Genomic DNA, 576716 nt, shown 5'->3' on the forward strand with positions numbered 1-576716 from the left:
TATGTAGTTATTGGCTCTTCAAAACTATACCAAAAAGTCTATCATTTTAGTTAGGGCCAGATTGCCAGATTTAAGTGAAAAGTTGTGTTAAATACACACAGCAGCCTGAAAAAACAAAACAAAACCCCCAAAAGCCCAATGACAAAACAGAAGTGTGCGTTAGATTAAAAACAGAAACAAAGCCCAAGAAATAAAAATACTTAGAGAGAGAAGAGGCAAGTCCACAGATTCCTTCTTGGGTGTATGGCCCGTCCCATATACCCAACTATTAACTGTACAAAACTAGGAAAAGTCCAAAAGAGTTGGATATATCTAAGCTGTTTCCAACATGTAATTAGATTCACATGTATTAAATCTGCTTTTCTGTATTACACACAGGAAAAAAAAAAAAAGAACAGGGAACAAATTTCCAAGGATGAAATCTCCACATTTATTTTTCTCTCATGTGCATAGAAAATGGCAGTGACGTGTCCTATGAAGGAGGCGGGGAATGGCCATGGCGCTGCTGTACCAGACTGGACTTTGTGCTTCGAAGGTACAATATTCATTTTGAAAACAAAAGATGTAGTTTGTTTTTAATTGCTAACGATTCCTTGGGTTTCCCACTTGTTTTTTAAGCTGTCAGTTTCTTCAAATCTCTTTTCAAATGACACACTGCATTACAAATGATGGCACTTAACCAATGTGGCATTTCCATATTTACACCAACAAAAGAAATTTACAAGACATAATAGCATACAATCTCAACATTTAGTAATAGCAATAAAACATGAAGGGCATCCATTTTATTTTTTTTCTGTACAAACTATCAGAACATAACTTTATTCACATTAAAAAAATCATCTTTAATTTGATTTGACCTACGCATCCCCCATCTCATTTCACCCATTTCTCAAATCTCTCATCACATCGCCCACACCTTCACCAGACTATGGAATCTACAAGTAGTTAGATCTAACACCTAAACAGAGCTTAGAAAGTTCTCTCTCTCAAACGTTTCCTCACTTCCCTGATAATTCCTCAAAAAAGAAAAAAAAAATGCTCTTCACTCATTCCTTCCATTTCACATTCACATTTCATCAGCAAATCAGCACGACAGACTTTTCATTTCAATCCAAACAAGGCTAGAAAGAAAGAGTTCCTCTCTGAGCATCCTGATGCTACACCCACGAGTCTGGGGACCCTGGGTACTGTTCTGCTCTATAAGAAGGTCGTTTAGTGGAATAAAAGTCTACATAATTTGTGGTCGATTTCAGTCCATACTGTGTTGAATAATCAGTAGAAGCTGGAAAGTGAACTCGATCATCAAAATAAGGATCTTCATAGCTATGAGGAGACTGCAAATATAATCTGTATGCATCAAAGTTCTTTCTGTTGGAGTCATCTTGACTATAATACAGCTGTTGATGCTGTTGACAAAATGAAAAAGCAAATAAATCAAAGCAGTATTTGGAAATACATGTTTAAGGAAAATTAATGTGTACTTCCTGCTTCATTATTTTTAAAGCAATATTCGATATTTGTGAACTTATGGTTCAAAGTTGTTTCTGGTACACACTGTATGTTTACTAATGAACTTTAGGAAGTTTGAACTACACCTGACAGATGGGCTTGCAGTTTGCTCAAGTCCTGTCCTAAGGCCTCTACAAGCTGATGCCTCAGGAGAGCCCAAAACAGTCCCAGGCCACCTCCCTCCTTCTCAGAGGTCCAGTTTGTGCTCTGCTGTGGAGGGGCCCGTGACCTGGTCATGCCCAATGAAAGGATGGCCTTGATTATTGCTATGGCAAAGGGGAACCATTAATACATGATGAATTTAGTTGGAGGTTGGATTTTTGGGCTTCACATAGTTGTACAATTGTAGAATCATTTTTTAATTTTATTTTTAGTGGAACCATCTTTTAAAACATATACCTCAGAGATGAGGACTGAGTCCATCCCTCAGTTTTAGAGAAATATGTAGTAACATTTTGGAAACCCTGCTGTACAATTAAAAGAATAAGTAATCTCCAGGCAGGAGAGCAATAAAATTAGAAGAGATATATGAACAAATCCAATTCTAGAGGAAAAGACTTCCCCAAGCCAGGGCTATTAAACCTGCCTATGAGGAAGCAAGGTGAAACACACATGCATCTACACAGGGCATCCTGCTTCCATTTCCTTTTGTGTTGTCTTATCTCTGATCTCACATTAATTTCTTCAGATATGTTTGGAGAAAAACTGTCAAGTCTTTGTTATATCTGTCTTTCCTCTTGATCATGCGCAAATCCCTCCACTTAGTAAGAAGTTAACAAATTTACCCCACAGATTATCAACATCATATTCTGGAACTAAATGCATTCTGACATTATCTTGAATCTAAGTTACAATTCTGAGGCTACTTCTGACTAAAAAAACTGTAATATAAATGAGGAGTAACTTGGGAAGTTCCTTTATTTCCATCTACAGAGAAAAGCTGATGAAATGGAGGGAGGCCTTAGAGGATCCTTATCTGAAAGACAGGACACAAGCTTGCCTGGGAAATCCCAGTTGCTCAGGCGTTACTGGAAGGTAAGAGGAGAGATCAGATGACCCAGGTGGATGGCATCCAGAAGGACCGAAAGGAACTTTAGGCCCCCCAAGAAAGCAGAGATTGAACGTCACAGCCATGAGGCCCGTCTCGTGGAGAGAGGGGTTCCCTGCAGCAGGGCCGAGTCCACCTTCACCTATGAGACTAACGGAGACCTGGCCACAGACTCCTGTTTTCAGCCCACAGAAGCCTGAGTGGAAGGGCGTCACGGAGATGGAGAGTGAGGTGCACTCAGCAAGGGAACAATGAGATGACAGAATGAAGTGTGCTTATCAACCTCCCCCCCCCCCAGACGACGGAAGGAGTTTTAGAGATTAATAGGGAAAATAAAAGTGGGAAAAGGAAACGGTCGGACAAGGAATGTAAGTCAAAGGCTTCACAGCAGGTTCCCATCAGTGGCATGGTGCTCTCGGCAGCACTGAGACTGAAGGTCAAGGACAAGAGGCTACTGTGCCAGTGATCTGCTTAAACCAGGATGAGCTTCCGAGGAGTGAGGATCCCCGGAGAAAGCTCCTCGGGCCCTGCCTTGCTGGCCCAGCTCTGGTAAGTCTCCCGGCGCAGACCCCTTACTGTGCTGACGCCTGCTAATCGGCCTTCTGTAAAATGATATTGCAAATTCACCTGTAGCCGTCTATTTTGTTCTCTTGCTGGTGAGGAATAGGAACTGATGTAAATTGGTGAAGGTTTGCTGGAGCCTGTAAGAAAATATTTTATGAAATTAAAACTAATGCTCATCACTGTGGTCCATTAGGCTGCGTGGGCTCCCTACACTGGGGCTGGTGCCGTCCCTGACATGGCCTGCTTCCCCGGGGCCAGCACACACTGGGACAGCTGGGCTCCCTGCATCTCCCTGCTGCTTCCCCCAGGGCTGTTAGGAGCTGCTGAACAGGCTGTGTGCTTCACCAAAAAGCAATGCCAATGCACAGCTCATTCAAAACGGGTTCCTTCTCAGCCCCTGGTCACTGTTCACACCTGTGAAGACTTTCCTGGCTGGCCCTGAACAGCAGCCTCGCTCCTTAAGCCGAGAAACACCACTTTTCCAGAGCTCTGAGCTAGAACACTGGGTCAGAGGGGGGAAGGGAAACACTAGAACAAGCTCCATGCCTTCAGAACAGCTTTGACTCAAAATCCCAGGTCCTGGAAAGAGCAGGCACAGGTGTGTTCTAAGCAGCCTGACTACATGGAGGCATATTCTTGTGTCTGCCATATTTAAGTACATTTTAAAACCAAAACAACCTGGTAATCAGTTGTCTTTAAGAGTACACAGTAGACTCCCAATGATATCATAGGCTACTCTTCTATTATTATTAAGGCTAGCAAAGATGTTTACTTATTTTAATGAGGAAAATGAAACATACTTGAGGCAAATTAGTTTATTGAAGCAAGCGAAGAAGATACAAAGGGTGCACATGCTGAGGAGGCAGTCTAAAAAGCAGGCTGCTGCAAATCGGAGGGAACAATGCACTTCAGTTTGTATGTGCATTTCCTTTGCAAAGAGCTTGACATTGGAAATGTAGCATCTGCAATTTTCTGAGCTATTAATTGCCATAGTAACAACAGTCGATTAGTAAACAGTCCTGTGAAATCACAATTTCAAAGACAACAGCACAACTGAGACTACTCCCCCAGCAGTTCAGTTGCCATCAGCTTTTATTTATTTCTTTTAAAGAAATAGGTCTTTTGAGAAAAGAGTACTTTTTTTTTTGGATAGCTCACATTGCCTTATTTGAAACCTCTGAAGTAGTTACAATATGCAAGGTAGTTGAGAATGGGGACACTGAAATCTTGGTAACCCTTTGGGTTGGCATCCTTTCAGTAAGGTGTAAGCATACCTTTCAGAACAGGACACACAATAGTAATACTAATAACATTATTTTTGTTATTAAAAAAATAGTCACTGAGGAGAATCACATTATACATTTTGTTATTCATTCAAACTCTTTTCCACGAAAATGTAAATGAGATTGCTCTCCACTCTCGGGCCCGTCTAGGACAGGTGGCCCTGTAAAGTGGCCCAGCGCTCAGGGTTCTGACACGCTGACAAGCAGGGAGGGGGCTGAACAAAGGACTGCATGGCGGGGGAGCCAGAAATCACTTCTTATCTGGGTGCAGTGCTCTTTTTATTTGTGGTCACCAGACCACTACCTCAGCTTAACAAGCAGAAAAGGCAACAGCCCTGAAGCAGGAAATGGAGAAACTGGAACACGGTAGCTGCTGGGGGCCCGGCTCAGTGCAGGCACGGGTGACTGCACAGGCCACCGGCCGGGTGCCCGGAAACACACAGCTTTTCGAGGTACTCTATCACACACCCAACTGGCATCTTACCAGGGTACAGGCCTTTATGTGTGGCATCCCCTTGGCTATTGTAATACTGCATAGGTGGCTGGGTCCTATCGTACTCAGAGCGAGGGTCTCTGATTCCTAACAGTGCTGGTGAGGAAGAGGTGCTGCCGACTGAAGGGAGAAGGCGAAAGGAGGAGGGAGAGAGAAAGAGAAGAAAGAGAAATCAGACTGTCAGTGGCTCTGGAAACTCCTCTCTGGAAAAACAAAGGTCAGTAATTAGAAGTGCAGTGCAGCTCTTAGCGGTGCTGAGTCACACAATAGTCAGCCTGAGCCACAGGAAGGTGACCCGCAGGCCCACCACTGGGAAGCGCCGTCAATACCCAAGCCTGCTGCTGAGGAGCTGAATGCCCGCTGCCCAGTCAGAGACCATGCAGGTTCCCCAGCAGCAGCCTCAATGACTCCATCAGGCTCTTGAAACTGGGTAAGAACTGACCAGCCATGCAGGAGTCACATTTACTACTTTATGAGCCCAGTTCAGCTGCCTGTAAAACACCCATCTACTATCCTTTATGTATAGCTCTTCAGTAAATAAATATTTTGATTTCTAATTATTTCAAAAATATCTGCATCTTTAACTTTGTTCGAATGAAAGTGCCCAGCCCATACATTTTATTATTTTTTTATGGCAATTAGCTTTCAGGGAAATTATGTAAACTCAGGAAGCCCAGCTCATCAAGAAGCTCACGGGGCTGACAGGACTGGCACCTGGTTGACCTGAAAGCAGCAGCACCCTGCCCCTGCCCCAGTGGTTCTGCTGCCTCGATACTTTCAGAGAAAGACCCACATGGACTTTTTTCCTTAAAAAGTCACTTCACTGGTGCAGGGTCGCTCCACGTTACGCAAGGGCGAGCACTCATGGGAAGTGTGCAGGTGCTACTCACCGCGCCTGCTTTCTGGAAGGTGACAGGACAGACAGCACACCCACCTGCCTCCCACAGTGACATTAGCAAGGCATCAGAGGTGCTCATAAGCAGTTACCACACTAGTGCTGAGGGCGGGTGATATGTCCTTAGAATAACTGGAGAAACAAGTGTGCATTATATCCCAGCTCTGAACAGAACCCAGAAGGGTACCTAGAAACATGGGTGGGGGCTCGTCAACAATGCCCAGTGTGTGTATTTCAGAGGTCCTCAAAAGAAGTTCACGGTTTAGTAACTATGTCTTTATCTGCCTGAAATTATCCTTTTGCCTGTACATATGCCTTCTGTTAAGCAGCCAAATCTCTTATTTCCCCTTGTACCCCTACTTCTGAGTCCCTAAGTAATTCTCAGCATTTTTATAAAAGAAGACAGCTTCAGGCCACACCTGGGAGCTCAGCATGGATATAAAAAACAAAACATAGGTCACTTTGAAGACAACTCATCATTTAAAAACTAAGACATAAATATACGCCATACACAGTAGGCACAGATAATTTTTAAAAATTTGTAGTACAAGCAGAGATGTCCATTTATGTGACAAGAATCACTGGTTATATATTAGTATTTTTGGACACATATGTCCACATGAGAATACTGCCAGTAGTAGCTGAATACAACTGATAATATTTGTATGTCAGGATGAGAGATTTATAGTCAAATAAAAAGAAAGATACTACTTTTCCTATTTCATTTAGATAAGAATTAAATTTACAGGACTGACTTGGCTTGGTAGTAATATTCTATCCTTACATGTAAAAAAAAGAAATTAGTCTAAGTCTCAAATCACTTTTTTCTACCAAATTAAACACAACAAATAAGTAGGTACCAAATCAAAGGGAATTCTTGTAAACCCACCTGCAAGGCCTGTTCCCATTAGTCATGGAAGCTGGGGGCCTGGAACACAGCCAGGGGATGGAGGCTAACTGGTGAGGAAGCTATAGGAGATCATAGCTCTCCCAGGCAGTGGGTGTTAAGATCTTGTCTAAAGGACTCTGTTTGTATGAGTTTTCACCAAGAAAATTCAAGATCACATTGGAAGAGATTCCAAACTTATGGCCAGCAGATAGGCAGAGCAAACATTTTCAGGCACAAACTTGGGGTTCTCACACTGTGCTCCTCCACTCTCCTGTACCTATACCCCCAGATCAGCTTGTGAAACGAGATTGCTGGGCCCCTTCATGAACCCAGTGAGGGAGAATCTTAAATCTTGTGGATAGGAGACCCTGAGATACTTTTATGCAGTAAAAGTAGTTGGTGTAAACTTGCATAAACTTTTAAAATGAAAGGATTTAGAAACTGGGCTTGTTGCTTAGTCTCATGTACTTCCCAAAGAAGGCTGGAAGAGCAGAGAGTGTGTGCCTATGATGGGTTCAATCAACTATGTTCAGTTTTCTCTGGCTGAGAAACATGTTCTGTCACACAAATGTTCTCACCAAGGAGGAGGTCTACCCACTGACCTGACTGAATGATGGGTGACATCTGTTGGTTGGTGGTAGACAAGGAAGGATGTGATTTGAATCGGTCTCGCTCTAACGTTGACACAGGTGTAATAAAATGGTTCTGATTCCATCCATCCTGTGGAGGTAAAGGAGAAAAAGGAAGCTCTCAAAATGAATAATGACATTTCACTACGATAAATGATTACGAATGTGTGCTCTGATGAGTGCTAATTATGCCGAGCTATTCCTGCAAGTTACCTTTTTATAAATGCTCCGAAGGTCCCGATATTGCCATAATGTATTCAAGACCTGGGCTGCTGCCTTCACCACTTTTAGAGATGATCTAGGGAGAGGGAGAAAGTGTGGATGTTAATGAATGTGGACGGCACAGCCTCAGGCTCCACTTGGAGAGATTCAGGCTACAAACCTGTGGCCAAGAGGCCATCTCTCCAAGGACCAGACAGAGGGCACGGAAGCCGTTGCTAGAAAACACCACCAAAGAATCAGGTGCACCTGGGAGTCGGCGAAGTTCAGGGCTGGCCAGGGGTGGCAAGGACCAAAGCAGGCTCTCAGGCAGTCAGCTCTGCGGTAAGAAACTATGGTGGGGATGAGCCTGTGACCTCTACGTCAAGGGCCTCTTTCAGCCTCCCCATGAGGGGAGCCCCCAGCCTTCCCCCACATGCACCAAGGGGCTGACCTCGCTGACCACAACTCCACACCGAGTGTCTGAGGACCCTCTGAAGTTAATTTAATATACCCCCCCCCATTATTAGGCCTTGATAAAACACCTTCATTGCCTTATCATTTATACCACTATGTAAACAAGTGTTTACACATGTGCTATGATGTTTGATTTAGAAAATAATGTCTCTGGAGACATTCTGCTGAACCCAGGCGCTGTGTAAGCCCTGCCACCCAGAGTCACTGCATGTCAATCTCCGGGCTGTGTCTGTAAATTGGTGGCTTCACCAGTAAGTGAGGAGGAAAGTGCAGCTTCCTGCCTCAGCGAAGGCCTTCAGATCCGCACGCTAGGGGTGGAGTGGTGATCAGGAGTCAGGTGTAAGGATGACTGACCACCTCTCTTCAGAATCCATTTTAACACTGAAAATCGACTTCAAATGGGTATTACGGATCTAACTCTGACTTCTTTTATTCATCGTCCCAATTAAACGCTCATGAAGCGGGGGAAGAGAGGCGAGCGGGTTGGAAGCACTGTCTCCACCCTTCACAACAGGATAGATAGGTGCCTAAGGATTCTGAGCTCTTCAGCAAGGGCAGAGTAGAGGCAAATTCAGGGGTGTCACCCTCTGCTCCTGGAGGATGGGCGTTTCTGGATGCCTCCATCCCTCCTCCCACCAAGACTCACTCTTCTCAGTGTTCTGACAAGTCAAGGACAGAACCAGGTCAAACCAACCCACTCAAAGCCTTTCTAAACTTTGTTTTCAAAATAGACCCTGGAGCAAGGAGATACTTCAAAGAAACAAAAAGATGAAATTTCAGACACCCACAAATGGCCTCACAGGGTCTTAACACCCCCTGCAACTCCACTCTCAGTGGGTCCTGATGTTCCTGTTGTTCATCTCCCCGTCTTTAAGGGCTGGGCCACAGGGACAGAGGCAGAGAGGCAGACCCTATGCCTGGCTCAAGGACTACCTGCAACACCTGACGGAGCAGGAGTATGCCAGTACACACCTTCACACAGCTAGGCTGGGTATTTTTAGAGACAAATTCTATGAGCAGAAACCTGACTCTGGAGAAAAGCAAGTTTCTCTGCTCCCCTCTGCAGCACGACTCCTAGATAATTATGTGTTCTCCCCTCACATTTCTTCATCCCATATTCTCTTAAACCTATGACCTTAACATCATTCAGTCGGGCAAGTCAATCCTTGTCCTACCTGGTCCAGCAGGAGCATGTGACACAGGCTCACCAATGAAGCGTTTCCTTCACTGGCTTCTGGGACACCACACGCCCCCGGTTTCTTCTGAGTAATCTGGCTCCTCGTTACTGGGCCCATTTGCTGGCTCCTCACCTCCTGGGTCTCTAACTAGGAGGGACATCAGCCCGTGAGCCTCTTTTTCTTCTCTATGTACATGGACTTCTTTACTGATCTCAGCCACTTCTCTAAACATGCCACTTACACACTGATGACTCCCAAATTTATATTTCTAGCCTGGACCTTTACGCTGAACTCGACTCAAGCGTCTTCTCTGCTGACTGGACACTCCAGTGGATGTCTAATAGACACCTCCCACGTACCAGGTCCAAACAAGCTCTGGTCTTCCCTAAAACCTGCTCCTCCGCAGGCTTCCTCATGGGGCTAAGTGGCAATTCCATCCTATCGGTATCTTTTGAGAAAGACCTTGGAGTCATCCTTTGACACTCACCTCCTGTCATGCTGCACATGTAATCCTTCAGTAAATCCCACCGACTCTACCTTCCAACCATGTCAGAACCAACCACCACTTTACCACCCCAGCTGCTGCCACCATGAGTCTTTACCTGGGGGGAGGGTTTGTTATTATGATCCCTTTAAGGGAACCTATCCTTCCTCTGCTGAACACCGTCCAATGGCTTCTGGTTTTACTCAGAGTGAACGTCACAGTCCTTATGCTGCCCCAAGGGTCTTATATTTCTGGTCAGTTTCCCTCCTCCTTTCCCCTTGACTTGCTCTGTTCCAGTCCCACTGTTCATCACACACGAGGCACTCCTCCATCTCAGGGACCTACCTAACTTGTTCCTTCTGCCCAAGATGTTCTTCCCTCAGAGAACCCTCCAGCCTCTCCTCTGGGTCTGTGCTCAAAGGGCTCTGTCTCCCTGAGGCCTGCCCTGACCACCTCGTCTAGAACTGTGATCCCCTCCTCGCCCCTGCCATGCCCTATCACCTCCCCTCAATCGATACCTCGTCTAGCTTGCCCGTGGGACACAAGGTAGGGCTGCTGAGCGATCCGCTCACTGCTGCAGCACATGGCAGGTAGGCAATGCACACTCAGTGAATGGATAAGGAAAGGTAAGTGTATGTTCCGAAGACAACCTGATTTGATCTACAACTTTTTGAATCTATTTTGAAAAATAAATATTAGATTGGGTAATAATACTTTTTAATATGCAAAGTTTTGGCCCTGGTTCGGGATTTCTTCAGCTTCTCTGTATGCCTTTCACAAATGAAGGCTATCTAATAAAAATTTAAGAGCACAAAAAGTGATCACAGTACTTCAGGGAGAGGGAAGAGGACCTGGAGGGGGAGTTAATGGAATGGATCTTAGCTTTATCTGTAACGTTTCATTTCCTTTTAAATAAAAATGAGTGTGGGCTTTTATTACTAATGAAATAAAAAGATACATACAAAAAGGACTGAAAGGAAATATGGTTAACGTTGATAGGTGTAATTTCTGGGGGATGAGAATATACTTTGTAACATAATTCTTGTATTTTAGAAATTTCTTCAAAAGTATAAAAGACTAGACAAGACATAATGAGTTCTAACACTGTCACTCAGTCAATTAATAAGTATTTACCCAGCACCTACTATGGGCCAGGCTTTGTTCTAGGTGCAGAGGATACCGCAGTGAAAAAAACGACAAAGTCCCTGCTGCTGGGGGAGTCAGAAGCCAGAGAAAGCCACAAATAACACATCAGGGGAAGTCAGTGCTGGGAAGAATAGAGCGGGGGGTGGGGGGGTGGGGGGGTGGAGAGTGGGGAGACAGGGGCCATTTTACTACCATCAGGTGGCTGAGGTCCTATTGTGCTGCGAAGGCACCCAGCAGCCCTACTTTCCACTTCCTTAAAGGAGTCTCTGATTTGATACTAAGCCAGATTCATAGTTATGCTATAGCTCCATGACAAAAAGATTCTATTTTTGCCTCTGATTCTGTAATCCTTGCTTTTGTTGCTTCATCAATTAGGTGTCATCCAAAAGCAAAGGAAAATTTAGGATGCAAGCCCAGGGTACATCCTGAGGCCACACAGCAGGCCCTGCAGCAGACTGGTGATTTTAATACTTTCTGGGCACCTGCAGAGCAATCAGCCCCTCTACAGAGGGTTAAAGAAGATGTTCTTGCAGAAGAGGCCTGGAGCAGAGCCAAAGGAACAAGGGAAATGGTGCCTCCAGATTTTCCTCATCATTGCGTTTCTGATTCTTCTAAGGTTGGTACAACAAAATGAGACCTTAGAGACACAAATGAACGCAGGAGTGTTATAATAAAGACCAGGAAAAGGGCCACATGACTGCAAAGGCCTGTCCCAGCAAACCCACTGGAAACGGCTTTGCTTATTGGCATGTAAAAAAATGCAGAAACAGCCCTGGCTGTGTGCTCAGTGGTTAGAGCATTGCCCCGAGCACCGAAGGGTCCTGGTTCTATTCCCAGTCAAGGGCACGAACCTGGGTTGCAGGTTTGATCCCCAGCCCTGGTTGGGGTGCATGCAGGAGGCAACCAATCACTGTGTCTCTCTCACATCGATGTATTTCTCTCCCTCCCCTCCCTCCTTTCCTCCCTTTCTTCCACTCTCTCTAAAAATCAATAGAAAAATTATCCTCATGTGAGGATTGAAAATTTAAAAAAAGCAGAAATACATCCTTTCCAATAGGAAACATATCCTCGACAAAGGTCCTTATCGCAGGACGATAGCAGAAGTAAGAGGCTTGCGCTCCCGTCTCCTTGCAGTGGACTTGCCTGTCTCCTCTGCCCTTGGTTATGTTCACCAGCTTTTCTATGCCCCCAGAGTCGGCCAGGGCTTTGGCGTTCTCCATGTTTTTGCTGGTGACCTCATGCAGAGCACAGCAGATGGCCGCCATGGTCTCATCAGACAGCACGCTGGGGCCCGTGCCTCCAGGAAGCCGGTTGACCAGGTCTCGCATGGCGTATTTACCTGCCAAATGCAAAAGATTTCATTCTACTTTCAGAAGGCGCTAGGCTTTTGTTACTGTGCTTGAAAGATTGTGACTGTGTAGTCTCTTAAAATAAAAACTCAAAAGAGATGATAGCAGGGAAAAACCCCGTGGCAAAGAATAAAATGACAAATATAAGTGTAAGGGGAAAGTTAACATTTATTGCAATGGCACTTGAAGAAATGACTGGTTTATAAAGCATTACTGTAAACAGCTGAAAGAAAATATAAATCCGTGTATAAAACTGGGTATACCAACCAAATTGCTTTCATTGAAGCATCTTCATTAACGTAAGAAATAAAGGAATTACGATAGTACATTTTATTCTTGACTCAATTCTTACGCATGAAAAATACCTCAGCTTCCTCTTAAAGCTTTTAAAAACTTATCTTTGAATGTGGTTTAAAGCTGGAAAAAGTAGGGCTGCCAAACAACACTCTTTATGAAGTCTTTCTGGAGCTTACTGTTTGAACTCCGCAGAGTTACACATTTTTATCAAGTTGAGAGTACAGATGTCAGCTGTTGACATCAATAGTTATAACAACATGTTAGTTTCTTTTAAAGAAGACACAAACGAAATTCTTGTATAGTAATTACGGGTATATCACCTCCCAGGAATTAAACAAGAATAAAGTTGCTGATAGGACAGGCTGGGGAGTCCGCCAGCCACTAAAGTACTTCTTTAAGGTACTCAGTTTCTCTTACTCTGAAAAAGGGATTATCTCTTGCCTTTTCAATTTCAATTGCCAAGTGACAAACTAGAATAACTGCACTACTAACAAAATAAATTAACTAAAGCCCAAGTAAATATTTTCTTAGTTTTATTTCCCTCAGCTAATAACTGAGTTGATACTAAATGGGCTTTTGTGGAAGACCTATTTATTTACACTGGGGTAAGTGGCGGACAGGCCCGACTACACACTGCCTGACCGAGAGCGTGTCCCAGGCAGAGGGGCGTCCTCACAGGCACACTGCTGTGAAGAGTGGAAGAGCTGCGACACCACTGGAAGCCAGAAGATAAACGTGGTTTTTAAGAACAGATGGTAAGTTAGCAATGGTGACCAAAAGGTCCATGACATGTCATTTGTCATTTCGTTAAGGCACCACTTTAAATTGTACTCCTGACTCTTGGGATAAAGTGGCTCCCTCCGCTGGTGAGTGAGCCCAGCGGTCTCAGGGCCCACAGTTCCAGGTAGTGGGGTTGGCTGACTCAGGTGGGTTTGCAGTCACTTCAATGAAGTGACAAAACTTTGTTTGCTTGTGAAAAATGCCTCTGGAGAGAAAGTCCATTGCTAGTGCTGGTGATGGACATGGGGAGAGTGAAGGGGTCAGAAAAGGGATGGTTCTTAGCAACAGAAGTGCTGGGTGACTTAGAGTCCAATACTGAATCTGGGAGGGGCTCAGACCTCACAGGAAGAAAGGAACCTCCATAGGGAAACAAGAAAAAGTGACTCATGAAACAGTTCAGAAGTGCTCCGGGTGGGTAAAAAAATGCTCATCAATGGAGAGGAAACGTTCATGAAAGTTTAAAAGGGAGCTGGGACATTCACAGACAACAGAAGGATGCAGTGAGGGGAAGGCGAGGACTCTGAACACACAGTCCTTTCCCCAGAGGTTTAGGGCTCAGTGGTGCTGGCCCTGCACCTTCTGCTCTCCTGCGTCTCCTCCCAGTTGTGAAATGATAAGGCAACAGATTTATGTTGTTAACCCTTTATTTTTTTACCATAAAGAACTCCCAAACTACATGTGCTTTTTATAAGAAATTCAAATATAGATGTAACAAAAATAACTTAAAAATATCTCTTTAGGGACCTAAAGGATTTCCCTCAAGGAAGTGTGGGAACTAAGAATTATGACACATCTGTTGGAATCAGGCATGGCCTTGACTGTATGAACAGGGCAGGAAGAAGCCCCTTTCCTCTCCGTGGGGCATGCTTTGGCTCAAAAAAATCACCAGGATGTTGAGTAGGTTAATCTAGGTGATAATTTAAAATAGCAAGTGTGCCAGGCACTGTGTGAAGGGCTTTTCTGTAAGTTGCCAGTGAATGCCCACAGCAACTCTTTAGATAAACATACTGCCCTGTTCTTTCTCCCTCTTCCCATCTTCATCTCTGTCTCCCTCCCTCTGTAATGGCAGGTGTATTTTCATGAGTTCAATATATATAGTCATGAATCCACATAAGGTCTTGTGAAATTTCCCCTTCCCCTCCCCTAACCTGTCACCAGCTGTAGGACTGCCGCGGAGCTTGGCAGTTTATAAGCAGTTGCCTCACCCTCTCATTTCGTTTATGCAGGACCATGGTGAGGGTAGCAGGCATTGCCAGCTCCCTTTCAGAGAGGGGCTGAGGAAGTTTTCAACTTGGATGAAGGCACTGAGCCCAAGTGGGCTCAACACAGAATCCCCCAGGTTCCATAGTCAGTGAGCAATAGATCCAGGATTTAACCGAGACCTTCTGGAGGGTCTCTGGTCTTTTATTTACCCCATACTCTCTGCTTAATGTGGGGATGCCATGGAGGCAAGCAAGCTAAGCCACCCAGGGTGTAAAACTTGAAGAGTCACTCATTCTCAGGTTCATGCCCACCCTAAGTTTGGATGGACCTGAGGGTAATCACTTCCTAAAATGTTGTACCCTGTGTGCCTCACTTGCCTTACCCTAGTCCTGCCCCTGACCTAGGAAGGAAATGGCTTTGGGACAGTGACTCTACTCTGCCTGCGGTTGAGCATTTACACAGATCCAAGAAGGAAAAGCTAAAAACCTTTCATGTAGTTTTTTTCTTTAAATTTAGAACATGGTAGTGTTGGTAATACCAGTCTCAAAGGTCAGAAAGGGAGAATTAAAATTTTTTTGTTGCTCAAGAAATAAACCTTTCTTAGGAAACAGAGACATCAAATCTATTAAGTAGTGTTATAATGTATAAGTGAAATTGCTAGCTTTTCTGAAAATGTATGTTCCCTGATCAAGGTATAATTAATGAGCCTGTTTCTCAATGGAAAGGAATGGTCACAAAGGATAGACAGCAGGGGTACCCAAAATGCCAAGAACACAGGACCAGGACTCAGCTGCTAATAATTTTAAATGTCATATTTGTGTAAATCAAATGAAGAATTTCATAAATGCTGTAGTTACTCTTTCTCTCTCTCTCTAGCTCACCTGGTCACCAGAACGTACCTATGAGCTCCTTGTTGCGAACATCTAGTGCCATATTCCTCAAGGCAGTTGCCACAGAAGAAACCACTCTGTCATTATCCATCCTCAGAAGTTCTACCAGGATGGGGAGCCCTTTTTCTTTGCGGACGGCCGCCCGGATGTACGCTGCAAACTAGTGAGCAAACGAGGCAATCAGTAACATAGAACAGACTTCAGCTTAGGGATGTTAGTGTCGCCTAAAAATGTTTTCAAAAGATGAACTAATAGATTAAATGTTTTCTTTCCAATTGAAGATTAAATCTGTGGTGTCAGAAAATCGAAAATCATAGTTTGGGATAAAGATAGGCTAGGATGACTGATTTAAAAAGAAATCCCAAAGCCTGAAAATCTCAAACCACCATCTGCCAGATATTCTTGTGCAGAAAAGAGAAGGCAGTGATTACTTTCTGCCTCAGATACATAAACATGATTAAGGAAGAATCTCGGGTCTCCTTGCAGTTGGACCCATGCCAGGTCCAGAGGCTATAAATAGATGGCAGAGCCAGAGCCGTAACTGATCCGAGCACATTAAAGGAGAACCTGTCTCCAGCGACATTTTTTCCTATCTTGTCTGCAACAATATTTAGAGTTCAAAACCTTTCAAAGAGATTCCTTGGAAAAATCCTCCGCCTCAGGAGCAAATGAATTCTCATTCTCCATAAACACAGAGCAATGTAACTCATGAACATTGGTGAAAAAGTAAGTATGTTTCTGTGTAAAATGCTTTCTCATTGAAGATTAGTTATCTGCTGCTGCTTTTTAAAATCTGCAGTCTTTTGTGACTATGAGGTAGGTCTGAACAATGAGTCAGTCTGTGTACTGCAGGAATTGGAAATGAACGCCAAGACATCAGGGAAACACCAAAAAAAATTAGAAAAAAGGTAACATTTGAAAATGGGTGTTTAATCTTCTTTTGAGCTTCCACTGACAATTTTATCAAGGCAAATTGTCTTTAAAAATTTAGGGTAAATGAAAAATGTTTCTCATTAAACATCTAATATTTTACTGCTGTGGTCAAGACATGAGGACAAAGACCTGCCAGCCCTTTGTATTATTTTGAACAGTAAAATACGTGATTGACCACTCAGTTTCTTAAATACCAACAGAATAGATTGTCTTAATAATATAAATAAGAGGAGAAAATGCATTTCAAAAATCCTATTAACATTCTTCATATAAAACAAATGCTCCTATTTTCCAAATCAAATCTACAGGGGGAAATAGAATACATGTCTGCTATAGGGCAGGCAGCTCCATCAACCTCGCTCTCTGAAACCTGCAGCAACAGAACCAACGCCTGTCTCCTGGGAGACCAAGCGGCTTAGCCCAGCCCTGGGCGCCCCCCCTCCTGGAGCACTACAGTCATCACTGCTCCCCAAATAGCTTCTGACTTGATAACATTTGTGGCCATGATTATCTTGTTTTCTTAACAAGGGTCCAATATTTTGACTTACTATTCTAGATACTGTTCATATTTTAAATGAGTTTGCCGTTTAACTTTCATTCACTAAATGATCCCAGAAATGAAATTCTACAGAACTCAAATCACACATCTTTTAATTATTATCTTTTTTTTTAATCATCATCAAATGATCCTTAAGTCATAAGCTGGAGGTGACTGCTGCGTCACCAACAGAAATATTATGCATACTTATGTGCTGGGCTGACTCCTTTAATCCTCACAGCCAACTCATGAGGTAGGTATTATCTCCATTTTACAGGTGAAGAAACTAAGGACAGAGATATCCGAGGCCCCAGCTAGTAAGTGGAGGGGCCAGGATTCAAAGCCAAGCATTCTGACTCCAGAACCAACACTTAGATGCTAAGCTATTAGCACTTTAATTAAAAACAACAACAAAATAACCACACTGGCTTAGCATTAGGCCAAAATTATCTGTATATATTCATAACAGCAGCTGGTTGCATGAAATAAATCATACCCAGGCCTAGAAACGCTATTTACTCTTGTGAATAATACAGTGGCCAAAAGACCCTCATTTGGGAAGCAGCGGTGGAGGAGGTACCCAAAAACAAGCACTGTAGTAACTCTACTAAGATACACTGTCAGGGAACTACTAGAGGCTGAAAATGTTTCAGACAAGGATTATCTGGAAAGCTGCTAGATGACATTTAAAAGTTTTGAGAACATGCTTAAAATGATAACAGTAGGAAACCACCTTCAATTTTCATAAAGTCACACACCTACAGGGGATGTGGAAACTCTCCCAATACGTGTGTTCTGTGAGCATCTGAGTGCGGAGCAATGGCCCCGCTCCTCTGATGCATTGCTGCCCAACCTCAGCTCTACTTCAGGCCCTCAGCATCTTCCACTTGCTCCACAGTGAAATCCCAGGCTCTCCTTTCCTCTTCTTTGAATTTGCCTTCTGCACTGCCGTATCCAACAGTGTCCACATTGGCCTGTGTCACTAGTCCGCTTATACTCTTTCAGTAGCACCTCTGGTTTGTAGATCAGGGCCCAGCTCCCGAGGCTTGGCCGTCAGACCTGCTCACAATGCCTGTCTCCACTAAGGGCCACGCCCTGCCCTGCCCTCAAATAATCCAGTAACCAGCCTGCAGTCTCCACTCACACTGTCCTCACCTACAGCCTTCCTTCCCTTGTCCCTTTATCTGGATCACTCCCTCTACACTGCCAACCTCAGACTCTGCTGGTTTAATTGTGTGCTCATTCTTAACAGTCCAATTTGGGAGCACTACCCCTCTGGGAAATCTTGCCCACTTCTTGGTTCTCCCCTCCTTGCCTTTCCCTCACCTGCTGGGCCTGTCCTCTATCAAGACCCCACAGCACACATATCCAGTGCAATCTACACTGTACTGACTTGATCTGCCCGTTTCTTTCATTAGCCTTCAGTTTCTCACAGCAAGGGCCATGTCACATTCATCTTTGGATCCCCAGAGCTAACTGCTATCTCCCCCTTTCCAAACTCTAAACAATACGTCCCTTCACCACCATTGCTGACATGACTGCACAGATGGGCAGAAGTGTGGAAAAGTGGAAGACATCCTACCTTCCAGTTCCCAGCAGACAGGTTCTGGAGAGATCCAGCAGAGCCTTCCAAGGTGGCTGGGTTGGAACTTTCTGCTAGCAGAGTCAGATATGGTTTCACCACTGATGGATGCCACAGCATCTCAACCCCTTTGGGGGACTTTGACAGCCCTGGGATAGGACCAACTCCATCCCACTGAGAGACAAAGAGTGCACATTAAATAAAGCAAAATGAATACAATCTCCAAAATCTGAAAACATCCCTCTCTGGTGGACCCATCTATAGCTATGTAGAAAACCTGTATCATGAGAATATTTTTTTCTTGCCCAATATGTGATTTCTCACTCCCAGAAGAATGAAACTTTAGTTTCATGTCAAACAGAATACTAACTTGGTCCTCCTGTGGTGTTCGCTTTTTCTTTTTCTTCTTCTTTCCCCAGCAGCTTGGCTCTGAGTCTTTGCTGGGAGACTCTTTTCCTAGTAAGTCATCCAGTTCGTTCAGCCCCAACAGCCGGGCCTGAGGGACCTCCAATTCCAGCCGATAGGACAGGTTCCTCAGGGTACACACACAGTTCTCCACGGTCTGAAAACCAACACAGCGTATAATTAAAACCACTGCAGCACATTAGTGCCAAACGCTTCTGTACTGAAGTTCCTTCTTATGGGAACCCGAAAAAACCTAAAGAAAAAAATCAGGATTCTACAACTTTTTATCGAATACCCAAAGGACAGAGTGCACAGCCATCCTCAGTCCATGTGAGGATCTGATTTCATGCCAACTAAAATGTGCAAGGCCCTGCGGAGACAGTGCCCAGTGTTTCTGCTGCAGGGCAGTTACCCTGGCAGAAATGCAGCCAAGTCACCAGAACCTCCCTCACCTCCCCAGAAATCCTTACCATGACAACAGGTACGCCCAACCCTCTCTGGGGACCGCCCCTCCCCCCAAGTCCCACCTTCGTCTCCTCTTTCCAACCTCCAGCTCTCCTCTCCCTCTGTAGAAAGTTTCATGACCTTTTTTCTCTGTGGATACTTGCCTTCTGTACATGGTCTTTTGCCTCTTAAAGTTTGTATCACACCTCTAACTGGGAGGCCAACTATCATTTCAAGGTGAAGGTCTAAAGTCAAGTGCAGCTTTTGCTCAGCAAGCTCCCCTTTCAACTTGCTTACTCCTCTCAATTTCATGTGAAGATCTTCTGGGTCAATAAGGCTCAAAGAAAAACTTGGGTGTCACCACCTTCTCTCCAAGCCTCTACCACTCATCATTCTTTTCTCTCTTAGACCCATATTTACGACCCAAGGACTTCTTATGACCTCTCCTGGCCCAGTCCATGGTGACCACCAAGCACCCAGCTGGCCTTGAACTCCCAACACTTCAGTCCCTCCTTCCTGTTTCTTCCCAGCTTCCTCAGGGCCTGCTCCCAGGATAGACCCTGGGTGGCTGTCACAGCTGAAAACTGCAGAGGAGGACGCCCTGTGCTAGGGCTGGAATGGAGAAAACAGGAGGGGATGGCAAGGAGCTCATGCTGGGAACAGGCCAGCGTGACAACAGGGGGAGGGGAAGGGCGGAGACTGAGAATGTACGGAAAGGCACCTAAAACTGGTGCTGGGGTCGGGCTGTGGGTGCCTCGACTAGGAACTTTTATGCAGTAGATACTCAAATACAGATGGTCTGGCTCTGGCAGGAGGGAATACATCATGGGCAATCACCTTGATGAGGGCCCCAGGAGACCCACAGAGAAAGTCAGGACCCTGCTATCCTGCTAGGTCCTTTATCACAGTCACTCAGATTTCATGGGTCTAGGGGCTATTTTCTTAAGTTGTCATGTCCCTGTGAACTTGTAATTTTTACACAGACTCTTCCTTTAATCTGGAGTGTAGCCTAATGAGGAAGAGAGGCTCAGGAATTCCAGAAAGAATCAATGGCATGCAAATAACAGCATTAGGCAGCTGCTGTCATCTGTCATCGTGCCCCTCACACGGCCAGCAGGCACTGACCTTGCTGTCGTAATCGGATGTGTTCACACACGTGTGGATCACGTACAGCAGCGAGTCCACCAGCCCCTCACAGGATCGCATCTGCTTCCGGGCTTCCTCTCCTGCGGAGCTGAGGTTCCTAAAAGGGCAGAGACACGTGGAGGTGCTGAGATCAACAACTCAGTTAGTCCTGAAGCCTTAACTTATGACCTCAGAGAAGAGGGCAGCCACGTGGATCTGACTTGAGTGGGCATTTGGGGGTTCACATTTTAACATCCTGAGAGCTCACAATGGCTAGCTCCCCACTATCTGCACAGAGGGGAGCAAGAGCATCTGAGCTTTGTATCTCTCTCTTGACATGCCATTTTGTAACCTCCTAAAATGATGATTCTGGCCCAGCCTCCTCAGTTTCCCCATATGTAAAAGGGGAGAATAAGAGTAACTACCTGATAGGGTTGTTGTGGGGAAGCAATGAGTTGCTACATACAAAGCACTTAGAAAGGTGCCTGCTGCAATACACGCCACCATGTTTGCCAGCCATGCCTGTTAGTTTTAGACACGCTTTACCACCTTGTTAAGCCTTAAGGTCCTTCCAGTCCCTATGACTATCGTGTTTTGCATGCAGTAGGTGGTCATAAATGCTTCTCGATGAACACAGGAAACATAACATTTCTTGTATAAACATTCAAATTAAATATGGACATTTGCTTATGCTGCAATTATTATATTTTAAATGATTAAAAAAAAACCTGAAAATTGTTTCAGGTCTCAACCACATTGAAATGTTTGGTATCAATTTGGCTTCCTGAATTGATACCAAATTAGAAGGCTCTATTTTATGTCCCATTTATAAGATTCTAGGCTAATTCTGAGATTTTGCAAATCTCAAGATTTTTCTTTTCATCCTATTTTTCTGGGGCTAGAGAGGTTATGTCACCTGTGATCCCTCCTCTGTTCTTTTCTTGTGTCACCTCTTAGAAGCACCCAATGGCTGCCCTCTTCCATTCCTCCATGTGCTCCTGGGCCCCTCACTCCTCTGGTCTTCCTCCCATCTTGCTGCCTTTCCTTCTCAGCCTCTCTACCTGTGGGTCCCTCTGGACTGTCCAGGGCTACTTTGGTCCCTTCTTATCTTTATCTTTGTACTTTCCCAGGTGGCCCTTTCTTCTATTCCTTGGAGTTAATACAACCTAGGGACCCTTAACTCCCAAACGTGTATATTTAGCCTGACCATTCTCTACAACTCCAGACTCATTTATCCAATGGCTTCCATGATATTAGCACATGAGCAGCTAATCAGACATCTCAAAGTGGACATGGCCAACACTCTCACCTGCCTGCCGCTCCACCCCTTCTTCTCCCTGACTTCACCCACAGCACTTCTGTGCTCCAGCCAAAGAGCCAGGTGTTACCCTTCTATCCTTCCTTTCCTTCGCCCTGATATTCAGTCCACTAGCAAACCCTGTCAGCTTTCCCTCCTCAAAATACGCCCATCTGCCTATTGTCTGGATCACTCACACCACAGCCTTGTCTCCTGTCTCTGTCGTTGCCCATCCTCAGTTCTCCACATTGCAGCCAGAAACCAGTCCATCACCCCCATGATTAAAACCCTCTGATCATTTCCCATGGCACTTGGAATAAAGTGCAAACTACTTCTTTAATTTAAAAAAATCCTATGTAATCTGATTCTACTCTGCACCTTGAGCATTAAACTCTAGCTACAAGCTCATTCCTACCAAGAGCCTTTACGCTACCCATCACCACTGCCTAGGACACCCGTCCTCCTGATGCCCCACCCTCAAGTGAGTAGCTCCTTATGGTATTTCAGATCTATGGTTTAAATTTCACCTCCTCTGACAGACCATCTGATCATCAAAGTAATCACCTAAAAACTCTTACGTCACACACTATTTTCTAAAATGGCACCTATTGTTACCATTTTCTTTGTCTTTCCCAGTGGAACATGAGCAGGGATCTAGTCTGTATTGTTCATCACTGATTCCATAAGGAAAGCATTCACCAAATGTTTATAGCCATGAACCATGGGGGAGCCTGAGCATGTGTCCCGCCCCTGGGCTTTCCTGGAAGTCTGGCAGGCTGACTGAGGAGAAATCACAGCCTCCCTGGATCCGGTGCGGAGAAAGAATGAGATGCTGCTTCCACAAATGATCAGGAGGAGATATGAACTGCCCTTTGATGCAGGCATCTGAGTTAGGGAGCTGGCCTGTTTTCCAGGATCCTGACTCTTACCACCACCCTCAAGGGGACCGAGAGTCATCTGTCACAATAGTGGAAGGCTTCAGAGCAGCAGCCCAGGCCCCTCCCTCCCCCTCTTCCACATTCTCTGTTGTAGAGATGTTTACATGTCAAACAGAGCTCACTGTGTATCAGATGCAACACTAAGTACTTTATACAAGCTGATTCTTCACAACTCTGAGGTGGTACTATTATCCCTACTCTAAAGATGATAAACAGGCCAGAGCCACTCTCATTGTCACCCTGCTACTCTGCCCCAAGACTTCTGTTTCCAGTTCCTGGGGCACTGTAGATCCAGGAAATTGGGTAGAAATTGAGCTAATGAGTGTTAATGGCAAATAATGAGCAATACTATGTACACCAGGGAGAGGCTTTATGGATTCTACATGCTAAAGATAATGACTGAAAATACTATTTGGGCTCATTTTCATTTATTTATAAAACTCAAACCCAATGACTATTTAAACCACATACCTCTTTGCACTCTTTTAAAAACAAAAATGTTTTAACCATCACATTTTGAACTTAAAAACCAGGCTACAAGCATATTAGCAATCAGAATGGGATAACCAGGAAAATGCTGTTAAAGTAGAAAACACAGGAATTTTGGCAGAATTTCAGAATGAAAGGTCCTTTGACTAAATCACGGAAGAGTCATTTAAAACAAGTGTCTTTCAGGCCACTAGTCTGAGTTCATAAGGCTTTCTTCACAGGGTAACAAAGCCCAGTGGCCTCAATTTTGAAACAAACTTGGAAATTTAGTAGGTGTTAATAAAACGAAGTAAATCCTCCTAAAACCAACTTACCTATGACATATGATTTAATTACAGAATTAGAAACGAGAGGTAGTTTACCTCAGGCAACCTGTTGTGTTACGCAGAACGAGTGAAGTCTGAAACTTAATTTTATGATCATCATCAAAAGAAGAGTTATTCCATCCAGAGTGTGGAACAATCACAGTGTTTGTTAAGGTCGAGAGAGCATCTCGAATGATTGTCATCTTTACAGCATCACATGAGGATAAATTCCAAAGAACTCCTAAAAATGAGATTTTAAACATCAAATCATCAATTAAAGATCCTGCAGTTTCAGTAATGAAATAAACATATTAACCCTAATTGATGTGAACTCAATCTGCTCCAAACCTGATCTACTGCAACCAGGCTGGGCTGGACCTCTGATAAATGTTGAGTGAGCATATGTGAGTTTCTGGCAGTATAAAAAGTTATAATAGTTGTTCTCTTAAGTTTTAGAGCCTATATATGTATTAGGCAAGACAATTAAGCTTTTGCAAAGTAAATTAGTTACTCTGAGTGTGAGGGGCACAATCCAATCACAGGTCATAATATAATGTACCTATGATTGATGTAAAACTGACATTCATTGCATTATCCCTTACGTTCAATGTTCCGTGAGACAAACGATTTTTAGAACTTGGAAAAAGTTTCTTTTTCTCAAAAGACTGACATGTCTCTCCTCATCATGCTTTTTCTTCTTCCTTTTGCTACTTGGAAGCTCAAGCTTAATGCAGTACCTTTATTGGCATAGAGGGTGGTTATATTTGCTTCATCTTTATTTAGATAAGATTAGATATTTCTATTTCCACTTTAAGAGTTTTATTACCATGTGTTTTAGAAATGCAAGTTACTGCCATTCCTTTTGGATATAGGTGAAATCCATAATAAATTAAGTCACCCACGCTGTTAACTGATAATAAGACTGCTAGGACAAAAACCCTGAAATGTAGCTTATTAGAGTGCTATTAAATTGCAAGTATATTAGATTATCTTCATTTCTGTGTCAACTATGAGGTAGCTTAAATTACTGTTATAGTACACATATTTTCTAATAATTACTCCTTTAGAAATTAGAGCAAGTTCAAGATTATACCTACTCTAATGTCGTTTTCACACCAATGCATTTTCCTAAGTTAGAGGGAAGGAGGTGGAAGAGATGTGGCAGTTTTTCTGCGGCTGAGGCCTCTTAGCCCTGCGTGCCTGATGTGTCCTTGGTGAGCTGCTCAAGTGTGTATCACACTCTTAGAACTATCAACACACAGAAACACTTCTGGCCCATGGAGGGGAAGGAGTCGGCAAAATCTGCCCACGTCTGGCTGTGAACATGACAGAGCAAGAGTGCCGGGCCAGAGACAAGAGAGTAAATATACAGTGACCCAGGAGCTGGCTGGAAACCGCACAGGGACCTTTATGAAGGAGGGTGGTTAAGAGAGCTGACAGGAGCTTTTACTCTTTTTGGAGGAAGGAGAGGTAAAAAGCAAAGAGCTAGAATGGAAGGCAGTGAAGCAATACTCTGACTATAAACCAAGAGACGGCTATCCCCTGCCCTAAAGCCTGCCCTGACCCGCCCATACGTTGTGGAGGGAGTGGTCGGTACCGGAGGCTGACGCTTGGGCACCATCCTGGGAAAACATCTGGGTTCTGGGTTCTGCTCCACACTGTGCCTGCTGCTTTCCTCTTTCACTTGGCTTTGACTTCTGCACCTTGGTGACCGGGTTTCCCTTGTTCCCCAAGGACTCTCACCTTTCTCTGCTCCCACCCTTTGGGGTAGGATAGCCCACCACAACCACAGCCTTTCAGGACCTCTGCCTCAGCAGCAGTCCATCTAGTCAGGCCTGGAGGGGGTGGGGGGTGGGAGGATTTAGACCGTTCAAAATGAGGAAAAGGAAAGACCTTGCTTTGTCTCTGAAAGCTTGTTCTTTCCACAACAGATCATTGCTTATATAATTAGCTTGTGCATACAACAGGTAGGTCCTATGGGTGCTTATAAAACAAACTTAAATTCCACAGGCAGAGCTACTCTCCATGGATTCTGTGAAAACTGGCTGTATGTTTCCATATAAAATGGTTTTCCACTGTGTTCCCTGGATTCTGGGGGTATTGCCAGACCCTTAGGGTGGCACTGTGAGGAATGCGGGGAGAATTCACAGCAGGGCTCCCGATTCCCTGACCCAATTCACCCAGAGCAGTGTCATATTTATCTATCATCAATATTGGGCTTCATTGTGTGTTTCTGTTTGAAAAACGGGTTTCTTGTCCCAACAGCATTTGAAAAGCATGATCTTAGTGGAAAAGTATTAGAGGACTGATGACCACGAACGGGACCTGGGAGCTAAGGATGAGTGGAGGTCTGTCCTGACCCCAATAACAAGAGCTCGAAGACAAGACAGAAGAGAGAATGGGATGAGGCACAGAAGGGTACCACGAATGGGGATTTAACATTTCCTGCTAACAAAGCCAACTATACTCATCCCAGGGCACTGATGGGCTGCCGGGGCATGAGCTAGCCACAGGGCAGCCTGTGGCCTAGAGCCCATGCTCTGCTGGAGAAGGGTCACTTCATAACCTTCCCTGTGACAGTTTTATGACATGTGATTCCTAATGCTATTGGAGCAAGTTATCTCTCTGTCCAAGCTTTAAGTTCCTCACTCCACAAAATTCATCACATATGGAGAGGTGCATTTTCTAATACTTCACGGAATAAATGCATTCCAGCAAAGTCAACAGTAAGGCAAGGTTTGTGGAAAGTGAAGCCTATTATAATATAGGCTACAGGTGTAAAATTAGGTAACTCTACAGAAAATTAAAACAGTGTGAGTCACAAATTTCTGATGCAAACAAGAAGGGGGTGGTTCTTTAGTACATTGGATCTTAAAGTTGAGGCTGAGAAGTTCTTTGATCATTGGCAGAAAAGCTTGTTTTCCATGGTTCTTACCTCCACTCCTGGCTGCTTCTAAGACCTACTTCTGTAAGAGGCTATTTACCAGATTTGCAAATTCTCCTGCTTTTCTGTGTAGGTAACTAGAATTTTGCACTGCTCTTTTCCTTATAAGGCATTCAGAATCACCAGTGAAATTAAAGGGGTGGAGGCAATAGTAAGTTTACAGTTGTGACTATTCAAAACAGACTTTATTCTTGTATTATAAAAAAAAAAATGCTTTTATTGATTTTAGAGAGAGAGATAAAAACATCAATGAGAGAATCATTGATCAGCTGCCTCCTGCACGCTCCCTACTGGGGATTGAGGCAGCAACCAGGCATGTGCCCTGACTAGGAGCTGAATCAGTGACCTCTTGGTGCATCACATGACACTCAACCAATTGAGCCACACAGGCCAGGCTATTCTTGTATTATTATTTATTTATTGTAATAATCATAATCTGCATGTCTTTTTCCATACAAACAACTGTAATCCTACTTTTGCCCACCCCTGTATATTTTATCCTATAGTTTACTATGAGCCTTAACATCTTCATGGGCTTGAACAGCATAGATGTTCATAAATCAATAGCAACATGACCATTTACTGTGTTTTTTTTTACTCTGTCCCAAGAATTGTGTGCTTTACATATAAAGAGCCAAGCTGCACAAAATTATTTAACTTCCCATTTATTTTGTAGGCTTAAAATTTTACATGATTTTTAAAAGGATGATGAGCATCTGTATTTCTAAATTTATTTTTAATTTACATTTTATTAGGGAAGTATACTGAGGTACAAAACTCTATCATCTTTTTATATGCCATTTTACACATATGCAGGGGATATAACAGGTATTTAAAAATATTTGTTGATCGACCCAATTTAATAGCTTCTATTTGTTTTTGGATTTCCTTTTTATTTCCTTGACTGTCAGACTTAGCTCTGAAGTATTACCTCCCTTTCATGTTTTTTCTTAAAACTCAGCATTCAAGAGCGTCTTGTTATAAGTGACTGGGGGGAGGGTCAGAACAATGTTCTGGATCTTTAAGGGAATTTGCCAGCATAGTTTTGCCTGCCTTTCACATGAAGACCCAAACAGATGGTTGTTGAAACTACTATCCTAGCTAAGGGGATAGAAGAATCCCATTGCTGCTCCATCTCCTTGAACCAACATGCCAGATCCTCATTCCTCAAACTGCAAACAGGAAGGACCAGTGTTGTACAATTATAAAACATTAAAAATATGTAACCCTTCAGTTGATAAGCTGACTATACTACCTTTAGGTCAACTAAGTTGACTTACTGATCATAAAACCAGCCTTAAAGTATAGAAAATCAGGCTTTCATTTCTGCAACTTCAAAAAATGTTCAAAATTATTCTTGACCAGAAAAAAAGGGGATTCTATCTTTGCTTAGTCTGTGGCATTCAGGGGAACCACACAAAGGCCACTTTATCACCTGCACTGTAAGTTATTTTATCCCACTAATCTTGTACTTGACAGTGGAACACAAAGAGCTACAACATTTGGTGTGGATTTAACTGGCCATTTCGAACCTCAAAGCAAGTCTCAAGATACTGGCTTTTCTTCCTCACTTTCTATTTCAAAAATAAGGTTATGAAAAGCCAAAACAACCTGTTCTGATCAACCAATATTGAATGAAGAAAGTTCAATTAAACTTAAAAGCCTTAGCTATGGAATGATTAATTTGGTTTTTCTACTCAAAAGTAAAAAGCACCATTCTTAAGGCAGCTAATAATACCTGTGTACACTCCACTTCGCTAAGGTTGTAATAAAACAGTGTTCTCTCCACTTAGTCTGTCTAAGGCTTCATTTAATGGTCGGGAAGAGCACTGCCAGAGCATTATGGAATGAAGAGAAATACACTAACTCCCAGATGTAGAAAGCCTGATCAGAAAAGAGCTGTGGGATTAGCATTTTCCATCATCGTGATAAACCTCTAGCTCCAGCATTCTAATGCAAAATTTGCTTTAAAAATATTTAGCACCACACTTCACTATCTCCTGGTTCCCAAGGAGAAAGTTAAAAATAAGCTACAATTTAGTTTAGAAAGCTTGAGGTGTTTATTTAATTTAAAGCAATTAGCTATTTGTTGTGAGGACTAAGAATATACATATACAAACTAATTTAGAAAATACTAGGCTATGGAATCTAATGACCATAATAAATGGATGAACAAAACAGGTCCTGAGGCATGGATGCATGGAACAGGCTGACATATCTCAGTGGGGGGCAGGGGAGAGGAGACAGGAAGAGATTAACCAAAGAACTTATATACATATACATATATGCATAACCACTGGAAATGAACAACAGTGTAGTGAAGGGCTGGGGGTGGGGCAGGGCCTGGGAGGAGGGGGGCTAAGTGGGGAGGAAGTTGGGGGACATCTGTAATATTGTCAACAATAAAAAAAAAAATTTTTAAAAAGGGAAACACTAGGGGATTTCATGCATATTATTTTAGAAAAGGCTGCTTATTTTCTACCACAGGAAAAGGTACACACAAGTAGCCAACAATCACAATGAAATACTGCCATGAGAGATGAAAGTTCATTTTCCTCACAAAGAATGAATAAAGTAATTAAAATACCATTTCACACAAATTCCATGCTCCAGAATTTTCAAAGAGCTCACATTTAAAATGAGCTCTATAGCTTATTCTAATGGCAACTGATAATTTTATAGTCAAATTAGAAGCTGGTTTTACTGATTAATTAAAATAATAGCACTATTTAAAAAAATATATTTCTTAAAAGACATTAAAAACCAAAGAACATTTGGAAAATGCAATTTCTCTGGTAGCACACATAACACCCTAAACATTTTTTTCTGATATGAAATAAAAAACCATTATCTTTACATAGCATTTACATTTATTCTATTTCCTAATCACTGAAGAAAAAAAACCACCACCAAAAACCCACAAAATACCCACAAGTGTTCACAGACATAGCAAAAGGAAAAATAAAATAACCAAAAGCCCGAGTGTACTTCAAATATCACCCTTGGACATGTCCCTGCAATTTCTTTCACAAGTTACCCTCAGTCTGTGTCTGTTCTTGACATTCCTATTTCAGTCACGCTCTTTCCCACGATGTCCATGAGGTAAGTTAAACTCCCCAGCTTTAGGGGTATGGGGACGATCTATCCAGAGAGCAGACGAATAGGTCCTGTGCCCACCATTCCTGGCAGAGCGAGCGTCAGGACAAGTCACTACCGTAACTGAGCCCCCGGGCCAGGAACGCTGCCCAGTAGCCGCATTCGTCCCGTCCCCGCAGTTGCGCATCTGCGGGCTCCTCGGAACAGACCGGTGTCGTGTGTACCCACTCTGCATTTAAAGAAACTACATTTCTTCTTCCTCTTTAATGTAGCTACTAGGAAGTTCAGAATTAAGTCTCCTGTGTTACATTCCAGCGGGAAGTGCTGGGAGAGGCGCTGTTCATTTTATGCCACTAAATCTAAGGGAGAAACACCGGCTGAGTCCTCGGAAGACCTTGCCAGTTACAACACGAAGCAGCCAGGACAAAGCACCCGAGCGCAGGGAGAGCAGCAGTACAGCTCTCATGTCGCCTGTGCCAGGCACTCCACGTCCATCCTCAAAAACGCCGAGCAGTGGGGACTGTGTTTCCCACCGGGGAAGCTGGTACTGGGAGAGGCGATTTGCCTGGGCCACAGGGTTGGAAGGAAACACGGGGATCTGACTTGAGCTCCGCTTATTTATTCCCCCATGCCATGCTGCCTCTCCCTGGATGTTTTTCTGAGCATGGGAACCCCTGTCTAGTAAGACTGGAGACCATCGTATCTGGGCTGGAGTGTGAAGGGCAGGGAGAACCTTCCAGGTGGACCAGACCTGGGGGAGAAGCAGGAGTCAGGGAGCAGGAGTGGGGGAGCCTCAATGCTGGGGCTGGCCTACCAGATAAGAACAGGGGATGCAGGTTTGACTGCAGGTGGGGAAGTGTGGATACGGAGACAAGTGTCATCCCAGGGACAACAGTGAGGCTGAAGAAGGACGAGTGGCAGAGCCTATGTCCCAGGACAGCAGTCTAGGTGGGATGTGATGAGGACCTGAGTAGGGAGGAGGGGATGGGAAGGCAAAGAGGGAGGGGGAGTACTTGTGACAAGAACTGGAGCCTGATGTAAGCTGAGGGTGGCGTCAAAGATGAGCCAAGAGCTCGGCATGCGTGAGAATATGGTGCTGTAACAGGAATGAGGCAATCAAGGGGGGAGTGGGAAGAGAGCAGTGCGATAAAAAATGCCTGCCATATGTGGCTTCAGGCAAACCACTCAGGCTTTCCACCAGTACTGGAAAGCTGTGAACAAATTATGAAACTGAAACGGATCTGAAACAATGAGAAAGCAATTATTATGAGAGTGGGGACAAAAGTATTGTGTTCAGTGATAGAAACACCTAGCTTTGGATAAATTCTTAGGAAAAGAGGTCACTGTGGTATAGAATCATTCCCAGGGTTCCTAAGATGCCACCACCTCAGCAGAGGTTCCTGTAACTTGTGCAGTGACCCTCAGAGTAGTGCAACATGGAGGCCTGGTCCTGGCTTACAGGCATGGCTCGTGGCTTCCTTCATCCTGTTCCTGCTGCCAAGAGAGGACTGCTGCTGCATCCCCTGCTGCCTGGCATAGCAGGCCTCCTAGGTGGTGGATCCTGCCCAGTGGACCTTGTCTTGTTCACCTGGCTGCTCCCAGAGATTTCCTGCACACAGCTAATGCATACTCCATGTCAGGAATGGAAATGCTAACTTGGTCCCAGCTGTGGTCACAGTGGCCATTATCTCTGGTTTCAGAAGAGGTGGTGAGTGGGTCCTTAGGTGATCCGGAGGGAAGGATGCTTCCCAGGAGCTGGTTGTGTGGAACTGAAGACTTGTGCTAGTCACGAAGACTCACATAGTGGGGCCCCAGCTCACATGCTCCATTTGAAGGGGATTGCTCCTGTTGTTTAAATTTTCCCCAGAAAAGGACACAGGTGATAGATCTTTAGTCTTTAAAGAACATGAGGGTTAGCTTGTGTTTCTGTGATTTTTCAGGTACAAAGGTGGATCACAGCACCTTTGAAAAGATCTATCAATTTCTAGAAATCCCTTTATAGATTCATATTTGCATTTCAACGCATTTTTCTTTATTCTAGGTTAATTTTCCACCTTCATGAGTAGGTTGAGAGCATTAATGACATAATGTAGTCCCACATACCCTGGAAAGGCATTTTCATGAAAATAAGTCAGCTTACAATTCAGAAATGCTGACTGAGATTGCCCCTAGGGTATACAGGATGGTTCTGTCAGGGAGAGTTCGCAAAAACAAATAGGCCACAGGAGGGAGAATCCTCCTGAGAGCATCACTCTGATGCAGAGGTAGCAGAGAGGGCAGTGACCAGGCCACCCGGGTTGTCCTTCAGCTCACTTCAGCTTCTGACACAGAAATAGGTCATTAACACTATGTCCCACAGCTGACTTTCACCTGTTCCAGGAATGTGCTTCTTCATCTCTAACTGCACTCAATCTTCAGCCTAGTTATTTGAGACAAGACTGCTTCCAGTCCCAGGCCTTGGGAAATTAGACAAACTAGACGCTGCAAAGAACTCGAGGGACCTCAGTTAGGGTCTCTTGGGCATCTTCTTTCTATATTTTTGTCAGTGCCCTCATCTCTCTTGCATTTATTGGCTTTCTGGTCTACAGAGGGAGCATATCATTACGGATTGTTCTTATGCTGAGAAATCCACTCTGATCCACGGCTGACCACCTGAGTCCTGCAAGGGGCCTCCGAGTCTCCCCACCTGACTGCCTCATTCTGCTCAGCATTGAGAAGCCTACGCACAAACAGAAGGTCACGCTCCATGTCCCATTCCTGTGTTTTCTGAGCAACCTGAAGCTTTGTGATTACACCCGATCATTGTTTGATGAGACTGTGCTAGTGGCCAAGCTAAACAATGCTGCTCTATACTCCCAGGTAAAACTCAAAGGAGATATTGTGGGGCTTCTTTTCTTTTACCTTTTTGGTGGAAATTTAAAAGAACAAGGGAAATGACACTTGACAATGGGCAGTTGCACCCCAGATTCTGTGTCTGCTAATGGGCCAGGGTGGGCAGAGACCGAGGCAGGGAAGGAAGAGCTCTGGCCTGTACGCCAAGAACCTGACCTGGGACTCAATCTCTGGACCCCTTTTCTCATCTCTACTATGGGCAGCACAGGGTAGAACAGAGGACTTATTTAGGGTCCTTTTCAGTTCAAAGGTCTGTGACTCTGAATTAAGAGTTACCCATTTAGAATAAACTGTTTTTCTTGTCACTGTTAAATTTTTGTTTGTCATTTTATTTATTACTGATTTTTATGGTCTGAAATGTTCCATAAGAAAGAAACCACATGTTTCTATTGCTATTGTTTTATAAACTGGGCCAAGTGGTAAAGATCCTACTGACTTGGGCTGGGAATTGGGAAGGGACATCGCTAAATTTGTGAAAACTACCTATGCAGCTCCTGACAGTCTAGTGGCCCACAGGAGGCAGGACAGAAGCTAAAAGAACAACAGCTCTCTGAATCAGAGAATAAATGACTGTTTTTAAAGGCATATTAATTAGGCTATGGGGACATGTTCAGTAAATTACTTCATCCTCCAATGACAGGTGACAGTCAAAAAGGCTAAATGCATGTCCACTAAGCTCTGGCTCTTTACAGCACATCCTGCTCTCTGCCAAACTTCAGCCAGGCCCACCAACCGGTCCTTAGTGCACGGCTATCACTTTCTTATTAACTTATTGTCTAATTAGAAATTAGTGATCAGGAAGGAAATATGCCTCATTTCATGTTCTGCATAGTATCTGGAATCCATTGCTGGCATCCAGAAGTTTTTAAATGAACGTGTAGAAATATTTTACTTAGCCATATGGATGAATAATCACTTGCTAAACTGGAAGAAATATTAATATAGCTGTCACTTAAACAAAGTCTTTTATTATTCAAGAACAAAGGCCGACATCAGTGTTAATGGCAGTAACAGATGTGTGATAGTTTGGGTTCATTAAAAGGTAGGCCTCCAGATTCTGTGCAATATCTTCAATTTCTATAGTTTTTAAAAATGATGCTTTTAGGATGCTCAAAAACTTGAAACTCATATTTCCTAGTTTAGGAACACTATTTAATTATCTTGAACAAATGAGCTCTTTTGTTCAATAAGAACAAATGAGTTCTTTTATTCAATCAAGAACAAATGAGTTATTTTCTAGTGACAAGATGTTCCTACTTTCCATCCAGTCTGTGGCCTAGCAGACATACATCTAATAACCCAACTCAGGAAAACCATGCTTCATCCAGCTTTCAAGTTCTTGTGTTTTCTTTTTTTTTAAAAAAGCAACCTCATCCTAAGCACCCACATATATCAGCAATTACTTAAAAAGAAACAAAAAGAACCCCCCCCCACACATATCCATTAGGTTTCTACCTGGAAAATGTTTAACACAATGGAGAAAACACAAATATCATGTTATAATATTAGGGAACTATTTTAATTAACAGTGACAGCCCAACTGTCAAAATATTTTTCCTTTTATTTCCCTGCATAAAGATATGGCCAAAAATGCAGGCCCTGGGCAGTTATTAAATTTAAAGCAGAGGCGAGGCATCTTTTAAAAAAAAAGAGCTAAAATTTATTAAGTACATTAAAAATGCCAAACCCAAACAAAGGGGACTACGAAAAAAGGCTCTGGATTAATAACTAGGTAGAATTACTTGTTAATAGCTTCAATGGGATAGTGATTTCTTCAAATAATATAGTATTTTGAACACGTCAGCTCACTGTGCTTTACCACTTCATGATCCCAAGTTGACTGTAATTTCTACTCAAGAACTCTTAGGCTTAGGCTACACCTACAAAGTCTAAACATCATAAAAGGCTGGCCAGAGCCACAGTAATTTGTAGAAGACACTGGCAGAACACTGAAATTTGAAAGGGTAATGTTCTGTTTTCAAAGGGGATTTGACAGAGATGGATAAGTTGATAGGGAACACTGGTGACATGGTCACATAGCACCCTGCTACCCATTTTGAAAGACATAATTTAATGAGGATGGTTCAGATGGGGACACACTTTCCTGCTTAGGAGAGAGATGGGAGCCTGGATTTGGGACTAACAGGTCTTGTCTTATAGGGCCATTGCTTAGCAAAACGAGCTCCTGAGGGCTCACCTTCCTTGCCTTCCCAAATCATACATAATGCCTTTCTGTTGCTTTTGAACAACCCTGCTGCTCAGCCTTAATTCCATGGAGTAATGAGCACCCTGTCCCTGTGGGCTCAAGCACATGATAGGCAGTGGCTTTCTGTGAAAGCTGTATAGGAGATCCATGGCCAATTGGGCAAAATGGATGCTGAGGTCCCCTCCAACAATGTGATTCTGTAATTTGGAGACAGTTTATGAGTATTTGGCTTGAGGAAGAGATAATGAAAGAACTCAAAGACCTTTTGATGTCATGTTTTAAAACATATCAGGGATTAGCCACACTTAAAAATATTACTGCATATTAAGGTTGCTACCATTGAATTTCAGAACTGAGAAATGTGAATTTTCCTTGTCTTCATTAATCTTGGCAAACATATGTATACATACAACACACGTACACACAACTATGCTAAATTTATATTATGACTTCGTAGCTTCATATTAGCTAGATAATATTTATAAAGAAATTAAATTTGGCTGACATTTGGCCTTTTGGAACCATAACTCACTTCTGAAGTACTCTGGTCCAGCTCCTTAACACGTGACAAAGAGTGTTTACACACTGACCACGGCTATTCCAGAGAAAAGACTAGTTTTGGAGAGAATATTCTGTAAGTAATCAGTCCACATATCAGAAAAAATTATTAAGGGTAAAAGTATATAGTTTTAAAGCAATTCATAATTTCCCCTACCCTACAAGTATGGCCAAAAAATACTTCTTAAAGCCTAAAAGCTATTGGCAGCTGTTTCCAAAAAGGAAATATGAGGTTGTTGCTAGTTTTACACTGGAAGCAATGTAATCTATTCAGGGAAATAGCTCTTTTGGAATTAGGAAACACTAATACACTCCTTTCAAGGCCAGGTCCATGTCTTAAAACACCCTGTGTTCTCAGCAACCAGTACTGTAGCCACAGAGAAATGGTGAAATATGGAGGAAAGAATCTAAATTAGCACTCACATCCAGAGTATAAATCAGGTAAATTAGTACATAAAAGCCCGTAGTAGTGAAGTCTGGCTCTATTCAAATAAATCTGATTTATTCCAAAATGAAAAAGACATCGCGAAATCTTCATATGCTTCTCTCCCTGTTTATCACTATATCTTACAAATTCCTAGAGCTCAGCTCAAAAAAGTCCCTGCAATAGTTTCTCCCAGGGGAAAAAACCTCAGCAACAAAACACCAGCAGAGACCTATTCCTCCTATAAGAAATAGGACAGAAAAAGAGAAAAAAGCTGCACGTTAAGAATGCAAGAACCAAGTCATGATTAATCTGTCTAGGTAAGCAAAAGAACATCAATTTAAGTGTGAAGCTGTGGTCCCTGGATCACCGCTGATCCCTTGGGGAGCCACATGCAGCCTTGTAGGGAACTTCCCTCCCCATTCATTCCCTGTGCTCCCAATGCGACCTTTAATGAGCCCTGGCACTTGCCATTTTTCACTGACATTCCCAGAACCTCTTGTGTTCCTCCCGAGCCTGAGTGCTACCTAAGGGCAGGGAGTGAGTTCTATTCATCTTTACATCCCTAGGTCCTAGGAAAGTGTCTAGGGTACTAACAGGCATCAGACGTGGGCTGAGCTGAAGTGGAAGCCAGCCAATCCATTAAGAATAGTTATTTTATTTTCATAATAAAGGAGAGCCAGTCTATTTAAAAGTAGATTTACTATGGAATACATAATTAATATGTCATTCAGCCCTCTATGAACCTCTGTTAGCCGACACTTAGGCATCAATGAGCATAACTTATCCTAGCGGCACTGCAGTGCCTTCTGAGTCATTGGATTAAATTACACTCAGCCTTCGTCACAGCTCTGAGCACTGTATCACCGCCTACCTAGACCTTCCAACTCCTTCACAATGCACCACACAAGGGCAAAGTCTAGATGGTTTTCAGCATTTCCTCCAGGACAAGATCACAGTCTTTACCCACCTGTAACAAGTTCCCTTACTTCTGCATCAATAGATTTTCTCAACAGTCTCAACAAGGCAGGTATCCCACCAACATTCTTCATTGCTATTTTATTTTCATCTGTAGACTTGCCAAACACAAGATTTCGGAGGGCACCACAAGCATTCTTCTGAACTTCCAAAACTCTGTGGTCCAAAAGGTCAACCAGATGCTTGATTCCCCCTAACCTACATACCTAGAATGAAAAATATTAGGTACCAGGCCTAAGTGACATGTGATTCAGCAGTGATCAAACAAAATCTGTTATAAAAAGATCATGGGAAACAGACACTCCAGGTCATTGCAAAAGGTTACTTTTTATTCTACAAAACACATCTTTTATAAATTTTAAGGATGCTAACCAAGATGCAACTGATTTCCTGGGATCATGGCTTAAAAAAGGGAAGGAGACCAAGGTGGATCAATGGCACGGGCAGGTAACACAGTCCTCCTCCAACCCTCTGGACACACACAGGGATGTGCTTCTACTCCCAAGTGCAAAGAACAAATACACAAGCACAACAAAACTATATGCAGGGCTGGAGGTCACACAGGAAAGGATTTTTGACTAAAGTCATTTGGTTTCTAGAATTGTTCCTCTCAGCTATGCTCTCTAAATTTTCTTCCATTTGTCAGGTCATCAGTACATTATGTGTGAATATTTCTAGGCTTTATTTACCGCATCCACCCTTAGGTCTGTAACTGGTGTGTTGCTTTGCATATTAAATTGATGAGAAACACACTCTATGAAATTGTAGGGGGGAAATGGCCAAAAATGTTAAAAAAAAGAATCTGTATGTTATAGGACACTAGCCAATAACCAATGACTCACTGTTTCTGCAAATGCCAAAAAACTTAAAAATGTGAACTAAAATGTTCCTGTATGTTCAGTATTAGTAATGGTTATAAATTCTCTGTAATTTTACTTAATTGTATGTTGGCACCAATCTTGACCAGCATTTCATAAAATATATGAGCTCACTCGTTTCAGACATGCTATAATTTTTTTTATAGTAATTTTTTGGAAAATACTTTAAAAATGCAGGTTAAATTGATTTTGCTTCCTGTTTTATATTTAACCTAATGAGTGGACACAATTTGAAAATGCTAAAGCACTCAAAAATACTTTTTCCTGAGCAATACTGAAATGCATGGTTAAGAAGTAAAAGTATCTGTCATCAAAATATCCTTCTAAAAGGGCATCTGATAATTTCTTAAGCACACAGGCATGAGACTGCTAAGTGGAAAGGCACTGTCTGTCCCAGGTGACCCAGGCACTAGGTCCTGTACCTCCATCTTCACTTTGTTGTCGCCGAAGCACAGGTGCTGCAGGTAGGCCGCTGCGTTTGCCTGAACGGAGGGGAACTGGTGCTGCAGCATGTGAATGACTTCAGGCAACTCGGGATCACGCCAGGCGAACTCCCTGCATGAGAAAAAGACGGCGTCAGAAAGGAAGGCCCATGTCTCACCAATACATTAAACAAAACATTTGGCATAAGAATAAAAGCTCTTCTTAGACCAAAATTGGAAGTTACAAAAATCCTAAAATACATATATATGTAAATAATTCTTCCCCTATTGAACATATGCAGAGGCGCAGATGCTCAGGATCTTAAAGCAGTCATAATGCACAAATGCACAGAAAGAGACTCAAGGGGACAAAGAAGTTCTTAACATAAGTAACTTTTTCATTTTTGTTTTTCTTGTCTTGATTCTAATTCTGTGCGTTCCTACCAATGCAAGAAATTTGCAGGTGCAAGGCTCAGGTAAACAAGCGCACATTAGCTAGGTGAGGTGTCCTGCTTGCGGAGGGAGGAAGAGCTGGTGGGAATATGCAGATCTGGTGTCAGCCCAGAAACTGCAAATGTTGTGGGCCTGATGATTTTCAAAAAGCATCATGTGTATGGCTGCTCTTCATTATAAGCAAGAAACATAAGAAAATTATTTAAAATTTTTTTTTTTATCAATAATCCTTTGTGCAGAAAATTAGAACACTGCTGACAATTCCTGCTGGTCTTTTTTCAATATGTGTGCAAATGTGCATGCGTGTGTGTACAGAATTTTTTCCAAAGAATTGGATTATTATTAAATAGCACTTAAAATTCCATGGGTACCTACTCTGTGCCAGGAACTATTCCAGGCATTTTATCTATATTAATTCATTTATTCTTATAGCAACCTTATAGATTTGGAGACCAAGGCAGAGAGGCTAAACCACTTGTCTAAAGTCACCCAGCTAGTCAAGAGTAGAGCAACATCTGAACTTGGGCAATCTGAACTCAGAGCCTGAAGCCTTAATGCCCTATGTTATCTATCCTATTTCTTGTATGACAAGTATATAATCATACTAAGCATATCTATTTTATAGTTTGCTTTTTCAGGTAACATCACATTGTCAGCATTTTCAGATGTTAATGGTATGACGCACTATTCGGAATCCCTTTTAAATGTGAATTAATGCTTATATCAGATGCAGGCCAGCTTTTTACAAACAGTTAACAAAGCAATAAATTTGCAGGCTTTGATTGCAGGACAAAGTAAACTGCTAATCCAAAAAATGAATTAATACTGAATAAACTTTTTTTCCCATCACCACACAGGGTTACACTTTTTTCTTATGATAAGAGTACTCTCCTAACAACTTTCAAATATACAATACACATGGAGTGTGTTAATTATAGTCATCATGCTGCACATTACATCCCTAGGACTGGAAGTTTTTACCTTTGCCAACCTTCACCCATTTCTCCCAGCTCCCAATCCCTGCCTCTGTAATGATGAATTTAGTTGAATATTTTTGTTTTGTTTTTTTCCTTCAGATTCCACATATAGGTGAGATCAGATGGTATTTGTCTTTCTGTGTTTGACTTATTTCACTTAGCATAATCCTCAGGGTCCATCCATGTTGCTGCAGATGGCATGATTTCCTTTTTAATGGCTGAATAATATTCCACTGTATACATATGCCACATTTTCTTTATCCATTTATCTATCTATGGACACTTAGCTTGCTTCCACAGACACCCTTAAATTAACAACCCAGAGATATCTCTGCTGCTTAGGTTTTAAAGACCTAGCATCTCTCGTGGTCTGGGAAAGCTCCATGCAATAACTCGCTTGTCCACTACAAAGGGGCAGGTTATTCCATAACTGCAAACACAGAGACATAGCACCCATTCAAACAAATATTTAGTGATCTGTGAGATGGCAAGTTATCCCAGAAGAGAGTGAGCTTGGAACAGAAAAAATATTTAAACAAATAATGGTGGAGAATGTTTCAATTTTGGTAAAAATCATCAACCAACATTTAAAGAATCTTAGTGAATCCCAAGCAAGTTAAATGTAAAGAAAACTATACCTAGGCCTCTCAGAGTAAAACTGCTTAAAGTCAAAGATAAAGAGAAAAATCCGCAAGGCAGCCAGAGAGAAGATTCATTACCTAAGAGAATAATGATACAGATAATACCTCATTTCTCATCAGAAACAATGAAGGTCTGAAGACAATAAATGAACGGTTTTTAAAACTACCGGAAAAAAATTATACCTATCAATCCTGAAATTTACATCTAGCAAAACTATCCTTTAAAAAATAGTGAATTAAAAACGTTTCCAGATTTAAAGCTGAGAGAATTTCTTTCCAGCATATATGCAACACAAGAAAGGCTAAAGGACATTTTTAGGTTGAAAGGAAATGAGTTGAGATGGAAATTGGACTTATAGGAAGACAAGAAGAGAATTATAAGTAGCAAACATGTAGAGAAATATGAAGACTACCTTTTTTACTTCTATTACTTTAAAAGACAATGGAAAATTTATAGTAAAAACAGTAAGACTATATTATGGGTTTTATAATGTATGTAGAAGTAAAATATTTGACAATACATAAGGGTCAAGGAGATGGTAAATGAAATTATTCCACAGAATATCACGGATTAAGCCCTGCTCAAAAACATCACCATAAATGCTCTTATTCTTTAAGTTACTGTCACTTTCCACAGGAAATACTTTTGTTACTCCTTTTAGATGCATTGTTTATGCGATTAATAAACTGTGATTCCAAATTAGAAAACTATTTTAAAAAAACTCATAGATTTCCTTTTATACAGAAAACATGAATAACTTCTTCAGTCTTATAGGAATTTTTCAGGCTAATTATAATGTACCATTAATGATAAAGTAAGTAGGTTTAGAAGTGAGTAGAAATATTAAAGTTGATACTTTCAAAACTAAAACTTAAATAATAGTTATCAGAAGCTTTATATTTAGCTTTGAATATTCAAACTTCAAATTCACATGGATTACAGTTTCAGCTAGAATAAATACACCTATTAGTATAAGGTAATCATTCATTCATTTTACAAATGCATTACCAGTAAAGTTGCACATAATCAAAGCTAACTATAACAGTTTTATGCATTAGACCATGAAATTATCATACTATGAATAGCTGAAATATATATTATCATACATGAAATCCTTGTTTATAGTGAATCAACTCATATCAGAGGTCAAAATTGAATTCTTCAGGGACACATATTAAACTTGAAGCTCTAATCACACTTTACTGCCTTTTTGGGAAGCTATTTTTTGCTCTGCAGGTTCAGCCAAGGTATAACCTAAAGCCCTTATAATTCAAAGCCCTTTTGGGGATTTCTGCATGTATTAGGGTGCCATAGTCTTTGACATTTTGAGGTTTTTAAAAACCAAACCATGTAAAAGTATTTCTGAATTATAGGTGCTATTAGACAAATTATTTACAAAATCCTTAAAATGACAAAAAAGTGGCAAGCAGAATAGCAGAACCAAATGTATGTATAAACCACAAAGAATTTTAGACAAAAGAGTAAGTGGAGTGTGTTTAGTGAAGCGGTGGGCTTCCCATTAACTCAAAAGTACCCTTTGTTATTTTGTTTTAATGACCAAAACCTCATTGATGCTTTTAATTCACATTCATTAGAATAAGTTGGTAGGCTGCTAAAAATGAACTGATAATTATAACAATTTTCTAGTGAAACAACTATTTGTGGGTGAAAAGTGAATGAAATCTTACTAATATATGCCTTAAAATAGCATTCGAGCTGCTTAAAATTTAGCAATAATTTCACTCTTACAGAAATTAAAGTTCTCTTTTAGTTTCTATATACCTCTATTTCCTGAATATTTTAAGTGACTTTCATTAAAGATGGGGCCAGTTTTTCAAAACAGAGCAAGTACTAAATGACTCATACTTATCTTAATAAAACACATTTTCTACATGGCCAAATAAAATTTACAAAAGGAAACATCTATTATTTGCCAAATATTTTTTGCTTATGAGATATGAAAATTTTTTATAAATGATTTTCTCTTCAATGGCAAAAAGCTTTTCGAAGGGCCAAGTTAATAAAAGCACAAAATAGCAGTGACCAATATGATTCAAAATGTACAACACTGGTCTTTCCCATTTTAAAACAACCATATACATTTTTTGAAGTCCTCATCTAAAAAGCCAGTCAGGAAAAAGGAAAAGTAGTAAAACAGTCCTTTAAAATCTTTTGTGTAATTCAGACTAAGAAGATAGTCCAGGTGAAGTATTTCATTGATGAATGCAGCAGATATTCACAGACCTGTTTATTCTCTAACCTATTATTAAAGCATTGAAAGAAGGAATCCATCTTCCTTCTTTAAATGACTTCTTTAAAATGAAATTAACCTCAATGACTTACAGTGTTGGAATACAACTAGAAATTCTAAGTCCTGGCAACTTGAAAAAAAGTGAGGATGAAGGAACTGGTTGACTTCTATGATACTGTTAGCATTCTGAAGACACATAACAGTACTTGCCTGGGGTCTTTCTGAATGCTGTCTATTGATGGGGATCTCGTGGTGCCATCATCCGCCGGTGCTGTGTGCTGAAGTCTGTTATAATTGCACTCTTGCACTCGGTACTGTATCGGCCTGTAGGGCTCCGCATAGGTAGCTGTTGTGTTCAGAGCATAATTATTTCTTTGGTATGTAAGGGTACTCCGTTGGCTGGATGTCCTTTGCAGATTTCCAACACCTACTAGAAAGTCAACATTTTTAAAAAAGGTGATACTTATCAAAGTCAAATGTTTTTAATTTCAAGGAGGATTATGGTTTTCAACAACTGTATAATTTGCTTACTTATAGATTTTACAAATCTAGCTCATTAGTGCTAAAAGCAGCACTTAAGTATTTAATATACACCAACAATATTATGTTGATTTTATTAGCAGAAAAGAGCAGAAATGAAACTACAAATCTGATTCATGATAAATCTTAACATGTTTATTAAGATTCAGTAACAAAACTGCAAGAGAAACAAAGGGAAAAAATTTAATTTCAAAATTTCATTTTAGCAATAAAAAAACAAGATGTCAGATATGTAGAAAATTAAAACTATCAAACTTTTAACACTTAGTGTGTACAGGTTACTCATTTTGACATACATTTAATTTATAAATCTGTGGACTTTGATAATTTGGAAAATTCACTTCACAAGAAAGAAGACTGACATATCAAATTCTTCCATAGCTACTCCATTAAATTATTGCATGATGCTATATATAAAGATACTGTATACTATATTTAACATTTCTTTCCTAATCATTGCAGTAGGTATTTCTCCAATGATTGTATACATACCCTTCCTGCAATTAAAAGGCTTAAATAGCATTATTTCTTCAATCCTATTAAAGAAAATAGTAAATGTACAGAAAACAAGTGAACTATTTCTGTGCTAACATAATTAAAAACTGGTACATTCTATACTAGAAGAAAAATCCTGCAGTCGACCAAACTGTCAGTTTTGATAGAAACCCAATTCGAATTCAATCTGCATACTCCTCCTGTTCTAGGAGGTGTGTCTCCTAGAGTTGTGTCTTCAAGCGGTTATCATAGCTACCTGGAGCTCATTGGTGGGCATGTTAATAAACTTGAACTACCTTTTTTTTTTTGTTTAAAGAAGGGGCCACTGGAGGTCCCGTGAGCGAGACTGGCAGCACCGTCTGGTAGCTTACATGGCTATGGGCTGCAGCTTCTGCTCTCCCAGCCACTATGGTGTGGCACAGATGTGAGGGTGGGGTGCAAGGGTGTGATGCACTAGAGCTCCCTATTTTTAGAAATAACTTTATTGCATTGTCCCAGATTGAGTCCATTACAAAGAATATTTATTTCATGTTCTACACTTAAGCATTCAGAGGAAATCCTATATCTAAAAAAGAATGACACCGAATAGACTTGGACTACACACATGCTAAGTCAAAGATAGCCAAGGAACTAGCGTAGGGATTTTCTCTAAATACACATCCCAGGGAACACAAAGGATAAAGAAATAACCCAGCGAAGGCTTCCCTTTCTATGTGATGCTGCTAAGCTAACCCAAGGGCAGCCAGGTGTATAGCTCTGTAAACTTATTTGTGAATTCACAGTATAATCACTATGTTCACTGATTAGGCTGAGCTAAGGTAAAAATATATCACCTAAAATAGATACAAAATGAACTTTTGTTTTACTGTTCCTTGATGTGCCGCCACAGTGGCTTTTCCGACAACCCGCGGCAGTGATTCCGGCTGATGCCCACCTGAGCCCGTGCGGTACAGCGCCGTCTGCGACCCCTGGAGCTCCACAGTCCCGTGGTTTGGGCTGCGGTACACGGGGCTGTAATAGGTCCTCCCCTCGTATATAGGAGTGATGTGCACGTCGGGAGACACAGCCGAACGGAGGTCTTGTCCAAGCTGGCTGTGCTGACTGGCATAGGAGCTCCGCAAGCCTAGAGGCAGCAACATTTCATCATTAAGAAACCAAGAAAACTGTGGTGAGGTTAAAAGCCCAAATAAAACACCTAAGTGACAGAACTAAATGTTAGGTCAGAACACCAAACCTAGTGAGTTTTACAAAGCAAGGGTGCCAGATATGAAAAAGATGCCATGGACATTTTTAGAATAAAATTCTCTTGCAGAAAGATAAAAGCAGATTTTCTAAGAAAAAAATAAGAAATTATTAAATGGTTTGATATTCTGAAATTCATTCCCTTAACTGTAAGCTATTTTATCATGGTGACCAAAAAGACAATGTCCTCTTCTACCACTGTAAGAATTTCACTGTTAAAAACATATATAAACAATGGTTCAGTCTCTTTTCCTACCCTGCAGATTTGCCTTGTCTTACCAAGTGGACAGTTACCTCTTTAGGGGCACGGTGCACCATGTCCCACGCCTCTTTAAATCTCAACACCTAAGACAACACCTACATAATAGTACTTAGTAAAGGCTGATGGTTAAGAACTGTTTTCAAATATGTCTCAATTAGTTCACTCATGATTTTTACAGGAAAACATAAAATTTTATGTTACAATATTTGGAATAGTACCAGTGAATTAAAAACATTTATTAAGTATTATTTTACTATTTATTATCACTACATTGTTCCGTTTTTCTTAAAACAAAACAGTTGTTTCTATAGGAACCCACAACCAGATTGTTTATCTTCTTTCTAGTGTAAAGGAAAAGTAGAGTTAGTACATGAATATTAAATCATTTGAACTATGCTTTCATTCAAATTTCTAATAACTAATGTTTACACATGGGACTCATGATAAAAAGTAGATTTCAAACCCAAACTTCTTATTTTCTTAAAAGTGAATTAGCATATTCTATACTATTGATGCTCAGAAGTTTGTGATTCATCATTAGTAAGTCAAAATCTGTCACTTGGTAAGAATACCAGCTACAGTTATATTCTACATACTAGCAAGAGAAAGCACAAACATATCTGAAGTCAGTCAGCATATATTTGCTTTTTAAAAGATTGCAAATTAACACAGTAACTAATTACAAAAAGACAGTGTTATTTACATTCTGTTATATGCTAATCATATCACAACTAAAGCAAATGGGTCTGAATGTGAGTAATAATTATATGTTGCTTACTGAGGAGTAGCAAGAAAGTTTATACATAAAGCATATAAAATGAATGATTATTTACTACCCTGGACAGCAATGTAAATGGAAAGAAACTAAATGCATCGATGTAGGTTTTAGCTATGGGCTCCCCACTTGCTAAAATGAAGATCACAGGTTTAAACAATCTTATAATTGGGGGATTATCCAGCCAAACCTTCTCATTTCAAAACCGAGGAAAATGAGAGCCCCAAAGGAAATGTGATTGATCCCCACTGGAGGTGCTTTCTGGTAGAGCAGAGAGGAACCCCAGGTCAATGGTCTATCACTGCACACTCAGCACTGGACATGGCTCTCTCTCAAAGGTCAATGAGAAGTGGTGTGAGACACCTTGAACTCGATAGAACCTTCTGCAAACACAGAATTAAAGAGCAAGAGCAAGGTTAGTCCACTGGGGGTCCATAGAAGCTGATGTAATTCTAAAGATGATGTTATGACTGTTATTTGAAAGCTCTCACTTAAGGATTTCAGCTTTTTACCCACTGGCAGACTTCTTCCTAGCAGAGTACAAGCTCCATTTCTTTATGGAGCCCGTGAGTGTCTTGAACAAAAGGTCAGGCACTGTTTTTTGTTAATGGTGACATAAAGCGGGCAAGTAAACAGAGCTAGGCCTTGGTAATCTTATCAATATGAGGTGCTACGTTAACACTCAGTAGAGCCACAGACACTCTCAATTCACTGAGACTCTAAACATCACTCACACTTGGGCAGAGGCAAGTCCAGCATTGGTGGTGACCCTGCCACCCCCATGATGCTTCGAGGTAAGAACAAAGCATTCTGTAATCATCAGAGCGTTATATTCTCACGGTGTGAGGATCTGGCTGGATCCTTCACTGGAATCCATACAACGTGAAGACTACTATAAATATTTACTATAATTTCATCGGAAAGATAACAAAATGAGCTTACTTAGAACTATTAAAAATACCTAGTAAATACTCACTTGTTATAGAACTACTAGTGAGATGAAACGACCATATGGGACAGACCATCATGTGAAATAAAAGACAGAATTATAGCAAGGTGTAATACTTTCCTGATATTATAAACCTTCATGAATAACATAATAGTGGCTGTTACTATTTTATCTGCTCATTCATGAGAAAAATTAAAACACAGAATCCTGTAGATTAACATTTAAAAAATACAAAATCCTAGCCTCTACAGATTAAATTAAATGATTATGTGTAGAAAGCCCACTATAATTTACTACCTTTAAAACTGAAAGACATGTAATTATGTTCTATAACTGTTACAGAAATAATTTTTCCAAAAGTATTTCCACAGATTAATTTTTATCTCCCTCTCCAAACAGAAGACACTGATCTTCCACAATAATATTTATCTATCCAATAGTTTCTATTTTCAATTCCACGAATACATATTAGTTTACCTGTTACAATGATATATTCCTTGTGACTTAAAATTTTTATATTTAAGACACTGGAAATAAACATATATTTATCTTCCAAATATGGATTCTTTGTATTATTCTTTAAACCTTTCTTGACATGCTATGATTATACAGACATGAATATTTGAGAACAGACATATTTTTCCATTGTAGGAATTAATTTATACACATATTACATCATCATTTAAGTTATGATCAGCAAATATCCAAGTGTCTGAATCTATTATAAAATATTGCTTCAGGCCTATCAATTATAAGGTATTACTCCTTTGAAATCAAGAACCATAGCAAATATAATGACATCATTTTCTGCAGTAAGAATAAAAAGGGAATTCACAAGATAGAATACACAGTCAGAATAAGTGGGCAGGTAGATGACGGGAAACATTTTCAAGGCAACCCTTTGCTTCTTCTGAAGACAGCAGCATTCTAGGAAAAAAATCCGTGCTAGGCTAGGTATAATTTTTCCCTACTGAAACAGAAAGTCTAATTTCAACTGCATCCTCAGTTAACCCTTTTTAAACCAAAGGGTTAACACAGTGACAATGTTTATGTGCCCACTTCCTTTGCCAGGTTTCCCCTTCACAAGTTTTTTTTGTTTTTTGTTTTCAAATATATCTTTATTGATTTCAGAGAGAGGAAGGGAGAGGGAGAGAGAGAGAGAGACAGAAACATCGATGATGAGAGAGTCATTGATCGGCTGCAGCCCGCAACCCGGGCATGTGCCCTGACCGGGAATCGAACCCCGAGTGCCTGGATCCCAGGCTGATGCTCAACCGCTGAGCCACGGCCGGCTGGGCGTCCCCTTCACTCTTGACAAGCACAGATGACTGCATAGCCATTCTAGACATACACAGGGCGGAAGACAGAACTCCTCAGAACTATATATCTCTTAAGGTTACCTTGGGAGACAGAATTTCATAAATGATTCCTACCTCATGTTGCTCCATACTTTTTAGAGGCATGCCAGAAAATATCTAAGCCAGGCACACTTCTCTGATGGCTGAATGAAAAAGAGGTAGTTTCTCCACTAGGAATTTCTTTGAGCTCAAAATCAAGTTCAATACTAGTTCTTCATGCAAAATTATTCTATTAGAAAATCTCAAAAAGGCTTTACCTTTCTCAGAGGCCATAAGGAAAGGATATTAATTTTATTACACAAACACATTAAAAGCTCCTGTAAAGCCCTGGCTGGGTAGCTCAGTTGGTTGGAGCATCATCCCCTGCACCAAAAGGCTACAGGTTCGATTCCCAGGTTGGGGTGTATGGGAGGCAAATGATCAATGTTTCTCTCTCACATTGATGTTTCCCTCTCCCTCTCCCTCTCCCTCTCCCTCTCCCTCTCCCTCTCCCTCTCTTTCTCCCTCTCTCCTTTTCTCTCTTCCCCTCTCTCTAAAATCAATAAAAACATATCCTCAGGTGAGGATTAAAAAAAACTGTAAATAAGAACTACCAAAAACAAAGTCAAAACACAGATTACACAAGGGGAGACATACTTGAGAAGTGTATTACAAGGGACTAATTTACTTCAAGTATAAAAAGCTTTACAATTTACAAAAATAGAAGGCCGGAACTTGTGGTTTGCAGAAAGAAAGAAAATGGCCAATCAACATGAAATCTTCAACCTTCAGCATAACTCAGCAAAGGCCCTTTACAATAACAGTAAGGTATGGCTTTGCCAACTACATTGGCAAAATGAAATAGTGTAACAATATGCAGTGCTAGCGAAGGTAGAGGGGAAACAGGAACACTCAGACTAGTGGCGGAAATATAAATCTGTGCCATCTTCCTGGAGGGCAACTTGGCAATCTTTATTTAAGAACAAATACATATTTTGATCCAGCAATTCTACTTCAATAAGTGGATCCCATAGCTATCTTAGCATCTATGTGTAAACATGGAGGAAGAACAATATACGTATATTGCATTGTCTTCAATAACCAAAAATGAAAAACACCCTAAATGTCTATTAATAGAGGGGCAATTAAATAAATTATAATACATTTATAAAAATGGGGTCCTAGGCATCTATTGAGAGAATGAAGTCAGCTCTCAGACATATTAAAAAAAGAAAACACATATTATAGTATCCCATGAGTATAAAACACAATGTGTGCATAATTCATGTGTCGTGTACATACTTAAGTATTCAAACAAACATTCTGGATGATACATAATGCGGTGAGTGGGACTACTTATGGAAAGAGGAGCATGAGACTTTCTCTTCTCATTTAATATTTTCTTGTGTGGTTTCAATTTTTTAACACTGTATGTTACTTTAAAAATATAATTTAAAACACTAGTTGAAGATAAGTTTCATTTTAGCAAAGAACCATGTCTACATGTTGTGTGGGAAACCCTCCAAGAAAACAGCCTGAAGGAAATGGCTGTAATATCAGGAAACTGGCTGGTGTCTTTCTGATTTAATCTAAGTGGCATTTGAAGGTAATTCACAAGAGCTTTGCGTTTTTCCCACTGGGATGGTAAAATCAAAGCAGTTGGTGAGAAAATCCATACTATGAAAGCATTTTTTTAAAAAAATTAATATTTGAACGGACATTTTGATACCACCTTTTAATATAACTTATGGGATTGGGTGTGGATAGGCCTAGGTGATGAAAATTTTTTCATTAAAAAAACTAACAAACAGCTTAGAATTCCAACCATTCTTCTAAAATGCAAAAAAGTACCTCTATATCCTAATCCTGTGAAAGACAAAAATGTATTCACTGCAGAGAGTTCAGGTGGTGTGAATTACAGAGCCTGAAGGAGCAGTCAGCCTGAAGTCTGAAGTATACACTGTGAGGGGAGCACATGAGCTTTCCCATGTTATCACACTGTTTCAGCGAAGGTTGCGCAGAAGATTCCCTCACTGGACTGTATGGAGTGCTGTCACCGGTACTCACCTGTCAGGCTGTCTGGCCGAGGTGGAACCATCCTCTCATAAATGTCATACGGCTGCTGTCCGAATTGGTCCATGTCGTGAACAGTCCTCTGCAGCGAAGGTCCCAGATGCTGTGGTACGGCTGTCATCCCTGAGCGTTTGGGGGATGATGACCCCACCTGGCCTTGGGATGGGGAAGCTACTCGAGTCTGTGCATCCGTCAGGGTAAGTGGGGACCCGACTCTGACGGCAGTTTGGTACTGAGGGGTTGGTCCGTTGGGATTGGAGGTCTGCCGGGAGGTGACTGACCCAATCCTACGCACAGCTGCTGGGGAGGCGGGTCTCTGTGCAGAGTATGGAGATGCTGCCCGCTGAGCAGGTAACGTGGTGGAGGAATATGCACTGGGGTTCAGTGGTCGGGAGTCGGTCACTGATGGAGAGCCAAATCCACTACCCAGAGAAGTTCTCAGTGACCCCCTTGAAGGAGACACGCCTGTGCTGATAACATAAGAAGGAGACTGTGCTCTAGATGGAACTGAACTAACTCTTCTCATGGCCCGATTGGCTACTGATGGCTGATGAAAGGGGAAAAAAGAGAATGGGTTTATCCAGGGTTTTGTGTCCACTGTCATCACAAAACAAATGCAAATAGCTCACTACTATGTGATTTTGTTTCTTTTCCGTCTTATGCTTTAGAGCTGGATCTTAGTATTTCCTTACTGTGTTTTTCTTATTCTACATTTTTTTTTTTTGGTGGCATAATCTTCACCTTTGCCCCTTTAGAATACTAAACGCAACCAGTAAAGAGACATCTAAAGACATTTAATATTCCTTTTCCTTTTGTCTTTACATTTTTACCTCTTGCCCATGCAGTTTTCACAACATATAACATGTTGTGTTGCAAGTGTGAAGTGTCCCTGGAGCAATGTACTTATTTTGTTCCCTGAGAGTCAAAGTTTGGCCAAGGGAATGAATACATTTCTGTAAAATAAAATTTTTTTTCAAATACATCAATCTAATGTAGCTAGAGGAGCATCTACAATGGTTTAGTCTTTATGGATTGGCCCCATTAACAAAAGGAATGTGTTCTTTCAATGCAGAATAAATGAATGTTCGGACAGGGCCCGGGGTCCAACCCTCTCCTCTGTGAATTTACTCTCAAGGGACAGCTTGTTTGCACAGGTGTTGAAGCCAAATTTGTTTCTTTTTTTTAGCTCTAGCGTTGCTTCTAATGATTTCAGCCAATTCTTTTACTTCCTTTAATCTATGAGCTCTTATCTTTAGCTGGTGGATTTAAAGAGGTACAAATAAAGGTACCCCAAAATCTGTTCCCACAGGAGGAATGCCAAAGTCTCTGCTGGGTTCTTGGCCTAGCCAGCTGGAAAAGACCAGAATGAGAAATGAAAAATATTTCTGCCAATGCTGGTCTTTCGGTGAATCTGTAGACTCCCACAAACATTGGGTTTCAAATCCCTCTCTTGATGCCGTACAACAATGAATATTGGCTGAACTGGGGAACTGGTCTGAGGGGAAGAGGCATGGGAAACAGACATGAGGGCACTGGTTATAAGCCCAGGACCAGGCTGCTCTGCATCTCCTTAGTTATTGCTGAAACACAGTTGCCATCAACCCCGTCACTTTTAGTTGGGCAATAAGAGAAGAAAAGAGGGATACTATAAGGACTTTGTACACTACTAGATGTCATAAGAGAAGGCATGCTTAGTCTCCAGGTGTCACAAGCTACTGGGCTGGCTGAAACACCTGCTCTGAGACCTCATGCTCAAACTCAATTCAGGAAAGACAATAGCCATGGACAGTAGAGGATCTGAGGAGGGAAGACAATTGTTAATAAGCAACAAGAAAGAGGGGGTTTAAAAATTAGTAGACAGTTGGAAAATTAAAATCTGCTTGGGATTATTAATAGTGCTAAAAATAAGAAAATCCCACATATGAGCTCTTTACTACCAAAATGGGATGATACTTGGCCTCGAGAGCTAGAAAGTGTATTGTCCAGACTATGCGTAAATTAAGTTTTAGAGCCCTGCCCCCATTCCTGTGCAAATTAATTCTTCAGCTCTAGGAACAAAATCAACTCACCGTAATTAGGAGAAAAAAAAAAAGAGGTAACATGACCACTTTTAGAGGAGAAAAAAGAGACAATTTCTGTAGTTAAGATAATTATTATTCAAAAGAGTGACTTCAGACCTGCTGACATAATTCACCTAAGCACATGAACTCAAGTGAGCACTGAGTCCAAAGGGTCTCAAACTTTCCACCAAAGCATTCCTAACAGCAAAGAGTAAGCATATAATCTGAAGACTGGGGGTATAGCTTGTTACAGGCACAAGATTTCCTGTTTTAGCTTAAAATAAGATGCACTATATTTGTGCTTGTTTTAAAATAGAAATGTTTCTCATTTCTTAAAAAATTTCCCCTAAATTGTTGAGCCCATCATATTGTTTCTCCTCTGGCACTGGGAACCCTGCCGACTGCTGGGACCTTCAGGGATTCCTGTATTGCATTATGGGAAGATTAGTGTTCGCCTAACTTGTTTGTTCATCTTGCCATTTTTCAGGTCCAGAGAAGTCACTGAAGTACTTGGACAATTATCAGCACTGATTATTGACACTCAGGACTCCTACCCACCCCTTTATTAATTCTGGAATATGCTGGTGGACTGAATGGAATAAAGTGGCAACGAGTCAGGAGCTAAAAGCAATAAAAACCCTAACTTAACACACTGGTCATGTTTCTATATAATGATTTTCTATAGGTAGGAATATTTATATTCTAGCAAAGAAATGTATTTTCAGGGAACAATTCCAATGATGAAGGCAAAAACATTGGTTAGAATAGGCCATTCCCATTTTATGCAAATAGTGCTCTGCTTTTAGCTCTAGTATTTTCCACCCAGTTTTCTCTCACTCCCAAGGGAATCCTCCCCTCATGCCAAACTTGCTGCTTTCAAAAGAATTACTTTCCTGTGTCTGCTGCAATTTATTAGAATTCATTAACAGGAGCTAATTTAAAAATTAATATATTTTTAGATTTCATGCCTAAAAATTCCTTAACACCACAGACTTGCACAGTGTAAAATGAGTTCACTACTTTACCCATTCTGTAAGTTCAAAATTGCACATACTGGTTTTACTTAAAAAATACTTATAGCACATATTCAATTAGGAGGGTATTTCTTAATAAGGATCTTGATGTGCCTGGTTTACCTGAACCAGCGTTTGTCCTTCAGCTCTTGAATTCCTCACCAAATGGTTATTAGTTGACCCTATGAATGAATGTGGTGGTCTATTATCTGCCTTACTCAAGTGGCTGTTGTGGAAACTTCCTGTTTCCTGGTATCCACTGTCAGAATAAGAATTCATTTGTGTTGAACTTCTTGAGTTACCCAATGATCCTGTAGGAATGAAACCAGAGGAAAATATCTTTATTTTACATTTCTGATGTTCATTTTCAAAAATAAAATATTAAAGGAAAATCTAGTAGTTAAAAGATAATACAACAGACCCTCACTTTCATGGAGAGATGTCTGTTCTGGTGAATAGAGGGTTCCTGGCTCTGGCTCTGTCCTGATGAGATAGTTGTTGGGATGGACAGCGTCAGAAACTCGAGGCTTGTTTACACCAGTATTTGGCACATCTGTAAGAAGATAAGTTTAATTAGTTAAATCTAAGGACAGTATTACATAAAAACTTGCTAAAAAGGTTCAGTTATTTATCAGTAACATATTATAAGCTTTACAATAATACAAGACTATTTTCACCTTAAACTGCAATCATTTATTTTTCTATACAAAAGAGTTTCATATGCTCAGTTTATTAATATATTTTGCTAAATGTGATGTTCATTCTGATTACCAGCCCCAAATTAACTTATACACAATATTAAATTAAAATCTGAAAACTGACCTTTCTCCCTTGGAAAACTCACTTCTCAGGTGACCTCCTCCACGAGGATTAACAGAATCAGTGACAATGGTAGCTAAGAATTTTAAAAGACCCTCTATAACTGAAACTTTTGAAAGAAAAACTTGCATGGTGTTCATTTTATTGCTTGTTAATAAAACCTCTGAAGATAGGAAATATGACATGAAAAGCTAACCCTATCACCTAAAATCAACAGGATTCTATAATTTTCAGAGTTGCAAAAACGATGGAAACTTTAATATCTTTTTTCAGAGTTGTAAACAAAGGGAACTTTAATTTCTTATCCATTTGGCTTTTTATTCTTTTAGTCTTTTTCCAAATGAATAGACAAATCTAGCCAAATCTGTTTCTCCCATTATCTTGTTTTATTGTCAACTATACCACACTGCCATCTTGAACTTAAAAACAAAATAATTTATCTCCTTTTCCCCTATTCCAACTTCTGTTTTTAATGCCATAAATTTAGGTGATGTAGATTATACTGCCTTTCCCCAATTTCATTCAAATATGTCCTCTGTTCTCTAGTATCTTCAAAACAGATTTGCCCATGTTGTGATTACCTTCATAAGTCTTTTTTTCCTCAAATTTAATCCTCATGTTGCTAACATTCTTTTTTCAGAAACGCTGCTTTACTCACTTCAAAGATTTAAATTAAATCTGTATCACGATCTGAGTAAAACACACAATCCTAAGGATTTCAATGTCTCTACTTCTCTTTCCTTTCTGACTTTCTTCCTTTAACTATTTATTAAGGCCCTGTTATATGCCAGGCCCTAGGAATGCAGTTATGAGAAAAGATAGGGCATGTGTATGTGTAAGTGAGAGGGAGAGAGAGGAAATGAATGAATGACAGTATCCGGGGGAAAGGAGCTTAGGAAAAACTTCCTAAAGGAAGTAAGACCTAAGCAGTAGCCACTTATTTCAGGAGGCCAGCTTGTCCCTTCTTTATAGCACTTTTAACTATCCTACTCTACTAGAGTATAAGCTCAACGTAGGCAGGAACTTTGGTTTGCACATTGCTGCTTGCTCAGTGCCTAGGATAGGTGCATAACACTCAATAGGTGCCCAATAAATATTTGCTGAAACTCTGAGTAAGAGCAGCCTCTCTTCTGTGAGTGCTGCTTCACAGCTGGCATTGTGCTGTGGCTTTACTTTACTACTCTCAATAAAGTTTCTCTGTGTGAAGGGAAGTAAAACTTTTAGGCAGTGCTGATCAAGCTAGTTTTCAAACTAAGTACAAGGTTTATGGGGAAACTGGGAAATACCACTACATTCTAACCCTTCAACTTGATGTCAAATTCACTCCAAGGCTTTGTTTCCTAGCCTCCAGAGAGATTCACTGACATTCTTAATATAGGTTTTAAACAACCTATCTCCTGATTTATCATTTGACAGCATACTTTCAAATGTAGAGTTCTGTGTCAGTTCTGAATTCCTAAGTTTAGAATTTCAATAACAATTACAGATTGTATGTGGTTTTCCCAGTACATGGTGAAACATGATCTAAGTATCTACCAGGCTGATAAGAGTGATCTGCTTTATTTTTAAGTCAGCTTTATGAGATCCTAGAGTTCTAAATATTCTTATACAGCAATTCTTAAAGGAGTTTTATTAAGGATTATGTAAAATGCATAGTCTGCTAGGCTAGAAGACTTCCACAGGGAACTGGAGTGCTGGGAGTAGCTATACAAGAGATGGCCTGAAATCATAGCTTCGCAGCAGTTCTTTTGTTTCTTCCAGGAATGTGATACTGGAAATCAAACATGAAACAGCAACAAACTATGAGACAGGGAAGTACCACTGTGGTAGCTTTAAGAGTTCTCATACATGGGGAAAATACACCGTATTTTTTACAAAAGCAATGCTTAGCTAGTTCTTAGCTTCAGCTTTAGTACAAGATAAAACCTTGGACACGCATACATCAAAGCTTTTGGCCTGGAAACGCTAGGTGGCATGCAGTGTCAGGATCTGGAAAATGATCACCATGGAAACCAGGAACCATTAGAGTCTGTATATGCCTCCATCTTTTACTTTTAAACTATTGGGAGCTATTATTTAAATATAGACAGAGGAAGAGGCACCATAAAAACTATGTACCTCAGCAACTGTGCCCCTTCATCCAATGAAAACTTTCTCAAAAATCATATGATAAGCATTTGTGCTCATTTAAACTCTTCTTTAAGAGAAGTTATTTAAAATAGTCACAGACAGAGCAAGGACAATTTGTGACATACATGATTCTATACTGGTCACCCTAATAAAACTTAACATAACTAGTATCACAAAAATAAAAAAACAAACAAAAATTACCCCCAAAGTAATATAATCATGTACCCTCTGAATGTTAGTACCTGCTTCTTATATTTTTCAATGCAATGCCTCAGAAAGTAAAATATAGAAAAGGACACTGAAATGGTTAAGAAGGACACTAAATTACTAGATTCCCATGTCTCCCAAATCCAATTTGAAGATTTAAATAGCTGAGCTTAGAGAACAGGCCGTATATTTTATGTGTTATCTATGAGTAAATGTAAAATTAAAGTTTTAAGGAGTTGACATAAGAGATTTATCTAGTATGAACTATAAAACAACCAAATTCTATACTATGAACTAGGTTTTTGGTTATATTTCTACTTCTATAATGGAGCCAATGATAATGAGAACCCACAAAGACAAAAAGATACTGAAGTCTCTTCTGCATCACTGAAACCAAGTTAAATTGTTTTCTAAATAGTTTTACTATTATTTACTGTTTCTTTGAAAACCTATAATTCACAAATTCTATACACACACATAAATGTATGTACACAGTCATTGTACCTCAGATAAACAGAAGACACATTTCCTAATTACTGAATCAAGTGCTCCTTGTTGACGTATGGTAAAGTCAACAATTATTAATGTGCATTATTTATACAATCTTAATTTAATGTCTTTTAACAGCATCTGCTGTATGGAATGGAAGTAGACACTAGTCAAATTTACCAGGGAGACCACAGAGAGCACAGGGTTAATCACTTCATGATCAATGCTGTAAACTATAGTTAAATAGCTGGCATGTTGTAATATAGCACAATCAAGAGGCATTTTTATGAGTAAAAATGACAGAATATGAATGCTACTTCTTTAATCTGTGTACTGAAAAACATGTGTTCCTTTTTTAAGAAAATCACAAACATGTTTTCTGGGACACCAGAAATATACTATGGGGCATTTTCAAACATCAAATTAGCATTTTCCAAGAAAACGCATATCTAAAAATATAGAACTTGAACAAGCTTCAAGGTAAAATGAAATAATCTCCATCTGTGTTTAAGACTGGAAGATTACTGGAAGCATGGTTCTTCTTGCCTGTTACATTGCAGCTGAGGGACCCAATATTACAAGAAAAAAAGAAAAAGCAGAAAGTTGCAGCTAAAAAAATATTAGTGGATAAGGAACAACGCTGCTGTGGGGCTATGAAAACCTGGTACATTACCTACACCATTAAGCTCAGAGTAAAAGATGAAATACACAATACATTATTGTATCTTTCCTGTGATGCACCTCCCAAATATATACCAAGTTTGAATAAAAATATGCTCAGGAAAAAGCCTAAGGCCTCTCTAAAGAACTTCAAATGATTAAAATGCCTCTGCTTTGTTAATCTGTGTGTCTTGCTGTTCATGCTACATAAATGATGTTGGTCTGCACTGTGTGCAAAGTCACCATGGAAACAGGAACCTAGCGATCAGTAGGAATATTTGTAGCATATACAACCCTGTAACTAGTCTTTCACAGTCCAGATACTGTGACCTCATGCGAGATTCTCATTGTTTGTGTCTATCCTGAGTTGTTCGGTGTTTAGAGATTTGCCCTTACATAAAAGATAGCGCAGTGTGAATTCTGGCAGGACTCTTGGGATGGTAACTGCATGCAGTATTAAGACAAAGGGTAGTCTTCTGGAATTCTGGCCTATGAGTTGAGATTAGGCTATCATACTCAAAGGGGTAGCACTTTGTTAAAAATACAAGCACAAATTTTGTCTTATGGGGACTCAACTTCCTGTTTGGCCATGGAACTCACTTCCTGTAGGACAAAGGTTCAGGAAGGACTCTATACTTTCCACAGAGCTGCAGAAATATTCTGGTACCTTCTATGGCTAAGAAGTATAAAGTCTCTGCCAAATTATAAAAGGTGACCTGGAAGATGACCCTGAAAAAACTCTTCAGTAACTTCTCTGATGTACAAGACCCAGGAAACCAACAGCAGGTAACGTTATTATGGGAGGGAATAAAATCACTGGGAAGTACTGGTTCAGAGTGAAAATGTGAGCTGGGTGACAGAAACATAAAGCATAAGAACATTCTTTGGACTTTGGAAGATACAAATGGGCACTGACTGACACTTTAAGAACATTACAGATAGCTGGAGTCTGTCGGCTCAAAGATAAACTACTATAAACACCTGATATCCTTCAAAAGTTGGATTTTAATGGAAGTAAAGAGCTATAACAGGCAGAAGACCATGTTTCCTGAAACTATTCCTAGTCTGGTTCTCTTGAGTATATCTAGGTTCTTGGGTTATACACCTGTTTATACCACCTTTTAAATATTAAGATGACAGCTCTAAGAATTTTACTCATGGAGAAAATGTTGTGTGAAAAACCCAGGAAAATAGAAACCATTAATGAAATATATTCTAGTTCACACTAAACCTTGCTTTAAACATCAGTCTGCCTCAAAATCCACTGAAAAAGCTCATTTATCTGGATTCAATTTCATAGTTTAAGCAAACTTTGTATCTGTAAAAACTGGTATAAAGTGCTTGATTTGATTTCTAGCAATGAGATATCTGGGAAGTAATTTAGTTTATACCTTACCACAAAGATTTGGTGATAAGTATTTTAAAGTTCCTGAATTCTATTCTCGTATACAAAATGATTAAGAATAATTTTTAGGAAAAAAAAAATAGTAATTTTCACAGTCATATTATGAGTTTTTATTAAGTGTTTTTAGGTACTAATTAAAATACAGGTATCACACATACCATAAAAATTTATACAGTATATCTGTAAAAGGAAAACTTAAAAGACAATACTTTAAAAATATAAAGGTGAAAAAAAATGCATCACACATGTAAAGTGTCCAACACTGAGTGTAACAAGTAGGTTTCATAAAAGGCCATGGGGTTCTCACTTCCTATAGAGACAGCTGAAAAGAGAATAAGGGGTTCACTGTGATGTAAAAGTCCCCCAGTGGTCTGTGCAAAATAAGTGCTCAAAAATCACTCTAAAATATTTTTTCAAAGACACATTTTATAACTCTTAGGAAAAATATGTTACTATAGAAATGGGACTATTTGAGAGTGAGAGACACAAGACAGATTCCTTCTGTTAAAGAAATAAAAACCTTCTTTAAAAAACCCACATATAGCCCGTCCGGGCATGGCTCAGCGGTTGAGCGTCGACCTAGGATCCAGGTGATCGGGGTTCGATTTCTGGTCAGGGCACATGCCCGGGTTGCGGGCTCGATCCCCAGTTGGGGGCCTGCAGGAGGCAGCCAGCCGATCAATGACTCTCTCATCATTGATGTTTCTATCTCTCCCCATCTCCCTTCCTCTCTCTGAAATCAATAAAGATATATTTCAAAACAAAACAAAAAAACCCCACATATATATTTACCATCAAAATAAATGGTCTTCCGAAACTGGGTTTCTCTATACTTTCATACTGAATTATCTTTTTTGGTAAAGATTGAGATCAAGGTAAATGCAGACTAACTCTGGCATAAGAATAAAATGTGGAGTTATAGATAGTAGCCTTTCTGATGTTCCCCAAAGCAACAATTTTAAAAAGGAAGTGTGGCTCTGTGTGTTGAGAAGGTAGTAATAGATAAAGGGGAGCTTTCTGACTTAATTTCTATTTTATTTTATATAGTTAATAGAATATTTCTTCACATATCACTAAAAGCATGAGAAATTTTAAATATACTTGACATGTTTGTATTAAACATAAAATGTTAAAAGGTAAAACTGGATATTTGATTTCTATAAAGCATTAACTCACTTATTTAAGCTTTTGGGGGATGTGTTGGTGTATCATATATAAGTGGCTTAGAAACAGTCACATACATGTTGGCGAGAGCAAAATGCTAGCATTCTTATCTAGCAGCTGACACCCACGCACAGGCGTAGTGATAAATGTAGAGGTCTAGACTACCAGAAAAGCTGATGCCCAGCACACTGCAGGGGATTTTGTTCCATCAGGATTCATTTAACAAAATCCCAACTATGCGGAAACACAAGTAACACCCACTTGCTGGGAAACTCATGACATATCTCATAGCTGGTCCCATTTTATGTTATGGCTAAGCTTTAGAGCAGTTTGCTGGCATTAACATGTCACTCTGATGTACTATTTTAACCCAATATTTTGAACCCTTTGTTTAAAAAATTTGTATTTAATGTAATTAATCCATTTTTAATATATTTTTATTGCTTTTTAGAGTGAGAGGAAGGGGGAGGGAAAGAGCTTGTGAAACATTGATCGGGTGCCTCCTGAACAACCCCCACTGGGGATCAAGCCCACAACCTGGGCATGTGCCCTGACTGGGAATCAAACTGGGAACCTTTTCGTGCCCGGGACGATGCCTAGCCAGCTGAGCCACACCAACCAGGGCTGTATTTAAGACTTTTATAAATTAAAGTTTTCAAACATATATAAAAGTAGAGAGAAAGTAAAATTAATCCTCCCCACAGATTTAATGATTATATTATGCCATACTTTTAAGTTTCACTTACCTTTTTCTTTTTTTTTCTTTTTTTAAATGATATCTTTATTGATTTCAGAAAGAGTAAAGGAAAGGGAGGGAGAGAGAGAGATAGAAACATCAATGATGAGTCATTGATTGGCTGCCTCGACCCTGACTGGGGATCAAGCCCACAACCCGGGCATGTGCCCTGACCGGGAATCGAACCCTGATCGCCTGGATCCTAGGTCGACACTCAACCACTGAGCCACGCCCGGCCGGGCTCATTTACCTTTTTCTCATTTTAGAATTTTAAAACAGATCCTTCACATCAGATCATTTAAACCCAAATGTTTCTATATGTAGCTCTACAAAATAAGGACTTCACAAAACTGCAATTATTCCATAAGGCTACATAATGATTTCGTAACAAATTTTCTTGATGTTTCAGAAATGTCTTTCTTCATTTGGCTTACACAGGTCAGGCTGAAATGAGGTTCAATGATTGTGTTTGAATGTGATTGCTACTTAATCTCTAAAAAGATTCCCCCCTTTTCATTTTCTTGGCTCACTGACGGGAGCATAATGTACTCTCACAGAATTTGTGCGATGGGTTGCACATGGTGGCCCTTATACATTCTCTAACCTTAATATTTCCTGTAAGCAGAAAGTTAGAGCTGAAAGCTTTCAGGTCAAACTTGTGGTTAGAAGACTTTATAGATGATGCTGTGTACTTCACGTCATGTCATATCACAGCTCTCACAGTTGCTAAGATTAAAAGGCCAATTCAAGTGGTGGCAGCCTGATCCTCCTATTTTTAAGTTCACCCCCCACCTTTGTCCTAGGGCATCAGTTCTGGCCTTTGCTGCACACTGCAATCACCTCAGGTCAGGGTTTAGAAACCACTGCTGACTGAGTCTCACACCCAGGCATTCCAATTCCATCAACCTGACTTGTAGTCTGAGTATCAGAATTTTAAAAAGCTCCCAAGGTGATTCTAATGTGCAGCTAGGCAAGAGAATATAGAGAGTTTTGCATACACTGACAATCTTGGCTTGATCAATTATTTCATTAGGAGATGCAAATTGGCAGTCATTTCTAATTTTACTGTTCTTTCTACATTTATCAGCAGGAATTCTTTCGGCATATTTTAGAAATCTTTATATAGCTAGTACTGACTAGGGTTATTTGGTTATCCTGAAAAACAATCCGTATAGGACAGGCAGGATAAACTGTTGTTAATTCTTCTCTTAATTACAAGTAATTAGATTAATTTAATTATGAGTGCGGCAGTGGTGCTCAAACCGCAGAGTGGAACCACGTGGGGCTCTTTAAAGACTATTGATGCCTGGTTCAGGTCCCAGACTTTTGAATTGTGTAGGGAGAGGCCTGGGCATCACATTTTAACAGTTCCACACACAACTGTAATATGCAGCAAAGTTTAGGAACCTCTGGAGTGAGATGTTTGTACCCAAATTACCACTAATGGTGATAAAAAGATTGTTTTCTCCTTGTTTTGGCAATGGTCGTTGCATTTTTATTGACAGAAAATGTATCAGATCATTTTGAGCCAGATATAAAAAAAGAAAAAAGAAAACTGACAGGAAACATGAAAATTTAATTAAATTCCAAGATCAGGTTGATTTCCAATTTTTGTAAGAACTAATAAAATAATAGAATTATCACTGGCAATGCTGAAGTCTCCATGAAATGCTCTTATTTAATAAATATTTAATAATTATTTCTTAAATAATTTTACGGTTTAATCTGTCCATAAAATTTATAAAGGAATTTGAAACAAATGTGTGTTTTTTAAAGCCTAATAATGTATTAAAATTTAAAATACTCATAAAGATTTACACTCCTATACCCTGGTAACGCAGTAAGCACAGATAGGTATAGGTAGGAATATATATTTGTGGGGACCCATTTGGACCCTGAGAGAGTTGACATGAAGATTATTTTAAACTAAAAACACCTGAGATTCAACAGATGCCTTTCTGGAGCTTCTCTTATTTCTTTTTCTTTTTAAAAAATTTTATTCTCCAACCACAGTTTACATTCAATAGCATTCCGCACCAATGGCTAAAGTTAGGGACTAATGTAATAGGGGAGAGGGAAGGGGAGAAAAGGCTTCTATGGGAAGAACAAATTGGCTTCCAGGGAACAAACAGGAGACAAGCAAGTTTGTCATACTGTTTGTTTATACAGGCAGTTCTTTCTTCAAGCCATAAACTCCTCCAGAGGGGATCAGAGGCAGCCTCACGCCCTGCATTGGGGGCAATGGTCACATTATGGGAAGATGTAGGAATGAAGGAAACTTTTACCTTTTACTCCAAATTCTTGTAGCCTTATTTTAAAAAAAATAAGAAGCATGCCTTACTTTTGTAACAAAACATTAAAAAGTTAAGAGACCCTTTAGAATGGTGATCAGGAAGCTACAGCAAGCACTGCAGTTGTGGCAAGACGACCATCACGACTATGGGACTAAAGTGGCGTAAATAGAAGGTAGGAAAAACTTGAACTCTAAGGATGATTTTAACAGAAATTCCTCCTGGTATTCGGAAAAGAAACAGTAAGGAATATATGATAAAATTTTGTCATCTGTACAATTTATAGCCATAATAAAAACCATCCCAAATCCTCAATAAAATAATAGTCCTTTATACATGATTTCCAATCTAACAGTCTATTTATAAAAATGTATAACTTCCTACTGTAGCTACTTTATAAATTCAGTACATTTCCACTGAGGCATAAAGTGTCCCATTTAAGTTGGAGTCTTATGATGTGCTGATACTTTCTTGAGTTGTAAATTACTTGTTCCAAATGGGGAGAAAAATAAAAATAAATTGACTTAGAGCTAGTCTCTCATTTATCACTTATCTTTAGTATTATTATTTCCTAAACTCACCCTAGTGGAAGAAACTTGTGTCCACATATTTTAGAAACAAAATTTAAATATATAAACAAAATACAAAAACTATCCCCTATATAGTGCTAGTATATATTAACTATTGTCAGTATGTTCCACAAAATCATGATTTAAATGGACAGTATATTAAAATTATGGTACTTCAATACATATTCTACAATAAACAGATGTGGCACAGTGAAATTAAATAATCTTATCAGCTTAAAATTGCTATTTTACTACAATAGCAATTTTTCCTTCCCTTTCATGATCTATTGTGAAACATCAAATATCCCAATCGCATGGAATTAATATTTTCTCTCCTATGCATTACATATTGTGAAAGATCCACTAAGTCTATTGATCCTTGAATGCCTTCTGGGTTAACCAGAAATTTCCCCATTTTTACGTTCCCGTGTCGTTTGATAACTCATTGCTTTATTAGATACTCCCATCTTTTGATTTCTTTAATTTCCTACCTATGAGTAGTAATTCCCAATCACTTACTTGAATTATATTAATTTCTGCTCCTGCAACTATTTCCTGAACACTTTCTATCAAGTGAAAGTGAGCCTGACTCTGGCCTGGTGGGAACAAACAGTGGCTCTAGCTCTGTAGGCTGCTCCTCCTCCTAATCTATGAGGGGAGGGGAGGGGAGGGGAGGGGAGGGGAGGGGAGGGGAGGGGAGGGGAGGGGAGGAGGGGCAGGTTCTCAGGCTGATGCTGCTTCCCTCTCCTCAAAGCTGGCAACCTTCTAGGCTCTACTGATCTGTTCCCCCTGGAACAGAAAAACTGTGAAGTTGTGATTTGTGGCAAAATTCACTTTACAGGATGTGGCTGGAGGATTTAAGCAACAACCAATAACAACTTTGACAAAAAGATTCAATTTATGGCTTCAACAGCATCTTCCTGGTGGGTAGCATACACTGTGTACGGTTATTTTTATGACTAAATTGGTGTACTTTTTCTTAAAGAGAGTTAAGTCCAAGGTTTTTTCTTTAAAAGATATTCTGCACAATGTTTTCCATCATGAATAAGTATAACTATATGTGCATATATTTGCATTCTCATTTTCTTCAAGACCTATTATTCTAATATGTATTTTCTGTGATTCTGGTGTTTACCTTTCATTTTTATTAAATGTGTTCTTAAAAGCTATCTCAAACTTTGGTGGAACATAAGAGACTGTACAAATAAATAAACTGTTAAGAGATATGAAGATATGAACATGGAAAAATGACAGACTAATAATGAGGAGAAAGGAACACAGAGATAACATTCCCTCTTCACCCCTTTTTAGCAAAATATACATTAAAAAGAAACAAAAATGCGGTTATTAAAAAAAAAAAAAAATCAAGGCTAAGAAAAAGACAAAGTCAAAGCAAAAAGTGACAAGCTTTCTCTTCATAGAAGACAAAAGGGGATTCCAAGATAGCGGCAGGTTAAGTGGAAGCTAAACTGACACTCTCCAAGGACCAAACTGGAATTATAACTAAACTATAGAAAAACCATCCTGAATAATCAACTGAAGACTGGCTGGAGAGAACCCTTATAACCAAGGACCTAAAGTGGAGACCGCATAGAGACTGGTAGGAAGTACGAAATGTGAGAGGGCTGGCAGGGCTCCCACAGGCAGCAGCTAAAGTTCTGGAGGGATATCTCAGCTGTAGGGGGTTCCCACTGAGAACTCTGGATCTAAACCCCAAGCTGGGCTCCCCAGTACAAAGCACCAGAACTGAGAAAGGTGCCCATATAACATCTGGCTGTGAAAAGCAGTGGGGTTTCTGTCTGCAAGGGAGAGACAGCTGGAAATGTAGGCACCCTCTTAAAGGGCCAACACACAACGTTTTGTGTCTAGTCACTCACCTTGGGCTCCAGAAGAGAGAGGGCAGAGTAGATTAGAGTGGTGTGAGAAGAATCCAGGGTTGTGGGCTCTTGAGAAAGAGCTTAAAGGGCACCAGTCTGAACTCCTGTGCTGAGTCATTTCCCCATACCTCAGAGAACATCTTTCTCAGGCAGAAATTTACTGTCCAGGCAGTTTTTGTCTGGGGGGAAGCAACTGCCCTACCCTGTTAGAAAAACTCTCGTCCCACCCTATAGAGTTTCTATAGCTTGAGGCTCATTAAGAGACTGTGAATAACAATCAGCCTCTGGGTACTTTGAGTCTGCCTGATTTGCTTCTGGACACAAGGCTTGGAAAAGCAGACCTCGGTGCACATCTTGGTCCTGTCCAAACACACCCAGCCTCAGCAGAGGAAGCTACAAACTGTGGATTCTGGAAAGCCTCAAACAGGGCTCTCCAAGCCAGTCAGAAACAGCATCTGATATTGGCCTGCACCAGAGACCACCCAAAAGACTGGGAGTCCTAGAAGATCTACCTAATACATAGAAAAAAACCAAACAGGCAGCCAAAATGGGGACACAAAAAAACAAGCCCCAAGTGAAAGAACAAGAGAATTCTCTGGAAGAAGAGCTAAATGAAATGGAGATAAGCAATATATCAGATACAGACTTCAGAATACTGATCATAAGAATGCTAACAGCATGAAAAAAGATATAGAAACTATGAAGGAAATTAAGAATGACATAATAGAAATAAAGTGCACATTGGAAAGAATAAACAGCAGATTAGGGGATGCTGAGGATCAGGTCAGCCAGTTAGAAGACAGAGTAGAAAAAAAATCAATCAGAGAACCAAAAAGAAAAAACAAAAAACAGGAGGACAGTTTGAGGGAGCTGTTGGACAACATGAATTGTAGCAATACTGGCATCATAGGAGTACCAGAAGGTGTAGAAAGTAGGCAAGGGTTAGAGAACCTGTTTGAAGAAATAATGGCAGAAAACTTCCCTAACTGGTGAAGGAAAAAGTCACACAAGCTCAGGAGGCACAGAGTCCCAAGCAAGAAGAACCCAAAGAGGCCCACACCCAGACACATCATAATTAAAATGTCACAAATTCAAGACAAAGAAAAAATCTTAATGGCAGCAAGAGAAAAGCAAGCTGTTACCTATAAAGGAGCTCCCATAAAGTTGTCAGCTGATTTCTCATCAGAAACTCTACAGGCCAGAGGGAATGGCATGAAGTATTCAATGTAATGAAAAGCAAGGATCTGAAACCAAGAATACTCTATCCAGCAAGGCTATCATTCAAAACAGATGGTGAAATAAAGAGCTTCCCACACAAAAAAAGGCTAACAGAGTTTATCACCACCAAACCAACATTGCAAGAAATATTAAAGGGACTGCTGTAATAAGAAGTAGAAATAGAGAGAGAGAAACATAGGCATGAAGAAATAAAATGGCAATAAATAAGTACCTATCAATAATAACCTTAAATGTAAATGGATTAAATGCTCTAATTAATAGACATGGGGTAGCTGAATGGATAAGATAGCATGACCCAAATATATGCTGTCTACAAGTGACCCACCTTAGAACAAAAGACTCACACAGGCTGGAAAAAAACCCACAAAAACTTCTGGAGGACTTTAAGGGAGAGATTGACAGCAACACAGTCATAGTAGAGGACTCTAACACACAACTGACTTTACTGGGTAGATCTTCCAGACAAAAAATCAAGAAGGAAACAGTGACTCTAAATGACACACTAGATCAGGTAGATTTAACTGACATTTATAGAACATTTCACCCCAAAGCTGTAGAATCTACATTCTTTTCAAGTGCACATGGGACATTCTCAAAGATATACCACATGTGAGGACACAAAACAAGTCCACAAATTCAAGACTGAAATCATATCAAGCATCTTCTTAGACATTTACTCAATGGAATACTATGCAGCTGTAAGAACGAAGGATCCTTTATCCTTTGAGACAGCAAAGTGGGATTGGGAGAGTATTTTGCTAAGTGAAATAAGCCAGTCAGAGAAAGACAAGTGTCACATGATATTATTCATATGTAGGATCTAATGAACAAAATAAACTGATGAACAAAATAGATCCGGAGACATAGAAGCATGGAACAGATGAATCTCAGAGGGAAGGTAGGGGTGGGTGGGGAGAGGTTAACCTAAGAACTTACATGGATATATGAATAACCCATGGACACAGACCATAGTGTGGTGAAGGCCTGGGGGAGGGGGTGCAGGGTGGAGGGGATAAATGGGGAAAAACAGGGGACAACTGTAATACTTCCAACAATAAAGATAAATTAAAAAAAAGACAAAATGATGTGCATTTATGTTTTTATAGAGTACATATACAAGGCTGATAAGCTAGAAAATACAGAATAGAGGCCCCAGGAAGGCAAGGTAACAAGAGCATAAATAGATCAAAACAACTTTATTACTTCTCGGGAAGCTTCTTCTTAACTCTCCTTCCCAACCAGCCTGGGAAAAGAAAATGTTCTGCAAAATGGACAGTTCTTCCCTACGATTTGGGAAGCTATCTCTTTGAGCATCCAAACTTAAAAAGCTTTGACTTTTTACTGTCAAACAGCTTAGTATCCTAGTGCAGGTTAAAAACAACCAACCAACCAACCAACCAACCAACCAACCAACCAACCAACCAACCAACCAACCAACCAACCAACCAGAAAAAACAAGTAATCTGATTCTGCTGAACTGAATCAGAAAGACATGAAAATTTTTTCTGCCTGGGCATCCTGAGCTCTTAGAAAATGACTCTGCAGGAAGTTAGCTGTTTAAAAACAAAATTCAGCAGCTGGTCTCAGTTTTGGCTTTTCAACAGAACGTAACATCCTGAAAACACCTGAGAAGGCAGGGAGCTCTCCCAGGCAGTGAGGGATCAAACCCTTGCCCTGTTAACAACTCACCTTACTGCTGAAAAGCTTTCAAAGTGCTAAGCTTTTCAAGTCAAATTTTTAATAAAAAAGGTAGAAAAACTGAACTGTTCACAAGTAAACGTGTAAAATATTAAAGAAATATTAGGAACAAAAAAACCCTTCAATCCTCAGTCCTTTCATGTAGTCTTTTACTTAGGAAACCAAGAAAATTGAAAAAAGATGGCTTTTTTGGTTAAGACCTAGCCAAAGACAAAGTAGACTGAAGATCTTTTAACTTCTTTTATATATATATATATATATATATATATATATATATATATATTTAAGCCACCCTGCCTCGTTCTGAGTAGTACTGCCAAATTTAAAAACGAGATGATTTTCATATTATATTCAGTATCTCTGTGTGCAAACTGGTAATGCGAAGTCAAGAGTTAAGCTTTACAATGAAAGTAGCAGCAAAACTGTCATTTTGTCTCATTATTTACTTACAATCAAACTTCTAAAGGGGCATCTATAACTATTTTGAAAAAGTTACATGAAACAAATCAGATTTTACTCTTTTATTCATATAATCAAATTTCAATTTTCTACCCTTATTATAGCTTATTGCCATGGCAGAAATTAGGCAAATTTAACCCCCCCCCAATAATAACAAGTAATAACAATAGAAAGTGAAATGATAGAAAGTGAAATAAATATCTGTTGTGATTGCTGTGTTTGAAGGTTAATACAGTTCCCCCTCCCCGCCAAAAGAAAAAAGTCGAAGTAAATGTAATACCTCCTGGTCTGAATATGAGTTTGGGCAAGAGTAAACTCTGACAAAAGTCATGAAGCACAGTTATTAGGTATGAATTATGAGTATAGCTGTGATGAGGACAGATGAATTACTGGAGCGGTGTTTCCCAAACACTACAGTACTTGGGAAGCTATTTGTAGGTATGTCTATATACACACACATATACATATATATATTTACGTATATAACATATTTCATTGATCTATATTTGATGCATTAATAAACTGTGAAGATGATGGTCCGTGACTGAAGCTGAGTAAATGTACTAAAGGGGAGAAGAGGTAGAAAGAATGCCAAGTACCCAGATATTTCACTGTCTATCATGTGTCTTCATAATCTAAGATCATTCCCTCTATATGTAACCAGCACGATTATGCACTGTGCCTCCCTGGGTTTTTTGGCAGTTAAAAATCTCCACTTGCCACCTCAGCTCAATTCAGACATGGCAGACTGATGTGGGTCAGGAGGATGATCACACAGAAAAGCCAGGGCATATCTGTAACTCTACTTTAGGCAGCATTTTTGGTAAGTCTGTATCTCCTTTGTGGTTCCAGCTAATGCTGGAAAACTCCCCCTACCCCATCTCCAAAACCATCTAGCCTTTTGCCTCTGCAATCTAAGAAATGGTAGCAGCTTCCTGGTATGATTAATCTCTTGGGTGCTTCACTATGCTGTTTAATTCTCCCAAACCTTCCAACCCATACTTTATAATTTCCCTGTACCAAATCCTTCATATTCAACTACCTGGCATGGGCTCAGTTTTCCCACCGACCCTCATGATATAGCTGTTATCCTTGGGCTACAAAGAACTCTTACCTATCTAACACTAACCCTCTAACAGAAAGGGGCAATACAGACGTACTGTAATATTTTGTAGTTAGAAATAAAAATGGTGACACTAATGAGAGAATTTGAGAGGATCAACCTCATATTCCTCAAAGGAGGGAGAGTTAATACAATCTTTTCAGGAAAGCAACTTGGTTGCATATATTAAGAGCCTTAAAAATTTTCCACACAGCCTGGCTGGACGTGGCGCAGTGGTTGAGTGTCGGCCTAGGATCCAGGAGATTGTGGTTCGATTCCTGGTCAGGGCACATGCCCGGGTTGCGGGCTCAATCTCCAGTAGGGGGCATGCAGGAGGCAGCCGATCAATGACTCTCTCATCATTGATGTTTCTCTCTCTCTCTCCCTCTCCTTCTCCCTTCCTTCTCTGAAATCAATAAAGATATATTTAAAAAAATTTTTTCCCACATACATTAAATAATTTTCTTCTTAAAGATCTAGCTTAAGGTAAATCAAAGGTGCAGATATAATTTTATATACAGGGATGTTTGCCACAATGTTATGAGAGTGAAAAAGTAGAAACCCCCAAACATTGTGTATACTTATAGTTTTTCTTTATAGCACCTCCCTAGCCCCAAATTTTAAGTGTATATAGTTATATACCTTCACTAGACCTGAAGCACTGAAGAGGAAAGGATATTTGTTTTAAACATGGACAACCATGTGCTAGGCAACTATTAAAGGTTCTCAAGAAATAGTTCTGGAATAAATTAGTGATGCAGTACTAAAGATGAACTTACAGAATAATTTTATATTAAATGGTAAAGTTTTGCCAAAGCCAAGTAACAAATGCACTACGGTGTGCTTAGCATTTTTCTTTAAAATTTTCCAGTCCCCTTTTAACAGTTCATAGTTCTGCTATTTCTCCTGAGGAATGTTTAAGTCAAGTGACTTATTGCTCAAAGGAATTTCAGTGGCTCCCCAAAACCTGCAGGAGGAGAGTTCAAAGTCTCTGATGTTTGCAGGTCTCTATAGTTTGACCCATTGTGGCTGTCTAGCCTTTGCCATCTTACCATCTCCCAAACCGGTTTTAAATGTTCCCGCATGACATTTCTGTTGTCTCTGCTGCTACCTAATGACACTGCCCCCTACCTGTCAAGCCCTAGGTTCCAGACCCATCTTTACTGCAAAGCTATCTTAGAAGCAGGTTGTACATTTATAACAATGTTTCCAACATAACATTTGGCAATTAACCACACATAACTTCATGGTATGCCCTGTATTAAATTGCTCTTTGTAAGTCTCATTAAGTAGCTTTTCACATGTCTCTGCCTAATTGAGGGTTTGAAGCAACACAACAGTTCGTGGGAATAGCTCCTTTTTAAAAGCAGAGTGTCTTGTATGCACTATAAGTAACACAAGATTCCTGGCACCTGGTTCAGGTAAATGCAGACACCAGGCATTTGGTGATCTGAGTTTTACTCAATTTGAGCCTTGTTTAAAAATTGCCAAAGTATTTAGATATCAAAGACTATTCTAGCATTTATACATTGTTGGCAACATCCTTTACATTGTAAGGCCCATGGGAGGTGAGGGGACATGTGTGTTATGCCCATCACTGTCTGTCTGACCAGCAATGTGTACAGGTCCATGATGTGGCTGCTCAACAAACATCCAATGGATGAAGGCTGAGTAAGACATCAAACATTTGTGAAAGTGGCAGATGCTCTTCTTAATTCATCCTTTATATGAGGTGAATTTAGGGTAAAAATAAAAAATAAAAAGAGGTTTCCAGACTACATTAGAAGCTATCATATATTCTACATAAAGAAAATGAACATTTCAGGTAACTCTTTTGAGTATGAAAAACACAGAAAGAAAAGACCTTGACTTATATAAATGATTAGCCAACTTTCCCAGATTATAGAATAACCTTTGCGAGGGAATCTCCCGTGTTTCCTTGTGATATAAAATTCTCAGATATTGGTTTGATATTAACAGTGTGGATGTCCAATGCCTTAACTTTCTTTACCGTTGACATACACAAATCTATTCAATTATTTTTTAAAAATTAAGCATATCAAAAACTACTACTTCAAAGCAAAATAGCTCAATACTGTCACTATTAAAGGCTTTGCTTGCTTGGCTTATTTTACCAAGAGGAAGTAAATTCAGAAAGCAGGCTATAAAATTACTTTTTGTGTGCGTGCAAATATAATACATATTTGTTATATGATAAAAACTCATACCTGCTGATCTCCAAGGAAACGACTTTTCAGTTGAGCTAAAGAAAAAGGAGAAGAAAAAAAAGAACATTTACTTCCTTTGTCATAAAATTTTCACATTTAATTACCTGAAGTCTAAAAACCTCAAACAAAATTTAAAATTACTCTTCTAAGTTAATTATTTAACCCTCCCCATTAATTTGAGACAAAACTGTATGTCTACTTGGCAATTAAGGCAAATTATATGACATAAGATTCTCCTTGGATAAGACAAATAAAACAGCAGAACTACGTATGATAATCATGGTACTTATATGATGTACTATGCTGCTTTTTGCAATAATATGCAAATTACAAATACATTAAAACAAGATATACATTAAAAAGAACCAAAAAGTCTGTTAGGAACTTCATTCATTTTGCTTATTTTCCAAAGAAGCCCTAGATACCATAGACACAAAAGTTAATGGGGTCAGTTTGAACTGAATATTAACTTATAAAATTTAAATCATAAAACTTTTTTTTATATATCTTTATTGATTTCAGAGAGAGGAAAGGAGAGGGAGAGAGAGAGATAGAAACATCAATGATGAGAGAGTCATTGATCGAGCCCACAACCCGGGCATGTGCTCTGACCAGGAATCGAACCCCGATTGCCTGATCCTAGGTCGATGCTCAACCGCTGAGCCACGCCCGGCCGGGCTAAATCATAAATCTTTATATCAAAAATATAAGGTTTTATAAGCCAGGAGAAAATTTTAGCTATGTGTTTTTCTTGGTTTAGAGAATACCAATTTAAAAACATGTCTATGACTCTCTGCTCCCCTCTGGACCCCCTGCCCCATCAATACAGAAAAGCATGGGGGGAAAGGGACAGTGTGGTAGAAACATAGGAACAAGCAGCTACATTATTAAGCATTTACTAAATGCTTGATACTAGTACTCCACATATATTACCTCCTTTAGCTTATTCAGAACAACCTTATGGACAGGTACATTACCTTTCTTTTACAGGTAAAGTAACTAGCCAAAGACTTATGTTATAACTGAAGAGCTGGGATTCAAACCAGGGATGGTCTGATCCCAAAGTCAGGACTTCTCTCATCACTGTGTTATATGGAAGAACAGATTGTGACCCCATTTTTGCATTAACACACACAACATGCTTAGAAAGAAGCCTAGAAAAGTAAAAATAGAGTTGTTATTTCTGTAGGGCACAATTAAAATGATATATTTTTTTAAACATCTGTACTTTATTTTTAAAATCAGAATAAAACACGTATTAAAGTATTTTTGGAGTGTTTATTAAATTTAAGGAAAAGGTGTGTGGCTTTGGGCTTAAGGAAACACTGTAAAATGAAGGACTTGGAACAGAGGAAAGAAACAATCCTTTCAGTGCTATAGTTCTGAGACTTTAAGTTTCTGTTAACCCCTTGATATCTCCCCATGTCATTAACTGGTTAATGGAACTCCTGCTGGTTAAAAGCTCTAGGTTGTGTAAGAACTCCCTCAACTCTAGCGTTGTGTGTGATCTGCCTTTTCTTCACCAGAGGCACCACAGTGCACATTCTAGGACCTTGGAATTAGCTGCAAGTAGGGAGCAAACTCCCAAAGAATGGAATCAATCCGCTAATGCTAATCTTTAGCACTCCAGTGATATTCCTTATTTGATGCACTCCTAAGGGATTTCCAAAGGGAGTGATGAGATGGAAAAAGATGAAAACTCTAGTCAAATACCAGTAAGGGCACATCTGTCCTGCTCCTGAAGGTACTTTATCACATTCTTATGACTCTAAAAGTGGCTCCCTACACTGAATTTCAGTTTCTCTTGAATCAGTCTTTCTCATTTAGTTCTATTATCTAAATTAGTTTTCTAAGAACTGAGGTTGATATTATTTATTCAACTGTCTTCCTATCAAGATGTTCATATTTCTTGTCAATACTAAAATATATGATAAATCAAACTGCCATCCAGAAATGTTTAATACATCACGTTTCTTGGGAATATCATGAAAGTCTACTTACTATCTCCTAAGTTTGAAACCTACATAAACTTTACAAGATTTTTTATTCTTGAAATTATATATCACAGAATATAATTCATGTGAATTGCTCCAATTGGGCAAGGGCTGAATCTGTTTTGCTCATTTCTTCAGGTCGGGTATTGCCTGACACAGAGCAGATGCTTGATATATGTTGTTTTTGTTACACAAGTTGTGAAAACTTCCTAGTTCTTCATTGTTCTGAAAGATCAGGTATATAAATTATCAGTTATTATTCTGCTCAAGCAAGTCAACTTACTCTCCTCTACCATGGCCAGTAAATTCCAGTAGCCTCATTGTGTACCAATCAGGCAAACAGCATTTTTCTGCTGAGAAGGCCTCTTTGGTCATCAAAACAATAAGGCATTCCTAAGTGAAGGCAATGGAAAGCCTCAGTTCGTATCATTTTCCCTTACTCTACATTAGGTAAAGGGTACAAATCATTATGAAAATAAGCTAATACTATGATTACAAATAAGCAAAAAGTCCCATGGTATGTTTTGATGACTATACAGGGGTGGGCAAAAGTAGGTTTAGTTGTTCGTATGGAAAATAGTACAATAATTAATAATACAAAAATAAACTCTATTCCGTATACTCATGACTGTAAAACTACTTTTGCTAAGCCCTGTACATTCAGACCAACTGCCTTCACACTAACCCTACAATTCTGTTATACTGGTCACTATATGTTATTCAGAACAGACTATTTCCTTCTGAATCACTGACTTTAAATGATTCTCAACTGTTCACTACTCTGGAATTCAGGGATCAGACAACAAACACATGCAATTTTGAAATGTCACTGAATGTAAACTGCTTTAAAAAATTTTTTTAACTTGCATTTTATTGAATTTATTGGGGTAACATTGGCTCACAAAACCATGCAGGTTTCAAGTGTACCACTCAATCAAACATTATCTGCACACTGCGTCGTGCCCCCACTGACCCAGGCACAGTCTCTTTCCACCCTCATTTCCCCCCCTTTGCCCACCTTCACCTTCACCCCCTCTTTCCTTCTGGCTATCACTACACTGTTGTCTGTGTCTATGTTTTTCTTAATCCCTCTGAAACAGTAAGTCACTGACTGCAACCTGCTTTATTAGAACAATTGGGGCAGTTCCCTGTTCGAAAGTCTTACTATTCCCTCCTCCTTCCCTCTCTTTCTCTAACCATCTATTCCTGGAAACACTTCCCCAACTTTTATTCAATGTCTACAATGTAACTACAGGCACTGTGCCCACAAGGACTCCGTCCCATTCCCTTTGCTTCTCATCTGAAGATGCCAAGTAGCTTGTGCTCAGGAGCTTCCAGTGGAATGTGACACACATTTTAAAATATAAAACTGAATCATACATAATAACCTAGTTTCAGTAGGAAGATGCATTCACATTTTCCAGTAACTTAGTTATCAACAACCTTCTGGATTGAAATCCATTCATAAGTCTTGGTACTGTCTGGCCAGTGAACAACAATTAAAAGCAAGTTCATTAGCAAATTAATAAATCAAGGCTTTTCATTTTAATGTGAACAATGCTAGTTTTGTTTTAAGGAAGACACATGCCTTCATTATAACATTACACGAAAATACGTTGTAGAGCACTGTAAAAGTATACACACTTGTGGAATTAAATGATTTTTTCATTCAGAGAATAAATAAGTTAGAGGCAAAAATATTTTTGTTGGCTATTTATAGCTTTGCGCTGTCTTTCAAACCCTCCTTATTTTGGCATTTTCCCAGAAGTCAGAACAACAACCTGCTCATACTCTGCAGCCAGAGGGCAGGCCAGCCGCCGAGGGTCTACAAGCACCCGCATGAGGGGTGGCAATGGTATGGTGGGGAGATCTGTGGTGGACCCAGCAGTGGCAGTGGGCACTGTTCCTAGATACCGACTCAGAATCGGCTCTCTGGCCTTGCTAGAGATTCCATAAGTTGACAACCAAAAGCTTTTAATAAGTTCCTTTTCTGCTTACACAAGCCAGAGAGGGTTCTATTCAACTGAAAGTCCTGACTGATGTTATCATAAAACTAATTATTATGACTAAAAACAAACATAAACAGGATCTCTGAAAAGAGCCAAAACTTCACTCCGTAACTCTAGACCTGTATGTCCAAATGCATACTGGATATAACACATTTTATATTCAACACATGGAAACTCTTTCCCCCACACTAACTCCCATTTAATCATTACTGCCTAGTCAACTCAAATTGAAGAACACGGAGTCATTTTATTACCCCTGCACCCCTCCCACTAGTGCGCAAAGTCCACCTTGTTCACAGATGTACCTCCAGAACCTAGGACAGTACCTGGCACATGGCCGTCACTCAAAAATTACCTTTTGATTTCATCCCTACCACAGGGAGAGCACAGGCCTTCATCCTATCATCTTTAGCTGGATCGTTCTTTTCAGTTTCTCTCCTAACTTGTCTTCCTGGCTTTAATTTCTCACCCTTTCAGGCTCTTTTCTATGCTGCTACTAACAGTGATTTTTCAAGCACTCTAATCTGACATCGTTCTCCTGATGCTAATGCCTAACAGATCCACAGCGGACAAAGTCCAAACATCTTAGCATGGCACAGAAGCCCTCCACCACCTGGTTCCTTCAGCCTGCCTTTTCCCAACAAACCTACATTCTAGGCACATCTAATTACTTGCAGTTCTCTCACATACCATGTTGCTTCATGCTTCCCATGCTATTTTGGGGATAGAACATGCAGAAACAGAGTCTGGAAACTCAAAATTACACAAATTTCAGAATGGCACAGGCAGGTACCATATAACTATATGTTAGATACCCATGAAATTGAGCGCTCTAATGAAGTATACCTTCACTTTGCATCCCTTAATAACAGGAATATTTTTGAAAATTGGCCCACTTAATTCTGTACTCAATTTCGTCCTGATTCTAGTGTGTCTGCTGTGAGCCAGCAGGGGAAGGGTGTGGAGAATTTGATGGAGCCACATGGTAACTTTACTATGTCATTTCCCTTGTCTTTCCCCAGGTCTAGATGGGGTCCTTTCTAGCACTAATAAGTACAGGCTACTGTCATTACTATCCAACAAGACACACTAAATTGGGGTAGAATCCAAGAGTTATTCCCCCATTGAAAAGAAAACTGGGTCTTAGCCTGAGATTAAACGTGGTTTAACTACAGCTTTTACTGCTTTGTTTTGTTTTTAAAAATCACTGCTTTAAGAAATTTAATACACACATACATATTTGTGTATATACAGAATGCTCATTAAGAGGTCAACAAATTAAGCATAGCCATTAAAAAATGAAATTTCACTTAGTATTAAGGGAGAGGAATCACTGAAATGAATTATTCTAGAAATTTTTACTTATAAATAGAGGATGGGCATGTCCCACTGTCTAAACTACATATCCTTTCCAGTATTCTCTCTGGTGACCACCAATCAGCTTTCAAGAATTAGCTCCATGAAAGCTGATTACTTTCTCCTTTATGCGAAGAATGTGCTGATAATCCATCTTGATTTCTGAACTTTTCATATGATTGTAATCACAGTATTTGCTTACCTGTTTCCACTACAAAACTACGGCCTTCTGGATGGTAAAGATTGTATCTTACTTATGTCTGCATCCAACCAGCATTGAGAAGGATGCTAAATAAATGATAGCTGATCTTAACTCTTTGTTCTTTTTAAGGCTAATTCTATGTAATTTTAGAAACTGTTTCAATCATTCCACAAAGGAGTCATATTCCCCCCTTGTTTTTGGCTCTTTCTATAGCCAACAGAAAAGATGTTTATTATTTATGTTATAGGTATTCATTCAACAAGTATTTGCTGATCATCTACTGAGTGTCAGACATTGTTAGAGGCTGGGCTATAATATTGAAAAGAGGCAAATCTTTGCCTTCTGGATGCTTACAATTGTCTTGTAATTACTTATTGTAGTACCTGTGTGACTCCTGCTCTGGATCACCGGTCCCTCAAAAACAAGAAGGTGTCATGATACTTGAAAGGTTGATCTTAAAGCCAGAATCTTCTAAGAGAGGACTGGTGGATCCAGCAGTGTAACAAAGCATTCACATAACCACCCAAAGTGTGGAACATTTATCTTTTGAAACACAAGAGCTAGCTCTCTTTCTACTCATCTATTAAAAAAAGGTAAACTGGTACTGATACTATCAGGTAGGAATTAGAACATGAAGGCTCTGGCAGGAAAGATATGGAGCTCAATTCCTACAGCTCAAAAATTGTAAAGGGCTCGGAAATCAGCCAGTTTGGGAGACCACTGACATAATATTCTACATGAGCAAGTAAACCTCACATTTTCCCCCTTTGTAATGACAATCTCTTCAAATGGTTGTTTAAACCATCCCAATTCAGTAGCATTACAGGATCTACTTTTTTCACTATTACAGCATATTCTTTCATAGTGTTTTTAAATGATCTTTTTGTTCCTCTATGAACACAGGTAATTAATAAATGAACACTAATTGATCATATGATCACTAATCTTAGTATAAAAAATTAAGGTGCATCTGTACATTGTTGGCCTTACTCTTTCCTCTTGCATTTCCTATTAGTTTTACTATTTTGAGCTCTCACCATAAATTCTGAGTTCACACAAAACTTGTGTATTTCTACTGCACGTGTTTTTTTATTTTTAAATATATCTTTATTGATTTCAGAGAGAGGAAGGGGGAGGGAGAGAGAGAGATAGAAACATCAATGATGAGAGAGTCATTGATCGGCTGCAGCCCGCAACCTGGCATGTGCCCTGACCAGGAATCGAACCCTGATCGCCTGGGTCCCAGGTCGATGCTTAACCACTGAGCCATGCCCGGCAGGGCACGTGTTAACTCTTGAATTCAACAACTATCACGTGTTTACAGATGAAATCGCAGTAGCTCGAATAAATTCTTAACTGCATTTCTCTCTTTTTCTATGAATTTATTATTGTCTTATTTTCAATTTGTGGTTTGCTCATTTAAAAAATTACCTTTCAACTTTTCATCTGTTATTGGTGGGCTTTACTATTATTTTACTAATTAAAATTATTCCATTAGCAAATGTGTAGGTTTTCTGAATTCTAAATCCACTGTGAAAACTGGCAACTCTCTATTGGTTTATTATAATTACCTTTGGAATCTATTAATCTAATATTTATAATGACTTTTAAATGGATTCCAAGGTCTATTTTCCAGTGAAAAAATAAAAAAGGAAAGTAGGTTTGTCTGGATTTTTATTTTTTGGCAATGGATTCACATTGTAACTCTCTAACACTTCGTAATCCTCCAGGCATTACGAAATGCTTTTTACTGAACTGCTTCAGGAATCACAGACATGGGCTCCATAGTTCCCAGGTCACTCCATATATCCTTATTATGCACCTAGGATTTATCTCCCCCAGGAATCTGGTAAAATAACTACTATGATTCTCAAATTTTAGTCTCTACTTGGAGTGATACAGGAGACATTTAAAACAAACTTACTCATATGAGTAATTCATTCTGTTGAACACTTAAATTTCTGTATCTTCATTAATTATAATTTAATTAAATCTTCAATTATGATGTGGAGATAACATTGTAACATATGTTGTCTTATTTCTATTGAATATTGCTTTGCCTTCCCTTTTAATTAGAATGTTTAAAATGTTACTCAGTTTTCTTAATGCATTTGTAAAATATTCCACTAGTTTCTTAAGAGTTCTCAGGTAGGTAAAGCTCATTCTGTGTTCTAGCTTTGTTGAGTGCTCTTGAATTTATGCTTGAGAATGCCATTTTTTGAATACAATGCCTGTGGAAGTCCCAGGTCTTAAAAGCACTCACCCACAACAAGAATGTCCTTTAGCTCACTTTATACTCATAATTAGCATGGTGAGAAGTGGGGTCTAGAAATCTGAGACGGAATCGAGGACTCTCTAATGCTATAAGCCATTTTCTGATGCTTCAAGAACTCATACAACCTATCAATAGGGAACATGTTAGGTTATAACTAGTTTTGTTTTTCCTATGTTTGGGAAACAGGGATCTCATCTTTTGCTTTTAATTAGATAAGGATTGACTAGGAAATAAATCCTTTACATTAAAAAGAGACTTAATGTCTGTCTTAGCATCAGAACAAACAGAGCAGTTAGACAAAATTAAACAATAAATAATGATGATTTTTCCCAAGACAGGTGTGGATAGCTCTGTATTCTTCCACTAAGTCATTTCCTAAGTTGAAGTCAGGAAGGCCAATATGCAGAACATACAATGGGGCTGAACCATGTTGCCCAGCTGAAGCAGAGGAGGGGAGCTGGAAGGCTAACAACTGTCTCTACCACCACAGTACCATCTCCAAGGGGCTTCAAAGATCTGACCTTAGTTTAAAAAAAAAAAAATCACTAGCCTCTGACAATAAGGATATCTTAGCAACACTAAGGTGGCAATCTATCTTGGTATTTAACTACATTTTTGAGAGCCTCTTCAAAATTCAGTTGTCTATTCACAATCAATCTCAACAACAACAAAAACAAGTGCTCTTCCTCCAAATTCACAATCTTTCCAGGACCAAGGCTCCTTTCTCTGTTCTCCTTACCACAGAATCAGATTCTGGACAATTCTCTATTGGATATAGACCAGTTTCCTTCTTCCTAAGGAAGGACTACTTGATCTCAGCAGTCAGGAAAAGTAAAACCATGACATGACGACATGCTCATAATCAAAGTTTATTATTATTTTTATGTGTTATGGTTTTAAATTGCCCTGAAAATGATATACAGTATGTCTATAGTTTGAACTAAGCAAGGCATCATAAATGGGATAGGGCAAAGAGTCTCTTTTCATAATTATTTATTAATCTGAGAGTGATACCGAAGTTCGAGAAAACAAAGGGCACTTGAATTAAAAAAGATGCTCTTCATGTAGGATGCAGCTGCTCCTGACCCACCAGCAACAGAAGATAACCCTAAGGTTCCCTTCCAACAGTGGTGATGGACTCCTGCCAATCCAGCTGTGCTCTAAACCCAATCACTCATGTGACCAACAGAAGGAGCAAACAAGACAGCTATAGGAAGGCAGGCCTGATACCGCGTGGAACACAGGAAAGGTCAAAGGCCAACAGTTTGACCCATATATTCCCTCTCAATGATGCTTTACCTGAAAAAACTGGCCATGGTCACAAAAATGTACTTTTACAATTTTAGTCTTTAAAAAAAATCACAAGCAACGGGGACAGCAAAGTGTAGTACGGCAGGACAGTCTTGGTTTCCACGGGCTGCTGGCAAGCGTAGAGCACAGTGTATCACCAGCCACTGTGGCGGACACCTATAATCTCATTACTGGCTGTCCTTTGTTTTTACCCTTGTTTTCTTGATTCTTCATTCCACTTTTCCCTCCTGCTACTCTATCATATTTCTGGACCCTTAAAACAATGGTCCAGATGGTTAGAGCATCATCCCGATTTGCCAAGGTTGGGGGTTCAATCTCTGGTCAGGGCACATATAAGAATCAACCAATGAATGCATAAATAAGTGGAACAACAAATTGATGTTTCTCTCTCTCTCTTTTTCTCTCTAAAAATCAATCAATAAAGAAAAAAATAAAGGAAAAAAAGAACAGCTGTCTAAAATGAATTCTAGGAAAAGGTAAGATATAAATAAATAATATTATGAGCAGTCTCCTAAAGAGAAAATTATGTAATTGATGCACAGCAAAAACATTAAAGGAACAGGAAATACTAGATAATAGCCCTTTCAACAATTCAAGTAACTTTCATAGGGATAGGAGGTGAACACATTTTAGAAGATGTTAAATATTTTTTGACAAAAGTATTTTGTGTTAGTAATTTGAATCTATGAATAAAAGATCCAGAAGACCATATGGGAAGGGGAAGATCAAAAAGGATATAGTACTAGACAAAACTGAGACAAACAGTTCCCTCTGGTAACTCCATAAATTATGCACGAAGCATGACTTCTGTTTAAGCCCATCCCACAACAGGCCTTCCAACCAGTAAAAGTAGAAATTAGAATGGAAGGGTTTTCTAACATTTCAATTAACATTTGAAAGAGTGAAAGCAACTGAGATGAAAATAGTAAAATGACTAAACACAACACCAGACTCTCCTTCCTAAGCACTGTGCCATAACTCAGGATGCTACTCAGCCTTAGAATAGATGGACTACTGCAAATTATGTGTGTCAATGGTCTATAAAATGTTATTGTTTCTCTCATTTCTATTCTTCCAAAACCCACCAAAGGTGAACAGAAAGAAAGAAAAAAATTAAATTTAAAATATAAAAAGAATACACATGAACATGCTTTTTTATTTTTAAAGAAATGCATAAAACAATTCAAATTATCACTTTTAAGTAAAACTAGCACCAGTAAGGAGGAGGGCAGGGGTCCTGTTTTTCTACCTGCTTTACATGAGACAGAGCACAGGACTATGCTATAGAGATACCCTGGCTGGCATCCAAAGCCCTTAAAAATGCATCATTATAGTTTTATGATGCATGCAATTTCATTTTGTACATTATTTAGAATTTACAATGCTTTGAAAAACCTATGTGAATATTTACTTTAAATTAATTTTAAGACATAATAAGCCTAAATTTTTTATTAAACCTGTACTCCCCTGACTATTTATCCTGTTTATATATTCAAAAGCAAATGATTTATTGACATTCATTTCTTTGATATTCATGTAAAGGCACTTATCAAATTTAGTCTGCTTAAAAATGATATTACATAGCCCCAGCCAGGTGGGTCAACTCGTTAGAATGTTGTCCCATACCCCAAAAAGGTTACAGGTTTGATTCCCATTTGGGGTGAGTATAGGAAGCAACCAATCGATGTTTCTCTCCTACATCAATGTTTCTTTCTTTCTCTCTCTCTCCTTTCCTCTCTCTCTAAAATCAGTAAACATATCCTCTGGTGAGGATTAAAAATAATAATGAAAATAAAAAAGTTATATTACCCAGAATAAGAATATATTTTTATAAACAAGTTTCTTTGAGAAAAATTTTATTCTCGTTATGAGTTTAAAAGCAAAGAACATAATATATTTCTTAAATTTCTGCTTTGCTTTTTGAAGAGATTATCAGCATTTTCAGTTCTTGATTCATAGACGAGCATCATAAAATAGCCGTTTTTGTGCTGAAGGAGGCATGAATTTACATGTGGGATAGAATATAGACCCAGGGTCATCAATAACTGTCCTGGAAAAAAGAATGGACACACAAGGATACAGTCAACATCTGGGACATCGTATGTCACGTTTCCACATAGTAAGATGTATGGATCTAGGAAAGTGGTTCTAGAATGCTTCGATTCTCTCCTGAACACTCCCACAGATCCCTAATGTGTCCCACATCTTCTTACAACCCTTGTTTCCTTCTCTTCTCTATTTATGCACATAAAAAAGCCTGAAAGAATGAATGAGAAAGAATAATGATAATGGAGGAACAGGGTAAAGTCTCTCAATAATCACATTTTTGAGGTAAAATGGGTGATCCATATACCCTGTTCAGTGGTTGAACAGGCACCTCCATGGCAACTAGGCAAGAGAAGTGTAGTTGTACAAAATTGCTTTAAAATCCTAGATTGAAGGTCCAGCATTCTTAGGAGAAACAGGGAAAGAGGAACATTGGTTTGCAATGACAGAAGTGGTTGTTCAGCCTTATCTCCCCTTCCTTTTTTTCTCCCTCTCCCAGTCATGGAAAAGGCATTATTGGGGTATATGGTGCATACCGTGTAGATTCATAATCTATTCAATTTAAATAATTTTTATTTAAACTACTGATAATTCAGAACATCCATCACTCTCATTTTAAGAAATATAACCATTTTCATTTTATAAAAATGAAACAAATGTTAACCATAATTTCATTCAGAAAATTAAGAATCAAATCACTTTACATTTAAAAACACTTTTGTTACACAACATTTAAGTGTGCAGATACACACATACATATATAAAAGAAAACTGTATGAGAAACCCCATGTATTCATTACCCAGCTCCAACAAAAAAAGCGAAAATGTGGTCAAACATATTTCATCTATACCTTCATCCACTATGTACTCTGCATTAGATTATTTTGAAGTAAATCGCAGGCATATCATCACTTCATAACATCTTATCAATAAATACCATTATTGCACCTAAAATTAAAAGTAAAATTTTTAGTTATCAACAAATATCTAGTCAGTATTCAAGTATTTGCTGCTATGTCTCTAATCATGTTTTAATGTACAGCTTCATTCTCCTATTTTCTTACTTTTCTGTTGTTGTTTGGAATTATTTCACTTGCCCTGTTGAATTCCTGATGGGCTGTATCTAACTAATGTATCAGAAGAATGACATTTAACATGTTCTTCTGTCTCTGCATTTCCTGTGAATTGATATTTATATCTAAATGGCTGAGCAATTTGGGGGAAAGAATGTGTCATAGGTAACTCAATGTATTATCCACTGCATTACTTCAGGAAGCCCTAACTTGTGGTTGTCTTCTGTTTGGTGACACTAACATAGGTAGATCAGTGGGTTCAGGTGCTGTAAGCCTGACCCATTCACTGTAAAGTTTCCCATCGTCTTTTAGTTAACAATTTTAGTACTGGTGATCAATGATCTAGATACATTATTTCATTAGTAGATGCAAAATTCACCCAAGAGCTTAACTTCTAGACTTATTCTTAATATACTACTCTAGTCAATAATATAATTTCTACATTTGCATTTATGTTCATATGGAATACAATAAAATACTGCTGCATTTGCTATTTACAAATAAGTTTTTACTGAAAAGTATCTTGTTAATGCAGAAAATAGATTTTGTACTTCCTTAGCACCAGTTCTTATATCATGATTTAGTTAATATTACTTGAACTTTCTCTGTGGCTCAAATAGCACCATTATTGATAATATAACTAAAGGGGATAGTGGCGGATTAACCTTTAATTGGCTTGTTCTGAAGCAGAGACTACACATCAGAGGCTTCTAGAATAACTGGCTGTTTTTTGTTCCTTTCCAATTAAAAAAAAAAGGGAGGGCTAAAAGAAATTAACACACACATATTCTCTGAAGACATTCCTCCTTGGATTAGACACAGTCTATTAATGCAAACCAAATGTTGTATCTAAACTATCTGACTGTGGTTAAAATGTACAACTGTTTAATGTAAGATTTTTTTTAGTGGTGAAAATCTGTAGCCTACAGGCTTTTCCCCCCATGGGTTTTAGAGTGCTTTTCCCCATATTTAATTGTGGAATAACACAAAGCAGAGTAGAAAAATCTATGCAAGAAACAGATTAGATTGATTTGTTATTAAATAGATTGTGAAGCCTTAGGGAGGATGGCTATAATAACAATTCAGTCACTACAAAGTCTGGCAAATTCATCAGTTGTTTTTTTATCCCCCTTGGCAGATATGCCATGTTCGTTTTTACAGCAAGCTGATTAACTGCTGAAAATGCACTAATGGATGGCTCTCACTTTTAGGTAGACAATCACATTTCAAATTTCCCTTTCCATACATCACTGGCTTCGAGCTGTACAGGTAGCAGTTCCCGGAAAGGTTAAGGAAACAGCTCATCACACACACCAGTCTTCCTGCTCTGTCCTTCAGCTGTAAAATGGTAAGGAGAATGGGAACTTAACATTAACCTTCCTTTATTTTGCCATGGAGATTACAGTGATAAGATGAAGGAATGGTAAACTTTCCCCCCTAAAATAATGAACCAGAGAACACGTTTTTCAAGACTGTTTTCCAGAATCTCTGAATTAATATCTACTATGACTTCTTGTAACCTGTTAGTGATCAAGAGAACAGAAATGGTAGCCACTCCAGACTTTTCACAAAGGAGAGACAAAATGATGTCAGTGGGGAAGCGGTTGGGGCCTAAGGGTTTTACAGTCGTCTCTGTCTAGTGAGCAGGTTTTATATACAGTGTGTCTAGTTAAGGTGGTGGAGTGGAGAGAAGTGAGGGGAAATTTTCTCAGACTACTTACTGACACTCCAGTGGAAAACCAGTAGAAGAACACTATTTTTAGGGAAAATATCATTCTCATCTTAAATTCAGGTACGCAATAATTAAAACCAAAGCAAACTAAAACACAAAAACCTCGCCAAAATGGAAACCCTGTTAAACAGTTAGAAGATAATGGGGACAAAACATCTAGCACAAGTGTTTGCTATGCAACAGGTGCTCAACGGCTATTGTACTCCTCCCTAGAATAAATTATAAAGAAGTATTTCACCTAAGGATATGAGAAACAAAGGCACCAAGGTACAGCCTTCTGGGACAGAGTCAGGACAATGTAATCAGATCAACACAGCACTCTTCACCAAATTAAAAATAAAATGCAGACATATATTTATGCTGCCACTAAGGTGCTTTGTCATTTTGTTACTTATGCATCATGATCTCTTCGGCAACAATGGAAATTTCTAGGTCTCTGTATCTTTATATCTATACAATAAAGCAAAGGCATTAATATTTATTGATTAAATTTAGAAGACACCATAAACATTTTCAGGAAGCAAAAAAAGAGAGTCACTAAAGGAAATGTGGAAATAGAAAGTAATGTTAGTATCACCTGTTTAGGCTTTTACTTACCCTAAGCTGCATATCTGGATAATTTTGTATCTATTATAGCATATATAGAAGGTTGTTTCTTCTACATATTTGTCATAATACTAAAATACTTGTATTCTAAAAATAGGTTAATATGGTGTATGTTGTGCTGTGATGTACTGTGCTATTTTAAGATATACATTCCAGAGTTATTTCAGCTAAAACAACAAAAAACTAATAATAGCACCAAAAAGAATAAGCAAAATTACTCATTTACAAAATGGGCAAAGAGTAGGAATAGAAGAGGAAACTCAAATGGATCATAAGCACATTAAAAGAGACTCAACCCAACTAGTAATAAAAAAAAAAAGCAAAGTAAAATGAAATAACATTAGATTGGTAAAATTTAGAGAACCTGTCTAATATTAAATGTTGGCCAAAAGAAAACAAAAACAGCCCTGGCCAGTTTGGCTCAGTGATTAGAGCATCGGCCTGCGGACTGAAGGGTCCCAGGTTCGATTCCAGCCAAGGGGATGTACTTTGGTTGCAGGCTTGATTTCTGGCCTCGGTCACTCAGGACTTGTGTGGTAGGCAACCAGTCAATGTGTGATGTTTCTCTCTATCTCCCTTCCACTCTCTGAAAAGCAATGGTATCCTCAGGTGAGGATTAAAAAAAAACCAAAGGGGGATCCTGGAACTTTTTCATATACTACCTGAGAGAATACAATTGTTGAGTTACTTCAGAAAGCAAGTCAACAAGATCTAGAAAAATTGAAAATGTGGATTCATTATGACCCAAATATTCCTCTTCTAATGACATATTTTCTAGAATCTTATATATGTAAGCAAGGAGATATGTCAAAAATATTCACTGTTGCATTACTTATAATATTAAAAACTGGAAGTTAAATGTTCTTCAATAGAAGAAGGGCCAAACAGTTTAATATTCTGTGATATATAACAGCAGTTATAAAAAACAAACCTAGAGGCCACAAGAGACAAAGGACATTACATAATACGGAAGGGATCAATCCAAGAGAATATAACCCTTGTAAATATATATGCACCCAACACAGGAGCACCTAAATACATAAAGAAAATCTTGGTGGGCATAACGGGAGAGGTCAACAGTAATACAGTCATAGTAGGAAAATTTAACACCCCAATGCCATCAATAAATAAACCTTCCAGACAAAAAAAAAGCTGTGATATATTTATACAATGGCATACTACTACCCCGCAAAAAAGGAAATCTTACCTTTTGTGACAACATGAATGGACTTGGAGAGTATTATGCTAAGTGAAATAAGCCAGTCAGAGAATGACAAACACCATATGATTTCACTAGAATCTAATGAACAAAATAAACTAAGAAAATAGAAACAGACTCAGAGACAGAGAGAATAGCCTGACAGCTGTCAGAGGGGAGGGAAGTTGAGGGAGCCATGAGAAAAAGGGGAAGGGATTAATCAAAACAAACAAACAAACAAACAAACAACCAGCCCTGGCCAGGCCACATACAAGAATCAACCAATGAATACATAAATCAGTGGAACAACAAATCAATCTCTTTCTCTCTCTCAAAAAACAAACAAATAAATAAAATTTCATTGAAACAAAAAAACAGACACAGACAACAAACACTATGGTGAAAGGGGTTGGAAGGGGAAGGGGGCAAAGGAGGTGGGGGTAGGTAGATGTGTTACAGAATTGTACAGTTGACATCTGTAGGTTTTATTAACCAATGTCACCTCAATAAATTCAATAAAAAACCCACAAAAGTTATATGGAAAAGAAAATATAGGCATGACACACTAGTTGTTTCAGTGGTGGATAATATTTGCATGTCCTTAATAAAAACTGATCATTAAATTGTTGAAAATCATGATATATCATCAAGGATGAGAGAAGTGGGGTTAATAAATAAATATTCATTTACCATCTCTCTCTCTCTCTCTCTCTCTCTCTCTCTCTCTCTCACACACACACACACACATTGTGTAACCTAGGTCTACACATGGACAGTTCTCAAATATTGAGTAGAAAAATCAAGGTACACAATGGCACATAGTCTATAACATTTGTGTAGGTTAAAAAAGCAACACAAAATATTGGCCAAGGATTTATATAATGGATATATATGACATAAAAATACACAAAGTAAACCTGAAGACTATCTACTAGTGGTTAGCTATTGGGAAGGGAGAATAGGGCAAAGGGAGCCCACATTGTTTTTAGTATATTTTTTAAATAAAAAAAGTCAATAAGAAATTATCAACAATTTTCAGTTCGGTGAGTACTTAAATTTTTGTTACATTATCCTCTGTACTTTTTTTTTTTTATTAAATATGTCTTTATTGATTTCAGAGAGAGGAAAGGAGAGGGAGAGAGAGAGAAGCATCAATGATGAGAGAGTCATTGATCAGCTGCCTCCTGCACGGTCCCTGCAGGGGATCGAGCCCGCAACCCGGGCATGTGCCCTGACCGGGAATCGAACCCCGATCGCCTGGATCCCAGTCGACACTCAACCGCTGAGCCACGCCCAGCCGGGCTGTACTTCTTAGGATTAACATTTCTCAAGATACAGATGAAAGAATATAGATAAAACCCCAAATGACAGTAATAGGAAAATATATGATTAAAGTAATTATTAATCCCTATAAAGTAGTAAAGGTAAATTTTTTCAGAAAGCAACTTGAAATATACTATATGATCTATTTAAATTACTTTATAATTTATCAATATATACAAATTATTTTCAAAACCTAATGACTACGGGTGGGTACTATTCTTGTATTGATTTAATAATTCATCACTGTTACTTATTTTAAGACTAGTAATTATAGAATGGGAACGATGAAAAATTACAGAAAATGAAATAATGTTATTTTAATTAACATGATTCTTTAAAGGATAATTAAACAATGGCATGGTACATGTATTTCAGATGCATGGGTGTCTAAATTTTAACAAGTATTTTCCTCTTCATTAATTAGGAAAATTAATACAGCTGGGCTGCCTCCATATGTAAGCAAATGTGTTAAAAAATCTTAAAATAATCTGAAACTTTGATGCTAACTATACACACTTGATCTCTTCTTGTGGTTCCCTCTAAACATGTCATCCATTTAACATTTTAAAATGCCCAGTCTAAGAAATAGGCAATTCATTATGCAATATTTATTCATCATGATTAAAACATTTTGTTATATAATGTTCTAGGTCCATAAAATATTTTATTACTTATGAAAATTACTTGGAGCTTAAAATCCAAATTCAACATGGTCACATTGTTAGGCTAAAAGAGATTAGCTTAAAGGAATCCTGGTTCAGTTACCTTGGGCTCACATGCCCTACAGAAAACTTAGTTTATACGTTTAATTCAAGTGGGTAGAGATAGCTGCCACTAGGATTTGTATGTCCCAGATGAAATTGGCTTGTGAAAGTAATGGCAACAGGAAGTAGTAATTAAAATGCCTTCTGGAAGAACTATGCTTGAGCAAACTGCTCCAGATAAACGACTGCAGAGCTGCAGATCAGCCACGGACTCATTTGTACCTTTCGGATGTAGTACTCTCTACTCTGTTTACAACAGGAGTTGCATCATAAAAATTCAGAGTTACTAAATTTGCTCATAAGAACATCTATTTAATATTCACTGCAGAGATCCCCAAGTGGGTTTCTGATAATTACATTCAAATATCAAATAGTTTATTCTTCATTAAGTCTGAATTAGAAATGAAATCCGAGAGCTTTTATTTGTTTGACCATTAAGAGAGTTACAACACTAAGAAAAAAAATTGGGGGAGCTACATTCTTGATGAATATCACAGGCCTCCCAAATAGATGTGCCCACTCTGCACTTACAAGTAAGTAAACAGAGACAACTAGCTCAGCAATATGCAAGGATTTACCGTAACAGAAAACAAAGGAGAAAGGAAAGAAGGAAAGCGCTTGTGAGGGAGTAGGAGGATGGGTGGAGAAGCTAAGGGGAATCTCATTCCTGTCTCTCCCCCTGAACCCCAAACTAAGAATGCTTAGAGAAAAAGCCTTGGGATTTCCCCCTCTTACAACCTGAGGCATAGTAGCATTATTCACAGTAGCCAAAAAGTGGAAATAAACCAAATGTCTATTAGCTGATGAATGAATACACAAAATGTGGTATATCCATACAATGAAATATTATTTATAAATAAAAAAGGGATGAAGTACTGATACATGCAAAATACGGATGTGCCTTGAAAACATCATGTATGCTAAGTGAAAGAAGCCAGTCACAAAAGGCCATATATTGCATTATATCATATATAGGAAATGTCCAGAATAGGCAAGTGCTAACGGACAGAGTTTCTTTTTGGGGTGATGAAAATATTTTAAAAGTAAACAGTGGATCTGGATTCACAACTCTGAATATACTAAAAAATAATGAATTGTATACTTTAAAAGTATGGTGAAATATATCTCAATAAAACTATTATTTAAAGAACTCTGGTTTTGGCTGGTGAGAGCACTAAAAGTCAAAGGGACAGAACTTTATCAATCATCTTCCTGAAGTGGTACAATCAATAAGTAATAAACTGTCAAAGCACACACATTCAACCTTTTCCAAGACTATTCATTTTTAAAGACTGTATCATTGAGGAGGTTTATTTCATAATGACTTCAAAATAATTGCCTAAGAAAAGACCTGAACCATGAAAAATCCTTTTCTGCTACTGTCAGCGTTTAAAATTTTTAGAATTTTTATTAGTATCAATGGAAGCCTGATGGACACCAGGAGATGACCCTATAAAGTGTAAAAAAAATCCGAATGGCAGTGGGGAATCAAATCTTTTTATTGAAAAATAACACAGTTCTTTTCTTGAAGTGGCAATAAGAAGACTTTGTCAAGACTGCATGACTTTTTTGAAACCATAAAGAATTCTATTTTAGCAGGGCTTTAAACTAACTGAAAAGGGAGAGATAATCTTAGGAAGAGTGTAAAGTTATTCAATTTCAATATTGCCAATGATATCCCCCTCATTCGATTGATGTAAACAGCATTTTTCTCAGAGTCTGGAGTAACTGTGCAACACCAGCAGAAGCTGGTTAAAGGACGGACAATGTGAGGGATCAACTGCTTCCAAATGGGGTAATCAAACTAATGCACAAAAATCAAAACGAAAACTTAAAACTATGCTTTAATTCTAACAGTTGCCATTAACATTTAATAATTTCTACAATTATTAAAAGGTCTACGTTACAAGTATCTCTTTTTTGGTTTCAATGTAAATGGAAAGTTAATGCTCCATCTTAATGAAAAGACAAGCTATGATTTACAAGACAAAATATGTGGAACCAATTTATGTACCCCCCAAAAATAAACTTTCTCTTTTCACCATCTACAACTTATCTAGAAGTAGACACAAAGTTTCTCAGTTTCTGGGCAATGGCAAGAGTCCAAGTCTATAATCATGAACAGTTTTGAAATCCTGTACAAAATCTGAGAGATAAGTTTCTTGAATTCTAAGATGATCTTTTCATTTACTGACTTTACAATTCAAACTGTATTTTCTTCTCTTCCTATAGTTTTGGTACCCAACAAGCTGAACTGCAAATGCAATTTCTCTGCTTGCATGAAACGTGCAGCACAGGCCATACCTTGGTACCCTGAAGGCTGCATTCACCTAGCAGCATTTCCCCTGGCCAAGCCTTCCGCCCACAGGGTGCAGCTTGCCACTGGAAGGCAGCAGTGATCTCTAACTACTGCTAAATTAGCATTGCTAGGCTGGTTGGTCCAGCTCCAAACTGTTTGTCTCCTTGGGAATTCCTCAGGAAGACGGGAGCCATTAAAAGATAGGCCTGGTTCATAGTGGTACTTCAGAAACAAGACAAAATGTTAGCCAGAGTAATTACTTCAAACTTGTATTTTTTTAAAAAAAAAATCAAAGAGAATGACGTGTAGCAAACTTTTAAAAGTGGTTGCTTCTTTTGGAGGGTTAATGGAAATATTCTATATGTTGGTGGTGGTGGTTATACAACTACATGTTAAAACTAATGTCAATAATCATAAAACTTTATTGAATTTTGCTGTAACTCACACTGCAGTAAACCTGACTTAAAAATAAAGTTATCTCTGAATGACAGAATTATGGATTTTCCTCTTTATGCTTTCTTGAATTTAACAAGTAGTCTAAAATGAGCATTATTTAACTCCACAGTCAGTAAAAAAGACAGAGTAAGAATCCTGCTTTGGCCACCCGTGCCCCCTTCCTTACCCTTGGGGTTGTAGGTGGGCAGAGGAAGGGCCAGGGTAAGGAGGTGGGCTCCTCAATGTGGGCTACTGGACCCACTTATAGTCACCTAATCCAATGAAATCTAAACTAGACAAATATGAAAACAATACCCCACTGATGACAATGCGAGTAGAAAAAGAATAAATCTCACATTCATAAATATTTAGATATGAAGGTTGATGCTTAGTCCATAGGAGGCAAGAGGTTTAAAAGGTATATTTCCTTCCGAGGTACCCGTGCTGAGATTCTCCTGGGGTTAGCTTTAACATACCTTGAGGATTATTTCTCTTGCTAAGGCACATACCCTGTGCACCTGCACAGTTACCTGCAACATGGGATATCTCACAATTCAGCCCATTGCCACCCATGACTCTAAAAGGCTCGGAAGGCTTGGGGGACCTGAAATTGACTCATCCATCTATATACACAAAATATCATCCTTGAGCCAAACTGGGGTATCAGAATTGGTCTCTTGGAGAATTACTAAGGTGCTATTCCAGCCATTTATATTCTATTCAGCAATGGAAGAAGCCTGATGAGGTGATTTTGTAATTTAGAGAGACAAACTACTATGTATGCTGTCTGCCTCATTATACAGTGGTCTCTCAAAGGTGACTCACAACAGAAAACAACCAAGTCTCAGGCCCAGGAACTGTAGATCCTCCTGAGCAACCTGGTTTTATCTTCCAGATACTTTGAATCGTGTAATTCATTAGTATTTCTCCCTTTAGCATGGCTACCAGGACACTAAGAACCAAAGTGGTTCCCTTTGTATTCACTTTTAGCAGAAGCATGGAATGTTAACAACATACATTTTGTATACAATTTTAACCTTGGCTTCATCTTATTTTCTAATCTGTATCTTCCTTTTGACCTAAATTTCCTCACTCCACTTTTGGTTTCTGTGTTTCTTTAAATGTTTCAAATACTTTTGGAATGAGGTGAAATATTAAATACCTAAATAACTATAGTGTACTCAGTGAGAATGCAGAAAGGTTGTAACTTTTCAATGAACTGATTCTACAGCCTACCCTCAATGAGGTACAATAGCAACATGTAGATACTATACATGCAGAATAGTATCTTCTTTATTAGCTGATCCCATAGCCTACTTTAAATGAGATGAAATATTAAATAAAGAACTATATTGTACTCAGTATAAACATAGAAAAGCTATAACTTCTTTATTAATTATTTCCATAGTCTACCTTCAATATATTTAATCCATTAAATACATAGATAACTATTAAATGCACAGGTAACTATAGTGTACTTGGTATAAAAGCAGAAAGTCTGTAACTTCTCTATTAACTAATCCCACTGCTCACCTTCAGGGTTTTCATAGTGATAATTTTTGGTCTCATATATCATCTTTGGATACAGGCTCCATCAATTTCAGATTAAGGATCATTACATACTGATATGGCTTGTGGTATATTAATGTTTTGCAGTAAATAAAACAAATGTAAAATCATATCAGAAATGGGGTTTTTATTTACTTATTTAGAAATTACTACTTCTAAATAGAGTCAATAATAGAAAACCAAGTAATCATTTTAATCATTAAGATTTTTTAAAGTTCTCAGCAAACATATTGCCAAGTGAATTGCCAATGGTAATTATGCAGTTCATATTTTAGGACACTTCCTAAATAATAACATGCAGGGGCTCAGTTTCTCTATTAGAAAATGGGAACATCTCAATGGCATGGGTTAAACATTCATCTTTTGTACCGCAAATGTGAGGAAACAGCATTGCTCCGTTTTGGAGCCACTCCCTTGGCAGAGGGCTCCACAGTACACTATTCAGCACCAGACTCACTTGCTAAGTAGGATCTCATGCCACTGCCTCCTCATGCACAGGGTGAGGCCAATATGGCAGGTGTTGGACAACTCTGGATAACTGCACAAGTAAATGAAAATATAATTTTATTTCCCTTTCAGTTATTAATGTCATCTTTGGACTAGAAAAAGCAAGGAAGCCTTACTGATCACCTTACCAACTCTGATGTAGAATCTAAATCAAACAAAATGAAAGATCAAATGCCCCATTTTTCTGACTACACCCACTTCATGTAAGAAAGAACTAGGAAGCTACATGACCGTAAGCATCAATCTCACTTTTAATTTCCTTTGAGTAAATCACAAATGGCTAACAGGAAAGAGGGCTTTGGTCTGAGAGCTAATTTCTGTTTTTCTGTATCTTCAGATTCTGGTTCCGAGACTGACAATTGATGAGGACTGAAGGACACAAGGGAGAGCTCTCAAGTGACAATAAAAACCTATGCTCCCTTCACTAACACTGCTTTCAATGGGTTCCTTGCCAGTGAGTAAACCTGGTGGTCACACAGCAGAATAACTGTGCCAAAAGTCTTCTGAAGGTCCACTGGAAAGCACAGTGATAGGGGTGAAGGGGGTAGGTGTGAGAAAGGTAGACAAGAAACAGGTAGATAATCTAGGGTTAAGCATCCTTACTTGAGCTCAAAACACTGCACTTCCTTAAGGATCACTGTTCCTTAATGAACACCTGGCTGGGTGCCTGCCTGCTGGGCGCCAGGGCTGTCGTGGTGGCCTTGCCACCTCACAGGAGGGCTAACAGGCACAGAGGAATAGTTAAATGAGTTCAGACGAAGAGAGACGATCTTCCTGAAGAAACCTAGGAAAGGCTATAAGGAAGTTTTAGGACTTAATTGGGAGCATCGAGAATACATAAGAATCCACCCTGAGCTGGGAGGAGGGCAATCAAAGTAGATCAATTATCATCCCAACCACAGTTCACTGACAGGAGAAACCCACCTTACTCATAACCCTTAAGATTTCATAACAGGTTCCTCTCCTGCTGCCTGGCCTCTTTTCATTCTGACCTACACAATACACTGTTAGAATAAATGCCGCCACCAATGACCATGACAGCAACAACAGCAACTCCCATCAGGTTTCCTTTACAAACCCGAGTAAGGTGCAGCTTATCATCAATCACCCTGGTTCCCAGTTCCCCACATTCAAATGCCTGCTTTACCTTTCCAACTTCGTAAATCACTAGGTTCTTTTAGGACACATCCTAGACACTACTGAGCCACTGGATGCTTCAATACAACAGCAGTGTGAGATCACAGACACCTTTGTGCATGCATTTCACTTTCTCGTTTCTCCGGTCACCCAGCTCCCATTTCTGCAGGACGCATTCATCCAGCCACCACTCACTGACTAAGCCCCAGCAGCATGCTAGGCACCATGCAGACACAAAGCACCAAACTCACTGAGAGTAAGTATTACCCACATTACTGACAAATTTCTAACAAACCCATGACTTTAGTTAATTCAACTATGTAACCTTAAAATTATTTAATATTTTAAAACTTAAAGTACAGAAAAAAATCTAATAGCCATGCACTTATCAATCACCCCATCATTTAACAGGTGTTAATATTTTGTCATGTTTGATCCAAATGGCAATTTTAACAAAGCCTAATTCCCAATAGCTTCCTCCTCCCTTACTCCCTAAAAGTACCACCATCTTAAATTGGTGTCATTCCAAAATGTTTACTTTTACTACATATGCATACATCCAGAAACAACAGTAAACATTGTTTAAATATTATACAGTACTGTTATATATATATTTAAAATATTCATAATGATATCCTATTTCTAGTCTTTTGCAACTTGTGGTTTTCACTCAGAAGTCTGTTTTGCAAAGATGTCCACATCGATACATGTATACCTAGTTAAGTCATTTTTATTGCTCTTGAGTTTACTTAACCACAGTTTATTTCCCATTTGCATTGTGATGGATAATTATGTTCTTTCTAAGATTTTACTTTTGTAAATAATGATATAATGAGGATCGTTATTCCTGTCTTCCTGTGCATACCTGTCAGACTTTCTCCAATGATACCAAATTCTTGAAGTTTTAAATCTTACTCTTCTGATTCTCACTCACTGTTGAGGTTTATTAACTTGAGTTTTATAATATCTGGTTGTGAACTCATCTTTAGTGATGTCAGTTTCTCATCTGGGGATTCGTGAACAATGTGGAGTTACATTTGGGTCTCAAACCCATATGTGGTGTAAGCTTGGGGTTTGCCAGTACAGCTCTGAATATCATGCAGCAATCTTAAGTTCAAATGTACCACCATGAGCACACACAAGGCCTCATTCTTGGCCCCTGCATAGGGATAAACGCAAGACCTTAATGTTTTGGAGGTTTGCTTGTCCAGGCCCACTGCAGAGGCAGCTCAAATGCTTCTGGCTCTGGCTTTCAGTTCCCTGTTCTTGTGCCTGGGGAGTTTTCTTTCTCTTTTGGCATTTCCTCTAGGTACTGACTTGCATTCCTAGGAGTTTATCAAGAGCATTTCTATGTTTAGTTAGCTAAATTGCCAAATAAATGTCCTAACTGGATTCTGTAGACGTTAAATTAATATTTCTATTAGTATAAAATTATATATTTTAAAAATGTTGGTCCAGCCTTGGCCAGTGTGGCTAAGTTGGTTGGGCGTCATCCTGTGCACCAAAGGTTGCTGGTTGGATTCCTAGTCAGGGCATGTGCTGGGGTTGTGGGCTCAACTCCCAGTAGGGGACATGCAGGAGGCAGCCGAGGCAGCCAATAGATGTTGGGCCCTCACATGGATGTTTCTCTTTCTCTCTCCCTCACCCTTCCTCTCTCTCTATAAATCAATTTTTTTAAAAAGAGAAATGTTTAAAATAAAATTAAAAAATGTTGGTCCACACTTTTTTGGAAACATATACGACCATATTATTAAATTTATGAATTGCTCTTTTTGGTGCTAAAAATATAGCTAACTTTTAAAAATACTGAATAGAATTAAAATTAATTTTTGACAATTTTAACTTCTTTGACAAATTATTTCACTGAGTATTACAGAGTTAGAAATGTTTGATTTACAATTTTACAACTGGCTTATAATTTTTCTTCCTATAAACTACTGGCTGGATATTTAAAAATGATCACATAATTTGATATTTGTGTTTTAAAAGTTTTATTCACATTATTTGTATACTTTAAGCCTTACTAAGAATACTAAAAGCACAATTGGTAAGGGTCAGAGTTGAAAAATTTCATGAGAACAGAACTTACCAGCCTATTATTTTTAAATTCATAGTAATAATTAGGTAGAAAAGATAAACTACAGACAGCACTCACTTCACTAAGATTTTTTTCTGGCTATAAGTAATAGAAGATACTGAGAACAATTATGTTATAAAAAACTGAGACACAAGTTACTGTGGGGACATACCTACTTAGGAGTAAACAAACCAAGCTTAAAAATGCAAGCGACAGAAGTATTTTATGGTAGGCTTTACTGGAATACATAATTACTAAGAAACAAATCTAGATGGGATAAGCAGGGATATCACCTTTGGATATTTTTTGGCAGTAATTTTTATAGTAATGCTTTTAAATAGCATAAAAGGCTATTTAAATATATGATTAAGTGTGTTTTTCAGTAATATACATGGTTTTAAATTTACTATATTTGAATATGCTAAATTATTTCATAAAGTAATTATTTCATAGAGTAGCTTTACAAGAGTTTTAGAAAAATTCAAGGTAAACTGAAGACATTTTCAAAAGCTAACTGTTATCATTTAGAAATATTACCTAGTTTAAAAAAACAACAATACCAGGTTTTCAGAACTAGTTAAATTTACCAATTAGCAATTAATTGTGAAAAAACATCCATTAACTGTATCAACACATGAGAAATCAAATTTTTTAATGCACCATTGTAGCTTTTGCTACAGAAGCTTATCAATGCCATATAAAACATATCAAGTACAGGGCTGAAAGTATAATCAATACTGCAAGAGGCTCCTCAAAATTAGAATACATTGGCATTCTTGGTGTCAAATTCAGGAAGGAAGTTAACGGTGACAACACCAAAAGAATCATTTGCTGCATCCAGGACAACTTAATAGGCATGTGACTTGAAGGTGTATAAAAGCTAGAGCCGTAGGCCCTGTACCTGGTGCTGGCGATGCTCGGTGACTCCGCTCCAAGCCTACATCTTTCTAGCTGACTGGCAACAATCTGCCTTTCCACCTCCAGTTCTCGGGTGAGTCGCTGAAACTGAAGCTCCTGTGATTCAAGAAAATAAAAAGCACGTGAGGTTTGCTGCTCAGGCAGATATGTGAATTAATGTATGTCACAGGAAACATAGGAACATACCATCACATGACACTATACTATGGGTTTGTGAAATTAGCATTTTTGATGGAATTGTGGCCTAATAACCTACTGGTCTATAGCTTTTTCAAGCTTAAAGGCACTAGGATATTAGCCTTTGTTGGGGATTGAAAAGATGTAGATATTTTTTTCTTTTTTTGGTGCACACTGAGGTGTCAAACAGCACTTGTGTTACTGTGCTGCATTCAACATGAGGGTTGCAGAGTCCTCACTTGATGTGTCTACAATTGAGGCTCGGCAACCAATACAAGCTCTCATCCTCCAGTCCTCATTTTTCTGTTTCTCATTGTATGTTAGCACACCATTAAAAAACCTAAATCCCCATGATGAGAATCATTTTAACATGCTTGATGAAAGTCTTTTAATTATTAAGGGGGAAAAAAATCATTCCAGTCCCACAGCAAAAAGACTTGCTATATTTCTCTACAACATAAGCAACAGACTTTTCCTATTGCCGCAAGTGTATTCACGTGTCACTGTATGAAGGAGAGGAAAACAAAGTCTGAGCAATAATTCAGAATTTAAAATTGTATTAAAAAGCTGGAAACACTGTCTGAAGAAATTATATTCTTCATTCTATGCTGCATCATGAGGGCAAGAAAGTTCTATTACAGGAAAAAATGTTTTAACTTTTTTGGGTACTTATCTCATTGTTACCTTGACAGTGTAATAATAAATAGGAAGCATGCCATGCTACACAACATACAGACATCACATCAAGTATATTGCCAAGGCTTTAAAGCCACAAGTAACATCACCAAGAACAGCTCAAGCTCCCCTGTGCCACATTATCTCCTTACAAGTCCACTCAAAGCAAATGCTGAACTTGTACGTTGTTTAACTGGACAATGACTGCTAGTTCAAAATACTAGGCACCTAAAGCCTAAATCTAGAAACTAATCAGAAATAAAACTACCTGAAATATTACTTATGACAATATGTGAGTATTTATTAGCCATGCAAAAATAAAAATTAATTGAAAAGTATGTTAATTCCCTCTGGAATCAGGCAAACATGCAATTACCTGACAACCTAGTCTTTACAAATTCTACAAACTCTTCTTAGAATCATTTTTAAGAAATAGTTCCTGAACTCCTTATTGCTTTCTGATAATGAGATTCCTTTTCTGAGGAGCCCAATTGGTGTGGGCATATAGGGTGGGGCCTGCATGAATAATAGTTGGCTCCATAATGGTCAGAATGGCTAAGTGGGACAATTCTTAGACCACTGGTTCTTAATAAATGTTCAGCCACAAAAGACCAGACAGATGATAATTATATAACATTCAGTTATCTATCGGGCTAAGATAATTAATTTTAAGGACAAATTGTATTGTTTACTTCACACTTAGTCTTTCTTTGTCCTTAAACAGTGTCATATTTTCTTGGTGACATGCTGCTATTCTTTCAATTATTTTACTTGTTTATTATATACCTCTTTTCCCAGAATACTGGCTGCCTGTATCAAGCTAGGCCAGGAAAGGACCATCCATGAATCACAAAACATTCCTTGAAACACCGCATTACCTTTGTGTTCTCAGTTGAGTGCCTACTAGAGATTGAGGGTTGGAGTGTTTTCTATATTTTGGGCTGCACAAAAGTTACCAGGGTAAGATTCAGTTATGTTTTGTCAAATTAAGACATTAAAAAAATTTCCATTTTAGTAGGTTTTTATCATGTTTGTGGCTACCTATGACTTTTTGAGCATCCTTTCAAGAAAATAGTTGGGGAATCTCCTGCTTGAAAGAAGCTGAAACCCACTGTCCACATAATTTCTTCAGAAGCAAGGACAGGTGACTTTGGCTTTGCCAAGACGCCAGACTGTGACTCAGGTGCTGAAACCAAGACTCTGACATCAGAAAACACACAAAGTTCACTTTCTTTCTCTTCCACTTTACTGCACTCCCTGCAATAGGTCTCAAGGTCACGTTCCTAAAAAGGAAATGACCTCCACTCAAACTATGTTTATGCTTGGTGGTGGTGTTAGTGGTTTATTTATCTGAGCAATTTTGTGGCACAGATTTGGACACTGTTTCTGGAAGCTTAGTCTCAAGGCCGTATTCTGGTCCTTGCAACAAATCTGGGAATTCACTAATACCCATTTAATAAATGCCCTTTTCTGCACAATTAGCCATGTCAGCCTCTGTTTCTTGCAACTAGAAACCTTGACTGACACCATTTATAGTTGCTGAGCTGCTAAGAGAGCCTATGCACCTATGGTGTAGCTATGACATAGCATGCCCAGTAGTGTTGAGGTGACATAGGGAAGGTACTTGCCTGTCAGTCACACCTGGGAACAGGTCATTGGCTGCTGCAAGGGCACAAAATTTGAGATATTTAATCTCCTGAACAAAGAAGTTCCCTCTCTTGGCTCCCCTGCACTCACCCACATGGCTCACAGCCATGCAGAACCCACACACAGTGGACTAATGGACTGCAACTAGCCTGATGCAACTGGACTCGGTTCCAACATGGAATGAAAACTCTGGACACTAAGCCTGTTTTGGGCTGTACTAAAACTCCAGCTACACTTTTTCTATGACTGGAATGGGATGTTCGAAACCCAGGGATATAATTCCATGTAACTAAAAATCACTCATCCTCCCGTGGGAGTCTCAGTAAATTCTTTTTCTTGAGATATCATAAAGGCCCCATCCCCAGCACCTAGTGGGAAGAGGATGCCCCAATTTCCCCAATAACACATATTCGTACAATTTATAGAATTTATACAATTTATACAATTCAGTGGTATACTGTACACAGTCTTCTGTAGGTTTCTTTCACTATAATATGATTTTGAGATTTATCAATATCAGTGCACATGGATCTAGTTCATTTATTTTCATTACTCAACAGTATTCTATTATACAACTATAGCACAATGAATTTATACATTATCATCATGATGAACACTTTGGCTGTTTCCGATTTTGTGCAATAAAAAGCACGTTGCAAAATAAGCATCCTTGCATAAACCATCCTGTGCACATGTGCCAGACTGCCCCAGAGTGGAGATCCAGAGTGAAACTGCTGGGTTCAAGGCGTCGCACATCTTCCACTTTGTTTGATAATGACTGTCAAGTTACCTTCCAAAGTAGTTGTGCCAGTTTATATTCCAGTCAGCAGTTTATGAGAGTTCTAGTTTCTCCACATTCTCACTGATAGCCATTGCATTTTGGGGCTAAAATTTCTTCTTCTTTTTTTGTAATCTGATAGGCATGGGATGCTATCTTCCATTTGTTTCATTTTGTATTTCCCTGACAACCAACATCTTTTCATACGTTTATTGGCCATTTAGGTTTTTGAAGTTCATACGTGTAAGCTCTCAGAAAGAGACTTTTCCCCATGACCAGCTCCCAGGCTTGCCCTCTTCTTTGGGACAGGTTTCTCATCACTCTTGCGCTACCACTGTAGCTTTGTGAAGTTTTAGCTTTGGGTAAGGGACCTTCCACAGGACTCCCCACCTGGGGCAGCCCTCCTGTGCTCAGCAAATGGCACGCTCAAGGTCACCTAGGTTTGGCAGATACCTTCGGGGTGAAAGCCAGGTTTATTGATTACTTTGTTTAGGATTCTCACTTTCATTTCAGTTTTGGTTTCTGTAAATTCCTTACTTTATTTCCAGCTTAGCCTTATTTTTAAAAAGACAATTTAAATACTTTACCCAGTATATTTTCATTTTTTGTCAGGGGAAGGAAAGACCGTTTAGGATAACGTGTAGACTCCCATTTCTGGCAGATGCCATCCAACTATAGGCACCCACTTGCATCACTCCCATCTCATTACTTCAAATTATTCTGATTCCCTAATTTGGAAGTGGCTACAACAGTTACCATCACTATGATGACAACAATTAAGAAACAGCAGGAGGCACTCATATCAGGCCATTCGAGATGACACCTTCAGTTTCCTGTCTCCACATTCACACTGATCCTCAGTTCTCTTCCAGGCTTAGTGCAGGGTGTGTCCTTTGTCCAGACTGAATATTTACAAAGGGCAGAGCACCCACAAAGGGTTTAACTGCTGGTCTCACACCACTCCCAGGACATCAAGGGTCACATTACTAGGTTACCTCTGCTGGATTCCTTGTGCTTCGCTATGACAAATGCTTCTTACATTTAGACTTTGTCTAAGATAAAAGAAAAATACAAGATCCAACTACCAATCTGTTTTTCTTGTTACACAAGCTAAAATTCTAATAGGAGATGAACAATTTTAAGATCTTTACTGTTTTATCCTACTGCCAAAGCACACAGGATTATACCGGGCTCCAGCTTTATCCTTCAGTATTAATGACGCAGAGAAAAAACAGCAAAGCTTACCAGATGCTCTAAATTCATATTCTAAAGCTCAGGCTCTTATCTGTAACTTTGTCACCAAAGCTCCTTTATTAGGAAATCAAAATAAAGGAAGAAAGGCTTACATTAAAACACACAAGGAAAGCCTTTTGCTTACAGCCATGTGCAGAACGTCAAGGTAAACAGGTAAAAGCCTAAGCTTTTCCTATAGCACTATAGATGGCTTCTTAAAATAGTCTATTCAGTAGTAACTCAATGCCATTAGGTCTTCAGTCTCTCACCAGTCAACCTCTGACCATCACCCGGGTTTGTGTACACTAGTGATGTCCAAATTCACTATCTCTGATCAGATTCAAATCCTGTGTTATCAATGGTTGTCTGCTAAAGAATTCTACTGAGCCACACCCTTCTACATCTTCTATTTCTCCACTGCGGTGATTCTCAAAGTGTGGGCCCCAAGCCACAGCATTAGCATCAGCTGGGAACTTCTTGAATCAGAAGGGGTTGGGTACAGCCACCAGCACTAGCACATGTCCTCCAGGAGGTTCTCTTTCATACCAGTTCCAGGATCACTGCCCTAATGGAACCACCATTCCTTTGACTCGGGATCAAATTGCAAGTGCTTCCATCCTTTCATCATTACCCTCCTTACCCTTATTCCCCATTGTTCACACAAACGGTTTCCCAAATTCTGTTACTCCACCTTGCTAACACTGCCAGAGTCAGTCCATCCCTTCTTCGCCATTCCCTGCCACTGCCACCCTAATTCACTCACATGAACTTCAGACTGCGCCAACCCCTAAGTCTTCTCCCCACCCCGGTGGGAGGGCACTGCCTCTGCTTTTCACATCTCTTCCAGGTAAATACGTTGAAGGCACAATACTACTCACCAATAATCTCTATCCTTTATTGAGAATTACTGAGCTCCAGGGTCTCTGCTAAGTACTTTATATGCATTACTTCATTAACTCTGCAGTCAGCTTGCAAGACAGTAAAAGGTTATACTCTTTCCAGAGGGCTGACTTTCCTAAGGTCATTCAAAACTGGGATTTGAAATCACATCAGCCTGACTCCTAACCCCATGGTGCTGAGCTGTGCAGCAGGCTCTTTCCACTCCATAACAGAACTTATAAAAAGCCAACTCAGCTGTATTTTAAGACCCATGGCAGTCTGGCCCCCAAATGCCTTCCTTTGGTCTCCTGTCACTCCTCTTCACATACCAATGCTGAATTATCCATGGTTTCCTATATATATCACTCAAAGTTTTTTTTCATGTTGTTCCATAAGCCTGAAATATCACGTTCCCTTACCCGAGGATGTTTTTTTTTATTTGAGAGAGAAAAGGGAGAGAGAGAAACATTGATCTGAGAGAGAAACATCAATCGGTTGCCTCCCGTAGGTGCCCTGACCAGTAATCAAACCCAAAACCTGGGTATGTGCCCTGACCGGGAATTGAACCCACTACCCTTTTGGTGCACAGCATGATGCTCCAACCAACTGGGACACACCAGCCAGGGCTATCTACAGTCTTTCACCTAGCCCTTGGGAACAGTGATCAGCCCATTACATATACTCAGTTTACTAAGTTGGATTCTTCTTACAGAAGAATAAAATCTGTATTTCATTCATCTCAATATCCTTCTAACTCCCTATATAACCAAAACAAGAAAACTACTAATGCATTCCAGGTGAATTGATACAGTACATTTTCTTTAGTATGTTATAACTGATTGCATTGATTTTTAAATTTACTAATTCCTGGGTATTTTCATACAAAAACAAGCATATATATTATGGTTCATTCTTTGTGAGGTTCTGAAAACCATTCAAATATAATAATCATATCCTTACAATATAGGTAAGAAAAATTAGGAAAATCAATGGTACAAAAATAATGCTCTATTTTTACTTAAAGCCTCCAAGACAAAGAGGTGCTGACCCAAATCAAATACATCTAGGCCTCACTTTTGTTTCAGCTCCAAGTCCAGAAAAGCCTCGAAACGAGACAGGCGAGGCCACAGCTGACCTCAGAACCAGATGCATTGACTAATAACCCCCTGACCTGGAGCTGACCAATTAGTGGAGACCAGACCCTGATAGGACACACCTGGAAAGCTGATGAATACTCTAGATCCGGGGGACCTCTCTTAAAATCCCCACCCTTAAAAGCCTTTAGGGTGGAGGACCCATCTCTCTCTCCTTCCTTGGAACACACTATACCTTTCCCCTCCCACTCTCCTTCTTCTCCTCCCTCCCCCAGGCCCATTACCTCCAGAGTCCATTTCTTCTACTGTTCTCTTCTACCTCTGTGACTTTCTAAATAAACTTTCTCTTATAGTTCGAGTCTTGGTTCTGAATTCTTTCCTAGCCAGAACTCATGAACCGAGGTTGCCGAACCCAGACCCGGTTTGACCCCAGTGGTCTAGGTCTAATACCTGGTGTCTTTCTCACCACCACCAATACAATAACATTTTTAATTGTTGAACTAACAATGCCTTCTCTTATTTTCATTTAACTTCTCTTTTAAAAAGTAGAATGTGTGTGTATGTTCATATATATGCTGTATATGTGTATTAATGTATGTATGTAAATATAAATAATTCTAGTTAAGTTCTCCAATAGTTGAGATTTTACTAATTTATGTTTACTTAAAGAAGTCCTAGTAGTCAAATAAATATTGAGTAAAAGATCTACAATATGAAAAACAGAGGCCTGAAGACATTGTCAGTTGCAGGAGTCAATGACAACTACTGCTGTCATTTTCCAACAAGGTAGTTACTTGGTAGAATTAATGTCAAAACACAAAGAGATTTTCTTTAAAATGTAGTATCTTGAATATTTGATTAGCCATCATTTTAAAATTCATTAAGAAATTATAAAAAATGATGACTTAATATTAAAAATTTATCTGGTTTTCCAGTACACAAATATTTCAAAATTAGTAAGACCAACAATGCATATCACCTAATGTGCTTGTTTGAGAGTTAATTGACTGCACAGTAGATGATAATAATGCATATAAATCATTATTTCCTGAAATGGAAAACTGAGAAGAATAAATGACCACTCTCCCCCTTCCTCTCTGCAGACTAGTTCTTGCAAACACAGCGAAAAATATAAAAATGACAAAAGAAACAAAAACAAGGCTAAATTTAATCTTTTTCGTCAGTAGATCTAATAAATAGCACTAGAAAATAGGAGGCTAATTTTAAAAATGTTTCAGGTTTGGTTAGTAACTCAATGAAATGTAATGGGGGGAAAAACAAATACCATCTTCTCTTACACTTTTTAAATTACTATGCTTACTTCTACAGTTGTTTTTCCTACTTTGCAGATATTTTATCGCTTAAGTGCATGGGGGCAGAGAGGGTGGTACTGCTGGAATTAGAATGCACATCTATAAGTTGTGCTTTAGCCACTTAAATGGTTCCTTGTGAAGGCTTGTTACCTGGCTCAAAAGGAATACGAGGTTTTCAATTTTGTCTTCTTAATTTTTAAATTTTACATTTTATCTGTCCAGCTTCACTAACATTATCATTCCTTTCTGAATAAACCTCTAGAAATTGTCCTGGGATTCTTGAGAATAAGGGGAAGAAAAGTCCACTGTATTATTGATAAACATAGGGCATAACTAACCTACAAGGGACATTAAAGCCCTAGGACAGAGCTGGGCATGTCTAGCTACAGGCTGAGTCCAGCCTCAAGGTGTCTGCATCCAGACTCATGCCCATCCAGTCTGCAGGTCCACAAGTGTTGCTGTATTTGATGTCCCTCTGTTTTTTTCTGACTCTGCTTTCACCCCTAACGTCCAGCTGCTTCCACTGGTTAGCTATATATAAAAGCAATTTTAATTTACTCTTTGTTACCCTTATTTAATAGCTCTATTTTCTCTTGTCTTAAAAAAAAGCAGACCAGTTAAATAATGTTGTTTTTTAATTGTGTTAGGCCTATTTAACTCAGTAGAAAAAGAAAAATAAGTAAAAATAAAAACAAGATTGCTCGGCTGGGCATGGTTCAGTGGTTGAGCATCGACTGAGGATCCAGGAGATCGTGGCTCCATTCCAGGTCAGGGCACATGCCTGGGTTGGGGGCTTGATCCCCAGTAGGGGGCGTGCAGGAGGCAGCCAATCAATGATTCTCTCATCATTGATATTTCTAATCTCTCTCTCCCTCTCCCTTCCTCTCTCTGAAACCAATAAAGATATATTTTTAAAAACTCCCAAAAAACAAAAACAAAATTTCTTAGAACAGAGAAGTTCCAGAATTTAATATATGTTATTTTTATTTTTTATTGTTCAGATTGATTTACTTACCCGAAAAAGTCTTTATAGCACCACATTTGGAATTCTTTTTTTCTTGCATACAATAAATATTCATGAAGAAATATATCTGCTTATGTTTGGAACAGGTATAATTTTATATTAAATGCCTTTCTGATTTTGTGTTAAGTCATAACACTAATAATAATACTTGGTACCACTGAATGAATGCCAGGTACTCTATATATTTTTTCTCTAATTTTACAAAAGTTCAGGTCACTACTGTGTTGAGCTATCACAGGGTGGGAGAGGCAAAATAAATGTCTTGCTCAAGGTCACACAATTAGCAAGTGAAGAATAGGAAATGAAATTCAAAACTGTTGCTCTTTCCATTACAGGAAGTTAAAAAAATTCAGGTTGTCTCATTTTCTATTCCTTTAGAAGTGTAGGTTATATTTAGAACTGTAATCTACATTACTGCTTTAAAACTCTTCCCAAATCAATGCCCTGGAATGTAATAAGAAAGAGCCAGATGCTAGTATATGTGGGAACTTACTAATTATGACAAAGGCAGAATTTCATTCACGGGAAAAGAACTGCAGGCATAATTAGAGAAAATAAAGATATATTACTACCCTCAAACAATGTACATACACACGTTCTATAATAAATGTAGAGAAAGTCACCAAATATATAAGATGACTTAGAACAATACTTTTATAACCTTAGGATGATAGAAATCTCCTTAAATACAAGAAACCTCAAAATTGTAAGGGATAAAACATAGGCATATCTAACTAAATAAAAATAAAACATTATGTGCCAAAGATTATGCAAACAAGGTTAAATGGCAAAAAAGTAAACATGTAACACAGAATGCATAACAAACATTTAAAATCTCATATAAATAAATTTTACAAAAACACAGTAAAACAAAGGGTATGAATTAATAAGCAAAGTTATCTAAGATGAATGTAAATGCTAACCAAAATATCATAACAAAACTGCTCAATTTCACTCATAAGAAGAAAAAAAATCAACAAGATGTCATTTTTTACCACACTGGCGGCTATTTTAAAAGTGGTCACATCCAAGGTTGGGGGGGAGGCAGAGAAAAAGGCACATACTGTATGTTCACGTGAATGTGATCTGCCATAACCCTTTGGGCAAACAATCTGGTAACATCTACTAAAATTAAAAATACATATTCCCCATAACCTTGGAATTATTCTTTTGGATATCTACACAAATAAAAACTGTATACATAAAATATTAATTGCAGCATTATTATAAACAATTTGAATGTCTATCTAATATGGCAATATTTTAACAAACTATAGAATCTCCATACTATGTGTACAGTTTAAGAACTATGTAGTTCTTGCCTGGCCGGCCGTGGCTCAGCGGTTGAACATCAACCTGGGATCCAGGTGATCGGGGTTCGATTCCCGGTCAGGGCACATGCCTGGGGTTGCAGCCTCGATCCCCAGTCGGGGGCGCAGGAGGCAGCCGATCAATGACTCTCTCATCATTGATGTTTCTCTCTCTCTCCCTCTCCCTTCCTCTCTCTCAAATCAATAAAGATATATTTAAAAAAAAAAGAAAAGACCTATGCAGTTCTTAAAAAGAACTATTAAAAAGGATGAACTGGACCTTTATCTGGTGCCTCAGAAGAACCATTATATGTAATTAAGTGAAAAAGTCAGTTGAAGAGCTAAATAAAACAACAAAATAATAAAATAAAATTAAAAAATAAAATAAAATAAAATAAAATAATAAAATAAAATAAAACACACAAAACAATAAAAACATCTATATGGGTTTGTTTGAGCATGGAGAAAACTGATAGGAACATAGCAGATCAGAAAGACTGGTTACCGCTGATGGGTGGGATCAAGAAAGGGATTGAGATATTATTTACATTTTTATATTACCTCTTTATATTTTCACTTATTACAAGCATGGCTTTTTCAATTAAAATCTAATTCAGAAAATTAAGAAGAAATCAAAGAATAATAGGGCTAAAGAAATAAAGTATTGTTTAAATACTACCAGGACTGATCCTGTTAAGGAAACAGTCCCATTCCTGGAAAATGGCATTGTGATTGAGAGAAGAATTGATATTTTTGCTTTATTGAAGCTATTAAAGTACTCTAGGGAATGCCCTTGTAGTTGCTAGATGGGGTGCTGCCTGATTCATGAATCACCTAATAAAGCCAATTAGATCTTCCAAAAAGTAAATAAATAAATAAAGTACTCTAAAGGGATTCAATAACATTCTAATGACCTATAACAGCCCATTCTAACAATGAGTAACAACACTTAGCAGATTTAAAAGTACACAGCATTTGTAAGGGTCTGGAGAAAAGGTGCTGAGAGAATATAAATTGGTGTAAACCCTTGGAAGAAGCAATTTAACAGTATCTAAAAAAATTAAATATGTATCTACCCATGATACCATCAGTTTTAATGCTGAGACTTTGGATATACTTGGAAAAGTACACAAAACCAACCAATCATTCTCAACTGGAAACAAACTAACATCCATAATGAGGAGCTAGTTAAATAAATATATTATGTACATTTATATAATAAGACTCCATGCAACTGTTAGAAAGGATTGAAGTAAATCCACATGCACTGATATGTAATAATCTCCAAGAACAATTATTCAGGAAACTAGAGCAAGGTAATTATTTTTAAAAAGACATGCTGGAGCATGCAGAAATCTTGTTTCCTCAATGTATACACAAGAAACTTAGTTTCAGAGGAAGTTTTTTAACAGTTGGGAAAGGGGACCAGACATTTGTAGGGTGGCTTACTTTTTATTTTATAGGTTTTGGGTGAATATTTAATTTCTTTTACCTTATTTATTATTAATTTTTGTAAATAAAATAGATGTTTATTCATGTAAAACCACACTAAAACCCTAATTTTTACTATTAGTTAAATGCTCCAATTCTGACCTATTAAAGAAGAGGTTTTAAGAATTAAGTTTTTATGAAGGGCATGAAATACCTGACAACAGTAATAAATATCTTATTTGAAAATATATGCTGTATAATGAACTGATTGATTTAATGGATTCTACTGCACTGTATATATTATTGATACTTTGCAGGACTCTTTAATAAGGAATTGGTATTTTTAGAAATGTGCTTTTGCAGGTTGCTCTATAGTTTTAATTTTCTTCCATTAACTGCTAACAAGGAAGGAAGGAAACAGCAACTTATGCTCAGTGCAATGTAAAATCAAATCTACATAATCTTTCTTACAAATTCTATATATCAACATATTTTTTGGAAATGAAACATGGAAGAGGACCCTACCCTTAACTTTAAATTTTAAATTATGTCAGGGCTGAATCATTTAGATACTATGTATCAAATGGTAAATTTTTCATTTCATAAACTAAGTAGTTTGAAATAGTAATCTATTGTACCACATAATTTTGATTAGCTATTCAAAGTAGAAATGATATTTAAAGTTATAGCTGATTATTTATATGCATATTTATATATGTATTTTTGTGGCAAAATATACATAAAATTTACAATTTTAACAGTTTTTAAGTGTAGTGTTCAGTGACATTAAGTACATTCACACTTTTGTGCAATCATCACAGCCATCCACCCCTGGAACTTCATCTTCCCAAATTGAAATGCCATACACTAAGTAATAATTCCCAATTTCTCCCTCCACCAAGCCCCTGGCAACTACCATTTTATTGTCTGTCTCCATTAATTTGACTACTCTAGGTACCTCGTATGTGTGGAATCATATAATTTGTCTTTTTGTGACTAGCTTTTTCTCATTTAGTATAATGTTTTCAAGATCCATCTATATTGTAGCATGTGTCAGAATTTCCTTCCTTTTTAAGGCTGAATAATATTCCACTGTGTGTATATATCACAACTTGTTTATACATTCATCCATCAATGGATACTTAGGGTTGCTTCAATATATTTTTTAAAACCCAAAATTCTGTATCAAGTTTAAGTAAAATTCTCCAACAAAACATATCCTAAAATATACATTTCTATTTTCTTCTCTAGTAGCTTCTTCTCCTGTTAAAATACTAAGGATTAACTTTCACAAAATTCAGTAGTGAAAGGTCTTATCTACAAGGATGAAACTAGAATTAAGGCTTTCCCTTCAGCAATTTAAAGGACTGACCTCATTATAGATTTATTCATTTGTTTAAGCTTTGAGTGCCTACTATGTGCCAGGCACTGTGGTGGGCAGAAATGAAGTGAGAAAGAGAGAAGGGTGGCAGGGGAGGGGAGGAGAGAGGGAGAAAGGGAGGGAACGAGAGAGGGATAGAGGGAGAGAGAGAGAACATGACCACCCAGGAAGTCTGTGTGGGGGCCACAGGAGCAGAGTGGTCTAAATCTTACACGAAGTTTTTCCTCAAGACAGTGGGGGATTGAATTAAAACATTCAATTCAAGCTTATATATCAAAAAAATCCCCATTTTAAGATGCCAAATAAAATTAAGTATGTAGAAAGTTTGGGAACATGAAAAGCTGAGTGGTGCTGATGAGACCACGTGGTCTGGCATCCACTACGTTTGTCTGGTACCGCAAGTCAAACAGCATCTGGCTCACTAGTTGCTCGGTCTGTAAGGGTCTGTGAGCTTTAACTGACTTTCAAGTCCCATAAAAACTTCTAATCACACTAATATCCTAGAACGGGTGTTGGCAAACTTTTCCTAAAAAAGGCTGGATAGTAAATATTTTAGGCTTTGTGGATAAGATAGTTCTCTGTCAGGACCACCTGCCTTGGCCTTGGTAGTGTGAAAGGAGCCAAAGAGGAGACAGTAACATAAATGAACGAGTGTGGCTGTTTACAATCATAATTTATCTCTGAACAATGAAATGTGAATTACATCTTATTTTCAGGTGCCATGAAATAGTTGTCTTCTGATTATTTTTAAACCATTAAAATATAAAAAACATTCTTAGCTTGCAGGGTGTAAAAAAGAAAAGAAAAAGGTCGAGGGCCAGAGTTTGCTGACCCAGGCCCTAGAATTCAAAAACGTGTAAGCCTCTTTAAAGGTACAGGGTTTGAGGAACAATAGAACAAAGATGGAAGGATCATAGGACTTGGGGTCCAACCTGGATATGAATCTAGGCTTTGTCTCTTACTAGCTGTGTAATATTGGACAAGTCACTTTAACATCTATAAACCCCAGTTTCATCTGTAAAATGGGGATAACACCTACAGCATAGAGGAGTTGGTGTGAGTATATTAACAAGATGCTAAACGCTGTATAAAATGTCAAGCTCTTTTTAAAGATTTAGGCATTCATTATAAAGTAAAAACAAACACATACATACATTAAAAAATGCACCAATTTCTTCCCTGAGATTCTCTTGCCAAAATTTGGGAATACATTTTCAATTCCTAAATAGAAGGGGGGAAAATGAAGTAATTTGCACCCATAGTTAGATGTTCTGCATTCCACTTTTACCAAGCTCTCCGCATTGTCCAATGCTATTATACCACTGTTAATAATTTACTTTTTACTTCTGATCACATTCTGCTCCCAACAGCTCTGCTTTGTCCTTTTTTGTTCTCTCCTCTTAATCCCTCATATAAAGACGGAGCATTTTTATACATAAAATCACAAGGAGAAAGTATTGGCTGAAGCACTCCTGACAAATGACAGAGAGGAGTGTGCTTCTTGCCGCTATCATGTTTATTTTATTTTATTTTTTTTTAAAAATATGTCTTGTATTGATTTCAGAGAGAGGAAAGGAGAGGGAGAGAGAGAGACAGAAACATCAATGATGAGAGTCACTGATCGAGCCCGCAACCCGGGCATGTGCCCTGACCGGGAATCGAACCCTGATCGCCTGGATCCTAGGTTGACGCCCAACTGCTGAGCTAAGCCCGGCCGGGCTATCATGTTTATTTTAGATTTATTAAATTTCAAACCAAGTAAACTCAGCAAATTTAGAAACCCTTACAAAATTAAAATGCATGATTTCTTTATACAGCCAGCTTAAAGATATCAAAATATCAACCAATGAACAGTACAGGGATTGTGGTAAATGTGTTATTCTTTAATGCACAGATGCTGAGTTAAGGCAACCTCAAAGTCTTTACTCAGTATATCGCATCATCTTACTCTATTAAGAAATTCCTAACTAGACCTACTGTGATCACCATTTCACAATATATACTTGTACTGAATCATTATGTTGTACATCTGAAACTAATATAATTTGGTGGGTATGTCAAGTACATCTCAATTTTTAAAAAATTCTTACTGTGGGTTTTACAAAAATACTGAAAAATAACCCGTTGACAGACATGAAGAGAGTGAGCTGAGTTCTGGAACTATCTTTTCTCCTATAAGCAAGAAGCTGACATGAGAGTAGTCACCTCTGAGCTGAATGCTCAGGGGCAAATGGTCAGCAGAACAGCAGGTTCAGCCAGTGCTCCTTCCAGCCTGAGGCTCAGATGAGTAGAGGACAGGATGCTGGCCTGGGCACGTCTCAGAGCCCTCGGCCTTAGTGCCTGCACAATTTCTGCATGCATGGGTGGCGTGTGTGAGCAGGGTGAGAAGACTGAGTTCTGCCCGGCCGGCATAGCTCAGCAGCTGAGCACTGACCTATGATCCAGGAGATCGCAGTTCGATTCCCAGTCAAGGTACAAGCCCCGGTTGCAGGCTTGATCCCCAGTAGGGGCGTGCAGGAGGCAGCCGATCAATGATTCTCTCATCGTTGATGTTTTGCTCTCTCTCTCTGAAATGAATAAAGACATATTTAAAAAAAAAAAAAGAAGAAGACTGGGTTCCTTCCACCAAAGAATCTCTCAGCAGAGGGAGTAAATGGCAGGCTACGGCTGTTACTCTCCTTGAATCTAAACCTCAACTATCACTTTAAATACATATCTGTGACACTTATATTTTTAAATAATATACCTATAATGAAAACAAACCATTTTAATACTATTGTGTAATGAATGTCAACAATAGCAAACGGCAGGTAAAAATATATGATTTGGCAAACCTAGTTGGTTTGAAAAATACAGTGTTGTAGAATGGCACATACTTTGGTGGATCTAATTTAAGAACAATGTCATTTTCATTATGAAGGCTGCTGCGTGGATGACTGGGCCAGTACATAGGGTGGCTTGGATGCTTTCTGGCGCACTACCCCACCTCATTCATATGACTCAATTTGACTACTTCAAATTGTAGTAGTCATCCCCTTACATTTTCTCTGATGTTTTTAATAATACTACATTCAGCACAGATTTATTTAAGGAATTATGATGATACTAGTAGTATTAGTTGTTACTTATTAGGTGCTAACCATAAGCCAGACAGTATACTAACACTTTCTATGCATATCATAAATGGTGAGTACAACCAATACACAGGGAATGACTTCTATGTGCTAAGCACCTCTTACTTAATTTCTACAAACACCCCATGAGGGATGTATTCTTCTTCTCATTTTTGAGATGCTAATCAAGAGTGTCCAAAGTCACACGCCTGGGAGATGGCCAGCAGAGATATGAAGCTAAGAGGTGTGTCTCCAGAGCTGGTGCTCTTTGTCACTGTTTCTCAGTCTCACATCATGGCCCGCAGAGTATGGCAATAAAATTGATTTCAAAGTGGCAAGAGGAAGATAATAATCTCTTAAAAAATATATAAGCCTAAGCAATCCATCAAAGGTCACACTGCCGGGCTTCTTATTTTACTCTGATGTGATCATCTCCTTCAATTTAAAAACTGTGACACAGAAGCCTTTCTTTGGCATTACCTAAATAAGACGGCACTACTAAATAGTACTTGATGGCCTCAAACAACTAACAGAGTTAGTCTCTAAAGTTCTAAGGAAGCAGCTGTGGATGGAGAGAATCTAGTTTGCAGTTTTTTAGAGCTTGTCTTCTTTATAGTTTCCCATCTAATAAACAGTGCCTTCTATGGCATTCAGCTCATTTTACAGTGAGACAGTAATGCCTTCACTGGATCTCAAGACTCTTAAGATCACAAACAAGAACCCATAAGTGTGAGTAGAAAAAGAAGGAAGAGCCACACAGTACTTCATTTATCTATCTGGATTTCTTCATTCTGATTTTCTATGAGGATTTCTGTTTTTAAACTCATCACTGTCAATATATCTGATTGAGAAAGAAGCTAAACAAGTCCCAGGTGAGACTGCACCATAGCAACAGGCTTGCCATGAATTCTCTGGGGAGCAGAATTTCACAGAAGTATCTGATTGCCTATTCACACTCTTGATTACAACATACCGAGCTATTAAACTGAACTGTATGACATTAGTGTATTGAAGAAACTTTAAAAAGTAAACTACACTGTGTGAAGATATTTTTCACACATACATTCATATCGAGATGTTTAATTGTATGTAATCCATTTTCCTTTTATTTAGAAAACAAGGAATACATCTTTAAACTATTTCAGAACTTGCCAATGTCAGTGTAGTAACTTAATAAATGAGGCATTGCCCTTTATCACGAATGAACATTGAATCCTTATTCTGATCCATAAATATTTGTTCAATCCTCCACTGTGATCATGACAATATAAATGTAGTCCTTAGAATTGGATCAGGAGCATTAAAGTACCTTCAGTTAGATAAACAATGGCCAAAACAACTATAGAAAAACAACTTGAATTTAAAACAATCTCAGACTTATAGTAGATTATACTTGGACTTGGCCTATTGCTCAGTTGGGATAACATATTGATAACAAAAATAGGCCACAGAGAAAAATAAGTAGTTTATATCTATGGATTATTACAAAAAGCTATCTTACAAATTATGTCATGACCAAAAGTAAGACTAGGTGAGGATACAGATGGCAGGGGCAAAATCTATTAACAACCATCAGAAAATCAACTCAAAGCAAATCCAGATGAGTGTGAATTATTACCATCCATCTTCATGTCCAAATACAATACATTTAACCAACTTTACCCATATTTGGCTGTAAATGGTGCTGAAGACAGTGTAGAACATTTCACAAATATTCCAATGAAAGGATAGAAGAGCATTCATGAGGAGTTATTTTTATACAACCAATTCTGTTATTTATGCTATTAGAGACACCCAATGGTGTGGATCTAATCCAAATTATGTACGTTTGGATTGTAATGCATGATACGATGTGTCTGGAGCAGATTTGCCTTCCTAATTACATTTTGCTCTATATTAAAATCCCTTTACCTGTATTTAATATACACCTGCTGTATGGAAAAAGCGGTGCCCCAGAAGTCTGCTAGGCAGGACAGCTGGCTCACAATTACAAGTTCACCAGACAGGCTCCACAGAAGAAAAAAGTAACTGAACAACCTCAAACCTTAATTACTTTATAAGCACTTAAAGTTTATATTAAAGATTGGCAAAAAATCACTTCTTTCCTTTCTCCCATTTTTGCTGATGTTGTATTTGGCCTTCTTAGGAGACTGGGAAGGTCCTTGAACAACCTAGAGCAAAATTAGAAATTCTCGTTTCACTAAATAAGTGTGTACTTATATTTAATTGATTAGGCATGGTTTTTAAGAGACAATTTTCTTAGAACCTATTCATACAATTAGAATATTCAGGACTACTTATCTCAAGCAAGCAAACAGAAAATAATACTAAAAGGAAACATGCAACGTTGCAAGTACTGTGTAGTGGACACTTGTTGCCTTTGCCTCCCAGCATGCTTCTACCTTTCTTCTAGATATGGCGTTCAGATTTCCTGTGGCGAGACCTACCTCCACTATTCTTGGACAGTGGGTGTGGTGTGTCAGGAGTAGGGTTGGTTAAGGTACTGAGCTGGGTGAATACTGAAGTCACCTAAAGGCTCACGGCAAAGGCGATTTGGAGAAGTGGCTATGAACTGGGAGCTGAGACCTCAGCGAATAAGGCTAAGTAACCAGAAGGCTGTTGAATGACAAAAATGAGGGAAAGGCGGGGTAATACAGCCAGGCACAGAGGTTGAAAGGGAGAAGGGACTTTGCAGGGTGCACATGTGTAAATGGCGGGAGAGGAGGAAGAATAATGATCCTATTTCCCGAGTTCCAAAAACCCAGAGGTTATGAGAATAACCTGACGCCCCTAGAGTGAGTTTTGGGGGACGTGGAGTCCCCTCAGGGACAGCCAGATTGCCATTAAGGCAGGAAGGAGAGAAGGAAAGATGAGGAGGATGAGGGTGTGGCGTTGGTGCTGACCACAGAGCAGGGATTCCAGAGGACACGGAGAACAGTTTGGGAGGGAGCATGGAGGGACGGGAGTCAGACTAGACGAGAGGGTAAACAGAGGGATGGGGACGGGAGAGTGGCAGCTGAGAGGATACCACACGGGCATGGACTGCTGGCGGTAAGTCAGACAATGTGAGGTGTGAGACTGAGTCTCTACAGAAGGCCAGAAACTTGTGGGTGTCAGGTGGAGGGAGATGTAGACAGCTGAGTACACCTATCCTGTTGAGCTTCAGGGTCAGGAATGGTGGGTGGTCCAGGTTTTAGAGGGCCTTAGGCCTCAGAGGGTGAATTGGCAGTCACCTGTCCCTCCGTGCGATGTATCTCACACCCAGTGTGCAGGTCACAGCCCAGCAGTTAGGGGAGTCCTGATCCACAGTGTGATCAGGCAAATGCCTGCGGACTACCGGACTTTGGAGCCAAAAGAAAACCCTGCTCTTAATATTCCCATATGGCAGCCCCAGCCAGCAACTCCTTTCTGTCTCCCAGCTTCACTTACCATACTAGATAATATGCTGCAGAGATTACCAAATGCATCCCCACTAGAAGGAAGTGAGAAACCAAGGCAGGCAGAACTAGAGGAAGAGCATTCCAGGCAGAGGAGACGGCGAGTACAAAGGCCATGAAATGTGAGGAGACCCATGTGGCAGAAGTGAGTGAGGAAGAGAGGAGAAGGACCGGGGCAGCGAGAAACCTGGGTCTGCTCAAGGGGGTCTTTGGAGGCCCTTATGAGAACACTGCCTTCTACTGTGGAAATGTGAAATCATGGGAAGGTGTGGGCAGAAGAGTGCCCAAATTTGATTTCCTTTAACAAGGAACTCTTGAGATTAGACTGCAAATGGGAAAGGGTAGAAGCAGGAAGAACAGTTAGGAGGCTTCTGTGAATAAAAGTGGATGAGGGTGGTACACGGACATGGAGTGGCTGGACAATGGAGGTAGAGAGCAGGTGGATTCTGGATGTGTTTTAATGATAGAAGCCCATGGGTCTTCTTTTGTTCAAAAACTTTCCTACCTCAGCATAAAGGGAGGAGTAGAAAAACAATATTCATTCCTCATGTTTTAGTTTCAATGTCATCTCTTTGAAAAAGGTATTACCTGAACATCTATTTTTAAAGTAGACCTCCCTTGATATTCTCCTATAACATCCACTTTTTCTTTCACATACTTCTCAAAATCAATTAATATATATAATATACTTTTTATAAGTTAGTTTAATGTGTGCCTTCCCCCATCAGATTATTAGTTCAACACGGTCAAAAACTATGAAGAGATGTAGGAAGGGAATCATCATTAAATCAGTTTATGAGCTAAATTCTAATTATTAGAACACCTAAATCTGAGCTGCAAGCACTTATAAACTCCATGAGGGTAAGTACCAAGCATTTTAAATTTTATTTCTTCACCGTGTTCTTTCCAGTGTTCTACGAAGCATATGTTGAAAAAATGAATATATTTATCAAGTTGGTTTTTTTTACTTAAAACTACTGTCTAATACTGCCATTTAACCACAACCATTTTAAATCACTTTTTAACTTTATAAATTACACTTTTTAATTCATCAACTCCAAATCCAATTCCCCATAGTAATTTGAATAATTTCAGGGATGCAAACACTGGAATCAGAGAGCTGGAACTACATTCCAGACTCACCTTTTGTTTGCTATACAACCTCTAGAAAATTACTTAAGTACTGAGACCCTTAATTATGTCAAACATAAAACAAGGCTAACAACGCCTGCAATGTGATGTGATTGTAAAATTACAGTTAAAATGGTTAATTTTGGTTGATAAACAGTTAATAATGGTTGACAGTAGAGTAAGCATTAGTAAATTAGCAAATACTGTATAAAGAGTTGTAAAGATTTTTAAATAAAATTTCTGCAGAAAGTCAAAAAGATTTTAGAAACAGATATGCCTTTATTTTAGAAAACTACTCTTTAGGAAAGCATCCCCCCTCCATCCCTCCAGAGCTAGGCTGCATAAGTGGCTGGCATCTCTCTTTTAAAACCTAGCTCTATTCAGTAGACACTTTCACTCTCTGGAATAAAGAAGGGCCAAAGGTGATCAAATACCAGGTGGGAGAAGACTGGCTGGGGTGGTTTTCATAGATCAGCAGGCAGTTAAGGCCCTGCCAGTTTGATCAATTACCCTGGGACTGGCTTCACAGCTGGGAAAGAAGCAAACAGTTTGGGGTTCTCTGTCTAGAGCTACAATGGCTAAATAAAATCTGTGTCCTTGTTAATAGCTTTAATTGCTTTGGTAAAGTGAACCTAAAGACCACAGGCCAGGTGGGAATTTTAACACTAAGAAAGGAAATTGTTCTTTTCCATTTAAGCCTAGCAGGCAAACCAGATACATCTGAGAATGATCATTAATACTTAATAGTGGGGGAAAAAGAATAATGACAACTAATAAAATGTTATTCTAAAAAACGATGATTCATGGAAGTCATTTTGAATATATAGCTGTATTTCTGATATAAAAAGCAAAGCAAACTAATCTGTTTTCTGTTATTCACATCTTTAAAAGGCCAGGCTGCCTTGACTGGATGTCCCCAATAGGGTGCCCCATTTGTTTTCTAGAATTTTATAGGCTTTCTCTTAAAGTACTCATTTTGCAAACCTAAACTAACAAAGTAGCAACAAATGTTGAATGCTTAGAACAGAAGCGCCCAGTGCTGCATAAACTTTAAAATCTATAGTCAGAGGACTTCAGTGTGAAGAGCAGTTTCGAACACTATTTTTCACTGGAACAGAGTGCCAGGAACCCTCCACTGGGTCTGAGAAGCAGAGTCCAAGAGTCTGTCAAACTGAAAAGATCCCACACTGCCACCCTTGCTGACTGTGCAGCCAAAGAGGACTGGATGTCAGCCCTGCAGGGAGTCACAGCAAAGGAGGCAAAGTGCTTGTTGGGTCATAGTGCTTGTCCAAAGACTCACAACCACCTTTTGAAAAATCTTTTACAGAACATTTCCTGGGGTGATGGAAATGTTCTGTATCTTGAGTGTGGTTACATGACTGTATTCATTTGTCAAAACTCATAGAACTACTTACTGAAAGGGTACATTTTATTATATGTAAATTATACATCAATAAACCTGCTTCAAAATCATTAACACACATCTCCACATTTTCTTTTTAAGTTGTGACATTTTAACATACAGGTGCCTTTCTTTTAATTCTGGCAATACTGCTACAGATTCACTCACTAACCCACCTTGATTGATGCACATTATAAACAAACTTCTACGTTTTAGGCAACATTTCTCCACATTAACAGATTGTCCAACTTAACTTCTTGCCAGCAGAATTTTTTTCCTGGGAGGCCCACAGAAGAGGCCTCAGGAGAGTGAGGTTTTGACCCTCTGTGTGTGCCAGACCCTCCTGGTGTTCTCTCCTCTACGATGCTGGGACAATGCTGTAACCATTAGCCCCACTGCTCTGGGTGAAATGCCACTTACACTAGGTTGAATCATTTTAGAATCCTTTTAAGAACCACAACCATGTATCTAAGGCATAATCGTAAATACTTTTTACAACTTAGATGGTTTATTTCTATAAAGTCATATAATTTTTTTAAAGTAATGATAGAAAGATGTTAAGTCCTATCAGAGTAAGCTACTATAGCTTCAATAAAATCACTGTAATTAAACCAAGAAAACTTTTTAATTTAAAACTGTGCAAAATATGGGCATTGGAGTATTAATGATCCTTTCCAAACTGGTCAACACAAAAGATTAAGTACTGGGCTATGCAGTTAAATCAATCTCTACCTTCTCCCTCTCCCTCTGCTTGCTAATACATTATAAATGAGAAACAAGACACCTGTTTTCAATTTCAAATTTGTTTATTTAAAATTAATTTTATGAGGATAAAATATGTTTTCTACTCATAAAAAACCAAAAGGTTTTTGAGCTAGTCTCTGTGATTCTGTCTGTATCTTACACGGAGGGCCACCCATGGAGGGGAGATGACTGGCCCTCACTCTTCCAGGAACGGGGGGCTAACAAACAGTGACTGCAGCATCTCACGTTGGGCACTAGACCACTGAAAGCTCTGATGTCTGCAGAACAATTTCACCAAGGAAATAGATCAAGTGTTGGTGGTGACATGAAGTCTTATAGCGATATGTGGATAATTGTCAATCTGCCCTAACAAATCCTACGTAGGTCTGTATAAGTGTCTGTGCTCCTTCCAAGAGCCCAGTCTTGGAAATCATGGGCCAGAGATACTAGTTAGGAAGTTTTATGCACAGAAAGGGCAAGAGGGAAAGAAAGTATACCTAAATTCTAGATTATTTAAATTCATCTATGTATGTGAAACTCAGGGGGAAGAAAGTGGGAAAAGACACATGATACTGATTTGTCCAACTGCTGTTAGTTTTAACTTAGATTACTTGGTTTAGGTGGTCTGTGCCAGGTTTTTCTACTATAAAGCTACTTTCTTCCCCCTTTAAAATGAATAACATCTTGTGAGGAGATACTCTGAGACTATGTAAATATCCAGTTTCTCATCATACATACCCACTAGTTTTAATAGCCACTGGTGATTGTTGCCTAAAACAATTACTATGGTGATTGCCAAATGTACCCCCCTGACAGTTCCATCATTTTAAGATTAATTTTCACAAACAGACATACCGAATGATTCTGAGGAAGGCAGTCTATCAATCACACCCCAAGGGATCCTGATCTGGCTTTTACTACCTGAAAGTAAGGCTGTTGGAGGAAGGCTGGACCAATCCCATTGTGAAAGAAGCAAGCTCTATCTGCCGAAGTACCAGGTCTGCTATGTATTGATTAAGCATCAACTAAACTGCCAACATTCCATAAAAAAACTGAGGATAAATGGAGTGGGGTCGGGATTAATTTTCTTCTCTCTTCATGGAAACATCTATGTCCAGTAACAAGAGGCGTTATAAGAACAAAACGATGCATCCCCTAGACTAAGCACATCTTTTGATTCAAAAAAGCCCACATAACTAAATGAATGAACTCTTCACAATAAGGCAAAGATGAGCCAGTAAATTAGGGTTTAAAAAAAGATGAAATATGGATGACTTTAGAGGGGTGACTGCACCTAACTACCTGTAGGCCCAGCAGTTCCCAGAGTGCTACACAGCAAAGGGTGGAGGAAGAGTAAATCCTGATTGGAAAGCAGGATGGGAATTCAACTACAGCACTCACCCCTCACAGGGATGTGGGTGCAGGGCCACTGAGAATTTTCCCCAAAGCTGAAAAACAGACCAATACAATTTTAAAGGATTCAAAAGCAAAATACAATGAGTAAAGTTTATTTTTCAGACGTGAAATAAAACATGATCCTCCCCAGTAAAAGTACGCTTCTGGTATTACTGGAAACATAACATTTATGGAGCTGTATAACCTAAAGCAATTTCTTCAGTATTAACAGAGAAGCCAAATAGAAATGTTAAATTTTCCCACAGGGTTAAAGTTTTACTTATCCATCAATTCTGTTTCTTTATGAGTAAATCTGAATTATAACTGTTTCAATCCTAAAATACTCCTGAAGCATAAGATTTTATTTCCATAGCCTGGTCCTCAAGTAGATGAGTAAGGCTTGATTTTATTAAAACTATCAACACAGGCTTCCTTAGCTTATTTCAATAAAATAGTCTCTTACATAAGGTAATCGTCTGTATCCCTGTCTGCCACCCAAAAGACTTCATCTGTAATTCCAGCCATGGTTTATTACACTGCACACATTTCTCTCCTCAAAGAAAAATGTTAGGATGAAAAAAAAACTACAACAAAAATTTTATGTACAAACACTTCCACTCAGCCTCAGCTGGACTTGAATTCCAGCCTTTGAGCCTTGCTGGCTGAACTCCCAGGAGCTTCCCTCTACTCAGAGCCTATTGTGTCACCTTGTTTCTATTGTTCACTCAGATACTTGCTCAAAACTACTACTTGAGTGCCTGGTACCAAGCTGCGTGCTGGAGGTAAAATAAATGTCTACTGAAGAAGCTGTGTTTTGTTAAAGCTCACAGTCTAGTTTGAGCTAAGTCATATTGGGATTTTTAAAAAACATATTAATACTTTTTGGTTGAGGATATAACTTACATGCAATAAAACACACCCATTTAAAGTATCAAATTCGATGGATTTTACTAAATGTACACAACAATGAACCCACAATTCCAAAAACTACCTTAACTCCTTTGCAGTACTGCCCTCCCCTACTCCTTGGCAATCATGGATTCGTTTTCTATTGCTATAGATTAATTTTTAATGTTCTAAAATTTTACATAAGTGCAATAATGCAGTCTGCACTCTTATATGTCTGACTTATTTAATTCAGCAAATTTTTGAGATTGATCCAAGTTATATCAGTGATCTCTTTTTTCTTGTTGAGCAGTATAACATTACTTTTTTTGAGATCCAAGATGCCGGCAGATTGAGTAGAAGCTACACTGACACTCTCCCAGGACCAACCTGGAATTACAACTAAAGTACATAAAAACCATCCTGAATAATCACCTGCAACTGAAGATGAGCTGGGGAGCACCCTCACAACCAAGGACGAAAAGTGGAGACCACATAGAGACTGGTAGGAAGTGCAGAGGCACAAGAGGGTTGGCTGGGCTCCCACAGGGAGCAACTGAAGGTCCGGAGGGATATCTCGGCTTAGGGGGGTTCCCACTGAGGACTCTGGGGCCTAAACCCCAGGCTGGGCTTCTTGGCCAAGAGCACCAGAACTGAGAAAGGTCCTCACATAACATCTGGCTGTGAAACGCAGCCAGGTTTCTGTCTGCCAGGGAGAGACGGCTGGAAATGCAGGCACCCTCTTAAAGAGCCAACACACAAAGTAGTGTGTGCAGCCACTCACCTTGGGCTCCTGTGCAGGCAGACTGGAATAGATCAGTGTGAGGAGAATCCTGGGGGGCTGACTGGAGGAATAGGTCTCTGAGGGCGCCCATCTGGCCACTGCTGAGTCATTCCCCCATACTGCAGAGGACACCTTTCTCAGGCAGACATTTACCTTTTAAGCAGCTTTTGCCTTGGCCAGGGGGTGGGGGGAGGGGGCTGCCCCACCCTGCTTGAAAACCTCTGGCCCAAACCTGTGGAGTTTCTACAGCCTCAGACTCCTTAAGAGACTGATAAAAATCAGCCATCCCACCCTGCGGAGTTTCTACAGCCTGAAGCTCATTAAGAGACTGAATAATAATCAGCCTCTGGGTGCTTTTGAGTCTTTGCCCGATTTGCTTCTGCACATAAGGCTTGGAAAAGCAGACCTTGTTGTACATCTTGGTCCTGTCCAAACACACCCAGCCCCAGCAGAAGAAACCAGAAGCTGTGGAGTGTGGAAAACTTCAAACAGGGTACTCAAGGCCAGTCACAAACAGTGTCTGACATTGGCCTGCACCAGAAACCATCTAAAAGACTGGAAGTCCTAGCAGATCTACCTCATACATAGAAACAAATCCAAAGAGGCAGCCAAAATTGGGAGACAAAAAACAAGCCCCAAATGAAAGAACAAAATAATTCTCCAGAAGAAGAGCTAAATGAAATGAAGATAAGCAATCTATCAGACAGAGAGTTCAGAATACTGATCATAAAGATGCTCAAAAGAATGAAAAAAGATATAGAAACTATGAAGGAAATTAAAAGAATGACATAGCAGAAATAAAAAAAACATTGGAAGGAATGAACAGCAAATTAGGGGATGCTGAGGATTGGATCAGCCTCCTTTTAGAAGACAGGGTAGAAAAAAAAATCACCCAATCAGAGAACCAAAAAGAAAAAAACAATTAAAAAACAGGAGAACAGTTTAAGGGAGCTATGTGACATGAAATGTAGCAATATTCACATCACAGAAGTGCCAGCAGAGGTCAAAAGCAAGCAAGGGTTAGAGAACCTGTTTGAAGAAATAATGGCAGAAAACGTCCCTAAACTGGTTAAGGAAAAAGTCACACAAGTTCAGGAGGCACAGAGAGTCCCAAGCAAGAAGAACCCAAAGAGGCCTATGCCTAGACACATCATAATTAAAATGCCAAAAATTCAAGATAAAGAGAGAATCTTAAAGGGCAAGAAGAAAGCAATCTGTTACCTACAAAGGAGCTCCTATAAGGCTTCCAGCTGATTTCTCATCAGAAGTTCTACAGGCCATAAGGGAATGGCATGAAGTATTCAAGGTAATGCAAAACAAGGATCTGAAACCAAGAATACTCTATCCAGCAAGGCTATCATTCAAAAATAGATGGTGAAATAAACAGCTTCCAAGACAAAAAAGGCTAAAGGAGTTTATCACCACCAAACCAGCACTGCAAGAAATGTTAAAGGGATTGCTGTAATAAGATGCAATAGAGCGAATGACAAACATAGGCATAAAGAAATAAAATGGCAACAGGTAAGTACCTATCAATAATAACCTTAAATATAAATGGATTAAACATAGGGGACTTTAACACCCCACTGACTTTACCGGATAGATCTTCCAGACAAAAAAACCAACAAGGAAATAGTGACTCTAAATTACACACTAGATCAGGTGGATTTAACTGACATTTACAGAACATTCCACGCCAAAGCTGCAGAAAAGGCATTCTCCTCAAGCCCACATGGGACATTCTCAAAGACGGGCTACATTAGGACACAAAACAAGTCTCTAAAAATTCAAGAAGTCTGAAATCATATCAAGCATTTTCTTGGACATTTACACAATGGAATGCTATACAGCTGTAAAAATGAAGGATCCCTTAACCTTTGAGACAGCAAGGTGGAACCTGGAGAGTATTATACTAACTGAAATAAGCCAGTCAGAGAAAGACAAGTGTCACATGATCTTACTCATATGTGGAATTCAATAAGCAAAATAAACTAATGAACAAAATAGATCCAGAGACACAGAAGCATGGAACAGATGGAGGGATCTCAGAGGGAAGGTGGGGGTGGGTGGGAAGAGATTAACCAAAGAACTGATATGCATATATGCATAACCCATGGGCATAGACAATAGTGGGGTGAAGGCCTGTGGGGAGTGGTACAGAGTAGAGGGGATCAATGGGGGGGGAGGGGACATTTGTAATACTTTCAACAATAAATATAAATTAAAAAAATAATTTTTATTCATATACCTCATAATAGACAACTAAGTTGTTTTTTAATTTGTGATTATTAATAATGGTATTATGAACATTCATATGCAAGTTTTTGTGTGGGCGTATATATTTCATTCATTCTTGGGTTATACTCAGTATAACTGCTGGGTCATACAATATGCGTGATTAACTTTATAAGGAATTGCCAAGCTATTTTCCAACATGGTTGTATCCATCTTATACTTGCACAGGCAAAAAACCAAAAAACAAACCAAAAAAAATGTACAAACCATCTTAGCACAGTTCATATAAAAACAGGTGATGGACCAAATTTTGCTGTACTTTGCAACCCCTGCTCTAGAGTTTCCTATATATAAAACCATGTCATTTTTGAAAAGACAGTTTTAATTTTCCTTTCCAATCTTTGTGCCCTTTATTTCTTTATCTTGCCTTACTGCACTGGCCTACATCTTAGAGGAAAAAATACTTAGTCTTTCTTCATTATATTTAATTTATAATATTTTAACTTAATCTTTCATTATTATGTTTAATTAGCTTTAGGTTTTCCATAGATACCCTTTATCATACTTTATTGAGAGACTTCATGAATCGGTATTGAATTTTATCAAATGCTTTATTTACTGGGATGATAAGACGGGTTTTCTCTTTCTAGTAATGAAAGGTGAATTACATTGCTCTTTCTAGTAATGAAAAGGTGAATTACATTGCTTAATTTTCAAATCCTAAGCCAATCTTATATTCTTAGAATAAACCACATGTAGTCATGAGGAAGTAACTCTTTATATGTTGTTGGATTGGACTTGGTAATATTCTGTAAAAAAATTTTCTGCATTTATATTTATGAAATATATTGATTTATAGTTTTCTTGTAATATCTCTGCTGGTTTTGGTGTAAGAGTAATGTTACACGTACTATATAAAGTTAAGGATTATTTCAGGTCCTTCTTTCCTCTGGTAGTCTGCTTTCCCTCTTTGAAATATGGAAAGAAATACAAATTTGCATTTCACAAGTAGTTCTCTTGATAAAATTCTAGAAACATACTTGCTATGTATAACTTACTACCCTGATTTAATACTTACCATTTAAAAATGAGGAGAGCCCTGGTCAGGTGGCTCAGTTGGTTGGAGCATTGTCCTGTACACCAAAAGGTTGCAAGTTCAATTCCTGGTCAGGGCACATAACTAGGTTGCAGGTTCAATCCCCAGTGGGGGTACATACAGGAGGCAACTGGTCCGTGTTTCTCTCTCTATCTCTCTCAAATAAATAAACATAATCTCGGGTAAGTAAAGAAAAATAATTTTTTTATGAATTAAAAGTTCAAGACATACTGGTAGACTCCAAGGGCCATTTTCTGAATGGCATGCCATACTGTCCCTGGCTACCCTGCCAGTAGGGAAATTGGAATGCTAAGTCAGTAAGTGCTTTTTCTAAAAAAATCACTGCATCCAGTGACAGAATTAAGATTTAAAAAAAAAAAAAGCCTTTCACTTACTCTAGCCTTGTTCTTTGTGATTCCAACTCATCTCTTACCTTTTACACCTGAACTTTTACATTTCAGCCATTTCTGCATATGCTCCAGGCCTATTTTGTACTGTCTCTTTATCTGTTTTTTATTCATAATCTATGTTCACTTCAATACTCAGCGTGTTGTTTCTCTATGCCTACACTGCTGGAGGGGGAATCTTTTTCTCTAAAGTAAAATTAGGTTGATTTTGACACCTTACCCGGGCTGCTTACTGTAATATTTTTTGGCTCATACCCTATGCTGATATTTGTCCCAACAAAAATTTGACTTTTCTTTCCTGTATACTGACGTCAACCAAACTCCCAAATATCCTGTGACTACTTACAAAAGAGAGATTCCAAAAGCATCAGGTTTAAATATACAGTGCCTATAGTTTTTGCCATTTAACCATCTTTACCCAAGCATTTCCTGTTTGCAGGTTTCTCTGAATGCAGTAATTTTAAAGAGACAGTTTTCACAGTCTCTCAAGGAGAGTAAAGCAAAAATCTGAAGAAAAATGCTGTTTGAATTAAAAAAACAACTGTATGAAAAATAAATTAGGAAAAGAACTTTATATGGCAGAGGAATCTAAAAGGACTGATATTTGAGATCTTTTTCTTATTCACTTTCTTTATTACCATTTAGAGTGCATCACACAGAACCCTACTCATACCAAATTTAGTTCAAAGAAGTCCCAGAATAGTGGTGCTAATTCAGTTTCCACTTTAAAAATAATCTGGCAGGCAAATGCAGAGTTTGATGGGTAATATCCTAATGTCAGAGGTATTCCGAGTATAAATGATTGAAAAGACAGCAATTTAATCTGAATTTACAGTTCATTTTTTAGAAGTCTAAACCCAGCAAGAATAATCTATTATCGACTTCAACCAAAAATATACTTTTAAGTTTGAAATATTTTCAAATGAAGCTATTGCATATAAACCTTTCTTGATTGATCATGAGAGAAACTATATGCAGGAGAAAATGAGACCTGGGGATTACATAAAGAAAGCAATCATAATTCTTGGCATTTCTGTAGAGATTTTACCTTCAAATAATTTCTATAAACATTAAACTAATGAAATCATGCAATGCATTTGTGAAATTTCACTAAGGTACCAGGTTTAAATCAAGCATGACCCTAGGTGGCAAATATGCAGATATATATTAATGAATAGCTACAATTGTTCATAGATATGATAAAAAACTATCAGGAGCAGGTTTAAGTAAGTATGAATATTATGAACTAAATGCAGGTACTATTAGGAAAATCCTAACTTCTGCATCTGCTGAGATGCCATTATAGTTATGCTCTGTTACCATGAAAGGCATTAAGCTCATGAGATTTAACAATGCTCTGTGCAATGGGTAACAAGGGCACTTGCCATTCAGCAGTTTACAACTTGAAAGAACAGATTTACCCATACCTCAAATTTTTAAAACTCTTTTCTACCTTCCTTTCTTTTTATACAAACAATAGGTGCTGCTGTTGGTGGGGGTGTAGGAAGAGCAAAAAGGTCAAAGCTGGGGAAGCAGGAAAAGGAAGCAGCTGTTAAAGTAAGGAAACACCGAGGAAGAGAGGCATAGGCTCCTGGGGAGGAGGCCACCCCTGGAAAGGCAGAATCGATGAAAGAGTTCCTCCCAAGGGAACAAAGCTGATCGGAATTCTCAACTGTCTTGTGCCCAGTGGCTCCCACGAAATGTGGAAGCTGGCCTGCTCTCTTTTATGCTGTGTACTCAAGAGTCCAAGTCCTGGATCTCTGGGTTCCCAATGGCACTGGCATTCACTCACATGCCGAGGGCAGAATGATTAGCCTTGGAGGGGAGAGGGCTCTGGGTGTGACAGTGAAGTTCCATTCATTCCAATACAGCCTCTTTAACACTTCACTGTTACTGCTACCACTCCCGGTTTCCACCTGCAAGTAAAGAGCATTCTCTTGACATGATTTCTGCTCTCCTGAAGTCCCAGGAGATGATGAATGTGAACTTGTCCAAAAGTCAGTTATATAAATATTTGAGAATTAATCTTTACTTCTCAGTGCACAATACTACATAATAACACTGTACTTCCTAAGTAAAACTTTTGTTCTTATTTTGCTGACTATAAGGATATCATAACCTTGCTTTATAATGTTTACGATTTAGAGAACTTCCAAGTCCTTCTCCTCTCACGTGTCTCACACCGCCTGCGTGCAACAGCAGTCCATAAATTACTCCTATCTCCGCCACGCAACAGACACACCGAAGCTGGGAAATGCTACACAGCGGGCCTAGAGTCACACTGCTAGGAAGTGGTTTTGTGTGGCCCTCCTGAACTCTGGCAAGAGCACAAGCTCTGCAACTGGGGGCACAATGGGGGGTCATGAACAGCTACTTAACCCACTTACACCTCGGTTCCCTCATATTTAAAATGAGATAATCTCCGTAATTCCTGTAATTTAGTGATGGGGAATTAAATGAGCTACACACACTGCCATTGCTTGCACAGTGCCTGGCTTACAGTAAGTGCTCAATACACAGTTATTCTAACAGTCTGTCTTGCCTTTCTGATAAGGATAACTAGGTAGGCAGATCCAGTCCAGTCCCTCAGTGATATTCTCCCTAGTTATGACCTTTTAATGCATTCCTTTTCAAAACTGCTATGCGGATCCTTTGTACTATTTAATAACAATTCATTCTATATCATCTTGTAGTGAAGAGGCAGCTCTTCCACAAGACTAAAATTCCTGGATATCCAAAGCTTATCCTTCAAATGCTAATTTATTTTCTAATTTCAAATACTCTGAAGGTATTATGCATTTTCCTAACTTGTTAAATGAAATATATAGAACACACACCTTTCTTGGTAATTGAAAGCATCACTATGAACATTCACAACCATATGGCGACATCATTAATCCGTGGGCCTGCCTTTCGGTTGTTCTGTCTCCTTCCCTGAACTAGGAACATCAGTTGGTGCTCTGACTGTTTCTCTTCTAATTCTGATCTCCACCCTTTCTCTTTCCTGACCTGTGTACTCTCTCGTCTTGTCCACTCCCCCAGGTCTTAGCCAAATGTACACATCTAAAACATATTCTACAAAAATACAAAGGTAACAAAATTGTGTATTTTAAACTAGAGTGAAAAAGACTGATGCCTAAAGAGCAAAATATAGGATCTTTCTAGTTATTCAGAAGCATTTTCACTGTAATTTTTAGTACATTTCAAAGGGCTGCAGGCATCAGTCGCCTGATCTCCAAACAAATGCACACCTCTGCATGTCTGTGCATGCACCTGTGTGTGTGTGCCATTGATAAATGTATTAGTACTTAAGGGATAACATCTATAGTCAAAGTATTTTAAATATGTTATTTTACAATTTTTAACATATTAAAAATGGAGATTTTTTTAATTTAAAAAATTAAATATGATTTAGTCAACAGATATTTGAGTACTATACATACCACCTGCTGGACACTATTCTAGGTATTTGGAATAAAAAGCTGAATAAAATAGATAACTTTGCTGCTCTTAAGGATTGAAATGTTTGAATTAAAAAATTTCTGTCTTCCTTAAAAAGGAATGTTTCAGCTGAGATTACACATTGAAATTTATTTTCAATTGTAAATTGTAAAGGAAAAAGTTTTCAGATGGTGGTGGGGGGGAATCTATGTTCAACATACTTAAAAATGTAACTTGAGATTCTGAGTTCTCGGGAGAGAAACCTGATGACATTATAAAATACATTTAAATTTAAGAACCTGGGGTAGTACAATTTTTTTCAAATGCAGGAACTAAGAATTAAAGAAATAGAAATGAAACATTTAGGATCTCGGCAACATTAATTACTCAGACTGGGCATAGTCAGTAATTTCCTTTACAATTTTTCAGCATGGCAATAGCATGAGAAGTTCAATATGAGGATTTAAAAACAAACTGATTTCCATTACACTATTATGAGATGGCAACAGCATGAAAAGTTGAATGAGGGTTTTTTAAAAAATTTAATCTATATTTGCAGAATTTTAAACTTTGGCATATTAAGGCTTAAAAGGGAGATAAGCTTAAAGCATTTCAAAATAGGAACTTATTGATAACCCAAGGAAATGAAATTTTATGCTACTCTCCATAGTATTTCTTGTTAGAATTGTTAAATAAAGAAACAACTACTGTATCTCACACAAATTGTAAAAATCAGTGTAATGATTCTGATTGTGGTTCTTTGTGGACCACTAAGGAACATCAAGTACAGCTCAGCTCAGCCTAATACTAGCCAAAAGGAAGGTACAGGAAGGCAGTTAGAGAACAGGGGTGCAACAAGGCCCAGGGGCCAGGGCACTCTCTCTCTTCCCAAGCAGACTATGGCAGAAATAGCTGGTTGCAAATAATTATTTTAGTTGCTCTCGAGGCTGCTCAGTTGGCGACTGTACTCACAGCTTCTGGGGCAGCTTGCTGGAGCCTATGCAACCAACTTCTATGCCTCTGAGGAACAAGTCTCTCCTAGACCACTCGCTCCCCTGGTGATTTACCCCAACCTGTGGGTCCAGACCTAATGAGAACCGGCAGCTGCCTCAGACCCGGAGATGGCCACCATGTGGCAAAGCTGCCATAGCTAGCTGGACCACTCTTCTCAGGAATGCTTTGTGAGAGAAAAATATATTCCCTTTTTATTTAAGCCATGATATTTTGACGTTTCACTTTTATATCAACTAAACCTAAAGCCCAATTAACACATATTTATCATAGAACCTAGCTGTCTCAGCTCCTATTCTAAAGCTTAGCAAATGTATTCTGAACACCTTTATTGGGTTGAAAGCATCTACAGTGGAGTATGCAAATAGAGGGCCAGGATCATGTCCTCTATTTCTCTGAGAGTGTCTAACACAGAGCTGACTGATAGAAGGGAGGGGAAGGAAAACGAAGTAAGTTCAAGCGTAGGCTTGAGGGTCAGAGAGCCCCCTAGAACTGAATCCTTTGTCAATCCCTGGATTCTAACCAGATGTATGAACTTGAGCAAGTTCAGTCACCCACCAAATATCAACTGAATGCCTATTATGCCGCAGGCCCCATTCTAGGTGTCTATATGGATGGTAGTATTTACATTCTGGTAGACTTAAATTTCATGAACTCTCTAAACCTCAGCTTCCTCATCTGTATAATGGGGATAACAGTAGCAACAGACTTACAGGGCTGTTGTGTATGATATGTACAAAGTGCTTAGTGTCATACACATTGGATTCAATAATTATTAATAATTTAAAAATGTAAATAATTTGTATAGACACTCACTAAATGGCACAGTGTCACAGCACTATTCCTCAGTATCCAGTAAGAAAAGCAAGTCAGGAACTGCTATGTCCAATTGGAGTTTGCTGTTCATTTTCTTTGTAATGTCTTATCTTTTTTTTTTATTTCTCCATCTGTTTGGTAGGAATTCTAGACATGTCTTACAGAGAAGAAAGAATGGGCTTATTGAACAATATATTACAGAGCACTTGGGCCTACTATTAAAAAGTTTCAAGAAATAATTCATGTTCATAAATTTATTTAAGTAAAGCAATGGATTATTTTCAACATAATTTGGGAATCTTCTTTAAGATTCAAAAAAGAATATTACCCTCCTCTCTATGATGGTATTAGTACCTCAAACAAACCAGACTGCTTCCACATATCACCCCGCACTGTGAATCAGAACCTACCACTTCCACCAATCACAGCTCATATTCCCAAAACAATTGTTGGCTCCTCTGATCCAGAAGAGAGCTCTTTCAGAAGAATCAGGCTACAGCATTTTGGACTGCAGAATGTTCAAATGCATTTCAGAGAAGGAGCAGTCCTAAGGCAGGTTCTAACAGGAAAAAAAGGGATTTTCTCAACTCTCCAAACAAAATTAAAAGACTGGGAATTAAAGATTTCTGGTAGAGGAAGATGAAAAATAAACATAATCCTCTGCAGGAAATAATGAGCAACAGAGCAAACAATGCTCCACACTGGGTGTGTGTCTTTGCCTTGCTACACCAATTTCAGGGGCAATTAGATTTGAATGCCAGCTTTATCACTAAAAGCCCCAAAGACATAAAACTTCAATATTCATGAAACACCTGAGAAAGCTCTGCTTCTAAATAGGAACCTGACCATCTATTAAGTACCAAGCAATTAATTAGCATCTGAAATATATGCTACAGCCTACAAACTGAGCATTATTATTGTAATTTTACTGAGGAGGAAACAGGCTTTGAGAAGTTACATGGTTTGCCCAATATCATAAAGTTATTTGTGGAAGTCTGGATGTGAACCCAGGTTGGCTTGACATCAATGCCTGTGTTCTTCCCACCACACCAAGATGAATTCTAACTACTGAATTCTTTAGAAGGGTACAGTGAAACTCTGTTAAGAGTTCACAGGTAAGTCTGGATTATCAGATTATTACTATAAGTAATGATGAGGATAACATTTAAAGTATTCACTACGGTACAGTGATGTCCTCAGGACAAACTGAACCCCCAGGACTCTATGTGCCTTTTCTAGAGGGTCCTAGGGGCTAGCTGGCCGTGAAGATGCTCTCAGGTGGCCATTTGACATTTTTCTGAGCTGTCCAGGTGCTTGCCCTTCCAACTTGCCAGTGCTAATCTACTATGGAAATGAAAACTTGTATTAATCAACAAGGTTTCCTCAAGATATTTAAAAGCCTATTTAGAGCAGCGAAAATAGCCACAGAATAGCAAACTGGACCTTGTGCTTTGCAATTTTTTGTGACCAAACTATCCTATTTTATTGTGCATTTCTAGTCTGCCTGGGTATAGAACCTTGAAGCTGGGACATTACTTTTCAAATACAAGAATTATATTGAAAATGGCTCCATATTTTTTCATAGACCTAACCATAAAATAGGACAGTCCTAATTACTACATTTACCTTCTTCAGTGTAGGAATATATCATAAGGGAACATTTAGAGAACATACTAACGCGAGCTCTGCCAGTTCAAATAAATCAGTCAGTGCGATTACAGCTGGTTCTGGATTGCATTCAGGTTATGGAAGGCAAGAATAGATTACGGGTATATGCCATCATAGCAGTTACAAATTCTCAACTTCTTTTTATTTCTTCAGGCTTAGAAATGACTAAGGCTACGTTTTTAAAGAAATATTGCTGGAAGCATTTAAAAGCTAGAAAATATAATCATGTCGGTATGACCTGCTCCCCCACAAAAGTGTGTGATTATCATTTCAAAATGTAGCCAGTCTACAGTCACTAGGCTGTTGGGTTTGAGGGGCTGATATATGCACAAGTGAAGAAGCTCAAGTGTGGTGTGGTCTTTAATATTCACTTTATTAAGAAACAATGAGGAAATGGTGCAATGGAAAAACTCCATCACACTCTCCCACTTGTAAAAGTTATAACTTTAAAGCAAGAAACATGAGGTAGCTGAGGTCATGAATAGAAAACAGAGTGCTGATTTAGTTCACACTAGAGTAAACTTATTTTTTTAAAAAACAAAACAATTTATGAAAATATTTTGCAAAGGGGAGAAATAATAGTTTACATCAACTTTATGATGGAAATATTTCTAAAAGAAGTAACAATACAGAAATTCTAAATATGGAGGAAATAGTAAGAATTAATTCCCTTACATGCAGTGGCCAAGACCTTTTCCTGATTTAGACTTTAGAATTTTAGGAAAAGTTACAAATCAGATATATGTCTATTAGGGTAGGTCATACCACATGATGAATTATTTTTTGATGTCATGCTGCATTACAGAAATTTTCATATGTAAAAGTCTACAAATTAAATAGTCTATATATTGAAATGCCTTAATTAATTTTCTTTCAAGAGCCAAGAGATTTCAATTCTAAGAAAACTATCTTCCAATTTATGATAGCCATTTTCATCTCTGAAATATGATTTATATAGAATTTAATTATATCACATGTATTTGTCTTCAAGTTTCAATCATGTGCTCTTTCAAATTTGCAGACTGTTTCTATTATTTGCAACCCCTGTATTATTAAGGTTTGAGTGCATAAAAACTCTTAAGCTAAAGCATAGAGCTCTTTGAACTACTTGAAAAAAACTATACATTGTAATTGATTTTTCTTAGGAATGCCTAAAACAAAATAATCATAACCCAAATTACTTTGCAGATCTGATCACTTTGGAAACAATACATTCATAAAATAGAAACAGATGCAGTAAGACCATATGATTCCATTTCTGCAAAAGTAACAAAAACAGCAATTTAGAAATTGAGAACACTTAAACATGAAGATAGACTGTTTTTGCTATAGCTATACCTGAGGGGGAAAATATGTTTCTGAAATTTTTCTCTCTAGAAGTGATTCTAAAAAGAAAAATGAGCATGCAGCGCAGAGAATTCAATGTTGAATGATCCTGTCATCCATTTAATCTCACCAATTTAGCAGTCACTCATTTCAAATTTAATAGCATAAAGTTTGCATGTACAGGGGGAAAATTATTCCATATATTCATAATTTGACTCCGGATAGGAATTGTGAACTGAAAAGATAATTATCATTTTAAACATGTAAAATCACGGTTGGCTTTAAGTATTAATAAAAAAAAATGTTCTACCCCTGGCTGGTGTGGTTCAGTGGTGAGAGCGTTGGCCCAAGCACCAAAGGGGTTCAGTCCCGGTCAAGGGCACATACCTGGGCTGCTTTCGTGGTGGATGCGGGAGACAACCAATCAATGTGTCTCTCTCACACTGATGCTTCTCTCGCTCCCTCTCCCCCCTCTTTCTCTTTGCCCCCCCAAAAATCAAAGGGAAAAATATCCTCGGGTGAGGATTAACAATAAAAAATTCTATTAATGCTAATTCACTGGTAGAAATGAAAGTTAAGAGTGCCTAAGTGAACAAATTTACATAAAACTGATACACTACAATATATATCTATAGCCTGATGAAATAAAAAAAGGGTTTTGTAAAAGTACACATTTTTGGATTTTGTGGTTCCCATTTATGAATATTCATAATGTGTCAAATGCTGCCCCAAAAGTATACCATACTGTTTGCACCTCTGCATTCTTCTGAGGGTAGAAACTGTAAGAAGCACATCATCTTTGTCTCCTCACCACTCCCCGCTTCCCTCCCCTCTCTTTCCTGGACAGAGAGCTTTGCTCACAGTAGGCTTTCAATCAATATATTTTATTTAATTAAAAGCAAGCATAAGCTCACTACATGGGAATAGTGAGCACATTTACATTCTTAATTAATTAACCCAATAAATATTTTGGGGCACCTACTATGTTTTCCACATCCTGCATATGTGATCTAGCTATGTGTGAAAAGCCAGATGGAGTCTGTTCAAATTCCTGGAATTTGTCAATGCACCTAAAAAAATGTCTCCAATTGAATCAAACAGAATACTCAGTTATTCAGAATGTATTCCTGGGATATTTAAGATTGGGGAACTTTGCTAACAGGTCTAGCAGATCACTCTTAGTCTCTCAGAAAACATGGGCAGATGTTAAAATATGTTTGTTATAATTGTAGTCAGTTAACCTGGGAATCTACTTTTTTATGTTGCTGAGGGAAATTTTTTTTGAACACTCAAATACTGAATAAATCTGTTGGACACACTCTATTGTATTCTTTAATCACAGAGATACTTGAAGTGGGGCATATACTACATCATTAATACATGGAAGAGAAATGTTACATTGAGACCATAGCACATACAATTTAAGAGGGCTGATTTCCTGAGAACCAAGTATCAGGGTTCAGAATTCTTGAATCCAGGCCACACAGTATCATAAGAGCTTTACCACTTGGCCTCATTTCCATAATATTAAAGGAGGTACAGCTATAAAATTTGAAGATCTCACAGAAATCACTAAGAAAAGATACAATCTTACCTTGTGTTTGATGATGTGGTTCAGGCACAGAAGACTATACTTCCCACAATGATTACAATTACCAGGATAGTTCAGTTACCAATAAAAAAAAAAATACTAAGTTATAACAGAAAAAAATGTGAAGTTTCAGGCATTGTACTTCCAGTATCAGGCTTTTAGAGCTACAAACTACACTTGTTTACAGCTGAAATAAAAATTCTGTCTTCTGCATGTGGGTGAGGTGTGTCAGAGGGAACTATTTCATTGTAAATAAACTTAGGGGCTAAATAAAAGGAAGTTGCAAAGGCAGGTGCACAACAGTTGAGTTGTTTCAGTTTCAGAGGAATAAGGAAAATAATTGTACTGGAATTTGTTCAGCTCTGGGCATTCTGCCATACAGGAAGGGTGTGTAATTACTGAGGCTAACATATCCATGTAAAAATGAAGTAATATCAATAGGGCACAGTTGGGCTCCAAATTTCCTTATTTTATCTTAAAAAATTAAGGATCTCTAATGACTCGAATTTCACTCTTTGAAATTTAAATATCACTGAAGTTAATACTGAAGGTAGAATTGTAATTTTCACAAAAGTTAGGAAATATTATCCTGAAAGGTAATGTTGTCTGAGAGCATTGTGAGGGAAGAACACTGAAATTTTCACTCATCAGAGATAACAAAAGAATTACACGGAGCATCTAATTTAGGACTTCACCAGATTAAGAGAAGTACAGGTAAAATTATGTTTTACCAAATCTACTCCTTGCTTACCATTTCATACTCTCTAGAATGGCCTCAACCTTAAATCTGGATTCCAAACTTCTTAAATCACAAACCAAAATTAAGGTCTGTGGTCTGTGGGAGAACAACAGAATGGGCGTTAGGTGCCTGAGTGTGGCCAAGTTCAAACAGAAACCTCAACTATTCAAGCACCTTCAGGACAAAAGATAGGAGTACAATACATAGTACACATTTGATTTTACAGAACATAAACTTACACACACTATGGACTATGAATTATACTAGTTAACCCCATCCATGATTGGCCATGTGGTCTTTTAAAGAGTGTTTTACTCTCCCAATAGATACTAATAGCCTGCATATGGCCCTTGGCTCACTGCTTCCTCCGTGTCTGTGAAGTCAGCATGCTGACACAACTGACTAAGCTGCAGGGGGTGGCAGCAAAGTTCTGGATGAGCAGCCGGGGTCTTATCAAATTTCAATTCCTCTGCATCCCAAGGTGTACTGTCCATTTCAAGGCCAAATCTAGCATTTTAGCCTAGGGTTTCATGAGGAGGAAGGGAGCTCTGAAGGCATCACATTTGGCCACATTTCTTTATCTTATTAGTATAAGATGTAGGCAAGGTACTAAACCATGCTTACATTTCCCGGATATTTGAAAACTATCAGGATACCAAAAAAAAAAAAAATTCCTTGCTTCCAACATCTGTATTCATCTTGGACTCCTGGATCCTTATTAGGAGTTGAGCTGAACAGTAGAACCTGCCAAATGATGATCCTGATTACAGCCAACTGGTAGCTAGAAGTTCAACGGACATTTCCTGTACTTTCAGACTCAAGTCTAAGGACCACATTACTTTATTACTTCGTTGACTTTTTATTTCTCTCAATGCATGATCCTTAACTGAGAGACATTTCTTTAGTGGTTATCTATATCACCTGGTACAGAGGATGCTGGTAGGTATTCTTTGGCCTCACCAATATAATCACATCCTTCTAATCCCTATGCTTAATTTTCAGCTAAGTTACACAGATGGGGATGAAATTTCCAACCTTATGTCATTACTTGATCATCACTATGAAATAAAATTTTAGTTTGCTTCATGCTGAGATTGGATTTAATTCCTAGATCAGTATGGATAAATGCAATTCACATTGTCTTAGAGACAAGAATGTACAGCTGGATAATCAGCTTTCTAGGTGCTGTCTGAGATTCTCTTGCTTAGTAATGTTTCTATGAATATGGCCACAGGTCCCATTATCTTCAGTATTATTCATCCATTTCCTTCTTGAACAATCATTTACTGTAGGCATAATATATTAAAGGGGCTGAGGGAGAAACAGGTGGTAACGTGTGAAACAATGTATAAAACACGGCTCTGTCCTCAGGTAGCTGATTCTATAATCCAAAGAGGCATGCAGTAAGAGTCACAGCAGGGGTATAAAGTGCTAAAGGAGGTCAGGAGGGAGATTTTGCTGCAGGCTGGGTGAACATGGCTTTGGGAAAGAGGTAGCACTTGAAAAGAAGTAGGCTCCTTCTTTTACCTGTCAAAGAGCAAGGACTTTAAAAAATAATTGCTCAAGTATGCACCTACGTGACTGACATAAATATGAAAGGTTATCACATTACAAAAGAGAGGGAATGTGAATATCAGCATTTTGTCAAGGAACGGGAACAGCTACTGGCTTCCAGATCCTAGAAAAAGTGTCACCTGTACAGGAAGATTTAATTGTTTTTATGACACCCTAAAACCAATTTCAGATAGTAACAGATTAATGATTTGTTAATAAGAGTGCTCTGGTTGCCTGCCATTTCCTTCCCAACTACTTTCCAGAAATTGCCCAGGGGGAGTATGTACGAGCTATTTTAGTGGCTTGAACTGTGCTTTATTCAAGAAGAACCCACACCTTTCCTCTCAAAATTCAGGTGTCTATTAAAAGATATCACTTCCCAATTGTTTAACCAAGTGCCTTGATGTTACGTTATGTTTGGGATTTCACAAAATCAGCATGTTAAAAAAACTATTTTCACATGCTCTATTTCTTATAATACATACCTAAAATTGTTCTGATCTGTAAAACCAACACGGTAAAGTTTTGAAAGTTTAATTCCATGCAGAAGTACAATATTATCACAGCAGAAATATGGCTCATTATTCAGAATGTTTTCTTGTCTTCAGATCAATGTTCAAAAGAAGGCTCACTGAACCCCTATATATACTTAAAAACAGAACCATCAGCTCTTCCTAAGAGCTTTTTCTTCTTATGTAGAAGTGACGATGACAATAGTAATATTAGTCCTTACTATGAACACTAAGTGCCAGACACTGTTGTAAGCATTTTACATAGGTTAATTTAATGTCCTCAATAACTATTATTATCCCCATTTTACAGAAGAAAAGCTGAGGCACAGAGAGGTTAAGAAATCTTCCCAAGATCACACAGTAAGTAGTGGAGCCACGATGGGAACCCAGACTATCCACCCAGTTGCACTGAAGGGGGTCTCTTCATTTTGTACCCTAATGAAACATCCTTCCTGAGATACAGCAGCCACCAAACAAGGTCTGTTCTTTGAAATCAGTAGGGCTGATACCATCAACACATCTATGAGCACTGCATAGTAGTGTGGCATATTTTTAAATAATTATGCATCCCATCCAAGAATATGGTTCTATCAATACAAAACATGATCAAGGACATAATCTAATATTAACTATTCCATTTGAGTCTAACGCGGCTAAGAATGTCACATTCTGACTAATATTTTAAATAAAATATATAAGATGAATAGTAATTAGCTTTCTTATTCCTATCTGACTTTTCTGAGCTCTGTGTCATTGCGCAGATGATAGGAAATGACATATTTAGGAAAGTCTTAAGAAATTTTTATGCCAACTATAGAGAAATTAAGAGTATCTTGCCTGGTGCCACAAAAATCATATGGGAGCTAAAGTTAGCTATTTAAAGTCAGGCGAGTATCTTGGAACAAGGGATAGAAACAGTATCTTGGATTGAATGATTGAAATACTGACTGAGCACTGACAAGCAACTTTAAAAGAAATAAACAATGAAAACTGTAAATGTATATTAATAAACTCAAATTAAACAGGAATAGAGGCAAAGAGTAGAATATATCCTCTTACTAATAAAATACTATGGGGGATATAAGATAATTCTTCTAATAAATAACAAATATCTGTGTGTGATTTTTGGCTACCTTAAGAAACTGGAATCCTTCTTGCTATCTCCCAGACAATATCCATTCAAAACACTATTTATTGCCAAAAGATAAAATTTTGAAGTCATCTGAAGCCATCAAGAAATTCCAGTACCAAACCTATCATGATAGGTTTCCAATTGTCCTCAACATGCAGGGTATCTGGTCTCAAGATACAAACACAAAGTTCCTGTTGCTATGTTTACTGAAAACAGTTTCTAGTTATAAGTCAGTTCTGGGCCTTTTGATAAATTTAATGTCATGTTTCACAAGAACGGAGTATACTTTAAGAGCCCCAAATAAATCAGAGCCTTTTCATTTTATGGCTCCTTGGGTCAAATCTTGACAACCATGAAGTACTATAAAAAAATACTCCTTTTTTCCTCCCTAAAGGTGAGAGAAGCTTAGATAATCTATGGTTTGGTGGAAAATAACTACAATTTTCTTGTCTTCACAAATTCTTACATTGTGGGATGTTTAAAAACTAATTTCAGAGAGGAATGGAAAATATTTTGACATCTTGATATTAGAATAAACTGTGAAATCATTTTTTTGTAAACACAGCTCTAATGTCAGACATGTCATAGTTCTGGAGTGCCTTCCATAACACATACCTGTTTTACAGCAAACAGTAAAATAATGGGGTATTAAATATTCCTTTACTTATTTGTCATTACTGACCATCTGAACTGCTGATATTGATTTTTAAAAGAATATTCCAGCAAATATACATCTATGTTTATAACTCGTGAGAAAAAATGACCCTGGGGTTTAATCATAAGATTTTAAAGCTTTTAATTAGCCCGGCCAGGCGTGGCTCAGCGGATGAGCGTCGACCAAGGATCCAGGCGATTGGGGTTCGATTCCCGGTCAGGGCACATGCCCGGGTTGCGGGCTCAATCCCCCGTCGGGGGCGTGCAGGAGGCAGCCGATCAATGACTCTCTCATCATTGATGTTTTTATCTCTCTCTATCCCTCTCCTTTCCTCTCTATGAAATCAATAAAGTATATTTAAAATAAATAAATAAAGTTTTTAATTGGATTATATCCAACACAATAACCCTCACAGAGGGCATATATTTTTGTTTGGTTTGGTTTGTTTTGAAAGGAGGGACAGAAATCTATCTCTGTGGCTTTAAATTTACATTCACCTTTCCCTGGCTGGTGTGGCTCAGTGGTTGGAGCGTTGGCCTGCAGACTGAAGGGTCTCGGGTTCGATTCTCGGTCAAGGGCATGTGCCTTGGATGTAGGCTCAATCCCCACACTAATAAGGGCATGTGTGGGAGGCAACCAATCCTTATGCCTCTCTCACATCAATGTTTCTCTCTGTCTTCCCCTCTCCTACTCTCTAAAAAATAAAATAAAAAATGAAATACAAAATTTACATTCACCTTACTAAACTTTTAAAGCTTAAGAAATTAAATTTAGGAATTCCAATCTCTAAGCACAACAAGTAAGTTCTAATTTAGAAGGCTACTTGGGTTTGAAGGATAAATAGTATTGAGGGTCTTAAGAAAATCAACATAAGCATGACATTGAAGCAAACTGGCACAGTTTGACAAGTATTAGAACACTAGCTCACAAAATGAATATACTTTGATTCAGACAAACACAACAAATATAGCCTTTATCCAAAAATCACAGAGACAACCCTAGATAATACCCATGTTAAATGTTCAACACATCTAAGGATATTACAGGCCTCAGGTTGCCATTGTCCTCACAGAAAAGTCAGCAATGTGAACTACACTGGACGAAGCTTGGCACGCATGCACACACTCTGCAATGGTGGGGAGACAGACACCGATCATCATCAATATTGTCCTTACTTGCAGACGCACAAGTATCCTGCATGTTCCGATTCTGACTGGCACCTGGAGCAGCTCTACATGCCAGTCATCCCAATGTACTCAGGGATGTAAACACCTTATAATTAGAAAACGTGAAGGTGTCAAGGACGTTAGACAAATTTAAAACACATCCAAAGATTAATTTTTAAAGGCATTGAAGAAATAATTGCAAACTCCAATAAGAGGATGTACCTGCTCCTTCACAGAAGCTAGAATAGTGGTGGCTGTGGTCTCGGGTTCCATGCCTGGGCCAGTGGAGGCAGCTTCCTGGCGGATCTGTGGTTGCCCCTCCTCCACCAGTGAGGCCTGCTCAGGAGCTGGCATTCCTCCTGCAATCAAGCAGGCAAAGGGTTAACACTTTCTCAAAGGCTCCTCTGCAGGAACAGGCAGGGGCTGAGGATTTGCAGATGGTTCTTAGGAACTACCACAGACTTCTACATACAATGATCACAACTCCCTACAGCTATTTGACTTTTAGAAGGCAACATTTAGGGCCAAAAGTATAGCTATTACTACCAAATACTAAAAAATAAAGTTAAAAGTAATGATAATAAATACTAAGAAAATATTTAAACATCATAGTCAGAAAAATGACATGAAAAGGGCTGGGGAGGAGGGCTCTTAAATTAGAAATATATTAAGAATAATAAAGTTGCTAGAAGCTTGTTAAATTGATGAATCTTATAATCAGGTAACCAATAAGTAAGTATAATTATCTTATCCTGAAACAAATAATAATAAATGCTCTAACTGCTATACGGGCCAGCTTTCAGATAAGTATACACACATTAAGACATCTACAAATGTGCAAATGCTGTATTGATCACAGAAGAGGCTTATGCAATAGGAAAAAAGGTTATAAAACTTAAGGAAGACCTGAAAATAAACCAAAGTCTGCTGTATTTAAAAGAAATGCAAGGCATTATAACTAATAACAAGGATATCTTTGGTAGAGTATTATGGCTAGTTTGGTTTCCTTATAAGAATCTGATTATGCAAAGGTGACAATGGCATGGGGATGGTGTTGACAAGAGAAGCCATTTTTCAGGCCCACAGCTCACGACAGCAGAATGGGTTCCTGGCAGAAGATGAAGTGCCTCTCCTAGGACAACACATACAGAGAGTGATGTGCTTGCCAGACACTTTCTGCCCTGATACAGACTTTTTACAAGTCTGAGAAAATTAGGAAGAGATACCCACCTAAAATATTGTAAATATTTAAATAATTTGTTTACATGTCAGTCTCTCTGACCATCGTCTTGAGAGCACAGTCTTTCTATCACATCATGAAACTAGCCTGGAATACATAATAGGTGCTCAGTTAATGTTTGCTGAATAAATGTGAATATGAATGAAGGACGACCATCTTTCCCATGTCTCATTCCAGGCATCAGGCAAATCTAAGTGCTATGATGCTCATGAGTCCTCATTTGTTCATTGTATACTCATATATAGATATCTGAGACCATAAATATTGTTCTTGACATTCTGCATAGTTTTCTACTAAAAATTACTCTACTGTTGAATTTCAATTTTGCATCAACCTCTATAATGTTCAATTCTGTAGTACAATCTGGGGATTTTTCCCCCCATTTCCTCAAATTTCAATATCAGCCTGCCATTTTTTCCCCAAATCATAATCTGTATTTAAAAAAGGGAAAAGGTGCATAGCACTTGAGCCCCAACTTCCCTCTCAGTCTCCTGACTTCCACATCAGTGGACTTGGTTCTAGGCTCCAGGTTTCTGTGAGTAGTTGCTTTACTCTTATCATATTAATAGGCAGAAACAGGTAAGGGCGCTGATGAGTTTCTGCATTTCCCCTTCGTGAAGACTCCTCAAACCTGATCTAGCAGGTGAATTCTCCATCTCCCATTTCCAGGAGCCCAAGGCTTAAGGGGAAACAAAGCTGCAAGGACAGCTTCCTCAAGTATGAGTAGGAGGAGAAGCTTCGGACTTGAAGTAAATGGGATTGGGATCAAAACCTAAGTGACTGTGGACAAGCGACCACTTTACTAAGCCCCACTTTCCTCACTTATTAAAAAAAAAAAAATGGCTAATTCTTTATACAACACAATGGAATGATTTTATTGCAATCTACTTTTTAGTATGTAAAACACACGTTAAATATCATGAACTGAATAAAAGAAACCATTTCTGCATTTACTGAGTACTCATTAAAGACAAAATATGAGGCCTACAAAGAAAAAAATAGCCACACATAAAGATTCCAGGTTAGTCTCTAAGACAGTTAAAGATATAAAAGTATTCTATGCCACTGAAAAATTACACACCTTAAAATAAGCAGATGGTTGCAAAGAACAAAAACGTTACTATGCAACAGTAAAACAAATAATGCCAAGAATCAAAAAATTTTAAATGTCAAGAGTATAATATCATGAAATAACCAATATGTTAGAAAAGGAGAAGCAAAAATTCAGTGAACAAAGAGAATTTGGAAATGGAGGTATAGATATGTCACTGGGGAAGTACTTATTAATTCTTTACCAAAAAGAGGAGGAGCCTTACTGTTTAAAGATACAAAATTCTATTACTATATCTATATTCCATCACTCTGAGTGTACCACACTTAATTTCACAATACTTATCATGATAACTTTGTCCAGAATTGATGAAATTAGATGAGCAATTTCTGAGTACTGCTCTGACCATGTGCTTGGAGGGGCCATAAGGGGACACAGGCATCAGGCAGGGTCACTGACTACTAGTGACTCATCATCTAGGTGAGTCAGATCAAGCCAAAGTAGAGCAAGATGCAAGAGATGGAATAATAGCACTTAAGTTGATGGACAGAGGCTGCAAAGAGTTTATACATTAGTAAAAGAAACTACTACTCAGCAGCAGAGAAATTTTCACAGGCAGGGATGATGTTTTCATTTTCTGGTTCCTCAAAGACTAGGAGACATTATAGGTAATCGTTAACACCATGAGACGAAGAATGGTGATCACAGTACCCATGCATAACTGAGGGCGAGACAATTCCCTATCCCTCATCTCTGGAACAGCCCCAAAATACCACAACCTATACTCGGCAGAAGAGGGATACCACAATAATGACAAGTTATAAATCTATTAAGGTTGTCTGTCCATTTTCCTGTAGTCCTCATAACAATTTAAAGAGTTGCAGGACTCAAGCAAAGACTAGAGTCACAGGATGATATTATAACTTCTTCCCACTAGCAAAGAAAAAAAGCAATGAGTACTTATGTAGCAAAGAGACTATGAGAAATTAGGCCTCGTGCTCTCTCAGTGACCTCAACTTGCCTGACTTGAATGATCACATTCTAGGGACCTGAGAAAACTAGCAAATAAGCGGCTGGACCATTTGGGGGCTCTCTGGAGAATCACAGAGATTGGAAGAGGTACCAGAAAACTGGAAGCAGGAAAATGCCATTTCTGTTTTTGGAAAGCAGAAAGCAGACTCTGTTCGTGTTACAAACTAGGGAGCTAGACATAGATCTTAGGTGAGATTCTTAAAGGAATTTTATCCAAGAGACAATCTGTGAGAACTAAAAAGAGGCACACCAAAGAAAAGTCACGTTATGCTGGTCTAATTTCTGTCTTTGGCAGTGAAATCACGGAAATGCAGTGTGGCTAGACTCCAGGGAGGCATGCCTCATGTTAGAAAGCCCCCTTGACATTATAAGCAGCACAAAAATGGGGCTGGCACAGGGCAACTGCTGACTCCCGATCTGTAAATAGCTGAATGAAACATCACCTTATAGATATTTCTAATGTAATGCCAGGGAGGACTAATATTGACCAAATCCTAACCAAAAACTACAGCCATAATGTAATAACAACGCAGAGGCCTGCCCAAAATCTTCAATAAGATTAACAATACTGAATTTACCAGATGATAAAATTAAAATATAAATAACATTGCTAAACTGCAGTAATGAGCCGCCTCTGTAAGATAAAACAGGAATAAATGTTCGCTCAGCAGGACATTAGAGGAAAGATTTAGATACTTTAGGTTCAAGAGAGAATAAGTGAACCATGAATGAGACAAGGCTACCCCACAGCCAAGATGACCTTATGCTGTACTGACATTAGTATTTAAGATAATAGAAAGAGGGGGACAAATGAGTATATGCCTCTCCTTCAGGTTCCTTGGGACATACCCACTTTCAGTTATGGGTGGCATATTAACAGGAATGGACACAAGTATATCCATTCAAGAAAGAATGAGTAGGACAGTGAAGGGATTCAGTCATTATTTCCAGACACAGGAATGGAGATGAAATGAATGACAGATCCTGTTCCTTATGAGCTCAAGCCTTGGCAGGGGACACACAAAAAAGAGTTAATAGAACAAAAAGAGAAATTTTTACTTTAAAAAAAAAAAAAAAAAAGGACTATGCAGACAAGAAGATATCTAACAAAACTCTAAAGTATTACCCATGCACAAACAAGGTTAGACTTTTTAGGTTATGATCCTCAGAGCTGGACCAAAACAGTAATAGTTCGGAACAAACTTGTATTAGCCTATATTACTCTCTTTATACACTAAATCAAATTTCGCTAATGATTATATTACTTTTAATCCAAATTAAAGTCTGAAGCCACAAGGGCAAGCTTAGGAAAGTATTTCCTTTTGGAGCAAACACTCAAATGTCCAAAATTTTACAAACTGATTTTTTAAAGGTGCTATAGTCCCCATCATGAGAGGTGGGTAATCACAGCTCAGACGATCTAGTAACAGGAATGGTATAGAAGGGATCCTGCACTGGGTATGAAGGAATAGGAAGCTTTGAGTTCTCCGAATCTTGAGGCTAAGACTAAGATAAGACGTCTACATTCTGAATTAATGGGAATGTTACTCAGCAGTTTTCAGAACAGGTGTCTATCATATCACACCCCTCTGTAAAAAGGCAACTGAAGGCCAGGAAGCTTGGTGCTGTGTCTGTCTGTCTGTTTGGTTGTACAAAGGAAGCTCAGAGATGAGTTTGTGACCAACTCATTTTCCCCCAGTAATTACAGATTAAACTTCCTCTTTGACCAGGTCTCATTTTATCATTCAGTTGAACTGCATTCTTTTGAGCCTTATAAAAACACTTTTTGTAAGGCTAAGTGTTTTATATAATACATGGCTATTGATGTAGTATACAGGTATATTGATAAAGTATATGGGTACAACCTATGACTCAATATCTATAATCCCTTTTACAACAGATGATACTAATCCACAAAAATCATCTCTGGGCTAAATCTCTCTGGGCTAAAGATCAACTAGATACTGAATTTTCCTCTATTTACTCATTTCTACTCTCCTTACTGGTAACTTTTGGTCAAAGTATACTATGTATACTTTGTTTCCAGCAAAATAAATTGGGTTCCACATGTTTCTTCTCTCTTTTGCACTAGTAATCTGGAATATAACACACATCTCATCACTTCATTTTGAACACTGAGAAAATGTTATGATGGTTAATGACTATTTCAATATTGATAATATAATAATGCCTAAGAACAAATTAAGAAAAATAATAAAAGACAGAAAATAAGCATGAATACTTTAATTTGAGTCAAAGTAAGATATTAGTAATATAGAGTAATGAAAGTGTGTTATGGGTGGGGAGTAAAAATGTAATGCTTTAAGAATGTGTCAAACTTAAGTGACCATCAACTTAAAATAACTGCTATATACACAGGTTGTTATATATGAATCTCAAGGTAACCACAAACCAAAAGCCTATAATAGATACACAAAAAAAATTAAGAGAAAGGTCTGCAAACATAACACTAAATAAAGTCAACAAATCACGAGAAGAGAGCAAGAGAAAAAAAGAACAGAGACCTACCAAAACCAGAAAATAATCAACAAAAGAGTAATAAGCATATACTTATCAATAATTACTTTAAATATAAGTGGACTAAATGTTCCAATCAAAAGACAAAGAGTGGCCTAGTCAGCATGGCTCAGCAGCTGAGCATTGATCTATGATCCATGAGATTGCAGTTTGATTCCCAGTCAGCGCACATGCCTGGGTTTTGGGCTCAATCCCCAGTAGGGGGCATGCAGGAGGCAGCCGATCAATGACTCTCTCATCACTGATGTTTCTATCTCTCTCTCCCTCTCCTTTCCTCTCTCTGAAATCAATAAAGACATATTAAAAAAAAAAAAAGAGTGGCTGAATAAAAAACACACACAAGATCTATACATACCTTGCCTACAAGAAATTCACTTCAGATTTAAAGACACACAGACTAAATTTGAAGGGATGAAAAAAGATACATTATTTCGTGCAAATGGAAACAAATAAAAAGCTGGAGTATGACTGGCTGGTGTGGCTCAGTGGATTGAGTTTTGTCTCGTGCACCAAGAGGTCACTGTTTCAATTCCTGGTCAGGGCATATGCCTGGCTTATGGGCTTGATCCCCAGTAGCAGGAGGCAGCCAATCAATGTTTCTCTATCATCAACATTTCTATCTCTCTCCCTCTCCCTTCCTCTCTAAAATGTCAATAAAGACATATTTTAAAAGAAAAGGTAATATTAAAAAAAAAAAAAGCTGGGGTAGCAATACTTGTATCAAAGGCTATAATAAGAGACAAAAAAGGGAATTTCACAATAATAAAGAAATCAATACAGCAAGAAGAAATAATACTCGTAAACATCTATGTACCCAACACATAAATACATAAAGCAAATATTAAACAGATATAAAGAAAGAGACTGGCATTGTAACAATAAGAGTAAGGAACTTTAGCACCCCATTAACAATGATGAATAGATCATCCAGATAGAAAGTCAACAAGGAAACACTGGCCTTAAATGACACATTAGACCAGATGGATAGAACATTCCATCCAAAAATAGCAGAATACACATTAGTTTCAGGTGCACATGGAACAGTCTCCAGCATACATCATATGTTATGCCACAAAACAAGTCTCAATAAACTTAAGAAGAATGACATAATAATAGGCATACCGGGAGAAGAGAGGGAGAAGGCAACTGAGAGCCTATTCAAATAGCGGATGAGAACTTCCCAAACCTATAGAAAGAGCTAGATTCTCAATTCAAGAAACAAACAGAACACCCAATTACCTCAATCCAAAGAGGCCTTCTCCAAGGAACGCTGTATTAAAACTGTTAAAAAAAATTGATGACAAAGAAAGAATTCTCAAGGCAGCCAGGAAAAAGAAAAAAGTAACCTATAAGGGAAAGCCCACTAGGTTATCATTGGACTTCTCAGCAGAAACTCTACAAGCTAGAAGAGAGTAGAACCAAATATTCACACTACTGAAAGACAGAAATTACCAGCCAAGAATAACATATCCAGCAAAGTTATATTTTAGATATGAAGGAGAAATAAAGATTTTTCCAGACAAATAGAAACTGAGGGAATTTATTACCAGATGACCTCCACTGCAGGAAATGTATCATTTTCAAAAATTAAAATTAAAAAATGATCAAATTGAGTCTACATTTGATATAATACAGAAAAACAGAGAATACTTAAAGAATTAGAAATAATATTTACATAATGTCACCCCAATAAATTTAATAAAAAATGAAACAAAACAAAAACAACAAAATGGGTATAGAGGGAACACACCTCAACATAATAAAGGCCATATATGACAAACCCACAGCAAACATCATACTCAATAGTGAAAAACTGAAAACTTTCCTCTAAGGTCAGAATCAAGACAAGGATGCCCACTCTCACCACTCTTGTTCAACACAGTATTGGAAGTCCTAGCCACATCAGTCAGATAAGAAAAAGAAAAGGCATCTAAACTGGAAAAAGTAAAACTGTCACTATCTGCAGATGACATGACACTATATGTAGTAAACCTTAAAGATTCCACCAAAAAACTATTAGAAATAATAAATGAATTAAGTAGAGTTGTAGAATACAAAATTAATATATAGAAATATGTTGTGTTTCTTCTATACAGCAATTAAGAAACTATCAGAAAGAGAAATTAAGAAAGACAATACTATCATTTCACTTACATGTAGAATCTAAAAAACAAAACAGAAACAGACTCACAGACACAGAGATCAAACTGATGGGGGTTGGGGAGGGCGTGTAGTGGAAGGATGGGTGAAAAGGTGAAGGGGACTGCTTAAGAGAGAGACACTTCCAGTTATAAAATAAATAAGTCACAGTGATGTAAAGTACAGCACAGGGAATATGGTCAATAATACCGAAATAAGTTTGAATGATGAGAGATGGTTACTAGCATTATCTTGGTGATCGCTTGGTAAGGTACGTGAATGTAGAATCATGCTGTACACCTGAAACTAATATAACATTGTATGTCACCTATACTTTAAAAAAAGTTTGCTAAGTAAGCATTAGATGAAGAAAACATTACAACAGTAAAAGCAGAAAAAAATTACTGAGTACTTTGTGTAGGAAAGATAAGTTTCTTCACTTAAAATAAAACTGGAACAAATGTCACAGATGAATGAAGTACTAGGAAATAAGAAATGTGCCTCAAAAGTTAAACACCTTCAGAACCATATGGAACCTATTCTAAATTCTTAAAGAAGTACTAGATAAACTTCTCACAGTTATACTTTTAAAATATCTGGGAAATAAGTAGCATTACCAAAATCTGCAACTGTTTAGGAAGTTTAGATATAGTTACATACTAATCTTTTAATCAGGCAGTTCATCCAAAGAATTAAAATTTCTTGGAAAGAATTTGTTCAGAAGGGAGCTATATGCCAAAAAGAATATGATTCTAGAGAATAAATTATGTATGGCAGTTAAGTAATTTGGCTTATGGATTTATTTGTTTTTCTAATCAAAAGATCATGCAAGATAGCCCAATATAAAAATAAAAAAACAGTGGGAATAAGCTTTCTAAGAAAAGAGGAAATCTAGATCCTAATAAATGAGGTGCTTAACCTCATTAGTAATTAGAAAACTGCAAATTCATACCACATTGAGATATTAATATATAACCACTGGAATGACGAAATGCTTATCAGTTGAACTACTTCTGGTTATAAAACTACAAAAATACAATTTTATGACTCACAAATGCTTTGACAGAATTCATTTCAATAAGAGGTTTACATTACAAAATAGAATGCTCTTAACCCCATATACCATTCAATTAAAATTTCTGAAAATAAACCCGTTAATATATAACATCAGGGTCAGCATTGCTCACACCTGGAGGAAGCAGTTCTCATTGTATTCTACTCGAATGGTGCCCCCTGGAGTTATGCCAAGTGTTGATATGGCCTCTATAACAACAGGTACATACTGAAAAAGTGTTAATAAAAAGTGAAAGTTCTATGCTGGATAAATACAGATTTCACTTTAATATTTTCAACCTTTCCAAAAAAAAGGTTCTTTCTTATGGCCAGCAAAGAAGGAAAAATGGAAGTCTCTTTTTGGAGAGTACTGCAGGTTCACTTTTTTCCTTAGAATTTGGGGTCCTTTGTAGCATATAAATGAGGGGAAAGGAGGGGAAGCCTGGAATGTTGAAGAATATAAAAAAGATCGGATGGAGATAATAGCATAAGAATGTAGTTAAAACTCTGAGGGAGGATAACCAGATCAAGAAACAATTTGCAATGCCATAAAATAACAGAAAGGCATTTTCTCTTTTTCAGGACAAGAAAATTAGTCTAGAAATTTAAAAACTGCTGTCAGCGCACTAAAAAGACAGAAAAATGGCTGCAGACCTACGACAAAATAGCCCAAGAAAACAACACAGAAGAGAAAAGGGCCTGCCTTAAAGGTTGGAGCAGTTGATGAGAGAGCTGCTCAATCAGTGAATACTAGACTCTAGGCTCTTAGGGCTAGGTCAAGATCAGATGATCAGGGGTAAAAAGGCAGTGCAGCCTGGTGGTCAGCCCCTGTCCTGCACATGCTGAAACAGTTGCCACAGGCAAAGAAGGGGTGATCCAGAGAGAACAGGGCCTCAGCCAGTGACTGATGTCCAAAAGAGACCAAATTCCCTAAATAGAGTAGGTAGAGCTAATATCCCTTGCGTTTAAATTAAAACCAGAATGAATAAAAGAGAGATACCCAGAGACCTTGAAAAAAAAAGTTATAGGATAAAAACAAAACTCTCAATCAATGGAATAATTTTTTTAAAGAGTATTTCATAAGAGTAATCTAAATAATTCTCTCAGAGACTTAAAAAAATAAAAAGTGATGAAAAAGATAAACCATTAGGAGACTATAGACTAGATCCAAGAGTTATGTTTATTTACTGAGAAAAAAGAACAAATACTAAAAGAAATAAGTGAAAATTCATGAGAGCTGAAAACTAATCATTTAAAAACGGCCAATAAGTGAAGAAAATGAATGAAACAATAAACTACATGTAGACCCAATCCACTGAAATTTCTTGGTCCAAGGATAAAGAAAAGATTATAATTGTTACCGTGGAGGAAAAACAAACTGCTTGCAAAGGAATGAGAATCAGTTTGGCATCAGGCCTCTTATCAACCACAGCAGATATAGCAATAGCTTCCAGTACTGACCAAAAATTATGATACAAACATGAAGTCAAAATAAAGGCATTTAGGACATACCACGTCTAAAAGTGTGTGGTTGCAACAATCTTTTATTTTTATTTTCTAAATATGTCTTTATTGATTTCAGAGAGAGGAAGGAAGAGGGAGATAGAGAGAGATAAAAACATCAATGATGAGAGGTCATGGATTGATTGGCTACCTCCTACTGGGGATCTAGCCCTTAACTCGGGCAAGTGCCCTGACCAGGAATTGAACCTTGATAGCCTGGATCATAGGTCGATTATCAACTGCTGAGCCATGCTGGCCAGGCTGCAACAATCTTTTAAAGGAAGTTCTGAAACTAAACAGCAAATATGATAGAGAAGGATTAGGGCACAAGAAACAGTGCTAAGGGATTAATTCAGGAAATTGAAGATTAAGTCTAAATTCCACATATCAACATGAGAGGAGGGAGGAGATAAAGAAAATAAGATTGTACTGATGTTCTTATTTAATTTAGTGGGAAGATACACATACAGAGTAACTCCAGGTCACTGTGCTTTTTTTCTGTCCTCTGTGGAAGAGGCAAAGCCCACTGCCCATCCCTTGAATGTGGGGCTGGCCTCCTGAACCTCACAGGATGTGGTATATGTGATCTTGTGCAATGTCTGAGGCTAAATCTTAAAAGGCCTTACAGTTTTGTCTTCTGGAACCTTGAGATCACTATGCTATGAAAGGGCTCAGGAATAAAAGATGCCATGGAGACAGAGGCCCAGGGATCCCAGCCACTCCAGTGAAGACCTCAAAACATGAAGACAGGCCATCTTAGAAAGGGACCTGATCAAATGCTGACTGAAGCCACCTGAGCAGCCAGGCAAGACCAGCAGAAGGACGCCCTTGCATCCTAGAATTGTGAGAAATCTAAAAATCACTGAGCCACCTAGGTTTAGGATGACTTGTTACAATATGAGTAAGTCATACTAATTAAGTGTCAAGACAGGCAATGAGGATAAAGGAAAAAATAACTTACATTACTTTTAAATACTGTTAAGATAAAGTATCAAATTGTACATGCTGAATTACCTTATAAAGATATAATTTATTCAATGCATTTTTGATCTTCCACTTATGTACTACGCTATAAAGTTAGTGTTATTGAAAGTATAAAGATAAGATCCTGACCGCTAATCCAATTTACAGTCTAAAAAGGGAGACAAGACAAATGAACAAACAACTACAATAAAATGCAGCTGAGATAAACAAGGCACTAGGAAGAGCTCAAATACAGAAGGCAGGTGCTCACAGAAGGGTTTCAACAGGCGTGTATAAAAGGGGACAGGTGCATCAGAAGGACCCCAGGTGGGAAAAAGCCCACCTATAATGCATTAATTAATTTTATTAAGCTTTTATATTTAAAAATTTGCTTTAGGTTCAACAGATTTTTCAAAAACCTCCCTAGACTGTTGTTTTATATCATTTGCAATTAAGGATGTGGTAAGCCATATCAAATCTCAAGCTGTTTAAATAAAAGATTTGTTTTTATCATCAGCTTTTTATATCAAATGCTAGTGTTAACAAAGATTAAAGACTAATAAAATCACTAGCACAGCACATATGGGTATTAAGAAATATGGTAATTTATAAGCGAATTACTAGAGGCAATAAAAATAAAGTAAAATTGTTTCATTAAGGACTTTGGCATTAAAAATATTAATAAGGGTGCATTAAAAATAAAAGGTATACAATCTAGTAACAACCTGCTATCTTATGCAGTGGTTGTCTTTTTCGTTCACAATATTGATTTTTCTTTTTACATGAACTGGCTCAATGATTTTTCAGTCTTGGGATTTATACTAGGCTGTCTAGCTGAAAATAACCTAGAAGTTCTATATTAAACTTTTTAGAATTTCTGCATTAGATTTCTATTTAAATTATAAATTCATTTTTAATTTGAAAGGTGCAATTTAAAATTTAAAGTTCTCAAAGTTATGCTCCGTGGACTACTCTCTCCATGGAGAGAAGGGTGGGGGGAGACACATTGATTGGTTGCCTCCCAAATGAGCCTAGACTGTGGCTGGGGATCAAATTCACAACCTTTCAGTATGCAGGTCGATGGCTCTAACCACCAAGCCATACAGGCCAGGGCTGACTTCCACTGTTTTTGAGGGCCACTTATTAACATTCTGAAGAACACACCCGGCTGGCATGGCTCAGTGGCTGAGCATCAACCTATGATCCAGGAGATCGAGGTTCGGACCCCAGTCAGGGTACATGCCTGGGTTTCGGGCTTGATCCCCAGTGGGGAGCGTGCAGGAGGCAGCCCATCAGTGACTCTCTCATCGTTGATATTTCTATCTCTCTCTCTCCCGCTCTTCCTTCCTCATTCTGAAATCAATAAAAAATATATTAAAAAAAACATTCTAAGGAGCATACTTTAAGAAATCCCACAGTTAATAAGCAAAAGTAGCTAAAAGAGATATTGTTCTCTCCTTCACAATTAAAATTTGGCTCTCTCCTGCTTTTCCAATGTCGGCCTATTAAAAAATTAATTAAATACTTTTAAGAAAATTATACAGAAAAAAATTACGTTTTTTCCAATAAAGATTCCTGCCAACAAAATTAAGCACAAAATTGTGCTTTGGCTGTAAGTTGGGTACCAATTTCATGGAAAACTTAGTTTCTAAATGAAGGAATAAATGATTTTCCAGAAAAAAACCCAAAAACAAAACTCAGCCTGCTCCAAGCCAGGTGCAAGTCATAATTATATTTTTCACACTTGTCTCATGAACATTCATTGGAAATACCCTAGGTGCATGGTACATACTGGTACTTTGGGTGAGGAGATAAATTCCACATCTCACATAAGCATTTGTCTGAAACATGTCCAGTTTAGGACAGATGTTAATCTATAAGTGGTGCTTTATTGAAAGCACAAGTAAAAGAGGAAAGTTAACAGTTTTGAATTGGAGTATCGTCCAAACTATTGATTTCATACCTGTTAAAGTCACTTTTAACAATTCTGATTTGCGCAATGATGCATCTAATGATCTCCAATTTCTTAAGTAGCTCTTTTAGAGTAAAAGAAAATTCTAGATTTAAAAAGGCATTAAAAAATAAAGTAGGTAGATTAACAACTGCAAAACAATCCTTTCTTTCTGTCCATGTCTTCAGCAAGCTGAAGTTAGAGAAATGATGCTTATCTTTCAGTCTCCTTTATTCAGTTGAGATTCTGTATGCTTAATACCATAGTTTGTTTTCAAAAAGACAAATACATTTTCACACTTAACATCTCCAAACAGCTTTCTGAAGAAAGCACAAGAAAAAAATATCAACTTTATAGAGCCTCCAGAACTTTGTTGATGACAGATGGAGCATGCAGTGGACTACACTGTAATTTCCTATTCTGTATAAACTGAGTATTTCCTATAATGTTCTGTGTCCCCCAGCCATACATTCTAGGTTCAGCAGGAGCAGGAATGATTTTCATCTGGATCACCACTGTATTTTCAGCATCAATAAAAGTGACTAAAACATAGTAAGTGTTCATTAGAATTTGTTCAGTGAAAGAATGAAAAAATTGAGAGAAGAGTGACAACAAATCTGTGTTGTCTTTGAAATAGCATTTATATGCCAGGAAGTGTGAGGTTTCAGAACCATCAAGATGCTGAAGGAGCTCATAGTCTAGCAAGAAAGGAATAAAAATAGGGTGAAAATTGCACAGAAAAGAGGCATAAAACATAATTGTGGCAGGAGAGTCATCAGAGATGAGAGTTACTATAAAGACAGAGGTACAGAACATGACGACGTGTTGTATTTAGAGAATGCCAACAATACAAACCTGGGGTGGGGAGCAGGAGGAGGAGAAAAGAGGAAGGTGCTTTGGAGATGAGACGGAGTGACCATGTGCTGCCCAATACAAGGGCGAAAGGTGAAGCGGAGAATTCAAATGAGTCGGGTGTCACTGCCTCAGAGAAGGTGGTGATGAGGCCTGGTGTGAGATGACGCTGATGAGGAGCAGGAAAGGGTAAAAGCCAGGAGGTGTCAAGTTAGAGTAGTGGTAAGTCATGAAAGGCCTGGAGAGAACTGTGGGAAAAAGAGCAACTTTGTTTAAGAAGACTTTAAAAAGAGCACATCATGCTAAACCTGTAGGAGACAACAAATATTCTATCCTTCACATGCCAAGTCCCTGGGCATACAACAGTGACTGTAATCCTAGGAAACCCTGCCCATCCCTTCCAGGTGGGCTGTTGAAGGAGACTACAGAGAAGTCCTGAGAATCGTGGCCCTCCTTGCTTCAGTATCCTCCCTGGGTACACCCAGATGCAGCATGGAGCTGTTCTCAAAACCCGGACACACAGAAAACTGGGCTGCTCCCAGAAGAAATTTAGAAAAATCAATAAAATAAGGATAATATTGGCTATGGGTGGAAATAAACTAAGAGCCAGTAAATGTGTTCACCTAAAGAACTTGATAAAATAATCAAGGAAAAGACTATAACATCCAGAGCAGAATCAGAATGTGATTGTGATCCATCATAATTACCATCAGAACCAGAGAAGGGAACAGTCAGTATGAAGCACAGGAAAAGAAAACCTAGATGCTGGCCCGGACTGAGAAAGTCAAAAAAGTAAGATCTCTGTAGGATCTTTTACTATAAGGGACAGAGATGGTCTTGAAATGAAACCTCTCATGAAACTCTCTTCACCTTTGACAGGATTCTAGGTTCAGCAGCTACCTTGATGCCAGAAGGCAGAAGCCTGTTTGGCAAACAGGGATATTTTTGTAATTATGAATTCATACATTAGCACTCTGATTTATATATTAGTCCCACTTCTTATAATGGCAAGCTGAGGACAAGGCCAGGGCCGCAGTGACTTCAAAGCTCTGTGATGTGATTTTGGGGAGGCCTTGTCTCCACCAAGAGTTGTTCTCCCCAGACAACAATCCAGCTGAACGATCACTCATTCTGGTTCAGAAATTTAAGAAGGAGTTAACACAAAGCTCACACAAATGAAAAGGTTAGTTACCGTGAGTAACACAGTCTGTTAGTGGCTCTGGAACAAGATGAAACAGCTCCATACTGGAGGGCTGCCTGCGAAGGTTTTACATGCCAACCGGGCCACGCTTTTCCATCACTGCTGTGCTTGTGCACTGCGATGATACCATATGAATGGTAAATTCTACTCAATTCTTTCAAAATTCACTAGTTTAAATAAACTTTTACAGAACCATGACTTAATTCTGGGGTATCATTTATGTCTAATAATGTTTAAAATTTCTGCTTTCAAAAAACAGTTCATTTCACTATTTCAAGTGCAAACAATTTCAAAACCTTGTCAGGATAATATGGTTCAGTATTCCACACATGATATCCAGAAAGCACCTAGACAATTATCTCTATTTTGCATATTTTTAAATAAAGTCTTTCATTAAAATTCACAGTGCTTTGTGTGTTTCTAATGTGGTCACCCCAAGGTACAGGCGCATACAAATGCATATAGTGTAATAATACAGAATTGTCTTCAAATCTGTAATAAGCAACTAGAAAAACTTCTCTCCAAACAGGTGATTCATAACATTTTTAAAAATTAAGATATAATTCATACCATAACATTTCTATTTGCTTTATTACTACCCATTTTTATGATTAAATATGCATTACTCAGGATTTTTTTAAGCCCCCAATGGATCTGATTCAGAGTGGGTATTTTGACTAGCTTGCACTTACAATGCTCCTATTTCACTTGTAAAATGTAAGTGGCATGTCACAGTCAGATGAAAGGTAAATACACGGTTTCTGTATGAAAGCCTGAACAAAAATAAAATGGCAAAATTTAAATGTTTCACTCTGAAAATGTCTTCCTAACTAGTCTCGGGGTATCTGTCTGTTTCTGTCTCTCTCTCTTATATAAATACAATTAGTCATTGTGTAACTGAGCAAATGCTATTCATTGGGTAAACAGTACATCAAATTTTCCCAAAGTTATAGCAAATTCTCCAAATTTATTCATTTCTTCCAAAGGGTAGAACATTTGTTTGTTTTGGAGTACTGGTAAGTTTTAGCATTCAAGTAAAATTGTGTATCTCAAATTAACCAAAAAGCACTTTTTTTTCCTTGGTTAATCCTCACGCAAGGATATTTTTTTCATTGATTTTCAGAGTGGGTGGGAGGGAGGGAGGACAGGGGGAGAGACACATCAGTTGGTTGCCTCCGGAACGTGCCCATGACCTGAAATCGAACCCAAGACCCTTTGGTGTGTGGGCTGAGCTCTAACCACTGAGTCACATCGGCCAGGGCCAAAAAGTACACTTTCAAATGCGATAATACAGTATGTATTGAAAATAAAAACAACCAACTTGAAGGTTCTAGAGTGACTGGTTAGGTAGTAGAGACCTCTACTGTGGGTTTTATAGACCTCTGGATGTTCCCCCTCCCCTACGTTTCTCTCAGGGCTCCTCCCTCAATTCACTGGCTCACAGGGGTCTTCCCTGACCACTCGGTTGTTTTTGGAACAACAGGAATTGAGCTGGACTTTGGAGGATTGCAGAATGGCAAAGGGACAATAAAGGTAGATACAGTAGTATAGGTCACTAAAGACATCAGAGGCAAAAGTTACGTGGAAATTTGGAAGGTGTCCTTCTGAATGTGCTTGTCTCAAACTGTGGCGATCCTTACCAGCAGTGGCTCCCTCTTAACACATCTCCCAATCTGGTGCTGTTTTGAGGTCTTTGATCAACTGTTTGAGGCTGGGGAAGTGGAAAGGGCCCCTCTACCCACTCCCTCCCAGAGCTCCAGCCCTGAGCTTCCAGCAGCTTCCAGAGCACAGCCACTCACCCTCCTGTCTTTCAAACTGCACAACAAGCGAAAAAACAGGCTCACTGCCTCTGCTTCATCAAACCTCTTCCTTCCACACACACATACTTTGTAAGTGCCTCATCCTTAAGAAGGCACTCCTCATGAGATGTGTTCTGAAATTCCCTTTTGGGGGTATGACTCACTCCTCTAGTCCTGACTAATCTAGTTAAAGTCTTAACAATGCACAATGTTCATTTTCACCCACTTTTACCTGCTCCTTAAGATATTTCTCTCATCTATTTGGACTTGGGTTACTTGAAACCAGAATCCCTGTCGTCTACGTCTGTATTTTCTTTGGTGTCTGACACATGTGCTAGGGCATTTCATACAATGCCTGCTGACAGAACTGGTTCTGCTATCTGAGGAGCGGGAAACAAACTGGCATTCTACAGCTGCACTTACTGAAAAAATGTTTAATATATTAGATGGCTCATATTCAAAGAACCCCTGAGCAAACTGCTTCCCTAAAGAAGTCTTTTGTTCAACAGTTGGCACTAAAACTGTCGGAAAGTATCAGATTTCATTCTCCAGCTTCCTAGTTGGGTAACTTGTTTTTCAGGTGAGGGTTTTGACTTTCTTAAAAGGAAGAATTTAGGAAAATAACCCCAAGTCAAGGAAGCTACATTCCATTAGCAGAAGATAACACAATTTGTGTCCCAATGTGATCACACTGGTATTTCTAAATTCTCGGCCGTAGATCTAGTGTATAACTAATGTGTATTTTTAATGAAACCCAATAAATCAGAACTCTGATTACCAGAATAATCTAGAAAGCTGTTATAACAGTCTCAATTTTGTCTAAATATACTGAAACATCACCTGGCCAGGTTAAATGGGCAGGAAAATGACAGGACTGGATTATTCTGCATTTTAACAGTATGTTTTATTACTGCTAATGAATACAGATGTCTGTGCGCTGGTTTAATGAATAAATCAAAAGCAGCGTTTAGTGATTCTGCAATAGTGTGGCGAAGTACCTCTAAGATGAACTATGTGTACATTTCTTAAAATTTTGTTTTACTTCCTTTTTGATTAATACTTCATTTATTCAGAATGCAAAGATAACTTCAGTCTATCAAACTGAATTGATTACAAATTCATAATCTATCAGAATCTAAATTGATGTGACATAACCAAATCTCAAAAATAAATATTTTGAGTTTAAAATATTGTGCCCTAGAGGCATTTTCGTGTCATTTTAATTGGGGGGAGTGGGTAGAGAAGGACTTGCCTTATTAATCTAAAGATCATAAACTGTGATTTGAAGTTCACTGATAGGGATATGCTCATATTTCTCTTAGATACTGCAGAGAACTACCAAATGCCCTCTGAAAGGCAGAACATTCACCAATAAAGTATGGCATTACAGAGTGTAAATAAGTAATGATTGATAAATATTCAGAACCCTGGAAATGCAAAGAAAGAGAACACGTGTTGGAAGACTTTCCACAGCCACCCCAGAATCTCTCTACAATTAAGGTAATAGTGTGAATATAAAATTTTTATGCCCAAACAGCCTACTAGGATTATAAAGGCTGTGTCAAAAGTACCATCTGTCCACATGGAAGTATGTACCCTCACAAATCATAAGAATTATAGCAAAAGATATATTTTTGAACATCAGAGGTACTATGATAAATAATACATTTAATTCAACGTTTGGTGAAGATGGTAGAAAAAGACACTAAAAATTGCTCATTTTAAAGCCCAACAATTCTCTGATCTTTCTGAGAGACTACTATTACTCTGAGAGCAGCTGGACCTCTCAGTTTCTACTTATATATCAACTATAACCTATCACAAAACACATGCAAGAACTGTCAGTGGAATTAGCAATTGCCTAGGACATGCAGTGGTTTCTAACTTTCCCTCACTGGCATCTTTATTTCTATTTTCAGCATCTCATATGGAATGTCTAAAAGATAAAATGTTCTTGTGTGAGGAAAGTTGGATGTGCCTGTTAAAAGGAGAACGGCAGCACCCACTCTGTGGTCAAGTACAACAAGCAGAGGTGGAGGAAGTCCATTACTGGGGATGGATCCAGGAAGTTTTCAATAGAGGACGAGGCTCACCATGGAGAGAGCTCTGGGCTCACATTACACTGCAGCATTCAACTGGCAACAAAGGTTTGGAGAGCTTGTCCTAGTAATCCACATTCAAGAAATTCTCTGGACCCCAAGCCCTAAATATCACTTTCTTACCAACTGCTTAATACAACACATCTCCTCTGCTCTTTTGACATCTGTGAGAGAAACTAAAAAGGTTTGAGGGAGACATCAATGTTAACTTCAGTAATCTGATGGTCAAAAAAAGCTGAAAAATACTAAACTAGCCTTGGCCAATGTGGCTCAGTTGGTTGAGCTACATCCCATGCACCAAAAAGTCGCTGGTTCAATTCCTGGTCAGGACACCTACCCAGGTTGTGGGTTCGGTCCCCAGTCAGGGTGCATACGGGAGGTAACAGATCAGTGTTCCTAGCATTGATGTTTCTCTCCTCTCTTCCTCTCCCTTCCTCTCGCTCTCTCAAAAAACAAAACAAAAAAACTAAACTAACCAAAAAGCCAAAAGCCTGTTCCTCTGTCAGGACCTGCAATTCATTCCCCCCAAAAGGGGAGTTTTTTTCAAATGAAGCAATTTAAACATGGGATCAAGCTGAGAGAGTGTCAGATGAAACACATCTGAGTTAGCTGGGACAGTCTCACGTTGCCACAACTGAGCCCCAGTTTCACAGTACTCCGTTGATCTTCACCGCTGTGATATCTAAACCAGCTGGTTTTCAATTTACTTTCGACTAACAGCTGCCATGAGCAGCTCCTGAAATTACATCACAAGCAGCCACTCCCATGAGCAGCGCATACTCATCTTCATGCCTTCACAGCACAGCGGTGAGTAGCAGGACCATTCAGAAACACACAGGACTCTCTCCAGACTTGAGCCTGTGTGTTCTGACTCAGAATGACCAATCACTTGTGGTGTGTATGATACCAATCAATCTGTACTCGGCAATGCACAAAGTACATGGACATGTCTACCACCTTGGCCTTCAAAGCAAAAAACAAAAAACAAAACAAAAACAGTCTATGTGACCAGGTAAGTCACTCAGCCTTTTCCAGCCCTGATTTTGTATGACTCCATGCTGCTAGTCATGAGGCAAAGGAGTGAAAACGCCTCATAAGACTGTGTCCTGACCATAAACTAAATATGATACTTTCAGCAAACATTTAGCCATTGTTTTCTTAAGCACCTTTGATTTATCTTCCGTAGTCAAAAATAAAATATTTTAACCAGCAGTTGGCTGGCGCATCCACCCTAAAAGTATACAAGGTGAAATTACATCTACAGAAACTTCTTGGCAACATTTCATATAAGCACTTTGGTCAGAGGAAATTGGGAAAAGTTCCACTGTAATGTTCCTTTTCTATTCTCTTCAGAGTTTTAGAATATTCCAATTCATAAAGTTTTACAAAAAGGTTAAAAATAGACAAGTGAAAATTCAGAAGAGACAATGATGTCAATTCTTGAGCAGATTTAAAAAATAATCACAAACCAAATAGTATTAAACACAGAAACTATTACTAAGGAAGCCCTTGTACTAGATACAAGATTAGTCAAGAAGCACTTCTGTCAGAAATGCCTGAGGTCACCAACACATGTCTAAACATTTTTGTGGCTAGATTATGTGGTAGCAACATATACTTGAGGACTAATAAAAACAACAATGTCACAGAACTCCAGAATTGGGAAGGACCTTGAAGCTCATCTAGTTAAGTGCTTTTCCAAATTCATTATTTTCTTAACCCCCTTTTTCTAAATAAACTAGAGAGTAATACCAATACATAAAAAAATAAAAGCAGACCTACTGCTCCTGATCTCCTCAACCACAGTCAGCCGGGAAGCTCCCTGAGGAAGATTATTTAACATCAAGATAGCACAACAGAGATGATTGGAGGCTCTGAGCCAGGACACAAGTTGCCCAGTCTTGCTAATGGGTCTGCTGGCTCTCAAAGCAGGGTTCTTTCAACTGCAGCATGCAACCAAAGCAACAGAAACCCAAAAGAAGCCTGAGTCTGTTACCACCAAACTCAAAAATACTTTCTTCATACTATGCAACCTTTTAAAAATTCAAATTTCACAGTATAGCTCTGAGGGGAAAAGTTCAGATTTACTATTTTCCAAATGTTTTAGTTAATGTTTCAGAATGAGGACTGTTCCAACTTGCAGTTGAAGGATGTGCCTCCTGAGTATTTCAGAGGCCCTCCACACAGTTAAGCTAGCAGAGCCACAGCCACATTTTGTGTCCCCAAGTCCCACATCTGTACATCAGGGACAGCAGCACTCCATTCCGTCGTCCGTGTCCGTCCCCCCCCCCCCCCCCCCCACCAACTGCCTCTGTACTTTCTGTTCCAGGCTCTGGCATGTGTCCTTTCCAAGTCTGAGTCTCTTACCTCATACTGCAAAGTCACTTCATCTGAGAGAACTCCTTGACCTTGGCCTTGACCCACCTCCTCCTGGTCATCCTATGACCCTCACTCCTTTCCCCTTCACCCACTCTGCTTTCTTTTTCATCTTAACGCTTATCACCACCTGATCTGCTTATCTCATCCACCCTCATCTCAAAAATAAGCTACATGAGTACTATAGTAGAGACTATGTTTACCAGTTTATCAAAAGCAACAGCTGGCAGCAGGCAGTAGGGTGCAGGAGGAAGAACCTGGGCTTCAGTGAAGCCCCGGTCATACGACTAGAGTTCCACTTTCCGATTTCTGATGCCTCCTAAGTTCCAGGGGTTCCTAAGGGTTTGTCTTTGTTTTCTTGGTAGATCTACTTTTGGGGGGGTGGGGGGTGGAATCTTAAGGCTTTGATGATCAATTCTAGGCTAACCACTAGAAACATGATTTAGGAGCCCTGAGCTCCGTTCCAATTTTCATGTGTCCTGGCCATCAACATGGTGTCCTTCCAGATGCTCCAACTCAGCATGGCCACGGCTCATTCCTAAATGTGGGGTTTACGGAGTACTTTCCTTTTCAGCATCTTAAACCATTAAAAATGGTTATCCAATTCACTCTTCTATATCCTCATGAAGTAAACAGGAGCAGTATAGATATGTTTTATAAGCTAGAATCTGTGACATCATGGCATCAGTGCAGGACAGCAATGGAACTTTCTCTTAATGTCCACCTACAAGCTTTCTGTCCACTTCCCCATGTGGAAGAAGCATCTTTGGGAATACTGATATGAAAAGGTTGTTCGGCAATCCACAGTGACTTAATCTGTTATAATAAACAGCACAGCCATAAAAAATGAAGTTGAAACATCACTGAAATAACTGGAAAATGTAAAATTACATAAATATTCAATGTTTTCATTATTTTGGGGACTATCATAATAAACTTGGTTAGAATGCAATAATATAGAGTTGGAAATTTCTGTGAATTTGTAAGAAGAATATAAAAATAGTATCTAACTTGCTATACACTTATATTCTAGGTTAGCTAATAAAGTTTTTAAAAATATTTATTTAGAAGATCATAAAACCTGCTTAAATTATGAACCCAAATCATCCCCAAAGGAACTTTTTAAAGTTTGTACTACCTATTCCAGTAATATTACTAGGGGGTCAATGGGGGAGAAAAGGGAGACATCTGTAATACTTTCAACAATAAAGATAAATTTAAAAATAATAATTACTAACAAGTGAGAGAAAAGTGAAAGCTTAATTTTATGTTTAACTTGTCTCCTACTCTTTCTAGTAGGGCTAAATTATCAGTGAGATTACCATCCTTCAGGAAGATAAGTACAAGAAGCAACAAAATGGTAAGGCTGATTAACCACATAACTCTCGGATAGTCAAAGTCAGATCAGTTTTGAAGGAGTAACCCCATTCATTGGGGGGGGGGCAATGGGCAACCTGCACATTCATTTGCTCATTCCGACATTTACTGAGTGTCCACTATGTATCAGGGCTTTATATAGAAACCTATTTGTATTGAGCTTCTAATACAGATGTAAAGTTAACAGTATAATAGTCGCTGCAGTGCTCCATTCACCACCTCTCAAACTATTAAAGAAAACTAGTCAGTGTACATTTGGTTGTTTACCAAGTAATACCAGTTATACTGTCAGCACTATATACATTTAAATCAAAACGAGTAGAATGCAATATCCCGAGAAGAGCAAAAGGTTATATGCTAAAAGGCAACTTGACTATAACTGTGAACCACAAAAGCTATGGCGAACCTTTCTTATCTCTTTTGTTCTCCACTATCTCGAACTCATTATATTTGAAAATCATAAAAGGCCACTATTTACTAGAATCCTAACCAGTGGTCCTGAAAGTGAAGTCCAGCAGAATCAGCACCACCACAGACCTACCGAGCCAGAGATGCTGGGAACAGGTACAGCAATCTGTGTTTTCTGTGCTTGACAATTCCTCCAGGTGATTCCCAGACACACTAAACGTTGAAAATCGATGTCCCAAAATAACAAATAAGAGATAATATAACAAAACAAAGTGCTTCATAATTGCATACATAAAGATGAAAGTGCAGTTTGGCTTTATATTTATAGAACATTTTGAAATAAAAATGTTAGAGATCATAATTTCTTAACTATAGGAATGATGCTTTGAGACTGTGAGTAATTAACTAAAAAATGTCATTTATTAGGCTTGGGATTAAAAATAGTTCAAAGTAAGTGAATGGTATAAGCTTTGCCCAACTGCTAAAATTTCCATTTAAAAAATAATAGGTATTTAAATACTTGGAATGTCCAGAATTTTAACAGGACATTTCAGTGAAAAATATAAAATCTGAATTTTCAAAAACAAATGTTAAAAGATTACAAGTGTATCCCCACTAAGTAAATGATTTGATGAAATACTACTTTACATGAGAAGAATATAATGTAATTTTACAGAAATTTACTTTATGAAATTACTGCAGGATTGACTTCCAGTAGCAAGTTCTTTCAGTTGGCCGTTAAAGTTCTTGGGTATAAGTTAGCGTGACCATTCTGAATCCTGGGAGGGTGAAGGGAGAGGCAAGAGGAGAGTCAAGGGAATGCGCAGCTGAAGTGCCAGAGTGAGCTACCAACTAAATGAAGCTCGAGCCAAATGAAAGCACTGAAATCCTTCTCCGTATCTCCTACATCAGTTGACACGCACCTCTGAAATATCAGAAGCATATCAAGTACAGCTAACAAGTTGGGTGCTGCTTATTTCATCTGACAAATGTTGCTTCCAGGAGCTTTTCCAATTCTTTCACATGTATTAAGGCTCAAAGTTTTAATTAGGCTGAAATATTCCTATGAGGGGAGGTGGAACTGGATTTATGTAAAACAGATGTGAAGAGCAAAGCTAAGAGAATTATAAGATAGGCCCTCCAGTCTTTAACACTTCTTACCAAGAATTCCCACGGCATTCTTAAACATATAAATAGAAGACCCCAGAGCAGAAAGTCTCAAGGATTTGTGCCAAAAGTTTATTTTAAAACAGAGCAAGCTTACTATTCTTTGCTTTTATGAATGTCTACTTTTATTCTTCCCCAAACCAGCTCTCACACACCGTAGAGGCTGCATCACATGCAAACAAACCTTCCGTATCACCATCAGCACCTACTGGCATGTGAGGTTAATTAACACAACTTTGTGAACCACCTTTTGTCACCAACTGCACTTGGGTATTTCTCTAAAGGGCAGCAGTTGTATGTTTGACATGAGCTGAGCTGGGCTAAGGGACTGGAGAAGTCCAGTGGTGGCAGTTCAGCTAGAAGAGACCACAGTGACCTGCCTGGAAGGTGAGTGGGGACAATGAAGAGTGCTGACGGTGAAGGGTGCCAAGAAGACATTTCAACTGCAGACCAGATGGGACTTGGAGACAGGTAAGATGTCAGGGAATGAGCAGAGGCAGGAATTAAAGGTGAGGCATTCTGTCACAGAATTTTAAAGCTCGAAGGGACTTGAGCAACAACTGAAACTATGGTTTTCAGCACAGAGCACTAGCTTGGGGATGACAGCTAGTGTCTCTGAAAGTTCACTGGGGAGCCCCCGCACTAGGGTTAGGAAGATATATCAATCTCAGGAGTGACTAGAACCAGAATTCTTATGAACCCTAAGCTACAAAGGCAGTAAGCTGGGTTTTAATGGACATGGAGAGCACAAATGTGTCAGCCCAGTAACTTATTTCCAGAAACCATCATCAATATATCTGGTATCATCAGTCAATGTGGATTATACCAGTTCTTAAAATAAGATAGCTCTTATGTACTTCCTAAGATCTTAAGGCTTCACTATTGTAGTCTTTTACACCCACATGGATGGTCAACGCTTCATCATGAATGCAGTTAAGCAAAGTAAAATAAATGGCTTCCTTTTTACTCTATTTTACTTCGCTAATTGCTCTCAGCCTTAGAAAAACCCCAGTGAGACTGCAGGAATGACCAAATGTGCTTTACAAACATTGTCCAGAACCTGCCCAATGCTAACCACCATGCTCGTGAAGTGTATATGTGGGAAAGCCCTGAGTGATCATACAAGTGATCCTATAGTCTTAAAGATACTAAGGACTGAAAAGTAAGTGAAAAGATCAAGGTCATAATCTGCTTTAGGCAAGAAAACCTTGCCAAGTAGATGCTGTCCTTGTGCTGAGAAGATAGTATGAAAATGAATCAAAACCAACACAATTTGGAGAGACAAATAATCATGTACCTTTAACAACGCTAACGTGCTAATGAAACTTGGTTCTGCTTTCACCGAATTAAACCTGCCTCTTTGACAAAACACCTAACATCTGAGGGCAAGATAGGAGTGGCAAAGTCCTGGAACTCAGCTAGTTCAGTGGCACTGAAGGCACATTCACTCCAGTTTAACTCAGTTGGCTGGACATGTGCTATGGAAGGATGTCAGCAGGGTGTGCAAGCAGCTGCTGCACAAGAACCTCAAGCAGGGAGACTCTGCAGGGCAGGGAGGGAGAAATCTGTGAAGATGCACTAAAGCACAGCTCTGAGTACTACGGCATCTGTGGAATGCTGAGAAACAGAAGCACATAAACCAACCTGGCATGTAGCAATTAGAAAGAAAATGGTTCATTTTAAGTGACATAGTGAATACCCAGAAACGCCAAAAAGGCAGAGGTGCATGGCAACAATAAATGTAGGGTCTTTATTGTGTTTTATTAAGTGAAAAGTTATCATTGGTAATGTTAGTCTTTTTGGTTACACATCTCAGAAGTCAAGTAGGCCACTTGAGGCCAGAGCTCAGGAGGGTATGACGGAGTCAGAAAGCCTGCCCCAGGAAGCAGTGTTGGCAGAGTGCTGCTGAGCCAGGACCCTCCTTTGGCGAGTTTGGAGGATGCTTGTTGACCCTGACAAGCTCAATCTAAAACCTAGCTCTGCCCAGCTCTGGTAGCTATGATAAATTTTCCTAGCTTCTACAAAATGGCTCCTAGTTAGTGGCAGCCTCAAGCAGCAGAGTAAAAGGAAGGAAGCTGCACATTAAGATGTTGGGTCTGTCATAACACTCTGGTGTCCATTCTGTCCAAAACAGAGCTGCTCACAAGAATGATGAGATAGCTCCTAAAGGCACAATTGTCAGAGCTGCTCAGGATATAAATAAATACCTTCCCATTAGTCCATGGAAAGGTATTTCTTTCCCTCTAATACTGGAGTCTAAAATGTTCTCTTACAGAGAACATTAGAACATTAACAAAAGTATGGAAATCACTTCTCACAGTGGCCAGCCCTTACAACTTCTTCCCCAATACACAAACTACCACAGCCTGTTAAAAATATAAAAAATGTACTTAACACATAAGATTGATTTATAGATTTATAATGGAAAGTATGAAAAGGTAGGAATGTCTCCATTCTACCTCTATAATAAGAAGTCTATCTTTCCCTGCTTATAAATAGAATATAATAACTATTACCACAAAATCCTCATAAAATTGGTTAGATCACAAAGGAATGCTATCTTTTATTATAACTGGTCAAAAATTATTTCTTTTACCATTACTTCTTAAACAATTTTATAAATATTACCAAATATCAAAGGCCTTTTGTAGAGAAAAAAACAACACAGATAAGTGGGACTATTAAAAACCAAGATCTCTGAATCCATTTATTGATTTATGTGTGGGGCACCATAACTAGTACCACAAAGAACAGAATCGTGAATCAGAAGCTAATGCTGACTTCCAAGAAATTAACTTCAGAAGTAAATAATAAGACATATGGCCATATACACTGTTAAAAAGCACCTGAGGTAATTAAAGGAGGTACAAATAAAGTGGGGAATGGTGTGTACACGGCACATGTCTGCAAGAGGAAGGGGGTGCTGGAACACCTTTGTGAAAGAAATACCTGAGCAGGGCCTGAAGGGTACAAAGCCCTTCACAGTGAATAACGAAATGGGAGGAAGATTCCGAAGAGAGTGAAGAGCAGAGTCAGCAAGAATGGAGACAACATACTACAGGATGTGTATGGACATGATCATTCCAGTTTGGCTGAGCGACAAGATACCTACAGGGGATAATGATTAAATCCTGGGAAATGATTAAATCCGGGGAAATGCAAGGATGACTGGACTTTCAGATTAGGCCGAGAGGTCTGGCTCTGTGTGATGTACGATGGACATCAGGGGTCCAATGGAAATATCTGAAGGGAGATATTTCATGTTTCAGGAAGACCACTTTAGCTATATCACGTACCACGTTAGGCTGGCTTGAAAGAAGCGGGCACAGGAGGCCTTGTTTGGCGCTTATCTCAAGAGTTCAGGTAGGAAGAAAAATGGAAGTGGGAATTGAACTGAGACTGTAGGTTTCAGAAATATTACAGAAATAAGTCAAACAAGTAAGTCAGTAAGACTTGATAACTGACTGGACATGGGGCAGGGGAAGGAGACAAATCAAAGATGAGTTATGGTTTTATGTCTGGTATCAAAATGAAACTAGGAAAAACAAGAGGAAGAGCCGATGTAGAAGCTCAGCTTGGACACAGCAGGTTTATAGGTCTGGTAGTTCACTCTGAGAAGGCCAGTAGGAAAATATAAAGAACCTAATCTGGAATCACAACTTCATCAGCTATAGGATACTTTTGTTTGGCCCAGGTTCCAACCCCAAAGTGGCAAGAGCAGTTCCACAGTCCAGGGTGCCCTGGGACAACACAGGAGAGCTATCTCAATCTCATGCATGGTATCAGGGACTCCATGGTTGAAGTGAGCCATAGACTTTGACTTGGAGGTACTTCCATGAAAAAAATGGATGCTATTACCATCTGCAGGATATTTTTTCATGGCATTGCTGCAAAGTTAAATAAGAACTGCATTTTCTGTTGCTCAGGGAAACAAAATACAGTATCTATAAATAGAGATTTTTGTGCCTTTTCTTTATAGAACTCAGGTTTTAATGAGGATGTGTTATCTTTATTTTTTTGCTATTATGAATGTTTACTAAAGAATAAAAACATACTTGTAAGGCAAAAATGAACATTTCTGCATGATTAATAATAGACCCTGACTGGTATAATCAACAAGGTTGTCATTACTGGCAGTTAGGATGATTGCTTTCTCTGCAGAAGCCACTAAGCTGACTGGGACCTTCACACTGGCCACTGTGCTATGGGTGCAGGCACTGCATTGAGGTCAGGATGTTCTAGCCCCTTGCAGTAGAAAGAGAAATGATGGCAGTGTTAAAAACAGAGTAATTAGGAAACAAACATGCAAGATTAGTCTGCCCTGATTATTCATGAATGTAAAATAAACTACTTTATATACTGTCCATAAAAATGCCAACAACTTACTATTGAGATGACTTTTTATGACTAGTTTCTCTAGCATTACTTCAGTAATTAGAACTTTCTAACATTTCTGGGAGATTAACCACCTTGCTTTCTGATAACTGTGATATTACCGTGCATAAGAATAGAATCGGAAACTGCAAATTCAAGTTTGCAGAGGTGATACTTTGTTCAGTTCATGTATCCTACTTTCTAATTTTCAATCTCTATTGTCCTTGTGCTCCAATATCCTTCATTTTATTCAAGAAGTCTGAGAAAAATCTATGGGTAAGGTCATTTTTTTACTTGGTCCAAATATTATCAATTTTCCCCCTCAGAAATAATTGACCTCGTTTCTAACCAAGTGGATGGAGAATAAGTACTAAAACAATGGCATGATTTATAACACTGTCAGCAAGTCAGGCCACAGAGCTTTCAAGCTGCAGCAGGGGTCAGTGGTGCTCTGCTCTGTCACCCACACAAAGACAAATTTTCCTCTGGGCCAGTGGACACATGCCCAGTTATCCTTTCAGATAATCAGGACACTGACCTCTGATATTCTAACTTAAGTGCAGACATGTGTTAAATGTTATCTGGCCAAAACTCAGTGGTGTTACAGTTTCTCTAGAGCTAGACACACAACTGGGTCACAAGGAACGACTTCTCCTAAGAATAAACTAGGAGTTGGAGCAAGGTGGGTCAATGCCATGCCTCACTGACAGGTACCAGATGGGGCTGCTCAGCAGGAAGGCTGCTAGGCCAGCTCTGGGTTTCAAGTGTGGGCCCCATTGGAATACTGCCCACTGGGGTTGGTGGCTGTGCAGCCTCATGCACTACACACATCTACAGTACTCAGGAAAAGTCAATTTTTTTAATTAAAAAAAAAAAAAAAAAGCCCAATGGGTCATTTAGTCTTATGCATTTAAAATCAAGCTTCATAAGTCTTCACTATTAACCAACATACTAAATTGCTCAAACATGTGGGGAATCTAAAGTAATTGCTATTTTGGATTCCTATTGCAGCCTCTTTCATGTGGAGTATTTTACTGTTCTTATTGTACATGCTGCTACACTTATTTTGAATACAAGAGCACAGAACTGATGTACTAGCCCCATGGCCTCAATCCCTGGGTGGCCACAGGCTATGTGATGTCAACATCAACACCTGTGCTGCAGAAAGCCATGCCTGGTCAGGAGAAGGAGAGCACTGGATCCCCCAAATCTCCCACCTCTGGAGAAAAACACCACTCCCAACCCTCCCACTGCTGGCATAGGGCAACAGCATTATTTGAACAAGAGGAACAGAAGTGTATGTAAGGGCAAAGCAGAGCACAGTAAGTTCTAGAATAGCCTAAGACTGCCTTTATCTCCATGGTTTAACACTGTGGGATCCCCAGGCATTAGCAGAGAGATGATTATATAGCCAACACTGGCATAATAAACTGGATCCCCAATGATTACAACCACTAGAGGAATGCTGAAAAGAAAAATGAAGCCCAAGAAACAAAGTTACTTTTCACAATGCAGTTAACATTTTTGGAACACTATGTAAAACTAATAACATGATAAAGTGTGAACATTTTTAAGGTATATCACAACAAAAATTCTGAAACAAAGAACCAAAATACAGAGTCCATCATGAGAATGTAGTGAAGACTGTAAAAATGTTTATGTCAGGATAGATTTTTTGCCCGTTTCAAATCACCTTGAAACTTCAAACTTTATATTCACATTCATTTAAAAATGTATGGAAAGATGTACAATTTAGAATCCCCCCATTGTGCCCATCCTCACAATGCCCCAAGACAATCATTCATTCCTAATGCCCGGGCTTTCCACCTTCCCTATGATCCATTCCTTATTCTCTTTCTGCTACATTCCAAAGATGTTTATAATACTCATAAAATATCAGATGACTCTGAGTTCTTCTACACCACACTTATGTTTGTTTGTTTGTTTGGGGGGATTTTGACTATATACTGAGAAATCAATTGTTTACTGGAATTCTAAAAATTGAAACAGTATTTGAAATATGATGTCTAGCCTGCATCTCATCTTTGAAAAGTTAATGCTATAATAGCAACATCAGCAACCATCTATTAAAATTTCCTATGAATTGGACAGTGCAGAGCACTTTATACATATTATGTCATTTAATCTTCAAGAAAAAAACTGAGATACATTATTCCCTGTTTCAGTGTTGAGACTACAGAAGGAAGTGAAACAACCTGGCAAACGTTAGCTTACCACTGTAGTCATTCAGAAATATGTTTAAACTGATATCAATTTATCATAATGAAAGGTTAAAAGTTCATACATACACCTGTCCTTTTTTGACATTACTATCTTTAATGGCTACATAGAAGTTTATTGTCTGATGTATTAACATAGTATTTAGATTTATAGTTTTTAATACTTGAAACAACTCAGCTGTAAACAATCTCTGTCCATATGAGTGATTATTGCCTTACAGCACATTAGAACTCAGGGACCAAAGATACTTTTTGGATTTTTTAAGGCTACTGATGCCTACTGCCGACTTCCTCAACAGAAGAGTGGTAGCAATGTGAGTTCCACCATCTGATCCTCATCAGTATAGGGGCAGGGGTTCTTTTATTCTTTCTAGTCTTTCTTTGTCTAAAAAAAAAAAGATACAACATTGTCTTAATCGTTTTATTACCAAAATGGCAAAAGTTTAAAAAATGAGCATTTATTTAATCTCGCTTGGGATTAAAAAAAAATCCCCACAAAACTCTAGAGGCAGGAATTACCCTCATTTCATTGGTAAAGAAATAGATTCAAAACAGTTAAAATATTTCCAAATTTACAGAAGCAAATAGCAAAACTATAATTTCTATTTGGTTTTTAATAACTATTTACTTACAAATGAAAAGAAATGTTAAATGCATTTTACCTATAAGAATATTTAGTACCTCGAAAAAGTCTTTGCAATTAGTGAGGAAATTCCATATTAAAATTCCTAAAAAAAAAATTGAATAATGAAAGTAATCAACTACCATATTTTACATTATTTTTACTATCTGTGATTACCTAGTTCAAATATTTTATTTCAAAACAAATGATCTGTAATGTTATTTCAGACATATCAGGTTCATAATTTGCTCATCTACTTTCAAATAACTAAGGTATATTTTCAAGTTACTTATTCATACTATTGCAAACAACTTTCAGTATATTTTTGGTACAGTTGATATTTTCACTGAACTTCAGGTAAGACTATAAAAGGTCACTTTTTTTTACTACTAAGAAATCTTTTTTGTTTAAACCGAATTCATTTCCCCTTCCACAGTATAAAAAACACACAATTTTAATACTGAGGTGAAATGACTTTATAAGAACGCACATAATGAAAATATATAACCTCTTGTCCTAAAGTGCTGAAAACAGAGCAAATGCCTAAAGTACTGTAATAGACGAATATCTTGAGTTGAAGTATAATGAGAAATATGCTAAGTGCAAACAGCTTTTCCCTCTTCATCAGTGAGTCCTATATTTTAAAAAGAAAATGATCCAAGTTTCATAATGGCAAGAGTCTGCCTCTTTCCTGAAGTCTGAAAATGTAAGCCTCATTTTAAATGAATTTTGCACCCCTGGATTCCATTCCCTTCTTCCCAAAAGATGTTCACATGCAGTCAATAATCACACAGGAGAATGAAAGGAGATTGAGAAAAGGGATCCACAGGAGCCAGGGAGTGTGGAAAAAGGAAAGAGAGGGAACCAATGGTCAGACCTAGACTAGTATTCCTGAAACATCAAGGAAAAGTGTGATGACAAATGAGTAGGCACACACAAATCAGAAGGCTGGGCTGAACCATATTCACTGCCAGCATGAAGTGCTTGACACCTACAGGGACTAGAGACTTTCTGAGACATTCTCCAATCCCCAAATTTGCTAACATTATTGTATCAACGAATTTATCTCCTGATATGCAGGAGATAACCCTTGATCAGTGTTACTCAGGTGCCTAGAGAGCAAGCAGCCCAGTTTCAAGCAGGAAAACAGAGGGCTGGCTCCAAGAGGGTGGGTCTAAAGAAGCCAATGGAACTCAGTTATCTGCCACTGGTACTAAGAGGCTGAAGAAGGGTATGGGAAGAGTTAGAGATAAATCAAAACAAAATTAAGGAAATGGAAAAATGAGGCAAATACTTTTACTGGAGGAAAGAAAAATTTGTATTAAAAGAAGACAAGACTACTTGGCTCATTAATAAATAATATTTACATAGTCAAAATAATGCAAACAATGAATAGTGATTTAATTTTTTTAATTGTGATATATCAGTATTAGAAAAATGGACAGAGAGGAAAGGGATATACATTTTCACTTACATAATAATTAGATGATGTCAATACTGATGACTCAAAAAATAGTATAACCATGTTATTTAGAAATAAAGAGATGAATATCAGAACAAAAACAGCTAAACAGCTGAAAGTGTTTGTGTGTGGGGAAAAAACTGAGGCAAAGGGGGAGGGGTGTCAAAGGACTATTTATTATATGCTTTTTCGTATTATTTGATTTTACTTGCACATTAATTTAAAATAATTTTTAAAAATTGAAACAGTTTATGACATTAAAAATTGTTTGATAAATATACATTATTAGGTAGGGAGAAACTCAAGTGCTTTATTAAAATGGGATCATAGGTATGCAGCATGATCCCATTTTAATAAAGGAATCAAGGCCAAAACGCCCTTTCTAAGTGGTGAAATTTTGGATAGTCTACCCTTATTATTCCATATTTTCTACTGTAAACATATATAACACTTTTATAAGAAAGGGAGAAAAGTTAACTTAAAAAATAAGCAGGAGGAAAGTGGTCAGCTGGCAATGGAACTTAAACAGGAGTCAGGCCTGGCTGGCATGGCTCAGAGGTTGAGCATTGACCTATGATCCAAGTGATCGTGGTTCGATTCCCGGTCAGGGCACATACCCCAGTTGTGGGCTCGATCCCCGGTGGAAGGCGTACAGGTGGAAGGCGTACAGGAGGCATCCGATCAATGTCTCATCATTGATGTTTCTATCTTTCCCCCTCTCCCTTCCTCTCTCTGAAATCAATAAAGATCTATTTTAAAAAAAGAAAGAAAAGAAATACGAGTCAGAAAGATAAAAGGAGACACACACAAAATTATCTCCTAATAGCAAGCAAGAAAAGAAATTTCACCAAGGAGTGGGTAGTCAATGAGGCCAAGTGTTGCTGGGCAAGATGATCTGTGAAAAACCTCCATTAAGAAATCAAGAGTTTCATCAGGAGCAAAGCCTGAGCAGAAAAATGGTTGGAAAAAAGCAGGGATGTGGGAGCTGAGCAGAAAACAGAGACCGAGGAAGAGGAGAGGGCATCAAATACTGTGAAATACTGTCCTGTGAGAGGGAACAGGGAGCCCAGGCCAATTCTCAGGAGGTACAGGCAGGTTTCTAGCTGTTAAAATCTGGGGAGATGGATGTTTAAGGAGAAAAGAAGCCATTGGAGAAGTGACTTAGGATGTGAGAAACGATGATTTCCCAGTTAAAAAAAAAAGACAAACTTTGAGTAAATGGACACACACACACACACACACACACACACACACAATGGAGGTGGGGGGACTTCTAATTTTTACAAACATTAGTTCCCAAAGAGTGCTTGACTATATTCTGTCATTTGGCACAAAGAGCCCATGAGGCCAATCCACTGGCCATTCACTATGGATTTTGATAAACTATGAATCCTAATGCAACAAGGGAAGCATTTTTACTACTACTACTATGTAAGCCAAAAGTTACCATTATTCACAAGAATACTTGATCACTTTAAAAATAATTGCTCTATAATGCTAATCAAGTTGATTAACAGGGCTGGCATGCTTGATAACATTTGCAAAATAAATAGAATTTTTCATTACAGTTAAATTTTACAACAAGAGTAGAATTTTAGCCCGGCCGGGCATGGCTCAGTGGTTGAGCGTCAACCTAGGATCCAGGCGATCAGGGTTCGATTCCTGGTCAGGGCACATGCCCGGGTTGTGGGCTCGATCAATGAATCTCTCATCATTGATGTTTCTAGCTCTCTCTCGCCCTCTCCTTTCTTCTCTCTGAAATCAATGAAGATATATTTAAAAAAAAAAAAAAAAGAGTAGAATTTTAAATCTCACTTAGCAAGTACCTGGGAGGGAAAAGCAAGATGCTGAAGAATGTGTTTGATATGACCCATTTCTATTTCTTAAAGTGCTGTTAAGAGTTAGTATTTCTACCATGGGCTGCACATTACAATCACCCAGGGAGCTATTAAGAATGCCAGGGTACCATCCCAGGGATTCTGGGTTACTTGATTTGGGACAGGGCCTAGGTGTTGGGATTTTTTTATACCCTTCCCGGCCTCCTACCCACCTTGCCACCTACCCCCCTGGCCTCCTACCCAAATGATTCTGTGTTTACTAAACAGAAAAGTATGAAAGGGTTGGGGCTCAGAATTTTCCTACTTTGCACATTTCTGTATTGTTTGACTTCCTAAAGAACGATAATACATTACCTCTATAATTTAAATAGAAGTATTTCTATTTAAAAATTAACAAAAGGAACACCTCTTTCTAGTCTTTATGATGTCGGTAGGGAAAATACCTTTAAGTTGTTACAATGCTCACTTTTCTGTTACAGGGTGTTTTTAGAAAATATCAAATTCTGTGTACTTGGAGTATGACAGTGAATAAGTGGCAGTGTGGGCACATCTAAATGTGAGGAAAGATTAGAGACAGATCTTGAGGGGCTTCATATGTCCTGTGAGTGTTCTGGCTTCACTCTGTAGGCAACTGAATGTTTCAAATCAGGGGAGTGACATGATGTGGACTCTAGATGGAGGAAATTCAAATTGCAAAAGGCAAAACTATAAAGTTAAAAGAAGACAATGTTGGAGAACATCTTTGAAGCTTAAGGGTAAGTGAAGGACTTAAAACCTACAAGCCATAAAGCAAAAATAAAAATAAATAAAAATTTTTATTTCTTTTCAGTGGATAAAGTTTACAGGCAGATGAGGGAGTAGAAGATTTTTGCAATGACAGGGGACTAACATTCAGAATATGAGAATGTCTCTCAAATCAACATAGGAAGGTGAGAACCCAAAGCATAAAACGGGCAAAAATTTACAGAGGTGGATACCCCAAAAAAGGTAACAAGCAGATGAAGAGATGATGAAGTTCACAAGTAGTCAGAGAAATACAAATTAGAAATAAGATATTTTATACCTGATAGGCTGGCAAAAATTAGAAAGCTGGACCAAGCCAAGTGTAGGTGGGGTGTGGGAATGCGGCCATTCTAGAGAACATCAGTAAGGCTTCTGCAAACTAAACGTACTCCAAGTCCATGACCCAGCAATTCTGGTCTTAGGCATAGTTCCCAAAGAAACTGCCACACAGGTCCCAAGGGACATTCAGTCCACTTGGTGATGGTGGGAGGGTGGAAGCATTCTAGATCCCCATCACAGAAGGAGTGGAGAGGGAAAAAGGGATGAATGTACATCACAAAATACTCAACTACAGTCAGAATCAACAAGATAATATTCACACAGGACCAAGGACAGATCTTTAAAATAAATGGTTGAGTGAAAACATTAACTGAATGGAAACAAAATCATTTATGTAACAATTTACATAATACAAAATATTCATTACACAAGAGTGCATTGGAACAAAAAGAATCACACTAAACAAATTACAATAAATGCCTATGATAGTGGAGGGGGTGTGACATGTAAGGGATGGTGATAACAAGAGTTAAATAAAACACTGGCTTGGCCCAGACCAATGACAAAATGCCACCGACTGAGATGTATGAATAATTCCACCCAAAGTCCAACTAACAAACTTTTACAAAATACAGATTAGCAATGTGAATGAAGTGACGGAGAATATTAAGTGAGGAGAATAAACAGAAGGCACTTCCGTCAACCTTCTAGGGTGGTTCACTACTAAAACCTATAGACTCCTGACCTCAATAGAGATTAGACAGATGTTGAAAACCATTCCCTGCATGGAAGCCTAAGGGAGCACTGCTGTTTGCACTTTTTCCTCTAGGAAAATGTCTGCTTATTCCAACTTGGTATTTCCCATTTCCAGACTTCAACCACCTATAGCAAATCAGGCACTCTGACCATTTAAACCAACAGTATTTTTATGAACAGCCATTAAAAGTGAAAATTTGCTACAGTTTTTGGAAAAGTCTATGAAAAAATACATCTAATTTACTTATGTAGGTTTTAACCCCCTCAAAAAAATGCAGTAAATATGTTTGTCCTTGTAGGCAGCAGTTTTGCTTTCCCTCTGAAGGTTTTTTAAAATATGACTTGCTAACCATGTCTGTTATCACAGAGGTACCAGAAGCCTAGCAGGAAAGAAAGCCGGGCAACTACCACTCTAAATCCCCTTGCTTCAACATGTTCACAGTGGCACTGACCAATCCACTGGCAAAATAACTTCATAAACTAAACTCATACATTTGGCTACAAGTATCCCAATTTCACCCTAGGTAGATGCCATCCGATATTAATGATTTACACACCCTTAAGCTGACTAAAAATAAAGTAAATCCAACTGTTTGATCTAGTATCTCTAGTGTGCCTATTTAAAAATAAAGTTTGAGGACAGTATTTCCCCTAATTGTTTCCGTAATAATGAGCAACAGCTAAAGAAAAATTGTTTATATTGTTAGTTATTTTCCCAAAGAAGGTTGGGAATGAGGGGAAGGGAGTCTGTAGCCAGGGTTTTAGAGCCATCAGCACAAGAGAGAGACCTGAGGAATCCAGACTCCCTTCACTTTAATGTCTTTCTACTATATCTTAATGTTTTGCCAAACATAACATAGCATTATATATACTTTTGCTTTATTTGATAAACATAACTTTAAAAATTATTTCCACTGAATCCAAATGGCAAGAAACTTTTATAAACCACATAAATAACATAGGGCTTAAATGCAGTGAGTAGAATTTAGTTTCTGATACTCTGACACTGAAGGAAAAAAAAAGGGGGGGGGTTAATGAACCTTGAATGTGAGAGGGAAGGCACTCTCCGTAAAAACACAAACAAACCCATCTCTCTCCCTCCAGCTGAGCTGAGCAGGGGGTGAAGGGTCAGGGGATTTGAGCCCCAGATACCAGAAACATTTTAATGTGTAGAAGATGGTTCTGAGCATGCCAGAGCAACTCCACATGGGGAGAAAAAATACATGAAGAAACCTCTTTGATTTGTCAGAGACACAAACTCAAAAAGATTAAGATAGTCTAATCACATTAAAACTGCCTTTGTGACTATAAGAAGACTTAGGAAGTTACTGTAAACAGTAACTCAAAAAGGAGAAGCCCAGATATGCAAATATCCAGTGATATAATACTGGAAGATTTAAGATGGTACATAAATTTCGTACTTACAATATATGGTTTCTAAAGGAAAAAAATGACTGTACCTGGATCGAACTTCTTTGTTTTTATTTTAAATGAAACTTAATTAAAAAGCAAAGTATTAGATTTCTGATGTAGAGGAAGTAAACTGAAGAGATTTATCAAAATCCTCAAGTTCAACTCGACCCATTGGAGAGATGAGAAAATAATGGCCCACAGAGATGTAATGTGCTCTCTAAGACCGCTAAGGCAGTTAACAGAAACGAAGATCAGCCCTCTTTGAAGGCACAGTGCCTTGCTCACCTGTTTCTATCTGTTTCCAGATACCCTTTGTACAGCTCTTTTTAAATAGTAACAGGCCTTGTCCTTTCCCTGGCTCAGGAGCAGATTCTAATTTCTTTCACTACAAAGCTATCAAGAATCACAATATTGATAACAGTGCTATTCTTGGAAGTGACATTACATAATCATAAGGACTATTATATTCATTGCAAGCTAATAAATTTAGGCCACGCTCAAGAGGAAGGAATTATACAAAGGTATGAATTCCATGAGGTGGGGATCACTTGGGGCTATCTTAAAAGCTGCCTACCATATACTACCATACACTGGATACCTGGATGTAAATGAGACATTGAGTGTCAAACAGTCAAGGCAGAGTTGGGGAAGACCCGTCTTCTAACTGAATGCTTCTCACATTCTTTAGAAGTGGGAGAACAATATTCATTGTATGGAAAGAAAAATAAGGAAAGGGCACATGGTGTATATGAGAATTCAGCAAGGCTTGGTCTCTAGAAAAGCCTCACTAGTCAAAGACCAAATGAAGAGTCACTTTAAAGGAAACAAAGTGCTTTAGAAGGAAAAGATGAAGGAATTTTAGCAAGGGCAATGTGTGCTAGTTAGTGAGTGTTAGAAAAGGAGGATGCCCCTAGCACATAGTAGGCTCAATAAATTCTTGTTAAATTAAGCTCTCGTATGCATTTTTTATGTTTATACCCTACCTGCAAGTGTACAGAAATCTACTGTAGGATCACCGAGACAACAGTTAGAAATAAATTAGTAAGTGGCAGTGATAACATTTGTGGGTACAGAGGGAAAGAATTAGAACAAAAATGAAGGGTCTGTCTACCTACACTTTGGTCGGATTCTCTAAAATGAACTCAGAATTGAATGATTCCATAACTGAAGGAAAAATTCAACATTTCACTTATAATTTAGGCACATCTCAGGAGTTTTCTACTTAACTTATTTTACGATATATTTCATTACCATCTTTATTCCCAGGAGAGCTTCTATTACAAGATACAAACACTACCAAAATTAATTTATTCCTTTCCTTTCCTATTCATTCATTCATTAGACACCGTTGAGTCCTTATGAGCCCTTATGAGCCAGGAGTGTGTCCAGCAGTGGCTATACAATGTCCTTACTCAGTGATCAAAAATGGTATAAAGAAAAAAAGTGTGTAATAGTATTTGCAGAAACTATCCTAACATTCAAATTCAGCACAAGTCTAACTAAATGTAACTTGAACAATTATATAAACATTAATGCTAAACAAACCAGAATTCTAAATTCATGGATGTTTTATATATATGACATCTCCAAATTAACTCAGAGCAGCAACATGGTCAAACAGAGGCCTTTCCTTTTTATATCAGAAAATAAGGTTTATATTCTGATTTTGTTACGCACCAGTTTCGAGATCTTAGGCAAGTCACAGATTTCTCTTAGTTTGTTTCCTGGTTTGTAAACTACATATTGATAATATTACATACCTTCAAAGGTTATGGTGAACACAACTAATAAATTAGAAAATATAGAGAACCACTGAACATTTATACAAATGCACTTTTAACAAGGCTTTGTGCCAGTTAGAAACATTTATTTAAGGCCTTAACGTTTCAATATGTCATCTGCAATTATTTTTAACTATCACACAAAGCTGACATGCTAGTGCTAAGATCACTACAAGCTGAATCCTCATGTGATAAAATTCCATGCTCTGGCCCCTTGCCTTTCTGTGTTTGCTGCCCCCTCTCCCATTTTACAGTTATATCTTATATAAGAATGTTGGTTTAACATTTAGTAATAAGTATCACAGGGCTAGAAACAGGTACATGACTATGAAGTTATAGAGAGGTCACTAGGAAAATACTTCTGACCATAACCATTCTTTGCATGCAGGGCTATGACTACAACGACAGTTGCCCCAATAGTCTTATTCAGCCTACAAAGATTGTCATTGGACTCACATGTTTTATTGTCTATGATCCAGCCTCAAACTCTTAATGCTCAGGAGGAACCATCAGTCACCATTACTCTATATTTCATGGCAACGGCCTGCTGCTGGTGATACACAAAGGTACATCTTTCATGTATCTTTCCAGACTGCTTTCCAAATCAGTTTGCCACGTAGCAAAGATTTATTGGTTATGCTTTATTTAATCAACTATCTGCCTTATAGGGACAACGTCAAGAACAGCTGGATTTGAAATATGGGCCACTATGTTCTAAACCCCACAATTTACTTGATCTTCCACAACTTAGCTAAGCTGAAACACTGCTCTAAAAGCTGGATAATATCTGTAGGTCTCTGATCTCATAGTCATTCAAAACTTTGTCCTTTAGTCTTCAGTGTCACCTAAAACTCAGTTTTACTACCACTAGACTACTAGCTTTCCAAAAAATCCATTTGATTTGCTAAGATGGAAAATGTTCAGTCGTATTATTTAAATTTCTTGAGTCACCATGATTAATTACTTTAATAATTACCTCAAAGGGAAAAAAATTCTACCGTTTATGACATGATATTGTCTCCATACCTCATACAACTTGATATAATAAAAGTTTCTTCTTAAGTTATATCTACATATATTCAAACAGATAGAAACTAGTTTAATTATAGTCTATCACAAAAGAATTTACAAATTGAGCTGCCAAGTAGCTCCAAACTAATTTTACTATAATTACAAAGTGAAATAAAATCCAATTTTTCTTGTCAAATTCCATTTTTGTAATTCTTTTAGTTTGAACTCCACTATTAATAATTACATAGATTTAACAAGAAATAAAAAATTCAATGTGGCCAAAATCAGAATGTGCATTTTCTTTCTGTAACAAAATATGAATGCTGTTTACAAGTTTTAAATAAATTACTATAAACCTCAATTAGATTACATATGCTGATGTACTTTAATTATCAACATTATGGATGGGTGTTACTAAACATAAACTAATTAAAACCTATTCTCATACTCGTAATCAAAACAAAAGTACAAAAACAAATCTTTGGCTGTTACGAAGTTACAAGAGTTTTGTATTAGAATCCAACATGCTTTATAGAAATTTCAATCCTTTGTTTTACAAATGATAATAAAGGATTACATGTTTTCGTTTAAAAAGGGCCTGGTCTCATGTTCGAGTACGGTCATGGGTAACATCAAATGATTTTCATTTATTCATTCAACAAATATACTCTAACCACCTAGTAGTACATGTCAGATGGCTGTAATGAACTCAAAAAACACAGTGATAAAAGAGGAAAAGATATAGTTCCTCCTTCATACAGCTTAGTCTTATGGGGGAGAAAGACTTCAATCAATAATCCTATAAATAAACATGAAGTTATAAACAGTGGTATTACTGGTTACACCAATGGCCTATCTCAGGGAGCAGAGTGAGTGGTTAAGAGCAGGGGTCTAGGGTGAAGTGGCCTAAACTGAAATTCCAGTGCTGTTACTTCCTAGCTGTGTGTCTCTAGATGATATGCTTCAGTTATGTATTCCTATACATTCTCTTCTGTAAAACAGGCCTAATAATACCTGGCTCATGGGGCTGTGGAGATTAAATGAATTCACATAAAACACTTAGAATAGTTCCTGGCCACATAATAAGCAATAAACAATGTCTATTATTTTAAGAGAAGCTGGAAATCTGGAATTGTGTCCAGGCCAGGCTGCCAGTTTGGCAGCTCTACTGTAGAAGGTGGCAGGTCACACAAGGCCTTGAAGGTCATGGTCAGGCTTTCAGTCTTTAGCACGAAGCAATACTAAGTCATGTAAATACGGAAGTGATCTAATCAAATGGACCTTTTTTTTCCTTTTTAAAGAGGTGGTACTTGGGGAAAACTGAGTGAGGTACACTGAGAGGACATATAAGTATGCTAGACGTTTTATAGTAACAATATCTTAGTATCTTTTATTCTGATTGGCACTTTCAGAACTTTCCTACTATAAGCACTCCCTTCTAATAAGTCCATATGGGGCTGTGCTGGCACCCCGCTTATTAGAAGTTTTCAAGTGTTTACAGAAGTAGGCAATCTTCCGTTTAACACACCTGTAACTACATTTCAAAGAATAGCTCCATAGCTAACAACCCACTTATAAAGGAGGAAAGTCCACTTATTACAACTTTCTAAAATGTCAGTTGATAGAAAGGTCAACTGTCACCATCTTTATCACAAGAAATACACCAGAGGCCTCATTAGGTAAGATTCTCTTTGAAAAAGGAATATACGTGCATATCCAAAACGGACCAGGCAGTTCAGTCATTAAAAGTTCAGAGTGTGCAAACAAAAAGAAAAAAATCTTCCTAAGAGTAGACAACATATGTATTAAGAAATGCGAACCTTGAACTAGAAACATCCTAACATATTTGCCAAACCAAGACAGCAATGGAGACTTTGAACAGCAGAACCTCAAGGCTTCAGTTCTCAAAGGCAAGTAAATTGATACAGAGTTAGCTCAGTATCAAAAGGCTTTGAAAAATGTGCAACTATTCACATTCTTATTATGATTAGTTTTTAATGTTCACACACATACTATAGAATCATCAGTCAGGCTGGCAATAGATTAGAAAATAAAACCCAAATCAGCTAAAACAAATTTTACTGGCAGCTGTAAAATATTTTGCAGAGCTCTGATGAAAACCAATACCATTCAGATTATCTGTTAACTTCTCTATCTCCTAACTTTACCTGTACAAATTCTTAGAGTAGGACATAATTCCACAAATTCATCTGGTTGTAATAAATGTTAATAAATTCAAAAGTTAAAAACAATAATTAACTTTACCCACAGTATTTTTTTAAATAGGAGCTTTTAAAAGTTTCAAAATACTACCAACAAAAAACAAACAACAAAAAACACTTTTCAAGAAAGCAGGTTCCTCACAAACACTACCCCAACACACAAAATGTTACTTTCCAACCTGCCCCATCGGCAATCTCTATAACATTATGTTACATACAGGGTTGTTCGTATGAAAAATAATACAATAAATAATGCAACAGCAAACTCTGTGTTTTGTGTAACCACGATTGTAAACCTACTTTTGGTCCATCCTGTATTTTACCACTAATACCTACCTAGAACTAATTAATGTCCAGGTGACTCAACTGCCTCATGAAATTTATTATGAATGACCAAGGATCATGTTGCAAACTGAGGATACAAACCTCAACAATACAAGAACAGAATGAGAAGACAAATGATAAAAACAAAAACAAAAATACATACCTTAAGAGCAATCTGTTTGTTATACAGAAAGTAAAAAGTAGAGAAAGGATCAAGAAGCCTCAGAATGGCACCAGAACTGAAGGAGCCTTTGAGAAAAATGTATTAACAAAAAAACAGAACAAGTGACTGAGGACAAGAAACGCTCCACCGTGAGGACAAACAAAAAATAGTAAATAAAAAGAAAGAAAACCAATCACAGGCCCCTAATCCTTATCTCAACTTTTCAAAAGATACCAACTTTCCCAACCCAAAATACTGACTTTGCTAAGGACACACTAGTGAACAGACATGTTCACTGGTGATCGTGACATGGGTCAAATGACTACTCTCTATGTCTAAATTTTAGGACCAATCCGCAAATATTTACTATTTTCACACTGGATGGGGAAAAGCTACTTTAAAAATTAATTGGTCTGTGCATAGGTTAAGAACTACCAGACCATAAACCTTAAGAATTCAATTCTCTCACCCTGTTAAAATTTCAGAAAGTTTCAGAAGAGTCATGGGGTATTAACATAAAAGTCAATCGGGCCCACTTGGGGAAGACAATAAGAACAAAAACTTTATACCGCAAATGACTTTAGAGGTGAGGTGTTAAGACTGCTACAAATATCAAAGGCACATGAAGGACAACGTTAACAGGAATAATATGAACAGGTGTACTACCATCCAATACTCTAAAGGTTCTAAACTAACTCAGGTTAAAAAATTTTTTTTAATCCCACTGACATTTTCCTTAGAGTATGAAACTTCAATAAAATAAATCTAGACCAGCACTACCCAAATGAACTTCCTGTGATGATGGAAATGTGAATTTGTGCTCCACTGTACAGTAGGCAGGCACTAGTCACATGTGGCTAGTGAACACCTGAAATGTGGCTACTGTGATGGCTGAGGTACTGAGTTTTACTTTGATTAACTTAAATTTAAATTTACATAGTCAAATGCGGCTAGAGAATATATAGGAGTACAGATAATTACGGCATTAAGAGACTACAGTGAACAGATCTATAAACTTTACTGATATTATTCTAAGTAGAATAAAATATCTCTAACATTAACAATCATGTTTTAATATCTGACACTAAGGCCATAAATTAATTTGGCGCCACTTCAATAATACAGATGGGTGGACAATGTTCATTTGTATAACCAGTTTTGCTGTTTTCATGTGCTATGAGGTAGTCAATACTTCACATGTACTTTACTTATACATTATCATTCATTCCTAGAAATTCTTCTTTCCACAAAAGTAATCACAGTACTTGTAATAAAAACACTTGCAATAAAGCAATTGAAAATGGGCAAAAAATCTGAATAGGCATTTTCCTAAAGAATATATACAAATAGCCAATAAGCATATGAAAATATGCTCGAATGACTAAATCAGGAAAATGTAAATCAAAAACTATAATGAGTTATCACTTTACACCCACTAGGAAAGCTGTAATTAAAGACAGACAATACCAAGTGTGGGTGAGAATGTAGAGAACTAGAACCCTCAAACACTGTTGGTGGGAAAAACAGTGCAGCTGCCTTGGAAACAGTCTGGCAGTTTTTCAAAAGAGTTAAACATAAAGTTATCATATGACCCAGCAATTCCACTCCTAGGCGTGTACCTAGAAGAACTGAAAACATGTGTCTACAGAAAAACACACATGAATGTTCACAATAGCATTTTCTTAATAGCCAAAATGTGATAACAACCCAAATGCCAATCAGTTGTGACATATCCAGAGTACTATTCAGTCATAAAAAGGAAATGATTCATGCTAAAACATGAATCTTGAAAACATTGTTATGCAAAAGAGGTCTGACACAAAAGTACACATACTGCATGATTCTATTTATATGCTATGTCCAGAATAAACATATCTATAGAGACCATAAATTAGTGGTTCCAGTGATTGGGGGGAAAGGGAAATGGGGAATGACTGCTAAATAGGTACAAGGTTTATTTTGGGGGTGATGAAAATGTTTTGGAATCAGACAGTGATGACTGCACAATTTTGTAAATGTTCTAAAAACTATTAAATTGTACACTTTAAAGGAATGAATTTTATAGTATGTGAATTTTACCTCAATTTTAAAAAACTTCAATTTTTGCTTTTAAAATTGTTAATTTTCTATTTACATGATTTTTCTTTAAATAGGTTTGGGATTTTTTCTCTAAAGAAATACACTGGCCATTTTAATAAACGTTTTATATAAAAAGATATTATTTGTAAACAAAAATTCTATACAGCAGTGATTTTCAACCTTTTTCATCTCATGGCACACATAAACTAATTACTAAAATTCTGTGGCACACCAAAAAATATATTTTTTGCTGATCTGACCAAAAAAAAAAGTGTAGTTTTGATTCATTCACAACAGATAGTTAGTGTTGTATTGGCTGCTGTCATTTTTTTATTTGACAATCTAAGAGAAAAGAGGTCAGTGCCCCTGACTAAATACTCAGGTATGGCATGTTTTAAAAGTTCTTGCGGCACACTGGTTGAAAATTGCTGCTATATAGGATGCAAAATTTATAGGTTGCTCGTTATTTAAAATTAAGAAGGAAACATCAACAGAAATCAAGAAAAGCTCTGAGCTGGGACTGACTTTTGAGTACAATAGGACAGATATACCTTCCTGACCCAGAGATACAGGACAAGTCTGTTATGTGGCTCTCGCATGAAGCAGCAGCAGCTCTGAGCTAAAGTTTGAGAAGAAAGGTGGAGTCCCTTTCTTTCTGACCTCCTCCTCAGCTGACAAAGGAGGAATCTGAGAAAGGATGATTTAACAAGGGCAGTCCTGGTTGACGCTAGAGCTGATGCAAAACTGTGGAGCCAAGTTATGGGCAAGCCCTGGGTTCAACATTAACTCAAGTAAACATGAGAAACGGGCTGAAATTTCTCTCCTGAAAGATAAAGAAAAACTGGGATAAAGAATAAGGCAAGTATGAACAGGGAAGTACAAAAGTTGCATAAATCCAAAAAGGAAAGCATACATTCTTTAGAAATACATTTCTGTTTCATGGCTTGGAAAAAAAGGATCACTTGTCTGGGTCACACAGTAAGTCAAAAACTAAATAATACATAAAAGAGTAATGAATGCTCATAAACTCTTATTCAGGTGTCATCCATAATAGAGAACAAAATTACCACCTGTTAAGGGTTAATAAAGTTTTTCCCACCCTTAAAATGGTTGTTCTTCATTGAATTTCTTTTCCAAATTGATAAATATCTCATATTTTTTAAGTACAAAAATGTCAAACTGACTATGGAAGCTTAAATAGGAACCCTATCTCAATGAAAAATAAAATTTAAAAATTAGGCTGTAGCCCTAGCTGGTTTGCTCAGTGGTTAGAGTGCTGGCTCATGGACTAAATGGGTCCTGGGTTCGATTTCAGCCAAGGGCATGTACCTCAGTTGCAGGCTCAATCCACTTCCCCGGTCAGGGCACGTGCAGGAGGCAACCAATCCATGTGTCTCTCTCGCATCGATGCTTCTCAGGCCCCCCCCCCCCCCCGGTCTCTCTGGAAAGCAATGGAAAAAATATCCTTGGGTGAGGATTTAAAAAAAAAAATTATGCTGCATTTAAAAGTTAGCTAATGAACATCTAAATTGATGGAAAGTGTAAAGGATTGGAAAAAATGCTGCTAAGTAACTCCTACTAATGGAAAAAAATAATAGGAAGCTCCTGGAGAATGTTGGCTTAGGAGCCCAACCTAGAAAAGGACTGGGGACAAGTCCCTTCCCTCCAAGTACTTAGCTGGTGGAACTGACTAACTCTAATGGGGGGAGGGGCGGAGACAACACAGGAAACCAAGCATAACAAAATTTTCAGCATTTAAAAGCCCATATTTATAAAAAGATATAAATGTAGTTAAAATAAAAACATAATGGGAAAGGATAAACACCAACTTTAGAAGCCTTAAACAAATTTGATAAGAGCTCTTAAATTTGAAGGACATTTTCACAGGTATTCTCTGTACTTTTCTGTTACAAATATTACCTAAAAACCTAAACAGAAAGTCTTACGATAATTACTGATCACCAGTTTCATTTAGTCCAAAAGTTTAAATTATGCTTTTGAAAGATTATCAAAATATAATGTAGATAATTTGTATTTTTTGTGTGCTCCACCATGCTAATTAAGGTTTAAGCCATTGCTAATAATTTAGATAATGCAATCAAAATATTTACACAGCTACCCAACAGAAAAAGATAAAATACTGCCAGAGTAGAGCAGTGGACAGTAGGCAGATGACACATATTAATGACTGCATTTATCTTGATTAGTACACCACCTCTAAAACGGGTGAATACCTTTTAGTACAGGAATTTAATGACCACATATACTGTCAGCATAGTCCAAAGTGTTTACCAAACTTAGAAAGTCAAAATCAAAGCATATCATCTGCTTGTGAGCTTCTCATCTTAAAATATTTGAACTCAATGAATGGGAGAAACAAAACACAACATACTGTGATTACTTTTAAGGTACAGAAGTAATTCTTTTGAATCCTTCCCTAATCAAAAACAAAGTCAAAATAACTAAGTAATGATATGTCTTTATAATCTGGGGTAAAGCTAAAAGTGTTCTTTTTCCAACAGCCTCACGTCTTGTACCTAACAAAAGGTTAAACTTCAAACCACACCCTTACAAAAACAAAACTGCAAATTTAAGATCTCAACCCTATGCCAGTCTATTTTAGAACACAGAAAATGTTTCTGCCTGAACCAGAAATTTCTCTTTAGAACACAAGAGCTGAGAGAATAAACTCTGTCCCTGGCTTATTGATAACATGTATGAAATATTATTATGGTTATCAATTTATTTATTTGCATACCTCAGAAGCCGGTCCCTACAGCTTAGCTGACGTGGGGCTTTATCCATTTTTAAATCAGGAAATTATTACCAGATAATTGAACCTGAGCCTAATCCCAGTTGATCAATATGAGAGCAGATTTTCAGAGAACCTGGACGTAAGACTGGTACTTCACTTTTCCTTACAGGGCCCGTCCCTTGCTGCGTGGCTTACAGAGAAATCAGGCCATAATTAATATTTCAGTGGGACGGGAGCTGATACTTCTGCTGCACTGAAGTGGTTCATTTACTCTGGCATGGTTTTCTTCCAATTCCTTATTTGCAAAAATACATCTCCAGCTGAGTTGGCCTTGATCATTTTCTGTTTTTACATTTTTGGAGGGGAGGGAGAGAATTAAAGTCCTGAATTCTCATCTAAATTAGCTAATGGAAAACATGGTACCTTGCCCAGGATGCTGCTATAATCATATTAGACCTGAAGTTCTGAGAAAGTTTCCTGTGGCTTTGCAACAGCTGGACCCATCATCAATTGCTATCAACAAGTTTTCTTCCTCTCCTTGGTGCACATAATGGGGCAGACTGTATATTAAAAGCTTATGGGATACAATGAGCTCCCATGTGTGTCTTCCCTATCAGGCACAGCACTATGCATGTAGACATCTAAGGGCCTGAACTCTTTCAAGCCAAACCAAGAGGTCAGGTTCAGATTCTAGACCTAAAGATTTAGCTGTTGCCAGTGCTCCTAAATCAGAGATACCTAACAAGCACTTGAAGATTTCTGTAATTACTGACAACAGTTTTACTGCTCTCCTTTGATAAAATGACTAAGAGATACCAGCTGGTTCATATTCTGAATTTGTTTCTGGTCAACAAATTCAGCATAGGAACAAGTCCTGTACCTATGAAGGAAAGGTTTTATGTAATGAAAAAAACTACAGCAAAATCTTGTGAAAAGGAGCCTCACAGCTACACAAATTTGGATAATGTGAATTAATACATAAACAAAATTACAGATAACCAAACTGGAGCCCCAACTCCTGGAATTTGTGGTTGGCTAACTTTGTAGGACAACAAACTAATTGAAATACACCAATAGAAGACAAATCCTGATGCAAATTTCTTTAGCACATCACTCATGCCACATCACCAATTTCTTTTCTGCAATTTCTTGGGCCTAAGATTTTGTTCAATAGTATCTTTACCTTCTCATATTTACTTGTCAACATCACAATTCACCAACAGACCAAAGCTTCAAGTACTAAGGGCATCTGCTTAACATGAAACAAAGATTTTCCTGGGTTAGACCTTTTCATCAAGATAATAAATCCAAGAATAGATAGAGAGGGCCATTTGAATAGTTTTGACGACATAATGAGAATAAATGATTTAGGGATCAATTACTTGATTCATCTTACATAGAACATTAGAGTTATTTACTTTGTAGAGAAAGGTACATTTCAAATGTGCAAAACACACTGATTCCATTTTTTTTAAAGACATCTGAATGTCAAATCTGGGCTACATCTAGATTCCATAACGTGTGCATTTAGTACTTCCTAAAATTTTAAAGCATAAAGTAGCAATTACTATATAAAGTTTAAAGGTACTCATACAACCTAAAATCAAACATAAAATTAATCCATGAAATGACAGAAAGAAAGAGATGTTAACTCTCAATAAGATCAATATATCTTTTATGACCTGGCTAATAATTTTGGGATATTAACACGGTATCTACTTTAGGCTTCAGGTAAAGGCTTAGGTCTGGCTCTCAGCTTTCAGACTTAGACCTGCCTTCAGGACTGGATGACAAAAATGGTATCAATGACAAGGATGCCAAAGAAGCTGCACACCTGTTTTCGTCTCCTGCCACTCAACCTGAAGTCATATCTCCCTAATAACTCCTCCACAGTAACCTAAAGCAAGGTGACCACTGGAACACATCACGCTGATTATCTCAGGAAGTAAAGCAGAGATGTGGCCTACAGAGAATATTCTGGCACCCATCAAGGGGAGGACTCAGCCTGCAAAGATTGTTCTAATATAGGAGCACCAGGCTGCAGATACACACAGACACGACCACTGAGGAAAGCACCTAGACTCCTTACCCAGGCATGCACGTGAACCTGGATGACTACCTAGCCAGGCCTCAGGTTCTTCACTCATCAAGAGAAGGAACCACACATGGTGACTGCCAAGATCCTTCCTTGGTCTAAAAGTCTATGATTCTCTAAGCATTAACCTCATCAGCAGTATCCTCAGTTATCCTCAAATAAGTGTGATCACTTTATCTGTGGCTTAACTTTAACATAGTCATAAATTTAAAAAGGAATTTGACTATTTACAACAAAATGCCAACTGTGCTCACCTCTGGATGCAGGTAAATATTGATGGGCTGTACCTATCTTGTGCTTCTCTGCATTTGAGGATTTTTCTACAAAAGTACGGATCACATTTATAATCAGAAAAAAAACTATTTAAAAAATGAATTTCCCTATATTTAAGAAAGCAGTTTTCGAATCCAAGACTAACACTATTTTATTTAAATTAAAAGTTTTAAGGGTGGGTCTCAGCTCAAAAGTGCAGAAAATAGCAAATTGTGACACAACAGCACATTTCTGCTACACACGTGGAAGATAGTAACTAGTAACATAAATGTAAACCTGAAGTCATCTTTAAAATTCAGTTACTGAGATATGCTCACCTGTATACCTACAATGCCCCAGTGATTTCCTGGTCTCATTTGACAAGATTCAGTGTACTAGTCCTCTGAAAGGAAAAGAACTGCTTTAATGTCTTACAGTAAAAAGGGGGGGAAAGGGTCTTTTTCCTTTATTGCAATTTATCCTAATTCTTTGGGGGGAAGGGAAAAGCAAAGAAACATTTGAAAATATGTTGAAAGCTATAACTCCTCACACACACACACACACACACACACACACAAATTACAGCATATACTCAAGTCTCCTTGATTTTGTGAACTATTCCTAATATATGGAACTATTTCAAATGTCTGAATATTTATGTGAATTATAAGTGTCTGTGTTGAGTTGGAATTCCCCAGAATCAGAACCGAAGACAGGATTTGAGCGCAAGTAACTGACTTGGGAGGTGGACAAGTGAGATAGGCCAGGGAAAGAAATCAACACAGTATCCATTAATGAGTAGGTTACTGCTGTGAGCAATGGTCCTGAGGACCTCTGGGAGCCTGCAGAGGGCAGGTCTCAAAGATGTCGCAAAGAATGGTTGAAGAAGTTGGACTACCACCAGTCCAGTTCCCTCTAGTTAATGGTTGAGGGCTGCTCTAAGGAGTAATAACTTCTTGGGACTTCTGACCTGACCCACCACCCGTGGCAGGGAAAGCCTTCAGGCTCAAAGTCCCAGGGGCTTGCAGTTAGAAGCTGTTGGGTCAGAAGACAATAAATTGGCGGTGAGTGCCGTGGGATGTGGGCAGGACACAGACAGAATATGCTGCCACCCTTAAGTACACTAAGAAAAATGCCCTTCTTTAGATTAAAATGCAAACTACAAACACTTACTGAGCACCTATTCTGTGCCAGGAACTCTGCTGGGCACTGATGATTTAAAAGAGGAACAAAGTCAGTTCATGACTGTTAGTATACAATTTAGTGGGCAGACAGCACATAGGCAAGTTATCGAAAAATAAAAAAGCTCTAATAGAAGGATGTAAAAGTGGGGCAAGGTTTTTGATATTTCAAGTGGAAAGATGATCCTCTTCAAAACAGCTATAACAGTACATAATATTTCTTTCAGGAGTAAGGAAGAGCAGAGATCTCACCCTGATGACAGCAACAAAAACATGACACAATCTTCCAATTCACAGTATTTTCAACCTATCAGACTGCTGAAGATTCATTATAACCAAGTAAGCTGAAATAAAGGAAAGAGAGACACCTGCAAGGATGAACTTGCTTACTTGGGGCAGATGCTACTAAACGCTGTTGAAAAGAAATCAGCTAGAATTTTTACCGTATTGGTAAAGGCTAAATGTAGGCAAGCAGAAGAATAAAGAACCTCTCTAAGGCTTAGGGCCACAGACAGGAGGTGAATTTACACTCAGGTTTGTCTCTGTAGACCTTCCCAGCTGCTAGTATAAAAGACTAGCCAGAGTCCTGAGAAAGTCTCCCACTAGGTACAGGCCTGGGGGAGGGAAGAGCAGCCATTGTGAGAAAGGCACAAAAATCTTACCTGGATCCTTCTCTCATCTCCACTATAGAACAAAAGCCTTAAACTGCCATGGAAAGGAAAACAAAAGAACAAAACGCTGTCTTCCTTAGGACACTGGTGAAAGTCCATTGTAGCCGGGAATTTTGGTCAGTATAGCTATGTCACTCCATTTATGAGCAGTCTAACTTAAAAACAGCTTTCCTGTTACAACTTCAAGACCCTGGTCCCAATCTTCAGCCAGGCAACCAGCCTAAGACCCTCCTCAACGAACACTATGGAGCCACCCAGTGTGGATGAATCTTTCAGAGTCTTGGAGATAAAGGAGAGAAAACGATAGCCACCGAGCAGGTTTTAGTGGAAGAAAAGTTTTAAGATGAAAACTTGAGCATGGTTATGGATGCAGCAAGAAAGTCAAAGAATAGGGCTGATAACAATCACGCAGTTAGGAGGACAGGTTATGAATCACTCAGCAAGAATTTTCTTTTGAATGTTACATCGGTGTAGTTGCTTAGACATGCATGTTTAATTTTTGTTTAAAATAAGGGGGAAATACTACATAAATAGATCCCTGAATTAAATTTAGTATTGAATTTAATTTTTACAGTCAAGAACAATTACATTGTCTGCTCATATTTTCTGGATCATGAGAGCTATTCACACTGAAATGTCTAACATTTTGCTCACTGTAAAAAAAATCCCCCCAAAAAACACCTTTCAAGTGCTGACATGAAGAATTGTGCTTTATTTCAAATTGTGCACATCACCGCAGTAATAGAAACTCATCACACATGAGAGAAGACATAGTGGAAGATGCATCTCTTCTGCCAGTTGATTTGACAGAAGCAGCAGCATTGAACCTAAGTACCAATGAATGTCTGTTTTAATATTTCTTCAATCTTATTCATAGTTAGGAAATCAGGATAATTTCCTCCTATTAACTGCCATTTATTGAACTAAGCATTATTTCAAAGAAAAGAAGCACTAGTCACTGAAAAGTAATTCCATTTTAGATACTACATTAAACTTAACAAAGGCATTTAAATGCTTCTGATTACTGAAAAATTAAACATGCTTAAATTATTCAGTCTCATTCAACAGATAGCCAAAACTTGAATATTTTTTATCAAATGATTTCTAAAAGATAGAGTGAAAATGTGTTCTTCCACAGTTCTTTCTCTACTCCAAAAAGCTTTAAGAAGCTCAGTACTAAAGCTAAAAATTAAAATAAATCCCCAAAAAAGTGAACAAAAAGCTCTCTTCTGACAGACTCTATCAGTTCTAAAATGTCTATACAATCAGATTGAGTCCGACCTGCACAGGAGATACAGCCTATATGTTCCCTCTGAGGGTCACTCACGTAGCAGTGAAAAATAAGACTATAAATTGTAGCACAGATTTCTATTATACAATAAATGATAAAAACATGGAATTAAGACATACCCATTTAAAGCAACTCAAATTATACCTCAGCACATTTTTTTTGCAGTAAAGCTAGTTTACGGAAATTTTTCAATCAGATAAAATTTATGCCCTATAAGTCAACATTAAAAGAAAAAATAAGGGAAAGGGAGAACTCTGCTTTGATTTTCCTGAAGTTAGTGAGCAAGGTGATACTCTACATACTATATGAATTATATTTCACATGTGGGTAATTTACTCTGTATACCCAAATTTCTACGTGTTTCAGGCAGTTTTCCATTTTAATTTCTGAAGTAAAACTGTAAGTCAAAGATGTTCACAATTTTTTTCCTTCTTTACCCCCAGAATTTTTAATACAAGATTTTTGAAGACAAGCCTTTTATACCCTACTGCCCCTATAGGTCTCAGCATGCAGACTGAATGGAGGAGAGTAAAAGGCCCTGGCAAACTACAAGGTACTACAGAGATGAAGACATATGAGCCTTTTTTTAGTCAGTAATGACATTTCTGAAATCTCGGAGGCACCATTGCTACTATAATACCACTTCTAAGAGGTAATGTCCTTAGTATAGAATATAAACAAAGGGACTAGACCATGTTCATTTCCATTACCCTCCCCACCCCTAGTAATAAATGATTATTGACTAGAATTCACTGTATTCCACTGAAAATTTCAAAACATAAGCCCAATACAAAGTTTTTTTAAAACTTGATGAGATTTTAAGCGAAGGCAAAAATAATATCACACATTTTGTACATCCAATGCTTTCCATAATTAATCAAATATTTACTAACTACTAAATAACTACTTTCAGTATGTAGAACTGAACCACAAACTCTACTTATAGTAATTTTAATACCCTTTAAGTGTTACTGAATTATGCTCTAGCTGGGTAGCTCAGTTGGTTAGAGTATTGTCCCTATACACTAAGGTTGTAGGTTCAATCCCTGGTCAGGGCACATATAAGAATCAACCAATGAATGTATAAATAAACAAAACAACAAATCAACCTCTTTCTATCTCAAAATCAATAAAAAATTTTTTTCTTAAGAGTTACTCTTGAGCCTGGCCGGCATGGCTCAGCGGTTGAGCATCGACCTACAATCCAGGAGATTTTGGTTCAATTCCCGGTCAGGGCATATATGCCCGGGTTGCAGGCTCGATTCCCAGTCAAGGGGTGTGCAGGAGGCAGCAAATCAGTGACTCTCTCAACATTGATGTTTCTCTCTCTCCCTCTCCCTTCCTCTCTCTGAAATCAATAAAGATATATTTAAAAAGAAAAAAAAAGTTACTCTTTTTATTCCTCACTGTGACTCTCTTACTTATAATTTCCTTGTTTGTGAAATGAAGGTAATATATCACCTATTTTATAGAGTTATTGGAATGACTAAGAGATTATTAATATAATGCTTTGGAAACTGGAAACCTATGTTATTTTGCATTGTTACTCCAAAAGCATCTCCCATTTTATTATGGTCCCAGCTATTCTCTGTGCCAGTACCAATAAGATTTTCTGCAACAGAAATAAATGTTCTATATCTGCCTATTCCTAGAGCCTACTTGCCATACATATGTTGTTATTGAGCACTTAATATGTGGCTAGTGTGGATAAAAAACTGAATTCTTAATTTAAAACTTTAAATAGCTTATTTGGTCAGTGGCTACCATATGGTCACCACAACTCTGTATGTGCAGAAACATAATCTTTCCATTGTTAACAATTTCAAGAAATAAAATTTTATTTTCTCAACCGGTTTCCACTTTTTCAATGTGGGACAGTACTATATAAAAATAAAAGACAACAACTTAAAGAAGCAAAATCCCACTTAATACAGCCTGTTTGGCAAATGGGATCTTTAAAAACAAACCATCAAAATTCCATTTCAATGTAGCTTATTTGACAAATGAAGCCTCCAATACCAAAGGCAGGCACATTCTAGGTGCTTAGAAAATAACTACTGCCCTGGTCGAGTGGCACAGGTGGCTGGAGCGTTCTGCACACCTGAAGTTTGCAGATTCAATTCCTAGTCAAGGCACATGCAGGTTTGATTCCCAGTGGGGGGCGTGCAGGAAGCCACTGACCCATGTTTCACTCTCACATCACTGTTTCTCCCTCTCCCCCTTCCTCTCTCTCTAAAAGTTAATACACATACCCTGGGGTGAGGATAAACAAGGCAACCATTAATGAAAGAAGGACAAATGAGAGACTGCTTTTCATGTACATCTCAGTATGTCTGTATCAGATGCTAACCTTGCCCTCCAACATCGCCAACAGACAAAGCCTCTACTTCCTGAGTGAGTTCTACTTGAAATAGTTCGATGTGATCAATTATTTTACATAGCAAATGTACAAGACAATACCCCTTCCCTTAAAAAACTAAAATCTAGTTGGAGGAAAGACAAAAGTTAACCAGTAGAAATTAACAGTCCAGTACAATAACAGAAAAACCAACCACCATGGAGAGTTTATCATTAAAAGCCAGAGAACAAGTAAAGACATTTGGAGGAGAGACGACCATCAGTCAGCCAGAGTGGTCTGAGAAAGTCACATATACTAGGAAGGATCTTAACGAGGTCTAGCAGGACTGAGAAGATTTAACATAGAGGGCAGGGAGGCAGGGAACAGTGAGTAAAAACTACTGTTGCTAATGTGCAATGTTCAAGAAGGGGAATAATTAGGGTTTGATTGTGAAGGGCCTGAAACGGTAGACAGGCCAAGGAGTTGGAGGTGATCCTGCGGGGTAAACAACGGGGAGTCACTGAAAGTTAGAGGAGAGAGGAGCAAACTAAGGCTATAAACAAAGTATTTAATTATTCATTTACCAAAAGCAGGCATCTGGTGCTTAGTGTATGTCAGACACATTGCTAGGTGAGAGAATTACAATGATGGGTGTGACACAGTTCTAATTTGGGCAGGGCTCACAACATAGTCAGGAAACAGGCATAGAAACAACCACAGCACAACATGACACATGTTCATAGCTGAGTTATGTGCAAAGTGCTAAGAAGCACAAATGGGAAGATTCAAATCTGGAGAGAAGGGTCAAGGAAGGCTTCACTAAGAAGGGTAATTGAGTTAGACCTTGAAGAAAAACCCTGAGCTCACCAGGCAGGGAAGGCCATACTAGTTACCTAACAGAAAAAGCCTTCGAGAAATATACAACTTGTTGGGAAGATCACATTTCTGCAAAATTAAAGGGATCCAAGGTTACATCACTCAAATATAAAGAGCCAAATCCTTAAAAGCAGTATTAAAGAAGAATGCTATTGTATAGCTCTATTTTAGTATTGATCGTAGCCATCAATTGTCCTCAGCTATGATTTCAGAATTCTATGAATGCTAGAAGCATTGACAAGAATATAAAAATAAACATAAGCAATACAGAACAAGTTATAAAATAAAACTAATTAAATGATGTAGTGGTATTTTAAACTATAAAAAGCAACATATTTGACATTCAAGGTAGAAAAAAAAAAATCCAATTATCAACTGTGAACACACTTCATTTACGCCAGACATCATTTAAACATCGTTCTCTGACAGAAATTGTATACAATACTCACGCAAAAAGCAGGAAGAAAACTGGAGGGGAATGAGAGAACTGTGCTTTATTGAAAGTGCCTTCTATTCTAGGAAAGAAAGAAGAGCCCTTGCCTTTAAAAGTATCGGATGAGCTTGGAGGCTTCCACCTGACAACCTGATCGATTCCAATTACATACAAGGGATACTACTGTCTACATGTTATAAACCCCACTTTGCCTGTTAGCATGGTACATAATAAACTTTCTTTTGCAAAAATATTACCTACAATTAATTCTGAAATAGCCAACATAAACAATTACGTTTTAAAATACAGTATTTTTTTTTTTAATATATCTTTATTGATTTCAGAGAAAGGAAAGGAGAGGGAGAGAGAGAGAGAGAGAGATAGAAACATCAATGATGAAAGAGTCATTGATCAAGCCAGCCCACAACCCGGGCATGTGCCCTGACAGGGAATCGAACCCCAGTTGCCTGGATCCCAGATCAACGCTCAACCGCTGAGCCACGCCTGGCAGGGCTAAAATGCAGTATTGTTAATGGAAATTAAATACACCTGATGTCTAAAACAAAACAAATCCTGAAGTCAAGCTACAAAGAAACTTCATGAATTTCACTTAAAATCAATGATAGAGTTTTGCTAAAAATAAGGTAAACTCGGGAGGTAGTATTTGTAAAACACTCGGTAACAAAAGATGAAAGACTTGATTTTATAAACAAATTTTTGTAATTTACTGAAACTTTAAATCTAACTTTTAAATTACCAAGGTCTCATGTAAGTCAGTGTATAATATAGAAAGAAAACTTAAAAAAAAAAAAGCCAGCAATCGCATTCCAGGACATTTCTCCCAGAGAAACTAGTCACTCACTGAAGGGTGACTTATGAGAACTTACGAGAACTCAAAACCTGTACACTGATATTTATAGCAGCTCTATTTGTAAGCTGAACATAAACCAGGCAGATGTCCTTCAATGGGTGACTAGTTAAGCAAACTGTGGTACATCCATATTATGGAATACAACTCAGCAATAAATCATTAGAGAATATTGGGTACATGTAACCTAGATGAATCTGTAACAATTATGTTGAGTGAAAAAGAAAATCCTCCCAAGTTACATTCTGTATGATTACATTTATATAACAATCTTAAAATAACAAAAGTATAACCCTAGCCTGCATGGTTCAGTGGTTTGAGTCATTCAACCAGGTTGAATTCCTGGTTAAGGGCATGTACTTGCGTTGCAGGTTCCCCTGCCCCAGTGGGGGTGCATGTGGGAGGCAAACAGTTGATGTGGCTCTCCCACATCGCTGTTTCTCTCTCCACCCCCCTCCCCTCTACTCCCTAAAATCAATGGAAAAAATGTCCTGGGGTGAGAATTAACAATAACACTAGTATAGAAATAAGGACAACTCATGGTTGCTAGGGATTAAGGAGGAAAAGATGGAAGAAAAGCGGGGGTATAGCTATAAAAGGGGAACATGACCCCTGTACCCCTGTAGTGATATAAATGTTTTGTATCTTGACAGTATCAACGTCAATACCTTGGTTGTAATACTGTACTACAGTTCTGCAAGATATTACCACTGAGGGAAACTGGGTAAGGGGTACACAGGATCTCTGTATTATGTCTTATAACTGCATGTGAACTCATAATTATCTAACAATTAAAATTTTAGTTTTTAAAAATTATGATTTATTCAAATTTTATCACAGTGATTACTTGAGGTAAGGACTATCAAAATATTTAAGAGTCTTTCTAACTACAATGTTAAAATCAAAGAAAGATTTACTACACCCATTAGGTCAAAACAAACTATGAAATTTCCTATTTTATTACTTTTAATGTTTATGTAATTTTATAGTACTAACTGTATTCAAGTAATTTTAGTAATATTTTTCCTTTGAAAAACTTCATGTTTTAAAACTTAAAATTACATCTGCTTTCATCCTCAATTCATCAGCTAAGTGTATGTACAAAAGGTATTACTAGTTCACAAAAGGCAAGGACACAGAAAGTTTGTTCAATGTCCCACTGCCAACGCCTGGCCAAGCAAGTTAGTCTTGGTGCTCAATGGCTGCGCATGAATAGTCTGAGAAAGAGCACTATGTAAGTATATTTCACTAGAGTTATAATCCAAGCAATTGTGGTTAGAATGTATGTGAATCAATCTGTTTAAAATCTGATAATTAATGTTTTAGCATGGAATCTGATATAATAATTTATCTAGTAAGTTGGATTACAAAGGTAATTTTTTTGACAATGCAGTTTTTCCACTGAAACTTGCATAATAAGTAGTTTTGAGAATCTAAGGCCAGTTTACAAAAGCAGTTTACAAAGGGAAAGAGGGCCCATACTAGGCAGAGAGAAATTTATCCAAGAGTAGTAGGTACAGGTATGCCAAGATTAAAATTCAAAACTCATTCATTCATTTAAGGTTTCTAGAAAGACTAGAGGTCAAGATAACTCGTGTTAAAAGACAAAGTTCCTGCTCTCAAAGTTAGCTCAGGGAAGCAGGCCATGGGAACATGGAACCAATACACTCTAGTTATATCTTAGGGTGGTGGATTTATAGATAATGTTCCTTCTACGGAAACTATATTCAGAGTTCCAAACAAGTGACCCACAAAAAATATTTGGAAGATTGACACCTGCCAATATAATGTCCAAAAATTTCAGACTGACATATTTTTCATCTGCTGACACTTTTAACAGCCAAGTTGTTTATCACAGGTCTCAAAGTAACAGCAGTTGTTGAGAAGGCCCAACTGGGTTTTCTGATTCCTTTTTCAGTGCTTTTTAAAAACTGACTTTGTTGCTTACCTAGTCATTGACAAATTGACAATAAGTGGAAAATTCCCATCAGTGCATCCGTCTGAGATTCAAGGTATGATTCAACAAGATCATTTATTCTAGCAGATGTCACAAGAGATTTTCAAAACATTCTTCTGTTTGTTCATAACAATGGAAGGGAATATTTGCAATAATAGATAACGAGTTTGGACTTACACAGACATATCAATTGTATAAAGAATAAGGAAAGGCACAAAACACAAACCAAAGTACTGCTGCATGAAAACGAAAATAGGAACTTACTTAATGGCAAGTCTTAAGGCATAAATTAAGGTTCTTCATAAGTAATGCATCTTCATTGTGATCAATTATTTTACATAAGCTATGTGGTAAAGTATTCCAAGAAAAACAACCAAAATAATCAAGTTCATGATTAAAACCTTTTCTGAAATCACTATCTTTTCATTGGTAAGGAATACTTTTTCAAATGCAGGCTTTTCCCAAAAAAGCCCCTGACAGTTAAGGCACGTGTCTATCTAGATTCTGGTAATGTACCAAGTAACATACAGCTAAAAAGTAGGTTTAGCTAAAACCTAGTTAATACAAGATCATTCTACATCTCATTCTTAACACTTACAGAACAGTTTTACATATTTATTTATATACCAAAGTTTTCTAGGACAGTTTTTCTCCAGTGCATGTGTCCTACCTTTCCCAATTAGATTGAAAAATTAATCAGGTTCCTCAAAGGTGAACACTCTTAATACTGAATTCAAAAGAATGTAAAACTCCCTGGGGAAAATAATTTTTTGTCCATAAGGTCTAGAACAATCTGATACAGAGTGAGGGTCTAATGAATGCTGGCTGAATTCTAATGAATGACACAGCTTTCAAAATAAGAGGGTATCTAAAACAGAATACAATACTTCACACAAAGTAGGACTCCAGTAAATACGTGAAGCATTAATTGTATTCAGTCTCCTAGCTTGGACCCCTGGTGGTACTCAGGAAGAAGACTATTTCTAACTAGATCGTCTTTGTTTCCAATTCAATCCAGGGTACAGGTATCAGAAAACATGATGCACTTCACTGCAAAGTGGTTATTACGGGTTTTCATTTTACAGGCCTGTTTACAATTCTCATGAAGGTATGGAAACTGAAGAGCCTGTACAAGTGTTTACTTTGATCATGACACTGAGAACTCACTTACTACTGCATACATTAGTAGTTTAATTGATTCACCTTTTTAAAAATAATGTATTTATTCCATGAGCAAAGGAAAATAGCCTATCTTAATATTTTAAACTACTCTTTATGAATGTACACATATGCAAATTCTACAGGGATTATTCCCCACCCCCTTTTGTAGGGGAAAGCAGAATCTAGAAGAAACTCTTCATGGGATTTTTAAATTGCTTTAAAACACACACACACACACACACACACACACACACACACAAACCCACACAAATCCACGAGCACTAATACAAATAAAATATCATCCTGTGGACATCCACAATTTCTAAACATCGGTAGGTTGTCTATACACAAAAACGTAGAGTTAAATGCAAACTACCTATATTCTATAATGAGATATGAATCAGTGAGTTTCTATGAATATAAAGTGTTCATGGAAAAGTAACATGTTTTCAGAGGAACATGTGAATAACTGCCTCAGTTATTTCATTTCTTTGAGGACAAATCAAACCAAATCAAATGGTAAGTGGGTCTTCCTCACTTTAACAGGTCTAGTCCCCTCTAACCACCTCCTAAATTCCCATTCTATTTCTATCCCAACTTTTGGAAAATTTAGCCTCAATCAGGGGCTAAGCCTAAAATGTGCAAAGCAAGACTGGCTGTTAACAAATGAATCTATGAGGGTAGCCACTGACTCAGCCAGTATGGAGTCAGTTTGTCTGGCTGCAACACACTTTAGGAGCTGAGCATTTCAGGTATACAACTTCAATTTTCCCCCTTATCCTGGAGGGTACATTGTAATCAATTCTTGAGGAGAAGACAGTATATTCTTGCTCAGGGTGGGGGTGGGGACCAAATGAGAATGCTTTATGTTTTAAGAGTAGTGAAATACAAGTATCCGAAGAACTCTAGAGAGCATCTAGTCTAACTCCATTTTATAGATGAGAAAACTAGAGCTCAAGAGTTAAATGACTTGCTCAAGAATGCACAGCCAGAACGAGAACTAGACTCTTGATATCTATTAAACCACTGTCTATTGGTTTACATCAAGTATCTTCCAAATTTCTCTTCTAGTTTTTCTTGCTTTGGTAGTTTCCTGCCAATTTCAGGTGTGATTACTTGTGGACAGAAAAGGCAGCTGAAAGAGTGAATTTATAAGCTGCATTTTAGTCCATAAATGATTAACCCTTTCTAACACTTTCTTCCTGAATTGACTTGCAAAGATATTGTATAAAATGACTGCTACTTAGAATTACAAATACAACAGGTGTACACATATTTAATCCATATGTTTTACATTTTGCAAGTGTTTCCACCTCTAGAGCTCCTGTAACATAATTCTACTAGCCTTCACCTTTTATTTTATTTTATTTTTATTTTTTTAAAGAGGTCACCCAGCTCCTTTAAGATGTTTTAGGTTTTGTTTGTTTTAAATGTCTTTATTGATTTCAGAGAGAGGAAGGGAAAGGGAGACAGAGAGAGAAACCTCAATGATGAGTCATTGATAGGCTGCCTCCTGCACGCCCCCCACTGGGGATGGAGACGGCAACCTGGACACGTGCCCTGACCAGGAATCGAACCGCAATCTCCTGCATCACAGGTCGATGCTCAACCGCTGAGCCATGCTGGCCGGGCACCTTTTAAACCTAGCAGTTTATTAAGGTGTGTTTACCCAAACCTCCTACAACGTGATGGTTAGTTGTGTTTACATGCCTCTAAGTACAGCCTACACAAAGAAGCTATAACTTTCCTATTTTAAAAAGGTCCTTATTACTTGTGGTGGTGAGCACACCATACAATACACAGATGATATATTATAGAACTGTATATAATTTTATTATATACAATATAATTTTATTAACCAATGTTACCCCAATAAATTCAATAAAGAAAAAAAAGGAACTTATTTGATTTCTTTTGCTGGATTCTCTTCCTTACAGGCAATCTCTTTCAAACTATCAAGTTCATAATAATTTTTCTTTGTTTATTTCTTCCCTGAAACATCCTGCTTAGATTCATAATCATACTGACTAAGATCACAGAAAGCAAATAATTTGCCTGGCATTTAGTAGATGCTAAAGAAAGCATAATTAAGTACCACAATATAAGAATAAAAATAGTGTCTTATATGCATTAACTCATTTATTCTTTACAACCACCATGTGAGGTGGATACTTTTATCATTCTGTTTTACAGATAAGCAAAATATGATCTAGAGAGATTATATCTCTTGCCAAGTTACACACCTAGCAAACAGAAGTACCAGAACTGAACTATGACAGTTGGCTGCTAACCATGACACCTCACTGTCTTAATGACACTCATGGGTTTCACTCAGTGTGAAGTTAACCCCCCAAAACTGTCCCTGGCCTAAACTATCACAGTTAATCTTGGACTGGGATGGAGTAGACAGCAAGACCTTGAAAACACTGTGTGCTTTAATCCCTCTCCCTCACTTCCTAAAATGACATTTTTAAAATCTGTTTAAGATGAACATAAAAGAGATTCAAAAGTTTCAAAAGAGAACCCCAACTTCTTTTTTGCTATGATTTGGATTAGGAGGGGAAATGACTGATTATAAACATGAATGCTTAGGAAACCTTTTTTCTTAAAAACTAAAAAAGACACTGAGGACTTTGGGAACCTTGAGCTGAAATGTACCTTAGATCAATGCAATCTAAACCCTGCATTTTTAAAGGGAAGAAACTATAACCCAATGCTAAATGGTCTGCTAGGGTCATAAGGTTCAGTGGCAGGTCTCTCAATTTCTGGCTTAGTGTGCTTTTCATCTCCCTCTCAAGCCTGCAATTTAAGAGAGAACTTATAGTGGGCCAGAATTTCAGATACCACCTTCCCAGTGTCTTAAAAGTCTATTTGTAAATAGGTTGTGGATGTCTATGAAAAACTGTACTCCAAGTTCCAGGTCAGGCCCCCAAAGCCTGCATAGTACCCTGATAGTCCCATTTCAACTACACATTTTACCTTTCATATATAATATGATTTTATGACAAAAATCCACATCCACTCTAAATGCAACCTGGAACATTAGGCACTGAATTCTATATTCTATGTAAATGGTTCTTGAAAAGGGGCTTTCTCTGCCTCTCCAAGCAGACAGATACAGTGGTAGTGGTGGTGGTGGTGGTGGTGGGTGTGTATGGGGGGCGGAGGGCCAGACAGGGAGGGAATCCAAATTAGTGAAGATCAGGATAAACACCCTTATGAATTTACAAATCATAAATTTCTATTTAATACAAATGATAACTACAGAAGTCAAAAGTGCCCTGGCTATTGGAAAAAGAGGGTTGCTGGTTCCCCTGGCCTTCCTCTCTCCCCACCCTTTATTTGTGAGTCCTGGACTTTGTGAGGTCTATATAATATCTCGCTACAGGGATAGGCATCTACCCAATCAACAGATATTATTCAGGTCAGGAAAATGCCTCACAATCACATGATTTAAAATAATCCAGACACTTCCATATTTTAATTTATATATTTTATAGCATTAAAAATTTACAATCCAAACTCTAATGACATTTTATCATCTGCTATGAATCATTATATAAGCCATAATAAACTATAATGTTACCAAGACTATGAACAATAAAATGATGAGCAATGTAGCCAACATTCATTGCTTTATCAAATAAATCCAAATTATAAAAAGAAAAAATAACACACAACTTAGACCAATGATAAGTGAAATGTCTGCAGCATCCTGAGCTTAACTGAAGTGTACCATCATGTAATATCCCCGATTTAGTTACGGCAACATAGCATCCAAAAGATAAACATAATTCCACTGAATCATTAAAGTAGCAGAGTGAATAACATTTGAATGCCCTACATCTCAACCAAAACTAGCAAGCACATGAATGACGGCCCTTTGTGACTTAGGGTGTTATCGATATCCTTACCCTAAAAGAAGTCTGTTGTTTCTTACTGCTGGGCATGAAGCTGACCTGCTGACTGCTATCATCACTTACGAGCAGTATATGAAGCTTAGCCTTACATTTGAGTATGCTTCAGGTTTACCTCCCTGTCTCTTTAGCTATCTGTAGTGACAGTTTAGATGATAAAATGGTTACTTAATTTTCCAAGCATATCCAGTGCACTGGTGTTATGTCTCAGATTCTTCTTCCCCCTTCAGCGCAGAAAAAGCACAACAAACCCACTTAACACTGAAGAAGTAATTATCTCCCAGGGCACTGAAGGTGTGAAGGCAACTCCCAAAGTGCCATACAATTCCGTGAATGTCTATGCCCCAGAATAACCTCCACTTTATCTTCCAGTTAAGTAAGTATGAAGGTATGATGTCCAGTTTAGAATGAAGCAATTTAGGGATTTACCTCTTGACTTAAATAAAACATTAAATTCCAGAGCACCCTCAAAATATCTTAGTATTTCAAAGTAATAAAGTGAAGGGCTGGACTTACCAAATAATTGGCACCATCCAGGGTATGAAAATTCTCTATTTAAATCAATCCCTGGTCAACAGCAAGGAAATCATTCAGTTTTAAAATTGGCAATAACTGGATTTTTAAAAATTATGTGGATTTAAAGTTTTTAATTAAATTTACTTTTCCTATTTATATAGCTCAGAAAAGGGAAAAATGCATTTCTGACTTAATATAGACTTCATTCAAATATTCAGATCTTATAATGCTCAAGTTTTTATTAAACTGAGTTTGGTAGTAGATTCTTTAAATTCAAATTATGATGTTAGAACAAGTCACAGAATTAAGTTTGGTTTATTCAGCTTGTAAATGCAGCAATAACATATTTTTTTCTGGATGAATGCTAGCTGCTCCCACTTTCTACTGACCTTCTCTCATGCTTTTCATCACAGCCCTGCTCCCCTATCTCCCTCCAGAAACAGTATAGATAAGAATTAAGACAACTGGGCACTTAGTTCCCCCATTTACAATCTTCAGTATAACACATAAAACATGAAATGCCACACCTTTTCCTTACATAATAGTGGGGGATGGGGAAGTAATGCACTTGCTCAAACATAATTTATGTTGTTTATGACTGTGAACAATCACCTGTTTTAAAACTTCCTCTCTTCAAATATCTATAACAAATAGAATATATGTGTAACTGAAAGTCTACCTTTACTTGAATGGGTAAAACTACTTGCACAGCTAATCGTGTATATACATTAACTATATACTCAAAGGGATTATTTCAATTTCCATTGTAGCAGAGAAACTAAATATGCTTTTATTTTCTAATCTTCACACCACATCAAATAAGCATGTGTTAAACTCTGCTTACACAATAAGGTTCCTGTTGACATCTACAAACACCTCCCAATATCCTGCGCAGTGTTGCTAACCATAATTCAGAGCAGCGATTTTCAACCTTTTTCATCTCATGGCACACATAAACTAATTACTAAAATTCTGCAGCACACCAAAAAATATATGTATTTTTTCAGATCTGACACACAAAAAAATAGGTACAATTTTGATTCATTCACGTCGGAAGGCTATGTGTGTTGGCCGTTGTCATTTTCTTATTTGACAATCTAAGGGAAAAGAGTTCAGTGCCCCTGACTAAACAGTCAGGTATTGCATGTTTTAAAGATTCTTGCAGCACACAGGTCGAAAAAAAATCACTGATTTAGAGTTAAACCTCTAAATTAGATGGTCCACAGGTCCACTTATTATGGACGTACCTGAAAACAATGTAGCAGCCAAAAGAAACAACCAGTGCAAAGGTTTTTGTTTTTTTTTCTATTTCTCCTTTCCATTGGGTCCTTAACTAAAAAGGTGCTCTTCTTATACTTCTCAATGCCCTTGATCTAAGCAAAGTAGGTGTTGAAAGGCAGCTGAGCAATCAACTTATATTCCTGAATCTGATACAAAATAACCAAGTGTGGAGAGGCTTATAGTAAACTCAACCTCCAAAGCAAACTGTGTCACACATATAGTATGCTTTTCGGCATCCAAGAAATACTTATTTTGAACACCAGTTGTTCCCATTTTCATGTTGCCATTTTCCATAATTGTTTCACAAGAACCAGAAATGAAGATACTTCTATAGCAATATACTGCATTCAGAAAGAGAAACAGTCCTCTACTTTCCCTTTTAAAAGAATCTAAGCCCAATTCTAAAAAAGCATCTTCTGTTATACATTTGCTTTTTTCTGCTTTAAAAATAAAATTTGACAAAAAATGTTTACCAATCATTACTGATTTTACACATAATTACCATTCTTTAAAAGTTGTAGGGATGTATTTATTATTTTTCAAACTCAGTAACAAAAAGAACTGCGACTTCAACTAATAAATTACATCTTTAAATATACATGATTGTGTTGTCCCCGTTACTTTCAATGGTAACTGACACGCCCCGAATTTAACTGTACCAGACAGTTCTATCTGTCCCATCGCTGGCCAAACACTGCTTCTCTGTTTCTATTCAGTATGTATTATAAGAGGTCTAAACACAGTCCAGGATGACGAGGAAAAAATTACAATTCTTATGACAGCAAAGTGATGCATTCAAGGTCTCTTTCGCAATACATCCCCATCCATGAGCATTAACAGACATTTTTTCACAGAGCTGCAACCTCATTACTCTAAGAACCTTCGGAACCCTTTCCTGCAGGTTTTCAGAAAACCCGGGAGGGGGGGGGGGTGAGGAGAACAGGCACAATTCAAACCTTGCAAACCAAACTTGCCAAGAACCTTGTGCAATGATCAATAACCTTGGCTACGCTGTCATCATCCCCAAATTCACGGTCCCGGAGACCAATGCAGCAAAAACCCAGACGAAAGGCTAGCTGAAGCCCAACAGAACTGCTGCGCTTCCCCTCTGCCGCCCTCTATGCCGCATGGAGAGAGGCAGGCGAGGAGAGAAGTCTAGCGAGCCTCACCAGCTCCGAAGATGCTCCGGTGACCTCTGGCTGCGCGGCGGGTCCTGGGCCAGGAAGGCGCTAGCGCAGCCGCGGCGGGCCCTGTGGACTATGCCCCTGGTGCATTCCTCGCATTCCTGCACTACCCGTCGCCGGCCGACGAGCCCGTGGCTCGCGTCTCCCCCCACCCCCACCCGGACACAGACACCTGCCTATTGCTGCGCCCCGAGCGGCCACTGCTGCCGCGGCGCATCTAGTGCCCGCGCACGCAGTTTGTCGCACTCAGCCAACACGCAGCCAAACCCCGGCCCCGCCGCTCACCCCTTTGCTTCCCCTTAGAGGAAAAAGGGACTAGGGCCGGCCGGGCAGCCCCAGCGCCCGGAAGGGACATCCGAGCCACCAGCAGGGTGCCGCAGCTCCGGTTCTACTCCTGGCTGGGAGAGCAGGAAGCGGCGACGCGGGAGGACAGCCGAGGAAGCTCGGGGCTGGGAACCGGGAGGGGTGGAACGTGAACAGACGCGGCGAGGGGAGAGGGGCACGCTGGACAGAGCGGGGTGGGCAGGACGGGCAGGAGCGCGCGACTCCGGGGGCAAACGCCAGACAGCGCACGCAGCAGGGACGTGGGAGGAAGGGGAGGGGGCCAGGATGCAGGACCTGGGCGGGAGGGACGGACAGACGGCCCCGAAAGCTGGGGAAGGCGGGCGCCTCGGGGTGTTGGGGGCGCGGGGCGGCGTGCCAGGCGGGCAGGAGCGGGGAAGCCTCCGGGCAGACATCCAGGAGGGCTCGGCGTGGTGCTCAAGTTCGGGGCTGGGGGCTCTGGATCCGAAAAAGCCAACATGGGTAGGACTCGTGCTCGGCGAGTAGGGGAGACCGGAGGAGAGTAATCACCGGGAAAAGCAAATGGAGGGTGAAACTTGTGCGCCTGCCGGGGGGAGGGGAGCAGGCAGGCGAGTGCGGGCAGGAACACGAGGCGGGGCAGGAAAGCCGAGGCGGCCGCGAGGCGGCGGGGACGGAGTAACGGGAGGGAGGCGCCCGCACCCCTCGCAGGCAGGTCCCGGCCGGGGCGCGAGGGCCGGGGTCCTCGTGGGCAGGAGTCTCCGCGCCCTCCCGCGAGCCCGCACACTTACTTTCTAGGTTAGGCAGTGGCCGTCGTCGCTCCAGGGATGAGGGACATCAGCGCCGAAGGGTCGCCGCTGCGGCACCCGAAAAAATTGAAAAAGTGCCGCGGCCGAGCGGCTGCCCGCCCCTCCCGCCCCCACCCGCCCCCTCCCCCGAAGCGGCTCTCCCACCACCCCCGGCGGCGGCGGTGGCCAACTTGCCCTTCTATCCGGTGCCCATGGTGCCGCCTCCGCGGCCGGCTACCACACAGACTCAGCCCCGGAGCCCCCTCTACTGCCCAGAGGCCGCCGCCGCCGCCCGCCCCGCCGCCAGCCCGCCTGCCCAGCCAGCCCCGGACTCCCGGGAACGTCAGCACGCCGCCGTCTCCGGACCTGCTCCCCGCCAACCCCATTGGTCGGAAAGAGAAGGCTGGCCCTCCCCATTGGCCCGGCCCTCATATTGAACGGGCCAATGGGAACTGCGGTTTCAGGTCGCCATAGAAACCGATGCTGTTAAGCGAGAGAGGGCCTGGGGAAGGCGGCGAGCGAGGCTGAAGGGGTCCGTGGCTCTGGGCGCGGGAGGCGGTGGGGGAAAGACGAGCCGGGGGGTTCCCCGCAGCTGGCTCTGAAATCTGGCGCAGCTTTTGCTTTGCTTTCCGGTCAGCTCCAGCTGTGAAAGGTAGGGTTTGTCCCCTGGCGTCAAAGGCAGGAACATCTGAGCCCCTAAGCAAATACTTGAATGTGAGAGCCGAGGAGTGGGCTTTTTCACTTTTCCCGCGGCTGAGGAGCCCTGGAGGCTATGCCCTTTGACCTTTGACATGTGTGCAGCCTCTGCCTCTCCAGGTGAGTTTGCTCGGTCCCTTAAATCGCTGTTTCCTGACGTCACTGAAACTGCTGAATTTTACTTGTTCCTCCCAACTCCCGCTTCCCTGGGGCGGATCTTGCCTCAAATTTTGGGGTCTCCAAACTCATAGCCCTGAAGGATACTCAGAAAGGATTTCCTCTGAGTGATGTTTTGGTAAGGAAACAGGCTGAGATATTATATAGTGGATGTCATCAGCTCAACACTTAAGATAATGTGTTCCCTGCTTCCCAAAGCAAACCTCTAATCTCTCTGCTGAAAGATATTTATTAAACACCCATCTGTGTGTGCGTTCTGCATCCTGAGCTTAACAGGTGTTTGCTCTTTCCCTTAAAAGGTTATAGGGTGGGGAAAGACACGGATGACAGAGTAAATCCTTGCTTCTAATGATTGCACAAGAGAGTAAAGGAAATAGATTACAGTGGATGGGGTTTGTTTTCTTGGTACTTTCCAGTTTACCTAAATTTGATAAGGAACACTGCGCCATGGAATCAGTACACATAAAAATCTTGTATTTTAATAACAAGCTTTCATTTAAAGTTACTTTGTGTTCATTTGTCAATACCAATTTTTATTTTATTTTTTGTAAAGAACTGATATTTAGATACTGGCTATTAAAGTGGGACTTCATGAATATATTAGGCCTTCAAGCATTATATCGCTCTATTGAATAGCCACTGATATTCTTAGGTTCCTTATGGCGATTTTGCCATTTTTATACTTATCTCTTTAGTAAGAAGACTATGTTTATGTTACTGCCCCTCAAATTGGAGGGACCATATTGTGAGAAAAATATGGAAATCATCAATATTTTGTTAAGAAAAACAGATTAATGTGTGTGCAAGCTACATATATCTAACTACTGTCCTGAACTTTAAGTTGGATAATATGCTTTGTTTTTGTTGTTGTTTTTTTATCTTACCGTATTTGAAGATTATAAACATAGATAAGAATTATTAATGTGGTTCCTTGATTGGAAAAATATTTTTCACAATTTGTAGTAAAATTTGAACTTAGTGGACAATCCTATGCAAGGTCAGACTGCAGAACAAAACAGCAGAATATGTGAGTGTCCCCCCTAAACATTTCCTGAATTGGGACTCAATCACCAGGGGCCATGGAGTGCTGTCTCATGCTTTGCCATCATGGAAATTAGATCATCATGCTTTCGATTTCTAGGGTTTGGGGTATTTGTTTATAGAAGAATAGGAAAAGTAAAATGCAGATTTTTATGAATTTTAATGTACTAATGAATCTGAACACAGGTTTAGCTACCTGCCTCAACAAAAGCCATACTCCTTTGACAGGTACTATTGAGAAGGAAAATGGTTTATTCAAGTTCTGTTAACCTGAGAAGATGGCAGACTCCTTTCCGGAAAAACCATCTTAACATCTCAGGGTTGGCAGAGGTTTTTTTCAGGAAGGAGAGGGAAAGCAGAACGAAGAAATCAGGGAGTAGAGGCTGTGGACTGCCAGGCAATGTTCTTACTGGTCCCTATATAGATCTTTAATGTCAACCAAAGTCTTGTGGTCAAGCCACCCCAGTCCCAGGCAGGATCCAGAACAGCCAGTTTCTACAATATGCTCAAAAAAGGCTGTTAGCAGTTTATGGCAGGCATGACTAACCAGGCCCTTGTTTTAAGGCATACATCCTGTTTCCTGACCCTTGGAGAAGTATTGTCCATTATTTGTTACTTAATCAAGAAAGTTATTTTACTGGTTAATATAAGATTTCATCTAGGATGTGCAGGACATCTTCCCATAGGCCTTGATATGGATCTTTATGGTCAGCATCCTTGAGTAGGCCACCTCACTTTTTGTCAGCTAAATTCCTGGGGGGGGATCTTATAGTCAGGCTGCCCCTTAGGTTCACACATGAACTGAAACTGCAGATCCCTATAAAGTATACAATAAAAACTTCTAACATGCAAGCTCTAGTTTCGGGAGGAAAAATCAGGTCAGAGTAACAAGCTGGGTTAACATTTACTAAGATTAATATAGGTTGCTTTATATAGATTTTTTATAAGTTTGCTTTGTGAGTACATTCTTATTTTAGTTCTATTCTATGGTTTGCCAGATTAGTATAAAATTTTTATTCCCTGATACACTAACAAGATACCAATGATTCGGTTTTTAAAAAATTTAATAATACTGAATGAAAGGAAGATGTGTCTAATGGATAGAAAAAAATTTCCTTTTTTCTTGCCTTAGGCTAGTATGGAAAGAAGAAAACAAGAACCAATTGATTTTTTTTTTTTTACTCTGATATTTTCTTTTTATATTTTTCTCAGGTCATGTGCTTGAAAAGGCTTTTGATATTGTGTATTTCATGTTTGTAATTTAAAATGTTACTAAAATCCACCATGAATAATGTCCCCTAAAATGTTTTCACGCAACATTTTTTTTTCTTCATAATTGTTATACTCATTTGAAAGCTTTCTTTTTAACTTGCTCCTGCACTACCAAGCATTGCTGGATAAGGTTAAGAAATTTTGTTCCACTAAAAGTTTATGCTAGTCATTGATCCTCTAAAATCCTTTTCTCATCAGTAGGGTGATTATTCAGGACATTTATCCAGTATGCTTGTCCCAAACCTGTCCTCTTTCTGTTGTTCCTTAAACCCCCACTGTACTTGGTCTCCTTCCAGTTCTGCATATGAATTTGCTTCATATTTGACTGAGGTATCCACCATGAGCTTCCTCAATTTAACTTTTCTAAACCTCAGTCACAATTTTTACACTTCATCATTTCGGTCCTGGCTGAGAAGGGGTGTCCACCCTTCTCTTCTGAGCTCATACTCCACTTGTGCTTCTAAACACGATCATCTTTACTCCCCTATGGTTTTGCTTTGCTAATTTTAATTTCTCTTAGGTCCTGTGTTACATCCTTTCCCCTAATTTTCCCCCATGCCTTAAGTATCTGACCTTTTGTAAAAACACCCCCCTTCTATGCTTTTCCATCTTCATCTGTTAGCATTTTCTTTCACCTAACGGTCTGAAGGGAACTTCTCAAGTTTCTCTATTTTTTCACCCCAATGTTCTGACTTTTGAATACAACCCAAAGGACTGTGAAGATGGTGCTCTTTCTCCTCAAAATCCTAACTCATTTTGTTAATAAAGTTCTCTCCTACAGAAGCGCCCCTTTTCTTGCAAATTTCAATGCCTGAATTCCAGATTTCCAGTGAAGGGTAAAGACCTTTGTCTCCCACCCTGAGGGTCCATAGAAATGCAGATGATCTACTTGAGAAGGGGAAGCTTTTACCTGCTGGCTGCACTACCTGGTGGGTCTAACTACTGGGAAGTAGGTGTGGGAAGAGGAGTCTAGGGCTAGTTAGAAAGGTTAGAAAAAAGGAAGAGGGATCTCTGCTCAGGCTGACTGGGGCCTAGAGCAAGTTAGAAATGTAGGAAATAAGGGAGACGTTAGGTGAGCTCCACCCTCATGAACAAATGTAAAACAGCAGAAATCTGAGAGAACTTTTCAGTTACCATCCCAGAAAGAAGTCAACCTGAACCTTTTGTGATTATGAAAACTTTCCAATGCTTCTTCATATTGACAGAGGCAGCAAGGAAAATGGGGGGGGGGGGGGGGGGGGGCAGCAGGAGCACAGTCTCTTCTCGTTCTAGGGTCTCTATAGAGAAGGTGGGGGCAGTGAAGATAATAACTCCAAAGGGTATTGATAACTGATAGTTTTTGCTTTGTTTTTACAAAGAAATGTTGGAAATGAAGGAAAGAAAGCAGGTGCTAGAGCTTAACAATAGTTATGCCCAGGATTTCAGAATTGACTGTGCCCCATTCCCTGAGTCTGTAAATCTTCCCCTGCTCTTAGAGGCCCAGTGCAATACCTTACCCAATAGTAAAGACCTTTCTGAAAATTTCCTGACCTTACCCCACTCTAGAGAGGATGATTTCTGCTTTAGTATATTAGCGTGGCACATAACATTCTCTGCCCCACAAAATACTTATTTGTGTGTGAGCCTTCTTCCTAGAGCACAGGATACATATCATGGTCATGACTGCGTCCTTCACAGTGCTTCTCACACTAAGAAAAGCGAACATTCATTAATCCTTTTTCAAATCCTTGGAAGAATTTGACTTCCAACAATGAAAAATTGGAATCAGTAATATTGGGAGGTAATTAGAAAAAGATGGGAGCAGAGGTTCAATGTGGAAAAGTGAGGTAATCTGTGGCAGAGCAGAGTAGAAGTTTTTGCCATATAGCTCCTAAGAGAAAAAAGGCCTGTATGAGGGAGGGGACCTGTGTGATAAAGACTGGTTGCATGTACTTTGGCATGAAGTTATATTCAGAACTAAGGCTATAAAATTTTGTGTATGAGGGAGAGCAGTTGAAACTCAACTTCTTCAAGCAGGTTAAATAAGGGTTACCCACATTTTTTCCATCTGAAGTATTCAGGTTGCTCTGTCTTTTGGAACACAGTAGAATCATGAGAATTTAACAACTTCATAAAATCAGAAAGGCTTCAAACATCTGGTAAGTATAGCAGACATGTTTCCAAGTACCTATAGCTTTAGCCCTTGAAGTAGCCAGTCCTGCCTGCCTCATGATCTTGCATCTGGCCATGGTTTCAGCCCCAGTGGGGACCTGATTCAAATGTAGCCAATTCATTGGCTGACCATTGACCCATAACCTGTAACAGTGCCAATCAGATTTTTTCTTTTGGGAATTTGGAACTGAGAGAACAAGTGAGGCAGAGAGAGCCTCTGCCTTGGTTCTGATGTTTTCTGGGTTAATATACTCCCCATGAAGCCAGAATATATTTCATTTTTTATTTTTCTTTAAGGTTTCTGTTTCTTATAATCACCCCTAAGCCATTCTTTTCCTGGTGTGCCTTTAGTGAGTCTCTGTTCCTTATAATAAAAAGGTTTCATTAAAGAATTATGCAAACAGTTTACAACAAAACAAAACAAAACAAAACAAAACAAAACAAAACAAAACAAATATTATGACCATCTTATTGGACCATGAAGAGCAACAGTCTAATAATTTCTAAGAATTAGAATAGAAAATGAATGATCTGTCTAGTTCCAAATATTGCCAACCTAAGTTGGGTAAAAGAGCTTTATTTAGCCCCACTCCACAACCTCAAAGCCTTATATTCTTCAACTCTCAGTTCTCCTTTGAAGTTGGGAGCAAGAGAACTTTGAGAAGATGAACAATATGATTGCTTTTCCAGGGTAGAATCATTTTGCCACACCATTGGTATCAGAAAAATATATTAGAATTTATATTTATTTTATACATTTATACTAATTTTTTAGGAACCAGGTTAAATATATATATATTTCATATATATATATGAAAAACTTATCAGAGACATCACCTCAAAGGATGGCTCCACACCTAGGGGGAAACAGATTATGAAGTTTAAGTTCCAGCAATTTTAAAAAGCCTCTCAGGAGGAAAACCAGACTTTGTCCCAAATTGCTATAATATCTTATCTAAAATATTCAACAAAAAATTAACAAAAAATTATGAGATTCAAAAAACAAAAACAAAAACCCAAAAACAAACAAAAGACAGGAAAGTCACCCAAATTCAGGAAAATATGTAACCAATAGACACACTGAAGTGGATTTAGTTGACAACTAATTCAAAACAGCTACTATAAATATGTTGAAAAACTTGAAGGAAAAATGGCTCAACAAATAGGGACTCTCAATAGAGAAATGGACACTAGGAAAAAGTACCTGTATAGTTCCAAATATTGCCAACCTAAATGGAAATTTTAGACCAACAGAAACTATCCAATCTGTAGAATAGAAAGGAAAAAAGACTGAAGAAAAGTGAGCAGAGCTTCTGAAACTTGTGGGATAGCATGGAGAACAGAAAGGGAAGGAGGGTTGGAAGGGTATATAAAAATATTTGAAGAAGCAATGGCCTAAAAGTTTCTAAATTTTAATCTATGGATTCATGAAACTCAGAAACCTTAAGTAGAATAAGCATCAGAACAGCCACAACTAGATACATCATAGTCTGCTGAAAGAACAAAGATGAAAACATTTTGAAGCAGCAAGAGAATAATTCATCATGTACAAAGGAACCACAATAAAATTAACAATTGATTTATCAGAAACAAAAAAAAAGTAGAAGGCAGAGAAGGACATGTTCAAAGTGCTAAAAGAAAAAACCTCTCAGTCAAGAATTATATGTCTAGGAAAACTGTCAAAATGAAGGTGGAAGTCCTCATAAATGGATCTATGTTGAAAGTGTGCTAATTACTGCACAGGACCCATACAGCTGCCAGCTTTGAGTGAAGCCCAAAGCAAAAGAAGCCTGTCAGACAGATGCAGGACAACTGGCAAGTCAACCATCTCTATTTGTGAAGCATCTCTTGACTCAAAGCCAACCCTGAGCATCAAATGATCGCCATACTCAATGCTATTTAAAATACTAGATTTGAAGTTCTCCCCCCAAAATATTACCTCATTCTTTAAAAAATATACATATCTGTATTGATTTTTAGAGAGAGGAAGGGAGAGAGAGAAACATTGATGTGAGAATGAAACATCAATTGGTTACCTCCTGCACACCCCCTACCAGGGATCAAGCCTGCAACCTGGGCATGTGCCCTGACCAGGAATCAAACTGGCAATTTATCTGTGCGCAGGATGACACCAAACCAACTGAGCCGCACTGGTCAAGGGTTATTACTTTATTAATTCCAAAGTTCTATGTCTACTTCATAAAGGTGGCAATAAACTGACTAGAGCAGTAGCAGAGAGAAAATAAATCACATGCAAGAGCCCTCCCCTCATCCTGTCCTCTAACCATGGTACCTGACCCTTTCCATTCCCGGGGTCCTGTTTCCTTTATACACCAGGTCAGGTGTCACCACAGAGCTTCCACACAGCTGGTTACAGCTATTGTGCATCTCTGCAGTTGGATTGGGGAGCAAGTCAACAACACCTGCTAGTCACTTTGTCAGGAACCAGAAGTCACGACTGCTATATTTTTCTGTAGTTGAATAGATTTTTTTAAATAAGAAAAAAAATGATGAAAATAGATGCAAAAAGCAATTGACAAGATCCAACATTTATTCATGATAAAAATGTTAAAGAAGTTAGCAATAAAAGGGAATTTCCTCAATGTGATAAACTGTATTTATGAAAAACCCACATCTAACATCACATTTGTGGTAAAAGGCTGAATGCTTTCTCTCTAAGATTGAAAGCAAAATGATCTCCACTCTCATCTCTTTCATTTAACATTGTACCAGAGGTTTTAGCAATGTAATAAGGGAAAAAATAAAGGGGTATAGATTGGGAAAAAAATTAAAGCTGTCTTTATTCACAAATGACATGAGCCTATACACAGAAAATCCTAAAGAAAAACAAACAAACAGTAATACTAGGAGTAATAAATGAGTTTAGCAAGCTCACAAGATATAAGGGCAATATGCAAAAATCAACTGTATTTTTATATGCTAGGAACTAGCAATTTGAAAATGAACTTTAGAAAACAATTCCATTCATAATAACATGAAAAAGAATATGCTACTTATGAATAAATTTTAGAAAAGAAGTATAAGCCCTGGCCAATGTATCTCAGTTGGGCATCATCGTGTGCACAAAAAGGATGCCAGTTCCATTCTGGTCAGGGCACATGCCCAGGTTGTGGGCTTGATCCCCTGTAAGGGGTGTGCAGGAGGCAGCCCATCAGTGTTTCTCTCTCACATCTATGTTACTCTTTCTCCCTCTCTCTCTAAAAATTAATTAAAAAATCTTAAAAAAAAATGTATAAGACCTCTGATCTATAGATTTAATGTGATCCCTATTAAAATCCCAGCAAGCACATTTTGTAGAAATTGACCAGCCAGTCTTAAAATGAACATACATAAGAACAAGAACATCCCAAAAAAACAACAAATTAGGAGGAATTACAATATCCAATTTCCAAACCTATTATAAAGTTATAATAATAGAATATAGTATCAGCATAATCATAGCCATTTAGATCAATGACACAGAATAGAAAGCGTAGAAATAAGTCCTTACATTTATGTCAATTCTCAACAAAGATGCCAAGGTAGTTCAATGGTGAAAGGGATGTCTTTTCAAGAAATGTTGCTGGGATAATTAGACAACCATATGCAAAATAATGAACTTAAACAATTACATAACGCAGAAAAATTAACTCAATATACGTTGTAGACCTAAGAACTAGTTATAAGACTTCTGGAAGAAAACATAATACAGCATCTCTGTGACTTTGCTTTAAGCAAAGATTTCTTAGATATGATACCACATTGTGAAATTGATAAATGGGACTTAATAAAAAAAAGTTTTGTTCTTCAAGACAGTAAGAAAATATAAAGATAGGCTACAGACTAGGAAAAAATATTTGCTAATCATAATTGATAAAGGACATAACTAGAATATGTAAAGAACCTCTAAACATCAAAGTAAGAAGGAAAGAAACTCAATTAAAAATGTGCAAAATATTTGAATGGGCATTTCACCAAAAGTTATATAAATAATTAATAAACACATGAAAAGATGCTTAACTGATTAATCATCAGGGAAATGCACCTTAAGACCACAATACAGTACTACTACACAACAGCTAGAATGGATATAAGCAAAAGATTGATAATACTAAGTAATGACAAGAATGTGGGAAAACGAGAAGTCTCATAGATTGCTGATTGGTATATCCACTTTGGAAAATTTTTTGATAGTTTCTTAAAAATATAAATACAAACTTATCATATGACCCAGCAATTCTACTTTTATAAACCCACTAATAATAACCTATGTCCACACAAAGACTTTTACATGAATAATAACAGTATTATTTCATAATAGGAAAAAACTAGAAATAATTCAAATGTCCACCAACTAATGGTTAGATAAAATGTAGCACAATGGAATAATATTCAACAATAAATGAACTACCCAAACATGCTACAAAATGCTAAGAGGAAAAAAGCTAGCCACAAAAGGCCACAGTTTGCATAAAGCCATTTATATAACCCCCCCCCAAAAAGGAAAAAAATGTAGAGGCAGAAAGCAGATCAGTGATGACCTTGGGCTGGGATGGAAATATTGAATGCAAATGGTTATGACAGAAGTTTTTCAGGCGATGGAATGAATGGTGGTAATGGTTGCAGAATTCATTTTTATAAATTTTATAAATTTATACATTTATTAAAAGTAATTGCATTGTACTCTTAACAATGGAAATATTTTTATAGAATGTAAACTAGGTCTCAATAAAGCTATTACAAATAAAAAAATAAATAAGTACATGTTAAAACTCATTTATGAACATTCAATAAATTTGTGGGTTTGGGGGGGGGGAGTTATTGCTGTTTTTAATTTGGAAACAATTTTCTAACATGGTTTAAAATCTTCCAAATGGATTTCAGTGGATTTAGACCTCATTTGTTAAACATTAAAGAAAAAAGAAAAAAAACTTTGCAAGGAAAATTTATCAGGGAAGTCAGAAATTTACTAGAAAAAAAACTAAACTACAACATTTTGGTAATTAGTGAATGAAATTGAAATTTGAGTATTATAATTGAGTGTGTGAAGCCAATTTGCCCTACTTTCCTGTCTCTTTTTCGGTATCTATATTAGCTCTTATAACCCTTGTAATCAAGTATGGGAATAATCTAAACCTAGACTTTGAATTCTTCTGTTATCAACTATTATAACCAAGATTTTCAAGGTACTGCAACATTTTCCCATCACTTATCTCTCACTAAAATTTATTATCAATACTACGTACTTATGGATTTTTGTGTATTTGTGTTTTATAATTGCATAATGTTAACACAGTATTACACTTAAAGAATTTATAATAAATTTTAGAAGTGTGTGCTCAGAGATGTTTAGTAATAGAGGTATGTGGTTGAGAATGTTTGGAGACCTCAGTTTTACAATACCTTTTAGTTAAATGTACATTCTTTCCTTCTTGTTTTGGTTTGTTTGGTTTTTTGTTTTGTTTTGTCTTTAAGGTTTTCTTGTCTGTCTTCTCCAGGTAGTAAGATTTAGTCTTTGGAAGACCACATTCTAATCTTTTTCTTTGTCTTGGACATCACTTAGCTCATGTACCTCCAGTATGTTGCACTTGAATCTCTAACATCATCACAGACACTGATCCAACTTGAGAGAAGGCAGTGAAATATGGAGTGGTATTGAGAAGAGAGAGTATTCTTTTTTGACACATCCAAATGATGTGAAAGTGAGACATAAATAACAAATATACAATACAAAGAAGGCGAAGGAAATTGCTATAAAGTAAAGAATATGAGAAAAGAAAAAAATCTACCACACAGAATTAATGTGTAATATATGGTTAGTAGAAAACCTGATTTCAAAATCCTAGGCTTTCAATAATTTACTATTTGACCTTGGAAAAGCTACTTATTTTTCCACTGCCTCTGCCCCACGTCTATGAAAATGAGGCTTAATATACTTCTCCATTCTCACAAACATTAATTATTAACCTTTAAACTTAAAAAAAAAAAAAAAGTAAGATATGTAAACTTCTGAACTTGTAGTCTGAGTATGCTACTATCCCTATATCTGACCATAAACAAAGGGGTCTTTGGGACCTAAGAATTTATCTCAGAAAAGGACTCCTCCTTTCTACTTTACAGACTTTTCCTTTTCCTTTATTCCTTCTTTTGTTAACATTAGGTAAACATTTCTTTATTAACTAACATAGTCTGAACTACTATAGATAACATAATCATGAGAATTTTATTCTTATAAATCTCCTCCCTTTTTTGAAACCACTATAAACAGTTTTCTCATAGGCTCATGTTAGGCAGTATATCATAATCACATTTGTCAAATATACTTAAATGTAGTATTTTAATCCAATGTTTGATTCAACTATCAATTTTCTGAACTCATAGAATCTTAGAGCTGGAAAAAAACCTTAGAGATTACAAACCAGCATGAAAACTAACCATAACTACCACACTAAGATTCTATCCATTCAACCATATCAATCTCTTTAATAAAGAAATAATATCATTTAGACATTATGTTGTGTTTTCCAAATATATGTGTGACTAAATTTTCCCAAACTAAAATAATAATTTAGAAAATTTTATGAGGATAAAACAACAGAGGAAAAAAATATGCAAGTTATACCAAGAATTCTCTTCCTTGCATGTATAAATCACTGTTTTATCTATACTGCTCTTCTGCAACGTTATTTGACTGTTAAGAAGATGATAACTCCAGGTATTTCGTATTTAATCTTCAATATGTAATCACTATAGCTATTTCTTATGTTCTTGGAATTGAATCAAAATCTATTGAGTGCTACTTCTGTGTTTTAAAAGCTGATATCCTTGGTGGAAGAGCCCTGAGCTCAAAGTCAGGAGATCTGGTTAGGCTCTAGCTTTCCCCATGCTACCTGCTTTTTCAAGTCTTGGACAAAGCATTGAATCTCTCTGGCCCTGTGCTTACTGACCTGTAAAACGCACCAGTCAGAACAAAATATTTTCTGGGCTTAGATTAATTCTTTTATAAAATTAAATACTGCATGATCTCACACTAAATCTTGGCTTTGTTTTCTTTTGAAAGAAATTCACCAAAAATGTTTATCACTTTACTATAGCCCTTAAGTCTATTTCCATCACCTTCTTTGTTTTCATTTTTCCATAAATTCTCTCTGAAAAGACTTTCCCCCTTTTCTTTGTTCAAGATCTGCCTCTCCCCTTAATTTCCACTTGTATCTTGCCTTCCTTTCCCTCCTTCTAGGACATTATCTTCACCTTAACAAGGGAGCAGCTGTTTAGGGGGGGTGGGGAGAAGCATGACAGAGTTCTTTCTATCCACTTCTATGCATGTTGAGGAGCACCACCTGCGAGTGGTCAGCCTTCACTGAGCGGGAATTGAACAGGGATATTAGGTGCATGGGCTGTGGAGCCAGATTGCTTGGGTATGCGTCTGGCCTCTGCCACTTAGTGGCTGTATGTTCTTGGACCTCAGCTTCCTATCTGGCAAAATAGGAATGGCAGTGTTACCCAAACATTCCTGTGAGAATTAAATGAATTAAAATAGATAAAGCTCTTAGGATAGTGCCTGGCTCATAGTAATTGCTCAATAAATGTTGACAATGATTGTACCCCTTTATATAAACCCTCATAAAATGAGAATCACTTCAGCACAGGGTGAAAGAGGAAAGCTGAGGCACAAGGATAGCTCTGGGTGAGTAGAACGTTGTGTCTTATAGTTTGGGGACCTTTTGTGACAACATTCTATTCCCTGCTTCTTGCCCTTTCCCTTCCATCCTTCTGGGATGTAAATGTTGGGCAAAATCATGATGAAGAGGAAGCCCCCAGCATGATTTGTGGGTGATGTGCCTTTCATTTAAATTGCAGGGGTAACGATAATGGCACTTTTTCTCTAAATAAATTATTTGTTTGAAATGTGATTTTTTGTTTTCTGTCATAATTCTGAGCTGGCATGCTATAATTATTATACTTTAAGGCATTAAAGAAAATCTCAGGAACTGTCCTTTGGGCAGGCTTATTTATATAATACTCCATTTGAGAAATAGCACTGGAAAAAAGCTGTTCTTAGCAAAGAATGTTAATTGATGAAAACATTTCTTTGCTAACAATCTGAGGGAAGCAATATGTTCTTAGCACTTTCAAACTATTAAATAGAATTAGCCATTCATGAAAAAAACACAATTATTTATTTTCAGTATTACTTTTACCAAATTTTTGGTTTTGGTAATGGGATAATGGAGCTCTTCTTAAGTTTTTTATCAAAGCAGGTTTTAAAAATATAACAGCTCCTTTAATGAGGAAAAGGCAACCAAATCTAATAAGCAAGATTCAAATTTGGGTGCAAAGCATACTTTCTACCTCAATATTTAACTATGTTAGTTTTTCAAAGAGAGGGTGCTTATCCATTTTGATTAAGGAGTCCCATTAACTGAATGTTCTGTAGAGCAAACATAACAAATGTCACATAAAAAAATAAAAGTACAGGAAAATATTTTTACTCAAAAAAGCCAAAATTCTATAGAATTTAGAAAATTATAGTGTTACACATACCTGATGAACATGGAAGATATTGAGTCTGGATAAATCAATGAGTATTTCACATTTCTTCACACTCTTCTAGGATGGAAAAAAAAACACATAATACTAAACAATATTGACCAAAAGTTAATTAGATATGTACTTTTTCCAGATCATAAATACTGTGTTTGAAGTTCAAAAAGAAATATATCAACAAAAGTAGGGATTAAAATTCCCAACCCATAGGATGGCACATAGCAAAGAATTTATCTTTTAATAAAACTCCTTCAGGCTATTTTATTTCAAATACTAACATAAGAGAAAAAGTCACATATTGCATGATCATGTACAAAATCAATATACAGCTTAATAACAAATCTATTTTAAGATGGGCAATTTTCCAAAGAAAACATATGAATGGCTAACAGGTAAATGAAAAGATGCTCAACATCACTAATCATCAGGGAAATGTCTATCCTTACACCTGTACCACAATGTCTTGATCTTTGTACCTTTTATGGTAATTCTTGAGATAGTGTGTTTTCCAATTTTGTTCTTCCTTTTAAAATTTATTTTGACTATTGTAAGTTTTTTGCCTTTCCAGATAAATTTTGAAATCAGTTTGTCAACTTACATTTTTTAAAACAGCCAACTGGGAAGTTGATTAGGTTGGCACTGACTCTTATATTACTATGGGGAAACCTGAAAACAACATCAATTTTTGACCCATGAACATAGTATATCGCTCCTTTTATTTAGATCTTCTTTAAAATCTCTTGGAAATATTTTTTAATTTTTAACATAGAGATCTTAAATGTATATTTTTATGTATCCCTAAGTATTTCACAGTTTTGATGCTATTGTAAATGTTATTTTTTTATTTCATTTTCTAATTGTTCATTGCCAGCATGTAGATCTACAACAGATTATTGTATATTGTTTTTATATCCTGTGACTTTGTTAGACTCACATATTAGTTTCAGTAGCTTGTGGGGTTTTTTTTTTTTGGATTCCTTAGTATTTTCTATGGACATAGTATACTGTCTTTTAATAAAGGCATTGTTCTTTCCAAAGTCTGCACTTTATTCCATGTTTCTTTCCTTTGTACTTGTTAAGATACCAGAACAGTGTTGATTAGGAGTTGTCACAGTGAACATCATTGCCTTATTTCTGATTGTAAATGGAAAGCATTCTATCTTTTACCATTCAGTATCATATTAATTGTAAATTTACAAATATGTTTCGATTTAAGCCTACCATCTTGCCATTTTTTTATTTGTACCATCTATTCTTTATTTTCTTTGTGTTTTTCTTCCCCTTGGATCAATTGCATAGCTATTAGTACTCTAATTTTTTAATATAACAGCATTTAATTACATCAGTTTCCCATCAACACACAAGTCATTTGATGATAATTATATTGGCCATTTCCATTAGTTGGCAGGAGAGTCTTCCATTAAAGGCTCCCTTGGTTTCCATTGTATCATTATTCTTGCCCAACTTAGTTCATTTTCAGCCTGAAGAATCACCTCTTCTACTTCGCCACCCTAACGGTTGTCTTCTAACTTTTTAACATCTGATTCTGCTTTAACCATAGCCTGCTTCTCATTTATAATCTGTTCTGTATACTCTCTGTATGCTGCAGTTTTAGGGATTTGCTCAAGAACATCAAGAATCTTTGTATACCATATTCTTAGCCTCTTGTATGGACTCTTACACACAGCCAATCCCACAAGACCAGGGGTCATCTTCAGGAAGCCCACCATGATAGTGCCTTAGTGTTCTATTTTTATTTCTATTATGTTTTCTCAGTTTATCCATTATATATGACTCTTATCATACAATATTTTCATTTCCCTCCTATTGTTTGCCATTGTTCTAATTCCTTTTTCATCCTCATATGATATAAACACCACTATATTTATTTTCCATCTGCTATTATTTTTTCCCCACCTGAAAAACTTTATTTAACATTGCTTGTGGTACAGATCTCCTGGCAACAAAATCTTTTAGCTTTTTTTTGCCAAAAACTTTTTTGTTTTGCCTTCATTCTTGAAAGATATTTTCACTGAGTGCGTAGAATTCTAGGTTGACAGGTTGTTGTTTTTTCATCTAGCACTTTATAGACCTTGTTTCATTGTCTTCTAACTTGTCCAGTTTCTGACAAGTTTGTGATCATTGTTATCTGTGCTCCTCTATATACTATGTGTTTTCCCCCTGCCCCCTCGGCTATTTTTAAACCTGGTTTTCAGGCTTTATGACTGATTTTCAGGAATTTGATTATTATGCCCTTGTGTGGTTTTATTCAACTTTGTCATGGTAGACTTGGGATTTGTTGGAATTCTTGAATCTGTGGTTTTGTCATTTTCTTCAAGTTTGGAAACATTTTAACCCTTCTTAAAATATTTCTTTCTGTTTTTCACTTTCTTCTAGGACTCCTCTTACATGTATATTAGTCTTCTTGGTATCCCATAGACCACTGTGGCTCTGTTGATTTTTTTTTTTACCCCCTTTTTTTTTCTTTCTCAGCTTTATTTTGGATCATTTCTATTTTTATATCTTTAAGTTTACTGATTTTTTCTTCTGCAGTGTTTAATCTGTTGTGAATGCTGTCTAGTGGAATTCTGATTTCACATACTGTATTTTTTAATCTCTAGAGATTCCATTTGATTATTTAAAAAATATACATGTCTAGCCCGGCCGGGTGTGGCTCAGCGGTTGAGCATCGACCTAGGATCCAGGCGATCGGGGTTCGATTCCTGGTCAGGGCACATGCCCGGGTTGCAGGCTCGATCAATGACTCTGTCATCATTGATGTTTCTGTCTCTCTCTCTCCCTCTCCTGTCCTCTCTCTGAAATCAATAAAGATATATTTTTTTAAAAAATAAAATAAATAAATAAATAAATAAATAAATAAATAAATAATAAATATGTCTTTAGATTTCAGAGAGAGGAAGGGAGAGGGAGAGAGAGTCAATGATTGGCTGCCTCCTGCAACCCCCCCCCCACTGGGGATCGAGCCCAAAACCCAGTCATGTGCCCTAACTGGGAATCGAACCTTGATCTCCTTGACCCTAAGTCAATGCTCAACCTCTGAGCCACACCAGTTGGACTCATTTGATGCTTTATCTTACTCTCTTTTGTTTATTTTCTTTTACTTATAGCATTTATTAGTCCTTTTTTTCAAGTTCTTAATTACTAATCCTGCCAGTTTTGCCATTTCTTTATGTATTTCTCTACCAATTTTTAATCTGTTTATGTTTTCTGCTTCTTGATATTTCTAGTGCTTTTTGAGTGGATACTAGACGTTGTGAATGTTATATTGTTGAGTGTCTTGATTTTGCTGTCTTACTTTAAATTAGTGTTATATCTTGTTTGGCAAGCAATTAAGACTTGTGGATCAGGTCAAGGCTTGTTTTAAGCTTTGATAGAATGAATGCTGAGTAGACTTTGAACAAAAAAAATTTAGCCTTACTACTAAGGCATAATGTCCTGGAGTCTCTACTGAATGCCCAGGATAATTAACAAGGGCTTTCCACTCAGGCAGGTCAAAAGTAGAAGGAATGTCTCTCATCTCTGTGTGAACTCCAGTAGCTGCTCATTTTATATCTTCCCATTCAATGTTTGCTTGGACTTGGACTGTTTTCTCCTTTGTACCCACTTCTTAGTAGTCATCAAAGACTCAAAAAGAACCCTTTGCAGACTTACAGAGCTGGATTTTTTGCATAGCTCCTTCATTTTGGGCACTCTGCTTCACAACTTCCAGATGTCTTAGTTTCCCTGACTGCCAGTCTCTGACTCCTCAAGACTACTAATGCTTGACAAACCCACTCCTTATTGCACGGTCTAGAATACAACTCTAGGCAGAGAGCCAAGGAAATCATGGGTCCCCCTCAGCTTGTTTCTCTTTTCTCAGTGACCATGAACATGGTCTGCTTGTTTTCCAAAGTGTGAAAATATGGGTTTCACATAATTTATCCAGTTTTTTAGTTGTTTACAGTGGAAGAGTAAACCTGGTCCTTGATACTCCATCATGGTCAGAAGTAGAAATCTGGTTTGCTATTCTTATTATTGTTATTACTGTCTTAATCCCTTAGAAAAACCTTTCAACAGTTTGTATTTTTTATATGTGTATGTGCTTATGCATTAAATATTACTGGCTCCTTCTTTCTTAAGAGATTGTCTTACACTGGCTTTTGGAATACACACTAATCTGATTTTCCTCCTTCCTTTCTTGCCATTTCTTTTAAGACTTCTTTTTAGGCTCATCATCCTCTTCCTGGGCATAATATCTTGGAAATTTTTAAGGCTTTGTTGTAGATTCCACACCCCCACCCCCTTTAAAAAAAATCTCATATTCTGCCCCCGGGACGTCTTACCTATAACAACATTACAGGTCGCCAAGGGCCCTCAACCTTCTATCCCCAGCCTAGACCTCTCTTACATACTCTAGATCCTTCTGCCTTTTTGGATGTCTCTAAGGCAACTCAAAATCTAGTTAATGAAATTTTGTGATCTTCTCACATGCCCTAACTCCTGCCCCCAAACCTGGCCCTTTTCAGTGTTTTATTGTTCAGTGAATTATACCTCCACCTTATCCAGTTGTGTTGGTCAGAAACAAGGGAAAGATCTTGAACTGTTTCCTTTCCTTTATACCTCTGCCATCCATGAATGTGCCTCTTCGTATATTCTCTCCATCAGCAAGTCCTGTCAGTTTTAACTTCAATTTTTTTTTTACTCCATCCTTTGTCACCATTGCCACTAAATTAGCCCACAACAAATATCATCTCTCATCTGACCTACTGTTACAGTCTTTTAACTGGCCACTATATATCCTCTCTAATTATCCACCCAAACCTGTTCTCAATTCTTCAGTCTAAAGTGATCTTCCAAAATGCAAATCTAAGCATGTCATCTTAAATCCTTCCTCAATGGTTTCTCATTGATTTTACAATAAAGACCCTAATCCTAAACAAGGCCTAAAAGGCTCTAATGTTCTGGCCTTTGCCTACTTCTTTGTTCTCTTACCACAATAGTTCTCGCTCTATTCCCCAGACACATTGGCTTCCTTTTAGTTCTTGGATGATGTCACCTTCCTTCTTCCCATAGGTTCTCAGCATATGCAATTTACCTTTGTTTGAAATGTCCTTTCCCAAATTCAAATCACACCCTTCTCCAGATTAATTAATCCCATTTATCTATAGATTTCAGTCAGGTCATCTCTTCAAAAAAGTCTTCCTGCCTGGCCGGGTGTGGCTCAGCGGTTGAACATTGACCTAGGATCCAGGAGATTGCAGTTTGATTCCTGATCAGGGCACATACCCAGGTTACAGGCTCGATCTGCAGTCGGGGGCGTGCAGGAGGCAGCCAATCAATGACTCTCATCATTGATGTTTCTCTCTCTCTCTCTCCCCCTTCCCCCCTCTGAAATCAATAAAGATATATATATATATATATATATATATATATATATATATATATGTGTGTGTGTGTGTGTGTATATATATATATATATATATATATGAAAGTCTTTCTTTCTCTTTAAGCACACACTTTGTGTATAATTTTATAAAACTAATGCTATCACTGCCACTTTGTCTCCAGGAAAAATAAGCTTCATATCTTCAGCACTAAGCACTTCATAAATATATGTGAGTGAATGAAAGAAAATTGAGTCAATGATTGCCTTTTTATTTTTATTAGAATCATGAGGATGATACATTCTAAGTAAAATTTATTGACTACTTTATGAATTATTGTCTAATGTGCATCATTTCATATATTCTAAGTGAGTTTATTTCTAGCCTTTAAAAACTGAGAATAATAGCATTGAGGATAACAGCATAGAAGAATTTAATTTCAAGTAAACTTTCATTATGAGGACAAATTTCTAATTTTTAAAAAACTTGGTAAAAGATTCTCTTCCATGTTGCTGTTTGCCACTTGTCTTTCTGGGGGGAGCGGGGTGGGAGGAAAGGCCTAATTTCAAAATATTTCAGTCAGTTTTCAACTGTACAGATTATGTATTTTCACAAGGGAGGTGATAGTATCCAGTTTTGGGTGAGGGAAATGAACATGTACAGGTAGTCCCGACATCTCTCCCCTCTCACACACATAACTCCTGGAGCACCACAGACTGACATTGTCAGTGCATTTTCATTGGCCAGTTTAGTTGCCACTATTATCTCATATGTACCTAGTCCCACACTCAGTGCTTTAGAGTGTCATGATACTCCAAAAACAGTATTACTAATGGTGCAAAACATACATTACTAATCCTATTTTACAAATTGTCAGTGGAGGCCTAGAACAACTAAGTGAATTGCTCAAAGCCATATTTAGTAAGTATCAGAGACAGAATTTATGACGCTCCAAAGCTTTTACCCTTACTGCTATTTCTTTGTGAGCCAAAACTTGGCTCTATCATGGAAAATTGAGAATTGTCTTTAAATCTGTCTGTTCCTCAGACTTTATGACATCAAATTCAGTGAAAGGACTATCATGTTAAAAGAAATAAAATGTTTCTTTAAACTTCTATGACTCATTCTTATATAACCTTTCCACAGTAATTAAATTTTTATACAGCTATTTCATGATTTATTATGAGGCATTGTGATTTTCAATTCTTTGGAAATCAATATAATTATTTTGATAGTTGCTTGTTTCCAAATATTAAAAGCTAAGTAATTTAAGCATTTTTGCTCAGTTAGTTAGAACATGATCTTGGTATTGATCAGCATAAAATCCCACTGACCTCCAATAGGAAAACCCAGCCAAAAGCTAATACTAATGCTAATTCTGGCTCACATTTGAATTATTTTCTTCTCTAATTGTAAAAAACAACACACAAAGCCAAGTTTACATTCTGTTTCTATATGACCCTGAATAAAAATGGCATGGAAGATGACTTTTATAACTCCTTTCACTCTTCTAAATATTAAAATGTATTTTTTTAGCTTGCATGTATTTATTTGCTCACTCATTTGTTCATGTAACAAACATTTATTGAGTGCTTCCTACATTCCAGGCATCATTCTAGGGAATGTAATGATCAAGAAGACAGACAAAATGTTTGCACCATAGAGATTCTATTCTAGTGGGGAGAAATAGACAACCAAACAATGAAATGATGGTAACTGCTGATAGGAAAAAGGTATTCTGATAAAGAAGGTTAGGAGAAGGGGCAGGCTATTTTGGACAGAATGGTCATATAAGGTCCTCTGGTGAGGGTGACTTTTGAACCAAGACCTGAATTATGAGAAGGAAAAGCTGCCAGAACTACTTTCCAAACAGATACAACAGCCCTACAGGCAGGAATGACCTTTGGAGGAACCAGGAACAAGGAAGGTGCTGCTAAAACATAGTCTGTAAGGCTAGAAAAAGGAGTCAGGGGCCAGATCTTGAGGAGTTCAAATAAAATTAAAGTTACCCTCACTTTCTTCTGAAATAGCATTATTGATATTATATTAACCTTAGAACTAACTTTATCTTCCTGGCACTATTTATTAATTATGCCATGGAGAGAGACATATAGTATAAAATTTTAAGAATTGAAAGATTCCTTAGAAATTACCTAGTCCAACCCCTTAATTTTAGAGACAAGGCAATTTTATCCCAGAAAGGTAAAGTGAGTTGTAGGAGATAACTCAGCAAACCCAGACAAGCTAGGTTTTGATCTCAGGCTTCAGTATTATGAGGTCCCGTTCTCTTTCCAGAAAACCAGTTTTTAAGAAAACATTAAAAAATTTTTTTATTTATGCTATTTCTGTGGCTCTCTTGTTTTCCATTAGATTGTTAAAAAATAATAAACATTCATAATTTAACCAGTATTTAAGTATAGTTAATTGTTTTACATTTGGATTATATATGTTTTTTTAATTCATTGGCTAAATTGTTATAATTATAAGAGCAGAATAATATGGATACAGATACTTAGTATTTATCTGTTATTTTGCTTTCATTGTACCATCTGCAGAGGTACTTAACCTGGTGTTCTTATAGTCCAAGGGGTCCACAAATGGGTTTTGAGGTCCTGCTAACCCTCCGAAAAAGTGTACAATATTTTATATGCTTGTGAGTATCATTTCAGATCCCCAAGAAACAGACATGAAACAGGATTAAGCGAACTCAGTTTATGGGGAAATGCCCATGGGGGATAATGGAGAAGGAGCAGGAGTAGGTAGAAATGAGCTCAGAAGGCAGGTCTGACATTCGCGAAGGGAGAAAGTGAAGGAAGGATTGGGTAGAGGGTCTGAAACTTCAGTCTAGCTCCAAGAAAGTCTCAGCCAAGCTGGCGGACTGGGAGCGGGGCAGTCTCCAAGCAAAAGTTGCTCATTGGAGGCATCTTGTGTTGGGCAGAAAGGCACTGGCACCAGTACCCCTGCCATGCTTTGTTACTGGCTCTGAGTAGCCCCAGGGAAAGTGTGGTTTTGCTGTGAGCACTGTAAGAGATACAAGGGGACAGCAGCCAGGACTTTCCATCAACTCTGCTCCAGGCAACAGTTGTCTGGAAGGAGATCTGAGTCATGCACATCCAGGGCCACCACACTGTGCTTCTGTGCATTCCTCTGGGGAAAGTATCTGTGGCTTTTGTCATATTTGCAATGTGCTCAGAACCTCCAAAAAGTTCAAAACCACCAACTGTCCTGACTCCTAAATGGTTAAACTGTGGCCCTCAGAAACCAAAGTCTGGACTCACACTTATTAACAAAAGTCAATAAACAAGAGTTACTCACCAAACCATTGAAAATTGTGGCATTGTTTCTATTATTTCTTCATGAATAGCAGAGGCATTCATACTTTTCATATTTTTATTTGTCACAATGAAAGCAAGTAGAGTCAGGAGACTGGCTGCAGGGATACGGGATAGGATACATACATACTTATTTTTCCTTAGGAAAAGCATTAAAGATTGAGAACATGGGTGATGGAAACAATTCCTTGCTTCATACTGGGATTCTGCCACTGATGAACTGCTTGTTGGTGGGTAATTACTTCACCTTTTTGTGTCTCAAATTCCTCATTTCTAACATGGACACAATTAATAGTGCCTGCCTCTTCAAATTGTGGGGACGAGTCAGTGAGGTAACCTCCAAAAAGCTCCTCCCAGGTTCCTGGCACACACTATCCTGGTGGTCATAGACTCTTGGGTGCTGAGCATGGCCCCACCAGAGCAGGTTCAGCAATCTACAAGGTGAGCTCAGGGAGTGAATGAATGGATAAAGCTCAGAGCCTTCAAGCTGCAGAAGGAGCCTCTGAAGAGTGAGCTCTTCTAACACACTTAAAAATTATTCCATGAAAAAGTATCTCTGGGTTGGTAGTATTTGAAGAGATATTAGATTTTTTCATTGTACTTATTTGCATTTTTAATTTAAGAAATGATTATGCATTGCATTTTTAATTTTATGTCCAATTCTTTAATACTTCTGCTTTTTAAAGCAAGTTAGGGCTACTAAAGTGATTTTGCATAGAAGTGTATTATTCTATGTATAACATTATTATCACTGCTATTATTGCACAAATGTTTTAAAAGTTTTCAATCTTGTTCTATAGAGCTTGACCTTTCTTGATGAATCACTTTCTGTTTAGGTGACACTGCTTTTCCTTCTTTAACAACTTCCTTGATTTCTCACAGCCTATTTTTTCTATAATCCTTTAAGTCTCTATCTCCTCAGTAGATCATTTTTTCACTATTCCTGGTCCAAACATTTTTAGTAAGGCAAATATAATAAAAGGTTGAATAAGCCTTTGAAAGGTTAAATTCACAAATTATTTAGTACGGTGGTTGACAAACTACAGCCCAAAGGCCAAATCTGGCCAGCAGCTTGTTTGTGTAAATTAAGTTTTATTGGAACCATGCTTTTTAGATTGCATATTGTCCATGGCTACTTTAATGCTACACAATGGAATTCAGTAGTTACAAAAGAGACTGTATGGTCCACAAAGCCTAACATATTTACTATCTGACCTCTTACAGAATAAGTTTGCCAACCCCTTATTTAGTTTACTCAAAATTTTAAAAAGCATGAGAAAAAAATTTTAAATATCAAAAACAGGATAGCTTCTCCATCCCCGGCAGGTGGTAGGTACATTTATTTTAATTTCATAGATAAATAAGCCAAGTTTGGGAGAAATAAAGTATGCTGCCCAAGGACACATTGTGAATAAGTGGTAAAGCTGAGATTCAAACTCATGTCTATTTGGTACTGGCGGCCAACCTCATAACCAAAATAGCTTCTTGAGGGTAGGAATTGTGCCTTACTCATCACTTTATCCTTAGTAGCTAGGCTAGAGCCAGGCTTGCAGTAGATACTAAACAAATATTTGTCAAATTGAATTGATTACATTAATTTGAAAAATTAAATGCTTAGAATTAGAAAGAAATTTCCTCCCAGTATGTTTTTATTAAAGTTGGCACTGTGGAGTAAACTAGCTGGGATAGCCCATTATAGTGGCCATTATAAATAATCTCCCTGGGTGGTTTAATACATTAGAAAAACATTATTTTTGTAAAAAAACTATTAGTTTAATGGAAGAATATGTGTGAGAGAGAATACTTGACCCCCTGCTGCTGCTTTTAATGTTTTTTTTTATGTGAAAATTCCTTTAATAATTTCTTAATACTTTAGGCAAGATAATTCATCAATTTGCTAGGCTCACATGCTTGATACTCTCCAAATATTTTCAGTAAGTGTATTCTAGTACCTGGTTTGGAAAAATTATGTAGAACATCCTTTGTATCTGGTTATATATGAATTATGAAATGAACTACTTCCTGTTATATTACTACAAAGGTCAAAACGTTTTAAACTATTATTATTTATTAATCATTTGGATTCACAATTTTATAAAGAAGGAATCTAACTTTAAATAGATGATACTTTTAAAATATTAGGGTGTGGGTTTCTGGTTTTCCTTCTGTTAGTCCATTTGTTTTTGTGTGATAAACAAGGACATCATTTAATAACAACTTTGGAAAACTTCCATAAAATGCTTCCTATTGATAAGAATAATCTGAGACTGTCCTTTAAAAACATTCCAGGGTGAAAAGAAGAATAGGTAGAGCACAGAAGACTTAGGGGTCAATGAGTCTACCCTTCTCAATATTATAATGGTGGATATACGTCATTATACATTTGTCCAAATCCATGGAATGTACACCACCAAGGGTAAACTGTAATGTAAACTATAGACTTTGGATGATAATGATGTATCGGTATAGGTTCATCAGTTGTAAGGAATGTACCACTCTCGGGAATGTTGATAACGGGGGGAGGCTTCTTTGTTTGCATGCGTGGGGGCAGGAAGTATATGGGAAATCTCTCTACCTTCCTCTTAACTTTGCTTTGAACATAAAACTCTAAAAAAATAAAATCTTAAAAAAAAGAAAACTTCCTTGGCCTCTCCCCTTTACATTTCAATTGAGTATTTGTGGGTTAGGGCTCAGGACTCATTCTCACTCTTTTTTAAGTATAAAGCACTGCAAATGATTTATATCATCAGAGAAGTCAAGGAAATATTGCTTTCAAGAATACCTTCCCACTTTTTCAATCGTGTATGAAGTGATTTGAATGGAGCTTGAAAGACTTACCTGAACCTATCATATACTCCCATCACTGATGAGACCATTTTAATATTTACACATAGAATTTAATATTTGTATTTAAAATAGGTTAAATTAGATAATTTTATTAATTACTGAGTGAGTTTTTTTATGTATTTCCATTACTGACACTCCTTCAATATTTTAAGTTTATTTGAGTCACAGATTCCCTCTGAGAAGTTGATGAAATATGTGTAATCTCTCCCCAGGAAAATTAACACACAAAAATTTTGTCTATAATTACAAGGTTTTTACTAGCCCTGACATATAATAATGGAACCCAACCAAGGACCAGTTTAAGGTCTATTCTCAGTAGGGGCCTACTTTATTTTTAATTTTGCTCTATATCAAGTGTCTTTACCCCAAATGTGGTTTTGGGTTTTTTTCCTCAGATGCCCTACAGCCAAAAATTTAATAACTGTCATTTTTCTGACTGTATGTATCTCTCTTCCCAGTTAAATAGGACATATATTGTCATTGTACTTCTTTTGCTTAATATGCCCTTTTATTTAAGAAAAAAAAATCTCATGTACAGCTATGGATTTGGGGGATGTTATTTACAGAAAGAGCAAGAAGTTGACAGTTTGTTGGTGGAATAGAAAAACAGATACCTTGGTGCCAGGTGATTTCTGATAGAAATGTGATAGAAGACAGAAGATGCCTAGGGAAGGAGCTGAGGCGACCAGAAGCCAGCAATGGAATACCTCGGGCAGACTGGAGTCCGGTGAGTTCAGAGGAAGCTGGCAGCATAGGCCCTAGATTCCTCCCTAGTTTTAGGAGTGGGAATTCAGTGAGGATGCAAACAGCTTGGGTGGCAGATGGCTTCAGAAAAAACTGTTTCAACCCAAATTTGAGCATTGTACCAAAAACTCAGGCAGAAAGAATTTTGTTTTCTTCAAGGTCTTAGGGATCAGGTCAGGGTGGGAGAGTGAGAGAGAAATATTGAGTGGAGACGAGAGGGGAGGAGGAGGGAGAAGGAGAGAAGTGAGACAGAAAAATAGACAGAAAAAGAGAAGTTCAGGAAAGAAGCCATCCTTGTATTCATCTAGACAAAACAGGCCTCATTGATTAGACTGGAAATGTAATGTACCTGCCAGGCTGTAATCTCAAGAAAGGTATTTTAAAATGACTTCCTGAGCCTGGCCAGGTGTGGCTCAGCGGTTGAGCATCGACCTAGGATCCAGGAGGTGGCAGTTTGATTCCCGGTCAGGGCACGTGCCCGGGTTGCGGGCTCCATCCCTGGTGGGGGTTGTGCAGGAGGCAGCCAATCAATGATTCTCTCATCCTTGATGTTTCTCTCTCTCTCTCTCCCTCTTCCTTCCTCTCTCTGAAATCAATAAAGATTTTTAGAAAAAACAACAACATACACACACCAAAAAACATTCAAAAAAATGACTTCCTGAAAGTGTACATTGTAGTGTTTTATGCCTCATTGTGAGGGGAAGAGTATCAGAGAATACAAAATGGCTAGTCTCTCACCTGTGTGTCAGATTATGGCCCAGGGCTCACACTAGCACACAGGACGCTTTTGTCTGAAATAAATACAGGCAGAGCAGCGCCACACCAGGGCACATGGCTTAGAAACCACGGCACAGCTGAGATTTTAGCGTCTTTTCCCCTCTATTGCCAGACCGGCTTGTGCAGTGAACTCCCTGCCCAACCCTGTATCAGCCCTGCTACAAAGAATTGAATTTGTGCTGGGCTTCAGGCAGTAGACAGGATGAGAGCCTTTGGATCTCTGTAAAGACTTTTCAGGTCTCTTAGAAGTCAGAGCTTCTACAATATTTTGATCTGTTTCTAGGATTCAAACTATCCAAGTAAATGTGAACTGGAGTAGCAAGGTCACCGAGCAGGCTAGGCTGAGGGAGATGCACATGGAGAGCTCAAGGAGGAAGGAGGTGCGGGTGCAGCCAGCCACATCGCAGAGCCACCCTGGCAATCAATCAGAGGCAGATGTTTCAGCCAGATTGCTTTCACAGATAGAAACCGGCTATAATGTTTATGTTTTCAAAAATAACATAAAAATAACTTCAGAAGTCACCATATTTCTATATATACACACACACTTTAATAGCTGATAGCTCAATTTTGAAATGTATTTTAATAAACACTGCCTTTATAATTTTTCCAAGTGTGTGTGTATATTTTAGGGGGACACCCTATATATTCACACATACTCACAAGGTTCATATATGGTTCAAATGTACATATATTTATGAATTCTAGCTATTCTTCTATACAATATCCAACAAACTATCTGATAATTGTAATCATTGTAAATTATTCCTATTGTGTCTACTCTAACAAAATATGAGATATGTAAATATGGAAGTCATTAACTTGTCTGGGGAATTTGAAAATCATGATTCAATCTTACCGAACTGTTCTTTAATGTTTAATGATAATTAACTGAACATCTAACACATTTTGTTCATGTAAATAATTAAGTTGAAAGTATTTGCACATATTTCCAATATTTTCTTTAGCTTTGTCCTCTGATTCTATCTACTCTTCTAATTCTGTGTAAATCTGGGTAATGAGATGTTGAGGATCAAATATGAGTTGTGTCTGTGTCTTTATTTGTATCAGTTAGGATTGTACTTAATTAAGCCTGGCTCATTTTCTTAGACTTATGAAACATCATATATCACGACTAATAAAGTGTACAATTTTTTATTGATTTATTGGGATGACATTGGTTAATAAAATTTCATGGGTTTCAGGGGTACAGTTCTATAATACAAGATCTGTATAGTGTATTGCTTGTTCACCACCCCAAATCAAGTCTTTTTCCATCACTGTTTGTCCCTCTTCTATTCCCTCCTATCCCATCCCCTCTTCTATTTCTCCCACCCTCTTTCCCCTCTGGTAATCACCATACTGTTGTCTGTATCTGTGAGGTTTTACTTCATTTATTAAAACCTTCACCTTTTTCACCCGGTCCTGTAACCCCCTCTTTCCTCTGGCTGCTGTCAATCTGTTCTCTATTTATGAGACTATTTCTATTTTGTTTGTTTATTTTGTTCATTAGATTCCACATGAGTAAAACCATATGGTACTTGTTTTTCTCGGACTGGCTGCTCTCCAGGTCCATCCATGCTGTTGCAAAGGGTAACATTTCTTTCTTTTTTACGGCCAAGGAGTATTCCATTGTCTAAATGTACCACAGTTTATTTATCATCTATCGATAGACACTTGGGCTGTTTCTAGATCTTGGCTATTTTAAATAATGCTACAGTGAACATAAGGGTGCATATATTCTTTTGAATTAGTGTTTCAGGATTCTTCAGATATATTCCCAGAAGTGGAATCGTGGGTCATAAGGCAGTTCCATTTTTAATTTAAGGAATCTCCATAGTGTTTTCCACAGTGGCTGCACCAATTTGCATTCCCACCAATAGTGCATGAGGGTTGCCTTTTCTCCCATCCTCACCAACACTTTGTAGATTTACTGATGGCAGCCATTCTGACAGGTGTGAGGTGATATTTCATTGTGGTTTTAATTTTCATCTCTCTGATGATTAGTGACATTGAGCATCTTTCCGTATGTCTATTGGCCATCTGTATAGCCTCTTTGGAGAAGTGTTTGTTCAGGTCATTTGCCCACACTTTAAATGGATTGTTTGGTTTTTTGGTGTTGAATATTTTAAGTTCTCTATATATTTTGGATATTAACCCCTTATCAGATATATCATTGGGAAATATGTTCTCCCACTCAGTGGGTTGTCTTTTCATTTTGTTGATGGTTTTCTTTGCTGTGCAAAACCTTTTTAGTTTAATGTATTTATTTATTTTTTCTTTTGTTTCTCTTACCCGAGTAGATATATCAGAAAAAATATTGCTATGAAAAATGTCTGAGATTTTACTGCCTATGTTTTCCTTTAGGATTCTTATGGTTTTGAGTCTAACATTTAAGTCTTTAATCTAGTTTTAGCTTATTCTTGTGTATGGTGAAAGAAGTTAATCTAGTTTCATTTTTTTGCACATATTTGTTCAATATTCCCAACATCATTTCTTGAATAGACTGTCTTTATCCTATTATATGTTTTTGCCTCCTTTGTCAAATTTTTTTTGTTTAAATTTCCAAATATTTGTTCTTTTTCTAGATGTTTTATTGTTATTGATTTCATTTTTATTTCATTATTCCTTTGTCAAATATTAATTGACCATAAAGGCATGGGTTTATTTCTGGACTCTCTATTCTGTTCCATTGATCTATATGTTTGCTTTTATGCCTGTACCATGCTGTTTTGATTACCATGGCTTTGAGGTGTAGTTTGATATCAGGTAGCATGATTCCTCCAAATTTGTTCTTTCTCAATATTACTGTGGCTAGTCAGGGTCTTTTGTGATTCCATATAAATTTTTGGAATATTTGCTCTAGTTATGTAGAATATGCCACTGGTATCTTGATAGGAGTTGTGTTCAATCTATAGATTCCTTTGGGTAGTACGGACATTTTAATGATGCTAATTCTTCCTATCCATGAACACGGTATATACTTCCACTTGTTTGTATCTTCTTCAGTTTCTTTCTTCAGTGTCTTATAATTTTCTGAGTACTGGTCTTTTACATCGTTAGTTAAATTTATTCCTAGGTATTTTATTTTATTTATTCATTTATTTTACTTTTTTATTAATCCTCACCTGAGGATATGTTTTTATTGTTATTTTAGAGAGAGAAAAAGGGTAAGAGAGACAGAGAAACATCTATGTGAGAGAAAAACATCAATTGGTTGCCTTTTGTATACACCCTGACCAGGGATAGGACCTGCAACCCTTTGGTATATGGGAGAATGCTTCAGTCAACTGAGCCACCTGGCCAGAGCTAGGTATTTTATTTTTGTTGAAGCAGTTGTGAATGGGATTGTTGTCTTAGTTTTCCTTTCTAATAGTTCATTATTGGTATACAAAAATGCCATCTATTTCTGAATATTTATTTTATATTCTGCTACTTGACTAAATTCATTTATCAGTTCTTAAAGTTTTTTGGTAGAATCTTTAGTGTTCTCTATGTACAGCATCCTGTCATCTGCAAAAAATGACAATTTTACTTCTTCCTTTCCCATTTGGATGCCTTTTATTTCTTCTTCTTGTCTTATTGATATGGCTAGGACTTTCAACACTATGTTGAATAAAGTGGTGAAAGTGGGCCTGTCTTGTTCCTGATCTTAAGAGAAATGCTTGTAGGTTTTGCTTATTGAGTATGATGTTGACTGTGGGTTTGTCATATGTGACCTTTATTACATTGAGGTAGGTTCTCTCTATTCCTACTTTGCTGAGAGTTTGTGTGTTTTTTTAATATATTTTTATTTTTATTGATTTCAGAGAGAGAAAGGGAGAGGGAGAGAGAAAGACAGAAACATCAATGATGAGAGAGTCATTGATCCGGCTGCAGCCTGCAACCTGGGCATGTGCCCTGACTGGGAAAATTGAACCCCAATCTCCTGGATCCTAGGTCAACGCTCAACCACTGAGCCATGTCTGGCTGGGCTGCTGAGAGTTTTTATCATAAATTGGTGCTGAATTTTATTGCTTTCTTATTCTGCATCTATTGATATGATCATGTGATTTTTGTTCCTCATTTTGTTTATGCAGTGTATCACATTTATTAATTTGTGGATATTGTACACCTCTCATCCCTTGAATAAATTCCACTTAATAATGGTGTATGATCTTTTTAATATATTGCTGGATCTGGTTTGCTAATATTTTGTTGAGGATTTTAGCATCTATGTTCATTAGGGATATTGGCCTACTATTTGTTTGTAGTGTCTTTACCTGGTCTTGGAATTAGGATAATGCTGGCCTTCTAAAATGAGCTTGGGAGTCTTCCCTCCTCTTGAATTTTTTGGAATAGTGTGAGAAGTGTAAGTGTTAGTTCTTCCTTGAACGTTTGGTTAAATTCACCTGTGAAGCCATCTGGTCCAGGACTTTTGTTTGTTGGGAGTTTTCTTATTATTACTTCATTTCACTAGTTGTATTTTGTCTATTCATATTTTCTGATTCTTCTTGATGCAGTTTTAGAAGATTGTTTCTAGGAATTTATCCATTTCATCAAGATTTTCTAATTTGTTGGCATATAGTTGTTCGTGATATTTTCTTACAATCCTTTGTAGCTCTGTGGTGTCAGTTGTTACATCTCCCCTTTCATTTCTGAGTTATTTATTTGGGTCCTCTCTTTTTTTTTCTTGGTGAGTCTGATTAAAGGTTTGACAGTCTTGCTTATCTTTTCAAAGAACCAGCCCTTCCTTTTCCTCATTGCCAATATTTTTACTCACATGTGTCTAGGCATCCTTATTTACATGTTGTGTATTACTAAAACCTTGTTCCTCGTTCCTGGCATTCCCTGCTACCAAACAATGCTGCACAGACAATGATTAGGGTGACCTTCCATCCCTGCCACCATATTGTTAATGGAGCTCCCTTTTAATCTCAATAGTGTTTTGAATTAAATGAGAAATTATGTTATCTATTGAGATTTCCAAACAATAATAATGGCTAACGTTTACTGGGCACTTGCTCTATACCAGGCACTGTGCTAAACTTTTTATATATATAATTTCATTTAAAACTGCCTATAGCATAACTCCCTTTAGACAACTGATATTTGATACTTATGTCACAAAAAAAACAATGGAAGCTGAAAGGTTAAGTAATTTACTAAAGGTCATGCAACTAGTAACTGAGGAACTAGGACTTGAATTCAGCCCTGTTGGATCCACACAGTAACTGTTTGTTATTAAGACTCTTATTAGAACCAGCCTATGGCCACCAGTGCCCAAGTTATCTTGGCAGCATCATGAGGATCTGAGGACCACTGAGTGTCTTTAGATTGCTTTAAATTTATTCAGTTCATTCATCTGCTAAATAAATAAATTATTTCCTTTCTTTTTTCTTTCTAAAATCAAATGCCTCAGCAAGTGATTTTTTTTTTTTTTTTTTTTTGAGACAGGACCAGTAATCTTGGCAGTGTTATGTTACAATGGCTTTTAAAATTTTGTACCAGATGCCGTTTTAATTGTTTAATTTGATGGGTGCATCAGGGACAGTGGTTCACTGTTTCACTTTGGAAAAGCTGCTCTCTGTCATGTTTGTGAACAGCTTTATTGCTTAGTTCATGTAAAGGTCAGTAGCTCTAAAGACATACACTTTAATGGGTGATGTAATAGATATTTTATATGTGTCACAGATGCTTTCGCTCAGCGGTTGAAATGAGTGCCTTCGTGCCTCTGCAGAGAAGATATATGTATGTGTGGTCCATGAACGTGTGTGTGTGCATTTGTGTGTGATATACATCCAGTCTCACAAACGTAAACACTAAAATCTCTATCATATGAAACGTCAACATTTCCTGTGGATCTATTGTATATCATTGGATTTAATAGGCATTTTGTCTGTGTGACTTCGAAATGCAGACTTAGGTCAGGAAAAAAAGATTCATGATGGGTTTTGTTTGATTTAAAAAAAAAAAAATGAAATCAATTGATTCAGTTTAGCTTGGCAGCCTTACAGGTAACTTCAGACCTATGTCAGCTTTTTCCTGGCCTAAGAGACTATTTCTTTCCTTCTGTTTCTTTTCTTAGCTCAGTGAAGTGTTAAGATTTGTTCATCTTAAAACAGTCCATTTGAAAATGAGGAAGCTACATTGTTTAGTCCACTGGACTGGGAGCCTTAGAGACATGTTCTATCCTCAGCTCTGGAAAACTCTCTTAAAGGAAAATCATATGACCTATTAAAAAAAGGTAGTACTCTAATTTGAGGGAGTACATTTTACTTTCTAATCAGTGTTGGAAGCATGTATTAACTGACAAGTTCTTGGCAAAGTTATGCTGTCTAAACAGGCAAGTTCCAAATACTTGAAGAGAATATTCCTTAGAGTTACATTTTTCTACAACTTCTCATTCTCTTCTTGACTGTAATCCTTCATTCCTACTAGGATAATACAAGATTCAGCTATTCATGGGGGGGTGAAGATATTTTCAATAAAGTTATTATGTATCTGTTATCAAAATGTTACCTCATATAATCCCCAACTCTAGTGGTCTAGGGGCTGGAGTGGTGGTGGTGAAATTGGGTTACTCTAATCTGTAGCTGGGATTGTTGATGACTCAGTGCCTGACACCACAGAGAAATTGACCTCATTAGTTATGCTAGTCCAGGCTTTGACATATCTTTTTTTTTTTTTTTTTTTTACCTTTTTCTTCTGTATTCAACCAAAGCCCAAGGGATATCTGCACTAAAAACAAAAATCAAGCAATAAAACAAAACTTCCTTAAGCAAATAAGGACAATTATGAAGGAAAAAGCAAACCTGAACACCACAAGATGAGCAAAATGCAATTTCTGCAGATGCTGCAGTGAGCAGTGCATAGTAATTGGTTGCAGCAGAATTAAGCTCTAGCAGTCTTCACCATTTCCTGCTTTTGTGCCTTTAAGCAACTGACTTAATCTCTTCCTCTGCTCTCCATCTCTAAAATAGGAGAATACCACTTCATACAGCTAGTCTGGGATCAAATGATAAACATGGAAGGACTTTGTAAACGTTGGATGTTAGTGGCTGTGTTCCTGGAGTGAGGCCTGCCTTGGGGCTGTTCGGTGCATTCGGTGCACAACCCCGTTGTTTTTCTCCAGTTTGTGGAAGCCCTAAGGAGAAGTAGTTTCACACTGTGCCATCACAGCTCGTGGAGTTCTCACCGGCTGCATGATCTCCCTTCCCTTCTAGTCTTGTCTTTGGCTGTCTAGCTGAGGTCGGAGCTTGCCTGCTGTGGCGACAGTTTGCTCTCCATTTCCTCTTTGCAGTCACTCTACCAGCATTCTCGCCCTTGCTTCCCTTGCTCTGTCCCAATACCTCATCCCCTAAGAGAAAGTCTGTGTTTTCCCTGGGTCAGCACCAACATTTGGCTACCCCCCTTGCCCCTCTGCAGTTGTCTAATTTCCAGCCTTTAGAGGTTCTCTTTTCTCTGCTGGGTTGGCTTATCTGAAACATGTTTTTCACAGGAATTTTGAGACAGATTTTTGCCTTCTTTATCTGGGCTTGAGTGAGAGGTTGGAAACTCATTTTGCTCGTGCGCAGTGGTAGATAGAAACTGGTCTTTCCCACTTTAGAAAGGCTCCAAGTTACCTAGGGCTTTCTAAATGAGTTTCAATTTCTTTGAGAAAGCAGAAATGAGAATGAAGAAAGCTCCTAAGTGTTTTTATCCCTCTCAACTAACAGTGGTAGTAATCGTGATGGTACTACTAGTAATAGTAATTGTGATAGCAGCAGCCATCATCATCATTGTCGTCATTGTTGTCCTTGTCAACTTTGTCATTGTAGCATTTAACATTTATTGCCCCTTTTTGCAGCCAGGTATGATGAAAAATTCTTTATATACATTGCATTATTTAAACCTCATAACAGCTCAGTGAGATGAGTCGGTTACTATTTTTCTTGTAGCACTGAAGAAACTGAGACCCTGGGAGGTGAAGTAACTTGCCTGGGGTCACAAAACTAGTAATCTGGAGAATCAGCATCCAAACCCAGATTATCTGATTCCAGATAATCTGATACAGTGCTATGTCATATTGCAGAATATATTCATAGCCCTGTGGCAGAAGTCACTAACTCAAATGCCTGTAAGAGCCAGACCAGAAATGAAAATTAATAGAGAGCCCATGGTTAGCCAGGCAGCAGTGCAAGCTGGATAATAAATGGCAACTGACAGTCTTCCTTGGTGTTGGGGTGCAAAACGGCATGATGAGGACTCTGGCTTCCTGAAGAGCATATGCCCTAGTTAAAAAAGCTAGCTGCTACTTCATCAGTTGTTCTCATAGGGGCATAAGCTTGTGAAACATGAACTTTTGCAAAGATGATGGAAATAAGGATTTTATATCATAGTTTCTGGTTATTAAAGGCTGACAATGAACTCAACAAAACTAAACTAAACACTTTAAAGAAGGTTAAAGTAATTATGTTTGGGGACCAAATTTGGCCTGGTTTGTAACCTCTCTCAGGGTAAGAAATTGGCAACATTCTAACCATTTCATTGAGTGATGACAGTGGATGGAGATGTGTTGTTCCCCACTGGCCAGGAGTTAGCTGGACCACCTTTCACCAGTTCATCTACTATTGCTTAACAGATGACTGGAAAAATCCCAGTTTATTAAATGTTGTACAAAGACTGAAAGAAATAACAGAAATAACAATAACTCCTATCTTGAGTATCTACTATGTGCCAAGCACTTTCAGTATGCTATTTTATTCACTTTCATGCCATAGCTACCCTGCTTAACAGGTGAGGAAAAAGGTTTGAGAAATTAAATAACAACAGCAACAACATCTTGTCCAAGGCATTTCTCTAATAAGGGGCAAGATGGGTTTGCATCTGCATGTGCATCATCCCAAAGTCCTTGATCTTGCTGCCCAGCTATCCTGCCTTTACCGTGCACTCTTGGAGAGAGATTAGCATTATGCTAGAGCTCAAATAAGCTGAGACAGGCTTTCCCTGTTGTGATTTTAGGTTACTATGGGACATAGTTTCTTGAATCAAAATTATCTCTGCACGCTACTGGATATTCTTCCATTTCACTTTAGCACCCAGCCTGAAATTCTAGCCTTTAGAGATACTTTTGTGTTAACAAGCATACTCCTGGGAACCCCTGCCTAAGCAATCTTTCCTTCATTCACATGTTAACATGAAGTTAATCATATTACATCCTCAAACAACTATCTGACGTCATGGGAATTTTCCTGGGACAGCAGAGAAGAGAGACAGGCCATTCTGAAGTATGTGTCACCATACAGGTGGAGTGACTGGATGACGGAACTTGGACTAGGTCCCTCATGTCATGGGCAGGCTTCTGGCTGCCTCAGAAGCAGGAGAGCAGACACAAGCCTGTTGCTTTTTGCATAGAGCTGTCCTCTCAAATGGATAAGGCCATGTTATTATAAGCTTGGTGCTTTTTGTCCTGTACTATTTACACTACAAGAATGCAGCATTTTTGCTTTGAGAAGATTTTAAACATGTTTCATACTTCTAAAATAAAAATATAATCTTTAAAAAGTTAACAATTTTTTAATTGGTCACATTAAGGGAACAGGCCCACTGAATAATGAAGAGGAAAACAAAGCTGAAAAATAATCACAAAATGGCTGTCTCCAAGGGATAGGATTCTGAAGGACTTTTTAAGCATTTAAAAAAATTTTTTAAATAAGGTAGCTCATTTTGGAAGGAGAGCAAACGAGAGTTTTGTTACTGAAGCAGCAAATGAAAACATTCTTAGTTGTAAAGGTGTGGCATGAACAAGGGGGCAGGTTCTGCTGCTTATGTGGCAGAACCTACAATTACCTCAAGGAGAGGGGTCCCAGGAGGGTGTAGGACACATGAAAGGAGCAGTGGGGGGCTGGCTTTCACAGTGCTACTTGGTCTTTCTCTCCTTCACCCCAAGGAGCGCGCCGTTTCCCCAGATTCTTTTCCTTCTTCAGGAGAAAATAAGAAGAGTTGGAAGAATTCAGGGTGGTAGAGCAGTGAGTTTCCTGACGTCTGCTGAGCCTTCACACTAATTGTTATTTATTAGACAGCTTTGCCTCAAACAGCCCCGTAGTGTTCAGTGCGCCAGCCCTTGTAGAATTTGCTCATGCTTGCTTCCTTGTGACACAAATCTTCTCTCTCACCCAGCTATTTGGCAATTCCAGAAGAGTTCTAAGTTCTTCCCTTTTCCTTTCATTTTGGACAACACCAGTTATGAAAAAGTTTTATTCTGTTATTGTGGTTCAGATGCAGCTTGAGATCCTCAACTCAATTCCCTAATTATTTGTCAATGGTAATTGTTGTTCTGCCTTAAATATAGTATGTGCAAAAGTTCAAATTTTCCAGGAATAGAAGAGTAGTAGTTTTTCAGCTTTACTGAAGCATAACTGACAAGTAAAATTGTTAGATGTATAAGGTGTACAATGTGATGATTCCATACCATAAGGGTGGTAAGTGGGACAAGGTTCAGTGATACAGAATCAGTTCCAGGACCTACACACCTCTCACTGATCAGTCTCCAGGGTTTCCTGGAGATATTAAAGAGTTAAGAAGCTACACAGAGGAATGCCAGGGGCTAGGAGTTCAGAAAGCTCTTTGGCCATGCAAGGCAAAAAATGGTCACGAGATCCTTTAAAATCAAATTTGTTATGTAATTATTTTATTTGTCTAACCCACAAACATCAGGTACTGGGAAAGGCTTTTATGGGTAACTGCTCTATTCTCTGTGATATTCTTGGAGATAAAAACCATCTATTTAGTTCCCAAGAAATCTGCTCCACATCAGAGTCTTTTAATAAGGCATGTTCCTCAATGATTTCTCTTTAAAAATCTATCCACCTCTGTGATCTGTTCTCTTGTCAGCTCATTTATTTAATGTTGGCTGCCCTTTTCTAAATTGAAGCCATCCGTGTTCTTGGGTCCAGCAGATTTCTGTCAATCCCCTTTTCATCCATTATTCCCCTGTCTATAGCAAGGCTGCCCACTTGGCACCCTAACCTGTAGCCATACAGAATTGCTGGTGCTCCTCCAGACACATCCTGCTCTTGTGACCCCCTGACTTAAACAACTGTGTCCTAAGTTATTCTCCCTCACTGTAAGCGATGAGACCACCTACTGTTCTATAAGAGTCACCTTACACATCACCTGCTCCTACTTTTCTTCACCTCAGCCTTCTGCCTCAAGCAGAGTGAGGCCGCTGACCTTTGTGCGGCAGTGTCTCAGACATCAGTCTTTGTCTTACTCCGCAGACCATTGCTCTTCCAGGAGGAGTGCAGGTTGGTCCTGTGCAGGAAGGCGCAAGAAGGCAGTGCCAGCTCTTCTATTTAAATTTATTTCAATTCTAGAGAAAGAAAGTAAACTTTTCTAATCTTTAATGTACAGGTCCATCCAGTCCCAGTCCCTCATTATACCAAGTTTAATCTCACTCCTTTGCCCATATTCAGCATACTGTGAAATGTTATCATTTTATCTGGTTTTAAAAGGAATTACAAATTATCTTAACTTTTCTAAAAACCAGAACTAACCTTCATAAAATGGACAAGTGCCTTAAATGTATTTCTATAAAGATCCCGGGATTCTAGATAATATGTGTGATGTGGGCACAAGTGACAAGAATGAGCCAGAGCGGACCGCTCGGAGAACTTCGTCAGCAGCGATATGACATGTGGTTGTGGGCAGTAATATGCAGTGGACCTGCCATCGGACCCATTATAGGAAAAAACAGTCACAATGGCAATCTGATTGCATTTTACACAAGATTTTAAATGATTAAGATCATTTAAAATATAGATTTACATCAACTATTGCTATCTAGGAACATTATCCTGAGAGTTTATTTTGCCCTGAGATATTAGATGAAAGGAATTCAATAATAGTAATAATCTATAAAATTTATAATTCTATAGATTATTAAAATTTGCAAATAACAAATATCCATTATTGACAAAATATATTAAAAATAATTAGAAGTATGTAATAAAAAAGTTTAGGGACCACTACCATGAGTTTAGACACCATATGCTTAGGGCTGTTGGAAGATAGAGACTGTCTTCTTCATCTTTGTAGCTCCAGCACCTACCACAGTGACTAGAACATAGTATATGCTCAGTAAATATTGAGTGAATAAATCCATGGAAGAACCAATACGTGAATGCTCTGCAGAGAAACCTATGTCATTTTTCTATTTTATTTATTTATTTATTATTATTATTTTTTTAAATTTTATTTTTGTTTAAAGTATTACAGATGTCCCTTTTTCTCCCCAGTGACCCATTCCACCCCATTCCTTCCCCCTCCCCAGTCCCTCTCCCCACCATTGTCTATGTCCTTGGGTTGTGCATATCTGCATATAAACTCTTTGGTTACTCTCTCCCCCTCCACCCACCCGCCCTCCTCCATCCCTCTGACATTCGTCAGTCTCATCTATGCTTCCGTGTCATTGAATCTATTCTGTTCATCAGTTTATTAAGTTCTTTAGATTCCACGTATAAGTGAGATCATGTGATATTTGTCTTTCGCTGCCTGGCTTATTTCACTTAGCATAATATTCTCCAGGTCCATCCATACTGTTCCAAAGGGTACGAGATTCTTCTTCTTTACCCACGCCATTATGGTCAGTTAATATTTGACAAAGGAGGCAAGAGCATCCAATGGAGTAAGGATAGTCTCTTTAATAAGTGGTGCTGGGAAAATTGGACAGATACATGCAAAAGAATGAAACTAGACCACCAACTTTCACCATACACAAAAATAAACTCAAAATGAATAAAAGACTTAAATGTAAGTCACGAAACCATAAAAATCCTGGAAGAAAACATAGGCAGTAAAGTCACAGACATCCCACATAGTGGACTTTTCACTGATACATCTCCTAGGGCAAGAGAAACAAAGGAAAAAATAAACATCTGGGACTACATCAAACTAAAAAGTTGCTGCACAGCAAAAGGAAACAGCCTCAAAATACAAAGGAACCCCATGGTCTGGGAAAACATATTCGCCAAGGATGTATCTGATAAGGGTTTAATTTCCAAAGTGTACAAAGAACTCATAGCACTCAGCAAGAGAAAGACAAACAACCCAATTTTTCTATTTTAAACTGGTACCTGGTGCAACCTCAAACTAGAGGTGGGGAACCAAGATAAAATCAGGTGACTCAGGTGCAGGAAGTGGATTTATGTCTGAGCACATGTAGTGAAATGATGACCCTGCAGGTTAAATATATCTGGTGAGGTCATCACTTCCTGTCTTACGGGAAAGAGACGCCAGTTAAATGGAAGAATTTGGGATCATTCTCCTTGCGATTTCACCCTAAAACTGCACCTCATTGCTCAGATTCTCATCCAGGTCTTGTCCTTTCACCCCTTCCACTTGGAACCTTGAATTGTTGACCTAAATTTTTGAATGATTTTATTTATCTCTGGTGTGATCAAAATCCCAAAGATATTTTCCGATAAATGGTTACAACTTTACTTACGTAACCCTACAAGCCCAGGCCTCATCCTTCAATGTGTTGGCAAAAGTCTTTAAAATTCATGTCAGGATACTGCACCCAAAATCTCACCTTAGGACTGAATTGTTTTACTATTTAAGGATTATGCTTGGAAGTTCTGGGTTCCTAATAGAGGGATCCTTTAATCATTTCTATTCATGAATAATAATATTAACTGCTAAGAAAATCAATATGGGCTAACAACTTGTGTTTTCAAAAGTAAAGAAAGATACCTTTCTCCCAATATTTTAAAGGAGCAAAACAATTTCAGTAACAAGTAGTGTGAAATAAAGCCTCATTACTTTGCTAGCATATGTTTAATTCACTTATGTCTTCTTAATTAAGTGTTCTCTAAGATTTTATGGTAGTCATAAGCTAACCTAGTATGTCTTAGAACTAATAATGTAGGCATTTCACAAATAATATTGATCTTTTAATTAAATGTTCAAGGTAAATATAGAATATTCATTTTGAGTGCTAATATTTTTTTACTGCATTATTATGAAAGAGTAGCAACCATCAATAACAAGGAGAGATTGCCTTCTGTAATTCACTGCCAAAGAGTACACCAGGCCATTGGACAGTAAGCTCCCGAAAGGCGGGGAATATGTTTCTTTTATCCACTATTGTAGTCCCCATGCCTAGTACTGTGCCTAGTACATAATAGGAATCCAATAATATATGTTGAATGAATGAATGAAATATGTGTAAGTTCGTCCCTGACACCAGTCACCCATTATAGCTCTGTCTGCACATACAGACAAGTCTCAGGTAATAGCTATTACTTAGGGCAGTGGCTTTCCAGCTCTGATCTAGGAAACCTTGGTGCTCTGTGGAGATACTGATGGGTTCTGCAAACAATGAATTACTTTCTGAGGATATTTTCAGCGTCCTTAATTACAATGCAATGTAGCTTAAGCAAAATATATATATATTATTGGCTCAGGAATTACCAACAAAGGTAGAAAAAATGAAGCCAGGGAAAGGGCAAGATTCAGTGTAGGCCTCAGCACGTCAGCTTCATACATGCTCACTGCAGGCCTGCTGTCTTTTAGTGGGAAACATGGTTCATGACAGCTGTTAAGCATTATATCTTAGACCTTTAGTCACTGAATAAAGACTGCCTTGAAGCTTTCTTTGGCCGTAAGTTAAAAATCTTGGAGAAGGAATTTTGTTTATAAAAGAGTTTGGCTATTGAAAACTGGCATGGCTCAGTGGTTGAGCGTCGACCCATGAACCAGGAGGTCACTGTTCGATTCCTGGTCAGGGCAGATGCTCAGGCATCGGGCCTGATCCCCAGTAGGGGGCATGCAGGAGGCAACTGATCAAAAACAAGCTTTCATCATTGATGTTTCTCTCTCTCCCTCTCCCTTCTTCTCTCTGAAATCAGTAAAAACATATTTTAAAAAAAGAAAAGAAAGAAAAGGGTTTGAAACATTTTCACCCTAGGCAATTTATTTTCAATCCCACCATTCTTTTTTTTTTACCATCCTGGTTGTGTCCCTATCTGCTTTTCTCAGCATCATTTCCCTCATTCTGATCTTGGATCTCCCAGCCCTAGTCTTCCCCTATTCTTAATCTACTCCTAGCATATCCGACCCTTAGATTTTCTGTTCCTTGTGCTTGATATATGCCTTTTATTCCTTCTATCCTCTTGTCTTGACGGAAGACCCTCCACCCAGGGAGCCCCCTTCCAGCTTTCTGTCTGGGAAGAATTGAGTCATACAATGTACAAGTTTCAAGATTACATAAACCATGGCTGTATTAAATGTTCCTGTGCTTTTAAAAGATTTTCACTTAAGGACAAAAGGCAGTTATTTTATATCTACTGTAGCCCCAAGCAGCTTGTAAATAGAGTAGAACTTCTTAAAATAACTTCTTTTGAAAAGTGGGACACCTTCAATGATCAGACAACTAGAGTTTTCTCTGAAACAAATACTAAGAAATGACCTTGATTAGTAAAAAGGTGCATATACATTGAAGCTTGAGAATAATCGATAGTCTTTTCTTTCTCTTTCTGGAGAGTAATTAAGGCTCCTTCTTCACTAGCCACAGCAGAGCCTACCTGAGCCAGGTTTGACAATGACATATTTGACTATGAGCAAAGGACATGCCAGCCCATTTTCAGAGCTGGACATTTCATCTTCACTATTCTACTTAAATTTTTGTGCTGAATTTACAAAATGTAAAAAACTTGTCCTGAAAGTACATTTTAAATATTGAGAAAATAATGACTAATAAGTTAGAGAGCAAGATTGATCTAAATAGATAAGGTAGTGGTCCTACAGAGCATTCTTCACTTAGTTTTATGGTGAAAATATTTTAAAATGAGGAAAAATGAAGTTTTTCTTTAATAAGTTTATGAAATCGTGGATAATTGCTTTTGAAAGAGTAATGATCTAGCCCTTAAGAGAACGTAGTTTGAAAATTGAAGTTGATCTAGGATTAGCTCAATTAATTTTATCATAAACTTCTCATGTTCTACAATTGATTAGCATAAATTCTATCATAAATAAACCTTTCTTTTCTGTTCGAGGTTATTTTTATTTAGAATAATTTAGAAAGAAAACCTGCCTATTTAAACTAAAATCAAATTAATTAAAGAATGATTTAATCTTTGTTATATATTACCTCAAGTTGTAGACAGAATGAAAAAAATATTATAACACAATAAGAAGTTATTCTCACACTGGAGATCACCAACATTTGGTAGGAGATTTATAAGTTCTCTCTGAGAATTATAATACTTTATAATTATGTTTCAATTTCAAATACAATCTTTAAGGAAGCATATAAATATATAGTCTTAAATCCATTCATACAATTTTAGTACCTATTTTTGTGCACATAGATTTATGATGACAATGTGAAGTGATCACCTAAATGACAGAGCATACATTTTAATATATTGTTTTTCAAATCACAGTTTAAAAGTCACAGAGTTTATGGACACATTTTCAGACATCTGTGAATACCCTTGTGATAACATTAATAACCAATATTTTTAATAATATTGTTTTATATATTATCTGCAGAATTCTCATTATTCTAGGAAGTACCACTGTTATCCTCATTTTATAGATGGGAAAACTGAGGCACAATGAAGTTAAGGAACTTGCCAAGAGCCTCAGAACAGAGTTGGGTTTTGAATCTAACATTCTTGTTCCAAAGCTTATGCTTTTGAATATTATGATATTTTCCCTTCTTGGTATGGGTACTGTTCCCTTCATTTGTCATTGGATACCCATACTCATGGTCATTAAAAGTTAATTACACTCATTAATTTAAAGAATATAGATTTCAATTTCTTAGAATAAAAAGACTTGCCTCACATCCTTTTATGACCTCTCTCTCTGCCTTTCACAGCCCTCCAAATAACCATTGATTTACTTTCCATTTCTATAGATAACTGCATTTTCTAGAATTTATATGATTAGAATCATTAAATGTTTACTCTTTTTGTTTACTCTAAATGTTGCGTAATTAATTTGATATTCATCAATGATATAAGTAGCTCAACTTTCTTTTTACTACCTTTGAGTATATCACTTATTAGTTTATCCATTCATCTGTTTATGGACATTTGGGTTATCCCCAGTTTTTTGACTATTGTAAATGAGGCTGTACAAACATGAAGGTTGACTGGTCCTTAATCTTAAGAGCATGACTGCTTATAGAAGAAATTAATTTATATATCAAATATTTTTAGAGTTGTCAATAGAAAACTGTTAAATCATAATAATAACAATGTTTCCTCGACCCAATTTCCTTTTCTTTCTCTTGCCTTCCTGATCAATCAGTCCTAAAGCCTTTAGATGAGCAGAACAAGGCTGATTTCTACACTGGAATGGAGAGGGAACCACAGTGGCCCAGAGCATGGTATTGGAGCCCCAAAGTGGGGGAGAGGGGATTCATTTGGGAGGGTTGACCCGTGTTAGTGTCAGAGACCAGCCAGGATAAGTAATATATACATATGTAAGGGACAGCCTGTGGTGGGTGTCAGAACTCAAGTGAAGTGGGGTGGGGAGCACCTCTGAGTGGGGATAACCCAATACAGTGCATCAGAGCCCAAGCAGGGTGAGAAGAGCGTGAATATATATGGAAGGGAAGCCTGACATGAGGTTTTGAAACTCAACTGGAGGGGAAGGCACATCCATGAGGTAGGGTAGAGGACATATGTTGGAGCTTATATGGTGGTGGTGGGGGGGCACCTGCTGTGGGTTGTTGGAACTCATGTGGGGTGAGGAAGATATTTGTGCAGAGGAAGGGAGGCATCAGAAATGGAAGGTTGGTTATATATGGGGAGTTGATCAAATAAAAGATATCAAGGTTAATGGGCTGGATTTCTTACTGTTGGAATAGAAATTATAAGTACACACAAGGAGAAAACAAAAATGAGCTTTATACTGTTGTATTGCAGTTGGAAATATCAGTGTGCATGGTGCTCTATCTACCTACCTATCATCTATCTATCTATCTTTCTATCTATCTATCTATCTATCTATCTATCTATCTATCTATCTATCTATCTATCTATCATCTATCATCTATCTATCATCTATCTGTCTACCTATCATCTATCATCTATCATCTATCTCTCTTTTAAAGAGAAATGGATACAGAAATAAATATAGGGGTGTATGTGTTTGTGTATTTCCTAGCTTTGCCCATAGAGAGGGTCAAGGAGTAGTGACATCCCAATAGCCATGAGCACATTCAGTGTTTAGATATGGACTTGTAAATGCTATCCTCCAAGCAGCCAGAGCTCCTTGGAAAAATAGCTGATTTCAGGACTGTGACAAGCAAAGCACAAGATGACACAGGGAAAATATGTTATTCTAGAAGTCAGTGAAGTGCTCAGAGAATAATTTCAAAAGGACACAGCGTTCCTCGACCATATATGTAGTTTTGTATTTCTTTTTTCCCCCTGCAAGGGCACTGGTTGTATATCTTGGATATAACAATGGGTTTGAATTGATTACCAGAAATAAATTGGCAAAAGCTAGAATAGGAGCGGGGCAGATTGTTAGTTAGAGATGAATGCAAATTAAAGGTAAATGAAGGTTAAAGCACATTGAATATCCTGAGAATATGAGGGAAAGCAGACTCAGTGGGAAGGAGTCTGGGAAGGATGGAACAAGTGGGGAGAGTCCCTGAAGAAGAAATGCACAGCTGGTGACTTCAGAGTCCTGGGCATTGACTTTTATCAATTGCATTAGAGAATAGCAAGAGATAGAAGAAACTATACTGGGTGTTTGGATCTATTGAAAGATGCTAGTTCCAAAGATTGTGGAGTTTAGAGTATTTCTCTTTTGGCTGAGAGAGCAATGGACAAAATGGTTTCAGCCTGAACTGTGGTGCTATCTGGATCTCCCAGTTGAAAGTGCATCTGTTTGCCCTAGCCGGTTTTCTCAGTGGTGAGAGCACCGGCCCGTGGGCTTAAGTATCCTGGGTTTGATTCCAGCCAAGGGCACGTGCCTTGGTTTCAGGCTTGGTCCTCAGCCCCAGTCTGGGTGTGTGCAGGAGGCAACCAAGTGTGTCTCTCTCATGTAGATGTTTCTCTCTCCCTCCCTTCCACTCTCTCTGAAAAGCAATGGAAAAATTATCCTTGGGTGAGGATTTAAAAAAAAAAGTGCATCTGTCAACTTGAAAGTTAGTCTTGGACTCTGGAGCTGAAAAAACCTTGGGAGAGAAAAATTAATCTGCATGCATTGTAATCACATTGCATATGGCTAATTTGTCATAAGGAAGCAGTGATGTGCACTGCAGGAAGCGCTAAACTAGGCTAATCATTAGCATTTCAAGTATTTATTATTATAAACATACTATAACTAATATCTTCTTTCACATATCTTTGTGTATGCCTCTGATTATGTCTTTAGGATGAATTCCTAGAAGTGGAAATACTGGTTTTTCAATACACATTGCCAAACTGGTCACCAGAAGCTTCTAGCAACTTATGTTTCTTTGATGGCATGTTAATGTGTCATTTTGCTACACCCCTGTCATTACCGTGTCCTCACTAATTTTAGAATTTTTGTTGAGTTTGTCACATAACCAGTAATAATAATAGCTAATGCATGTATAGTGCTTATAATGTTCCAGGCACTGTTCTAGCACTTTATATATGTAGTCGGCAGAATTCTAAGATGGCCCTAGACTCCCTGCCTTCTAGTGTACTTGCTTTGTATAATCCCCATGAATGGTGTGAATATGAGGGGACATTACTCCTGTGATTATGTCATTTTATATGGCAAAGAGGATTTTGCACAGGTAGTTAAGGTTCCAAATCAGTTAACTGTATTATAGGGAGATTATCTAATAAACATTATCTTATCACATGAGCCCTTTAAATCTGGGTTTAGAGGTCAGAGACGAAGTCAAAGAAATTAAAGGCCTGAGAGGGATTTAACATGAGAATGATTATCCTTTGAAAATGGAGGGAGCCACATGCAAGGAATGCAAGCAACCTTTAATTGCTGAGAGTGGCCTATGGCTGACAAGCAAGGAAACGGGACCTCAGTCCTAAAGCTGCAAGTAACTGAATTTAGCCAACAAGAATTAGCTTGCAAGTGGATTTTCCCCAGAGCCTCTGTAGAAAAATTCAGCTTTGTTGATTTTAGCCTTGTTAGAACTGTTAATAGTGATGTTGGTCCTCGGTTCTTGAGTTTGGAAAAGAGAGGATTCAGAACCAAGAACTCTAGATCAAAAAGAAGTTTATTTAGCATGCAAGAGAAGATTCAAGCAGGCTGCTCAGAGAGCTGTTGTGGCCTTTCAGAAAGAAAGTTACAGAGGCAGAAGAAGTGAGCCAGCTGGCTGCATAGACTTAGTAAAAAGTTACAGAAGCAAAAGAAGGACCCATGCACACAGGGTCAGGGTGTTCGACCTGCTGGACAAGCTGCCACTGCCCACTGCTCCCTTGGTTGGAAGCCTCATGGGGACCCTTAGAGCTTAAGAGAAAGAAAGCAAAGATACATTCCTGAAGAAAGTAGACTCAGTTGGCTCTAGAGAGAGCTCATACACCGGGTCTTTTGTCTTAAGAATTTTTATGTTTGTTAAAATCTGTTTTTTAAAGGTGGGAATTTTGGGGGAGACCTCAGGACAATCTCAAGAGAATATTCATGAACTTTCCAGGTGTGTTCTTTTATATGCTGATTAATCAAAATGATTGTATAGGGTCAGGGTTGTGGTCTCTACTGATTAGCTGGTAAGGGGTCACTGGTCACTGCATCTGGTCCTGATATCAGCCATGGCATCACTTTGTCTGATTTTGCTGCTATTCTGGGCCTGGAGCTGAAGCATAACTAAAGCCTAGATATTATCTCTAGTTAAACTCTCTCTCTGTTCCTAAGATTATTTGATTCTGATCAGAACCTCATTGTCCTGGGGGCTTAATCCTTAAGGGAGTGGTCCTGCAAGGGAGAAGGAGGCAGGTGGGTCAGGGTGCTGGGTGGGGCCCATTTGAATCAGCTAGCTGTCTCAGTTTCTTCATTCCTCTTGCTAAGGAATTTTCCTAGCGTTTTACTATCCTGCTTCAATAACCTGAGCAAAAAACCCAGTGGTGCCTTACTAGACTTCTAACATGCAGAACTGTGAGTTAATAAATGGGCGTTGTTGTTGTTGTTTTAAATGTAGGACTCAGAAGACAGCTTGAAGAGGTTTCCATGAGCCAAACTGGGCATAATTTGAGCTTCAAAATAAATATAGTAACAGAGTGTAACCCATTGGATAAAATGAATCTATACAGATATACAAATTAAGTGTTTAATAAGAAATGGAATACATACAGCATTTCAAAGAAACTGCAAAATATTTATTAATTACAAGGGGAAAAAAGAGTAACTCTATAGTGGAGAAATTTGACAGATGCTGCCTTAATTGTTTAAAGTATCATCAGTAATGGACAAATAAAAATCAGGTTAAGGTACCACGAGAACACAAATCACTTCTGTGATATTCCTGCCAAAGATGCATAACCTGAGTCTAATCATGAAGAAACATCAAATAAACCAAGTTGAGGACCATGCCACAAAATAACTGGTCTATAATTTTCAAAAGTATCAAGATCATGAAAGTCAAAGACTGAGTAGCAATTTCAGACTGAAGGAGACTGAAGAGACATGACAACGAAATGCAAAGCTTGATTCTGAACTGGAGAGTTTTGCTATAAGAGACTTTATTGGAACAACTGGGAAAGCTGGAACGGGGTCTGAGGATAAGTTGATAATAATGTTATCAAGGTTGATCTCTTCTTGATAGTTATCTTGTATGCTGGAGAATGTCCCTCAGGTGTTCAGCAATGATGGGGAATTAGGATGGCAACTTCCTCTGAAATGGAACCTTCCTTCAGAAAAATAAATTTCTACTGTACTTGCAACTTTCCTGTAAATCTGTTATTGTTTCAAATTTAAAAAATTATTTTAAATATTGTTTAAAACAAAACTTTTTTTCTTCAAATCTTCTGTACATCTATAAAATTCCGAGAAAAAAAGAAGAAAGTAAAAATCGTTCTGTTCACCTTACTACTGTAGCATTGTGGTGTATAGCTTTATAATCATTGATTAAATATTCGTGTATACACTTTTATATATACACACTTATAAAGTTAAGAAGTATTCCTTGTTTGGTATGATACATTATGCTTTTTATATTTATATATAGCCTACCTGTCATTAAACAGTATTCTACAATATTAATTTTTATGGTAAGTTTTTTATATGTAAAACACATTGTGTTATCATCTGAAATGTTCAGATTTGGTTTTAAAATAAGTGAGTGTCTCTCATCAAGTTCATCAACTGTGTCAAATTAACCTTAGCTAGTAATTGTTTAAGTCTTGATATTTATTACCTATTATAATTATTTCATTTATTCAAAATGTACTAGTGCTACCGTGTTTCAAGCACTGCCATTTAGCAGGATTTTATAGTCTTTGTTGTTAAAGTGGTGGATTGCTATTTTGTATTAAAAAATTTTAAACCACACCTTTTAAAAGAAAATTTCTTCTATCATAGTTGATCCTTTGTGGAAAAACTATTTAGAGTTTTGAAAACCCACAAATAACATTCTTCTACGTTACCTTTTGGTAGCAAAATTAAGTTTCTGAGGATTTGTTTGTTTCCCCTTTCAGAACCACCTACACATCTTTTTACCTACTCTCTTTCAATGATACTGAAACTGCAAATGAAACTCTATTGGAGTTTTAAAATAAGAAGTTTTGCTAGATGTAATTTTCTCATGCTACCATTGAAGAGCAATGAAAGTAATATTTTCTAGTATTTTATCCTGTGCCTGAATTGATGGGTACTTTTCTAGAAGAATTTTTATACTGCTCTATATGGAGAGGCATCAAGATCTCCTGGGCACTTCAGATAATTTCAGCCTGTATCAGTTGGGAATTTTGTTTGGCTGAGAAGTTACAGAGCCTGATTGCAGAAGCTCAGGGATTTATTTTTCTCATAACAACAAATCCAGAGAGAAGTGGTCCAGGGCTGGTACAGCAGATTCTTGTTTATTTATTTTATTTTATTTTATTTTATTATTTTATTTTATTTTATTTTATTTTATTTTATTTTATTTTATTTTATTTTATTTTATTTTATTTTTTATTTTAGATGGGTGTGGGCAGTGTGCAAAAGAGAGAAAGATCGATTTGCTGTTCCACTTATTTATACAGTTATTGGTCGATTCTTCTATGTGCCCTGACCAGGCATTAAACCTGCAACCTTGGTGTATGGGGGCAACACTCGAACCAACTGAGCTACCAGGCCAGGGCCCAGTACACTCTTGATATCATCCATGCCCCAGGCTCCCTTTGGCTTTCTTCTCCGCAATAGTTAGTGTATATCTTTCACCCTAATACTCACAACATAGTCATAGACAGTCTACCTATGTCTAGTTCACACCCACATTCCAGGCAGGAAGAAAGAAGGAAGGACAGGGAAGAGGGGGCAGTGCCTATATGAAAAAACAAACCTTGTCCCCAAATTCCCAGCAGACCTCTGCTTATATCTCATTGGCCTGAACTGTGTCACATGTCACTGAGAGCCTCAGAGTTATCAAGGAAGGCCAATATTCTCACCCTGAACAAAACTGAATTCTGTTAGGAAGAACATACAAGAGAACAGATACAGCAGCTAGCTGTATCTGCCACAGTTTTACACTTCGGATGATACCATTTCCTCAGCAATAACTGTGAAAAGCACATCAAAAGTCCATTGAGTTGTTGAATCTACGACCTCACTGTGGCCTTGATGTTAACGATTTTCTTTCAATGTACTTATGACTGTTAATCAAAAGAAAAAGTATTCTGTTTTGAATCATTTTGTTAAAGATTTCAGAATAAATGTTTTATACAGGGCACAACAAATTTGTATAAATATTATTTAATTATATTCCAAATTAAAAATAATGTTAACTGGATCTTTTAGGCTGGGCTTCATGAGGTTGCTGCAACTTGGTAGGGGCAGGGTGCTTCAGAGTAGCCCAAGCTTGGCAGGTCCAGAAATGGCTGTGACTGGGTGATCAGGCTCTAGGACTCTCACTAACTGAACCCACTGGATGGTCATTTATAATCTCAAATGTAATTGCATTAATTCTACAATAGATATAATTATTTAGAAATAAGACCTTTTGGACTAAGGTTTATTACTCTTAATTACATACATATACATATATATTCTCTTTGTAAAAATTCAAATATTTCATTATAGATAAAGATAAGATCCCCTTTGAAACTACTTTCTAGTTGCAGTATCCTCTCCAGTTTGCTCTATTTGTGTATGTTTTAGACTTTATTCCTTTGTAGAGTGTGTGTGTGTGTGATACATATATATTGTTTTGTGTCTGTGCATGTTTATGTAATGGTATATCATATGTATCATGGAGCAACCTGCTTTTTCCACTCAGTATATGTTGGAGGAACGACTATATAATGTGTCTATTGTGCAAAGAATGTCCCTTTTACCATTCAGCCCTTGGAGAAGTAAGACGGCATAGATAGCCTTAGATTCCTAATAAATGCAGACATTGCCCAGATTTCTGCCTGGGGTGGTGGTGGTGGTGCTGTGACTGGCAGCTTCATAGCTCTCTGGTCAAGGGGCACCTTCACCTGCAGTCAGCATGAAGTTACGGTCAGTACTGAAACTCACCGAATGAAGTGTGGTTTCATTCCCTTCTCGACACACACATCAGTCCACTGCCCATTTTGTTTGGAGTTTGTTTGTGGTGATCATTTTCATCTCATGCAGGCGAGCCTAGATTTTAAAAGTTGGAGAAGAGGGGGTGAACGCTTCATCTTTGCCTCTAGTACCCCGCCTTCGGGCAGGGCTGTGGTCTGCAATGCAATCGCTCGATGCTTTCTCGGCAGGTATATATTCAGTGTCTAATATACATCAGGCACGATTTTAGGCACTCTGGAGAAAGAGATGCTCGCCTAGGCCTTGCTTCCATGGAGCATACACCCTAGTCGTAGAAGGGAGCAATAAGCAAATAAGCAAACTAATCGATACATAGTATAATGTTGCATTATACATAGTATAATGTTGCTCAGTGGAAAGTGCTATGTAGTAAGACTGAGGAGGTAAAGAGTGATTGATGGCCGAGGGAGAGGGTTACTCCAGATGACACGGCCAGGACTGGCCTCTGCAGAGCCTGAATAAATCTATATCCCTTTGTCTAGTGTATGACAGATGTTCAATAGCCTTTGGAATAAATGAATCACTGCATCTGTAGGGGTATACACAAAGTACAATATTAGTACAGGAGAGGAGAGAAATCATCTCTACCTAGAGTAAAAGAGGCTGCAGTAGGATGCACAAGATGGGGATGACAAGTAAGGAGGCCCTGGCCAGAGAGGCAAGAATAGGGTAAGGCGTTGCAAGCGTAGGTAACTGCGTGCGCAAAGGCAGGGAGGTGGGAAAGAGCACCGTTAGTTTCCTATTGCTCGGGAACAAATGACCACAAACTAGTGGCTTAAACAACGTAAATTTATTATCTCATAATTCTGGAGGTCAGACATCAGAAATAATGCTCACTGGGATAAAGTCAAGGTTTTGGCAGGGCTGCATTTTCTGGAGGCTTTAAGGGAAAATTTATTTCCTTGCCTTTTCCAGCTGCTGAAGGTTGCCTGAATTTTGTGGGTCATGGTTTGATTCCTCCAACTTCAAAGCCTGCAGAGTAGCATCTTTAAATCTTTCTTCTCTCTGATCTCTGCCTCTGTCATCCCGTATCCTCTGACTATGACCCTCCTGCCTTCCTCTTATAAAGACCCTCATGCTTGCATTGGGCCCATCTGGGTAATCCCAGGTAACCTCCGTAGATAACGTCAACTGATTAGCTGATGCAACCTTAATTCTCCTTTGCAATGTAAAACAAAGCCACAGGTTCTGAGGATTAGGGTGTAGACATCTTTGGAGAGCCATTGTTTTCCCTACCACAGGCATTGTGTATTCAGGGATCTGCAAACGGTTTTAAAATGCAGGAGTGTAATATGCATGCGAGATAATGGGTAAGGAAGGTAGCAAATAGGTTTAAAGATCCTCGTCATCTATGCGGAGTGTGAACCTTATCCTAGAAGCACTAGGAAACCATTTGGTAGATCAAAAATATTTCCGTTTTTGAGGCACTTGAGAAAAATATTTATTACTCTTAATTATATAAATATACATATATACATTCTTTTTATAAAAATGCAAAGATTTCATTATACATAAAGTCCCCTTTGAACCTAACCTCCAGTTGCAGTATCCTCTCCAATTTAGTCTATATATCCTTTAGACTGTTTTCCTTTGTAGAGTGTGTGTGAATGTGTACCCTTCTTACTTAACTTGCCATTTGGGGCATGCTTATCCTGAAGACTTTGTCAACCTTCTTCCTAAAGTGTGGCAACCACACTTTTTAGGAAGCCACCTTTGTTGGTGGTGGTGGGAACGGCACTGGGTGTTAGTCCTGTGGGGTCAAACCGGACTTGGGTTCAGCAACCTCCGTGCTTGAGTTCTGGCTAGGAAGAATTCAGAGCCAAGACCCAAACTATACGAGAACACTTATTTGCTAAATCACAGAGGTAGAAAAAGTACTTCCGAGAAGAAATGGGCTTGGGAAATAAGTTATAGAGGCAAAGGAAGGGCCCTTGGAGCTTGGGAGTGAGGAAGCTAATGCCTGGGGTTGGGGGTAGGGTGAGAGAAAGGAAGGTAAAGGGGGAAGGGGGAAGGGAGGAAGGGGAAAGGGGGAAGGGGGAAGGGAGAAGTTCAGCTCTGGGAGGGAGAGCGCACTGGGTCCTTTGTCATAAAGGTTTTAAGGGAGGAGATTTTAGGGGAGATCCCAGGGGAAGATCTTATAACATTCAGCAGCTTTCCAGGTGTGTCCCTTCAAGGTTGTGGTCTCCACTGATTGCTTGGTGGGTGCCTCAAGATGTTATCTTTAACTCTACCAAAACTGTTTCTGTGGTCAACAAGCCTGAGGCCTTTGTTCTTAAGACAGTTTGATGTTGACCAGAAGCTGATGTCCTAAGGGCCTAATGATTAAGTGAGGAGGGAGAAAACAAACACAAGGGAGAAAGAGTCATGTTCAAGAAATAGTGTTTCCGTTCAGTTACAATACAACTGGGGCTTTAGGGCTAAATATGGCTGGAAATTGTAATTTTTATCTTACAGTTTTCTATGCAGTTTGGTTCCATTAATTTTTCCAGGACAATCATTTTACCTTCTGCTAACTATAATGCATAATATCTCATAATGAAAATTATGTGTGCTATTCTGCTTAAAATCTAAAAGAGAATTCTGCATTTGGAAAAATACTGCTTAAGTTAGACTTTGGCTATAATATTTGAACTAACATTTAAAATGTCTTGATATTTTTTCATATGAAAAAGTTATAATTTTGATGCTACATCCAAACTATTTCTACAGATTGTATTGTTCTCACACTGTTGGCCTGGGAGAATCCCTATCAGCTTTGAAAACATCCTTAGAGGGTGATTGGCTAATCTATATATCTACACAGTTAAGCAGTTTAGAGGTAACAAACTAACCACATGTTATACAATTTTAAGCCTAAGTACAACTGACCTTTTCTTCCTCAGTGTATTAAAAGAGATTTTCTTAGGAAAGAGAAGAATGCAGATTTTAATACTGTAAAAAGATTACCCCGTTATATAAATGATCTCTTTGCAATTTTTCCCCCCTCATCTCTATCGAAGTCCTGATCGCTTATCTACTCCAAAGAGACTAGTTGAGGTCATGTACTTTTTTAAAGTTTAGATTCTCTAGTAAATTTGTAAAAAGTAACTTTATATTAAAATGTGTTTTTCAACCCTCTAGCTACTACAAAGCTATCATTAAATTAGGAATCAAATGTTCTTTCGACACTATGAGAAATTTCTCATAAAAATATATTATTTTAAAATATTTTCAGTAATTGAGTATATGTAAAGGCTTAACATTTTAATAACACTCATAAGCATTTCTAAAGTGTCACACAATGTGAACATGGAATAATTTCTGAAACTAAGTGCTCTTAAATTATTTAGCATGGAAAATTCTGTTCAAGTAGCCATTACTCAGCCAAAAGCATTTAAACTACAGGCTGAAGTAGCCACTTTGAATTTCTCACTAGTAAGCATAAAATTGAAATGACCTAGATGACATACACTTATTAGGGAAACAGAATGTTTTAATACAGTTTCACATCCCTTATGTGTAGTATGTGGCGCCAGATGTATTTTGAATTTTTCAGATGTTTAGAAATGTAGCTGTTTTGCCATATACCCTATCTCATAAAGTTCTATGGTCATAATTAACATTTGAATTATGTAGAAATGGTGAGAAACATTGTGTGGGCTTCATAATTTTCCTCTGAAAACCAGGAAAAAGAAATTAAACAGAATTAGACTTAGGGTAACCAAAAGGGAACTTGCAAGACCCCATTTTGTTTCAGAGCCTCAATCTTGCAATCTAAATCCCAAGAAAAATGAGTCCTAAATATAAAGAGGTTAGGCTTCCCATTGAGGAAAGACTAAAACTAATCAATCAGAGTACTAGTGTGGTCTCTCCTGGATGGAGATGACAAAATTGGGTAGTTAAATTATGGGTGGGAAAATGAAATGAAAACAAGAGGTGAATTGCTGTAGGCCAGACCTCACGAGCTGAATGCTGAGAGCAGCATAAATTTGTTTTGGAGACTTGCTTTATTTGTCTAGTACTTGTGTTTTGTAAAAGAAAAAAATTTTTTTGATTATCAAAAAATTTTTTTGATTAGGTATGAAATGCTCTTTCATTTTCCATGTTTTCTGCCACTCCCTGTGGTTGTATACCTTGTCACTTCCCTCATTTAACTTACCTGATGGCCCCTGAGGACATTTAAATTTGCCATTCTTGTCTGTAGGTTGTGTTATCAAAGCAAAATTTTAAAAATTGAAAGGTTGTTGTTGGTAGAGGGAAGCTATAGTATGGACTTAGGAATTGTTATTTCAGTTCTTCGAGGGACTAGAGGCCATCCAGCTACCACTGGCTACTTTTTCCTCAAATGATATTGAGCATTTACTATTGTGTGCTAGGCACTGGGGATATAATCAGAAATAAGGCAAACATGGGCCACATGTCTTTGGAGAGAGATAGTAAACATGCAAATGTGAAGACTAATACACATTATTATGAGAATAAAAGAATAGGATGAGAGAGAAATATGGGTCCTCCCTTTTTAGGTGGAGGAGTCTCTTTAGGTCTCTCTGAGGTGGTGACATGTTGCTCACACTGAAGGCTGAGTAAGAACCAGCCAGGTAAAAGAAGAAGGAAATGTATTTAAGGCAGAGGGGACAGCAAGTGGGAAGGCCCTGAGGCAGAATGAACTTAGTATAGTTGAGAAATAGAAAGACCAACGTGGTTGGAATGTATGAATGAGATAAGGGTGGCGAGATGACTAAGGGCAAGGTTATGAAGGGCCTTATCGGCCATTTAAAGACGTTTGGATACTAGTCTAAAGGGTAAGGAGAAACCATTGAAGCAAGACCAGATTAGAATGTTAAGTGGTTACTTGGGCTGCTGTGTGGAGAATGGGCTGTAAGGCACAAAGTGAAACTGCTGCTGCCATCCTGGCTGGAGGTGATGGTGGCTTGAGGTAGTGTAGGTGAACAGATCAGATGTGCAACACCTTCCAAAAGGAAGAAGAATCTTAATGGATAGGATGTGGGTGTGAGTAGAAATGAGACTATAGGGCAAATTGTCAGTGTTACTAAAGGCTTAAAAAAAGAATTCCTTGACCAGAGACTCTATAGAAATTACACACTGGAGTTTATCCCTACATCCCTAAAGTTGGTGGGTGATCACCATGATTCTTGGTAATGTGGCAGAGTTTCCAAAATTCATGGACTTGTGCTACTTTTCTTTCCATCTAAGAAGACTTAGGTTACTGCAAAGGCCACTAGACATGGGAAGTTCTGATTCTGAACTCAGGTTTGGCTGCCTGCTGCTGCGAAAGACAGGTGGTGGTGTAAGGAAAGATGGTTTATTCAAGCGCTGGCAGCCTGAGAGGATGGCGAACTCCCATCCCAAAGACCATCTTAACATCTCAGTTCAGGCAGGGATTTTTATTAGGAGGGAGATGGAAAACAGAACAAAGAAATCATGGGGAGGAGGTTGAAAGTTCTCTTTGTGTAAGTCAGCACAGTCCATTCCAGTGATTATCTCAAAACTGGTCAAGCACATGTCCGGTTTTTATGGTTGAGAGAAGCAAGTCCCCTGGAGCCAGAATGTCGGGTTGCTGGAGTCAACTTCCTCCCTTGAAACTAGTTCCTGGAACTCTTTACGCAAATATGCTGCTTGTTCACGGGTTACATATTAGTTAACAACTCATCTTTAACAAAAATACTTTTAAGAGAAACAATATTAAAAGTATAGAGAGGTGGGTTACAGTGCAACCTAGTGGATATGGAACAAAAATTTGTGAGAAATGAGTAGTGTTATTTAAAGAACCACTTGACTAGCCTGATGCCCTAGAGGTGCTCAGTTAAGTTTAGTGGGTTCTCAGGAAGGAGATGCTGAGGCAGAATTTGGGGTGCTAGATATTTAATCACAAAATATTTGTCAGTCACTGGTACAATCCAAGAGAGGGGAATTAAGAGGTTAGAGATTGGGGAGACCAAAAACAGGAAAGGCACAAAGGGGAAAATCTAATGGAAGAAAACTAGAAGCAAAGAGAAGAAAATTTTAATAAAGTACAAAGAGTTATGGCACCTAGTCCTGGGCTTTATTTTAAAAATCACTACAATTAATACATCTTTAAAAATGTTTTAAAAATCACATTGTAAAATTTAGTTTTCTCTTGTTTCCTTGACAGATATGGAAAACATGGATAAAAGAGACCGACCATTCATGACAATTCAGAAAAATGATAGCTCAGGTATTCTTTTTTTTACTTCCAAGTTTGTTTTATGATTTATGGTGGGTTATGCATGATATAAAATTGGAATGTTGATTTTAATCATGGAAAGCTCATTTTGGAGGTTAAATGGAAGGTTTCTTTTGTTCCCTTACAGTGGGTGTTTTTAAATTTTTTTTTATTGTTGATAATATTATAGATGTCCCCAACTTTCCCCTCCTTGGCCCCCCTTCACCCAAACTCCATCCCACCCCAGGCTTTCACTACGCTATTTTCTGTGTCCATGGGCTATGCATATATGCATATATGTTCTTTGTTTAATCTCTTCTAGTCCTCCCTGCCACACACATTCCCTCCCTGAGATCTGTCAGTCTGTTCAATGTATCCATGTGCTGCCTGGGTCCATCAGTTTATTGTTTTCATCAGATTCCACATGTAAGTGCGATCATGTGAAATTTGTCTTTCTTTGACTGGCTTATTTTGATTAGTATAATAATCTCCAGGTCCATGGGAGAGGAAGAGAGAGATAGAAACATCGATGATAAGAGAGAATCATCATAGATCTGCTGCCTCCTACATGCCCCCTACTGGGGATCGAGCCAAAACCTGGGCATGTGCCCTGACTGGGAATCGAACCATGACCTCCAGCTTCATGGGTTGACACACAACCACTGAGCCACTCCAGATCGACAAGAGTTACCTCTTTTTTACAGCTGCATAGTATTCCATTTTGTAAATGTACCACAGCTTTTTTATCCACTCATCTACTGATGGGCACTTGGGCTGTTTTAGGATATATTCCCAGAAGTGGTATTGCTGATTCAAGAGGCAGTTCCATTTTTAATTTTTGTAGGAAACTCTATTCTTTTTTCCACAGTGGTTTTACTAGTTTGCATTCCTGCTAGCAATGTACTAGGGTTCCCTTTTCTCCCCATCCTTGCCACCACTTGTTGTTTGTTGATTTATTGATGGCAGCCATTCTGACATGTGTGAGATGATACCTCATTGCAGTTTTAATTTGCATCTCTCTGATGATTAGTGACGAGCATTTTTTCATATGTCTCTTGGCCATCTGTATGTCCTCCTTGGAGAAATGTCTCTTCAGGTCCTTTGCCTGTCTTTTAATTGGATTGTTTTTTTCTTGTTCAGTTTTGTAAGTTCTTTATAAATCTTGGATGTTAACCCCTCATCAGATGTATCATTGGCAAATACAGTGGTACCTCGGTTTTATGCAAGTAATATTTTTTAAGTTCCTATAGATATAGATTCAAATACACTATGAATGTTATATTATTTCTTGTATTTACTTAAAAATAAGACCTGTAGTCAGCATGCTGCTATATTTTGACTTCCAATAACATAGTATTTCTCTGTCATTTTAATTTTTGGATTAAAAACAGATAATCCTGTATTCTGTATGAAAAATGGAATGAGAAGCATTAAGTATAAACCAGTAGACTATCAACAATTGCATGCATTAACTGAAGCAAAAAAATTAGCGGCTGCCTCTACAGAGCTAAAGGTTAGAAGTTGCATGTGTGTGTACTTTCTAGTTTTATAAAATTGAATTGCTAGGAAGTTAAGTATTTAAATGTAAATGTGAAAATAAATAACATTCTAAATGGTTTTTAGACTCTTCTCACTATTAATAATAGTGAATAGCAGCTAACATTTATGGAAACTCTCAGACACTGTGCTATGCGGTTTACATTCATTACTCACTTAATGTTCATAACAACTTATGAGGTCTGAATTCAACTCTATTTTTTACAAAGATTGCTATTTCATTAGCTTTCAAGAATTTCTAACTTAATCTGAAAAATAAAAATTGCGAGTAAATGCCAGCCATGGATTATCATCTGATTTAAGGCTCCTTCTGCAACACTATTCAAATATGCTCCCAGGTGCTTCTGTTCTAGAGTTCCCTTTTTCACCCTGACCTAAGAAAAGGTGAATCCAGACTGGATTTGAAAGGAGTTTATGTGCAAGTGATTGTGCACAGTATTTTAGGACAATGTGTGGTTTAGGATTACTATGCAATATGTTTCCCTCTTGTGTAAAATAATGGAGTACATCATAAATAGCATTGCATTATAAATTGCTTGGTTGCATCAAAAATCTGGTTTGGCAAAGCAGCATATTAAGTAATTCACAAGTTTTCATTTGTATTTAATATTTTTGTGTCACGTTAGTTTTTCATGGCTTTTTATTATTAAGACCTTTTAAAAAGGCAACTGTTATGAATCCCAAGTACAGTTGATACTGTATTCTAAAGGAATTATCATATATCCATGAGTTATATGCTCTCTAACTATGACCACTTAAAAAGTAGAGCATTATTTGTTTGGTTCAGATATAACTTTAAGATAATTTAATGTTATCAGGACATTCGAAGAAATTTTATGGGAAAATCACTTACATAGCTCTCATCCTAATAAAACTATTTTCATATTTCTGACTTCTATTCTGATCCCTTGTGTATATATAACATATACACATACATACATACATAAACATATTCATAAATATTTGATTTTTTCCATGATAAACATAGACATGAAACCCTGTATAGTTTTCCTCCTAACATTTGATAATATTTAATTATTTTATGATATTTAATTACTTAAGTAAATAAATATTTATCATGTGTCTCAAAGATACAATGGTGAACACAACATAGCTCCTATTTCATGAAATGTACTATTTTCAGGAGAAGGAAAAGAGGGAGAGGGAATAAAGTTATATTAAGTATAAACTCCAATAAAAACATACTGTCTGATGTACAATAATAGGACTTGATTCTCATTGCGGGGGAAAGCTTTTCTGAGGAACTGACATTGGAATTGGGATATTAAGGCTAACAAAAATGAATTGAGCAAAGACAGAATTGATGAGTACTCCAAATAGAAAAAGATGCATGCCTTATCACATTTCCTTTTTGCGGATATTTGGATCATATCCAGTTTTATGATATTGGAAATTATGCTTCAGTAAATGTCTCCATGCATGGACACCTTTTTAGAATCCTCTACCCCAAAGGATAAATTCCTATGATTGGAATGTGTGAGCAAAAAAAGTATGAATGTTTTTTAGCTCTTTCCCAAAGTATTGTTCTAATAAAGATGTTGCCGCAAACATTTTCTCTATACCATTGTCGGTATTGGAATATGTCCATACATATACATATACGTATTTCTAATATTATCAATATATTTATTTTGTCCATCTTTTCATCCGTCCGTCCGTCCATCCGTCCGTCCATCCGTCTGTCTAGCCATTCATTCATCATGCACCAAAAAATAACATTTAGGCTGAATGTGGAATGTTTGGGTGTTAAAATCAGTATTTGAACAAAGTGAATTTCACTTTGATTATAGAATCACTATTAAAGAATAAAAATATTTAAAATTTTAAGAGTTAATGAGGTTTTTAAAATTCGATATTAAGTGCAGGGGCAATCATTTGTCAGCATGGTCAGCTGCTAGATTACTTTTCTCACTTTTTTTAAAATACAGTTTTCATTTGTTATATCTGGATTAAGGAAGATATATTGGGAATGTGGGTCTATGTGCTTTGTGGAGTCTTCCCTTTTCACTTAATTTAGAGATAGCAAGTTGACATTTTGCTTTTAATTTACTTTTGTTAGATAGGGACAATACCCAACTACAACTTTTTCTTGAAAGACTCAGGGTTTAAATGGAATTAGAGAACTGGAAGTTAAATACAATTCTAAAAGTTTATTTTGTTTAATATTATGAATGCTAATATGCCAAATAGTCTATACTAACTAGAATTATGAATATAATATCATCTCTGTTATTCTTTCTTATATTTGAATTTTTATAAAATATATGTTGACTCAGGAAAACTGTTTTATTCTTCTAAAAATTACATAGTTAACACATTCTTTTTCCCCCCTTTTATTGGGTTTATAGGGATGACACTGGTAAACAAAATTATACAGGTTTCAGGTGCACAATTCTACAACACATCACCTGTACACTGTATTGTGTGTTCACCACCCCAAGTCAAGTTTACATCCATCACCACTTATCCCCCCATATCTTCCTCCACCTTCCTCTCCCATCCCCAGCAAGTATTTGCATTATCAGTCTATTTTCCTAATTAAATGTGCTCATTTTTCTGCACATGAAATTAGCAGCTTTAACAATCATTGTTAATTATCACAGCACTTTACTCTGGCAATATTAAATGTAAACATACTTAAAAGTGAATGATAGAATGTTAACATTTAAAGCACATAAGTAGATTTTTGCTTTAAGTTACATCTAGAATACTTAACTATTTTTAAAAAATCAACAAAAATTATTGTTAATTAACAATAAATTCAGAAGACTCGCCTGAATTGTATTACTGGTATTGTTATACTGATTACATGTGATGGTCACCTGCATAATAATCCCTGTTAGAGATCATGCACAGTTCTAGGATGCCAGACAAGACACTGATGTAACACTGAGTGATCTAGTCTTTCAAAGGCTAGCATTGAACCTGAAGCCAAATAGTAGATTCAGGCTGAAAACTGTGACTAGTTTTTGAGACATTACATGTTAACTGTTCATTCCCATTTTAAGTATAAAAGAAACCTTTATGATTATTTTTATTTGAATTTCTTTGCTTAGAAAGAATGAATATTTATTCTTTCAACTCAAGTATCCATCTACTATTTCTTTTTTATAAATGTTATATTATGGAAAATTGTCAGCATATGTAAAATGAGGGTGAATGTATCATTAATTTCCATGTAACATTGTCCAGCTTCAACTACGATCACCTCCTAGCCGTTGTTTCTTCTACACTCCCACACACAATTTCCCCTCGTGAAAGATTATCTTGAGGCAAATCTCAGACATCATAATACCTAACCATAAATATTTGAGCATGTATCTCTAAAAAATTAGAGGGGGAAAAAACACAAATCCTCCAATAACATTACCATTAAAAATGTTAAAAAATTCTGAATAATTTCAAATATCCAGTCAATGTTAAATTTCCCTGATTTTCTCCATTTTTCTCTTAAAGTTTATTTAAATCAATATCTAAATAAGATTCATATATTACAATTTATTTTTATTTTTTTCTCCTCTCTCCTCTTGTGTTCTTGTAATTTATTTCTTGAAGAAATTTTATTGTTTGTCTTTTATAGTTTCTTACAGTCTGGATTTTGCTGATAACATCCTGGTGGTGTCATTTAACATGGTTTTTCTGTCTCTTATATTTCCAGTAAATTGATATATCTAGAGACGTGATCAGATTCAGGTTCAATTTATTTTGGCAAGAATACTTATTGATGGAATTTTTGTGCTCCAGTCTTTCCCTTACAAATAGTGCTTCAGTGGATGAATAGCTTTGTTCATTTATCTATTCATGCTCTTACTAAGATACTTTTCAGGTATGTTTCTATAAATAAAGGAAAACCCATATGAAATTTTGCTATACATCTCCAAATTCCCTTCAGGAAGGGGAGGAGGAGCATCCTTTTGTATTTCCATTAGCAACTTAAGAGAGAGCATGTTTTCCCATAGCCTCAAAGAGCGTTTTGTTAAACATCTGCATTTTTGCCAACCTGATAGATGAGAAATTGCAACTTAGTGTATGTAGTTGTTTTGTCTTTTGATTTATTTAACAATTCTTTATTGAGGGATAACTCACATATAGTAAAGCAAACAAATCTTAAATGTACATCTCAATGAATTTTGACAAATATGTACACACATGTTACCAACACTTAAACAGTCCACTAGTCATTATTGTTTATATCTAAAGATGGAATCATCGGGCCCAAAGGGCTTTTAAAGGCATTTCCAGGTGCCTGTTTAAGTTTTATTATCTTGGAACATCACAATAAAGCACATAAGGAACCCTAGTTTCTGATTCTTTTTTGAATTTATTATTTTGTTATTTTAAATTCATCAGTATTTTGCATAAATCATCGTCCACCTTATATATTGATTTCATATGGCTCATTTCCCAGCAACATGAATTGGAATAACCTAGAAATTTCTATATTGATAAAGATACAACTTTAAAACTTTTTGGTTTTTGAAGACTTCATTTTTCTTCTTCTTCTTCTTTTTTTTTTTTTGGCCTGAGGGTAGAAGTGAAGTCAATGAATGAATTTACCAAAAAAAAAATTAGGATGTTCTGCAAAATATTGGAAGTGTCTAGTGAAAAATAGTAACTTTATTTTGACTTTTATAGTCTACTTAATTGGTTTTTCCCTAGGCCCAAAGGCAGCAGCATTGATTTTTTTAAGCTATAAAAATGTGTCTACATCTCTCACCGATGTGTTTTAATTTTTTTGTACAACATGGACCAAATATGTCAAAGAAACCTAATTTTAAAAGTTGTGTCTGCTGCAACAAACTTTAGAGACTATAGATGACAAATAGTTGGATTGAATTTAGGTGTTCTTAAAGCAAACACTAGAGTGTCAGTTTTTAGAAACACTATGTACTTTTAATTTTTGTAGGTAAAATAAAGATTCTGAATATATTCTGGCAGCGTCCTGTTCTTATTTGAATGTACTTCTAAATTTCATGATTGTAGCACTCTTAAGACCTTCTGAAGAAAAGATTTGACTTTGTGTGTGTTTTAAGTAATGTTTGGGTTACTTTGTTTTCTTATAGGCCTAATTTTGAATCAGTAACCAGAATAGCAGAAAGATAAAGTCAAGGTTAAAGTAATCAGTGAATGACAGCTAGAAATAGCATGCATTAAAAAGTCCTTTTAGGACTTGCCTTCTGAAGTTTTTATATCTTCAGTATTGATCTGTTAAAACTTTCAGGCTACTAAGTATTCTAGTAGCAGAGAAAATATAAAATATGCATATTTCATCAAGTTCCTGATTTGAGTAGCACTTTGTAGATGTTTAAAAGTATTAATATGGAATACACGAGTTCAGCGTACACATGAGTATCAGTCAGAGTCTAACCTGGAAACAGACACCACTGGAGGAGGTTTTTAATGAATAGAGGGGTCTTGAATTCAGGAAATGGTTATCCAGGTGATAGAGGTGAGAAGCCAAACAGGACTATAAAGCAATAGAGGGATTAACACAGCAGGAAGTCATGCCATGCCTAAGTCAAAGGGACATGTGAACCAGTGTCACCCCAATAAATTCAATAAAAAAGCAAGGCTGCACCACATCTCAAGAGTGGAGGTTACCCAGAGATAGTTGGAGCCATAGTAAAACTGTCAAGAAAAGTTGGAGCAAATGGAAAAGATGCATATGCTCCTAGAGACCCCTGTGAGAGTAGAGTGTAGGGGGAGTGATGCTTTGACTTCTCCTTTCCTCCTCCCCTTCAGTCTCCCACTGTCAGTGTCTCCCTTTGGTTTAACCCAACCGAAAGCCAGCTGACAGGAGTGTCTGAGAAACACAGGCTGCCCTGTGATGTGGAGCAGATCAGGGAGATGGCCAAGAATGATCTTAAGACAAACAAACCCAGGCCTGACAGAACATGTCAACAGAAACCCCAAAGTGTTAATTATATGCTACTTTTTTAAAAGTCATGTGTTATTGGGGAAAATTTCAATTTTAAAAATTTGGGTTTTGATGTACATATATATATTTTTTACAATCTCTTTAAGTATCTTCAAATAACTATTAAAAAAATTATTAACAAAGTCATGGAGTTGAAAGTTTAAATTGCATGTTCAAAGTCATACAGCCAGACCTCCTAACAACTTATCAATGACTTTTTCCATCCTATGCTGAAGGATCAGATAAAAACCAATTCATACACCAAGGTTCTGTGTGATTCTGATGTTTATGAGCTTTGTGATCTTGACCAAGTCTTTTAACTTCTCTGAACATCAGTTTCTTCATCCGTAAAATGGGACTAATGATGTTCATGAAGCCTGGCAGGGAAGATATGTCAAAAGGTGAGAAAATATATAGAAAATGTTCTGGGACTGTATGAATTCAGGTGTTATTTATTGTATGTATGGAAAATAGAATCACTTCATCTTTCTTGTCATAAATGCTTTAAAAACAGTTCTTAAATTGGTCAGCATTCCAAACCATTTTCTCTTTCACCTCCTTGCTTTTTGTTTAACATAGTGCTTATTTTAAGGTGGATTTTGTGTTAGAAAATGCACTAATAAGATTGAAAAAGAGTAAGTATTTAATTTAGGAAATACAGATTAAATGTTTCCGTCGTGGAAAACACATTTTAAGAAACATTGAAATGGCTCATCTTATGTTCCTCTAAATCCAGATCAGAAAAGCAATGCAGACTTCAAAGACATCTAAGGAACAAACACTAATAAAGCAACACAGGCAAGTGTGGTGGCAGGAGCACCGCAGGCTAACTGAAGTCAGGTAAGGACTGAAGGAAATCTCGGTAAGTACACGGAGGAATCACTAAGACTCGCACTTATTGAGTTAGATGTTCTATAACTTTCCATGTTAATTAAACTATTATAATAAAAATTGAAAATTACAGTTTGAATGTGAGTCAAATTAAAATTATTTCATTTCCTCAATTTAATTTGAAATTCACTGACTATATTAAAATGGCTTTTGCTTTCCTTAGGAAAAAAGATTATCTGCTAATCACTTACTCTTTTGCACTCCCACTTATACTTGTAATTACTTACATTATACCTAGCACATTGGATTACAGTATTTTGTTTACCTGTTTGTCTTCCCTATAAAATGGTGAGTGCGGCAAGCATCCCATCAGATTCTATTGCTTTCATTGTAGGATTCATAGCAGGTGACATACAAGTGCTTTCAGTAAATAAAGGAACTCGGGCTCAAGTTGCTCAGGGATTTCTGGATGGAGCAGCATCATGACTAATTTATTCAACTTGGACTTTTGACTTTTGTTATTATTTCCAGCATTCACTTCAAGATGAATTAAATCAAAATAATGATTCTATACTTGATCTTAATTGTAATCTTTGAAAAATAAATTTCTTCTCAAAGGTTAAGGCAAAAAGAGAAAGCAGATGTGTTTTCCTTCCAATTGAGGCATATATACTAGTTTAAAGGATGGTGGTATTTGTAAAGTATACTTTTTAAAATGTATATTTTGCAGTATGTATTTTATATCAAAATAGATAAATTTTAAGTCAAATTTCCAAATACCATTAACTTAACTTTTTAAAAAATCTTCACCCAAGTATATATTTTTATTGATTTTTTAGAGAGAGAGGAAGGGAGAGAGAAACATTGATCAGTTGCTTCCTGTATGCGCCCTAACCAGGGATCAAACCCACAACCTGTGTGTGTGTGTGTGTGTGTGTGTGTGTGTGTGTGTGTGTGTGTGTGTGTGTACAGGACAATATTCCAACCAACTGAGCCACTTGGCCAGGGTCCATTAACTTTATTTTATTTTTGCTTTTCTTGTTAATAGGAGTTTCTTATTTTGGCAAGAGATTCCTACATGTGAAGTAAAAGTCTCATGCATGGAAATGGTTTTACATCATTCTATAATTTAAAACACAGAAAAACAAAATTATATAGACTTTGTCATTATACCGCTGCTATCACATAAGACTTATCCTTCAAAAAGCCACCTTTTCTGGAAAGAAAGTTTGGGCTCATTAGAATAAATTCTTTGTAAATTTGTATAACTTGAAACAGGACAAAAAAGAAAGCCATCATGTTTTAATTATGGTGCTCACTGAAGCAGGCTCAAATATAAAGGAAGACCCTGGTGAAAGCTTTTAATCTTGGCTATTTCATATTCTTCTGAATGTGTTGTCCTTGAGCTAGACGAAGAGGCATATACATGTCAGCGTGGAAAATACTTCCGTTTGTTGACTTGGCATGACACAAAGGTGATGGAAGTGAGGGGCATACAAGTAATAATAACCTTAATGTCTTAAAACTTCCAAAGGCTGAAAACTGGACAAAAAGAATTCCAAGAAAAATTTCTGTGCTATTCTAGAAAGAAATATGTGTTCTGCCATTAAAATAAATGATACCTATGAAAATTATTCATAGATAATTTCAGTGTGTTCAGCCACTAAAATCAATTATATCTATGAAAAGTATTTAAAAATATCTTTAAAATATTATTCAGAAAACCTCAATATAAAATGGTAAATATGCCATAATTACAACTATTTAAAATATATATGCATGTAGACAACAGCTAGAAACATATGCAAAAATAAAAATAATTATTGTATTAGCATGATTGTTCCTATTTTTAATTTTATGCCATTTTAACATTGTATTTTTATAATCATAATAAATCAAAACTCTTTTCTATAATTTCAATAAGTCTGCCATAAGCAAGGGATAGACTACAATATTTCTGAATGTTCATTTAGAGTTGATTATGTTTTTACTCTAAAAATGACTATATTTAAATAATATAGTAAAAGGTTATTAAGATTTATTACTTTTATTAGTGTATAAAAATAAAATGTACTTTTACCCTTATTTCCCTAGTTTGGGAGCTCATCTTCTCTTAACTTTTATTTGTTTATTTTTGTTTTTTAAATATATCTTTATAGATTTCATAAAGAGGAAATGAGAGGGAGAGAGAGAGATAGAAACATCAATGAGAGAGAGTCATTGATCGAGCCCGCAACCCGGGCATGTGCCCGGACCGGGAATCGAACCCCAATCGCCTGGATCCTGGGTCGCCGCTCAACCGCTGAGCCACGCCCAGCCGGGCTCTCTTAACTTTTAAAATAAAATAACCTCCTTGTTGGTCCAGATTTGCCTGGTGCCTGCTCCTGTTCATTTTTCGTTTTTATTGCTCATCCCTCTTTGCAGCCTGCCCTTCCTGTTGCCTTAGGAATCTTTCTGAAGCAGACTGCTGGGCAGGCGAGGTGAGCCTGATATCCCTCCCCGGCTGCCCAGTGCCCGGAGCTCTCTATAGAAGCAGGGCTGGCACATGCCACATGCTCCCCTTTGCTCTTGCTGTTACTTCTGCCCAGAGTGTTCATTTATGCTTCTTTCCCTTGCAGATTGTTTGGTCTTGTCCGAAACGCACAGAGACATTTGGTCCACCCCCTGATATCTGGGCTGTCCAAAGGGTGCATAGTTAGTGTAAATTCTGCTCTTCTGCAAGATTCCAACATAGAACTGCCTCCCTAACCCCATTTGCCATTACCAGGTAGGCTACTGTGGCAATACAGCCACAGCACAAATATTGGACCAATAAAACATGGTAGTGCTTTTTTTATGTATTAATCCTATAAACCAAAAGTAGAAATAAACATTATGGGCTACCTGAACCCAGGGACATTTCATAAGCATGGACATTTTTGACAGAACCAAGGACCATTTGGCAAGGACCAAATATGCTCATGGATGTTTTGGACAGGACCAAATTTCAAGGATCTTTTGCCATGGACCAAATGTCTCCATGTATATTTTGGATAGGACCAGATGTTCACTAATCATGTCTGGCAAGTACCCAATTCATGTTAGGAGTTTCAGTATATGGTCTGAATAAATAAACCGGTGAATAAAACCACATTAGATTAAATTTCTGCTAGTAGTTATTTTTTAAACTGGTATTTGTTTGTGGTTATAAAAAAACTGAGATAATGTCTATTTCAGGTGTAGAATGGAATCTGAAATAAAATGTTTTCTCAATGAAGAGAACATTGGAAATGAATGTCTTTCTGAACTTCTGAATTTTGGTGAGATTTTTTTTTTTTATCTTATATTTAAAAGGGTGTTTTGATGATGAAAGTGGGCCACTCACTTCATGTTCTTTCAATATTAACTGCTGTTGTTTTTTTTCTAAAGGAATCCAAAAATAAATCTGCATTCCAAGAACTTGTTCTTGAAAAAACTTAAATTAAATTACCTTGATTTAATTTTGTTTCACCATAGAACAAGAGTTATCAGAACAATGGTGCATGTATCTTAAAAATGTGATAAATCCTACTCAGCAATTGATAGCAGACCTAAAATACAGACAGCATCACATTCCACAGCATTCACACTCACATACGGAGCTTAACTCAGTGAAGGTACTGGAAGAGGTCAGTATATTACCTTTGCTTTTAGTAATGTAATATTTCATTTTTGTCCCAACTAGAACAGTTTGAGATAAAGAACCAACATGGGTATCTTGTGTATTTTAGTAGAAGGTATAGCAAATTCTGTCTATTCAGTGTCTTAAACATACTCGAATCTGTCCAAGCTTGTTCATCTCGTGTCTCGGATTTTTGCCCCTTCTCCATTGCATTCTGGGTTCTACCTTCAGTGCAGAAAGATCAAGTCATCCCCCAGTAAGTCCCCTCAGGGCTCCTCCTGGCCCACACCACGCCCCTCTCTGTTTCTTCAGTCTCATCTCCTGCCTGACACCCCTCTTCCTCTTAGACCCTGCCTGGCCTCCTTTCTGTTCCTCCTCACACATACCAGGCTCCTTCCTGCCTCAGGGCCTTTGCACTGGCTGTTTCCTGTCACTGAGGGCCCCTTTGGTCCTTTTGGTCTTCCCTTAAGTGTCCTCTCCTCTGAGTGGCCTGTCCTGATCTCCCACTTGAGAGAGGCCACAGTCACTCCCTACTCCCTTGCCCTGTTTTTACGTTCCTTACCTCCTCCAGATACTTCCTTAGCTATTTTTCATTAGTTTACTGACAGTCTCCCCTGACTAGAGCGTAAACTCCACGATCATAGTTGCATTACACGTAGGCTTTTAGGTAATTTTTCTTACTCTGTTTTTCAGTTATCTGTAGTGTTGTTATATTACTTTCATAAATAATAATTAAAAAAAAAAAACACATTTAAAATCCCATGACCAGCTGAGGACTAGAGGCAAGGATGCAAGGGAAGGAGAGGGTGATTGAAACGGACAGTCTGGTAAACTCTCTGCCTTACCGCAAACAGAATCAAAATGTGGGTGCCGAGAGGCTGGGCCCGCTGTATGTCCCAGCCGGGCTGAGCTGTGTGTCTGGAAGCCCTCCTAATTCGCGTGGGCTGGCTGTGGCAGCTCTTGACCCCTCTCTCCACGGGTCCTCAAAGGGACTTTCTCTCATCTCATTTTTCATCTCTTATTGGCTTTTGAGATTAATTCCTGTGGATTTAAACATATATATTGAATCAGTCGCAATAATCTGCATACTACCTGTTCTAAATGTTCCTATAGGTTGACTTTGTGAAGAATCAATTAAAAGATGTCTTTGAAAGACTTGGCCTGGAGCAGCAGCAATTAGAAAATGATCTTTCAGACTGGAGTGTTAAAGTAAGCGCGATGCCGATAGTAATTTGCTTATTAATGTGTCATTGGTGTTAAATAAAACAGCCACGTAATCTATATTTCAGACACCGGATCGTTATTCAGAGGAAAGGAGAAACCCGCTTAGTGAGCTGCCCGTGGAGTTAGGAGCTTTGGGGTGCCCCTACCCTGATTTGGAATCTTCAGTTGTTAATGAGTTCTGCAGCTTTACAGACAAATATCAAAAGAAACTTCAAGACTTCGATCTGCAGTTACAAGACATATACAGGTAATAAAATAAAACTACTTGAATGATGTAGATTTTTGCCACTAAATTTTTATTTTTATGGGAGGTTACTATACTTCTGGTTTACTATTTTAATAGTTACTATAGTTACTATTTATTGATTGGAATACAATCAATAAATGTTTAGATTGACTGTTTGTCAAATGGAGAGGTTTTTTACCTCCAAAATGATTTCCCTGAAATAATGGTTTGAAAGGCTTTCATAAGGTTGAAACATGATGGAAATAGCCCTCTCAGTGAGAGATTTACTACACAGGTAAGAAATCGGTTTTTTCAAACATGAAACTTCAGTAACTATGAATTTTCATTCAGAGATGTGAAGCTCCTCTTCAGTGAAAAATCTACAGATCAATAATAATAATTGGTTGCAGTGGAAAATGAAGCCATGGAATTAATTATTTGTAATTCACTGTGATTTTTGTCTTATGGTGAACATGAAGTCTATTTTGTAAATTTCTTAAACATGCTACTTTTTTTTAGAAAGTGTACTTTTGGTTGTAGCCTGGGAATGATAATCCTCTGCTGAATGACAAATATACTACTAAGTGATTTAAAATTCAGTTTGGGCAGGTCAACTTTTCTAGTGTAAATTCTATATTAAAATTCATTTCATGAACAAACTCAGAAATGCCATGTGGCTCAGATCAATAATTTGCCTCATGTAATGTTTGGCATATGAAGTTTCTGTTTTGTATGGAAATATGCTTTTTATTCTATTACATTTACCTCAAAAATTTCCCCAAAGAATGTATATTTAAAAAAGAAAGAAAAACTATTGAGGAGAGACATGTATAGTGTCCTTATACTAAGGCCTTTTACTTTGAAATAGAAGAAAATAAATATGACAAATACTTGTTTTTCTTATATTTCTTAATGAATTGCCTGTAAGTGAAACACCTCGATGTGAAATTGCTAGTGTTAAGAAATGGATAACAGCAAGGAAAACCTTAAATCCTACCAAGTAGAGTTCTTTGCTTTAGTAGCTTCTTCCAAAGCCTCCAGTGACTGCTTCTGCTTGTCCGGCACACTGGGCGGGGCAGTCCTAGGTGACACCTGAGGCTTTTCTGGGCTAAGCCTGTTTCTTATGCCTGTGGTGATGGTCCCCTCACCCTCACTAACAGACACCTTCCGGTCTCCTAGCAGCCTCGTCTCTCCTGCTTCTCTGCCTCCCATTTTCCCTTCTTACCTTGCAATAAAGCTGAGAAAAAAAATTAATAATATATCATTTATAGGTGTTGACTAATTAATGAATTAACTAGACTTTAGTTGAAATTCAGTCACAGTGATGTATTAACTCAACCATGCACTTAATTCAAGTCTCTAACTGTAAAATAAACATCCTCTCCCCCCGCCATCCCAACCTTGTTAAAGAGGCTTTAGAACTCACCAAAGCAGAGGGAGAGGGATTTTGTTTTCTTTTGTTTTCTTTCTATTTGGTTGGAGATGCGTTACTCTCAGGCTGATCCTGGCTGTGAAGAGGGTAAATCTGACTCTGTCCTCTTAAAGCAAGTTGGCTGCCCCTGACCTTTCCTTCCACGCGGCCTTTGTCCCTGAGCACCGGCGGTGAGGTGGTGGGGCTCCTCGGTGAGGGCCCCTAGACACGGGGGGGGGGGGGGGGGTTGCCTCAGCAGCTGTTGCGCCTCCCTTCCCCTCCACAACCCGCTTTCCTGCCTGCCTGTTAAGCTGAGCTCAATTTCTGCTCTTCCTTCGTACAGCCCGGACTCTCCAAAAAAGATGAGATTCACGGCTCCATTAATATTACTGACGATTAAGTAGAAAATAAGATGAATAAACATCGCATCAAAGGGAGAAACAGGATGAGAACAAGACAGAAAGTGGGGGGGGGAGGACGTTCCGCGAAGGGATATTAAGTGACTACACTCTAGGTCCTTGAAGACAAAGTAATTTATTATCACCATTTGTGTATCCTTAGCACCTAGTGTACCTGGTCACATAGTAGCTGTTAAATAAATGATTATTCAACTGAGCTGAATGAAAGATGAACACAATGTAGTTGAGAGTGGCAAGACATATAACGGGGGCAGTAGGAATCTCCTTTGGAGGAATATAAGTTCATGAATCCTTTTTAAATAGCGTGCTTGCCACATATAATTATACAGAATAAATTTTATAAAATTAATGATATGTTTTACTTGCCGAATAATTACTGGCTAAGCCTTAATACACAGTGATCTCTGCTAAGCGCCTCTCTAGGGGGTTCAACAGACAGGCTAGATAGAATGTGGCTTCACCTTTAAGAAAGATTGAAACATTTAGAGGAGGCAACATATTCACATGTGTCCTAAACAAATACATGCACATATCGACTAAGAGACTTTTTAATAAATACGCTGGCCGTGAGTGAGGAAGCATCAAGGCAATGGAACGAGCCCTAGCTGGTTTGGCTCCGTGGTCAGAGCGCTGGCCATGGACTGAAGGGTCCCGGGTTCAATCTTGGCCAAGGGCACGTGTCTCGGTTGCAGGCTTCACTCCTGACCCTGGTCCGGCTGCATGCAGGGGGCAACCAATCAGTGTGTCTCTCTCACAGTGATGTCCCTCTCTTTCTCTGAAAAGCAATGGAAAAAATATCCTTGGGTGACGACTAAAGAAAAGGAAGAAACTGAATGAAGCTTGAGGAGTAACTTCATAGAGGAGAAAGAGAGTAAATGGGCTATTGAAGAAATAAGGAGGTGGTGGGCATCAGCAGCCTGGCTGGCGGACAGTGAGGCAGGCAAATGTACTGTCCTAACCAGCACAATGAATTAGATGTTCAACTGTTATATTAACCGGATTTCTAGTTTGTCCAGTATCTGCCATTATTTTGATATGACCATTTCCCCTCTTGGTTCCAGTTATTAGGCTTTGTAAGAATACACAGATTGTGCACATGTATGTACACACCTGCATAAGTGAGTTTGTGCATGTTTTTAAAAGGTGTGTGTTGCTATGACATAAAAACATTGAAAATTCTGGGCGACATTTTTAAGTTATAAGTTTTCATTGGGCTAAAGGTAGTGGACACCATGGTTAATCCCAACATTTATTTTAATTCCCCCTGTTTTGTAGCAGCTTACTGGTTTGACTTGGAATGATTCCATCCCAGATCCAAGGGTAGGCTCTGGCGGGATTGTGTACCAGTCAGTAACCACATTTTCCCATCATAGCTACTAGCTCACGGTGGTCTCAATCATGGTGGTCCAATTGGACAAAGCTTGGGACTTTTGTTAGGTATTGTGAGGAATAGTGTGTTTTCTTCTTTGTGGACGTACCAGGAAAGTACATATTTGAAGTTGCTGCTGGCAGCTGTCGTGTGAATGAAGGAAAACAGCACACAAGAGAGGCTGGAGCCGAAATCATCATGGGGAAACTGAGCCGTGCCCTGTTTGAACTGCGTGGAAAGCCAACCTCACTGCTGTATTTTCAAGGGCCATTAGTCCACATCAATGTCTTAAGCCAGTGTGAGTAGGAATGCAAGCAACTTAAATTTTATGTAATAGTTGATTTGATTCAACATATCCATCACTCATGAAATAATCTATCAGCTGAATGCAGTTACAGTAGAAGAATTGTTAAAGTGTATTCCAAAATTTATTAGGAAGATTAAGGTGGTAAAATCAGCCAAAGTTTCAAAATGAATAACTGAGGTTGGGGATTGGGAGTGAAACCTGCACAGCCAAATACAAATATATAATATCAAAATAAACTAGAAACTTATATATCTGTGGAATATGTAGCAGATAAGCAGAACAAAATAGAAACACAGAAAATACCTATGATAATTTAATATATTATAAAGGAAAAATTCAAAACTACAGGAAAGATTGGATTATTTATAAGATCATTAAATAATAGGCAATTGGAAAATGAGGTTAGATATCTTTCTTATCCCATATGACTTAATAAACTCCAGGTTTATTAAAATATGAAGAAGACAAAAATCATAAAAGAATGAGATAAAATGAAAACAAATATTAAGTAATCTTGGAGTGGGGTAGGTCTTTTAAAATATGTTGCTGGCAGTGCAAATCATAAAGAAAAAGTTTAAATAAATGCGACGACATAAACATTAAAAAAAAATCTAACAGGATGGTTTCTCAGGCAAGTTTTAAATCTTTAAAGAATCAGTAAAGGCTTCCAGTTTTTGGTCCAGCAGGTAAGGAACTTAGAATTTGCCACTCTGCTCTAAAAATATGAACAAGCTAAAAAATCACCAACTCTTATTAGATACATCAGAGAAGTAAAGCCACAGGGCAATCTGCTGCCCCCGAATTAGAGAGACAGGTGATACAGAGAGTCACAATTTACCTGAGAAGAAACCCATGAGCGGTAACCTCCATGTGAGGAAGATCTGGTGTTTAGGTTTGAACACGTTGAGTTTGAGATACTATTAGATTTCTCAGTACAGATTTTGTAAAGACAGTCGGTTATATGATTGTGGAGTTCAGGAGAGAGATCTGGGCTGGAGTTACATATTTATGAGTCATCAGCGTGAGATTGGATGTGACCATCAAAATTGTGAATGAAAAGATAAAGGAGAAGGTCGAAGACTGATATCTTGGGTCTGCCAGCATTATAGTGTCAGTGAGAAGAGGGGTAACCAACAAAGGGCACTGAGGAAAGGTGTGTGAGATATGAAGAAAACCAAGAGAGAGTGCTGCCCTGGAAGGCAAGTGAAGAGAAAGTAGTCAGCAGTGTGAGCTGAGGAGGGGTCATCCACTGAATAAATGCATCTAAGCCAAATAAAATAGGATTGATAATTGACTGTGGCTCTAGGTGGAGGTCACTGGTGACCTTTTCTTTGAGTAACTGGAAACAAATGCCTGATTGAGTTGAATTTGAATGAATGGATGGAAAACAATGAGAACAGACAACTCTTTTGAGAAGTTATTTTGCAAAGGAGAGCAAGAAAGGAGGGTCAAACTTTATTGTTGTTGTTTTGTCTTTTGTTTTGCTTAAAATGGGAGAAATACCAATATGTTTGATGTTGATGAGAATAATCCAGTAACAGGATTTAGTACACAAGTCAAGGAATAAGCCCAGTGGTTCACCTACTACAGTAGCGGTTGGGGATGCAGATGCTGGGAGGTGAACAGATGGCAGTCTGTGGAACTCTGGGTAGTAATTCTAAATACAAATGACAAAGAAATTTATGAAAACCTCCTTACTCATCAAAGTAATGACAAATTTAAAAATACTCAGATTATCACCTATGAAATGGTAAAACATAAAAAAAAAATAACCAAGGTTAAAATTATGGAAAAAATGGGCATTTTAAAAATACATGATTGGTATATAAACTTGTTTAGAAGGAAATCTGACAACATGTCATCAAAAATCTTTATAAATGTGAATAATCTTCATCTTTTTAGAAATAGTCTTAAAGGAAATAATTATAGAGGTGAAATAGATAGTTGGCTTGAACGGTGTTCAATATTGGTTTTTTCTTCTTTAGTGAGAGCAGCATCTTCAAAATAGCCAACAAATAGGCTATAATATATCTATGCAATGAAATATCAGTCATTAATAATTATATTAAAGAATTTTAATGACACAAATAGTTGCAATAAGTTGCTATGCAATTAAAAATCAGGTCACAAGCCCTGGCTGGTGTGGCTTTGTTGGTTGAGCACTGAAAGGTCACTGGTTTGATTCCTGGTCAGAGCACATGACCAGGTTGCAGGTTCAGAAGCAACCCACTGATGTTTCTTTCTCCCTCTCCCTCTCCTTTTCTCTCTCTCTCTCTAGCCAACAAAAACATATTTTAAAAAATCAGGCCATAAAATAGTTTGTATAACATTGATTCCCTTTTTTTCTTTCCCTCTGAAAGTGTTACATCCACATCTATATAGCTACAGAAAAGAGACTGGAAGCTTAGCTACCTAGGTGGTAAAATTAAAAATAATTTTGGCATATATACTCTTCCTATATTGTTAAACAAAAATACAGATTTTTAAATATCTAAGTTAAAGAGTGAAGAGGAAACCACTGATATTTAATGAGTACTTATTACATGACATGCCAAGTACATGCCAATTCAATCCTCAATACACCACATTTAAAAACTCTGTTTTACAGAACAAAATAGATCCAGAGACAAAGAAGCATGGAACAGACTGAGGGATCTCGGAGGGAAGGCAGGGATAGGGGAGTGGGTGGGGAGAGATTAATCAAAGAACTTATATGCGTAAATGCATAACCCGTGGACACAGACACTGGTATGGGGAAAGTCTTTGGTGGGGCAGATGTGGGGTGGAGGGGATCAATGGGGGGAAAAGGGGACATCTGTAATACTTTCAACAATAACGACGAATTTTAAAAAACAAAAACAAAAAGAACCTCTCTTTACAGGTGAAGGAACTGCAGCACAGAGGAAGGTGAGCAATCCCTCCGCGGTTTCTGAATTAGTAGATAGCTGAGCAAGAAAGAGTTTCTTTTGCTCATCTGAATATAAAGCTTTTTCTTCACATCAAACCACTTCAAGCATTTACATGTACTAGGATATTGACTGAGAAATTAGTGTTGTTTAATAGAAGTATGATGTGACATTTGCTTACTTGAACTCACAAGTTAGAACATTGGAGTTTTAATTGACAGGTGGCATTTTTCTCTGAAAATGTAGTCTCAGACTTTTGGAGAGTTTCAGTTCCTGGGCATGTTCAGTCTCAAGTTCTACATTTCTAGCCTGGGCTGGTTGTATGTCAAGGGTGGTTAGTAAAGGGAGAAATGCTGAGGAACAGGAGCATTATTATTTGAACACTAATGTGTTCACTTAGTCACAATGGTTTAATGACCCACCCACTCAAGCAATATTTGGGGTCACTGCAACTCCCATTTTCTCTTGTCCAACCTGACCTTGGAATTTATATTTGTTGTGGGTAGTGGGGCTGGTGGGGGTAGGTAATAGTTGTAGACTATGATCTTATATTTTGTCATGTATATTTAGTAGCTTTCTCTGAAAATAAATATATCATTGAAAACAATTATATTATGACTTTTGAGCCAAAGCCACATTTTGTGATTGTTTAACCTACTTTGGTTTGTTGTAGAAATACAATGTATTTTAAATTCCCCTGGCTATGGTGGAATACATTTATGAAGGGAAAACAATAAGTCCACAGTTTCTACAGGGCATACTCAAGACTGGTCTTCAAGTTTGCCTTTGCTTACTTAATAACTCAGTCTGTATATTATCTGTATGTTATGTTTAATGTATTTGCGAAAAGTATATCTAAGAATAGTGGCTATATATTTCCAGGCCAACAGTCTTTTTTGTGAGCATCACTGCAGCCCACACCTGCTTTCTTGATATAATTGTTTAAACCAGGAACTATGCAGTGTAATGGTGCATGAGGCTACACTTTTAATACTTTGGGAGACTGAAAGATCTGGGTTTTACAAATGAAGGAGGGTGAGTCATTCATGAGAGGTTTCTGTTCTCCACTGGGTGTGAAATCAAATTAATCTTGAGTAAATCAGATTGGAGAAAATGGAAACAGCGGCTTGACAGATTTGTGTCCAGGACAATTGACATATGTTATTTTTTTAACCTGGGTAATACAAATAGAATTTGTTATTAAAATAATAAAATATGTATAGCTGTAAGCAAAGACAAGATTAAAATTTCTATGGGCAGGCTTGCCAAATTGTGACATGAGAGGAATTATAACACCTATTTTATTTTTCATATCCAATTTATACAATTGATTGTGAACAAATCAATTGTTCATAAGTTTTTTCTACTCCTTGTAACTTGAAAATCAACTGTGGTAAATATAATTCTTTGAGGAAACACTATCATTAAAACTGAGACTATGGAGAACCAGTAATGTAAGAAATTATAATCACCATTCTCACAGGTTTGTTTATTTGCCATATTAGTGCCTATAAAAGAACATAAAGTTGAACATTGTTAATGTCTTGAAAAAAAGCAAACTGAGAAAGACTACCATCACTCTTCTAATTCATTCTTATCATTTCTTAATTATTACTGGTAGGTTTGAGGTGATATTATAGCATTTTCATGTGGTAATTAAAATTTTAGAAACCCTCATGGTGATTAATTGTTTCCTCATGCTATTCTGAAGAAGTAAACCAGTTTTATCACTCTTGCTTTTGAACCTGGAAAACTGAGTAATAATGTCTATATAAGGTAACTTGATTCAGTTCCACTTTATTGCAATTTAAAACGTTCTTACTCTCAAAAAAAAAAAAAAAGAAAATGGAGTAATATGGAGGCAGACTTTGGCTCAAGAGAAAGATTTAAAAAGTAATTAGAGCAAATAATGTGTTCTTTACCGATTTTGTTCATTTGAATTTGAGTTGTTTTTGTTTATTTGTTGTTGTTGTTATTGTTCTAAAAATGGCCCTTGGTGTTGAACACCTGCCTGCATCCAATGAGCTGAGGAGAGTCGCTGCAGATGCTGGCCTCTAGCCACAGCGGGTTTGCATCTCTTTAACGTCTGCCTCCTTCATTATACTTTCCTTCCGAAGCACTATTAGGATGCTACATTAAAAAAAAAAAGTTGCCTTTCCTCACTTAGCTATCAAACAGGATATCTTTAGCTGTAAGTAAGGGAGTACCCAACTTAAACAGTAAGGTGACTCCTTACCTTATTTCGCATGAGGTGCAGAGTAGAGAAGTCCCAGTGCAGAGGCCTGGTTTTCTGCGCTCTCTCGCCTGTCTCCCTGCAGGTTAGGGGACTTCCTCCCACACACCAGCGGTTCCACTCCACAGGTGCGCTCGGCAGCAGAAAGGGGCCTTTTCCTCCCGGTGATTTGCCTTAAGAGCTAGGAAACCTTTCCGCCAGAAGACTTTTCATATTTCATTGGCCAGAACTGGGTCTTTTGTCCATGCTGGGTTTTACCCCAAACACTGGCCAAAGGAACAGGAAGCTTATGAATGAACATTTGTGAATGGCTTAAGATAACCAAGATTCACTCCTGGGGCTGGAAAAAGCTCACCTCCCCTGAAGTGGGGGGGCCTACGGAGGAAGGTAGATTTTGAATAAAATCAGGATTCTGATGGACAAGAGCAGGAGTAGGGACAATATCTTCTATGTCACCTTTTCCTTACGCTTTCTATGATGAATATAATTATTTAAAACCTAGCATATGGGGTAGTTGAGTCATTGCTTTTTACTTCTAACAAGCTGTTTTATCTTGATCATGTTATCTCAAAACTTCCACTAGGAATTATATTGCCTCTTAAAATTAGTGGTGGATGTAGGGACAAGGATGGTCTAGGAGTCTTGCCACCATCCTTGAAAACACATTCCACCTCCAAAAATATACACATTCTAAGCAAAAATTGAGCTTTCTACACCAACTATTCTTTTAAAAAATCCAAGTAAAAGCAGCATGCTTGCTATGAAAATAACAATTGCAGCTTCCAAATAAATCACTTAGCCTTTTCCTCTGAAGAGGTTCCCATCCCTAAACCCCCCTAGAAGAAATTCTGGAGCCATCACTTTTAGAACCCTGCCGTATTTTCACTTTCCTGTCACCCTCAGAAGAATGGGGCTGGGGATGCTAATGCAAGGTCTGTTTTCACCCTATGGACCACTTTGTTGTTGATTCTTCAGTTCAGTGAATTTTGACCATTCACCTGAGAGCCCGCTTTATTCTGGCTGTTAACTCCCACCTGCGTAGCCAGACTGGACAGAGCTTGGGGGCCCGGGGGGGGGCTAGAATTGCTAAGTGGGGATTGATCCCATGGGAAGAAAATGTGCACACCAAACAAAACCCAAGGTGTGGATGCGGATTCTGTTGGTCAGAAGTGAGCCTGAGGCCGGGGAGCTCCCTGTAAACCAGGCTGAAAATCAAAGACAGATTTGTGTTTGGACAATAGGCCGGGGTTGGGTGATGGGTGGGTGGGAAGACAGTTTTAGGAACCAGGCTGATTAGATTTGGTGTTTGGATGGGTCTGATTTGGCAAGATAATGTTGAAAAGTGAGGTCAGGTTATATTTTCTAGAGCGTCAGACCCAATGCAGCCAAACAAGCAGATTGTGTGAGAGCTGTCTTTTATCCACATTAATCCACAGTGGCTACTGCGATCATGATCCTTAGTGGAGAAGCATGATGGTGTCCCCTGACAATGTTACACTGGAAAGATAAGAGTTTCTTTCTAGGCCAGATTCACCATGGCCCTTTTCCAATCTCGAGGCTGTCGTGAGACGCTCCTAACTGCATCAGCTAGCAGTAATTACCGTTTGGCTGGAAAGCTCCCTTCACTCTGAGAAAATGTAAAACCACTTTCAGCCAGTTTGTAAACACAATGTTAGTTTCATGGACTTGTTTTTGTTGTTAAAGTACCTGTCACCCTTATGGTAAAGTACCTGTCACCCTTCTGTATTCTATCACCTCCCCCCCACCCAAATGTATCTTGATGTCATGAAACCAGGCTCTAGAGAAATGGTTTAAACGTGACTACTAAGAAAACTGGTAGCAAAATTCATTGTAAGTCAGTTTTGGATTTTTGCAGTGATTCAAATACGTAGAAATAGGGAGACAATCAGCCGTGGTCTGGTTGAATTCTCACAGCCCAGTAGTCCTCTTTCTCCAAATTATCTATTTTATCTCACATCCTGGGAAATCATGATGAAATGATGTCAGTGGATTTCAATATTTGGGGCCAGGAGTTGGTGAGTGGGGACTGAGCGGTAAACATCTCATACTTCCTCAGGCTGAAATTCCCTGAAGTGTTAGAAGGAAGTGCCCAAGAAACCTGGAAACTCTAGAATCTTAGTGGGCTATTTTAAAGGTAAAAATTACAAAACTATTTAAATTAGAAATTTTGGATGAATGAAAAGAACAGAAATTGCAGAGACCTGCCAAAGATCTTTTGTTTAAAGATATCTTGCAAAAGTTTAGGATAATTGTAAAGTCTTCTTTAAATTTTTCTTTAAAATTACAGTCATTTTTTCCCCAAATTCAGAAAGGAGATAAGTGATCAGAATATTTTTCAATCTGTGTAATTTAGCTCATTCTTTCATTATAATCACAAGCAAAGCAGTCAAATTAAACAAGAACTTCGGAAGGTTAAAGCTAACCCTTGTTATTTTATACAGCTAAGCTATTTTGTATAGGTTTTTCTGTAGGAATGACAGATAAAGGTCTGATTAGGAAAGATAACTATCCAGACTTGAATTTAGAAATGCAGATATATTAAATGTGATTTTGTTTTAGAGGTTAAATAAAAGTGACTGCTTTGTTATTGTGAAGAGGCAGTTATGTTTGAATTTTACCATCCAGAAGACTCAGTATTTCTATAGTGGTGGGGGTTTTCTCCCTTACAAACGGCACCTAACGGAGATGTATGACTGGCCATTAGTATTCCTGATGTGAATATTTGCCTCAAGATTTAAGCCTGCGGCTGTGGAAACTGCTATAAATACTCTAAAAATAATAATATTGTGAGTATGTATGATTTCTCTTCAGATGTTTTTTATTCCACATAGACTGGAAAAATTACTTCCAATTTGTGTAATTGTGGTAATTGGAAAAAGCTGTTGAGATGAGGCTTCTAAAATCAATAAGAAGAGCAAAATAGATGTGATCATTGTTCATGACATATTTGGTTTGAAATATTTGGTTGTAATGGTATATTATCATTTCATACATTTAAGTGGTTTTAACATTGTCACTAAAATGACACCTAAATAATTCACCCAAAGTATAAAAATGCAGCGAGTGCCACAAATTCTCCTGCTGCTATATTTATTTATAGCAACGTACACTCCTAATGTGTGCTTGTATTTGAAAAGCATTTTTATAAATGTTTGCTATTTGCACTTTCTCTTTGAGAAAAATCTTGGGCCACCATTCAGTATAAGAGACCGTCAAAGCAATTAGCTTAGGAAGTACATCATTTGTCAAAGGATTGAAACTATTTTTGAAAATTATGGGTGAGATGGCTTGTAGATTATCTTAGGTCCTGTTCGGTAGAAGCAACGCTGAGACAGAGATTGTAACAAGTGATTTGTTGGGCAATGCTCTCCGAAGAAGGGTGGTAAGGGAAACCAAAACAGAGGAGGGGACAATGTCTATGCAAAGAGGAGATCTCGGTGGGAATGAGCTGCAGTTTGCTCCCCCAGAGAAACTCTGGAGCACAAACAGTACCACATAGTCGGTCCCATCTTGAGATAAGTAGACTGGCCCCTGTACCCCTGCATCAGATAATCTATCACTGGTTGTAGTTAGCCCTTGAAAGTGTGTAGGGGAATAGCCTCCTGAGCGAGGCAGTTTCCAACTGGCTCAGAGCAATGCTCCACGGAAAGAAGGTATGTCTGTGAATTATCAGCATCTTGGTAATGGGAATTCTAGCTAATAAGGTGATCTGTCATGGTTTCAACAGCATCCATTGTATAGATGAATGATAATTTAAAAGAACAAATAAATTATTGAACTTAGATTCTGTCACTTCCTCCCGCTCAGCACAAATCCCCCACACAACCCACCCACCTACATTTGTAATAAAATAAAGATGGAAATTCAAACCGAGTTAACGTCCCTTTGCTTATAGAAACATTTTAAAAACATTAATGAGTACATGGGCTTTAGGTCTATTCATTATTGTGGCTGTGGTGCAGTAATAGAGAGAATTCATGTGGCTAACTCTGCTATTAAAATGCATTTATGTTATCATGAATGAAAATGAGTTCCTTTAGAGAGGACCAGAAATATTGCCCTTGAAGACTTGAGGGTGTTTTAAATGCCAAGTACATTCGGGCAATCCTTTCTCCAGGCTCAATACCCCTATCTGAAATGGTTTATTTGCAGAAGCCTTTGACTGTCTATACGTGCCTGACTGATTCAGACAGAACAAAACGCTCAAGGTGCTCAACGAATGAACTCATCTCAGATTTTTTTCTCTGCAACACTTTATGTCATTCTGAAAAATTGTAGAGTATCCTTCTTCCTGGTAGAACACCTCTAACACCCCCCTCCCCATTATAAAGCTGTTAGAGATTATCTTCGAAAAAGAATTTTTTTCTTTCTTGCTGCTTACCAGAATAATGAAATGCTTTGCAGAAACTAGGTAAACTTGTGTGAAGATAGTGGAATTCCCATTAGTTTTACTAGTTTAAAGAGGTTTTTATTGTTTTGAATTGTCAAACATTTTTCAAGGGCATAGAAGACATATGAAAATTTTTTCGAATTGTACAATTAACTTTAAAGTAGAAGGCCACTGATATAATAAAAATAAACAATAAGAAGTCTTCATCTTGGATCAAGGAAATATTTGTTGCTAATAATATTCCTTCTGATTGCATCTGTGTTGATTATTCCAACTTATTAAACAAGAATAATAATATGCAAATAATCCCAGAATAATAAAGAGACATTAATTCAGTTTAGAGTTCAAGCTGATACTGCAACCTTTTCACTCTGTGTCGGGCTTTGCTAATATAGTTGACCCTTGAAACAACAAGGGTTTGAACTGCGTGGGCCCACTTATATGAGGAATTTTTTTTCAAGAATTACAGTCAGTTCTTCCAATCTGTGGTTTTGTATCTGTGGATTCAACCAGCCTCAATGGTATTTTCACATGCCCAACTGTGGTTTGCCAATCTCAGATTTCCAGCAGCCAGATCAAAAATAATGTTTTGGATCCCCGGTTGGTTGAATCTGACAATTTAAAAAGCTGACTGTAGAGTCAAAAGCTACAGCTAGATTTTCGACTGCACCAGGTAGGTGCCCTGTGTTGTTCAAGAGTCAACTGTACTTTACATAGGAACACACACCAGGTCTGTGGCTAAGAGTATTCTGAAGCGAAAAAGGCATTTTTGAGCATGGTGGGCATGTTATTGGTAAGATGACTTGAAGGGCTCCTTTTTATAAATGATTTCTTCAATGATCTGGAATTTAATGCCATTGGTTATCTTTTCACTACCAATGTCTACTTTTACCCTCAGAAAGTGAGATGTTGAGAAGGTAAAGTAAAAGAATTTTAGGCTTGCTTTTAAAGTCAAACCTTAATTGAAGTGCATTCCTCAAGCCTTGGTTTCCTTTGTGTAATTGTTCATTTAGCTGTATTTCCTCCAGGCTAGAAATAGGAACTTTGTTGAATAAGCAAAATCCCTTTTTAATCTGTATGTTTAATAATTTATTTCCCAATGTTTTTAAAATTTCATTTATTGGTTATTATTTTTAAAATATAGGCAAGATAGAATAAGTATTTAAAAAATACTAGGTCTCATTGTCAAATTTCTTCAGATTAGGCCTGGAACTCAGGGCAAGACCAAATGAAGGATTGAAAGAACCAATTATATTAGAATTTAGAACCTTTTCAATAGTAGACATTTAATTTGGCCAATGTGTTAAAAAAAAAGAAAAAGAAAAAGAACTTCATTTTATATAATCATCATAGCTAATAGCTTGAACAGTTTGAGGTACCTCAAACTCCATGATTGCTTAATGATAGGTTGTGGCATTTTTGTTGCTTCCAGAAACTTCCAGTTAAATGAAGAAGATCGCTGGATTTACCAGGCTGTTTTGGACCAGTATCCTGGAGATCTCTGTGGCAGAAGGACTCTATATCTGGACATGTTACAAAGATATTTTCCTCACAAATCTAGGCGTGCTTTGGTGAGTACTGGCAAGTTAAGTAGTTTTTGTGGTCCATAATTATTAAGTGAAATATATATATTTTAAATGGTGCTCTAAAATTTAGTTATTCTTGCATTCTAGAAAATAACAGGGTTATAGGTTGAAAGTCTCATATTTCAAGTCTGTGTGGTCCCTAAGAAGGTTGGTGTCCCCTCTGGCAACATTTACTCTTCTGTGCTCACTTGCCCAGAGATCCGCACTGTGGCTCCCTGGTTGCTCTGCTAGTATTTGACCTGAGGTGTCTGCACGTTGACCTGCTCACCATCAGAGGCGTTTTTCGTCTTTGGGTCTTGCCTGAACGGGGAATGCCTGCTCCTTTATCCACAGAGCTGCCACACCTCTGTCCTTCTAGTCATGGAGAAGCCGACACTCGCCCTGCGGGCTGGCTCTTACCTATACTGTCCCCACCACCACAACTCTGCTTGATCCCTCTGCATGGCTCTGAAACACAAATGCCTCAAATTCAGAGTCATGACTGAAATTTCCCCGAGGAGGGCCTGGAAGATTATTGCATCATTTTCTAGTTGACAAGACAAGAAAACAAAAGCTACTGTGTCACCAATTAACTTCATAATAAAATATGTATGTAAACAAACATGCATAGACTCTTAACTTTTAAATGGGCCATACTATAAAATATTATCACATAACCTGCATTTTGGTAATTATTTTAAATTAAGCAAGTAACAACAGTACTAACATGTGTATAGAGTTTCCCTTATGTCAGTCATGTGTAAACTCCCATAACAGACATAAGAGGAGATAAGGGAAGTACCATTGTTATACTTACTTTATAGAGGAAGAAATTGAAGCAAAGGACACACAGCTAGTATGACCATCATCTATCCTCTCCCCTCCCGTAATTATTTGTTTTAATTTTGAACAATAAATAGCAAATACTTGTTATATAAAAAACGTGTTACCACTGGCTCGTGTGGCTCAGTTGGTTAGAGTGTCATCCTGTACACCAAAAGGTCGAGGGTTCGATTTCCCGTCAGGGCACATACCTAGGTTGCGGGTTCGGTCCCAGTTGGGACATGTATGAGAGGCAACTGTTTGATGTCTCTCTCTCTCTCTCTCTCTCTCTCCTCATTTCCTCTCTCTGAAAAAAACTTTAAAAAACCAAGTTATATCATAAATAATTCACTCTAGAATTTTAAGTCTTGATTTATTAAATTAGACCTTTCTTTTTATTCTCTGTTAAATCTAGTTGCTTCTGTGACCAGCTGTCATTTTTATCTTTGTAGACTTTTATATTTGCCTACTATTTACATAATAAAGATTTTTACATTTAGTTCTTACACTGGGTTGATTAGTATGCATTTCTGCATGGTGTATGCTTCCTTTCTTAATGTTTGACAGGTTTTAAGAGTATTTTTGGCTTTTGGGAACAAAACTAAAAAGTTTACAGAACAGATTTTAGCGGCTGATGTTTGGTGTAAGTGAAGCCATAGCCTGTTTCTTCATGTACCTAATTAACCTAAATTATTACTGTAGGTAGGACCAACCTTATCCTGCTTGCTACCTCCTTTTTTTACCTTTTAGAGGTTAAATAATGTATCAGAGCCAGACACATGGCCTATACTGGCAAAATAAAAATTATTTAGGTCAGTGACTCTCAATTTCAGGAGACACATCTTTATATAATGAGCCTTTCAGAATCACCTAGAGATTTTTCCAGCTACTCAGGCTCCCTCCATTCCTGTTCCTCCCCTCAAGGCTGAAATCTCCCCTGGTTAGGAGTCACAGCCAAGAGGAACTTCTGATATTAAGGTGAATGCCATGTCCCCCAGGAGTGTAGGATGGGGAGGGCTAATGTCATTGCTGTAATTACTTCAAGTTCAGACATCTTAACATCTGAATGTGTTAATAATCAAGGGCAAACAGAGTTTTCAGGATTATTGTAACAATTTTTTATGTTTATTAACACATGTCAAACCGAAGCCCTTAAACTAATTGTTAAAATATCAAAACTGATTTAAAGATGGAGTATTTTTGAAATTATATGTAGGGGAAATAATGCTTTCTGCTCATAGAGTTATTGCCATGTAGAAGTGGAAGTTATTTTAGGGCCGCCTGGCCTGACTCCGTTCTGTTTGAGGAAACTGTGGATTTATAAATGTTAAATGACTGGTTTTTAGTCACCCGTTAGCCACAGGCTCAGAACTCTGTTCCTGGTTGCTGTATTAACTCTTAAGATATTTGTCCCCAGTTTTTAAAAATCAGTTGTTCTAATTCATCTTTGTAACAATGGCATAGTCATAGGCTCACTTTCGTTATAAGTGTAATAATAACCATCCCTTATCTTTTCAGGTCGAGCATGAGAAATACTGTGACCAATATCGCTTTGCTAGGGAGCAGCGAAGGATCCTGCTGTCAAACTGGAATAAGAATAGGAGGGATTTTATACAGAAGGCTGTGCTGACACTTGTGGAGGCCTGTGCAGCTCATGAAATGGAGAGCATGTTGGCCAAGGACAGGAAAAAGCAACAGGACCTGTGTGCCGATCTGAAAGCCAAGGTAAGATGCTTTGCAGAAGGTATTTCAGTATTTGCCTGGATATCCCTTTAAGAATCCACTTTTCCCTTTTGTTCAAATGCAAACTAAAGTTCAATTTCTCTAAAAAGCCTATTTTGAATGAAATTGTTAGTTCAAACCGTCCACAATCAAGAATTTCATATGGTTCAACCTGAAGTTACTGTAACAGGAGGTTAATACTGAAGTCTTGATTGGGAGATGATAGCCAACTCCAGGCCGTACATGCTGCACACTGCACGCCCGGTGAGGTGCTGGGTGAAAATAGGAGAGCGTGATTGCAAAGTAAGTGCCTGAGGCTGGTTCAGAGACTCGAGAACCTCTCATTCACATTAAAGATGTAAAGGGCAAGTTATGAGGAGGAAAGCGAATCTGTGAAAAGATATGTTGGGAGAGCTTGATGGGCTGTGGGTGAGTCCTCAACAAAGTGAAAGGGTGAGAAGATGGGGCTTCCTTCCTCCTCAGGCCCAGCGAGGGGCCCCCAGGGTGGCTTGGAGAGTTTCGTGGGTCACTGCTGCAATTGGAGGCTTGAGGACTGGTGTCTGATGCTCACAGGGGAATTCAGAAAGCTGCCTCAGTGGAAGATCTGAAAACAGGAGTGGCTGCTGTGCTGGGAAAACAAGAGAGGCTGCTGTGCTGGGAGTAAGTGCATTCCCCAGACTGGTCACGGGTGCATGAGTCCTGGAGGCCCCCTGGGGATGTGGCCTCCCTGGGAGTGCTGGCAGGGCCATTACAAACAAATTGTATGGAAGTATATAGCGTGCACACAGTAAAGTGCACAAATGTTGATTTATTGATGAATGACAGGGTGGGAGGGGGATGGTGCAACAAGAAATTGTATTCTCTTGATTGAAAAAATAACCTAGTAGACGTTACACTATAGCAATTAATAGCATATAAAAACAGATATCTCTGTTTTAAAACACTGGAGGAAAAATGCCTACTCTGCTTTTTTCTTTTTTTTTTTTTAACAAAAAAGATTTCTTCTGCCATTGCATAAGCTTTGGGCCTAAAGGACTAGAGGCTGCATCAAGCCTGACGTGTATGTTCCGTTCTCCGTCCGTGGCTGATAAGAAGCACAGGGGGCAGGGTGGGGACGTGTCCTCATGTACTCCTCGCCTGCTTCTATTCATTTTGCGAACATTCCCATTAGCCCCTGAGATATGCTCTAGGTGACCTTTTCTGTTTAGCGTATCGCATTGAGATAAACATACATGCAGTAAAGTGCACAGAACATGTGCGTTATTGAATGTTTTGTGAGTGTGTATTACCCCATGGAAACACCACCAAGATCAAGATATAGAACATTTCCTGCAGCTCACAGGGCTCCCACATGCCTCTTTTTAGTATATCCTACCCCCCACCCATAACCACTATTCTAAATTCATCGCCATAGGTTAGTTTTGCTTACTCATGAATTTCATATAAATCAAATCATGCAGTGTATACTCTTTTTTGTACTTTTATTTATAAGTTTCATCTTTGTTGCATGTTGGAATTATCTTTTTTTCTCTATTGCTGGGTAGTATTTCATTGTATACATATATATGCATATATATACACCCCACAATTTATATGTTCTCTTGTTAATGAACAACTGCTTTATTTCCAGGCTTTTGCTATAACGGTAATGGTGTTACATGCATTCTCAAACACATCTTATGGTGGATATATACACTAATTTTTATTTTATTTTTGTTGAATAAAAGTGGTGAAAGTGAACATCCCTGTTTTGTTCCAAATCTTAAGGGAAACACTTTCAGATTTTCCTCATTGAGTATGATGTTGGCTATGGGTTTGTTATATATGACCTTTATTATGTTGGGGTATGTTCCCTTTATTCCCACTTTGCTGACAGTTTTTACCATAAATGGGTGCTGGAGCCTGGCCGGCATGGCTCAGCGGTTGAGCATCAACTTATGATCCAGGAGATTGCAGTTGGATTCCTGGTCAGGGCACATGCCCGGGTTTCGGGCTCGATCTTCAGTAGGGGGCGTGCAGGAGGCAGCTGATCAACGACTCACTCATCATTGATGTTTCTCTCTCTCTCTCTCTCTCCCTCTCCCTTCCTGTCTCTGAAATCAATAAAGGTATCTTTAAATAGATAAATGGGTGCTGGATTTTGCCAATAGCTTTCTCTGCATTTATTGATATGATGGTGTTTTTACCCTTCATTTTGTTTATGTGGTGTATCACGTTAGTCGATTTGCAGATACTATAGCAACCTTCCTCCCAGGAATAAATGCCCACTTGATCATGGTGTATGATCTTTTAAATGTATTACTGAGTTTGATTTGCTAGTACCTTGTTGAGTATTTTTGCATCTATGTTCATTAGGAATATTGTCCTATAATTTTCTTTCTTTGTAATGTCTTTATCGGGTTTTGAAGTTAGGATTATGCTTCCTTTGTAAAGTTAGCTTGCGAGTGTTCCCTTCTTTTGAATTTTTAGAATGGTTTGAGAAAGATAGATGTTAGTTCTTCTTTGAATGTTTGGTAAAATTCACCTGTGAAGCCATATGGTCCAGTACTTTTGTTTTTTGGGAGTTTTTTGATTACTGCTTCAATTTCGTTAGTTGTAATCAGTCTCTTCAGATTTTCTGTTTCTTCTTAACTCAGTTTTGGAAGAGTGTATGTTGCTAGAAATTTATCCATTTCTTCCAGATTGTCCCATTTGTTTGCATAGTTATTGTAATATTTTCTTATAATCCTTTGTATTTCTGTGGTGTCTGTGGTTACTTCTCTTTCTTTTTTGATTTTATTTACTTGGCTCCTCTTAGGAGTGGAACTGCTGGATAATAAGACTCGGGTGTGGTTTGCTTTAGTAAATACTGCCAGGTAGGTTTTCAAAGCACTTATAGAAATTTGCAGCCGGTGTCAGTTTCTCCACATTCTCGCCTACGTTGCTATAGCCAGTCTTTAAGTTTAGCTGACCTGGCGGATGTACAGGACCTTAGTATGGTTTCCATTTGCATTTGGAATGAAGACATCGAGTGGCGTCTCGGATGTGATGGGCCACTTGGATATCCTCTTTTGTGAAATGCCACTCGAGTTTTTTGCCCGTTTTTCCCACTGGGCTGTCTGGTGTTTCTTCATTCATGTGTATGTCTTTATATTTTCTGTATGCAGGTTCTATTTCTTTTTATTTTCTCCCAGTCCGTAACTTGTCTCTTCTCTTAAGTGTGTCTTCTGATGAATAGAACTTCCTAATTTTAAATAAAATTATGGTTTATAAAAAATTTTTAAATGCCTTTAAGATATGTAATATACAGGATAGTCACCCTTTTAAGTGTATGGTTCCATGGCAAATGCATAACGTCACCACAATCGAGACACAGAACTGTCCCTTCACCCTTCAAAAATCCTTCATGCTCCTTTGTAGTCAGCCCCCCATCTACCTCCAGCCTTTGGCAATGAATCTCTGACCCTATAGTTTTGCCTATTCTAAAATGTGATATAAAAATGTAATCATATGGTATGTGGCCTTTTGAGTCTGTTTTTTTTCACCTAGCATAATGCATTTGAGATCTAGCCATGTTATTATATTATCAATTGAAAGGTTAAGGTCGGTGGTGCGCAGGCAGGCTAAATATCCATCTCAGACAGTGAATAAAGACCTCAATTTATTTAAGGAAAAGGGGATGGGGGTATCCGAAAAGAAGGGCTGCACAGCACTGAGTCAAAGGGTATTGGGCCCATGATGGCAGCAGAAATATACTTGGGGCAGTGAAGCAAGGAAGGTGCATAGAAGAGGCAACGGGAGAGCCCAGGCGGGGCTGCTTTGGCTCACTGAGGAGTCAGAGAGAAGGGGCCTTGGGACAGGTTCAGTGGGTAAGCCTGGGACAAACTGCCATACCCATTGCTCCCCTGGTTGCAAGTCTCGTGGGGTCCCCTGGGAGGGAAGAAGGGGGAAGGAGATGGTGCTGGGGTGCCCCCCTGTTGGGGAGTGCACATTGGGTCCTTTGTCCTGAGCATATTTCTCTCTTTCTTGCAGGTGGAAATCTTAGGGGAGGTCCCAAGGGAGGGTCTCAATAGAATATTCATCAGCTTTCCAGGGGTGCTTTTTCGGGGTCATGGTCTCCACTGATTGCTTGGTGCCAGGGCAGGGGGTCATTAGTCAATGTATCTGGTCCTAAGGCAGCCACTGCACCGCTTGTCTGGTTTTGTTGCTTTTCTGGGCCTGGAGCTGAAAATACAGCTGAGGCCTAGATGTTATCTTTAGGGAGGAAATGTTCAGGGGGTCTAAACTGCATGACCAGCGATATGTTGGGGGAGGATAGGTTACTCTGGGGGTTAAGCGTTCTTGTTTTCCCAGTTTTGCCCCTTGCTAGGCATCCGGGGCTTCCTGCCCTGGTGAGTCATGTACCCTAGTTTCTGTAACTGGCCTATATGTTACCGGGGAGATGAGGAGACCTCAGTTTTTGTTTTCCTGAGGGAAAGATCTTAATCAAGAGACAAAGTATAGAAAAGAAAGCAAGAATTTATTGACCGCAGCAAAAATATACTTAGGACAGTGAAACAAGGAAGGGCACAGAAAAAGCAACAGGAGAGCCCAGGCTGGGCTGCTTTGGCTCACTGGGAAGGAAGAGAAAAGCAGGCCTTGGAGACAGGTTCAGGGGGTTAGCCCAGGACTAGCTGCTGCTGCCCATTGCCTCCCTGGTTGCAAGTCTCATGAGGTCCCTTAGAGGTTAGGGGACACATGCCTGTGGGGGAAGGAGAGGGGAAGGGAATGGTACAGGCATGATCCCTGGAAGCCTCGAGAATGCCCTGGGGCTGAGCTGCGCCTGGCCATTGCTCTCCTAGTTGCAAGTCATGGGGTCCCCTTGAAGGGAAGAAGGGGGAAGGAGATGATGCTGGCATGCTCCCCTGGGTCGAGGGGGGGGGGCGAGGGGGAGCACATTGGGACCTTAATTTTCAGGGGTTTTAAAGGCTAGGTGTTTATGGGAGGTCTTACAGGCAGATCAGTAGAATATTCATTAGCTTTATGCTGATATACAAAAATGAGATTTATTCTAATTTGTCTGTCCTTGGGTGTGGTTAGCAAATGACACTAATTGGATTTCTGTTGTCTGTCTCAGTAGTGTGATTTAAGCTATTTATCCTCTGGCTGGGGAGGAGAAATGCAAACCATTTACTCTCCAGTGTCCTTGGTTTAGGGAAGATAGGATTCACTAGGTGGCTGCAAACTGCTGTTTAACTACCTTAGTTTCCATATTCCACTTGTTCTTTCCTAGTTTTTACTATTTCATAACACATCTAACATTAATAATTTGTTCTTTTTAAATTCTAAGCACTATTTCATGATACGGTTTATTGCCATTTATCCATTCAACAGTTGTTTCCAGTTTTTGGCAACTTGCATTACTTTGTCTATTGCCTGTGCCTCAGGAAGAGATTTGTCACTCTTGTTCCTTCCCCTGCAGTAGATTCTCAGTAGATAGTTCCCAATCTGGTAGGGGAAGAGGCGTCCTGCTTTCCTGGCTCAGCCTCAGTCTCAGTCAGGGAGGACCTCTGTCCCTGGACCTTGGGGCTAGAACCTATTCAGTAATCCTGCTTTCCTCAAGGCAAACAAACCTTGCCTTGTGTCTCGGTTGTACCTGTGTGGGAGAGAGCTTCCTGCCCCTCCCCCAGGGGAGGAGGGTTTCTTTGTTCCCTTTCCCGGGGCTGTAAGGGGTCTACACTTGTGCCCTGCTGGGTTTGCTGCTCTTCATCTCTCCCCACCCGTGGGGCCTTTTGTTCCCCCCCCCTGAGGCCTGCACTACCTTAAGATGCTTCCTCTGCTCCCCCATTTTGACCCTGATTTTCTTATGAGCATTCTGTGAGGTTTGTGGAGAAAATATGTAAGGGGGTGCAAATACCCCTTGTGTCTGTAGCTTCTACGGGTTCTTCTACAGAGCAGCAAATATTATTAAAAATTAACTATAAATGTGTTGGTGGAAAAACAGAATCAGGTGTTAGACTGATGGAGTCAGACTGCCTTGGTTCAGCAACCTCAGTACTTGAATTCTGGAAAGAATTCAGAGCCAAGACTCAAACTATAAGAGAAAGTTTATTTAAAAAGTCACAGAGGTAGAAGTGTGGTAGGCAGTTAGACAGACATGAGGAGAGCAAGTGAAACAGGACAACATTGGGTCTGGGCTGCCTGTCACCACTTGAGCCAATTAAGTAGAGGCAGGGTTGAATTGTATATGAGCATTTATTCCAATATTGCCGCAATATGGGAGAATAGTAATGGTCATCCACGAAAATATGCCCTACCCCCCCCCCCCATAAACCAGCTGCTTATATTGGGTAGAAGGACAAAGATTACACGGGAAAGTAGAAATTACAGGCATGGGGAAGTAGGCAAGGTGAGCTAGGGGGTTGCAAAGGACTCACAATTGTGGGCGCCTCTGGGACTCCACTGAGGAAGCCTCCAGGATCAGATTACAGGCTATGTGGCCTGGGGGTTGCAAGGGGCAGGTGCCTCCAGGATTCCATTGTTTTGGGAACAAGGTTGTTAATCTTTCCATGATGATAGGCAGTTCTCAGAAAAGGAGAATGGACTGCATTCCCAGGGTAATTCCCATGTCCCGGGGTGTACAACTCCCAGCCAGGTTAGAAAGTGCCTTTTCTAATTAGCACAGAACAATCACAGTTAACAGAACATGATTAATATTTCTTATAACTATTGCTATCAATCATGGTCAACAGAACATGATCAACATCTCTGTCCCTAACACAAGGACAATGGGCGAGGTATAGAAGGTCACTAGGGTGGAAAGCCCCAGGTGTCTAGCAACCGACAATTGTAGGGTGAGACCTCTCCCCCAGGGTGGCCTTTCCTCCCCTAGCATATCGCTCTTCCTGTGGTTTGGACCCCCTGACCTTTCCTCCCTAGAGATGACATATAGGCCTCAGTTGTATTTCTGCTCCGGGCCCAGAAAAGCAACAAAACCAGCCACAGCTGACCTCAGGACCAGCTGCATTGGATAATGACACCATACCCTGGGTCAGACTAATCAATCAGTGGAGACCATAACCCTGAAAGGACATACCTGGAAAACTGCTGAATGTTCTATTAAGATCTTCCCCTGGGACCTCCGCTAAAATTTCCTCCCTTAAAACTCTTAGCTCTGAGGACCCAGTGTGCTCTCCCTCCTGAGAGCACATCCTTTCATTTCCGTTTCTGATCCCCTTCTCCCCCTCCCCAGGCACATTGTCATTAGCTTCCTCACCCCCAAGCTCCAAGGGCCCTCCCTTCCTTTGCCTCTATAACTTGTTTCCCAAGCCCATTTCTTCTGGGAATTACTACTTCTACCTCTGTAACTTAAGAAATAAATGTTCTTCTGATAGTTTGGGTCTTGGCTCTGAATTCTTTCCTAGCCAGAACCCAAGTACTGAGGTTGCTGAACCCAACAGGACTAACACCCAGTGCACTTCCCACCACCTACAGCAGAAGTGAGTGGTAGAAGAAATGGGCTCAGGAAACAAGTTACAGAGGCAAAAGAAGGGCCCTTGGAGCTTAGGAAAGAGGAAGATAAAGGTAATGCATCTGGGAGGAAGGAGAAGGAAAGGGGAAAAGGGAAAACCCAGGTGTACTCCTGGGAGGGAGAGGGAGAGCAAAGTTGGCTCTCCATCCTAATGGCTTTTAAGGGTGAAGATTTTAGGGGAGGGCTCAGGGGAGGATCCCAATAGAATATTCATCAGCTTTCTAGGTGTGTCCTGTCAGAGTTGTAGTCTCCACTGATTGGTTGGTGCCAGGCCAGGGGGTCATTGGTCGATGCAGCTGGTCCTGAGGTCAGCCCTGGCATCCCTTATCTGTTTTTGTTGCTTTTCTGGGCCTGGAGCTGAAACACAGCTGAGGCCTAGATGTATTTGATGTGGGTCAGAACCTCATTGTCCTGGGGGCTTAATGCTTAAGAGCTATTTTCCTGCCCCCTTATTTGTTCTCCCTCTAAGAGCATGACCAGCAATATGAAAATTCAGAGGGTCTAAACCTCATGACCACTGATATGCTAGAGGAAGGAAGGTTACCCTGGGCACAAGGTCCTTGTTTTCCCAATTTTTCTCATTACTAGGCATCTGGGGCTTTCTGCCCTGGTGACCTTCTGTACCTGGCCTATCATGCTTGCTATACTCATGTCTGTCTACCACAGATTCATTACAGAGTTTTAGCAGCAATCTTCATCCCCACTTCTCTGGTGGCCTTGCCTTTCTCAGGTGCTCTGCCTCAGGTGAGCCAGTTCTCACATTGCCTCTCTTCTTGGAGCCATTTGTTTCCTTTAAATCTCATGATACTTTATTGCCCTGTGGCCTCTGCTGTCTGATGGGTTCAAGGAAAGTTCTGATGCTATAGGTTATTTTGCTTTTTATTGTGGTTAATGTGGGAGCAACGTTTTTCTACATCCTAATGAAATATTATCCATCAGTCTTTTATGTGCCCTAGTTAAGAGATCGTTCGCTAGTGGCATGGAGTCATTTTCAAAGGCATCCTTCCTGAGATGTTTCTGTCTAGCAGGGTTCCTTCCAGAGCTAAGGGGACCCCCAAAACAGTGTGGTGGAACTACAATAAATGGGAACCTGGTAGGTGGAGGTGAAGGAGCTAGTCAGAGGAAAATGTGTATGACCCACATCAGGGGCATTTTTCCAGAAATAGTTCAGCTCACGATCACGGCAACATGATTGGCAAGAGAGCAAGAGTCAGCATTAACCACCTTCCAGGCTTGCTTGGGACAGTGTCAGTCACCAGCGCAATGAGAAGTCTGCTGTCCTTTCCTTGACCTTTCCTCCTCTTTTCCCTTCCACCTGTGGACTGATGGTCTAAGCATCCAGGGAATGAAAGGAGATGTCATCATCTGAATAAAGATGGAAGAGTTCATTAATCTTGGAACTAGACAATTTAATTTTGAATCAAGACTGTATTTTGTGACTTCAAGTGACTCTAGGATCCTCTATAGCCCAAGAGGGAGCCATGGGCTCTGTCACTACTTTTCATCTAGCAACAGAAACATCTGGATGGGGAACAATAATGGTGTGTTTTGGTTATTTCCCACTCATCATGCTGTTCAGTATATCAGGCATGCTCTACCGAGTGCCCCCTACACCTCAGGCCTTCCAATAGATGCCTAGTAGGTATTTTCTGATATTACCATCAATGACAAATCTAAGTTAAGATGTGCAGGAGTTTCTGCAGGGCGCCCACCCTCTAAAATAAGGGGCTTGGATCCTGGAGACAATATAGTATGGAGTCTCGCCGAGACCCATGATCACAAGATGGTGAACAAATCTCTCTGAATTTTTGGAGATGAAGCTTCCAAGGATTAAATGTGGCAGAGAATAGAGAAATTGGAGCATAAATTAAACTGTGGTAAAATGTATTTTATTTCCCATAGAAATGGTGTTATCATTGGAGTTTGTGTTCCTGATCAAGGACTGAGGTGCAAGAACTTATGGCTAAGACCAAAAATATATCATAAAAAAGGGCTAACCCTTTCAATTCTAATAGTAATTTTAAAATATTAAGTTATACTCATGATTTTTTTTAACCTGGAAGGGAACTTGGAGATTTATCCCTCTCCTGCATTTTACAAGTTTAAGAGCTGAGTCCTGAAAGATAAAGTGACTCGCCTGAGGTTCACGCCAGCTCATTTGACTCGAAATTCAATATTATCTCAGCCTTACAAAGCTTTGCATACAAATATCTTACAGAATAATAGAAGATATTTATTATACTGTGGGCTCCAATGTGCTCTAAAATAGACCCACAGAATGTGAAAAATATCACTTCATTGTATCATAAATTTGACCTTTCTAAAACTAACATGCTAGCCATAATAAACATTAATTAAACATTTAACCATAATTTTGTTCTTGGTCTTGGAATTTAAAAGGGCTTCTGAGGGTTGATTTAGATGATTTGTGTCTTTTAAGAATAGTGTTAGAAGAATTTTGAAATAATGAATTCTCTTTCTTTTTCTCTTTCTATTTTGATATTCTATCAGGTACAGTTGCTGTAGCAAATAGAGGCTTTTAGGGCCCTCGCCAGAGATGTAAGAGGAAAGTGGGGGAGTAGAACTCTCATTCCTCTCCCACAAAACCTGCTCTTTGATCCCTAAACTTTCCCAGACTACCAGCCCCTCCACAACGTCTAGCCCAGACCACTGCCTTAGTTGCATGCTTGCATCATTAGCAGCCATGTCCACTGCATGGCTGGGGAACCTGATTCCCAAACCCCTCTCACAGATGATGTCCTTTGCATCCATGTTGGGTGGCCAGGTGCTGCGAAGGTAAAGTCAGCTTCATCTAGACACTCAATGCTACATGAGAGGTCTTAGTACTCTCTTTAGTTTGCCAATTCTCTCCATTCCTCTTATGATTGTTTCAAAGGGTCACCAGTCCTTACCTAATGCCATATACCATCCCCACCAAATTCCTAGGAGACAACCCACCTCCTACTTTATCAGTAAAAAGGAGTCCTGGAGGGGTGAAATTGACTCCTAATTCCTGCCTCCCCACCCCATGTCTTTCTGTCTCCTGCTAGTCTCCTACCTTCCTCCCTATGCAGGGTGTGATGCCTTGTACCCATTTGTGCCCAGCCCTTCCCCCTAGTGTTTGGGATTCTGATCCATGTAAACACTTTAGAAACTTGATTCTAATGATTACCCCCTTTCCTTATCTTTTTTTCTCTTTCTCTGTGGGGTATTTCGGCCTATAAATATGGTTAAGTCTTTCTTATCCAAATCAAATATTCTCTTGACTCTATGTCATCCTCTAGTTCCTGGGTGGTCCCTAATCCCTACCCTTTTGCTTGAAATCAACCTTTTGAAAGAATAATCTACCAGGAACTCTGACCCTTCATGCTACCACAATCCTCTCTCCCAAGGTCACGAGTGACCTCCGTATTAGCCAGTTCAGCCTTCCATCATGATCCTCGTGGGCCTCTCTGCTTTATTTCTCACTTTTGATCACCCACTCTTTGACATTGTTCACCCCATCAGCCTCTAAAGAATTATTCATTTTATCATATCTTAAAGTGATTCTTCGTTTGCCTGCATATTTGTCATTATTCCTAAAACCTTAGTGTCCTCCAGGTTTCTGTCCTTGCTCTTTGCTCTTCTCTCTCTACTTCATTAGCTCCCAAACCCTCTTATGATTTTTACCTACCTTTATATGCTAATTACTCTCAACTCTTTTTTTCTCATTTCTGAGAAGCTTTCTCTTGGACCTCCCTTATCTGGCTACATACTGGTTATTTCAGCTTAGAAGCCTATACAGATGTCTCAAACTCAATGCCCAAAGTAGAAACCTTTGTTTTCCCCTAGTATTTCTTTCTTGAAACCTATCTTAGCTTCCTTTTCTCTCTCACCTTCATAGCCATGTACAAATTTTAGAAGATTTTATCTGTTAACTACTCCTTTTTTTCTATCACTGGGCCCTGGAACATCAGTCCTGAATGACTGCAGCAGTCCTCTGATAGTTATGCTTCACAACCTGCCCTTCTGAAATCTTTCCTTTAAACTTCAGTCAGAATGCGTTCCTAAAATGTAATTTGGGTTGTCTCACCCCTTGATGGCAACTCATCAGTGGCACCCCTTTGCTTGTAATAATGGCCAGACTTCCTGGCATGGGTTCCCAGGTCCTCAATAGCATGGACCCCAGCTCTCTTTTCAGCCTCTTTTCTTGACACACTCCACCTTAGACTTCACAAATTAGAAATACCAAACTCCTTGTAATCTCCCTCTCCCTCTCCCTTTGTACAATATTTTGTTTCCCAACTCTGTGCCTTTGCCTCTGCTATTGTTGGCTATACCTAGAATGCCTCTCTTTTCTTCCTTTGGTTAAGTCCCACTCATCTCAAGATTGAACTCAAATGTCTATTATAGGAAGACTTCCTCAAGTTCTTGGCTAGATTCAATTCTCTCCTGGTACTCCCTAACCCCTTGTACACATAACTGTGACTTGCCAGTGAGTATGGCACACTGAAAAATACATGTCCCCTGCACAACTGCAAGGAGAAACCCCATCTTATACATTTTCATATAACATATATCCCCCCAACTCCCCTATGCCTTCAACCCCCTCTCCCAGTATAACAGATTTTTCAGCACTTGGAACACAATAGGTGCTCAGTAACTTTTGCTCTGAAGTAAAGTATATAATAAGTCATAGGCATCCCCCCCACCCCCTTTATAATACTTTCTGATATAGTACTATTTTCACTCCCTTTAAAAAGACCTTATGTATGAGGAAGCTTGCTGTAGAAACAAATATGTGGGTGTGCGAAGTCATTAAGTAGTAAATTACAAAAAAAAGAAAAAAGAAAAAGAAGTGAATTACAAGTCTCAATTGTCAACACTGAAAATGCTGAGATGTCAAATGTAGTTTTAAAAATAAAACCTGGTAACGTAAAAAGCTGAGTCACGTTTCAGGCACAAGCAGAGTTACCAGGCACTTGTTTTCTTCCCTAGCTCGTTGTGTTTTTGTGCTCCTTAACCCCATCTCTAGCTAATTGTGTGTCCTAATCAAGAAGCCACAGTAGTTAGGGAAGGTAGAAAGTACTTTTAAAAAAAATATATCATTTGAACACCCTTTTCACATTTTGATAGTTTCTCATAGCATCAACTCCTTCCATAATCTCCCTTCTCCATAGATTTCATTCTCCTTGGGTGCTGGAGAATAGACTTAGACATAGGTTTCACAAATCAGATGGTAAATTGTACTTTAATTCAAATACAGTTTTTTTAGTCCTAATTCAAGTGATCATGAATAATTGATATCATGGTAGACAACTGTAAATCTGAACAAAATATTTTTTAAAAAACTGTTTTCAGGCATCGGACAAGCAACGATGAATAATATCCTTGAAATAAGAAAAGCTTCGAAGGTGAACCCTAATTCACTCTGGATTTCTTCCTCATGTCATTTTTCAATATGAGGTGGAAAGAAATATAACCCACGCAGAAAATTATAGTCCTGATAGATGAGGGAAGCAGAGATTGAAGTTTGGGGTATAAAGGTAGCTGAGATTTGGGGTCAAGGTACCAGAGATAAAGAAACAGCAGATAAGAAGCCTCTGAAATGCATATAAAAATACCCAATGAGTTCTTTGTATCTCATAAGCTCCAAATGCACAGAGTGAGACTACAAAAGGCCAACAGAGAACTGGAAGGCTAAGGATTTAATAGAGATTTTGGAAGTCACCCATTTTTGGGAGGTGTAAGTATTAGAGTTCTAGCTATCCAATTGGAGAAATCTTGGGGAATACTCTAGACATTCAGTTGAAACTCCAGAATGGTTTTGCCTTAGGGGTGTGGGCTGCACTCAAAGATTATGGACACAACTGAAACAGACATAGTCTAAAACTGTAAAAATAAGGCACCAACAAGATCCAGGAGATTTTCTGGCAATTTAATTGCCTTTTAAACTAAAGACTCAGCACTGTTTAGAGAAAAATAATATAATCTAGAGCTTTTATAATGGATCCTTCACAATGTCCAGCACAATAAAAATTACCAAACATGCAAAGAAACAGGAAAAAGTGACTGATAGATAATCAAGAAATAAAACAGACTCAGAAATGATCTAGATATTGTAGTTGAAAGACAAGAACTTAAAGATAATTATGGTTAATATATTCAAGGAGATGGAAGAAAAGATGGATAAAATGGGTGAAAGTACTCAATATTTTGGTAGAGAACTACAACATAAAAATAAACGGACAGCCCAGCCGGGCGTGGCTCAGCAGTTGAGCGTGGACCTACAATCCAGGTGATTGGGGTTCAATTCCTGGTCAGGGCACATGCCCGGGTTGAGGGCTCGATCAATGACTCTCTCATCATTGATGTTTCTATCTCTCTCCCTCTCCTTTCCTCTCTCTGAAATCAATAAAGATATATTTAAAAAATAAAAAATAAAATAAATGGACATTTTAGAAATGCAAAATATAATACCTGAAATTAAGAACTCATTGGATAAGTATTAAAAGCTGACTAGATGTGGCAGAAGACATGGTTGCTGAACTTGAAGACAGGTTAATAAGAAATATTCAAACTGAAGCACATGAAGAGAAAAGTTAGAAAGAAAGAAAGAAAGAAAGAAAGAAAGAAAGAAAGAAAGAAAGAAAGAAAGAAAGAAAGAAAGAAAGAAAGAAAGAGAGAGAGAAAGAAAGAAGAAAGAAAGAAAGAGAAAGAAAGAAAGAAAGAAAGAAAGAAAGAAAGAAAGAAAGAAAGAAAGAAAGAAAGAAAGAAAGAAAGAAAGGCAGAATAAAGTCAAGAGCATAAGAGAGAGGTGGAACATAGTAGAGAGATTAAATATACATGTAACTAAGTCCCAGAAAGAAGTAAGAGAGACTGAGATAGAGACAGTATTGAAGAAATAACATCCAAGAACTTACCAAATTTGATGAACAACATCAATCTATATTTTCAAGAAGCTCAGCAAGCCCCAAGATGTATAAATACAAAGAAAATGATACCGAGGCACATGATTATCAAACTACTGAAACAAAAGATAAAGAGAAATCGAGCTATGTGAAGCACCGTGATGGCATAGAGACCATTTTGCTGGTGTGGTCACGAGCAAAGGCAGCACATTCTGGGGTCAGTGCTACTGGCAGCAATTTCCTCATTGTGCCAGAGGCAGTGTGACTTGCCAGACCAGCTCTGTAATGTGTGGTTCCAGATGTTATTCCTGGAAGCTTAGTCTAGAGCCTACTTCTATGACCCTTCCAAAGACTTTGTGAACTTTCTGAAATCCTGTAATTAATACTTTTCTTCTTCAGCTGACTTCTGTTGTGTGCAACTAATAACACTGGCCCCAATGATGTCTGGGTCCTGCGGTGCTATTCTAACATGACTGCTTGCTGACTGCAGGTTAGAGGAGCAGGAGTCAGAACCAGCAATGACTCATTACTTAGCTGGTTTAAGCTGGAATCCATCCTATAAACACACAGGACTCTATACAGGATCCCCTTAAAGAGAGAAGTGACCACAAAAAGTTTACCTATCTATAACATGACCTGAGTGACTAGATGGAGGGGAAAAGACGCTTTTACCACATGATAACAATCTATCAATGTCCATCATTGTCATTTACTTCTATTTATATTTCTGACATCATCTCAGGTTTTTTTTCTTGGTAACAGGAGATACAGTGAGTTTCCTCTTGGACATTAATAATCCTTGCAATATGTGCCTCCTTGATCAGAAAAGAAAAAAACAACATAATTCAAAAAATGTGGATGTCTAGTTTACCACAGAAATTGGCAAGGATTCAGTAGTTGCTGCCAGTTTAGGACATTTGTTCATGAATGTCTTGCTGTCATCAACTGTGCCATGAACCATCGGCATAATCAGTGATATCGATGAATCCCTGGTGTTACTGACTTCCCTAAGGCCTCTGCTGTTGGGGACATCACAGAGAAGTTCTCTGTGGTTAACCATGGTTATAATATTGGCAGAATCAAGAGAATGCTGAGGAGCCATAGGCATTGATACTAAAGTGATTTTTGGTCACAGAAGCAGATGGTTTTTCCTCTGTACAGCTATATTATGCTATCCGTAGCTCTTGGCAGGTAGCTAATTGAAATTCCACAGGGCTTGGGGACTTGATGAATCTATGTATTAGTTCCAAGTAAAATACTGAAAATAGCCCTATTCTTAAAATGCCTGTCTTACAAATCACATTTGTCTGCACTGGGGCCTATTTTATAAAATCTAAAAAAAGGCTGTACTTTTTAATGATCTTTATAATGAGAACCTTATATTTCGGTGGCAAGTCATAATAGCATCATCTCACAAGATGTTTTGCAAATGAGGATACATGGTATGGCATATATTGTATTATATGTTTATATTTTTCAGTGACTTTATGTGTATAACTCAGGCAACCATAATTTCAAGGACTGGTAATTTAAGAGTGGAAGCCACAGCTTGGAGTTGGAAAACCAGTATTTTTTTTCAAATTCCTATTAAAAATAGAGACAAAAATTTTTACTAAAAAAATTTTTTTAAGTGTGTCTCATTTAACAGAATAGAGAATCCAGAAATAGACCCATATATCAATGGTCAGTTGACAAAGATACAAAGTCAATTCAACAAAGAAAGAGTAGTTTTATAAACAAATGGTGTGGGAACCTTTGCTTATCCAGATGCAAAAACAAATGAGCCTTGGATACCTTGTGCCCTATACAAAAATTAACACAAAATGGATCATTGACCTGAATGTAAAACTGAAAACTGCAAAACAAAGGGAAAGACACCACAGGAGAAAAATCTTTGTAACCTTGGGTTGGACAAAGTTTTTAAAACATGACACCAAATGCACTATCCCTAAAAGAAAAAAATTGGATAAATTGGACTTCTTCAAAATTAAGAACTTATGCTCATTGAAAGACACTGTGAAGACAAAAAGATAGGCCTTTGCAATATTTGCAAATCACATGTCTGATAAAGGATCTGTATCAGAATTTATAAAGAATTCTCAAACTTAATGATAAGTAAACAACCCAATAAAGAAAGAGCAAAATATTTGAACACTCACTTCACAAAAGAAGATATATGGCAAATAAGACATGAAAAGTTGCTAAATATCATTAGTTGTTAGAAATAGCATTAAAAAAAAACACCCAGCCTGGCCAGGGTGGCTCAGTGGTTGAGCATCAACCTATGATCCAGGAGATAAGGTTAGATTCCTGGTCAGGGCACATGCCTGGATTCCGGGCTCGATCCCCTGCGGGGGGTGTGCAGGAGGCAGCCAATCAATGACTCTGTCTCGTCACGGAGGTTTCTATCTCTCCCTCTCCCTCTCTCTGAAATCAATAAAGAGGTATTTTTTTTTTTTAAGTCCAGGTAGATCAGAGGTAGAATAATAAAACTTTTAGAAAGTTAAAAGGAAAACATATTTATGACTTTGAGTGTAGGGAAAGATTTCTTACACAAATACAAAAGCAATAACTATAAAATAAAATTGATAAATTTGTAACTTAAAAATTATAAACATTTAAAAAAAATCCTCACCTGAGGATATTTTTTACATTGCTTTTCAGAGAGAGTGGAAGGGGATGAGAGAGAGAGAGAGAGAGAGAGAGCGCCACATTGATTGGTTGCCTCCTGCACGTGCCACACAGGGATAGAGCCTGCAACTGAGGTAAGTGCCCTTGTCCGGATTGGGGCCTGCGACCCTTCAGTCTGCAGGCCAACACTCTAGCTACTGAGCCAAATAGGCTAGGACAAATTAAGAACATTTTTAATGAAAAGGTACTACTAAGAGAGTGAAAATGAGAGATACAGAGTGGAAAATATGTTGGAACACTTAAAATTCACAAAGAGCTTATATCTAAAATACATAAAGAAAAAGTATAAATTGATAAGAGACAGACAATCCAATAGAAAAAAAATAGACAAAATATTTGAACAGGCAATTTTACAAACAAATCCAAATAGCCCTTAAACATGCTAAAAAGTCCCTCAACATTGTTAGAAATCAGAGAACTTCAAATGAAAACCACAACCAAATACCAGTTTACATCTACCAGGTTAGTTAAAACGAAAACATTTGAGAATATAAGCACTAGCAAGGACGTGGAACAATGGGAACTTTTATGCACAGCTGGTGTAACTGTAAACTGGTACAACCCCTTTGAGAAAAGTGTGGGAGTACCTTACAAAGTTGTAAACACACAAACTCTATGACCCAGCAATCCACTCGTGGGTATAGACCCCACAGAAATATGTTACCAGGGAACACGTGTAAGAATGTTCAGCAACACATTCCTAAAAACTCTGTTGTGCAAATACCCCAGATGTCCATCAGTAGCAAAATGGGTCAATAATTGTGGAATACAGTCACATAATAACAACAAAATATTGAGGAAAAGATGCCACACGTAATACAATAACATACTGGTTGGTTCCATTCACAGAAGTTCAAATACAGGCAAAATCAACTTGTATTGTCCATAAATGATTATAGAAAAAAATTGGTTATACTATTCTGAAGGTGAGGGGCTGGGGGTATGGGGGAGCTATAAGGAGTAGCTGAGAAAAGGGGAGAGCCTGAGGGGTAAACTGTGGGTGCAGGCTGATAGAGGGAGCAGAGGGAAGCACGTGGCTGGGGCTGGGCTGAGGGAGAAGTCTAGGCAGGAGGGGCAAGGAAGGATTACAAGGAGGGGGTCATGGGGGGGGACCTTTGGTGCAGTTGTGGAGGTTGAGGTGAGTCAGAGGAGAGGGAGCTGAAGCCTGGCTGCAAGCTGAGGAGAGGATGAGCTGGCGGCGCTGAAACAAGCCGTAGCCGCCGGGAAGAACTGTGCACAGGGCATGCTCTGGCAGGCAGTGCAGGCTGCATTATGTGTTAGCATTTCGGGCCATTGTTAACTGGAGAAGCTTCCGGATGGGTCTGTCAGCCTCTTTTCTTGACCCTTTAGTCTATTCTCAACCCAAAAGTCAGAGGGATCCTGCTGAACTGAGTAAGTCAGAGCATGCCATTCTTTGCTCACTCCAACCACACTGTTCTCATTTCTGTTCCTGGAGCACAATCCACAGGGCTGTTCCCTTTACCTAGATGTGCCTGTTACATTTCCTCTAGATTCATAGCTTGCTCTGTCATCTCTTTCAGGTTTTTACTCAATTGTCATCTTTGTTTAAGGCCTTCCACTGTCAGTCTCTCTAAAGTTTCAGTAACACCTCCCATACTCTGTAACCTTTTCTTGGCTTAATGTTTTTCTCACTAGTACTTACCACTCTCTTGTACTATAAATTTTACTTATTTTTGTTAATCATCCTCACTTCCATTAGAATGTAAGCACCATAAGGGTTGAGATTTAGGGTTCTTTTGTTTTTCACGTTTGACTCCCTAGTATTTAGAAAAATGCCAGCATATACTCAGCTCTCACTAAATATTTCTTGAATGAATGAATGGTTTTTGAATGAATGAACAAAAGAACAAATGAATGAACCCATCCATTCAATAATGAAAGCTTTAAACCTGGCCATCTTTGGCTTTTTCTTCTCTTTCACCCTGGTCTGTCTTTTTAACTTTCTAAGTATCCCTCTATCTCTTCTCTCCCTCTCTGTTATCATCAGTCTAGGTCAGACCACTGTCTTCATTCACCCAGACTATGGCAATAGCTGCCTGATTCCCTCCCCTCCCCCAGCCCTGTCCCCATGAAATCCGTCTCCCGCAGAGCTATCGGACTGGTCTTAAAACTTGTCAGTTTCCAACTAAAACCCTTTAATGACCCCTCACTACAACACCAAATCTCCAGCCCCTTGACGTTGCACACAGGGCCCTGCAAGATCTAATACACATCAACCTCTCTAGCCGTCCTCTCATTACTCTCTGGCCCACAATTTATGAAGTGGAAACAACAGACTGCTTTTGAACCGTGATCTGTGGGAGACTGGCTCATCTCTCCCTAGGTCTGGAGTGTCCTCCCACTTCTCATTTTACCAAACTAACAAATACTGTATTTTAGGATTTAGTTCAAATGGTTGCCTCTCCCAGTGCTCATGACTGCCGCCCCCTCCTGTAGGCTATGTGCCCTCCTCTGTGCTCCCGTAATTTTCATACATCTCTCTCCCATGGCACTTACCACCCTCCATAATAACTACGTTTACATGCCTGTGCCTCCTGCTAGAATCTGGATCCCTGATGGCATCTTATCCATCTCTGAATGCCTAGCACCTATCACAGTGCTTGGCACAGGCAGGTGCTCAAAAAATCTTTGGTGACTGAGTAAATGAATGAGTTACGCTATAGACAAAGGAAAACAATTTTTGTAATACTCACTAAGTAAATAGTAACAAGCAACTTGTGCCACTTTTAAATACTCAGCCATTCAACATATGTCTTTTACAAATTCCATCTTTTGTGAAAGTGAAGTAATAGGCACAGAGCCCAGAAGAATCACTTTTAACATGTCTCTTACGGTTCTTTCATGCCCGGAAATTTGATTCTCTTTATTATAAATGCCTCAGGCACCAACAGATTATTTTTCTCATTTTTTGTTCAACTTCATCCCTTCATTAGTCTGCCTCTTTCACCTATAACAAAGAACTTCCAGCAAGCAAACATAACCAAATGTAACATTTGTTGTAAGAAGACAAAAATGGAAGAAACTTGATATACATTATTTTAGACATTTACAAATGGGGATGTTCTCAAGCAGTCTGCAGTAAAAATACTCCAGTGGGAATTCTCTGGGTTAGAATCAGCCTGATGCCAAACGATCATTGTGTTCAGAGTACTAAATGCTTCACTAGGTGGAAATGTACTTAAATACCATAGATATCAAAACAAAGATTTCCTTCAATAGCTAATATGTTTAATTTCTTCATTATCATCCAGAGAGTTCTGTGAAAATACACAACACATTGAAAAGATGACCTCATCTGTGCACTTATAGCCTGTCAATCCTAAACTTGAAGTTCTTTTGATAACAGACTTCCTGTGCCATCTGGAGTTAAGAGCAGGAATCAGTGTTTCTACCCAATTATTCTTTCATTCGCTGCTTAAAGTTTCCCCAGTCAAACAATGCCAAGGTGAAAGGGCAAACTACAAAACACAAATAGATAAGCCCTCTGAGTTTCTAGTTGGAGAAAAGTATATATAGAAACCAGAATGAGCTCTGGTGTTATAAAAACTATGGGGATTGCCTTGAACAAAATTACATGAGTTTGTGCCATGAACTGACTTTAAAATACAAACTTTTTTAAACTATGAAAGACATCAAAGCCAGACATGAACAATGTAAAACACAAGTAGATTATCAGAGGACATAAAGGGATATACAGGATTCTTCCTGTAGCACTTTTTTAAAACTTAAAATCAATTTCATACAAATATGACTTATTCAAGAGTATATGAAATGAATACTGGTGCTTATTAAGTACCTATTACGGATTATAACTGGTGTTAGGTAGTAGCGATACAAAGATGAATAAAACATATATCCTTCTCTTCATATGTTTAGAGTCCAGCAACAGACCTACAAACCTTTGCATCAGCTGTAATAAATGCAATGTGAGAAGTGAGCACAGGGAGAGCGATGGGGTGGGGGGGCCAGCATATTTACCTAACGAATGGTGGGTAAGCTCAGATCTCTAGGGAAATATAATGCACTATTATAAATATAATGCCAAAGGAGCCAACACACCCACTTGTCTGCATACTCGGTTACATCATATAAAGTGCTGATATTCAGCCATTTCTGACCTACAAAACCAACCGAGTTTTATTTATTTATTTTACGATACTTGATCCTCACAAAGCAAGTGCAGGTAGAAGAGGAATAGAGAAGAGACCACAGGGACTAAGAGAATTGAGGGAATATAGTTACCTCTTAACCAAGTCTTTAAAAAAAAAAAAAATACCATAAACTCAGCTTTCCAAGAGATCCTTGGAGATAAGAAGCCATAGAGACCCTTTGTGAAAATGCCTGAAGTGGAGGTAGAGTCTTAGGGAGGCAGGGGCCCCCAAATCCCTTGCTGGTAACTCACAGCCATAGAGTCTGCTAGTTGTCCCTCTTACCTATTCCTAGTAAAGATCTCTTAATTTTGGCTGTACAGTAACCACCTAAAATAGACCACACTGTTCAGCTTGCAGCCAGGTGTGAAAGGTATGAGTTGGAGCTGGTTCATGGGAGGTTACATGGGGCCAGAGTGTGCAATTTCTGGAAAATAAACTTGAAGGGCGGTGGTAGTTTTCTCCTTCACAGCTTCCTGATGGCTGGGAAAGTCCCTCCTTTCCAGTTCCTATAGTTTTGTCTTTGCAAGAAGATCATGTAAATGAAATCATATAGTGTGTAGCTTTATATGTCTGGCATTTTTCATTTAGCATAATACCTTTGAGATCTGTCCATGTTGTCCCATATATCAATAGTTCATCACTTTTTGTTGCTAAGTAATATTCCACTGTATGGAAGTATCATAGTTTGTTTATCTCTTCCCCACTTGAGGACATTCAAGTTGCTTCCAGTTTTAGCAATTACAATACATGTTCACTTGCAGCTTTTTGTGTAAACATAGGTTTTCATTTTAAATGAGTAAACATTGAAGAGTGAAATTGCTGGGTCATTTGGCAAGTGTATGTTTAATAGTGTAAAAGTGTTTCACAAAGTGACTGTATCCTCTTGCATTCCCACCAGCAGTATATGAGAATCTCAGTTTCTCCACATCTTTGTCAATATTTGGCATGGCCAGATTTTTTTTGTTTTAGACAATGGTGTAATGGACAGGACCAGAAGTGCCACTTAGATCAACTTGGTTCATGTGTTATCTAGATCACTTATGAGTTTGTTAACCTTAAACAAGCTACTTACCGCCCCCTAAGCCTTTGTCTTCTCATTTATAAAATAGAGAAAATAAAAGACCTACCTCACTGTATTGTAGTATGCATTAGGTGAAGCCATGTGTGTAAATCACATGGCATAGTCCCTGGAATTTAGTAAACGTTTCATAAATGTTGGTTACTGTTTTCCTTATTTGTGAGTCAGAGAGAAAAATGGTAATGGCATTTTTAGGTCAATTATTCTTAATTATGACAAAACACTGGCCTAATTTGGAACATTTCTTGGTAGGTGTGAACTGTTAAGTATCAAGAATGGTCATCATGCCTGGCTGGGCGTGTCTCAGCAGTTGAGCATTGGCCTAGGATCCAGGAGATCATGGTTCTACTCCTGGTCAGGGCACATGCCCGGGTTGTAGGCTTGATCCCCAGTCGGGGGTGTGCAGGAGGCAGCCGACCAATGACTCTTTCATCATTGGTGTTTCTATCTCTCTCCCTCTCCCTTCTTTTTTCTGAAATCAATAAAGATATATTTAAAAAAAAGATTGGACAACATTTCTTCAAAGAAGCGTAGGGTGCTTCAGAGTAGTTCCTCAAATCCTCAAAAGGACTTTTTGCCTGAAGTAGTCAGTCCTGCTGAGAGCAGCCTTTCAGAGTGTTTGCTCCCCTACTTAAATCCCTGCCGACAGCACCAGCCATTGGGCTGTGCTCTGCGTTCATTCTTTTCAACTACTGGCCGTAGCCCTGGGAATATTCTTGACACACTTGCGATATTAATCTGCAAATCATAGTTGGACTTAAGATATCTGTTGTAATTAATCCTAACAATTTTTGCCTCTTAAGAGAATTTCTTGCATTCTAGTTTGTTCCTTGGCACTTTCTGTGTGGACTTGGACAAATCACTTAATATTCCCGGGCCTCACTTTCTTTGTAAAAGATGAGAGTTAGACTAAATTATCTCCACCTCTAACATTGTGTGATTCACATGTAAATGCAATTTTAGTATCTCTGTAATGAATTTGCATCTTTGAGAAAATTTTTAGTATTAGCTGGCCAGTTTGGAATTTGTATATAGGTTGATAATTAGCATGAATCATCATACTTTTTTGTTTCCATTAGTCATGATTAAAAAACACACATATTCTAAAACAAATGCATGACATTTAAAATAATGCAGCTTAGTCTGTCCTTAGAGACCTTTTTAAAGTCTGTCCCAGCACTGTGATTATCTGTGCGTAAATGACCACACTGATGCCTACTTAGTACACAGTATTTCTTAGGGTTGGAAAAATCCTCCTGGGTGATAATGGAAATGCCATTTTGTGTGCCTGCATGGAGTTTCAGCTCACCTACTGTAATACTTCGTACTTAATCTTAAAGTTGGCTCAATGGTACAATCAGGCAGTTTTGAATTGAAACCCAGTAGACTTCTAGTGCCTCATACTGGCCTGATAAGACTCTTGAGAAACTTCAAGTCACAGAAGTCATTTACAACGAAATAGCACTACTTTACATTTTATTTAACTAAATTAATTTACTCTTTTGGAAAAGTTAGGCATTTTTAGAAAATTAAAACAGAAAGCTTGTCAGGAATCTGCAGGTATAGTGGTTATTCTTTGATTTGAAAGTGAGTAGCCGCTGAGGCCATGCACTTCTCTGGGTGCTGACAGGTGCTGCTGCTGCTGCACATGGTGATTCTGTCTGGAGCTTACGCTACGGGGAAAACGCTCACCAGACTCTGTCATCAGGACTACTCGCTCTTTTCTAAAGTAATAATAATTTCTCCAGAGATTCTTTTCAATTTAAAATTTCTCCATCAAGAATCTTTTATAAAATACTTTGAATAAATATAACTAACTGCAACTCTGACTTCCAGCTGTTGCCAAAGGTCTCCAAAGAATATACTTTGATTGTAAAACTAGATTGACAGGGATTTGAGAAAAAAGAGACTCCAAAAAGCCACAGAACAGTTAGGCCCCTTTGTTCACGTAAATTCCTAGTATGAAGCCACAGAGAAATGTTAATATCAGAAAGTTCTCTCCTTCTTTTTTGAGAAAGGGGAAACTTAATTACTACCTAGAAGCGAATGGCATGGCTCCCCCTTGTGCGTACAGATGTTCTGAATGGAAACCTATTATATTGTCAACATCTAAACAATACAGTACAACAATTACAGTTTAGTTATCTTCCTGAATGTTTCAAAATACGTTGACATGCATTTTTCTGTCATCAAAGCTATCTTATGAGAGAGGACACTTTATTATCCCTATGCTACAGACAAGGACATGGAGCCACAGAAAATGGGCCTCCCAGAGTGATATATATGGCATTTGATTGGGGCTAGAAGCCATTCTTCAGATTCTTAGCAGTGCCATTTCCTGAAGATTGCAGGGCCACTTGCAGGGCCTTATGTAATATATTGCTACCCTGGATCATAGCATGGAGCAAGGGCCAGGGAGCTAGAGTCAGTAGTTGAGGTTGAAGTCCTCTCCAAATTAATCCACCTCTTGTGTCCTGAAGGCTTCAACTTCTGAGACAAGTTTTTAAGGTTCAAGAGATACATTCTGGATTTTATTGTCTCATTCTTTCCAAATGAATGGGTAGAAATGTGGGGGTTGTTGTGCTTGATTCTGGGCAAGCTCTCCTCAAATCTTGACTGGAAGGCTGATTTCCCACATCAGACTTATATTCAGCTGCCCTGTCCTCAGCAATAAGCAACAGACATCCACTCCAGCACAGCACCATGTCCTGCTCTCTGGGGCAGGGCTTCTGCAGCTTCATCAGAAGACCCAAGTCCACCCTGCCTGGAGAAGAGTTTCATGCCTGACATATGGTTAAAGCATTATAGAGTTTCCTCCTTTTCTTATCTGTGTCAAAAATAAGAATTGCCAAAGAATTGGCAATAGTTGTGCTCTTTTTCTATTTGACTTTAGTTCAAGGATATTTTATTTCATTCATCCTTGAACTATATTTCACCTTCCATAAATAAGAAGTGTAGAAAAATAGTGCCAAATTCTTCTCCCCTGTCAAGGAAACCAACTTGCATTTATTTAGTACCCATTTATTTGCCTCTACCTCTAGCACATGCTCTGCTTGTCCCTGAGATAGTTCCAAGGTCACTTGTAAGTCTGAAATTGAGCTACAGCTTTTTGTTGCTTTCCCCAGAAATTCCCACTATAAATCATCCTATGAAAACCTCCTGGAATGCTGTAATTAAGCTTGTTAGGTAATTATAAGCTCAGAGCTCACTTATAATTGGTCCTGATATTAACCAGCTGAGTATCAGCCTAGACTTTTGGACTTGGATAGAAGAAGAGGAAGTGGAAGGGAAGAATTAAATAAAACAAAGGATGAATAGATAGAACTCAGTTTTTTTGTAGGGAGGCGAAGAGGTTATAAAATGCCTGAAATTTCCAACCTGAAATGTTTAGGAGAATAGAGAAGAGAGAAGAGCAATCTATTTTTATGACGAAAGTCACCAAGTTTATTTTTAAGATAGGTAGTTTATAGGATAGTTATACCCCTAAATAAAAATGGTAAGCAGTCAACATTTTATCTGATTTCAGTATAATAAAGTAGATATATTGCAAGCTACTCATACATGGTAATTATTATCTGAGAGACTTAGAAGAGTACACATAAAATCCCCCAAATAGCTTATTAACTTAAATAATCTGCATCATTAATCCCATTCGTTGGTGAAAATGAAGGTGGTGATGATTATGCTGAAACAGGATAGATCAATTTCATGAAAGCAAGGTGGTATGAATGTTTATGATGCTTGATTATTGTAAGTACTAAGCAATTATTTGTATAATCTTCCCTTACATATTTTTATCTGATATCACATCCAACTTAAGTTGCTCATGTTCCCCAGAGCTATTTTTCCAGCATTCATCTATGAAGCATATAAATTGTGAATGAAATTCAGGAGCTATCCTCTACTATAGTCCACGTTTGTGGCTTTCGTCTACCAATATATCAGCGTTTACCTTTATGAAAATACTAAGAATGCTCTCTACAATAGGAAAAGAACCCTCCCACAAAGGTGCCGTAGGTAAAATCAACACATACATGTGATGTGTATGTGCCAGAAAGATCTGTGCCATAAAGAATTGAATTATACTTGTATTTTCATCGACAAAACTGAAAAATCTGTTCTTCTGAATAGACTTTCTCCTGCTTGCGAACAAAAGCTATTTTTGTATGGGCAATCAGAAAATTGGTATCTGTTGTCAAAAGTGACATAATACAGACCTTTGCAAGGTTTCAAATTTACCTGTGAATTGTCCTCTGTAGGAACATTTCTTCGTGGTAAGCTTTATCTGAGCCATTTGAGTGTAGCTTCAGAGGCCAGAGTTATCAGGATCAAGGCTTTACTTCTCATATAAAATAAAGCAATCCTTTCCTTTGCTGTTTGCTTCTGTCCTAAATAACACAGGGTTGCCATCACTCATCACTTTTCTAGACTGGTGTGAGCCCTTGTACAGAGTATCACCCCCTTCCGTAAGATACCACACCGAGGCAAGCCACCTTAGTTGTTTTTCATATTATTCCCATGAGGCTCTGTCACAAAACGTGCAAGCAAAATAAAACAATGCAAATTTACAAATTGCTTTAGTGAAGAATAAAAGTTAAATATTAATGTTTAGCAAGCTGACATTAGTATTTTGTTTTCAATAAATCTAAGATACCTTCTTCATCTATTTCCTTAAAATTCTAATTGAAGAGACAGGTTTAAGTACTGAAAATCCAACGGCTTAGCCGCATAACCTTGCAATCTTATATCTCATGCTTGAAGACAGGCCTGAAAATAGTACTCACCAAAGAGAAAAACTGTGTTCTGTATCCCTTACAGAGAGTATCAGCAAAGGTTCTGCTTTGTTTTAGTCTTTACTTTCCCTTTAAGCTGAAGTAGTCTCCACAGGTGACTTAGCCTGGATTTCACCTAAAGCAGACCCCAAGCTTGTGTGCAGGTAGTTTATTTTGGAAACTGACCTCAAGGAAGAAAAGTAGGGGCTTTGAAAGGGTCAAAAAGTAAGGAAGGAAAGCCATTGCCAGGATATCTTATTGTGCTGATCCCCACTGTGGGCAACACAGTGCTCAGTCTACTCATTCTCACTGGGGACCCTGTGAGGAGCCATAGAGAAAATGCCTTATTAATATTCTTCCAAGGGAGGGAACTATTCTCCCAAGGGGAGGAGTATGTTTTCACCAGCTTTCATTTGCCCTTGGTCAGGAGTTACCCATTAGAGTATAAAGTTTCTTGCATTTCTAGGTTTATATGTGCATCAGAATAAGAAGGTTTTTGCAAATATTTCGCCTGTGGGGTGGGGACAGAGAAGCCATGTGGCAGAAAGTGAGAGATACATGGTGTAAGTGAGGCCTTTTCTTTCAGGTCCTACCTGTGAGCAGCTGGTTGCTACAACAGCTGCAGTTATAGGGTTGGCCAAGAGGGTGTGAAGTGGGACCCAGAGATGTCTGATACATCAGCTACTAAAGAAGAATGAAGAAAAAATGATTTCTGAGAGGTCAGACAAATTGAAAGCACCATGACATACCACTACACTTCTGTTAGAATGGCTTCAATTACTCCTCCCCACCAAAACCAAGAAAAACTAACTGTCCAAAATATGACAATATCAAGTCCTGGTAAAGATGTGAAGCAACTGGAGCTCTCAAGCCTTGCTGATGGAAATGCAGAATGGCACAACCATTTTGGAAAAATAGTTGGGCAATTTCTTGTAAAGTTAGACATGCACCTACCATACAACTTGCCAATCCTACTGGGTATTTATCCAAGTGAAATGAAAACTTATGTTTATACACACACAAAAACTGCTTCAGATGTTTATACCAGCTCAATTGTAATGGCCCCAAACTGGAAACAAACCAAATGTCCTGCACCTAGTGAGTGAATAAACAGTCTGTGGTGTGGTGCATACACACAATGAAATACTTCCCAGCCATACAAAGAAATCAACTTCCCACACCTGCAACAACATGGATGAACCTCAAGTGCATTGTGCTAAGTTAGAGAAGCCAAACTCAAAAGACTATATGCTGCATCATTCCTTTTATATAAAATTCTGGAAAAGGCAAAACTATGGTGTCAGAAAATGAAGCCACTGCATAATGAGTGGACTGGCCAGCCAGGAGAAGAGGCAGAGTCGTAGCATTTTTCAGTTAAAGCTGAAGTTTTTATATTTATATGAAAGCAAAGTTAAATTCTTTCAGATATCAATGAAGAGCTCTAATCTATTGTTTTCCTATTGTAATACTTTGTTATAAACTGGGGAAAATGGCACAGTCACTTATCTCCTATTTAACTCTCAAATGTTATGTGTCCACTAATAGGCTATGGGCTCAGAATAGGTGTAAAGAGCGAAATAAGTTCTCACCCTAAAAGAGCTGTATTGTCTGATATGGGGAGGCAACTTTAAAATAAATAATTTCAATTTAATCCAATTAGTTCTATAAGAAATGTATGTGCTAGTTGTGGTGATGACACTGAGGGCAAAATAATTGTCTGGAGGCTGGGCCCAGGAAGGCTTTATAGAGGAAAAGATGCTTGAGCTGAGTCTGGGAAAGTGAATAACAATTTGCTCTTAAAGCAAGAAGTGTGTAGGAGCAGCAAGGTATTCAAGAAGTAGGGAAGACTATTCCCAGCCGTGAGGGGCTAAACAGCATGGCATGCTTGCAGAGTTGCATGTAGTTTGTTACAGGGGGAACATGGTTTGGATGCAGGGAGGGTGGAGAAAGGAATATTCTTTTTCAGATAATGGGGGACATGGGATGTGATGCTAAGAGTTGGAATTCTTTCTGTAGACCAGAGGTTGAAAACTAATAGTCTAAATATTAAATTAGGGCTTCATATGATTGTTTTTAAGAATGTGGGTGTATTTTCAACAATTAAACTTTGCAAAATGTGAATACAAATCCAAACTTTCTGCTTCTCTTGAAAAATTGGAACATCTGGTGACCTGGGTCCTACATTTCTATGTGGCAACAACTGGCTGGAGTCTAAAGCAGCTGCCTCCCTTAGGTGTCCTTAGGTGGAGCATGTGCCTGTCCGCGTGGGTACAGCCACAACCACTGCCTGTCATCTTACTCTCAGCCCCCTTCACTCATTTTTGATACTTGCCTGGCCCCCAGCAGATATTTAAATGTGTGCCTCTGCTGGAGACAGTGGGGAGCCATTGAAAGGCTTGCGGCAGTGGGGTGATATGGTCAGATTTTTCATTCTAGAAGGATTAGTCAATCATGATGTGGAGGGTGGACTGACATAGGATACCTCTGAAAGTGGGGAGCCTGGCTGGGACATAATTCTCACAGTCTAGGGAAGAGATAACGAAAGTTTAACTGAACTTCGTAGCCTTGGGGCTGGGGGTGAGATGAAGGAGTCTGGACGTATTAAGGAGGACTTGCTGGCAGAATGTGAATGCTAACAGAGAGAAAGGAGTCTAGAGTGGCTCTTGGGCTTGGGGAGCTGGGTGACCTGTGATGCCATCAACATAGGCAGTGAATACAGGTTTTCAGGCAAGAATAGTGATTCTGGGTGTGTTCTTTTCTCTTTCTATCTTCTTTCATGTACTTTCATACTTCAGGCAATCAGCCTGATTTTTCTGTTTTCTTTTTTGTTAAACTTTTTTCAGTTTCAGTTTACATTCAAAATTTTGTGTTAGTTTCAGATGTACAGCATAGTGGTTAGTATTTTAATGTGTTGATTTAAAGGTCTGTGGGTTACCCAACAGACAGTTGGACATGTGAATCTGGAGCCATGGATTTGGGGACTGTGAGCACATTCATCGTGCTGGAGGCCCAACAGGTTGAGTGAAAGTGAAAGAACAAGAAAGGAAACCCTGGGGACACCAGAGGGTATGTACAGGAGGTGGGCCCAGCTAGCCGATGAAGATGTACAGTCAGGATTATTAATTCTGGCATCTTACTGATTCTTTAAAATATGCTTTTATTCAATTATAAATTAGAGACATTCTCTTATTAATTTCACAGAGTATGTCTTAATTGAAATGCTAATGACAGTGTTATTCAAGGATCAGAGCCTCTCCCTATGTGATCCATGAAAGGTGCGTGATGTAGAAGAATCACAACTCGGAGAAACCTGGGATGCCATACCCACCTGACTCCTATGAAAAGACAGAGTAATTTTAAATGTAAAAAATCCCCAAGACATTTGCACACAATGATGTATAGACTTGTTGGTCAGTTACATTATCTCTGTTATGACAGATAGAATCGTTTTTCTAGCTGGGAGTAATTATCTGTAAGCGGGAAACTTGCAACAGAACGTAGACTTGAAACACCTGCTTCGTATTTCTAAATCTAGCATTCGCGCGATTAGAGTCACATCATCCCGCTTCGTGTTCTGGTCAATGCGCGTTTATGGACTGGGGCAGAGTTGTCTCCTTGGCCGAACAGTATAGAGTTTTATGTGAGGGTCACAGCTGTTCCTCCGAGAAGCACGTGCAGGGTAAGACGGGGAGCCGGAGGAACGAGCAAGCGAAGCTCAGTGGAGTTGTCACTCAGAAGTAAAACTGGTTCAATCTGGAACATAGAACAAATGCATTCAAAATAGTGCGCTCCTCTAGTGTTTATCTGCCTGCTCGGAGCACGCCCTTCGGGGCTTTACGAGACTGACGGAGAAGAGCAAGGTTTCCCATTCCGAGGACGTGCTGTAATCGCGGTCGGCACCCCTCCTCTTTCTTAGTATCTATTTGGAGAAAGTTTAAGATGATGGGATTTATCGCCTTGTGTGTGCTTAGGGAATTGATGTGTGTAACTTCATTAGCTTTTTCTTTTTTTAATCCTCACCTGAGGATATTTTTTTCGTTGCTTTTCAGAGAGAGTGGAAGGGAGAGAGAGAGAGAGAGAGAGAGAAACATCGATGTGGAAGAGACGCATTGACCGGTCGCCTCCCGCACATGCCCTGACCAGGGCCCCGGATTGAGCCTGCATCCCAGGTACCTGCCCTGGGTCGGAATCGAACCCGGACCCTTCAGTCCGAGCGCCGACGCTCCAACCACTGAGCCAAACTGGCTAGGGCTCCATTAGCATTTTTGAGGATAATCTGGGTGTGGCCCCTGTGCATGGATATAATGGTCCCTCGATTTTATATTTTCCCTTTTGTCTTTCCCTCGTCTCTTTTTTGCTATTGCTTTTTTTTTTTTTTTTTCCTTAAGAAAATATTGCTTCTCTTTTTGTATGTTCTGACTGTCTTTTCTGAAGGGAAGCATTCAGGCAATAGGCACATATCAACATGCACTATTTCTAGTTTGACGTATTTATTGCTGAATGACATCCTGAGTGAAGGGGGTTCTGTGGATGACAGTGGAGGGCACTTTCTTTTACGATTTCTCCCAGTTAATCTTCCATGGTCTCTGCCTGGCTCTTCTTGGCGCCCTGTACAGGTAAGATGTAATGAGTTTGTGTGAAGAGATTATAAGTACTGCCAAGTTCTTAAATAATCTGTTGTTGATTCTGTGTTATATATAAAGAACTGAGCTGATGGGGGAAAAATATTCACACTGAAGGCTTCCTGTTTGGGCCCTATGAGTTCGGGAATCCATAAACTGTAATCACTTTTTATCACATCCTATAATCACTTTCCTTAATTTTTGTTCTCAGCAGTGGTCTCCAGTCATAGCTCCAAAAGTATTTTATTCTCACTAGAAAAAAACTGTTCCAGTGGTTACTGACCTATGAGCATTTCTCTTGAGGTTCTGTTCATTAAAATAACTCTCAGGGGAAGAGCAGAGCTTCGAGGTGTGTGGTTACGCTAGTGTAAACTTGTGAATTGAAGAATAGCTTACTAATGCTCATTTCCTACACATACTCTCTCTCCCCACACATCCTACCACCCTAATTACAAGAAAGGATTCTGGGTGGCTCTTCTCTGTAATCCCTTTCACTTGCATTAATTAGGCAAATACCTTGTTAGGCAAATGTACTAGATATTTTATTTGTATTTTATTTTTAATCGTAGCCCAGGATAAGAAGGCTCTGGATTGTAAAATCAAAAGTGGAGTCATTTCTGGGGTTATGACTTTATGGAAAATTCCTGATAGTGAAATCAAACTTAGGGCTCCAGAGAAATTTGTCTTAACTTTTTTACAGGATGTTTGTACGGTCACAGCTATCTTTAAAAATGAGTTTTATAGAGTACCTTCTATGAGTTTAGCATTGTAGTGGATTTTATAAGTTACAAAAATTGCATAGATGACCTCAGACTGCAAGAAGCATACATTCTAATTAGGAAGTGGGATATACATGTGAAATGGTTAGTAAATGAAACCTTTTTTTTTAAAAAAAAATTGAGATATAAGTGACATATAACATTATGCTAGTTTTAGGTGTACAACATAATGATTTGTGCAAATACTGTGCAAAACAATTACTACAATAAGTTTAGTTAAGATCAGTCACCACATGTAATTATTATTTTTTCCTGTGATGAGAACTTTTAAGATTTACTCTCTTAGCAACTTCTAAATATGCAATACAGTGTTGTTAACCATAGTTACACAAAGTTTCTTGAAAAAATTTCTTGAAACAACATTACTATAATGATGAGATATGCTCTGATATTTTCTCTTTTATAAAAAACACTAATTCCCATCCACAAAATTGATTCCATCATCCACTAGTGAGTTGTGACCTGCTGTTTGAAAAACTGATGTAGTTCTCTGCATTTTTCAAAGAGGATTTGAGGCCCAGAAATGTGACGTGATTTCCCTAGATCCCATTGTCAGCAGGCAAATGATTTCCTAACTGTTAGCTCCATTTTCTGACTCTATTATACAATTTGGCTTTGTCAGCTTTATAAATAAAATGGATAGGTTTGTAAATGTCGTCCCTTGGGAAAAAAGTATCTGTTGATAGTTTTCTGTTTCTTGACATTTAGTTTGTTTCTTCCTCTACAAGTCTTGTTTTACACTAAGGTTAAGACTCTCTAAGACCTAGTTAAGTGAAACTTTACAAGATTTTATTTGAAAAGAAAAGAACATGAAAACAGTCAAGATAATAGTGCATACTCTAAGGTTCTGAGAAACCTAATAAAAAGCCACAGAAAATGGAAAGCAGTTATCAGAGAGAGGTAATAAAAATGCACTTATGAAGTCATCCAAGAAACCGAAGGATGGTTGTGAAACCAAGAGGAAAAACCAAATCTTTCTGCTAAGCAAAAATGTCAAGGAGAGAATAGAAAGCTTTAATAACATATTCGAAATCACAGGCACTGTGTTTCATGAGTGAGGTTTAAACATAAATGGAACACATAAGATAAAAAAAGTGTACTTAAGTAATATTGGAGAATGGTGGGACATTGGGAAAGAATTTAACGGACCTATCAGACTATTAAAGATTTAATAAAATGAAAATTTGAAGTTTACTCAGCTGAACTGAATTTAGAAGCTTATAGGAATAGGTAGGGAGAAAGCGAAAGGGACTTGCTTGTACTTTTTTACACGTGTCCTCTAACATTGCTAGTAATATGAATTGTTGAAAATCCTGACAAGGTTTTCTGGATATTTTCCCTGTCAGACAAGCAGACATAGAACACAGGAAGCACAGAAACGGCTGGAACTGGGGAAAGCAAGGATCGAGAGTCCCACGGTGGCGGAGTCAGAAGATGGTAGCATTTGATTTGGTGAAGGTGCCTTTTCTTTCTCAAGACCAGTACAGCAGGGAGCAGGGGAAATATTGCCCATCTAACTCCCAAGCATGGCCCCAGAGCCTTATACATGGATCCACCAACAAGTATTTTTTGAAATAATTTTTTCTAATTTATTTTTACTTTTACAAATTCTACCATGATAAAACTTAATAAAATACTCATGCGAAATATTTTTAACATTTTATAAGTCAATCAAATGCATACTGCAGTAGATTTTTGTTGTTGTTTAAATAGAGATCTCTCATGATTTTATTGCTGAGACTACACTCAGAAGTAAGTTTAGAAAATGGCATTACAAAAGATTGAGAGTGAGTAGTAAAACAACCACCACCACCACCGCAAAAACCAGAACAAACCCATGCAGGGCTGCTGTGCGGTGGCAGTGAAACAGATGTTTTCTTCCTGAGTGCCAGACACCATGCTATGCTCTGGAGAGAGACCATGAATAAGACCTATTTGGTCCCTGCCCTTAAGAAGTTTGTAGCCAAGCCCAGCCCGGTGACTCGGTTGCTTGGAGCGTCGCCCTGTACACCAAAAGGCTGCTGGTTCAACTCCCGGCTGGGGCACATATGGGAGGCAACCAATCGATGTTTCTCTCTGACATCAATGTCTCTCTCTCTCAAATCAATGAACGTATCCTTGGGTGAGGATCTTAAAAGAAGTTTGTAGCCAAGTGAGAGGTACAGGCAAATCCAAATGGTTTGATGCGTGCTGCAATAGAAGAGAGGGTCAAGGGGCCAGGGGAGGAGCGAAGAGACACCTGTCCTGGACGTGGTGCATTAGGGAAGGCTTCCTGGAGCAAATGACATCTAAGCTTAGCCTTGAGTAGGGTAAGGAGAAGTTGGCCAAAGTGTGAAGCAGACAGCTTGCTTGTTTCAAGGATTACATCATACAATGTGTTTAATGTCTTTATGAAGCATAGGCCTGTCACACAATAAGCCCTCATAAATGGTGGTTTTTAATATTTTATTATTGTCAGTTATAGGCACTGGTCAGATGATACCTTTCCCATATGAAACAACATGCACGGCACAATGTTTCCATAAATATGGCTGATAGAATTCAATATTAATATTTAATTGCCTATTATTATTTAACAGGCCTGTAAAATACTAATGCTTCTCATTGTAATTCATTTTGCTTGCAGAAGAAAATTCAGAGCATGTCATATATTGTGATTTCTCCAGATAAGAAAAATATAAAATAGAATCAGAATAATAGAACTTAAAAACTATCGGAAAAAAGGTGAAGGGGAATATAGTCAATATAGAGATAAGTTTGAACAGTGACAGGTGATTACTAGACTTAGTGTGGAGATCACATTGTAAGGTATATAAATGTCAAATCACTATAGCATATACCCGAAACTAATATAATATTGTATACAAAACTATACTTGAATTAAAAAATTGTTTTGGAAAGAAACTATAGAAGTTGCCTGATCCAGTCCGCTCCATAAATACAGGAGAAAACTGTACAAAGTAACAATGCTGTTGGTGAGAGGCAGAAATAAGACCAAAACACAGGTGTACCAACTAGCAGTTCAGTATAGTAGTTCCCCCTTACTCTCAGTTTCGCTTTCCAGTTTCAGTTACCCACAGTCAAGTGTGATCTGAAAATGTTAAGTGGAAAATTCCAGAAATAAACAATTTATAAGTTTTAAATTGTGCTCCATTCTTAGTAGCGCGATGAAATATCAAGCTCTGTCCTGCTCCGTCCCGCCTGGGACGTGAATCATTCCTTTGTCCAGTGCATCCGTGCTGTATGTGCAAGAAAATAAGATATTTTAAGAAAGAGAGAGAGACCACACTCACATAAATAGACCAACTTCTATTGCAGTATATTGTTATAATTGTTTTATTTTATTATTAACTATTGTTGTTAATCTCTTACTGTGCCTAATTTGCAAGTTAAACTTATCATAGATACGTATGTATAGGAAAAGCATAGTATATATGGGATTCAGTACTGTCTATGATTTCAGGCATCCCCTGGGGGTCTTGGAATATATGTCCCACAGATAAGGGGGAGACCACTGTTTTCATTTCTTTTATACCACATTCCCACTTATAATAGACTTTTTTCAAAGCTCTCAACTTTGATGTAAAATTGTGTTAATATTGTTACCTTGATGTTAATTTTCATTATTACCTTTAAAGTTATTATGGGTTTCATTTCTTGTTTTTCTAGTATTTTACTCATTATGAAAATCTGTGTTTTTTTCATTTCACTTGAACAATTTTGCTTTTACATTAAGAGAAAGGAATATATGTAATGCCGCTAACCATTTTCATTTTAAACCCTTAATTATTTGCAATAGATGAACGTATTTTAAACGTTATTTGTTTTTTGCTAGGCTAAGGATTCAGTCCAAGACTGTCCCTCTGGCAGGAATATTAAAATATTAACTAAGGACCTGGTAAAATGTCCTGAAGCTAATAATCTAAGTGATGTTTGCCTTATAATGCACTCCCGACTGCCGCGGTGGTAATGTTCTTTTGTGCTCATTACTATTTCACAGTTATGTTCACAGGCTCTGTTTAAAGCTACATAATTAGCAAATGCTTTAGGATAAAACCACTAAAAGGTTCTTCTAGGCTATTCTTCTCTTTGCTCACTGTTTGCTCAGAAGTCTTCTATGCTTTAGCCTATTGTGCTAATATTGATTTCTTCGCCCACCTGCCAGCTCCCTTATTCTTGGGCATCTCAAAAATACCATAATCGCTTGTCATTCTCTCCGCATGGGAGCCATCCAAAGCCCTTGGCTGCCTCTGTGGGCATCCACTGGTTAAGGATTTTTCAGCGGCCCCCTTTTCCCGCTAGGCTCTTGACCGGCTCCGCTGTGCGTTCTGAAAGGCCCACTTCCCTTTCTACCTGGGCACCGGTGGCTGCAGGGCCGCTTTCTCATCAGGATCTCACAGCTCTAACTACTTGGGATATAACACTCGCTTCAACAACCTTTTCTCCTTTGCTCTACACCTTTTTAGTGTGGGGGGTATGGTAATAATTACAGATGATATTGTGAGTTATTGATTTCAGTCAAACCTCTCAGGGTCCCTGACAATTCTCATGATTCCAATATTAAGTGGAAGCAATTTAGTTTCCAAAGCCGGCTCCCCGCCCCCCAGCATTTCACATGTTGCTTGACAGCTGCAATCCCTTGGCTTTTGGTTGTCGAATTTGCATTCGTTTCCTTTATGGTGTGTGTGCCCATTTAAAAAACAACCACCATAATCTTATCTTTTCTGGAGAACAGGAGAAACATCATTTAGACTTGCAAATGACAAGGAAGGCAAGGGAGGCGGGCAAATTGGTAGATAAACTGGGTTCTCCCAGTTTTATTGTTCTGGTTCTTCTCTTGCTGTACTTGCCATTGGAAACAGGAATCTCCAGTTACAGATACTTACTTATTCTTTGGCGTCTTTAAATTATATGACATCACTTATGCAAAGGCAGTTTAATGATAATTCCCATAAGTTGATCTTAAATCAAAAGGTGAGAAGAGTAGTGCCAAAGCTCAAACTTCTATTGAAATTTATAGAAATAGTCTCAGTACTCAGGAAGGCTGAATGTGTGTTGTTTTTCTTATCATTAGTTCACTGTATCTCAGATTTTTCTCCCTACTGTCTGAGAACCTTTGTATCTGATTATACAAATTTCTTTGGAAATACATTATATTTTAAGGTTTTTTTAAAATAAAATTTTTAGTGTGGAAACATTTAAACATATACAAAAATCTGTCATCACTCAGCTTCAACAATTATCATCAACTCATTAGTCAAGTTTGTTTCATCTGTACCTTTACCTACTCTCCCATGCCCATAGGGTAATTAATAGTGAGCAAATCTCCAGACATAGCATTTCATCTGTTAGTATTTCAGTGTATCTCTCTAAAATGAACAGGACTCCAAAAAGCATAACCATACTATAATCAAGCTTAAAAACTTAACAGTATTTCCTTAATAGCATCAATTGACTAATCAATATTAAAATCCCAATTGTTTTATAATTTCTTTTTACATTTGACTTATTTAAATCTGAATCCAAATATGAGCCACATGTTACATTTGGTTGATATGTTTCTTAAATGTCTTCTAATCCACAGTTCCCCTTATTTCATTTTTTCTTGTAATTTGTTAAAGTCCTTTAAAGTTTTTAAATTTCAGTTTTGCTGATTGCATTCCCATACTGCTATTTAATATGTTTCTCCATTGGCTGAATTTCCTGTATCCTGATCAATAGGTCTAGAGATTTGATTATATTTTTTATTATTTTGGCAAGAAGTTTATGGGAATGTTATTTACTTCCATCAAGAGGCCAAAATGTCTGCTTATTTCTGTGATGTTAAATTGTTTAGCGTTCTTAACTGCTGCCACTCTGATCCATTATAAAGTTTACCATCAGTTGTTAACATAAAGTTCTTAGTATCCACTGCTGATCATGACTGAGAACCCATTATTCGATTAGGTGTTTCAAAGTGATATATGCTAACAGTGTCATTTCTTCTTCATTTATTAGGTTTTATTTAAAAATATTTATTTTGGTAAACAAATAGTAGGTAATTATTGAGCACCTATGATGTACGACTCTGCTACACAGTATAAGGGGAAGACAAAATGCATATATATCATGGACCCTGTTCCAAATAGAAATGGAAGCATTATGCTCAAAACAAGTCAAGAGCAATTATAGTATAGTAAAAGGATTAAGAAAAGAGAGATGAGCATGGGTTGGAGAATGTTTCATGGAAGATATAGGACATGTGCTGGCCAGGAAGCATTTTATGAAATAGGGGGAAGCTGAGGACATTCCAGCTGAGGGAATAGTTTGAACCATGCTGTGAGGCTAAGAGCAGTAAGGGAGGCACAGGAAAACAATCTACCTAGAAATTACACATTAGCTAGGCTAAAGTGGGACATTTGTTGGGAGGGAGAATGCTGAATTATTCAGGCCCTGGTTGGAGAAATTGACATCACCCTGCAAACTTTTGGGTATTGTTCTAAATGCACTTGGCAGACGGACTGAGTGGACTTACAGTGAAGTGGCCTATGGAAGTTCAATAATTTAGAAATTGATTTGTCATAAATAAAAGCTCATCAGAGCTTAAGAAATATAAAATTGCCTGAGTCAGATGTAAAATGTAAAGAATTACAAACTACAGAGATACTTGTGTTTCCACAGAATAAACCAGGATGTTTGAAAGAAGAGGCAGGTGCACAAGGCTTGGTGTGAAGCTGTAGCAAAGTTAAAGATGTTGAGTTTATTTTTGGAAATGCTGTATTTTGGGTGCACATACAAATAGCAGAGGCTTTAACCATTTGTTAGGATGGGATTGCAGACAAAAGGCGGAGCTGGTATTGTACATTTTAGAGTCACAGAAGTGATAGGTTAACTGATAGGAGAGAATGTGCATATCAAATAATGAACATAGAGAGGCTGAGGTCAAAGAGAAAGGACAGCATTAGAGTTGCGGGTGTGGGGTGGGCAAGGGAAGCGGGAAGAAGAGAAGGGTAGTATCCGCTGGTGGAGAAGCAGGAGGGGACAGTGTATGGCCTAGGAAGGAAAGGGTTTTAAACATGAAGACGTGGTTAACAGGGTTAAGCACCACACCAAGGTTCCGGAAAGGGGAACTGAGGACTTCCTTTGGGTGTTCATGGGGGACCTCACCAGCAACACTTGAAGGACACTTGGTTTCCATACAGCATGTCTCAGGCGGAATATGGGTTATAGGAAGGAATGGCTGGGAAGCAGGAGGTCAGGACAGAAGGCACAGGAGGTCGTATTCCAGGCATGGAGCTAAAAGAAGGAGGTAAATACGATGGCCAGGAGAGCAGCCGATAGGAGAACCTAAGTGTGTTTTAAAACTGAGAATCTGAATTATTTTGGTTATTTTGATATATAGGGCAAATATATTTTTAGAAAACAAACTTTGAATAGTTAAAGTGCAAAAAGAGCTTAACTAGTCATATTAATTCATCATATTTTAGGATATTTTCTTTGTTTAAAAAATTAATTTTCATTTTATGTATTACTGTAATGGGTCACACTTATATCAAATATGTAATATAAGGTATTAAATTGGGAATGCTAGTTTCTTCCTTTACTAAAAAAATCTGCATATCTCTCCATCTCCCTCCTCTCTGCTTCCTTAGCTACATATGTACATGGAACATGTAAATATTTTTATTTTGTTAGTTTCATTGGTTTCTTGCTTGCAAAGATAATACATGTTTATTATAAAAATATCCCTCAGCACAGAAAGGCTTAAAGAATAAATTTTTAAAATTCCATGAAATGATGCTATTCAGGGATAGTTAATATATTATTTTGGTAAACCTCCTTCCAAATTTATTTCTATGTGTAGATACATAGATTATATTTATTTTGTATGAGAGGGTACTGTAAATGTGGTTTTGCACCTGCTTTTTGCATCTAACGATATGTTGTGGACATTTTCTATGTCAGTGAATATAGATAAAAAGCATCCTTCTTCAGCGGCAGTTATTGTGTGAAGGTACCGTGATTAATTTAAGCTGTCTCCTATTGCCAGACACTTAGGCTCTTTCCAACTTTTGTGTTTAAGCGGCACTGCAGTGAACGTTCCTGTGGGTACATTTTTGTGCACTTGTCTGATTGTCTTCTTTGAATAACTTCCTGAAAGTGGGTGTGGGTCAGAGGCTACCCATGTGTTATATCGTGAATATTTACATGTTGCCCAATGTATGCTAGAAGTTCCAGTTTACTTCTACCAATAACACCTATTAGTGCCTAAAAAGCTCTGTTAAATATCTTCAAAAATTTTTTTCACCCTCATTTGGGCTCATTTTTCTCACTTATAAAATAATGGGGATGAAATAACCTGTGGTTCTTAAACTTTTTAGGATCTTAGGACCATTTGAGAATTTTTAAAAAGTGTTGAACAGAAACTAGAACTGTTGTATCATATGAAACACACCTGTGCAAAAGCAGAGAAATTTTATATACTGTTTATGAGAATTCACAGATCCTTTTAAGTTAATTCAGAGTCCTTAGGATTTCACTCCTGAACCCCAGTGAAGGATCCCTGAATGAGGAGATTTTAAAGCTGCTTTTTTCTTTTAACACTAAAGCAGCACGTCTTGCACACAGAATTTCAGCATGAACTTGGAAAAACTCTGACATCTGCTTGCTACAGGGCCTAGTCTCGTTGTGATCAGAGACATCACTTGAGCATGTCTAGTTCTTAATATGAATGTCTACTTATTTCAGGTTCTGCAATGGCGAGCCCACCAGGAAGAGGTAGCAAGACTGGAAATGGAAATTTCTGCCAGAAGAAGAGAGAAGGAAGTAGAGAAAGAGAAACTGTGGAAGGAGAAGGAATTGTTAGCGAGAGAAGAGAAGAAAGAAAAGGTACAAAACTAGCAGTTGCTGCGAACGTGTGAATGAGTGTTCAGCCGCCTGACGGCTCTGGCCGATCTTGTGCTTGGCGTGTGATTCTCATGGGCAGTTCTTAGGAAGATGTGTGGGAACGACGGGGGGCCCACTTTACTTACCTGACAAGCACAGATACTTGTGATTAGAAGAGATGCTGCAGTTAGAGAAAAGACAGGTTTAGTGGCTGCTGTTAAGTCCTGTACTAAGCAGGGACATAGCAAAGACCAAGTGCACTGGGATAGCATTTTAGTTGACTGCTGTGCAGTAAGTGATGGTCAAAAACTGAGAGAAAGGCATTCTGAAAGATGGTAGAAAGACCTTTATCAGCTTGCACTAAATAAACAGTAATAAAAGGGAAAAGTAAGCTCTAAGCCAAGTTCATGGTCAACCTTTTGCAATTCTATAGGACCAAGGCATGTTTTTTATTTTATGTTCTTTTTAAAAATACTTCTTACATGTAGAAAGTATTTTTTTAAAGTACAGAAAATGATGTGATAAATGGATTACTACTCATCACCTAGCATTGAAACTGTTAACATTTTCATTCTGTTTCAGATTTATTTTATTCTACAGATAAAGTCGAAGTCCCCCTTTGAGGACATACTCAGTACAATTTCCTTTCTTTCCTCCTCAAGGGCAATCTTGATCATGAATTTTATTTCTATCTTTCTAAGCCATCTATTGCTTTTAAAAGATTTTAACATGCAATTTGTGAATTTTACTTTTTTTCCATGAATACTATCATACTGTATCATTTTGCAGCACATACTTCTTCATTCAACCTTACATTTTTTTAGCTACACCTATGTGAAAAGACAGAGGCGTAGTTCACCCCTTTTAACTACTATATGGTGTTCCACTGTAGAAGCAGGCTTCCACTTATCCCTTCTCTCAGTGGCTGACATTTAAGTTTCTAAAGTTTGTTCTTGCAGCCATGCTGTGGCAGCCACCTCATGCATGTCCATGGGGCATGTGTGCATGGCTTTCTCTAAGGTACGCCTTGGAGGGGAATTTCTATGTTCTTGGATCTGTATGCTCTCAATTTCATAAGTTTTTTTATATTATTTTATAAGACATTATAACTTTTCTTTTTGACTTTTACCAATCCAATAAATGTGAACAGTGTCTCATTGTTTTAAACTGGATGCCCCTGATCACTTGTGAGATTGAAAATCTCCTCATTTATTGGGCAGTTTTCTTCATCTGTGAATTGCTTGTTTGTACTTTTTGTCCATTTGTCTATTTTTTCTTTATTAATCTGTAGAAGTTCTTTATATATTCTGGATATTACTGCTTTTTATTAGTTATATAGGTTGCAAATGTTTTCTTCCATTGGTCATTTGCCTTTATTTTATTTTATTATTTTATTTTATTTTATTTTTGTTAATCCTCGCCTCAGGATATTTTTTCCATTGATTTTTTTTTTTTTTTTTTTTTTTTTAGTGAGAATGGAAGGAAAGGGGAGAGACAGAGAGAGAAACATCAATTGGTTGCCTCCCTCACATGCCCCAACCGGGGCTGGGACTGCAACTGAGGTACATGCCCTTGACCAGAATTGAACCCGTGACCCTTCACTCCACAGGCCGATGCTCTAACCACTAGCCAAACTGGCCTGGGTGGTCAGGTCATTTGCCTTTAAATTTCCCCTGTATTGTCTGTAGTTTCATGGAAATTTTAAATGATCAAGTAATCGAAGTTATTTAACTTCTCCTTTGTGAGTTGTGCTTTCCTTTATAAACTGTGACCTGGTAGTGAGAGCATTTCTACAGAGAGCTTTTATGTTTACCTCTGCTTCGGGCCCTATGGCTCTCACTGGCCCGGGACCAGTTGGTATGTTAACTTGAGACTTGGGATCTATGCTGGGAGCTGGAGTGGGCGCTGACTCAGCACCAGCCTGGATTCTCTAATTAATCCCTTCATTCCTCTGGTCCCAAGAAAAAAGTTAGTCCCATGTCACTTTCCTTGGGGGTGGTCATAGTGTATCTAGTTCCCATTTCGTATATGGACAATTCCTGCATGACTTCTTGCTCTTTATAAGCTTGGTTCTAGCTCCTGTGTGCACAGGTGCTACAACTACTTAATAATATTAAAGGCCCTGCCACCAACTTCTCAGACCTATCTCAGGTCCAGGCTTCCCCAAGAGTCCCTTGGCTTTGGCTTCCTCTCACTGCTCTTTGAGATCCATTTATTTTTGGCACAGTAACATTGCTGTGTGTGTGTGTGTGTGCGTGTGTGTGTGTGTAGTTGTTGTGTTATAGTTTGTCCAAAATGTTTATGTGTTTCAAGTGGGAAAGGAGATTTCTGTGTTAACTCAGACATACTCACCAGAGTTCTGGCTACCTTTCTATATACTAACCAAAAATCCAAACTCTATTTATTTTAGCTATGTTGGTGACAAATTTTAGTAGTTCAACATTTAACACTAGCTTGGAAGAAAAGCTCTTATAGGCAGTTCCCCTGACTCCAGACTGGTTGCTTTGTTAGCTGGTGCTGTTTTTCCCATCTACTGTTTCACCTTCCTGGTTCTCTCTTCTCATAAGAGAGCAGCATCAGAGATAGAGAAACTGTGTGTAAAAGCCCACCTCAGGGTTTCTGAACAATAGATATCTTTATCCTAATTCTTCCCAGTGACTTGTCTTTTATGGAATAATACCATCTTTTGTTGGAATAACATTTTGATTTGTACTCAGTGCCAAAGTTTACCCTGGTAGGTGCCTATCTCCTTTGAAATCTACCTTTAAATTATTAGATCACTTTTTTGTGTTCTTTAAAACTCTAGTTGAACATAATATTCAGTTTTCATGGTTTTATCCAACTCCGGGAAAGTTTTGATTTATAAGCTGTTAGGAGATAATGGTAATATTTCAGAAGCATCTCTCCACTTTGGAAATTATTGTCACCATAAAATCAAAAGATGATGCCTTTCTATAAACTATCCCTAGGAGCTGTTGTAAGAAACAAAATTACTGTGCTAGATGAACCTTAAAACGCTTGATGTGTAATATTGGTCTCAGCATCACCTTTTCACGAGATGCAGCTCTTCGGGTGGCTTGAGTAATATAAAGATTGCTTTGCATCACAGCATTTTAGGAGGTTTGTTGCTGCGTGATGCCTGGAGTTTTATAGAATCTAAGGCAAGGAAAATTTTAGCCTTGTTCCCGAAATGGAGATTTCAGCCAAGGCTCACTTAAAAAAGAGACCTATCCCTTCCTCGGTCTGGCATGTCACAAGTCTCTCCCAGTTTTAGCCAACTCCTAAAGCAGCATTGAAACCACCACATGGTATGACTGAGGGATGGGGAGCATTATCAGGACAGTCAGAATTAACTCCACAGCCATGTGACCTTCAGCCTGACCTCAGAGACATTTCTGGGGAGGAATCTATCATGTTGTGATCTCTTAGCCTCAAGCGACATCCCATCAATAAATACCAAGAGACCCAGACCCCTGTAGAACCTTGGCACTTGGGTGCTCCTTATTGTCTTCACATGACCTGGCAGATACTCAGAATTAGATACATCTTGCAAGTAGATAACCAGGGAAGAAGAGAGAGAGCCTAAAACAAAATACAATAGACTGTCATAAACAGAATGCAGGCTGGAGGCCTGGAGCAGTGCTGCTTCTCAGGAGATTCAGGAAGCTCTGACCTGGGAGAGAATCCACGGTACCTTCCCAATTCAGATCAAAGCCATCCTCTCAGCCTGGGGATCTGCGGTTCTTAGGAGAGCAATTCATTATGAAACCATAAAAATCTCTTCTCCAGTGTTCCTTGATCTATTAATATACTGATCTAAAAAACTAAGAATGGGGCTTGGCCTTCTCAGAAGAAGCCAGCTTGAGCATCAACCTATTACCCAGGAGATTATGGTTCGATTCCTGGTCGGGGCACATGCCCAGGTTTCAGGCTCGATCCCCAGCAGGGGACGTGCAGGAGGCAGCCAATCAATGACTCTCTCTCATCATTGATGTTTCTATTTCTCTTTCCCTCTCCCTTCCGCTCTCTCTGAAATCAATAAAAACATTAAAAAATATATTTTAATAAAATAATAAAAAAGCTAAGAGTGGGGGAAAAAAGGTCAACACAGAAGAATGATAAAAACCAAATTCCCAGACTTTAAACTCTGCTTCTTCAGGATTGTTGAGACATAAAGGGGCCAGTGAGTAACGCCTGTGATAGGCAGGCTTCAGGGATGGGCCCCGAGATTTCCTGCCTCTGTGAGATACATGCCCCATATAGTTGCCACGGATTGGGTTCTAGTGTAAGGCACAGACAGCCTGAGAAAGGGGGAGGTGCCTGGGTGGGCGTGACCTAAGCATCAGCCCTTTAAAAGCAGAGTTTTCTCTGGCTACTCACAGGAGGGGTTGTCAGAGATTTGAAACATGAAAAGAACATGACCCACCATTCTTGGTTTAAAGATTGAGGAAGTCACATGGCAAGGAATGTGGGCAGCTTCTAGAAGCTGAGAGTGAGCCTGGCTGACAGCCAGAAGGGACATGAGAGTCTATAGCCTGTGCTGTAGCTCCACAACCGTAAGGAACGAATCCTGCCAAGAACGAGAATGAGCAGAGTTTTCTCTAAAGCATCCAGGTGAAAACTCAGTTTTCTTAACACCTAGATTTCAGCCTTGTGACCTAGAAGTAAAATGCTGCCAAAACAAACACCTAATATGTGGAAATGGCTTTAAAATTGGGAACTGGGGAGAGGCTGGAAGAATCTGAGGAACATGATTGAAGAAAGACTAGAATGCCTTGAATTGTTAATAGAAATATAGAACTTAGAGACGTGTCTGTGAGGGCTCAGAAGGAGCCAGTAAACATATTATTGGAAACTAGCGATAGGAGGATCACTATAGTGTGGTGGCAGAAAGCCTCAGGACGTTTTCTCCAGCAGTTAGGTGGAAAACACTCCTGAGTAATGGACTTCACATGTGATGAACTAAAAATGATTTCTAGAGTGTGTATACTTTCTATCTATTCTCAATCTATTCAGTATAATTTATGTACCATTAATATGCTGACTAATACCAATTAGTATCTCCAGTCTAGACTTCTCTCTTGAACTGCAAACTCACACATCCCACCGCCTCAAATCTGATAGGCCCAAAATGTATTCTTGTTTTACCTCCAAACCTCCTCTAGAGCTAAGAGACTGTTGCTGACAGCATAGAACAGAGAAAAAGGCTGAGTGTGCTAATATAAAACCCTTTGTTATAACCTCAGAAAGACAAAAAGATCAGAGTATTCAGTCACATAAAAGACCCTTCCAGGAAATTAAGGGTGTTTCTCACAGAGCTTCTCATACTAGAGGGCCTTCAGGAAGTTTAAGGACAGTTTTTTCTCGGCCACCTCAACAGGAAGCTAAAGAGAGAAGGAATTATCTCAAAAACACCTGTGGGGGTGGCATTTGTGGGATGGAGTGAATCCCCATAAACCGCAACAGCTCACTTGGTTCTTGAGAAAATTTTACTAGAAACACTGATTTCTGATAAAACAAAAAAATTTTTTTGGTCTGAAACATTGCCAGCTTCGACTGAAAGGGACTGAAAAACTATGAAATGAAAGAAGGCTCATGGGCCCCCAAATTCTATTGGCAAGAAGCAGGCTACATTCCCAATACTTCCAGCCTTGAATGAAACCCAGCCATTTGGCTCAGGAAGAGCTTCTCCTCACTGCCCACCACCTTACACATATGATAGAATAGTTACGGCAGCTCCTAGTAAGACAGATTGACAGTAAGACTGTGTATAATTCCAGAGAGGTCATTAAAGGTCCAAGTAGGATGACCATTCCTCATTAATTCATTTATTCACCTATTCAATAAGTATGCACCAAGTGCCTTTAATATGGCACATAGTACACCCAGTCCTTCATGCAACTGGAAGAGGTCCCTCCACTCAAACAAAAATTGCCCCCTTTCTGGTATCTTTTTTTCTTTTTAAATATATCTTTATTGGTTTCAGAGAGAGGAAGGGAGAGGAAGAGAGAGATAAAAACATCAACATTGAAAGAGTCCTCATTGATCGGCTGCCTCCTACACTCCCCTGACTGGGAATCGAACCGTGATCTCCTGTATCATAGACTGAGGCTCAACCGCTGAGCCCCTCCCGGCTGGGCCTGGTATCTTTTTAAAGGATGAGTTTGCCTGCTTTCCCACAAAGATAATATGCAAATCTTGGTTAGGTCAGTAGACGCTCTTAATACAGAAGGATTAATACAGAAGGATTTCTTTTAGCTTCAAACTTTATAAATAGAACAAAAGGGTTAATAGAGAAAAACTAAAAATATAAAATGGATTGAGCTATATGGAGTTTGCAATTAGTTAAATTAAGCATAACTACATACAGTAAATTAACTATATCTGCACATATGCATAATATGTACAGGTGTGTATATCTGTGTATGTACACTTACACACATAATTACTTTGTGACTCTCCTGACTCTCTCAGTGGGGATTGATGAAGGTTGAGCTTGGGGTGGTTAGCATAGTATTTTTGCCTTCAGTCATTTATGGCCAGATCCCCTCCTCTCTTATTTCTTGGTCTTGCATCATCAAACCATACTTTGGGCATCTATGCTCACACTGGCCCATGCTGGTGTGATTGCTTCCTAGTGTGAATTCTCTTATGCCAAAAAAGGTTATTCATTTTGCCCCATTTGATCAAAATTTAGACCTTAGAATATAAACTTTTTGCACTGACTCCAATAAGGTTCATCAACTCTCTTTTTACTATTTTTTTTCTTTTTGTTTGGGCCTTTGATTGCTATTGTGTTTGTGCACCATAGGAACTGCAGGATATGAAACTGTCCTCTGCAATTTCCTTCAAATACTTCTGACTAATTGCCTTTCATTTCCAGGAGTGAATGTTCTGCTGTTGCAGGGGGAGGGTGACATAGATCTTGGGGACTTAGGTAGTGGGAAAAGGACCTTTAAAACAGAGCACTGCCTGGAAAACATCCCCTGGCAGAAAGGGCCTTCAGAAATGGCATCTTCTGGACCAGATCCTGGTCTGTTTCTTCCAACTCCTTCCCCTCACTTTGCTTCTTCTAAACCTTGAGTAAAGTAAAGGTATGTGTGTATGTGAGAGGGAGACAGAAACAGAGAGACAGAGACAGAGAGACAGAGAGATATCTAACTGGAACCCATTTAGACTAAAATGACTCAAGATATAAATATTAGCAATTTATGTAATGTAGCACTGGGGACCAACTGAATTGTGAACAGAAACAGAAACACTGTAGTAGTACTCAGTAATGCAGCGACACTCAATGATCTAAAATGGCCTTATAGCACTTTTTTACATTTTCATAAAATGGAGAATATGGAATATAAGAGCTCTCATAGACTCCTTGGACCCTGAAAGCATGTCTGTGAACCTCTCTGAACAGTTTGACCCTTGCTCTAACATCCACCCACCCAACTCTCTCACTGTAAGCATCCTCATTGCAAAGGAACCACCTGAGACTGCATTGAAGTGTCCCCATCTGGCTGAGGACCAACCTGTTGAATTACTTCCTACCCTTGGGTTTTGAGGTTCTCTGAATTACTAACTCCTAGAAATGTGATCTTCCAGCCCAAGTTTGACAGGGTGATTTTTTAAAAAAATTATTGGTGTCTTTACTTGGGAATCTGATGAAATACCCCAAACATGGGAGCTATACAATCTAATGAGAAAATTAACTGTCAGAATTTTATAATGATCCAAAGCAGAAGATAATGTATATCTTATGTAGAAATGATTCCAAAGACAGACTGGGGGTTCAGGCTTTATTTTCTGAATAAGGAATATCAGTCCTCTGAATAATATTGTATGAGTAAAAAAATTAGTGCATTATGGGAGGTTCAGTTATCCAGAAGATGATATAATTTTAAATATTCATGATGTTTCATGTTTTGCTATTAAAATTTGAACATGAATGTTAACATAAGCTTATTAATGAACTGATTCAAATCCCATACCCATGACTTGACCTATTGTCATGAATAGAAGGCTCTACCTTTCAAATCAGAACTATTTAAATAACCTCTTCATCTTCTAATTAATTTCTCTGACTCCTCCTTTTTCATTCCCACGCTCCCCTTCCAGTGTATTTTCCATACAACAGTCACAGTGATGTTTTAAAAAGTCACATCAGATATGCCACTCCCTGCACTATACTCAGATCTCTTGGATCTCACATCCTACCCATTTTCCCCCTCACTCATCCTGCTCCAGCCTTCAGCCCCCTTCGTCCTCCTTGAGCATCCTAGCACATGTCTCCTCAGCCTTTTGCACTGGCTGTTCCCTCTGCCTGGAATTCTTCTCTCCCAGATCTGCATCATTCACTCTCTTACCTCATTCAGGGTCTCACTCAAATGTCATCAGAGAGAACTTTCAACCTCTATTACCAAACTTAAAACAGCATCTTCCTCCCCTGTCTGCCCATTTACCCAACTTATTTATTTTTTGCAACTTATTTATTTTTTGCATCCACCTGGCATGTATCTATCTGTTGACTGCTTTCTCTTCCTCTTTTAGAACATAAGCACCATTAAAAAGGGGGATATGTCTGTGTTCTTTATTGCTTTATCTGCAGTGCCTGGCACAAGGCCCTCAATAAATACTGGTTGCATGAATGAATTTAATGAACAAACAGTATATACTCTTCCTTGTTGTTGAGGTATAGAGGAAAGTTTGCCAAAATAGGAGGCCCTAACAAGGTGGGCGACCTTGGGCAAGCTATGCAGGCTCTATGAGATTTTGCCCCCTCATTTGTAAAATGAGATATTTGGATTGAATGATTGCTAAAATCAACGCAGCTCTAAGAAATCAGGATTGAATTACTCTGAGGTTTGATTACTTTTCACTTTTCACTCTGCCTGACATTTCGGGCTGTGAAATACAACATCCTCAGTATATATACTCCCTTCTTAATGAATAGTGAAAAGAGAGAAATTAAACAAGATTATAGACAAATTCATTTTAGCAATATCAACATATGACATGATCACTGTGTAATATTTCAATGCCCCTGCTGAAAACAGACCTTACTCCTAAAGAAGACATCAGAGTTATTTTTTAATCCGCCTGGCATTTCAATTAAGAGGGAGATAACTAATGTGTTTATCCCATTTCTTGGCTCATCATGTTCTAAGGACCCAAGACTACATCACAGCAGAAAACAGCTATTACCCATTTGAGTAGGCAGCTCTGTTATGGAAAAATGCTCACATAAGTGAGCAAATTAAACACCACCTACAAGAGATTCATGTTATTTACTTATGCGTACAGACATCACCTACCCCCAAATAATTTATAATAAAAGCACTAGTACTGTCGTGCTGGGTGTCCTCCCCTTGGGTCGCATCTATTCTCCATTGTGCTCTGTGATCAGGGAGTCGTCCTCCATGGTTCCCTTTCCCGCTGGCTTCTGGTTGAGTTCAGTCAAAGTGAAACATTGGAAATGTGGACAAAGGAAGACAGTGAGGTTGGGAGCATTGTTTCCCCAGCTCCTTGCCCTGCAAAAATGTGCTGACTAGCCGTGTTCCCCACCCAAGGTCTCAGGTGGCCCTCCTGTCAGGTGGTCCTCCCCACGCCACCTCCTCTGACTCTGGTCTATGGCTCTAAAGCAGCCAGACGACTGAATAGCCTCCTGTGATTGCCCTGAATTCCAACCCTCCCTTGTCAATGGTCGTCCTATTACATTCTTCTGGGTTTATCGTAATTTTGAGTGTGCCATCTGTTTCCTATTTGGAATTATTAAAATAGAAAATCAGTAAGAGACTGAGAGACAAAAAATTAAGAAAAGGAATAGACTTATGTCCACAAACCAAGACTAAAAAAGGATGCTATATTTGAACATGGTTAAAGTTAAAAGGAAGCATTTAGCTCTTATTTGCTAATAATAGACAACATCCCAGCACATTGGGAGCTGGCAGCATGTGTTGCGGGAGGGAGGCAAACCACCCAGTGGATAACATTTTCAGTGGAAATTTTATAGAAGAGTCTAAATCAATCCTCATATGATATTGCATCAACCTATATAAGGCTTTTGGCATAAAGTTAAATCATAGTTCTGTGAAACTTTTCTATAGAAAGTGAAAGTAATGTCACATGCAAGGTAATAAAAAGTAAAAATATTATATATGGGATGTACAGTATTCTTGTCATCTGACTAGATACAGGAATAGAGTTTGGAAACTTCAAGAATGAGTAATAGTCATGTCCCTTAGATGTTCCTTCTAAATATTGATTTTTCTTGGCCAGACTTTTAAAAAACATACTTTTGTAGTTATAAAAGTATTTTATGTTCATTATGGGTAGTTTGGAAAATACAAATGAACACACAAAATACAATAAAAATCACCCCAAATCCTAAACCACTACCAAAAGAAAATTATTAACACTATCTTTTTTTTTTTTTTAAATATATCTTTATTGATTTCAGAGAGAGGAGAGGAGAGGGAGAGAGAGAGATAGAAACATCAATGATGAGAGAGTCATTGATCGGCTGCAGCCCGCAACCTGGGCATGTGCCCTGACCGGGAATCAAACCCCGATCGCCTGGATCCTAAGTCGACGCTCAACCGCTGAGCCACGCCCGGCCGGGCAAACACTATCTTTATATTCTTTTTCCTGTACACAGGACATTAACTAGAATCATACTGCAGACGTTATTTTTAACCTAATTTTTCCCCACTTATCAATATATCTTATATATTTTCCCCTGTTTTCCTACCACATAATTTTTAGTGGTTTGCATAGTGTTTTATTATGTGAAGTGTTGCATTTAACCAATTTCTTATTTTGGGGTGTTATATTATTTCCGATTTTTTACCATTTTATGGCTGTAATGAACATATTTGCATATGTCCCTACTTATTAATTCTCATTTTATTTCTTACTTCTTAGGACTTTTGCTAGTTCTTTTCTTTTTAAATTTTTATTTTTCAGTTATAGTAGACATACAATATTATATTAGTTTCAGGTGTACAACCCAGTGATTATATATTAATATAACTTACAAAGTGATCACGCTGATAAATCTATTACCCATCTGACACCATAAATAGTCATTACAATATTATTGACTACATTTCTTATGCTATACCTTACATTCTCATGACTACTCTGTAACTACCAATTTATACTTCTTAATCCCTTCACCTTTTTCACCCATCCTCCCAACTCCCCTCCCATCTGGGAATGTCAAAATGTTCTCTGTGTCCATGAGGCTGTTTCTATTCTGCTTGTTTATTTTGCTTTTCAGATTCCACATATAAGTGAAATCATATGGCATTTGTCTTTCTCTGCCTGACTTATTTCACTCAGCACAATACCCTCTTGGCCCATCCATGTTGTTGCATATGGCAAGATTTCATTCATCTTTATGGCTGAGTCATATTCCGTTGTATATATGCATCACTTCTCCTTAATCCATTCATCTGTTGATGGACACTTGAGTTCCTTCCATATCTTGGCTATTGTAAATAATGCTACAATGAGCATATGGATGTATATGTTTTTTCAATTTAGTAGTTTGTTTTCTGATAAATACCCAAAAGTAGAATTGCTGGGTCCTTCTTTGTCTCTTGTGATAACCTTTGTTTTAAAATCTATTTTATCTGTATCTATTTTATCTGCATAAGTATTGCTTCATTTTCATTTCCATTCTCATGAAATATATTTTTCCATCCCTTTACTTTTAGCCTGTATGTGCCCTTAGATCTGAAGTTGAGTCTCTTATAGACAGCACATGTAAGGGTCTTGTTTTCTTATCCATTCAGCCACCCTATGTCTTTTGATTGGAGCACTTAATCCACTTGAGCTTAAAGTAATTGTTGATAGGTATGGATTTATCGCCATTTTATTATTCACATTTTTTATCTTTTTTCTTCTTCTTAAAGAAGACGGTTTAGCATTTCTTGTAATACTACTTTGGTGGTGATGAACTCCTTTAGCTTTTTCTTATCTGGAAAGCTCTTTATCTGTCCTTCAATTCCAAATGATAGTTTTGCTAGATAGAATAATCTTGGTTGTAGGTTCCTGGTTTTCATCACTTCAAATATTTCTTGCCAACCCCTGCTGGCCTGAAATGTTTCTGTTGAGAAATCAGCTAACAGTCTTATGAGAGCTCCCTTGTAGATAACTAACTGCGTTTCTCTTACTGCTTTTAAGAGTCTCTCTTTGTCTTTAATCTTTGGCATTTTAATTATGACATGTCTTGATATGGGCCTCTTTGGGTTCATTTTGTTTGGGACTCTCTGTGGTTCCTGGACTTGTGTGTCTTTTTCCTTTACCAGGTTAAGAAAGTTTTCAGTCATTATTTCAAGTAGGTTCTTGATCCCCTGCTTTCTCTCTTTTCCTTCTGATACCCCCTATGGTGCTTGATGTTGTTCCAGAGTTATCTAAACTGCAAATTACGGAAAAGATAACATTGGGTGAAAGATTTTGAGGATGGAAGTGACTACATCCATCTTTAGCACAATCTAGCTTCCATGGACAATTTGACTTATAGAAGTACCACGTCCCAGTGCTCTGATGGGATTAAATGCACCCACATGACTAAGTGAATTGGCCCACTGATGGTCTATTGTCATTGTCTTTCTAAATGCTTTATTAATAATTTTGGATGTATATGAGTTGATATAAGAAAAATATTGTGTGAAACGTTTTTTCATATTGTTTCCCACTAGATTAGTTTGGCAAATGTATATCTTGCACTTGTTATCTACAAGGTGTAATACCAGATAAAAAGAAATACTACAATATAAGGCATGTTTCTTACCTTCCAGTTCACACAAATGTGTGAAAAAAATGATGTGGAGAAATATAGATGATTATCAAATGATTGTATGACAGAAAAGTCATACTTCAATTGGTATTGATTTAATGTGATCTAAATAAAACAAATAGAAAACTTTAGAGTTAAAAAATGCTATTCTATTAAGAGGTCCTGTTGTATTTCTATATGTAACAACATTTTTTTTTTTTTTTTTTTTAAAAGTCTTTATTGACTTCAAAGAGAGGGAGAGGGAGAGAAAGAGATGGAAACATCAATGATGAGAGAGTCATTGATTGGCTGCCTCCTGCACAGCCCCTACTAGGGATCGAGCATGGAACCCGGGCATGTGCCCTGACCGGGAATTGAACCGTGTCCTCCAGGATCTTAGGTCAATACTCAACCACTGAGCCACGCTGGCCAGGCACAACATCACTTTTTTGTGTGGAGGTATATATTCCAAGCTAAAAGTAGAAAAGAGCCTTTAAGATGTAAAAATAAATAAATAAATAAGCCAGGTAAATCAGAATCAAGAAAAAATAAAATTTGCTTTATCTCAGTGGCTTATGAGGAAAGGCACTGGATATTTTGAACTTGGTATTTAATATATTTTTGTGTATCTGGTTAAAAATTATGACCTCCTCCTGAATAAGTCATTAAAGCCTTTGAAATAATGATCTGGGAGCAAGGTACAGAAGTCTGTTTGTTCAAGGATCAATATTATACAGATTGCTTGAAATCAAAGACCGAACTGTTTTCCTAGTAATGTTTTAGTATTAACTTTCTGCTTTCTAAGTTTAAACAAGAAATTCATATTTCATGCTGAGTTATAATAATTCTTGGACTAAAGGAGTAAAAAAATATAATTTAATGGTTGTGTAATATTAGTTCAAGTTTTTAAAAATTAAACTCTGATGTACTCTGATACCATAAACATCACGTTTTTAATGTGAAACAAATTATTTGGAAGGTTTCAAAAGTAAGATGAGATATAAAATTGATCTTAAACCCCTGAAAAGATAGCATAGCATTTTGTTGACTTATAAATCTCTATAGGGAATAGTTTCTTTGGTTTATTTACACTTTTACCGGCTTAACTTTACCAAAGTGAGCAAAATGTAGAACTATGAATGTGGAACATTCGATACAAATCAGAGATAATAGGAGATGTGGAACAATAGGGCCTGTTTCGGTTTTCAGAAAAGAAAGCTTTCTCTAACAACCTCAGCTGGAAATCAAGAGAGAAGCTTTAAATTCAGTTCTTATCACTTGCACTAACTTTCTGATCCCCCTATCAAGGATCACTCAAGAATTCTAAAAAGCAATGTGTTTAAAATCTGTCTCTACAAATGCCCCAAAGGGCTAGTTAAATACACTTAGCCTTAACTTTAGTTTGAGGTTTGCAAAGCCAATAATTCTTGACACACACTTCCTGTTCCTATTAATTGACAAAAAGTGAATGGACCTGTCCTTAGGGAAGTGTTTAGTTCAGACTTTATCATCCTGCAAATAAAATTGCTGGCCTAGTTCCCATCCATAAGTTTGTTATTCTCGGACCAGAGACCAGAAGAAGCTTTCACTCAACTAACGGTGATCAATTAAGCCTTATTATGTGTCAGACATGATACAAGGTACTAGGGATAAAAAGATGAATAATGCAGATCAATAAGGAAAGTGCTATGCTAAGGATACATAAATAGTGCCTTAGAAGGTAAACCTAGCTATGTCTGGAGGAGAGGGGGAGGGAGGAAGGAATGCTAAAATTGAATATTAGGTGGATAGTAGGGTTTTCGCAGGCACCAGGACAGGGGAGAGCTTGCCAGGCATATAGTAAATGCCCACATATATCAGTAACAATCCAGTGGCAGAACCTTATGAAAAAGAGTTAAGGTAATACAAGATAGGACAAAGAGTGGAAAGTAATAAACCTTAATCAAAGGTCATTGGTGTGTCAAGGATGCAGCTAACGTTTTTACTGGAGGGTTTAGAGGAAGATGCAGGAAGGAGATGGCCTTTGTTCTGGTCTTACAGGTAGAGTAAAATTGGCAAGTGGAGGAGGGAAGTAAAGCTATTCTAGTTGAGAAAAATATGCAAAAGGCAGTTAAGCATGCAAGTGCATGGCCACCTTCTTTCTTCTATTTCCATTCTTACTCTAGAGACCTTGGCCCTGTAGCATCTAATACCACTTTAAGTGGATGTCTCCTTTATTTAGACCTCCAGCTCTCAATCCTCCTTTGAGCCACCCATCTATACCTCTGGATGTTTATATGGAATCTCCACTGAAAGGTCTTACAGTTACGTCAACTGTTTAATGCTCATGTCTTTTTTTTAAAACCTGTTATTCTTCCAATCTTCCATCTCAGTATTGGTACCATCATCCAACCAGTGGCTGTAGCAAAAATCTAGGCGTCATCCTTGATTCCTTTTTTTTCAGCCTTCATATCCAATCCCTCAGCAAGTATGAGACTCCACTCAAAAGCACATCAGGTTTGAACACTTTCATTTCCTGCGCGTGATCTTAGCCGAGAGGCCGAGAAGTGATCTCACTTTGTTTCCTGAGTCCACGTGATCAACACTTTATTCCATCTGGTCTCCTTGTTTCTCCTCTGTTCCTCTGCTATCCATTCGTCATTCAATAGCCAGAGCTATCTTTTACAAATGTCAGCCAGATCAAGCCACTTCTTGCTTTAAACACTTCGATAGCTTTTCCTTGTTTCTAGAACTAAATCCTTGCCTAATATCTAGTCCCTATCTAGCTTGCCGATCTCACCTCCAGTCTTAGCTCACACCACCTGCTCCAGCTGCACTGGCTCTGCCCAGTTCTGAACGTGTGCAGGGTCCTTCCCACAGTGCGGTTGCACCTAATTCCCACTTCCTGCAGTGGGAGGATCTCCCTTCATCTCTTCCCATGGTTGTCTCACTCATTGTTCAAGTTTTGATCCGAATGTCATTAAAAATATGCCATCTAATAGTTCTACCTACATTTTTCTAAATCATCACCATACATATTTCCTTCTTAGAACTTAATGCATAATATTCTGTTCATTCATTTATCTCTCTTTGTAGAAAGTCCCAGCTCAATGAGGCAGAGGCCTTATTTCTCTTTAAACCCCATATCCCAAGTGTGTAGCACAGCATCTGGCTTAAAGCATGTGCTCAATAAACATTTGTTGAACAAATGAATGCCAAAGTCAGAAATGCCTTAAGACTACAGATAAGGATTGATACAATCAAATACATGAATCCATTATGTAAAATAAGGATCAAAAAGGATCATTTGTTTTGATCCTTTGGAAGTCACTGGTAAGAGTAGTGAATTTGACCTGGCCAGTGTGGCTCAGAGGTTGAGCATTGACCTAGGATCCAGGAGATCTCAGTTTGATTCCTGGTCAGGGCACATGCCTGGGTTTCGGCCTCGATCCCCAGTGGGGGGTGAGCAGGAGGCAGCAGATCAATGACTTTCTCATCATTGATGTTTCTCTCTCCCTCTCCCTTCCTCTCTCTGAAATCAATGAAGATATATTTTTTTTAAAAAAAATAATGAATTTGGAGTAAAAGACATGTAGGAATGCCATAGGTGAGGAGTAAAATAGATGTTAAATTGGAGAAGAGTAAGTATTATAAGTTGCTTGACTGAAGAGTGAACAATGAAGGGTGCGTTGCTACAGTCTTGGGCCTCTAAAGAAAGTTCTTTTAGGTTTTAGTTAATTGGTGAGATTTATGTATATTTCCATGTGAAGAAAAGGTAGCAGCAAAGACCAGAGGGCTGAAGGTACAGCAGGGAGAGAGGTAGATGATAAAGTACAGTTATGAAGAAGATGGAATTGGGGACTAGGATCTGGAGCCCAGGTGAGGGATGTCTTGGACAGAAGGAAGGACACCCCTTCCTTTGAGGGGCAGGACATCAAGGAAGGCATCTGTTAGAGTCTCCCTTTTCTATGATAAAAAGTGAAGAAGTAGAGGCTGCTATAGAGCTGAACACAGTAAACAGGTTTTGGAATATTACCAAGAGAAATTGAGAGGCACTGGCCAGGAATTCATAAAGGAATAATGATTGTCAGTGAAGATTCCGTTGAAACCATGACTATGGTACCAGTTTCTATGGTTGTGGAATTCATTCATCAATCAAATGTTTATTAGGTATATGCTATGTTCTCTATACTTTCATTGCTGTTGGAAGTGACAAGGTAAATAAATCACAGTTTCTGCCATCTAGTGGGGGAGAGAAACAAGTGTACTAATTAGCCAAGCCTTGTGATGAGGGCTATAGTAGAGGATCAATGGTTATAATTAAAGATTTCAGAACTGAACTGTTCTTGATGGTGATAGAATCACGGAGGAGGAGGTGGCTCCCTGGAATAGACGAAGTCATGGGACTGTGAGAATGCAGGTGGGACGGGCACTCAGACAGACACTGAAGTTGCTTAGGCAGGTGGGAGGAGTTGTTTTGGACAACTCCTGTGTGGCTGTGACTCACATATCTGAATTCTTTTTTATATATATAATATATCTTTATGGGTTTCAGAGAGAGGAAGGGAGAGGGAGAGAGAGAGATAGAAACATGAATGATGAGAGAGTCATTGATCAGCTGCCTCCTGCACGCCCCCCACTGGGGATTGAGCCCACAACCAGGGCATGTGCTCTGACTGGGAATCGAACCGCGATCTCCTGGATCCTAGGTCGATGCTCAACTGCTGAGCCACACCAGCCAGGCACATATCTGAATTCTTGATGAATATTTGAAACCCACACATGCCAGTGATAAGGATAGGTAGAGAGTGGTATAGCCAGACAGTGTAAACATCAAAGGAAGAAGGTGTTGGACGTGAAAGGAGCAGTTATGGAGAAGGAAAGTGGCCAAACTGTTTCCTAGCCTCTTGGCACAGGGGGCATCCGAAGGTGAGCATCCTTCCTTCACTCAAGAGAATTTCAGTCAAAACCATGGAGCAGTGTTCGGATGGTTAACGAAGTAGATTTAATGTATGATGACAGGGGTTTCAGAGGGCCTGGTAGAAGAAGTAAAGGAATAAATTGAGAGAGGGAGGCGCAGTCTGACTGACGCCTGGTGCACAATAGCTGAGCATACCAGAGAGTCAAGAACGGAAATAATTGGTCCTGAGGTGTCAAAAAGCCTCAGGGTCTGCACAGGACAGGGCACCAAGTGGTGTCAGCGATCTCAGGATACCAGCAACCCGGGGCGGGTCCACTTGTGGTCAAGGGATTCCCCGCAAAGGACCACTGACTTGTCTCCAAGGCCAATGCTGGGAGTAAGCAACCATTACTGGTCTACTGGGACCCAGGGAAAAATGCTCTTTAATCTAGTATCTGTTCTAATTCAAAATTTAGCTTTGGAGTAGCTTTATTTCCTCTGATTATGAAAGAAATACATACTCATTGCAAACGATCAGGTAACACAGAAAAATACCCAGAGTAAAAGAAAGATCACTTATAAATTCCAGAGGGAGACAATCTAGTCACTGTTACCAGTTCCTATCGGGCACTGACAGCCCTGGCATCGGTCAGGACTCTGAAATGCACGTGCCAGGCCGTCTTCCTCCCCTCCCTGCGACCCTCCCTTCCACTCCCCATCGCGGTGCTGCGCCCTTTCGGCGTCACCCCCGTCCTCCCCAGATTCAGATTTCAGTCACTCTGGGTGGGATCGCCTGACCTGAGCTCGCCCTCTCGCTCACTAAGTGCTGCGTGGCGTGGCTGCTGTGGCTGCTGGGTGGCGTGGCTGTGCCCTGGTGTCCGCATGCTGCTTTTGGTCCTCTCAGGGGTCAGCAACCAGGTCGCTGGGAAAATTCCACAGCCACTGAGCTTTTCATATTCAGTTCTAAAAAGAGAAAATGACACCTTGGGGGGGGGGGGGTGACCCATCCTCTCTACCACTGACCCTCTGTGGAGTCGCTCACCTGTGAGGTAATTCTGTTTTTTTAACCAGCAAAACCCAGTCTCTGGACCCAGGCACAGCAGGCAGGCCAGCGGGGAGTGAGCCTCTGCCCAGTAAGCCTCAGCTCCAGCCGCCCCCCCAGTGGGAGAACCACGGGGTGGTTTGGGCCGCACGTGTAGCTCTGGTGTTCTCGCTCTGCCTCCAGAAGAGGAGAGTAGCACGGGCCTAGCAAGAACCTTCTGAGCCTGACAAATCTGCCCTTTATCTTACCACCTAAGTCATAACTGCTATATATCACAACACTACCAATTATTTCTTTTCTTCCTTCCTCCCACCTATCTCCTGCCACTTCCCCAGAAGCATAAAGCTTTCGGCATCCTGCTGTCCATTAACATAAATAAACTCATGCTTTTAAAGTAAAAACAGGTTTAATGCTATATTTGTTGAAGACTGCATTACCAGGAGAGGGTAAAAATATCCTTGAGTGACGGCTAGATCATATACTTTAGGGACAATAACATACCTTTATTGTGGTTCCCTGAAAGTCAATTATTCTAGCCTTAGATTAAAACCTCAGGTCTCAGCACAAGTTACAGTTCTACTTCCAAAGCTGTTAAACCATACGGTGTCTCAGGCCATGACCCTTCATGTTTTAATTCATTTTTTCTGTTGCCAATATGTTGTAAGCAGATCTAAGAGAGGGAAAGGATGAAGTGCCATTTACATTCAATCTCTGCTTTTATGAGCCAGTGGGTAATGTTGTAACTTCCCTCCTTGTTCTTATATCTCTGTTGTTAATTTAAATTTTATGTAACATTTATACAATAGATAAGAAAATACTGGGCTAAAAAAGAACAGTATTGGCAAGAAATGGAAAGGAGAGATCTTCGGCGTCTAGAAGAATTGAAGAAAATAATGGCTGACCAGTCGGCAAAGGACAGAGAAAGGTAAAAGAAAAGTTTTAAATTGTGTAGTGATGGGGGTGGTGGATGGGATCTTCTATCATGTGTTAGGATAAATAATATCAGTGGGAACATTTTTGATACTTAATGTATATTTATAGTATTTATATTCACAAACAGATAAACCGATACTTACAATGCATTTTAAACTCTCACATTCATACATGAATCTCTAGTTTTTCATTTTGTTCCTTAGATGGCTTCCTAGTTAAAACCCTCACAGAAGATTTCATAGTATTTGATTGCCCACTGTGTGCATGAAATGATAGTGGCTGCTGCTGTCACTTAATATTTTGACCAAGAAAGAGGAAAGCATTGTTCAGATGAGAAGGGAGACACACTTACTATGGCCGAGGCTGGGGAAGACAATACACAATTATACTGTGCTGTATGGCATTCATTCAGTACACTTAAATTTTCTATACCCATATAGGAAAAAACCCTGAATTTCCTAGAATAATGGGGTTTTTTTGGGAACTGGAAAGGACATTTGAGGTCGTCTAACCCAATCTCCTTATTTTATAAATGAATACACTGAGAAATTTAAATTATTTTTCCAATGTTACTGTATCAATCAGAGTCAGTGGAAAAGATACAGAGAAAATAGTAATTTGAATAGGAAAAGCTTAAAATAAGGAATTATTTGTTCTAACAGAAAATCTGTTACATACAAGGATAAAGAGGACTTTAAAAAACACCCCAGGGATAAAGGAGGGTTCACATGGAAGAAACAAATTTGGAGGTTTGTTTCCCATCCCTCCCCATGATCGGGACTCAGACCTTATCGTAGAAGGTGTGGCTGTGGCGGGCTGCATGGTGGAGATCTTGGGTGGTCTCCACAAGATCTTGTGCACAGCCAGCAGGCAAGCGGGAAATACCCTCCTCCAGTGCAAGAGGACAGAGCTGAAACCAACCATCGGTATGCTTGCGAGACTCCGTGGGAATCTGACCACGGGCATATCTCTGAAGTCTCATGAGAAACTGATTACGAGGTGCCAGTGGAGTTCCATGGGCACAAGCACCACTGGGTGTCTCTCACACCCAGTGCTGGCAGCCACGTGGTAGGCACAAGACGGGGTAAACACTGGGCCCAAGGAGGAAAGCTGCTTTCTTCCGCAGTATCCCTCCAGCACTCTTCTCTGGCATAACGTTGTGTCAGCTGCAAGGGAGAAATAATTACAGGGTTCAGCTCTATTTTCATAGAGCAGACAATGAAGGGTGGATTTGGAGCTGAGAGGCAATAAATTGGTAACTGGCGTAGTTATCTAGTTTTGCTAGCTCCTGAGTGGACTTTCACAAAAGATACATGAAGGATAGATCTTTCATTTCATAACATAATTCACAATACATTTTCTTTATAGTTAATGTGAAAAAATTGTCCGGAACGCTGTACTTCCTGTTCAATTTTGCTGTGAACCTAAAACTGCTCTAAAAAATAAAGCAATTGGATTTTTAAATAATGTTGGAGGACATAACCATTATTTTATACAATGAATTTCACTCGTATCTAGAACGCTTCCTTTGTGACCTGTGGGACAGTTATTGCAAACTCCAGTCACAGGATTGCAGAGTGAACCTGGAGTTCCACACAAATACCAGGAAATTCCTAAGGATTTTCTGGATGAAATTCACATTATTTTCCAGGTATCTCAGGATTCTAGAGTTGAGTTTAATCTATTATAAAGAAAAGTGAGAATAGAGCAAAGTCCAGGTTCAAGGCTAAGAAGCGAAACAGTCAATGAGAAACCAATTAAATAGGCACAAATCAAGATATGACTGAAAATCAGAAGACAGGCTATGCCACGAGTCAGAGACAAAAACTCACAAACAACTAAATACTGAAGGGCAAGGGAAAGGTGATGGTCAAAAGGCTGGTTGAATGGTCTCAGACTATACTAGGGAAATAAAAGTGAGCCACAGGAATTAAAGGGGGTTGGAAAAACAGAACAGATGTGAGTCCCAGCAGCTAGGGGACATGCTTCTAATAACACTCTCCTCATAGCCAGAGAGTTTCTTTGATTACAGAGCCATTTTAGTCTTTCCCTTCCTGTTCCAATAATTATCAAGATTAGCTGACTCAGAAATCCTTTTGAAAAGAAGAAAAGGAAAATCAGATTAATCTGCACTATATAACAGAATAAAAATAGGCACATTACAACATAGAAAAAAGATCACTAAGGACTAGGAACCAGAAGATGAAGGTTTTAGTATTAAATCTTCCTTGAATAGTATATGACCTAGGGAAAGTCATTCCTTTAACCTCTACAAGGCTGTGTCGTCCTTTGTAAATTTGAGCTGAACGACTTCTGTGGGCTAAGTGAGCTATCAGCGCTTAAGGACCTATGTGAAATGTTGTAGATTAAGATTATTATGAATCTAATGTTCACATGCCAATGGAAGATCAGTGAGAAAGGCCATTAAAACATCAGGATAATATATCAGGAAATAATTCTCAGAAATTTTTGGGTGGTGTAGATAAAATCACAGTCCTCATTCTGTGATTTGAGGAAATGAAGTTGAACGTGTAAAAATTTTGCTTCTGAACCTGAAGTTGTATTTTTTTGGTAACCATCCCGAAACTAAGAAATTACTTGATTGGTTAAAGTGTTTATCTCTACTACTGAAAATACAATTCACAAATCTCATATATGACTTGAGATTATAACTGTAGGCCATTTTTCTCATGTCAGAATAAGAAGGCTTGAAACAGTTTCCAGATCTGTTAAAAACACACACAGAGGGTTTGAAAACTTCTGTTATTTTATTTTTTTAATTCTAAGATAAATTTCTTTGAAAACAATATTCATAAATTAGCACAGATATTAGGTTGAACAATAAGCAAGTTACATTTTGTGGGTCCAAAATGGCTTAGTATTCACAGTTTCATGTGGTTCAACGGAGTTTTTAAAAAACATCAATTCATTTTGTTTATTAATTATATTTCCCTTTTCACTCTATTATAAAGTATCTTTTGCCCTCATCTTTTTACTGACATTGTTGCCAAAGTTTCCACTGCCCTGCTAATTTCCTGCTGCCTTATTTTCATTTCTCAACGTGCTGTAGAGATTAGAAGGGAAGGCTCTAGTCTACAGTCAGGGTCTCAACGTCAGAGTCCTGGCTCCACCCTTTATAGCTGTATGAACTTGGCTAAGTCCTTTAACTTCTCCGAATTTCAGTCTCTTCTTCTGTGCAATGAAGACATGAGTAGTATCTAGTTCACAGAATTGGTGCAAGGAATAAATGAGGAATTAACATACTCGCTACCTGGAACATAGTAAATATTCATTAACTATAAGTGATTATGATCAATTGACTTTTTAAAACATGAGACACCTTCCAACATAATTTTTTCACAAACTATATAAGTATTTAAAATATTTTAGACACAACATGGAATATGAGGACATTCTTATAACAAATAAAACATTAAAGTTAAATCAAAAGTGACCTGTGATCATTATCCTCACACAGTCTTTTCTGCAGCAATCATTTCTGTTATCAGTTGTATATATGTGTGTGTGTGTGTTTGTATTATGCATAATGTATACACACATACCTCCTATATACATAAAAATGAATTTAAGAACAACAACAAAAAAAACCCAATACGTTTTATTATAACATACCACTATGTTAGCTCTGGCTGCCATCACTGGTGACTCAAACAACAGACATTTATTTTCTCACAGTTCTGGAGGCTGGAAGTCCAAGATCAAGATGCCACGGTGATTTCTGGTGAGAACTCTATTCCTGGCATCTAGACAGCTGCCTTCTTGATTTGTGCTCGGATGGTGGGGAGAGAGAGGCAACCAGCTCTTTATGCCTCTTCTCATAAGGGCACTAATCCCATTATGAGGACACACCTTCACGACTTCATCTAAACCTAATTATTCCCCAAAGTCCCCACCTCCAAATACCATTGCCCTGGGGGTTAGGATGTCAACATACAAATTTTGAAGGGACACATTCTGTTTATGGTCATCATTTGTGTAAAAAAATCATTTATGTACATACAAATTGCCTATTTATTATTAATTGCTATTTATTGGTTGCTGCTGGCCTATAATTTTTTGTACCAATTAGAAAAGGTGCTTCCATCTGGTGGCAAAGTGCATAGTGCCCCTACTAGAAGTAGATACATTAGAAAAAGGAAAGACTCTCTTCTGAACCATGGGACACCACTTGACAAGTACAGGCAAAGCTGGGCATCATTCCCCATTTGTACTCCTGGCTGGGCATCACTTTTGCAAACTACAAACTTCAAAATTATACATGGTATCCTTGCAAATAAACCGACCTAGTTCTTTTAAAATACTACATATTATCCATGCTTCTTCTAAAATTTAGCCATCTGGAATATATTGTCATGAATGATAGGAGCTAAGTGTCTGACTTTCATTTTTTTGGTCTAAATTGATAGTCAGTAGTCTCAACACCAATTATTTGATGATTCATTCTTACCCACTGATTTGAAATGCCACCTTTATCATATATTACACTTCTAATTATGCTTTATATCCATATGGACTCTTGACTAGATGAAATAAAAACTGATCTATATTTATATTTTCCCATGGACACCATGCCATTTTAATTATTGTTTGCTATCCGATAGAACAAGTGTTCGCTCATTGTTCTTTTCAAAAATATCATGTGAAATTTCACTTAAAAAATCCTGTTGATTTTTTGCCCTGAAATTTTGTTAAGGAGAACTGATATATAAACCAAATTTAATCTCCAATCTAGGATCATGCTTCCAGAATAGCTCTTCAGCTCAAGTCCTCCTTTAGGTTCTTTAGAACATTTCATAGCTTTTTTTTTTTTTCTTTTTCTGGTAAAGGCTTGGATATTATTTTGGAATTAGTAGAAACTGGTGACCCAAGAAGCAGATTAAACATTTTCTTTAGTAGCTACATCAGAAATAGTGCTTGAAGTGGGAGTGGCAGCAGGGATGCAGAAGTGACAGATGTTTATGGAGTATTTAGATCAGATAAAATATGGTGGCTCATTTCATTAGGGATGGAGTTGGAGGGAAGACAGAGAAAAAGGCATGACCCTGAACACTACGGAGCTTTTTCGGTCCCTTTGGATTGAAAGCTTCAGTTACTTTGTTTTCATTCTCTTTTATTTTCTAATGTATTGACTGTAGGTTGTTGTTTTTTCTCTTTATCTTTGACCACAGTATACAAGGTTTGAAATATGTTTTTATTATCCAATTACTAATTTTTTACATTTCATTTTGATGGCCTAAACAATAAGTTGGTAGATACTGGGGTGCCTGCCAAAGGCACGGTTGCTGATAATTTTCATTTTCTATGCCTCTACTCCCCATGTCATTGCATAAAAATGTGCCAAAATTCAACTTGCTTATGGGAAGCTAATAACACTGCTATTTTTATCAGTAAAAACCTCCTTATTGAAGAATAACTTATATCATAAATTCCCACTTTAATTGTACAATTAATAATTTTTAGTAAATTTATATAGTGTACAACTATTGCATCACCCTAAAAAGATCACTTGCACCCATTTGCATTAATTGCCAATCCCACTCCCAGCCCCAGTGACCACTGATCTGTTTCTGACTCAGTAGATTTGCCTTCTCTGGGTTCTTTCCCTTAGCATTAAGTTTCTGAGGCTCATCCATGTTGTGGCATGTATCATTAGTTTTTCCCTTATTATTACAAAATACTATTCCACTTCAGCATTACTTTAAAAATCTGTTTTACAAGGCAATATCGTGTGTATTTTTTTCCTGTTGGGAGAGATGAATATTAACACATGCAATCTGATAAAAAACAGGTTCCAAATTCATATGAAGTATGATATCAAGTCTATAAAAGACCTTCATTTGTACCAAGGTCAAATATTCAGTCACACCACACCCAAATGTGTGAAGAATACTAACTGATCTCAACTTTTTTATTAGTTCCCTTCAGGGTAGTGAGGAAAGATGGAAACTTTTTAATTAAAAGTATCTCAAGCTCTTTCATTTTGGGTTATCTCTAACTCTTTGCGGAGTAAAGTACGAACTGTCTCCTGGAGGTCAGGCGGCCTCCTCCGATGGAAGGGTGGGGCAGCTGGTCAGCCTGCAGGTTCTGGTGCCCCTCAGGGCCCTCATTACCCCCCAGTTCCACCTCACCCCTCTCCCTCCCCAGGGTGCGAGGCAGTGCTATCCAGTAGAAATATTATGTGAATCATATATGTAACTTTAAATTTTCTAGTAGCCACATTTAAAGATGTAAAAAGTAAAAGGTGAAATTGACTTTAACAATAAATTTTATTTAACCTAATATATCCAGAAACATTATCATTTCAGTATGCTATCATATAAAATTCATGAGATATTTTACATTCTTTTTTCGTATGAAGTCTTTGAAACCCGCTGTACGTTTTACACTTTCAGCACATTTCGGTTTGGAGTAGTCCCGTGTGTTCACGGGCACCTCCTGGCCAGAGGAGGTGTGCAGGAAAGCTTAGCAGCCTCCTGACAAGGGAGGGCCGAGTGGCCCGTCCACCTGCCGATTCTGACTTTCTTATAGAATCGATATCACATCTTAGATAAATTTTGATTCTGCTATTTTCCTCATTTTGCATCTTTCAGGGTCTTCACTACCTTTGCCAGGATGCCCTGGGTATCTCTTGTCTTGGGAATGGCTTTGGTCTCCATCCAGTTCATTGCTCACATAGCTGAGCCCACTTAGTCGCAGGGTGGGCCCACATATGCTGCTGCTGACACTGAGATGCCTCTAGGCCTGAGGTCTCCCCCTCCAGGTCTTACCAGCCTGGTTTTCCCCACACGTGCTTCCAATCAGACCTTGTGCAAGCCGTGAGAAACAAATGTTTTCTCACATAATCTCTAAACACCTTCCTCTGCTCCTGTTTCACGCTGGACAGGATACCATATGGATCACGGGGCTTGCCTGGGAGGCGTTTCATGCCAGGAGAGGGGGGATCCAGCCCCATGTTCTTGGATCCTCCCCTAGCTATCTCAGTAGTTCTACTTAGCCCCAAACATCACAATTTGACCCACTAAGGGGGTAGGAAGTGATGGATCTGGTGTCTGAGAACTTCACCTACTTCTCTTTTCCATTCCATTGATGGCCAAAGGGAAACATGATTTGCAGGAGAAATAAAATAGATGAAGTTAATATTTTCAAAATGTTCTTTCTGCGACATCTATATAAAGAAAAAAATCTAGTAAGAAACATAACCCTATGATAACAGTTTTTGTCTCCAGGTAATGAAATGAAGGATAGTTTTGATAGTCTTCTTTGTATTACTGTATTTTCCAAAATTTCCACAATGAGCAGACATTTCTGATACTTAGAAAAACCCATAGTAGTTTTAAAAATAATAAATAAAACATACTTTTCCATTTTCATTAGTTGTTTGGGGCTTCAAACTGGGGGGGGGAAAGTGGAAAGTGATGTGTGGTGTGTAAAAGTGAATATACTAATCCAAACATGAGAGTATTAAATAGAAGGTACCTTTACAAGTAACAGAAATCGTCTTCGAAACAGACATAAGAACATACACTACTCTTTTTTTTTTTTTTTTTTTACCATATTGTTTATATCTTATGTCATCTAATTTCTCTAATTCTACATTCCAGGTCCTTTTCTAGCCATCCCGCCTCCTCCTGGCTCTCTCCAGCCTCTGTACCCACCCACAGCTGGAAGCTCAACTCTCTTCTTTTGCATATAGTGGTTCTTTCTTTTTTTCCAGCAGGCCTCTGAATGCACTAGTTCCCCACGACCTTCCCATTGGGGCCTGTTCGGCCAATGTCACGGTCCTAGTCGCTGCAGTGTGGAACCCTGTAAACTGCATTGGATTTGTGATTCTTATGCTGCTTTTGTTTTGGGGAAACTTTAAATATATGTACAGGGTGGGGCAAAAGTAGGTTTACAGTTGTGAGTATGCAAAACACAGTTTATTCTTGTATTATTATTTATTAATTACTGTATTATTTTCTATGTGAACAACTGTAAACCTACTTTTGCCCAGCCCTGTATGTGTATTTTCTTTACAGAGTATTTTTTATGTTCGATACACACAGGGAGGAGTAGAAAACAAGGACATAAATGGTCATATCTCATTTTTTAATCTTAGCATCATTGCTTCCCGTTACCACTGAAAGTTGCAGAGTAAACAAGCAGAAATTAGATCACACTCCTGTGCACCGAGACCTCTTTCCTCTTATCGTCATGATATTTTATAAATGCTTGATAAAATGTTCAGCCTGTAACTTTTCTGATGTTCGGCTCTCTTGGAGCTAACACGTGCACTCCTTTCCCTGTACAATGGCTGCTTTTACAGGGATGGATATAGTTGTGGTATTTCAATTCTATTCATTGCTGTTCCTTGTAATTTAATAGTCTGCCTCTTCCATTTACCTCCTTTGTAATAATTTTAATATAGTAAAAATGTTTATATAATCTAGATAATAATTTTAAAGGTTTCTTAAAAGCAGATTTACTTGGTCAAGAAGTTCCTGTGGATATAATTTCATAACCAGAAAACTGAATAAAGTTGGGCATAACCAACAAAAGGAAGGTTGTGGGCTGTTAAGAACTTTATTGGTCAGTGTTAATGTAATATTAGAGCGGTGGTTCCCGCCAACAGAATCACCTGGAGAGCCTTCTAAAGTCCTGGCGCTCAGGCCAGGCCCCCGACCAAGTCAGTCAGAATCTCTGGCAGTGGGGTTTCTGCAACAGTTTTTGAAAATTCTGAAGTGAGGTGAAGTTTGAGAACTAGTGTACTAGGGTATTTGCGTATTTTCTCAAGTATGGGCCCCTAATCACCTATTAAACTCTTGAGAAGATCCCACTTTTTGTAGAAGTGCCCCTGATTTCTCTTCTCTCAGTGCCATGCCTTCACTGAAATAGTTCGGGTAAGTCATATAGGTGAAGCCTCACCTTCACGGAAGAATCCTAAGAACCCTCTGCAAGGACAAACCTTGGACGTTTCTCTCCAAGCAGAGGGGTATGTGTGCGTGTGTGTGTGCATGTGTGTGTGTGTGTGTGTGTGTGTGTGTGTGTGTGTGAGCGCGTGTGCACACACGCACACAGTGAGCATTTAATGGATAAAGCATTGCTTTCCATTGTAACAAACACTAGTTTGTAGCTAATGTTTCCAAAAGAAGAGAGTTTTCCTGTGTTGTAAGACAATCAGCATTTGACGTTTAAGATGGCGATGACCATTGGGGAAGGAAGAAACTAGAACCAGCTGCCTCCCTGACACTAAATCGACTTTACTAATCTAGTGTGTGTTTTGGGGTGCTTGCCAACAGCATGGAATTGACAGCTATTGCATTTTATAAGTAGTAAAACCAGATGTTTCTCTCTATTTTCCATGTCTTTTCTTAACAATATACAAAACTCAGCATGTTTTATTGGAAGACATTAAGGGCATTTAAAGGGAGTTCATAGTCTAATCTTTCGGATTTTTAGAGAGTATGCTTAGTAAAGTGAAGTCAGCAGAGGCTTTACAAACATTTGTTATGTTTTTGCCTCTCAGCATGAGATTTCCCCAAATTAGTGGGAATGCTCTTGTTCATTAAATCTCTGTCAACCAAATCTCCATTCCAAGTGGAGGTGCCAAATGATGTCAACCAGGGATTACTGTGAGGCATTAAACAGACACAGTTCTTAGTGAGTCTGCCTGTTTTGCCTTTTAAATGAAGTTAGAAATGTTTCAAAAATTAACATTAATTTAAAAGGTTAATTTAAAAGACTGCTCTGATAGCCAACATGCCATGTTCCAACCGGTAAAGGTAATTTTGTCAAATAATAATAACACTTAGAACCTGCTCATCAGTATAACATAACCAACTATGGCGTGTGTGTGTGTCTGTATATGTTGTCATATGTTGAGGCGCGAGTCCGCAGATGATTTGGACATCAGTGTAGTGGTCCTTGAATGGATCGTAGCTGACGGGCATGATTGACAGAGGGACACTAAGAAATTGATGGACAATGGATACAGTTATTTTCATGTGAAAACGAACAAGCAAGCGTGTGCCAGTGGCAGATGGGGCAGCAGCTGGGCAGACATGGCTCAGCCGAGGGTCACTCTCGTGGTCTTGGACGACAGTTTATCTCCTGAGGTACGCAAGTCCAGCTTCAGATCTGTGGTCTTTTCCAAACCACAGGCAATTGGAGAGGGCCGGTTGTTTAGTAGTTTGGACTGCCTTTACTTTATTGTTTACAACTTTGATGTTTGATTTTAGAAATCTTTGCTTGTTAAAAAAGCTACTGGGTTCCTACTATATGCCCAGTCGATCTGTCTGTTGCAGTTCCTCATTTAGGATATGAAATGGAATGTCATCACGTATGTGTTTGGTAGAGGGCAGACAATACTCAGAAACCCTTTATAATACATTTTTATACAAAATGAGCATTATTGAATTCTTTTAGTGCCTATCACTATTTTTCTTTCATGTGTATGTGCCAATAAAGCCACCATTGATGCTATAATTATAAATGGAACAGCTAGATGCTCTGGTTTTTCAGGAACCAATTATCTCCTTTTTTCTTCCCCAGAAAGACCAACTTTTATCTTGGCCTGTAATTAGTGCTCCAGATGTATTGAATGTTTCTTTGGGGGCATTGGGGTGCTTGAAGCTGCATTATCTTTCTCCAAGTCAACACGCACACCAATGTGTAGAGGTAAATGATTTGCTGTTTCCCCTTCAGCTGCGAAAGGATGGTGTGCTGTCCAAGGCCACACAGTATCTGTGAATGAGACGGAGGCAACCGCCGAATACGCACTGATGTCTTTACCACCAACCCCGTAACTTGGGCCTTTTACTAAGTACTTTCAGGTAATGAAATATTGACCTTTATAAAATCTAGGAAGATTTTATAAAGTTGCAGGGCTAGGTAGGCGGAAACTTAGCAGCCATAGTTACATGAAGGAAGTGTAAAGCCATGAATTGGGAGAAATATAATCGCAATTTTGCTGAAGCGCCACCATTGTACTGGATACAATATAGCTTCAAGCATTTGATGTCTCTCTTTTGTTTGGAACTACTGCAGAGCATACACACAGAGCAATCAGGTGATGTTAAATAAGAATTATGTAGTTAGTGAAGGAAGCATGTTTACAATCTTGTTTTATGTATTTTACAGTCTTACCTAATATATTTTAATATGAGTTTTATAGAATCATATAATTTTAAAGCTGGAAGGAATCTTGGAAAGCATCCAGTCCAGCCTCCTTGTAGTCACTCAGGTTCTGGTTTGCAAACAACAGAAATCATTTTTAGTTGAATTGTGTGGTAAAATTATTTTATTGAAAGATATTTGGATAGCTTACAGAATCATCTGCAGAACCTCGCTTTGAAAGTGGCTGAGAAGATAGGAGAGAGTCAAGACTGTACTCTAATTCCTTCCTCAGAATCATCCCAGTGAGTCCAACCACTGACCATAATAGGACTAGAGGATATCCTTTGGTGGTAAACTTTAAAATATAGTTCATAGGTCATGATAGGAGTAGAGGATAACACTGTATGTGTGTGTGTGTATGTGTGTGTTTGTGTATGTTTGTGTGGGGGGGGCACACATCAAGGATGGGCATCTTCCTTCAGTAAGTGGTTAAGATCACAATACAGATTTATAATTTTCCTTCTCTACTGTGCATTACATATGCCCTCTGCTTTCAGCCATCATCTTGGCTGGATGCGGTTCTTACTCAGTGGGTTAACTTCCACCTTAGTTTTTGAGAGACTGGCTTACACAGGGTGACTTTTCCACTGGGCATACGATAGCAGAAGGTATCCTGGGAGTTCTTTGGATCCCATCTACTTCTCCCTGCCTCTAGTAAATAACAGCAGTCCTGTTCCCTTTTGATGGGTCCATTGTTCCATCAGCACTGTAACCTTTCTCTACCTATTTGCTCAGTAGTTTGATAAACCCCAAAAGGCAAGTACTTGCCTCAGCTCCTAATTCAATGTGACCATTGTTGTCCTCTTGGTGAGAGTATTAGGAGTTAAAACCAACTGAGCCTAGAGTCTCAGGAATGGGAAACAAACTTTACAAATGGGTCTCTAGGGTTAATTATGAAAAGCACCATTCTCATTTGTCCTTATTGGTCCACCTATGAACATCTGTCAGTTTTGAGAAACATAACCATATACATCGGTCACCACCTCAGAGCAAAACCACTACCTGTAAAATAGCATCCAACTTTACAGAATATTACCTCCCAGTGGTCTCTAAGTCTTCCGTAGAAGACTAAGTCACAGGTCCATTTTATAAGGACGGCAGCATCCAGGTGCCGTAGGAGGCCCTGGGGGTCAGCCCACTGCTCTCTTTCTTCTTTCTAAGGAGGAAGCACTGTCCCGTGGGACACTGTGAGTGCACAGGTGACGCAAACATAGCGACTTGGGAAAGAACATCCAAATTCTTTTTCTGCTGGTTGTAACCAGCTAGCACAGGCTAATTTCCCCAGTGTACTATACCCTTTCAAGAGCTCCGAGTGACAGCCGAGCAATGCATCGCTTCTGTTCCTACTGCTGGGAGCATTTTATCATGAGCACACTGAGCAAGTGGCGGGCTTGGGGAGACGCATACACGTGTAGCAGGCGACCTCTTCCACCTCACTCTGCCAAATCGCCTCCGCGCGATATTCCTGCACGCTGGCCAGTTCCCACAGGTCCATCCGCCTAATCGCTCTGAATCTTTCTGTCACAAATCCTCCAATCATATTCCTTCAGTGCCCCTAACCAGTTGGCCAAACCATGAACTAGTGCCCACAAAATGTTACTAATCCATCACTTATTCATTTACTCAAACATATTTATTGAGTAGCTTACGTGTAACAGGCACTAATCCTTTACTTCAGGTATATAAACATTGAGAGACTCCTCTTGAAAGTATATCCACATGGAAAAGTTCCCTTCTTTACCACCTTTCAGGGGCATCTCAGAGCATGGCTGTCCACTTACGTCTGGGGCCAGTGTATGTGTAGATGCAGCTGTAAAAGTTGCTCATTTTTTTATTTCTCACTCAGCTAGTCATTGAGAATGCCCCAGGGGCCCAGGGGTGGGCTCAGAGAGGAATGTCAGTGTGGAAGGAGCGAGCCACCTGCTCATGCAAATTACCTGTGTCTTCAGGTCATGCCCAAGCCCTGCCCACTTTCATTTCATTAGCCTGTGCTGCTGGTCACTCCCAGCTCTATGGCCAGGTGTCTCAGGTAGCACCCAGCTCATTTTGAGTAGCTAGGGTCTCACTGTCACCTGGTATCTTAAAAGCAAAAGTCCAGTTGGTACCAACCCTCATCTAGTTGTGAGGAATAAATTAAAACATGGAAGTACTTACTCTAATGTTTATCACATTGTATCTGCTTGACAAGTGATAGCTACCATAATAATTACCAGGCCCCAATAGCAAGCCAAGAGCTATTTGTTAAAAGAAAAAATCATAACTTGCAAAGAAGGCATGAGTGTACTGCTGAGCTCTGAGGGTCTCTACTGTCCAAGAACCTGTCACTTTTTTGGCAGGGTCCGTCAAACCTTCTGGTCATCCAGAACACACAGTGCACCAGCGAATCCACTGCATCACGGGGCCAAGTGGCATTACTGTTTCACTGTGCTTGCACCAGCTAAACAGCTTTCTCTCGCTCTGGCCCCTCTTCAAAACTGTTAGCTTTTCGGGTCACCCATTAAACTGACCAGAGAGGGAATTCCCAAATGCTGAATGTGCTGCCTTCAAAATTCAAAGAGCATTACCTTGCATTACGATTTTTTTAAACTGTTTTTCACTTTGAACATGGAAGGTCTATATTAAAGTCTCTACCCGACCACATCCTGTCTCCATGATTTTAGGCAAGTTACTTGCCTTTCTGAATGCTCTCACATAATTGTTATCAGAATTAAGGGACATAACATCTATAAAGTACCTGGATTAAAATACACACTCAGTAATATTAGTTTCTCTCCATACTCTGCTCTTTATCCATAATGTTTAGCCAGCTGTGTTCTGGCACTTCAAATTCTCCCTGTCCCAGATGGAGCTATTTATCACCCACTCCAATCTGTTCCTTTGTTAGTGTTCCCTGTTCAGTAAATGACACCACCCCTCACCTCACTGCCCACTCAGAAGCCCAGGTGACTTCTTTTTTAACTCTCCACTCCCACAGGCAAAGGCTTAGTAACATAGTGTTACTTTGAATTTACCTTATAAATACTGATCCCCTTTGCTGTCCTGATCATCCCACTATTACCTCTCCCCTACAGCTTCTCCCTACTTCAGCTTTGCCTGCAATGTAAACACCTCCAATCAGGCCATTCTGATACTGAAAACCCTGCGGTGGCTTATCTTCGCACTTCGATACAGTTCAGATGCCTTAATCTTGCCCATGAGATAAGCCATGGTCACTCTGCTTCATCTTTTATCTCCCCCCTGACTCCTGTCCATTCCATTCCTCCAGACCCATACCTCTATCAGTTCCTGAAGGGCTCCAGGATTTCTCTGGCCTCCACTGGCTCTTCAGACCAACCGGTTCTTCTATCCAGAACAACCCTGTGGCTAATACCCGCTCCTTCTTCATGTCTCTGCTCAAATGTAACTTCCTCAGAAAGGCCTTCTCTGGCCCCTAGACAAGGTTAGTTCTTCTTGATATATGTTTTCGTGGCACCTGTTGCAACAAACTGCTGCTGCTGCTGCTGACAAACCACCCATAACTTATTGACCTAAGACAACAGCAATGTTATTAATGTGTTAATGGATTCATTGGGTTAGGAATTTGGACAAGGCACAGACAGGATGGCTTGTCTCTGCTCCATGATGTCTAGAATATCAGCCAGGAAGGCTTGAATGGCTGAGAGTAAATGGTTGAAATAACCCAGTGACTTTTTTCATTTGGACTGGGATGACTAGCAAGCTCGGTGTGGCTGAGAACTATCAACTGGAACCCTGCATGCTCTGCATGAAGCTTGTCTTCTTCGAAGCATGTGGTGGACTCAGAGGAGATGGACTTCCTGCAGACTACCTCAGGGCCCCAGCAAACAGTGCAGAAGCCTAATGACCTTTTGTGTCCTAGCCTCAGAAATCACATAGTATTACTTCTATTTTATCTCTTGGTCAAAGTTTTATCTATAAGCCCATCCAGATTCAAATGAAGGGAATTTAGGCCCAGACTTCTAATAGTAGGGGCATCAAAGGATTTGTGATTGTGTTTAAAGACCATCACAGTGGCCTATATTTGCACAATGTCAACTATCTTTTTTTTTAATTGGAATTACTTGTTAAATTTTTATCTTTCCCAGTAAATTGTAAATTTTATGATAGTGGAATCTGTATCTGTCTTCACCACAACACCCTCATATTTGGCACATTGCAGTTTACTCAGTCTCAATAAGACAACAGCAATGTTATTAATATTTAATAATGTGCTTATTTAGTATTTATTACCTGGAAATAAATATAAATATATTTATATTTCATATATAAACATATATTATTCTCTAGCTATGAATATAACTAGAGAAAACCACTACTAGGGAAATGGTAGGGACTTGATTAGTTTTAGGTGACTGAGCCACACTTGTCTTTGTTGTGGTTAACTTACAAAGAATAAGGAATTACCTCACTCTTCTGGTTACCTATGTCATCCCAAAATTGTCAAGCCTAACCATTAAAGGTCCTAGATCTTAAAAGTTACCTAGTTCAATGATTTTAGTTTTTAAATCTCTTCTACTGCCTCCCCACCAAGAAGTATACACCCTAGCTGTGTGTATACCTCCTGATGCTAAGCTTGCTGTCTTCCAGGGTAGTTGCTTCACCTTCCAACAGCTATTGGATTTTTCCCTTTACCCCTTTTTCATTCTTTATTTTTTGGTAGTAAGCCCAGGTCTGTCCCACTTGCTTCCACACATCAATCCTCCTTCTATTGTTGAGACCATGTGGAACAAGCCTGAACCTTCTTTCCATTGACAACCATTTAAATGAAGATTGTTATGTATTTTTCTTCCCCCACACATATCTCCATCCCTAGAAGTCCTTTCTTTTAGAAGCTCTTGTTGCAGGGGTGTTTTCAACTCACTCACCATTGTAATTACGGTGGAGAAGAGTTTAAGGGAAAAACCTCATCACAATTCACCGCACATTGTGGTTTAGGGTCACTATGGAAATAGTATTGTGAAAGGATATAAAGTATTGTAAATAAAAGCTATCAGTATCTAATATGCATTTATGTAAATAAGACAAGTTCGTATCTAGAAGCAAAATAATTTGATTTCACAGAGGTATTAACATGAGGTCAATCCATCGAGGTAAAGGCCCGAGAGAGCACAGCGAGTGGGGGAGAATGGAGAAAGGAGACGATGACTTACCTCTCTCTAGCTCCAGGTGGATCCTGGGTTGATAGTTATTGTTACCTCCATTATGGCTTCTCCGAATTACACTGATTACAAACTTGGAATGAGCCTTTCTATTTAGAGCAGCTCATGGACTTTAATCTTGGAGGCCTGGGAGGAGACTGCTACTGTCTGCTCAATGGCTTAAGAGCACAGAGCTGCTTAGACCTGTCCTGGTGTCCAAAGGAGCCCCTTCCCTTCATCTAAGCCGAGTGAGGCAGCTAAAAGGCAAACAAAGGCGCAAGGGCAAGTTTTTTCCTTTTGTTTTCTGGGATGATCCGTATCAATCCCTCTGCCTGTTTTTTTGTATTACCTACAAGCTAAGAATGTTTTTATATATTTAAATGGTTGAAAAAAATAATAAGAAATCACGTTATGTGAAACTATATGAAATTAAAATATCTAAGTTCGTAAGCAAAGTTTGATTGGAACATAACCATGTCCACTCATTTGTCTATGGCTGCTTTTGTATGCCACAGTGACACATATGGTGTGACTGTATGGCCCACAGGCCTGAAACATTTATTATCTGGCTCTTTACAAAAAGTTTGCTGACCCTGTCTAGTGGGATAGTAGAGGGAGGGGCATTAATGCTTGAAAAACAAAATATTGCCTGGCCGGGCATGGCTCAGCGGTTGAGCGTCGACCTAGGATCCAGGTGATCGGGGTTCGATTCCCGGTCAGGGCACATGCTCGGGTTGTGGGCTCAATCAATGACTCTCTCATCATTGATGTTTCTCCCTCTCCCTCTCCCTCTCCTTTCCTCTCTCTGAAATCAATAAATATATATTAAAAAACCCAAAAACACAAAATATTCTTTTTTTTAAAAATTGTTGACAGTATTACAGGTGTCCCCCATTTTCCCCAACTTTGCCCCCTTCCACCCACCCCCTGCCCCACTCCATGTCTTCCCCACACTATTGTTTGTGTTCGTGGGTTATGAATATATGCATATATACATATATGTTCATTGGTTAATCTCTTCCTGTCCTCTCCTCCCCTCCCCCACTGAGATGTGTCATTCTGTTCCATGCCTCTGGATCTATTTTGTTCATGAGTTTATTTTGTTCATTAGGTTCCACATATGAATGAGATCATGTGATGTTTGTCTTTCTCTAACTGGCTTATTTCACTTAACATAATAATCTCTGGTCCCTCCATGCTGTTGAAAAGGGTAAGAGCTCCTTTTTTATAGCTGCATAGTATTCCATGGCGTAAATGTACCACAGTTTTTTTATCCACTCATCTACTGATAGGCACTTGGGCTGTTTCCAGATCTTAGCTATTGTAAAACCAAAATATTATTACATGTTTGGGTTTTTTCCTTAGCTAGTCTCTAGATACTCCGAACTAGAATGAAGGAAGCTAGGAAAACTTGACATTCTATTCAACCCAATACACCATTCTCTCCTCTGATTACTTCTCTTTTTGTGTATTCCCTTTCATAGTAAAGTACGTAGAGCTCTATGTATAGTCTGATCCTTCTGCTAAAACAAAACAAAATTAAAAGCTTCCTTTCCAAGATACACATGTTAATTAATTTTGCCCAAAGTGGCAAAGCATTTGTGCTTGTGTACATGGGTCAATTTTTAAAATCCATACTGAACTAATGATCATCTTTCTCTTTTCTTCACCTCTTTAATTTTAAACTTTGATAAAATTTCAAGCCTAAAGAAGAGTTGCAAGAGTGGTACAAAGGATTTCTACCAGATACACTAATTTTTAGTATTTTGCCCTATTTGCTTTATTGTTTGTACTCTTGCTCTGTCTCTGTCTCTCTCTGTCTCTGTCTCTCTCTGTCTCTGTCTCTCTCTGTCTCTGTCTCTCTCTGTCTCTGTCTCTCTCGACACAAACACACAAACACAATAAGATGAACAATAATTCCATAGCATTATCTAACATTCAGTCTATATTCAGATTTTCCTAACTGTTATTAGAATGTTTTGATAGCCTCCCCTACTAAGCTTATATTACCACATAAAGAAAGAATTTATTTCAAGTAACTTTTGAAAATAATACTTTGTACATCCTCATTTAGCTATATTCTAAGAGAAAAAGTACTGGAAAGAAATCCTAAACATTAGGCTTTTTATTAGTGATAACATTAATATTGTGACCTTGAAATGTTTTACCTTCGTGGTAAGATAAAGTATATAAATAAACATTTTAATGTTAACAGAACTAGGACTCGGTACAAGAAAAGATACCAATATTAAATAAATTTTTTACAACTATAATATTATAAAAAGAAAATATCAATAAAACTTGTGGGTTTTTCTTTTCTTTTTCAAATACATTTTTCTCCCTTTGGAAAGGGTCACTGAAAGGGCCTAGAAACAATGAAACTTCGGAAGTAATGAGCATTCTTAATGTTGACTTTAAACATCATTTTCACCTAAAGGAACCAGGGCTAATTGTAAAACAAAAGGTTGATTCCAGGTATGGAGTGAGACAATTGTAAGGTGGACTTAGGCTATTGTTTTGTGTCAGCTCATAAACGTTGAAGAAATGATAGTTTTAGAAAACCACATGTTTTAACCCCCCGTAATAATTCAGGCAACAATCATCAATGGATGGTAAAATCTTTAGATGAAAAGTTTTTGAGAAATAGGATACTTACACAGAGCCAACAAGTATTACTCTATGAATTACTTACTACATGAAAATAGGAAAAGAAAATGTGCCTTTACAATTCAGAGGTCTGGCTGTTGCCACCTGAACCAAGTATCCTCATTAGCATCACTAATAGTGGGGCAGCCTGGGATGTCCCTCATGAGGCGATGCAACATGAACTGCATCACCTTTGTGCCAAAAACATTTTACTTCAATCTAACCAATTATCTAGTCTAGGAATTGACAAACGTTTTCTTATTAGAAGGACACAGATTGTAATTATTTTAGGCTTCGTGGCCATATGGTCTCTGACACAGCTGCTCAACTCTGCCCTTGTATCAGGAAAGCATCCATAGACAATATGTAAACAAATGGTTGTGCCTGTACCAACAAAACTTTATTTACAAATGTAAGTGGTAGATTCAATTCAGCCTGCTGGTTGTAGTTTGTCAACCCCCATTTGAAAAGTAATTACTGTTTACAGAAAATTCAGGTGAAAGAGAAACCAAAGAAAATAGATAACAAGAGAATATAATCAGATAAATTCAAAATGAGGAATATTCTACAAAACAGCTGCTTAAATGCTTCAAAAAAGTCAGTGTCGTGGGGGAACAAAGTCATAAAACTATTCAGACTTATATGAACTACTGAGGCATAAAAACCAGTTTCAGTGTGTGAACCTAGATAACAACCATCATTTTCATATACGATGCCATTAAACCCTACCTCCTCTCCCCTGTCTTGTGGAGATAACATTTTGCTTTTTTGAATTTTTTAATTATTTTTTTCAATTACAGTTGACATACAGTATTATATTAGCTTCAGGTGTATAACAGTGATTAGACATTTATATAACTTAAGTGATTACCCAATAAGTCTAGTACCCATCTGACACCATACACAGTTATTACAATATCATTGGCTATATTCCCTGTGCTGTACTTTACATCCCCATGACTATTTTCATAACCAGAAATTTGCACTTCTTAATCCCTTCACCTTTTTCACTCAGTCCCCTCAATCCCCCTTCCACCTGGCACCCATCCGTGTGTTCTCTGTATCTATGAGTTTGTTTCTGTTTTGTTTGTGTATTTTGTTTTTTAGATTCCACATATAAGTGAAATCCTACAGTATTTTTCTTTCTCTGGCTGATTTAGTTCACTTAGCATAATACCCTCTAGCTCCATCCATGTTGCCACAAATGGCAATATTTCACTCTTTTTTTTTAATAGTTGAGTAATATTCCATTGCATGTACATACCACCTCTTCTTTATCCACCTATCTATCTATGAACACTTTGGTTGCTTCCATATCTTGGCTATTATAAATAATACTGCAATGAATGCATGGATGCATGTTTTTGCAACTTAGTGTTATAGGTTTCTTTGGATAAATACCCAGAAGTGGAATTACTGGGTGATATGGTAGATCTCTTTTTAGTTTTTCGAGGCTTCTGTATTCTGCACAGAACCTTTCAGTTATTTTCTTCCTCCATCAGAATGGCCTGCGATCACTACCGGATGACTAGTTTGAGAGTGTCTTAACCCGCCTGAGCAGCTTTTCAAAACCCCGTGAAATGAAATCAATATAATTTTTCTCTAAATGTATTAAAAACATTCAGAAAGCAAGTTTATGAAGAGAGAGAGGCAGAGAAAAAATGGCTATGTTTTAATCACTAGTCTTTAATTATCATCAGTCACAAGCAAGTGGTTTGTATTATTTGACACTTTTGTGCCCAAAGGAAAAAAATTGCTTCTTCCTAATAACAATCTAAGCAGACAAGTATATTGTTACTAAAAATTATAGTAAAGTGATCTTTTATATATATCTTTATTGATTTCAGAGAGAGAAGGGAGAGGGAGAGAGAGAGAAACATCAATGATGAGAGAATCATTGATCGGCTGCCTTCTGCATGCCCCCCCATGGGGATCTAGCCCTCAACCCGAGCATGTGCCCTGACCCAGAATCCAACCGCAATCTCCTGGATCCTAGGTCGTTGCTCAACCGCTGAGCCACGCCAGCCGGGCAGTAAAGTGATCTTCTTTATTCACCTGCAGTTTTCCTATAAGACAGGACTTGGAGTTAACATCTCAATTTATTTAAAAAAATGTCATCTAGAAGTGCCTAAGATCTGTTACGAGGGGAAAATTTTAAATAACTTATAAGCTGAAAACTGGTCTTTAAATTAATATCAACATATCTCTTTATTGAAATTATTTACAAGAAAGTTATTTTTCAAGCTTAAATATTATATACTTTAGCGCAAACTAAGAAAGCCAAGTAAAATCTCATATAGATCAAGATATTTAAAAAATTTCACACCTCACTTCCATGACACTCTTCCATTCTCCCCGTAAAGCCCACATACAACCGTAGAGCCGACTTCTCTATGCTCAGCTAATCTTTATTAGTCTGCTCATCCTTGCCTCTGTGCTTCTGCTCTTGTTTTGGTCTCCCTCCTTAAGAGCTCATCTTTGTGAGGACAGAGCTGTTTCAAAATCAAGGTTTGTTTGATTTCCCTTATCATGATGAAAGTTTCTCCTGGTTTTGTTCCTTAGGGGAGAAGATGTTCTTGAACTTTACAGTAGCTTTTCTGCTCTGTTTAACAAAGGGCTCAAGTTTGGGCTGCCAGTAACATATAAAATCAAACAAGATAAATTTAAACTCAGTTCACCGTTTCTGCTTTTTCTAACCTACAAACCATAGTTACAGGATGATATTTCTAAATGTTTCTTTCTAACCTGAAAAAGAGATCCTGAGGCCACTACAAGTATTGTCTGAAGATAGCCAAAAAGTCCAATGAAATCCTAGGCACCACCAGGAAAGAAAGCAAAAGAGTAACCTGGCATGTGTATAAAATCATCATAAATTTGCATTTGGGAGATCACATGATTCCTGGTGTGATTCAGAAAATTATGAATATAATGGCCACAAAACCAGGCCACTTGTAGAAGACAAAGCAGATACACTGAGCCTCTAGTGTGGAAACCCAGGGTTGATATATTATTTTAAATCCATTAATTTTTATTTATAAATTTAAAAATTATATCAAATAGCTACTATCTTGGCATAGAGTGATAAACAAAAAAGAAACAGTCCTTGTTTTCAAAGACCTGACAGTCTAATGGGAAATTCAGATATTCTTAATGAGGCCAAGCACCAAGTACTATGGGAACATATTGGAGCAGCACCTAAACCAGGCTGGGGTGAAGCAGGAAGTCTCCATGGTAGGAGGAAAACATCTTCCAGAAATGGGCAATGTTTTCCTGCCAAAACTTCATGGCAATTTTAAGGAACTGAGAATAATTTAATATAGTTGAAGCATAACATTTGGAGTAGGTTGGGAGAAGGCATTGAATAAATAAGTAAAAGCCAAATTAGGGAAGTCCTTGGAAGACTTAAATCTTGTAGTGTTTGAGTAGAGTGAATTTTTACTGTTTTCATTAATTAATTATAATTAATTGCATTAAACAATTAATGAGTGAGTTTAGTAGGTTTATACCCTTTATATTTTCAAAAGAATTATAATGCATACCTAGAGATTTAATGAAATCCAGGATACTAGAAGAACCTTGTATAGAAATCATACCTACCGTTAGAGTGGTAGTAAAAACTTGGAAGGAATTGCCCTAGAAGGTTGCACATGTTAATACATAAATGGGTTCAAAGTGGGATTAGACACACAAATGGACCTAGTGGATTATTATGGGAAATTGTTTGAGGCCCTCATAGGCCTTCCCACAAAAAGACCTCATTGACATGATCAGAATCTGAGTTTCAAACAGAATGTTTTTTTGGTCTTACTGAGTTTCAGACAGAATGTTTTTTTGGTCTTACTCCGTATTATGTGTCTTAGGTATTCATACCCTTATCCCCTAATTATACATACCCATCTATTTGGGGTAGCCTTAGTAAATATGATCTTCCATTAAGCTTAGCTCTTTGGAGAATATTTAGAAAGCTAACATCCGTATCTGCTTGTGGGGAAAACTCAGACATCCCTCTTCCATTGACTGCATTTTTGTTTTACTTTTTAGTAATAAGACTCTCTACCTTCAAATTAAGCTTCTATGGAATCATTGATTAAAATGGCTGATTAAAAACAACTTTAGGAGGAAAAACCTTAAGATAATTTTCTTTTACTGAATTCTTCTAAGGTTCTTTCTATAAAGTGCTGTAAGTCGAATCCCTCTTGACTTATCCTTAGTGGAAACAGGGAACAATGATGCCTCTGTATTAAATTCCCAATCATTCTCCAAGATCATTTTCAGTTTCCCATTAGCCTTATCGTTGCCATATAAGGAGTCTCACTTTCTTTAGATTTTCCTGAGTCAGTTTCCTGATCCTTTAATAACATTTGCTGACCTCTTCCTGAATTCCCTTTTAAGAATTCAAGTATTGATTCTAAGACATTTAATGATCTCTCTTTCTAGTATTTTAATAGCTACTGAGCTGGGCTTAAATTGTAGCTATTTTAAGTTAAACTTAGCTAATCATAAGTGACTGTACAGCTACTATATAGTGTGCACAGATACATATGTACTAACACAGATGAAAACACATGTGTGCAAAGTAAGGTCTAGGAGATAGTGTAGGTAAAAGAGCAAGGGTTTTGAGCAGAGAAAAGTTAGATATAAAATCTATATAAAGGAACTTCTGACTTCATCTTAGAGAGGAGAACCAATAAATAAAGTAACAACTCATTGCGAATGTTATTCAGGTCTGTTGTTTGATATAGGTCATGCTTCCACAGGCCTTGACTTGGAAGAAGTTAGACCACATTCAAAGGAAAGCAAGCTGGAGAGAATGTGAATGTTTTAAGTAAAGTTGGGAAATTTCACATAACTATATTCTGCTGTTGTGATTTTCCATCATCATACTAAGTGGGTTCACAGCAATTATATACTGGTAAGCATTTAACAGCTGGCTGGAAGTGAGAGGAGGGGAGGGGGTAAGCCCTGATTTGTAGCACTTGCTGATTCCTGTGGTGTAAATACACCATGGCTTATTTCAAACTACCAACTTGATGTCACTAAACAGAAGTGGGAAGAAATGTACAGTGGCACATCATTATATATTATTTGTACTGAACAGATATAATAGTAAAATAATTAGGAAGTGATGACATTTGAGTATTTGTTACCTTTGTTTTTAAATACAATCTATTTTATTTTAAGTTTATATAATTCAATGTTTGTTCATGGCTGTATTTAACAACTAGCTTTCGGAGGTCCTAAAAATTTAGCGCTCGGCTCTGTGTAGCTGGTAGGAGGCAGCTCTGGCACTTGAATGGGGTTCACAGGCACCTCAGCAGATGAAAGAAATTATATGACTAAGTCCCATGAAGAGATCATTGTGGTTCCCTGCAGATTGCTGTGGAGTTGCCTGTGTGCAGACCTGCTGAGCCCTATCAGCTGGGCTGCTCCCAGAGTTCAGAAGTGAGGTCCTAAACCTCATGCTCCCACCAGACACTGCACTTGTACCAACTTGAATGGTCACTTTGAAGAAAAGTGGAATGTTTTCCAGAAACTTTGAGGTCTTAAGTAGAAGGCTGGAGGTGATATTTCCGTCTGGTCTTTTGTCAATACTGGTAGCTTTGGAAGCAAAGTCAAACATATAAGATTCTCAAGATGTGCTGTACATGGTCTTTTACAAATGGTATCCTGGGCAATCTGTGACCAGAAAAAAGAGGCTCTGAGCTAGGGAAAAAGAATAGTTCTCAAAGATGGAGAAAATATGTTTGACAAAAATCTTACAATTCTAAAAAAGGGAGGGGGCAGAGTATTATTCTAATTTTTTTAACTTGATTTTTAAAAAATGTAACAGTATGTTTTGAAATCTTTCACATCACTACACATGAGCTTACCTCATTATTATTATTTACTACATGGATTTATTTTATTTTATTTTTCCCATCACAATTTATCCCCTTTATATCGTCTTCCACCTCCACCTCCCACCCCACAATCACCACACTGTTGTGCATGTCCATGAGTTCTCTCTGTTTTTTCTCAATCTCTCCTCCTCCCCAATACCCTTCCCATCAGAGCTGTCTAAAAGAAAAGACAAAAATTTACAGAAAAATGAGAAAAACTCAGTGTTAAACGATGATGAATTTCCAAGTATGTGACTAGAGGACTGATAATTACAGTGCAGAAATTAGGACTGTAAACTTCAAAGTCAGGATATTGGATGTACCTTCATGAGAAACTGGCAAATGTAGGGGGAAAACCCAAAGGGGTATAAGTCAATGAATATATGGAGGAAAGTGGACAGTAACAGGGGCAGTGACCGTGTCTAAGAGCATTTGGAGAGTAGGAAAAGCAAGATAGGTGCTTCAAATATAGAGAATAATCCAATGAAGCCCATGAACTGGAAACAGTAATGAACGGAGAACAGGTCATTCCTCACACCTAGGCCCACCTCTGTGCATCGATGGCCAGAAGCTGGGGAGGGAGAGTCTCACATGTTCCCATGAACAGTAGTGGAGTAAATTGATCCCAAGTGAGACAAGTAGAAGTTGTCTCCTGTGCAGAGTTATCAAAGTGAGCTTAGGAGTAACCAGAAGGCTTTGGAACATACACAGATATCAGGAGTCTATGGCAGGAATAAAAAAAGAAATTGATGACCATGATGGGGATGGGGTGCTGGAAGGAGAATAACATTAGTACCATCAGAATGGCCAAACATATGAGGCCATTCAAAGTAAAACATCAAGCCGGCGGTGGACCAGGCATTTGAAAGCTTTATCAGCACAGGGCAGAAATAAGAAGGCACAAAGCAGTGTTCAAGGAACTGATCACTAGGACAATTCTCTACCCTCTTGATGCTGGTTTTCTATTGTTTCCATGCAACAGGCACCAGTCCCAGAAAAGCAGGGTTTCCAAACCTTAGAGAGAAAAAATATCACCTGGTAGGTGGTGGGTATGTGAAAATATAAATCCCAGAATCCTACCACCAGTGGTCTTAGGTCGGGCCCAAGGATATGCATTTTAAAAATAAGCATCATTGAAAATTCCAGCGCGGTTGGTTTACCAACCACTTTCTGAGAAATGCAGCAGAATAATTAATCCAGGGTCCCTGCTGGTGAGACTTGTCTGGAAACATACTGTTTAGAGTCCCAGGGGTTCAATTTCCCACCTGGTGAGCAAATGCCAACTCTTTTGCGAGGCAAATTCATGGCCCAGCTGTCACAACCTGTGATAGTTGCTTGGAAACTTCTACTTCTTTTACTTGTTTGTGTTTTTTAAATCTTCTTTGATTTTGAATGTTGATATTTTACCTTGGGTTTAATAATATATATCATTTCAAATCTTGTTTGAAAGCAGATGGGGTATAAATCCTAATGAAATAAAAAGTTTAATTGCTGATACCCTCTCATATTATCAAGAGAAGTAGAGAAAGTGAAAGATACTGTTTAATTATTAGTTGAATAATAATGTTATTTTTTATACTAAATCTCTTGTATGTGGGAGTACCTTGAAAACTGTACAGTTTTATACAAATAGGTGATCTTTAAAATGTTACTACTTTATAAATATCAAATAAGTATATGTATTTATCTATTTTGTTTCTATAAAGTCTTTCTATACTCAAATGTTCTTGTATTTATGACATTGAGGGGGAAAGTCCAAACATTTCCACTAAATACAACAAAAGACAAGAATACATCACTTTGTCACAATATTGTGGCTTTTTATTCTTTGTAGCTCATCCAAATCCCACAAACAGAGAGGGGATTATCAGTACTATCTGAGTGTGTGTGGGCTTGAAAAGCTCTGAATGTTTCTAAAAGAGCAAGTCTTTTTGATGCTTTTTTTTTTTTTTAAGTACTGGGAGCTTTTGGTGCAAGTGAATACTTATGATCTGTTGGACTATTGCTCCACAAGCTGTACTTTCCTAGGGCTTCCATGTAATGGATATAACCGATATTATGTTGGACCAGGCTTATCAGGGTCTTGTTGTGGCCCATGTGTGGCAATTGGCCTATTTGCAGAAAGTCTTGTCTCCATCTGCAATTATGCCAAGTTCTGCATCTCAAGATTTTCGCCTATAGAAATGGAGCAGTGTGAGCAAGACTTTCTGCTTTAACCAAAGAACACATGTAAGAGAGAAATGTTGGGTGTGCCTGACCAAGGTGATAAAATTATTTTCAGAACCAAGGATCCAGGCAGAAGATAGATTTTTTGATGTGACAGTCTTTAGGGAAACCAGAGACATGATCTCAGCAAGATGTATATTCAAAAGGAGGCCTCAGGGAATATTCTTGTCTCTTGAAATAACAGGGAACCTGGCAGAGAGGAGCTATGACATCTGGGAGAGGACAATAAAGATTAAAATTTAGAGTCACTTGGAGAAAAAAATGTGAGTTGCTTTTCATATATGTGACAAGGTTAGCTGTATCTCTGAGATATTAGAATTGTGTGGACATTCAGCTTATAGCTTTTAGAGAGAATGAAATAGCCTTCTTTCTGCTCTCCAGGCCTTGGGTTGCCCAGTAGCTTGGGTTAGAGTGAATAATCTACCTTTGAGGAGCAAGATTAATGTCCCTTTGTCAGCTTAATGTGGACTAAGTGGATTTTCCTGTGGGCTCACTGTTCGGGGGTCATGAGTAGACTCTGTGGGAGAGCCAGGTCTGCCTGTTTTCTGAGCTCCATTACTGGAAAGTTCTTGTGACTGGAGAGAACTTCCTCCTAAGGAGCTTCTCAGGCCACCTCTTTATTCTTTGTGCAAAATGGGAATAGAGACACAACCGACCTCTTTGTGTCCTTTGTTAGCTGTGTCTAGATAGATCAACACTTGGCCATTGTAACATTTGTTAAAATAAATTTCATAAAAATGAATTATCTATTTTGTTTATACCGTGAACTGACTTAGGAAACTCTGCCCTGTTCCTCCTTTAGCCTATCCATCCCCTCCCCACTCGCTCCCCATGTTTGGGATTTAATTATAATTCTGATATACTGTTAAATTGTACAAATGGTGCATTTTTGTAAGCCTCTTTATTATACTTCTCTGGCTCATAACCCTCCTCTAGGAATTCCCCCATTTCCTTTGAAAGCCAGCCAAAGAGAGGTCCGGAGGAAAATGGGTGTGGGCATCTTCAGCTTAATTTAGGAAAGGAAAATACAGGGTTTTTGGAGATTTAGTTCTATCCAAACCTAGATAGTGCTGTTGAGAAACTATATGTATCTTTTAAAAAGGGGGACTGAGGATCAGTGAACTAGGTGTGATTTGTAAATTTAACTGGATCTCTGCCCAGTTTATTGTTTTATCTTCTCTGGTAAAATTGTGTTTCTATCAATTTAGTCACTAATACTATTTTCAACTTTGTGTATCTGCTTGGACCCTGCAGAAAGCCCCACACCTCTCTCTTGGCCTCAAGGAATAGCCTTTCTAGAACATAAACTTTAGCATCTCCCCTGAAGAAACTGCAGTGTAGGCAACAGAGCTGTCAAGCTGACACCGGAGATGGGCCTTGTCCTCCCAGATCCAACACCAGTGCTCACCTGGCTGGACTTTAGGGTTCCTGCTTTGTGGAGCTGACTGTCTCTAAGGAAAAAAGGAAAGATGGATGATTCCCGAGTTCAGTCCTGAAGGCTGAGCTGAGACAGAAAGGCGACTAAGACAGGCGGGGGCTTGGCAGCCAGTCACTGGAGGGGCGAGCTGAGACCTGAAGGCGGAAACTCCCGGCTGCAGCAGGAGTCAGTCAGCGTTTAAGGGAGCCAAGGAGAAAAGCGCTAGGAATGTCACACCCCAAGCTAAACATATTTTATCATTTGTGTGTGTTTTTTAAAGTATATTTAAAATGCCTAACCAAAAAGTTTTGGTTAAAAAAATATATCTTTACGTTTGTAGAGGGTGGGTTAGAAGGGTTACTTTAAAAAAAAAGAAAAGAAAACAGCCCCCCCCAAAGGTGTTTATGACAGTAAACTCCTTCCTGTGACACTGACTTTTTTTAACCTGCAATGCTAAAGAGGCTGTTGGTAAGTGTCTTTGAGGATCGTTTCCTGGCTGGAAGGTAATCAGGCTTTAGTCGCTGCCCTGGGTGGCTGAGCCACTGCAAGACTCTTCAGTCCTTTTGATGATTGCTGTCTACAGAGGCTGTGAGAGACCTGGGGAGGAAGAAGCAGCGGCTGGGGGCATTTTTCAAACAGTATTAGGGAAGGCAGGTTTTATTAAGTTTAAGTCATTTGTTTGAGGGAGAGGACTGGAGACTCTCTTGTCTCAGTGCCATCCCATCCCGAGTCCTGAGGAAGAGAAACCAGTTCCATCAGAATGAGGCGGATGTCTGTCTCTGGGAAAATGAGGACCGACTGAACCAGAAGTGAAAACTAGATAAAGCCAGATGGGAATATTATTACCTGATACCACAGTGGTATATTTTATTAATATGGCTTTTTAAAGTCTCATACTAAAGCAATGCTTCTTTCAGTATTTGCAATTCTGAGAACATTCTTATTAAAGTTTGGGGAATCAGAAATTATATGTATTCTATAAAAATTCTTTAAAAAAAAAAACCTCCAATAAAACTAATCACCCATACTTGTCATTTTATTACTTTTAAATCATTTATTTTTCTTTACAAACAAAAATGGGGAAAGAATTTAAAGAAAGCTTCTAATATGGTGAGGAAAACCCTCAACATGAGTTTCCCTCAAACATCCAATAAAATAATTATAGCATCTTAAGGATTTTTAAAATGCAATACGTATTCATTATGATGTTAAATTTTATCTACCATAAACCACTTGTGAATTTGAGAGGCATGGTGCAAATTACCCAATTAGTGTTGAATGGCAGGTAGCTTTTCTTAGTGAATTCATATGGTGAGAAGTGGTGAGCTCCTGTGTGTATTCAAACATCCAGATGTAGGCTCTACTGTTTTCTACTTGATAGGTGTTTCTGGTTGCTCTGGGCTTGTCTTATGTTTTACATAATATGATTTTTACACATTCATATATATGGCACTAAATATAAATAAGTGAATGTATGGAGGCAATTAGGCAAATAAATGCTGGTCTGCCTGGGTAGCCTTATACATTTCAGTTCATAATAAATAATTCCCTAAAGCCAACATGTCACTTCTGTCTGCACTTTCCCTCCACAGTCACAGTCCTAGCAAGTCTGTGTCATGGGTGACACATCTGATTTGCCTTTTAGCATCCATGGTTCTAATTTCTCCAAAGGAACTAGACACCTGATTTGTTCTTCAGCGATTCAACTTCTCTTTCAACTTCTCTGATGATTAAATATCTTACAAAGGAATACCTACCAACTAACTAATAGAAAATTATGTGTTGAATTTATTCATAAATTTTTATTTTGTCAGCTGCTGTGTCCTGTTATTTACCTACAACTGAAGAAATTCAATTGAATACTTTCCATAACTTTTAACATTCATTCATTATCTATTTATTTATTTATCGGTGCCTGCCTTTAAGCACTATGGTAGTTGTTGATTCAAAGGCAATGAAAAGGAAAAAGAACCATGGAGGGGAGAGAGAGACTGAAGAAATAGGAAAGCAAGATATTCATTTTTGGAGCAGGATCCTGGAGACATCTATGTTTATGGGATTAAAAACTCAGGAGTAAGGAGCAAGGGATGAATGAAGATGAGTCTTGACAGGACTAGAAGTGGGCAGAGCATGTTGGGAAGAGATGTTTAGTGGCCCCTTCTTTTCAGTAATGTAGGAGGTGAGATTTTCGGCTAAGAGGGAGAATTAAGCACAAGGTAGAAACATATGGAGAATGTCAATCATCTGGGGGTAAATAAGGTGATGCTGGAGGAGTGTTGAATGTCTAATTAAGGTTTGACCTCCTAAGTGTGTAATAAGTTCAACAAGGAATTAGAGCTGAGAATTGGCAGGGCAGGCGTGGAAAGATAAGAAGACAAGACAATTAAAGGACACTGGTGATGATGCCTTTGAAGAGAGAGACGCAGGGATCTAAAGCTTGAATGAGAACCTGAGGAAGACAGGGGGTCGGCAGGCATTCCATTCCAGGAGTGGGGCAGTGCACAGCCTTTATCAAACATATGCCGCAGCTTTGGAGATTGGAGTCAGAACCGAATCCCCCCGTTTAAGTTTTGACAGGGGAACAGTTCTAAGTGATGCCAAGCTCCAGGGTTGGTCTAAGGAGTGGGTTGCTAAAGCAGGGAGAAGTGAATGCTTTTGGGGATCAAGGACATAGTTCTGAATAACCCTCAGTAATGTTGGGCAGTGTGACCTGGGCAGCGTAGTTGATCCCAAGGACCCTATTAGAATGAGGATGGTCTAATCCCAAAGTCAATGGGTAAAACTCCCCTGGAATTGTCACTGGGGAGCCAGGAAAATGCCAGCCTCCTCCCCGACTCTTCCGAAGGGTAGCAATGGAAGCAGAGTCACCTGGGAGGCACTGCTTTGCAACTGAGGAAACCTTTAAAAGGAGCAATGAAGAGCGGAGTGAGGGAGGGTTGTATGTTCCCGCGGAGGGAGCATTGGACCACTGCCTCTGTTCAGGATGGCTGGTGCATGGTAGTTTAAAAAGCAAGCAGGCTTCTATTTTTGTTTTTAATTCCCTGTAGACAGCGTACCTCTTACTGTCTATACCCCACTTTTGCAACGCTATTGGAAAGAACTATTCCAGGAAAATTTTGAGGACATCTGAGGATAGGAAAGGGTTACTGAAAGCTAGATGGAGAGAGTTGGGCATAGTCCAAAATGAAGAGGCCATACAGGTTGTGGCAGAAATGTCGCTCTGCACTAATTTGGGGAATGGGCTAATATGATATTTGTAACCTTCCAGTAACCCCCTCCTCCCACCTTGTCTCTGAATTCCCAGATTTAAGTCCCTGTTTCACAGCTGTTTATATCTTTGCACTTCCAACTCAAGCGAACTCAGACAGCAAGGTTGGGACTGATCATAACCAACAAGAAAATGTACTTCACTCTCACTCGTGGGTTTTCCCATCCAGGATAATAAAACATCCACCCCCTTGGAGCTTCAAGGACTATTCTCAAAGGAAGTGCCTCACGCCTCCTTTTTAAAGCTGAAATGCTTTCAAGTTATTTCTCCCTTCTTTGATTTTACTGAATAGATCCTTTAAATATCACCAGTGACCTGAGGTTTTCAACTACCATCAGGATATACCAGCGTTTTGTCCATCAGAGGGAAAGAAAGAGGTTCACTAACAGCCATTGTTGCAGCTGCTCATCACCGACACTGACCCAAACCTGAGAGGGCCACTGTCACTGAGGGAGCCTGGCATCTGTGTGTGTTGGGGGGGGGGGGGGTTGAAAAATTCTGCTCTTGAGTGTCAGAAGCACCAAAGCAGGAATTTCTAGTTTGGGATAATCCTGAAGCATACAACTGTGATGTTCAGCACGTGCAATGAGAAATAAGCCCTGTCGAGGTAGTAATTTGTACCTGTTTTTATCTTGATAACAATAGCCAGGCAGTCCCTCTAATCTGAATTATTTACCTGTGCTGTAGTTCTCAAGTTGTGGTCCCAGATCAGCAGGATCTGCATCACCTGGAAACTTGTTTGAAATGCAAATATTGGGAACCCCCCTGCCCCACTACCATTGAATCAGAAACTCTGGAGGCGGTCCAGCAATCTGTGTTTTAACAAGCCCTCCTGGTGATCCTGAGGTTAGCTCAAGTCAGGGAACCACTGCGCCAGGTGATATTGGTTCTCAGCCCAGCCTCACATCAGTGTCATCTGAGGCAACTATAAATTTTAAAAGTACCAGTGATTGGGCCCCACCACCAGATTCTGATCTAATTAGTTTGGCGTGGTGCCTTGGCACTAGATTTTATAAGTCCCAATGATGCTAATGACCATCATAGTTGAGAACCATCATTCTGTTACAATGTAAGAATGGGCTCTCTAATTTAGAGCTTCGTGGTCAATTGAAAAACATTTTGTTGAGAACAACTTTATTCATTTTACTGGAGTGTTAATTTAGTCATGCTTATATACAACAAGCCACAAATAATGTAAGACTTAAGAGGGTGGGGATCTTTTCTGTCCAGTTTTTATTTTTCACTATTGTATTTTGAACACCTAGGACAAGGCTTGGCGCGTAGTAGGTGCTCAAATAACTATATGTTGACTAATTAAATTAATCAATCAGTTAAGGAATGGGGTTCCAACGGGAACTTGTTTTTACACCTCACAAAGAACCAGTAAGCGCTCTGTGCTGGAAGAATGGTCACTGTTTGGGGCTGGCGCGGGTTCATCTCCTTCTGGTTCTGGGAATTCTCTGTGAACCCTCTTAGTTCTGGTCCCACGCCCATCTGTACCAGGATGTCACAGCCTTGTGTTAGGATTCACAGTATCTTTGCAGAAATTGGCCTCTGCTTATATACGACTTTAGCCAGAATCACCATTTACTCGGGCCTTGTTGCCCATTTCATTAGACAGGTTACGCCCTCTGATGTGAGTCCCCGGTTACGTAATTTTCCTTCTTTTCTTCTGGCTCACTTCTCCTTCCTCTCCCCTTCTCCCCCACCTTTTGGGGTGCTATCTTTTGATCTGAACATTCTTCTTCTCTCTGCTTGGTGGAAAGACCAACTTTCTGAGTGAGTTTGAGCTAAAAATGGATTTCCCAGCATGCAAAACACCTCTGGCAGTAGCACTGTGGGCACGTGCCGGGTAAAAGATGTCATGTTCAATATTGAGTAAGTCACATGACCTAAACACTAAGTAACAAGTTTGTTCATAAAACTGCCTTAAATTCAGTAGGGCAAATTGCTTTCCTGGAACATTTAGGGGAGGAGTTCGATACCGGTTAGAGTATTCTCATTAAGATGTGTCTTTATGTTGTTTTACTTAGTGCTTAAAGCATTTTTAAAAAATGTAGAACCTGCCACTATCAGCTATTCTTCAGGAGTCTTTCATTCCCCTCTTGGTTACTATAGCTTCTTTTTAGACTGAAGTTACTCCTGGCTCCAGATAAAGAGAGTTCAAGATTCTGTACCAATAAAGACTTTGCCAGCTTCTTACTGAAGTTTCACCGAAGCCAAGGGAGGCTGTTACTAAAATTCAGGGTGTTTCCAAACCATTTGCATTTGTAAAGTCATCTCTTAGAGTGCAGTTTGCACAGAAGAAGTCTCCTAAATGATACGTAAATTCTCCATTTCTGCATGAAAGCTTCCTGTCCCTTCAACTACTCTCAGTCCTGGAGGCTTAAACAAAACCCCTCTCAGATTATTGTTAATGCTGTGCCTGATTCTACAGCAGCTGCTGCTTTGAACAAATGATGCTTCTCCTCCCCCAAGAGAAGGGGAAAATGCCTCTTTTGCAGCACTTTCCACCTTTGTGGACTTGGGGAGCATAAAAACAGACTGGGAGATGCGTCTACGGTTCTGTTTGGGAATTCAGGGCACAACTTAAAGACCATTGAGTTTAGCCACTTTCTGACACTGACTCTCATAGCAACAGTTTAATTTGGAGAAAAATCTGCTACCCCGAACGGCTAAAGGTATTTACGTGGAAAGTTTTCCAAATGATAGACTCCGCTGTGTTGCTATTTTCTTTCTTGGTGAATTTGTGAGTGTTTGGCTCTCTTCCAGAAGTTTTTCTGCATCACTATGATCACTTCTTTTTAGGCAAAGACATTTTTCTATCCAAACAGGGAGAAGAAAGAGGCACCAAGAGCTCCCCCCTTTAAAGTGAATTACTATTTGAGTTTAAACCATGCCATCTGTAAAAATAGAGAATTTGAGTGTGTCTCCAGTTTCCTTAAATTTTCCTTGGGCAAATCTTTAAGGTAGTCAGAGTAATCCTGACCACTTTGGAGCCAGCTCCGAGCTTCCTTCAGCGCCGCCCTGTTTCTCCCTCACCCCCCCCCCATTTGCATCAGTGTCACTAAAGGAATTGTCTCCTCACTCTCTAGTCTCCACTCCTCTCTTCCTTCCTCGCCTCCCACTAATTTTTCAGCTACCTCTCTACTGATTGCTCTTGTCAAGATCACCAATGGCCCCGTTATTTAATCCAATGGCTACCTTGCATTATAAGGGATCTTTTCATAGCACTTGACATCACTGAACCCATTTCCTCTTCTCCTGTCCTGTTCTTAAATGCTGTTTCCTTGGGAATCAATCCTAGGCCAACTTTTCTTCTTACTGTACACAGGCACACCTTGGGATGTTGCGGGTTCGGTTCCAGATCGCTACAATAAAGCAAGTTTTTCAATAAAGCGAGTCGTAAGCTTTTTGCTGGTGGGGGTCTTGACTTCAATTTGTAAAATACGCAACATCTGCGAAGCGCAGTACACTGAGGCGAGCCTTCCCTCTTCCTGACTGACGCCATCTGCCCCGTGGCCTGGATTCCACGCCACCGATCAGATTCCCCAACTACTTCTCCAGCCTAGAGGGCAGGCCTATGTCCAAATTGAACCTAATTCCTTCTCTGATCCTCTTTTCTAAGTTTCCATTGTTAGGGAGGGACTCCATCGTTCACTGTGCAAGACAAAGACCTTAACTTCTCCCTCTCTCTCATTTCCCTTCTCCCATAAAATAAACTAACAATTCCTATTTATTCTATTTTCTACATAAATTTTAAACTCATGCCTTCTCCCTACCTCTTACCAGTATACCTCTCCCCCTGCCGCGGTTCAGGGAACCATCAGCTTGCATCTCAATAACTCTTTCTGGTCGTGCCCCTTTATCACATCCCCCATATCACTGGAGAGATTTTTCTGATCACCGCTTTTCCCTGATCAAGAGCCCTCATGCTTCCAAAGCCCCCACATTCTGGCCCCTCTCGCCTCTCCAGCCTCTGTTCCCATGACTCCGCACCTTGCATTGTTCATTTTGGGTCACATTGAATTTCTTTCAATTTTTCAAACATATAGGCTTTCTCACCTATGGCCTTTTTTTTTTTTTTACCTGCCTGGAACATACTTCCTATTGTTTCCCCCTTTGGTGAATTCCTGCTTCATTTTTGGATTTAAAATTGAGTGCACTTCCTTTTGGATGCTCCCCTGAATGTTCTAAGCCTGCCAGAGGTGACTCTCGCGTAGCCCCTGTCCCATTGTCCCATCAGAGCAAGAGCCATCCTGCATCATAATCACCTGGGTCCTTGAATTCCCATTAGATTGTCACTTCTGGGAGGACCGGAGCATGGCTTTGGTGTTGAAATTGTATCTCCCGTGCCTCACACAGCGATTGATGCAGAGCTGACACTCAATATATATTAGTTGAATGAATGAGTGAGTCTCCAAGTAAACCATGGACCAGCCATTCTTACGACACAGGTTCAAAATGCCTTACTCTCATCTGCAATTTCTTCCTCACTAATCCAGTTCCAAAAGCAAACAGAACTTTGTTGCTGACAAAGCAACATATACATCCCAAAGGAAGAGAAACTTTCCCGAGGTTCTGAGAATTAGCATATGGTAATTGTGAAATCCCAGGGTATTTTTTAATCGAAAACTTCACAGTGCTTCACTTAGCTTGTACTCAGGGCTTAAATCGAGTAGAACCTCACTAGGGAGGTTGTGTCATGCCTCAGTGAAAGTGGAGAGTGAGAAATACAGCTTCCCCTGGCGTGGAGGCGTCGGAGAAAGGGAGCAATCTGGTCTGTGGGCCCTTTAGCCTGTGTGTCTGGCTGTACCAACTCCTGCTACGGGTGATGATGGGGAGAAGAGCCGCAGCCACCAAAGCGGCCCAGGATTTTCTTTTAAGTCCCATCCTGGGTTTTTACTACACAAGGATTTTCTGCGTGCTTCCCTCCTTCCTTCTCTCTGTGCTTCTGCCTCAGTGTCCGCCTCAGGAGCAAGCTGGTTTTAAGAGCTTTCCTCCCCAGAAGCAAATCTTCCTGGGGAAAGACCTGGCTCAGCTGCCCACGCCGCCTTCCCGGGCTTCTCTTCACCCTTCAGTGGCCACGGCTCACTCTGTTCTAGCCGCCCCGAATTCTTCCCTTCTCAGCCTGTGACCAGGTGGGGCAAGCCAGGTCCCCAGGGACAGCACTGCAGAAGTCACCCACTCAGATGCCAGCCCTGCACTTGCTGGAGCCTGATGCCTCCTTTGACTCACCCTTGGCTCTCCGCCTGGAAGGCCGGCCTCCCCTCAGCCGTCACGCCTCTTGCCTCTCCCTCCAGCTCCTAACCCTCCAGCCCCAGCTCACACGCTGCCTCCCCATAAAACACTTGCTAACTCCAGCAGTCTTCTCCACAACCCAGCAAGTAGTCACCTCCCCTTTCCCCACATTCTCAGCGGCCTTATTTATGCCTGTCTGAAGGCACCGTTTACCTTGTTCAGGCCTTAGGGTTGCCTTTTTACCTCTATGTTAAACTACAAACTTCTTAAGGGCAGTCTTTTTCTCGGCGTGTTCACACGATCTAGCATAGGGTTTGACATGGCGTAAGGGTTCCTAAGTCAGTGAGGTGAGTGGAGCCATCAAGGGGGAAGAAGAAAGGAGCATATGTTGTTAATAGCACCGGGGGGGGGGGGGGGGGGGGGGCAGGCATGGGACCTGGGCCCACTCCGCCTGGGTCTGATCTCTGGCTCTGCCACTTACTGGGTGTGAGAACTTGGACAGGTTACATTACCTGTCTATGCTTCCATTTCTTTATCTTTAAAATGGGATTAATTATGGTACCCCAACCTAGAGCTGCTATGAAGTCTAAATGAGATGAATCATGTAAAGGACTTAGCACAAGCTTATTGAACAGGGAACACCTTAGTAAATATCAGGATTCAGAATAAAAAGGGTCTAGTGAGGGCACATCCATGGAAAATGCTGGTGTACACACTAAGGGCAAAGCACATTTGTGACTTATGTCACAAATAAAGCGAAATCATCAGTGATGGAAGAGAGAAGCAATGACCTCATGCTCCTTGGAGAACCCAGGTGACTTCTTTTTTGGAAAAGATAAATCTCATCTCTATAATTTAGTAGAAGAGTAGCTTGGGTGAGAAGATGGTAAGAGATGATGCCTAAAAAAGACAACAGAGGAAGACCGAATGAGCTTGGGGGCATTTAAACAGGGTGTAAATGTACTCCGTTATAACATCTGCTGATTTTAAGGAAGATGGAAGCATAATGCTAAGGCAAAGTCATGTTTTTGCTGCCATCTACAGTCAAAGTGCAATTTTTAAAGTTGCTTCACACACACACACACACACACACACAGAACATTCTTGACAAAATGAGTGCCAATATTGATAGTTTGGTTTACGTTCCAGTAATGGAGATAATTTGGGCATGTTATTTTAGTATTTTACTTACTATTCTTTCCAAAAGTATGTATATTTAATCAGTAATATAGCCTTTTAAAATCTCAAATTTTTGAAACTCATCAGAAAACTCAGATGAGCTGCAGGTGTAGCGGCCAACAGACAATTTGAGGGCTAATACAATGATTTCAATGAATAAAGAGATAAATTGGATTTTACCCCATGTTTTCCCATTCCATGACCTGCAGTTCCTCTGTTTATTATTAGAATTATTATAAACTGCATTTTATACAAATCCCCTTTATTGTTTGGATATGAGATATCAACCGAAAGCAAGTCAAAACAAAATCTGAGATGACTTCTGCCACTATGCTTTTATCCATATAATCTCCAAGATTATGGTGATTTTTTCCAACTTCCCTGTGCATTGCTTTTAAAGGGTTAACTATAGACAACAATTATTGGAAAAGCGTTTGATGGAGAAAAAAGAAGTGGCTCTTCAAGAAGCACATGAAGAAGAAGAGAGAGAGAGGCGGCTCGAAGCCCTTAGGAAACAGGTGTTTTTAATTTGAAACGTTCATGGGTGGTTTAAAAAAAAATGTTTCTAAGTGCTCTTAATAACATTATTCCTAGGGCTTAGTTTAGGAGTTCTGCTGTATAAAATGTAACTTGTCCAAATTGAGACACTGATCTTCATTCCTGGGAGCAATTAGGTTTATGTTGAACCATTTCCAGTTTCTTAGTATATTAAAAGAACTCTATCAGCACCTTTTAAAAAGCTCTCCCAAGATTTAAATGCATCCACATTACCTCTAGTTTAATAGCTGAATAGTATCCATTTACAGCAGTCAAACTCTGCATCTAACCCAAAGATTTTACTCTCCTCAAAAAATCCGGTGGAGCTTGACCGAGATAATCCTCTTTGGGGTAGGAACCTCTGTTTGGAAATATCCCATAATAAACAAACAGGTTAAAAATCACTTTTAAAAAATACAATTTATGTGGAGAAATAAAAGCCTCCCATTGCTTTGCCCAGTAAAAGTTTTGAAAGTAGACAGTAGATGGCAAGATTAGAAATTTAAGAACTTGGGAAATGTGATAAAATAGTTTTATTTGGTAATTTTTCAGTTTTTAGCCTGGGAGTAATTAGCTCAACGCAAAAGCTAGAAAGTCTTCATTGGCACCATTCCCAGCTGATAGGGAATGACTGTTTGGTTTCTGATCAGTGCCAGTGGAGGCAACATATAATCTTGGATAAGAACTTGGCCTCTGGTGTCCTTCAAACCCTCTGGTGTCCTTCAAACCTGGTACAACCTGGTTTGCTACTTACCAGCAGAAAACACTTAGATCTTTTACTTAACCTCCCTATGCTTTATTTTCCCCTCTGTAAAACAGGAATAATTTTAGTACCTGCCTGATAGGTTTACAGTAATGTCTGTTCACATTTTTTAAAAATATGTTTTGAGGGAGAGAGGAAGGGAGAGGGAGAGAGAGGGAGAAACATCGATCGGCTGCCTCCTGCATGCCCCCACTGGGGGTCAAGCCCACAACCCAGACGTGTGCCTTGACGGGAAATGGAACCAGTGACCTTTTGGTGCAGGGGATGGTACTCAAGCACCTGAGCCACACCAGCCAGGGCCATTCACATTTTTTAAATGTTTACTACGAATAATGTCCTCTTCTAAACACTCTTAGGTTTTACCTCATTTAATCTCTACAAAACCCTATGCTGTTATTAAGATTCCTATTTTATAGAAGAGAAAACGGAGGTGACACAGAGGTTCCCCGGAGTCACGCAGCTAGTAAAGGTCAGACTGAATTCAAAACAAGGAAGCCTAATTAGACGAGGTGGTACAGAGGGAGTATAAATGCATATCATCTTCTTTGAGAGAATAGACTTGAGAAATTCAAAGCATAGAAATATAAGTCCTGGTCATGCTAGATTCAACAAATTTAAATTATTCAATCATTAGCAAATAAGCATACACCATGGATTTCTGAGGACAGAACTTCATGTCACTATCACTAAACACATTTTTGTTCAAAATACAACTTTGATAACTGTGGAGTCCATAGGATTAGAATTCTCTCCATCTGTGAAAACTTGGAAAGAGGAAATATCTGTGCCTATTAGCTTTAATCAGTGTTCAGTAATATAAGATTTTGACTAGGAAACCTATAATAATTAAAGTATGCTCAATCCCTATTTACGTCATTACAGTTCCTAACTGCATTAAAAATGCCACTTTTTAAATGCTAATTCTTCACTTTAGGAGTTAACAGGCAGGTGTTACTAATGGTGCATATAATTTACAAAATCAGTGGCTTCATTTCATTAGGACGCAGGTTTGAATCACTTCAGTTATGATAAAGAACAAGGGCATTTGGGTTAAAGTGACCCTGAAGTTGTCCAGCAGAAGTGGGAACTGTTTATAATAGTCCCTGGAAATCTAGTTGCCTGGTACAATGGAAATTCACCCATCTTACCCTGTAATGCCAACACACTCAACTTTACCCATAAATAATATACTCTAAATTCAGCTTAATCGGATCAAACTTTCTAGAAAATTTCATGAGGTTATAACCATGGCCATAGATCACGAGTGGTTAAAAATTATTGTTTTTTTAACTTTTGGTTATTTTTAAGGTGTTTGAATATGTAGGCTTTCTATATAAGATTTCCTATGACTTTTATCAGAAAGTCAAATTTTTATCTAAATTTAATCATAACTCTAATTTCAATCATCAGTAAACAATTATATATCTCAGCCTTTTAATATTATATTTTGTTTTTAAATTACTAACTCCTTTGTGGATCTCTAGGACTGGCCTGGTTTAATATTCTTTCTACTTTTCCCTCTTAGGTTTATCTTTAATAAAATTTCTTAACTTTAATGGATATTGACATTAGTAATATTACCCAGAAGTACTTAGCCTGTATCTTCTTCCAAGTTGCTATGCTTTCTCTTCTCTTAGGTCGCTATTGTTGCTCAGTTTGATCCTGTTAGAATGATGTCAGATACAATGGCATGGAAAGCCAGAATGGGTATTGGAACTGAGGAAGAATTTATTCTTCAAAAGCCACTCTTCACATTGAATACATACAGTGAACAGCAGGTAATTATGGGAATTAGCATGATTGATGCCAAAGTCATGAGATGATAAGAATTGTAGAAGTGTGTGTGTTGGGTTACAAAGCATTTTCATTATTTACATTTGAATACTACACATATCGGCATAATTTTTACTTCTAAATGATAGCACATAATTACTGCACAACTCTTAATATTATAAGATAGTTGATAGATGAGCATATAAAAAGCAGTTTATGTAGAAATGTTACAAACCTGTTGTTGGAAATTAATTTTTTTTTAAATATTTTTATTGATTTCAGAGAGAGGAAGGGAGAGGGAGAGAGAGAGAAACATCAATGAGAGAGAGTCATTAATCCGCTGCCTCCTGCACGCCCCCTGCTGGGGATCGAGCCCGAAGTCCAGGCATGTGCCCCTGACTGGGAATCGAACCGTGATCTCCTGACTCATAGGTTGATGCTTAATTGCTGATCCGCACAGGCTGGGTTGGAAATTATTTTTTAAACTTAAAAATAATTTTACGATTTTTTTCTTTAAAGTTGTGTTAATATTGTATTTTATTGTATTGCTCTATCATATTCAGAATTTGTTTCAATTCATAGCATAAATCCTTTTGAAGAAAAAACTGATGATGCTGATTAAACAAAGCAGAGGGAAGCTTTCCGAAATTAAAATGAACCAAAGATAATGCATCAGAGCTAATGATAAAACATTTTCTGTGAAAAAAGTATGAAGGGGCAATGTAACCATTTCTAGGAAGGGAGGGAGGGAGGACAGGTGAATGAATGTGTATCCCTGAAATTAGGGAAAAAAGTAGTTAATTTTACAAATCTGAGGAGAGATGCTAAATGCTTATTTAATTATTTAAAAAGTAGGAAACTTCATCCATTCACCTACTGACAAATAAATCAAGTGTGCCTCCAGTATGTGCTGCATACTTTGCTAGGGATTAAAAGATGAACAATTCATTAATTGGACAAATATTGATGGGATATATACTATATCTGGCACTGTATGAGGTGCCATCCTGAACAAGATAGATTTGTCCTGAGTGGAAGCGGTGAGCAGCATAGCTGGGTTGGGAGGGACAGTAACAAGTATGGGAATAATGCTCCTAGGGTGAGGTCCCCCCGTAATGGAGGTCTAAGGGCCCAGCCACCAGGGGAAGGGAATAAAAGGTTAGCCCTGACGGCGGAAACCAGAGAAAGTGTCAAAGAGGAAACCTAAGCTATATCTTAGTTGAAAATTGACAGCGGAAACAAAATTCATTCCAGATGATTTAAGCTAAAAACAAAAACAGATTAGTGGGAGGAAATGGGCATAGATCAAGGGATAAATGATAAAGATGCCAGGGTGTCTCCAGAAGCCACAGTGGGGAGGGCAGTTGGGCCTGGCAAAGAATTGTAGTCGGAGGCCGGAGAGCTCTCAGGTACCGGGGCTGAAGAAATAAGGTTTTCACCAGGCACAAGAGGGTGGAAAGAGGCCCTCCCTGGTGTGTCTGCAATGTAAGGTACCGGTCAAGGGAGGGTGCTGGGACATAGGTGAGGGTCAGGCCGTGCAAAGTGCTGCAGTGGTCTTGCTTGCTAAGACATTTCACCCTATCCTGGGAGCAGAGGTGAGACTTTGAAGCAGGTGAATTACCTAGCCAAATTTATGTTTTAGCAATGTGTCCTGAATTTCGGAAACTTGGTGAGGCTGGGGCTGGGGGCTGGAGGTGGGTGTGGCGTCAGATCCTGTCGAGATGGGGCAGCCCTCACAGAAGGGGGGGAGAGGCAAGAATGGCTCTGGCTGAGAAGGGAGGGAAGAGGGGGGGATGACGAACTCAAGCGTAATTCTAAACTAGGCAATATTTACTGGCTATTTAACATCTTTCTGTCCTGTTTTCGTCATCTGTAAAACAATAATTTGCAAGGTTCTTGTTGAAGATTAAGATAATAAATGGCAATTGTCTGGAATATTGCCTGGCACCTAGTAGTAATTCAGTAAATCATAATCATTAAGTGTTGCTGCCATTAACTGTATAAGAATATAGGAGGAGAAACAGACTTGGGGAGAGAGAATTTTTGGTCACATCACATTCAGGATGGAAATGTCTAGCGAGCATTTACAAGAAGCGCTTGGCTGCCTCTGGGAGGGGACCTGGGAAGAGGGAAGTGAGCATGCGAGGGAGATCTCCGTTTCACTTTGTTTATTCAAAAACTAGAATAATGGAAACAATTTAAACCTCAGCCCCGGAGCTGAGGGGTTGCTGGATGCTGGAGATAATTCGGGGTGAACGAGTCACAGGTGGAGAAGGAATCACTGGGAGTAAATGAGGGTGACGGGGGAGACTGAATTGGAGCAGAAGAGGGGAAACCGAGGTTCTAAGGATCAAATATGTTGGTTGTCAGACATAAATCTCTGTATTATTCTTGACTTATGTGCATCATTGCCCCAGGTCCCTGGATCTGACCAGTTGCCAAGTTCTATTAATTCTCTTCCCTTCAGTGTTTCTGACAGTTATCTCGTCCTTGCTACCAGCCAAGTTTAGGCATATTCATTACTTCATGTCTAGACCATTGTAGCAGACCCCCAGCCGCTCTCCCTGCCTCCATCTCTTCTTTCCTTGCCACCTTAATTCATCCTGAACTTACAATCAGATCCAGCTTTTTATGCAATGACAATGATTCTATTACTTCCACACTAAAAACAGAAACAAACACAACCTCAGTAGCTCCCAGACTTCTTGGCCTGCAAGCCTTTAAAACTCAAGTCCCAGTCTTAGACGTGTCCTTTTCCAGTGTTCCCCAACGGTGCTTTACCCACACCACCCTGATTCCAAAGTGACCTATTTGACCTCTAAGTTTGTATGTGCCTTCCTTTCTTGCTCAGTCTCTCTTCCTCCCCACTCTGCTTTAGAGAAAGAAAAGTTGGACTTTAGCTCAGGTGCTCCTCCTTACCTGAGGCCACTCTAGTCTCACCGGCAGGCCCCAAGAGATGTGCCACTCTCGGGGTATCTGTCACATGTTGCCACAAACTGTAGTTATCTGTGTACAATCTTATTACCCCTATCAAAGAGCTCCTTGAAGGAGGGGCTGCTTTCAACAGCTTATTATCCAATCCTATAGGAGGACTTCAAATCTATGTAAAATGCTTCATTAGCTGAAATCCACGTGTAGCTACCTTCTTATCATTGCAAACAGCACTGTTGACATTTACTATTCATAGAAGGAGGAAGAGAGTCCAATCAGCTATAAGTGAAAACAGAAATCGAACTATTCGCGTGTCTAGTCCCACTTAGAATCAGATTGATGGAAGCATTTTCTAGTTCTTTTTGAAATAGAGATCCGGCCTGGGAAGAAAAGTTCTATTGATTTTTGTTTTCCAGGTAGTGGCCATGTGCTTAAACTTTATTTACATATTGCCAAATGATGGAGAAATAAAATGTCTGTTTAAAGGCAGATGCAGGGGGTTGTGGTTTAGACTTATTTTATTTTAATCAATGATTATCTATATTTGTATATTCCAGCTATCAATACATAATGAATCAAGGAGAGTACTGAAAGTGAGCTTCTTTCATCTCATCTTTTAATAATTCTAATATGTTGTATTTTGACTATTCTACTATGCAGTAGTCTATAGATCTTACGTTGGAAACCAGTGATACACTGGAAAGTGACAACATCAAAAAGGTTTGGATGTTTTCAGTAAAAATAACCAGGATATAAGTCACTGTATACACAAAATTTATTGTCATCTAGTCATCTAGCTAGCAAAAAACAAAATATGCAACCTGGGGAAATATGGAACTAAATTATAAAATTTACTTTAGTTCAATGAGTTGCTATTTATTTACATTGTATTTTATTTCTACAGATCATTTCTGACCCTAGACTTCGTTTTGAGTTAGCACTTCGAGAAGCTGGACTTCATAAAACCTTTTATGCCAAAGAGATGTTGCCAAAAATCAGTCCTCAAAAACCTCCAAGAAAGGACATGGAGTCTACTGTATTTAAAACCTAGGTTCATCTTCAAATCCTAGTAAATGTAAACAAGATGTTTCTCTAAATGCATTTATATGGATAACAATAATTACTGCTTTCTAAAATTTTCTATAATGTCATACATAGAAATTGTACCATCTATTAAAACAGCCTTATATTTTATAATGATTCTTAGAATTTTATGCACTATTTCCAATATCTTTGTTTCTTTAATAGTACTAAATTCTCCAATACTATGGAACTTAATTATGACACATTTGGTACATATATTAACATTTAGTAAATTGCAATTTGCAAATTGCCTTATCCTATGAAAAGTGATCAAAATAACCATTTGCAAGAATTATAATATATATTGCTGCTACCTGCTAACAATCATTTCTGGTTGTTATTTTTAGAACTTAACTTTTTAATCATGGACGTTTCATTATCATTAATACTTCTATTGTTTCTTGATTATTATAAAAGAAGATTCAACCTTTCTCTAAATTTAGAAACCAATTTGGTACACCATGTTTACTGCAAACCAGCCATCCAAGACAATTTCATTTTGCAAATTAGCCCGTAAGAATAAATTAGAAATTAGAAATAGCATTTCAGACATGAGAATATCTGTTTTGGCTTGGGGAAAAAATGTGTGTGGCTGTTTAGAAGGAATATTTTTAAATTTATAATATTTAGAATGTTATCAAAGTTTCACATTATCTGTTAAATATCTAGATTATATTATAGGAAGGCAGCATTTCAAATATGACCCAAGCATAACATTTTTACTGTTTTTAAAGAGCCACACAAGTATGTGTAGTGTAGCTGGTAATGCACAACAGGGAAGTGGTGCTGCCGTTGTGAGAACCATAGAGTTAATACTTGCAGTTATGTTGAAAACAGTTTAGACCTGGGAGCAGCGTAGCTATTGGCTATGCCCAGACTCATGCTTTATTAATTTCTTTATTAAAAACAGCATTTATAATAGTTACCATTTGCTGAACACAAACTGTGCTCAGTACCATGTATATCCTTTACATATGTCTTCTCTGACCTTAGATAACAACCTTATGAGATTGTTATTTCTGTTTTTTCAGATAAGGAAACAGGTTCAGAAAGGTAGAAGAATATGCCTTAGATCAGTTGTTTTTCAGCCATGAGTCAGTAAATCAATTTAGTGAGTCCTGATCAGCCTTTTTTTAATGAAACAAAATAAATCTGAAATCCAAATGGCTAATAAACATATGAAAAATGGACACACCAATTAAAACTCCAATGAAATATCAATATGCATCCATCAGATTGGCAACAATACCAAGAAAACTAATACCAAGTAACACCATACAGAACAATGGGAAGCACCCACTGGTGGTGAGAGTTTAAATTGAAAAAGTTTGGACTTACCTGGTGAAGCTGTAACTGTTCATACACTTTGATAGAGCAATTCTATTCTTAAATATATTTCCTTGGGAAACCTCTGCATATGTGTTTAAGGAGACATAGACTGGGATTCCCAAATGAAAGCAAGCCACATGTTCACCAATAGTAGAATGGATATAAAAATTGTGGTATATTCATACATGGAATTGTATATAGCAATGAAAATGAAAAAGATCAACATGAACATAATATTTTGTGAAAATATACAGGCTGTGTTGTGTTTCATTTATCTAAGCTACAAAAACAGGCCAAACTAACCTATATTGTTTAAGGATACATACGTAGGTGGTGAAACAATAGAGGAAAACAAGAAAATGATTAACGCTAAAATCAAGGTAATGATTACCTCTCAAGGGTAAGAAGGCTTATGTGGGGTGGCTTCTAAGGTATGGGTATTGATTTTATGATGTTTCTATTCTTTAAAGTGTACATAAGTGTTTATATACTATTAGGTCAATGCTATAAATTCCTAATAAACTGAAAAAAGAATATTAAGAAAGCTAGTTATTAAAAGTATAATATTTTAGTATAAGAGTACATCAGAAATAGTCTTTTTAGCCAGTTTCTGATTAAATCTCTCTAATTTATGGGAATTTCTGTGGTAGCAAGGACAGTCCCTGCCTGGGAGTCATATTTACCCTAACATAGGTTATTGTTCCTTTTATTTTCCTTCCCCCAATCCTTGTGCTCTGCTTCACTTAGACCCTTGCCAGTCTAGTTTGTAAGGTGGGCATAAAAGAGAAAACAGTACGTACCCAACAGAATCAGCACTGTGCCATGAAATTTTATTTCACCTATTTATGTGTGTGTATATAGTGGATCACAACAAAAATATATTTCTTAATGCCCCCCAAAAATTAGAAACCACTACCCTCAACCCCATGGTTAATAAATGGTATAGCTTGATGAACTCCACATCGTTGAGGATGATGGGCTTGTCTCAAACTATATGGAAAGACTGTAATCAACCCATCTGGTAGGAAGTCCCTTCAGTCCCCACCACCAAATCTACAAATATATCCAAGTCTGCATTTTCCTTTTGCTTCCTCTAGCAGTGGGAATATCTATCAAACAACAAAATTTTCATGTGTTTTGGGTTTCATCTCCTCTAAGTTCCATGAGAATTTCTCTTTTTTTGGTTATGCTTTTTCTCTCCTACATCTTCAAGATCACATAGTTTTCTTCCTTCATTCTGTTAATGTGGAGTATTACATAGATTGATTTTCATATGTTGAATCATCCTTGCACTCCAGGAATAAATCCCACCTGGTATACAATGTTTTTAATATGCTGCTGAATTCAATTTGCTAGTATTTTGTTGAGAATGACATAAACATTTTTGAAGAATATAATTTCATTTTTTAAAAACAAAATATTTTGGGTCTTTGTGGGGTTTTTTTTGTTTTTTTTAAGAAAATATATTTTTATTGATTTCAGAGAAAGGAAGGGAGAGGGAGAGAGAAATAGAAACATCAATGATGGGAGAGAGTCATTGATCGGCTGCCTCCTGCACGCCCCCTGCTGGGGATCAAGCCTGCAACCAGGGCATGTTCCCTGACCAGGAATCGAACTGCCATTTCCTGGATCATAGGTCGATGCTCAGCTGCTGAGCCATGCCAGCCGAGCTGTTTTTTATTTTTAATTCTTTTTATTTCTTAGCTTTTATTCTCCTTGAGGCCTTATCTATTATCTCCTTCATTCATTTATTTTTTAATTGCCTCATTTATAAAATGTTTTTCTTTTTTTTATAATTTTTGCCTGATAATATATCACCTAATTTCTGAGTTTTCCTAGTGCTGATTAATATTCTCTTACATACCTTATATAATTTTTATGTTTTTAAAATTTTTAGCTTATAATTTTAATCTATGTTGTGGTAATGTTTCTCTGGTGTTCATTCCTTATCTGTAGGGATGTTATTATGCTTCTTAATCTGTTTTTTATATTAACATTAAGATCTGATTCTTTGTTCATTTATATTTGAAATTAATTTGCTTAACTTTTAGAATTATTTGTGGCTCAAAATAGTTCTAACTTTACAGCTCTGGGGTTCTCTGTTTAGTTATACTTGTGCAGGGTTCAAAAAGTAGGCAGCTTATTTTCTGGAGATTTGTCCTCTATTTTTACCTGGACATGCTATTCCCTTTGACTGTTGTTCCTGTCCTGCTGAACTGGATGCTCCTTGCAGGTGCTTTTCATCATTGTGAAGCTTTGTCCTAGAAGGAAGTTTTGACTCGTTAGTGTGGGAATTCATGGGGCCCAGATATCTGGCCCCTTCAGACTCTACTGCAAACCCTTTGTACTCATTCATTATTAGAAGGTATAAAACTCTGTTCCAGCTGAAATAGTTTCCTATGAGTTCTTCTTGGCTCCTTTAGAGTTCTCAGGTCCACCTAACGCCCCTTGCTTTCCTCTGTCCTGCAAAGATGTTGGGATAATAAGGTATCATAGCTGTCAGTGGTTACTCTTCATCCACTCATATTTGTTAGTGTGTGGGAATACTTTGCCACCTATGAGGTTTTGGATGGTGTTTTCCTGTTGTTGTTTCTTTCTTTTTATAGGCTGATATAAGGAGATTCAATAACTATCACTTCCACTGTCATCTTCCCAGAATCCCTCCAAAGTTAACTCTTGATCCTAATTGCCTCTTTTTTTTTTTTTCTAAACATGCTCTTCCCTCAAGCCCACCCCATCTCAGCGATGGCGCCACCATCCACCACATTATGCAACCTGAAATCTAGGAGTCACTCACTGTGCACCCCCCTCTCACTTGTAACATTTAGTCTATCAAGATCTGTTGACTTTCTATCTTCTGCACTTGAACCATACTTCCAATGTAGAATGGTTCTGCTTAGTGGCTCCCCAGCCACACCATTCTGGTATTTTGAGAATATCCCACAGTATGCATCTATCTCCCACATTAGAAGCTAAATACTCAATTTCCCCAGTCTCTTGTGGTATACTCTCAGCCGATCAAAGTTACCCACTTGAGATTTCATTCGTAAGAGCACTATGTGAGAAGGCAAGAATCCATTTTATGGCAAGGGTGGCAGTGCAGGCTTCAGCTTTAGGGGATAAAAGTTGCATAGCTTTTAGTACCTCGCACTCAGGGTTGTGATGCAAACAAAGGTGCATGGGCCTAGCGGAGCAGCAGCAGGTCTTTAGTGAAGCAGTCTCCTGGCCATGGGGGAGCATCTTCCCTAGTTGGGTAGCCTCAACCATGGACTCTCTGGACCTCCCAGAAGTTCTAAAAACTACCTAACACCCTTTAATAAATTGCTTTGCTATGTAAACTAGATTAAGTGTGTTCTGTTATTTCCAACTGTGGATACAGGGATACACTAGTCTTTTATTTCAGTTTCTATAATGTACAAACCACAGTCTCATGCCCACTATAGATAATCTCTCCATCTCTGTAATCTGCCCTCTCAGTTATCATTTTCTTTCTCTTCAGAAAGTAGGAAGAGGACATTTCCATTTCCATTTTTAAAAATGTATTCTTAATTGTTAAATACTATTTTTTACAGCAATACTCCGTGGGAGGGCCAACTAAAAATTACTTTCTGCTCAAAGAGTTCAGCTCACTTGTCCATATCCAAAGTCATATATAACATTTTAAAATATCATGAAAAGGGTAATAAGACTTCCTTTTTCTGGCATATATTTAGTTATTTCTTATGGGACCCCTATTTCCTTGGGTTTTACATTGCCCTCATTAAAATAGCTTCATTATCTTTTTAGCTGAAGGTAATAAATCATTTTGAAAGAAACTTGGGGAAATTGAAGACTTTTAAAAATTAAGGCTTTGCCTGGAAAACTCATGAGGAAAATCTAAGATATAGACTTTTTAAATTTACTTATTGTTTTTTAGAGAGAAAGGAAGAGGGAAAAAGAGGGGAAGAGGGAGAAAGAGAGAGAAACATTGATTTGTTCCACTTATTTATGCATTTCACTGGTTGCTTTTGTATGTGGCCTGACTGGGGATCGAACCCGCAACCTTGGCATATGGGGATGACGCTCTAACCTACTGAACTACCCAGACAGGACTCTAAGATATAGACTATTTAAGATCTCAATCAAGTCCCAGAAATGATGAAGTTTGACCTAAGGAGAAAAAAAGATCTGAGTATTCTACTGTTTCTGACATCTGATTGATGTGTTTTGGAAAAACAGTTGTACACTTGCTGGTGCATTTGAGGATGAACACTTGATAGATTACTGCCAGGTACCGAAGAGGTCCTGAGGGAGGAAATGTTCAGGAACTTAGACATTGAGCATTTAGGAACAGTGACTATTTCACTTTGAGATTCAGCGTGGGGCTGGATAATAATAATAATAGAATTCACAAGCTGCATGGCCTCTCACAGAATAAAGTCTCAATCCTTAGAGAGGAGCATGGCATCAAATCTGTCCTGTTCTTATCTCATTTTTCAAATCTCTAGAAAGATGTTTTCTAACCTCTACAGGAATTTTTCTTTTTATAATAACAAGTGCCTGTGTTCTTATCTTTTCTACTTTCAATAGGATTTGAATCTAATTTTTTTTTTTTACTGCTTAAACTGATTTAGGTTTGTTTTTAAGTACATGTTTTAAATGTCATTGTAGGCCTTACTAATTTTACCAATTACCATTTTTTTCTCAGATAATTTATTATTTTATATGTGGCAATATAAATGTGGGAAAGAGTAGTGGTATTTTCCTTCTGTCTTTCACATTTTCCCAGATATGTCAATATTACTTAGCACCACATATGCTTAAAACTCCTAATATTTATAAACAATTTCAAAAGCAAGTTGCTTACATCTCTTTAAGCATTTCATAAATATTGTATTAATTTGAAATGCTTACCTTCGCAGTATATTTAAAACAAATGCTGCACAAGATGTCCTGTTACTATTGAAATATTGTAAACTAACTTAGTTTGGGATGACTATTAAAAGGAATATTTATTTTTGAATTTGCTAAAATGAAATAAAACTTTACTTGGGCATGAAAATTCTTGACTTGCGAAAGGAAATCTAGCACAATGCACATGCATTTATGTCAACATGGATTAGGACCACACTATCTGGAGAGAACAGATCCAGGTAATGCGAAGAGAATATTTTTTTATCTGTGTTGTTATATCAATATAACACAGTTGCTTACAATTGTCATAAAAGTAGAAGCCTCAGAACTTATTTATTTTAATGTTTCAAGACAATTTGCTTTCCCCCCTACTTTCTCAGTCCAAATCTATGGTTTAATTTGATTCAACAAATATTTACTGAAATTATGGCATAAGATAAAGTCCCTGCAACCATTACAAAGAATGAGGATTATGGTGATGGTTGCACAACTATGTAACTATTCTTAAAAACATTGGATTATGTACTTTAACTGCATCAATTGTGTGGTGTCTGAATTATATCTCAAAAAACAAGGAGAGTTACATAGGCTAATATGAAAAAATCAAGATACGTTGTATAGGTGAGAGTCAGGGAGCAACAATAGGAAAATACATAGAGAATGACCCCATCTATGTAAAAAAAAATGCAAATTTCTGGAAGGATATATAAGGAACTGTCAGCAATTGTTACTTTTGAGTAACTGGAATGGGAAGTTTTGGTGGAATGGTGATCAGAGGAGTTTTACTTTTTTCTTTATACCCTTCTATACTGTTTTACTGTTTACCACAAGCCAGTATTACTTTTTTTTAAAAAAATGATTTCAGAGAGAGGAAGCGAGAGGGAGAGAGAGAAACGTCAATGATGAGCGAGTCATTGATTGGCTGCCTCCTGCATGCCCCCTCCTAGGGAATGAACCTGAAACCCAAGCATGTGCCCTGACCTAGAATCGAACTGTGACCTCCTGGTTCACAGGTCGAAGCTCAACCACTGAGCCACACCGGCCGGGCAGCCAGTATTACTTTTATAATAATTACTTTTAAATCTGAATTTTTATAGGATGTGGTGTATCAGATGTGGGGGATCTGAGAGTTCCAAACCTGCGTAAACCATCCCCTGCGATGGGCAGCAGGCGGCAGGGGTGTGCGGGGTAAGGGTTTTGTGACTCAGTGAATGGATGGGTTCACGGACGGATGGTGAACTGTATGAATTTTGCCTTTGCCTATGGGATACTCAGCCAACAATTATCTATAGCTACTCTGAGTAAGGAGAAACAGACAAGGTAGAAAGACAGTTTAAAATAAATTCCTTCTCTTCCTAAAGCCTGCTCAGAATTTGGCTGAGGAGATAACACGTCTCACACATTTAAGAAAATTACAAGTCGAAGGCGGTAGATATGAGAGAACTTCAAACAGACACCTCTGGTCCTGCTCGCTGCCCTGGCGGGTTGTGGGCCACCCCCTCGGCCCCTCGGGACCCCGGAGCGGCCGCCCTTCCCCATGCCTCCCCTCCTGCCGCTTCCCACCCGGTGCAGAGGAATAAGGAGGAGCTGCGAGTGAAGGGAACAGAACGGCTTTGAACGGGTCTCCAGGTGACAGAGTCGAGGTAGTTTTAGAGTAGATTTCCTGCGTGGCATAAGAGCCTGAAGTTAAAACCTGAAACCCAGACATCATTGCAGAGGACTTCTGTGGTTGAGCATGACCACGATTATGCTCAGAAAACCTCTCCGTGGAGAAATGGAAAATCTCCCAGTCCCCTACACAGGGTTAGAGAAAGGCAACTGCATCACCTGTGGTGCAGGCACGGGGAGTAAAAGGTGGTGGAATATTATGCAGCAAGGATGTTGGGATCCAGGACTCAAACACTGGGCATGGACGCTTGTTCGAAGTGACGTGGCTTATGGGTTGAGGGGCTTTGCACGGTAGCAGAAATCATGTGTTATTTTTCTGGGTCGTAATGGGATCCTTCCAGTAGGGAAGATAAATTTCTGGGAGCCCTTTTGTTCAGACCTGGCAGATTTTTCACCTCTGCAGGCTGCTGACCATTGTCACCTCCTTGGTCTGTGCCACAAGGAAAGAAATGATACACTATTCAGATGTTTCTTTTATTCTGGTTGTGTACCCCCTGAAGCTCGTCGAAGCTAGAGAGCAGTACCTGCTGGTATCTGTGAGTTTCACTGTCACCCTCCAACCTAACCCCTTTGTGATTTTGGAAGGCTAATATGAGGGCAGGTACAAACTGTGGTATCAGGGAAACTACGGGATTGGGAAAAACATTTATGGTTATTTAGAATAATTCAGGTGTGAGGCGATGTGAAAGTGGGTATCAGTGGAGCCTGTAATCCTTATCACGTAAGGAGAAAAACTGAACTCTGAATTCATTCATTCCTTTCCCTCTTGCAAAGTGCTCTTACAGGTTTGGGGGAGCGGGTCTATCTACAAAGGAAGCCTTGGGAAAGTGGATATACATATGAAAATATGCAAGCTCTCCTGAGCACGAGGTGTGATGACTGGCCTGGCTGTAGCTCCTCCTGTCCTCTTGTCCAGATGAAGTGTTTCTGAGTCTCAAACAGGACACTCAGTGCTCTTCCAGAACCTGTGATCAGGCTTGATCCCAAACATGTAAGCTCCCCTCACTCTGCATTGATCCCTGGAGGTTGCTGCTCCTTTTATGAGCAGTCACCCTGTGCCCAGGGCCTGGTCCGCTGCACCATGTCCTGTCTGTGGCAGCTCCTTTGTGGTTCCTTGGTGATGGTTTTGCTGCCTGTAGTCTTCCAGGACACAGAGGTAGTGTTCTGTCACCAAAGCCTCCAGCTCCTGTGATACTTACCTACACTCATCTGTTACCAATCACCTGCTCGGAGTTCTGCCAACCATCTACCATGTTCCACCCAGCTTAGCTCTCTCTATAGCAGGTCGTCTCCGTTCACTTCAGCCATTGGGACTCATACCTTATCTATCCTTCATTTTGAAGGAAACGTGTTCTCCACACGCATCTCCATATGTCGACTTTGGAAGCCTCACCAAAGACCACCCCCAATGAACCATGCCTCCCAGCAGGCAGGCCCCTCTGTAGTCCTTCCCTCCACATTGAACCTCAGTGGTCTTTGACTTCTTTAACTAACAGAATGGGCAGAACTGCTGCTGTGCCAGTCAGGCCTAAGCGTTAGAAAGGGCCTTGTAGTTTCAGCTTTTGTGCTCTCAGAAGCCAGTTCATGTGAGAAGTCTGACTACCCCGCTGGACGAGGGGGTGCATAGGAAACCCTGAAAAATGAGAAGCTCTGTGGGGAGAGACACTGTGGGGTGGGACATAAAGCACCAGCCACAGGCGTGAAGAAGTCATTTGGGACAGGCTAGCACAGTCAGGCCTGCAAATGACTCCAGCCCCAGCTGCCATATGACCACAGGCACATGAGAGTGCCAGCGACAGAGCAGGAAAACCACCCATCTAAGGCCAGTCAACCCATGGAGTTCTGAGAAATAGTAAGAGCTTATTTTTTTGTGTGCTTGGTTGTTTAGTAGCAGATATGTGAATCAAAACTCTCAACAAATCCTTGACCATTCTTATCCTTTGCCTGAACTTCTAATAGGAACAGCCAACATTTGTTGAGCACTAACTGCATACAAGGCACTGTTCTGGTTGCTTTGCACGTATGAAGTAATTTCATATGCACAACCACCTATGCAATATGCACTATTGTTAGCCTTTTGTATAGTTCGGGAGACTAAGGCACAAGAAGGAGACTTGCCCAATATTACACAGCTCATCAGAACCTACATTTAAAGTCATATAACTTGGCTTCTAATCCCTGAACCCTAAGGCCTGCAAGTCTCAGGATTTGCCAGTCTAACTATCTTTCTCTTGTCACAAATTTCCTTAATTCCAGATGCTAATAGCTATGATCAGCCTGTAGCAATTGACACGATTTTTTGAAGGCTAAGATTCTAAAAGGAGATTATGATCAGAGAAATAAAGAAATAATATATGTGACCACAGGTCACCTTTCCACAGGAAGTCCATTACCAGCCACCATTCTCCTTGGCACTGCCTACCATGGTGTGGTAGTGGCCAGCTAGCCTGCATCCATGTGCCTTTTCCACCTGGAGGCCAGGCTCCAACTCTCTCAGGCTCTTCAAGGGATAAAACTATTCCCCTCCCTTAGAGCCTCCCCACAACTATTGATTGGGGCTGGGGAGGTGGTCCAAGGAAAAATGAAAGATCCACCCCTTCCTGATGGGGTTGACTTGCCTCCAAGTACCACCAGAGTACCCATCAGAAGCTGGCAGTCTTTTCCAAAGAACTATTCATATTGAACAATACTATATTGGGTATACCAATAATTCACTGCACTAAATCCAATCTTCTTTTTCCACCTCTTCTTCAGCATGATGTGAATGGGGTCCAACTCCATACCCTCCTGTCATCACTCAGTCACTATCCCAAATTTCCTAGAAGAAAATGCCTGGGCAAAAACATACAGAGCTCTCGGGAATGAGAACAGTTTTCAGGCATAGAGCCATCTAAATAAAGATCTAGGGGGAAAAAAAGTTCTTAGTGTAATCATTCTACTAAAAACTAAATCTAAACACATTACTAAATAAAATACAGTATTTCAATCCAAAGTATCTGAATTTGGGTGTTTCCACTGCATTCAGATCTTCCAAAAAGAACAGTGGTGTGTGGGTATATTAAAAAACCTGCACACTGTAACGTTGCACATTAAAATTAATAGAAAACAAGCAAGCTGGGGTCAGGGACAGATTACTTCAAACATATGCAACTTTGTAACCAGAATTTTAACATCAACAATAATTGTCGCCAGGGGTGTTGACCTGGACCACACAGGAGTCTACCACAGCGAATGAAAAATGCATAGAAACAACCGGGAGGAAATACTGGTAACACCTCATTTAGAGCACAGCTGGAAAGTGCTGAGAAAATGCCCCTGGAAGTGGACTCCTGAGCCTGCAGGCTGCTTTTGTGGTGGGCAGTGTGAATCCAGGTAATGGCTGCCAAACTCAGAGTAACCCCATCTACAGCAGAGTAACAGGCACAGGCCCCTTGCAAAGAGTCAGATTTCCTTGCAATCTGTTCTTGTACAGAGAGCAGTCATTCCAATTTTGCTGACTATCTGGGGGAGTTTCCATTTCATTTCACTGTACACAGAACTGAAGGCCTGGGCTTCTATTTCTGCACCTCACCCTATGCCACCCCAGTGGCCAGTAACCCCCATATCTCTAGACCCCTGAAACAGGGGTCAGCAAACTTATGAAGGGCTAGATAGTAAGGTTTTTCTCCTTTGAGGGTCACACTACCTCTGTCATAAGTGCTCAGCTTGGCTGTTGTAGTGCAAGAGGAGCCAGAGATAATATGTGAACACTGAGCTAGGCTGGTTCCAGTCAAACTTGACAGAAGCAGGAGGCCCAACTGGGTTTGGCTCCCAGGCTGCAGACTGCTGACCCTGATCCAGAACAGCACCAGTTTCTTTGTTTATGATCATCTACCTCTGTGCTGTGGGCCTCCTCTTTGCTTTCTCTGTCTCTTAAGGATGTCCTCCAATTTCTTCTGAGCTTAATACTACCTTTTAAAGTATCTTTATTTTAATAAAGTGGTTTATCCAGATCTGGGTGTTTTGGGGTGGCAGAGGGATTTTTCTAATTCTTAGTTTTCCATCTTGTTGGAACTGTGTCTGGCATATATTTTTTCTATCTCTTTAATGTCAACTTCTGTGTCATTGTTTTAGAAATTCTTTTCATAAACAGAATATAGCTGGATTTTGTTTTACTTTTTAATCTGATGGTCTCTGTCTTTTAACTGAATTAAGTCAATTTACACTTACTATGACTAAGAGATTCACTGATGGTATCCTTAAATGACATTTTAAGCAAATAAAACTTTGCTTCATAATTAATCGTGTATAAGAAACCCCTTCCTTTTTAAAATAGCCATAGGGACCTCTTTCCCAGTTCCAAAGAGGAATCATGAAGACCAGTGGGCAGATTTTTTTTTCCTCTTGGGTCTTAATCCCAATACCTAGCCTCACCCAAATTGAGGCCTCATGTCTACATGAGCTATAGACTGAAGCCTCCAAGTTATCAGGTAGCTGCTTGGGTCAGTATTCTGGCTTTAGCTTCCTCTTTGTTTATGAGCATGCTTAGATTCTCTTCCAGAAATATCATGGAGCTTTGGTGGATGCGTTCAATGCTTTGGGGCATGCTAGCTCTCCAACTCACACAACCCACAGTAGACTGGTCCTTCTCATCACATTATTTCACTGTCTTCCTTTCTCACTAGTCTCCTTTCCCTCTCAATATCTACTTTGATTTTTTTTCTTACTATCTTCTTCCACTTTGTACCAGTTACTTTCCTTCTCTGGTAGCATATTTAGATCCTACAGAGTCCCATATGTGCTCCATCAACCAGAAAAGAAAAATAGCTCTATTAATTGGTCTTCTACTGTCATTGGGACACTCAAGCATTTATGCCAAAGGCAATACATATTGGGCTGATGCAAGAAAATCTCATTTTAAAATCACAGACTTTAATCCTGTAGAAATATTCCCTGGTGTCACTCTTCTCTTTTCTCTAGTGAATATTTTAGATTTAATCATTCTTTTTTATAGCTTTGATGCGTTAGTCATATTTTCTCACTGCATTCCTGACTCTGAAAAACTATGCTTTGAAAAAGAATCTTGGTTGGCTACACTGTCTTGAGGAAGAGTGCCCAGACGGGCTGATGCGAAGACTCAAGCCTCCTTGGCAGAGATATTCCAAATTGAAGGTGAGAACATTAGGCAAAGCTTTCTCTCTCCTGGTAGCCATCGCCATCCCCAACTCTGGTGCCTCACTGACTAAGCAACCATCTTAGACCATTTCACTCCTTCTGTAGAACAAAGAAGCCCCTGTAGAAATGCCAACCAGCAGGCATGATTCTATCAGAGCCCATTGTGTGAACTTTCTCTCTAAAAGTTAATAAATTAGAATTTGGTATTATAAAAACCACAATACAGAGCTCACTGAGTCTTTACTCTTTTTTATTGTAATAAAATACTGTACACACACATTAGTTCTTACCATTTCAACACTTTTTGAGAGTATAGTTTAGTGGCATTAGATACATTTACATTACTGTGTAACCATCATCACCACCCATCTCCAGAACTTTTTTTTTTAAAAATACCTTTATTGATTTCAGAAAAAGGAAGAGAGGGGGAGGGAGAGAGAGAGAAACATCAATGATGAGAGAGTCGTCATTGATCGGCTGCCTCCTGCACACTCCCGACCGGGGATCGAGCCCACAACCCGGGCCTGTGCCCTGACCGGGAATCGAACCACCATCTCCTGGATCCTAGGTCGATGCTCAACCGCGGAGCCTCGCACAGCCGGGGCGTCTCCAGAACTTTTTGATCATCCCAGCTGAAATTCTGTACCCATTAAACACTAACTCTCCCTTCTTCCTTCCCTCAGCCCCTGGTAACCTCTATTCTACTTTATTTCTGACGAGTTTGACTTTTGCGGCACCTCCTGTAAGTGGAATCCTATAGCATTTGTCCTTTTGTGACTGGCTTATTTCATTTATCATATTGTCCTCAAGGTTCATCCATGTTGTAGCATATGTCGGAATTTTATTAAAACTTTACTTTTTAATGTATTGAACTTTATACCCTCTGGGGAAGCGGATTTTTTTATTAGTCACAAAGCCATAAAGCTTTTTACCTGCATAGATGCTGAGATCATCGCTGACATCTCTCACTCATCAGCCCTCAAAATGCCATTCTCTCCCACAGCTACTGCTTTGGCTCTGTCATGTTTGAACTTTCCTTAGCCTTTTAACAAAGGGAAGACTTTGGAAACACATCACCTTCCCATGAAAAGGGAATTTTTATTCTGAAATATGTTAGCTGCTTAACTTATAAGGTGAAAATTTGAAGGCACTGACCTTCACAAGTAGGGGAGCTGATGGGCCTAACAAGAAACTGATGTCTTTGGTGTCCTGAGCTTGTCTTCAAGCCCTCTCTGCCCTCCCCCTAACCTGAAACACTGTGAAAGGTCAAACCTTGGTCATTCACACCCAGGAACAGTTTCTTGTTATTGGCACTTATCTCAACCTTACTCCCCCTCTTCCCACTTAGTTCCAACAAACTTCTCATCAGTCCTGCTCTATGCCTTTCAATCACTTTTCTTTGTGGAGGAATAAAATCCAATCTCCTTAACCTGACTTTTTGGGCTCCAAATAATACAACCCCAAATGACCTTTCCAGATCCAGCCGAACAAGATTCTTTACTCTTCTAGTCATATGTCCTTAATTTTCTTTCTTTGTCTTCGTTCATGCTTTTCCCTTTGATGGCAACATCCTCCCCAGTCTTTCAAAATGTTGGCCCTTAAGTAGAGATCATCTCAAATATCTACCTTGTGCAAGAAACCTTTTCAAATCCTTTCCCCTTCATATGATCGTTCCCTCTATTGAATCCTCATCACACTTATATTTCTACCTCGCTTTGGGAATCTATTAGATTATTTTTTGAATTATAGTTAGTTACACATTTATTGCAGTGCCTCAAACTTAGTAGGCTGCAAATTGTGTAAAGGACGTGACTGTGTCTTGCTCTCTCAGAACACCTAGCACTGTGACTTGCATAAAGTCCTTTATAAATATATCTGTTCTCTCATTTGCTTGTTTACTTAGACTGGGTCCATGGCGTTGCAACCTCAAATTAACCACGGAGCCGGCTCTCTCACAGGTGAGACCTCTGAGTCCCAGTGGAAGGAAGAGATGGGAGGACCCGAAGCATAGGAAACCAGCCTGAATGGCAAGCTGGGGTTCACCGCTGATGATTTACCCAGAGTGGGGGGGAATCGGGTGACATTCTGTTTGCTTCATCACTTTGTTTTGGTTTAGTGGAGCTTTTTTGTTTATTGATTTTTGTTTGTTTGTTTTTGGTTGTGGTGTCCGGAGAAATATAAATGCAAAGGAACTTAAATTCAAATAAAAAATATAGTGATATGAAAATGAAAAGAATAATCCATATTTTTAAAGATGTTTTTCCTTTTTCTTTTCTGTTTTTACTGTTGAGAGTATTACAGATGTCCCCTAATTTTCCCCCCCAAAGTCCCTCTCCTCCCAGCCCCTGCCCCACCCCAGGCCTATTTTTCCTTTTCTAACAAGGGATGGGGGGAAAAATCAGATTATTCAGATGTTTTCTCTAACACTGGAATGCCCAGTGCTTCACCATGTTAATGATTAAGGTACTACAGAGAAAAATAAATGTTCCAAGGAATTTTAGAAATTTAGGAAAAAATGGACATAACCCTAAATTACTATCTTTTGGTGGGATAATTTTAACTAATTCTCTACAAAATATATGATATTGGTTTACAGAGGGGGTTTTGCCTGATAATTTTTTAAACTATGTTATATTTATAAAAATAATATTTAAATCATGTTTAAGGTTTCAAAGGGAAAGAAGTGGTTTAATGGTGGGCTTTTGTTCTCAAGTAAAAATTGCTGTGCTCAATTTTAGAGAAATAAATATTAAATTGATTCTATATTGAGTACCACCAATTTGAAAGGAATAAAAAAGCAATGCAGAAATGGAAAACTGTTGAGTAAATAAATGATGAAGCAGGTTGCAAATTATAAGTGTCTTCAGTTACTCATCTTAGGAGACATTGGGTTGTGGAGCCACTCGATATTATTTTAGGATTCCTAGAAGATAGAGGAAGTCCTGGACGACATAGCAAAAGTCCTGTTTCCTTTATTTTTTTAAAAAGGGACAGAGCAAGAGCTTAATAATGAAAGATTAATCTACTTATCTCTAATCCTGAAATGACAATTGTAGATCAAATCCTCAAAAAATCTACTTGCACTATAGACATCTAGTGGCACACAGGATCCTGACAAGGAACGGTGTGGCTGTCTGAAACGCAGTATGTGTCAGACAACTTTAATTTCCTTTCATGACAGAATGATGGGACACGTAGCTCAGAGGCAAGCAACAGAGGCCATTTATCTGTCTTTTACTCGAGCTTTCAATTCTATCATACATGTGATGCCCAACAGCCAGCTAGGAAAATACATCAAAACCTTGTTTCCCAAGCTGCAAGCCCTGAAGAGTTTCATGAGAATTTTTAAATGCAAGAAAACATTCTTGTAGAGAGGATTATCTTTTAAAAAGTGTTTTACCAGTTTAAAAAACTAACTTCTGTTTTGCAGTAAGAAAAATAAAATGTAATGGAGAGCTCTTCATATAGAATGACTTCAGTTTCTTAAGTCAGTATTTTTCAAAATGGTCTTGAGCTCTCCAGTGTTTTCTGGTTCCCAGCAGGAACCAGATGGCACAATTAAACTGGAGAACCGGCAGAACTTACTGATGGGACTATTTACAAAGGGGTGAGCAGAATTTAGGGAACAGCAAAGGATGGTACAGCTGGGAACAGCTGCTACCAGCCCTGATCTAAGGGGGCTGAGGATGAGTAATGAAAAGAACCTAGAGAAGGCAGGGGTGTGCCAGGGGCAACCCACAGGAACCGTGGTCTTTGGTAGGGGACACAGGTATCCTGCCATGACCCAGCTTGAGGGAAGTGTGTGAACTCATGAAATCATATGTAAATTCAGGGGTAGGCATATGAATGTGCCTTTTCCTGCAGAGCGGGTCCATAGATTTTACCAACCTTCTGCAAAATAAGTCCCAAATGTCAGGAGCTATGTTTTTAAAAGAAAGAAATAAAATTCCAGCTGACTTTGAGGTATTGTTGCAATTGATAGTTTATAGCCCTTATTAAGTACCTACGGTGTAAAAAGTACTAAATAACATTCTATAACTAGGTAAAAGTAAGCTAGGTAAAGTTATTTAGTGTATTTTGGACCAAAAAGGAATCATTAAACTTCAACTGTGTTGGCATTTGGGAGTGAAACATGGAATACAAGAGCTGGTCATGACTGTTAATGAGCTCACATAGCAAACTGTATTGTGTAATACACAGATATTGTTCTGAATGGTTGGTCAAGTAATCACATTTGGATAAAATTAGCCTGACAGGCAGTCAGCTATGTATGTTATTTATTTATTTTATTTATTATTTATTTATTTATTTATTTATTTATTTATTTATTTATTTATTTATTTATTTTTAAATGGCAAATTTTCTCCTATTTATAATGGCTGAGTAATATTCTATTATATTTATACTATATATGTGTGATATTTTCTTTATCCATTTTTCATCAACAGACAATTGTTTCCATATCTTGGCTACTGAGAAAAAGGTAACTATGTGAGGTGGTGGATATGTTAATTAACTTGATTGTGGTAATCATTTCATGATGTATAGCTATATCAAATCATCAAGTTGTACACTTTAAATATATACAATGTTATTTGTCAGTTATACCTCAATTCTCTCTCTTCATATATATATATATATATATATATAGCCAAGATATATATAGGCTGTTCCTGATGTCTAGGAGTAAAATCCAAGTAAAAGGGCTTGCTCTTTATGAAACTATTTTAGTGGAGACACTGTCTAAAGACTTTGAAGTTCAGCTGGACAAGTGTCTGCCCCATTCACAGGTTATCCATTCTTCTAAATCAGTGGCTCAAGACCCAGGCTACAAATCACCAGGGAAAATTTTTATGCAGGGCTTCCCAGACCACTGCCAGAGATTCTTATTTATAATGGGTCTGCACTGGGGCCCCAGATGGTGTTTTTAAAGTCTTCCTTGATGATCCTAATGAGCAGTAGTGTGGAGAGCCACAGGTTGTTGTCCTGGAGGAAACGGATGGGGGTGGCATGCCTCTCTGTCCCTCATTCCTCACACACACACACCCAGGCAGTCGGCCCCAGGGCCCACCCTCATCACAACACTACTGTGTTGCCTCTTAGAATGGAGACTAGCTGTTCTTCTGATCATTAATTCACATTTTTATCTTAAAGACACAGTAAAATTTTTCTCTTTATGAAGCAATCACTAGCTAGTCCAGAGCCAGTTCAGGGCCTGCCTTCTACCAGTGCACAGACTATACGAGATGCAGCTGGGTAGTAGCTTCAGGCTTTGTGCCAGTGATGCCCCTCCCCTTTGCTTTTCCTTTTCTCTCCCATATACTCTAACTTATACTCTCTTGCTGTGTTTTTATTTAGACTGATAGACTGTTTCTGATTCTTCTAGGGAAGAAGGAAGGATATGCTTTTACAATGAATAAATGAACAAAGAAGAAAAAACACACAAAAAAATCACTAAACACAGAATGCGCCAAACCAGAAGAGAGTTTTTGCAGCATATCTGTTTCTGGAAGGCTGTTTGAGAAGAAGGCTGGATGAGTGGAGAGGAGGGGTTAGGGGTGAGGGGGGACAGTGGTGCCCAGACTTAGGGCAGGCATGGGTGCGTAGTCAGTGAGTGCCTACAGAGGACGAACTACATGACGGTCTCAGGGTGGAGAGGAGACTTGGGCCTCCCAAATGAAGACAAGCTGGGAAGTTGTAACCCAAGCTCATGAAAAAGGACAAGTGTTCTCAACACAACCTATGAATGAGAACAAATTGATGTCTTCCTAGTGCAACCCCAGTTCTAAAGGAACAAGAAGGGAAGGTTTGGTGGGCTAAGGAGGAAATGAACTCAGAGATCTCCATTAGGAGGTGAATTTGGGGCTTGGCTTTGACAGAGGGAAGCCATATGCTATATGAGAAAACAAGAGGTTGTAGACATCACCACAGCTCCACACTGATGGTACAGAGTTCTTCCTCCCCATAGAGTGAGATGCAGGGGAAGGCACAGCCAGGTACAGTAAGCAAAACAGGTACAGTCTTTGCCTTCATGAACCGGATAATCTAGGCCCTGCACACTAATTAAATGACCCTAATTGTGACATAATTGCAAGCTGTGATGAGTACTTTAAAGGGGCAATAGAGGGGGTTGTGGGAGGCAATGAGCGAGGCTGGGAGGAATCTCATGTGAGGACCAGGAAGGCTTTCCATCGGTGGACAAATGGAGAAATATTCAAGAGAATTGACTAATAGGTCTTGACAATTGACTGGAATAGGAAAGAAGGAGACAGCATCATGAGAGGGGTTTACCAGGTTTCTGGCCTGTGCAGCTGATACCATGAGACAGGGAATACTAGTGAGGAAAACACACATACACAAACATAAGCAGATGCACGCACACAGGCACACACACACTCCCAGTCAGGAGTCGACAGGACAGTTAACCGTAATTATTTCATTCTTCTGTCTCCCATAGACTCCTCTCAATAAAACAGATAATAAAGATTTTCTAGGAATAGACAAGAAAGAAGTTCAAACTTATGGGGTTTGAAAGCCTATGGAGAGCATTCTGAAGTTATTCTCACTAGGTCTAAAAAAATATGAGACAAAGTGAATACCCCACTACTGATGGCCATATTATTCTACTTTACTTTTAGCTCTGATCTTTGGTCAATTATTGGGATACCTTAAAAATTGCCCTCCAAGCATATCTATTTCCAAAAAACGTTTCCAAATTGATACACCTCTGGGGAGGTTGTTCATTGTCATTGCTTAAAAAGATGCAAATAATCTCCATCTGGTTGAAATTAAACTTTATTTGAGTCATAATCATATAAATATATGTACACAACGTGACATACTACACAAGATTGTAAGCCCTTCTCCCCCCCCCCACCTCCATGCAGGCTCCCCAACTCTTAAGCATGTCAACTTTAGAAGAACCCCCAGGCGGCATCAACTCAGAGAGCATGTGTACCCTCCAAGTGACACTGCCTCCCAGGGGGTCTAATTGAATAAGCGTATAAGCAGGGTGTGGGCAAGACCTGCTTCAAAGTAAAAGGTTGACTTTGCTATTTTGAACTCAACACTAAATTCAGTTGTTACTAATTCCTCAGCTTATTAGGTAAATATGGAAATAAAATAAAAATACAGCCTCCCCAAAATACAGTTCCTTAAATGTAAAAAAATGCTAGAAGGTGATCTAATGACTTGTGATTTCTGAAGAAAAACGAGAATCTTTTTATGCATTACTAAGAGTTTTCATTTGAAAATAAACATGTGATTATATTTCCTGATAAAATCACAAACATAGGCAAATGTAAGCCTCTGATCCTACTCCATGGTATGCTGAGATCATGCAGGGGGAAAATGAAGTATGGTCATATTTCCCAGAGGGTTGCTTTTTAATATAGATCTATGTTATACTGACACTTTTTTCTGTAAATATTTTGAATGTGCATGATCAATTCCTGTCACTTGTCCAATACCTAGAGTGCCTGACAGCGTTCTAACATGAATTTCTGGATGGATTTCAGAAACAATGACTGGTAACCATGTCTACAAATGGCTGACCTATTTTGAAATGAGCTTAATTAATGCTGCATATGAAACTCCAAATGTCACAGTCCAGGAGTTTTAAATGTTTAATTATTAGGCTGACTTCTGAAATAAAATTTGAATTTAATTTAATAAATGTATTAAATTCTTTTAAGATAAATTCATATATTAAGAGAAAGAGGTTGTATAAAATCACTCTATTATGATTTTAGCACATGGATGAGAACTCTATGAAAAATGCCATAAATAATATATAACGTTAACATGACAACTTGAACTAGAAACTTGCAGGGAAGAACTGGTTGCCCAGTTATGACCTCTGGTCACGAAGTCCAAGGCGCTGTTTGATGAAGTTGGAGATTAGGAGCTGAGGCCGTTGCTGGTACTCCACCAGAACATCATGGGGCAAGTTGATCTGGTCACTTTCCAGTCTGTCCAGAAGTGTCACGCAGACCACAGCAGCTAGAAGAGCAAACATCATTACTGAATAAATGGGTTCATCTTTTGTATAGAAACATTAGCCAAATGTCCCAATATCCCTAGCACACGTATTTTGTGTTGTTTTCCCTGTCACATAGATGCAACTCAGGAATTCTCTAGCCTTCTATATGGCTCATATTTCTATGGACGCCCACCAAACACTCCATCTAAATAAGTTAATGGAAATAATTTTAGGCACTCTCTGTTCTCCTTTCCCCTACAATTGGCTAGAATAAGGGAGAGCTTTGTGTTCAGGTCAAGAACAAGGAGAGATCCTTGCCATTCAAGACACAAACTTCCAGCTTTCTATCCTATATTTCCAGTTAGATGAGGCTCTTCTTACTTGAGGATAAAACTGGAGAGATAGCCATTATTCCTAGATGACATTTGACTCCTTGGTGCAATGTTTTGTTTGCCTGCTGCAGCCCTTGCTGAAGAATAAAGTAAATATGAGAGATATGAACACCGACCTCAGGAAATACCACTAAAAGTGAGTACTGACCTTCACGAAATTTGAGAAGAAACATATTAAATGAGATGCTTAAGTATAAGAATCAACTCCATGAAGGAGCAAATCTATTAGCATTTAGTCTCTAAAGAACGGGAATAAAATCCTATGATAGATGCAAAAGTAGGGGAAAAAGAACAGACGTATTTTCCTAAAAAAACTGAAACTCTCATTTTTGCAAAGTCACCATGAGGGTAGTGCCTTTGGTTTGTTTCATCAAGAAGAACCAGAGAGAAAAATTGAGTCTCCTACAAATTCTTGACTGTCAGTTTTACACGAAATCTTTGATTTCAGGGCATGTGATCATATACAATGAAATCAGTCTCAGCAATTTGAACTGGTAGTGTAATAATCTCTATCTTCATCTGCAGCATTTTAAAAAGGATTTCAGGGTTCATGGGATTAGATGTGGCTACATTAACAAGCTTTGAGGACATGGAGATAAAGTTGGGCTGGAGTGTAATACTTATTTCTTTAACCTCTCCGTTATTTTAGACTTCTTTATAAGATCTGGATTTGGAAAGGAGAAATGAATTGTATTTATAATAGATGCTATCTTTTTGGTTTGGCTTAGTTCTTGCTATCTGCCAGGTGTTTATGATATCATTTAGTCTTTTCAGCTGTGCTGTGAGCCAGCTATTATTTTTATCCCCTTTTGGCAGGTGATGAAATGAGGGTTTAGGGAGGTCAAACAAATGGCCCAGTATGCACAGCTAGTAAATGGCCAACCAATTCCCAGCTTCCTAAATTTCTAAGAAGAGTTCTCTGCCCTCCATCTACCTGTCACCTGAGCTGGCACATGGTGAACCATTAGGCAGACCTGCCCTGACCCATCGGTCAAACTGACCCTCCTGTTCAGTGAAGTGAAAAGGAATGAAAATATTCAACTTGAGCTGAGCCAAATATTTCATCATCTAGGACCCTATTTATTCAAAGCTCACTTGGTTGTAAAGCAACTTGGCAGAACACGTAAACAAACAAATGGAAGGGCTAGAAACTTCCCCAGTTTTTCGAGTTAATGATCAGCGAGCCTGTGAAGCCTGGCAGAGGCTGGTGGTGGCAGGGAAATGTTGAAAGTTGTTCTCTAATCCTTCCCTTGGAAGAAGAATGAAAGGAAACCCACGCTCTGTACTTTTCACAGAGTGGGAGCTGACTAAACATCTTATCTGGAGATTTCAAGGTAATGCCAAAGATGGAAAAGAACAAGTCATAGCATTCTCAGGGGTGTTTTCTTGACCCCAGAGGTCCCATTAACAAGCAGCACATAATAATCTTGTCACCTAAAATTACCATTTCCATGGGCAATTAAAGGGGATTAATTGCCCCAAACAATTTGTCTATATTAAGCCTGACAACTTTGCTACCATAATCCTCAGATTGGGCAGGGAGGGTGGCTCCTGCAGAGGGACACTTAATGACCTAGCTGTCACCAAGGAGGTTGTCAGCTAACTGAGGTCAGGCTACAGTGTGTTGGGAACACACATCGGTACGAACGTGGAGCTCAAGGCCTCAGCTGCACCAGGAGCTCTCACGGATTCTCAGCTCTTTCGGATTGTTTGCAGTCCCTTTGAGAATCTGATGAAAGTTGTCATTGGAATCTCTTTTCACAAAAATACTCATATGCACGTGCACACAAAATATTTGTATGTAATTCCAGGGGGTCATGGCCCCTGAAACCCACCCATGAATCCTTAGGCATCCACAGCCCCTGCTTTAGTTCCAACTTTCTGATTCAGAATGGACTTCCAGGAAAGTTTCCCATGAACTTGTAGGCAAAGACAGCAAGGCCAGGCGCAGATTCCCCTGTGGGCAACTGAACCCAGATAGGCTAGACCTCAGAAAATGGCAAAGCAGCACAGGTTAGCCTGGGGGTTCCCAGCCTGGCTCTGTGCCAGCTCCTCTCCCGCTTCTCCTGGCCTTTTACATTCCCCTCTTCACTCCTCAAGCTCTGAGTTTACTAAACACGCACCATCTTTGCTCCCTGTATGCCTGGTATAGAAAGCATAGGACTCTCAACAACCCAGAGCCTTTGCACCGCCTCTGTCTTCCCTGAAACGTCGATCTCAGGCTGTGGGCTGTGAATCAACAACTAAGTGGAGAAAATTCATATTCCAAGGGGCTGATCAAAGCTAAGCAGCATAGAAACAATTTGTTCTCGATTGGTGTCTCTCAAAATGTGCACCACTGTCTGCCTCCATCAGAACCAGAGCTCGTTAGTAACGCAGAGTCCTTGACTCTATCCCTGATATGCAGTTAGGGGTGAGAGGTGAAAGAGGGCAGTGAATCTGTATTTTATTTCATTTATGTATTTATTTATTTATTTATCCTCACCCAAGGATATATTTATTGGTTTTAGAAAGAGAGGGAGAGAGAGAAAGAGAAAGAGAGAGAAACGTCCATCAGTTGCCTCCCATACACGACCCAACCAGGAATCAAACCCACAACCTAGGCATGTGCCCTGACCGGGAATCGAACCCACAGCCTTTGGTGTATGGGACAATGCTCCAACCAACTGAGCCTCCCAGCCTGGACATGAATCTGCTTTAAAAAAAAAAACACCTTCCCAGTTATCTGCACATTAATATTTGAAAATGATTGCTTTAAAGACATTAAACTCTATCCTGAATCAAATCAAGTTCAACAAATGTACAGACCTGAACCCTAGTACTTTAGGTTTCCAAAGATACGCAGAATTCGACAGAACCAAGATTTAGCATTAACTCTATCAAGAATTGTCCCTTAACTTTTATAAAAGTGTTATTGAATACACTGTCCATTATAATATAGTTGATAATTTCACTTATGTTTAACCTTTGGATAAAGTTTTTATGGTAAACCTCAAATGCTTCCTTTTATTAGATAATGAGTGCTGCGTAACTCAATGTGTTTCCATTTTCAACTTGGCCTCCAAGAAACTCAGAACCAAGTAGAAGTATTTAGATTTACTATTGTGTTCCCAGGTAGTCTCGTTGATATTGAGAAATCCCCAGCTACTCCCTTAAATACATGTTTTCTATTCTCTTTACCTTGCTTAAATTATGGTATACATTCATCTTTCATGGGAAGCTGCTGCTAATGCCTTTTTTTTAAAAAAAGGAGTACAAGTAATCCGTCAATAGATAAATATGTTGCTCTTTTACACCTTATGAGACGGTGGAGGGAGTGCGGGTGAGGAGGCGGGAGGTGTTACTTCTGGTCCACCTCTGGTTTCGATCTGGCGTGTTTCCTAAGACTGGTCACTTACACCCTCTAGGCCTCGTTTCACTCCCTGAGACAGAAGAAAGGTGGACCTCAGAGGCATCTCTCTCCCAATCCACACGCTCAGCCTGCGTGCCTCACATCATCTTGCTGGCATGAGGACTATGCTGTCATCTCCAGGACGTTCAGCTGGAACCTTGGGGGCTGAACCTCTGCTGGATGCTGGGCCAACCAGGGATGAGTCAGGATGGGCAGAGAAGGGAGCCCGGTGTGCTGGGTGGGGTTCCAGCGGGGGAACCCAGGATGCCTCCCTGGGCAGAGCAGGGGAGGGGTGGGTCACAGGTAATGCCAACCACCCAAAGGGCTGAGTCCGTGGCCCTAAATGTTTCTCTGATGGGTGATGTGTTGGTAAGGGGCAGGGAGGAGTGGAATAGAGGGTAGGAGAGTAGAATTAAAATTAATCAAATAAAACTATACATGCTGACCTTGATTAAAAATATGTAAAACCCAAGAAAGTAAGAAGAACCCATTTTGTTAAATCTTGTCTTTGTAAAAGTCATAAATGAATCACTAGCCACTTAGATCTGATTTCCCAGATATAATGACTGATTTTTTTGGCCAAGTCACCGCTATGCGTACTACTGAAGACCTTGTGTGTCCGTGGGAGGCTGCTGGGAACAGGCGGCAGAGTGCGGTGCCAAGGGCCTCGAGTCGGACAGAGCTGCATTCAGATTCCAGTCCAGCTTATTATTAACTGTGAGAACTTGTTAGAACCTCCCTGAGCCACAGTTTCTTTTCTTGTGAGGGTGAAGAGAGCTGCAACTGGTTGCCCTGCACCCTCGTATAATAATATTTCAAAGCCCCAATTTTTCTCCACTTTAGAGTTAAGAAATGTTCCAGCTCCAGACTGAATATAATCTTTAATCCTTGTTGTAATATCTTTTCTACTTCACCAGTGATCACCGTGCAGTTCCCAAAGCCCAGTATCCTTCATTGCTGGGACCAGCAGAAGAATATAAAATGGAATTAAAGTCAGAATTCTGCTCCTTTTCATTGAACTGTAATAAAGTAATGTTACGAAGATTGAATGTATCCTCCAAGTTACCAGTATCTGTCAAAAGAAATAACACTGAATTCTTCCTTTACCCTAAAGAAAAACCACTGTGAGTGCTGCAAACACCACTGACAAAGGGGATTTAAGCAGAACCTAATCTTAGATAAATATTAGGTTTTATATATTGCCATGCAAGCAAGCGTGTGTCAGAAGGCAGCATTGTCTTTTAAAAATGGATACAAATTGAACATACTTATCACAAGTTCACAGTGCAGAATGATTATCTTTCATCAGAATGTTAGGGGTTCAATTAAAATAGATTTTGCTCTAAGAGAGGAACGGATGCATTCATATTATAAATTCATAGGTGAATGCACTTATGCAGCATTGGACAGTGGGTTCCCAGTATTCTGAAGGCCTGGCCTTTCTATGTAGAATGCCACTATTTCCCTTCCCGAGTCTTTGTTAATGCAGTGATCCCCCTACTCCCTTTCAGGGTAATGAGATCAGGGTAACAACAGTGACTTATGGGTATCTGTGGCCCCATTTCTAGCAGTTTGTCCACCTATGAAACATCAAGAGCTTTAAGGGCTGCCGATAAAGCAGAAGTATCATATAAAACTTACAGAAAAAGGGAAGTTTGAATTTAAAGCTTTGTCTCTTCCTATTTGGACAGATAAGAGGCACTCCAAAATCCTTCAGACAATTCCAAGCCACTAATGAAGCTGGGGAATGAAGGGACCAGTTGCTATATTTGCTGTAGCCATTTTCCATGGTAAATAAGAGTTGAGGAGTCACTCTTTTTTGTTTGTTCATTCATTTAGCATATATTTACTGAATGCCCATGTGGCAGATATTATTCTAAGTGCTGGAGATGGAGCAAGAAAATGACAAACAACATTCCTGTTCTCATGGTGCTTATATTATAATGGAGGGAGATGCTAAATAAATACTTTCATGCATTAATATATATAAAGTAATAGGTAAGTTAATGCATAAAGAAACTAAAAATATGGTCTATAATGGCAAGTGCAATACAGACAAATGAAGTAGAATGAATGAGTGAGTGAGCAGAGTGAGTGAGTAGAATGAATGTGAGCAGGTTTAGTTCAGGTGGTCATTCAAGGCTTCTCTGACAAAGTGAGATCCATTACTAATCACGAAGATAAGAAGTGCTAATCCATGTGGACCCAAGACCTCCTTGTCACAGGTGGACGCAGAAAGGTCTATTTCTGCATTAGGCCAAACTCAGTGAGCGACTCCTCTGAGTTAGGACAATGGGTCTCTAGAAGGCCTTTGTTTAAATAAAAAGTTGTTATTTATAAGCCGAAACCATTAGCCGTCATCACTTCAGTATGAAGTCAGATTGGGTTCAGTCTTCGGGTAGCATTAAAGGGACAGAACGGCCGTTAGGAAAGGCTGCCTGGAGAGGCAGGGTCGATTGGGCCGCTACTAACAGCGGGAGTGGGATGCGAAAGGATGGAGAACAGGCCTGGGAGGCAGCTGCAGCTGGGCCCTGAGCTCGGTGCCACTTGAGAAATATTTCCCGTGTTGCTTACCATTGGAATATCCTCCCTAACTTTCTCTGTGTTAGAGCAGCTGCTTGTGAAGACTGCCTGAGCCCTTCGCCTAAGCCAGCTTTTCTAGCTCCCACAGAGCTTTTCCAAGCTTCACTGCTGTGGGGGAAGGATGTGATGAAGTGATGAAAGATGGGAACATGGTAGCATCATTGCATGGGGCTTTTGTCTGTGTTCTTGGGGTAGTGTACCAAGAATTCAGCTTTCAGATCAGTGGAGTCTTCCCCATGAAGAAATTCAGACAGAAATACTCCAAAGAACTACAGAATCGCAGAGATACAGATGCAACCTTTAGTGCGAATGTTGACAGCCCAGAGGGGTGTGCTCAGCGACAAGGCTGCAGCAGCAGCCTGCAAGAGAGCTATTGGCAGCCACAAAAAGAGAAAACAACAGCAGGTAGCAGGGACTACAGCAAGCTGGGCAGGAAAGAGTCCAGGAGGGTGCCTGCAGGTGGCAGAGAGAGCAAGATCACAAGGATTTGCAGCAAGGACAGAAGAGACCTCATAACAGAATAATTTCTCTGAGATGCTGATAACATCCTTAGAGAGAGAAAGACGTGGGTCCAGGGTTCACAAGCCTAGAACTCTCCTTTTTGCTGTTAGTCGGTGCCACTTAAGAAAAAATTGCTGGTCACCACCAAACTTATATCAGGATAGCATGTTTGTATGTAAGCATTTTATGTTTAACTAAACTGGTTATTAAATTCTGCTCTATTTGCGTATTAGGTGGAGCTGTGAGTCAAATGACCACTTGTTGTTTCTATAGTACAGAAATATGAGGAACAGAAATAGCTGGATCCAGGTGTTCCTGCAAGCTGTGTGCTAATTGGGCTGCTCTTAGGCAAAGTCAAGCTGCCCCCAGCTGGGTGTCCCACTCTCATTACCTTGTGCAGAGAAAATCGGGTGCTGTTGTTTCTTTAGAAAGAGGGTATTCATGATGACCTTCTAAACAAGGCAAGGATCCATCTGCATCCTTCACTCATATAGTACAAAGATTTGCTTGTACATGTACTCTGAGAGATGGAAGTAGTCAAGGGTGTCTGCCAATTTCAATGGCCACTCCTCCATAGCCTCCTTTGCTGGATCTCCCTCACCTCCCTTAACTTTTAACTTCTAACCAAGGACCTTTTCTCATCTGTTTCTACACTCATTCGCTTTGTCATCTCACCAGTTGCATGGCTTTAATTGCCAACTATATGTTATCAACTTACAATTTTACTTTCTGTCAAGTTGTGGCTACATAACCCAGTAGCTGATGGCCTTGGGCAACTTGCCTTTGACCTTTGAGGCTCGGTTTCCTCATCTGCCTAATGAGAATAATGTCCAGCCCACTCACAAGACTTTGTGAGATAATCCATATTATAAACAACTATAAGGCATGCATTCAACCCAAAGTAATCTATAGCTGGATTTCTTTTTCTTCTCTTATAGAGTGAAAGTAACTTTATAAAAGAAGAGACTTGGACCCTAGGCATTCATGAAGAACTTACCTTTTAGGCCACACAGTCTACACATGGCTGCAAATACTGTAGATTCCATCTCGATATTCCTGACTCCGGCTTTGTATGCTCTCTTCAAGTAATCGACCTTCTTTTCTCTGGAAAAGCTGCACAGTGCTCCATCTAGTCGACCCTGGCCTGAAAGAGAACGGAAAACAGTCAGTAACTTGATATCCTGCCACAGTGGCAGTGGCATCACCAAGGGGCTTTCTGTCCTCTGGAGCACTCCTCAGGTGACCCTAACTCCTGGGCCTGCACTCCAGGTAGGATAAACCTGCCATCTGAGTCTTCCTATCACTGGGCCAGGAGCAAGGCTGTGCCTGACGCCAGAGTCTCATATGCAGAGAGCAGTCTCCAGGGTGCTAAGCGTCCCAGCTCTGGGGCTGGTAATCACTGAGTGGCCACAGCAGCCAGCACTGTGCCCAAAGATAATGGAATTAGGAAATCATCATTTTGTAACCCATGCTAAAATCATTAGGTAAAAGACAGTTGGATTACAAAACATTCACACAGTGCCAAATTACCACCCCAGAGATTTCTTGCTACTTTCAAAGAGAAAATTTTGAACCAGAGGGTCACTGAGAGACCTGCCCTTTGAGGAAACTCTCAGGTTGCTGCTGTTAGTGGGGGATGGCCCAGGGCCAGGTGCTGGGGGAGAAGAGACGTCCAGCCTCAGTGATCAGGAAGACGGTTTGGGCAACGTAACTCTCCACCTGGCCCGTCGTATCAGTGGGACCAGTTTGTCTACCTTCTCTGTGCTCAGGCTGCCTGCCACACTTTGTGATCACTGTTTCCCTTCTAGGCTGCTCTCAGTGTTTATTTACCACTTAGTTTCACCTTTTTCAACTGGTGGGGCTAAAGTCTGATGGAAAAAAGTCAAATGGTCTAATTCCTCCCCCACCCTGCAGGCTCTGGGAACAGACTTCTCCAGGCCGCACTCCCAGGACGGCCTGGGCTGAAGCAGGGAGGCCAACAGCACTCTGTCACCATCATTATTTGCACAGTCCTCTTTTTGGCTTCCTTTCCTCTCTTTTGGCCTTTCAGGCTACTTCCACGCTGGCTGGCTGCTTCTCCTTGTTCCTTCCTCCTGAAGGCTGCCTCCCAGCACCTCTAACATAGTGTTACTTAAGCCAACTCAAACTCAGATGTCCTAGAAGCCAAGCAGGTAACGTCAGTGAGGTCTGCAGGGTCTGGGAAGGGAGCAGCCTCCCCTCACCTTCATTGAATGCAGCCCTGGATGTGGGCTGGGGCTTGGCAGGCTGCCATGCATTATTTCAAATTTTCAATGTTATATTATTTCAAGAAGCCAAAACTGATTTTCATGTGAAATTTCAAGAAATTTTAAACGTTGGCAAAATAATTCACACTTAAAAAATTCTGTGTAGGCCAAAGAAAATAGTGACTCCAACAGGCTGTCATTTGTAAGCTCTGGCTTATACCTATCCATGACACTTCCAACAAAGGGGACAGTGATCTATGACAGAGTTTCAATCTTATCAAAACCAGCATACCTCTTGTTTATAACACATATGTTATAAAATAAAATGTTACTAACCTGAAGTAACATTTATAGATACTATAGCCTATCTCGGTACTTAATTTAAAATTTTTAATATAATAGCTTAAGTTTGATCCACAGGAAAAAATAAAAAAAATAATTAAAAATGAAATAATATGTACTTTGATGAACATACTAAAACACAACCATGCTACAGTATTTCTAGAATGCCCTCCAAGAAATGGTACTGACCCTGGTTAGAGTCTTTCTTCTGGAAAGAATAGGCTCTGCCCTTGACACTTTTTCCTCCTGGCTTCTCACCCCTTATAGCAAAAGCTACTTGGCAGTCATCTTCAATTTGCCTTTCAACTTGATTTGGGAACACTTTAATTGTTGCAGAGAGAGAAAAAACCACTCTGATACTATCTAGCCTTTTGGAATTCCTCCCCTAAACATTTCTCCCCATTTCTGGGTTCCACTTTTTCCTGAGTACCAGGTCCCTTTTGAGGTATAAGTGGTCGTGTCTCAAAATGGCAAAACAGAATCAGCACATTCCCCTTCTCCCTGAGTCATCAATTGAAACTAAAGGCATAAACAGAGATAAGATGTTGCTAACATCATTCATTGCATTTTAGTATTCAATTTGTTCTTGGAGGTTTAAACCCACTCTCAGTATATATTCACTATAGATGTTTCTCTGCTGCTTATTATGTCCTTACGTTCCTGTGCTATAGGAAGTTCAAAAGGCTGTTTCAGTCTCTCTTTTAATTCCCAACTATAAAATTTCTAAAGTGAAGTTTTAAATATAATTTATGGGTTTGAATAACAAAGAGTTGCTTTCACAATTTACAGATTCTTCTCACCTTCATAAAAATCATAGGTACACATCGTATGTCCAATGAGTGTTGGGAAGTTGGGAATTTCTTTGCTGCAGTTGAATAGTTCCTCAGCCAGTTCCTTGTCAAGTTCGGTACTTCGGGTGACAATGTTGTCCAAGATTATCTGTTCAAATCTGGGCTTAAAGAAGGAGTCTACAGCCGTATCTGTTATTACAACGGACCCCGGTGCGACCCCTGTAATGTGGAAATAAATAAGTGGTTACTTTTGACACATAGTATGTAATCAATCCTGTCAATGTTAATTAATGCTGCTTGCTAATGATTCTCCCTCTTTCCATCCTTTAAATTATTTTTGTTCCAAATTCCATTAAGTAACAACATTCAGAACAGGCATTTACATTTGCTGTCTTTCCAAATTCACATTTACAGCATGATGGGGTTTAGATTTCAAGACAAACATGACTCTTGGACATGCAAATTAGTATCGGCCTTCGGGCTCAAATTTGAATAAATTAGGTCAGGAATAAACTAAATGAGCCTGCCAGCAAGTTGCTTTCATAAAGTGATGTGACTACTTGATATTTAATCTTCTGTGCATCTCCTTGATTACAGTAATTTCTTTGCATCTCTATCCTTCTTTCCTTCGGATTCTCATCACATCATCCCTCCTCCCCTCTCTGATCTCATGTAAATTAGGCCTCCTGGCTGACCTTCCAGGGCTACAAAGTCTGGCTTGCTCTTGGGACTTAGTAACTCCAGTCACAGGGACTTGAAAAACCATTTTCTGCCAACTGTTCTCCCTGCCTGGAATGCTCTCTTGTTCTCCTCACACCTTTCCAGCAGACTAACATCAACTCATTCTTCAGGTGTCAGCTAAAGTCACTTCCTTCAAAAGGTCTGAATCCATGGAGGGGGAAGATAATAAAAAAACAGACAAGTGACATTAAATTCCCCAGGCCCAGGTTTTGACCTAGTTTTTGACCCATTCTGATTTCTGTTTAGAGCCAAAAGAAGGGAATATATAATGGCAGTGCCCTAGACTCCTGCTCTAACATTCATCTCACTTTTACTCATTTGTCTGCCTAGTGCCCTGATTAAAACATAAGCTCTACTAAGGCAAAAGCATTATTCACTGTTTTCTCCCCAGGTCTAGCATCATGCCTATTACACTGTAGATACTTAATAAAAATTTGTTGACTGAGCAAATGCTTTCATAGAGATGCCATAGGGTAGACATCTGCAAACTACAACCCGTGGGCCAAATTCAGACTATCTTTGTAAGTAAAGTTTTATTGGATCACAGCCACATTCATTCATTACATATTGTCTATGGTTGCTTCCATACTACAATGGCAGAGTTGAGAAGTTGCAATGGAAACCATATGGCCTATGAAGCCTTAAATGTTTATTATCTGGCCCTTTGCAGAGCACAGCCTTATCCTTCTGGGTTTCTCTAAGTTCCAGTATTGATCAACATGGCATTATTTTAGGAGATCCATCTAGGGACCCAACGTGGGCTCTGATGAATGACCTTTGGTGGGTCAGATTCTTTTTAAATAAGTCAAACAGCCCAGCTGGGTGTGGCTCAGTGGTTGAGCATCAACCTAGGATCCAGGAGATCATGGTTTGATTCCCCTTTCAGGGCACTTGCCCAGGTTGTGGGCTTGATCCCCAGTTGGGGGAGTGCAAGAGGCAGCCGATCAATGACTCTCTCAACATTGATGTTCCTATCTCTCTCTCCCTCTCCCTTTCTCTGAAATCAATAAAGATATATAAAATAAATAAATAAGTCAAACAAGTGGCTCCTTCAATTATTCTCAATGTCCCAAGAACAGGAAAATGATTGGAAAGGAAGTTAAAAATGTAGGCATCAAAATTATGCCTCCCTAATATTTAGATGCAGTAGAGCATTTATAGCCTAGTTAAAGTCTTTCAAAGGCCAAAAGAAGGGCATCCAGAAGGATGCCTGATCTAGCTAGCAATGATGTTAACATTCTCCTCTTTCTGGATGGACATCCACAGATGTCCTTTTTTAAAAATCCCATCAGTGAGAGCCTCAGGTGGACTTCATTCCTGTGCCACAGCTGTGGAAAGGGACTAATCTTTTTAAACATGTCTGTTTGTGGTGAAGCATGGACCAGCCACGTGTAGCTCTGTGATATTGGACAAGTCACTTCTCTAGTTTTTTGTCTGAGGATTTCTGAAGGTTCCTTATTGCTCCAAAAATGTGTAGTTTTAAAACAGAAGTCTCAACCCTTTTTATAATTCCCATTCAGTCCTGTCACTCTGTCAACCAAACGTTCCCAGTTACAATGCTCTGTCTGTACTTGCATTGGTGACGGAGTAAAGTCACCCCTCATACGATCTGCTCCTGAAGAAAATGTTGAAAAAGAAAGTTTCTCTATAACTTGACCTCAGCTCAGTATTAGAGCACAATCAAGGCCCCTGACAAGCTACCCAACCAGCCAGGAAGCAGAGAGAAGGGCAGCTCTGGGGAAACCTGAAGAAGCATCAGCCAGCCCTTCCCTAAAGGCCCAGCTTGGCTGCTCTGGTGTGTTGAGGAAAACTACCACCAAGAATAGAGATGTAGTCACCAGCATGAGCTAAAAGCAATGTTTTCCTATAAGCTATGAAGTCTGCTTACTCAGCTGACAAGGCAATTAGTAGTGATTTTTTTTTAACTTGGAAACAGTTATTTCTGTTATTTATAAAAATTCTATGCCTCAAAATTTACTGTAACCCTCAAAACTTACTCTTATCTTCAAAGCGTATTTCCTAGCATTTCTTCTACTCTTCCCCTTAAGGACACCCAAGTCCACTTCAGGTTTCCATGGATGAAAGAAATGGAAGATAAAGAGGAAATATTCCTTTAAATTTCTTTAAACGTCCTCAAGCCTAGCCTCCTGACACTTCTTAGCCCATCTGGTTTTCTTCTGGGCTCTGAGTATGTCGCTGTATGTTGACAGCTACTTTGCCTGGAACAATCACTGGGATCTAATAGTGGAAATCAAGCATCTCACCTATTCCCCCTGATGTACCGATTCTGATCATGGTAACATCACAGCACTGGGCATGGTGCAGTAATTTGATGAGTTCGTGAAGCATAATAGAAATGGAGGGGATCCCCATGCCGTGCTGTTGAAAGGAAAGAGAAAGTCATTATACATCTCGCAAGCTGATATACACACAGGACACATTTTTGCTCTTCATTACAAGCTAAGAGCCCTCAGATAAATTTACATAATCATTATGACTTTGCCAAAGCTGAGGGAAACATAAGTCAGCTCTAACTGACGCCTACAAAACACGCTGATAGATGTGCCCATCTGTGAGGATCAGAGAGAGAGGCGTCTCCCCGCCAGTTACAGTGAGCTCAGCCCTCATCACCAGGAGCAGAAGGAAGGTGGCGATGGCATGGTGTGCTGGTGTGTCAGGGCAGCGCCATCGTTCATCTCCCCACTGGGCTCTTTACAGCGAGTCTTTGAAATAGAGTCTATTTTCAAGATTGGCTTGATTTCGAGGAAATATAGACTTGGCTGCCATGTCTTTATTGCCACCATAATAAATGAAATTGTAAATCCACATCATTGCCTCGCATGGCCTTGCTCATTTGCTGCTGATTCTGTGTGAACATACAAGAGTAAACACAAGGGTTACACCCACATGCAATAATTTAGAGCCAACAGCGAATGCGCAGGTGAGGGCAAGTTGCTATGGATCCCAATCCCGGTTATCCTCAGCATTTGGAACGGTAGAGTCAATGTCACCAGAAAAGGGGGCAACATAGGTTAGAGGATTTAGCAACTCCTGGTGGTTATAATATGTTCTAATAAGTCTCCAGAAAGATCCACATTGTGAAATTTGTAGAAGTTGGAGCTGAGTTCAGAATCAGAGGCTATTTCATTCCTGACATAACATCTGAGAGTCACATGTATTCTTTGGTTCTACTTTGGGCACAAAGAGTTTGTGTGCAGAAAAGCACCAGGGCCATCTTGGCGGATAGGTGATGTCTCCACTAATTCTCTCATCAGCAAATCAGGGAAACCACTACAGCCAGGACCGAGGTGTTCTCACCTGAGTTCCCTCCCTCTCACCATCAAGAATATTAAACTATGAACATTTTGAACCTCTGGGGTTCCCAATTTTGGTTTCCACTGAATAGGTCCTGACTTTCAAATGCATTGTAAGTCTTCTGGAGACATGAGTCAAACCTGAATTAATTTGTATATCTAAGATGAACAAGTCTGGGCTTTGGCACTGACTATGCCACTAATGAGAAAACTCTCTAAATCTCATTTGCTCAACTGTAAATGAAGACAATGAACCATTATTTGATCTAGTAAGTTCTTTCTAAATCAGATATTTGATAGGTTTATAATTATCACTTACTATGTGACATGGTAATAAAATGACAAATGGGCTTCTGTGTTTCTGCTAAAGTCTCTCTGTCCTCTGTCACACACACACACACACACACACACACACACACACACACACACACACACACACACCCTCAGCTACTGGAGAAAAAGAATATTTAAAGAAGAGGCCCAAATTGGAAATCTTGTGTCTGCCTAGTGAGGCCCATTTCTAACTGGCTGACCTCTGGGCATGATCCGTACTTCAGCTCTTTTTCCCTGACAGAACAGCAAGATCCATTGACAGAACAGCAAGATCCATTTACTGCTGTTTTTATATCTTACTCTTAAGTATGACTATTTGTTTACAATAATTTCACATTTTTATAAACCTTACTTTTGTGTCCTTACCATTCATTGTGCAGGAAAAAAAATGACAGTTGTAGTCTACATGTCAAACAAAAGTTAGTAAGACAAGCCAGGCTGGGCGTAGCTCAGCGGTTGAGCATTGACCTAGGATCCAGGAGATGGCGGTTTGATTCCCATGCCCGGGTTAGGGGCTCGATCCCCAGCAGGGGGTGTGCAGGAGGCAGCCGATCAATGACAACTCTTTCATTATTGATGTTTCTATCTCTCTCTCTCCCTCTCCTTTCCTCTCTCTGAAATCAATAAAAATATATACGTATATATTTTTTAAAGTTTAAAATTTGCCTAGTCCAAACAATAAGACAAAATTTGCCTACTACAAACAATATTCAGTTTCCTTCCAATGTAGATATTCTATAGTTGTTGAATGAGTAAATGAATGGATTCTCTCATTTGAGCCCAAAGCAAGTTTCAGGCATTCTTGACCCAGAGGGGAAATCAACTTAGCTGCCCCATTGGTGCTGCCTAATTTTCTCTTCTTTACTTCAGGCTTCCAGCCACGATCACCCATCCTTCCCTTACCAGGTACTTAGAGTGATCAGTGATTGGTGGCTCTCCTCTGTGCAGGAGTCACATATAATTCAGCTACTTAGAATTGTCACACTCTGCAGAGGACTCTTCCTTGTTCCCCAGCCTGCCTGGTTCTGCCCTTTATGAGGACTACGGTGTCCAGATATGTGACAGACTAGCGCTATTGTTTCAGGATACAGCCTTGTGGCAGAGAGAGACTTAGAAGGACAAGCTCGGTGCACACACATACCCACTTCCCTCTGTGTCTGCTACCCTGAGTCCAAGAGGGAAACGGTGTATGTGTTCCTTAATATTGCAAATTATCCCACTTTCATTTTGTCTTAGGACACTGCATATGTCCACAGCTGTTAACATAGTCTAAGTACAAGAGAGCAACTCACAAAAGCTCTGCAGAAACACATTATCAGCTTTCCAGTGAGCTTATTACAGTGTCAAACGGCAGCCTTTGGCAATCCTGAAAATTGGCCCCTGTGTACTTAAAGCTCAGCATTCCCAAAGCTGGGAAAGGGATAGAGGAGAGAAAATTACTGGTGGCTTAATCAGTTACAAACTAAAGAAAGAAAGTGTGCTTTGAGAGTTTCCCCCCCTAATTTGAATAGCTAAGTGGTAACTAATAAACTAAAGTGACACTGAATGCTATGTTCCCCTGGGACTTTTTCCAGCAAAGAATGTCACACCTGGAGACTTAATTTAATTATGTGAGAAGGCAGAGCAGGAGGAGGGGAAAAGCTCCTGTATTCAGGAGTTCCCACTTTTCCTGCAAGCTTGTGATGCTCCCAGAAGTGCAGTCATTGAGTACTTACGCTGATGGAGAGCACGGGACCAATTTTGTACATGCAATATCTGTCTGTCCCGGCACAGATGTCCTTTATTTCTTCTCCGCTTTCCTCCAGTCTGAGCTCCTTATGTATGAACAGTGCAAACGCTTTCATCCTGTTGGGGCTCCCACCAACGCAGACAAACTGTTAATAAAAAAGAAACAATCACCTTAATGACTGGGATCAGAACCAAGGGTCAGCTTTCAACTGTAATGTTTTTACTTTTCGGTAATTTACTTAAGAGCATGTGTAGATGTGGGTTATGCTCATGAGTTAACTAATTTGCATCATTAACCTGTAAATAAGGCAACAAAGTTTTATGTACTTAATTAGCAAAGAAAAAGATCATCACGAAATCAAAGTAAGTGTTGCTCTTGTTCCAGTCGGCGTTTCCTGGTGCTTTGGTTTACAGTGAACATCAGCCAGCTCTGAAGGTGATGTCAGCAGCCTGTTGCTGGGCGTTAGCAGGCTATATGCTTAGTGTGAAAATAGCGAGCACATGGAATGCAAGTAGCATGAGAACCAAGGGAGAGCTATGAGGTTTAGTTATGTTTCTTCATTCCACATCCCCAATCATAAGTTTTTATTGTAAAATGTGCTATGTTAACTTAACCCTTTAAGAAAATAATCACATCAAACCCTTCCCAACTTCTCATTCAGAAGAAATTCACATGGAGCAAGCCCCACTGTGGACTGGACATCTCACTATGGTATTTCATCGATTTCAATAATTCGATTTTGTTTTTATTGTATTCACATTTTCACATCTTTGAATTTATAATAGGAAGCACAGCCCACAGAAAGGCACTAGGTGCAAAGCCATTAGGGGATCTAAGCTAAGTGGTGAGGCACAGAGTCTGAAGGAGTTCAATCGGAGATAAAGCAACACTGAGGTTAAGGGTGCCCTTTGAGATAAACCTGGCTTTGCACTCCAACCCCATAGCTGATTACGTAACTTGCTTAGTGTTACCCATGTAATCTCTTGGTGCCTTAGATTGTCATCGCCAAAGTAGAAAAACAGTATAATCTGTATGGTTTTTGTAAGGAGAAGACGGCATTGACTCTGACAGGGGACATTGCACAAAGCCAGGCACCTTCTGAGCACTCAACAAAAGGTTACTACTGTGTCATATCATATAGCGATTTCCTGGCCCTGCTTTTGAGCTCGCTTATTGTTTCTGTATTGCAGAATTTAGGACGAATAAATAAAGCTGGTTCAAATCCAGTAAGGAAAAGGCAGTTGGTGGCGCCTGACTGATGTGGCCAGCACGAGGCCGAGGATCAGAAGGATTGCTGGCGAGTCCCGCCCAGGGAGAAGGGAGATCTGTGTAAGGAAATAGCCAGCTGAGGTTGGAGAGTAGACACCCCCATTTACAAGTGATTTACTATGACTGTTGGGTGGTCTGATTACATGATGCATTCTGTTTCCATTTAGCAATAATTCCAGTTTCAGTTATGACATGTAATTATCCTTTTATCCTGCTCCTCTGCTTCTCTTCTACCCTCATTTTTGTCTTTTCTGTGGTTTCTGATGAGTTTCCCTGCTGCGGCTTAAAGTTGGTAATGAACTGCAATGGAAGTTAGCCATACAGGCTGGGTAGCAAAGAGAGTAAGACCACGGTCTGAAGTGAGTTTTTAAAATTACTATTAATTACTTATAAAAAATTTTTTCCTCTTTTGGCATGGACAATTAAGACTTAGCTCAAGATCTAAGTACAAGGAGGGTTTTGGGGTTTTTTTCTTCAAAATACAGTAGTTTGAAAATAACCTCATTGTGTGGTGCCAGTGAATGTAAATTACAACTATTCAGATTGACCATAAAACCAAAACAGATGTTAGAATAGTTTAGAGTATGAATTCTTCTGTGAACTCTGGATATTGCTGTAATCAACAGGAATTTCTGAATGTTTCTAGTGACATAAAGATGATAAGGATAGACAGAAGCATTTTCATTCTTGAAGCCTTACTCTTAAATCAGACTTACTAAATATCACCTCTAGACACAATTTAAGTCTGGCTGCCTTAATGAGAAGTAAAATATGGCCAAGGACCACCAACCAACACTGGTCTTAAGTGACACTTACTGTGATTTATGTCCCAAACAAAATGATCATTTGTCCTGGTTTATTAAAGAAGATAAAAGTGCATTGCAAAGGAGTCTGAAGCATTACAAAAATGTGGTAAGGATTTTGCTGTAGACTGACAGAATTAACTCACTTTCAAACATGCCTACTGTCTAAAGACTTACCTTTGCCATTTGTATCAACCTGGTCCTATTGCAGTTTATGTACATTGTATGTTTACAAAGGAGTTTAAACACTTTTAAAATGCATATTACAGAGTGTTATAAGGTAATGCTTTTTTATGTTACTTGAAATTTCTAGGGAGAGATTGGAGGATATGTTAGTAATTTTATAAAAGGCATATTTGGATATTGAGTTTGAGTAGAAAAGTTCTAATGCTCCTCCACTATATTTTTTAATTGCTTGATTCATTCCAGTCAGTATGATGAAGTCTGATTAGCTGTTCACCAAAGCCATTTCTCCTTCTTTCTAGGCACACAACTAAACTCAACTTCCTAGCCTCCTTTCCAATTAGATAAGGCCATGTGCCTTAGTTCCAGCCACTAGAATGCGAGCAGAAGTGATGGGCTCCACTTCTAGTCCTAACCCATAGAAATCTCCCATTGGTGATCCTGCAGATTATCTTCTCCTGTCTGCTGGATGGGTGCTGACACTCAGGAAAACTTTGCAAGTCACTCCTCAAAAGTGACAGAACACCAAGATGGAAGGAGCCTGGATCCCTGAATCACCAATTGGAGGAAAGCCACCCATCAACTGGGAACACCCATTTTGTATTCAATGCAAATAAGAAATAAATTTACATTGTGCTAAACCACTGATATTTTGCATTACCAGCTAGCAAAAATTTTAAAAATATAGTAAGAAAAAAGGAATAATTGTCAAAATCTGTAAGGTTTAAATTTTACACATCTAGAGTTTCCTTTCCTTGGAAGATAATACTATTAATAACGATGGTCACCTCTGTGAAGACAAAACTGAGTTTCCAGGTACTAATGGATTATACCCTCTCTCTCTGCCTAGGATTGCTGCCCTGGGATTTAAGGAATCAAGAAATTGAACCTAGAGTGTTCTCATTCAAAGATGGGACTGTGGCTTAAAAAGGGCAAGTTTCTGAGAAAACATCTGTAAATATAAATCAGACTTTACCTGCTGCTTCCAAAAGAATCCTGGTATAGGTTAAAAAGTCAGTTCTGATTACTTGGAACTACATTACTTATTTCACAATCTACACACACACACTTTTACCTGTTATCCATCAAAATGGCCCAATCAATAGAGTTGCTCTCTGGTAGGACAAAACAGGTTCTAAACCAGAGCATTCTCTTATTCAAAAAAGAATCTACTAAAGGGGTTCACACCAGGTGGATAGTGAATTTATAAGGTTGGATAGTGGTTCTGACAGAGTATAAGAATAAGTGCTGATGAAGATCTAGTTAAGTGGAGGGGTAAAGGCTTGATTCCTGGGAGTGTAACAAAGTTGAGGCAATTCTGCATGTGTGTGTGTGTATGAGAGATATGTATGAGTCCCATTATCTTAATGTCTAAAACAAAACTTTCCATTCCAATGATTTCCCAGAAACTAACACTAAGAGTACCAAAATGTAGTGTTGTTGTTTTTTCAAATAGAGAAGTGTCATTACCTTTTTCATCAGAGAAACCCTAAGGGTTAATCCCAGCTCTTTCACTTACTAGCTATGTTATGCGTATTACAGGTATAGCTAGCTAGATGATAGTTATCTATATAGATATATGTACAGATATATAGATGTACAGCTATAACATATATTTATAATGATACATTTATAGCATATGTACATACATATATGCTACAACACTACATATATATTTGAGCTTCAGTTTCCTCATCTGTACAATGGGGATAATAACTACTACCTTAGTTGCTATGGGGTTTGAATGATATGCCACACACATATGCCTAATGCAGAGTCTTATGCATTGAAAGCACACTAAGTGGTAGAGGGAGGCAGATACCTAGATATGTAGACAGTAGAAAACTTAATGTCTCAAAAACATATCTTGAGTCTTTCTAGTTTATTAATTAGATGGGTAGCTTAGTTTATTAATTATGATGAGTCTTTTCATTAATTGGAATTATCCCCAAATAATGGTCTTGGGAACATCACTGAGGCATGAACCTCAAACCTAATATTTGAATTCAGATAAAGTCTGGTCAATGAGTGTCAAAGATAGCTCTTGTCAATGACTCTTGGAGCATAAACATAAGAAACATCAGTAGGGAGAGAGGTTACATGGAGAAGATGAAGTTAATATGGAGAGAAGCTTCTGGAAGGCAAGGAGCAGCAGACTGGAGAAGAGCAGAGAAAGGTAGGGGCGGGGCGGGCCAAATCAGCCCACACCTCACCAGAGGTACCCTAGGAGAGACGGGAGGGGAGGAAGAAATTTAGCTCCCACTGTTAACAAATATCATTGGTTTATTTCTTCTCTTTATCCCTCCCTTTCTTATTTCCTTCCTTCTATGCTCCCTTCCTTCCTTCCTTCCTTCCTTCCTTCCTTCCTTCCTTCCTTCCTTCCTTCCTTCCTTCCTTCCTTCCTTCCTTCCCTCCCTTCTCCTCCTTCTCTTCCTCCTTCTATGTCTTCTTCTCCCTCTAGCCTCTTTCTCTTCCTCCCTCATTTCTTCAGTGCCCCCTCCCAGTTAATGGACTATTCTCAGTCACCGTGACTCAATCTACCAAGGGCAGTGGGTAAGGACCTTGGAAAATCATGGTCCAAGTCATGGCTCTGCCACTGTGTGTTGTACCTTGTTAACCTCCTTTGACTTCTCTGAACTCAATTTCCTTGTGTTATAGAGGAAATAAATAAATATCTGCTAACCCTGCCTAAAAGGGCTAATGCAAAGATTAAGTGAGACAATGGATGTGAAAGCTTTTTTGTTTGTTTGTTCTTGTAATTGCAAAATAAGTGAATAAAAGTTAGATGAAACTGTACAATTCTCTCCTGGTGAATAGGTAGAGGCTTTTTGGAAATTCTTTAAGAAGTTTATTCCCTTTGACCATTTCTCTGAATCATCCTAAGCAAATAGACTTAAATGTGAAAGGTCGTCAGGTCCAAAAATACCCATTTCAGTGGTATTTATGATAGAAAATACTTATACATAAAGGTCAAAAGTAGACTATATAATGTATGGCACAGCCACTTAACATCCATAAACAATATGTTTCAAAGAAAATGTCATAATATTGGGGAAATGTTAATGACATAAATGTAAGTGAAAATTCAGGATGCAAAGTTATATAATTCCAACTATTTTAAAATTTACTAAAAAGGATTGGAAGAAAAGAAAATAGGGTGATATCTATGTTTAGATGGTAGGAGTTTTTTTAAGGTGTATTTAAAAAAATTATTGTGTTTTTTTTTTACATTTTCCTAATTTTAAATAATGAACATGAGCTGCATATATATATATTATGAGTTTTCTCATAATATTTCATATGAAATAATAAAATCTTAATAATATGAAATATTGAATAATGGTTATTTTCAAGATAGAATTATTAATTTTGTTGAGTTATGCTATCATTTAATAAAATGTGAATTAGTGAAGTTCAACTATCCATGTAGATTTTAAACAGTGAACCGAATCATAATGAATTCTCAGCACCCAGCAGTATTGCCAATAAAATTGTATTTATCTCTAAGAACTAGAGCAGGCAAATAATCATGTATGTATTAGATTTAGTTTGGGAACTTTGATGTCTCATTGGGGTGGAAATGATTGTTCAAGATATACACATTCTAAATTGTTTCAGAGAATGAACATGCCTTGTGTTCCAGTGGGACCTCTGACATTGCGATAGCTAAATGGGTAAAGTTTATATTGGAAAAATAAGAAGAAATATCAGCAACAGAAACATGATTGTTTTTCTTAAAGTTAGAAATACTTTTACCTTTACATCCCCAAACATTGCTGGTAGATTGTGTGTTTTTGTTCCTAAATCCAAGTGATAGAGAATGTCTTCATCCATAGAGTCCAGGTAAGGATTTTTAACATGAACAAAACTTTTTCTAGGGAAAATAAGGTAAAAAATACTTGAAGAAATTTAGAGTGAAAGTACACAAAAGAGCAAAGATATCAGTCTATGCCTATGATAACTGCTAGACCAAATATTGGACACAAATCTTCATTTCGGATAAATGATTTGTTAGGAAGCAAATATTATTATGATATTATAGTTAAAACAAGAATACCAATAATAATAATAATAATAGCTAATATTTTCTGTGCACATAGACATAGCCTTAAACATGAAAATTGCACACTGCCATAAAAACTATGTAGAGTAGACACATTACCTCATTTAATCCCATAACCATTCTATTAGGTAAGCAGTACTAACTAATCCAATTTACAAACAAAAGAGCCAAGGCTTACAGAAACTTGAGCAAAATTTTACAACCAGTAGATTACAAAACAGCCTTTTCTATCCAGTTCTGCCTGGCCCTCACGGTCATTTTCTTTCTTTGCATGGGAGTCTGTGTAACAGCACCTACTGGGATCTATAGTTAGATTGCCTGGGCTCCACTACCAGCTCAACCATATATATACTAACTGTGCAAGCTTGAGTAACTTATTTTATCTTTGTTTTTTGAAAGTTTCCTCATCTGTAAAGTGGGTATAGTGAAAATAGTAACTGCTTTGCAAGATTGGCCTGAGGCCTATCTGAGCCTGACTGGGCTACTACCTTTCCTCTCTCTCAGTAAAATAATGCAAGACAGTGAGCTGACTGCTGCTGTAGGAATAACCTTAATTCAGCCTAATTCATATTTATGAAGCACATCAACTATACAGTCTTTGGTATTACAGTAGTGATTAATACTACTTTAATTATTAGCAGTAAATTATCTACCCCACCCCACGGTGGGTCAAGCCATGTTGGCCAATAACTATCTGACTTCTTTGCTCTATGCTCTTCCATTTCTCAGTAAATGCCTCTAAACATTTTAACAAAACTCTTGTGTTTTTCTATATTTCCAGTGATCTTCAGCCATTAAAAAATCATTTAAAAACACTGGTGGCCAGACCCCAGACCCTAATGAATTTAGACTCTGAAAGTATTTTTTAAATTTCCCTAGATGATGTGATGTGCAACTAAAATTGAGAATCTCTCTTTAAGTCTTTGTTCCTGAAACATCCTTCCCCTTTTCTCCATTGTTCACATATCAGAATCCTACCCATTCTTCAATGTCAAATTCAAATATCAGCTCCTCCAGGAAGGCTTTTCCAAACATCTTTCCTCCCCAGTCAGTATGAATCGCCCCCACCCCCCTACTGTCCTCCTAAAGCATTTAATTCACATTAAGGCTGATAGATAGCATTTCATGTGTTAATTTTCTATCTCCCCAGAAAAATTGTGAATTTCTTCATGCAAGCTGTCTCATGTATCTTTTTTTAATCCCCAAGTCTTAACAAATTTTATTTGTTAAATTAAATTTAACTGTTCGGGAAGTGGAACAAAATACTATTAATTTTCTGCTCAAAAACATTTAGGGTAACAAATTCTTAATTAGTTAGTGGATCATGGCTGTTTTCAAAAATAAAACATTCCATGAGGTTAGAACACTTTACAACTTCAGAACAATCCTCCAAGCCCCAAAGCGAAAGGACACCTCCTTTCTTTGCCTGGTGAGAGGCAAAAGGACATTCACCAGTAACCCCTTGATAGAGAAAGTGTGGTCAATAAGCCAGCAGCATTGCCATGGAGGCTTTTTAGAAATGCAAAATCTCAGGCCCCACACAGGACCTACAGAGTCAAAATCTGCCTCTTAACTAACTCCTATGTGATTTCTGTGCACATTCAAGTTTTTTGAGAAACACTGCCACCCACATTCTCTTCCTACTTCTCTTACACTCTCTGTTTGACTGCCCAAACTGCTTTTCCTCTCTGAAGATTCTCCTTTGGATTCCTGGCTGACTATAAATCCTTACTCCAGAAAAGAGTGTCATTCATCTACTTCAGGGATTCCAAACTCTAACTCCATATCAGAATCACCTGGGGTACTTTAAACAGCACTGGTACCTGAGCCCCACTCCTAGAAATTCTGATTCAAATCTCAAGCCATTAACTATATTCTCTTGTATTAATTAAAATACTCCTATTAATTAATTAGGACCTATTCTTAGTTTTCCCTTGATGGTCTGTTTCAATAGCTAATGATCCCTTGGTCAGAAAATTGGAGAGGTGGCATGTCTGTAGAAGATTTGTATCCCTTTGGGCTAATCAAAAGCACTTCTAAGATGCTCACTCTATTACTTACCAAAGGAAAGACTAGTTTGGGGTATTTTGCCAACTTCAACCCAGTATGAATCTGGCAATTGCAATACTTCAATCTTTCCAAAGTATGTAATTTTTACTAAATAGCCTGTGTACGCTGCTTTTCTCCTCAACCTTGTTTTGCCTTTTTCTTCCTTTTTCTAAAACATGGGCCAAAGGTGGTGTTGAGAATACAGTCTTTTAGCAAACCATGACACAGCATGGTCAGTATTAAGTACTGGCAACCAAAGAAAAGCTCTGGCTGAGAAGCCTTTCAATTTTACCATCACCTTCATCTTCATAATTTTTCCTTTCCTCTTTCCTTGGCTTCCCTGAACAAGTGAACGTGGTAGGAGGCTACCTCTGTTTGGGATGGGTAAATGGAACATTTTCTGAAACCCTGACATGATGGGGGCCCTAAGCGAGGCATTTGATACAACTCAGCGAATCAGGGGAACCTCGCAAAAATTCCTTAAGCCTCCTGAAGATTAATGCTCTATTATGTTCTGTGAACCTGGGGCAAGAATTGGAGCTAAATTTTCAGAGTTTTGGCAGATTTATGTCTACCCCTGAGATGAATAACATACATGGTATTTTAGAAGTGAATTCTATGTAAAGTCTATCACAAAGCGGATGAAATCACTTCATAATATGCTGCAACACAGTTAAATCTCCCTTAGGCACTGGAAGGCCCCTTTAATCATTTTTCAGATTATTTCAGCCCATGGTCCTGGAATTAAAAGCTGAACTCCAGACGGAACTTTGAATTTGTTCACTCATGCAGGTTGGTTAATCTTTTACAGATTGGTTTTTGGTTTTGTTTTTTTGCTTCACTTTGTTTAAAAATTGAGATATAATTGGCATATTGCCTCACTTTCTTAGATGAGCTAAATTCTTCCAAGAACCAAGGAATGAAAATGCCATTGGTAAGAAAATTTGCACTGTGTTCACTTTGTTTTGTATTATGAGCTGTGTTCCAACTATAACATCTCTAAACTTAAGATATTTAAGTAAAGGTAGAGGTCTATCTTCTGAACATTGAGTATAAAATCTAAAGAACATCCATCTGATCAAAACAAATAAAAAATGAAAATTACTTACCCAACATAAGTATTCCGGTCAGATCTCATAGCTTTATTGGAAGCAGGCAAAATCGAAGCCATACTTTGTACTATATGGATAGTCACTCTTAAGTTGATGTCAGAAAATAAATATATAACGAGTTGCTATTAAGTTATAGGTCAATCATAATAGTTCAGCTCCAAGTTAGAATGACAACCTCCCTTAAAACTTATGTTTTCTTCTGAAATCACTAATGGAACTTTACTCTTAGCATTCTAAACTCCCTACCAATTCAAAAAATATCCTCTTTGATATGGCCTTTTATACTATAGCCCAGCTCTCAAGCAACACTTCGGTAAGAAGATAGGCTCCCTTTGAAGGTGTGGCATCCTATCTCTCTGACCAGGTTGGTTAGCTTGTTAACCGTTGACTGGTACAGCTGTCCCTTACTCTGGCCTTGGCCCCAGCATGGGTCTAGTGTGGCGCACCGGCTTATTTACTTTGGGACAACTGTATATGGATCCAAGTCCTCCACCGATTTCCACCATGTTGTCTCAAAAATGTGTCCAGTACATGTGAGAACTTTCAGTTCCCAAACATTTCATTTTCTCACCCCATCCTACCCCTCACCAACTTGTTTTCATTCTGTGTTCACAAGTGAGACAAACATACAAAGTCATTACCTCAGAGAGCCTCTCATCTGAACTCTGCCCATTCAAATTCACACAGAAGTTCTGATAATTAAACTGAATCTGTTTCCCAGAGCTTCAGTAAGCTAAAAACCCTAGGCTGCCCGTAAAATCCAATGAAACAGCTGTTGGGGGTCAGTCCAAGTAGAATAACAACATCAGGCCTGATATTTTCAGAAAACAGAGTGTCTCTTTTAAGAAATCCATAAATTCACTGCTTTTCTTCTCCTTCTTACTGTACACTTTGGGGATGGGAAAATTTAGAAGACTTTAAAGGTACTTCATCCTGCTTTTTTTTTGCTTTTTTTCTCAGCTCCCATGGCAATCAACTGAAGTTCTATCCTGGTGAGAGTTTAAGAACATTCCTCTCATGGCTTGCAAGCAAACCAGAGCTTAAAATGTTCACAAATGCCCAAGCAGCAGCAGATACAAGGTGTTGCATAATGTGCATGAATTCCCCTGTAACAGTGCTTCCCAGTGAAGAACCAAATGCCCATATCTTAACTGTGTTAGAGACACTCCTCTTCCTGGTGACAGTCACTTCGGACAAGCTCCTTGAGTTCCATGTGGCCTCCTTCAGCCCATCTTGGCCAGCTAGCAAAATTAACAGAATGAGAAGGAAAGGAATGGGGAACTAATGTCGTATTCTAAATCTTGCTACTGCTGTTACCAATTAGACATTTGTTAACTTTGCCCAAAGTTATCCAAAAGTCCCCAAGGAAACAGATCTTGGAAAAGGTAATGACAGCTTTGAGGCAAAATAAGCCTGCACCTGTGTGTTGCTTGTGTAACTTGGGAGAGTAGTTCCTGTTTCTAGGCTGTAATACATCCGTCTCTTCCCTCATGGCTCCCCTCAAGGTGGCCTACCTGCTTCCCCTTCTCCACAAGCACTGGCAATTTTGAGAATCAACAGGCCCACCACCCACCATGGGAGAGCTTCACACTTTTATTTGGTATTCTATGCTGTCTCTCTAATTTTTTTTTATAAGGTATAATGAAGAAGACTACCAAATTCCAGTCTGGCATTTACCTCTGGCTCTGACAGGTGAAAGTGTTAGTTAATTAGATAAGTGTTAAATCATTAATTACTCCACTCCAGTGAATTATTTAGACTAATTAACATGTCTGTTTCCAGTGCAAATTCTATCAGTCAATGATCTTGATCGCCAACAGTGCTAAGGAACACTAGTAATTTTTTATGGACCTTATATAACAACTCCTGAGGATGTTAAGGCAAGTGGTCGTCATTTGGGTGAAGTGAAGAATAGCTTTGTACAGTCTATGAAAGTAGAGTGCTAATTAGTGTCTTCTTGACACTCTGAAATTATTTTCCCTAGTTTTCAATCCTTTCAAGAATCTATCCTGCTCTTATAGTAGGTTGTTGCTCAACACTTCTTTTCCACACTGACTGTATGGCAGAAGGTCAGTCACCTGATGGGAATGGAGAGAGGTCTCATTTTTAGAAAGTGAGCAACACAGAAGTACACAAGGCAAACTCAGGCCCAGCCACTGCGTGTTTTGTGAATGAAGGCCGTGTGCCAGGCAGAGAGAGCCCTTGACTCAGCACAGCCATAAGATCAGCAGGGTCTGCATTAGCTCCACTAAATCCATGCTTCACAGTGTCTGGTCTAAGACAAAACACATCACTTCCTCTATGGTGCCAACATTTTCATATTCTCACTCCCATGATAATTTTCTACCTAGTGATTTTGCCCCTGATCCTTTAATGTGGAAGAAAAGTGATCAGAGTCCTGGAGTGCAACTGGGTGGTGTTTGCATCTCTCCCTAGTTGGCTTGCTTTCTGTTGAATCTGTGAGATTTACTTGTATAGACTTAGAACCATTCCCATCCCTTAAAACAGTGCTCCTGTCACCATGAAGAGGGCCATAGCTAGGAATTTGGGGCTCCTGGAACCTTGCTGTAAGGGCCTCAACATCTACCTTGTGCCAGGCACTGAGAACACAAAGAGGATGAGTCAGAGGCACCTGCCCTAAAGAAATTTACTCTGTAATGGGGGAGAGAGGCGAGTGGTAAAGAATATGACAGGTGCTATGAAACTCAGAGGAGAGGCCATGAACCAAGAGTGGGAGGCACAGGGACTTTTGGAAGGATGGGATGCCTGGGTTGTGTCTTGAGGAAAGATGTAGTCCTGAAAAATATTGCTGAGAGTAGGGGTGGGTGAATATGAGAGGCCTGTGCTCCTGGCCCAGGAAACACTGTGAAAATGCATGGAGGTGACAGAAAAGTATCACATTTAGAGAACTATTAGCTTTATGTGGTTTTACTTGCACATATTTGCACCAGAACATCTCAGTCAGGGCCGTAGTGGCTTTCAGTTTTTTATATTTCTGCTATATTAGAAAATAAAAAAGGCCAACACAAGGCTACACTAGTTACAATATACACATTTAGTCCATAATAGTCTGTTTTGAGGTAAATGGAGACTCCACATAGGAGATGTCACACTTATCACTCAGTAAGTGATTATTAAGCACCAACTATGTACTCATGCTCAAAGTTGCATAATGATGTAAAAGAATGGTCCTTGCTCTCAAGGTCATCGTTCTGGAAACTTCCAAATGAAAAGGACTTATTTATAACTGCTCTGACTGCTTTGGTGACCTTTCCTCCTGGGATTACGATCCCCACAATGTGACCAAAGCTTAAACTTCCTGCTCCCCAGTGGCTGACCTTAACCAACCCCAGTGCCTCCATGAGCAAACAGGCCCCTCTGAGAAGCCAAGGTCAGCAGTGCCTCGGGTGGTGTGGTCAACAGGGGCCCTTAAGACTGAAACACTTAGCTCCTGAATATGCGTGACATCAATTTTTAGAATGTTTCTGTTCTTAATGACGTTTGAGAAAAGGAAATGTGAGGCACAGAAAATCAAACAAAAATTCAAGAAAAGCTATTTTATTGGAAATGAAGCATGATATTTTGAATCAATACCAGTAAGAAATAACATTTAAAAGCTCGTCTCTAAGTTCAAAACAATCACTTTCAACTTGGAATGAAAATCTGAAGGACAAGCAAAAATAATTTAAAGAGCATGGAGAAGAATGCCAGTAACAACAGTGATCCACTCAGCATTACACCAGGCCAGGCTCTGGACGATCTTATTCTACGCCCACAACAACCCTGTGAGATTGGTATTGTTATTTTCTCAATTTTCAGCAGAGGAAATCAGAAACCAGAGAGGTGAAATGAGGTGTGTGAGATCCTACAGTGAGCTAACCAAAACCAGAATTCAGAGCTAGTTCTGCCCACAAAACCAATGAAACTTTTTCTATTTTACCACTGTTTTTATTTTATTTTATTTTTTATTTATTTGTTCTTAAAAAAAAAAATTATTGATTTTTAGAGCAAGGAGAAGGGAGAGGGAGAGAGAAACATCCATGTGAGAGTGAAACACTGATTGGCTGCCTCCTGCATGCCCCCCTACCGGGGATTGAACCCCCAACTCTGGCATGTGCCCTAACGGGGAATCGAGCAGGCAACATTTCAGTGCAGGTCACGATGCCCAACCATCTGGGCTACACTAACCAGGGCTCACCACTGTTTTTAAATGTTGGGGTTCTTTAAAGAAGATTATCGTCCAAAGAGAGTGGCATCAGCAAGAGGAGGGAATTTGATCTGGATCTTAAAGGTGAAGTAGGACTGGGACTTGAGAAGTGTCTCTGCAACACCTCACTCTGCTGGTCCTAAGGGTTGTTGATTTCATTCATTTATGGAAAAGGGGTGCATAGCTAAGCCATGGGGTGGGGGGATGTTATATGGATGCTATGGAAGAAAATAGCCCCATCAAAATGATAGGCTAGACCTAATGCTGATTTTAAAATCATCTCATTGCCAAAATTTAAATTGATCTTTAAAATGTTCCTCAAACACACTTTAATTTACAGTTTAAGTCATCTCAAGTTTACCACTTCCCTATGATTTTACCCAAAAAGCTGGATCTGATTCAACGCCTTGCCTGCAGCAAGCACTGTCTGCTCCTGAGAGGCCCCTGAAAAGGGGATTAAAAGTACTGGGCTGAGAGTCTCCTAACTGCCTGTGGGTCACCCCCTCCGGTGACTTCATGCCCTGGAGATTAAAGCCCGCGTTTGTTTTTCAGCACCAGATGAAGGAGCCCCAACCGGAACGTGTAGTACCCAGGGAAATCAGTTGGAAAGAAGCTCTGTGAGTTTGACAAACCTCACGCTGAAATGAGAGGAGGAGCTGTTTTCTTTGGAAGTCAAAGAAGGTTCAGTCCTAACCCCTAACAATAAAGATGAGGTTATTACTGCTGCTGCTCAAGAGAGCTCAGATGGGAAAATAATGCTAATACATTGTGGAGCTGGTGAATTCCAAGCCCAGAAACTCACAAAATTTCAAAGCTGACTGATTCTAACTTGAGTTTGGCTGAGTGACAGGTAACAGTGCCCTTTATGGTACTCTCCTAACACTACTTGGTGCAATTCTTTGAGTTAAACATTAATTTTTTTCAGGAGAAGTATTAAACCTTGAGTACATAACCATAATCATATTCACATTTCTGTTAATGCCTCACCTCAGGAATGTCATGACATTTTGAAAGTGTGATCCCTTCCAACACTTCACCTTGGATTTGCATTTCATTTTCAGTTGTGATGATTGTTGGTGTTTCTGTGAATATTTTATGTTAGTGTTCTGTAAATTTTAATTATAAAATATTTCAAACATACAAATGTGAAGCTGTAACAGATGCCTGTGTAGTTGCCAAGCAAATTTAATAATTGCTAACATTTTGCCATATTTAATACAGACTTAAAAAAAAAAGAATCCATTAAAGCCCTGTCTATTTTCCTAACCTTATTTTTTTAAAACAAATTCTCTAATTTTATTTATTTTTTAAAATATGTTTCTATTGATTTTAGAGAGAGAAAGGGAAAGGGAGAGAGAGATAGCAACATCAGTGATAGAGTCATCAATCAGCTGCCTCCTGCATGCCCTGCAGTGGGGATCGAGCCCGCAACCCAGGCATGTGCCCTGACCAGGAATCGAACTGTGACCTCCTGGTTCATAGGTTGGTGCTCAATTACTGAGCCACACCGGCCAGGCCTTCCTTACCTTTAGATTAGTTTTCCTTTCTCCCCAGAGATAACCACTAGCCTAAAGTTGGCGGATATCCTTCTGTGGCACATTTAAAAATTATTACTTTTAAAAAAATTAAATATATTGGGATGACATTGGTTACTAACATTATATAGGCTTCAAGTGTACATTTCTAGATTACATGATCTATGTATGTATAACTACTCCAGCGGTTTCCAAGGTCCCAGTCTAATGCATAGGTTTCGGGTCTAGTCCCCACCTCCCGCAGGCCAGGGCCAGGGCCAGGGCCAGGAACGAGCATCCTGCAAACACAGCTGCCTTGGCCTGAGGGTCGACTCCAAGATTGATCTTCCCTGGGTCACAATGGCATCAGCTCTAGAGCTGACATTATCATTTCTAAACCAGGGTTAGCCCTTTCATATCTCAAAGCTCACCCATGATAACTTTCACATAGTAGCCTTTTGTCTACTTTAGAAGAGCTGTCCATGTGACTCAGTATCCCCTGTTACTTTCACACACTTTGCTTAATAAGCAAAGATAATACTGTACAAGTTAGAGAAGGAGTTTTTTAATTGACTTGGTCCTCAGGCAAAAGAAAAACATAGTTCAGTTTAAAGAATACTGGCACAGGGCTCAAGCCTTGATTTTTGTTAAGTGGTAAAAATAGCCTCTGTTTCTCTTAAGCACTAAGGAATTGACACAAGCAGTGTTTGGACTTATGACCATGTCTTTCCAATATCAGCATTTCACGGAATTCTGCTATATTCTGTAATTTACTTTTATGAGAATGCATCTATGCCTTTATGTTCCTGGTAATGCTTGGTTTCTATGTCTCTAACTCATTGGACTTACGACAACACAGCAAATCAACATTTAGAATAGGGCATAGCACGGCACACTACATTTTTTAACATCACATTTTATTTGAAAATATTTTTAAATAAATGCCTTTAAGGCAATAATTTTAAAATGTTACAACATGTGGTTTTCTAACAAATAGCCCAGATTCCTGGACATCCTTCCCTCTTCTCGTCAGAATCTGGCTCTCTCTCCTTTGCTGGGGTGAGGGGAGGGTCAGGGGAACAAAAAGCAAAGCTGTTCCAAGCCTAATTCTAATCCTCTACTTCTTTGCCTTAATCCCTTCTTCATTCCCACACCGATGAGAGCATAGTCTGGAAAATAAAATGCAGAGGCTGGGATTTGGGGGAAAGTGTCACAATTCTGTTTTGAAGTTGGAAAAGAAAATTGCAGAGTTTGGCAAGTTTTGATTTGAGTTGAACTAGCTAAGAAAGAGAGCTATGGCCTTAATAAGCTTGAAGAGAAAAGAGCATCAGGATTTATAAGAATAGACCAACAATCTACCAAATGATGCATTGTCCTTGAGTGTAATCAGCGTGTGGATAAATGGAAAGTCATTGTATTTAGAGAAAAGCCATACTCTTGGCTCTGGAAGCAGAAAGAAACAGTAAGCACAATTCTATCACAGAATATGGATGTTGTCTTGTTTCAAAATGGTAGACTAACAAATTGCACCTTCAGAGGCAATATGGTGTACTGAAAAGATAATTATTTTTAAGACAAATGGACCCATATATCACTGGGCAGGCTCATCATCTTTCCAAACGTTAGTTTTCTGTGGGGTTTTTTCTTAGAAGTGGAAATAATAGTAATTACCATGCAGGAGTGTTGGGAAGATAAAATTTTTAAAAAAATATTAAATACCTGATTTATAAGCACATAATAAAGAATGGCAATTGTTATTTTAATACCATTTATTATCTTAACGTGTTTAATTCTTTTTTAATTAAGGAACATGCAAATAAAGAAATGTGAACTGGAATCCGAATCTCTTAGTCAAATAAAAAAGCTTTGAAAGGGAGATTCCAGAAGAGCAGTGGAGCTCCGGCCAGGCGCATTTATGTGGCTGTATTGTATCTAAGCAAGGCTCTGCTCCAGAGAGTCAGATTCTCACACACAGACGGGGCTTACAATGAACAGCCTGGCTGGCTCTGTGCAAACAGGGGAGTGATTCCCGTGATACATTTTGCCGAATGCAGTTAGCTTTCCATTTACCTACACTGGTCATGTGCAGGAACAGTGAATCAGGCAGCAGGCAGCTCCCCTTCTCTCAGCGACACTGACACATTCTAACTCATTGGGCCTTTCTCTGCTAGGTGAACACTCATCGTTGAAGAGCACACACAGGGGCAGGTAGAGGAGAAAATATTGGAAAAGCTTTTTTCTTAAAATATACATGAGATTCTGGGTATATATTGAAAGGAAATAAAATCAGGATTTGGAAGAGATGTCTCTACTCCCATGTTCATTGAAGCACTACTCACAATAGCCAAGATATGAAAACGACCTAAATGTCTAGTGACAGGTGATTGTATATAAAAAAAGTGGTATATATGTACATACAATGGAATATTATTCAGCCTTAAAAAAGAAAGAAATCCTGCCATTTGCAACAGCTTGGGAGAAACTGAATGAAATTATGCTGAATGAAATAAGCCAGGCAGAGAAAGAAAAATACTACAGGATCGCATTTACGTAGATTCTAAAATAGTTAAACTCAGAAGCAGAGAGTGGAATGGTGGTGGCTAGGAAAGGGGGATAGAAGTGGGGAGTTGTTGGCCAAGGGGTATAAAGTTTCATTTACACAAGATGAATAAATTATGGAGATTGTATATGCAGCAATCTAACTACAGTTAACAATACTGCATGGAATTCTTGAAATTTGCTAAAAGGGTAAATCTTAAGTGTTCTCACCACATCAAAACAGAAAGGTAGAAAGAAAGTAGTAATTATGTGAGGTGATTGTTATGTTAACTTGCTTGATTAGGGCTATTATCTCACAATGTATATGTGTGTCAAAACATCAAGTTGTACAACTTAAATAGATACAATTTTCATTTGTCAGTTATACCTCAATAAAGCTAAGGAAAAAAATAAAAAATACCTTTATTCTTAAAGACACACCTAGCACTTCCCATTTATCTCAGTGTAAAATCATGTAACTGTGTCACTGTAAATAAAATCATGACCTTTTATAATCTTAAAAGTCGAATAAAATGTGCAAGTAGGGAAATAATTGAGTGAAATTAAAAGCATTCAGCATAATCGAATTGCCTTTTTATTTGCCTCATTCCCTTAAATGTGTCTGATGATGATAGGTGAGTCATATATGTGATCTTGTTTCCTCTTCACAACAACCTTGTAATGCAGATATTTTCATTTTACAACAATGTTTGTCCATTTGCCCCAGGACCCTCAGGTCAATGCCAGGTCTCTCTGATGCTAAATTCTACTCTCTTTTCCAAACCCTGCCCACTCTATGAGAAGCATATTTAGGATCAAATTTTTATAATTTGAGTAACTTATAGAACCATATGCCAATAGTTGCTTAATTAATATTGTTGGTGAGTAGTGTGAGTATGGCAGAGAGAGGGAGCACCAGATTGGGAAACGAGAGGCTGGGGTTCTAGTCCCAGTTCCATAATTAGCTAGCTGTGTGATCATAAGGAAATCGTGTAACTTTTCTTGCTCTCAGTTATCTCATCTACTAAATGGGTTGGATTCTTCACTCAAGTCAAGAGATCAGCATATATTGCAAGGATGCCTGATTTCTAGGACGGGACAGGTAGAGATATCTTCTGTGGAGTGGGTAAGGATGCCCTATATGAATGACACCAACATAAATGGGAGAGCTGCTGAAAGCTCCAGGATAGTTCAGGTGGGTCCATTCATGAGACAGAAACTGCACAGAAATTTGAACAAGGGAAGGCTTAATATAAAGAATTGTTAACTATAGAAATAGATTAGAGTAACAAGGGATTGACTATGAGGAATATAAAACAGCAAACATAAGATCAGCCACCACCCTTAGTGCTGAAACAGAACACTCAAGAAAAGAGCCCCTCCACCCAAGGCTGAGATGCAGAGCTTGTTAGAAGGCATGGCTGTGGCTCGCAGAATGCCAGAGCAGTCACTGTGATGACACACCAGTGGAACTCACTGGAAATCCCCTTCTAGGGTGTCGGGGAGCTGTTCACAGGGAGGTGTCTTGCCAGAGGTATTCTGCTATAAGGGTGCCTAAAGCCTCCCTGGAGGAGCTGCTGGCCACACTGCGCTGCAGGAGCCTGGCATTAGGAGTTGTGTGCACTGTAGTAGGGAGAGGCTTGAGGAGTTGCCCAACGTGTAGAAGCTGGGTGAGAAGCTCTGCACCGTGCAGCAGCTGGACATTGGAGAGGCGGCCATGCTGCAGGAGCCAGTTGCTTGAGAAATCACCTATATGCAGAGCTTGGCACTGGGAAGTCACTGCACTGCAGCAGCTGGCACTAGAGAAGCTGTGTGCAGTGCAGTGCAGGAGCCAAATGCTTGAGGAGTCACAGGCACTATAGGAGCGGGCTGCTGGGGAAACCGTGAGCCTGCAGGAGCCAGACACTAGAGAGCTGTGTACCTGCAGGAGCCAGACACTGGAGAGCTGTGTACCTGCAGGAGCCAGACACTGGAGAGCTGTGTACCTGCAGGAGCCAGACACTGGAGAGCTGTGTACCTGCAGGAGCCAGACACTGGAGAAGCTGTGTACCTGCAGGAGCCAGACACTGGAGAAGCTGTGTACCTGCAGGAGCCAGACACTAGAGAGCTGTGTACCTGCAGGAGCCAGACACTAGAGAGCTGTGTACCTGCAGGAGCCAGACGCTAGAGAGCTGTGTACCTGCAGGAGCCAGACACTGGAGAAGCTGTGCAGGAGCCCACAAAGAGAGCTCTTGGTAGGAAGCAAATGTCTCTCCAGCATCGCCTACTAACATAGCTTAACCTGTGCCAACTAGCAAAGGAAAATTATCTGAAGGGCCCAGCTCTATTTTCACAGAGCAAGCAGAATGGGTAAATTTGGAGCTGAAAGGCAATGATTCGCACAGATTGACATCAAAAGCCATTTCCTAAAAGATATAGCCTCATCAAATATGACTTTTTGTACGTTGCAATCATTCATTCCAGAGGCAGCCAGCCAAAGGTCTGACAACCAAACCCAGGCCCTATGGACAGCAAAGAGTTTTACAATTATGAATCTTAATGCCTGAAGAAAGACCCTGTGTGTCCTGGTTCCCCACAATCCTCAGTAACTCCCTGTTAGCTTAGGCCCTGCAGCAGGCTTCACGCAAATACATGCCAGGTGTCTGTGATCATTGCAATCCTTGACCATTTATCTGCTTCATTTTACAGATGAGAAAGCTGAGAAATAAAAGGACATCCTTAAACTAGCTACTTATGCCATCTCTGTCTCATTCAAACAAAATACAAGTTGGAGGTAGTAAATAAACCTGCCTTTAATATTAATTTGTCTCAAATATTTGCACTGGATTTGAGCCGTTAATATTGCATAGGCTTTTCTTACATAAAATCAGGGGATTGTTGGAGGAAATGTGTTCATATAATTCTCCATGGCAAGAAAATATCCAGGAGCTTATTAAGACTTGTTCCTCCCCGGGTTAACTACCCTGATATTAAGTATGCCCTCATATAAAATCCCATCCAGAATCTCTTAAAACCAAATCAGTGCTTTACAATCTGTAATTACTACTACACAAGTGATTCCACAGATTCCCAATTTCCCCGCTCCTGTACTGTCAAAGCCGTTACTTTCCATCTGACGAGGTTATAGAGATTCCTATCACTTTACCAGAATAAGGTATCTATACTATTCTTATTAAACTAAATGTTAGGCGATTTCCAAATTTTAAATAATTACACACTCTTGGCAAGGTGAGAAAAAGAGCCTTTATTGCAAAGTTTTCTCAGGATTGCTGATAATGATGACAGTAGCGAGGCCTTCCTAATGCAGAATACTGTTGGCTAATGCTGTGCTTTTCATTTGAAATAAACCTTCAGAAATTTTATCTGCTAGTACCCTTTTATTTTTTAATAAAGAAGCCTAATTTGAGATACATTGCAGCTTAAAGCTGTGAAGGTGAAATATAATTTTAAAAACATTCCAGTTAATTCCAAAGAGAAAGTTAAGAAATCTCCATAACCTAATTGTTTCATTGAAAAATGAAAGACACCTCCGGAAGTTGACAAGTATTGAAATTTTAGGTAAATAAGTGAGTTTCAGAAATTAATATGGATTACAGTATTTATAACCAAATACAGAATGGGTATGATAATACCTAGGAATTTGGGAAACAGGGCATGTGGGTTTACATATCTTCTCTTCCAGAGATAGGTCATCATTTCACTTCTGGACTTTTCAGTTTCTTAATCCATGGTGCAGGTGGGAACCCATGGGTCTTTATAACATTTGCTCTCACTATCCCCACAAAGGCAACAAAGAGAGAGATGCTCTATAGCCTTTATTTCCTTTAGACTTGTCTATCATCACCCTGGTAGGGAATGAGTTTTGGGGAGGTTTTTTGACATTTGTTAAATTGATTTTAGAGAGAGAGAGATCATTGTGAGAGAGAAACATCAATGGTTGACCCCTGCATGCACCCCAACTGGGGATCAAATCGCAACCTAGGTATGTGCCCTGACCTAGAATCGAACCCACCACCTTTTGGTGTATGACACGACACTCCAACCAACTGAGCCACACCAGCCAGGGTGAGGTTTGTTTTTAACATCAAAGTTATACTATGAGGTATATTCCCAGTGTTTTTATTCATTCAAAACTTTGATTCCCTTCCTCTATCCGGCACTATTCTGTGTACTAAGAATGCAGCAGTAAACCAGAGAGTTCCTGCGCTCATGCAGCCTGTATTCTGAAGGGGGAGACAGAAAATTCGTTGACCGGGTGATCCTGGAGTTTGACAGGTGATTCTTGCTGTGGAGGACAGTGACGCCGGGAGAAGACAGGGGCGCTGTCACAGGAGGGCGAGGAACGTGGTTCTAAGCAAGATGCTCAGGAAAGGCCTTCCAGAAAAGGTGATAGTTCAGAAAAATGTAAATTATTCAAGGAAAGACTATGCTTAGATTGCAAGTATTTCCTCTAAAACTGCTGAAGCAGATTCAGGGGAATGACTGTGAAGCTGTCAGCTTGGGGGTGGGGAGAAGGACAGAAAAGGGGAAAGCAGGTTGGGTCCTTCCTAAGTGGATCGAGGGCCTGTGGAACATTAGGTGCTCAGCAGATGGCTGTGGAACCTGAGCACAGTCAAGCTCCTACCTTATATAAATCAGGGTAATGTAGCGGTCCTATCAAGAAGGGTACTTTAGAGTGTCCGTGTGATGACCCTCCCTTAAAGTAAAGCCAGTTTCTGTCTCTGCACTCATCCATCTGATGGCCCCGGGAAGGGAAAAAGACAGATGGGACCTCAGGGAGGATGGGAATATAGCGTCTTGCAAGGAAAGTTGCAGTCAAAGCACAAAAGAGAGACCACCTCCCCTCCCGGAGCCAGTGGCTGGGGAAGAAGACTTACAGTCTCCTCTTTGCAGCCTATCCTTGAGCCAACCCTGGGGCACGCTGGGGGGCTCTGGGTAGCAAACAGGTGATAGGTACAGCAGGATCGGGACCTCAGAAATCTCCCATTTCTCTTCACTGCCTGAGGAAAGCTGCATACCTTTGGTTAAAGAGCTTGAATGTGAACACACGCCCCAGAAACAATGAAGAAGCCAAGAGGGGTGGCCAGAGAAGGTCCTAAGGCAGAATTCCTGGCTCCCCAAGGCTTTTCAGGGCCCCCGCAGCTTCACGGTCTAATATGGTAACCACTAGACACATTAGACTACTTAAATTAAAACCTTAAGTTATCAAAATTAAATACAATGTAAAATATGGTTCCTTGGTCATGGTAGTCATATTTCAAGTGCTGATGGCTACTGTGTTGAAAAGCATGGACATAAAACATTTGCATCACTGAAGAATGTTCTATAAACAGCACTGGTCTAGAGCAGCAGTCCCAAACTTTTTCTCTAAAGGGCCAGATAGTAAATAGTCTCTGCATTGTGGACCAGCCAGTCTCCATCCCAGCTACTCAGTACTGCGGTTGTAGCATGAAAGTGGCCCTAGTTCATGTCTAAATGAACGCGCATGGCCATGTTTCAGTAAAATTTCACTTACAAAAACAGGTTTTGGCCTGAGGGCCATAGTGTGCCCATCCCTGATCCAAAATTTCCCACATGCCTCAGTGAAGGGACAGGGGATACTGAGAGGACACCCTATATATGTAGAATGGTGGTTGCCAGGGGTTGAGGGAAGGTAGAAATGGGGAGTTAATGTTTAATGGGTACAGAATTTCAGTTTTGCAAGATGAAAAAAGTTCTGAGGATGATGGTGGTGATGGCTGAACAACATTGTGAATGTACTTAATGCCACAGAACTGTACACTTAAAAATTGTTAAGATGGCACATGTATTTTATGTTACATGTATTTTACACTGTTCATTGGACCCTAGACTCATTGTTGGGTTTTAATTTCTTACCTGCCTTTTCCTTCAGGTTCCTCCCTTTTAGCAAATGCCCATAACCCTCTTCGACTCCCTGCAGGGTTGCCAGATAAAATACAGGACATCAGTTAAATCTGAATTTCAGATAAACGAACAATATTTTTAGTATGTCCCAGTCAATATTTAGGACACATACAGGGTGTCCTGTATTCTTATTTGCTAAATCTGGCAACCTTAACAGCATCCCGATATTTATGCAGCTAGAAGATGAATTATCCACTGTAGAGTGGAAGGGTATTTTCTTGGAAGACCTTGTAGTTTGGGAAAAAGAGCACATGATTTGTTGTTAGGAGATGCATGTGCCAGGTCAGCTGGGCAACCCACCTACATTTCAGTACACCTATGTATCACCCCCACGAAGAGGGAATGATAGTACCCTGCGCTCTGGTTTTGTGAAGACTCAGAGAATTGTTGCCTGTGAATGGAACTGTGCTTGGTAAAGTGTAGTAATCATTGTCTTCTCTCCAGGTAAAGTTTGTTAACTCATTTTAGTTATTCTCTTCGATAGTTTGGATTCTGGAAAACAGATAATTCCTCAATATGCTCTCAGCACAGCGCTGCTGGACTCTGTCCCCAGAAACCCTTCCTTTCCCAGCATCTGACTGAAAATTTTCAGTGATCATTCAAGTTGATTTCATCATGAAGTATAATAAAGCCTCCTTGGCTTTATAAATTCCATAAGAAAAAAAAAGTTAAACAAATTAGGTTGCTATAAAATGAAAGATATTTCTTACATACATTTCTCAGTGTCCCAAATGAATTTTAATAGCCCACAACTAGTTATATTATCTGCTTCTGTGTGACACCGTTTCAAATTCCATATTTATATTTGATAGCAGCAAATAAAACTCATGTTTAAAAATTACTTGAATAATAGAATATGTGTCTGCTTTGTTCACTCAGTAAATGCCAGATGCTTCTTATTCTGAAGTCTCTTTTAGAAACTAGAATTTTACAGTTGGAGTTAATGAGGTTTTTCATCTCTTACCTTATCGAGGATCAAGGACAGGATCAAGTGGTACATGGAGAAAAAAAGAAACTAAGCCTAGTAATCCATGTAAACAAATTGGAGCCAAACTGTTTACTTCTCAGTCTTTGAGTCTCTGCCTTTATGCTTTTAGTGTAAAGCTGCTAACAGGTTCTTAAAAATGCAGAACAGAAGAAATATGTTGCCTCTTTCTTTGGTCTGTGCCAGCATATGCCCAAGGAGAGCCTCAGCGCTCAAAGGTGTTTATTTATTTCTTGTGAATCTCTTTAGCTAAACACTGTGCTAAATTTCTGTTAGGAACAAGGCATAAAACCCTCCACTCTCCATTGTTGCCTATAATTCTTAATATTTCCACTTCTCCACTCAGGAAAAACAAAAAAATATATATAAAATTTAGAGTATCAAGGAGATTGACTGTTAGGAATTAAAAAATGAATCACCACGGTGAAGGAAGAACCCCAGAGCCAAAGGGATTTTTATTTCACTTTGCACTGGGGCTTTTTGGTCCAAGTAAATCATCATGTAAGAGCCATTTTGCTCAAGTCTCTTTCAAGGGAAAACTGTCCACAGGATTTAGGCCTTAAACAAATATGTTTGAATTCTAATGTATGGTCATAAGAAATTAATGGAAAACATTTACAAATTTCTTCTCCCAGTTCACTTTAGGATCCCAAATGAAAGGTGATGACTACCCTACTACGGACTAAGATCTTTGCAGTGGCTTAGAGGCCAAATGCATCCGTCGGTTGAAGTGCCCGGGCTCCTGCTTCCCGCAGAGTACGGTAGATGGAAGTCTGACCCCTCAGCCTGTCCTCACCAAACTATGATTCCCTTGCACCTGCTGTTCACAGTAGGGAAAAAGACTCATTTTTGCAAAGACTACTGTGTTATCCCCTAAAATGAAAAAAGATGAAGAATCATTCTATGCTGCTAAAAATGGGGGGCCCACAAACATACGAGGAAATTCATTAAAAAACGGGTGAAGGGACACACACAGACCTGCTGTCCTCTGGTTTGCATTGCACCGCAAACGACGATAAACTTAACCCATGAGGCTAAAAGAAGAGAGAAGGCTGTGGCTTGGGTGGGGAAGCTTTGATCCCCTCCGAGACTGTAGTTTTGAAGTGCCACTGTCAGGTGCACCGGCTCCCAAATCACTCTCCGTCAGTCCAGAGCCCACCCTGACAGATGCACTCCTTTGAAATAAACTATCTTTCAGGCTTCTTTTCATCTCTCTGTCTTCCTATGTGGAAGAAGTTAGGCATGGATCCATAGTCAACCATGGTTTTAGACTATAGTACATCTTGGTAAAAGTCACCTAGTGAGGCCCCAAGAGGTTCAAACATGTAACAATTAAATTGTGATGGAGGATGGGCAGGCAGGATATCTGGAGCCACACAGGGGAGACCTACATTGCGGGGTCTTACCCTAGTAGCTCTGGTGCCTGGAGGGCAAGAGGGGCTGCAGTAGTGGAAAGAGAGGTGGCCAAGGACACACTCACTCACATCAGTTCTTTAAAGAGGCTGCTCTGCTTTCCCGGGAGAGGGCCAGGGGTAGAAACTGGATGGGGGTTCACCTCCATTTCCAAACACTCTTCGGGTCCTCGTGTGGCTTCCTGGCCTTCTCCTTCTCTAGCCACTCAAACAGTAGGCCCTAGAAGAAGCAAGAAGCAAGAAGAGCATGCTTACCAATGGAGCCAGGAATCCTGGATAGCCAGTAGTTTGCAGCCCTTTAAACAAGTATTGTTTAAATACTTGTTTGAGGAGAGAGACTATGTGCTGCATGGGAAGAAACAGAGAGGGAAGATATCTGAGAAGCCCTCAGCTTCTTTTATTTCCCTAAACAGCTCAGCTCTGGCTACACCATGAGGAGGGGTAGCAACACAAAATACACCTTAACTTTTACTGTTACCAAAGCCAGCCCAATGGGTGATCTCACTCTGCCCCTGCCCAGTCCACCTCCCTGGTCCAAGTATTCCTTCCAAACACATACAGCGCAACCCATGAGAAGAGCTCTTGCAAAAACCTGTGTTCGTTCTAATTCCGTGTCCAGTAATGCTCAGTCTCCTTCATGATTAGGTGCTGGGCAAGAGGCCCAGCAACCTCACCCTTAATCCATCTCTCGTTAAACAGCTGGTTATAGGTTCTCAGAGGTCCCACCCTTTGCCCACCTTGGGCTGAGTGCAGTTCAGAAATGTCCCCCCTATATACCTCTTCTCTTCTCAGGTTCTGAACTGTGCTGGGAGTAAAAATCTCACCAAATAAGCAAATACCCTAATAAGCCAGGGCTGAGGTGGGAGAAACACTTGCTAATAAGATTTGTACCATAGCAATTTACAAAGAGCCCAGCTTATAGTAAATTCACTAAATACTTGTTAAATAAAAATAAATTAATGGATGAGCCACAGGGTCATTGAACAAAATGACAAACTGTCCCTTACCTGTAAATATAAAAAGGGTACGTTCATGTATAATTTGGCTCTATCTTCAACAATTACAGCTGACACTGAAGTGAATATTATTTTCACATATAACACTAAGGAGTGGCATGACTTAGAAAAAGAGGCCTTCTGTGCCTTTTCCCGCCCACTGGTCCCTTGGTTTGGCCTTGGGTCAACCCATCGACACCCCTGAGTAGAGAACAATGCCCAGGTTTAAGACTGCTGTCAGCTTCCAAACCCTCTTATCAGCATGTTCCTCTTGTCATTGACATGAAAACTCGAGAAAGGGCAGCTTTAAACTTATGCTGACATCAGATGAAAGAGTAAACCAGCAGTCGCCTATATTTCCAGACATCCTTTGGGCCCTCCTGTGGCTTTCCCATGGCTCTGGCTAAAGTATAGAGAGCCTGAAATGGGCTTTGCAATTGGTTCCCCTTAAATGAACCTCAACCCCCACGTGGTGTGAACTTGTGGAGTTCCTGCCATAGATGTTTATGAGCCCAGCCGGCATGGTTCAGCCGTTGAGCATTGACCTAGGATCCAGGAGATTGTGGTTCGATTCCTGGTCAGGGCCTATGCCCAGGCTGCGGGCCAGCCTCGATCCCCCATAGGGGGTGAGCAGGAGGCAGCCGATCAGTGATCACTCTCCCATTATTGATGTTTCTATTTCTCTCTCTCCCTCTCCCTTCCATCTCTCTGAAATCAATAAAGACATATTTAAAAATATATTTAAAAAAAAGAAAAAGATGTTTACGAGGTAGGGAATACATCACAGGATACCTCAAAGTTGTTTTTAGATGGAATGAAACTTGGAATACATGCAACATAACACAGAATTATAAACTGACTTTGTTAACCAAAAGGCTCTCAGATGAACGTATAAAGAACAAGAGGAATCGATTTTCATAAGACTAACCCAAAAAGACTGAAAATACTGAGCTGCCTTCTGAATCTTCAAACAAAAATTGTATGTAGTGTGATTTTTAGTTTTTGTTTCAATATATTTTAATTCTTTGAAAAATCATATTCTACTTATAATATATAATTCCAACATTTTATTAACTGCAACATTTGAAAAACTAAAATACGTAAATAAATTTCGGCATAAAAAAGAATTGACTGACTGGAGCCCCCACATGAGAAAAGGAGGTGAAATTTGCAGAACTCCCTAAGCTTCTTCACCTGGTGGTGGAGAAACTCGGTCACAATTATGTAAGCCTATCTGAGAGACAGAGGAAGGAGCGTGTTGTCAGGATAGAACATGTTTATACCTTTACAGGGCACTTTTCCCAATTCTCCTTCAGTCACGACTTTAAGCATAGGTGAAATAGTAAAGACTTGACTGTATTCTGTTAACTTATCTACGTCAGGTGCTTTCCTGGAACCTCCCCTGAGTACGGCTTTCTCTCTCATTTCCTAACCCAAACGTCAGACCTCAATCCAAACAACCTGGCTCAAAAGGACAATTTGAGCCAAGCAGGTTCTCTGACTGCGGAGTCCTTGAACTAACAAGTTGTGTGCAAATCATATGCTTGATAGCAAGAAACGAAACTGTAGGTAATGATTTAGAGAGCAATTGAAAAGTTGGGAAGTCACGATGGACCATTTTCAAGGGAGGTTTTGAGGAAATGGAAACTGAGTGAGCAGAAGCTCTACTGGTAGGGTTATAAATTTATCTAAACTATAATTCCACTGTGAAGAGAAAATACAGCTCCCTCATTAGATTTATAACTTCTTTAATCTTTTTCATTAGCCCATAATCCATTGAGTAACATAAGGAGCAAAGCAAAACAAAACAAAACAGTGTAGTTCTTAACTTGAAGTAATAATTTCAACATTTCTTTAGGTATTACTCCATGTTTTAGAATTTTGTTTCTTTCCCTTCTCTATTTCAATATGGGCTCGAAGTCTTTGGAGCAAGTGGGGCTTAAGTGACCTTGTGACCCTGAAGGGAAAGAGGCCCAAAAGCCATTTGACATCTTTTGTCTCCTCTAATCTCTACAGCCATGACCCTTGAACATCTGTTCAACAGCTGGCCCTGTTGGCTCTCATGGCTGGTATCACTTGTGATCTGGCCCCTTGCAGCTTGAACAGTGACTGGTGCCCTCCCTGGGTCATGAGGCCTCACGCCACCTTTGCTGATGCTAAAGGGCTGTGACTCCCCTTCACCTGAAGCAGCATCAGAACACTCTTGCTAAGAAATAGAGCTCCCCAAAGCCTCAGTTTCCTTTCCGTTGAATCCCCGTCGCTGGAGCTCTAAGGGAGCCCCATCAGGAAGCTCATCTCTTCTGCCACACGGCACCACCGGGTTTACTGTGAAAAGCTGCCCCAGAGAGCTGCAGAGGGCCGCATAGGAGTGGTTGACTTCCACAGCCTCAGGGGAGGAGCGGAGCAGCACCCTCATGCTGTTTAAGTAACCCAGATCACCTAGATGCTCTTAAAGCTACCCACTGACTTTCAAGTTTGAATTCAAGGTAAGAGATAAGAGGAAGAGAAAAAATGGGTGTCTTTTCCTTCATTTCTGCCTCTCTTCCACAGTCTTTCAGGCTAGAGGGGTGAGGTTTACCATCACTTCACCTGGATTATAGCACCCTGCCTCCATTACTAGTCAAGCCTTGGGTCTTAGCCATAATATTAGATGGAAATTATGTCATCTTCATGCCTGGGAGGAATTCTATAATCTGACCCATTCAGTTTAGTTCCTAAAATTCTAAAGAGATTTAGAAAATCCTCTCTCTCATCCAAGCCTGGTTTTCAAACCTGTTATTTTCTCATAGGACTAGGGACTTATGGCTGAGCTTCAGAGGCAGAAACCTGCAAAGAATATGAGTTGAGAGGGAAAATGTAACATATTAGTTTAATATTTTGCAGATATTATCCCCATTACAGTATAGATAATAGAAAAAATATATATGAAGGGTGAGGGAGCTGGCCAGAAGTGAGAGAACTGAGACGTAGACACATGGAGCAAAATTATATTTGTTATTGCTGGAGCATTAAAATGAAACACACAATCTACCAGAGCCACTTGGGTTACTAAAGACTCCAGTTACTGCCTCCCGGAGGCCTCCTTTTGTTTGCTTGTTTCATTTTTCCCGAGGTCCATGCTTATGTGCAAATCTTAATTACTTGATTTAACTTGAATGCATTTCTGTTCCTTAAAGCCAGAATATCTGAGCACGCTTTTAGTTAAAGTTTTCATATTCTGAAATGTATACGTTGTGCCCATGAGTGCCACCAAGTCTTACTTTATGTTTTCTGTAAGTGTTTTTCTAATCCATCCCTCTACACTACTTTAGATCCCAATTGTCCAGATCACTGCCAGGTGGCCCTAGCTGGTGGCCTGCCTCCAGGCTCTCCACTCCCTGTTATTCTGCAGTTCTTGCCCCTTTAGTCGTCCTGAAACTCCACCTTCACCACATCCTCTCCTGTTCAGAGACTTACACATTAGACCTCTCCCTTCTCTCTATCATCTCCAGTTGGATTTGCTCCAGTCCAGTTTTCAGGCTCTGCCCTTGTAAACTAATCCGAATTCCTTCCATGCTCACCACGCCTCTCCTCCGGGCAGGCTGCTGTCCAAGCTGGCCTGGAAGAGGGACGCTCCTGCCCGCGTCCTCCCACAGTGTTTGCACGTCTGAAACGGCTTTTGCCCCTCCCCACCGCTAATTTAATCCCAACCTATTTTTCCAAGCCCATCTCAAATCCAATATTTTCTGTTTCTCTGAACTGTTAGTTACTCTAGGCCATACCACATTCTTTTAGAGTTTAAGCATATTCCATCTTTGAATAGCAGATAATATCCACAGCTAATATTTACCGAGCACCTTTTATGGGCCAAGTGCTCCACAGGAATAGCTCACTTGACCTTCACTGCCTCCTTGTGAGGTGGGCACTCGGATGTACACATTTGAAGACAGGAAACTGAGCTTCCTGGCAGTTCAGAAGCTTTCCTTAGGTCATCCAGCTGGTAGGTTGACGGAGGCGGGATTAGTGTCAAGAACCCGGATTCCAGAGACGGAACTTGCAGTTAATATGGCCTACTGCCCTCAGAGAATTGCTCCTTCTAACGTCAAGTGTCTTCATCTTATCTCCCCAACTCCATTGCAAGCTCCTGTTGGGCAGGATCATGACTTCTGGGCTCTCTGGGTCCTCCCAAGCCAGCGCAGAACTGACCCTTAAAAGATACTTCTTTTCCTCCTGTAACTGGCCTTTTCCACTGAATCATACTTTTCAGATGTAGAGCAACGTGGTCTGTACATCCGAGGTTTACTCAGACTCCTCTGAGGTTACGAGCTGCATTGCTCCTCTTTCTGCCCACAAACGCTCACGAGGCCCTGCGTGGCTGAGGTGCCAACCACCACAGGTAGGAGTCATCCGATGCCCTCAGGGAGGCTCCACTTCTCTCTCTCTGCCCATCTGCCAAGCTTGACTTCTGATGCCTCCAGACCCTGGCTACCACCTGATGCTCTTTGACAATGCCAGGGATGCACAATGTTCCTAAATCCACATTCCAGGCACATGGGTCCCACAGGATTTTTACAAACAGAACTGTGGACTGTAGGAGGCGGTCTCAGGCCAGTTTCCCTGAGGCTGGGCTTTTTGAACAGTGTTTAAAGGAAACCCCAAAGATCTCTCATTGAAATGCTCAGCTGGCCTGTGATTTATTTGGAGAGAAACCAGCTGCCCTAGCAGGAGCGGAGAAATATGTGGTTTGCTAACAGATTTTAAACATTAGAGCTTAGACCTTCAAAGGGGATTTTCCCAAGGGCACTTCTCTTCCGTCTCCTAAATGAGAAGCTATAAGGATTTAGGACTGCCTTAAGATGTGGTGAAACGAAGCTCTGAGACCGGCAACATTTGGCTTGAGTCTGTGTGGACTGTATGTGCGAGCTTCGCAGGCCTAGGCCTGGCAGGAGGTTCAGCAGGGACCACTTCGCTGAGAGAGGACTTCAGGGTGAAAATCACTTATTTCCCCGTAAGACCTCCTCCCAACACACAGGATGGCACCTCCCTTCTCTCCAGACAGCATAGCGGTCTCTCCAGAGCCTCTCTCTCTCCCTCTCCCTTTCTCTGCTTCCCCTTCCCACCCACTGTCCATTTTTTAAAGGAAAAGGAAAACAAAGCACATTCAAAAAGGTGTCCCTAAATCCCGAGCTCGAGCTCCTTGTCATAATGTCTGGCTGCAGAACTGGGAACAACATGGTCAATGATGACACTACACCAGCGATTTTCAGCCGGTGAGCTGCAAGAATTTTTAAAACATGCAATACCTGACTGTTTAGTCAGGGGCACTGACCTCTTTTCCCTTAGGTTGTCAAATTAAAAAATGACAACAGCCAACAGAACAGTAGCTGTCCGGAATGAATGAATAAAAAGTATACCAATTTTTTATCAGATCAGCAAAAATTATAACCTATTTTTTGGTGTGCTGCAGAATTTTAGTAATTAGTTCACGTGTGCCATGAGATGAAAAAAGTTGAAAATTGCTGCACTACACGATCATTTAAGGATCCCCCCCAAAGCCCTGTTGTTTGTTTCATTTTCTGCCTATAGCTGCCTGTTTAGGAAATCTAACAAAAGCACCATGAAATCCTGTTTGATCTCAGCCGCATTCACTGCTAATCCCACAGGATAGGGACGTGGAGTTTATTTCAACATGTGGAAAGGCTGGCTTTTGTGATCATGGCAAACATCAGACACTTCCTCTCCCAGTCATGTCAGGGGATGTTATGGGTTATGGAAAGTGCTCAGGAAAAGGAGGGGTCGTTCTTTCCTGGCCTGCTTGCCTCTTTAATCATCCCCTCTCCTTGCCTGCAGAGACCTGAAAAGAAAGATCCCTGCAGGCCGGTATTAGGGCTGCAGGAAGTGAGAGAGGTGCCCCACATAGGAATTCACTGTCTGCAAGGGAGAACTTATTTCTAGGACCACCCTACCTGGGCCTACTTAGAAATGGCCTTGAACCTGGCCACTTGCCTGCAGAGCAAAAAGTGAGGCAGCATTGACCCCCAACTCACCAAAGAAATGTGGCTGTACCCTGCTCTAAGAAAGTGTGATTCCTGGAAATCCACATTTATGAAAGTAAGATTAAGTCAAGGATTAGGCAGGTTTTTTGTTTTACTTGAAAAAACCTAAGGATGTCTTAAAATAGCATCTCCCACCCAAGGATTCAATCTGATTCTTAAGAATTTGATCCCAAATCATACAGTTTTAATGAGAGTAGGAGGACTCACTAACTGTACCTATGCAGTTCCAAGATTGGGCGGGGGAAGCAAAAATTCTCAGGGCAGAACAAGATTCACCAATTAACTGACCACTTTTATAATTAGTTCCCATTTAATCATGACTTCCCAGTTATGCCAATGTCTATCCTCACACCTGGCATCAAGATCTTTATTGGTCAATAATATAATGCAAATCAAATGCAAATGGTTGCAACAAAGTGAAATTGCATATCCTGCAAAAGGTGCAGGCTTTCATCCAACTTGGATGAGGACACAGTTTGAGTTTCAAAAGAGAGTCATTTAAATATCAGAGAATTAAAAGAGGCCCTTGGGAGAATGGGTAAAGTTCTTTAACATTTTTGCAAAAAGTGACCCTTTCAATAATTGTGCAGCAAAAGTCAAATATGAAGTAAAGGAAGGTCTTAAAATGTTGTCGGTCAAGTTAAACCAAAAAAAACTTGATTCATTTTCTGATTCTAAAAATTATCAAATAAATAAAATTATTATATAAGATTCTGGTAAATTTAAGATAAATACTAACTTATTTTTACACATTTCACATTTAACAATAAACTTCAATCAATATTTTAAATCATTTATTGTGATATTTTGGTTCTTGTCTGAAGTGATATTTCTTTTAATTTATTTCATACCAATCATCCTCGGGTAATGAGGACTACCTGTGGTTCTTTATCATTTCATGTATATTATTTCATTTAATACTCACAGCCATTCTGTTTGTCAGACTGAACAGCTATTAGCACTATTTTACAGGTAAGAAAATTGAGGCCCTGGGAAGGCCATTTGAACAGTACCACAAAGTTAGTAAATATTAACTTCAATTATGCAGGGAGAGGAAGCATTCTTATTTTGTAAATAAGAAAATTCTCTAAGAGGTTTACTTGCTAACTGTTGGCCACATGGCTAGTAATATTAGCCATATATAAACCCAAGACTCCTAACTCCCAGATCAGGCCTTATCTTACTGTACCACCAGATTTCTTAACAGATAAAAATAGCAAATCATGATAACACCAAGATTTTGAGCACTTACTATCTACCAGATACCATCCCAGATGTTCTATGTGTCCTTCTCATCTATTCCTTACAATAATCCCATTAAACAAGTTCTATGCTTTATCTCTATTTTACAAGTAAAGAAACTGAGTCTCAGAGAGGTTAAATGAATTGCGCAGTGTCAAACAGCTGGCAAATGACACCAACTAGAATTAAAATCCATGTTTATCTGTAGTGTCCATTTTCAAGAATAGATCCATTCCACAGAGTAAAGTTTGGGATCTTTGCCCTTAACCATTACAGTTATGCTCTCAAGGTAAAATACATTATATTTTTCTGGGGCAATTACCTTGGAACTCTCTTTCCTCAGCCAGTTTATTGGAAAGGAGAAGCCTGAAAAAATGACATAGGACAGTTCAATTTACAGAGTTGTTTGAAAGCAGGGTTAGCAAATAAGATTTGTCCATGTCAGCTGGCAAACCTGCTTGTTTCATAGAGATTTCTAGAATGCAGCTTAAGGCCTAATCTGGGCTCATGGCAAAGAATGGCATGAGATTTGAACAAAGCTGCCTCTGGAAGGGGCAATGGCCCACACAGGGGCCATGTATTTACCCTTTGACCCTTTGGTGTGGGGCCAAGATAAGGCCTCCTCAAGATTCAATGGACTCAAAGATTATGTTCTGCAATATTTCATACTATGATGGGTACACAGGCTGCCTGTGATGGCAGGTGGAAGCAGACAGTGAGCATAAAAAGTGTCAATACTCCCAACTCAAAAAAGAAAGAATGACTGCCCTTTAATTATATATAGTAACAATGAACTACCAGGTTGGGTTTTAAACTCTTCCTCATCAATTAGTGACAACTTTGAATTGCTAATCATGCTTCTAAAAGCCAGAGGATCAGCAGCGGTCACACCTCAGTAAGACGGTCCATGGCAGCAGGTCAGCCAATCCCTGGCCACTCCTGCTTCTGAGAGGCCACCAGCTTCTGAGTGCCATGCCTTCCCAAGCCCCATATAAGAGCAGTCACCTGCTTTCTTCAGAGAGACTGTGGCTTATAAACGTGGTTTCCCCTTGCTTAGTGAATAGTGCTCTTTGCCCTTTGTTTCAGACATTGAGTGGTGGCCTCTTCTTATCCAGGAGAAAGGGCAGAAAAGGTAAAATATGGGGAAAACCATTGCTAGTCTATATCTGAAAAGATAAAAAGGAAATCTTTATCCAACATACATAATGGAAACACAGAAACCCCTAGAAATTCTCTCGCTCTACTTTTGCCCTAAAAATGTGAAAAGAGAACCTCTAGCATTTTCAGGAAGCGGGATTCTGTTGCAGTCTCCATCGTGAGGAAGGAGAAATCAGGGTTAGATCAAAGTGTATGTTTAATTCATTTGGATAGAGTTAAATTGGCACTTCAGTCCCCAACACAACAGGCTATATTCTTCTTCATCGGTGACCCAACTGCCAAAAGTACCACAGTGATTAAACACAAAGCAAATGCATCCATAGGTAAGCTAAAAATAGCGTCAGATGGTGAAAACCTAAACTTATCCAGCCCATCTGAGCCAAGCACAGCAAGGCAAATTTGGTATCTGTTTTTATTAATGGATTTCTATTTATGGCTTCTTTTTCTCTTCCTGCTTTGATAAAGCTAAATGTATGCACAAAATCTAGATATTTATTCAGAAATACTTTAATACTGATGAGTTGGTACAAACAATATAACTAGGGCCATTATAATGGTAAGTGCGTTTTGAACAAATAGAGTTAGAAATCCAATTACCTTTTCATAGAACTCTTTTGTGTAGAGGCATTGTTAAATAAAGGGGGGAAGCCGGTGGGAGAGTTGGCTAAGCAATTTCTCCTGCCTGCAAAAGGACATTGGAGAATTCCATCCCGCACATACATTAATCCCTTCATAATGGCCTCCCCCCTGTGGTCAGCCCACACAGATCTCCTGACAGCTGGAAGCTTTCTTTTGGAAGCAGAGCAGAGAGTCAGGAGCCTATGGCTTGGGTAAGAAATTAAAAGATGAAACACAGATCCTTGCACTGGGCAAATGGTTTAGAACTAACTTCAGGAGGAAAGGACCAGCATCCCTCCCCTGGCACCTCAGTCCAGGGCCTTCAGAGCTCACCAGAGGTGACAAAAAATAGAAACACCTCGAAGTAGCTTCAGTTGGGCTAGCCTCGGTCAGCCTTAGATCAGTGCCTCCCAAGCACACAGATCTCCTTGATATCTGATGATTCACACAGGTTCTAATTAATAAATTTGGAAAAGTGAGATTCTGAGTTTTCAAAAAGATTGCAGGTGATGCCCCTGCTGTTGTTAGTCCAGGGCTTTGAGTAGCAAGAATGTAAATTAACTTAAGCCTCACTTGGGACAGAGTTTTCCTTTAGGCCTTCAGCTATGGCCATGAAAGTTACAGTTGGGAGCGAGCTTAGAAATCCGCTGGTCTTTGAAAATGACTATCTGTGTGATGTTGGACAAGTTACTTATCCTCTCTCTGACTTGTTTTTTGTAAAAGGCTGGTTATGAAAATTAAATGAAATAATGCTTAGTACGGTGCCTTAAGCAGGGTGGGGCAAAAGTAGGTTTACAATTGTGAGTACACGAAACACAGAGTTTATTCTTCTATCATTACTTATTAATATTATATTATTTTCCATAGGAGCAACTGTCAATCTACTTTTGTCCCACCCTGTATTCACCATTTGCTTTGTAAATACTGACTAAAACCATCTGGCTTCACTCCCTTATTCTGCAGATGTAGAGATAAGTCACTCAGAGGTGAAGAATCTTCATGTGACCCAGCTTGCTGGTGCCAGAGGTCCAGCAGAACCCTATCTCCTGACTTCTAAGCAAAAGTCTTTTCTGCCATTTTGTTAGAGCCCATTGCTAACTGCGAAAGCCGGCCCCAGGGTGCACTCAGCACCCTCCCTGCCCCAGACTCAGACACCCCCAGAGCAACTGTGGCTGAACCCACATGCCCAAATATTTTTGCTACAGCCAGTCCTCACAGCTCAAGTCTTCTGCCATTACTTATGAAGATCACCCAGATAATTGATTTAATTGGGAACAGAGAGTATCTCAGAGCAAGCAGCCAGAATGGATTAGATCTCCTTGTTGTAGTGTGCAGGAGCCTCCAGCTCTCAGGGGAAGGTATTTCCCCCCTGGGGGAAATTATGAATGCCTCAGTGGAACCTCTAGGAAAGACCAGCAATTTTCAACTTTTTTCATCTCATGACACATACAAACTAATTACTAAAATTCTGCGGCACACCAAAAAGTTATTATACTTTTTGCTGATCTGACCAAAAAACAGTCATGCTTTTGATTCATTCACACCAGACGGCTATTGTTTTGGCTGTTGTCATTTTTTTATTTGACAAGCTAAGGGAAATGAAGTTAGTGCCCTGACTAAATAGTCAGGTAGTGCATGTTTTAAAAATTCTCGCAGCACACCAGTTGAAAATCACTGGTTTAGGCTATGCCTAACACTAATCTTGGTGACCTGGTCCCCAGAGATAAAGCTAAAGTGAGCCCAAGCGCTGGGCACATATGGCCCTTTCTCCTTCCCTAACACCTCTAGAAACCCGCAATCAAATGTTTAATGCCTGCACTCTACAGTCATGTCTTTGGGGAGGTCAGAAAGCAGAGAGAGGGAAAAAATTCTCTCCCGTTGTGGTTTTGCCGATGAGCCTTAGCCCAAGGCTCTTTCAGCTCAGCGGTGAAGAGAAGCACAAACTCTTTACTTTCTTTATAGCAAAAGGAACAGAATGAATTCTTTCTATAGCAGTGCTGAGATATGAATAACTGAACTGCAAAAAAATATTAGCTGTCTGTCTAGTGTTGCTGTATAATACAAAATATATCATTCCAGCATCTGCCCAGTGAAAAATTACAAACACACTTCAAATGCATGCCACAAAGTATCCTGACTTTGTCCCCATTATCCGTGTAGTCAAAATGGGGTTATCAGTCTAGTTCTTTGAATTCAATTATTTTAATATCCACTTATCCTAAAGACATAGCCTTTTTAACAAGTCAGCCTCCCATCACTGTAACCTCTGTGAAATATTTTTTCTGTTTCTATGTGTATTGAAGCCGAGTTGAAAACCTGGTGGGTAGAAAGCCCCAGAGAGAGAAGCCACCTGAACAAGATGCAGAGAGCTGGTGTTATTGATATAAATACTGAAAGATGTGTTCCTGGCAGCTTCAAATTCAGGAAACTAAAAATGAGATGGTTCTGGGAGTTGGTGATGAGATACAGAGTCTTTGTACCTGTTGACATTCTAATCAGAGCTGAGATGGGAAAATAACAGAAACACTTTAACCTATTGCAGATACATTACTGAACGTCTTCGTTTCTTCCAAAGGCCCCGTGAACCTGCCACCACAAATCAAACCTATCTAAGATGTTACCTTACATGCTTTGGCAGCATTCATTATTTGATGGAGTCAGGGAATTTCTCATCTTTTTTATGGGTTGGATTATGTCTCCCACCCCACCCCTTAACAAAAAATATATCAAAGTCCTAACCCTAGTACTCAGAATGTGACTTTATTTGGAAATGGGGTTGTTGCAGATGTAATTAATTAAGATGAGGTCACACTGGAGTAGCCTGGGCTCCTAATCCAATATTACTGGTGTCGCTATGAAAAAACGGCCATGTGAAGATAGATGCAGACAGAGAACACTGCGTGAACATGGAGGCAGAGACAGGAGAGCTGTATCTATAATCAGGAATGCCAGGGATAGCCTGTTGTCAATCCCTGAATGTCACTAGAAGCTAGGAGACAGGTAGTGAGCAGACGCCTCAGAAGAACCAATGCTCTTGACCTTGATATTGGGCTTTCAGCCTTCAGAACTATAAAAGAATACATTTCTACTGGTGTAAGCCACCCAGTTTGTGGTACTCTATTATAATACCACTAGGAAAGGAATATAGCTACCCCCACATAAGGACTGTTACATGTCCATCCTCTCCCTCAAGTCAGACCCCGGTTGGCCCTGTGCAATAAGAATGAACCTGGGATTCCAGGAAATAAATGAGCTTGAACATAGGAAACTTGTTCAGCCCACAGCAGGCTTTGGCCTGAGCTAGTGCTTCGCTGGAGATGTGTCGCTTTTTTCTAACCTTGGGTCTCCTTGACTGTCTGTCGGGGACCTGTCAGTGCAAAGCAAAACACACTTGGAAATGTGTACTTTTGACTGCGCCCCTTTCAACTCATCACTGCTCTTTGATTCATTCAATGAATATTTATCTTCTGCCCACAGGGACAGGAAACTGATGTGCTGAGTACTTAGAAGTAACTGGTCTTATCTTCATTCGCCTTTCCATAAACATTTATATTCACAGCATCAGTGCCACAATCTATAGTTGATTGATTTTGAAGCTGTGTGTTTCTCTGAGGTTTACACGAGCTTGTGAACAGATAGGAGCTAGCAAAATTTCGGCTCAGGGTCTTCACATACACTTGAACGCTGGTTACAGTTTATGTGGGAAAGTAGCTTTCATATTTCATGGCACACCGTGAGCCAGCACTAATGGGCTGGTAACGGATGCCAAGGCTGAGAGCTTTGTGTTGAGGTCACAACACAAAGAGCCCCCGGGACCCAGTTGGAACATTTGATGTCTCTGCTTAGCCTGTGGGGGTAGGGCAGTGGTGATCAGGCTGAATATTTGCATCACCTGCTCTTCAGGCTCAAGTGGAAAAACTTTATGTTAGACTCTACAAAACACAAAACATACCTTTAATAACAGAGCATGGGGACACTGTGAATCTTGGAGAAGAGCTTAAGAAACTCAGCAAGGGCTTTTCCTAGCCCTTCTGTAATGATAATGTATCTAATTATCATTAAACTAAAGAAGTAAAGCTGGTATTTGGCTTTTGTAATGAGCACCTTTATTTCCGAGCTTGTCAGCCTGGTTTCTTGCAGGGTTTATGCCCAGGACCCTTCTTCTACAGTCCAAGTGGCTCACATGTCAGAGCAGCAGGAGCATCTCCACGTGCTTGGAAACTATTGGTTAACTATTTGGCACAATCCTTGTCCTTCAGAACTCATTAATCTAGGCTCAGTGTGGAAATAATTTCCCAGACATTCCCCATTCAAGTAGCTTGTAATAATAATAGCTGCTTATCTGAGGAGAACCCGTTTCATTGCCTATGTATTCGAACAGTTGTATCCCATTTAAAATAAAAAACCATCTTTGGACCAGTCAACCCTTTCCCTGGGGAATCTCATGCTGGTTTTTAGATAGCGTTAAACAGTTTGGCAGATCAAATATCATCAATTTTTGGATTAGTTTCACTCCTTTGTTTTTTGTGTGTTTTCCTATTAGAGAAGGCTTCCCAGAGGGGTGATGTTTTAGCTGAGATCTTAAGAATGGGTAGACTAGTCAGGCAAGGTGGAGAATGTATCAGGAAAAGGGAACTGCACGTGCAAATATTATATGGCAGACAGACGATGGCCCATTAGAAAAAAATGGAAAGAAATGGCCTTTGTAAGAGGTGAAGAACATATTGGTTGTGCCCTTACACTTTCTCCAGTTAGACTGTATAAGTTCAAATTCCAGCTCTACCACTTGCTGGCTGTGTGACCCTAGACAAGTTATTTTTTAGCATTATTTTTTTTTTTATTCCCCTTAAACTTTTTTACCCATGACCCCATCCCCCTACACTCCTTTGGCTGAAGAAAGAGAGAACACCCATATAGTGATGCCAGTGTAAACTCTGATGAGCCAGCCCAGGTCACAACCCCATCCTAGGGGTCGTAGGGTGTGGTGCTCCACTGATAACCCTATGAAGGTCCTATAAAATGGGGAAGGAGTTCCTCTGACTGGAACCAGCACAGTAGGGACGGGATAGGACACAGATCAACAGGGACTGTGAATACGAACGTCCACTTTAAGATACTCACTCCCTTCAACTTAGGCTCCCAATATTGTATGTCTGTGTATCCCCATCGTTCCCAGCACTGCACTTGAAAATAGCACTTTCAATAAGTGCAGATCAAAGAAGGAGCCTGTAGTGAGGTCAAAGCTCTTCTCCACACCTCTGCCTCATCTCCGCTAAACCCAGTCTGATGCCAAGCCAGAATTGGGGCCCCAATCCAAGCTATAAGCTCTAGGGCTTCCAATCTGCACAATTTTACGTGGTGGAGGGTCACCTTAGTGTAGAACAGAGTCCACTCTGCTGTGCTGACAGTGTCACCTCAGCCAAGGCCTCATTCAAGTTGAATGAGAAACCGAAGGCTGGTGTGAACAGGCTGCCTCTAGTTAAGGCCAGAACTGCAGTGCGCCCTGTGGCAGTGAAATGACAGAATGAATTGCTGTCTGTTCACCTTGTCAATCATCAGGCATTTCCGGGCTCTACTGGTAGCACAGCCTTCCCAGAATCCTCAGACACGTGACAAACCTCAGATCTCTGCAAGGGAATGGACATCTTCCCCCCCCCCCCCCCCCCCCGTCCCCCATCAGGGGCTCCACTCTTCAAGGCCCTCTGGTCACCCTCATCCCTTCCAAGGGTCTCGAATGCTAAGCTGGTTTGGAAAAGAGCACAGTTGATTGGCTGTCAAGCTGGGCTCCGCTGCACATCTTAGAACTTACTGACACCTGCTGGACGGTTTCTCTCTCTCTGAAAGCATCTGAGCAGAGAAGCCTTTGCTCCACGCGTGATGGTCCCAGGACGTTGACTTCTGGGCTGGGGTAGGAATGGAGAACTTTCTATATCTTGGTGAGTGCTGCGGCTGCTCAGTGAAAATGTGCCTCCTCCCCACAGAGAACAAACTTGAGAATTTCTGGCCAAATTCAAAGACAAAGGCCCTGAAGGTAAAAATGAATGCAAGAATTCCAGGCAGAGCAGGTCCAGGGTGAAAGGGTAGAATTGGTGATAGTGGTCAAATTCTTCATTTCTAAGTTTTTTCCTCCTGAAGAGACTGACCATAAAACTGGGCTTCAAAAGCATTTATTTTATATCAGATGAGCACTAGACTTATTGGAGTGATCACTTCATAAGGTATAAACAGTTGTCTAATTACTATGCTGTACACCTGAAACTAATATAATATTGTATGTCAACTGTTCATTTTAGAGTATAAGTGCTTGTCCTGGGCTCTGGATCCCCACAGCCAGAGATGCTGCTTAACTGGGTCTGTGTTGGCCCATGGCGTGTTCTAAAGGAAGTGAGCTCGCCTTGAGTTTGCTCTGCTCTCTCAGTTCAGAACATTTGGTTGTCAGTTGCCTGCCTTCTCCAACTCCTGATGCCTTCAGGGCTGTGCACGCCTCTCATCAGGGAGGAATGAGCCAGTAAGCTAATTTATTGCATCCTGGTGAAATTGCCTTTTTTTTTTTCATGCCCTAAGTTTATTTATAAACACATCTAATATGTTGAATGCAACAGTTTGATCCATTTTTCAAAGAGATTACACCTCTTAAACCGTTCCTCTTCATAGCTGTTTCATGGATTAACTGAAACACCCTTTTATTTTAAGCAGTTGATGTGGCAGATCCAGACGCAAAGTACATACTCATTATAACTAGTAACCGCCACATGCTTTCCACTCACAATGGCAAATCCTTCCCTGGTCCCTCCTCATAGTGGCTCCTCTGGCCACAGAAATTGTGACCCTCCCAATGCCCAGTCTGTCACAGCATTGGAAGCTTTGCAAAAGGCTGAGACCAGAGCAGAGGAAATGGTGGCACTACACCAAGTCCTTTTTCACGACCCTGTTCCCTTTGAAATTGCATTTTTAAAGAGAACTTCAGGATGAGATTTATGCTAAAATTCAGTAGCATTTTAAACCTAATGTGCAAGTTATTGAGGGACTTCTGTGGCCCCTTAAATTAGAACATGTGGGGCAGCTGTCTGGAGGCAGATCTTGTAGAGAGCAAGGTGGTTACAGCCAACATCTTGGCCACAGAATCGCTCTGTATGGAGACCCACCTCTGAACTGCCCACTTCCCAGTTCCTGCTCCTCCCAAAAGGCAAGAGAAGCCCTGGCTGGCTGCTCACAGCTCACTGAAAAGTCCTGTCTGTACCACCCCTCCCATCTGGGGTAGCAGGTCACAGGACCAGCTCTGAGTCTCACCTGAGCTTTCCTCCCAAAGAGCCCAGCTAAATGCAGAAAGAGAAAAAACAGGCAAGGATGTGCCTGGGAGGAGAGAGGGCCTCCCCTCCCTCCAGGAACACACCCTGCCCAGGCCAACCTCAGAAACAGCATGCCTTCATTTCAAGCAGGAAATACCAACCTCAAAGGGCCCCCACCTCTGGGACCCCCACCCATCTCCCAAATGCTTTAGGCTCAAATTTAAGGAGAGCTCTGAAATCTGAGTTCTAATAGCTGGGTGTTGCCTCCACTTGCTGCTCTAAATGACCTCTGGCCTCCTGGGGGTAATTACACATGGGCCTTGAGGGTTTAGGGTGGGGAGGCTGATACTGGCAAATGCCAGAAGAATGTACTATTTCCCTTAAAAGCCTGTTAGGGCTGGAGCCTCCAGTGATGAAAGAGGTCAGCAAAATGCCATAATATTACTTGCTTTCTACCCTTACATTTGGCCTCTCTGGGGCCCTACACAAAGACGCTGCACTGCCTGTCAAGTCTGAGAGGCATTACTACTTAGCAACTCAAGTACCAGCAGAGAATGGACTCCAACAACCTGGACTTCAAGGGTTTCCAGAATCTGGTGGCCTTTATAGTGGTGTCTAATCTTCAATCTCAGAACTCCCTCACAGACTCTCCTCTCCATCATAGGCATGCCCACTGTTCCAGCACAGTCCCTTCATTCAGTGTTTCCTGCAGCCCCGGCTGCACCCCTGGAATCCTACTCACCACTTACCTGAGTCCTGGTTAAGTTTCAGCACCTATCTCACATCCCATCTCCTAATGAAGCCTTCTGCACTCACCACTTCCCTCCTCACCCCCCAGCTCTCAGTATCTACCCTGGTCTGTGTCTTGTACTTCCCCACATGGTTACTTGTATTTTTACTTAGGCATCCTTTCTTCTGGAAGACAGTGATCCCCACAATGTTAGGAGCTTTGTCATCATCTATTTGTATCCCCAATTTCAACTCAGAGCCTTTCACTTCAAGTTACCCTGGGAGGAATCCCCAGTATGTAACCCTGAAAAAGGCTCACCCCATCTCTCCATGAACATTTCTGGTGACAGGAAGCTCAAGACTTCATCCCATCCCATTCCAATACTGAATAGCTCTATGCTTTATTAAGTGCTTCTTACAAACCCAAATGAACAATATCTGATCCCAATTCTGCATTGTGGGCAGCAGCTAGCTCCCAATTTTTAAGTTAAGATTCTCTTCTCCAAACGAGATCATCAGTTCTTTGGTGTGCTCATTTATTGTAGTTTCCAGATTCTGTACCATCCCAGCAGCGCTCTCCTGGGATGAAAACTTTGTGGTTTCCAATATCCCTAATGAAATGTGCTGCCCAGAATGTAATGCAATAGTCAGCTGTTGAAGATGTCCACCCTGTGTAATGAGCGCAAAGCACAGGGAGGGGGCTCTCGAGGGAGGATCTTTGACGATAATTGTGACGATCACGATCACCATTGGATTCCAATGATCTGGGCTTACCACAAGAGGAAAGTGCTTTTTGAAGAAAGAGAATTTTACCCAATCCAGGGACCACAGTTTTAACCAAAAGTATAGGAATTAGAGCTACCTGGATGGTGGCAGACATGGAATCTATTTTCTCAATTTTATCTCATAGCCTTCTGATGGCATAGTTGTGGTTCACTTGAATTCTACAAAGAAGTTCACATAGCTGGTTATAAATGTTACCAACCAAGAAGGTAACTAGAGCAAGTTGGATAACAAAGAATGTCAAAGCTTTAAGCCTCCAAATTGACACTGGCTGACTCTTAAGAACCTGATAGATAGCAGTTGGGTCAACCAAGTACCCTCAGTGGTCTTGGAGGTGCTCCAACACCCTGGACCCCATCTCTGTACCCCTTACCCATCCTAAGTCTGCTCCTGGATCCTTAAAATCTCTAAAGTTCCTCTAAAGGGCCCAATCAAGAGAATGGAGTTATCAAATTTAAGAGGAAGCCCACCAGGAACACATGATTTTCTTTTCCCCAAGCCACTTCACATATTAAGTAATGCCTTACTTTAGGGTTTGGGAGACCAGATCATTTTCTTTGGTTCTTAAGGCCTTTTATATATCTGTATGGCCTTAAGTAAGTGAATTCTCCTCCTGACCCTCAGCTTACTTCCTATTTCAAAATCTATGAAACTAAAAGTCTATCGCAAGGGGTATAGTCTATATTGTAATTCTGTGGCCTTGCCAAGGCATTCAGCATATCGGCCATTCAGCAAGTCTCCTGTGAGGTTGATACCTACATGGCTGCCAGACAGAACTCAAAGGCACAGTAGCTGGAAATTAAAGCAATGCAGCTAACTATGTAAAGTGATATTAAAAAGTCTAAGCTTCTGGCAATTTGACTACCAGTCAACACAACATCAGCTTCCAGAGAAAACATTATTTTTTTAAAATAATTCTTTTTAAAAAATCTAATTATAAGAAATTCAATTAGTTAAGAAGGGCTGCTTCCATTTGGTAACAGTGTATTTAGTTTATTATTAGTTTAAACTAAATATTTCATTTAGTATTGCTAAATATTTGGAGGAAAATTATCTTTATATCTTATTTTATGGCTTTACCCATTCATCCTTACAAAGATGTCTCACTTAAAGCAAAATTCATTTCAACTGACTATCTTGCAAGTGAATGTGCTGTGTGTAGGGAGGGGTAAAGAAGCAAGCAGAGCTGCTGCTGAGAGCTCTGGGCCCGTGAGACTCACGTCAGGACTCCAACCCCTATACAAGCCTGCGAGCTTTCCTTACTTCCTCTGGGGTGGGCTGACTGTCTACGCAACGCTGACAAGTTATGCAGAGACCAAGGAAGAGAAGTGGACAAATCCCTGTAAATCCACTCCCACTCATCAGAAGATCTCTCTGCATACCAACCCTCATGGTGGGTCAGAAACTTCATCTTCAAACATGAAGTCTGCCAGGCAAGGTAAAAACCAACAAGCAAAACCTCAAAAAGTTGCTTCTTAAAATTAATCTCCTTTATGGTTCTCCATTCCTGCCTCTAAGAGTTGACTACCTGAGTGTAAGCAAATGAGCATAGGCCAGTGAGACATGTACCTCAAAGAGAAAGCATTGATCACAAAGGATGTGGGATATGATTTTCATTTAGGCAGTTACCAAATAAACTGCTCCCCTTTATCTCACCTACTGTATTTTACATTAAACACAGCCCAGCAGTCTCATGACCGTCGTCAAGATTTGAGCTTTCTGTGTGTCCAGCTTTTTAGGCAGCCCATCTCCCTGGATACATGATAACACAATGGAAACAGGGTCTCACCAAGGGGGCTGTCTCTTATATATCCCCTCTCCTTAGCCATGTAAGCAGCTTCTCCAGCTGCCTAGCAGCACAGGGGAGGTTCTTGGGGGTGGGGTGAGGAACACGCTTGTTCTGCATAGAGAGCTTCTGTCCTCTCTGCCAAAGCTCTTACTGACTCCCCAGCAACGGTGGACCTCAACAGAGAAAACCGAAGGATGGCTGCCTTCGAAACAACCAGGACTGCAAGGCCTTCGTCCTGGTCCCACAATGTGAGGATAACAGAATAGAGAAAGAAAGAGAAATAAGAAAATGGTCCCCTCGGCTTTCTTCTTGACAAGAGTTTTCCCTCTCCCACCAGTTCTTATCCTAACAAGAGCACAAGAGGAGAAACAAGGAAAAGTGAGAGAGAGGAAGGCCCTGCTGGGGACGCCCATTTCCTCACCACCTTTTCTGTCCCGGTGGCCCTCTGCACCTCCTTCAATGATGTCCTATTGCCTTTCAGGGTTTCTTCTTCCCAATGAAGCTGAAATGAGAGGGTAGGATGTGAGGCCAACTCTCCCATGTGCCCTTGGAAAATGAGGATGTGGCTGTTATCCCTCCATACCCCCCTCCTATGGGCCTCCCTAGACATGTTGTTCCTATATTCAGATATGTCAGGGACATGATCAGTGTGAGTCTCTGGACAAAGGCTGCTTGCTCCCTGCACTAATTGTGCCCTGATGTGTACACATGTGGCCCAAAGCCCACTAAGTGACCTGCAGTGCTATCCCCTGCACTCTCTGCTGACCTGAGGCCTTTACTCTCTTCTGCAGCTTATCCCTGTGGAATGGAACCTTGGCATCATGGTAAACTCCAACCCCTGGCCTCTCTGTCCTTGAGGTCTCAAAAATGACAGCAGAGTTGCGAGTTGGCTGATGTGGACCTGAGCCCTTCTCCCGACAATTCCACTAGGCTTCCTGAGCTGGGCAGCAGCAGGTGAGGGGGCCAGTGGGCTGAGCAGAGAGAGGAGGTTTTGAGGGCTCAACACAGCACAACTTTGACCACTGCAAAAGATTGGCAGGGGCACTGCACGCCTGTTATTTTTGGTTCAGAACTTCCCTGGTGTTATTATGTTTATCCAGAGTTTCTGCCTTTATTTCATTTTCTGATCCTGACTATTGACCAATAAAGAGGAAATTTTACCTGATGATGCTTTTTTATTATTTTTTTTAATGACAAAATTGCACCTGCTAGTTCTCCAAAATAAAACAAAAACACACACACACAAAAACACAACTTATCAGAAAGCTTTTAAGGCACTTTTGTGAGTGACACTTTTCATTTTGTGGAAGCTATAGCCTTTTCTCAAACAGATTTGTATCTTTTTTCTGGGGTCTGATGGGGAAATCTCACTAAATTCCCCCATCTAGAGTATGTCAGTATTTTATTGAAATTCGAGTTTAAAGGCTCACATGTAAACCATTTGTCTTGCATCCTTTTAAAATTAATGCACACTTTTAAAACTAATGATGTATTTAATATCGAAAATAAGTTAAACCTGGTAACGCTTATAGCTCTTCGATAGATGCAGAAGATCGCCACCTTGTGGCCACTGTGGAATCTGCCACTCAATCTTGGGTTTCCCCAGGATTTGGGGCCTTCCTGGCATTTAAATTAAAGGAATTCTAATATGATCTTTTCCCATGAAGTTTGCATCCCAATCCTGCTCTTTTCCAGGTCAACTTGTAGATATTTCCTGGAAGTTTTGGGAAAGAGACTATTCTAAGTGGCCTCAGTGGGTTAGCTGGAAGGAAGCCTTTTTGGTCCACAAACTTCATTTTAGTCAGGAGCAGAGATAACTTCTGGGCATCCCAAGTCTTTGTTTTACTCAAACCCAATTTTCTCTTACTGCTTTATTTTTCTAAATGTGGTCCAAGGGCCACATGTATCGGCATTTTTTAAGGAAGGTATTAAAAAAGCCTTTTGTGAAGACTGGATTCTCCCACCCCTACGAATTGGACTGCCTGGGGATGAGTTCTGGGATTTGCATTTTCAACAAGCTCTTTAGGTGATTTCCATGCACATTAAATGTCTAACAATGCCGCAGTTTAGTCGACCAAAGGGAGAAACAGGCCCAGCAAATTAAATGAGTTTGACCCCAAGGAATCTCCCCCAGGCACCAGGAGAGAATCTGCAGCAGAAGGGACTCACGAGACCAATGCAGCAAGTTTCAGAAACTCCTGCCAATTGCCTGGACAGTGTAGCTTAGCCGTTAAACATCGACCTATGATCCAGAAGACTGAAGTTCGATTCCCGGACAGGGCACAGGTCCGCGGGCCTGCAGGAGGCAGCCTATCAATGACTCTCTCTCATCATTGATGTTTCTATATTTCTATCTCTCTCTCTCCCTCTCCCTTCCTCTGTGTCAAATCAATATAGATATATTTTTTTAAAAAAAGAAACTCCTGCCAACCCGAATGTTTGCTGCTTTAAAGAAGGAGACTCCATTGAAAGCTGCAGTGACCCATGGACTTCAGCTGAACCCTCTAAACAAGAAGCCATCATTTACCAAAACAGTGAACCCCTTGCGCCTCCCTCTGGCTTGCATAAGAAGCAACAAAAAGCAATAAGGCAAAAGAAAGGCTGCTCAAGCATGCCACGCCCTGCCTCCCCGCCCCCCACCCCACTCCCCAGGCCCCCAGAAGCTCCCAGTCATGAAATCACAGGGTGGCACCCAGGCTGGTGTACAAGTCAGGAAACGAGCTTCCAGGCCTGGTTTTCCCACTTACCAACCATGTGGATTTGGGCAGGTCACCAGCCTCAGTTGTCCTCATCTGTAAAATGGAAGCAGTTGGATGACCATTACTGAATGTCTTCCATGATCTCATAATTTTGAGCTTTCAGAGGAAGAAGAGTCTCTTCATGAACTGTGATCTTGGGAGTCCTATATTTACTCCAAGCTCAAGACTAAGTCTTTGCTGTTTACAGGACTAATTCTTAGGGATTGTAACAAGGAAAGATGAGATCTTCTGTCAATGTGAAAGTAGTGTCAACTCTGTATGGGAAACAACTGAGCACTGGGCCAGGAGCCCTCCAAATTTCCCTGCAACCCCATGACCTCTCCTTCCCACCCCCACTATTCTCCAAAGACTTCAGCTCATCCTGTCATGGCAGATCCCCTTTCCATGCCCATCCCACTCCCAGGCCTCTGGTCTATGCACTCACTTCCTACCCAAGAGCTTATTTGGTAGGGCACTGAGATGCCTGCAAGAGATTGTCCTGTCAGAGACTTCACCCAGCCCATCCTTCAGATCCTTTTAAGCTCACTGCCACCAGGTGCCACTCCTCTGTGATTCCATTACTACCTGGGCATACCTGGCTCAGTTTTTTCTTTTTTTTCTTTTTAATATACCTTTATTGATTTCAGAGAGAGGAAGGGAGAAGGAGAGACAGATAGAAACATCAATGATGAGAGTCATTGATCTGCTGCCTCCTGCACGCCCCCCACTGGGGATCGAGCCCACAACCCGGGCATGTGCCCTGACTGGGAATCGAACCAGAATCTCCTGGATCCTAGGTCAATGCTCAACCACTAAGCTGGGCCCTGGCTCAGTTCTTAACACGTAACATTATAATTATCTCTTTATATGCCCATAACTCTATTTGTAAGACCTGTGCCTGCCACATAGTGAATATTCAATAAATAATATTTCATTGAATGAATGAAATAAGTAATAAAAAATGAGTGAATGGATAAATTAAAGAATTAAGAGATGGAGTTAGATTATGGCAAAGAACCTATTCTTTACACAAGACGGAATGAAGAGAGAAGACTCCAGTCTGGACTTGATGTGTCCTGAGTATTCTGAGGAGGACCTGGGAATAGGGGGGTGTGCACAGAGTTGAAGAAACGTGGTGACTTATAGCATCACTTGTCACAGCACAAGTCACAGTCCATTAGAGGACTGTAAAATCGCTTAGTGGGTTCAGACCCACATTTTAAAATGAAATCAAACAGAACAGTAAAGTAGAAGACATGTCTCTTAGTAAAAGCAAGAACTATTTCATGAAGCTTTTGTTTTTGTAAATATATGTATATTTGTAATGTCATATATTATATATATATAATAATGCAAAATATACTTCTTATCTTACTTACAGTGGTCAAAAATTTAGAAGCCACTGCTCTATGAAAGGTCATCTCTATACACTTTATTGAATCTATTTGAAAGAAAAAAAAACTGACTGGCCTTAAGGTATGGCTTCCATTTATAGAAATGTGAGGACTCATTTGTAAGTAAATATAAATGGATGCCAGGACTCTTTTGAGAGCTCAATATAATTACTAATTATGTAAAATGGTAATTATTTGATCTTACCTATTTTCAGTTTTGTTCAAACAGGTACAAATCCTTTCTAGAAATTATTATTGTATAAAATCTTCATTGAAACAGAAACCTTTCCCTCTGGTTCTCCTTTGGTGTCTACCCATGTATTACCTTTCTGAGCTAATAATGTGACACTAGCTCTCCCCTTTTTCACACCAGGTGAAAAAAAATCCATATTCTAAGAGTTAGTTGAAAGAAATAATGAAAGCAAATTTAAAAACCTTAAATTCCAAAGTCAAACTTTAAAAAATCTGTTTAAATATCTCAGTGGCAAATCACAATGGAAGGTCGAATACCCAAATTAAAATCACAAAGGAAGGGAAATAATGACTGACCTTGCTGTGAACTTGAATTCAACCGCAGAGGAGGCACACATCCTCTCCACCGCGTTTTGTCCTTTCGTTGAACAAATGGCCACGCGTTAGGCTTTCCCTGGTTTGGTCCTGACGCTAACCCCCATCTTGTCTGTTGATATCTAATGGGACTGTCACCCTTCCTTGTTTACAAAGAACCTCCTACAGTCTCTAATGTGGAGGTTTCAAAGTGGTGGCCAGCAGCCAAACCCAACCCAGATGTGCACTTAGATTGATTGGTGTGTGGTGTGTGTGTGTGTGTGTGTGTTTTAAATGATGTTGATACTTAAAAATCAGAAAGTTTCATTTTGGAACTTGGCTTGCCTTAGAAAGTCAAAATATTTGGCACTACAAGATTCGTATTACTGCACAGGGACACTTGCTCTTAGCTTAGATCTATGAGACCCTGTATGTTGACATAAGGAGTTTCCTTCGTAATCCTGTGCATTTCACGTCATTCAAAAACATCATCCTGAGAAGGGATCCAGAGACGGCTAAAGGGGCCCCTGGCCCAATAAAACCCTAGCCTATAGCCAAGGAGCAGCTGTCCTTTTGCCCATAATTGGCCACAGTTCTCATCATTCTTTATTCGCTCCGAGGCCACACATCCGTTTCCATTTTCCACAGCATTGACGCTTTTCCTAGAGGAGTAAAATATTTTCCTGTAATCATGTCTCTTTCAAAGGTTGGAAAAACAGAAATGAACCAAGAGGGCCTTAACATTCGTGCACTAAGCAGCTTATTTGTGTTGCCTCAGTGGTCTCTCCCCACAGGGGTATGTTCAACATCCTTGCACGTGGGTGGAGCACAGCCGCCAATCAATCAGAGAATGTTCGCCAACTGTAACCGGACAACGGGACACAGGCCACCTGAACTCCAGCCCTGGACTGAGATTTCCCATCCCTGCTCCAGCGAGCTTCTGGACTCCCTGCTGCACTGCAGCCTCCCTTCTTCCTGGGCAGCAGGGTGTGTGAGTAGATGCCTCCCCAGTCCTGCCTGCAGTCTTTGGGCTCCAGGGTAAACAGAGCCGGTCCCCATGATGCCCACACTTGTTTGTGCAACTTACACAGCTCTCTCCCTGGAGCAAACCCGGGATCCTCATAGCGCTTCTGAGCAAAGGAAAAGAATTAGCACCACTTTGCAAAGGAGAGCCACTGAAGTTCAAGGAAAGTGAGATGCAAAGTCAGGGGAGCATAGACCTGAACACCTGAGGGGGGAACAAAGCACCTTCTCCTGCTCCTCGAGGGAAGTGACTTTCTGGGAATTCCACTGCTAGTGTTTAACAAGTGGTGTTTAATTGGATGCACTAATGTTTTAATAGAGTAAGCCCGGACCTTTCAAGTAAATCTAGGCTCTTTCCAACAGCCACTTAGCCTTAATACTGATTACACACACACACACACACACACACACACACACACACACACACACACACACACAGGTGGGGGTGGGGGGAGAGAGCTATAAGGAAGCTGGGCATTTTTTTTTCTTATGACAATAAAATGTATTTTATTTTACTTTTTAAAATTATAATACAAAGAAAGTGACTTCTTTTCTTTTGGTACATTATCCTATGTATTTTAACATATGTATAGATTTGTGTAACCACCTTCAGGATACATATCCATCACTCCAAAAAGTTTCTTAAAACTTTGAAATAGCCCAGCAGGGCGTGGCTCAGCGGTTAAGCGTCGACCTAAGATCCAGGAGATCAGGGTTTGATTCCCAGTCAGGGCGCATGCCCGGGGTTGAGGGTTGCAGCCAATCAATGACTCTCTCATCAGTAATGTTTCTCTCTCTCCCTCTCCCTTCCTCTCTCTGAAATCAATAAAGATATGTAAAAAAAACAAAAAAAAACCCTTTGAAATAAATTTTTAAATAATTACATTTGGTGTACACATAATTGAAAGTTATGGAAATAATGTAAATAAATCACTCATTTTACTTATATAGTATGAAGACAATTTCAGTGTGTGTGTGTTTTAAAGGATATAAAAATTGTTGAGAAATAATCCACAAAGGCCCTTGTTAAAGAGCCCTTTGAGCATTTTTTAAAGCTATGTGATGGTTTGACTACTTCCTGATTGTGATCAGGACATTAGAAAAGCAGTAGGAATGGCGGGTGGCGCCTAAAGCAAGTGGCCCTAGGAAGGAGACCTGTGTGCACCGTGGGAAGACCTTCCCCACCCACCAGTGGGGCCCTTCACCCTCCCACCTCCTGGCTGCCCTGCTCCAGACTCCCTCCCAGAGCGGGTCCTGATGGCTCTCCAGCTTCTCCCTTCAAGCCTCCCTCCTTGTACATCCCACCGGCTTGCTCCTGCCTTACCTCCCCTCTGCTACTGACCCACCTCCTACTCCTCCAGTGAGTATGATAGGAGCGGAAGGGTCTGTTGGCAAAGGGAGAGGATTTCCTTTCTCTCCCCTAAAGCTTCACCCAATAAACACTTTCACTCTTCACCTAACATTACCTGCAATAAAGGGCATCCGCCCTCACTCTCCACCTGCTTTCCAGCCATAGAGACTTCCCCCACTTCTTCTAAAGACACATGGGGAGCAGCCACCCCTGAGCCTCCCAGCCCTGCAGCCCTGCTCTTCTAAACCTAGTCAGTTGACTCTCCCCTTGAACCCAAGCCTGGGAATTGAGAGAAGGGAGAAAGAAGGGACAAGTGAGTACAGAGAGAAAGGAAGCTAATATTCAAACGGCGGCTCCTATTGAGAGAAAAAGACACAGCGCCACGTTCCATGCCCTCTATAAACACTGACACAGAGGATATGAGTGTAACCCAAAAGGTCTTAAGAATAGCCCTGAATTCTGTAAACAATTAAATTCTTACTAAATATTTTTGTAAGTAGGTATTTCATGGGAGTTGACAGAAAGCAGAACTTTTATTAAGTAACTAAAACCAGTGTCCTTTGGATAATGCTTAATAGGGCATCACATGAAAGAAACTGTTTACTAAATGCTTTTCATCAGTTGTGATAGTGTCTAGTTATTCTATGTGACTTCAGTGGGAAAGAGAAGGGAAAATAGATGAATCATTGCTTTCTTAGTTTTTAAACACTATTGTCTTTATATCTAAATGGCTTACACATACTGTGCTAAGCTGAAGGCCAAGCTGTATTTATATATTTTTTTCAATAAAGTAAGTCTGGACTTTTCAAGTAAATCTAGGCTCTTTTCAACATCCACTTAGCCTTAATACTGATTACATATCAGTATATATATGCATTTATATATATTTATATATATACACACACACATATGTGTGTATGTACATGATATATAGTGAATAGACTACAGTTTTTTCAAAGTATGTATCCTTAAAAAGAAGAAACAAAGAAAGGTAGAAAATGAATTGTGCTTTGCTGAGAAATCTACAGGAGCTTGATGTAATCAGAGAATTGCAATTCAGTGATGAAACTCCCAATAAGTAAAAATCACTACAGTTTTGGGGACTTAAAATTAGTCTCCATATATGGGAATGAGTTCATCCCACAGGCCTAAATCAGCTTTTGTCCATCCAAAAGCAACAACTTGAAACCAGGTGTTGGGGGTATGAACTTCTCACACTTTCAACACTCAGGTTGAAAGTCAAATACTTGACTTTTTCCAAGTGTCTGTAACAACTGGCTTTAGCTGTTAAATCCTCATTTCAACTTGGTGGCAAAAATGTTAAGGTTTCCCCTTTAAAGTACAACCCAGAGTTAAAATAAGTACATTTTGGGTAAATGGTTGATTCAAAATTCTTCCTGTTCCCACTTCTGTCCAGGGAAGATGTATCAGGAATGCTAATGTGTTGTTCAGAGAGGTGAAGTTAATGGCTTAAATGTGTTGTTATATTATTCACAAGGTCCTTCTAGTCACCTTTACTATAAAGGTGGAGAATAGTTTAAAACTAAAGTTAGGGCACACACCATTAGAGTTTTACAACTCCGTTAAAATCATAGAAGAACTGTATACTTCAAGATGAAGATTTAAACTCTCGTTATTTAGCAGGGTCTTGGGAGGTAGGAATTGCTGTGTCAACTAATGTTGTGCTCTATATTTCATTGCTGCCTTTATGTTTTTTAAATACCTCAAGAATAACGTTTATTTTAAATGTCACAATTTGCAGCCGCACATTATATCCATAGTATATATTGGTACCATTGCCATCACTCTTATTTATTACGGTAAATTAGTTATGGACCCTCTGCCATAATATCTTGGCTTATTAACCTACTGCATACTAAAAAGTCTAATGAATGGCCCCGTAATGAGCAGTTACAAAGTCTAGTCACTCACTTTTTTTCTTGGCTCTCCTTTAGAGCAGAGGGGAAAATTGGACAGGATTGGACATATGCCTGAAACATCAGCCACCTGATTCAGCTTGTGAGGCAAGGAGGGAAGGGGACCATCTCAGCACTTGATTATTGAGAAATCCTTGGTCTCCCTTTAGGGTTAGTGACAAAGGCTAGCAATCGTCAAGGTCACCTGAGCTAATCTCAAGTTCAATTCCACAGGAAGAGGGAGTGCTTTGGGTAATCATGTTGAAGACCTGCAGCATTTGTTTACTGAACTCAGTTTGTTTGTTTTTTTAAATGGAAGAAACACATGAACATTGTAAACCTTCACACCACTATCTAGTTAACATGAATTTTTTTTTCTAACATAAATGCCCATCAATTTGTGCACGAGGTGAAGCCTTTAAAGGACAACTTGATCCCTGCAAGGTACTCAGCAAATACCAAGCACACTAAAAGAGGGACTTAATGGAAAGAACTGGTAAAAATCTTTTCTCAATTGACATTTATTTATTTATTATTTTTATTGATTTCAGAGAGAGGACGAGAGAGGGGGAGAGAGAGATAGAAACATCAATGATGAGAGAGTCATTGATCGGTTGCCTCCTGCACAGCCCCCACTGGGGATCGAGCCCAAAACCTGGGCATGTGCCCTGACTGGGAATCGAACCTCAATTTCCTGGATCCTAGGTCAATGCTCAACCACTGAGCCACACTCTGCTGGGCCTCAATTGACATTTAAAAGAGGAGACATCTGTCATTTTAAAAAAGTTTTTTTAGTTTTATTTTTTAAATGACCATAATCAAGAGGAATTAAATGATACTCAGAAGACTCCTTATGGGCTAAGCATGCAAGTAATTTTATTATCCATACTACCTCTAGACCTAGCTTTCTGCTTCCCACAGATCAATGTGGCTGAATATTCTAATATACTCCACAACCAAAGAACCTAAGGATTCTTTTGGAAACAAGCATTATTTTCAAAAGAATCTGTGACCCCACAGTTACTTGGCAATCAAGCTTCCCCAAGAAACTCAATAGTTTGCGTGTTTTGTTGTGTTGAGTTGAGAGATGTTGTAGAATTTGGTGCGATTCTTTTTGAGGAACTGGTTTTGTGTTTTGATCATAGAGAATAACTTCATCAGTAGCAAATTATAAAGGCCCATGTCTTCTGGCCCATTGCTTAGTTTTATGCTGTGCACCAGCCATTTGCTAACCAAAGTCCTGATGAAATATAGCTGTGCCTCAAAGGGAGCATTAGTTATTGAAAACGCATTTCTTTGCTGACATTAGGGAAGAAAGGGGTGGGGGGAGTCCAGATGAACTGTACTTTTAATAAGAGATGGAGGGCTATTGGAAAACTGTTAACGAAACGGTGGATTTAGCTTGAGCTGGGACGCTCATAACAAACTTGACTATCTTCCAGCTTAATCCAGCAGAAGGCCCACTCTGTGGAGCCCACCGCCGAGTGGTAACTCTGGGGAATATTTCTAGATGGGGGTGTTCTAGGAGAGCAATCACCCACTGATGGGCTCCCTGCTTACCTTTCCTAACTGATTCCACCAGACACTCCTAGTAGACTAGTTGCTGCCCCCACGCTATCCCAACTGTGGTCTGGCTCCGAATGACGGCAAAGTGTTCGGAGACCACTTGCCCGTTCAGAGCTGGGCCTCAGAGCTGCAGTTCAGGCTTGTCAAGCAGATGCCTAGTAAAGGCTGCAGCCAAGTGCATAGCACATTTTCCTAAGTGGAAAGGCTGTGTAGAGACTGAACATTACTTAACAGTAGGAGGGCAGTTCATTCCTAAACAGCTCAGCTCTTCCCCATCAGGGACCCTGCAGAAGCATGCGTGTGCCTGCTGTGGGAGTGAGAGGCGGCTCTTGGAACTGTTAGGAGCAGACAGTGGTCACAGACGACAGTCCTTTGGGAAGCCCCTGTCTGTGATTTTTCTACATAAACAACATAAAACAAAACCCCTGGGCTTGTCTTTCGTACAAACAAGTAATACACAATGTCCCTGCATGTTGGCTGTTTGTTCTCCCTCTAGGCTTTACTGCTGCATAAAGATGGTTGTTTTACAAATATATAAAGCTTAGCACCTGATAGGTAAGCACCTTCTTCCTTTTCAGGAAAAAAGAACTAATATTATCGAGTGTCTGTTACCATCCCAGGACTCTGCACCCATGATCTTATCTCTTCCTCACCAAACACCTATCCCATGAGTTGCCCAAAAGCCCATGGCTGGCTCCCCAACCTGAAGTTATGCTTCTGTTTTCATTCTTCCAGGGTGAGAGCAACAAAAGTTGCACTGTCTTCTCACCTTATGAATTCCCTCCACCCCAGGCCTTGCCATTTTGGGGACTAAATACCTGATCCTTGTCAGACAGACCCACTCCTAATATCTGCGGGGTCCAGGCAAGAATGCATCCAGAGGCCACATTCCATATGTCTAAATATTTAAAGTTATAGCATGCCTCTAAACACGGCACTTCACGCCAGCATCAGATATGCGCACCAAGATTTATGTGTAAGCATTAGTTAAAATAGCCTAAGTTGGAAACAATTGAAATGTTCAACAATGGGGCACTTTGATAAATTATAGTATCCATCCATATAATAGAGTAACTATGGGCCATTAAAAATTGTTAATAATATAGAAAAATGTGAATTACCATTAAGTGAATAAAGATTTTCAATGTGTCTTTGTACTTACTCTTTTGTTTAAAGTATATATATGCATGAAAAGAAAAACACCCAACAAAATTGTAATAGTTACTATCTCTGTGTAGTGAGCTTATTATAAATTGCATTTATTTTTTCCTATGTATTTTTAGTATTTTTCAAAAATGTTATAATGTGAAAAATGGAATGAGTTTATAAGAAAAATATTCACAATTTAATCTAATAATCCTATTTTCATGAATATCTTTTGAAGAAAATCAAAGATGTGGTTAAAGATCACAAGGACACTCACTCATCACAACGTTCTTTATGATAATAAAACTGTAAATAACGAAAATTCCAAGAACAGAATAATAGTTACATAGTTATGGAAAAAATACAATGGAATATTATAAAGACTCAAAATCATATTTTTAAAATCTAAGAGAACAAAATGAAATGTTACATAGAAAAGCAAAAGTGAACCCAAATTATTTTAGCAACCTAAATTGCTTCAGTATTTAAATAAAATCAAAGCAGTGTCGTAGGGGGGGAATGTTCCTTTCAATTGTGTGCATCCTTCAGACATCTTAAAAGGGGAAATAATTTGGTAGGATTATTCAAAGATTGAAACTTGCTCATGTTTGTTATTTTTTCCCTCTTCTTTCTACTTGGCAGAGAATATAGGGGTGCTGGGGAAGGTGGGCGTAGGCCAAAGCCAGAACTGAGCAGGAAGAAATACCCAAAGATATAAAGACATTTACTGGATCAAATAGAGAAAAAAAAAACAGAATCCTTGGTTTAAGCTCTAACAAAGAAAGAAGAACACACATGGCCATAGCCAGGGAGGGGGAAAAAAGCTCAAAGATTTAATAAGGGAAGGAAACGTGTGGTTTCTCTAGTTCCAGAAAATACCAGCGCACTCCTATCCTCAACCTAGTACCACTTACACCTACCCTGGGATCTCCTGCTCCTCTAGAAAGCCTTTCATTTATCAAGCAAGTAGTTATTGGGTGATACGATAGACAACCACAGGAGGAAGGAAGAAGGAACCTGGTTCAGGTAAGCGTGTCAAGCTACCTGACTTCTCCTTTAGAGGAACAGAGAAACTACTCCTCTCTCCCTCCCTGCAGACAGGTGCTGTGTGTTTCACACCACCCCATGTCCTTGCCCACAGTGATTCACTGAGCAGCGGCCAGCTTTCCCAAGCTTAGCCAATCAAAGGTTTTCACTCCCGTGGCCACTGCAGTGGGTCAAAGGATGCTCTTGTGGCCCAAAACAGGCCAATCGGACTTCCTCTCTGTTTTTGTGTGTGTGTGTGTGTGTGTGTGTGTGTGTGTTTGGTTTGGTTTGGTTTTTCAAAACTTGGCTGGCAAAGGAGCGCTTCCTCTCTGCAGCCAGAGGCTGTGAAGATGTGAGCCTGGGAGCTGCACAGAGCCAGTTAAGAAGCAGAGGAGATGAGGTAACAAGCCAGGGTACTCAGAGACACAGCCCCTCCTAGTTGGCCACTTCCTCCGTCCCGCTGGCTGTTTGGTTCCATGAGCCATTACCTTCCAGTTCTTTCGAAGCCAGTTCCAGATGTGTTTCTGCCCTGTGAAACCAGAGGGTCCACCCCCGGCAGGGGCCTGGCATGGCCAAGCGTGCGCTGAGTGGTCAGGTGACGGAGACCCGTAGGAAAGCCTCCGAGGCTCTGGCGAAGCGGACAGGCACGAGGTTAGGTGCGTTCGCGAGGCCGTGAGGGAGCCGATGGTGCTGCAGCCGGAGGGGCCTCACTGCCCTCCCTCCCCGCCGTCAGCACAGTCACCCGCCCCTGCTCCGGCAATTCAGCCAGGGCTGTGACCCCTACACACGCTCCCCTCCCCAGGCTCTGGCCTTTGAAATGGAAATGACACATGGTTGTTCTTCTTTCTTGCTAAATTTCATGCAGCCTAAAGGGAAAATTAAAAGAGAGGAGCCCACTGCCCTAGCCGGGTGGCTCAGTTGGTTGTAGCATCGGCCCATACACCAGAAGGTGGCAGGTTTGATTCCCACCCCGGGCACGTACCTAAGTTTCAGGTTCCATCCCCGGTTCCGGCATGCATCGGAGGCAAACCGATTTATGTTTCTTCCCACACTGATGTTTCTCTCTTCCTTTCTCTCTCTCTCTCTAAAATCAATAAAAAATATACTCAGGGGAGGATTAAAAAAAGAGACAGAGAGAGAGAGGAGCCCATGCCCCTAACTCTGAAAATGCAACATATCTTTAGTGAAAAGCTTACAAATAACCACAAGATGGGGCTCTTATGCAATTAAAGTAAAATATTCTGGGGTGCGAGGAGAGTATGCGACATTCCCCAATATCCGAAACAGAACTTTTAAATCTTTTCTCACCAAAATAATAAAAAAAGAATATTTTATGAATAAATGTGCTTCTAAACTTTTTATAATATCAAAGCACTGCATTTAATAACTTAATGATTTCTTTTAGGGGAAAAACAAAACCATAATTTCTTTGACCCTCACTCAAGGATATGTCTTTATTGATTTATTTTTTTAGTGAGGGAGGAAGGGAGAGAGATAGAGAGAAAGAAATATAGATGTGAAAGAAACATCGATAGGCTGACTCTTGTACGCACCCCACCGGGATTGAACCCACAGCCGAGGTATGTGCCCTGACCTTTTGGTGTACAGGACAAAGTTCCAACCAACCAAGCCACCCCGTCGGGGGAAAACATGATTATTACATTACGTGTTTTTTCCTCAGAAATCCTGCCCACATCAGGGTTGCTTTTGCTTGGCTTTCTCTCTGGTCCATCTATCTTCATTCTTCTGTCTCTTCCAGTGAATGGCCATATATATATATATTTTTTAATTTTTAAAAAAATATGTTTTCATTGATTTCAGAGAGAGGGAGAGGGAGAGAGAGCTAGAAACATCAATGATGAGACAGAGCCATCGATCAGCTGCCTTCTGCACCCCCCCCCCACTGGGGATCGAGCCCCCATCCCAGGCATGTGCCCTGACTGGGAACTGAACCTCAGCCTCTTGGCCCATAGGTCAGCGCTCAACCACTGAGCCATGCCAGCCAGGCAGGGAATGGCCATAATTTAAAACCAAAATGCTTTGACTGATTGATTGATTTTTGTTGCAGACTTCTATGTCCACTGCATTCAATTTCAAAACAAATGAATGTCGTTTGACATTTTCTATCAACATGCTCTTGTTCATGGTCTCTTTCACCTCCATCTAAATTAAACCACTTTGACCTCACTACTTTTCCCTTTGGGTTTACAGTTTGAAGTTCTAGGCCACTCTTGATTAATAATGGTAACACAGGTCACCGCTGTCTCAGAAAGCCCAAAAGAGATAACAGGAGGCAGAGCCCCAAGTAGACCTTTGCCTTCTCAGAGACCACCCAGCTTAAAGGGGAAAGGTGACCACAGGAGGTGGCGAGCTGGAGAGTGCCAAGCCCCCACGAGAGGCACGAAGCTGGGAGACTGTGGACAGAGGCAGGAGACCCCAGAGCGGAGGCCTCCCTCCTCCTTCCATGGCACTAAGCAGCTTTTGTTGTACTAACTCAAAACTGGGAATGTCTTGTTGAGAAATGGGAAACCTAAAAATAGACCTGCAAAAGTACTTTGACCTTGGCTTGAAAGTCAACCCAGTGCTACGACAAGAAAGACCTTTTCCATGAGGGTTAGGTTCTTAAAAGCCATATTTCATCCGCGTGCAGACTCTCAGTGAAACCGCACTCAGAAAATGTGCATCTTGGCCATCTCTCAACTGTAAAATTATTGTATTTGGCTTTGGTTCTTCTGGACATTAGATGTCTGCGTAAGGATTTCTTTCCGAAATTCCTCGTACAAAATGTTAGAGGTTATAAACTGGATTAATAGTGACATTTCAGCAAATCTGCTATTACTGTACGTATCCAATACTTAATGATTTTTGGAAAGAATTCAAGGACAAGGCAGGGGAAATGTTGCATTCAAGCAATACAGAATGTACAGGCTTTAGAATTGACTACAATAAACTAATAACTTCTCTTGAAGAAATCTATCCAGAGTACCAAGAGAATATATATTTTTTAAGTCTTAGTAATTAAATCCAAAATTAAAGGGTACTGTCCTATAATTTCTTGCCTATGTTACAGTTAGAATATTCAAAATTTTCAATATCAAAGAACATCAGGGGACCTTCGTGTGTATTTCAAATACATTTTAAGGATAACTCCTAAACTGTGATTTAAAAAAAAAAAAAAAAAAAGCTATTAAACAGGAGGGAAAAAAACAAAATACTTTTATATACTTAGGTAACTTTCTAAGGAACAGCTGCCACCTATTAAATAACACATATTTTTTAAGGACTCTTGAGGTTTCTGTGTTCCTTCAGGGGACTGAAAAATCTGGAAAAATGGACTTCATTAGCTACTACAAAACTATTGAAAGGATATTTGGAATGGCATTTAATACCTGCAAAGGCAGGAACAATCAGTGGTTTAAATCTTCACTGTAAAGATTGGTAAATAACACTGATTACAGGTCTTATTCAAACAGAAAATAATGAATATGTGATGAAAGGAGAGTAATGATCCAAATTGCTCTTAATCTTAGAATTGTACCTATTGATTGGCCTAGAAATAATGGGGCTAATCACATGGTAAGAAAGCCAAATTCCTGAGAAAGCCATTAACTTTAGGGAACAGGAGACCCATTTCATTGTACTAGTACAGTGTTTTATTGCATTAAAGGCTTCAAATGACTCTGTGTTTAGGAAAAATTCCAGTGTTAACCCAAGTCAAATAACATTCCTCTCCACTCCTCTGTAACTTGTAAAAGCTATTTAGGTACTCTCTATAATTCATCAAACACTTATTGAATACCTACTGTATGCCTGGCACACAACAGAATCAAACAAGTAATTTAGCATTCCAAAAGATAATTACTAATCTCACACTGGCTTATTTCCAAATAGCTGAGGAAGTAATGACCTTCTCAAAATAGTAAATTTACACTTTAGAACAGCGTTCTTGAAACACTCTTGCAAAGTTTCGTGAAAAAACATATGTATAAGCAAGAAATCATGTTAAAGAGACACAGTCTTTTTAAAAATCATAACTTCTTATCTCTAGAAAAAGCCTCAAAGGATTTTGAATTTGAAATAACCTTACTTCCCATTAACTTTTCTTGAGGACCCTTGTATCCAATTACAAGTTAAATTTACATTCTTTTTAATCCATTTTTGAGACCTTGAATGTATTCTTAGATCCTGATTTTGACAATTGATCACCCTTATTTTAATTTAAATGATAACACATAAGCATCTGATTAATAGAAGTAGATGTATAGGAAAAAATCATGCAACTCTTAACAAATGTGTTGACCAAGAAGCTGCCAGGTGGGGGCGGCAGAGAGCACTTTGCAAAGACACTAGTTCGCCAAAGACCTCAAGACCTCAAGACCTCTTGGCTGCCAGGGAACCCTCAGGGCACCGGGAAACTGGGCAAGATCAATCTGCTGTAAGGAAGTTAGCTGAAGAGAGAGGCTAATAACTAGTAGCATGAGCCAAGAGAAACAAGGAAAGGGAACATGAAAAGGCTGAATGCAAAGAGGAAAGGGCTTGGGCTTTGAAGTCACAAAACCTTGACTTCAGACATTTACCTAGAAAGACTTAATCTGTCAGGGTTGGTGCTTTTCTTGTGTGAAATGAGTGTAACGGTCTTTTATTACCACCTCACAGAATTATTACAGGGTCACAAGATAATACATGTAAGTGCTTGGCACATTGCTTACCAGTATATAGAATGGGTTTAACAAGGGTTGCAAGCTATTATTGTTATTTACTGCTGCTGCTGCCAGAGAGACTGGCAAAGTGATGCTGAATGGGTACCTCACAGAAGCCCAAGTCTGGGAGGGTGTAGGAGGCAAGGCCAGGGGAACCAGGATGATAAAGGCTCTCTTAACTGCACATTGACTTATGCTGATGGCTTTTTTGGACACTAAAATCATGTACACATATTTTTCCTATAGGGATGTCCACCTATCCCCACCCTGTTTTAAAAATACGTAGTGGCTGCTATGGAAAGCAAACCCGTTGTCACTTCTGATTAAGACCCAGTTATGTTATGGAAGCAACTCAAGTGCTCATCAATAGATGAGTGGATTTTAAAAAAAGCTGTATATACAATGAAATATGACTCGGCCTTAAGGAAGAAGGAAATCTTACCATTGGTGACAGCATGCATGGACCTAGAGTGTATTATGCTAAGTGAAATAAATCAGTCAGAGAAAGACAAATACCACATGATTTCACTTATATGTGGAATTTAATGAACAAAATAAATGGACAAAGAAATAGAAACAGACTCATAGACACAGAGAAAATACTGATGGTTGTGAGAGGTATGGGGGACTGGGTCAAAGAGGTGAAGGGATTAAGAATACAGATTGGTGATTACAAAATAGTCATGGGGATGCAAAGTACAACATAGGGAATATGGTCAATAATATTGTAATAATATGTATGGTGTCAGGTGGGGGCTGGAAATATCTAACCACTACGCTGTACACCTGAAACTAATACAATATAATACTGAATATAAATTGTAATTTAAAAATAAAATAAAAAATAAAAGTGGAGGAATAATTTTTAAAAAGACCCAGTTATTTTACAAGTGCACTTATTTAATAAGAATGGGAATGAGAACTGTGTTCCATTGAAAGGCTCTCTCAGGTACACATGGCAAGGCATCCACTGGAGATTGGTCATTAGCTTTTTGTCCAGGCAACTTATTCTTGGAAGCTGCTTTTATTATTTATTTATATGAATAGCCCCTTTATTTGCAAACATGTGAGGCAAGTATCTCTCTCTAGTGCTTGGAAAAGACAGTGAGGTTTCCATACACCTGAGTACAGATGCCACAGTGCGTGAGTTGTGAAGTGTTCCACTTTGTAATGGAAATTATGGACATTTTTAACTGGCCTTGCTCTTGAAGAGTTTAAGAAATGTTTTTCTGGCCATAAGATGTTTGTAAACTGGGCTATGCCCAACTTACTGTATATACTTTCACACTGAAGAGTCCAGACTTTGGGGAATGTAGTTTGGGGTGTTTTGCTGGTCACCTTGGCTGGGCGGTGCAGCTGAGGCCATCCCCCAGCTGAGGGATGATGTTTCCCATCCTTAGTCATCCTGAGGTGGAAGATGAACATGCCTCAGAATAGAAGAGGAGAGAACTGCTTTGCTCCGAGGAGACTGCTGGGTTAAGCATGGGCCTGAGGCTTGCAGAGGCCGGAGCATTTTGCAGGTGGAGTTTGAGCTGGCCCTGGCCATGCAGCAGCCTCCACGGGCTAGGCTGGGGCCCTGAGGTTTGTTTTGGGCCAGCTCTAAGTCCAAGAGTACCCATTGGTCCCTGCAGTGACAAAAACTACCTGAGGTTCTCTTAGCTCTTAGTAGAATTTTTATTAAACACCATGAGTTTTTCCCATTTTTAATAAATGGCTCAGTCATGTAAATATATTCACCCTCATGTTCAAACTGAAAACCCTATTCCTTTCCACTCCTTCATCAAATCCATCAGCAGCACTACCAGTTTTGCCTCCAAATAGACTAAATCTCAAGCCCATGCTTCTTCCCTTTCCTCTCTACTGTCTAATTCAGCTTCACAGTTTTCTACCGGGGATACAGCAGAGCCCCACTCTCCCTGCTTATTCTGTTTTCTAACCCATTCTTTACAGAGTAACCTCAGGATTCTTTTTCAAACATAAATGAAGCAAAGTCATTCCTTTTTAAAACCTTTCCATTTTCTCAGTGTTTTCAGGATAAAGACCCAAATATTCAGTTATATTCCGAGGGGCCAAGTCTGGACTTGGTGTGCTTTGGAGAGCTGAGTGTGAGCCATAGCATCAGAGAAGAGCTACCTGGAAAACCCAGCCCTGGGAAGGGCAAAGTGACCTTCAAAGTGTGAGCTGCTGGAGGTAACACAAGACTATGACAGATTTCCTGGGATTCCTCTGGAAGGCAACCAGTAGAAGAATGGACCTCCTGCCCCTGCGGGTGGGAGGTGTGAAGGGGCAGTAAAGGAAGTGTGACTAATCTTGTCGGAACAGGTTAGTAAGGTCTGGGGATAGATCAGTGACATTCCCAACCCAGGGAAGGAAATAGCTTCAATCAAAGCAACCCTTTACCTTAGACACGCAGACAAGAACCAAAAAGTATACAACTTACATACTGTAACGGCTCTGTGTATGAAGTACCTGCTAAGGGACTGGCTTTACGCCAGGCATTTAACAAGATTACAACGACCTTATAAAATAATTATTATTATTATCTCCGTTTTTGCTATATGGAAACTAAGGCTCAAAAGGTTACCAAAAGTATAATTAGTAAGGCACAAACTTTTAAAAATTATTCAATTACCTTTCTTTGTGAAGGAAAGAGACTGATCTAAGGTCGCACCCCCAACGCCACCTGGTGTATCATATAAGATCTTTGTTTATTGTCTGTCTGCTCACCACTGGGGTGAGAGATGCCAAGAGGGCAGGGACTCTGTTGTGTTCACTGCTGCCTTCCGAGCACATCACACAGTATCTGGTCAGAGCAGCCCGAAGTAGAGATTTGTCCAGAGACTGAAGAAGTGAATGAAGAAATGAATTTTGACAGCTGTTTTAATGTCTGAGTTCCTTTGATTCAGAGCTTCCCAAAAGTAGAAAAAATTAACGTGAGTATCCTTATATCCATAGATTTGGCGTTGTGTGTTTCTGGTGTTATATATTTTTCTCATTCTCTCCGCTAAAGAATTGCTATTAAAATACAACTATGCCTTTTTCAACCAGAGGTTTCCATTGGCAACAAGAATTAATTAAATTATGAGTCATCAGCAGATGACAGACTAAGGCAGATTATGCCCTCGTGATTATTGTTTTCTTGTTTTTCTAATTATAAAATATAGTAAAGAACACAAGCTAGATTTATTAATTTTAAAAAGTAAGATATGTACTATTATGAAAAGATTTCAAAGATATATTTTTAGTGAAAAAAGAAAGGCGTAGAATAGTGTTCATGTTATGCTTTTATCCCAGGGGATAACAGTGACAGTTGCTGAAAGTTTACTATGTGCCAGGCACTGTATTATTCCTGCTACATAAATTACCTCATTTAATTCTTTTGACAAGGCCATGTTGTTAGTTCTATACCTCCATTCTTAAATAGCACCCCATATTCACATTTTTAGTTTTCATTTTAAAACAATACAAAAATTAGAAAGGTTGCAACATACAAACTACACACAAACACCTACAAGTACATTTAACATCTGTATTTACTTCTGTATCTCCATGTACTGAAAAACATGAGGTTACACTAATATCTATAATTCAATTCTTACATCACAGTTTTAGTTTCCTTCCTTTTCACGTGCGTATTTCCCTTCTCCAATAATGAGAAGGCTGACTCCAATGGTCCTCAATATATTTCGTATTGAATTGATCCCCCTGCATATAACCAATCTGCTGTCACCTTCACTGTTTCGTCCCTCCGTCTCCAACACTCCACATCAGCCCCTCTTGAGCCCCCCTCAACTCTATGTCAGGGAACAACACCCCATGCCAGCAGGGCAGGGACCTCCTTCCCCTGCGCCAGGCTCTCCCAGCTCCATCCACTGGGATGCGAAACTGCACCCCGAGCCCACCGGGGCGCGACAGGGACAGCTCCCTTGCCCATTCGGAGCTGGCCAGAAGAGAGTGGCCCCTGGCGTTCCCAAGTTTTGAAACTGGGTCAAGCAAACTATGTTAGCATCTTTGGTAGCCCATTCTTGAAAAGAAGGGAAGCAGGGCTGGCCCTTTAGCCACTCATTTGCATGAAAATGAAACAAGAAAGGTGAAAGAAGAAAAACCGAAAAATAATTGCAACAAACAGGAAACTATTTCCTGAGCTGAATCCCAAGCAGCAAAGTCACCACTGATGTCACAACAGTGTCGCCAGCTAATAACGGGCTGCTTCTCAAACTGTTGGGAAATGCAAACGCGCAACATTAAAATGTTTCTATTTTTTCCATCCTGGCAACATCAACACAACAACAGTGCTGATCTCTCAAAGACAGAGGCTGTGCACACCCACATGCATGAAAAGCTAAGGGACACTTGGGTTGTGAGTTATCTTTTGTGATAGTAGATGATACAGGAGACTGTATCCAAAATTCTCAAGCCACCACTGGAACCCTGTCCTGAGGGAGTGTCTGAAATCGCCCTTTAATCTCAGATGGCTCAGCCAAGCTCCAGCCCGACAGCCAGGTTTTCTCTTTTCCTCTCTAGCCTCGGCCGAGGCGCTTCCAAGGTGTTTCAGAGAACTCAGGAGGGACTCAAGGAGCAGACACACAGGCCTGGCCCGCATTTCCCTCTGTCCGCAGCTGGTCGGCCCCTGGTTGGCCCCCGGGTACCTCTGCCCCAGCCGAGCTGCACTGAGGCCGGCTTTCCAACTGCGGCCTGGCCTCTGATGCCCAAGCTGAACTTTTACCTTTAGTACTCACCACTTTCCATTTTGTTACTATTTCACCTGTTCCCTTGACTTCTATCTGTATATTTTCCATCAACCTATTTTATTTGCCTCATTCCCTTCTCCTTTATTGTCACTATTATTAATTTTCATTCCCCTTGCCCTCCACTCGTGGCCTTCTCTCTAAAGACTTTGAAAAATAAGGAGAATTTTGTGCCTGAGGAAGGTGCTGAGAGGCGGACTTGAAAGCCCACCCCAGTCATCTCCTCCCACACGAGCCCACAGAAGGTAAGAGCTCTCTTTTCTTGATGCAAATTCTCTCCAGTCAACCAGAAATGGCTGGATTTAGTTCACAGCTAAAGAACAAAACCTCCTGTGACGAGGTTGGCTTTTTACTGTCTCAAATACCAGACTGTGGCTAGCAGTCTTTCTCCCCATTTCAGGTTATAGGAGGCGTTTCCCTGCCCAGGGCCACAGACATCCTTAACACACAGAGGTTTTCTGAACATAACCAGAAATAGATTGTTCTGAGAACAGGAACAAAACCATGAATCCAAAGGAACTAGAAGATCAACCCACAGGATTGAGATAGATGTGATACACACACCCAGGGGAAAGCGTCCAGACTACTCCCAAGATCTGGGACATGCTGGATGTTTCCCGTTTGTTCTCCCAGTCTACTCTTTTCCCTTTGCTCCCCTCCCCTGTACCCCAGGCGGGAGGCGGGTCTGTTGAACTGTAACCACAGGCTCCTTTGCTCTCTGGCTTCCCTCTGGATTCACCTCGTGGGGAACACTGCAGATCAGAAAGAGGTAGAAGTCAGGGCATTTATTCACTGCTCCCTCTCCATGGGGGTCCCTACAGGCTGGCTGAATGCTCCTGCCCTGCCAGGTGCCTTCTCTCTCTGGTTCTCATCACCATTCTGTCCTTTGTCCCTTCGGGCCTTGGAGAATCACAGCACCCTTCTACCGCCGGGGTCCTGCACGACCCCTCACAATTTCCCTGCAACCTGCCGACACCTTTGTTAATAATCCCTTTATGAAACCCTCTTCAAATTACCTAGCTTGAGCGGACCATCTGTTTCCTGCTGCTAATTTGACGCTTACACAAGATCTCGGCTTAGGCAAGGCAGAGACAGGTATATTTGAAAAATAGTCATGGGAAATGGTCAGGAACGCAGTTACCTGGAAACTGAGGCTCACGGGTAGACATTTAAGTCACACTTGACAAAAACAAAGGAGAAACTTCTTTACTAATGATTAGCGATTCAGAAAAGTGAATAAATTTACTGACACCTGGGTACCAAACTCGGATTATTGAAAATAGCATAAGATTTACTGTGCCTTTATTATAGGCCAGGCACTGTGCTAAGCTCATAATGAGGAAAGTAGGTAGAGTACTCAGAAATATATTATGTGAGCAGTAGAAGAAAAACATCAGTCTTTGACTTTCTTAGCCTTGCATAACTTTAAAAGCAAGACTTAAAAAGATCAAACTGGCCAAGCCGGTGTGGCTCAGCAGTTGAGCATAGACCTAGGATCCTGGAGATCCTGGTTTGATTCCCGGTCAGGGCACATGCCCTGGTTGCGGGCTTAGTCCCTAGAAGGAGATGTTCAGGAGGCAACTCTCTCACCATTGATGTTTCTGTGTCTCTCTCTCCCTTTCCCTTCCTCTCTCTGAAATCAATAAAGATATATTTAAAAAAAAAAAATCAAAGTGTTTCCAAGTAAATTAGCTATATCCTAGAACAAAACTCAAGAACATGTATAAAAATACAAGAATATGCAGCATCTTAAAATGTAAAATTCACAATTGCTAGCATCTAATTAAGAATTACCAGGCATGCAAAGAAGTAGGAAAACCTGACTTATAATGATAAAGAAAAAAATCAATTAAAACTGACCCAGAATGACACAGATAATAGAACTAAATGGTCGAGGGCATTATAATCCACATGTGCAAGACAGTAGAGGAAACCGTAAGCATGTTAGGGAAATAAATAAATAGTGGTATAAAGAAGACCCAAGTCAAACTTCAAGTTGAAAAAAATGCAGTGTCTGAGGTGAAGGTATACTGGGTGGGATTAAGAACAGATTAGACACTGTAGACTAAAGTATTAGTGAATTCGAAGACAAGTCAATAGAAACTATTCGAAATGAAAAACAGAGAGAAAAATGACTGAAAAAGTAATCAACAGAGCATCGGTGGGACAACCTCAAGCAGCCCACTCTATGTGTAATCGTAGTCCCCAAAGGAAAGGAGAGAGAATCAAGGACAGAAAAAATATTTGAAGAAATAATGGCTGAAAATTTTCCGAATTTGTTGAAAGACACAAATGTTCAGATCCGAGAAACTCAATAAACCCTAATAAAAAGAAGCATGAAGGACCCATACCAAAGCCCATTGTAATCAAATCAGGGAGCCCATCTCAACAGCAGCAAGCCCCACAGTCAAACCTGGCCTCCAAATGGGAACAGCCGAAGAGTGGATCAAAGAGGCAGGCGTTCCTTGCACTAACATATTTCCCCATGAGTTAGTGAAGGGAATGCATCCTGGGTCTCCTAGTGGAACAGAGGTGTGGGGATGGGTATGGCAAATCTAGTACAACATTCCTATCTCCCTTAGCCTGAGGATTCTGTCTTCCGCATCATGCCAGGAAAGCTCTGGCAAATCATCTTATTAAATGTAGGTCACCACTGAGTCCAAGTTTTAGTCAATCATCCAAGAAAGACATTAGAGCTACTGCCGGCTCCACAAGATGACATATTAAATCCAGAATCTCTAGGAAGTGCACCTGTATCAATGAGTTTTACCCAATCTATTGTTTCGTCTTTTTTGGACAAGTGCCCTTAGAATGCACCCCTAGAGATATTCTCTAGGTTTCTGTTGATATATATGATTAGCAAGGTCTTAAAATTCTTTTGGGGTATAAATTATGTGTATCCACCTCCTCGGGAGCATGCTGAGATCTGCCCCAATTCACAGGTCCATTGGTATGAGGGAGTGGTTGTGATAAATCTCATGGAGAATGTATGTCCCTTTCAAGGCATCTTCCCCAGGTAAGGTTATCAGAGAGTTTTTCCAACCAAGGAAGTACAACCATGGACTAAATGCTCATGGAACTGCATGGTCTTATCGCAGACTCATTTCTCAGAAATGATTGAGCTATTTAAAAACTGGAATGGCTTACTGAACACTGGGTTATAGTGGCAATTGAGAGACAGCCTGAAAAGATGAAGTTCTGTCTTATCGGATGCAGTATATGCTTTGAATCAGAGGCCATTACATGGTGGCATCTCCCCCATAGCCAATATACATAGATCCGGAAATTTAAAAGCAGCAGTCAAGTAGCAACCTGCCCTGAAAAGGGAATTCAAAATTTTAACTCTAGAGAAACCAGAAATTGCTAACAATTTAAAAGCAGTTATTTCCAGTCCCTAGTCCTGCCCTCTCCCCATTACTACTACTAAGCCACAGGGTTCTAAAAAATATATATTAAAATCCAATTTTAGCTACCTAAACATGTGGGGATCTGTATACATGTTCAATAGTATATCATAACATAATAACCTTATAATAAAAGAAATGAGCAAAGATTTCCAAAATGAGCTGTAGAGTGCCTGGCAGAAAAACAAAAAATAGGAGAGCCAGAAACAAAATATGATGTGGTTGTCCCAAATATGTTCTCCTGACTCCCTGATAAGCTCTCTAGTTCATCCTCTTATATGATCTAATAAGCAGATGCAATCCCCTAATGTTACAGGCAGACAAATTACCCTTAGAGTTTAGGGCACTATTCCAAAGAAATGTTATGAGAAAACAGTAGGAAAGGATTACTGCATGCAGCCCTTCCTTCAGCCTGCAGCGTTCTCCTGCTCCAGTGATGTGAAGACACACTCTTGAGGTTAAAAGTTCAAGGTCAAGTGGGTGTTATTATTCTTTTGGTCTTTTGGTTGAGTTGGAAGCAATTAATGAAAAGGATTAGCTGTTGAGCTTGGGCTCCTGGCAGAATCTTGGAGAGACTGAGTTGTGTGGCTCTAGAACGGAGGCATTGTTCCATTACGTGCCCACGGGTGCAGAGCCCTCCCTGCACACAGCTGTCAGAGGGGAGGGTGGTTGGGGGGCTTGGTGAAAAAGGTGAAGGGATTAAGCAAAAAATAAAACCTCATAGACACAGACCAGGTGAAGGGGAGGTAGAGGAGGGTAGAAAAGGGATAAATGGTGATGGAAGGAGACTTGACTTTGGGTGGTGAACACACAGTATAATATACGGATGATTAATTATAGAATTAATGAAACCTATATAATTTTATTAACCAATGTCATCCCAATAAACTTAATAAAAAAAAATTTTTAAGTTTTATGGTTACATTATTTGTATGACTGAGTAAATGTCTTTTTATCATACAGTTTATCACTCAAAGTATGTGATATTGCCCTGAAAAAATTATGCAATTTCTGTCAAGAGATCATTTCTTTAGAATGATTCCTTATTAAACATTTCATTGATACAGGTTCTGACAAACATGGCCTCCAGTGAAGCAAACCTAGGACTTGGAAAAGTGAGCCCCTATGGCTAATATCTGAGCTTCCCCAAAACGTTGGTTTACAGGCTGCTTCTCCTAAGCTGAATTCTAGAAAGCTCTATAAGGATTTGATAGCCAGCCACATGCTCAAAAGACCATTGCTCAAGTATAACCATGGCAATCAAAAGTTTAGAATTAATTGGAAGAATTTTTTTCGTTAGGATCTAATTCTTATTTACGAATCATATTTAGGGGTTTGAAATTAGGCAACAGTGTACAACAATATGACTAACTCTTGACTCCAGATTGGAAACCATCCACTTACTTGGTAAGGGGTAAAAAAGTTCAGGGCAATATGTGAGAGAATAAGCTAATCATAATATCATTTAGCAAGAAAAGAAGAGTTCAGAGAAAATCAGAACCTAGCCTAAAAGAAAGCATGTTTAGGGAATAGTCGTGTCTCCTAATCAGAGCTATGGTAAATAAAGATATAGCCAAAGCTGTGGTAAGCCACAAAGAAAAGCTCTTCTCTCCAGAGGAGAATTTGCCTCTACAGTCACATGGGCCTGGTGGGTGTGCTGTGGTGGCCAGGTGTCTTCTGCTCTCCTTAGGTTCACAGGATGCACTTGTTTTGACAAGCAGATAGAAGGAGAAAACTAAGTAGATTTAGATACAAACTTTAAAAACAAGCCTATGCAAAAATACATTCTCACGTTGAACTCTTACTAATTGGTAAAGCCAACCTGTTAGGGAAATTCAGCAATATATATCAAGGGCCTTAAAAATGTACAAGTCCTTTGAGCAGGATATTTCACTTTAGCCTAAGAAAATAATCGATTTTTTTTTACAATGGTCTTTATAGCAAATAAAGAAAATGCCCAACAAAACTATTAAAGTGTTTTTCTCTCAAAATGATTAGTGCTCAGTACATGAAAGAGAAAAAAACCCTCAGGTAGGTTATGATCCATGGGCCCATTATTTTCCATTTTGCAATTCTGTGTGCATGCATATGAAAAACTATGAAAGGCCTTAGAATAATTTTTCTACAGTATTTCTTTTTTGTATTTTCAAATTTTTCTCTAATTAAGAAAAAAGAGCTTTCTTTAAGAAAGCTATTAACAGTAGCCAGCTACCTCACAGAGTATCATGACTTCATGATTAAACAAAGTGATTGAAAATAAGGCACTGGCACAGTACTGCTCACAGAGCATGTTCTTCTAAAATACCTTCCTTCATCTTCTACAACAGCTGCCTGACTTTCAGTGGGTCTCTAGTCTCAAAAAAGTTATGAAATTGTGCCAATGTGTGTTTCATCAGCCCTTAATTATTTGTGCCAACTGATGCGAGTTGAAATATGGAAAACATCAAAAAGGTAACCCTAAATTAATTTGGACTTGGACTTGGAATATGACCAGACACATGTGCTTAGACATGAATGTATTTATCCCCCTAAACCTCAGAGCTTGTCTTCACCACCTCTTGGCCTACCTGCTCCTCCTCAGGTGGTCCCCAGGAAACAAAGAAAATCTGAGGAAGAATTGTTTGGTGACGGAGATTTGACTCTGAATTGTGGATATTTATATGTATAAATGCAAAAGTATCCATATGTAATTATCTACATATTTATATTCCACCTAGAGTATAGTTAATTGTCCATATTTCTTTGATTAAAGGCAGAGTTTTATTTGTGTAGAATCCTCTAGATTTGGTGAAAATGGTGACTGGGGTAATGCACAGGAAAGATGTCAGGAGCCGCTATGTAATTTAAAGGACCAAGTGCAAAAGGAAAATATTCTTATTTGCAGCAGAACATTAAACCAAGAATAGGACCCTCGTAGGTGTGCAGGCAGAGGGCAAATGCCCATAAAGACAGTCCTGAGTCTTGGAGTCAGGTAGACATGAGATCAAATTCTGCGTTTTTCATTTATAAGCTGAGTATCTTAAGTTACTTAAATTTTTAAAGCTTCAGTTTTCTGATCTGTAAAATCAAAGTAATGAGAGTATGGTGTCATTCTCAAGACTGTTGTGAAAATTAAGAGAGAACATTATACTAAGTGCATGGCGTAGGGCCTGGCTTGTGGGGACTCTTCCATCTAAAATGTAAGCTTGAGGGTCTCTCCCTGACTTAAAATTATTTTTGGTTACCCATTGTCTACAAAATAAAATGAAAATGCATATTATGCCATATTAGGACCTTTACTATTTAGGTTTTATCCACTTCTCTGGACTTAACCATCTACCACTCTTGCACATGTATCAAGGTCCAAAATATAAAGGACATGTGTTAAAAACAAGACAACAGGACCAAAATGGGGTCGCTTATGCCAAGCCCAATGCCACCAAACTGATGCTTAATTACACTTTTGTTTCTCTCAGAAACTGAATCTTAAACCAGTCAATTAGGCGTCTCCTGATCAGCACTAGTTAAATAACCTGCCCGATAGACCCCAGCCATCCCCTAAAGGAATGACCAGCCCACTTTTTATTTTTAGTGAGTATCACCTCCTTGTTCCTGATCCCTTCTGAGCCTACCTCTTTCATTTTGTACAGCTCTTCAGAGCTCCTTTCTATCTGCAAGATCGGATGCTGTCCAATTGAAATTGATTTTTGCTTAAACTCTTAAAATTTTTAATATGCCTGGTTTACCTTTTAATACATATAATAGCTGTTTATTTGTGCCAGGCACTGTGCTGAACATTCTGTTGGAAGAAACATTTTTTCTCCACGCCTGATGTTTCCTCCCATGAGAGGGAGCTCCATGGACTGTAACACACCTGGATACCTCCCCCAAGCCCCTTCGGGTGGAGTGATTCATCTCACTGGTGAGCTCGGAAGAAACTAGTTATTTAAAATCCAGCCTCTTCCTCTCTTTCTGTAGCAATTGGAGCATGTTTTCTCGATTGATGTCAGGCATGCTGTTAGCTTAGAAGCAAAGACCTTTGCCCAGTGGGAGACCTGTTGTCTAGGTCTGTTTGTGACCAGGTGGTAAGTCTGTTTCTGGTAAGTCTGTTTTTGGCATCAGGAAGCCCACGCTCTCCAATGTCAAGCTTTTTCAATGATAGTATCTCCTATCTGCCTTACTCGTGTCTATTTTTTAACTGGTTCCGAACTTGGGTGAGGAGAATGGGGGTGAGGAGAATGGGCATTATTTATCAAAGCTTTGCAAATACAGGCATACCCTTCACTTTTTTTATTTTATTTTAGAGAGAGAGGGAGGGAGAGAGAGAAACATTGATGTGAGAGAGAAACATTGATTGAGTGCCTCCCATACATGCCCCAATCAGGGATCAAACCCACAACCTGGGTATGTGTTCTGACCAAAGAATCGAACCCACGACCTTTCAGTGCATGGGACAGTGCACTAGCCAGGGCAGGCATTCCCTTCACTTTATTGCACTTCACAGATGTTGCAGTGCTTTTACAAATTGAAGGCAAGGTCCTCCACCAGCAAAAAGGTTACAGCTCATCTGAGTGCAAGACTCTCTTTGTTGAAGGGGCCCGGAATCAAACCCACAATAACTGCAATGCATGCCTGTACCCTAATACAGTCTACATCTGTTAGTGCCTTTAACCTCAACACTACCATATCGGATGAGCATTTTTGTCACCCAGTTTTTACAGATTAGTGAGGACTAGGTGTCAAGTAAGTAGCAGAGTCAAGACCTGAACTAGGTCTATCTGATGCCAGAGATTATGCCCTTAAATATTCTTATTTTGTTGTTGCATGAAAGTTTAATAATAAACAATAAGAACACTCAAATTTTGTATTGATATTGTAAAGAAACCCAACACAGTATTATATCCAATGTACTTATATCCTATTTGGCAGAAAAGTAAGCCAAGCTAAACTTAAATTCAACAAATGCTGAATTTTATTTTAGGAAGAGCAAGCTGCAATCATAATAAAGAGCTGTATTTACAGCTAACAGCAGTACCCATGTGACTCGAAAGGTCTTACACTATAATATGAAACTACATTTTATGATATACAAGGTCTGATGTGTAAGCAGTAAAAGGTATGCTTTTGGAGATTTCTCATTAACTAGCAATTTTGTGTGGAATTGTTTTGTCTATCTTTTCTCAAAACATGAGCAAGACATCTCTTTGATGGTGAACCCATTTGGATTTGAACATCTGAGTATTTTCAGCATTCTGGGAACTCCTCCACACCCCCCCTCCCAATCTCTGGGAAGGTTTGACTCCCTACCCAGTTGGTGAGGAGAAGGGAATTTAAAACGATTTTTGAGGTAACAGACTGCCAACTTATGACCACCTGAAGAATGAACTCTGCCTGTCCTTTCTTCATGCAGTGCATGAATGAGTCATCAAAAATTCACTAATGCTTTAATTATTTATGCGAATAAGAGAAATAACAAAAAGGTTCAGTGCCCAAGAAGTTCTAGATCCGGCAGATTTAAATGCATCCACTTATATCCATAATAACCCCTTCTCCATGATTCTACTTACGGTGTTTCGTGAGAATTCCTACTAAGACTCCATCCCAGTGCACCCCCTCTCTTGTGGTCATAAGAATGTCAACACTGTGCAATATTTTCTTCTTTATCATGTCTATGTCCCTCATACTTTGTTCACCAAGATGTATTTTTCCCTCTTTCATATTTGTCTAATCTATTGATTTAATGCATTATAGTTCTACCAAGAAAGCAATGCATACAAAAGACTTCCAAGCATAAAGTACTTTTTAAACGCAGCTCTCCCTACATTTCTCATATATATTACCTGATCTGACATTTCTCCCTTATTTAATACAACGTTGCTACTCCTGATTGTCTCTTTAACATTCCATCCGAGATTGCAACTGAAAAGGCAAAGAAAACAGAAGGTGAAGGAATGTGATTTCTATACCTTGCAATCTTCATTATTTATCAAATATACTTTTTTAAAAATAATCACCTTTGAAGCACTTCAAGAACAGCCAGTGTTCACTCTTTTACAGGCCCCGGGAATACTGGCAAGCCTGGAGAATCCTGGCTCGGAAAAAACAGTAAGATCAGTGTGACAGTTCTCTCTATTGGAGGAACTGTCTTTTCTTTGAGAGAGAAGGTTGACTGATGGTAATCCAGAAGATACCCTGGAGAACAATCGTAGATTCAAACATGGGTATTAGTCTGTGTGGGTGTAGCACCTTGTTTACAAAGAGGTTGCACTTTTGTTGCCTCACTAATATTCATATAACCTGGTAACCCAGGGAATATTTTGAGATAACTTTGGTTAATAACATTCTATAAATTTCAGGCGTACAACATTATAATTCAATATCTGTACACTGTATTGAGTGCTCTCCACAAAAAGTCTATTTTCCCTTCTTTACCTTATATTTGACCCCCTTTACCCAATTCATTCTCCTCCCATCTCCTTGTCCATTTTTTAAATTGATAACTTGAGGCACAGAGAAGTAAATGACTGGCTCAAGAACATGTAAAGTGTGATCAAGTTAGTTTCAAGGGGGGCGGGGGGATGGAGGGGGAGAGAGTAACCAAAGAATTTATGTGCATATATACACAACCCAAGGACACGGACAAAGGTGGGGAGAGTGACTGGGGAGGGGGAAGGAACTGGGGGGGAATGGGTCATTGGGGAGAAAAAGGGACATCTGTAATACTTTAAACAAAAATAAAAATTATAAAAAGTTAAAAAAAAAAAAGAAAAGTTAGTTTCAAGTTATAGACTTTGAATCCAAACCCCCTCAGTAATCTGCTTGTGAAAAGGACTTCCAAATCCCAAATTTCCTAAACTACATGATGTCGAGAATTCAGAAACTTGGCACTAGCTTACTTTGTTTTATTGCATAGGAGGATATCCAAGTCAAGACTGAAAATCCCACATCAGTCAACAGGCCTTTCATGCTGCCCGATAGTCCGCAGTTCCCTGCCTTCAATCAGCAGCCACCCTTACCTCTCTGCTTTAAGCAGGCATTTCTGAATAGTTGGTGGTGGTTACTGTGGTAACAGATGCTTAGGCTTCAGCTTGAAATACCCCCTTTTAATGAGGCAATTTCAAGAATATTTGTGATAAATTACCAGACCACAGACTTAATGGTGGGAAGGTTTGCTTTGGAAAATCTAATAAAAAGAAAGCAGAGAGAGTAAGCAGAAAATGCAATGGAGAAAATGGAGCCAGATTTGGAAGGGGTGCCAGGTCTACCTACCAAAAGCCGAATCGGAATCAATTCAAACCAGAGTTTTAAATTATAAATGGTCCCCGAGGGGCTACCCACCAGAATGAGCCAAGATTGCTCAGGATATAAAGTGGTACAGACAGAGGTGGAGAGGGCAAGAGTTGAGTACGTCCTACAGAAGGCCTGTGTTTTTTAAAGAGCTTGTTTCTGTTTTATTGCTGACTGAGGTGTCTACATATCAGCAACAATCTTCCTTTCGTTTCTCCATTTCTCCATTGCTGAAACCAAGAGACACTGTGACCTGGAGCCACTGTGACCTTTATAACTAACTAGAATGTGGAGTTTGGCATAAGTTAATTTCTTAGAACCCTTGGTGATTCATAAATCCCAAAGACATAGCAGTCCTGATGATACTGTTCTGGGATTCTGTTATTAATCTCATCTATTTTGCAGAAAGATAAAAGGACTTTAGTACATTGCTATACTATTACATAAAAAGAAATATATCATAGTTATCCAAAAGAAGATATGTCAATAATCCTTGTTGTATTTTAATATAAAAGTATTCTTTGTCTGTATAGGATAGCTTAAGTTTAAACCTGGTTGAAGGCAAGAGGATAACCTAAAGAGCTTTCACAAACACTTTTAAGTTTCTGGCTGGGCTCCTTGGGCCCCCACAGGAACGCCTTACTCTTGCTGCTCACGGAAACACCAGAGAACAGATGCATTACAGTTTGTGACAGGAGAACAGCCTGTGTATTCCACCCACTCCCTCCAGCCCATCTGGGAGGTGGGTGAGACCGGGAGCCCACAGAGAGGGGGGCTCTCTTGGGAATCCCTCGGGGCACCGTGGCTATTGGTGCTTTATTTTCAGTAGATGGCACTGTGTCTATTGAGATAAGCAAAAGGAGAGTCTAGATGAGAAATCTAATTGTTCTTGAGAAAGCACGCTGCATATGAAATGCAAGGTATTTTCTTTTACTTAGTAATATGATAACCACAAATGCTACTCAGTATTCATGTTAGCACTGTCTTTGGAGCTCAAGGAATTTTGTGATTTATTATTCTAGCTCAGACACAGGGCTCTGGTGGAGCCTAGGGCCATTCGATGAGGGATATAGTTGGGATACAAATAAATCACTCTGAGTGTTCACCCACTTTATCACCCAGACACATACATCAGCACCTGTACTCCATCTGTGTCCTGGATTCCTACCCTGTGCACTAGACTCCTCTTAACCCAACACAGGGAACTCAGACATCTCAGTTCCTGCCCAACACCCAGAAATCCTCATACCCCCAGAGTCAAGGCAACCAGAGGAGTTTCTTGCACACTGATGGTCCTGTGTAGCCATCCACACTTTTTCCTTTCTAATAGATATCCAATCATTTTTTGATCTTCTGAATGCTTTCAGAAAAGTTGACTCCAGCACTAGAAGGTAAATCAAGTTTATTTTAAGCTGATTGTGGTCTTTCAAGTGGGAGGAGAGCCTCAAGTTTGCTTCTAAGAAAATAAACTCTCCACTCAGAATACAGGATGTAACAGATGAAATGAGAGCTCTGAGCTAAGCGCTGCATTACAAGCTTGAGAGAATTCTCTTTTATTCCTTACAATAATCTTTTTAAATATTTTTTAAAAATATATCTTTATTGATTTTCAGAGGGAGGAGTGGAGAGGTAGAGAGGGAGATAGAAACATCAAATGATGAGAGAGTCATTGATCGGCTGCCTCCTGCAAGCCCCAGACTGAGGATGGAGCCCGCAACCCGGGCATGTGCCCTGACCGGGAATCGAACAGCACGATCTCCGGGATCCTAGGTTGATGCTCAACCACTGAGCCACGCCCGGCCGGGCTCCTTACAATAATCTTGAGATAGATAGTATGCTACCCATTTTAAAGATGAGAAAACTGAAGCTCAGAAAGTTTAAATAAATCACCCTTGCTATTGACCAGTCATATGATGAGGTTCTAGGAGAAGTTGGCTGTGGGACTTTTGGGAAAGAGAAATGCAAAGGGAAACCTCTCCTTTCTGTCCCTTGACATCGCCTTCTGAATGTGACCCCTGGGACTGCAACAGTCAGCTTGACACAATTACAGAAGCCAACCTAAGTCAACAAGTAAAAAATCTGAAGATGACAGAGCACAATTAAGGAATGAACCTGGGATCTTGATGATGCTGTTGAGCTAATGAATTAGCCAACCCTCAAACTTCAGATTTATGTTTTGGCCACCTTGAAATATATTTTCTGTTACTTATAACCCAAAAATATCCTAACTAATACAACTTAAGACCCTAGCCATAGGTGATTTAAAAATCATCTATGTGCTGAACCAAAAGCAGTTCCACATAGGGTGACTGCCAAGGAGGCAGAACAGGAGATTCCACATGAGAGCCTCTGTATTGGATCATGTCTAATGAACCAGTCAGATCCTTTCTGGGGGAATCTGAATAAGGTAACATTTTCTCCCACCTCATCAGGAAACCCTTCGCGTCAATTAATTCATCTCTCTTCTGTATCTTCAATGTTTTCTGCTTATACTAGTACCTTCTTAAATACCATTTAAATTCTTTATATTAAAAACTAACATAGCACCTTCGTCAAATACAGACCTTCTTACACAAACCACTCTAAATAACATGTCTCTCTCACAATCAACTTATTAAAATTGTTGTCTCCAGTTCCGATCATTTAACCCATGGCAATTCATACCTGCAGTACCCCAATAGGACATGGCCTCTTATAAATGTTACAAAATAGTAACAAAATAGGTTATCAGTTGCTGAGTAAAACACTGTCCCAAATTTTGTAATTTAAAACAGCAGCCACCATTTATTATCTGTCATGATTATGTGGGTTGACTAGGCTTGAGTGGATATTTCTACTCTGCAGGGCATTGGCTGGAGCTGTGGACATCTGGAGGCTTGACTAGACTGGAACATGCACTATGGCTCATTCACATGGCAGGTTGTGTTGACTCTTGTTTGAGAGCACAGCTAGAATTCAGTCCTTCCCACAGCATGAAGCAACAAACTAACAGAACTGAAGGGGAAAATAGGCAACTCAACAATAATAGTTGGAAATGTCAATATCGCACTTTCAATAATGGATAGAATAACTAGACAGAAAATCATCACGGAAATAAAGACTTAAACAACACTATAATTTAATTAACGGAAACCTAAAGAACCTCCTATTAAACAACTACAGAATGCACATTCTTCTTAAGTACATGGGGAACATTTGCCAGGATGGAACATATTAGACCATAAAACAAGTGTTAATAAATTTTAAAGATAGAAATCCTATAAAGTGTGTTCTCCAACCACAGTGAAATAAAAATAGAATTAATAACAGAGGGAAATTTGGCACATTCACAAATACATAGAAATTAAAGGCAATCATAAATAATCAAAGGGTCAAAAGGAAATCCCAATAGAAAGAAAATTCTCTGAGTTGAATGAAAATGAAAATACAGCCCACCAAATCTTACGGAATGCAATATAAATAGTGCTTAGATGGAAATTCACACCTGTAAATGCCTATATTAAAAAAAGAAGAAAGATCTCAAATCAATAACCTAGCATTGTACCTTAAGGAATTATAAAAACAGGAGCAAACTAAACCCAAAACAAGACGAAGAAGGGAAATAAAATGTCAGAGTGGAAATAAATGGAATAGTAAATAAAAAAACAATAGAATAATCAACAAGACCTAAGTTGGTTTGTTGAAAAGATGGACAAGATCGATAAATCTCTAGCTAGTCTAATCAAGACCCTCTCCCCAACCCAAAAAGAGAGAGAGAAATCAGCAATGAAAGAAAGGGCTTTACTAGCAACCTTTCAAATATAAAAGGATTATAAGGTGTTATAAACAGAATGTTTGTGTGTCCCCACGCCCCACTCTCCAATTCACTCGCTGAATACCTAGCACACAATGCGATGGTATTTGGAGATGGGGCCTTTGGGAGATTATTTAAGGCTAGATTAAGTCATGAGGGTGGGGTTTACGTGATGAGGTTAGACTTTAAAAGAAGAGAAAGCGCTCTCTCTTACTCTCAAGTGCATGCCCCTCGGAAAGACCATGAGGACATAGCGAGAAGGTGGCCAACCACAAACCAGGAAGCGAGCTCTCACCAGGATCCAAACCCATCTTAGAGTTCCCAGCCTCCACAAATGTGAAAAGTAAGTTTCTATTGTTTAAACCACCCAGTCTATGGTATTTGGTTATAGCACTAAGACAGATTTTAGTCCCAAGGAAGGGAGTACTGCTGTAATAAATACCTAAATATGTGGAAGCAGCTTTGGAACTGGGTAATGTGTAAAGGCTGAAAGAATTTTGAGGTGCTTGCTACAAATATGGACATTCAGGGCAACTCCGGTGAGAGCGCAGAAAGAAAAGAGAGCTGGAAAGGAAGCTTCCATCTTGTTAGTGAATATATAAATAATTATAAATAGACTAGTGATAGAAATGTGGGCATTCAGGCCATTGGTGAGGTCTCAGATGGAAATAAGGAACACACTGAAAACTAAAGGAAATGTGATCCTTGTTATATAGTGATTTATAGAAGGTTGAACTTGCAAGTGATGAATTTGGATATTGAGATTTCTAAGCAAACGTTGGAGGACTACTTATACATTTCTAAGCAAATGTTCCTTTGGACTACTTATAGAAAGGGCAAGAAGAGAGAAGTGAATTGAGGAAGGAATTGTTAAACAAAAGGAACCAGAACTTGAACAGTTGGAATACTCTCAGCCTACCCATATTGCAAAAAATCAGAAAGCATGTACATATTAAAGAGAACACCAAGAGTGTGGCTGGACTGTCACTTTAGATAAAGAGTTTACAGGATAATCTGAGCAGGAACACTGCCAGACTGAACTAAAGAGGATGGAGATGAGAAAAAATGAAGGGAGGCTGTGGGACTTTGTGGATTTAACAGGGGAACTGGACAATGGTGATATTCCTCTAGAACATACACTATTCTTCAAGGACAAAAAATGACCCCAAAGGTGATTCAGAGATCATCAGGGCCACCACTTTTCTTTCAACAAATCACATGATCTCTGACAGAGGCCTTGGGACTCGGACCACCATGTAGAGCTGTGAGACCAAGGCCACTCTGCAGAGTGGGGTCAGGTCTGCTACTCAGCAGAGCCTTAGGGGCACAACCCCTGCCCAACAGAGCCTCAGAGGAAGAACCTCTGCCCCAGTGGTCCAAAAAGCAGGGCATCAAACCCCAAACGATTATTCTCAAGACTTAAGATCGGATGGATTTCACCTTTCTAGGTTTTGGACTTGCTTGGGACCTGTCACCCATTCTTAGTTTCCTATTTCTCCCTTTTGGAGTAGAAATGTCTCTCCAATGCTAGGCCCACCCCTTATTTTGGAAGCACATACATCGTCTGGTTTCAAAGGTTTATAGCTAGAGAGGAATTCTTCTCAGGATGAATCATACCTCAAGTCTCACCTCTATGTGATTTATATGTTTAGATGAAACTTTGAACTTTAACTTTAGAGTTTATGCTGGGATGGATGAAGACTTTTGATGTTGTGGGATGGAATGAATGTATTTTGCATGTAAGAAGGACATAAATTTGAGGAAGCCTGGGGTACAATATTATGAACTAAAAGTTTGTGTCCCCCAAAATTCACATGTTGAAGCCTGTGAGAGCTAATTAGGATTAGGTTAGGTCATGAGCATGGGACCCTCATGGTGGAATGAATGACCTTAGAAGGAGAGGAAGAGAGCAGGAGATCTTTCTCTGTCTCTGTCTTCATGCGTACGCACTGAGGAAAGGCCATGTGAGGATACAATAAAAATGCAGCTGTCTGCAAGCTGGGAGGAAATCTCTCACCAGGAACCAGATCAACCAGCACCTTGATCTTGGACTTCCCAGCCTCCAGAACTGTGAAATAAATTTCTGCTGCTTAAACCACCCATTCTATGGTATTTTGTTATGGCAGCCTGAGGTGATTAAGATGTAAAACAGACACTGAAAAAATGTAGGCCAGCCAAGTAGATAGTTCAGATGAAATGGACATATTCCCAGAAACATAGAAACTACCAAAGCTGATTATAAAAGAAATAGAAAATCTGAATAGATATATAACAAGTTAATAGCTTAAGTTAGTAATCAAAGAACTTCCAGAAAAGTAAAGCCCAGGACTATATGGTCTCACTGGTAAATTCTACCAAACATTTAAAGAAGAGCTAATACCAATTCTTCATCAACTTTTGCAAATAATCAAAAAGAAGGGAACACTTCCAAATTTATTATTTGAGGCCAGTATTTCCCTGATACCAAAATGAGAAAAACATCACAAGAAAACTACAGACCAACACCCTTATAAAACAGAGCACAACTCCTCAACCAAAAATTGTCAAACTGAATCCAGCAGAACATATAAAAGAACTTTATACCATTACCAAATAGGATTAATTCTGGGAGTGCAAGTTTGGTTCCATGTACAAAAATCAATCAGTATAATATAACATCAATAGAATAAATGGGAAAAACCCACATGATCATTTCACTGGATGCAGAAACAGCATTTGACATAATCCAACACCCTTTCATGATAAAACAAAACACTCAACAAATTAGGAATAAAGGGGGGTTTCTTCGATCTAATGAAAGGCATTTACAAAACCCCATAGCTAACTTCTTCTTTAATGATGAAAGACTGGAAATTTCCCCCTTAAGTCCAGGAACAAGGTAATTACTCTGTGGTCTGATATTACTTTATAATTTCAAAGCCATGTATGTTGTAGTTCCAAATATTTTCTGAATGGTATGCAAGTGAGGTTGGAAGTCTTTGCATCAAGGTGCTAGCAGTAGTAATCTTGGGATGGTGACAGTGCTTGTGATTAATATACTATATATGTTTGTTTTTATTTTAAAATAACTTTATTGAGACATAACACACACCATACAATCCACCTATTTAAAGTGTACAATTAATAAATAAATAAAGTGTACAATTTAATGTTTTTTAGTATACTTGTGCAAGCATCACCACTATAAAATTCTAGAACATTTTCATTATTACCAAAAGAAACCTCATACCCATTAGAAGTCATTCCCACTTTCCCCCTACAGCCCCTGACAACCACTAATCTACTTTCTGTTTGCATGGATTCGCCCGTACTACATATATACCATATAAATGGTACCATACAGTATGTGGCCTTTGTGTCTGGCTTCTTTCCGTAGCATATTTTCTTTCTTTCTTTTAAAATTTTTTTTTTTAATTATTTTAGAGTGAGAAAGGGAGAGGGAGAGATAGAAACATCAATGATGAAAGAGAGTCATTGATCGGCTGCCTCCTGCACGCCCCCTGCAAGGGACTGAGCCCAAAACCCTGGCACGTGCCCTGACCAGGAATCGAACCAAGATCTCCTGGATCGATGCTCAATGGCTAAGCCATGCCACTGGGGTGTAGCATAATATTTTCAAGATCTGTCTGTGTTGTAGCACGCATCAGTACTCCATTCCTTTATATGGCTAAATAATATTCCATACTATGGATATACCATATTTTGTGTATCTATTCAAAAGTTGATGAACATATGGGTTATTTCCACTTCTTGTTGCCATGCATATTCCATGTACAAGTTTTTGTGTACACACGTTTTTGTTTCTCTTGGAATTGAAACTTACATTTAACATTATAAGAAACTGCCAAACAGTTGAAAAGCGTCTGTAACGTTTACATTCCCATCAGCAGTGAACGAAGTTCTGATTGCTCTATATCCTCGCAGACATCTGGTTGGGCTAGTCTTTTTAACTTTACCCCTTCTAACGAATGTGTAGTAGTATCTCACTGTGGTCTTAGCTAGCGTTTTCCTGGTGATTAATGAAGTTGAGTGCCTTTTCGTGTGCTTATTGGCTATTAGTGGACCTGCTTTTTTAAAGGGTCTTTTCAAGACTCGTCCATTTTTTAAGCTGGGTTGTTTTCCTTTTGATAGCAATGTGTAGGAGCTTTTACAAATTCTGAAAACAAGTCCTCGTGAGTATTTTCTACCAGACTGTGGCTCACCTTTTCATTTCTCAAGTTTGAGTCATTGTGTACTCAATACCTTGGGCAGGGCTTAAGCTTTGTCACCTTCCCTCCATCCCCACATCCTGTGAAACCATTAAAGATAAAATATCAAGATGACTGAAGTTTGATGTATATTCCTAACACAAAACACACCCCTAGTACCTCCTCGTTCCTTAGGAATTCTGTATTCACTTCGCTTTTTAGCTCCTTAGAATCTTTACTTTCTTGGCTGCTCAGTAATGTGTCTGCAAGTTTTTGTTGCTTGTTTGTTTATTTTTACATTTTATATGGCAGTATTGTTGCTTTCAGTGGGAGGACTGTAGCTTCCCTTTTGCAGCCAACACTAGTCTTGTGACACAGTTCTGGCCAATAATGATACCGTGGTAATAACCTCGTTATTATTTAACAGGAAAGAAGTAAAGGGAAGACTAGAAAATATAGGCGTGCCATTTATACAGCTTTGCTAACTTGACTTTCTCCAAGTCTGTTCCCCACTGATAACCGGGGGAAGGGATTGGACAAAGGCAGTTTAGATGCATGCCCAGTAAGGTATGGGTGGCCAGGATGGGTATGGCCTCTGCAAGGGCGAGGAACCTGAATATTTAAACTTCTAAACCAAAGAGCCTCTCGCTCTCTCTGGCTCTCCCATTGCAGGAGGCGAATTCCCCAGCATTTGCCCACTCAGCCCCCGGCCACGTGGGCTCCACACAACGAACTAAGGGCTTTTAACTAATACTAAACTAGACCCAGCTGCAATATGGGATGGAAGCTCTGGACACTGGCTCTCCTTTTGGCTCTGCCCCTCTTTCAGGACTGGGTTAAGGGGCATGGGGCTTTACAATCCAAGGAATTTAACTCCACTCCAATAAAGTTTCTACCACATCTCATTCTCCAGTGCAAATCTTAGAAAATTCATTTTCTAAAGATATCGGAAGAACCTCTTTCCCACAAGTGACAGAGAAGTTTGATTCTCCGGTAACAACAGGATAGAAGTTTGCCAGTAATTATCTTTTCCTCTTCCTTCCTCTTTTCCGCTTTCAATACAGATGTAAGACCCAGAGATGATGCAGTGATCTTTAATTCATGAAGTGATAAAATAGCGGATTTCCCAGGGATGGGAAAATGGAGAGGAAAATTGAATCATAAACAATAACAGCATCATTAGTTGTAGCACCAGCCCTGGGTGGCCTAACTCTAAACTTCTTAGTTAAAAAAAAGAGGCAAAAGTGGGTGGATGGGAGGGGAGAGATTAACCTAAGAACTGACATGTGTATATGCATAAGCCGTGGACACAGACAATAGTGCTGAAGGCCTGGGGGGAGGGGAAGGATGCAGGGTGGAAAGGATCAATGGGAAAAGGGGGACATTTGTAATACTTTCAACAATAAAGATAAATTAAAACATTTTTAAAAATGTTATAAACCCTAATTTGTCTAAACTACAGTTAGTTAGGTTTTCTGTTACTTGCCATCAAAAGTTAAAGTTATTTTTAGAGATATAATATTTTTTCATTTATTCAGCCCTCCAATCAATAAGCATGTATTAAACATGCACTAAGTGCCAGGTACTGCTTAGAGCAGAGTTTCTCAATAGGAATGGTATTGCTATCTGTTAGCATTTTAAACATTTGTGGGAGGTTTTTATAGTTTTTCAATAACCGGGGTCTACTAGTATTTAGTGGGTTGGGACTGAAAATACAATATTTCTTAAATGTATTGAACAGCTTAATGCAGTAAGAATTGTCCCCCATCCTGCACACTTTTCAACAGCCACCAAGACATATATTTAGGTGAAAATGGTGATTTCAATTATCTGAACTCAGAACCTAACTCCATTTTACAAATAAATACCAAGTATTTTTTACACACATTTAATAGATACAAATTTTCTAGAAAGTTTTTGTTAGAAATTTACAAGTTGATCCGAATATTTAGAAACATCACTTCATGAGTAGCAATGCTGCATATGGTCATAAGTCTCCAATACAGCGCACCTGTATCAGTCTACATTTATAGCGGTCTTACTTACACTGATTCTACATATAGGTGCAAACATCTGATATGTTATTATGTCTACCAGTCACACCTAGACATTTATATATTGAAGCACATACATTTTATTATAAACAACTTTGCTTTTATTATTCCTTTATATTATAGTTAGGTATTGTATTGTTTCTTAGAAATTAGTATTATACATGTTATAGTAATTAAAATATTAATTTTAATCTTAATTTAGTGATAGAATTGTAAGTGAGTTTATAAAATATCTATCATAAAAAGGGAAGTTGGACTTTGATAGAGGTAAAAATTACTGGCTTTAATAGTAATTTCATATCTTTAAGAAATTGCTAAGTACCATTTAATATTTTTTAGTAAAATGGCAAAAAATGTCTAAAGACGAAGCAAGTCTCTGGTTTGGAAAACAACTTGCTCCTCAGAGGGGATTCCCTGCCTGTAGGTTTTGACTGTCTCAGCTTATGCCTTATGGCAGTTTGACTCAGATCACAGAAGTTTTTGCCCCTCTATCAACTTCCCCTGTTTCTGGAACCTTCTGGGAAGGGTTGTGAAATCACCTTTCTGAGAATTTGGATTTCTTTCTCTTGAAGGGTGACACCTTTCTTCCGAAAGGGGGAACCCAAGTTAGGAGGACCTTCTGACGTATGGATAGAGAAAGAATGACAGGAGAAGCCTGACTCACCTAAGATCATGCAAAAGGCAGCAAGTATTAAGACCTAGAACTCAAATCCACATGTTCTGACTCCTGAGGCTAAATAAAGTTTAACCCACTGGGGTATGTTTTATATTTTGAAAAACTGGTGGGGGCTGAGAATATCTGTATATAGTCAGGAAGCTCTCACTCCTCTCAGAGCTTAATAGCTTTAAAAAGGTGAGCATCTCCCATCAAATCTTCCTTTTTTCTAAGTAATTTCACATGCTTAAGTTCCTTCAAGCCTCACAACAAACCCATTATCTCATTTTTAAGTGAGGTGAGTGGAGGGAGGAAAATTTCAAAGGTCGCAGAAGCATTAATTGATAAAGTAGGAATTCAGCTCCCTGAAGTTCTAGCCAAACTTTTTTAATATAGTAAAATATATAAAGGGAGCCAATATTTACCTCTTATGTGGCTTTAAAATGTCCTCATTAGTCAATTATACTTGGTTTCCTATGCCTTTGTCACCACTCCCCACTCCTTCACCCTCATCTCTCTTATCAAGTTCATGAAGGTTTCTTCCTTTTTCTTTCCGGATCTTTCCATTTGACTCTACCAGACAAATTTCCTGTAAGCAAATTACCAGAATCAGATAAGAAATTTCAAACACAATGGGACACTGGGACTGTCCTTGGTCTTGGGCAAATGTCTGAAACTTACCATACTCCAGTTCATCTTAGCTTCATATCTGTGATCATTTGCTCTTCATAAGTACCTATAAGAGGGTTATAATACCCCGGGTAGTAATTGAGCCTACAAAACTGCCTATAATTTTAGGTGGCAGCCAGAAGATAGTGAATGAAAAAGAACAAGAAAATATGTATTTTACATTTTGTAATTAAAAATGTAAAGGGGAGTGCTCACATACCATTGCTGAGCAACTATGCTGCCGCTTTAGCAAATAGGCAGTTTGGGCTGTAAATGACAGAATACTGAACCAATGGTGACTTGACCATAGGACAATTCTTCTTCAATGAACAGCAATCTGGAGGGAGGTGACCCAGTTGTTCTGGAAGCTCATGGTTTAGTCAAGCATCCTGCATTTTCCTGTCTCTCTTCTGGGCCATCCTAAGCATTTAACCAAGTCTCCCATTGTGGTCCTACATGGCTGATGGAACTCCAAGCATAAAATTTTTACAGATCAACTTTGATCAATATCAAAGTAGGAAGAAAGTAGGAATGGGCAAAAGGAGGCTTTCTGTACATCTTGTGACCAAAAACACTAACTGTGCTTTTGTTCTGGGCCCTCTTTTCAAGGATGTTTGCATAGCAAAGAGCTTGGAATGTAGAGTAACTTCCTCCAGAGCAGAAGTCAGTTTGTTTACTGTCTAATGTCATAAAGAAAATATCTCTCTCCAGGTCAAAGGTCAGGCAGGTTGCTTACTGTTCATTATAAAAGTTCAGGTTCCCTAACCTCAGGGTTCCTCAGCTGACACAAACTCACTGTATGTGCAGCATTCACCACTGTGTCATGCCCCACAAGGGTTGGGAGGTGAGGGCAACTGACACAGCCATGAAGTTCCTGCTGCTTGCTGTGCCATAAGTAATAGAGTTCTCTATACCTGACTGGGGAGTTTCGTGTCTTTTGTGAGCACCCGTGAAACTATGGCAGGCTAACTTGTTAGTTTGTAAGTAGGGCAAACACTCTGACCATTCACAATTTTTAAGAAACACGTGCTTTCTAGAACAACAAGATGTTTTGTGATTATCTTGTACTCTTCCTGCTCCAGCTCTGGTATCAGCCATTTGTTCAATGAGCCCTAGTTCCTTTGAGTGGAAAATAGTATTTAAGAGGCTTGTTCTAATTTTCCCTTTTTCTGTGCTTATACTTACCTTCTCCAACAGTGAGAAAACTGGCTCCCACTATCTTTTAAATATTTACTTGTTTGATTAATGCCCTTGTATGGTAAATCTCCCAATTCTGCTGTCATTCTCTCTTCCACATATCTGCTTTCCTCACCTTGATCAGCCACCCCTCACATCTTCAGAGTGGGAGGTGAGGGGTAGTATTATAGGCATTAGAGGTTGAGTTCTCCAGAAGCACACTCTGAGATAGGGTCTAATGTGAAGAATAACTATTAGAAATCTACACTCACTGGAAGAAGAGGAGGGAAGTATAATTGGGCAGAGGGAAAAATTGAACTAAAATGTAATTCTGGAAAAGTCTTAACTAACTCCACTTGGAGCTCTGGAATATATATATATACACAAAGAGAAAGCCAATGAAAGTTGTTGCACAGTAACCCAAAATGGCTAGGCCTTTATACCCCCACATGACAAGTCATTAGCTGTAGGTTTCTCTGGGATGGGTGTGTTCTTGGGCAAGGCACTTGTCTGCAGCTGAGATAAACTCTGAAGGAGTTGTCAGGTAGGACAACAAGTTTTTCCTTGAAGGGGAGTCATTGTAGCTCATGTTCACATCCATTACAATCTACCCTGGGTGTCACTCACATTTTTTAGGTACATGCATACATATTTGAATAGTTGCTCTTCCAGGATTCTGATGTACTTCTCTTCCCAAAAGAAACTTAGAAGAAAAATGTTAGTGGAACAAATTATTATAGTCCCTACCACTAGAGATGATCTTAGGACCATAACTGATACTTATCTTCTCTCTCCTCCACTATCCATCCTAGATTCCTTACTTCAGCACTATTTCTGCTAATTCTGGTGACTTATATGATGGCATTACCCAGACCTTCATATCTGAGGGGTATGAGCCCCTGGACACCATGACCTCTTGAGTCCAGGGTTGCTGACATGTCTATTTACTATCACAGTTGAGCCAAGGAGTACAAAAAAACACTCAAGTGTATTAGCTAGTTGCCACACTTATTGATTTACCCCTTCCTCCATTGTGCAAGACCATCTCTACTGCCTCCTGATGATGAGAGTTCATTAGCCCTGCCAGGACGGTAACTTCTTTACTGCCAGCTCCTGGGCACAAGGAACCTCAAGTGCCTAGATAGCAGCATAGTCTATATTTTAATGGGACACTTGCCAGGTCCCCCAACAAAAGTATATCCCCTTTGGAAACCAGGACTCCTAACCCTACAGAGTCTAGAAGTGTGGGGACAGAAAGAAAAACATCCCCACTGGGTCATTGAGAGAGATGGTAATTGGGATCGCTTCTGCTTTCATCCCTTGATTTCTGGACCTATGTATTCATCTGACTAGGGAATATGGTGTCATGTAAATTTTTTTAATTCAGTCTTCTGGAGCTTGGGTGCCTTTTCTCGCAAAGTGTAGCTTCTAACCTAGCATTTCAACTGTGTCCTCCACGGGTCATTTCAATGCTCCATCAGGCAGGTAGCTTCTGAGTAGTATGGTATGTGATATGACCAGTGGATCCAATGGTCATAGGCCCACTTTCCTATCTCCTTAAAATAAAATGGGCTCCCAGCTCTGGTACAATGTTATATAGGATCATTTCCCATGGATAAAATATTTATAAGTTCTTAGACAGTTATGGTGGCTTAGGCTTTGCAGGCAGGAAAAGCAAACCCACTCCCAGAATATCTGTTTGTTTTTGTCAGCACAAGCCTCAGGACTTTCAAGATAGACGCGACCCATGTAGTTAACTTTGCACCAATGATCTCCTTGAGGAAAAATACCATATCAGGGGTTCGGCATCTGTGTCTGCTGCTGCCATGTTAGCAACAATCTGATGGCAGCAACAATTAAATCAGCCTTGATGTGTGGGAATCCCTGCTGCTGGACCCATGTAGAGCATCCCCCTCTCCCACCATGGCCACTATATTCATGTACCCCTTGAGCCAGCACTGGAGTAGCCGGTGACAGGGACTAGTGGAATAATCTTGTTGACTTGACTGTTTAGATATTCCTCCGTGGTTGAAGCTCTCTGGTGGACATTAACATATGATACAAAAATCTTCACACTTTTCCCCCACTCCCATATGTTGATCCACCTCCTTGTTTCATTCTTTCAATCTTACTCTTTCATGGGCGCCTGCCCATTAGTGTGGATAGATTGGCACCTCAGGTCACTTCTTTCACACAAAGTGGATAAACACGTGCATCACCCAACACTCTGCCCATTAGGAGAATTTCCCTCACTACCATCATGCAAAATCACTTCAGAATGAGGCTGCAGTGTAGCAGCTTTCGTTTTTAAGCACCCACATACTAAGCTGTTCTATTTGTAAACCAAGCTTGGAGCACTTGTTCTGCCATCAGCTGGTGATAAGAGGCTCCTGATATGATCATAGTGAGGTGAGCAAGAGGCACTGGAGCCCAGGGGTGGCAGTCATGGGAGTCCGGGCTACAGGCTTGTGTGAATTGTTTTTGCTCTCTAGCCCTTCTCAAGCTTGGAGCTCATGCCCATCTTACAACAAACTGCTGCAGGGCTCAAGCAACCTTGTCTTGAGGGCTCCATGCAAACCCGGTTCTTGATAGGCAGTTCTGGAGGCATGGTCATTTGGTGTCTTGTGGTTAGGTGTTTCTTCTCTACCAATGGCCAATGGCATATTGAAAGTTGGTGTGAGGTTTTTGTTTGTTTGGTTTTTGTTTAAGTATATAATTCTCCTTGCCCCAGAACCTCAGGAGTCTCCACTGTTATTTCCCCACTGGGGTTTGCCATAAGCCCAGGTACCACATTGCATCTTCTCCTGCCACTGATATCTCTGATACTATAAGATCTGCAAGGTCTGTGGTCCAGAGAGCAGGGCTGCTTGCACTGCAGCTAGAATTTGCTGCAGAACTCTGATTTGTACTGTGATCTACTCAAAGCTGACAGCATTTCTTGTCACCTGGTATATGTGCTGGAGAAGTATTCTCTAGTGTGGAGTATGTTCTCTTTGGAACTGAGAGCAATCTGTCAAGCATAGGATTTCCTTCTTTGCAGTCAGAGGTTCAAGATATAATAATTATCTTTTACTTTGGAAGGTATGCCGTGAAACACCCCTGACTACAAGACTGCAACATTTTACTTATATGTCAGGGTTTTAATTCTTTATAATGTTTATCTCCCATGGATAATATGTGTCTTACTAACTCTTCCAGTGTGCTAGCCATTTCTTATTCATTAGCCCCAATCAGCATAATATCATTGATGTAATAGGTCAATGTGAAGTTCTTTGAGATGGCTAGATGGTCCACATCTCTTTGAACTATATTCTTATAAAGAGCAAAAAATCAAAATAGCTTTGGGACAAAACTGTAAATACATATTATTACCCACCCTATGTAAATGCAAACTGTTCCTGATGCCATTTTTTATTGAATATAAAATAATGCATTTGCCAAGTCAATGGCCATGTATCATGTACCTGAAAGCACGCTAATCTGCTCTAGCAAAGATATTAATCATACCATCATACCTAGTACATGGTTGTAATTAGAGGGACAGTTTGTTGAAGTTTGCAGTAAACTATAATTTTTCAAGATCCATTGGCTTTCTTCTGGAGGCCAGATTGGCAAATTAAACGAAGATATGATCAAGTCCATCATCCCTACATCCTTTGTATCCTTAAAGGTGGCACTAATTTTTGCCATCTACCCTGGGGTTCCGATACTGGTTTTGGCCCTTGGATGAGACTGGGGGATGATAGAATGTTTTCAGAGGCTACTACTTGGACTTCCCCATTATCAGAGCCCTTACTCCAAAGGCCAAGAACTCAAAGTTGGAGTTGTGTCAACTCCTACATAAGTCAATCCCAATTATATATTTGGGGATCGTGAATATGACTGTTGTGTGGATCAAACCTTGGTCAAGACTCCACAAGCCTCCATTCTAACAGGGAGACCATGGTGATACTTTAGGTTACTGATTATCAATATCCAATAAGAAACTTCTTTTTCCATAGTCTACAGAATGTTTGGGATACCTAATTATAAGTGACTCTTCAGTTAATGAGTTTTGTATCTGAAAACTAACTCAGGTCCAGCAGCTCAGCAAGAGATCATACCATTTAATTTCCCTCAATCTAGTGGCCATCCCTTTTGCATTTCTTCTGAAGATACAAGCTGAATTGTACCCTTGCTGGATGCCCATCTGTTTAGCCCTTAGGGATACTGTGTCCATTAGCCATCTCCATTACTCTCTGTGGTTAGACCCCCTTGGCTATCCGATGACTCTACTACTCATTAAGAAAATTGCACCCACCTTGCTTCTGGCAGTTAAGTGCCACGACCTACTCTATATTGTTTTGGAGTCCTAACATCCCCATTGCTATCGTTGGGCCTAATTCTATAATGGCCTCTCCTACTGTCAACCCTGTCTTTTAAAGGAGATCCATTACTAAACTTTTTAATGAGGCTGGTACCCTCTCACCAGTGCATTATTTATGCCCATAGCAATGATGTATCCAATAGTTCTTCCCATGTATGTAATCATCTGGTGTCCCTCCCAGCCTTAGATATACAGGCATACCTTGTTTTATTGCACCTCCATTTATTGCATTTCACAGATGTGTATTTTATAGATTGAAGGCAAGACCCTCCACCAGCAAAAAGATTAAAACTCACTTTATTGTGAAACTATATTGCAGTGGTCTGGAACCAAGCCTGTGATATCTCCAAGGTATGCCTGTATATCCACTTGAGCATGCCCATTTCCCTGAACCTGTAATCCCTTTCTCCGCTGTCTACCATAGCAACTCTGGCATCTTAATTTAATTTAGGATGAGTCATCCTTTTTTCCATGCTTCTAGGATCCATACTAGTGGTAAGTTCACACCATCTTTTTGGATCCTTGACAGGATCTTATATTTTGAGAGTGTCCACAAATCAATAAACTCTCCTCTATCCAATACATTGTACTGGCCTGATGGAAAAACCTCAGATTGCAGTCCTATACTCTCCCCCAGCTTTTGCCAATACATTCTATTTAGGTCTTGTAGCTCCTTTAGATAGAGTCTCTTTCCTTCTTCATCAGGCCCAGCATGTCTCCAGCTGTGTTCTGTTGGAACTTAACCCTAGTTATAGGCCTAATGACCAGGAAGAGAAATGGGGACAGATCATGAAGAAGACACATGCTGCCCTGCAAGGAAAGGCTCTGCATTGTCTTCAAGCAAGGGAAGAATGCTAGCTTTTAACATAGAGGGGTGATCACTTCTGCAGGCCAGGATTCAGAGAATCTGGAGTTCAAAATCTTACTCATCTACCCAGATGTTCCCAGCTTGAGTGTCAGTGTTCTATTTTTATTAACCATGGTCCTGATCTTGGCATAACAGAGCTGCTTGGATTCAGCATTTAACCTTTTCCTGTTATTGTTATCAATTTAACAAAAATGCTGATGTGTCTATTTACATGACAGTGGAGTACACACGTATTTAAAGAAATTTGTGAAAGGAAACATCAAAATTTAACAGTGGTTAAACATAAAAGGAAGTAATATGGGAAGATGTGGAGAGAGGAGCTTGAACTATTTACTATACATTCTTCCATGTTGTCTGCATTTTTTTTTTAAAAAATATATCTTTATTGATTTCAGAGAGGAAGGGAGTGGGAGAGAGAGACAGAAAATTCAATAATGAGAGAGTCATTGATCCGCTGCCTCCTGTACGCCCCCTACTGGGGATCGAGCCCCCAACCCGGGCCTGTGCCGTGACAGGGAATCGAACATCAATCTCCTGGATCATAGGTAGATGTTCACACACTGAGCCATGCCTGCCGGGCTAGCATTGTTCTTGATTTCCACCCATTAGATTTGACCTCACTTGACCCCATCCCAAAGGAAGGGAAGGAATGGTGAAGGTCACTGTGCAATGAATCAGCCTCCTGGAGAAGGCAGAAAGGAAGGGGAAAGGGCTTATTACCTGAGGTTAGCCACATTTTTCATTCCTTCTTCAGAAGGGGCTTAAGGGTTTTGAGATTGCAACTCAGATCAAGAGCAATGGAAACTGCATCAGGAGCAGACCAACCTGTGTGTCTGTCACAGAAGGGTGCTTCATCTGGGGTGTCTTTGACTAATGCCACAGGAGGAGCTGAATCTGTGCATTAACAACTCTTCTCAGCTTTTTGGCAAATTAGAAAGATAGAAAAGGGCCAACTAATGTATATAAATAGAATAAAGTTTCTGTCTCTTATAGCATTTCATTAGACAGATTTTTAATACATTTGGCAAATGTATTGATGGATTATTAGCTTCCTGAAGCTGCTGTAACAAAGTATTACAAACTTGGTCAGTTCAAACAACAGAAATGTATTCTCTCAAAGTTCTGCAGGCCAGAAATCCAAAATCAGTTTCACTAGGCAGAAGGCAAGGCATCAGCAGGTCCACACTCCCTCTGGAGGCTCTAGGTGAGAATCCTTTCCTTGACTCTCCATTTCTGTGGCTGTCAGTATTTCTTGGCTTGTCTCTGCATCACTGCAATTCTGCCTCTGTCTTCACATTGCCTTCTCCTCTGTGCATGGGTGGAATATTTCTCTTCTTCTTTCTTATATGGACACTTGTGGTGGCATTTAGGGCCCACACAGCTAACCCAGGATAATCTCTCTATCTAAAGATCTTTAACTAAATTATAGCTGCAAAGATCCTTTCTCCTTATAAATTAACATTTACAGGTTCCAGAGATTAGAACCTGACATATTTGGGAACAATTATTTGGCCAGTTGCAGGTGGACTGATTTAAAACATGTAATATATTAAAACAAAACAAAACACCTCTGGGTGTCAAAGAGCAATCTGCTTCTAGAACCCAAAATTGAGAAACAGTGGCAGTTTTATGTATCCACCAATCAGAAGAGAAACACCATGGATAGAGAAAATAGTTGGTAGTTTCAAATTTGAGCTCTAGAGGCCCCCTCCCCACCCCTCGCCTCCTGAGTCAGAATCTCTCCGTCTGATTTTTACCCTCTTTAAAGGCGTAAGAATAGATACTGGTGTACAGGCTCCAGTTCACAGTCAAGTTGCTTCTCACTTGGGCATCTCACATAGCTGACTTCTGGGCAATAAACAGGGGTTTGTTTGTTTAACCACATAGGATCGAACAAGTAGGAAGTCAAATTGGAGCAATAACACTAGCTAACATTTATCAAGCATATATATCCCCAATATGAGCAAATTACCTCACATGTATCTTCATATTTCATTCTCAAAGCTAACTTTTGAGGCAGATTGATTCATTAAGGCTCTTTAGTTGTATCCCACATAAACAAAAAGAGATTTATTGGAAGGCCACTGGACTGGCTCATGAATCAGCAGAGTTGCACAAACAGGGTTAGGCAAGACAGAAAGGACAACAGCTCAGGGGCTCTGAGTCACAGCGCTTGGATCTTTCCTTTGTCTATGGCACTGACACCAGATGACTTTATCTAAACCGCCTTCCACCTCCATGGGTGTTTTGAATTCCAAGCAGGGTTCACCTGACTTTGCTGGGCACTATCAGTAGCACTATCAGTGGCCCTGCCTGGGACAAAAGCCCACCCTGGGCCAGAGGAGCAGGTCCAGGTATAAAAAAAAATGAGTGGAAGAGGAATGGAGTAGACCAAAGTGATAATTGCTTCATAAATAATGTTACCCTAATTTTTGCAGATGGAAAAATACTAAACCTCAGAGAGTTTACAACTTAGTAGCAAGTCGTGAAGCCATCATTTGTACCCAGTTCTGCCCAACTCAGAGCCAAGATTCTTAACCACTATTCTCACCCCTGTATCTGCTACAGCCCAGGAGTAACAAAACGTAGATTCCAAAGCAGTTTCCACATGAAGCTACCAGGTAGAGTTGTGGTATTTTAGCCAGTTCTGAGACCCAGAAAAGTACTTGTACAGTGAGAACTTTCTCTGTTGATTCCTTTGGTGGGTGTTTTGTGAGTAGGTATTGATTGCTAGGTATTGGGAATGCAATGTTGAACAAGTCAGACACGTTTCATAGCTAAAGCCTGGTTGCAAGAAGCAAAACTCAACTCAGACAAGTTTAAATCAAACAGTATTTATTGACTCAAGGGAATGGGCACTCCAAGAGGGAAACAGACTTCAAAGAAGCTAGATGCAATGCCATCAAGATTTATCTCTTTCTCTCTTCATCTTCTGGATCTGTTTTCCTCTGTGTTAGCTTTACCCGCAGGTAGGCTCCCTCCAGGTGAGGGCAAAGACGCCACCAGCATCACCAACAGCAGCAACTGCAAGGAGAAGATCCCTTCTCTCCCAGCCTTGGTGGCAGTTCTGAGAAAGGATTCTGACTGGTCTTTCATGGGTCATTTGCTGCACATCTTGAGCTGCTTTTCTGACTCCTGTGTTCGTTTCTATGGTGGAATATGTGGGACCACCTGATCGACAGACCTACCATGATCACACAGAGGGAACTCAAAGCACTTCATAAAAAATAAAAGAAAACTTGTGTTCCAGAGAAAGGGGGAAAGGATAGCAGGCAGAAAGGGGGTTATCTGCTCCAGCCATCTAAAGGTTCTATCTCCTCCAAGCTTCTTCTCCAAGCGCCAGTCATAACTGTAGGTCCTGGAATTGCAAGTTGATCTTCCCTCTAGAGGAGACAGCAAACAGGCCTATCAAACCTGTTCTACAGTTCAGCTAGTTAGAAAGGCTAAAGAGCTGATCGATACTAGCACATTCAAAGTGGAATCTACCAACCAGCTGCAACATTGTCACCTGAGAGATCATTTGAAATGCAAATCCTTGGGCCCCACTTCACCTCAAGAAGCAGAATATTTCTGTATGATTCTTGCACATGCAAAAGTTTGGTCTATACTAGTCTGTAAAATGAAGGGATTCCAGAAAGGACACTGAGGAAAAACAAGATCCTGAGGTGGTAGAAGTAAGTCAATGCTGGGATGAAACGTAGATAATGAAAGAATGAAATACAGGGGAGACACAGAGAGAAAGAGAACCGAACACATAAGCCACAGCAGAAGCAGCATTTGAATGCACAAGGCATGTTCTCAGGACTCAGACACAGCCTAAAGCCTAGCAGGCAACTTTGCCTTCATAGGTTGGAGGGATTTTTGTGTAAGAGAGGCGACTTCTGCAGCATGGTGCTAGAAAGATCTCACATTTAGGAAGCAGAAGGCTTGGGTTTGATTTTCTTTTTGCCACTTATCAGCTTTATACATTTAGGCAGATGATTCACCCTCCCTAACATCAGTCTTTGGATCAATAAATTGGGGATAATGATACCTTCCTTCCTCACTACCTCCTGAGGCTTGAGAGATACAATGAACGCAAATACCTAGAGAATAGTTGTTATTGTGTTAGTTGCCTCCCATTTCTCTTAGCTCTCCCTGCAGAAGGAAGACGAAGCAGTAGAAAGAATTTAGGAAGAGAAAGGCTCGGGTTTAATATGAAGAAAAGCTCTCTAACAATTTGAGACCCCTTACAGCCCAGTGAGCTGCGACTCCTTATGATGGACTGACTATGTCCTTCTCAAAATTCATGTTAAAACCCAAACCCCAATGTGACTGTATTTGCAGATAGGGCTTTATGGAAGTAATCAAGGTTAAATGAAGCTCTAAGTGTGAAGCCTCCACCCAACAGGATTAGTGTCTTTATAAGAAGAGCACCAGAGCGCTTGCTCCCACTCTAGCATGGAGGGCACAGTGAGCTCTGCAAATCAGAAAGACAGCTCTTTCCGGGAACTGTTTCCTGCCAGAGCCTTGGTCTTGAACTTTCCAGCTTCCACACTCTGAGGAAGTCCATTTCTGCTGTTTAAGTCACCTAGCCTATAGTGTTTTGTTATCACAACCTGAACAGACTAAGATATTCCCCTCTCTGGAATCAATAAAACAAGCTGAACAGCCACCCCTCAAAGATACAGAGGGACTTTCTGCAGAAAGACAGTGGACTTATCCCTATAAGCCTATCCCATTAGAATCACCTGGGGAACTTTTTAAAAAATACTGATGCCGAAGCTCTCCCTCCCAGACCAATTAAATTGGGATCTCTGGGTGTGCACATTTTTAAATAGTATCCCAAGTGATTTTAATGTGCAACCTAGGCAAGGTTGAGAATCACTCCCTTAAGAGATGAGACCCTTTCCAGCTCAAAGTTATTATTAATTTATTGAAACCTATATCTGGAGACATAAGAAAGGAGTATGTGTCATGAACCCTGTTTTGCAAATAGGGAAAAAGGAAAAGATTGAATTGTGAATTTAAGCTCCCCAAGTCACTAAACAAGCTAATGGTGAAGCTATAATATCATATCTTTTTAACTGTGACCTTTGGAACTCTCTAATAAGATTCAAACTACCTTTAGCTGTGTAGTAGAAATTTGTTGTTTTTGCTAGGCCGGCATCCTACCACTTATATTGGAAGCAGCTTGTCTTTGGGGGGACTGCTCCTTCCCATTCTATGTGTTCTTAATAAGACTGTCAATCACAGGCCCTCCTCCTATGTCCCAAACTAAGCCAGGGAGAGTGACAGAGGCACTCTACATGGATGGTGCAGAATTATTCCCATGGTATGACTAAAGAAAAAAGATGTATTTTTTACTAAGATCCTGTAGCTCCCTGTTTCCCTTTCTTCCCAAGATCTGGCTCTCAGCATTTTCTTTAATTCTGCGAGCTACAGAGGATGCTTCCCATAAATTTCTCTTTCTACCGTGGTGAGTCAGAGTTTCTTACAGTTGCTTGAAGAACTGATTCAAAAATTGGTACATGGAAGTGAACACTGCAAGCAACAGACTCCCAGCTGTGGAAAGAGCAAAAGCAGGTAGGTGCAGGGCATTGAAAATTCCTCAATTCAATTGAAAAAGTTGATTGAAGCCAGCTCTTTTTCTTGAAATTCCCAATTTTCACATGCACCAATAAATTTCCCTTTTTACTCAATCTTGTCTGGATTAAATAAGCTATTATGCAAAATGCAAGGATTTACACTAGTAAGGTGTTCCTCTCCTTGTGGTTATTTGGGGAATTGGTGGGTTGGAGCTGACATTGGGTGTGCCTTGAAGCACTTTTTAAAGAACCCATTAGACTAGCCACATTACACATCAAGACCTGGCCCAAACCAAGCCTTTTGCTTTTACAGCCCTCAAATCAATAAATGAGAATTGAAAATTTAGGTGCAGAGAAAAGTACCCAACCAAACTCCCCATCTTTCTAAGATTGTTGTACTAGAAGGAGCCTATGAAGAGCAAAAGGCAGGGCACAGCAGGTGGGCAAGACAATACTGATGATGACCACCATTTGTTAAGCCCTCACTAGGTGCCAGACACTGGGCTATTATGTCATTTAGTCCTGGAAGAGTGATACCATTATATTTTGTTTTATTTTGTTTCTAAGGTTGAGCTGCAGATGCACAGAATTGAATTGATTCAGTCAGTCATTCTTTTCTGTTACCGGCATGATATAATCATCTGTCTAGACACGACCCCTATTTTTTCTTATCTTCTTTATCCCTCATCCCTAAGTGTATCTAATGTATGGTTTTCCAATCTATTTTCCATAGACCTACAGATCCACAAAAATATGCAGTGTAGTGTCTGCTTTTAAAATATATAAATGGATCATACTGCATGTCCTACTCTGCAATTTGCTTTTTTTATTCAGCGTTGTGTTTCTGAGACCCATCCATGTTGATATATACAGAGAGAGCTATAAACTGCTCCACTGTATACTATCATATTGATATACTATAGCTTACTATGTATTTTAAACCCTGGTGGATATCTAGACTGTTGCTAATTATTTCCTATTACAAAAATTGCTTCAATGAATAATCTTGTACATGTCTCTCAATGCATTGGGTAAGAGTCTCTAAGATTTACTAGAAGTGGAATTGCTGGGCCTTAGGCTTCATGCATTTTCAGTTTTAGTAAATCCTGCCAAATTACAAAATATCTTTACTAATTTACACTCCCACTAACAGTGTATGAAAGTGCTTGGAACAGATGCTATTATTATCTCTGTTTTACAGATAAGGAAACCCTCAAAATGTCCAAAGTTCAACACTCTAACTGCCTGAACCATGTCTGTCTAACTCTAGATCTACACTATACAATACACACTAACCAACAGTTAGAAATACAGGTGGCTTCAAGTGACAGAATCCCTTAACTGTGACTTAAGCAATATGGGCATTTATCATCTTACTTAATAGAATCCCAAGGAGGGGGTTCCAGAGCAGCTCAGCGGCTCAGCTGTGTTGTCTGTAGCTTGGGCACTCTCAGTTTTTAATTTCACCATTCTTAGCTGTCGACTTTTCACCTTCATTTCATCTCCTCTCAGCCTTAGGTTGGCTGACATTGCTCTGACACCATGTCTGAGCTCAGGGCAGAAAAAAAGGGGTAACAGTGGCACCCTGAAGTTCTTCATTTGTTCTTATCTTTTTTATAGGAAAGAAAAATGCCTTCTTTGAATCCCCACTCACCTCAGCCTACGCCTTTTTTTTTGTCTCATTGGTCAAAGCCCACTACTGGCCAACCTTCAGGAAGAAAGGAATGAGGTTATTATGTCTGGTTTAGATCAACCACAATTCAGCTACTGGGGCTACAGGTTCTCCTCAGGTTTTTTTTGCTGGTTTCTCCTCCCCATTCAGTTGTTCCACACTCATCTCACCTTGGGCCACTTCTCTTCCCAAGGGACTTAAGAGGAGACCAACAGGTGGCCAATAGGCCCAATCTGAGTTAGCGCCCCCTGCTGTATACCCTCTCCCTAGGCTGATAGCACCCATTGTCATAGCTTTCGCTGTCATTCACATACTGATAGCTCCTGAATTTGTGTCTCCAGCTTCCTCCCCTTTCTCGAGCTCAGATCCATATGTACCTTAGCTGCTTAGAGATTCCTAAGACACATCAAATACAACATGTCCAAACTGAGCTTTTCACGTCCCACCCAAACTTGCTCTTTCCTTTCTGTTGCATCCTGTCTCAGCGGATGCCACCCCTTTCCACAAGTTGCCCATGTCAGAGACCGGTGAAACTTCCCTCACAGTAGCTCTCAAATAGGAGTCTGCCTTTTTTCATCTGCCTTGCAAACACCTGGATTTGAAACTGTTACTGAAGTGTTTGCGGTGTGGGCCAGCCGTGTGGGGGCCTGGGTTCTAAATGCAGATCTCAGGCCCTACTCCTCAGTCAGAATCTGCATTTGGACGAGAGCCCCAGGCACTTCATTAAAATTTGAGAATTTCTTATCTTGACTTTTGACTGGTCTTATTAATGGATCTCCCTGCATCAGTCTCTTGCACCTTCTTTCTTTACACGGGAAACCTCCTAAATCACTTCCTTCATTAAATCCCTGTAACTCCCCACTGCTTTGGAGGTAGAAGACAAAAGCCTACAGAATACAAAAAGCCCTATGGAAGTTCCCCTCCTGCACAGTCCCCGGCCCCATTCTAGTTTCCCCTCTGGGCTCCAGCCACATTAGTCTTCTTCCAATTCCTGTGCCAGGCCAAGTCAGTGACTTTTTGCCTGCTGCCCCCTATAGCCAGCATGATCTCATCTGCCTGGGAACAGAGCTAACTCCCACTCCTTCTCTTCCTCAAAGAAGCCCCTTTTATACAGCCCATGGGAGGTCAGCCACTCTCACATGTTCTCTCTGCACTCTGATCTCCTTCATAGTTGTATTTAAATAATGAAGTGTGTGGTTCATTGTTTAATGTCTGTCTTCCCCCATTGACTTGAAGCTCTAAGACAACATCAGCTCTTACACGGCCACATCCTTCCAGTGCCCAGCACAGTGCCTGATACATGTTAAACACTCAACAAGTAGCTATTGACACGATGAGTTTGAATGAATAATCATCTCCAGGGAGTTGTCCTGGCTTAGGTGGCCCTGCTTTTTTAGTGCAACTGGAATAAAAAATCTGAAAAATGACTGAGGAGGGCGAAAGAAGTATAATTTGACCACCAGCAAGCTAATCAGAGACAAAAATGTCCAGTTCTGACAGATACACCCCATACACGTGCTGAAAGGAAAACAGAAGCAGCCCGCCAGAGAGTGGTGGTAAACATTTTGTTCCCTGGGCCAGTGCCCACCTCCTCAATACACTCCCAAGCTGACCGTCAGAAGGACTTTTGTATAGTGGGAGGTCTCTTTTAACCTCCAGTGAATAAGGGTGTGAAGTGCTGTTTGCTTTCTTCCCTTTGTTCTCTGGCTGAGAAAAGTCTGGAGGCGGTTGAGTGAGGCTTAGTAATACAATTGCCTTCCCTTTGAAATGCTAACGAGGGTTTTTGCTCCTGGTTTAGTATAATCTGAGAGTTGTAGAGGCCTGGAAGTGATCCACTCTCCCTTCTTTTGCGTCTCATTTCCTGCTGGCTAGGGGCAACTTTATAATTAATAGAAAAACCCTAGTTGTAAAAATGTTGTCAATTTTGCCCTCGAAGCATTTCTGCAGGGTGAGCCGGGGTGGAAGAGTTAAATGCTAAATTTACAGGGAGGGCCTCCAGGAGAAATGCAGACTGTCTGAAGTCCCCAAGTCTGGAGTTGGCCAGAGGTCCTAGTTTGTGGCGTTCTCCTCAACAGGAGGGGGCTGGAGCCAGAGGCTGAGTCCATGAAGATGGCTGCGATTCGGTCTTTTGAATCCCATACAGACATGGATCTGGGTTTGGGAGGAGCATGACATTTATAAAATTTGGAGGCAATTCTTTAAGAAAGAGAACACACAGCTATGACTAAAGTCAGATTTGGAGTTTTGAAAAGAACAATAGAGGATCCTCTTTGGCTTCATGATACATCTAAATCTGCCCCCAGCAGGGTGTACTGGAAAAACTGAGGCTTTGAAGGCCTTGGACAAGTGACTCAGTCCCTAGAGCCTAATTGGTAAACTGTAAAATGGGACCCTCTTTCCCTCCTCCACAGAAATGGTGTAAGGTAAAGATACATGAGACAAGAGAAGGTACCTACTACAGTCGGCCCTTGATATTCACAAGGCCCACATCGGTGGATTCAAGATGATGCAGGCATTCAGGGGATCTGGGTACCCAGCTACTCAAGACTCACTGTGGGTTCTTGGATTCACATAGGAAAGAATTCAAAGTGCAAGCTAGCATAGTGTTTAAAGTGAACGTAAGATTATTATTGAAGCAGTGAGCTAGAGAATGGGTTACTCCACAGAGTAGCCTTTCCTTAGTGGGATTAACTTCTTTTATTGAGGCTCATTTAATTGTGGAGTAGGGCATTCAATAAGGGGGAGGAATATTCAGGATTTTTCTGGGAAAGACTTCTCTGAAGAGCCCCTCTGACTATTTTGTTTCTTTATATGGGCTTTCTGCTTCCTCTCATGGCCCCAGGGCTGTGTCATTTATCATGCTAATGTATACACATATAATGAGGCTAGGGGTTACCATAAGGTGAAACTAGTAACCAAGTTGGATTGAGCTGGTCTCTGCTAATTCTAAATCATAAATCCACTGAGGGGTTGATCCTACTGTTGTAGGCCGCGGGAACGGCACTGGGTTTTAGTCCTGTGGGGTCAGACAGGACTTGGGTTCAGCAACCTCGGTACTTGGGTTCTGGCTAGGAAAGAATTAAGAGCCAAGACCCAAACTATAAGAGAACATTTATTTGGTAAAATTACGGAGGTGGAAGAAGTAATTCCTAGAAGAAATGGGCTTAGGAAATAAGTTATAGAGGCAAATGAAGGGCCCTTGGTACTTGGGAGTGAAGAAGCTAATGGTAACATGCCTGGGGCAAGGGGGAGGGTGGGGGGGTGGATCGATTGGCAGGGCGGGGAGGGGGGGGCAAGGGCGAGCTCCCAGGCGGGAGAGCGACAGGTCCTCAGTCCTAATGGTTTTAGGCATGGATATTTTAGGGAAGGTCCCAGGGAAAGATCTCATAATATTCATCAGCTTCCCAGGTGTGTCCTTTCAGGGTTGTGGCCTCCAATGGTTGATATGTTGATTCCAGGGTGGGGGCCATCATTCAATGCAGCTGGTCCTGAGGTCAGCTGTGGCTGGTTTTGTTGCTTTTCTGGGCTTGGAGCTGAAATACACCTGAGGCCTAGATGTTATCTCTAGGGAGGAAAGGTCAGAGGATCCAATGGTGTGACCAGCGATATGCTAGGGGAGGAAAGGCCACCCTGGGGGTGAGGTCCCACCCTACGATTGTCCCTTGCTAGGCACCTGGGGCTTTCCATCCTGATGACCTTCTGTACCTGGGCCATTGTCCTTGCTCTGCTCACTTCACTACCTCCTTGACAGTCCCCATAGCCCTTATCAATTACAGCTGTTTCACCACATACCCTATCTCACAACCACAGATGGAAAATATAACCTTAGGTTGTTGCTGGTGTGTACTGTGTAGTTAAGCCTACAATGGTTGCTTCTGTCCAGAACATGTACGGATATTTTTTTCTTGAAATTATACCCTAAACAATACAGTATAACAATTATTTACACAACATTTACATTTTATTAGGTGTTGTGTGCAATCTAGAGATGATTTAAAGTATAAAGGAGGATGTGTATAAGTTATATGCAAATACTATATTATTTGGTATAAGGGACTTGAACATCCTCAGATTTGGGTATCCATGGGGTGGAGGAGGTGGCAGGGATCCTGGAACCAAGCCCCAGTGGATACTGAGAGACAACATATTTGATAGAAGGTACTCCATAAACTCATATTGGCTATCTCCTGTTGTATATTGTTTTAATATGATTTCAAATCTACTTGCTTATGATTTAAATGAAATTGTTTTAATTCTCTTGTTTACGACAAAGACAAAAATGTTTTCAGAAGTAAAGTTATTTTAATATGATGAAGTAAGTTTTGTAAAGATGTCATCATATGATGCCATTAATAAGCACTAAGCAGCTCGGCAGCTTAGGGACCCTGCTGGGGGCTTATTGATAAGACCATGTGGAGAAGCAGCTATGGCAAGGAGACAGTTAGACTCTAATTGTAACAGAGTGAAATGCTTGTTCTCTCTGATGGCTTTCAGACTAATAGCTCCTGCTACAGATAAGCTAATTAACTGGAGAAATTCTGCTTGAAGCTTTAGCAGCACCTGTGTCGGGAAGAGGTGGGAAATATGCACAAAGTACAGGAGTCTCCAGAACTGACTCAGATGTGGTGGTCAGCTGATGGACCGGAAACAAAGGGATTTAGAAATTCTGAGCTTTTCCTTGGCTCCCTTTTCAGGCCTGGCTATCTACAAGTCTACCTCTTGCCTCACTCATCCTCCCTTCCCTTGATATATATGATGCCTGAATTTTGAGTTCTCTTACGATGGATTTGAGAATACATTCTCCCACCTTCTTGAGCTGAGCCTTCTCGATCAATAGACCTTTCCTTGCTCCAAACTCTAATCTATTGAGTATTGGCCTTCTTTTGAAGCATCAGGCACATAATAAACCTTTTACCTGTAACATAAACACTGAGAGTTTGTGGGGACTACTCAAAAGTTTTGGTCTTGGCAAGGCACACTTGGCTGACCTACCGCTCTGAAGACCCCTGGAGTATTAACCCCTGTCTACGAGACTCCTCATAGACAGTAGCAATAAGCTGAGGAATGGTCCCTTGAAGGAGTCCTCCTGCCCGTCAACTCCAGCAACTACATTTCCTTGCAATCTGCTTTAGCAATAAGAGACTTCAGTTTTTGGGTGGCAGCTGAAATTCAGTTCCTGGTTGGTTAAGCCAGCTCTCCAAGAAACCAAACTCATATAAAAGGTACACCTCTAAATTTGGACTTTATTCCTTTCACCACCCGTTGCCTAGAAAAATAGTGTAATTAATCTATTATTGCTATGGAGTATTTTTTTAAATTTGGCTTATTAAGGGATATTATCCTGTATGCTATTGTCTTACAAAGTTATTATAATTCCCAAAACAAACCTGTGTTAAATAAATTGCTGGCAAAGACAAAATCAATTTTGAGTATAACTTTGCTACCTCCTCCCAAAACAAAACAAAACAAAACAAAACAAAACTTCTCTAGGAAGTTATAGGCCACCTTCTCCTGTTCAGTATCCCTGTTAACTTTTTTGAAGTTTTTACAGGTATTTCTGTAATCCACCTGCAATGTACTGTGTATTATTACTTGGAAACTTAATGGAAGTTCCCAAAACTAGTAGCTGAAATTAACACATTTTTTGGGACATCACAAGGATTTCTAATAAATGTAATTTGCTTTACTTTTTGAAGCACCCATACAAGGTTGCTGGGGCTTTTTTGTTTGTTTGTTTCACTTTTTGGTTTAATTGTTTTGCAACTGTGCAAAAGGTAATCCAAAGGTCAGTCTGGTGGGGTGTGTATGTGTGTATGTGTTCTGGCTGAGAATCATGTCGCTTACCATCCCTAATGTTTTCCACACCTCACCAGCTTCACTTTTATAATCCTGCAGGCACCTGAGCTTAAAATAAATCAAAATCAGTTGGTACTCCATAAAGGAATGGAAAAAGAAGAAGGAAAAGACAAAGATGATGATGTGAAATTATAGATAGCAAGTAGGTCAATAGTATTGGGGTTAGTTGAAAGGCCTCTGGCCTTATACTACCTTGTTTAATTCCCAGCTTTGTCATTACCAGTTTTTAACCTGTAACTATTTTTATCTGCACTTTCTAAATCTCACTTTGCTCATCTATAAAACTGGGATATTTATAGGACTTTCCTAAGAGATTCACTGTGAGGATTAAATAAGAAAATCCTCCCAATGTGCTAAGAACAGTAACTGAAACTGGGCAAACCTTCAATAAATATTAGTTATTATTAAGAGCACCTCCTGTGAAGTCTGTAGTGAGCTTTATATATGTCACCTCATGTTCACAACACTGGAAGATTAAATGACCTGCCCAAGATGGAGAAATGGAAGAGTTTAGACAAGAATCTTATTTTAACGAGCCTCCACTTACTGCCCTTTACCAAATCAAAGACCCATGGATTTGTAAGATGAATGCCTATTTCTAAGTATTAAAATGTGGGGGAAAATATATCTCCCAGATGTGAAATATAGTAGCTCTCTTTCCACTACTCTATATCTTGTCTCTCTCTCTCTTAAATTTTCCTTTATTAAAACTGTCACAAGATAAATTGAGGAATATTTTTTTAAAATTTTAAACTTTTTTTTTTAAACCTCACCCAAGGATATGTTTATTGATTTTTGAGAGATAAAGAGAAAGAAAGAGAAACACTGATGTGAGAGAGAAGCATCGATCGGGTGCCTTCTGTACTCACCCACCCTCAACCTAGATATGTGCTCTGACCGGGAATCGAACCGTTGACCATTTTGGTGTACAGGATGACACTCTAACCAACCCAGCCCCCTGGCCGGGGCAATATTAAAAATTTTAAGAGTTCATTTGAGCAAAAATACGTTTGAATCTGGCAATCCAATCTAGCAGACAGAAAGGAGCTCTGAGAAGCTGTGCAAAATGAAAGACTTTTTGTGCAAGGTTACTTTCCTTTAGGGGGTGGGAGGGGTCTATCAGGCAGACCACCTAACTGCTGATGATCAGGTGATTCCTGATCAAGTGGTTTAATGTTGCATTTCTGGGTGAGCCAGAACTGTACCTAAGTTAAGTCTCAGTTTGGTGCCATGGGACTTAGCATAAAGCTCTACATTTGAGTCCTGTTGTCTTTTTTTTTAGTCTTTTATTTATTTTTTAACAGCATGTTGTCCAATAGTGGATGTGCCCATTGCCAGCATTATTTATTAGGTGGATTACATATAAAGATGTCAGTGTGGGGTTCTGTAGAGTTGTTTTTTGTCTTTGTTTTTGTTTTTTATACCTTCCATTTTCGTCATTTCAAGATGTGATCCAGATACTTGGCAGATGAAGCTGGGAAGAACACCCTTTACCCTTTGAAAGAAAACTACTAGGCAACTGCATGGTGATATTCAAAACTGCATCCTAATTTAAGTGTGGAACTGACCACTCTGTAGGACACTTCGGCTGAGGCTGGGGAGCCCTGGATGTGGAACCCCCTTGTGGGAAACGGTGTGATGTGGAAATAAACTTGTTGTTTGTTATGTAGGAACCAAGTTCAGTCCCAACTCCTTCACACAAGTAGCTGTGAGAGTTTGGACCAATGTCATCATGGTCTATAAAACGACACAAATAATCCCACTTTGCCTGCTTCTGAACATCAGAGTGAGGATCCAGGACATAACTCATGTGAAATGCAATGTGTATGGATGTGCTAACAAACGTAACCTTTATTAATGTGATTGTTAATTGTTAAAAATAACAATAGCTTGTTGTTTTTAGCAGGAATGAGATGGTGGAAGTTGGGTGAGTCATGAATAGAAAAGATATATGTGGATATGATTGTGTATGTATTCTAAAACATCTAAAAGGTTATATGCCAAATTGTTTACTGTGGTGGGCTTTTATATTTACTTCTGTACTTGTGGATTGCTTGAATTATTTTTACAACAAGCATGTATTTTTTAAAATAATATTTTTATTTCAATACATTTCTCCAAAAACAACAAAGAACTCCTGTGCTAAATAGAATTTCTTTCAAAAGCCGTGATTTGGTCAAATTGAATCCATTTTAACATATCTTATTCCAGTCCCTCACCCCAGCCCCAATGTGTTATAAGATCCTGTGAAAACCAGCCCCTACTAAACTACTTTCCTTTAAATTCTTCAGCCTAATATTTGGTTGTTGTTGGCTTGGGTTAGATACCCTCATATAAGAATAGAATACCTCCTTTGAAAGAGCAATGACTGATTTTCACACTGTTAGTCATCAAGATTTATCATCAAAAGGGAACCAATTTGAGCAGAGAATCAGCAGTTTCCTCAAATCAGAAGCATAACACCTCAGAAACAAGAAGTTTCCCATTAAAGTTTAAGGACCAAAAAAAATTGCCTTTTAAGAAAACTAAAATATGTAGTTTCACATCAGTGGCCAGGCTTTGTCTAGTGCTTTTGCTAGTTGGACTTCCTCTCATCTCAGAAAATGGTCACATGTTTACAGCTCTGTCCTCAGACCAGCCTTCTAACAGCCTCTTCCCTGAGATCTCCTCTATTCTCATCTCCATCCCATGCATCTGGTAGCATCATTTGCATATAATTTCCAAATATATTTCTCTCATCCCAGCCACCCTTTTCGTTTCTGTAAGGCTTTTCAGTTATGAACTCAATTTGGGTTCATTGCTGGTATCTCAACCCAAACATGCTCAAAGCCAAATTAATCTTTTTTTTTTTTCCCCTCTCTCGTACATCATAATTCTCCCCAGTCAACCAGGGATGGCCAAGACTGTCCTTTTATCTTCAACTTATTCCTTTTCTGTGTCCCTCTTCCCCCACAATATTTTGCTTATATTTTTATTACATCCTTTGCTTCTTCCCATGTCTACTCCCACCTCCCAGGTTCAGGCTCTTGCTTTTTTAAGAAAGCAACATGAGTAAAGAGAGACTAGCAATGGGAGATCAGAACAGCCCTCACATTGGGACTACTAGCGCGTGTCTTAGAACTTGAAAGACATTCTCCCTAAGGTAGAAAAGTTATTCCAAAATAATGGAACAGCGTCAATAGAGGCACCTCAGGCACAAAAATGTCTGGTATCATTAAAGAAAGGCAAGGAAGCGGGTGGGGCTTTCAGGTTGGGTATGTACAGATATTGCCAGTGATTAGGCTGGACAGGTATGTTCATTCCTGGAAGACTTTGAATTGCATTCTGTAAGCAGACTGATGAGAAAACCTGTTTAAAACCCTGTGTGATAGTTAAGGGAACAGAGCATGTAAGCGTTAACTATGGCCATAGGAATTGATATACAGTATATTCGCTCTTAGAATCAATTGTTTCAGTGACTTAGAATCAATTGTTTCAGTTGCTTGTGGGAACGGGAAGGGTGGGAGATGAAGGTATGAGAGATGACTCTGAGTTTGGTAGCCTGGGTGTTTAAAAGCAAATTAACCAATGCTTAATTTGTGTTTGTGAATGACAGTCGAGTTCAGCCTTAGGCATGTGGAGTATGATGTATCAGTGGGATATACAGGTGGAGGTGTCCAAAACACACTATTACCTCTGTGAGGATGATCTCCTAGGAAATCTATTTCTAGCTCCCTGTTGGATATATGGCTTTTATTTATATATTCCATCAACAGAAAGACAGCCTGTCTAGTCCCAAGCCCATCATGATCCCTTATCACAAACCACCTTCACCTTCCCACTGCCCCATTTTCATTTCCCAAACTCCTTTTCTATTACCTATGGGTTATTTTCAATTCCTTTTTCTTCTTTGATTCTCAGATTTACTTAGGCACCAAAGCTTACTGATTTTTTTCTTTATAGTGTTTCTCATTTCCACATATCTTCTGCCTCTTCTAGCTCTACTGTCTAATGCTGATCCTCATTGTTTGTACCTTAATAACCACCTTCTAACAGGACCCTTGCCTCCAGTCTGTTCGGTAACAGCCTACCACCAGGTTACTCTTCCTCAGTCCCTACATTGATCTTCTCACTTCCTTTCTCATAAACTTTCACTGACTTTCGGTCATCAACAAGAGAAAGTTCAAATTCCTTAATGTTATAAAATTTATAATATATCTACTCTAGTATTCTCTCCAATGAAACTGATCTATTTAGCATCTAAAAACTATTTTCTCTCTCCCAGCCTTGCTTCATTGTCTGCAATTTTATTGGAGTATATAAAGGGTGAAAGATACATTTATACAATTGCCTTGAAACCTATTATATTGTCCATAATAGAAGAGAGGGGCTTGGTATACTGGCAAAATCTCAAAGGGGACTCCACTGAATATTCCTGGCTAACCATGCCATGCTAGTGGGCTCCAATCACAGACTTAGAGAAAAAGATAAGAAGAAGAAATGAGGGAAAAAGGAAGGAAAGGGAGATAAAAGAAAGGATGCATAGGAATTAACCAGGAATGACACTTGCATCAGAGTTCTAAATAAGTGTTTATAAACTTAGAAGTGATTACCCTCTTATCTTTGAGCTTCTCGAGGCCTGATACGAGGTCTTGGTTCTCTTTGTTTCCTAGCACCCAGCACAAAGCCTGGCACATAGATGCCACAAAGAAAACAATTCTGGCCGGGCGTGGCTCAGCTGTTGAGCATCGACCTAGGATCCCGGAGATCATGGTTCGATTCCCGGTCAGGCCACATGCTCAGGTTTCGGTCTCAATCCCCAGTCGGGGGAGTGCAGGAGGCAGCCAGTCAAGGACAACTCTCTCATCACTGATGTTTCAACTTTCTCTCTCCCTTTCCCTTCCTATCTCTGAAATCAATGAATATATATTTAAAAAAAAAAAATTTCTGAAATGAATTGCCAGCAATTGACTTGTCTTCTTCAATGAAGAGATCTCAGTGCCTTCACTATCCCTTCAGGTTGTATTTGGCAATCATAAAGATTTCTTTTGCTTTCCATGTGTCTTTTCCAAGATGTCCAGAACAATACTGAGGGGAAAAACACAGCAATCAAAAAACACTTTTTAAAATATGATATGTAATGGAAAAATTGATTTTCCCCAAATAGTCTTATTTTTTCAGTACGTTTCCAGAACCATACTTGACTGTCTTATTTCCACCTTATGAGAAACTTTAATCATTACCTCTTTCCAGCAACAATCATTGACTGTTAGTCACTGCCCTTGCTCTGCGAGTATAGCGTGTCCCTCGTAATAAACGGATTGCTCCGTGCTCGTAGCTGATGCAGTTCATTCTTCATGCCTCCACCTCTTCCCCATCTTGCCAGGCCATTTGGAATTCTAATCCTGTCCTGGATGCTCGCCTTCCTAACTGACGATGGGTGTCATCTGCTAACAGCATGTATCATCTGTCAGCTTTAGAAGCTTATTTTCTGTTCTACCCATGTAAATCATTGATGAAATATTAAAGAATCAGTCCCAGAATGGAGTCCTGTGGGACAGGATTTCTGATATACCTGAGTTTGACATTAGTGCCGTTGACCACAAAGACCACCCACCACAGAGCCACCCTTCCCTGCCGTGTTGGTAGAATGCAGTCCTGGGGAAGTTAATCAAAAGGCTTTTCACATAGCTGGGCACGTTGAGGGAGACTCAGCATACTGACTGCCCACTTCTCTGTTAGATACTTTGTGTGCCTTAATTTAATGAATCCTACAGCTCTCTAAGGCAGGACAGGACAGTGGTTAACACTATGGATCCTAAGGCTGTGCGTACTGCCTGAGGTTGCAGTCCTTTCTAGCTGTCTGACCTTGACAAGATATTGCACTTTCCTCTGCTTTAGTTTTATCACCTTAAAAATAAAGAGAATAGAATTCACCTGCAAGGATCGCTTTGAGGATTCCATTGCAAATAAAGCACATAAACGGTGCCTGGCACATAGTGAACCTTCTACAAATTTTACTGTTATTATTATTCCATATTCAAGTGGAGGAAACTGGTATGTAGTAGAGCCAAAACTTGAGACCCAGGGGTGTCTGGTTCCAATTCTTAAGCTTTTTCTACTCTACTGTGCTGACTTTTAAATTCATATCCCACATATTTCCATAAGAGACTTAAGATGAAAATGGCTATAGCAATCAGAAGTGCATTACATTATTCTGAAACCTGATTATTTAAACCAATGTTTTTTCAGTGGGGAGGTGTTTACATTTGATTAAAATCTTTTTAAAAGACAGATTATTTTATAAGAGAAAAATAATAAGCCTAAATTTAAAATAAAAATCCTAGAATCTTAGGTTTAAAAAACTATATGGATCATCTAGTTTAATCTACAAGTTAATAAGAAATTCTTCTGGAGTTTTTTCCTTTTACTTTTTCCCCCCTAATTACCTAGTGGTAAACGCTCAAAGGAGAAAACTTGGAAAACCCTGAGGAGCCCAGAGGTGGAAAATCACCCATAGTTCAAACACTAATGGTAATCACTATTAATGTTTTCACGTATGTACTTTGTAGTGTTATTTCTCCATACATAAATTTCCTTTGTACTATATATATGCTATTATAGTAGCCTGCTTTTTGAAACTTAGTAATAGATGTTAAGCATTTCTCATGCCATTTTTTTTAACATCTGTAAAACCTGTAAAAAGATAAATCATATGAGAGTACCATAAATAATCTAACTACCCTCTTGTTGGACACTTAGCTTGGTTCTATTTTCTTTCCTACTATTATAAATAAAACTGTCACAAAGAGCCTTGTATTATGTTGTTGCATAATTCTCTCATTATGCACAAATCCTTTTTATCCTTAACAGATGGTAAGCCAGCCTCTGTTTGATCACTTCCAGTAACAGGGAGCTCACTTCTTTGCCAGACAGCTCATTCCGTTTATGGACAGCTCTAATTGTTAGAAAGTTCTTTATTTTTAACCAAAATCTGTTCCTCTTAACTTACACTCGTTGATTCTAGTTTTGTGGTCTGGAATTACCCAAAGCAATCTTTCCTTTTTGTATTTGGCAGCCCATCAAATACTTGAAGAATGCCATAATGAAACTCCCTAAGTATTCTCTTCCTGAAGATAAATATCCATGCTTATGAATCTTATGATAAAAAAGGATGAGGAATTGGTAGCAGTAGGGGGTTCCTCATGAAAGACACAAATTTGGTAACATCACATATCCCTTTTTGCTTTGGCCTCCTGGAAGCTCAGAGGCTAATTGGTTGGCCCATCTTTGTAACAGTATAACCTTATCAGCTGTGTATATGTGCACCATCTTTTCCCCTAGATCTGATCATTCTATTTGGCTATATTTTTCCTAGCTATTATTTTTTCCTAAAATTGTTTTGTAATGAAGTATATCCCTGTAAGCTCTGTACTTCTACAGTACATGGTATATTGTAAGTTTCTCTATTTCTTTTAGCCATGTTTTGTATAACATTAGATGATCATTTTTCTTCTTCTCACCATTTCAATAGCTTCTGCTCCCCAAAGCTATTGAGAACAATGGAATAATTTTAATTCCATGCCCCACACCCTTTTTTTTTGGTGGAGAAGCTTAATAGAATGGAAGATAGAAAAATAATCTCCGCCCTCCTGAATCATTAATAATTTCTATCAAATTGTTCATATCCCCTCTGTCATCCAGCAGCACCATTGTCTACTCTCAAAACAAGTTAGAGCCTGGGTGGTGTGGCTCAGGGGTTGAGCGTCGACCCATGACCCAGGAGGTCACGTTCAATTCTCAGTCAGGGCACATGCCCAGGTTGCGGGCTCGATCCCCAGTATGGGGCGTGCAAGAGGCAGCCGATCAGTGATTCTCATCATTGATGTTTCTATATTTCTTTCCCTCTCCCTTCCTCTCTGAAGTCAGTAAAAACATATTTTTAAAAAAAATTTAGGGCACATATCTCACCAGCCCTCAGGTCAATGGTGAACATGCTTGTGACACTGCAGGGTTGGTTGACAAACCTTTCCATACCCACATGAGGACGGGGCATCCTCCCACAGCACCTCTGACAGGATAGGAGTATTAGCCTCATTTTAAACTAAGGGAGCAGAGGCTGAGAGGTGAGACTTGAACCCAGGTCCTCTAACTCCGAATCTGAAAGCCCATCCCCAGCCCTCAAGCACACAGACTTCAGAAGAGCTCTAGACTGACTCCGGCCACCTGGATTCCAGTTCGGTGGACAGGAGGCCGGTGACTCCGCATGTTTCTCCTTCCATTCGGGACTGCAGCTCTGATTACCGCCTTCCCACAGAGAGGAGCGTGTGGCTGCCAGTTGCATATGGCTTGATGAAGATAGGAGAAGACATGAAGACGGCCCCCCCTCCCCCTGCTCCCGGATGGGAACCGAGCAGATTGTTTCCTATTTGGAGGAAGTGGATGTGAGAAACCTAAGGCAGCAGGCAAACCTCAAGTGGGTGAGAATGAAAACCACTCCCCCACCCCGGCGAGGCCCTGCCTGAGCAGCCAGGTAGGGAGGGCGGGCCGTCTGCGCCCAGAGCGCTAGGATGCTCCTGCCCCAGGAGCTTCCTGCCCGAAGGTGCCCCCTGAAGGGAGGCTGAGATTGCCCTGGGCCTCCCTGGGAGACCTCGCTGCTGGCAGGCTGGCCTGTGTAACAGCTCAGAGTTGAAACCCTCTTAAAAATAGCTCTGTGCCTTTCTGGGTTTAGCAACTCGCACTTGAAAAGCTCTTTATTCTTTATAATGAATAGAGAGCCGGGACTTTTCACTGAAAAAGCAGAGCTCTAACGCAAAATAAAGACAGGCTGAGGGGAGTTATCCCTTTGAAGTGGTGGACAGAGAGGGCTTCAGCGCTCAGCTTTCACAGGTATCCGCGCTCGCCTTGGATTATTCCTGGAATAGAGGCGTGGAGAGGCTCTGAGCGGCTCTTGCTGTCAAAAGAGTGTGTGTGGCGGGGAAGCTTTTCTTTTTAGGTGACAGCACTAGCTAGAGATCAGCAGAGCAGCCTCAAGTTGAAAATTCAATCTAATTAATTGACTACAGAAGCAAAAGACCTGAGAGAAAAGCTTACTCTTTGCTCTCCAGATCTCTAAGTCCTGCACCCATCCCCTGGAAGGTCCGAGAAGGCCCAGAAGCAAAAGGATGGGAGTGGGAGATCAGGAAGCTGGCACCTACCTACCTTGGCAGGAAGGGGTGTGCTGAAGAACCTTATTTGTGAGAGAGGACAGATTCCTCAATTTTTGACTTTCCCAGAAAGAGAAAGGAGTTCAGATAGGGAAATGAGGTAAAACTCTTAGTCTACAATATCAAGTCTTGTTTCAAAGTAATGTATGTTCTTTAAATCAAATTAAATGCAACTTTCAGGATCCCAGTGAGCCTGGGAGAAATTCAGTCTCAGGTATTCTTTGGGTGTCTTCCTCTACTCCAGATATGAGCACTGGGAGGCATCTGTGTTGTGTGGAAAAGTGAGGTAAAATATCTGCATTAGGCAGGGTAACTAAAGCTAGTTATTAGACAGAAAACTCCAAATCACAGTGTTTTAAGATAAGAAGTTTACTTCTTACACAAAGTCCAATGTGACGATCCTAGTCAGGAAGTCATGCAGGACAGCTCTCCTCGAGTGTTAACTCAGGGATCCAGGTTTCTTCCAGCATGGGCTCTTCCAACCATCCTCCGGGCATCGCAATCCTTTGTTCCTGGCAGTCAGACCACAGAGAGATTGGAGGTGGCAATGGAGAGATCATGAGGACATCTTTAAGAGCAAGCATGGACGTGGAGTACATCACTTCAGCCACATTTCCTCAGCCACACTCAGTCACATGGCTCCACTTAGATGCAGAGAAAGAGTTGACCTGTGTGCCTGGGAAGGAGAGGTAAAATACATATTGATGAAACTTAGCAATTTCTACCAAATAGCTAACCTTCAAGTCACATATTTTTTTTTCTTTTTTATTATTTCTTCAACCCACTTGGTCCATAGAAGCCTGGTGCTCTTTGTTGCAGTGGGATTAAGTGAGGCTGGAAGCTATACCCTCTGCGGCCTTTCTGCTTTCCCTGGTCAGTGGCATGATGGGCCCATCAAATTCTAACCCTCCTCTGTGTAGGAAAAAAATATTTTTTCTTTTCTCTGATCTTCCTCTAGAACTCCTAGCATAAGCTCTTCAATATGCTCAGCCTTTGACAGGAGATAAGAAGGAAAGATACCCTGAAACAACTTCAGCTTCAGCCAGTCAATGACTCAACCACCTTCTTGGAATGAAGGGAAGAGAAAAATACAAATAGCACAATGCAAATCAGTATTTCAATTAATCATCATGCCACCAAAGTGCATGAGCCCCCTAGCATTCATGAGGCATTTCACTCAAGACCTTCACAAACTTTCAAATTCAAGAAAGTCATCTTTTTTCTTTAGACCTTTTTTACTTCCATTATAACAATAAGAAATAGTCATTTTTTCCAGCATTGTTTTCATAAAGACAAAGAAATCATAATTACCATGATGGTATAAGGAATAAGAAAACAGAACACACCCTGGCAGGGTAGCTCAGTTGGTTGGAGCGTCAACCCAATATGAAAGGTTGGGGGTTCCATCCCCAGTCAGGGCACATACAAGAATCAACCAATGCATGCATGGATAGGTGGAACAATGAATCGATGTTTATCTCTCTCTTTCTCTCTCTTTCCCTTCCTCTCTCTCTCTCAAGTCAATAATAAAACAAAACAAAACAAAACAAAAAAACCCAAAATGGAACACAGAGTTGAGATGGGGATGTTGGGCAGTTGAATAGGCTGTGATTAGCTAAGAAAGCTAATGCCACTTAATTATAAGAGTTGGCAAGAGCCACATGCCTTAACAAATTGTTACTGACCATGGATCTGTGAATCTCTTATAGATAGTTGTAAACTTGAAGTGACAATTGCCATGTTCTTTTAAAATTTTCCAAGAGATAAGACTTGGTAGGAGTTGACCTGATGGCTTTTATGAGTTCAAATCTCTGGACTTTGGGAATTACATTCCCAAGGAAATTCAATTGTTATTAAATAGCCACAGAAATCATAGAGGAATTGTGGCTCATGGGAGTGGATTCAAAAGACAAGATATGGAGATGTAGTTTGATTTTCAGAAAGGGAGAAAAGTGAGAATCAGGAAACTACAAATGTGTAACTGGAGGCTGATTCATTGTAATATTCATCTAGATTTTACTGGTAGAAAATAATATATAACTTCTTAAATGAACATAACAATTGCTATGGACTGAATGCTTGTGTTTCCACCAAAATTTATAAATGTTGAAACCATAATTCTCAATGTGATAGTATTTGGAGACTGGGCCTTGTGGTGGTGATTAGGTCGTGAGATTGCAGCCATAATGATGGGATTAGTGCCCTTACAGAAAGAGACACCAAAGCCAGCATGTGCTCGCTGTTTCCCTCTCTTCTTCCCTCTACCCCGAACCCTACGTGAGCACATAATGAGAAGATGTCAAACCAGGAAAAGAGCTCACCAGATCCTGACCATGCTGGCACTATGATCTCAGACTTCTCAGCCTCCACAACTGTGAGAAATAAATTTCTGTTGTTTAAGCCAGTTTATGATAATTTGTTATAGCAACCTGCACTAAGACAATAATCTCTTTAAATTATAATCAGTTTGGTCAAAATAAGTCATACCCAACTCAATTCATTTTCCTTTTTAGTTTTACTATTAAGTTATTAGATTAGTGGACTATCATAGACCTCCTTTAATCTTGATTATGTGGAAGGCCTCGATAGTAATATCTTTTGATGGACTTGAAGCCATTGAATAATCAAACAGTGCTGCCTAAGATTGAGTTTTAGGAAGAGTTAATTAATAATACATTACTCTTACCTGTCTAAATTCTAAAACATTGAATAAATAAACTCAGGTGTCAACCTGATAGAGAGAAAAAAAAATTCTCAGCTTCATTTTTAGTAAAACTGATGGGAGAACACGGTTGGTTATATGCCCACAACCTGTCCCCTATTCTAACTTTCCAGCCCTCGCACAGTTAAACCTCCCCAGCCAGTCACGGGCACAGCTGGACTGCTTCTGGCCTCCTTCTAAGGGGCAGCTCAGTGCTCGGTAGAGGAGGACAGTTCATGGTCCTGAACAAAGACAACTTCAAAGAACTCAGAGAGGACTTGGTCAGGCACTTTCAGTCCCCTCTCCAAAATTCACTAATCACCAAGCTTGGTTGGAGACAGAGGAAGTGAACTAGAAGTAGTAGAAGTTATGATCCTGACATTTCTGGAAGGACAAATGTTCTTACTTTACCGGCCAAGTTAGGAACGTGTGGAGGGAGACAGAGTGGCTACTTTGGCAAACACTGAGGGAACCTAGAGTTCAGTCTTCTCTTCTTGCTGCTGTTTCAGTCCACATTTTGCTACTTGATTCACATGAAGATATAGAAGAAATGTATATCTTTTTTTGAAGGTGGTATCAAAATTGGAAGAATAGCTGATATAATAAATGATGGAACCACAATTAAAAATTACATTAACTGAACACAATCGGGGCTGGAATCTTCTAGATACAACTGGATAGCAATACATATCAAGGCCTTTATTTAGGTTAAAATGTTTTAAAAAGAAAATTTCTTACATAATGCAATTGCTCAGATACAGGGTGGAGGCAGACAGCTTTGACATCAATTTATATAAAAATGTTCTAGGGGCTTTAGTTCATCTGAACGTAATATGACAACAATTATGTGTCTGATAAAAATGTTAATGCAGTCTCCAGCTGCATTTGTTCAAGAAATGATTGCATAGAGTATATTCCTTGGCAGGTAACTGTGCTGGGTCCTGGGAGTTGATGGTGGCACAATGTCTGGAGTAATCTCTCCAGTAAAGTGCACATACTTTAAGAGACACATTAATGAATTAAAATGGAACAGTGGGAGGTAAGAACTTAGTTCTATTTCTCCAGGTTTCCATGAGGCCACTTCTACTAACCCATGAGAACAATATTTGAGTACTTTACTGGTAAGAATTATTTTACCTGGAAATGACAAAACACTGACATTACTAGCTTAAACAATGGGACAACTTAGTATCTTTTATAATTTAAATATACAAATGTAGAGCAAACATGTTATCATTGGAGTTGGGGATCTATTTTGCTGTTCTTTGAATTCTTTCAGTCTCTCACTGGAGGCTTTTTGTTCAGACTGGCTTCACTTGTGGTTAGAAGATGGCTACCATCCATCCTGGAACAAAATGCTTCTTTATTAGAAAGTTTCTCTTCCAACAACTGAACAAAAGTGCTCACCGTTAGTCTAATTAGGCTCATCGCTGGTCCAACAGCAGGCTCTAGAATAATATCATGCACTGATTGGCATAAGCCTAAATTCTGGAACCAATCACTTGCAAGGGGATCGGAGTCACTATGATTGACTTGAGTTGAGGATAGGGTTGGCTTTCTGAGAAGTTTGGGCGACATAGAAGAAGGGGGCTTGCGTAAATAGTATCCAGGTTTTGTATGAAAGGAGGGAAATCATGGAAATAGATGTTAAATAAGCGACCAGAGGAGAAAGAAGGTCTCATTGGGTTGGTGGGTTTGGGTATGAGAAGCTAGACAGCTTTCCTTTCTCTATTTCAGGAAAACCTGTCTTCTCCCCTTGGTGGTGCATTACTTTATGTGGTAATAGTTATAACTCTTACCCTCAAAACCTTGAACAGTAGTGTAAATTCAATTGTCCTGCTTCTCTGTATCTCACTGTGTCAGATAAATTCAATTAGGTGGAGGCTAGTGGGAAGGCTGATTGTGCTCATGGTCCAGGTTCTACACTACAATCTATGTCTACAGAAAATAAGGATGACTTTTTGATCTTCATTTGTTGAATTCCTATGTCTATTTCTAATTAATTCATAACCAGTAGGAGGCATGATTATCGCCCCTAGATATCTCAACAAGTGTGCCCTCAGGAGCAAGCCAGCATCTAGAGGATTCTGAGAACTCTGTCACACAAAGGAAATGTAGAGCTCAATATTGAGACATTCAGCTGCCATCAGATATCTAGGATATCTAGATGTATCAGATATTCGAAAGTTCAAAGGGTACAAAACTTCCCAGGCATAGGTGTGGAGAAGACTGCTCTGCTAGTAATAAGAACCCTGTCACCAAATGTATTCACACACAGACTGGATGACAGTCTTTCATGTATGCTTTAAAATGGAACTCTGCACATTTGGGAAGTTGAACAGTTATTTCTATAGTATAATCCAACATTTAGTTCTGTGGAGTCCTGTTTTGTAGATATTTTAGACTTTTAGTTTCAAAGTGTGGTTCTTGGAGCAGCATCAGCGTCACCTGGGAAGTTGTTAGAAATGCAAATTATCACCCTAAACTTCTCTTTATGAATTGAATTGTGTCCCCTTCAAAAAGATGTATTGAAGTCTTAAATGCTAGTACATGAAAACAGGAAACAGGGTTATTGCAGATGTAATTAGCTAAGTTAAGATGAGGTCATAGAGGAGCAGCGTGGGCCTTAATGCTGTATGACTAGTGTCCTTATAAGAAAAAGAGAGATACACAGACACAGATACATGAGTGGAAAACGCCCTATGATGATGGAGGCAGAGATTGGAGTTATGCAGCTTCAAGTCAAGAATCACCAAGGATTGCCAGCAAACCAACAGAAGCTAGGAAGAGGCAAAGAATAATTCCTCTCTACCTAAGGAAGGTTCAGAGGGGGTGTGGCCTTGCCAACACCTTGATTTCAGACTGTTAGCCTCCAGAACTGAGAGAGAGTACATTTCTCTTGTTTCAAACCATCCAGTTTGTGATAATTTGTTATGGCAGCCCTAGGAAACTAGCACACCTACTGAATCAGAAACTCTCATATTGATGCCCAGCAATCTGTGTTTAATAAGCCCGCCAGGTGATTCTGATGCATGCTAAAACCTGAGAACCTGATTTTTATTCTAGAGCTATACCAATGCCTCTCACTCTGATATGCATGTGAATGAACTGGGGATTTTGATTAAATGTAGTGGATCCGTGGTGGAGCCTGAGATCTTGCATTTCCAGGAGCTCCCATGGGATGCTAAACTGCTAGTCCACAGACCAGACTTTGGGTAGCAGGTATCTGGATCAGTAGTGTCCAGTAGAACTTTCTATAGTGATGGAAACGTTCTATATCTATGCTGCCCAATGAAAAAGCCACTAGGCACATGTAGCAACACTCGAAATGTTGCTATTCTGAAAACTGAATTTTTAAATTTTGCTTAATTTGGATTAACTTACATTTATATAGCCACATGTATTGGTGCAGGTCATCATCTTGCTTCTAGACTTAAATGCCATGTTTTATATAGCTTTCAGGGCTCTCAACTTTTGTTCATCTGAATTATCTGTAATTTGGTAGCCAGGACTGGTGGTGGTGTGCCCTATGCAAGAATATGTGTGCTCAACAGTATATTAGAAACCACTGGAGAACATTTAATAGATTGCAGGGTCTTTGCCCTTAAAGAACTTCCTGTTTATAACCAACTCTCACTTGTATTTCTACCAGTTTCTGCCAAACACGAAAGTGTTAGTTCTATGTTAAAGGGTGGGGGTGGGGGGAATTAAGCAATAATTAGAAGAGACGATGCTTGGCAGGGGCTTTTTTATCTCAAGGCTACCAGATTCTGTTCATGGAATTTGAGAACATGAGTGATTTGCATATGCTGCATAAATTTGCATCTTGTATTCAAGAGCCCTGACTCCAAGTCTACGAAGTACAATTTAATTAATTAGTGGAACCTACTAGTGTTGTATTCAGAACAGAATTCAGGGCATAACACACATGAAGTAGTTAGCTGTTGACAACAATTCAGATTTCAGACCAGGTCAGGAGACACACAAAAAGGAGCAGAAGCAGTTCACAGCAAAGGGGAAGGAGGTGTAAGGAGCGTTGCTATCATTCCTGACCCCTGCCATCTACGCACCGCAAGCCTTTGTGTATCTGCTGGTTTATTTTCTACAAACAGCACTAGGTCAAATGAAGTTCCACAAGTGAGTGGAAACATGCCTTTGGTGCCAGCTAGTGTCTGTTTCCTTGTCTTTGGCATCCTTACTCCTCTTGCCTTGCTTCTTTGGCTACCACTGAATTCTGCATGGGTGTTAGCTGATAGTTTTAAAGAGAAAAAAAATGGAGCAAAGGAGAAGATGCTGGCCCTGGGATACTAGGTTAAAAAACACAGGATCCTTGTCACGAAGGAGCTCAGAAGTGCAGCAGGGGAGAGGGACAGATGAGCAGTAACTACCACACTGTTTGTAAAGAGAAATGATCTCCTAGGAAGAGGAGGGCCCAGAGGAGACAGAGATAAACTCAGCTCATGTGGAGGGGTGGGAGGAAAGTTTTCACACAGGAGGAGCTTAAAGAAAGAGAAGGACTGTGGGTGGGATAGTGGATTCCAGGAAGAGAGAACAGCATGTGCAGAAGCAGCATGGTGTGTTTAGCAAACTGTATCACTAAATGCGAAGGGGAGGAGGGAGGTCAGGGAGAGGTACAAAATCCAGACCAGCCTATAAATGCTTTATTAACTTGCTTTCAAGAGCAAGAGGAATGTAATTAAAAAGGGGCACTTTAGTTCACCTCACCTAGGAATGAAAACGTGCCAGAAATCTAAGCAGAAAGGCTAGAAGATCTTTCCCCTAGGAACAAAGTCATCCCCTCCTAGCATCTCCTCACCGATATTTGCTGTAAATCTGCCCTTAACATTTCTTACACATGCCCCTTTCTAGGCCAACCCGAGTTCTTTTATGACCCCAGTTGACTAGAAACAAGCACCTGTACAATACACGCTCTGTTTTGCTGCCCATAACTAAACGTACCTGACCTGCTGGGTGGCCTGTAGAGGTCAGTTGGAGCTGAAGGATCATTCAGAAATGATCATGCTAACCACCTGGAAGGTTTTCCTCAGATTATCACACCTCTTCATTGTGTTGATATTTACTCCCTCTTTCTTTTGGAACCTCAGGAGCAAATGTGATACCTGTATGCTATCCCAGAGAAGCTGCAGATTCATATGGTCCCCCTAGTGGCCAAATCTGAGAGCCATAGATCTCCCCCTGGCTGCTGAGTTTAAGAATAGAGACCTAGTGCCTCCCCTTGCCTGGCCCCGGGGAACTTGACTATATGGGATGACTAGGTTCCATTTTTCATTGATTAACCAAATATCTCAGAATAACATAAAGTATAGAATATAAAATAACTAACACTCATGTACCTGTTCCTCTGTTTAGGAAAGAAAACATTTCAAGATCAATTGAAGCCTTTGTATATCCCTCCATAATCACATTCCTTTCCTTCCTTTCAAGAAGTGATCATTGTCCTGAATTTGGTGTTTATTGTATCAAATACTTGTCTTTATATAGTTATTATGGTATATTGTGTTTTAAACATTTTATAACAATGTTATCCAATGGTATCCTGGTAAATATTTAACAACTAACTCTCCAAGGAGGGAAAACACACACACACAAAACCTTGATTTAAAGCATGTGCCAATTTCCATGGTGAAAATATTCCCACCATGGCCACTTCCAAGCTACCACATGATATCAGTGAACAAGGATTTGGGAAGAGATCAGCCCAATAGGTATGAGCCAGCTCCAGCATTTGACTGATTTGTTATACTGCTCTATATATCCTGATTTTTTTCTCAACATTATTATATTTGAGATTTTTTCATATTGCTATATTTTACTTATTCTATATAGGATTAATTGCATTAAACTGAAACCTTTAGTTTTCCTTTGATGGAAATTTAGGTTTTCCTAACTTTTTGACTCTTAAAAAAAATACTTAGAAATCTTAGAAATCACTTTTAAATGCACTTTGTGGAGCACTGGCACAAAAGACTCCAAGTCTAACAGTGAAACTGCTTGGGTCTTGGATATGCAAAGATTCAACATGATTAGATTTTGCCAGGTTTTTCTCCTAAGTAGCTGTAATAATTTACCCTCCCACTAGCACTGTATGAGAGTCTCATTACTCTCATTTTCTTCTATCCTTAGTTGTTGTTGTTGTTTTAAATATATTTTTATTGATTTCAGAGAGAGGAAGGGAGAGGGAGAGAGAGTTGAAACATCAGTGATGAGAGAGTCATTGATCGGCTGCCTCCTGCATATCCCCCCTGGGGATCGAGCCCACAACCCGGGCATATGCCCTGACCAGGAATCGAACCTCCAGCTCCTGGCTCCTAGGTCGATGCTCAACCGCTGAGCCACTCTCAGCCGGGCATTATTCTTAGTTTTGACATATGATATGGACTGAATTTTGTCCCCTTAAAACTCATATGTGAAGCTCCAACCCCCAATGTAACTGTGTTTAGAGACAGAGTCCTTAAGAAGGAAATTAAGGTTAAGTGAAGTCATAGGGTAAGGTATTAATCTGGTAGAATGGCTGATCTTATAAGAAGAGGAGCTGCCCTTCGCTTTCTCCACCTGTGCAAGGGGAACGGCCTGGGAGGACATGGTGAGAGGTGACCATCTACAAGCCACAGACCTCTCACCAGAAGCTAGATTTGCTGGTACTTTGATCATGGACTTCTAGCTTACAAAACCGTGAGAAAAAAATGTTTGTGGTTTAAACCGCCCAGTCTGTGGTTTTTTTGTTATTGCAGCCCAGGAAGACTAATAAATAGACTTTAATTTCTGCCTTTAAACAGATGCAGCTCTCCTTTATCTTATTTTTAGAAACTCTTTGTTTCCTCCTAATCAAACCACAACTATTATCTAGTTTGAAAAAATTCCCAAACTGGCCTTTCCCTAATAATTCACCTATTTATTTCTTCCCAACTTATCCCCTCTGCGGTACTCGGGCTGGTTTTCTCAGGTTCCCCGAACATGCCATGCTCATCCTCACCTCTGGACCTTGCCCAGAATACCCTGCCTCCTTCCCTAGGCACATCCAAATCTTACCTATTTTTTAACACACAACCCAAATTCCACTAATAGTTATGATTCCTGATTCAAATGGAAGAAAATCCAAACCCAACCTCTGTAGGCACAAAATGGAAATCTGGTCTCAGGAAGAACAAAAGAGCTTGTTTTGGGGATGCCAGGAACCCAAACGGTGCTACTAGGTCCCTCATTTCATGTCCAGTCTCCACAGCACCCTGCCTTGAACTTAATCTCTCCTTCTACAGACATCCTTCGAAATTGAAGGGGTTGACGCAGGGCCCCAGAAAGCTCCCGAGCTTACATCAGCCCCTCTAATGCATAACCTGCAAGAAAGAGCTTCCCTCCTCCCTCATTTATAATGGCAGGGGTGGGAATGGGGTGCTCATCGACCTAATTTGGGTCAAGTGCCATTCCTTTGTTCAGTCGCTCTGGCTTGCAGGATATGGTATGGAGATAGTCAAGCCGGAGGCACATACCCACATATGTAGCCAGAAAGCTGCTCCACAGGAGATTTTTGCATTGCTATAATCACATGATATTGTGACTGGCAAACCTCCTAAAGCCACATGGAGAGCAGAAGATCAAATCCCCTAAAGAAGGGATTCTAGAGACAATAACACTGCCAAAAATGTGTGTATGCATTGCAACTTAGGAAACATTCTATGATCCTGACAACTAGGCAGAAGGCAGGTGCTATTCCCACTTTATAGATGAAGACACTGAGGCTCAGGGTAGTTAGGCATCTTGCCTAAAGTAGACCAGCTGTGAAGTGGCAGGAACAGGTTAGCCACATTTTGACCAGGCTTTGGGAGCAAAGCTTTCCATCAGCCCCTAGAGAGGGCTGAGTGTCGTGGGAAGGGTGGTGAGGAACTCTTCTGGGAACAGCAATCTCGGGGACTGCCCTCCAGAAGCTCCAATGGCCTGTCCACCCTGAGAAGGGTCCATGCATGGATCAGCCTGTGGAAACTACCTACATTTGGGTACTCGCCGCCTGAAACATGTGTTTGAAGCCTGGAACCAGAGCATGTCTGCGACCCCGGACATTACCGAGGAGAGATTCAGCCCACATTTAAATGCCAGATGATAGAAGCAAGTGGCAAAGCGGCGCGGGCATTTTTGCCAAGTTGGAATGGGAGCAAGTGTGACTAAGCCAATGGGACTAGAGGTGGCAAACAATTTGTGTCTGGTTGGAACCAAGCACTGTGTTGGCGATAACACTTCCAGAACAAGCAAGGGTGACCATAAACCCGGGTTCCAGGGGGCCTGTAAAGGAATGAACTGCACACACTTCCGTCAGTTAGCAGAAATCCACCACGGGGCCCATCTCTTAACCTCAGCGAGAACAGAAACGTCGGCAGTGTCATCCCCGGGCCTTCTCCGCCTGCGGCTTGCCCAGCGGAAGCCTGTAAAGGCAGAACTTCAGGGCCCAGACGTCTTGTTTCTGTTGCTTATGCCAGGGAGTTGCTCCAGAGGAGGTTTGCATTGTG

At 39.3% G+C, this 576716-nt stretch overlaps 3 protein-coding genes and 1 pseudogene across 12 annotated transcripts; 1 reads left to right on the top strand and 3 right to left on the bottom strand.

Annotated features, from left to right (window-relative positions):
• Positions 1 to 406: 406 nt before the first annotated feature.
• On the bottom strand, positions 407 to 213988 carry PKP4 (plakophilin 4). Of its 10 annotated transcripts, none has more exons than XM_087819836.1 (22): positions 213888 to 213986; positions 144147 to 144283; positions 98726 to 98838; positions 71912 to 71946; positions 53266 to 53391; positions 52962 to 53149; positions 49760 to 50312; positions 44062 to 44250; positions 42303 to 42519; positions 37770 to 37902; positions 36462 to 36675; positions 23429 to 23612; positions 20343 to 20460; positions 18739 to 18930; positions 18369 to 18542; positions 15325 to 15475; positions 11940 to 12135; positions 7527 to 7611; positions 7287 to 7404; positions 4892 to 5020; positions 3188 to 3261; positions 407 to 1409 (listed from the first exon to the last, which is right to left on the bottom strand). In XM_087819836.1, the coding sequence occupies exons 2-22, from the start codon at positions 144276 to 144278 to the stop codon at positions 1161 to 1163; spliced, it is 3570 nt and encodes a 1189-aa protein (XP_087675962.1). In that variant the 5' UTR covers positions 144279 to 144283; positions 213888 to 213986; the 3' UTR covers positions 407 to 1160. The 10 variants fall into 10 exon arrangements, with proteins under 10 accessions (XP_087675962.1, XP_016065322.1, XP_016064584.1 ...); XM_016209836.2 differs by having other exon boundaries at positions 42303 to 42522; XM_016209098.2 differs by having other exon boundaries at positions 53260 to 53391.
• A 461-nt stretch (positions 213989 to 214449) lies between these two features.
• Positions 214450 to 285155, top strand: CCDC148 (coiled-coil domain containing 148). The gene is made up of 8 exons (XM_087819840.1): positions 214450 to 214700; positions 271664 to 271726; positions 273106 to 273227; positions 279946 to 280049; positions 283257 to 283339; positions 283536 to 283687; positions 284794 to 284889; positions 284970 to 285155. The coding sequence occupies exons 1-8, from the start codon at positions 214676 to 214678 to the stop codon at positions 285153 to 285155; spliced, it is 831 nt and encodes a 276-aa protein (XP_087675966.1). The 5' UTR covers positions 214450 to 214675.
• LOC107531143 (NADH dehydrogenase [ubiquinone] 1 alpha subcomplex subunit 5 pseudogene) lies at positions 229148 to 229498 on the bottom strand (annotated as a pseudogene).
• A 144297-nt stretch (positions 285156 to 429452) lies between the features above and the next one.
• UPP2 (uridine phosphorylase 2) lies at positions 429453 to 455482 on the bottom strand. Its single transcript, XM_016223257.2, has 7 exons — positions 455403 to 455482; positions 451938 to 452055; positions 445913 to 446071; positions 442815 to 442929; positions 439819 to 440028; positions 437449 to 437595; positions 429453 to 429604 (listed from the first exon to the last, which is right to left on the bottom strand). The coding sequence occupies exons 1-7, from the start codon at positions 455462 to 455464 to the stop codon at positions 429453 to 429455; spliced, it is 963 nt and encodes a 320-aa protein (XP_016078743.1). The 5' UTR covers positions 455465 to 455482.
• Positions 455483 to 576716: the final 121234 nt, after the last annotated feature.

This window comes from Miniopterus natalensis, chromosome 8 (genome assembly GCF_054644295.1).
Source record: "Miniopterus natalensis isolate mMinNat1 chromosome 8, mMinNat1.hap1, whole genome shotgun sequence".
Classification (NCBI taxonomy): Eukaryota; Metazoa; Chordata; class Mammalia; order Chiroptera; family Miniopteridae; genus Miniopterus; species Miniopterus natalensis.

Coding starts and splice junctions, on each gene's coding strand:
- UPP2 (XM_016223257.2), bottom strand. CDS start 455,464: ATGGCTTCGATTTTGCCTGCTTCCAATAAAGCTATGAGATCTGACCGG. Junction 452,056..455,402: donor GACCGGAATACTTATGTTGG/GTAAGTAATTTT, acceptor TATTTTCCCTAG/AAAAAGTTTTGTTCATGTTA. Junction 440,029..442,814: donor CGGTACATCAGGGGGAATAG/GTGAGATGCTTG, acceptor TCCACATTACAG/GGGTCGCACCGGGGTCCGTT.
- CCDC148 (XM_087819840.1), top strand. CDS start 214,676: ATGTGTGCAGCCTCTGCCTCTCCAG. Junction 283,340..283,535: donor TTCTGAACTTCTGAATTTTG/GTGAGATTTTTT, acceptor GTTTCACCATAG/AACAAGAGTTATCAGAACAA. Junction 283,688..284,793: donor CAGTGAAGGTACTGGAAGAG/GTCAGTATATTA, acceptor ATGTTCCTATAG/GTTGACTTTGTGAAGAATCA.
- PKP4 (XM_016207613.2), bottom strand. CDS start 144,278: ATGCCAGCTCCTGAGCAGGCCTCACTGGTGGAGGAGGGGCAACCACAG. Junction 20,461..23,428: donor AACACAACAGGTTGCCTGAG/GTAAACTACCTC, acceptor CTGCCCTTTTAG/GAACCTCAGCTCCGCAGGAG. Junction 5,021..7,286: donor GTCACCCATCATTCAGTCAG/GTCAGTGGGTAG, acceptor TTCTCCCTTCAG/TCGGCAGCACCTCTTCCTCA.